Source organism: Myripristis murdjan, chromosome 20 (assembly GCF_902150065.1).
Source record: "Myripristis murdjan chromosome 20, fMyrMur1.1, whole genome shotgun sequence".
Classification (NCBI taxonomy): domain Eukaryota; kingdom Metazoa; phylum Chordata; class Actinopteri; order Holocentriformes; family Holocentridae; genus Myripristis; species Myripristis murdjan.
In genome coordinates, this window is record NC_043999.1 from 22,348,843 (window position 1) to 22,827,289 (window position 478,447).

The window sequence follows — 478,447 nt, forward strand, 5'->3', positions numbered from 1 at the left end:
AAGGAGGATTACAGTCAACGCTGCTGGCCTCATGGCTCGAGGCCAAGACTGGGAGACAGGCAGGCTAACACCCAGACGGAGACAGATAGAGATATGCAGAGAAAGGGACAGAGCGAGAGAAACGGGCACAGAAAGACAGAGAGGCAAATAGAAAGACGTGTAAGACCCCCGCAGTGAATGAGACTGCCCACTTATCAGCCGTGAGCGTGATGTGCAAACAGAGCCCTTTCTGGGCTGCCAGGCACACAATGGCTTTGTTTGCCATGCAATAGAAACCAGTTGTTCGCTGCTGAGTCAATATTTACTGCCTAATGGAATGTGTGCTCTGCTACTACCCCTGCTCAACAACACCAGATTGGAAGAGGGACTTGTTACCTCTCCTCTCCTCTCTTTCACCCCCCTATCATCCTCTGTCCCTCTTCCCTCCTTCCCTCCCTCTCTCCACCCCTTCCTATCGTCCCATCTACTTCCCTCACTCCCTTCACACTCTCCTGTTTTTTTGGTACGCCCTATCATCCCGTGCTGCGCTCCCTTGCCCCCCTCCATCCCTCCTGCTCCTCTTCCATCTATCCTATATCATATCTCTCCCATCTCCGCCTACTCTCACTATGGCAAACAAACAGAGTAATGGAAACTCCATATAAGGCTCTGCCGGGGACTGAGGGCGTTGTGAAATCGTATGTACAGTGCTGAACGGCTGTATTCAAAGAACACACCATGTTTTTTGCAACACCGTCCTGTTAGCCAGTGAGAATATAAGCACGAGTAGATGATTATAACCAGGGCTACATGATTTTGGCCCTTATGTATTCATTTATTAACAGATAAGTTGACCGGCAGGGCAATCTCCCAACAGGCTGGGGAGTTGTGGTCAGGAATGAGTGCGGCTGAGTGGTAAAATAAAGGAGTTTGGGTGAAAAAAAATAGTAGGAGTGGACAGTCTTCTGTTTATGGAGGCGCCTGGCAGCCGATGGCTTACCAAGGCCATGGCACTAACAGGGAAAGAGATGGCTTAGCGATGAGATCACCTCACTGACAGAATGATCCCTTTGTGCCCGAGCCCGATGGTAGGCACTGAATGCATTACATGTGGTATTTACACCGTGGCTGCTGATAAACTGTGGCTAATCAGAGGCAATTCCCTTCAAGGCTCACGCAGGCAATCATGCGCATAAACACACACACGGACACACGCGCGAACGCACGTACACATACAGGTGAAAGTGGAAAAACACATGTACGTCCACGTGCATGGATAGATATACACACATAGATATGACTGCAGACGTGTAAATGCATCGGTACATAGAGCACAGACACACACCTGCACACACCAACTGCCTGGTTGACTGGACTAGACTTTTACTTGCCTTAATCTGTGGCTCCATATTGATTCTGTACCTGCACTCTGCTCTGCCATCCTCCACCACACACACACACACATACACACACACACACACATATACACACTTCACTACCCTTTACCCAGGTGTTGAGGGATAACTGGAGCCATGACACACTTGTTGGAGCCCTTTAAAGGTTTTCCACTAGCCGGGCCCGACAATCCATTCCCTTCAGTCATGCTTCAGTATCATTTCCTCATGGCCTGAGGATTACTGAGCAGAGGGTAGTAGTGGGAGTGATGGTGCTGGCGGTGTGGGGGTCTCCATAGTGACACCGAGGCGATGAAATGCCTGGATCGGTGAAGTGTGGATTGGGTCCCAGACTATGTATGTGTGTGTATGTGTAAGGTTTGGAGTTGAATGCACCTAGCATGAGACACAGTGAGACTGTTCATGATTTGTCTGGCCCCTGGAGACCTTCACTGCATTAACTCACAGCTGAAATATATACACACACACACACATACAGACACACACATATATTTGTTTTTGTTTGTTTTTACAACAAAACCTCAGACAGAATGCAGGAAAAACATAAATGTTCTCATTTTTATTTTTCATTCATTTGCCATCTTTCCGCTCCCTCTCTTTATAGTCTTTTAATTTCTGTTGGACAAGTTTCCCAAAGTGACGAGGTCGTATTTAATATCTTTATAACAGAGGAGAGGAACTGATGGCTCTGAGTTACGTTTGTAATGCTTTTATGCTCGCCGAGGAATAAACAATTAGATGGAGTCATATTCATTGTCTCTAATTATCCCTTCTAAGCGCAGATTAAGTGGTTTCATAAGTTTGGCTTCTAACGAGCCAAGTCCTCTCCATATATGGGCATCAGTTCTGTCCACATTCGGAAACAAAATCACTTTTTATTATCATTTCACATTGGCGCCGTGAGCAGAATACACTCATATCATTCAACCAGCAGTATGCATCTCATCGGAGCACCTTTCCCAGCCGCTCCACTGTCAACCTGACCTGCGCCAAGTCCACTGACTGACTGCTGACTGTGTGCTCAGAGTACATCTAAAGGTAATTTGTTAATGAAATGACAGAAATGTGTGCCACTCTTGCAAAGATCCCTCGCCTGTGCTCAGCATATATTACAAAAGGAACACATTTCAAAGGGGCCTTGATTAGGTGGGCCTTACGTTGATGAAATCTGCGGCCTTTCATAGAATTGACAGTTAATGAAGACTATAATGTGGGGGCAGACGCCTTGAAAGAACTGCATCAAATTAGAGCTGAATTTCCAAATCTGGTGTAATACCTTGAAGAGCAATTTAAAGATAAGACAAATTCTCATTTGGCAGACGAAATAATTAATTATCTCGTTGGAAGAAATATCTTAACAAAGCTACTTAGTATGCATATAAAATTTCGAATTGTAAAATCAAATTAGCATTATTAACTTATACTGTGTTAGATTACATCTATTCTCTTTCCAAAGGTCCCACAAAGTTGAATTGATAATTAAGTAATGGAATGAAAATGTATGATCTAATCAATGGCCGTCCATATTAGCTTGGCAGCAGTCACTCTAAGGTTACATAAAGCAGCAAGGAGGGGGGTTTAATCCTGAAAATAACAAAAAAAGGATGGAGGAATTGAGTTACAGTGGCAATTTATTACCACGGTATTCTTTTGTTATGGATCCAGACAAAGTTGATTTGAGCCTTGCAGATACTTTTCATGGTCAACTTTCATTTCTAGTGGTCTGTCGATATATATTTTAATGCTCTGCCTGGTTTAAAGACGCGCAATTCCATCAAGAACGGGAAGATTTGGGTTACAGTGGTTATTTATTAGCATAGTGTTCCACTGTAATGGGCTCGCTGTAGCTCAAAGCTTGTTTGATCCCCACAGGTGCTTTCATTCCTAGTGGTTTGTCAATATATTTTTCATATTTGGCCTGATGCAAGGAGGCACAATGACATCAAAAAACTGTGCTTCAGTTCCACTGCCTCATAGCGGGTTAAATGGAGCGGAGGGCAATGAGCAATTCTCCAACAATCCCTCTCCTTGGCGTTGCCGCCGGTCGTCCCCCCCTTGTACACACACACTCACACACACACTCACACACACACACACACACACACACACACACACACACACACACACCCCTAAACCCATTGCTTCCTGGTGTCCCGGCTTAAAGCTTTACCCTGTGGGGTCCCAACAGGCTGGAATAAAACACAAGTGGATGCGGCAAGTTGCCATGGAAACTTAATAAGCCAGCAGCTGTAGAGGGAGAGGGAGTCAACTACAGTACCCAGTGAACCGTGCTTCTAAAGGAAATAAATTGAATGCTGTGGAGGGGAAGAAGAGAGGGGGAAAAAAAGACTGTGTGTTATTGTGAAATAACCTTTTAAGTCGGAATTAAATATTTTGTCAAGAGCGCGCGGCTCCGAACTGTCCACCCCCCCCCCCCCCACCACCACCACCACCACCTCTCCTTCTCCCCCCCCACCCCCGGCGAGCCTGGCGGGGGCTGGAGGTTAAACGGCTGTCTGCATTGTCACGAGGACGCTCCCGCCTGACCAGGCCGCCTTCTGCCGCATGTCACAAGCGCTGACTGGTGGACGCCCAGCTGCTTTTTGCGTTTTTCTTTCTTTTTTTTTTTTTTTTTTTTTCCCCTTTTCCTCACCTAGAATTGTCATTGCTTTGACTGTCGGGCTGTTGCGCGCTCCGTGTCTCCGGGGCACCGTTGATGCTGCGCTGCCTGTCACAGCTCAGACGCTTCAGACGGGCTACCTGGTTTGACAAGTATCCTTTTACGCCGTGTAAATCTTTCATTAGCCGCCAAATCTATCATTAATTATCGGCTGCCGGCGTTTATGGAGAGGTGTGGAGATTGATAGAGGGGGGCAGTTTGGAGCCGAACTGTGTAGGGGAGCCAATCTATAATGACTCACAACAAGGAGGATCCCTCTTAACTTTTATTTATAAGGGGGGCCCCGGCGCGTGCCACTCTCCGGAGCTGCTGTTCATCCGTCTAGCTAACCCGATCACATTACTCCTCACGGCGGCTGAAAAACAGCTTTATCTTCATTCTCAATGTCTCTCAGGGTCCATCTCCATATGCTGGTGGACGGCCCGGCGATCATCTCTCTTAAACTCCGCGGGATTGTCTTTTCTCTTGGCCAAATTAATTCCCCTGTGAGGCATGGATCTTGAATCTCACCAATACGTTCCTGTTTGTCAGCCCGAGTGTGTGTGTGTAAATGTGTGTGTGTTTGTTTTCTCTGTTGATGGTGATGTCATGTATTTGCTTTTTAGCTTGATTCGGGGGCAGTTGACAGCTCTTTTTTTTGCCCAGAAAGCCTCCTATTATCTGGCTTTGCATAGGATTAGCTGAAAGCTGCCCGATGCAGTAAACAAACACATAGGAAGAAGCCAATTATGAGGGCAGCATAAGGAATCCTGCGACATCCTCATGCCGCCATAGCATTCAATAAACCTTGGCCTTGTGCGAGTCTATAAATCATCGGGAAACCTTGGCCTAAATGTGCCAGCAAAAGAAGTGTAACATCTCTCCAACCAGCCCTTCTCCCTTTACACCCTAATTCTCGTTCTCTGTCCCTCTCTCCCTGGGCCTAACACTATTTACAGCTTTTCAGATCCTTAAGCCACCAAAATATAATGTTGTTTTATCTTTAGACAAGTCGATAAGGCAGCATATTGGTTTTCTGCTAAAAGCTACGGATTGTGCTGCATGTATTGACTCATCAGTCGGGCAGTTGAGACTACAGCAATAGCCCAGGGAGGCACGTACACACACAGACACACACACACACACACACACTCGCTCGCTCGTGCACATGCGCACACACACCCATGTGGACCAGCGCACACATGCAAGAAGTCCTTGGATTGCTCACAATGTTTCATTTTCCGAGATTCACCTCGCGGAGAGAAAGATATTAAAAGTAAGCACGGGGATCAGACCTTGGATAACACGACGTAACAAGAGAGGGAGAGTGAGCGAGCGAGAGAGAGAGAGAGAGAGGAGAGAGAGAGAGGAACAGGAATAGACATGGAATGAACAGCCCCTCTGGAGCGCTTCATCCTGCATTGTCACGCTCTGTTATCCCGGCAGTCTACTTGATATTTAGTGACAAACAGTAGATTATGACTGCCTACCTATCACCGCCGTACTCCCCACCTCGCACCGCCCCGACCAATCGCGTCAAACCGACAGAGCCGCCCTCTGCGAGCACATTCAATTGAGTCGATGCGAGCGAGACGCATGTGGTCAAGCTTGCGCCGAGTTGAAGTTGAATCGGGGGTCAAGGTCAAAGGAGGAACGAGCAGGCAGGGAAGCAGAGAGACTGGCAGGGAGGCAAACGGGCGGATAGACTTGCAGGCAGACAGGCAGTTGTCGCATTGGTCATTATTCCAGTTCATGTCACAGTGGAATGGGGAAACTCAGCAGGTTTCATTAAAACCCCCCAGTCGCTCGGTTGGCTGGCCAGTTGTTCGGTCGACTGGTCCATCCCTGGATTCTGGGCAGGGCTGAATAGCAGGTTATTGGAGGTGGTTGACAGTAAATGACCCTTGTGTGTTTTGACCCACACAGGTTATTATATGTGGTTGCAGTGAGGGCTCACAAAGGCACAGTCTGGACTGCAGCTCTGTCTATCCTTTTATTATGAACCCGGGCTGATGTAAACAGAGCTATCCAGAGGCTCAGAGAAACCAATGGACAACTGCCAGTCAAAATAATGCTTAGGACCGATCCAGACCCAGTGGGCTACTGTCACCGAAAACAATACTCCGAGCTTGATTTATCGCAATCAGTCGTGAATCTTGATTTTCAAAGAGATGTTTTAGAGCATAAGAGCCCCCCCCGCTTCAACATTAGATCTAACATGTTCTCAGATTTTCTTATCTCTGCAAAAAAGATGAAGATCAGTCTCCACAGACTGTGCTGCACGTCAGGCAGCACAATCCTGCGGCGTTCGCTGCCGAGTGTTTCTACATTAACACAGATAATACAAGTATTGAGCTTTCGGGAGACACAATAGCAGAATTAGGATTCACATGGCGTGGCTTTACAGGTACTCTTCCAAATGGCTCTGTGGAGCCCTTCAGGCTACTGTCAGCTGAAACCCTCACAGGAGACATACAGCTAATATGCCCTCGGTGTTCCACAGCACTAGAGCAGATGGTTATGATATGGATTACACTGACAGTAAGTCAATAAGACCCAGATCTTGGGTTTGCACTGGATTAGTCAATTGTCTCTGTCTCCCCCCCCCCCCCCCCCCCCCCCCACTTTAAGATTTTGCTTTCTGATCACTCACGCCTCTCTGCTCTTCAATTCAATTTGAGGCTGCGTTGCATCCTATACTTTGGATGTGAAGGCACTGAAACAGAACGTTGAATAAAAACGACGCTATCAAACAGTTCTCTTAGGCATTTGTCTCATGGAGGCTGCAGTTCTGGGTTGTCAGTTCGGGGTAAACAGAGGATGCTCATTCCGAGGCTGAAATCTACTGGCCGTGCACACAGCGCCCTACACAAATCTCATTTATAGCTCCCATGCCATATGTTACATGTCCGCTTGCTTTTACACTGATATATGCACATAAACTGAGCTCCCAGACCAGCTTTCATTACAATTAACCAATGCTCCATCCAACCAGAGTGTAGCAATTAAACACCATCCAATCAGATTTGTGTGACAACCAGATGCCTTTCATCACAGCAGGGATCCAGACGGCCTCTTTCAGCCCACCTGCCCTGAGCGCCGTCTCAGGGATGGTCTGGAATAACTAATCAGACAACGCCACTCCTGCACACATCCAGCACGGGACACTCGCAACCAAACCGTTACAGTTAAAAAATTCCACTTGATCTCCTCCACCAAGCCTTGTTGTTTTGCATGTGTCAGCGTTCCTGCTTTTGATCCCTCGTCACTGCAGACGGAGAGGAGAGGGAGAACATTTTGGGTTTGTTTAACAGACTTTCACTTGAGTTTGCAGCCACCTGCTGTGCGCATCGCACCGCGCGCTTTTCAACTCCGGTCCCACACTGGGAGAAGGGGGGGGGTGGGGGGGCAGAGGGAGGCGGGAGGAGAGTGGGGCAGGGGAGGGGCAGGGACGGCGGATTGGGACAACAAAACGGTTTTTTGTAAACGGCGGACCGTTCGCCGCCTCGTCTCCTTGTCGGCAGGCTCTCGAGTGTGAACCCGTCGGCGTGTTTTTTGAGAGAATATTCACAAGGTGATCGGCTGAGCACCTACGCAGCTTTGAGCTTCTGGAAGTACACTTCAAAGAACATGTCTCGGCTGTGAGGTCTTTTGTTACACTTTTGTTAAAAGCAATCCATTTTTAGCTATTATTCCAGGTTTTTTTGTTAAAGCAGGAGGGAGGGGGGGGGGACAAGGGAGGGGATTTGTTTTAGCATTGCGATGACAGAAATATATAAATAAATAAAACAAAGGCTGTGAGTTAAGTCGCCCCGCGCCAAGCTGCAAACAGCCACAACTCCCTGCTCTCCTGATGTGTCTGGAGAGGCAAAGCGTTGAGTACTCTCACAGCTGGAAAACAATACCACAACAAATAATGTATGAGGGGCCAGCGGAGGGGGAGCACGGCAAAGCCAACACAAATAGGAATTATTCATCATACATGCACTATTCACAGAGTGCATGCAAGCGAGGGAGCTGAAGCCAGTTAATATGCAGTATTTTCCATAAGTCAGGCAGGGCAGCTCACCTTTGGTGCCGGAGAGAACTCAATGAACCCACCTTCATCTCCACCTTTCTGTGTATCTTTCTTTCTTTGACTCCCCCACTCCCCATCCTCTACTTCCCATTCTCACAGTGGATATAGAAACGGAGCACAAACACCATATTTTATCATTAGTATACCAACCAGTCAGTAATGGCCAGTCATGTGCCCGAGAGACACTTAGTAAGGGATACATATTTTTATCCGCTGGAAAGCCGAGAATTTCTCTACGTCTGTGTCTCCCGACCTCCTTTAATGCTCTTCTTGATAGGCAAAAAGCATACATCGGTCCTCAATTTGAAGAGCCCATCAATCATGACGTACCATTAGCGTTCAAAAGGCCAATTACGAAACCTCCAAGGCACTCAGAGACACAAAACGCCAGGCTTCGATTAGAGCTTGACCTCGCCGCGATTTGCGTGCGCAGCTAAGCACCAAATAATAGATAGAGGATCTTTAACATAATTACGTCTTAATGGATGGCGAAGGCGCGCTGTCAAAAGTTGATATGCAGACCTCGGCAGCATTTAAGGAAAGACGGCAGAGAGCATTTATCTCCTCGTCAGCGAGGGAGAGAGAGAGAGAGGGAAGGAGGGGGAGACAGAGATGGAGGAGTGACATGCTCGGAAGCGGATGGCACCGCATTCCGTATGATCATCGTCTCCCATCAGGCGGCTCAATGGCAAGTGCTATCTACTCTAATCACAGTGAGAATATCTTCCCCCAACCCTTTTATATTTAATCACATCCCTGCTACTCTGTTGACAAAGTCAGATGAACATCATTTCCAACGCCGCCGCTTTTACGGTCCACATTAGCAGCACTGTTGACCAACTCCTCCAAGGTGACCGCGAACTGTGGTCAGCTCCAGTCCACTGCATTTAGCAAAGCCATTTTTTTTTAAAGTCAGCCCCATTAAGTCGGGGATAATTGTGTGTGTGTTCTCCGTGGTGAATATTTGATCTGCTGTTTGCCCTTTGCAGGCCACACAGAGTAGAATAATGGTTCTCTTAGAGTGGCGGGAGGCAAAACGCTGGGCTCCCTTGGCCTAGTGAGAGGCCAACCCAATTACTCTATCAATTATTAATTCATCATAAAGGTTGGACCTTTTCTCCATTATCCACGCCAGTCTGAGGCATGGCAATGTCACAAGTGTGAGCGGGGCCTTCAGGTCAAGAGCCACCCAGACACAGACATGCGCTACCGAGACTCCAGAGGACACATCTGGGTCAAGAACTTGCAATCAGAATTGGTGGGGGAATTATATTTGTATATAATTAATGGGGCCCTTTGAAATTTCAACATTTGCTCAGTCAGAGAATGAGTTAGTATTGTATTATAGCTGGTAACGATTTGCATGCTAATGACCGTACAGCAATGACAGCCATAACATGCTCACACCACACTAGGGATGGGAAATTTTAGCCAAAAGGCAGGCATATAAAAGCAGTCAACATGTGGGTGAAAGCTTCTCCACCGGCGAGTCAAACTAGCTGGTAATCCAGAGAGGCTGAGACTGGGGTCAACCGTGTGTTCCCAAGGTCCTATGTACCCAAAACCCTCTGTTCCCAGGGTGCTATTTTCACAATGTCCTATATTCCCAGGATCTTCTGTTCCCAATAGAGTACGGATACCCGGCCCAGGCCTGTTAGATTACGTCCTACTGTCTGTTCTTGGCAACTTCCTGTATAGCGCTGAAGTTTACATGAGTTTAGGATGACGTTATGAGGGCAACACATAGGCTATTTCAAATGGTTAATGTAATCTAGCAATGGAGGACAAGCTAAATCTCAGGCTCGGGTCGGGTTTGAACACAGAAAAGAATGTCCATCGGGTTCGGGTCGGGCTCGGTTACTAATGCTCTCAGGATTTGGCCAGACAAAAATATTCAATCTGCACTCTAGTTCCCAAGGTCCTATGTTCCAGTAAACCTGTTTCCAGGGACCTGTTCCCAAGGTTCTACATTCTCTCTGTTAATTACCATGAACACGATTTCACAAATCATTTAATAAACATGTCTTATAAGATTATGCACGGTTATGTATGAACATTATGAAGGGAACACTGGTCTGAGGAGAGATGGTGCTGAAAAGACTACATTTGAAAAAAAAAAAAATGACATTGAGGGAATATAGAGCCCCTGGGCCTCGGCTGAATTCCACTGATCCAGCTATAGCAGGCCGGATTCAAAACATGCATTTGTTTTCAATGCATATGTCCATGGGGATTCTATGGAATGCTCAGTGTGTGTCAGATTTCTGATGTTTGCGTGATGCATGTTGGTACACAACAAAAAGACATAGCTACTTGCTCTTCCAGTTGAAGTCTCTCACCCATATAAGTTCAAAACGGCCGTTGTGGGCGTCTATTGCTCAACAGCCATGAGGGTCCTTCTCATAGCAGTCTTGCATTTGTGAAGTACTACTAACTATGTGTCTGCCATTATATAGCCATAGAGAAGCAGTCCATCAATGTCGGTGTCCCTTATCGAATTGAACCGCACACAGGCTACAAAACCCAATCAATCCATTTAAAGCATGACCAGTGGCCAGTCTGCGGTCCTGTGTGGTTACATGTCAGTGCCGGTGGAGCTGTCGGTAATGTTTAATGTGTCGTCTGGTTTGACCTTTAGCTAATGGTGTTGCCACTCTTTAGCAAAGGTCACATTCTACATTTCAACCAATCACTGCTCATCACCTTAACCGCTGTGACTGAATGAAACATACCCTATAAAGAAGATTGCTGTTGATGATGGTGGTAGGTGTGTAAAAGTTGGGCCTAACTCAATGCATACATAATCATGCACTGGGATGTGATGAAGAGGAAAGTGATCTGTGTAATACACCGGTTTTATGGTAAATTTTAATAGCATGGCATGACCTTTATAGACCCTGAAATGTATGTGCAGCGGGTCTAGGTTATATTACAACATCAATATTTATGATAATAAGCTCTAAATCTGTTATTACCCTCTTCATCTTAAAAGGAACACCTGCATATTTAGTGTGCTGTCAACAACTAGGGTGAATGGAGTTTGGGGATTGGTGCGGAGTGAAAGATTAAACCAACAGGCTTTCATACATTTGCAGCAAAAGCAGGTTTTCAATTACCAAGCAAAGCTATTCAGACTGGTTTGGTAAATTATAAATTGTCAAGGCTGTCTTCATTTAAATCGTATTATTAGTCATATTAGCATTAAGTGCATAATTGAATATGATTATCTGTAATTATTCACATAAATTACATTTAGGCCACTGATCACTAAAAAAAAACACAGGAAAATGTCTGCAGTGTATTTTTCCTCTTTCTAAATTGACTGTCCTGTTTGGAAAAACATCCCCCAAACAAAGTTAGCATAAGACCCTCATTAATATTCTATTCCCACAACCCCTTCTGCTTATGAGTTAAGGAAACTTTTCTCAAACTTTTTTCTTTCTTTTTTTTTTTGTCAGTGTAATACATTATTGTGTTCAGGCGCAATGACAATGCTGAGGAAAATACTGGAGCCTGGGCAATTATCAAGAAGTGCCTGCACAATGCTATTACAGCTTGACAGCTTAAATATCAAATAGTTTGTTTTTCTCAGGCGATGTAGAAACGAGCAGCAGAATGTGAGTAGCAGTAATGGTATCATAATTGTATAACAGGCATACTGCACTTTAAGACTATTTTCAGTGATGAAGATAGCAGCAGCCACAAAGGGGAGAGAGCCACGTAGAACACAGATTTCATACTGTAGATTGTGTCCGCTCTTGCGACAGATAAGGAGATTTACACATCTCTTTCAAGTGCCAAGTCATCTCTACTCATTGGAAAACAGGAGACGGGGCATTCACATGCAGTGTGTCAGATTGTCATGGCAACGTGGGAATCGAAAAAGAAAAAGGCAAAGTGTTTGAAAAAGAGAGAGAGAGAGAGAGAGAGAGAGAGAGAGAGAGAGAGAGAAGCATGCCAGCGCTCTTTGTGGACTCGGTGAGGTAGTGGAACAGCCTGCCAACCACCGGTGGAGGAGACAAAACCGCTGGCTTTTTAAACAAAGTGTGTGTGGATGTGTGTGTATGAGTCTGTGCATGTGTGTGTGTGTGTGCGTGAAACTGCTGACTGGAAAAATGTGGGTTTCTTCAAGAGCTCACGAAGCCATGAAAGCATGTGATGACAGAGTCTGGTGCACACACTCAATCACTCATGGATGCACATGCTCCCACACACACACACACACACACACACACACACACACACACACACACAAACACAAACTCACACTCACAAATGCACACTCACTGCAGGCTGTCACAACAGATGGAGACACTTAAATTTTGTTACAAGTACCTGCCTAGAATAGGGAAACACAGTTTGAAACCTGTGATACAAACCTGCAGCTAATGTAGGTGGCTCTTTGTGCAACTGCATTCCCAGTTTACACATCAATTGGCTCGCTATTAAAAAAAAAAAAAGACGGCTCACTTTATGCATGAATCCAAATGGCAGCAGTATCCTGAACAAACCTATAAAATGTGTTATTGTGCAGTGACTAGGCATTCGAATCATCCTCTTCTATTACAGCGTATTGATCACCGCCTTTTGTAGCTATTACATTAATTTAGAGAGAAAGAAACGGTGCTGTGTTTATATTTAGACACGCCGGGCTGTCGACTGAGTTTTCCACTGTGATGGGTGGGCTGAGAGGACCACTTTACATAAAAGCCCTGAGAATCCAGTGACTGGCATGTTGCTGCACAAGAACAATTTTTAATAATCAAATTCCCCTGTGGCATGAGTAAGAAATATGCCTTTGTGTGTGTGTGCACTAGCTGCCTTTTGTGTGTGTGTGTGTGTGTGTGCGAGCATGGGGCTGTGCGTCTGTGTGTCTGTTCGTTCCTGTTCTCATTAGGATCTACACTACAGGGCCCTGGTTCAATGTTGTTTCCTGTATAGCCCATTACTGCTACCTGCCCCGGGGTTGGAAGTTGAAGCCTGAGACAAACAGCGAGCCGTGTGCAGTAAAATGCACCCGGGAGATTAGCGTGGCAAGGAAATCGGGGTGTGTGTGTGTGTGTGTGTGTGTGTGAGGGGGTGAACTTAAGGTTGAGTCAACCTGAGGCCACAATGGCCTGCTGTGGAAAGATATTTCCAGGCAGGCTTTTAGTGTGGCGGGTACAGGACTGAAGGGATGGGTAATTATGGAAAGGAAAGGGGAAAAAATTATTTATTTAATATGGGAAATAGAAAAATAGAATAAAAAAACATGTATATTTGGCTCTAGAGAATAGTATAGAAAAGTGTTATTTAAGATGCTTATTTCCATAGTGGCGCCTGAATAACATGACAACACATAAACAATAACACCAGAATCATAAGAGCAGGGGATAAACTGTACATTGCACCAGCTAAATTGGCTTTAGATTGGCTCCCTCTCAGTTACAAAGTCATGTTCTCACTTCCTTTTAACACATGGAATGCTTACACATTTTCAGGTTATAAGCAAAGGCTAATGACGGGAAGCTCGCAGCAGTTTTCCTCGCGTGATAATGAGCAGTGGTTTGTTCATAAAGCTGGGAGGGAAAAGTCAAGGGAGGATATTTTGAAAGGTGAGATATTTCAGTTTGAAAAAAAAAAAAAAAAAATTCTAATCATCACATGCATCGCTTTGGTTGGCCAGTTTTTGAATTTGCAAGGAGAGGCAGTTTTACACAAAGTGATACTAGCGGAGCATAATAAATGACAGACAGAAAGGAAGGAAGGAAGGAAGGAAGGAGCTTGATTCAAACCCACATAACTTTATTTTAAATTCTAGTGGAGATCCCAAGGTTTTCAAAGATACTTGCCCAACTAGATTACAGGGAAATGTGTATAAAATATTGCACAAGACATCATATCTCCTATTTGATGTAATGCTGCAGCCATGAAACAATGGCATCTTGTAACTGAATCTTTCACTCAATATAAGAGTGATGCAGCATCAGTGAAGCATCAGCATCAGCAGATACAGAATATGGAGCTGATCTTGCCATACAATATGGAACAGCTTTTTTTCTAACTTTGTGCCTACTTTAAGGGGAATTTTAAGGGATAACAATCAGGGTTGAAGGGGTTAAGAAACAATGCAATGACTTGCTTGTATGTGATCACTCATTATGAAAAGGCTAGCCTGCCTTGCGTGACTCAACTCGTCTCATGCCCCTGCGCTGTGCCAATTGCAATATAGCAGGTGTTGGTGGGGACGGCTCACACTGATACTGTCAGTCACCATGTTTTCCAATTACCATGGCCTGCACAGCAACATGATTGCCTGATTGGCAGTGTTATTTCCGTGGCAATTATTTTGATTCTGATTATGTCAATCATTTCACTTTCTGCTCCATGGCGTCAAATAGGAGAAGCAGGAGCCTCTCGCTTTTTATTTCCCCTCATGTGTCTGATGGCTGTTTGAGGTATATTCTTTCTTTTTACAGTAGAAAAACTTTTTAAAAATTCATGCTCTGTTCGCCGCTAGCGCTATTACCTTTGAGCTCAGTAGCTCATTCTAAATTACTAACGGCCTGTATATGGTCCCCATAATGATCATTTTCGCTCTGTGTCAGTAATAATTGCGAGGTTAGTTCTATTTTAGTGCAAGCTCAGGGCTTCTAGTTTTATCTAGCTACTTCTTGTATTATTCATGTCATCCTCGTGTCTTTGACTTTTCCTACAGCGGCCTCCATTTAAACTGCAATTACTACTATTACCTCTTCTACACAGCTCTAGTAAAAAAAAAAAAAGGAAAAAAAGCAATTTTCTTCATTATCATCGTCATCGCCACCGCCACCATCATCATCTATTTACTACATGATTCAATTAGTGAGCCATCAGATAAAAGGTCACTGCCGTAATCAGTCCTTTGAGAACATGTTTTTTCTCTGTTTTTTTGCGCTTCCCCCTCATCAGCTCAAATGTGTTCCCTCGCTTTACATCTCAGGAGGGCTAATGACCTCGCTTTCCCCATTTTGTGACCAAGACGACTCCGACGCAGCCTGCACTTTTGAACTAACCTGGTCTCCACAGCAACCGTCGTGCCTGCCGCCGGCCGCGAGGCCTTCGTGCACCCGAGTGCAGTCATAGATCACTCGACGCGGGATCAATGGCGCACAGATCGGCAAGGCCTCTCCGCTTTAGCAACAGCACCCTTCAGACGAGGCTTTATCAGAGGCGCATCCCGGCATCTAATTGCACCATCCATTTTATTTGCTCAATCTTACAAGTGGATTGGATTGACTCAGGTCTACTGCAAATGATGTGCAAATGATGTTCAGGCTAGTGTCAGCACTCCAGGCTGCAGTAGCTTTAGTTGTACTTAGTGACGGACTTCTTATCTTGTGCATGGTATCGGCTGAATTGGACTGGGATTTGAAGCAGTGGGAAAACCCCTGAATACTAAAAGCTGAAGTACTGTCGAAAAATGTGTTTGTTCTGCTCAGGTGTGGTGAGAATTTCTCTGATTTAACCTTTTTTCAGCATTGCAAGCTATATACTCACACATTAGCTGACACACACAGTCTATTGACTGTGAGCAGGGGTGAGAGTAACTAACTATATTCACTCAGGTTAATGTAATAGAGTAGCTTTTTGCCTATCTTTACATTTTTGAGTTAGTTGTTTTTCTTGGGTACATTTTTCCTAAAGTATGGTACTTCACTAGATTTGAATCCCATCCATTACAGAGTAATCATTTGTTTGGCTCTTTGTAAATACTGAAATTTGGCCATCACAGCCTTTCACAGTGAGTGGTAAGTCTGCAGAGATGAGAAAAGGAGTCTGAGTTTTCTTTGTTGGTGCAATTTCGCCTCTGTAATTCCCAAATTTGCAACTGAAAGAATCCAAAATGTACTTTGCACTCCTTTAGAATTTCATGGAAAAGGTTTCATCTAACTGAATTGCCTCTAAAAGGTAACTCAGTAACTTTTACTCTGAGTACATTTTGAATGGGCTACTTTTAATACTGCTTAAGGAGATTTTCTACTTAAGTAAAACATCAGCAAAGAAACAATACTTCTACTTGAGTATCAGTTGGTAGTAGTCTTTTCACCACAGGCTGTGACACATTTGACTCCAAAAGCTTCTTTTGCACGGTGCTTCATAAAGGCAGACGCTTAGGTAAAGTTCATGTATCATATTCTGAGGCAGATCCTGATGGAAAGTGTGATTGCTCTGGACGCCGTTGCTTGACGCTGACCTATATCTGAACGCACGCCGGCAGACTGCTTTCTCACATGCACTCGTAATCACCCTAAACATCAACGTCTTATCTTTCCTGAGCTCACGTACCGTACGGCCGCCTGATCAAAGAGGGAAAGAGCAGACTCCTCCAGCATGTGTATGTGGCGCACGTGTGCGTGTGTGTGTGTGTGTGTGTGTGTGTGTGTGTGAGTGAGAGAGAGTCCATCTCGGCAGCTGCTCTGTCAGCACACTCCCAGTCCAGGGGGGGTCCGCGCTGCATGGCGAAAGAACTCATCAACAACCCGAGGCGCAGTGTTTGGTGTGTGGGACGATGCGTTGCAGATTCAGCCTCCCGGCCCTAAATACCCCCCCCCCCCCACACACACACACACCCACCCATACCCACCCTCACTCCCACTCCCCTTCCATCCCACCCACCCCCCAAAATCATGGACCCCAACTGTACACACATTAACATGCTTACTGTCTGCACTCATCCAGCAAATATGCTTGTTACCCAGGAGGACGGGTATTTTTTAACAGGGGTAAAGATTTGGGAGTGTTGGAGCTTGTTATGAGAAAGTGGAATTTGATTTGATATGAATGCAAAGCACACAGCTAAGAAGCTCTTGGGGTATTTACTCTCCGGCTATAGGCCTAATGAGTTTGTGTGTCTGCGTGTGTGAATGCATGGGCGTGCATCCTCATACTTGCCAATTTGCATCTGCAAACATGTGTATGCATCTTTGGCGGGCATATATTGTGTGTGTGATGCATGTGTGTCAGCGTTTGTGTGCGGCTCCACGGGCCTGTGCGTGTGTTGGTTTTGTGTGCACGTGCTCGTGAGTGAGAGAAGAGCTCCCCATAAGTGTAATATACTTATTTGATGGCACGTGGCTCGAGGCGGTCGGTCTAATTCACTCTCAGAGCCTAATTCCATGCAAACAAGTCAGCGATGCCACAGCCTCGTCCTTGCCCACAGCCCAGTGGGCGAGGCTCAAAGCAAACCAATTAGCCAGGCTCACTCCGGCTCTGTCAAGCCCCCCTGAAAAGTCATCCAAAACTTTTTTTTTTTTTTTTTTTTCCACCCCTGGAGCTCTTTGAATGAAGGAGGTCCATGAGGAGAGTAAAGGGTCTGTGCATTAATAAGCTTGTATCACTGGCATGAAAGACGGCTAGTAAGACATATCAAACACACAAGGCTAAGCTGCCTTGCCAATTAGCCAAAATAGCTATTTAGTGACAAATCTGCTAACCCTTGCATGAAGCTCCATCCAGCGTGGAAGTGAACGGCTGAATATAAACTGATTTTTTTTTTTTTTTTTTTTTTTAATGGACGCATTAGTGTGCTGGGGATCCTTTTGTGGAAACTTTCTCCCCTCTCGTCTTCGCCATGATTGCATTCGAGTTTGAGGAAAGCCGGCAAACATGAAGGTGTCAGGACTCGCCGAGTGAACTGACTTGACACTGTGCAGAATTGCAATAGTTCCACTGTGGGAGTAGCTAATTGGATGGTAATTAATGGAATGGAGACCGATAAATACCTTTGTGAGCGGGCTTGTCAAGGACATGGAGGTGACGGGAGGGAGCTTGAGAAAGAGAGCGAGCGAGACGGAGGGAGAAAGCCACAGGACAGACACCTTTTCTTCATTCTGACAGCTAATCCTCGTCCCTTCATCCCTCCCCTCAATTCCTAAATGCAACCCCCCCCCCCTCCTCACTCCTCCCCCTTCCAATCCTCCCTCTTCCTCCCCTTATCAGCCCCCCCCCCACCTCTCGCTTCTCTCTCTCCTGCCCCAACTTCACTTGTTTCCATGGAAACGCAGGATAAAAAGAGTTAGAGCTAGATTAAATCAAAGATTTTGAAGTACCGAAAATGTTACAAGCTCTTTTGAACCACGTTCCTCGAGTTTAGGATGACACTCTATTTTCTCCTCCCAGATACTGGATGTGTTCCCCTTTTCCGACGCCGAAAGAAAAGGCAGAACAACACAAGCTTATTGTGCGGCGCCGCTTTAATCGCTCACTGATGTAAGGTAGAAGACCTCCGTTTCTCCATGGGACCACTGCGCACCTTGATGAGCGTTGACTCTTCATCTTTTTTCCCCTCTTCCTCTGGATGTCTATCAAGCATCATTCCGAGGAGAGCTGCGTGCACAATTAACGGCTAAATATATAACACCCGGGCTAGAAAAAGAAAGACACCTGAAAAACGAATGTTGTGATGTGGATGTAGGACAATTCAGTAAAGTAAAAGTGTGCCAGCGTGCTCCTCCTGAACTTGGGAGACTGGTTTTCCTGCACCGCACACCTGCACACACACTCCTCGCCTCAATAATTTAGTATCCCCAGGGCAGTCGAAATCCATGATCCCAATCATCATGCCTAAGTTTGTTACTGTTTCAACTGACTTCACTCATTTTGTTTTGCACCATTCAATCTACTGACCCATATTTATAGTTTAAATTTTTTAAATATATACCTATATTTTAGTTGATTGTTAGTAACTGATTTTAATCATTGTCAGTGTTTTCCATTCTTCCTATATTTTATGAATGCATGATTTTTTAATCTCTTGAAATTCTCTGATTTGCCTTTTTTTATTATTATTATTCTTTCCTCCGCACACTACCTTTACATATCCAGCCTCAAAGTGTCTCCAAGTTGAAGCAAAGGCTGAGTGAATGGGTGGATAAATAGGCCAGTGGTCCTCAACCTTTTCAGTGTCATGGAGCCCCACATTGATACGCATCAGGTCGCAGACCCGTATTTAATAAGATGTAGCCTCAGGGATCCTCATCTGGTAAGACTGAGTTACTCCATAACTGTCTAGACTGTAAACTGGCAGATTGACAGTGAAAAGGACAGAATAGTCATTCTTATAAATTCTCTGATTGGGTGAACTTCTAGTCAGTGAAGTAATAGAGAAATTAAAATGGTGACCCCCTGGAACCCTGTAATGGCCCTCTGAGGGTTCCCAGAACGCAGGTTGGGAACCGCTGTTATAGTAAATAAGGTGGTTAGTTAAGGAGTTCACATTTACTGAACTCAAAATCAGTCAGATGTACTAAATAATGATCACAGAAACTGAATGCTTATTTTTCTTAAGATGACAAAGTCATACGTTTAAACATGCAACCAGCTCTTCACGGTAATTGATACCAAGAGCCGAGGACCTCCAATATGGCTGACAGAGGGCACGCTACGTCACCTGAAAAGCCTCTTTCAAAAACAAGCCTCTGTTGTCCATTCCGCTCAGCGGAGATGGTGCAGATGAGTGAACGGGAAGAGAGGAATATCCACTGTGACATTGGGAGCAAAGCTTTTACCAGCGGCAGAGTGAGTGTGTCCCTCCTTCACACATGGCCGCGTCCTGAAGGAGATGAAACGCCGTGTGTTACCTGACTTAGGGCACGCATGTACACAGAGACACACACACACGCACGCACACACAGCTTAATCCCGGGAGAGGAGTAAAAGTGTGGACACAGGCAGGGGGATTTAGCCGGAGATGCACGCTCCAGCAGTCCACAAGGGGACCGTTTCAATAGAGCCGGTCTAGCTTACCTCCGAGTCCAACCTGTCACCGTGCGCCGCTGGAATTTCTCTTCCATGAACAATATGTTTAATGGACACTCAGTTTCTCTTTGGAGTGTATCCCCTCAAAGTGGAGAAATCCTAGCTGTGTGAAAATCCCTCAATAGGTGCGATTAAATGCTGCAGGACTTAATGCATACATTTTTTTTTTTTTTTTTTTATGCAGGATTGTATAAGTTGTATAACTCCAATCTCACAGAAGCAATAGCTGCTTGAGCGAGAGGGGATTTCGCAGATTGTGTTGCATTACTCCGCCATGCCTATGCCACTCCATACAGCGGAGCAGTGCTACCACGCAACAGAATATGATTTATGAGCTACACCGTTCACCAAATTACACCTAATGAATTGTATTGCCACTGACTGAATTTAACACCCCCTCCATTTCAGCCCCTTTGTTAAACATGGGTTAACTGCCCTGGAATACCAATCAATGGTGCTGCGAATTGAAAGGGGTTAATGAGTAAACGGCGCGAGAGAGAACACATGAAAGATTGATTTACTCTTGCCCTAAGTGGGATTAATAGTGTATGTTTCCATGCTGGGCTTAAAGATTAACCCCATGCTCTGCTGTGTGGCTGCAGGTCTGGATTCATGTTACCACTCCATATGTTCAGGTGTACCAAACACATCCCGCGCGTCTGTCGGCGAGTCTCAGATCCTACCTCTGGATTTCCCGCAGACGGGTCGGCGTGAGTGATGGGCCGGCTGAGTTTAAGTTTAGCGCAAAAGTCAGCCGGAAGTCGGCCTTCCGTAAATATCCCTTGCTCTTGTTAACGTGTCACGCCTTTTTAAATGCGCTCGACAAACAGCCCACCTGGGACTCATGGGGAAGAGAAAAGGGGGAATAAAAACGGAACGCGGCCCGTCCGCTCGCGTCGTTATTTTTACTAGTCTTTACGACTCAATTTAGCGGGCGGGAAATAAAACAAGCAGGGTGTCGGAGCTCACGGGGGTTGAGATGAGTTACCGGGGCTCCCTGAGCTGTCAGAGAGCTCGGCAGAGGCAAGAGGCAGCGGCAGCGGCGGCGGCATGGGGGTTGGGGATCAGAGGGAGAAAAAAAAAAAAAAGGGAGGGAGGCAGGAGGAGGCAGAGCAGCCCTAATCAAGCAAGTTTATTCAGATCAACGTCAGTCTTTAGCCTCGCTTCACATCTCCGCGACGGGAAAGGCGGCGCGGTTCGCTGAGAGGGGAAACATGGGAGTCGTCTCCAAAGAGGCCGAGGCTGCGCTCCGTCTGCGCACGCTGGATGTTATTTAGCGCGGGCAACACATGCAAATTGAACACGCTCCGTGGCATAAAATAGGCTTTGTCATCACATTCTCCATGCCTTTAATATTCCAGAGGGATAAGACAGGCCTCAGCCCTTCAACAAAATGACTGACGTATTTGTTTTTTTGTTTTTTTTTTGCCCCCCCTCTTTCCCACTCACTGATATTGGCTTTTTACAGCAGTCTCTAATAGTGTGCTGTGTTAATGGCACTGTCTTCTCCTCAGAAAAGGCCTCCTCTTCTTTCACTCTTTCCCTTTTTTTTTTCCCCATCCCACTGTTATTTCAGACCAATTGGGAGCGCACATTTGGGGAAGGGAGGCGAGGGTCGGTAATTAAAATTCTGTTCAGCATGACAACGCTGTTTCATGCCTCATTTTTTTCCCGCACGTGGGATGAATGCCGGATAAGCGCGGAGACTTTAATAGGTAAATAGACACCGCTGGTATGTGCTTCAAGTGCACGCCGTGGTACCTCAAGCACACAGGTGGAAAATAGACCCAAACCCTGCAAAGCTTATCAGTAATGCCGACGCATATGTTGTGTTCGGTAATAGCAGAGGCTTTAATGTTTAATGTGCACTGGAAAAAGGGCTGGAGCTTTGTATTCATTCTCCCCCTCGCCGACAACCGGGAACTTGTATTCATGTGTGAAAGCATGTTTTCGAAGATTTGTGCATGCATGTGTGTGTGTGTGTGCTCCCAAGCATGCGCGGGCCTACATACATGTGCGCGTGTGTACTTGCAGCTTGCATCGTGCTGGTTCTGTGTTGTGTTTACCCACTGGAAGGGGGCTGGCAGGGGGCGAGAGAGCAACCGAGGGCCTCCTGGGACAGCGTCCACAGGGCTTGTCAACTCCTGTCACTCAGTCGTCAACGCCGCCCCCCCCTTCCCCTTCCCCTTCCCCTTCCCATATCCCATACTCCCCGGCTCCAATCCCTCTGCAAAACAAAGACAGCGGCAGCCACAGCGGCAGCATCCGAAGGGACCATCGCTCTGCCAGTATTTAACCTCCGCCACAGCATCTTTCTGTCTCTCTCACTTTCTCTCTCCCTCTCTCTCTCTCTTAACCCCCCCTCAACACCACCCCTTCCCAAACCCTCTACTCTCCTTCATCAAAGCATTTCTGGCTATTTTGTTTCCCAGCTCTACAGAGAGTTATTGCTCATGACAACGATCACGGTCGTTTATTTTCTCTCCGCAGCCCGGCCTCTGTATGCACGCCGGGCTAGTATTACCCTATGATATTCAAGCGCTCTCTATTAAATATGCATGAACCCTGGAGATGAAAATTAATTTTGGGAATGTTCTCCCTCTCCCTCTCTCTCTCTTTCTCCCTCGCTCTCTCTTTGAATGTTCAAATATGCCTTCATCTGCGTTTGTGTCAAGCCCCGAATTCATTATTTCATTTGCCGACGATGGTGTAACATAACACAATGCGGGCTGCTACGGCGACGCTGCACTATTGATCTTCCTAAAGCAGGGGCGACGAAAACAACTGTGGCCAAAAGACGCGGCGCAGGGAAGCTAGTTTTACAGATTCACCAAGTTCTGAACAAGTTTGCCCTGAGCTCTTACCACTCATGAATATTTAGGGCCATAAAATGGGAAATATTAAATTGAATTATGTATGTATGAAGCAATGTAAATCTGGATTAGGACACTGCGGTTGTTCTACTGTCTCTTTCTGCAACATGATCTCCGGTTCAATCCATCCCTCAGTTCTGGGTGGCGTACGTCTCCAAGTGACCGCTGCCCCTCGCTGAAACCCGCGCGTGGGAGGCTAGACACTACTATGCATTGCGATGTAATGAAGTGTGTAAATGAAGGTGTTCCTCGGCGCGGAGTCTGCAAAACAGTGAAAACATCAAAAGCATCACGGATGCAGACAGACTGGTGGCGTAGGTTGTGTAGGAGGTGAAGCCGACACAATTTGAAGAATAAAACAATCACAGAATCCAGAGCCGCTTTCAGAAATAAACAGCCGTCTTTTCTTTTTGTACAGCTCGGCGGTGAAAAGATGTTCTCTCGCTTCCCTGTCAAAGACGGCGGTGAGTTACAGCCGCGCTGTCACAGCGATACCTGCAGTGATCCAGTGATTCATTTGGACAGCGGAGGACTTGTGTCTCGGTGAATGGCTGAGCGCTCAGCAGAGTGGGAGGCCTTTGGCTGCTCTACACCAGCATTCACTCACTCACACACTCCCCCCGAGCCCATCTGCATAACTGCATCTTTCATTAGGTATGGTCAATGCCCAATCCATATTGTTGAGGCCTGTGTGTGAGTGTGTATGTGCCTGTTTGTGTTTGCAAAGGTGAAAGTGCAACCCTGTACTCTACCCTCTATATTCTTGGAGCTGAGCCTGGAGTATTTACAGTCACTGCCGAATTTTGAGAGACACTTAAAGTTCAGCCGTCATACCTTTGCAGGCTTGGGTAGATGTAACTATAAATAGGGGAGAGTGGGGTAATTTGTGCCAAGGGGCAAGTAGTGCCACCCCTGTTATCTAGAAAACTATAGAAGAAGTTGGTCATGTGACCACATATTTTTGAAGAGGCATCCATTTCACTCATCTTATAAAGAAGGGAGACACATGGCTTGAGAGGAAAGCACATTTAAGTTCAAAAAACATTTTTTTGCCCACCAAAGTAAAATTTCCATGATCGAGGTTTTTTGATTGCTGTGTTTGAACAATTATAGAAAACTTTGAAAACAGTTCACACAAGTTTTATTACTTTAGTAAGCTACACCATGAGTCTATACAGTTAGCATGATGTTAGCTCAAAACAGCTGGGGGATGCATTTTTTTTCAAAATGGTGGGCTTGGGGTAATTTGTGCCAAAGGGCCTTGGGGTAATTTGTGCCAGTGGCACAAGTTGTGATTATATATTATATATATATTACTTTCTTGTATTTTATTGTTATTGTACATTATTTTCTTACCTTTGATCACTAAAACTATTCAGATTCAGATGAAGATGATTTGTAGGTGCTCATTTTGGACTTTGTATTTTGTTCTGGGTTTGTGTTCATGTGGCGCTAGGCCTTGTTATAGAAAAGTGGCCTGTGATCTTGTTAAAATAATAAATAAATGTTAAATAAATAATTTGTATTGAATTTGTTTTGCTTTTATATAGCATTATCATTTGTGAGATTAAAATGATCTGTTTTACTTCAATTATCAATGGCACAATTTACCCCAGTGTATTCTCTCTAATGGCACAACTTACCCCACACCGGGGGCAAGTTGTGCCACAAAACCACTTTTTTTTTCAAAAGCTATATTTCTCAAACAGTTTATATAAGATCCAAAGTGATTGTTCCCAGGGATGCACAACATCCTAAACTATATGTGCATATTTTAGTTGGAGGCATTACTGTAATCCCCTTGCTTTAAAGGCACTTTAAGTAAAAATTGGCACTATTTACCCCACTCTCCCCTACAGATTAGGATCCAACCAATGCAAAACCAGCATCATCTAAACAGTTTTGCCAAAAATTTGTGCTGTTTGTGGATGTAAGTTGTGGGTTTAAGTCCCCCTGTAATATCTAAGAGTGTGCTTCATCAGAATTTAAATAATCTTCATAATTCCGGCATGCTAATGGGAGCTTATGGTGTAAGGAAATTAAAGTAGGAAACAACAAAACAGCACCACAGAAACAAGGTAAAATGGGCGTATTTGTGTTTAAACCGTGTTAATGTGATTTGCGGTTGAATCTTCCTTTAACGGCTAGTCTAACTGTCTAGTCCGTGTATTTCTTGTGGGGTTGGAGCTTAACATGTGCAGGCGTCTTTCAGAAAAATAAACCAGTGGATGATCACTTAGGGAGAGAAAGGCGGTTTCATTTGATGGGAAAGGCGTGTTCAAAAATGGGATGTTTTTATTGGCTGAGATTTTCGTTCATGCACGACATCACCACTGAAGAAACAATGGGATTTTGATCAAAATTTGGTAAAGTCTTTGTCACTGATTGTTAAATATTCTGCCATGGAAAATTAGTTTATGGTGACTTTAAAGATGAGTCATCTTCAAGTGAAGAGTGTTTACACTCAACTGACAAAACCTGTGACATAAGCGCAAAATTTGAATGTTGAGTCTCCTCACTCGCTGATAAACGATGTGCTTGTTCCACAGTTTTTGAGCTTAAACAGCCCTCGCTTCAGTCAACCCTGGTGCACTTTTAACTAAAGGACGGTATCTTAACTGTTTTTTGCAGTGGCGTGTGCATCAGTAAATGAGTCTCATCTTTACGTGTGCGCGCGAAGGCCCGTGCACGCGGTGTGCTGCTTAGGCTTGCATGTTTGTGAGGCTAACACAACCTGTGCACCCCGTGTCACAGGCAAACCGGGGTGCTCTTGTCTCTGCAGCCATCAAGAGGCTCCACTTCGGCTTTAACAAGAATTAGCTGCCTCCACCGTGTCTCTTCATCACCTTCATGGTTCCTACTAGTGACACCTTGTTCAGGCCTGGTCAATATTAGCTGAAGAGCGATGTGGTCGCTGCTAGTTGGTAGACGGCCCCTGCGGTTCTTATCAGGTAAAGTGGTTTTTGATTAGTGTTAATGGCCGGGACCTAATAGCCTTCAGCTCTTTCGGTGACTACACCTGCATGTTTGTGTGTGTGTTTGTGTGTGCTGCCCTGCTCAAGGGCATCGCAGCAATAGATCAAGTTGAAAAGGGCGGCTTGGTTGCTCTTTGCCGTGATGGATAGGTACTAGTTTTACCTTTAAACCTGCTCCTAAACTATTAGCTTAACGCCGTCTGTCACTTTTCGCTATCTGGAGAATGCTGCTGCAGGGCATCTGCCGTGCAAAGCATCTCCAACCGGCGACCGAGGAGGAGTTTTGGCGTGTCAGCAGAGTGCAATGTATGGCCTCAGACGGTAAGAATGAGGCTTTTCTTGTTGTGCATTCTACAGCGGCTGGATGTTCTCATGCCCCAGAAAGCCAGGCTTGCAGCAGCGCCCGCTCTCCAAAATGCCCGGCATCTGGTGCAACAGACAGCCTTGCATGTTAATGCCGGGTTAATATTATTCTTATGAACTGCGAGTGACTTCGCATGTTAGCGAGCGCTCTGTCAAATTAATGTCACTTCCATTAATGCCGCCGTCTATTTCTTGTCACAAGTGCGCTCACGCCAGGCTCGCGCTCGCTCCGGCACGCTGGGACTTGGGGTGCAGGCTGGCAGACGCCCACGCACACATGCAGCGAGATGTGCCAACACACACAAAGGAAGAGAAAGCGGTGCGTGCGGACGTGGGAGTGCACACGCACAGGCATACTGCACCCACACATGCACAAGTTACATATGCAACAATTCACACCCCCACGACTCAGACATCAAACACACAGACACGCATATTTATACATGCACACCTACGCACACACACATACACACACACGTCTCAGACTCTTCCACAGAGAAGCGAGAGGCGAGGGGAGGAAAATGAATGTCCTGAGTCATTTATCACACAGCCCCAAAAGTACAGATGAATCCAGTGATGAAAATCTGTCCTGAGAAATGTCAGGAAGATATTAACTCCAATACATCAAAGTGGAGCTGCAGTCTCTAAGCTGACTGCCAGCCGATGCTCCTCGCCTTTGGTTAAATAGGGAAAGCGCACCAGCACCAATGTAATTTTAGTCAACTCTGCCCATTTGTCACACAGAAACGAGTAAATAAAGACACAAGTCACTTTCATCCACAGATTAACATTCGAAATGATGCAGAGCGAATTTCATTAGCGCTCAAATGCCATTCTTTAGATCTGTCTGATCCAAATGAAGTGTGAGAGAGTGAAGGGAAAGAAAAGACGGAAATTGCCTTTTCATGTAGATTTCACTAATCGCTTCCCTAACAAAATACGGCAGACTTGTGGTAATAAGTAAGTTAAGGCTGAGTGGACAGATAGAGTGAAACAGCACAGAGGCTAATGGAATAGAGAGCTTTCCATGCCTCCATGGTCGTCTTAATTGTCAAAAGGAGATTCTCTGATGAGTATTCAGCGCTCGCCTGGTGGATTGTGGGAAGGCTAAATTGGAGTGCAACTCACTGGACTTGTTTTAAGCCTGAGCTTCTCTCGTGTGTGCAAGGTGAGTCAAATCCCTTGTCCAATGTCTGGGAACTGCTCCTGTGATTCACTCTTGTTTCTTTGGCAACCAGCACCGCCAAAATATACGTTTTCAATGCTGCCAATAGGGAATGGGTTAGAAAACGGATTCCTATCTAAAATCCATAGCTTCTGCTTTTCTGCGCATTTTCACTGTGCAGTCTCCCCTGAAATGTATTAGATGCTCGTTTATTTTTGCATGGATTTATTCGCTCATAAATATTCATTCTGCATGTCACATGTACATGATTCATTTGAAAGAAAAATATTGCCTTTTCAATAACAGCAAGGCAGGATTTATTGGGCCTCGTTACTATTGTTATCACAATACCTTTATAGTGATCTATTTTAGCATTGCTGCTCTTTGCTATTTATTATGGCACAAGATATTCCAACCACTGTTGTTCATCGGTGCTGAAATTGGAGTGTATGGGACTCCATGAGAGCGATAGAGAATGTGCTTTTAATCTAAAAAGGTCAATTTACAGGAGCTATTTCGGAGATTCACTGCGAGCTTATAATTGGGGCCTTGTCTGAAGACAATGTAGAATTAAATGAAGACAAAGTTACTGAGCATGTGTTTGGCCTTTGATGGGGAACTGGGGAGTGAGGGGCCTTCATTTGCAACCTTTAATCAGTCCAATGAGATCAGATGTGCATGCGATTTCTAAAAGAAAAGAAAGTGGAGAGAGAAATGAAATGGTAATTAGTATTGATTACCTATGTGCATATGACCCCATGGGCTCCCCTTGCATTCTTAAATCAGCCCAAATTATTGGATTTGCTAATTTCATGCTCAGAGAGAAGTAGCCTGCAACATGAAAATGCCTCCACCATGAACCACGTGTCTACTGGGGTCCAAAGAAATTATAGTGATGGGAAAAGAGGCGTCTTTTTGTGCAGACACGTGGGTGTGAAGTTAAATTAACCATACCGGTTTGAGTTAAGGATGATAATTACATGAGGAGGGTCTCTGGGGAATAGAGGTGATTCAGGTAGCTTTTCTTCACTTTACATTTCATGTCACAGTGCCATCACTAAGCAGCGGTCGCAGCCTTGCCATATATGCATGTAATTGGTTGTGGTTGCAAAAAAAAGGTCCATTTGGGCGAGAAATAGCGGCACAATTACATGTATACACATTTAATACACCCGTGGGAAATTGAAATTTCCTTTCAAATGATAAGATTCATTCCTAATTACGGCTACACACACATAGGCAGACCAATGTGCACACCAATGTGCTCACACAGTTAATCTACTCTAGTAATAAGGCACCATACATTTAAATTGTCAGGAGCAGAGCCGAGCAGCAAGTAATGGAGGGAATTCGTGTCATAGTGGACCTGGTGAACCCAGACCATGACGGAAAGGACAGTGCTTTACCGCCATCTGCTGGCTGTTAGGTGAAGCTAGACCAAACTGTGGAAACACCAGCCTGTATGCAGTCTGGCCTGAATGTAGTACTTTACTATGCTATACATAGCATTATAAAAATATCAGTACATCATAGTCAGATTAATTGCAGTTCCTTGGGATAATTACCTTAAGCAAATGAGACATTTGGTAACCTGTATTTCACACCAGGTGTTTGCTAGTGCCTTTTCCCATAAACCCCTTTGGTTCCTGTCTCCCCTCCCCCTGTCTGGCATATCTGGCTCCACTGAAGAGGATAAACATGTTGGAAGTGATTTTTCCATCAGCCTCTCACTCCTTCCACCATCTGCTATTGCCAGAAACTCTGAAAGTTTTAGCCCCATTTGCGCTTTGTGTCGTAAAGGAGTCCAGCAGATTTCCTGCCAAATCTGACTTGATGGCAATAAACCATCAAGCTGCATCTTTTCTTAGATAAGGCAAAAAAAAAAAAAAAAAAAAAAGGAAAAGAGAGAAAAATACACACACACTATCAGAACTGTACATTTCTCATGTTTGATTTTTATTTAGTGGGAAACATTAGTCTCTTACACATTTAAATTAATGGTGTAATACAATAGATGCCTACTTAGTACAGCAGTGCCTACAGTTCATAATATCATATCAATGTTTTCAAGCAAAACAAAATGTTAAAAAGTAAAATATCTCTTTCAGTGTAATGCAAGCAGTGCTATTGACTTGAAACAGTACAACTGTCTTGCATCCGTCAGTCAGCACATAATGATGCTGAACCTTGCATGGTTCGAGGCAGATACACACACTGGTTCTACAGAAGATACAGTACAGTGTCTACTCAGTCTTCATTTGGCTCTGGGAATAGAGCCTCCTTCAGGGCTTGGACACAGAGAAAGTGCAAGTTAAACGACAGTGACAACAAACATCCAGGGCGACAAAGACACACACGAGAGGTTGTCATAAGTGCAGGGCAGCTACTGTATATGTGAGCGTGCGTGTGTCTGACATTTGGACTACAGAGGCTTGGTTACAGTCCTTAGTAGCTATACTGTACATGAGTTTGTCAAATCGGAAACAAAACATGGAGGGGTGGTGTTTACTGTATCATACAAAGGTACTGACAAAGACGAGAAAATGAACACAGTACATGACCAAAAGAAGGCTTCTCAAGCAGTTACTGGTGCTCTCTTACAATGCATGGACTGATGCCTCACATACTGACAGGCTTTGCAGGCCACAGTAATTGCCTTCACACGGATTTTCACATGGCTGCAGAGGCATCCGACTCCTTGGGCCGGTTGCGGACGACGTGCTCCAGCTGTCCGGAGTCAGAGACATCGTAGCTGGTCTTGTACTTGGCCAGGATCTTCATCAGAGGACGCAGTTTCAACCACCACTGCTCCTTGGGGATCCTGTGGCTACAATCAGACAACGAGATTGCAGCTAAGGTGGTGAGGCTACGTTCACACTGTAGCTGTCTACAATCCTGTTTTTTACCCTCATTTAACTCAGATAATTTCTTGCAGTGTCAACAACAAAAAGCATGCATGGATTCACTTTTTTTTTTTTTTTTTTTAAATCCTACATTAGATAAGATGGGTATAAAATAGGAGCTTGAGGCCTGCAACCATACTTGTATTTGAACACTAGAATTTCTCAATATTTGCAGTAAAGTCAGTCTTATGTCATTCCCTTAGACAGCATCTCAGTTGAGAAATGTTAGTATGGTGGACAATGAGTAATAAAGATTGCCTTGGTTGGCAGTTGGAGAAATGCAGATTGAATTCAATCAAAACTAAAAGGCACATATTACGACCCAAATGTGTCTCAAACAAAAACGTTTTATTATCATCGCTCTGCATATGTGTCAATTGTGAGTTCATACTGGCATTGGTTATGGATTACATTAATGGTAATCCAAAAAATCTTATATGAGCATTAATCTGGATTTGAGCATAAATGGCCACATTATGAATATGGCTTATGTGACTGCAAGGTTAAATCCCTATTGCTATCTTGGCTTATTCTCAAATTTCTACTGCTATAATGATCCAATATCCTAACAGGGATCATTAAAGATTCATCTAATCAAATCTAATGTGTATACATGTTTGGGCAGAGTCAGCAGTCACAGACCCGTGGAAGTGTGTGGTTAAGTTCAGGGTAAGTGGTACGCACACAAAGTCGGTGTCCTCCTTGAGTTGTACCACAGGCTGGAAGACCAGAGCCCTGCGGCGCATCCCAAGCAGACAGCAGGAGTCCTCAGTGTTAGCAAACACTCGGCCTGCGGGAAACACCAAAGCAGTCAGAGGTAGAAACACAGCAACATACTGTAGCCACCGTCCTCTCTTACTGCTGACAAGCATGCATTAGCTTTGCCTAGAAGTTGAGTGGTGAGGTTTTTTATAGCGTGATGATGAGGTCTTTCATCTTCTAGCTGCTAGTTATCCTAAATTCAGTGAAAGACATCAGCCTGTACAGATCTAAGATCTAAGCAATAGAAAAGGTTGATGCATGTGTTATGCAATAATGTTTTAAAATAATAATTTAAATAACTACACTAAAACTAAACTAAAATTAGCTGCAAAGATTTCTGGAGAGATATAAAGACATAGAAACTGTTATGATACTAAAAAGTAATTGAAGCAACAAGAAGAAACCATAGATACACAGAAACATGTGGGACAAACCAAGAAAAACACTCATTTACATTATGCTTGTAGAATCCCATCCAATCAATTTAGACAAGTGGTGAACTGGAAATGGTAGAAACTGATGGTTTTTTAAGACTAACAGGCTTAGAAGCCATTTTGCTTTACCCCACAAGTGCCTGAATAGGCTGTGTGCATCTATAAGAAATGTCAGAACAATGGAAATGACAGAAAAAGAGAGTTAAATAAAAAGATGTAGATGGTCATGGAGCCAGCAGAAAAAAATAAAAACAAAAACATTACCTTCATCTTATGACATCCATGTGTACAGCAAATAGACATACAAGAAAAAGAGGAATTTCAACTTTAACCTTATCCTTTAGACAGATTGAGTGTAGTGTGGTTTCATTAAATATGACTGCTACTCTTCAGAATGACCAAACAATGCTTGAAATTGTTAAATGTATCAGTTGTTCATTCAAATCTGTCAAGAATGAAATATAGGATATTAAAATGAAGCTTAAGTACATTACGTACAGTAAATGTTTAGTTGCTTTGTTACACTGTATGTTTACAGCAGAATGTAACTGATATTAATGTTCATTTCAGAGGAGAAACAAGATAAAAATAAAAAAGTAACAAGCCAAACTGAGTGACTCCATGACAGATCTGGGTAAGTCTGTTTCAAAACACCCACACTTCTGAGTGGAGCTGAAGGATCTACAACCACAGCTCATTTCACCAATTCTAAAAAGCTCAAATCTGGTACTTTTACAGTACTATACCTTGTCTGAACGTCTCCACCAGCTTCTTGGAGACCCACTGCATTGCCTTGGCTGAGATTTTGGTCCCAAAGTTACGGTCAAATGGAGACGGTGCTCCTCCCTTTGAAAACAACCAAGACATATCACTCTGTCGCCAACACAATCCCATGTGAAAACGATGCTTACAGCTGCTACTTTGCACACGCAACATACATATTTAAAATTTCTCATTTTTTTTCTTAATAATTTTTCTTAATCATGTGATTTTTCTCTGCTGTATCCTACTATTTGCTACTGCTATATCCCTTGTACTTTAAAGCTTCTTGTAGTCTAATCTCCTAAGCTACATTACATTACAGCAAATCCATTTGTTGTGTTTTGTATAATCAAGCAATTAACTAAAAACATTAATATGGAAAACAGTATATATGGTTAAAGGAAGCGTTACAACTGATACTGCTACAGCAGGATTTCCAGTAGCATCAGTTCCATCCAGTGGTAAATGGTAACCAGTGAGGCAATAGCTACCTGCTGCATGTGTCCCAATACATTCTTCCTGCAGTCAAACACTCCCTTTCCCTCTTCAGAGTACAGCTGGTAGATGAAGTCTGTTGTGTAGTTCTCATTACAGTTCTCATTCCTACAAATATGCAGTGAAACACAACAGTTAGGCTTTTGAGTGCAGATTCAACTGATTATTCCTAAAGTGCTCCTGCAGATGTGTCTCTTGTGTTTTATCAGGATGACCCCAAATTGGGCTCATGTTACACTTACACTAGAATGAGCAGGACTGCAAAACCTCAGACTTTAAACTCATGACATCAACAGTGAATCTGTTTTCTATACAAACGGGTCAAACCTTTTAAGACTCAATGGATAAATTGTAAACTAGAAATACTGGATTTACAGGCCCATCACACCTTCAAAAATCTGCAGGGCAGCTTGTCCTACCCCCTCATTTTAGCCTATCACTATCAATAAAGAACACGTGGTGGCTGACTTACCTGAGGACAAGTCCTCTCTGTATGCTGGTCTTCATTTTCTCTGTCAAATGTTCAACATTGGCCTGTGGGAATTAATAGTCCAAAATGAGAAATGCAGCAGATGGCATGGTGAAGGCCATGTTGCAGAATGTGTGATGTGTGGTATTGTTGTCTTGTTGTTATATGAGAGCGCAGACAAGAATTTCTTCTTTTTGCAGGACAATGAATATTTTATCTATCTATCCTCTGGATTGAAGTGGTCTCAAAATTGAGGCCAAACGCCCTCTGGTGGACAAAGTGAAAGATGACGTGACATGCTGGGGACTGTCATTTAATACTCTGAGGGAAAGTAAGTAGTTGACATGTACATATGAAAAAGAGTGTGTCACCTGCAGGTCTCTGATGTCAAATGGCTCTTCATAGATGTAAGCAGCATCAGCCCCAGCAGCCAGGCCTCCTACACTGGCCAGGTAGCCACAGTAGCCGCCCATGGTCTCAATGATGAACACACGCCTCTTGGTCCCACTGGCTGACTGTTTGATGCGGTCGCAGGTCTGACACATACATGCACACATGCTCCAAATGTCAATTTCCATTAACTGATTAATCCAAGGTGAGAATTATAAAATGCTGTCTATGTCTAAGAGCTACACTCTCTAAGAGCTACAAAGTGTTAAGAATTCAAGCAATGTTTTTGTTAGAAGTGTGGCGACTTCTTATAAATCACAGATTGTTAAAGTAAATACATTCCACCACAGAGAAACAACAGGATCAACACTTGTGCATCAAGTTTCAAAGCCAGCATGCTCATTCCTGGACATGCTCAATACTGGACAACAGAGTCAGCCTGCTACATTTAAACTCAGGCATATTCAGGCAAAATGTTGTTTTCACCAGATAGATTAGAGTCCTGTGTAAGGATAGGAGAGCAGATCAGATGGTAAACTTTAGACATCATTCACAGTTTAAATGTAAAACAATTTACTGAAATTATGCTTCAAGAACAAAACTATCATTTCAACCTAAAATTACATGATAGAGGCAGAACTGACTACAGTGTAGCACAAAACATTATTGATACATGAGACTGTGTGTCAATTTCTTCATTCAATAGCATCTCAACAAAGCTGTCAAAGCTAAGCCGGCGGGTGGTTGGACTGCCTTACCTCCACGATGGCATTGAGGGCCGTGTCTGCCCCAATACTAAGATCAGTGCCCGGCACATTGTTACTTATGGTGGCAGGCAGCATACACATCGGGATGCAAAACTCCTCATAGGTAGCCCGAGCCTCATACAGCTGCAGCAGACACTCTAACGCCTGAAGCGGCAGCATACACAAAATGCATTAGAGCCGCTTGGGCCAGCTGCTGAGAGACATGAATCTCTCTCAGTCTGCTAGAGCGTAACCTGCCATTCCGGCACTTTCCGTGTGATAGCAGCTATGGCTTCCCTTTGGCAGAATGAAGGAAGGAAGGAAAAGACTGGAACAAAAGAAGGCTGAGCACAGAAATGGAGAAGAAAGTGAGGAGTGGGTGTAGGCAGAGTTAAGGAAGGAAAAAAGGCCACCTGAAAGAGTGGCAGAGAAGAGCCAAAGAGGTATAGGGTATAGGGAAGTAAAGTATACAAAGAAGGTAACAGTGATGATAAGGACAGGAGTGAAAAAAGACAGGAAGGGGAGGAGATAAAAAAGTAGTGGAATTAGATGGGAAGAGAGGGGAGAGACTTGGTAGGCAGGCAGAGGGCTGTGGGTTTGCGTGTGTCAGCAACTCAATGCAGTGACACTGCACTAGGACAAACAGTGACGAGCAGACAGCGACGGCCATATTTGCTGGGGGAAGGATATCCACTGTACAGACAGGACAAGCACTAGTCAAGTCTGCACATACAGCAAGACGATGCAAAACCGAAGATGGTGGCCAAGCTGAGACTCAGGCTTGTCAGATGTTGACTTATTTATATATAAAGTCCCTTGTTACTTGTGTAGTTTCTTTTAAATAAAGGATGCAATTGCCATCTGAAAGTATAAATACCAAGAAACAGGCCATGTTCATTTGAGGCATCTTGATTCTTGCAACAAAATAAGCATACCTGCAAATTTGTTGCATACAAACATTTTGAAAGTTTGACGGCACCACATTTGTGTGATAGTATGAAATGTTACAACACTATGTTATTATGGAAGTATACTGCATGAACTTAATTCTACTACCTACTTTTCATCAGAATACTCACCATAAGTACATGTTACACTATTGTCTGTGGTGCATACTGGTTGTTAGTGAGAGCTAACTAAGCGGTGTTAAACCTGCACACTACTGACGACTCATCTTGTTAATGAAGTGGGCGAACACACACACAAACATACCATCAGGGAGCAGGGCAGACGGAGCAAACGTGGCGGCCACAGCACATGGGTATGTCACAGCATGCCACAGCATGCCTCCATGTTGTCAATCACTTACCTGATGGGAAGGGAGGCACACTACTGTGGAAGCTCGGCTTTACCTTTTACCAGTCATGCCATGCAGACCAGACACTTCTGAACAAATGTATCTGGCTGCCTAAGTTTCTCATGTTTTCAATGAAGTTATTTTCAGGCTAATACAAGAAATGTTATGTGTTAATGGCACCCTAATATTTAATATTCATAGGAATTTCTTCTAAACCAGGGTTAGGTTTGTCCTGAAACCAATATAACGTTATTTATATGCATAATTTCAGTGTCAGATTTGTAATCTCTTTTAACTTAAACACTGATAGGCTGAAGCTGGTAAATATGATGCCGAGTGATTGTTCAACTGAGTGAGCGATTTCTCCCTTCTTGCAACGCAAATGGCTGGCTGGCCACCATAGAATGCGCATGTTTGCATTTTTTTTGTGCTTGTCTGCTTGCGTGCATGTGTTTGTGTGTTTGTATGTGTGATGCTGGGATCAACTTTCGTGGCTGCCAGCCCCATCACTTACAGTAGTGATGGCGTTCAGAGCCGTGTCTGCGCCAATGCTGAGGTCTGAGCCCGGCACATTGTTGGAGACAGTGGCTGGGACCATGACCATGGGCACACAGAACTCGTCATATTTCCCGCGCGCCGTTAACAATTCCAGCAGTGACAGGTAGGCCTGCAGGGCAGAGCCAAGGGCTTTAGTGGCTGTACAGTTGATAGGTTGGCAGGTTGGTTTGGTGGAGAGGTGTAACTTGCCAAAGGGGAGGGAAAGGCATAAGTGGAGGGTGCCAAGGGGAGAGCCAGGTCTATCACATCGGACAGCAGCGTGAAACAGACAGGTACCACTCAACATACACTGAACATACACTCTCAGTCTTGCACGCACACACTTGCACTCATTCATACACATAAAATGAAACTATTCACTTGCACATGTGAAAGGAAAACTGAAGCTGGTGAGCATCTAAACAGGAGTGCGTGAAATGGCTGGAATAAAGCCGATGTTCTGTTTATAATTAAAACCAAATAACTGGAATACAGTTTTTGGTTTACTTACTACTACTACAAAACTACAGTTTCAACAGCTTAAATGTCTTAACTTAAGGTGTGATGTTAAGATTATCTATACTAAGACAACATTCAAAGCACTAAAACTCAACAGTGAACCAAATTATCATCCGTGTGCAATTCTTTTTTTTTTTTTTCTTTTTTTTTTGTCTTGGCAAGAATAATGACTAAAAGCATGATTACGTGTGGAAATATGCATGGAAGCGTGTGGGAGTATGCTAACATAAAATGGGATAAGACTGATGGAGAGGATAAACAAAATCAGCATGACAGCATTTAAAATTATCTACATATGCACATCTGATATTTTAATTAGCGATACTGCAACAAATCTGATTTTAATTCTAAGAGCTACACACAAGAATTTTCAAAACTTAATTGCTAAAAAGTTAATGGACAAAATCATAGATGAGAACATAGCCTCATAAACAAAATCAGCCTAACTAACAGGGACAAAGTTTTAAACATACCTCAAATCCCCCAATAACTAATAGTGCATTTATGTTGTGCTTTCGCATTTGCTCAGCAATTTTGTCCATGTGCTTTGCAGGAAGTGTTCTGAAGAAGGAAAACAAAGAAAAAAATATTATTTGTGCCTACCATTCACATATTTATTCATTTTAAGAATTGGGTGGATTTAGTGCATGTAAAAACACTAACCAAATCAAATCAAATAAAGCTGTGATAACATTGAAGTTACTAAGTCACTAACAGTCCCTGGTCCTCTGGAGGAATGAGTTCAGGACTTTACCGTTTAGTTCCCAGCAGAGATCCACCCTGGCCTGTCCATCCTCCAACATCAGCCCATTTAATCTCCTTGATCTGAGGAGAAGACAACAGCATATGTAAACAGTGCTGCAGTTTTCACCTCACATATTCATATCTTAATCAAGCATTGTTGATACATGCTGAATTGTTCCATAACACCAACGAAATTACAATGAAATTAATACAGGATTTTGTAAATGTAAAACCTTTGAAAAGGGAGAGCACTTGAAAGAATTAATTACTATTACAAGTACTAAATGAGTCCTGAAAAGCTACTATCTGAACAATCTCCTATGTGTGCACATAGGGGTTAATGTGCTCTATGCAATTTGACTGACATTTAAATGCTTTGAATTGCATGGATCATAAAATAAACTCTAGCACTGAAATGTCATACTCAGCAGTTCAATGCAACAGCTCTGCCATAAATTCTACCTTTTAATTTCTGCAAGTTTATAATGTTCAGTTTTTGTTGACATTGTGAAGAATGTGTAAATTAATTCTATATTCATTATTGAAGTTGCAGTTTGCAGAGGTCTTGTACTGGCCTACATCATATTGAGAGGTGTTTCTATTTTTTTGTCCTCCCGGATTAAATACATGAGGGGGACAGAATAGTAGAAAGACCTCCCAATAAAATGCAATCCAGTACAACAGCACCACTAACTATGAGCTCAATGCCAAACATAAAATTGAATTAACACCTCTATTACTGTGGCGAAAAAGAAAACCTGAGCACTATAGGCATCATAAAAGTAAACTGTATAGCAGAACAGTTGAATTGGATTGGATTACATTGTACCTAATAAAGTGGCCACTGAGTTTATACTGCCTGTATGTAATGACTGGCCCATATTTTGTATAGACGAACAGTTCTGATATTACTGTCACATTCCCCTTAAATCAGAGGGATGAGAAGCTGGTAGCAGGAGGGTAAGAGTGCTGGATACACGCTAATATAATAGAGGAACTGCACCAGTGACAAGAAGACAGAGGTCTGCAGTGTGAAAGTCCAAGGACTGGTATAATCGTCTTATGATCAGCTGGTGTGGCCTGACTTCAGCTGCCAGCGGACTGACAGCTGCTGGCACACAGAGGATGCTCTGCTTACCAGTGATAGAGGAGACAACTGGCATATACTGAAAATAATAAATGGTGAGGTATTTAATTAAGTCCTTTACAATTTCTACAGTATATACACTGTGGTTATAGCATTACTAGGCAGGAAAAAGATGAGTTCAAGATTTTCACGGGGAAAAGGTCAGCACAGGATCTAGGACATACATGTGAAACCAGTTTCACCAGTCATGGAAAAGAAAATTGGGCTTGTGTCAGATTACAGTCCAGATAAATACTAACAGATTAGGTTTTCACCAACGTTTTCAAAAACTTTTTACACACAATTTCTCCTTACCGTTTTACATCAAAACCTAGATCTCTGCCATCATTAAGTGATAATCATCCCACTGATTCATACATCAACAATCCTCTTCCAAAGCTGTATTTTCTGTAGTCTGCCAAATGTGGTTTGTCAGCATTTTCTGCTGCCCTCTATTGGTTTAACTGTGGTACTGTGCCAGCTTTGAGCAAGCAGGGCAGAGGAGGGAGCGTCAGTGAGGGAAATGGGTTTACATTAATCCAGGCAGATAATCCCTTCAGTTTTACTGACTCGTCTTTACAGAGCTAAAGGTGACGGTCTACTGTCAGACTCTCATCACGGTAAGCCAATTCCTGTTTGGGTTCCTGATTAAAAGGTGGCAACAGTACACACACACACACACAAGAAAAAAAAACACTTTCAACTGCTAGGGTAATCTCTTAATGTTCTATTTTCATTCAGTATGCCATTTATTTATCTTCACTAGCTTCTGTGGAAGAACTGTGTCTTAAGGGTCATAAAGAGATTATTTGACTCTGTAGTGAAGACGGAAGGCTGTGTACTCCATGCATCATCCAATTTCAACACTTTGCCAATACATCGCTGATGCTGTACCCACCTGTCCTTTGTAGAATCCTTCAAACCCGTCATTGACAGCAAACATCTTGTGTCCCTCAGAGATGCCCACCCTGACGGCTGAACGGACGGCAGCATTCATGCCCGCTGCAGGGGCACCCACATTCAGTATTGCCACATTGAAGTTGCTCTGAAGACATAAAATACACAGCAACAGGTTTAGCTTGTGATTCACAAGCAATTTGTCTTGCTCCAGAAACTCAATCATTGCCTTCACAGAACCAGTAATCACACCAAATAAAACAGGGATTTGTTGTAGCTGTTTTAGAGGACATTAGATCAAGCTGTGGCTGTGAAAAACAGGTTTACTGGCAGAGAGAGGATCAATAGTTGGTTTTCTAGTCTGCTCATGGCCACGTGCTGGGCCTACAGTGGTTATTATCTCAGATGTAGTGAAAGTAAACCCTAAGGCTAGCTCCACAGCATGGAGCCTGCCATGCTGGCTCTACACTTCACTGCTCTTCAGTCAGAGCTGCCTCCTCTAGAGACAGAGCAGCAGGTTGAAAAGAGCTCCTGGCAGGGTTGAATGGTCATCGCTCAGTGGGGAGCCAGGTGTTACCTGAATTCACAGCAGGGTAGACCACTTCTGGGCTACATGAACCCAATATAAACAGAAAAACAGTGACCTCAGACTACAATGATAGGCAGTTTCACATCAACTTGAGGTGACACACTCCAGTGATTTCAGGTAACAAAGCAGAAACACACAAAGTATTTACTACTGCCCACCCATCACAATTAAAAGTCAACTTATTTATCCATTCAACAACCGGAAACGACTGGTGCAATCTCTGGTAGTCCTAGCACACAAATACATTATTGTCCCACAGAAACACTCAATTTGGCTTATAGGCCAAACAACTCAATTTACAGGAATAATGTACTCAATAACAGAGTCTCACCTTTTCAAAGATACCTCTGAAAATAGTGGAGGCAGAGTGCATTATCACTGTCTACTATTGCCTGCAGTAGCTGAGTCACCCAAGCCATTATTTGTAGGCAGATCCAGGGACCAAGAACAGTGAAATTAAAAATTAAACATCCCAGTGGGTTTTCTATTTTGGGAGCAATCTGGAGAGGCTAATACAATTCTGCGCGGAGAATATATTGCACCCCAGATATAGTGGCGATAGCTATGTGTGAAATAAACAACTGTGCAAGTCTGTGTGTGTGTTTGGGTTGAGTGTTGGAGATGAGCACAAAACAACACTGTCACTGCAAGTTCACAAGTCCCACAAGAGTCCCCCAACATGTCAGGAGTTGACTTACGCTTGGCAATTCGGATTCCGGTTTACGATGAGCCAGCAGTTTATATGTCTTCAGGTTGTTTTCAAAACTCCTACATGGAAAATTCAACAGCAACATATTATGTACAGCCAAGGCAAAATGAACAGTAAATTTAAGACCAAAGCTGTTAAAAATGTACACTACACAAATTCAAATCTAAGGGCTCTAAGGAATTTGAGCATTCCAAACATGATCGTTTTTCATCCCCAATCTATAATTCATGTTGACTGTTGACTCCCTCATGAATAAAACCAAATGACTGATTCACTTTCCTTTTCTTACTAAGCCTGTCCACAATAAGCCACATCAAACCAGGTGCCATGCCTTGATCATAAAAGAACTGAAATGGTGTACTGGTCCCAAAAGGCTGCCAAACATACCTGCCCCGAAGCTTGACTGCATCCTCAAACTTCTTCTCGTCCATGGCCTTCTGAACCTCTTGAGTCTATGAACAAGGAGGACAAAGCCAGTACTTCACTATTTGAATGGTAGCATTGTTTCACACACTGCATTTCTACCGGATTCACCAAAAGGTTCAAGTTTAGAACTGCTTCATTTATATTTAAATATAAATCTATCTATCTATCTATCTATCTATCTATCTCTCTCTCATTAATATATGTATGTATGTGTGTATATATATATATATGTGTGTGTGTGTGTGTGTGTGTGTGTGTAGACAGATATAGATATATAGATATAGATAGATTTTTTTTTAGATATAAAAATTAGTAAAGGTCGGTGTAAGTACATATTTGTCTCTGTTACAACTCCTGCTGTATGGACTAATGAAACACAGCAGGCTTACAAAGAGAACAATACAACAGTAAACATGTCATTCCCTGACGAATGATGCAGTCTTTCTCTGAGCCAAATATGCAACCTTGTTTTGACCTGCAACTCAAGTGTTCTCTCATAGGCCAATTTATGTAATTTGGAAAACATCAGGTAACAGTGGTGATATGCATCTTCCCACCAAGTTCTGTCAAAATCCAATTAGTAGGAATGGCACAGAGACAAAAATGACAGGCTAGCACTACAATAGAGCTTCTTTGTGTATTTATATAAAACCTGGTTGATATTACATCACTACACTGCGGGCTGTAATCACAAACCGTGCCAAATGCTTGGGATAATCATTAACCAGAAACTCACACAATACAATTTGCTCTTGTGAACACAAGGGCCACTCCAGGCACAGTGGACTGTATTATTTATCATCATTAGTTAAGCCCCTCCTCCATATTTCCTTCAAATCTGCCCCTTCATGTTTTGCAGAGTCATTTCCAAGTGTTTCTGTTTGCATGTGCTTTGCGGTTTCCCTTTCTCTTCGTTTTTCCTCCTTTTGTGCTCAAGCATGCATGAGTGTGGAAGTCCTGGCCTGTTTCCAGGCCAGCTGAGTACCTACCATCTGTACACACTCCATCAGAGGTAGACGTACTGATTGGTTGCCACTCAGAGAGACCACACAGGCTGGTGTGTTTGCTGTGGTCTCCAGCAGGGCGAGGACAGCCTCCACACCCATACGACTGGCCTGCCAAGCAACACAATAAACACACACATGCAGATTACATTGCCTCATCATCACTGTTACCAACATCTCATATGTTTCTCCTGCACACAGGCAATGTCATTTCTTTACATTCCTATGATGTTTTTCTCACTGAACCTTAAATTAAACTTTAGACCCTAAATTCTTCTGTCTTACTAGCCCTAAACTCTAGTTTTACAATTACAAATCCAAAAGCTTTTCTCTCTGGTTCAGTTTTAGTGGATTGTGGTAAAACTGGAGCAATTTGCCTCTCAGTGTCTGTGATGAACTGCTTCATGGTGGCATGTGCTAAGGAATAAATCTGTTAATGTGCTTAACCTTAAACCAATGCCCATTTTTCCTCAGACCTATATGTATGGGATTACACAGGGAGTGCTCTAGACTACTGGAGCATTGCCACCACATGCAGTCAAGTAGTTGAAATAGGAGACCATTACATCGACCAGCATTAGGTTAAATATGAATAAATATGTGTAAACTCCTGCACTAAATTACTGGCAAAACTAGCTCTATAATAATTATGTATATAACTGCAGACTGAATTATACTAACCAGGATGCGGTCAAAAGCAGATGGGGTCCCTCCTCTCTGAACATGACCGAGGATTGTCACACGAGTGTCGAAACCCAAGCATTTGACGACAAGCTGGGAGGATGAAATGTTCATGTCTTAGCAAATATTAAACTATGAGAAGCAATATTGTTTGGTAAAACATGGTAAGGAGAGACACCAATGTCTATGAAATAATGAATGGATCTTCAATCTGAAATTATAGTTGTAATCCATCTAATGCATTTTAGGTATATTAATAAATGTAGAGTTACATCTGAATACAAGTAAGTACATTGACAAATAAATGACGTGCAACAGACTGCAAACACAATCTATACAGACACGGTAACACAAACATGGTAGAAAGGCTAAACAGAGGGGGAAACAACAAAGCACATGCAAACCATTCTTATTTTTCGGTCATGTTAGTGGGGTTGCTTTCAGCTTGGACTGAGCGTTAACAGCACATTAGATCCCAGCTGGTAAAAGCTAAATTAAATAGAGATATCAAGGCGCAAGACAAAGAAAATGCTTTAAATATTTGCCTAGGTAGCCAAGGAAGAGCAGAGTAGATATCTACGCCATGATATATATTAAGAACAAATATTTACCATGGTAAACCATCAGAAACATTTTACACAAAATAGATTCAACAAATCATTGCTGTTGTTAGATTGTGAGAGCTGAAGTGACAAGTAAACGGCACGTGATTTTTTTTTTTTAATAAATGTCTATGTGTCAAGTTTAGTTAGGGTGTCAAGTTCATTTTCACAGGGAATCTAACCAAAATGGACAAAATCTAATCAGTGTGTTATGGCTTTAGGTGAAAGCTGCCTTACCAAACTAGAGAGTGTGTCTGAGAGAGCATTCCAGAAGGCACAGCGACAGAGTCAAAGCCACACCAGGGTAGCAGTACAGTAGTAGAGGTCATACAGGAGGCAGTTGGAGCTGGACTTTTGATGGTGGAACCCACCACATTTTGAAAAAGCACTATACTTACATTCTTAACATAGTCAGTGGTAATGGGCTTGTTGTTATGATCAATCGCCCCCTCGGCTACAATTATGATATTCAGCCTTTTCATCCCTGCTCGATTCTATGGGGTAAGGGGTTGTGGAGAAACAACATGACAGAAAAATTGAGACGACGGCTTTGACATGGGCTTTCAGAAGCACGGGAGCCGGATGATGGTTGACAGCCTGGCAGCGGATTCGTTAGCCTAAATGTCATTGACAGCTCATGTTTGCACATGGTAATCAGCAGTTTCCCGGCTACTTTGTTACTTATCATCACCACCTTATCATGAGCTAAACCATATGGCATGACCACCTTATCTGGAGCAAGATTTGCTTCAGATAAGATTTCATAAATGTCCTGTTGATTATACTGGTGAAAATTGAGATAATTAATGAGCTGTTGTAGCTCAGTGGACTGATTCCAGACAGTTGGGTCTCCGTGCTTCTGGCTTCCCAATTGTGCACACTCAGGTACTCACATCCTTGACAAAACTAGAGGTTATAGGCTTCCCATGCCTGTCAATGGCTCCCTCAGCGACTATGATTATGTTCAGCCTTGTGCCCCTGGAACGGGTCTAGACCATAGAAGACAGCATGTTTCCAAAGCAAAAAGTATCAGAGTAGCACACCAGATTACTGAGACTTCACACATATCACTTGTGATAAAAATGCTTGGGGTTCATTTTATTCTCTCTGTCAGGATTCATTCTAAACAGATGAAAAGTTGTGCAGAGAAACAACACAGCAAAAGGTTCTTCAATCGAACAAGACAACTGGGAAACATTATACAGCTTGGAAACCAGCAGAGTACAAAGTTCATTGTGTTTATTGTAGGGGAGCAAATAAGATCGTGTTACCGCAGACAATTTCTGACACATCTTCTCCTCCCAGCCGTCCTCAGGGGGCATCTCAGGGATCAACACCCAGTCTGCCCCACAAGCCAGAGCACTCACCAAGGCAAGGTAGCTGGGGAGACACACACACACACACACATACACACACACACACACACACACACACACACACACAGAACACTGTGTATATAAACACAGGTAATGCACCAGTGTCTGCTTGTGACATCTAAATCATGTTTGTGAATCAGTGAAGTTTATCAAATGTGTTCTTACCCACAGTGTCTGCCCATGACCTCTAACACAAATGTCCTCTGATGACTGAAAGAGAAGAAAGCACGACAGAGCAATTAATTTTATTAACGCAGCACTCCCTGAACTACTCAAGAAGAGACAAGTGAAATAAAATGCTAAATCGAGCTAAAAATAGCATCGACATCAACATGATATGGTCAGTATGAAATTTCAAGTGAGTGGATTCAGTTACATCAACATTATTACAGTATTACTTTATACTTATGCTGTGTTCAAGAAATGTTGTAAAATCAGAACTTCCAATTTCTTACAGGGAAAATGCATTAGAAGAACCCTTCATGTCAGGATTCCAAGATGAAGACTTAAGCAAAAAAGTTTCCGAGCCTGTCTGTTGTACAGATTCTCTGTCTCTCTCTCTGTCTCTCTCTCTGGTCTCTCTCTCTGGTCTCTCTCTCTGGTCTCTCTCTCTCTCTCCTCAAGTAGTGCAAGTCACCCTGGGTGTAAATATTTGTTTTTGTGTTGTTTAGTTATCTTTGTATGTGTGATGTGCAGCATCTGAAATATTGCTGAGAATTCTTGACATCCAACATTAATTTCAACACATTCAGTATTTAACTGTTACACAGCAGTTCAGGGGGTACTATCACTTGCATCACCAAATCCAACAATATGGCTGTTTTGCCACCCTCCTCACCTCTGTGCAGTCGTCATGATTGCGTCCACCACCTCAATAATTCTATGCAGGGCTGAATCAGTGCCGATTGTCATGTCAGTTCCGCAGAAGTCGTTATCAATGGAGCCAACCATCCCGACGATGTGAAGGGCCGAATACCTCTGAGCAGCATCAGCGTCGATCAAACCTGAGACAATCAGGAGGTCAGAGATGACACAGTGTCTTCTATCGTTTTTCTGGTTCAGCTTTAATTCTGCCTTGTCAATTCCATGATAATATCTCCTTCTGAAGACAGACCTTGCTTGGTAAACCTTCTTAATTGAAATATCTTTCTAGCAGCATGTTGTGACCATAACATTTACTAGTAGGTTCATGGCTAAACAAGCAGCATAGCTTTAAGCACTGGAAACTGCTGAGGTCAGAGAAAATCCAAAACAGCTCTTTCCACTGGGAGAAACATGATGTTGACGCAGTGTTTCCTCTATCATTTTTGAGCAGCTGTGTTGCTTTTGAGCGACACTTCTACATTTGTCCTGTATCTGTCACTGTTTGGGTGACGTTATGATTCAAGTTGAGGTTGTAGTGCTACAAATTATTTTTATCATAACACAATCATTAGTTACTTACAAATACATTACTTACAAATATATATTAAAATATTGGAATATACATTTTAGTTTTTAGATAACAATAATAATAACAATAATAATAAGGCCAGACAAAAAAATTCTGGGTTCCGGTTCCCGACCGAGTGTCCCATTTAACCCCCGAGTCAGGTTATTTTATTGGCCTCTGTGTAAAAATAAAATAAAAAAAATAAAATAAAGGCACTATGCGACCGAGTGTGATCTTGTTGGCATTGGTCAAAAGTTAAGCAGGGCTTTTATTTTGATCTATGTTGCACTCGCCGTATTTGTGATGTTCTCGCGTAACTTCGGAAAATAACTTCATGGAATCACGCACCACCGACAGCACTGGCTGGAAAGAATGGACTTCCGCATGGTGTGTGATTTGTCCTCGCAAACCACCAGTGAAAATAATCCGACTACAAGAGTAAACCTTTGCAGATGTAGTGAAAGAGGTGAAACAGTGCCATTGTAGATTTGCAAGTGCAGCAGGCAAACATGACGGGGGATCCGTCATGTTTGCCTGCTGCCCCCACCGTGGAGCTTGGCTCTATGGCGATGGGGGTGATGGGTGTATTCGACTTCAGGTACCTAGCGCTGCGATGCGAGCCAGAGACACCTCCCTCTGCTAGTAATAACGCTGCTCCATCCGTTAAAAAGGTGGTAACTTATGCAAATATTGAATTAATTATATTTAAAAAGCGACCCATGCATCACTTCCGAAAATAAAAAAAAGAATAAAATAAAATAAATCCCTACCTACCCATCCTTCCCATGGATAAATAAAATAAAATGAAATAAATCCCCCCTACCCATCCTTAAAATGCTAAATAACATAAAAAATAACATAAAATAAATTCCCTACCTATTCATGCCTTTAAATTACAAGGAACTGGAACCCAAGTTTTTTTGTTTGGCCTAATATGACACTATTTCAATGTTTATTTTGATTTCACTTTTTGGTGGTAATTTTCTTGCTGTGGTGGCTAATACAGAGTAAATACATTTGTTGAGCAGAGGTTTTGACTTATAAAACTAATCCTACCAGATTATATGTTTGTATTACAAATTACTGTTTCATTTTATCCCATTCCTGCAAACTGAGTGGATTATCTCCAGTGGAGCTTTTCAGGTGTAAAGTCTTACCCTCTGGTCACTGTGGAGACATTTAAATCTAAACATTTCAAATATGTGTATGTAGTATCAAGTGTTTCAAAAGAATCCACAACCCTCTCACTTACCTAAGGCCATGTTCACACTCTTCCATGTTTTATAAAACAAAATGCCTTTTTATATTCTTGCAATGTTAATGGGAGGCAGCGCTAAACTTGACAGAAGGCAGCTGGTTTCGCAAAAGCACTGCATCTGATTTCTTTTTAGGCTGCATGGAGCACTTTCTTAAACTGATTTAGTTTAACCTTTTTAGAGGATCACAAATGATAACAGCCACTTTTTTGTGAGCTTACCAATCACAAGGAAGAGGAGGAGTTTCAGGTAGTTGGCTGTCAGACTGTGATAACAGCAACCAGAATGAAAATGGAGAAAGCAGCAGTAGAAAAACTGATAGAACTTGTCTCTGATCATCAAGAGTTATGCAGTGGCTGTGTTGAAGTTTCTGGTAAGTGTCTTGGAGTTGTACTTAGGAAACAGTACAGTCCATGATAGTGCTACAGCTACTGTAACTACTGAGTTGTGGTCACAAAATGTGTTGTGCCATAAAGTATGATGAAATTAACCTACCCTAAATCAGAGAACAGGATCAGAATAAAGAGGAAATGAGACTAACTTAAGGCCCTTACCTTGCTCAACCAGCTCCCCCAGCAGTCCACTCCACTCCTCCCTGAAGAGGTTGGCTCCTGTCAAGCTGCCATCTCCACCAATCACACATAGGTTGGTGATGCCGCGCTGCACCAGGTTGTGAGCTGCCTTCAGCCGCCCCTCATGGGTGCGAAACTCTTTGCAACGAGCACTGCCAATGACTGTGCCACCCTACAGACAATGAGATGAATAGCAAATGGAAACAGCTCTGTTAAATTCCTTATTTTTGTACATCTAAGAGATTAGGCAAGAGAAGTCAGTATCCTCATTTAAGCTACTTGTAAAACATTTAAGTCTGTTTTGAGGACTCAATTCTATGCCTTAGTCTTCTTTACATTTCAATGTTTCGCTAAAGCACACATGGGGCTGTTAGAGGTTGGCGTCTTTAACCACAAGGCCAACCTAATCTTATATCACTCTATTTCACTTTAATAATTTCTTTCACATTCTGCTCCTTAACATAATGGCTGATTTTGCCTAATGGCTTTGCATACTCCTGTTTCACTTACTGCGAAGGAAAAAGTTTGAAAGTTAGAATATTTGTGTGGACATATTTTTCCCAAAGTAATAATCATTTCACACCTGAAAAGAAAAGCGATGGAATTAGAGCAGCTAATGCCTACTATTACTCACCACTTGTAACATGCTCGAAACACTTTCCCATGAGGCTTCTTTTATGTTGTCCCCACCATCCACCATACCCTGGTACCCCTAAAAAGAAAAAAATAATCTTGTTACATGCTAAATTACAGAGCTTTCCGAAACAAAATAAAACACAAAAACATTCCTAAGCAAAGGAAATTAATGCACAACTTGCATGATGGAACAGTGAAATGAAAAATTGCATCACAGTCGAGAATGAATGTACTATTGTACAAAACAGTCATTGTGTAACTCATGGATGTGATATAGATTTCAGTTTTGTTGATCAGCTTATGCTGCTGAAGAGTGCATGAGCACACACACTGAGCGGTACCTGAGTGGGAGGGGAGCTGCATGCGAGGCGTCTGCTAAAGCCTCAAGTCAGTTATGTAACAACACAGTGCATGAGGACCACCACGTACACAGATGTGCTGGGATCACAGAATGAGCAAGCACAGTAAAGTCCTCAGCAAAGCTCTTCTAACATCTGCTGTGTAAAAGTAAAGGGCATATACTGTTTCGTGAGTCTATATGCAGCAAAATGCAAGTCCCCTCAGGAAATGTTCAATTTAAGACACATCCCTGCTGTATACATCATGTATATACTTATTACAAAGCTTGTAGCTATTAATAGTTAAAATATATTTCATTCTTGTTTGCTCTCCAATGCAACTGCTACAAAACAATATGTATTTTTTATTATTTCTAACTTTCACAAATAAGAAATGCAGCAGAAAAGACTGTAAAGGTAGGCCTAATGCTTTACCTGGCAGAATACAATGCATGGCGACTCTTAAAACTGGCGTATAATGTGTGCTGCAGATCATCTCTTCCTAGAATTTCATTAAACTAAAACTGTGGCAGGAAGGCCTGAGTAATACTGCTGAGTACAGTAAGCCACGTGGCATGAGAAGAGTCTTGGCACTTTGTGGAAACACTTACCTCACGAATGAAGTAAACTTTTGCTCCCACATATATTCCCATTCGAACTACAGCACGCACAGCAGCATTCATCCCTAATCGAGAGAAATGAGTCAAACTTATAGTTAAATAAGCTATGGTTAAATAATAAGAGTGCAATACTGCATATTTTAATAAAAAGAGCATCATGTTGGACAAGGTTAGTAGTTGTAATAGTGTAAGAAGAGAGCACTCAAGATCCCACTGCAGCAAATCAATGTCAAGTCTTCATTTCCATAGTTGTGCCACAATTAACTACAATTTAAATATTGATTTTATTACGGCTGCAAAGCACTAGTGCTCTAACACTTTAAATTCCTCTCTCTAAGTGTGTGACTGTGCATGTCTGGGTGCTTAAAGTGCATGCACGCGCAGACACTATCTGTGTTTACAGTGTCTATCTGTGGTTCTTGCCAACTTTGTTCTCTTTCACAGTGACCATGTTTGGTCAAAATGTTTCTCAGCTCCTCCCACAGGCTCCATCAGTTACTCTACGGCTCTTCAAGTGAACTCACTAACTAATGAGATCTTGCTGTGTGCCTTGAATGTCAATGCCAGGTTAGCCTAACTTTGACAGTAGGAATAATAGCTATAGCTTTACCCATGGCAGACAGCCTGGAACTGAGCCGACTGGAGGAGACATAAACAAGAGGACAAAGGATTTAGTTTCCTTGCTGTCTTCACATTTGGCAAAGTCTAATGCATCCCTAATGGTAGTCGAGCTTTTGAAGTGTTGTTACTAAGCAACACAAAGCTAGATGTTTTGTTGGTCATTAGGATGGTAGGAAAGAAACTGACAAAGGAGAGGAGAAAATGAGAAGTGTAAAAAAAACTCCTTAGATAAACTCCACTGCCGTGGGAAGTAGAAAAAATGTACAAGTCTGTTCTTTTATACATGCACAGCCACAAAACTAACAGTCCCTCCAAAGGGGATCAGCCACATTATCATCACTGTCTAATCTGACAGCCCATAACCCATTCTATGGTTACATAACAATGTTCAAGTGAATGGCCCCTTTATTTACATTCAGAGAAGACAGTGGGGACAAGAGAAAAGACTGAGAAAGAGACAGAGAGAGAGAGAGAATGAGAGAGTCAGAGAGTATAAAGAAGACTATCCAGGACCTGTATCTATACATTTTCTATTCTGAGCTTATAAATCTCAGTCATAGCAGGCAATAAGTAAGCTTGGCCCTCATTATGCATGACTGACGCATACTTGCCTAGCACCCCTCATGCAGAGTGAGTAAAAGGACTAAACCAAGGCTACACAATGCTTTCTGACACTAACGTTCAGCTCCTGTCACACATACCACGGCTTCATTGGCTATGGTTTGTACTAGGCTTTGTACTGGGGCCAACTAAATTCTTCTTTCTAACTGTGTGTAAGTTTGTGTGTAAGTGTGTCTGTGTGTGTGTGTGTGTGTGTGTGTGTGTGTGTGTGTGTGTCTGTGGGGTGGGGGTGGAGGGCGGGTGAGGGGGGGTATGGGTAGCTGTGGGGGCCCAGCACCAGGTAGAAGATAACACTGAATTTTCATTCCAAAGCCACCCACAACAGATCGATTCATTTCGCCTGACCTGAGGAGGGTTAGAGATAACTTGACGGATGATAAACATGCAGGAAACTGCAGTGATGCTCAGGATCTTGTTTAAAACTGAGGAAGAGGCGTTACATGTCCAGTTGATGGTGCAGTGTTGTGTTTGAATACAGTAGTTGCTCAGAGGCTTCAGTGCAGCAAAACTTAGCTAATGACAATATAACGACAAGTTTGTCTGCCAAATCCATAGTCCTCCCTACTGACGACGAGAGTAGAAAACAGACTAATCTACTCAACTCATGCTGGGGTTTAAACAGGAGTCGGATATCGCCAAGTCAAAGTCATGATGAATTCGCAGAGGTCTGATTACATAATGTCTGTATCATTGTTCACTATTATACTGTTTGTCTATGAAAAGCTTTTCAACTGAAATGAGCCTATAACATTTTGACCACATTCTATACAAATACGCCCAAATATATTACAATGCCTTAACTATTATTACCTCTATTATGGCAACTACTACAACAAAGAAGAGGAAAAAATAATTATTAAATAAATGATCTAAGTTTTGGTGTCCTGTGGTCCAAATGCTGTTTCTCAGGCATCTGATACAAGAATAGAGCCCTGGTAGAAACACTGCTTCAATACAAGAGATATCAGCTTCTGCCTGCAAAAATGCACATCATTCCTGCCCGATTTTGAGTGTAATGCCAAGAGGAACAAAAGCAACAGGGTGCGCCATTGTACCAAGGATATTAGATTTGCTTCACTTAAATCATTAGCGCTTAACCTACACGCAAATAGTGAACTACTGCTGGCCATCCTTATGGATGCATAAGTCAGTAATGTACCGGGAGAGGTACAGGGAGAGGGCCAGTGAGCACATGACTGGGGTTTCCTCTCTGACGCAAGCATGACTGAGGCAGCAGGGATGATTGTATGCAGCTCATCACGTACACAGGATACTGGGTATCCCCTAAGCTTGCAGCAGTGCCCCATAATGTGACCGCTAACCTCAACTACGTGGTGTAGAAGTAGCTATAATCTCATCTCTATCACAGAGAATTAAACATAGAGAACGTTAAGTTAATAATAGTTCTATCTACACGTGAAGCTTTCATTTAACATTAACTTCCTGTTTAACGGATGCATCCCAATTACACGCATACCGACTCTTTCACTGAAAAAGACTGAATGAATGAAAATTGCTTGAAAGTGTACCACACCACTGTAATAGGCCTGCATGTACACACACAATGGACCACCTGCAATGCAGCCGCATGATTTTAGCCTGAAAAACGGCTCCCTCAGTGTAACATCATGCTGTAATTATATATGCACTGAACGGTCACGTAGGCTAGACCCATCACCTGTAATGCTACCGGTTACACATTTTGACTGTGGATGTTATAGCTTAAGGCAAAACATACCGTGGTCCAACCTTAACAAAGTGTCCAATAAATGCCACCAAATCAGGGACAGTGGTTGATGTTGCTAGCCGGCTAGCTAAATAGGCAGTTAGCATGCTAACCGGCGGAATTCCTGGATGGACGGTAGGTACTTTGGCCTTTTTCCCATTTAGTTATTATTCACTTGCTAACTGCGCAATTGGTTTAGAGACATTGTGACAAAGAATATCTCGGAGCAACTTCTGCACCAGTAACCCCCCGGTAGATGACGACGTGTATTTTCGCCCTCTACGGGCCTATCCGCACTGATACAATGTCACCGAGTACATTTCTGTCAACTGTCACTCCTTACCTTGAGCATCCCCGCCGCTCGTCAGCACCGCGATGGCTTTCCCCGCTCCGGACAGGTTCTCAAAGAAAATCTTCTTGCTGTCTGGCTGCGCCATTTTCGCGGCGTGTCCCTGTATATTGTTATCCAATTCGATAAAATATTACAGCAGGGCCCGCGACAGTATAAAATGTGCTAAAATGATGAAGGGCAACAACCGTCCGCCCCCTCTCTGAGCTCCAGCCTGTGCCTGCTTCCCTCTCGCTCTCTCCGTTCCGTTTCTACTCAGCGATTAGCATAGAGTGACAATGGGAAGAAAGATGGGCAGTGCCGTTAGCCAATGAGCTCTTGGTTTGCGTAGCCCCTTTTTGTTAATTGCACCAATGGAAAGCATTGTAAGTGAATAAGTGGGCGGGACAATCGTCCTCAAACGCTGGATGCCATGCAGCAGGGATAATTCAAACTCTGACGGGGATGTTGTGGAGTAATACCAGCCTCAAATCGTAGTAGGCATTTATTAATTTGAGTTTTGACTATCTCTTGGCTGACATACGGATGATACTTAGTCTTTACATTTAAATGATTAGAACATATTTGATTGGTTAGGTGAAGCTTTACAATGGAAAAAGTGGGCTTTTGCTATGCATCAAACAAACGTCGGATATAAATGAGAATATAGCAAATGGGGTTATATAGACAAGTGAAAATCAAAAGTGAAAATCAAAAGTAATCTTCTCTTTCTTATACGCTACATATGTATAGATTTTTTTTTAAATGTGTAGCATATATTTTATATGTTGTACGTATTCATATCCTGTATAGTTTGCATTCATGTTTTCTTTGCCTCAGCATGCCGTCCAGATATTCTGCACACCCACATAATTCTGTGGCCCCTGTCATTTAGGCATAATTTGTTTGGCACACTAGTGTTGAATCGGGGGCTTGTGAGGTAAATATTTTCCATTTGCTCTACTCTTATTTATGTATAGCCTACTGTATTACTGTTTGATATTTGCAATAACCCAGTTTCCCCACAAGGACCAGTAAGATGTCATCTTCACATCATCACATCTCCTGTGTTTTGAAAATGCAAGCCACGGCCACTGGCTTGCACTCACATATTTAAATCCAAAGTTGGATCTTGACTGACACATGACAAGATGCGAGCTGTCACCAAATTTGCTCTAGTGCATCTTGACAGACATTGCACAACACTGATGTACCTAGTGCCATTTTATATTTAATGTGGTCAATTGTCTCCATCATGTGGCCTGAAGCACAAATTACAAGCAGTAAGATGCATTTTCACTCTAGGCATACACTGATGCTCAGTGGTATACTGAAATATATCTAAATATAAGAATATCTCATTTTATTCATGCTTGACAGTCTGAGCGTACTGAACATTAATTCCTTCAGTTGTATGGGTCATCAGTAGCAGTCAAAGATTTGGAAATGATTCCTTTTAGCTCATATGATTAATTCTTGTTAGGTGCCTCCTCCCTCCTGTTTTGGTGTGCATGTTTTTTCCCTTTGTTTTCCCCTCCCCTGGTGTTGTATTGTCTTCCTAATTTGCAGGCTGGGCGTGGCAGGCTCATCTCCCTCACCTGTCCCTTCACGCACCTGGTCTGCATCTCCAATTATCTCCACCCTGCTACAGTATATTACCCCGGTTCAGATCTTCCATTCTCCGCCAGTTCGTCATTTGCCATGCGTGGTAACTACTCGGCTCCTTGGAAAACCTTTGCTAAATCTCTTGCTCTGCATTTTTTGTAACATTGGATTTTTTTCCCTGTGCCTCTAGACCCAGTCTGCTCCTCTGCGCCCTGCCTGCCTCTCCTTGCCCAGCCTGCCTTCCCTGGCCCTGCCTGTCGTGCCCAGCCTCGTCGTTGGATTTTCATTGTCTTTGTCTATTTTGTGCCAGCAGGCCTTTATTAAAGTACTTTTTGATTGTACCAGAGACTCTGCAATGTGGGTTCAATTTGTCCGTAAGCCTCGGCTTAACAATTTTAGCTTTTTTATCATATTAAGTGTTATAGTATCTATAGTGTATTTTAAATATCAGTGGCAGAATAATTTCTTTTATCAAGTCTTGTGTTTAAAAATAAAACTTCAGTAAGAAAAAATGTCCTCATGTTGAATCATAGGTATAGAGATTTAATAGCATTCTCTGTTCAATAACAGTAAAATATCTGATTGCTTTCCACTTCATCTTCAGAAACTATTTCATGGATAGAGTCCACTTGCTGATATCTTTAAAATTACATAAATCACAAATTCAGAGTCTGTTTTTTTTTTTTTTTTTTTTTTCATAGACAAATGATATGAGGTTAAGTTCAAGCTCTGTCATCTTTCAACTACATTTCAAACAGACCCAGACATTATTTTTCTCTCCTGGGTGTTTTTCCTACAAAAAGAGCAACAACAACATGTTTTTAGGTGAAATAAAAGAGTCAGGAATCATTCTCCATAATTTCACATGTGAAAGGAAATACCTCTCATTTTTCAAACTTTGCTGCATTTTCAGTGTAGTAAAATATTCACTTTTCCCAAACACTGCTTGTTTTATTCACTTGGCATACCCAGCTTTTTGCCCATTTGATGAGTCAGGAACAGAAAACACAAAGAACTAGCTTCAGTGCAAAAGACAATATTTGCATTACAGGCAAATTAAAATAGATGGGTCCTCATTTATGAGTATTCAATTCATACTGAGTGGACTACAATTTATAGTGTTGTCATCACTGCCTCTACATCATTCCAAACACCTACAGAGGAAAAATAACATTAATGAAAACGTGATCAGAAAAAGATGAAACTCATTTTCATAAAAAAAAAAAAAAAGATATGTTCTCTCTCAGATATAAACTATTCTTTTAGTGTTGGTGCCTTGCGTCAAATGGGAGCACAGTGCTGCTGATCTGACATTCATATACTAACTACAGCGATGATGATGTGGGATAGCACACCCGAGTGCTTACACACAATGAACTTTCATATACATGCTGCTATAAATTTAATATACCAGCCTGCAGCACGACTGGAAATCAGTCACAGAGGCACATGAAGGTCTTTCAGTGCTGCAAAGACATCCATCTTGAATATCAGGACTGTTGCATCACACGTGCTCCCGGTTAACATATGTCAGATTCATGACTTGAAGGGTACTAAAACTCTGACAATGATAGAGATTTTGAAAATACTGAGCCAAGGCAATGTATTCAAGAAGTCATTTTTATGCATTTTTATCACTCTTTGCATGCAGTATCAGATTTTATTAAAATGCATCACAATGTCCATTTCTATTTGAAAATGCCTTTTAAATGTACCTGGCCCTCACAAAGCTGTATTGCAAGGTTGCCAGATGTTGTAAAAGAAATGAGGGACCCCAGCTGTCAAAATAAGCCCAAAACAAGTGACTTTTTTAAAGCCTAAAACAAGCAACAATTAAAACTAGATTATAGAATAAGCCACAGTGAGCCTACATTAATCTAACTGTGCTTTGAACTGAAGCAGTTATGTTGAATGAGACCATCCTGCACTGGCTTGCTTATCTTCATCAGAGGTTGAGACATTATACACTGTTGTGCCAATAGTGGAATTATTTGGATAGAGTTGCTTTTCCTTTGCTTTTTTCCTTGGATCTCTGCTCTTGAAAATGACACAGCACCTCACTTCCCAAGAGGACCTCATGCCTCAGTGAAAGGGGGCCATTCTACCTTTAGATCAGGCTGGGTTACTACTTACAGTAGTAACCATTACAGTAGATTAAAACTGGCATATCCACCCTCATTAGGGCCCAGTACCAGTGATGCTTCAACTGTAAAAACTGTATTATTCTTGTAACTATATTTTTGTGTGTGTGGCTTTGACCACAAATGCAACAATTCCACATCACAAATTAATCAAAACATGCCCAACAGTTTCCGGTTGTCTCATGTCCCAGTTCTCATAAGTTCTCTATCCTCAACTACTACCTCTCTATTATTTGTGCTTGCAGTTGTTCACTCTGTTTTTATCTCCTATTTCTGGGAGTGGGAATTGCTTCTTTTACATTAGCGAGCCTCCATCCCTCAGGCGTTTACAGCAATCATATGGCTTCGCACCGTCGGCTTGCCGGGGAGATGAGATTGCTGGAGAACTGTAGAAATGATGCTGCCAGCTGGAAACTCAAGTACGGCCTTTTCATCTGTATTTTATCAGTATTCATCAAGTTGAGCCTAAAATATCTTTTCAACTTTTTGAGACATATGAATGCTCTGTCAAATTAAATTTCAACTTCAATTGCACATAGATGACGAATCATGTTAAAGTCTCCCTCCTCTCAAAAATGCGTTTTTTCTCATGTGTATGGCCCCAGAATTTCTGACCTTGACTTCACTGACATGTATTTGTGTTAAGTTTGTCACTGGAAAGGTGTTTTCACAGACTTCTACTGAAGGTGGAGGCGTGTGCGCTTGCCCCTAAAATCTGAGAGACTCACTGAAATTTTTTTTCTTCATGGTTAAATTTTATAATATGGCACAATTTTCACAGCTGATGTGGACGGGTCTTCCTTGTTCTGTGAACACAGCTCTGGTTACAAGCCGGTGTGCCAGCAGGCAGGGAGGTGAGCACACACTATTTGCATATTCATAGGTCCACGCATATTTAATGAGGGCAAGGTTTAGAGATATAGTGAAGTTTTAAGGTAGTAAGAATGTTTTTTCATGGAAAAACTTCTAAATATGTAATATTGATGAACAGAGATTATTTTCAGGGGATTTATAAATGGCTATAGAATGACCTCAATTTTACTTTTCATCGGTATGACAGACAAGCACAACATAAATGTATTGCATCCACACAAAGTTCATGTTTGCAGGAGTATTTATATGCCAGCAACATATATTGCATGCAAGGTTACATTGTCATACTGCAGCCTGAACCAGGATGCACAACAACCTTTAATGACAGCTGGACTTTCTAACCACTCATTTGAATTAATCCTCATAGAGGCAGCAGAAACTCCAGGGCTATCTCTTATGTAATGTATGGAGATGTACTGTATACAGCTCCGTTAAAAAAAGCAGCATGGGAAAGAGGGAGAGAGAGAGAGCTCCACTGCTTGGAAACTTGCCACCAGCATTGTTTTCACAGAGGACCAACAGTAAATAAAGCTCTGTATTTAAAGAGCGAGGTCGCATGGGAAACTGAGCCGTCGTCTCTGCGTGTTTCACTCCACTAGACTCATCTTAGACGCCTCTAATGGAAATGACACTGAACCTGAAGAGAATGGCTAAATAAACTGCAGCGAGGGAAAATGAATGCATTAATGTCTGGGTTTGGATTCAGCAGTTTGTGCAGACTTCCTCAGGGGGCAGGGGTGAAAATCTGACACATGGCACAATTTGAGTAAAACACTACAGAGTCTGAGGGCTAAAAACTTGAAACTGGTGACATTTGAGTGAAGTATCATAATTTTAAAACATTACATGTAGCTAATTGTGACGGCTGCACCTCAAGACCCACAATAAGTTGCCTTACACCACATCACACTACACCCATCCTGAGTTATTTCAGTTTTTTCATATCATTTAGTATATTTACAAATTTGAACATTTTTATTTGTCGAACTTTAGTTGCAGCTATCTAAACATGGAGTGCACACAATTTGGTTGACAACATACCGTAAATTCTCATTAGTTGCATTTTTTTTAGTTGCAAATTATGTTTGCTGTAGTGCAGCAGTTGTTTAGACAAATTTGGTTGTTAGATATAATGATAGGATTCAGCAAGATTGAAGCTTATTTTGTTTGTTGTATTGTCTACCTCTCCTCGTGTTTCTTCTAGTTTGCCCTTGCCACTTTGTTGTGTTCATGCATATTGAAGTGTCCGTTTTGTTGGCCTCATTTATTTATTGTCAATTTATTCTCATGTTACTGGTTTTGTTACCTTCCCCTTGAATCTTTTTTAGCTAAATAAAACCCTTAATTTTTCCATTCTACGTGTGACTTAGTTGTCCTTAACAGTGATTAAAGTGGTAATCTATGACATTTTCCAGTACAATGACTTTTTTTCCCGTGTCTGTTGATGAGCTTTGAGTTTCTGTAGGTATCACTCTTTTGCTGCTCTTTGTGGTTATTGCTGCTTATGCCAAATGCTTAGTTCTTCTATTCATTCCAAACAATAAAAAAACATAAGAACCATTAAAAGCATCATTTCCTTCATGCACTGGAGGATTTTTCGCTGGATAAATCTGGGAAACCGAATTGCAAATGTAAAAGCTTTCGTGAACTGGATATAGGTTGTATCTCTATTATATTAACACAATATATCTGTAGAAGAATGTAGCATAACACGCATTTTTGTGTATGGTAACATTACAGTCTGTTAAAAAAATGTAAACATGAAATCATTTTAGTCTGTGGCTTGAGGCTACAGGACGGCTAATGAATTTTAGATGTGCTTGGAAACAGGACTTTTCAAGTAATTTTGTGGGGAATACAACAGGCGTAATTCATGAAATCATTTTACTTTGAAGTACATTATTACTTTTTCAGTCTTTAGGTGCATTTAGACCATTATGGGACATTAAAGCACCAGTGCTGCAGGGACTATGCTATATTGCAAAATTAAATTAATAATGTTTGCAAGGAAAATACAGTTTTATTGCAGGTTTAGACTGTTTTTAAGTGTCTGTGCTCTGGGAGGAACCTTAGTCATATTAGAGATGAAAGAGACAACTGGCAGTTCCAATATTTAATAAAGGCCACTATTGTTGATATATCAGCAAGCTTAAATATCTCTATAACCCCAACACATTATCACTGATCAGTTTCCTCCCAGCAGAGGTCACTCCCGACACCATTTCATATCCCAGCGGCCGCCCGCTCCCCGAGGAGAGGACCTCACTCTGTCAAATTACATTTCCTACTTGTAATGTTGCACCACAAACCTCATGCTTTATTGCATTGGCCAGTTCCTCATTGTATCCCAAGGGAAATCATGGTCCAATTTGAGCCGACTTGCGGAATAGACTCACATTGATTGCTTGTTTATTGGCTGGAGGTTGTCATTCAGATTGGTCTTTAGTTGGAATAAGGTTTAAGGAGACATCGTCTCCCAAAGGGACACAGCTCAATCTTTATCCACCCCCATGAGAACGTCCACATGCTTCATAGCTGCACTGTGTAGAATGGCAACTGACTGCCCGGCTGAAAAGTCCAGACTCCCTTTGTCATTACTTAAAAAGTGGTTAGAATCAAAGTTATAGGTATTAATAACCATATTTATATTGTTGTTAAAAAAAAATGAAAAACGTCATTACTATAGTGCTTCTCATACAAGAAATGCAGCTCACAGTGCTTCACAATACAGTAATTACATTATTACATTATTTATTAATTATTGTAGTTCCTTTGCAGAAAAAATAAATGAAGCGGTACTAATAATAACCGTTATTTAAATTGCACTTTTCAAAAGAGACGTTAGTGTTTCACAAACAGACGAGGAAAAGGAGAAATGAAGTGAAATAAAACGAAACCAAGTAAGCATTTATGTTAATAATAAGGTAAAAAAAAAAAAAAAAAAAAAAATTACATGCAGCAAAAAATAATTGTTATACAACTCTTCAAGCAATTTAAAGCTGACAGTCTAAATCCTATGTACAATATCAACAGGGTAGACAAAAGACTGATTATTTATTCATCATTTATTTATCTAGGATTATTCTTCTTTTTTTTTTTCAGAGGGAGAAATGCATTCCTATAATTCTTGGGCATTTGCATTTCAGAAGCATTAACATGTATTTAATCATAATTTAGTTTAGTACATTGCACTGCTGTCCTTTTGGTAGCCAAGCAGCTGTAAAGATAAAGGCCCAGCACGGCTTTATGGACATTAATGGATACATTAAGATAGCAGGGTCTTCTTTATGCGTGTCCTGAGGTGATGTCAATTGACCACAAATTCATTTGGACAATTTCTTTTCTTCGGCTAAAAGTCGTTTGCAGTTTAGTTATTGCTGTTTTCAACAATCCAAAGCTGGATCATGCAAAGTATACAGTCGACATATAAGGTAATGTTCTGTAAAAAGTGGTGACGACAGGGCCGTGAACCATATTATCCATGAAGAGAACATTATTGTGCTTGTCATCCATGTCTGTTGACGTGATGCATCATTTAGGCTGATGCATGGGACTCATTAAAATATTTCACTTGGAGATGCTTGACGGCATATCTTATTTTATTCCAGATTTTGAACCCAGAGAAAAGACATCATTGTCTGACATACCAAGGCAATTCATAATGTCTGTCTTTAATTTTTAATAAGCAAATTAAACTTACACTATTGTTACCAGCATGCTTAAAAAAAAACACCTTAGCTGAAGGTTAATAGGGGTCACATTTAGAATCAGGAACTTATGTATGCAGGACTGTGTTGCAGAGTGGGAAAAGTAGTAAAAAAAAAAAAAAAAAAAAAATGCAAAAAGATGATTGCAGTATTGTAAGTGTATAATGTCAGGTAACAGCGTAAAGGTTGTGAACTGATTTCTTTGGGTTTCTGATTGCCACATGGGAACAAATGAGCGAGCTGCCAATCTGCGGAACTGATTTTGAGGCCTCAGGTTGCTGATTAATGAAATGCGGGAGGACAAAAAGACGGCTCCGAGCAGTGGCACAGCCTACCCACAATCCCTCTCTGCTTTTTCTGATTGGGCTAATCATCCCATTGTCCCTCACTACTTTGAGTCTGGGTCTTAACAGCAGGAAGAGAAGCCTAATGTCTAACGGAAGGAATTACACAGAAAACTGCATTTTCTTCTTCTTTCTCTCTCTTTTTTCCCCATCTCCCCCTCTCCCATATCAAATCTTGCACCATTACCTCCAGTTTTTCCATAACGCCTTATGCGTCATCCATCTAGCTCACTTTAATGGCAGCCTCATAATTATTTAGATGATTATGTGTTGCAAGCCATTTAGCATGCTCAATGACACATGTTTAATTTATTTGCTGCTGCAGCTTCTCGAACGCAGGGCAGAGAAAGGCATTTCAGATGGGTGGTGGTGGCACTGTTGCTGCTGTAGCGCTGGTAGTGGAGCAAATCAGAGCCAAAATTGTTTGATATATTGCAGCTGTTGATATAATAATATGCTATGCCACATCACAGAGCTAATGTGATACAAATAAGGTATGCTTTGTGTAGCACTGCAAAGCAACATTTGCTCGGGCTAATGGCGTGTGTCTTGGTTGACCAGTGAACCCACATAACATACTGCACCATTGAGCAAGCTATTAGGACATGATAATGGGCAAAAATGTCTGATGCTATGAATGTGGGCTCCTTCTCCTCCACCTCCAGTGGACAGGCTGTAGGGGAAAGGATCGTAAAACAAGCTGCACAAAGGATATGCCGAATGTAGCATCTTCAGCGAGGAAGGTCAGCTAATAGTAAATCCCTGTTGATTCAAAATACAATCAGATCAACGTCATTCCACCGTCAACAAAACAGTTTTCAATAGTCTTAGCAATCTGCAAAGTGACACTTTAAAAAAATACCATCTTTATGTTATGTGGTGAGTGCAATTAATGCAATGAAACAAAAAATGTCCTTTATTAGAAAGCATATGCTCATTCTATAAAAATAACTGTGCTGCAATTGGCTCGCAAGGCCACTAGAGGGTAGTACAACCTCAGTTAAATCTAATAGCACTGACCCGTCTTTATTCCATATTTTGGTCATACTAGTTGTACAGCTTCACATTTCTCACAGATATAATTGCTCTTTCAAAAATTTTCTCTGTTAATGTAATTATTAAATTAGAAGTAATTCATACTTGTTGGAGTATAATCAAATCTGATCAATTTATTATGAATTATATATGAATGAAAATACAAGTAGTAAACATAATGATGAAGGTGTAATGGGGCTGCTTTCCTGTGTGGTTTTATTGTGGCCCTAAAGCCTTGATGTAAACTGTATTTACAGGTGCTCGTTATTTGTCGAGTGGAAGTGAAGTGCTCCGAGGACTGTGGCCTTCAGCGCTGTGTTCTACTTGCTTGGACTGAACAGCTTGCAAACAAGGAGACGTCAGTGTGCTGCAGCTGAGTTGTGACGCGCGCTGAAGTCTGTCACTGTGTTCCCAGACTGTTCTGTCATCTGCAGCATCTGCTGTGACTTCTTGTTGGAGAAGCTTCTGGAACAATCAAAGTTCCCCGGTTGTCAGCACCTGGTGTTCCTGTCTGCTTCCCCACAACATGTCACACTCACACACACATCTGGCATGCAGGCTTCTCCTGTTGGTATGTGGATGCATGCAAATAATCATGTACTTGTACATACACAAGTACATATAGGCATGCAACCAAAAACATTATAATACCAGCTTTAATCCTGGTTATTCATCTCAGCACATCAAGTCCTGCAAATACCCGTCATTGCATTGTAAAGCTGGCAGTTTTTCCAGTCAGTGCCACAAAGCAAGGAAGATTAAGTCATTTTCTCATATATACTGTAGTATAAATGGTTGGCAAATCTGAAAACATTTGACCTGTTTAACACAACTGTACAGGCAAACTGCAATCCAGACTGTCACAAGTATTCATGTTGAGCCAATCAGCGGCAAAAAGCATTATTGCTGCAAGTTTCATTAAAATACTCTCAGCCCTGCAGCTCTCACTGGTGGTTTGGTCATTGCTACTTGGATGAGCTTTGTCCTAACCCACAGAATTTCATTTTAAAGTCTAGTGGAGAGCCAACGGTTTCCAAGGGTGCCAAATATGTTCTGCCGAATTCCAGGGAAATGTGTATAAAATGAGGCACAAGACATCTAGATATTTTCTGTGGGATGTAATGCTGCAGCCATAAAACAATGACATCTTCGGCTTTAATATTTCATTCACTAACTCACTAAGTGTGATGTAGCTTCAATGACACACTTCAAACAGCAGAATATGTGATATTGTCCTGTAAGATGAATATGAAAAAAGTTTTTTACTAATTGTGAAGCTACTTAAGGGGAAATTTAAGGGAAAATCAAAGTTCAAGGGGTTAAGATCAGACTGGCGGCAGAGCAGTAATGGCCTTTCAAAGTTTTAAATTCTGACCTTTAATTATAGTGCCGCAACCGAGCCAATCAGTGGCAGCACCCGCTGTGAAAGTGCACCATCCCACCAAGTTTTGTCAAAATTACACCAGTGGTGTCTGAGATATCACATTCAAGTTTAAAAAAAAAAAAAAAAAAAAAAAAAAAAAAGAGTTTTAATTCACTCACATATAATTTCATTGTGTGGGGGACAGGGAGCACACAGCGTCACTCTCACTAGTGAGAGAGTATTCTCCCCTTGGAGTCCCCCCAGACCTGGAATGAAAGATTTATACAGAAGAAAAGAGCCAACCCAGAGTAAGAAAAGAAGTAATAAAAGATCTGAGGGAAGATGCAAGGAGATGTACTTGGATTCCCACTAAGAGAAACCATCCTGCACTCTGTTCCGTGCAGGGCTGCTGCGGGCCCCGACTTCCCTTCAAAGTGAATTTGCAGGAGTTAAGGAAACCTGTTCCCCTCCTCCTCGACCGTCTCCGCTAAGTTTGATTCAGCGGCTTTGAGAGATGCACTCAAATCTGTACGCCTAAAATAGGAACGGGGAGGATGTCAGGTAGACCAAAGACGGAAAGTTCAACTTCCTCTGCTCAACTTTTGGTTTTAGCTCCTCTGGATATTGACATTCAAAACTCTGGAGATTCATTCAATGCCTTGTTGTTTTTTTGGTTTTGTTTTTGACTCAGGATCCAAAAGTGGGATACCACAGAGTTGCTTCCCTTCCTCATCACTGAACTCAGTAGTAACACAATGATGACGGTCTATTAATTGATGATTAAATGATGACTGAAGTTTCCCTCACCTGACTGCTTATGGGAATGTATTTAGTTTGCTGATTGAAGTCTCTCAATCAGCAGCCAGGTCTGTAATCAACACCTGATTATAACATGCAAACATACAGGGATCCCCCTCCGCTCCCCCCCTTCCCACTATCATCTCCCCATTTATTTCAATTAATCAGTTAATGATGTTAAGGAGCACATCCTTGGCTAATGATGCTGTGCTACTTACCATATCCTCTTTTTGTTATTCAGGCCTACTTACCCTCTCTCTACACATGCACAGCCATAACCAACCCAGCATCACTCCATCACTCTATAAACCATCACTTATGACGAAGTTAAAGATTGATCATCTTGAACTTTGATGAGATGGGAACAACACTTCCTCGCTGATTGACTTTCCAATCAGGGAAGAGAGAACTCTGGCATTGCAGAGTTACACAATACAGCCGACTGTGTTCCCATCCGGATTTTTGCAGATTTGATGTTTTGTGATCAGTGTGAACGGCGGGTCTGGCTTTTTCAATTCCAATCTGATCCAGGTGGATTTGTCATTCAGATAATGAGAAGCAATTTGGAGATGAGCAGGACCATACCTGTGTTTTTTTTATGTTTAGCATTTCTATTTATCTTTTCCCAAAGCAAGCAAGTCATATTTTAGAGCTGCGATATCATTTTCCTAACTTTTATCCAGCCATTGGTTTCCATTCATTCCACTAAGATATGAAAATGAACTTTCAGAGACTTCAGACTTTCTACACAGCAGTATTGCATCACCTTAATAAAGTCCTCCACATTACTTTTCCTAAAAGCAACAGCACTGTTGTGTTTTGATGACTTGAAATTTGGCAGAGTGAAACAGTCCCTCCGCCAGGGAAAATAGTCCCTGAGCAAACATTTGCTGCATCAGTGCTGTGGTTTATAAATGAAGCAGAGCATTATAAGGTGAGTGTTTCAACCAAAAATTCAAATTTGACAATTTGGAAAAACTAGAAGATTTTGTTGTATTTTGTGAAATCTTTAGTACCCTCACGTGATTTGAAAAATGGTTTATTGCAATGTAGAATCAGGCTAATCTGTAGTAAACAGGCCAAATATTGAAAATCACTGGTATGGTCCTTTAACATCCTGGATCTCAGTTTAAATCTCAGGTACCTGCTGTTACTGTTAATAAGGGTAGCATTTTATTTTGAAAATAGTAGTGATTGTGATAGACAGGCTCGCTGTGCCTCATAGGGAGTGGCAGTAGTAACATCACCAGCAGACATGAGGCTTTTCTATCAGGGCTTTTCAGGGTTTGCACCGCCTTACCCGGCATTCCCAAAAACCAGCCCCCCATTTTAGCTCAGGAATCAGGGAGAGGTCATTGTAATTTTGCTCTTGAAAAGGATTACAGAGAAATACTGATTACCTGACAGAGGCAAATGAGAGTATGGCCAGTGTTAGTGGGCTTTTTCCAAATTTGAATTGACAGGGCGGAGGTTGGTGGTTAAGTTCAATCCACTATTACTGATGAGGAGGCTGATTTCTATTAACCTGCAGCCTGCAGATCAAACAGACTATTCCATTCTGCTGCTGAGCGAGAGAGAGAGAGAGAGAGAGAGAGAGAGAGAAAGAGAGAGAGAGAGAGAGAGAGAGAGAGAGAGAGAGCTTCTGCCACCAAACTTTTATGACACAGACAGTCTGCTTAATGGGCTGGAAGATTCTTCCCATTTAGCCCTGTGCGGAAATAAAAGGAACCTGGTCGGTGCTCAGGAAAAATGGCTGCTTCCAGTTAAGTCCCCCAGTGGATTGGAAATTAGGAAATTATAAGCAGAGCGATCAATCTTGGAGAAGTATCTGCTCCTGCGTGAAACGCCCCAGTATTCTAGTGGATGGGTTTGTGAGACAGAGGAATGACGTAAAACTTCATCTGAACAATTATCTTAGGTACATCGCTGCCTGTCCCATTAGCTAAACCGGGCCTGGCGGAGCACTTCTCCCAACTCAGGCACAGATAGCAGCCGATTATTCAGAGATAGATGGGAAAAAAAATATTTCCAACAAACTGCCGCTGTAATTATATTTTTAAGCATTCATAACAAAAGCCAAAGATGAGGGAATCACAACAAAATAATCACAATCATTTCCCTCCCATTTCCCCTAGAATAAATCAAAAGGGAACGTTCATGTGGATTATTATTGACACAACATCCTGTTATGTCTGGCCAGACGTAAAGCCTACCAGCGACACACAGCCAAACAAGCCAAAATCCAATGTTAAAATAGATAGTGTCAGAAGAGAAAGACTAATCAGATTGGCATTTGTCTCCCAGCCTCCCCCTGGTTGACAGACTGAGCCTCAGCATATGAGAAGACAGAGCCAGCGGCCCAGGCAGCAGGAAGCCCAAAAGGGGCCGGGGAGCTGGGGAGGGAGGCACCCAGGACGGAGAACATGTCAGCTTAGGTCTTATGGGAGGGCTGGGGGGGGTCGGTGGAATATTGATGCAAACCACTAATGACAAACAAGATGCATATTGTCATCATAAACAATCAAAAATGTCCCACAGCTAGCTTACAGCTTGTTTTGATTGATAGTGATAGTGATTCAGAAAGATTAGGAAATTGTGTCATTGGGTTTGATTTTAAAGCTGCAATATGCAACATTTAGTATGTAGTTTATATTATTATTACACGATTACATTTAGTTTACATTATACATCACCAGCCTGTGACCTTGTGCGTTCATGCCTAAATCCTCAAATTGCCTTTTCAGTGATGTTTGGGAGGTTTTCAGGCATGTGCCATTTACTGTGGGCCAAGGTTATTATGGATAATGAAGAATGTGTATGAAAAGGCATTTTCATGAACTGAAATGAAAAAATAAAAATGAGGCTTTACCAAAAATCATAATTAATTGAAACTGTTTGTGTTTACAAAACTAACTAAAATACAATAAAATTATTAAGAAAATCTCTTGGGTTTTGTCTTTGTCAATTTTTGTTGTGCATCTGTCCTAAGTGAATACATTTTTGAAAATGTTTTGTTGAGGTTTTATGGCACATTTTTTCCTAACCTTTTCGAATCTTGCCCCTAACAAATACCCCATATAATAAAAAACAAAGGAGCAAAACAGAATCTTATAAAAACTAATATAAAACTAAGGGGAAAATAATACTAAACTAGCAAAGCCCTCTTTAAAAAATGAATTAAAACTAAATTGATATTGAAAACTAATGGAAAAATGCAAAACTAGAATAACCTTGCTATGGGCTTGACCATGCAAGCTGCAAGCTGCAAGAAACAAAAGCCCAGTGAAGTTTAACCTGTTCAGACACACATCAGTGAACATCAGTGTTGACTTTTTTTTTTTTTATTTTTTCTTGCAGATTGGCTGTTTTCTCTGGCTGCCCTTTCAACACAAGAATTGGTCAGATACGATGAGGAAACAGGGTGCAGGTGCAGGCAAAACAGGGCTGGAGTTCTGCTTTGAGGGGATGCTGCTTCAGCATACGCCCGTCCATAGCCATGTAAATGATATTAATGGTTTACAAGAATAGCGTGTGAGTAATAATATGACTAAGAGCGCCACAGGAGCAACCTCAGATGGTGAGCTTGTTGGGAAGTGTTGCGGTTCGCCTCCACGCCAGGCGCCAAGTGGTGATGAGGGAAATATCGGCCTCTGCAGGGACTCCACGCTCCGCTACTTCACCACCCATGCATACCGGTCCGCTAATGACTTGCAGGGCCGACTGTACAAGCCGAGCGCACAATTCCTCACAGACATTTTCACCAAAATTGATTTAATTCGACCTCGCTGGCTCCAAAGATTCTCAAAGTTTTTCAGTGACTCATTCCATTCATTAATATTGCCAGAGGGTGTTTTTTGGCTTTTGGATTAGATAATGATCAATCTGTAGCCTGTGCTGAGGAGCTACTATAGGGTAGGCCAACAAAGCATGCCAGTCCCCTCTTTATTTTTTGTGCAAAATTCTCTGTCACTACCTGATAAATCGGATTCCTGAAATAGTTTATTAAGTAGTGTTTTGGTGGTTTCGCTGGGAGAGGGAGAGAGAATTAAGGTTATGAAATAGGCCTGCTACCTGTGATGAAAGCTGTGGGCAGGAAAATCTTTTATATAAATTGTCTGTATGAGGTGGAGATGAGAGGTGAGGAAGAGACAGAGGGAGTAATGGCCAAAGCAGAGAGATGACTGGGATGGGGAGAGGGTCACAAAGAGAGAGAGAGGGAAAGAGAGAGCTGCAGCCTCCACAGGGAGCTGCAGTGGTGGCTGCACGCTGATCATTCATGATGGCACCTTAGAGGCCATCCTGTAAGGAAGAAAAATGAAAACTATTAAAGGCTCGCTGGGCTATGTTGGCTTTGGCGTGTCAGCAATTATTAGCCAGGGACACCAGTCTTTAGGTCTCAGATATAGAAAAGGAAGCGTGGGAGATTATGGCAGGGAGGTGGGAAGGACACGCTGATCCTGTGACACGCTCTGATCTATAATGCAGAACTTTGTGCCGCTGTGGTTGTAGCGGTGCAGGGACAGTGCTCTTTTTCATCAACAGATCTTAACATGCTAATGCAGTGGTGTGGTAGAGCAAACAAGCAAAATCTGGTTTTTAGTTTCATACCAGTGACATTTTTGGCGCGATATTGCTGTGGTGTTTCTGCACTGGACACAGATCACCTGTCACTAAAAAAGTGTGATCGATACATTCATGTCTTTCTCCTTGGATTTTCTGTTTGAGTTTCCATAGGTAGCGCTCTTTTTATTTATTTATTTCTTTATTTACTTTTGTTAGTTCACGGTGGTTATGTCTGTTCATGCTAACTACCCAGTTCCTCCTCTATTGTTTTGCCATCTCTTTACCATTGAAAATAGCTGTTGGCTGCTCGGAAAGTCACTCGAAGTCACCAGATGACATACCGTAATTTGCATTTGAATATAGGCTACATTGTTCATGCTGTCCCCCACTCTCAGCAGAGGGAGGGGCGACTCCGATGTGCTGTGCATGGGAAGCTCTGTGATCATGAGATCACTTTGGATTAGATAAGCAAATAGCATGCGGCTGTATCGGTTTGTCAGCATGTGTTTTAAAGTCAAGTAACTGAAAAAAAAAAAAAAATCAGTTGCACAACTCTTTCGGTCCATCGCCAAATGTTTTTGTTTCCATGGCCCTCATCTGGGCGAGCAACACATTAACATGTTACCCAACAGTCTGAAAAAGTCACGTGTTTGGTTGGATCACCTTCGATAAAAGCTGGAGTGAGGGATCAAGCGTCCTAAGTTGGGATCAGCATCCTAAACAAAGTCCTGTTGCTGCTGCTGGAGATGTAACCTGGATAGAGGTTGAATCAATATTGTGTTATCTATTGCCAACAGGGGATAGCAATGTGGACGTTTATTAATATGAAAAAAATGAATTATTACTTGAATACTGGATTTTCATTACCAGTAACATCAAAAACAGCATGAGCAACATGGATTATAAATCATTGCAGTGAAGGTCATGGTGTCATTAATGCATAGCCTGCTGGTCATATTCACATATTGCATGATCAAATTCATACCTGCCGGTGAATTCGGTGTCCTTGCATTTGCAGCCTCTGCTGGAAGACAGATCCTCGACGGAGAACCTCTCATTACTCATTACAGTGTTTGAGGACGCAGGGGACCACCTGCGACACTTATAAATGACTTGCTTGTACAGTATGCCTGAGGCGGTGCTGTTGTTGGGCCTGACCAGATGGCCTGTGATCGACTCTCGTATGGCGCAATACACATGCAGCATGTCCATCGCCCACAGGCACAGTTTACCTTTCACATACATTATAAGGTGATAAAACTGCCGCATCACATGGACGACTCCTCCTGGATCATATTTATAAAAGACTGGTTAAAGCTAGTTCGATGGCTGTCCGTCATGATATGGATTGAGCATAACCAAGCTCTAGTGCTGATTGTGGCTGAAGATAGACTCTTCATTCATATCCAGGATTTGAAAAATGACTGAATGAACAACATTAAAACGTGTGTTACTTTTAAAACTACACTCTTTTTACGTTTCTTTCAGAGGCAAAGCACTTCTGAAGGCGCCTCTCATTCTTTGCAGATTTGGATTCTGGTTTGAAAACAAAGGTACACAGGGAACACCAATGCCTATGTTTGTGACAGTAATCCATGCCGGAGTGGGAAGGTAATGCAAGAGGTCATTGAATGTAAACGCTGCTGTTATTCAGTGTTAATCCCCCAGGCCCGGCGAGCGAGCATGCATCAATCACAGCCGTGTGTGTCCAGAGGTGAGCCAACAGGCATTAACCTTGAACCAGAAGTCAAAGTCTGGCTGCTTTGCTCCCACAGCCACGAGACACACCACCATCATGTCCACTTTCTGAAATACAAGTTACAACTCAGCCAAAGTTAATGTGCTGGAAAAGCAGAGCCGTGGAATGAGAGGATAAAGAAAAACAATAGACAGGCATGTCCTGACATATATTTGAGTTTGGAGGCTCACTATTGCATTTGCTGCTACTCTATCAGCATGAATATTACTTGGACTTTCATTCTTCCTACTTCAGTGGCCAGAGCCGCAGAGCTTGACTCTACTGTTAGGATGAACTTGATTGTATTGTATTGTTGGCAGACTGGACTTTTGATTATATAAACAATTCTTGGAGGCGGAGTTGCTCTGGAGGCAGAAATTATATTTTTAGTTCTGTTAAACCTCAGTGTGCCGAGCCAAAGAGCGACAGATTTTCTGGCTAAGTAATATTAAGCTGAAGCCCAGTGACAAAGACAAGGGGTAAGAGAGGAGGCAGCTAATATTATAAAGCCGAGCACACTACTGGAAATATGTGGTTCACCTAAACTGCTTTGGCTGAAAACACAGGCCCACAAACGAGCACCTCTGGCTTGTTTTCCTGTCCGAGTGTTATTTTACCTAGGCCACTGACAAAAATGGATGAAATCCTCCTTGAGTCAGGAGTCTTTTGGCTCTAGCATGTTGCACATGTTTTAAACTTCGCCTTTTGTTTTGCTTTCTCATAAGAAAAAAGGATCTCATGCTCCACCAGCAGGTCTGTGTGCCACTGCCATGAATAAATAAGTAAATAAATAAACTAAACTAAATAATTTCCAATTAATATATTTTAATATATATTTTATCCTTTGTTGCCTTGTCATTTTCTGCCTCCAAAGAGCAGCTCTGCCTCTGAGCAAGGCACAACTCCAAACTGCATTTTTTTTTTTTTTTTTTGATGGAACTGTCATGAAAGCTTATTGTTATTGGTTACAGTTTCAAAATCAAAGTCAAAATCCAGTTTATTAAAGATTCAATATTACAGGAGTTTAAATGTTCTCATGTTTAGGCTATGGTCAAAGATGGTCAGGGAATACAATGTTATTACTAGATTTTGTTTGACTGTTTTAATCTATTTTTTTTTTCCTAAAAAATGTATCAGACTTATTAAAGAATCTTTCTAATCAGAGGGTTTGCAGCGGGTTTATCACATGTGAGTCAGAGGAGCCGGTGTTGTCGGCCCTTCGGGGTCCAGTACTGTGACCTGCCTATGAAAACCCAGTCCTCCTCGTTCTATTTGGCTCATTTAATTAAACTTTTAACTTGCATTTATTTGCAAAACATCATGATGAATGCTATTCCTCAGCCATAGTGCTTGAAAATAATGAAAATTTAATAAGGTGGGATTTTTTAAGCACAAACTAATTTGATAATGGTGTCTAACGAGTTGTGAAGCCTTACTGCTTGGAAAATCGCACCGTATTTCACTGCTTACATGTTCACGGCAGACTTAACATTGTATGGCGTATTGTGTGACCGTTTTGTCCTGTAGATTACGTTTTGTATAGTGAGAAGTTTTTGCCTCATGGCTATTTTAGAGACTAAAGTGACTTCATAGCTTAGATCTAATCATGCTTCCTCAGCAGGCAGCATCAGATAGGCTCCCACACCTTATCAGTGTAAGCAGGGATAGGAATCACTTCAAGCATCTACGGCCAGAAGGGAGGAAAGGGAGTAATTCATGGCTGTAATGGCAGCGGTACAACAATTAGAGAAAAAGTCAGAGAAACGGGGGGAAAAAAAGAGAAACACAACAAAAGTACGCCTCGGAGGCTTTTGTGATTGGAAAAAAGAAGGAAGAGGAAATGAAGAAATAACCGCAGACTTTTATAAAGTTTCAAGAGCAGATGAGGACGATAAGCTAGTGCAGCACTGTTTGATTCCTTGGATTGTCAAACGGCGTTTGATTTCCTGCTAAGTTATATAAATGGCGCTCATAGGGAGAACATCAAAATTCAATAACTCCCTTTGAGATGAATGTTATTAGATTTTTTTAGATGAGTGGAAGTTCCTTTTCATCTGGCAACAAAAGAAATGTAGCTGAAAGGGAAATGTTTTTCGGCAGGCGGGTGTGGTGCATGAATGTCTCGTTGATTAGCATAAACTTGACCCGCCGTGACCATGGCTGGACGATTCTGTCCTAACTGTGCGCCTGAACGTTTGTTTTTCTGTGACTCGCCAGGTGACAAATTATGATTTAATACGTCCGATTAATGAAACGGCTTACATTTGTCACTTGAATGAATGTGTCCCACTTTTTCTTTAACATTTGCAGCACCCACAGAGCCCAGAGGATTGTGGCCAAATTGTGATGCTGCTAGCCTTACAGGGTTTATCCTGCTGCTCTAGTGGCTGTGATAGGGATTATACTGTATGTTATTGCAGTGTGCAGGCAAAATGATGTTACTTTCACACATTAAACACACTAAGAATGCAATGCTAATTGTAAACCTCATTGCATATGAACTTCATTATGACAGTGTAACCAGATCCAAACTGCTGAATCAATGAGAGGTTAATATTTTAATCCTTTAACTGTCAAGTCTTATTGTTATTAGTGATGTTGGCTGGCAAAAAGAGACAAATCCATGGCTGTGGATCCACCCGCGTCATGTTACCCTAGTGTCCTTTTGCACCTTATCATTTATTTACTTTTAATTTTCTCTAAAATTCTTCTGGATTGATGTAGCTGAGGCTGGGGAGAATATTGCGCCAGGGATCGGAGATGTCTAATAAGGCGCTGCGAACGATTTGCCGCTTTGAAATGCTAAACGGGACGGAGGTACAAATTAGCCTGGAAATGCCTGGCGCATGTAATTAAAGGCCCCAATGAATTCCAATAATCAAATAGGCCATCTTCTGAGAAAACTATTACAGCAGGATTATTGGTGTAGCAGGTTTCACTAATCACTCACTGACAGACAGGCTCTCTGCCAGCAGTCTTGTCTTCCTCTGTCTGCCTGGGATGTTATTGTCATCCACATGAAGAACTTTGCGCACACACACACAGGCACACACACACACACACACATGCACATACATACACACACAGACATGTACACAAACAAGGCCACGCACTTGTACACATGGAAGCTCACATGTAATCACACTCTCACACACCTTCAAACATGCATGCAATCATGTGCACACATACGCGCACGCACATGCACACAGACCGCAACATATACAAACCCTCACACACACACACACCCACACCCACATACCCACACAAGCATGTGCGCACAAGCCAAGACAGTCAGTCAGTCCTATTGATGTCAACCTTTTGCTCTCAGTTATCATCTGCACACAGGCAGGCTTCATATTGAATCAGAGGGACAGGGTTAAATAAAACTGGAAGGCTTTCACTTTCAATCTCATCCAGCTTCCAACTTACATGCCTTGGCCAACAGATTCAGGAGATAGAAGAGCTCTGGATGTCAACACGCACAGACGCCATATATGGGTATTTGCTCTGTACTGGATCTGTGAAAGTGTAGCTCACAATGCAAGGCACAATATAGCATGGCTGTCTCACCTGAGTGTTCACCGGAGAAATATGCGGACGGTGCCTGAACGAGTGTATGTGTGTGCGTACATGCATGTAATGTAACGTCTCCTGGCCTAAACAGCTTAAATAAGATCATAGATTTTTTTTGGTGGGGTTTTGACAAACTGTAATGAGAAAAAGACTTTAGTCTGTAATAGAAAATCTGATCATGCTACCAGTTCTGATCCTTGTTCTGCACAGCAGTTAAGTATTTATTACATCAGTTTCAACACATGCATGCAACCACACACAGCCTCACACACAATTTGTTAGCTGTCAGCCTGTGCAGCACCGAAGGCCCCTTGTAAAATTAATCAGTGACATTAAAAACAGACCAAAATGCGTAATGGTTTGATGCATCCCAATGTGTTTATTGATTAATAAACGGTCAAAGGATTCCATTTCCTAGATATACTGTCCCTGCACCGAGCCGCTCTTTTGCTGCCGTAGGGGCTTTTTTCCCCCAGGACAAATGTGTTTCAGCTGAGCTGATCCAATCCCTTCTCCATTGTTTTTATGTACTTCTGGTTAGCGCTCCCCGAGCTCCACTGACTACCTGTCTGTTTAGAAGCCCATAAACATAAATCAAACTTGTTAGAGACTTTTTCATAAATTTCTCACTACATGAAAGGACTGCCTTAACAGATGGATGGAATGCCATCAGGGCTTTTTCTCTCTTTTCTGGAATGAATTTCTGTCATAGCAGCGTTCCAAGCATTATTGGTGTCATTAAAGCCCTGATGAAAATCTGTGGTAGTAAACCAGGAGTCATAGCACCCGCATAGTGTTATATATCCACATAACATGCAGTTGATTCAGCAAGTGACCACGGCATATTCCTATATACTGACATTCTGGTGAGTCTATCCTCTCTGAAAAACATTGATTTGTAATTTTTGCAGCAAAGCCCCCTTCCCTTGCCAGTCTATCTATTTTCTGCTTCTAGAGGATCACACACAGTAGACACAGCTGTCCTGTCAAGCATGGAAAATGCATAGTCTTCATATGCAATTCTAATATTCTTCTCTTGAAATATAAAGACCAGTCTGGTAGGTTAAAAAAAACTCTACAGTACTCTAACCCCAATACTTTTTCTTCCTGGAGGCATTAATCAATATTTCCAGCTCACAGGCCAACTTTGATATTACCCTAAATTGTATTTGTTAGTCATCATAACTCTCTATTTTTTCCCTCACTAGTCTTTTAGCTCGGAGGTTTGACCTTTGTAGTCCACCAGCAGAGAATCTATGTCACCTCTGGCGCTCCCATTTGTCCCCTCACTGCACTTGAGTGGGAAAGATAATTACGCTTCAAATGAAGCTCCGCTCATTGTGTCGGCCGTCTGCCTCTCTCCCCTTCTGCCTCGCGCTCTCTCTCTCTCTCTCTCCAAAGCACAATGGGGAGGGTCAATGGATCCACACTCACCTCTTATTTACAAGATTCATGTTTATCTAATGCAAAATCAATAGCTCAGCACCAGGGAGAAGTTAGGGCTCGACTAACAATCGTTGAGAGCTACTTAACAGCACATCTGCCAGTGCTTTAGTGGGCCATAAAGGAGAGAGATCAGCCTGGACTCAGCCTCAATGGCCCTGGAGTCTGCCGTCCAGACACACAGGAGGGTGAGCTGCACATTCATCACTGCATTTCCCCACCACAAACTTACAAGAATACATTCTTCTTTCCTGGCGAGACAGGCAGATATGATGTGGCTCAGGTTCCAGCCAAATAAGCAGCTAATTTGTAGATCTGCTCCCTGCAGAGTCTGCATTAAAGGTGTAACATATCGCATTTTGTGTTTATCAAAGTTAAAACTACATTTCCCATAAACCTTGCTGCTTCCTCCCTCCCTTTTCCTGGCATTTATTTTGAAGAGCAATAATTTTTTCCCCCGTCTTATGGGTGTGATATCTTTGTAAGCCTTAAGGGGTTTTCAGTCTCACAGGCTGTCTTAATTAATCACTTTCCTTTTTTGTATGATTACTGTTGTGCTGATAAATAAAAAACTAAAACCTAAAGCCAATAACAGTTCTGGTTAATTGCCATTCACAGGAGGTAAACTAATACATACTTTACATTATGCAGTTACAACAGAGGAACTGGAACAAAGTTGCTTGCACAGTTCCTGTTTTGTGCCGTAAAGCAATGTCCCTTTGTGTTGTAAAGCATCTGACCCAGTGGCACGTAATGTAAAGAATGTAGTGAAGAGCATGGCAGATTTTGTTAGACTTCTCTCATTTGTTTACAGGAATTAAACTAAAGCCTGAATAAATAAATAATTTTTTAAAAACATGGTGATCCTTGACTTACTGCTCTTCTTGTTTCTGGAACATGCAAAACTCTCACTTGACATAGCAGCGTAATATCCTCCAAACCTGTAGAGACGCCTCTACCTTATTTCCTGGTCCCTTGCACTTTGAATAGATCAGCACTTAGAAATCTGCCTCAGCGGCTACGCTCGGGGGTGTGTATCATTTGGCCCCAAAATTCACTTTTCCCCACCAGTAAGCACTATCTGCCTCGCACCCCCATGAACCCCGACAAAGACCTTGCCATCTGTCAGTGTCGTTCGCCGCAAAGTGGCTGCGATTAATTGAAAAACAATGGCGGGGCCAAGTGGGAGGGTCAAAGCAATATGCATCGCGGCCTAGCCGGGTCAGCTCCTCATTTCCTCATTGTCGAAACGCCTTCTCCTGACATTAGTCGTGGAGATGTCAGAACACATTGTGCCTGTTTGGTTTAACATCCCTCCCTCTGCTGGCAGTGGGTATTATCAGGCAGACAGATTCAGGGGACTCTATCTGTCTCTGTCCATGTCAATGTAACACAGTGCTAATCAATGCTGAGGGGGATAACACAGCTTGGAGTTGATCCCTGAAGACAGGAGGCTTCTTCTACATGGAAACTCGGCACATGAACTGAAACACAACAGTGAGAAAAAAAAAAAAAAAAAAAACAGAAATATTGGACGGCGAGTAAAGCTGCCCAGCGTGACATGACACTTTTGTGCAGCACTCCCAACGTGTTTTTATTTGTAATGTTTCATCCCGATCTCCAGCCGCCCTGCCTCTCCAGCGAGTTCCTCCTCCCTGTGAGTGAGTGGGTGATGAGTTTTCCCTTATGCAGCCTCAGCAGATCGAATCATCCTCCGCACATGCTTTCAGGGTTGACTGAGCAGCTTTTCGCCCTCAGTAACCAGGTGAAGTGACCCTGTCTATATGCAGACTTACAGCTTGACACTGCCGTTTACAGCCACGCGGGACGTTCTGCTGACACCGTATTGCAAGCCAACACATCAAAGCTACAGAGCGTCTCCATCACTGCCAAGACGGAGCGAGTCATCTTTATGTCACCCGCCAGACTCCAGCACCCATCGCTCCCTGATAAATAGCCAACACCACTAGATAAGGCCTCAGGAACAGTCAGTCATTTAAAGGCATAATCTGGACTTTATTTGAGCAGCTAAATCATGGGTATTTTCACATAAGATTTCCTAGAACTTTATATAATCTCTCATTCCTTATAATTCAGATTATTCTGTCTGAGAAGAAAACATATTTTGGGATGTTTTCTTTCCAATAAATTGTTATGTAAACAGTGCAAAGCAACATGGTGCAAATAAGGCCACTTGTCAACTTACACACTGGAAAACGTATGAAATCATTAACCTTGTGTTCACTCTTAACAAAAAACAAAAAACAAAAACATCTTAAATGAGGTTCAAAAATATTTGCCAATGTGGTGAGATAATTTCCCATTTCCAACACTGATTCAGTAGTTTCACTCCTCTTGAATACACAATACACACCACAATACACACAAGTCAGATCACTTAATTTGCTTTAGGAAAATATCCTTGATTTCAACAGAGACTTCCACTAAGAGAAAGTGCACTGGAAACAGCAACACGCCTTTGGAAGAACATGACTTGAACCCTACTATTATCTTTGGGCTCAGATTGACCCCATTCAATGTTTAACATCTCTACATACATGATTAATATTGTTTTTTTTTCCTTCATATTTCATGACTTCCTAATTTGATGGGGACAAGTGGGTAAACACAGAATTAACATGATGAGATGTTTTCAGTGTCCGGGTGTCAGTTTGACCCCAGGCTGTTTTAGCTGTATGAAACATCTAAAAAAAAAAAATCACACAAATTAATTTCAATTGTTTTGGATGACACCGAGGAACTGTAACACGGCATTTATAATCATCAAGATTCAAGATTCAAGATTCAAGATTCAAGGTTTATTTGTCACATGCATGAATGTACAGGTACAGCAGCAGTGAAATGTAATTGCAACAACTCCGGCACTGTGCAAGTAAAAAATAAAATAAAATAAAAATAAAAATACAAATAATAATAATAACGGTAATAATAATAAAAAAATAAAAGAAAATAAGATAGAAATAAAGATAAAATAGAAAGAATATATGACATTCCTATATACAATGAACGACTATATACAATCTGCAACAATATACAAAAGGTACAAAAAGTACAAAAAGTACAAAAAGTACAAAAAAAAAAAAAAAAAAAAAAGTACAAAAAGTACAAATAAGTAGAGGGTAAGTACAAGTACAAAAAACTTCCCTCTGCTTTAGATAGCAAAATAGCAAAACCAATGCAACATTACACAGTATCATATCCCATATCGCTGACTTCACTGTGCCCCTGAGCCCTGTGAGGAGCCGACAAGGCTTCTGGCTTGGCAGAACCAAAATACATCGACATTTTCTAATCATCAATCGCAGATTTGCATCATATATTTCCAATCAGTCTCCAGTTTCATCTTGAGCGAGACGCCTCATCGTCAGTGTGGCACGCTGTTTAAAATTAAGAACACCAACCTGGATACAGATATTCACAGAGTTCACAGTGGGGTGGATCGGATTTAATATGCAAATCGATAACTTCTATTTTGGAAATTAAGCGTAGAACATACCCATGAAAAACAATATCAGAGTCTCAGCATCACTGCCGCTATTACAAAATGATTTTATTTTGAGTCTTTCAGGAAATGATGAGAGAAAACTGACAACCTCTCATGTATAAATGATGACTTGAGAATGTCTTATGTTTCCTAACTTGACCTATCTCATAAGATATCATATATCATATATCATACGTGCGAACTAAATGTAAAGAAATAGGTTTTTTAGTTTTTCCATTGCTCTGCCTTCTACAATCTTCAAGAAGCAGCGCTGATTTATATGTGTTCCAGGGTCATAAACTACTACTACATCTGCAGACCTGAGGGATAAACTGGAAAAAAAACAACTTCAAACTGAACAGAAAGTTGAACTTAACCTCTGCGTGCAACATTTAAAAATAAAACACAGCCACGTTGCTCTTCCATGTCCTCTCTTGTGGAAAAATATCCTGGAATACTGCATTTAATGACATCTTAAACTTCCTTCATTGCCCACCGTGAAAGGATTCTCTCATGTATTGCTGCTACTGTGTAATTAACATTAGAATTATTCATCTGATACTCATCAGATTGCCGACAACCAGTGGTTATGTCAGGCACTGTTCTAAAAAAGATGGCAGAGGGGCTCAATTACCTCCGGCTGAACAAAACCACTGTCTCCTTCGCTTGATGCGTGGCCTAATACCGGCATGATTTGATTATTCTGCACAACCAGTCGCATGCAAATTGCATTTCATTTTGAAGTAGTTAATTTACAAAGCGGGTTGATTGAGTGTATGAATATGTCGGAGATATCCTGCCAGGTATTCAAGGAGACTTCAGTTCAAATAAAGGAAGGAAATGTCTTAATTGTATTTTTATCCATGTGAAAAAAGATTAAATATTAAGGTGAATATGATAGTGTGTCTGCCCTAAACCTGCTAGTTCTGTAGTTTTCCTCTTAAACAAAACCAGAGCCGGCTGGGGTGAAGCCGGGAGGTGGTTTTACAAAGTGAAGGGGGGATAAAACATGTGCCGACCTGGTTGTTCACTCTGCCATCCAAGCCTTTGTTTTTCTCGCAGTGTGGATGGCCATCTGTCAACCTTACCTGGAGTAAGGCAATGATTTTTGCTCGCCTGAGTGAACACTCAGTAAAGCAATATTTCACGTTAGGGCTGAAAAAAGACCCATCTCAGGGGATTTTGCTTACTGGAGTGATATGGTGGTATACATCAAGAGTGATGGTGCTGCCTCAGTGATGAGGCAGGAGCTGAAGCTGAAGGCAGCATGGAGTTTAGTTAACTAGGAGCGCTGAACTTGCCTAATGTCTCCACGGTCGCCTGGATTCTGTGTTTCCTAGCTGCTGCCTTTGGTTGGTGCTATACAAAAAAAGCCCAATAACAATATTGTGCTGCTATTGAAATAAAAGACATACATATTGCCTTACATGTCCACATATTACAGTCATTCACAGTCTTTATTTGTCTTGCACAAACCAAAGTGCTCTTGCAAAATGTTTCATTTTTAAGACAAGAGGCTTGCTCACACAGAGTGGGAGGTTTAAAATCCAGTGACCCGAAACTGTACTCCAGACCTCAAACACAAACATGTAATTAAGCAACATGCTGCTTTGGGATTTGATTGCGAATTTACATCCATTTAAAAATTGCTTTGATAAAGTTTAGTGAAGCTTCAATTATTGTAAAAGGAGCAAAATTTTAAAACAAATGCAAAAACAAAATCCACTGTAACTTAGCAAAAAAAAAAAAATTTAACATAGTGCACCATTTAATTAAACCCTTATTTCAAGTAATAATATGCAACATTTTGACATAAATAAATTTGCTACTCATATTGTCGACTGATATAACCACACTGTGATATAACATATATGAAAGCTTTTACATTTACTGTTTTTTGTTGTGTTACATTACCATAACCGAGTGGTTTTATTCTTAAACCTAACTTCTCCTAACCTTAACCATGATGGTAATACCCCAGAAAGCAAAAATCCATTGAATCAACATTGAGATATGGTCATGGCTTAAGATTGAATCAACGTTGATGTCAGATGTTGAAAATAACATTGAAAGCGCTCGTTATGATCAACATTGAAATAATGTTGAATTTTCAATCAGTCTCAACATTGATTCAATATTTATTCAACTACATTATGTTCAACATTGAAATAATGTAGAATAGTCAATCAATCCGAACATTGAATCAATATTGATTCATCTATAAATGCATTGAAATTACATTGATTCTACATTGCAACAATGTTATTATTAAAGGACCATTACATCACTTTTCAACCTTCATGTGTAGGTTTTAAATATGCCTCATTCAAGCACAAAATAATCACTTTACTCTTCATTCATTCATCTTCTAAACCGCTTATCCTCACTAGGGTCGCGGGGGTTGCTGGAGCCAATCCCAGCGCTCATAGCGCGAAGGCAAGGAAACACCCTGGACAGGTCGCCAGTCCATCGCAGAGCAGACAGACAAACACTGACATTCACACACACAGTCACACCTAGGGGCAATTTAGCTTCTCCAATTCACCTAACCTGCATGTCTTTGGATGGTGGGAGGAAGCCAGAGTGCACGGAGGAAACCCACGCAGACACGGGGAGAACATGCAAACTCCACACAGAAAGGACCTTGGGTGGGAATCGAACCCAGGACCTTCTCACTGTGAGGCAACAGTGCTAACCACTGCACCACCGTGCCGCCCCACTTTACTCTTTTGGGTCTCCTGCAGTCTCAGGAGAGAGCAGGTCTCGCAAGCTTCCCACGGCACGCCTACCCCTGCAGGGGGTGGGGGGCGGGGGCACAGATGCACAGCATACCATACATTGAAATCTTTAATGTTGACATTTCAACATTGAAAAACCAGCATCTATACAATGCTGATTCAACACCATTCTTTCAAATGTTGAAATGGTAGCTGTAATTAAACATTGAATCAACATAGATTTATCAACCTCAACCAAAAATAACCAATTTGACCAAAATTCAACATTGAATCACTGTATTTTGCTATCTGGGACACCAACCCTTATTGTGATAAAACGTGTTTCCCCTAAATGTAAATAAGAAATGCAGTTTAGCTGTATGGGAATGTATTTTTGTAGGACTCAGGGTTGCAGCAGCAATGGCTACCATGCCTGAACAAAGAAAAGAGCGCCACCTACAGAAAACTTGTTCAGTTGACAGGTAATCTTTGGGAGGTGCAGAAACACAGCAGTGAACGCCAACAACATCACCAAAATAAAGTAGGTCCACAGATTCACACAGTGGAGGAGTACCACAGTCTTGGCTGCTGAACAGATGGAGATTTCAGTTCTTTGTTCGGGGGCACTTCAGCGGTAGCTGTGGAGGGAAGGGCAAATGTTGCTCAGTTACCTCCCAACTCACATTTTCCCAGCTGGTGCAGAGACTGAAACCTTCAGCCTTCCAGTCACAAGCCGGCTTGTCAAGGCCCCGGGCTACCCGGCACCTTGAGTAACCCTGGCCTGAATCTCACGCTGACAGTCTGGACGTACAACTTCCAATGAGCCTGTTGGTGATCCATGTGCCAAAGAGAACATTTCTGAAAATGCCTGGGTGTAGAATTATGTGGGGTCCTGTGTCCACCAAGTTCTAGCTTTCCCTACTTCCAGGTCAAGACACAAAACTCTCCAAAAAATGTATCTGAGGAAGATAAGCTTCCCAATCATCAAAATCATTTTACTGGGGAGTCGCCTGTATGCTGGCACTTCTCCATCCTTAGTTACAACATAGAAGTGATGCATAGTAATGATTTTCATAAAGTAGAAGTTAAGCGACACGGCGCAATTCTGTAGAAAACTGTTTACTGCAGCCTCTCAACCGAAACCCTTTAAACCATTTGGCAATAGTGGCTGGCACTTTGGAGAGCAATTTGGAGATAATTTAACTTTTTATCACTAAATTCATCAATTCAATATCTTTGGAACTGAATTCTCAATAAAACTGTTCAACCTGGAGAGGCTGCAGAACTGAGAGCAGAGATTTCCAATATCCCACCCCGCTGTGCATGAAGTCAACATTAACTCAATATGCTCCTTCCCCTCTACGGCTCTCTGTTTACTGTCTTGAAATAAACTGCAGGGAAATTTCAGATATTCTATATAGAGAAAAGACCATGGGCATGTTTTTATCCAAGGTTTAGGTGGACGGCCTTGTGACCTTGACAAACTTCCTAAAAGTGACGGCATGCGGTGACACAACAAAGCGTAATTCCCCCTCAGCCATTAGCGCTCGCCTTGGGTATCATTTGTCAGATCTCAACTTCTTTTCAAGGTCGTCGTCTACAGTAGGGCTATAATTCAACTATCATCTAATTAAGGAGGCCAATGATCATTTGAAAGGAGTAATGAAGTATAGAAAATGCCTACGTCAGACCTTATTAGTGCCAAGCAGGACACTTTTAGAAGTGATGAGCCATTAGCAAAAGGGATACAATTAGACGAATAACTAATTAGCATCTCAAAGGAACCTTAAAGAGCAAATTGGTTAATAATTATTGTAATATTCAGGGAAAATAAATATTGTTACCCATTTAGTCATGCAACGACCCAACTGGTCGGATTCTTAACATTTTGGTGTGGCATTATTCAACTTAGTGATGAATCTCACTAATGAGCACGCAGATGAGCTGTAATTATGAAATAAATGAGTAAATATTTGCAATAAAACATACTCACAAAAAGACAAACAGCATCACGATATGTTTTATGAAGGCACACGCCGCACCACAAGGCAGCGTGCTTTCAAACGCGAGGCGAAAGTTTCGGACAACATGAAGTTACAATAATCCTACTTTCTTCAAGCTTGTCAAATTGCCTCCGTTTAGCAGCCATTACTTCCACAGGCATGTAATTGTGTTGCCATCATATATTCTCTTTCCCCTCTATGAAGCAGCGGATTCTGCGTCTTTATCTAATTTATGCATCTCGTGAAAGTACAAGTCGGAATTTATTCGCGCTAGGCTAATGGCATTCATTAACCTTCGCAACAGTGAAATGTTTGATTGGAATATGGCATTTCCTCCTTCAAAGGGATGTTTCATTCCCTTTGCAATTCAAACACTTCAAATAAGCCATTAAATGCTATTTCACTTCAAAAGTCCAGTTTATGTATGGTAATAACTATACCCCGTCACGCACACACTCGCACGCATGCTGCACCCACATACATGTACTCACACACACACACACACACACACACACACACATGCAAACAGAAAGAGAGGGGGAAATGTGTTTCCAGGGGTCACAAAGGAAGGCAGATTTAAGTCACTTTATTATGACAGACAGCTTACAATCACAGGCCTTTGTTGGATATCGGGTCTTGATTAGCAACAGTGCATCTGGAGACAGCGTTTAGCATTATCATTAAGCGGATCTCTGACTAATTATAGCTCATAATTAATGAGCTGTGATTTAGGAGACTAATTGTGAATTGTGGTTTTGATTTTGCATAATGTTAAGAAAAGAATGCCATAAATCTATAGAGCTGTTTTTTATTTTTTTTATGATGGCTGTGATATTTGTATTTGCATAAATGTCCACTGTTACTTTCCTGTTACTAATTGATGTAACACAGCAGTGACTCAGCCTATAAATCGGTTCATGAAAAAACAAACAAAAAAAAAAAAAAACATGGCTATCAACAACAGAATAAATTCTGGACATGGAAGAAATAACTTTTATAATCAGAGATAACATAAAAAGGGAATAAGATTTAACTCAAATATAGACTTCATAGATATTAAATAGATAATAAATAATAATAAATAATAATAAATTCCAATCCTCCCTCTCCAACCTAAACACCCCATTTTTCCTGTTTCATTTTGCCGAATGTTCTCTATGTATGTACATGTACGCATATGTGTATGTAGGTGTATATGTATGCATGTATGTGTGTATTTCTAATTTTTTTCGTTTTACTTTTCATTATTTGTGAATTGAACCTGTATTAAAAGTATACAAATATCCAACCAGCCGCTCTGAAAAATACAGTTGTGCGGAAGATGATGAAAGACACGTTGCATTAAAGTAACAAAAAATAATATATACTATCTCAATGCCGCATCCCACGTGGGCTTTCATGACACACAGTTATAACAACACATATAATACAACAAACATACATACAAACTTGAAAGACTAATTACTTAAACAATATATTTTCTTAATGATTATGCCTTATGCTTTAAATACTCTGCAAAGACAAATGTTCCCTTCTCAAATCATCTTTCAATTACTTCAGTCTTCCACTGAGAAATAATCAAGATCTTCCTTTTATTCTCACTAAACAAACACTTCCTCAAATCATAATACAAAGGACAAAATCAAACGGAGCGCACTTCCTTTTCAATTTCATTTACTTCATATCAGCTGATCTATTTCCTCAATACAAAAATGTTATACAGTTTCCACATGTAAAGGCATATTCCACACCCGACCTGGGCACAAAGACATCTTTTCCTCATGGGCAGATTGAATTCCACTTAATTTTCACTCGTGAGCTCATTTTTAATCAAGAAGCAAGACCTGAGTTTTGCTTCGCTCCACATCTCTATTGCCAGTTTTTCTTTAAATGTCTGAAAAATGGCATCCTTGAACGAATTAGTGACAATGTTCTCCTTCAGGATGTACATTTCTTCACTCCCTGATCCCTGGAATAAGGTATGAATATGCTCTGCCCACCCATCTACAGCCATAATACACATAATCTACACATATTGATAATAATAATAATACAATAGTGACGATAATAATGATTACCACTTTAAACAACCCACTCAGACATGATCATTTTGCAAAAGGACACGTTCTACTCAGTGTGAAAAGCAGCTGCAGTAACATTTTGAACGCCACACAAATGCTTTGAGATGAAGACGTCTCCCTGTCCTCTCGTGTCGTAATCTCAAACTAGGTGCTGCAGCTTGAGAACTTTGCATTCGCCATGTGTGTTCGCTGAAAGTCACAGCTCCTCTTGGCCTGCTCTTCAAAGAATGGGCGACAGCTCCTCCGGATCAGGGCCGTGACCAAGGTGGTGAGGAAGCGTTTCATTCAAGGGCATTTTAGTCACACAGAGATCTATGCCGCATCCCAAGCGGCCGATTGCCTCCAAAGTTATCCAAAATGTCCGGCTCCGTGTAATGATTTTTCCAGACAGCTGACTGGCCCGGTCCGCTCACGTCATTCCACAGATTTCACCTGATAATACGCTTAGACACAGTGGCTGATCACATTCACCTGACCTTGCTGCACCAGCTAACTCAGACGAGAGGAGGAAAACGTTTCCACTTATCTGTTCCATTTGCTTGAAAGAAGAGTGATTCGCCACCATTCACTCCCGGTGTGGCTCCCTATCGACTTTGAACCTTTTGTTTTACTCAGGCCACCGATAGCATCTCAGGGCTCGCCTGAATCGTGCACAAAGACTCTCCAAATACAATTAGCCATTATGAATTGAATAAACATTTGAAATCTCTGAGGGCTTTGACGGATTTATCTGGCTTGTTTAGCACAATGTTGTCACCATTTTTTGTTGTTTTGTAGCAGTAATTGCATTTGTCACTGAAGGCTGCCTACACCAGGCAGCCGCAGCACCTAATGAGATGCTGATTAGAGATTCTCTAAAATTCTCTCACCACTGATTCGGTGTTATTTTAGCAGAAAAATGAGGATAATTTTCTCTAATGCCACTTGTTAAGGTAATTACTCTATAATTGCCTTATCAAGGTGTCATAAAAGAGTCAAGGCAAAAATATCACTACCCCTCAGGGACTCTTTGTCACTCGCTCTTTAGCTTTTGTTTTGTTAAATGCGGTGCCATCGCATTGGCACTATTTCAGACTGAATGAGTTCATATGGCACTTCTTCTCTGGTCTGTGAATACTCTCATGCCCGGTGGGCGACACATGTCGTGGCACAAAAGAAAATCATTGGTGTGTACAAATAAACTCACAACACAGAAAAATCAGGGATGCTTAGGGACATGTTCACATTTAATGGTCAGTTGGAGAATCAAATGTTTTCAATCCAACCCAAAGCCACATTTCTGTGTAATTTAATTAAATGTGTTTAATGGAAATAATTGCAAGCATTCGAAAAGAAACAAGAAAGCCCAAAACGAGTAATAATATACAAAACCATGCGACAGTGTGTTTCCTGGGGGTGCGGTATTGAACCACTGTGCTTCCTGTGGTGCCTCAGTATTGGTTTAGCCTATACCATGTAATTCCTCTATGATTAAAAACAAACAGCAGAGATTAACAAATGGGTCAGGTCTATGGGAGTCTACCTCTGGCACAACTGGGTCCACTATGTTCCATTTAAAAGACTGGCAGCAGCAGGTTTTCAATTGAAATTAGTAAAACAAACTCCTTTAAATTGCAACTTGAATATAGGCTCATCAGCAATCAGCGGTAACGTTTTCTACTGGAACTGTTCCTTTGTAAAAGCAGCCGTGAAATTGAAACAGATTTCTAGACGCAAAAAGAAAAAAGAAAAAGAAAAAGAAAAAATATTGCAACCTGCAATGTCCTGATTAGAGAAGAAAGCTCACACAATAAACTGCTGATTGTGACTGTAGCTACTCGCCGAAAAAGAGTAAGAACTTCAAAAAAAGGACAGATTTATCTGAAATATTATGTATTATGGGTATTTCTTTTATTATTCCAGGCACAGTTATGGGATCTTTGAATTGTCACACTGATTGGTAATAACTGCACAAAACCAGAATGTGAAATCATTTCCCATATAATTTAACGGCTCACAAATTTTTGTTGTGTTTTTATTGTTGTTCTGCTATTACTATTCCATTCTCTGTTTCAGGGGCTGCTGTAAGCACAGGTCACATGAATTACCTTAAAACCTTTATTGTTTTACCTCTGAAAAGAAAGGCGCACGTGCATTGGCCACGTTTTGGAATCACGCTTAAGTTGAATTTGAAATAATTAAAGGATGACACCACAGTTACAAAACGTGCCTCTGCCAGGATCCAGGATTGGCTCCGGAGGGGGTTCTTTTCCTTATTGGGCGACGTGGACAGCTGATTTTTCCAACAGTGCAGCGACACCCCGGGAGCTTTCAGGTGCACTCCTGTTACGGTAAGCTCAGGAGGCGTGGGTGCCAAGGTGTGCAGATGGTTCGACTGCGCTCCTGCAGCTCTGAGCTTGCACAAATGTAACCGCACAGAAAGCCTAGATAAATTATTACTGTTCCCAGACATGCTGATCCAGGTTACTCTTATTATCACTGAGTCAAATGTCTGTGAATGAAACATAATGAGACACTCTTCGGGGGGAAAACATCATGTTTATACCCTGCTCGGCATCATCCGGTCAGCTGCTGAAGTAAAGACTAAATATATCATCCTGTTGCATGTGTGTCAATATTGTCATTTTGTCATTTCTCTGCTTAATTTTCAGTAAATTCTTGTGCGCCTGTTACACATGGGATACAACTGGAGACGAGGGCCATATTTTGATTGAATGTAAGCATAGACAAAGCTATCTCACAATTATTTAAGCCGCACATTTATGTTTAAATTAATTTTGATATTGCAATCAGATAAGCCAAAAGCTATTCGTAAACTAAGTGCCTTTTTGAAGAATGTCCCTCCTCTGTTTGCTGTACTTTAGCCATGCCATGTGCCACCATTTTGTTGCCAATGCATGTCCTGTTGGTGCTCCACACCATGTGGTCTGGAGTAAATAAAGATATTAAAGAAGAAATAAAGTGATTCTTATTAAGGTGTGATGCCATTAAAGAGCAGGGAGTGAAAGGGAATTAGTTAGAGGCTTGTCATCTGTAACTTCTGTCATGATCTGATTCGGTAAAAAATGTTGATGCTGCATTAGCCAAGCTGTTCATCTCAGCCGCTCAGCTGGCAACTGTCAAGTGCAACCTATCTTTGCCTGGGTCTGCTGTTCCTCAATTCATTTTTCTGATTGCATTTTGCGACAGACTGAAGCTTTTCAGAGGTGTGGCAGTGTCGCGGGACTCTTTTGACTGACCTGTCCAGCTGCTATTTGTGCTAACAATGACTACAACAGAACCACTTGTCACTGTTTCTAGCAGGCTGGATTTTGCCCTCGGACCTGTCTAGCCTACTTTCACAAGAGCAAAGCCCGTCTGTCATAATGTGTTACGATGAATGATGGCTTATCTCTTTTATGGCCACAAAAGATGCTGCAATATCGGAGTATCTTTAACTCCAGCAACTCCAGATTTCACATGACAGGACCAAACAAGGGGTGTATTTGACTTGCAGCAGCCAGTCCAGGCTCATTTTTGCACTCAACTTTTTTTTCCTCAACTATAAACAACCAAAAATGCACCTTAATGGAGTAATTTACACACACCCTGCCAAGGCCATTGACAGTACTCGCTCCTCTGGCAAATGTCTGGCGTTTACCGAATCGATGACATGAGTTATGAAGAGGAGCCGGGGCCTTGCTGCCTCTCCATTCTTCTCAATAACAAAAGAGGAAGTGCATTAAAAACTAGCATTGATGGGTTGTTGGGAGTTGCAGTCAATGAGCTCTCCCAGAGTTTAAGATTAAAAGGCTGTTAGGGTGAAAATTGTTTTCTCTGGTCATCCGTCATGTCCTGAAGGGTCTTTTTCACAGTGATTAATTAGAAACTAAAAGGGTGAGGAAAGGAGGGGGGGGGTTAGAAATCCAGTTGTTGTAAAATCCTGGCGTAGTTATCCTGCCCCGTTGTGAGTTAATGACACCAGCTTCGACTTGACTAAGTGTTATTGCTGCAGTCCATAATTTCATCTTGAAAATGGGCAAGGGAGTGGATCTTCCTTATAGTAATTGAGTATTGATTTGAAAATAAACAGCAGCGAGACTCCCACCCAACTGACAGACCCATCTGTCGGATGGAATCGACAATAAATGTGCCCCTGGTTTGAGGAAAAGTTATGGATCAGGATGATACAGTCAAGCGCACTGTTCCCCCTGCGATCTTTCTTCCAATATATATTGGATTTTAGATAACCCATTTATGAGCCCTGTCATCTAAAACCTATAGTTTTGAGCGGGTAGATGATAAGTTAAGGCCAGGACCTGTAAAGGTCTCCACTGTGTACGCACCTGCAATCCCAAAACGCAATTCTATGTTTTTTTTTTATGTATTTATTGTGCAGGAATTGCTATCTGATGTAAAACTGTAATTAAACTGCAAAGCCATTAAAATTCAATGAGATTATCAGACACTGTTAAGCAAATGTTTGATGTCAAACATAATGTATGCTCTCATAAACGCAGAGTACATTTAATGTGTAGCCGTGGGCAAATACCTTTATCTTAGTGTGAGGGGGAGAAAATGGTAATGGTTCAACAGCTCAGTGGATCGACATAATACGAGGAGTCTAACACTTATGTCATGCCGGCCGTTAACCTCTGCGTAATCACTGTTGAACTGTGTTCACACGCCCAACACTTCCCCCAAGCCCCCGCTTGGCGCTAACGACATACAAATGTGCTATTCGTTTTCATTAGCCGCCACTTCACTTTTGATTCAGGAGAAACAGCGGAGCAGTGGAGACGTGGAGGAGTAACACGGTGCTCTGCCAAATGACCTCTAGGTTTCTATCAGCCTGCAGAGCAGATTAACAGAGAGATATGGGGCTCAGTTAATTTCACTCAGTGCCCTTAGAGTGGTAGAGGTGATGTCAAAATGTGGTCGCCACCGTGGTATTGTATTGTCATTCACACCTGCCTAATGAGTTCAGATTATCATTCACACGCTAATGCTTCATTTGTTATCGCTGTGACCTGCGTCGGGAGCATTATTAACCGTTATCTATATTTATCTTGTCAATTATTGATTGCTTTTTCCCACCGCACGTCATTATTAATTTGACATGAGGTGTCAAGCTCACTGTTAATCATATTTAAACAGATACAGGGAGATAAAAATCAATTTTCCATTATCCTTGAGGTTTTTCATATCCATCCTGCGCTACGGAGGGGACTTGAGAGATCTGCCATGCATGGCTGAGCAGATACAGAGCCATGCAGAGTAAATAATCATCTCGTTTGAGTTTAATATGAGAGTGTTAAAAAGATGGATATGGTATCTTCAGTTACTCTTGTAGTAAAAACAAAAAATCTTAAGAAAAAAATTGAGAAAAGATGTCATCTCAGCTGATATTACGACTGAATTTGAGTCCGATTCTTATGTTACCAAGTGTTTCACTTTGAAAGTGTGACTTTTGCATCCATTGTAGCTGTCAGATCATCATGCAGGAGATGGCCCAAGTATTATCATTCAATGCTACAACTATGAGACACCTTATAATATAGCCATTATACCTTAAGTTGAAGCAGTAAGCCATTGTGTACAAACTAAAAATTTAAAAAATCCAGTTGTATGTTTAAGGGGAAAAAAAAAGTTTAGAGAAGCTCCTTCTTCTTGTAAGAAAACCAGGACAGAAAGACTGGAAGCCTAAAGAGCTATTACCCAGTGGAAGGTAATGGCGCGAGGCGCGGGAGGATACAAATAGCCGAGGAAGGGCGCTTCACCCAGATAATGGGGTTGAAGGTTTCTGGCATGGCGAGATTCATGTACAGACAAGGCTCCTTTGATGCTGTGACATTGGGGAGCCCATAAAAGCCATAGTATAAAATACAGAGGCGTTACTCTGAGCTAATAGGATCTCTAGCTTTTTGGAGGCAGATTTAGCATAGCCTGACATAGAAGACACAGAGACACTAATTGGATTCACCTACCTGAGTTCAATAAATGAACACAGGGAGATCCATCAGAGGAGATATACTAGTAGCTGTGAACCAATGGTGGGAAGCTTCTGCACGAATCAGCCATGGTGGCAGATGTACACATTTCCTTTTGTAAAGTAAGTATTAACACTTTTGAAATTATAAATAATGAAGTTTTCATGATAAAGTAGGTGGTATATGTTGATCAGTGGCTAAGAAGTTTTACTATCTCTGAGGAAAAAATCTCCCAGTAACCATGGGTGGAGCCGTCATCTAGATCAGCTGGAGAATTACCTGCAGTGTGGCTGTGGGTCCATTCAAATATTTTACTGGCAAAAATGAATAGTCTGATGAGGTCCAGTTGTCTCCAAATTTAGGTGACTGTGACACAGGAAATACAAATTACAGTATGTTTTGTTACTAATCCACAAATCAAATTAAGTGACAATAGCACAGATCAGACACCATTTACACCTGTTTGTCACATAGATTCAATCATAAGACATTCACCTGCAAGCCTGTAAGAAAACACATACTGTAGTCCTGTTTTTGAGATGAAGATACAGTATATTTACAACTGATGTAATAATTGATGCTCTGTTTGAGAAACTGATTTGAAGTAGAAAATAATTTGGCCTTCTATCTATCTCCACAGTACAGTTGTGTAACAATCTGAGCTGAGAGAGCAGGTGGGCTTTTTACAATAACTTTGATATTGAAATCCAGCAGTCTGTGGGGGGCAGGTTATGTTCCAGGGCTGTCTACCTCCATCTCAGTCATTCTCTTCTCTGTCATTTGCCCCCCCTCTTTCTTGTTTGCACTCCTTTGTCCAATCTTCTGGTGTTTTTTCATTCCTACAAGAGCTGGAGATGTCCCCACTTCTCCATTTCTCTGAATATTCTCTCAGGCTCAGATTTCAAGACGTAAAAGAATTTGTTGAATGAAGTCAAGACATTTGATCTCACCGCAGGGGTGCATGATTAATGAGCTAACAAACTCTTGCTTGTTTTAGGCCACGTTACTGATTAGCTTCTGGTTTTCCAGCCATAATAAAAAAAAAAAAAAAAAAAAAAAAAAAAAAACTTTGCAAAGACCTTTGTGAAAACAGAAAACTCCCCACATAGTCCTAGCCTGGAATCGACAGGCAGTTTCACAAATTCAAATTAGTCTGGTTCATTTTCAATTTCCATGGGGCGTTAACGGTCACAAATCAAAATGCCTCTGTAGATAATTACATAGACCAACAACCAATCAGAGCAACAAAACAGACATGGTGCTGGGTGTCAGAAAAATGTACAGTATGCAGTTGTTTGTTCTTCTTGTAGAGAAGGTCCAGTGGACATCTGTCTGAATGGGAGGGGGGGTCAGACCGATCTGCCAGAGCCAATACAACATGAGCTCCCAGATTTGTCTGTTTCCCAGGCTAACACTCTTGAATTTATCCATTATGTCTGTTATGATTTTCCCAAACAGCTGCCTGACTGTCGCTTTGCGTAGCTGTTACGTCATCTAGTGCTGCTTTCACTTGTTCTCGGACGATGTAGTTGCATTCACTGGACTTGGACATTTTCACAGTTTCAGTCAACCAACATGACCAACATTCAAATCACTACTGGTTCAGAGACATAATCAGCTGTTCTCATGTACTGCTGCGAGTGTGTGTGCAGCTGAAAGCCATAAAGGTCAAAGTGGTCGATGGTCGGGTTTTGATTTCCCCATGACTGCTGACTGCCACGTGTGAACTCTGACTTCACACAAAGTAAGGCAAAATAAAAACAACTCCATTTTTCATGATGTTAAAAAGTCTTTTTTTTTTTCCCTAAAAGGATGATTCTAGTTTCAACTTTGAATTCCCATTGGATCAGAGAAGGCAAATGTTTTACCATGAGGGTTTGTGACTAAAACTTTCAGCAACAATTATGCATTACGGGTGAAGTACCCCTTTAATTACATATTCATTTTGTCTTTGTTTTCAACATTTTTAAGTAGATGATGTTATTGCAGCATGTTTGCAATGATGGATTCACATTATATTGCTCAGACATTTTTCAAGTGTTTTTTTATAGCCTACAGACTAACATGATTGGCAGTGAATGGCTTCCACAGAAGGCAGTAAGACAAAGCCTTTTATCTAATGTTGCAGAAGACAGTGTGCAGACGTCACTAACAACTACGTATATGACTTTAAGATGTTCAGACTTCCCCTAGGTAAATACAATAAAGTGCTCATAGGAGCTTTCTCCACACTGTCTCTTCCACACAGAGATTCCTGCACATTACCTTGAAAAGCTTGTGATTCTTGCTATTCACACCATAGCAAATACCTAGAATGTTTCCACGTGCTTTCATTCACACAGGGTAACAATGCCCGGCAAAGGCAGAAGGGCAGGTTAAAAAAAAAAAAAATTCCAACAATGTCAGATGATTGCTCTGTGACACTAAATTAAGCAGTCTGTCTTCAAATGCAGCTCAGTGTTTGATTGCATGTCAACTCGCTGCTGCACGTAATATTACTGTTTATGGAATATTGCTGCAAATTCCACCAGTAACAAACAACCGTATGCTGTAACATTGTGAAATTAATCAAATTAATGTGTAAAAATAGTACCTACTGTAACGCTGGAGCAGATCTAAAATGATTTTCTGACTGCTTGGAAATGCCAGTGAGAGAGCCAGAGTTGTTCATTTCTGGCCAAGCTGGGAATCCAGACTTTATAACAATTTTCATGTAAGAATCTGCTTACTGCGAATAATAAGAAAAAGGCACAGCATGTCCAACAACTGTCTCAAAGACGCTGTAGCCTGGACAGGATTTCTGACAAATAACTCAAGCCTACTTCAAGTAAACCTGCTACCGGGAGCATAAATTAATGACTGACCTAGAGTTAATCTAATCTCACTTCTTGATACTGAAAATCCCAGGTGTCTGTTAACAAACTTGGGTAAACCTGCTTTCCAAAATGCAGTGTTATGTCAGCTCTCCACTGACACTCTTTCCAATGACTGGCTGGTTGACTTATAAAAAAAAAAAAAACATACATACAGACATCATAGCGCTTTTTCTGAAAAAGTTCATTTGTTTTCAGCTTCTAAAAGCACCAGGTCCAGCACTTTTTTAAGGCAAAAGGCAATGCGGTTGCTTCCCATAGGATTCCTTGTATAAAAAAGAAAAAAAAAAATAGACTGTGGCGGATGGGGAAAAAAATGCTGTGTGTTCACAACCCTAAAGCGTCACTGAGCTGATGCCAACTCTGTGGGGGCTGAAGCTTATTGTATAGCAGTCTGGTAACACCACCGCTGTAACAGAGGCTTCGGCAGCTGGGAACACCTCCATACGCAGCACGTTCAGAGGCGTAAAAAGCGTTCTCTTAGACCGCTCTGTCCTCTTGGCCAAATGATACATACGTGATTTATTTGGCACAGAGGAGACCAGGGTTTGATTCTCCCTGTCTGCATCCAGCCAGACACTATTTAGCGATGCTGTCAGAAAAGCTCTTTAGACGGACTAATCTTTGGCCCGCTGACAGCTGTGTCCTCTTCCAAAATGAACACAAATTCCCCCAGACCAGCTTCTCCTCCGGCTCAGATCAATATGGCTCTGATAAGCCAGGACACCTTCCAGGAGCTGCAAGGCACAAGGCTGGGCTCTGACATATCATGATTTGGGCTTTAATTACTTGGCACATGCAGCTGACTTGAGTGTGTGTGTGTTTGTGTGTGTATGTGTATGTGTTTGTGTGCTTTTGCGTGGGGTGTACATGGCTGCAATGCGGTCATCAGCATGATTGATTACAGTACATGCCCGGTTAACGTGATCACACCCACAGTTCACTCTCTTTGGTCCCAACTATACAATGGAAAGGTTTGCTTTGTGTATAATTTCTGTATTTGGTTTGTTCAGGGTCACACTGTCCAATCACAAGCATGATAGGGCTTTTAAACACCTGTGGATCACCGTGATAGATGGAAGGATACGTGTGTTCAGCGGTTATAGTTCCATCATGATGAACAACAAAAAATTCCAAGACATGTATCTCAAATCCACATGATACACTGTGTAAATAAGACAGCTTTGGGGATGCTGTAAGGTAAATTTATTCATTTTGATGGAGCTAAGCTAACGACTCCTATAGACTTCAAGTCTTTATGCTAAGCTAACTTGAAATGCTACCCACAGGAACCAAACCACTGGTTGTACAGAGGCGAAAATAATATCACTCGTCTTGTCTCAGTCTGGGTAAGTCGGAAAAAAGGGTATTTTGTCCAAATTGTTTGTGTGTTCCTTTAAAATGTGTCTTCAAAGTGCCCACAGGAAGAAAAAGGTGCTTTACACATCCACATCCACAACATTTTGTGTTGCTAACTCGGCTACTTCTGCCTTCATCTCAAACTCCAAATTTGCAGTTTGTAAAAATATAACCTGTGACAACTTTGCATTCAAAGAGAACAAATTATTTTTTTCATAAGTCAGAGCTCATAAATTCTCAATTCCAAGTTAAAATAAATGTAGCGTTAGCCACGTTAGCAGATAGAGCAAATAAAGCTAGTTAGCATGGTTTGCAATCTTTTTTTTTTTTTTTTTTTAGCAGGGGTTCAAGACATATTTGTCTGTGGTGTAAGTTTCCCCTTTTCAAAATGAACATTTACAATGGCCCAGATGCCCATTTGGACTCTGCTGAAGGCTAGTAAGAACCTGCCACAGAGTGATAAGTTTCTTGTTGCTAAAGGTAGCAGTGAGGATGCGCTGTGTGCGATTATAAATGATGGGCATCAAATAGCGAGCCTATCCTTTAACATATGCAGTAAACCAGCCGGTATTATGATATGCATATGTAGCATATGGTTTTTCAATGGTCTGAGTGAGGGCCTCTGTACTCCTGAGTCCCAGCCTGTAGGATCCTTCTCAGCAGATACATATATTATTTGTTATCTCCCCAACGAGCTGCAGGCCTCTGGGTAGCAGGCTGGAATGGGAAATAAATGACAGAGGGGGGAGCGGGCCCGTCGCTCTCCCAGCCCACAGGCCTTCACGTAAATAGCTTTTAATGTGGGGATCAATAACGATAAGTTGTGATTAAACAGATTTTTACATTCGAAATTAGCCACCCCAGGGGCCAACACATGTTCACGGAATAACCAAGGGGGTGGTGGTACGCTCTCTCAGTTCTTTAAGGAGAGCTTTCAGATGTTTTTGCAGATGTCTTGAATACGGCAGCGGTTTCCAAAGGTAAATCATCCCAATTACGTTCCTTGTCAGTACATACTTGAAACTTTATATACCCAACCCCTGTAATAGAATATATAGAAAGCTATTCTTGCATTGTATTCTGTCGATAACATTAAATGTCACAAAATAAACTGATTTTGGTTTTATTTTAACCAATGAAGGAATACACATAGGATCGCGACCCCAAGCCTTATTTGACCAAGGGATAATATCTATTTTGTCTTGATTATTTTCAACATTTTCAGTTTTATCGTTGATGCTGACTGATGTTTATGTTCGGAGGATTTGCCAGCACTCCACCAATAACAACCAAAAGTTTAGCAGGGAAGGTTGTCCAAAACTCAATGTTTCCTTTTGTTTGAAAGAGGCACGATGACAGATATTGCGGCACAAATGGAATTTACTTATCACATCACACAGGTTGTTTTCTCTGAAGCTCTTTGCGCTTTGTTTTACAAAAAGACCTGAAGTAGAACACAGCTCCATTCTTTTTAAATTGAAACCAAATTTGTTTTACAAGGCTAATCCATTTCTGACGGCTCTGCATATTCTTCCAGCATAATAGGCCCGAATCTGTGTGTGTGTGTGTGTGTGTGTGTAAGAGAGAGGGAGAGAGAGAAAGAGAGAGCAAGAGATTGCGCCCCACAGCCTTTGCCAAATCCATTTGACTTTAAACAGAGGTTCATTTATTAAATCTTTTATTAGGCCCTTTTATTATGTATGCTTATAAAGATCCTAATAGAGATGTACAGTAATGAAATTCTGAGTTCTTCAAATGCTCGTGAATCTCCATAAGTTGCCTTTTTCAAAGAAAACCTGTTCCAATTGAGTCTGATGTTTTATTCACATTATGAAAATGTTCATTCAGTTTAATTAAGCAATATGATTTATCTTACTGCCTTCCCTCTTCCAACATACTCATTACAGAGGTGTTGTTGTGTAACAGCATTATTGACAAAAAGTAATTAAACAGGCGCTGGGAGAATTTTTTTTTTTTTTTTTTTTTTTTTTTTTTTTTGCATTTTCGCCAGTCTAGGGAAGGGGAATGAGAATTTGCCGGTGAACCTGAGCATGGCGGCAATATACTGACGTTTACTCCAAATGATACTTTACAAGCTGATCAACTCGCGCTCAGGAGGCCTCAGACTGGCAAAAATAGCTCAAATATCATCTGTGCTGAAAGTGGAGAAGAAGTGGTGTGGCATAATGGAAAGTTTTCATAGAGGAGAGTTGGTGTGCTGATAAGCGGCAGATAGAGGTTTTACACTTGGCCGGAGCATATCGGTAATGGCTCCAGGAGCAGCAGTGTATTGACTCCAGTGGAGGAGGAGATGAAGAAGGGGAAAAAAGCAACACTTCCCTCTGTGGTTTGGAGAAGGTGGTGCCCAGCTTTGCGAGAGTGCAGGTCCACAGAGAGAGGAGTATCTACTACGGAACAGATGTCCTTGTCACAGGAGACTGGGGGTGCGATCACATTTGCAGTTGTTTTTTTCACTCTTTTTTTTTTTTTTTTTGGTCAGAAACTTAGTGGGAAAACTTTACTTTCTTGCTTTTTTTTTTTTTTTTTTTTTTTTTGGCATAGGTTCATTTACGGTCACTCCTGCCCAATTACAAGTGAAACAGGGCTTGTAAACAAAAGTCATGTGGACTTACCAGCAGGTCGTTTATTTGGACGGAGTTTGGTAACCTGTCATGCTGCGAGATGACGCTGACATCTGATAGCCAAAGCTAAGCATAATGAAATGAAGCGAGGGTAGACCGCGGTCGAGACTGATGCAGCTTTCTTTCTTTTTTCATGTGTTCCCACAAGACCTCATACCAGGGATTTTGACTGTTTGACCTGTTCACAATAATTTACTCACCATTAAATCACAACAAACCGTTTTGAAAATCATGCGGGGATATGAAATATTTGAATTTTTTGGTTGAAAAATCCACCCTATAATCTTCTACATCTAATAAAGTCGCCAGCATTTATAAACCACAGAACTGATAATTGGCTGCATGTGGAAATGTTTCCCTGGGGACTATTTTCCGAGGCGCAGAGACCGTTTCACTCCACCCAGTCTCAAGTCCTCAAAACCAAACAGTGCTGCAGCTTTTAGGAAAAATAATGTGGAGGACTTTATTACAGTGATGGAATACTTTAGTGAGGAAAGTCATTTTCATATCATAGTGGAATGAATGGAAACCAGTGGCTGGATAAAAGGTAGAAAAATGATAACTGAGTTTTAAAAAGTGACTGCTTGCTTTGGGAAAAGATAAGCAAAAAGTATACACATTTTAGAAATATTACATGACACATGCAAAATTTCTGGTAATGTACCAGAAAAGGTGAATTAACCGCTAAGAGTTCAGGCATCCATCATGCTTTCAGGTTACAGGTGCTGGAATCCCCATTGTCCCATGTTCATTACTGCACTCTGCCTCTTGTATGCAGCTTTGTAAACTCTGGATTGGGATTAGCACTGGTGCACCCAGCACTGACACGAATTCCTCAAAGTTCTGGTTTCTTGATTTTTGTTTAGGTAAAACTGACCATAAAATAGCAAAGAAAATATAATATAATATCGATCGCCTCCTTGTGCAGTCAAAGCCGTATTTCTGCAGCAAGCGTAATTAGCGAGCAGCATCCAGCTGCAGATTCAGAGACGCCAAGCCCCTGATTTGCCAAGCCTCTGGTGTGCCAGAATGCCCATGGCGTGCCGGAAGTAAAGAAAAGCAAATAAACTATGAAATGTGAGGAGAGCTAATTAACAAATTCTACTTGGGACTTCTTACACTTTTTACACATCTTGTAGGGTTCAAATGACTGATACATTTAAAAAAAAAAAAAAAAAAAAGTAAATCCTTTACATATTTTTATATTGCAATTAGTGCCACCAACACTCCCAACATCCCCAGGTTGTAATATATCATGATTTGTTTTGCACATTTTGTACAGCAAAATGTAATGCAATGAGCTTAACACAGGAGAGGAAAAAATATTAAAAACCATTGCATACTTGTCTGATCGCTGTGTGGCAGGCACATATTATTGTGGCCTCCCAACATCACACAGAACAATAATATTATTAGTTTGCCCAAGCCATGCCTCATACTCATATAGCCTTGTCTTTTGGGATCTTCCCTGTAGATGGTTTGGATTATATTCTCATTCCTAATAAACTGCAACACAGTTCACTTGAGAGAGGACTCAATGTACTGCCCTGCCCAAATGGACCATTCTTTAAGAGTAAAAGCTTGGTTTGAATGCAAATCAAATTGATTCCTTCAATTTTCCCTTGCCCCTCTATTTTTCTTCACCAACAAATGAAACCAACAACAATTCAATATTGATACCAAAAGGTCCATCAGAGTAGAATATTCTCAAAAATCCTGTTTTTAGGCTTATCGGAAAAGGCTTCTCAATTGGCTTGTACTCATTCTATCTTGCCTACAAACTGGATCACTCCAATGTTGCATTGCCAAAGGTTGCAAAGATTCCGATAATCCGTCTTCAAATTTTTTTTTTTGAGGTTTGAAATACATAAATGAGTTCATTAAAACTTCTTTTACAAAACTGCAAACATGACAGTCAGCACTTCATCTTGGGGCCTTAAGCACACCGTCCAGAAGTGCAGCCATTTGCACTTTTTATAAGCTTTATCCCCACCTAGTTATTCTAAGATCTGCTGCTAAATTTGTCCCTCATTCCCTCTCCCTAAGCTTAAGCCGTCAGCCCAGTAATACAGCTTCAAGAGCACATCTCCTACCAACTTATTTATTTATATAGGTGTCTGCCTTTGGTTAAGGCTGCCATGCTGCCAAAATACAGCACAGTGCGAGACTGGGAAGCAGAAATTCTGAGCTATTTCACACTGCTTAAGTGTCTATGGTATAGCTTATCTATAAAACACGCTGTTTGATATGCACAGTCATCTTGATGACTTAAAAATGCAACCAATGGACAGTGACTTAGAGGGACACGTCACCACGCCATTCACCGTCTGTACGTGAATGCATTATTATGTGTCAGGGCAAAAGCAGTGAAAATGTATTGCAAACGATATTTCTTGGTGATCAGCTTTGACATCCTCATGTCGTTTAACATCCTGTTTGCCATACATACAGTTTCTCTATACGGTGATTATGTAAACATTGCCAACCAAGTAAAGAAGACCATTCTATGAAAGGACATATTAACCCCAAGTAAATCAATACAGGTAAAGTTACAGTCACCCAAAAACAGTCAAATATAGGTGCACCCATGTTTGACAATAGGTGTCAACAATGAATCACCCATCCAGGTTTACCTTCTGAGGGCAGGGAGAAAATGTGTTGGATTCCTTAAATTTGGTGGTGTCACCCTTTAACATGTCATGATACTCTGATGGTGCACAATGGTTTTTCTTTGTCTGCTTGGGAGCATCACATACCGTTCTCTTTGTCTGTGTCTCTGTACCTCTTAGGGCTATTTAAGGAGATGTCAGAAGCAACCATTTGACGAATGTTGGCAGCAAATCCTTGTTAGCTTGAACCCCCCCCCCCTCGGTTCCTGGTGGGGCGCTTTGAGAATTCAGCGAGGCAGTCGATCACAAAAAAAGACAACTCTTGACTTCTTGATATCTCATTCAGCTCCGTTCAGCCTCCATCATTTGAAATATCCTGCTTTTCACCTGAGAGAAAGGAGCACATTTTGAAAAGTTTACCTCGAGATGAAATGTTGAAATTGCACTTTGCTGACATCCACCATGCTGTCAGTTATTTGTGATAAGCACCGGACCCATGCAGTGCACCCGACACAAAAATCCATTTACCCCTCAAAGGGCGATCACCGTAGTCTCGACACAGATGCATTCAGCTCCAAAACCGTCCATCCTCAGATGTTTTAAGGAGAACCTCACCTGCACCTTGTAACACGCCACGGTGGATTTCTTTCAAGGCCCCGGTTCACGGCATATTATGAGACCTTCGCTCACAAGCGATGGTTGTTTCGCATCTCACATGCTATTCTTCCCTCTGTCAAAAAGTTGAGGTGATATTTGGGTAACTGCAGGCTGTGAGGTAGAGCACCAGGCTTGACCAGAGTGCCCCGAGTCAGTGAGGGGAGGCACGTCATGACGCGTCAGCCAGCATCACATCACTGATGGCTCGCAGCAAGGCGAAGGTCTCCGGCCAGATCAGTTCATGTAATAGACAAGATGAAGACAGCGACCTCAGTCAGATGCAGCCTGCACACTTAGACACAATGGGGACTATGTGTGCGTGATGTTTTTGCCATGGTGTTTGTGTGTGTGTGTGTGTTGTATGAGTACAGAATGAACTTAAGAATGGACTAAAGCAGTGGGTCCCAGCTTGGAGATGGGTGGGTCATGGGAACGCCTCAGCAGTGCATTGTTTTTTCAATAACAGACAATGGAAATTTTTTAAATCATGCAATGTAGCTGCAATTTTTACATCCATCTGGCCTCCTAAAGCACCTTTGACCACGATGCCCTTCAAAATGAATGGTGCTTCAAGAATGGTGCTGACCGCTCATATCTACCTGACAACATGAACATGAATGTGAACTAAGCCAGAGCAGCTGATATGCTGCCTAAAAACACTCTAATGTGGATAGTACTCCAATGACGAAAAGGCACCACAGAGAAACCAGGATGAATTTCATACTGATTATAATTTTGTGGCCTGTCAAGGACCTGAAGTCCCCATACATGCTCTTCAGTTGGAGAAGTTGGCATCGAATCAGATACATTTTATTGATTTGCACGTTAAAGGTAAGACAGTTTTACAACTAAATGTAGAACAAATAGAATGTTCTACATTCTGACGTGTCATTGCTGACGTATTGGCCGATCAGCTGATAAATGACACGTCAGCAATACGTCGGATGACGCTTCTGAGGAAGACTGGGGCCACAGTCGAAACTGTCAAGCAGGTACGAACAGCTCACCATTCCGTTTGTCTGAAAAATAAGAAAATCTTGCAACATTATTTCATTGTTCAAAATATTCGGTTGGACAAGTAGTACCTCTACATGGGAGGATCTAGTGTAAATAAGTATGGGAACCCAAGGACAAGAGCAATGAAACAATCACAGGGTGAAACAGTGTCTTGATCTAAACATGTAGATATGGGAGATAAAAACTTGTGCTTATAAATATTAAGGGGGTTTAGGATCCATTCAGACCATGGCACACAACCTGTATATCACTGTACCTTAATTTAAAGTAATGTTTTTTTCATGAGTAGCTGTTCATTTTGTTACTCTTTATCACTGATTGATTCCATACAGTGGTGAGTCAGTTTACATCCACCTCAAGAATGCTTTCCCATTTTGCTGTTTCTAGTCCATTAATCTCATATAACCTCACATATAAATCCTCTTATGCACAGGAAGTGATGCATTTTATGTTTCTGGTTTGTTTGGAGTAAACAGAGGAAGAAATGGGTATTTAGCATGAGAAATGCTACCAGGACTGAACAGACAAGGAGCAGAGCGCCACCTGCAGAATTTCAAACCTGCAGCATGTTTGACACACACATAACAAAACAAGGATGTGAGTGTGAGTGTGTGACGTGTGCATGCGCATCATGTGATCATATCATTTCCTCCCTCCTGCACTCAAGCCAAATTTCGACACTGATGCAACTCTAATGTCGCGGAGCACAGACAGTGACTTAATCACTTTGATTGTAATTGTTACAATTTGGCTATGATGTATACATTTTTATCCTGTATGGGTTTTAATTGTCTCAGTTGAATAATCTAGTGCTTCAAAACAAGTAAGGGGCCCACAATTAAGTACCACACTGCCAAAGCAGCTGTGTTAGGTCTTAAGGGGTACAAAGTTTTTTCACTGCCCAAAACAATCATAATATACCATATCCTCAGGTTCTCTTTTATAAAACTGTCTTCCAAGTCCAAGGCGAGACCAACGTTTGTTTTCATAAACCAAGACTGTGTCCGGTTTCCAGGTTTGGTGCCTTAATGTAACCTTTCCCTAACCCTAACCAAGTAGTTTTGTTGCGTAAACCTAACCTTTCCTTCCCCTTACTAAACATGTGCAGCTGGTGAAGGCTACCACTTTAGGGGAAAATTCATGTCCATATGCACAAAAAAATAAACTATATTTGTCCATAGATATGAATCTGTAGATTAAATCTTGTGACTAGGGCATGAACACCTGTGAGACAAGGTTGTTCTGTTGGCTGTCCTTTAATTAGCTCGCTCACTCCTCAACATTGTGAAAATGTGACTTTATTGCATGTGTTAATCAAAGGCCACCTTGGCTCAAAAGCGCCAGAGACTTGTGTGGGTGAAGTTCTGTCAGTGCTACTGCAGTTCTACAGAGATCTATTAAGGTCACAGAGCACTTCAGTCCAATTAAATGTGTTACATGTTAATATTCCTTCTGATAGGTGAAGCTGGCAACAAGCTTGGGTTACTTTTGAGTGGAGGGGCTCTGTGCAGAATGGTGTCAAGAAGGGATGCAGGAGATGCTGGGAAATGTCATCGAAACAAACTGCTTACATAAACAGCAGAGTGTCTTGTCGAGTGTATCAGTGTGTATAGAAAACTTACTGAAAGTGGTCTAATGCAGACAGAAAGCAATGTCATTTGTCATTTTCAAGTGTCCCCAGCTTAGTGTGGTCATAGCCTAAGACACCACTTGACCACAGGCTCTCAATGGCTGCAAGAACACAGACATGAAATGACAAACTTCTTTAACTCTGAGGGCTCTATTTTAACAACCTAAGCACACAGTCTACACAGTATGGCGCAAGTGCATTTAGGGTGTGTCCAAGTCCACTTTTCATATTTTTTACAGTGGAAAAAGGGTTGTTGTGCCAGGCGCATAGTTTAAAAGGGTTGTACTTAGTCTCTTAATTAGGTAACACTTTCTATGAAGGTCTATTGTATAATGCATTATGAGCGCATTCATAAGGCATTATAATGCATTTATAATGCGTTATAAAACATGTTATAAATGTTCATAATCGTGTATGACAACTTATAACAAGGTTTATAAATGATTATAAGTGGTGGATATAATGTGTTATAAGCTCATCATTCATAATGTTTTATACCTTCATGGCAAAGTGACAACAGTGTTTTATGGAAGAATCTGAAGTCCTGGGTGGTATACCATGTTATAACTACCAGTTATAAAAATAATATGAACTGCTGTAACACATCATAGGAAATAATAAATGCTCAAATTCTGAAATGGATTAATATCTTATAAACATCAATAATGTGTTAGAGGATGACTTTGTGAGCTTAAAGTAAAGTGTCAGCACTTCTGGAATAATGTCTAATAAACATCAATAATGTGCTATAGGATGACTTTGTGAGCTCTAAGTAAAGTGACAGCATTGTGTAAGGTTATTAGCAATGATATGATACTATAATACTATAATACAATTAATTAATTTATTTTTATAACTGGTAGTTATAACATGGTATACCACCCAGGACTTCAGATTCTTCCATAAAACACTGTTGTCACTTTGCCATTTTATAACGCATTATAAATGCATTATAATGCCTTATGAATGCGCTCATAATGCATTACACAATAGACCTTCATAGAAAGTGTTACCCTTAATTAATCATGGGTGTGTTTTCGGTGTATAACATCTCCCATTTCCTTCAAAAGCCAAGTGACTTTGCCCCTTGGCAGACTGCTATTATAATGGTGTCTTTGCCAGGTATGAAAGAACACTTCTCTGCAGAGGAAACGGATCTGCTCGTGCACAAAGTGACGGCATACGAGCTGATCATTTACAGCAACAGCAGGACTCCATCGATGCTCCCTGAGGTGAAGCAGGCGTCCCTTTGTGTGGAACGAGCACAGCGGATGTGTGTTGGCACCAGCTTATGTAGCGCACGTTGCTATCTTGACAATGTGGCCTTAAAATAACAGAGAAAACCACAGACTTGAGACCTGGTTTTTGTTGGTCAATCGTGCAAAGCTTTCAACTGCACCAAGATAGCAATGTGCCAACAAAGCGCCTGACCACACTTCATTGTAAGACCAACATGGCCACGGGCGCTCCGATGGGGACAAGTGCATTTGCTGTTTACACAAGATGGGCACTGGGCAGGAAACTAGCAAAGACACTTGTGTCACACTTGGCACCGAGTGTAAGGTAGGGCCCTGAGTACCCACATAAGCTATGTGCATAAATCCAGTATGGAAAATAAAAAATCGTAGGACGATAAATGGTTTCCTGTGAGTTTGTACAAACATACTAAGGCTGTTTATACTGAAAAATGAAAACTGACATTGAAATGCATTGCGCCTTGTTTGAGATTCAATGCACTGTAGCACACAATGGGTGAAAATCCAAGGACAACAAACAAAACATGATTAGCTGAATGCTTTCAAACAAAAGTAACCTTTAGGCTAATTTGCTCAGAAATGTTACCTCTCATTTTACATTTAACGCATTAATTAAAATGTTTACCTATCAACCATTCTCTCATTTTGATCTCACGGTGCGCCTGCCTTTTGTTTTCATTTAATTTGTCTTCCACACAAAAGCCACTAATTAAAGATCTTTAGATATTGTAATCATCAATAGGAAATGCTCTATAAACAACAACCAGTGCAAATTAATGATGATAGGTCTTTTCGAACATCTTGCTTTCACATGACATGAATCAATCAGCAGACAAAAGTCTTGCAGGCCGTGCAACAATGAGTCCAATTGAGCGGAGTTGTGATTATGATTCACTGAAAGACGCGAGTCAAAGAATGGGAGTATTTCCCCGAAGGAAACTGATCAAGCTTTCTTTTGAGGGAGTTTTCTGCCTCGCGGGCCCCAGAATCAGCTAGTTGTATTGCTGATGATGCTGGAAGTGCTACTCAGCAGGAGAAGTTTGAAGTGATTGAGGGGGAGAATGAGATTTTTGTTTATTCAGGAGCCAGGTGCAGATAACAGGGCGATTAATGATTCCAAGTTGATTACAAGTCACTTACACAGTATGCTGCTTCACAGTTTAATCAAGAACAAGGAAAAGTTAAGGGCCCGGTCTCACATTTGTTTTGGCATTAATATCTAGGTTACTGTATAACTTTCCCTTGTTTGGCAAAATATCTCACAACTCATTTTTTCCTTTCTGTTTAGTGTCAGATTTCGCACAACATTGTGCAGCGGCGGAGTTACTTTGCCAAGTTTGGATAGTGTCTTTAATGAGCATTTTTCTTATTGCTGAGACCGTCAGGCTCCATGCACTGAGGGTTGAATCTAATCATTCTCCACCAATATGGAATAATGAAGTATGAAGGGTAATTGTTAAACAAGTGGCCTCTTGGGAATCTTTACAAGATTGTACCTGACGTGTGTGATGTGTACAAGGCACGGCGTTGGCACAGACGGGTGCACACACACACAAACACGCGCAGATTAAACCCTATTAATGCAAACTCGAAGCCGGAGTGACATCTCCAGCAGCGTAATGAGAAATTTAGCATGAATCTGAGACTGATTATCAACTGCAAATTTGCTGTAATGCCAGTAATCAGAGGAGATGCTACAGTGGAGAGAGAGAGGGAGAGAGAGAGAGAGAGAGAGGAGGAGAAACGGCATGAAGCCAGCAGTGAGTCCGAGCACTAATTAAACCATACCTGTAACTTGTTTTCTGGCATCCTGTTTCATAGAAGAATGCTGCCAGTGCCCAAAGGAGAATTTACTTCCACACCGCACAATGATGTTTTGATTTGATAGATTTTTTTTGTTGCATCACATTAACTCTATTTGACTTTAAAGTGGTGAATATGCATCATGACATATTTGTGCTTTTCAAAACTGCTGTCTTGAAATGATTTGGCCGCTTGGAATATTTAACATTCACCCTCCCCCCCCTGCAATTAAGTGTTGTGATGTCAGAGAGATGCCCCGTAATGTCAGAGAGCAACACTAGGGGGACACAAACTAAAAAGATAATCACCTCATGATATTCTTGTTGCCACGGGTGTCGGGTGGCCCGCTCAGGTGTCGGAGGGTTAATCACAAAATTAACTTATCATCTTCCTGGATGAAGTAATTAAGAGCTGCAGGACAAAATCTTCGTATAATTGAGGTTGAATAATGAGGGAGAAGCGCACAGTCTGGAGGGAGAGAGAAAGAAGGGAAAAAGATCACAGTTTGGTAATTAAGAGACAGGACACTTGATGCAACGCGCAGGAAAAATGCTGTCGCGCCACGTATGGCACAATTCTATCGGCGTGATATAAGGCCGCGGTCGTAATGAGACGAGGTACACTGTGCACTCTGCAGGCAAAATCTGTCTCCACACCTGCAACGAAAATGCAATACTAATAATAAACTACCTTTATGTGACTAAACCAGGGCAGTGTAGATTTATTTAATACACAGAAATAGCCCGGGCGCCTGTATCGCGTAACACCCCGTCTCCCATTCCTTGTTGACTGAATGCTGGCTCATAAAAGATGTAGTCCACGTCACACGCAGAGCAGCTTGCACCACGTCTTTTTTTTTTTTTTCCCCCAAAGAAGACACTTTCCATGGCCTTGCAGTCACTCCTCATTAAGGTACAGGCAATTTATTTAAAAAAAAAAAAAAAAAGAATAATGCGAACACAGTGGAGCACTTGATTCGTTGCACAAAGAAAGCTACTTACCCATGTTGGCTGTGTCCCAAATGTCCCGTCTCTTTTGAAGGACGCAGCCTTCGGAGGACTGAGGAGAGCTCTTCTAAGCAGCTGTATGCCACTGTATGTTCAAAAAAGAGGTCTTTATTTGCATTCGTTCTAAATAAGAAATGGCAAATGTTTATATTTATATATTTTTATGTAGTCAACACTCACACCAACTTTCCAAATGACATGTGCAAAATGGATTTTTGGGGGATTCGAAGAAATAGGGGGTGTAGTAGGAGTCCATTTCTGTCCCCTACATTACAATCTACACAAATGCCCCCCGTATACGGCTAATTATTGCACCTCAAGGTAATTTTGTGAACCTTTTTTAGAGCCATAGATACATTTATGTTGCCAAGCAGTCAAAGGTACATACATGCACCATTTCCTGTAAGGTGCAACATCAGGAGACAGTTTTTTTTTTTTTTTTTTTTAGGCCAAATACAATGACTAAATAAATTAATGAATAAATAAATGCATAAATAAATACCTAATTAAATTAATAAATTAAGTAACATTAATGTAAGGTAGATTTTAACTTGTAGGCTACGCTTGAGTAGCCTTGAAATGAAACAAGTTTTGTTGATTTGTGGATATGAAAAATAGGTAACATAATTATCCAGTCAATATTGTAGTTATAATTCAGGAACAAGGTCTCTATATGCTACAAATCACAATGGTACAAATAAGTTCCCAATGTCATGGGTACAAAAGCTGCACCTTAGAGGGCCCTGCCCCAGCGACAAGGCGTCGTATCCCCGGAAGTTTCATCATGTGCTTTATTTTCTGAGAGTGAAGGATACACCGGCCATGGCTCCAGATCCTGCTAGCACAAGGCTGCATGTCTGTGACGCATTCACGAACACTTTGGGTTGGGATGACCATGACATATGTAGTCTTGAAATGTGACCTTCGAAGGAGGCGGCCCTGAACTGGGACACAGTTGTCGTGTTCGCAGCACCTTGAATCTACGTTTTCCAAGGGAGCAACAATATGCAGGAAGCTGTTGCTCTCCAACACAAGAGTATGTCAAGGCAAGCAGGCAAGACGTCCAAAAAGTGTGTTACAGGCATTACAAATGCCTGTAAATGAAATAGCCCCGCTTAAACAGCAGCAAAACAACAGTGAAGGATATAGTGCTTTTGGTTGTTTGCTCTCATTGAGCTGTGATGGACTGAGAGCTACAGCTGCCTCATATCATGGCTTTTGTTAAAAACAGTATTAATTGTCATTATCTCTCATCTAAGTGTAATAAATAAGTAGTAAATCAGGATTCATATAAAGTAAAAGACAACATGGCATAGAATAAAAATCTTAAATAGTCCTGAGCTTTCCAATGAGCCGGCTATTGGCCATGGTATTATGTCAATATCAGGCAACCCGATGCAGATCTATAAATGTCTGCGGAACAGGAATTCGATGGCCGCCAGAGCCCTGAGTGCTAATGTTGGTTTAATGTGCAAGACGGTAGCACCAGAGGTATTATTAGGACCATTATGTCTCCCAAAAAGACGGCATCTGTCTCCTCTGCATTTTCTGCATGGCAAGCCCATGAATACGGCGAATCAATACAGAGAATAGCAATCATGAGAAACTGCTCAAGCGTTGGTGAAAAGTGCGACATGCCAAGCGATGTGAGCTGTTTAACAGAACATACACGGCCTGCTCAGGCCTTGCTCAATTTATCGACTGCTGCAAGAAATCAACAGTGGCAAGCAGCTTAGTGGCTCTCTCTTTCGGTAATAGACTCCATTCATACAGGCCTTTTATTCTCCGCGCTGCACAAGGTGACAAATGGACATAATGTCTGCCAGCCTGCCGCTGAATTTATTTGATTTTTCCCCCCCTCCTTCCTTTCCTCCGTGTCCTCCCTTCACTTGTGAATCTCACTGATATATCTTGACGCTCTGAAGTATCCAGAGTAAATTCACTCTGCCTGTATTGCTGTTTATAACCTTCAGGCTGCCAGGAACTATCTGCGTAAGCACACCACAAACAGCCATTGTCATCCTTGAATAACTTCAGAAAGCGTCAGAAAAAGTGGAAAAGAAGGTTTGAAATATGATCAAGTGACGGGAAGGCCTTTAAACAAAAGAACGTCTATGTTAAGTAACATCGTGAATATGACTTAAACACTCCTGGAAGTATTTTGAGCATAGTAGCGTTCTTGTGTATAATTTCTATTAACAGTAATAGAGTGGTTCTGTGCGTGGGTGTTAAAACTTGGTGCATGTGTTCCATCATCATTTGTGGAACCACAGATGGTAAACCGAATAGCAAATGATAAATATAAATCAGTCGACAATTTGTTTATCGCAGCATCGCTACAGATTAATGTGTCTTCTCAGAATCCAATAATCATATTTACTTCATTACATATAAACAAATATGTTTACTCCTTTGGAAAAGACAAAGTATCGTGACAGAGCATCAAAATTCTTGTTCAGCTATCTAAGAAGTGAGAGAAAAAAAAAAAAAGTCCAGATGATCATAATTTCATTTGAAGATGCAGACCGTTAATAATAAGAGCGTTTTACTTCGGGTGCAGTGTAAATAAATATTTCAGCCATAGAAGCTTCAGGTCGGTAATCTATCACCCCGCTCCCATAGATGTGATGCTCCCCAGGAAGATAATTCACCAGTTGTGGATCCTGAGCAGCAGATGATCTATACAGTCCTAGAAAAGGTTATTTATCGCTTTCATAATTAAATTTGGTATCTTGGTGGAGGGACTGTCATGGTATGATTAATCAAGTCTCACTGGCCAGAGCTGGGAAGGGCCAAGTAGCAGGTGTTGCTCACTCCGGCTTGAAATGCTACTGCTCTCTCCGGTGGTCACATGCAAAAAACATGACGATTAAATTTTGCAAAATGCCCGTGCACTGGCCCTCCGAAGCTTCATGGACTTTGCAGCAAAGGAAACATAAATACAGGACAGTCCAAAAGCAGCATGAGTGAGGCAAACCTGTGTGTGTGTGTGTGTGTGCATGTGTGTGTGTCAGATACAGGCGATAAAACCTGGCTGTGGAAATCCCTCGACGAACTTACTGCCCTCTAGCAGGACCCCTGCTGCCGCACAATTACCTTACAAGTTTATATTTTCTTCCTCAAGATGGATGACTGGGAGAATAACAGATGTCATTTGCATTTATTGATTAAATGTCAGCAGTTCAACGCGGTAGGTTGGGATACAGAAGACACAAAGCCAAGGAAGACAGCATTCTTCCTGTCAGCGAGGAGCCTTTTTTAACCGCAATAACATTACTAATGAATATGAATGAAAGCGACTTGCGAATTCGGTAATTAGACTTGACGCCGTTTTGAAAGGTTGCGGGGATCCTGGGTGGGGTGCGGCCACATTAATGTCACTGTGGTGCTTAAACCTTGGAGTCGCAGTGTCAACAGTGTGGAAACGGGATGAACTGACTACAGGACAACAGAAAGTCAATATCGGTGTTGAACACAAAATGAACACGGTGTTTAATCCTATGTCCACAACAATAGTCCGCTCCATCACATTGCCTCACCTGAGCCGTTGTTCAATTTACCTTCCGCTGCCAGCCTCCAGGCGCGGGCAGAAGGTGTGTGCTTTTATTAAAGTCTATTTTGTGCGTGCGTGTGTGTGTGTGTGTGATCAGAGGCGATGGATTACACTCTGCAAAAGCCTGCGCTAGACTTATTTTGAAAGGGCTCAAATTGGCAGGAGCGAAGAAAAGAAGAAGAAGAAAAATGTGACAGCTCTTGTGATGCGTTGGTCTGATGATCGCCGTCTCACTTCCCTGACGAATGCGATTAAAAGGGGCTGTTATGTAAAGTTGGGATTAGCAAGATTTTGACAATTTTTTCGGGAAAATTAGGACAAATCGAGTCCTAGAGCTATATTGAGTGTTTATGTTAATCGACAGCAGTATGTGACATGACCATTGATGTTTATGTCTTTATTTAGATGCTGCTGTCATGTTGTTGACCGGAATATTCCAAGCAAACAGGCACAGGTGGGGAAAAAAAAAAAAACAACTTGAATCCAAAATGATTTAAATTGACTTTTCGTTTCTCCAGTAATTGCATGGAAGTTCAGCGCATGCTTCATCAGCATGAGCAGCAGGTTAATAATAACCTGTCATACTGATTCAGAGAAGTTATTAGGTTTGTGGTAGTAGATGGGACATTAATAGAATAATACACTGAAATAGTGCTTTAATATGATAGGTTATGTTCTTGACATGTATATCAAATATACCGGGCTGCAGTCAGGTGGTCAGCTTTTTGATGGCGAACTTCTGCAAGCTTTAGCAGTTTACACGTGGTATGTTTCCAAAAAAGAAAGAAAAAAGGTTGATTTGCAATGTTGACACTCAAAATAACATTTTATATGTATTTTGCTTGTTTTTTTTTCCTTTGCTTACCAACTTCAGAAACAAGAACTAACATTTGACTTTTTTCCAAGTATTATTTAATTTCACATATCTTTTTCCTTCATATTCTCACTTTCCTATTACTGTTGAAAGCATTTTTTTTTTTTTTTTTTTTTTTTTTTTTGCATGCACATAGGTCATATTTTTTGGTGTATTGCAATGTTGTACATATCCTACATTTATCTTCTTGGTTTCAGCAAGTTACACAGCTACTGCTGGCATAACGCCTTATAATTTTATTAATGCACTACTACTTAACATGCACTAATGTTGAAATTGTATTATACTGACCTAACTCCCTTTAGCAATGTAACCCCATATTATTTATATCATTTTTTTTCTTTGCTGCATCCTGATCCTATTTGCTATTACGATCACTGTTACTTTAACTACCATGTATTTATAATTGCTCCTTACAGCTGCAACAGCACATTTTCCCCAAAGGGCTCATTAAAGTTTAATCTTATCTTGTCTTATGTGGATACAGTGGTGCTCTGTCCCGCCCTGACAACCTCTGACTGCCAACAGGGTGTTAGTTCACCAGAGGGCTGCTTTGCTTGTCGCATCTCTGTTGTCTTATGTGTTTTTTTCTCCCCCCTTTTCCTCCTCACCTGGTTGCTGGCCTGAGGGTCACTAGCCTCAGATGGTTAATTATCTCTCGTCTGAGCTGTGATCACCTCCCCGGGGGGCAGCAGCATAACGCTGTATCAGAAGCTGGCTATTGAACTCCCTCCCGGCCCGCTGCGGTGTCCAACCGCCTGGCTAATAACGATTCATGCAGCTGCCAATCCGGCTGACCGGCGCCATCAATATTCCCGTCTGCAGAATAACAGCAATTAGGAGAAAGGGATCTTAACAGTAAGGCATAGGACAAACATTATTCGCTGAAATGATGTCTTCAGCTTCAAAAACACATAGCTGATTTTCAGAGTCTGGACAGGGTTGGGTGCTTTCCCATACAAACACACTATCGACAACAGGTGCTCTGTCTGGTTGCAGGAAATGTTTTGATTTTCACTAGAGGGATAATGTGTTGCACCACACCGCAATTGTCGCGCACGGCACATGATGGATGCTTTTGATATTCACGTCTAGCTAGGAGATGGAGTGTGCCAGAACATTGCTGGTCCTGCTCTGCAGCACATGGTACCAGCCACATGCCTCTGAATCCTGCACTGAACAATGAGGTGTCTTATTGATAATAAAAAGGAAGACGAGAAATATTGTGAAATCAAAAATAGTATTTAATTGTCACCAATCCGGTGTTAATATTCATGACACGGCCTCGAACTCCCGAGGAGCCATGTTAAGAGTCAGGGCTGTCTTAATCATGCTGAACAGTGGGGAATGCCTCAGAGCCCCGCTCCACTAATGGCATCAGCAGTGAGAACAGGGGACATGAAGGGAGGGGCAGGTTGAAAACTCTAGGCCTTAAAGTGCAGGCCGGGGTTATTATCTGCAATTACCCTGATTACTGAGCCCTTCATTTGAATGACTAAGGTGAAATTCATTTACTCCCGGTATTAACACCAAACCGAGTTTGAGATGTTCATTAAACACTTGATGAACAACCCCAAATTTGAGGTATTCAGAGAGGAAACACAGCTTGTTCATCAGACAATATGAGTATCTCTTCATCATGCAAGCAAGAAAATGGTACCAGCAACAAAAGCTCTCGCTCATTTCCTGTATTTGATGACTACCCATTGCTTCCATTGTGCCCTATCTCTCCCCAGTCCTCCGGAACTATTTTACTAAAACACAGCAAAGCCTCATTGCATTTAATAAAAACTCTTTCATCGCCCTAGTTATGCCATCTGTGAAAGTCAAATTCCCAAATACATAGTTATTGCTAATTCTCCCTGCGTCCTCTGACAAATATTGCTGCTAGGGAACAGCATATCCAGTGATCAATCATATCACCTCCCTGAACCTGCTATGCAATTTATTAAGTGCTAAACAAATGGGCCGGAGCAGGCAAGCGGCTGTTCCCAGGGCCAGGGAATGTAAATCTAAGCGGAGTAACAAATTAGTCGGACTTCTCCCTTTTTTTCCAGCATGCATGCCAAATTTGCTGGTGGCAATGCAAAGCGACCCAAGGTACACATTAAATTTGCAGAGGTTATAAAAGAAATTCGTATCCGTAAGCAGACAGCCAGAAGCAGTTGTTACCAATGTGTTACGGTGCTATTTAGGCCTGATTCAGCGCCCTGTGGGAATATTTGTGCGTAGTGGCGCCATCTGTCCCAGAGGGTTCTGTGCCATCCGTTACCAGCTGAATACCTGCTTTCGGCGTGCAATGGAAAACTTACATCAAATTTAAATACGTTCATAATCCTTCACTGCTCAACTTCCAATAAACCTTTAGACTTAGTTAAAGCATGTGTAGGTAACTTTTTACAGGGGGCAGATTTTCAACAAAGATGTCAAACAGCTCAAACAGCACCTACCTGAGACTCAGTAACTGTGATGCTGATGCAGTGAGGAAGACGGGACTGGCGAGCCACAGCTACAGTAACCTAAGCTAAGTCACTAAAGCTAAGGTAGGCTAGGCACAGTGTTTTTGGGATGGGGAAGCGAGCGTGCATGGCAGCGATACATGTGCATGTGCATAAGATGTGATTGGACTGAGGGTAAAACGCCTCCTTGAGGTGATTGGTGGTTTGATTCGTCCTGAGCGGATTTTAAAAAAATGAGTTTATACAGCCAGGAGACCCCTGGAAGACCGCATTTTCTTCTCAGTGCATATCGTTTGGCTCAGATCCTGTGTGCATAGTGATGATTTGTTAAAATATGGCAATAAATGTGACCTACACAAGCTTTAAAGACAAATATAACCAATGGAATGGACTGGAATTAAAGGTGGCCAACTGGCAGCCCGACTTCCATGCTGAATTAATTTAACAGTTGAACTCCAACATCTTGGTGCTGACAGTTTAACTTAACCATTGCAGAGGGTTTCTTCTTGCCACAGCAATGTAAGATTTGGTCATCAAAGGGTAACACTTTACAACAAGAGTACAACAATTAACGTTAGTTAATGCCATAATAAACATTCAGTAACAGGCAATAAACATTAAGTAACAGTTAACTAACCGTTAACTAATGTGTCTAAGAATCATTTACTAATGCTGTTCATGCTAAGGTATTAATTTATATGTTATTTAAGGATTATTGTAGATATTATTAACATTAGTAAATGCCATAATAATCATTAACTAACAGTTAATTAACCATTACGGCATTAACGTTAACTAACGTTAATTGTTGTACTCTTATTGTAAAGTGTTACCCATAAAAGAAATAAAAGGTTGCAAACCTAGGCTAACTGAAATGCAACAGCAATCTATCTTTTGGCCAATGGTGGCAGCAGTGAGCACACAACTTGAAGGTAAAAGCAATGGTGAGGAAGTCGAGGCATCTGTCGGCCACCTCTGAAGTCATTACAATGAGATTTTGATTATACTGGGTCTTAAATCTATCTATCTATCTATCTATCTATCTATCTATCTATCTATCTATCTATTTTTCATTTATTTTTTCATCTCATTGATATTAAGAATTTCTTTGTCATGGCAGACCTGCTCAAGAAAGCAGCAGCAAGCATAAAACAAAATAAAACAGTAAAATGTAAAATTTGCAGAAGATATAAAACACAAAATATAATCAGTCACATAGAGAGAAAGCAAAGTCAATTTCACTATGTAGGCAGCCCAGGAGGCAGTTGTCCAATATGAAATCAGCGGGCCAAATCTATTTAAATCTTGGTTAAAAATAATAATAATAATAATAACAAAAAAAAAGTTTCTTAGTGAACAAGATCCTTCATTATCATGATTATTGTTTAAACCATTATGCAGTAAGTTTTATGTAAAGGAAGCACAGAAAATGAAAACTTTTTCCCTGACTCAGTTTTGACCTTTGGGACAAACAACAAAAACAAACCCAGAGACTGTAATGATTCACGTGTTTTGTTATGTTTTGTTTTTTAGGGCTATTAGAAATAATTAGTAGGCAGAGCCACAATGTCCCTATTTATACAGAGAAGGCTGCAGTATATAGTGTAAAATGATGAGTTACAAATGCCAGTAATAAATCCCCGATGAGGAAGATGATGATGATGATGATGATGACGTCTCTAAGGTAGCAAGACACTGGGTAGAGGCATATGAATACATAAAGCTGGCAAAGGTAACCTGGCTGTTCATAAAGGAAATCACAATTTCAGCTATATTTTCCTGGCAAGGTGGTAAGTATGCCCTGAGGGGAAGGCCTGAGGGAAACTTTGAAATCTGAAAATTATTTTTCAAAGCTTCGGCATGGGACAGTGATGATGTATTCACTCCAGGATGGTGGTGGAAAACAGATACAGTGTAATGACCACATGAATATTCAGTAGTATGTTCAGAGTGATGATATTACTAATTGATGAGCTGCATTATTTCTGCCACAGGCCCAAATATTCACTTACTATTTCACCAATTGGGATTAAACTAAAAAATCTGAATTGCCTTTATCAAACCAGACACATTATACAAATGGCAATTGCAATTATTATTTTTTTGAATACTAATTTCAGACAAAATTCAGGAACAAAGCCGGCAGTGTAAATTGTGTTGTGTGTGTTGCAAATCGGGGGAGGGTGCGAGGCTCATCGGTATGTTTTTTTTTTTTTTCTTCTTCTTCTTTTTTTTTCTCCAGTACTCGTCATGGATGGAAATGGCATCACAAGGCTCTTTCAACATGAATACCAGCCTCATACCGATGCGCCGACCCGGTCGTGAACCTCTCCGTATCTTTGCCAAACAGACGTCCCCCCCGAAAATGGCAAAATGTTTGAAATCCCTCCGCTAGATTTCCTGTGTGCCATATGAGAGGACCCGATTTTTTTTTTCCGTCTTCCTCTCCCTTCAGCATTAATACACTCCCCAAACCTCACCTTTTATCTGGTCGTTTAAAATTCATAAAGTGTGACTCAGTGATTACTTTTACACATACTGCCTTTGACCTCCCGTCGGTTAATTATCATAAAGCCTTGCAGAGGAGAATGAGCCATCGCCTCTTCTTTTGTGCCACTGTAATTGCATTCTTAATTTTCGGAGGTGAGGAATACTGATATGGCAACTCAGGCCTGATATCACAGGAGTTACATTGTTCAGGGGGGGTTTCAGTTTATGTCTATAACGCTGAGCTGTACAGAGAAACAATGGCAGGGGGTCGTTGGAGCGGTGAAAATCCACCCTACACCAGAATTCATATATGCAGCACTAATAATTTATCATCAAGAGGCAAACCTGATGCTGTTCCATGGAGAATTGAATTTGGAGACTCACTCTGTGGAAGCCCAGAGTGACTGTTTGAACCTGTACATCCAAATTTGTTTGTTCCAGCGTAAGGCTAATGAAGGTTCTCCAGCAGACATGTCAGTACAATTTCACACAATCAGGTCCCATAACGAAAGCAGAGGGAGGAAGTTGTTCTGTTTTCACCTTTGTTCAGCAGCGACACCGCTCCTATTAACAATCCCTGTGGAAACTAAAGTTAAAGCAACAATCGTGACAGAGACAAGCAAAAAAAAAAAAAAAAAAAGAGGAAAAAAGAAAGTCAGACTCTAGTTTAAGGCAACAACTGGCTTCGCGAGCACATCATTAGCTGGGAAAAAAGGCGAGAGGAAATTCACACCTGGATTAATGAGAAGCCTGCCAACATCAGGAAGCACGTAACACTTTAAGATACATACCCAGACACTTATAAGACTTTATTATTACTTCCTTCAACAGGCTCTGAGAAACACCAGTGGCATTTTTTGCACCCTAATGAGGCCGGCCTGCCTGTTGAAACGTACTGTTGACCATACTAAAAGCTCATTTTGCATTTTTTTTCAAGTCCCAAATTGACTGGACTTGGAGTGATAGCCTTCCTGTGGTGACGATAAGTCCAAATCCCACATCAAAAGGGTCACTTTTTGCTCTTTACACACCGTTCTGGTGCTGAAAACACTTTCCATGCAGACTCGCTAAGTGCCACTGGGATGTTGCACATTTATATTTGCCAAAAATCCAAGCCAAAAATCTTGAACTTCCACTTATGAATTCATAAGTGGGTGTTCAGTGTATTGCTCAAGGGCACTATATACAGTATACATGACCGCTGATGGGATCGAATCTGCAGCCTGCTGGTTACAGGATGGCCTGAGTACGCGAGGCCCCGCTGCCACGCCATTTTCTTCTCCATCATTTATAGGAACAGATTCAAAGTAATGACCCTGGCTTCCCAAAATCGCTTTCCCACCATGAAAGGATTACATGAAGGCAACCTGACAAGAAACACACATCCGTCTGACTTTGAAATAGCACCGTGGTACGAGCAAGGATGCTGCAAACGGCTGCGTGAGTTTATCTTCAACAAGCCCGGTTCAAATTCCAACTCACAGGAAGAAGCTCTGTGTGAGTGAAATAGTCACCTTAACCATGACCAAAGTTTTAGTCGCCAAAATGGAACCATCCACTAGCTTTTTCATATGACGAACAAGGTGAAAATTCATGTTATTGTCATGTAATCCCCCTTACTGTAGAGGAATGTAATACTCACATAACTTGCTTTTCAGAGTTTGTGTTCGTTTCACAAAATTTGAGGTGGCTGCCACCTCCAGCATCTCCCACATAACTAATATAGGATTTTTATTTTGGAAAATCAAGAATTTTGACATCTTTACAACACTGTGGTGTAAAAGTAATCCGGTTGTAAAATTGGGAAAAATGCCAGCAGCTAATCTTCCTTCCTGGAGTGTTCCCAAAACAAGTCCAAAACCTCATAGTCATTGTTCAACTCCACTTATCATAACTTCTTAACTTTACTTTTTAAGTTTTGTATTGCAATGTGACTGTAATGTTATTTTCTTTTCTTACTTTCTTTTCCTCTATAATAAAAATGGAATGAAAGGTAAATGAAGCAGTTTTGCCACAGACTTGTGACCACCGCAAAGCTTCAGTGGAACCATTCAGTGCAAAGTGCCTTGCCCAAGGACTCTTCAGCAGTCACATTTCAGGAAGGTGAGGATGTTTCTCCTTCACTTTTGTTGCTCCAAATTCCCCGGCATGTCCAAGGCCTTGAACTGGCAATTTTCCAGTCATAGTGAAACAGTACAGCTCGCAGTGACCATCAGTAAATCCCACATAACCTTGTCAAGGTTGAGCTTTTGGAGATAACAAGATTCCCTCCTGATAGTCACAACATAGATAAGAAATATACATTTTATAATCAAATATTGATTTTTTTTCTATCTTGTTTTCAAGTGCATGACATCAAATTGACTTTGCAGGATGGCAAAGACTCACATTTTCAAGACAAGGTGGATGAGCTGGATTGAGTAGTAAATTGTTAATAATGGGCTGCCTTTGATTAATCATAGAGAACAATATTGATAATGAAGGACTACTTGAGAGACAGAGCAGTAAACAAGAAAGCTGATGTATTTTTCATTGTTAGGGCATATCAAATAAAAATCACTTTTTTTTACTCATTCCACAATGTTAAACTTTGTTGTCTCCTTGCAGGTAATGAGTGTCAGGCTCTCCAGCAAATGACTGGTTGACTCACCGTATCAATGCACCGCTTAATCTGTGAGATATACATTGATTGGATAGGACAGTAGCTTAATGACAAAATGTATTTGGTAAAGGTCTTACTAATAAATACATGTGATGACATTCAACTTGAATGGCAGGGCAACATTTCATAATTACATCTCTGTAGTTGCTAGCCTTTCCTTAATCATGCAGATTGACATTTTTGGTATTTTGGATATTTAAAAAAAAAATATAGCTGATTGATGTCTGACCCATCAATCCAGCCATCCGTCTATGTATCCATTTATTCACCCGTGAGACAGACAGCCATTTCCACACCCTCCTAAACAGCCATCCATCGCACAGTCAACCAGTCCGTCCCGTCTTTCATCCCCCTCATCCCCGTCCTTCCCTCCCTTCCTCCGTCCATCCATTGGTTTTTCTGCTTTATTTGTACCTTGGATCTGAGAAGTAGTTCTCCTGTCCTGACTGATGACAGTGTTGGCCAGGGTCCTAATTGCTGGATTGGAGGAGAAGGGCTGTGTAGCCTTGCATCTCGATGAGCAACAACAGCATCACAAGACCATCTGGAGATGAAGGAACGCACATCTCTGGACCCTTGCTATCCAATTTTTGAACCATTATTTATCCTGAGAAAGTTGATTGAGCGTGCATTCTCTTTTCCAGCACTGCTTTGCCTCATCATACAGTTTCATCCTTTCACATCTGGAAGCTGCCCAGTACAACAGCAGTGCTCTTCTGTTGGCCACTGTTTTTCTTAAGGAGACTGAATGAAAACAAGAAAAAAAAGGTTTCTCAAACTTTCTTTCCCAAACTTTTACAGCCCACTATTAGATTTCAATGATGTACTACTTTTAATGCTGTGATTAGCTTCTACTCTACGTAGATGAGAACATCACAAAGCGGTTGATGGGTAGGAAGCTGAGATGATTGAATGCGTGCACATCTTTAAGAGTATTTTAGCTGTCAAAAGGACAGTGGAAAATAGGAGCTGGTCATGCAAGCGCTTTGCTAACATAACCAGGCAGTGTTTGAGAAATGGTAATGGTAATGTATGGGGTTTATGTAGGAACAAGGCTGCAATCAAGCATGAGGACAGGGTCTAATTACTCATCTGCCCCCTGTCTCTCACAGGCACGCCACTGATCATGAATTACAGGCTTCACGATGACCCATGACCGTCAGGGCCAATACTCTGACAACACCTTGCTTACTCACGCGCCAGCATACAGACAGATAACAGATGACACATCTACATGTCCATTTTCTACATGCAAACAGACAAAGATAGACATACACATAGTGCGCAAATATATGTAATGAACCTCTTAAATCACATGTATGAATACACACAATGCCATCCAAAGAATGTAAATCTTTTCCATTATAGTGGGTGATCCTCAGGGATGCAGTTTCTAAATTCAGGATAAACATCTTTACAACATAATATACCCACTTTTATAGGTTTACCTGAAGCAAGCTATTTTAATAAGGAGGGATAAACATGAAGTAATGCCCCACAAAGTTTAATTTTTCGCAGGCAGCCACATTGGACATCATCAACAGCTGCGAAGAAGTGATTGCAACTTGACCATCGCATCCAAGTGTTTGATTGATTATGTGTTTAGATAACCTATTAGCGAGCATTTTACGATGCATCTGCAAAGCCTCTGTATTGGTGGCTGTTTGCCCTGACTGGAGGTCACAGCCTCACTTTTTTTTTTTTTTTACTTACCACGACAGAACTGGAGATGCTTTCTGTAATTTACAAAGAAATATACTGCTTTTTCATTTGGAACAGATTGCTAGAGCAGATGAGACAATTCAGTATGTCACATGGCTTTACAGCGTGCCATAAAATATCAGCCACATGCACAGATGTCATTTTTGAGACATTTATTTGCCATCTTATCTGAATGAGATGTCCCTTCAAGACATTTAAAAGCAATCGAAGATTAGCCATAAAGACTGGGAAAGATGGAAACTGTTCAAATGTCACCCTAAAATAGCTGTGATGTGGCACCTTAAATAGATCCGTTATCTGATAACAAAAAAGCTAAAGACGCTGCCTGCACAGACAGAGCCCTTATCTACTGGCTCAGAAAAAAGAAAAAAAAAAAAAAGCATGACGTTTCCTACACAGAAGGGAGGTAACTGACTGTCACCTTGATCCTCACACACGTTCTCACACGTGGGGCCACACACAAGCATGCATGCGCACACACACGTAGATGCACACAGCAAGCAAGGTCACGACGGCAAACATGGATTTAGGTTATTACACTGGAAGAGGCAGCAGTGCTACTAAAGATGATTAGAAAGTTTTGTAAATATACAAAACTATGGATATGAGCATTTATTTCATCAGACGCATGAGAGGAACTTTTGCCAGTCTTAAATCTGCTATCACATCTAACATGCAACTAACCAATATATAGCAGAAAAGACGGTGTGGGGGTATTTTTCTATATAAAGGTGAAAAGGGTGAGGTGTGTCCCACAGAAGCGTAATACATTCACTTAAGAAAAAAAGAAATATTTTCATGGAATAAAAGAAGATAATTGTCTAAAATATTCAGAAAAAGAAGGCATTTCTTTCTCATGTAAATGCATTACATTTCTATAATGTCCAGAATCAGGACGTCAGTGTACATGGGTGAAAAAATATATATTATATGAATATTATATAAATACTATATAAATAAATAATAAAGTTCATGTAGCCTTCATAAAGTGCATGATGCAGGTGCAACATATTGACAGTTCCATCACTAATCTCCTAGCAACCATGCACAGTGCCATCATGGATGTTAACTGAATTGAGTGCCTGCAGAAATAACCGCTAAAGAAATAACAACCAGGCTGGAATAAGAAATTCTTGAAAAAAAATTGCTGTGGCGTGGGCGTAGATCAACTTATTGTCCTGAGTAAAGATGAATAGTCTGATATGGATTTGTCTCCAAATGGCTCACTGACCGTCTTGCTTTTAGTCATTGCCCCTCTGCTTCTGGAATCAACATGGATGCTATATTTATATTTTTTATATATATATATTTTTTTTACTTTTATGGCTCTGTGACTACCCACTATGCTATTTTAGCAAAGCAATCAATGTTAATTTCGACACGCAACTGCTACCTTCTTCTAGTCTGACTAGTGTGCAAATCAGATGTAGTTACCACATAGCAGTGACAGCCAGCTGACCGGACTGCCTAGCCATCCCTACAGTAATATGAAGATATTAAAGAAAGAAATGACATTACATCATAGCAACAGCATTTTTTTCACTGGTGCCATTACCATTGACTTTAAGGGGATTGGCATAGGGATTTACAGAAATCCCTATTTGAACTTTAACAGAACAGAGATTTAACTATATGACAAAACACACTTTACATAATACAGACTGCACTGTCTTTTTTTAATCCAATGTAACATAATGTCCTTTCTGTCTATTTTATAGTAAGTTTCTTGCTGTATGCTAAGCTAAGCTGTCATTATCTATACGCAAAACAAATCAGATATCAGTGGGGAAATGATAAGTTCCATCATAGAAATCTCAATTAATTGTCCTGATGCAAGATCAGGAAAAGGATGATGATTTGGTTCTGTCTGTCCATCCATTTCTGAGCATCTGCTGGCCTGTTTTGGATGAAACTTTGGGGAATGGTGGATTCTTACACTGCGGTGTGCATTTTGAATATAAACCCCACTGGCCCACCACAGCACCACCACTACACCAACAGGGCCCAGGGCCTTACATCAAAGTTGACTAAGGCATCCCTTTGAAACAACAGAATGGGTATTCCCCACGGTTCGATCCTGGGTACACTGCTGTTCAGTCTGATTATAAATGACCTGCTTATAGTTGCCCAGAGGTTGGCTGCCAGCTTTATGCAGATGACACAGTCATATGTGCACCAACTAATTCACCCGGCAAGGCAACGGAGATTCTGACTGCATACTGGGATGATGTCCATCAGTGGCTGCATCTTGTATTGAATTAAATAAATAAAAATAAAAAATAATAATAATAATAATAAAAAAGTTGGTATGTGTTTCTCTTTTAGAAAAAAAAGACTCACTTGAAAATTTTAAAATCAAGACACAGAATGAAGAAATAGAGGACTAACCTTGTTCTAAATTAGTCAGGCACTACATACACACCCAGGCAGCCGAGTTGTTTATGTACTCGGTGATTTTTTTATCTAATTTTTCCTGTTGTATGACAGTGTGGACTCGAGCATCACGATCTACAATCAGACACCTCACATCCTTACACAATTAGGCACTGAAAATACTGGACAAAAAGCCTGTCTAGTCACGTACAGAAAAGATACAATCTTAGCTTTGAGAGCCTTACTCTTTTTTGTGTTCTCAAATTAGTTTTCAAATGTATCAACAGTCTGGCCCCAGAGCCTCTTTCCAGATGTATCCAAAGACAAGACAGTAACAACAAATCAAATTAATTCCAGATATAAAATCTTTACATCAAAGATTAAGTGGTGGTTAAAAGCAAGCCAGAGCTGTACCCATTTTCAAGTTTTAAGTTTTTGTTGTTTTTGGGATTGGAGTTGAAAATTAGCAATAGCTATGAACTCCTCAGCACATCACTTTCACACTCTCTATTGGAACTTTGATAAACTGAATCGTCCCTATCAAATAAAATTCAGATTTAAAGATAAATAAATAAACAGTCTCAGTCAGTCACCGCTGGGTTAAAGTTGATGAACATTTGGTGAAAAGTGAGTCTTTATATTGATATCCAGTAGCCACAAAATGAAACTGACTGACCCATCACAGCGCCACCAACAGACCAGAAAGGTCCAATGTTAACCTGTCACTTATAACCTGTTGTTTTATGTTGCTGGCCACGTTCTACATGTAGAGTACTGTAGTACTGTTGCTCAGGAGCAGAGAGAGCACCTACACTATAGCCTTCTGAGGGTGCATTACTGCACGTCAGCCTTAGACAATATATCTCTTGAGATATTAAGCATAAATACTACTATATCTTTTTGGCAGAAATATCTAATATCTGATAGTCTATCACATGTGAATGTTTGCCCAGTACATCAGTGGGTAACGTCTCCCTGACAGCTACTGCAAAATAAATAAATAAATAAATAAATAAATAAATAAAATTCACACAAATGTGCATACATGCGTGCGCGTGTGCACACACACACACACAAACATATGTGCACACAGCCTCCTTCCTCCCCTTGCTGAGATTGATTTACCTTTGTGTCCCAGGCCTGTCGTTATCATGGGCCTCTCAGACAGGCCTGCTATGATAGCTCAGGGAAAGTGGGACAGAGGTGGCAGCAGGCGCATGATGGAGAAGAGCTTCTTATCACCGATGGAGAGATCCATCATTCTTACAGAGAGAGAGAGAGAGGGAGAGAGAGAGAGAGAGAGAGAGAGAGAGAGAGAGAGGGAGGGGGGAGAGAGAGAGAGAGCACAAGAAAGAAAAATGGAGAGTTCCCGGTTTGGTTTCATTTCCTTCAAATGGATAAATAGTATAAGTGCTATTCACTGCAGGATGTTTGTCTCGCTTGTTGTTGCTTTTAAGAGACCACTGAGTAAGGGCATCGTTTGAAGTAGGGCTTAAAGTGGCCTTTAGAGATCTGTGGACATACTGTATAATGACTCATTTTGTTGTTCCTTTCTCTTTTTTTACCAGCTGCTACTTCTCCCCTCTGGCGAAGGTTTCTTCATCATTCTGTGACCTTGACAGAGACATATGATTCTATCGTGTTTTAACTTGTCAGGACACAAGCAAGTCCTGATATGTGACACTGATTGAGCAAAATTCAGATAGTCAAATTAGAGTTAGACTATTATGTAAAACTCAGTATGTGGCAATGATACACAGGCCTAGATCTATAGCTTTCTAGTTGTTTAGCTCCTTCTTATCCATTAGCAAACATACACCTTACAGAATACTACCTGCATAGCCTATATGCAAAGGCACTGCTTACACAGCATTTTGCTTTATTGTAAAATGCTTTATTATAGAAGAATATGTTGTTGTTCGGTCATAAAAGCATTTAGCAATATACTGTATATGCTGCATTATTCATCACTATATTGCTGCAGTCCATACAAACTAATAGATAAGGAACCCAGAAACAGTTCTCCCAATGTGTGATGCCAACAGAATTATGGGAGATAAAATTGCTGTCAAGATATGAAGATGTTTAGTTAAAATTTCACAATAGAGCAACTTTTAATCAACTGTATTAATTACATATACTGCTCAATAAAGGGCAGTTGATTTGTACATTATTTTGTACGTTATTTTTTCCACAGCATGGTGAGGTTTCATAGTGAGCAGGTACAGTAACGTGTGATGATACACCTGTGAGTGGTTCTTTTAGTGGATGGAGGGGACTATATTTTTGTATTGGCAGTGCTGTTGTCATCTTTGGATTGACGTAGAGATTTGTCACCACATGCTTTGAGAGTCAGCTTGAAAATGTTCACAAAAAATCACTAGATGCGTTGTTGCTTGCTTGATGATTGTGTAATTATAAAAGGCATTAGGACATCTTGTGTATCTTTAGTATAATCTACTACTGTAGCTTGTGGGAGTCATAATAGACATAATAGTATTCTACATGTACAGTGCTCCTATCATTAAAGGGGTAGTTTACCCATTATGAAACACTTTGGTTCAACTTTGTTGTTTTTAAATGTGCTATATAAATAAAGTGGTATGGTATGGTATGGTATGGTATGGTATGGTATGGTATGGTATGGTATGGTATGGTATGGTATGGAGGCTAAGAGTTACTCAGTAACAATGAGAGGAAGATAGCACCACTGCTGTTCTACAGAACAGCTGAGGGGGAAGTGAAATAATATCAATGAAATGGGTGAACTCTATGGTGGCCCTGCGAGCTCAACACACTGCAACTTAAGAAAACACATGCAAACAGACAAAACACAAGAAAATTAAGAAAACATTTTTCTCATCTCTCAAATTGACCACACATGTGCAGCATGTAGAGAACGCGCTGCAGTTACATCAAACGACAACAGAGGTGTTTCCACATAAGAGTGATGATCACGTCTGGTTACTGTAAACTGTGACTCCCAAAATTAGTTGCTTGTGTTTTGTCTAATTTGCATGTGCTTTCTGAAGTTGCAGAACGTTGAGCTCTCAGTGCCAGCGTAGACCTGTCCCTTTAAAAACCCCTTTAAGTCTGACACCTGTCCAGCTGCAAACAGCAGCCAAAGTAACAGACACAACAACTTTCAAGTTGGATGTCTAAGCTTTGAAAAAAAAATTATTCACCCTCTAATGCAACATCAAAGCCACACTCCCATAGAGTAAAATATCTCCCTCCATGAGTCAGCCCCCCACAGACAGGGGAGTCTTATTGCTGATGATGAGGCGGTCCCAATGGGCTGAGATGGATCAGCCCTAGATCATACATGCTCCTATCTATCTCTGTCAAGTCCCAACACAGTAAATAGTATCTTCATGATCTCCATCCAAGGTATCTGCTCGGTGTGCAGGGTTTGGACAGATTTACAACCCTCCCTATTTCATTTATATCTATCAGCTGGAGATATTGAATAGGTGGTGCGGTTTATGATTATCTAGATAACCTATACACTGTGTGTCTGTGTGCCATCCCTTGCAAGCATGAGGTGCCCTCTGTTTATGTGTTATATATAACCAATTTCTAAACACACCTGTAATATGACAAGCACAGGCCCAGTTTAGTAATATCACCTTTTCAGTTTGTCAGACTCCGATTAAGATAGCATCTCTCCCATCTCCTAACCTGTCACCACGCAGCGCTTTGCCCGGCTCACAAAACACCTGTCAGATAATAATGTTTAAGAGCCTGACCATTATATCAAAAGCCATCTCTGTCTGAAATAACAGTTATCCAGGAGCTCTCGGAGCCTTTAACAATGGCTCCGGTGAGACACGAGTCTCCTCATTCAGCCCTAAAGACCGATTCATTTCAGCGTGTGGATCAAGCAATCGCAATTATGAGCTACATCATACGATATCATTATGCAGCATGAAATCCAAGTATTGTTGCAATCATCAAAGCCTAAAGTGAAAGTGTTATTGATCCTGTAATTTCCTGAGGATCCTCTGGACACTGGATAAAGATTTTTCTGTTTCCCTCGTTTCAGTAGAATCATCGCATTGGATTGGAGAGTGGTTGAAAGTACACTCTCAAAACAATCTGGGAGAAAAAAGTCTGTATTTTCACAAACTTTTTCCCTACACAGAGTGAATATATGCTTGCAACCTCTGGCAATACTTTATGCAGCTAACTTAAGGTTTAATTGCATAATAAAATATAGATATTCACCATTTTATATTAAACTGATTTTAGATTAAACTGAGCTAGAATTTGAGAATAAGAATAGCTAATAAGACTGTATTAAACTGCTAATTTTACATGCGGTGTAATAGATAAGCTATATTCATTTATGTTTTTATCACTGTTTTGATTGACATTTTGTTGGATTCTGCCTTTTATTTTGCTGTGATGTGTTGTGTAACTATGTTTTTAAAGGTGCTATCCAAGTAAAGTTTATTACATATTCATGGAATGCAAATTTGAGAGATGTTATAGGTGAGTCATTGTCAGTTTTTATCATTGTCATATTGCCAATTTCTTATATGAGTCGTAACTTGATGTGTCACTTTACTGAATTTCAAAGTCCACTGAGTGCTGTTGTTATTTGCAACAAAACACTTTTGGCTGCATTGACTCATTCCCACCTACCTAAGGCTGGCAAATCTGCGAGAGCCCACTGGTGACACGTTTGGAGATAATGAAGAGGCAGATGGCTTCTGCTGATGAACATGATCTTTGAATGATATGTAATCTGCAGCCTTTCTCACCAGCTAATTGAATTACTCAGAGGAAGACCTTAAGGATTCAGGAGCTGTCAGCAAACACTTTCCCAGCTTGTGTGCCACAAGTTTGCAGTTTGAGTCTTTGATGACTCAAAGATACTACCTGTATGACTTCACATCAATACTCTGTGGTCAAATATGTCATGTAATGGCTTTTTTTCACATTGTCAAATCATAACCCAAACAACGCTTTACTTAGTAGCATCGATAAATGGGTAGTGGTAATTCAAATCAGTAAGTCTTCACAGCATTAACAAAATGCCATAATCGGCTGGGTCAATAAGATGAGTAGTGTAGTAGTGTAGCAGCAGTCAGGAATGATTAGTTGTCTTCTTCCGTGTGTGGTGAATCTCTTATCACAGAAGTAAGTCTAAATATAGCAGCCCTTCTGCTCGGATGCTACAGTAGAAAAGTGGGCGTTTAAGTTGAAAACAATGGTGTTCTTTGGATAGCCAGTTACCTCAGCCGACTTGGATTTGGAGTCGGAGTCGCATGTTCCTGTCCCAGTGCCACCTCAACATGTAAATGGCATATACTTGTCCATTTGCTGTTGTTTTCAAGTTGGTTCTGAATTAAAATGATCCAAATGTGTCCAAATTATTTTGATGTTGATGAAAATGTACATTGCGTCTTTTAGAGTCCGATGTACAACATGGTACATGCCAATTTACTTGTCCCAATGTCCCAATTTGGGATCAATAAACTATTTCTATCTATCTATCTATCTATCTATCTATCTATCTATCTATCTATTTGTGATTGTACTGCTTTGCCTCCTGTCACAAAAAGGATGTTACTCCCTTTCCTGGTGTCTCTCATTTCAAGTTTTTCACCTTTTCCACTACTTACTATTATAAGAAACTGAAATGAATTTAAATGAATGAATGAATCCAGGGTTTCTACACCATTTCTTACATCACATTCAAGCACTAAATCAAATTCATTTTCATGGGTCATTTTCACCTCTCAGCTATAGTAAATATACTTGAAAATCATTGTTTTACTTCATCACATTAAATCAGATGTTACTGAGCCATAAACAATCAAAGCATTCAGAGGGTAGAGAATTAAAAAGAAAATATACCGTTTATAACGTTATAAAGTCAAGTTTTAGCATGTGTCACTGACCCAGCGATTTATGTAAAGTAATGCAATTAAAATATCAAGCAGTTTCAAGCACGTCATTCAAAATCCAAGCACCTTTTCAAGGATTTCAAGCACCCGTATGAACCGAGCAAATCTGACAGATGCTGCATAACACTGGTAGTGGCTGCTGATCGTCTCGCTGATGGTCTTGTTTGTTTACAGAATTATGCTTTGCCTAAAATCTGGGGAACAAATTACCGATGTTAAAATGCGGGACATAACATCAGCGTCTGTGACAGCGAACACGAGCAGGAGCGAGCGTGTTTCAAATGACGGCGTTCAGCGCTGCAAAAGGAACTTCAATGCGCCATCAAATTTTGCAGCAGATGAATAAAAAGCAGCTTATTGTCTAATATTGTTACTTGCTGTCTGCGCCGCCCAGCTGTTTATGCAGTCAACAAACATCGCCGTGCGCTGAGAGCTTGAGCCAAATGAGGAAGGACACAACGCCCAAGGGTGATTTGTTTAACTTTGAAAGGTTCTTTGGTTTGTGTTAGATTGGCTGGGAGCTATACAACAGCGGATCATCTAGCCCGTTCTCCCAAGTGGGTAGCAGCCAACAGAGCCTGGGCAATGCGCGTGGGTAGAGAGGAAAAAGATAACCCCACGAGGGACTAAACGACAGTCCTCATTTAGACAGCACCAGGCAGGGCAGCCATTTAACAACACAGAAACAAACACTCCATTATATAATCTTTCACTAGTTTTTTTCCCTATTTTTCCCCCTCCTCAGTCTCCCTCTCCCTCTCTTTTTACTCTCGTGGGACGCTAATGTTGTTCTCTAACCAGCGGAGGATGAGCAAGATGTATCTCATGAATCATATTAGAGCGCCTTTAATCCTCTAAAGTGTGGGTCTTGTGAGGGTGAGGTTACAGAGGAGGAATCGCAAAACTAAAGAGGCAGATGACAGAGAAAAACAGATGGGAAATAAATCCACACTGAACCAGGTAGAAGACAAGATAAGACTGCAGTGAAGGGGAGGTGATCTGGAGGTTTTTACAAGGTGGAGGGGGCGGCGTCCCGCAAACTGTCAGTCTACACAGCTGGAGGTCGCCTGTTCCCTTTGGGGTTATGGGTAAAGAGAGCATAGATAGGGCTGCTTCCTTCCTCCTCATCCGTCCGTCCTAATCCAGCCTAAGCACTTAACCAAGGAGGTGCGGTGGAGATCACCTGGGTCTGTGGGGGATCAAAGCCGCTTCAGCGAAAATAAGAGAAGTCTTGAGGAGGGAAAAGCTGATGTAACAAGAAGAGGTAGATTAGCATTAAAGACTTGACAGATGCAAAAAAAAAAAAAAAAAAACTTGTCAGGGCCTCAGCAGTAATCTTCCATGAATTACAGCACTTCTTGGTTGCTGCTAACGACAAGCGTACCTGCATAAGTACCCATCAAAGGAAGCATCGTTTCCCCTAATGAAGACGGTGCTTCTCTCAGTTTGCTTTTATTCTTTTTTTATATAATTTACCTCTCCCAAACGTAAGCTGGGCCGTGGGGGATCCAGCTGAAAAGGGTCCGCATTAACCTTAAAAGAAAGGTTGGGAGGCACCGCAGCTTCCCCGTCCCAATTTAAAATGTGTCCTGCCATCCATAATTTAGCAGACGGCTCCTGTACTCAACTTGCGCTGGGCCAGATCTTCCCCTAGTCATATATCAAGTCACACATAGTAATGTATTTTGACAAGTAAATTGCTTGCCTCTTTACTGATAGCTACTCACTTAAATAATGAATTCTTAGTAATAGCCAGAGAAATAATATATACCACAGGGGTGACATGGATGAAATAGTTATTACTGATAGAGGACACACATTAGGAATCTGCTCCCCTAAAACAGTGGTTTATCTGGCGCAAAGCAGTCAATCAGGGGCTGCCCTGAAAGAAATAAGGCAGTGCACGGAAAAATTAACATCCGCTATCAGGACTGTACGCTGTTACGTTGGAAAGTTAATGACTACAGCAGGTCTATTATTCTAACTTCTATCCAATTACACATTCTGAATAGCACAAAAAAAAAAAAACAGAATTAAGTAAAACTGACCGTTCCACCTTGAAATGCCGAGAAAATGCACCAAAACTGGACAGGAAAGGACATTTATTCAGAGGCGTGTGGCACATCTTAGCAAGGTTGCTCTGTTTTCCATTAAGTTGTGTGCTTGAGCGACATTTCGCTGGACAGTCTCATAGGTGCTGGCGGTGGTGACGGGGAAGGGCATCCTGATGATGCAGCTGATTAGGCTCCGATCACTATCTACAGTACAGCTTATGATGGTCAGAATCGATGGGAGGGGAGCAGAGCAAAAAAGACACGGCTCATGGCTTATGATTAAGACACTGTTTTAAACTATAATCGGTGTTGGGGAGTGACTAGTTACGTGTATTTAAATTACAAAATAACGGGGTACATCTGAATATATACTTTTGGTAAAAATCAGAATATAACCTTCATTTAATTGCTTGTGTATTTTTTCCGTGCAGGGATGCCTGCTTTTGGCATGTCTCCAGCGGGTCAGACAAACTGTCCGGACAAATTTAAGTGCAACACCATCAAGGGTAAGAGCATCTCTACATCTAGACAGGCTCCATTCATTTGGCAGTATTCGCTCGAATTCTGAGAGTTGTCTTTGATTGGTTCTCTTTCACCGCCTCTCATCTGCCAATCAAATCAATGCCCATTGCTCTCAGTAACCAGTCTGCCAAGCCTGGCTGCAACCAGCCGACCACGTCAAGGCGGGTGGCCATGTCGCCGGACAAGAACGCCTGTCAGTGCTGGAAATTCAACAATATTTTTCTTCTGAAATAAGAAACAGGCTCTAACATTACTGTACAGTGTAATGCTTGTTTAGCAGAAAAGTCAAATCAAATCAAATGTAATAATTTATAGTACTTTGATGAAGCTTTAAAGCAGGCATTAAAATCATTGCATTACTTAACATTGCATTTTACAAGTAAGATTCCCAACACTGACTATAATGCATTAAGTGTGAAAAGCACAGTTAGACAAACTTTTCTGTCTTTTCAAGTGTCCCATCAGGCTGAAAACAAAGCCCCAGACATTGTTTTGGGGGGTTAAGAAAGCATACAACCATGTATCAGCATACACCTCTATCAGTGTCTTTTCCTATTTGGCAGGTTGAAAACAGGCCCACAGTGTATGGATGAAACCAATTTGGTACCATGGTCCATATCCGCCAACACTTTGAAGAGGGAGACATTTGACACAGCATCAAAGACTTCACAGAAAGAATGAAAAGGGAGAAGGAGAGGAGTGAGGTGACAAATTGCGGGGTATTAGCCGACATGAAACAAGGGGGCAGATGCAGCATCACCATCATCCCCTGTCCAAGAGCATCCTGGGCTCTGAATGGACTAATGATGATATTATGTGGATGATAAAGCTGTTTTCCTAGTCCCTCAAAGCTTGTTACAAAGTCACACCAAACTTAAAGCGCACCCTTGAACAACTTGTCTCCGTAACTTTGATCTCCCCCTCCCGCTGGTCTGTTGTTCAGAGCGCCCGTCCTTTCATGGTGCGGTGCCCGCGGCTCTTTCCACAGGAAGACTCGTGTGAAGTGCTGGAGCCACTGTGGCACAAACACGGTTCTGAGTCAATAATCCTCGTGCACGGGACATGTTTGCATTTGAAGTGTGACTGTTTGGTTTCGCTTCGTGGGCCTAGCGCTCCATAATTTGTCAGACAATCTTGGTGAATAAAATGGAAGTAAGGAGCAATTACTGAGTAGAACTGCAATCATTTGCAAGAGGCATAATCACGGAAACATTACTTCAAATCTTTGTTAAATAGCAATGATTCTAATCATAATTTGCTCAATATCACCTGCTCTGAAGAGTGTTTTTAATTAACCGACAATTAAATATGTAGCTTGTCCCACACTGTAAAATAAAGCATATTAATATCACAGTTAATTAATTATATATCAGTTTTTTGCTGTATGTTAAATAAAAAATACACAGGTTCATGGATGAATTTACAATGAGCCTGGTAGAGGGCACATAGTGGTTGCAGGCCCCTGTGCCAAACCTCATCCTTTGTTTACTCTTGGAAGAATTCATGTCAGCCCTTTTTCTTTCCTCCTCCTCCTCCTCCTACCCTCCTTATTGTAACACAATGTAAGATTGATGCGACTGACAAAAAGTACATAAATCTCTCATTAAAAAGAACCTGCCTTCCGCCTCTTCAGAAAACAAGCACACTGGTGAGGGTCGCTGAAGTTTGAGGCGTAAGAGAATGAAATTTCTGCCCCACAATGTATAACATTGCAGGGTGGCACAGGCTGTCCAGTTGTTCAATTTCCCTGTGTAAGCACTACAGAAGAGGCTAAAAGGCTAAAAGATTTGGAGCATGCTGACGCCATACATTCTGTCGCTAAGATTCTTAGTGGGGAGAGGGGAAATGGGAATAAACCAGGACATCACCGTCAGCGGGGCAGATTTGTCTCCTTAAATTGACAACACAAACCATTCGCTACGAGGAACAGTTTAGAAACATAAATTTGGGAAAAGATAAGACTTGAAAGATGCTTTAGAGGTCACACTGCAGTCCATATTGCAGAGCGTTCAGGAGTGGAGTTGTAGTTTGTGCTGTGCTGTGATGGGCATAATAATGGTGAAATAAGGTGTGCTCGAGTTTTTATAAAGAAGATAAAGTTTCATGCAGATTTAATTTTAATAGTAAAAACATTCCTCAGCCGAAATAATGTCAGTGGTTGTGTTAAACCTGAGTAGAACCAAAGAACAACAATTTTTTCTGGCTAATGGCCAACCAGATGCAGGACATTCGATTAGTTGGGGCTCCATCCTATTTATTAGGCCTATCTCTGATGCAGTATCCTGCATCCAGTGTCCAACATTTTCGGCAAAATACCCTTTTTTGCAACTCACTCGAACAGAGACAAGATGTTTGATACCATTTTTACCTCCCCATCTCTGTGCGTCCAGTGGTTCAGTTGTTGTGGGCAGCATTTCAAGTTAGCTTAGCATAAAAAATTGAAATCTATGGGAGTCATTAGCCTCGCTCTGTCAAAGTGAAAAAATATACCTTACAGCAACTCCAAAGCTGCCTTATTTACACAATGTATGTATGTGTAATAACAGTTAATACTGCTAATATATAATGTTCTTGTTGTTCTTGTTATTGCATTATTGTTATAATTTAAAGCATTATTTGTTCAATATTATTAAATGAAATCAAGTTCACATCAGTTAAAAAGAGTAAATCAGTAAATTATTATTAGTAACTGTAGTAATTGTAGTAGTAGTAGTAGTAGTAGTATTTTACTGATCTGAATTTGATTTGATATTGCTCAAGCACCCAAACACTTGTTTCTCATGCTTCATGTTAAGTGTACTATTATGATTATTATGATTATTATAATTACAATGGAGAGAATCGAGTGTGAGAGCGAGTGAGTGATGAACCTGATTTGCTTCGATGGGGTCAAGACATACATGGTACAGAATCCGCTGATCCACTTCGAGCTCCTAATGCACCCAGTTCTGAAAGAAAGAAGAAGTTCCACTTGTTCAAGTCAACTCTGCTGCCCCTCTGCTTCCCAGCTGGCTGAACATAGGTTGATGTCCCAGTGGACAGAGAGGCAGCGTCCAGCTGGACTTAGCCAGTTAGAGGGAAAGGAGGAAACAGAGGAGAGACTCATTAAAAGTGATCCTTTTGTCCAGTGGAGCCTGATCATCTTCAGCCCTGCTATGCACCAGAGGTCCCTTTGAGGAGTTGGGTCTGATCTCAGGCCTGCAACACTGTCACGGCCAACCTGGGTTACCCCGCTAATGAGTGAGGGGCCAGGGAGGAAGTGCACACCTCTGAGTTGAGAGGTAGCTCAAGAGCTGCTGGTACGCCGAGACGACCACAACTAGCTGTGAATGGATTTACAGAGGGCTTAGTGGGTTTTGAATGTCCAATTCTCTCAGTCAGATCCACTCTGTGCTTCAAAGGCTGGAAAAACACAATCTTTAATCTATCTAGGCTGAACTCTGCCAGGTTTACGTTGATGCTGCAAGGATGCAGAATATTCCATATGGCTCTACTGATGGTTTTTGGAAGCCAATAGCAGTAACAAATCCCAAGACGTACTATTTTCAAGCAACTCTTCAATGCAAGGTGATGCGCCCCACCCATTCAATGGAAAACAATCTCTGGGATACATAATTATCTTTTATACCATGGCAACTTCAAATCGGCAACTTAAATCTGATTGGCTGAGGGGTTTCCTCAAAGCGCCTGTCAACAGTTGACTTCACCTTTCTGTCTCAGTCCTCACAAATACATTCAATACATTTAAAATATATTATAGATAACCATAACAACATTAAACTAAAGGCTGCACTGAGGTGTAATATCCCAACTTGGGGCAAAAGTCCAAAATTGGCGATAGCTGTAAACTCAACTTAATTTCAATGACCTTAATAAAATAAAATAATTAATAAATAAATAACAAATAAATTAATAGGAATAGAGATAGCAGTGGTAGCTGCTACTATGCTAGTATTAGCCAGTACCACCCTTGCTCCATTGAAAACTGTGATTGCTTCACAACTAGTATGATTATTTTCCAGCAGCTAACATTGGCGTTACATGAACTCCAACACTGAGCTAGCCATGTCATTTTTTGTGTATATTTGTGCCATATTCAATCCATTTCGGACAATCTACAATGTCCTGATTCCAGCAGAATAATGTCAGCCAAATCAATGTGCAATGTCTCCGTTGCTATAGGCTCTCCCGGATATTAGTCTGACCTGTATGAACATAATGCTGAAAAAAAAATTGTTTTTACAGTATACCTCAACCTAAATGATTATTTAAAATTATGATTATTATGCACTGATTCAATAAAAATGACTGAGATGTGAAATGTGCAAACAAAGAAAAAAAGCATTGCAGGTGTTCGGGGAGTCAACATGATTGACTGATATGTATCATGTAATTAAAGGCCAATATTTGCCTTTGATGCTGGCAACACTACAATCCAATATCCATTTCCCAGTCTGCAATAAAAAAAAAAAAAAAAAAACAACAGGGCGTCCTAAATTTGTCACTGAATTCTCCCACACCCATTAATTTTTCTGCACAGGGTTTTATGAGTGTTATTCCTGTGGCTGCTGCCTGCGCTCTTGCTGTGGTATAATCCATATTTACCTTTTTTCTCGGCTGGTTTCTCTACCTGCGAGACACCTTCAGGGTATCCCTTTGTCTTCCCACACTCCCTGAAGAGCCAAGACAGAGGCAGCCTTCTATCCTCAGTGTTACCTGCGCTGTATGTACAAAAAGGGGAGGGGGGGGTACGGAGTGGGGGAGCACAGCATAAGTCATATCCCCGGAGGAAACTGTGGGTAAAAAGAGAGAAACCAGAAAGGTGGGGAGGGATTAAAGCCTGTCTAATGATGTGGGGTAAGGAGCAGGTGTTTTAATAGGGCTGCAGCGGAGCATGATACAAGGAGAGAGCAGGCGCATGCACTCACTGCTGTGCACGGAGCAAACACGCTGTTTCACCGAGAACAGACTCACAAAAACACACACACTTCTACGAGCAGATCATACATGTACACAGTGCTCTAGGATAACATGGCAGTGTCAAACAATTAAAAAATACATTTAAAAAAAATAGTACTTCATGCCTAATGTGTTCATGGAAAATTTGGAGATGGTAGATGATATGCAAAAAACATTGTCAAACACAAAAAATAAATGATGAATGAATTTATGCAGAAAATGGCATGCAAAATGAGCCTGAATATGCCCGCGTGAGGAGATGCGATCATCTTTGAGAGAAAGGTTTGTTGTTAATTAGCGGGCTGATTAGCCAACTGTTAGGGTTACAACATTGCTTTGAAAACTTGCTCGCTTAAATGTCTAACAAGAGGATCACACTTCAAGCACAGCGCTGGCCTCCACCGCTTTTGCACTTTGATTAAAGGTAAGCGAGCGCTTGCTGTAATCCTTTGCAGCCCCAGTGGGATTTAGCTGAGAATGATTTCCTCTCAGTGGTAAGATTTGCGGCTTCCTCGCTCTTTTGTTTGGGACGACATCTCGGTGTTTATTCAATCATTCTTTTGCGTGCTCCGCCGTCAGCATTACAGGGTATATCAAAGTGCCTGAAAATCTGCCAAATCACCTAAAGTTAAATACCGCTAAATGTCAGTGCAGCTGCTAGATTCTGTTTGGCATGGGCCGATACAGTTGTCTTAGCACATGGAGCAAAAATGAAAAATCAAGTGCAACCAGCACTGTGATGTTTTTTCAGGCGGTGCATAACCCTTGTTGACTCACTCCGCCGTCACCATGGCAATACAGTAACATCAACCTCCAGTGAAATGTGTATTAGTGAGATTTTTTTTTTCCCCACTCTCTCCTTCTCCCTGCAGAAACATCTTGTTAATTACTCTGTAGCGCTAACATGACAGCGAGGCTAAGAGTGCCTTTGGAAGGTTCAGAGATGGCCAAGCGGAGCCGTTTATTGGCTGAGAAGCATGATTTATGACGCCTCAGTGGGAGGACTAAATCTTCTCCGCGTTGTGTGTGTGTGTGTGTGTGTGTGTGTGTGTGTGCGCGCTTCCCCTCTCCACGGGGGAGCAGCTGAAGGGACAGTTGATTGAAGTCTTAAAATGTTTGGAGGGAATAAATAAGCTTGACTCCTTGACATTATTCTAAACTCCAACCATTTAGCCGTGCGCTGAGAGGGCCGTGATTAATTGGAATGCGTGCTGCTAACAAACGAGGGATTAATTTCCCTGCAGATTTAACAGCGTGAGCGGTTACGTAGCGCTGTCATGTCTGTCCCCAAATCCAAACCCCATGGCGTCTCGCTGCGCTCACTCAAAGAAACAGGTCAGCGATGGGAGATTTGCACCGGCAAAAACACGCGATGGAGAGAGTGCGAGTTAATTTGTTTCACTCTGCAAAATGAAACTGACTAAATTTAATCCCTCGTGGTATTTTACCTCACCATCACTTGAAACAGAAGGAAGCGGCGACTGTAGTTTGCATCTGAAAATTAAAAAATGGGCGGCATCATGGCTGAGGGTAGCCTCTCGTCAAGAAGGGTCTGCAAGTTTGATTTCCACTTCTCTCTATGTGGAGGTTGTTTGCTCTCCCCATGCTCGCCTCTGTCTCCTCTGGGTGCTCCGGTTTCCCACCACAATCCAAGGACTTGAAAGGTGGAATGGCGGCCCTAAATTGTGAGTGTCAGTCCATCTGTGTTTGCCCTGTGATGGACTGGCAGCCTGTCCGTGGTGTGTCCGTGCCTACTGCCCGGTGCATGTTGGGATACGCTCCAGTCCTCTGTGACCTGAGAATGATTGAGTGCAGGAAGAATGAACAAATAAATAAATAAATAAATAATAAACGGTGTTGCAGAAAAGTGCTTGAGCAAAGTGCTAGAGCCAGTCCATTTAATCGTGCAGTGACGATGCCATGTAACCTTTCTGAGGACATTCATACTGTAGTTTCAGGGCCCAGATTTTGTCTGAAGGCAGAAATAATGTGATTGGTTGAGTGAACTGCAGAGGCACAAATCTCCAACCTGAGATAGCCAACTGGATAATGTGGCCAGCAAAATTAGAAACTCCACTAAAAAAAAAAAAAACACACCAGTTTGGCTTGTTCAGACTTGAAAGGCCAAACAGCTTAACGCCCAAATCCTTGAAGGAATACTTCAGTGTTTTGGGAAAAAATACCCTTTTTCCAGTTTACCCAGACTGAAACAAGATGTTTGATACCACTTTCACGTCCTGTGGTTCAGTTATGAGGAGCATTTTGTGTTAGCTTAGCATAAAGACTGTAAGTCTATGGGAGTCATTAGCCTAGCTCTGTCAAAGTGAAGCAAATAAACCTTACAGCAATTTATACAGTGTATCATGTGTATTTGGAATATACGTCGCGCAAAAAAAAAATTAAATAAATTAAAAAAATGATACACTGTGTAGATAAGACAGCTTCGGAGTTGCTGTAAGGTGTATTTATTCACTTTGACGGAGCTAGGCTAACGACTCCATACACTTCGAGCTAAGCTATGCTAAGCTAACATGAAATGCTATCCACGGGAGCTGAGCCAGTGCACGTACAGAGGTGAAAATGGTATCCAACATCTTGTCACAGTCTGGGTAAGTCAGAAAAAAGGCTATGTTAGAGTGTTCCTTTAACTTGTAACCCAAACTACAGCAAAGCTAGGGGAGAAGCTTATCTCAAGTGTTTAAATTTGAAAGTTAAACACAGTGGATGATGTGCAGTATTTTGATCTGACAGTAGGGTCACAGTAACTTCCTGTGCGCAGCTAGCTCTGTGTATTTCACCCAGGTTGGTTTATATTGTGCATAAGGAATATATAAGGAATATACAGAGGAATATATATAAGGAATATACAGAGGAAAAGACATTAAGTCCGGGGGATAGCGCTCCAAATTTGGTTCTATTAATACTGACGTCAATGGCACATGCATAGAAAATCCCACTACTGTAATGCACTGTGCCTATGCTGTTCACACTTTGACAGGACAGACAACACTTTTGATTTAGCTGATTAAAACACTGTGTCTGTCCAGCAGCCCAGCATCCTAGCCAGTCATACCTTTAGTTCACATTAACACCATAATCTTAATTTAAGCCACATCCAAAAATAAAAGTATATTGCCTAAACCAAAATATCAACAATGAGCTACTTAACAATTTCAGCACATTGCGATTAATTCTAATACCTAGCATGGATGCTAGCCTGATCAGATAGCTTATACCTGCAGTGGTGTAAAAAAAAAAAAAAAAAAAAAAAAAAAAAGCCCCAAAAACTTACAACCGAGCCAAATTTTTCCACACTTTGCACCAATTTGGGTTCACACTCTGTGAGTATGGACAAGATTTCCAAGCCACTGCAACTGTGCCTCGTTTTCCAGTTTTACCTCCATTTACCATACACGTTAATATCATAACAATATATTTATGAATAAAAAACACCAATTTGAGCTTTAATAATATCTAGCCAGTGACACTGTAAGCCCACTGAGGCTTAACTCAGCCAGTTCGAGGTATCTCGGCCTCCGAAGCCACCCGACAAATGTTTGTGCAACTAAAACTCCAATCTGCCATATTTGCTGGTGGCCGTGTGCGTGTGCACCTATGAGCTGTATGTGTGAGTAAAGCGGTTAACTTGTTATATCGTGTGAACTCCGGTTACCTTGTGTGTTTTGCCTAATAAAGTAATCCTCTTAATCGGCTGAGGGGAGCCACCGTACAGAGACAGAGGTGTTGGAGTGGACCTTCGGCAGATACAGTAAGCGGTCTCATATGGGGCCATTTTTCTTGGCAAAATTATGGAATTACATTAAGCTGGGACAGTTCTTCAAGATTGGATAAGGGATGAATAATTTAATGCCCTATGATTAATCCAGTGGCAAAGTGCCCTGCTGAAATATAGCGTCTCTGAAGGTAACTTTAGCCCTCAAGAAAGACGGATGTGGAAGTTTGTCATGCGATTTTCTAAGGGAAAATTCATCTCGGGCACAACATAAATCTTGTTGGCAGCAGGAAAAGTACAATAAGTTCATCATGAAGACGTCTACATTAAACACAATTATAGCCTGCTTATACATGCTCCTGAAAAGCAACATGTAAACTGGGTGCAAATCACTTCCCGAAGTTCGGATTGGTCCAACGTATAATCCTGTTGTTGATACACACTTTCAAGCTACTTTGAGGATGAGCTTACAGGGTTTGCTGTGAGTTCAAGACTCTCATGCTGTCAGTTATACGTACAGCTTACTGAGAAACTTCCAAAACATTTTGAAGAGTTGCTGGATTACGGCATTAAACGGTCTAAACCGTGTGTGTGTTTGTGTGTCGTGCGTGCATGCATGTGTGTGTGTGTGTGTGTTCCTGCATACGTGAATTTGAAAGAGCTAGACAGACAGCTTGCCGCCTCACTTCTGCCTGATAAATATAGATAGCACTGAGGGCAACTGTATATTGCTTTACACAGTGAAAAACACAACCTGAATCAATTCCACAATTAGCCAGTTCAGTGTTTTAATTAAAAAACAACAGTTGCCTTTGAAGAAATCAATTCCAGCTAAAGAGGCAAAGAGAATTCCCTCACCAGTTTGCCATCCCTCAGCACTGTCAATTCAAAGACGTGCATGGAGACGCTCTGAGGCCTTTGTCTTGCATACACAGATTACTGCTCTAAATAGAAAACTCAGAGGCAGGCTGAGCAGTGCTTGTAGGGAGTGTGTTGATGGTATCTCTCCTGGGAGTTGAAGGGAAAGCCCACTTCCTCTTTATCTTTCCGTACAGTAAGAAACCTGACTGAGCAAAAGTGTGTGAGAGTGTGAAAGCCGAGCTTTATCTCCATGCCAAACGCCTGTTGATAAATTTCTGTTACATATTAGTTTAACATCTTCAATTTTCAGTATAAATTACATAGAAAGTCTGCTTCTCCATTGCCCAAGACAGGGCTCTCTTTTCCACGCTTATTGATCTGCCAGCTTTAATTTCTATCGACAGGGCGTTTATCCCCGCTCTGTCAGAAACTACATGCATCCCCGGCATCGCTGTATGTCCACGCATTCTCTCAGACGGAAAGAAAACTCCACCCATGTTCGCTCACGTCTGGCGTGTCAGAGGACAGATCAGCCGCGCAGCATCCTCGCTCTCGTTTCCTGCGAGAAACGTGTGGCTCCATTCTGACAGGGATCTCGTCTCTCCGCTGTGCACCTTTATGTGCGGTTTAGTGAGGGAAAAGCTGAGACTTCAAACACCGTCAGCCTTTGACGCAGTGATAAACCCTGCCTGATGAAAGACTAGAACTTCAGAGAAGAGGAGGTGATGAGCTTAACTTGGGGATTTAACAGCCCTGTCTCTCTCTTTCCGTGTTTTGTCAAACACCGTATATAGCCCGCATGGCTGATTGTTACTCTGAGTAACAGGCAAGTAATGACACTTGTCTTTGATCCTTGTAAAATGTTAACATTCTGGTGGAAAATGTATCCTCACATGGACAGGTTTTGAAATAGAATGCTTTCAAGAGTATATATGAAGCGTGGCCTGGTTTAGAGTATGAATGAAGCATTGTTGCACATTTGAGACCCTGCAAAAGATTATAAATTATAAGTTAGTTTAGAGAAATAAAAAAAACAATATATATATGTGTGTATATATATATGTAAGCGCTGTTAGTTTGAAAGATGTGCTCTGTGTGATGCTCATGCGTCATGGAGACAGGCTCCTGTCCCTGTCCCAGAAACATGTAAAAATGTTTACTACCACCATCTACTGTTCACTCGGAGGAGTTGGCTTTCTGAAAGCAGCAAGATCTCCCTCAGCAACAAGAATAGCAACACAATACCTGGATGTGAAATTAATTTTGAGATGCAGTTATGTTTGTTCAACACAAGAGAGTTCCGCTTCAAAATTCCAGGCCGGCAGTACAGTGGCGGCGAGTGATGAACTTCATAAAAGAGAGCGTGAAGCTGTCTGTCTCTCTCTCGCGCAGGCAGTTAGAGGCACTTACAGGATGCTGTTTCCAAGGATGCACACAACAGCTCTGTTTTCAGCATTCGTGTCATGAAGAAAGAATCAGAAGAGTGCAGCTGTGGGAGGTTAAAAGCATTCTTCTGATTCTTTCTTTTCAATCAAAGGGAGAGAGATACAGTTCTAGTGTCATGGCAGATTCATTCAAACCATTTGACCACCTTGTCAAATCCCAAGGTCATGCAATAGTGATATATATCAACTATTTAAACACAGATAAACACTCGGTTGGAAGAACATAGGACATTTGGGACAGTTATTTAGTTTTTATTTTGTTAGGATTTATTTAAAGGCATCAATAAATCATCTGCTCGTGTATTTTTTCAGACATTAGTCTAATTATTGTAAGCAAAAGGGAAGAAAATAGGTCGCCTCTAACACTGCTTTTTACTTTGTGTTTCACTACTGTACATTGGATTTGGTGACAAAAATGTGGCCATTCTCACAGTACAAACACAGCAATCAGCAACAAACACTTTGTGACAGAAAGCAATGGGGCTTGTGGGAAATGTGGTTTTGACACACTGACAATACCACTGGTGTAAAATAGATACAACCACTGGTCTCACCATTTGTTTGTGATAATTACACCAAAGTGTCACAATTAATTTAACAGTGTGTGTGTGTGTAAAACTCCTGTAGCACACTTAAAGGTTTTTCAGTTGTCAGGTAATTGCATTTCCAAGCAGAAAAGAGTACATAAGAGTACAAAGAGTACAGAGTACAAAAGAGTACAGAGTACATAAAATTTTCACATTTTTCTTGGTAATTTCTTACAAAAATAGATGTCAAACTGAATTGGCCTCATTGGTCTAAAGCAGTGATAGACACAGAGAGGAGACAGATGCTCAGCAAGGTTCGCTAAGGCTCTTTGTCATCGCCTCTGGTCCCCTGGGAGCCCTTTAACTCTGGCCTCATCAGAGTCCCACAGAGACCGCTCTGTCAGTCACTCAGACACCGACCTCTGATTGGATCAAAGATTGATTGTGCTCTATTCATACGGCGCCATCATTGGAGGGCAGAACCGCATGCACCGCTGGTCAAAAGGGCCTTGTAATCAGTGTCACTGCAGTCGTGACATATGCCATGGTGGCAGGAAAATACTCCGTCGAAATCAGCGCAGAGACGTACAGTGTCGTAATTTTAGTCCAAATCAAAATCTGCCATGTCCTCAGTGCATACAAAGTTAACTGCCAAGCAAGGATTCGGTTTGGCTGGTAAATGTGTTGAGTGATTTCCAGTCAGCCCTTGATTCATCTCTGGCAAATGCACTGAAAAATATCCTGTAACCCTAATCCTCATTAATCTTGAGATATGTTATATTTTATGTGCAAAACACATGCTTGGACGACAACTCGGCAATATTACTTTGTTACTTTGTATTATTTTCAATAAACCGGACATGCAAAAGCGACAACGTGGTAAACGTCATCCATGATGACACCATGTCTTATGCAATTTGTGAACTTTTATAATGGGAAAAAGATTTAGTAGAGGGATGTTTTAATGATAAAATCCACACAACCATCTGTCGGTATAATGAAATGGCTGGCGTTGGCAGAAGATCTGGATGACCTCTCACTATCCACATGCAGCATATGCTGCGCCGCCGAGTTGAAGGCACAACCTTTCTAGTGCTGACGACCATCAGTGACCTCATAATCATCAAACCCTCATCTGCAACATTCATAAATCCCACACAAGTCTGGATTCTTGAGGATTTGCAAAAACAGAGCACACCATATGGTTCTTTCTGCATAACCATGATCTCAGGGACAAAGACATCAAAATTAATTAAAACTATAGCCCGCTGTTTTGATTTTAATACCTGCAAATATCACAGAGAAACAGCAAATATGCCCCCTCTGATCTGCTTTATATTCCATGAAGTATTAGAACAGGAGATGGTTTTAGAGCAGCAATCCACAAGTGCTAAGACTTGCCATATCCGAGCAACCAATTCTTCCTGCATTGTAAGATTAACAAACTCAGCTCCTTGCAGAGCTGTGCAATGTGAAGCAACGTGAGCAAAGCGACATTGTTACTTTCTGTGCTTTCTGCCACTCACACGGCTGTGACACCGTAATACTTCAAACGGCTGCGGGACTTAGAGTAATTCTGGATGCTGGCTTTAAAGTGCTAATGGGCAGGATATTAGTGATGTGGCAAAGTGTGTATGTGTGTGTGTGTGTGTGTGTGTGTGTGTGCTTTCTACTGTTCGTGGTGGTATCCTCTGTGTGTGTGAGAGGAATGGAGACTGGCTGAGATTCTGTCGCACCAAGAGGAAGCAGTTTCAAGGATTACTGTCGGGGCGGAAAAGAGGCAATTAATCTCTGTCTTCAAAATGGGATACAGTTGAGCTTCAAGGCCTTTAGGATCTTTTGGAGAATGATGAGCCTCTGTTTACTAATTTGCTCATGCGGTGCTGTTGACAGTGCTGGTGGTCGTCATCATAGTAGAGTGTGTTTGTGTGTGTCTATGCATGTGGCGCACACACATCCATACATGCGTTGTGTGTGTGTGTGTGAATCCGACTCATGACCTCACGCTCGCATTTAGCTTACCAGGTTGCAGCATTAGAACAGTCAATAGCAGGCTTAGCAATTACATAAATACACTCTTTTATTTAAATTACACATGCATGAGAGGAAGTTTGTTTGATTTCTGTTTTGCTGATTTTTCAATTACAGCTAGTTCCCCTGTGTTGTGCGGCTGCAGCGTCCGGGGTGCTATCAGTTTGAACAGCGTGTTTGATCAGAACTAAGCTTGGTTGGCTGACATTTGATTTTCCACTCATGTCCTTGTCCTCTCTGTTGGCACATCAAAACCCACACAGCTCATAATGTCGGTGTGAGTTGCACAAAAAAAAAAAAAAAAAACACACAGACCACCAGGGAAAATATGTAATATTTGGTATATCAAACTTATAAGCAGTATTGTATCGGGGCTAGGTAATATGGACAAAATCAAACATCATATTTTTTGCCAAATGCCTCGCTTTTGATATTGATTGAAAATATATGGTAAAGATGACGATTAGTGCTTTCATGAGATATTTACACACACGAGATTTTTGAGAAACAATTGTTTGGAGCTTGTTTCTTGTACTTTTTTGGCAGAAATGCATTTGAAATCAATGTGGCCACCTTTGTTTCCCTGTATCATCAGCCCAGGGTCTTTTCTGGGGGCGGATAATGTATTTCAAACCCGTGAGGGAGGTCAGGGCCGTTTCCAGCACTGTACCTGCCTGACAACGACTACAGCGAAACCCAAATGCGGCTGTACACCGTTTCACCTCCAGCTAAGGAGTGTAGCCTGATCAGACCTGGCACAACAAGCATCTTTACCTCCAGGACCTCCATCGCGGTTTTCCTCCGTCTGTCTTTGCAGATATAACTCCCCATCTGCCCGCAAACGCCGAGCAAACACAGGAGCTACGACAGGAACGAGCACGCTGTGGTGAAACTCCAAGGCTGGTCTCTTATTGCACAGTGAATAAAGCATTGTATAGAATCACTATTTTGAGCAATCTCACCTTCACTAAACAGTGATCAAATTTACTTTTATTCTATTCATTTTCTCCTTCCCTTTCTCCTTTGCTGTCTTTCTCCGATAAGCCCCCCTCACCAGAGAGTACAATAGAGCCATTGTATAAAACCACAGGGCTGATAATGTTACGTGACATCAGGGGCAATGATGTTAGCTCCTATTCAGAGAGACGGTTTGATTGGAACATACACTTACAAAGAGCTCCATGATATTCAATGCTTTCAGAAATTAAGGAATCCAATATGAAAGACAATCAGTATTAATATGGAAAATCTTAGACCTTATTAGTCTGCATATCAGAGACAGTTTCCTGTTCCAGATGGGGAAAAGTGAACATGACTATTTCCATATTAGTACTAGTGACATATCCAAGCAAAGCACACTTTAATGGTGATTTTGTTTTGCTCATACATATTTCCAGCATGCGCAACAGTCGTATCAAATGCTATTCACTTAAAGGTCATTCGTTATCAAAGCGTTAATTTGAAATCCTTCACATCCATGCAATCTACCCACAGCAGCAGAATCAGAAAGAACTCCCAATGTCATTCAACTCCTCTGAAGTAAGGACTCGATTGTTTTTCCTCGCTCTCTCTCTTGTGTGTAATAATATTCATATTCCCCCGAACGCTGACCCAAGAAAAAAAAAAAGCGGGGGGGGCTATTTCAGAGCTGTCACTGCAACGTCTTTATCTTCACTCTCCAAATGTTAGGGTCAGCCAAGACTGACTCTCAGCAGACAATTCTCCCAAAGACCTAATGTGATTAATGGGTGTCAGTTAGGAGGGGTGGGCGGGGTGAGGTGAGGAGGGGTGCTGAGAATTGTTTAGAGAAAAAAAAAAAAAAGAAGAAGGAAAAAAGTCATCCAAAGGAGATTGCGGCTCAAAGAAAGGTACACAGTCGGCACTTCATCGGCGGCGGCGAGAATTCCGGCTCCTTGACTCAGCTGACATGAGATGAAATGTTCAATGTCACTTTCAAACTTTGAGCATGGCCAGGGAATGCAACCTTGAAACGAGGTGTGGGCAAAGTGTTACCACCTAGCAATTAGCGTGCTTTGTATTTGAGCTGCGTCATTCCGAGGCGCGGTGCGGCATGGGATGTCCTTCGCCGTCGCATATGTTGATGAAATTCCTGACATTTCTCACGATAAAAGTGCCTCTGCTGGTGCAAGTCCCGGGTTCCTGAACTTGACATGCCACAGCTCGGGACATCAAATTTTTTTTTTTTTTTTGGTTTCTTCTCCTTTTCCTCTTCCCCCTTTTGCCAGCAGTTGTGGTAGAAACCAAACCTTGAAAGTTAAACTCTGACATGAAGGGAGACCCGTTTACGCGGGGCACTGATATGCACATCTCGTATATTGTGTCTCAATCTGATGCAGCTGAATTAATTTTACACTTGGTACGATAATGTACTGAGATCAGATTCACCAAATGCAGATTGCTATGCACGTAACTTCTTTTCATAGTACTTACATCCTTCAAAACTGGCAGTAAACACTAATAACACATAATGAAAAATAAATTTAAAAAATACATTACAATCTAGTACGATCCATAGGAGCTATTAGCTAGCCTACAAGCCACTAAAAATACTTGGTTAAGGTTAGGAAAAGGTTATTGGTGAGGTTAGGGAAAGGTTTGTTGCAATGTTAAGGTTAGAAATGTTGGATAGCAGTCATTAGGTAGCGGTCATTATCTAGTTTATATTAGCTACCTACAACCGAACACCGCTAGCCACTGAAAATACTTGGTTAAGGTTAGGAAATGTTGTTGTTAAGGTCGTGGGAAGGTGGGGTGAGAGGTGTGTTGACTGACCCATCCAACACCCCATCCTCCTTGTGCAGACTTTGCCCCTCCCTTACCATTACACAACAGTGTTGTTATTTACAGGCCCACTAGAGGGTGCTTAACTTTAAAACGTAACTATAGGTCATAATTAGCTGCTGCACGAACAATCGAGGAGCTCGTTTTTTGCTGGAGGACAGTGTCCTGCCCCCAATTTTTGGATCCACACGTCAAAGTTTACTCCCATTTATTCAGCTGCTATATGTGGATCGAAGACACTTTGACATGTTGTTGTTAATGAGGTCAAATTCACAGCTGGTTTGAGTGCTCAGATCTGCAAAGTGTGGGGCTCATGTGCACCATGTAACACTTTCTCACATTATAGCTTATATGTGCATTTGCATTTGCTCACCCACTAGCACTACATGCATGTGCATATACAGCGCGTGAGTGCACTCGGCTACCTGTGCATGCAGTGGCAGGAGGGAAAGTGCCACTGCTGTGGATTAGACGCCGAGGAGCAAAACGGCTGTGGAGGGGAGATGAAGGCACATGTGAGTCTCCCGGTCGCCCGCCTTGTGAGGAACATGAACACCTGATAAGGCCACAGCTGCCTAATCCTCCCCACCCCCCAACAAACACAGACACACACACACACATATACACACACAAAAGGAAGCTAAAGTCAATACCTACCCAGAGAAGGATGGGAAGGCCTCTAAGGCCTCCGTCTCTGCAACATTAACCTGGCTGGGCAGGTTGATAAGCAGGCGAGCTCACCCTCAGCTGGAGAGAACTATGTCTGTGTTTGTGTTTGTGTGTGTGTGTGTGTGTGTGCGTGCGGACTTGTTGGATTTTTAGATAAGAATATTTTGGGTTGCTGATGACATTTTGTTTCTGGGTTTTTTTTTTTTTTTTTTTTTTTTTTTTTAATGTTCAGCAAAGCTCATTTTGCTGTTCCAAGATTGCAGTTTGGGATGGAAAACAGGACCAACTTCTAAGCAAAACCTGGTACCGAAAAGAATTAACATGGTTTAATTAGTAGGAATTAGAGACAATCAGGGTTAAAGACTTTATTATCACCTGACACTCACACTGTGTTGTTTATAGCATGAGAGCGAGCTGTACACAACTTAAGAGGCAGGTCAACTTTGCTTGGAAATATGCATAAAAGCAGTGAGTGCCTTAAGGCACGCGCTGACACGTGTTCTCAACTTTGGGTGAAAAACAACTATTTCAGGAGTGTTAATTATTTTGATTGGTGTGAGGGATCCATTACCATAGATACAGTCTCACCTGCACAGTGAACAAGAGAGACTTACATTAATTATTCTAATGCTCAACACAAAAACAGGGGAAAAAAACAAGATTTTCTTGTGTGTTAATTGCTATTTTCACTTCAGTTCTAATCAGCCTAAATCAGAGAATTAAAATCACTCTGAAGAAAGGAGCCTTATGAAAAAAGCATATAGAGGCAACAAACAAGGGATTTCTTAATTTCCAGTTAACAATATTCCATCAAATGTTAAAACATCAAAAGTGCAGAGTATGAATAAGACTGAACAGCACACTGATTGGCCTGCTTATCTTAGATTGCAGGTGGCTGATTTGATGATGAAAAAAAGGAGACGTTGCCCTCGCCGCCAGGTGTTTGCAATAATCTGAATTGAAATATAACATTTAATCCATAGGTGTGACATCAAACTAATGTCAAGTGCTTGGGAATATAATTTCAGGTAAACAAACACAAAAATATAGACACATTTTGTATGTTTATGTATTCAAATGACAGGAAATATTACCTACCGACTCTGTGTATCTTCCCCTTGAATTCTTAAAACCATATTTGGCTTTGATAATGACATTTAGTTCATGAATAGTGAGTCACCAGCCCTCACCAAAGCATCGCAGGCTTTTTCTTTCTCTGCTCTCTTGTAGTCAGTAACTGCAAACAAGCCTGTTGTGTGTTTGCACAGAGAGAAAAAAGATCTGGGGTTTGTACATTCAGTAGAAGTTTGACTTCTTGGATGTTTTCAAAATGAGAGCAAAGGAGCAGCATTAATGTTGTTTAAATGTTTAAATATTATTCGTAGGGTGACCAGATGAGAATGGGTGAAATTCGGGACACGGGAGTCGGGGTGGGCGTGGTCATGTGGTCATGTGGTCACGGTGGGCGTGGCCTCCAGTACATTACATTCAGTGTAAGTGAACACGAGTAAAACATGAACATGAAGTTAAAACTCAACTCTAAAATGCATTGTTTTGGTTCATGAACATGACGTCATCTGTCTGGCATTAGGAAAAAGAAGCACAATGACTGTATTGTATGGAACAGTGTGTAAATCATTATCCGCTACATAAAATTCATTTTATTTTATTCATGTTGTTAGCACAGTTTCTGACACATCTGTTTGCACTCCTTCTCTGCCACCGCCACAGTGTGTAGTTATTTATCAATTTGTGGCGCTGCTACAAACCGCCAAAAAAAAAAAAAAAAAAAAAAAACAAAGATAGAAAAAAGCTATCACAGTCATAATTCATGTGCCAAAATAAAGTTTCACAACAACCAGTATTTAATGTTTTATTAGGCTGTAACTAAACAAAACTCGGGTTTAGTCTAAGTATCCGGACAAACAGGATAGGACAGGATTCTGGATAACTGCTTGTAATTCGGGTCTGGTCATCCTGATTATTCGATTGGTCATAATTTCATGGGGTGGGCAGGGGTCAGGGAAGCACATGCTAAAAAGTAGAGATAATTCTGCCAAAGTCAAACAGAGAACAAAGTGAAACGGCATTACAAGGCCGCTGGCAAAAAGGATTTTTTTCTTTCTTTCCACCAACACCTGATGTAAAGTGAAAGCTTATGGCGTGGTCCACACATCCCTGTTAGTATGCTCTGAAGCATAAACAGCTTATAGCATAAACAAACCACCTATTTGCAGAAGAACAGTGCCACATGTAATATATTATATTAGCCGAGCCTGCTGTGTACGATCAGATAATAGTGAGAAGGGGGATCTGCCCGTGTTCGCTTGGAGCCTGTGGTTCACAAACTATTGACCTCAGTGTGTGCGTGTGCATATGTACGTGTGTGTTTGTAAGTGCACGTGCCTCTGACCTGTAAACGCCCCACCCCTCCCCTTTCCCAGGCTGTTTGCTGTTATCTATGCACCCCCCCCACCTCCGTCCCCCCAGCACACCTTCATTATTGCCCCAGATAGCGGCATTGGCAACTTGTCACTTCTATTGATTTCTCTTAAACTGCAATTTACATGGATATTTGTGGGTGTCCTGAGGGCAGGCTGGATCCCGTCGCTGGGACCCTAGCACCCTCTCCCTCTGCCTCTCTCTCCTCTCTCGTGCCCTCAGGCCGAGAGGAACGTTTCCGCCCACAACAGAACCTCAAAGTGACTTTTCCGTCTGACATCAGCAAACGTGTCCCGCTATAATTTCTGCAAATGCATTGCTTTTTTGCTTTTTTTTTTTTTTTTACCCTCATAAGGAAAATGGATGGGAGGCAGTGAGGGTAAATCTGATGTAGGTTGATGGATTTTATGCTATGTATTTGGGTTTTTTTTTTTATTGTTTTTTTTTTCCCTGTGTGTTTTTAGGAAGAACACCACATTTACAGGCGATATGAATAGGAGACTGCTTTTGCTTCTGGGTCACAGATTCCCATGGTGCTTGCATCGGGCTTTTTAATGTATTTTGTTATTGTTTTGAGGTTTGCGCTATTTCCAATGTGCTCTTCTCCCCCGTTCGGTAATTACACAGAAAACAGGAAACACAGATAGGCAAACGTCGCTTGAAACATTCTGACAGACAGAAAACACACTCAGGTCACAGCGTTCTTGACGTGGCCTTAACAAAGCTGTGTGTATGCGCTGTAATGACCATGAACGTATCTGGCAGTACCATAGCGCCTCCTCCTAATGTACACCTGACCTTCCACTGTAGTGGCCGGGGGAATTCAACAATAACCTCCAGCTAGGAAAGCCACAAATGCTTTCTGAAAGCCTTGACGCTGCGCTTTCACACAAAAATGCCAAAATGTCACAATCTTCAAACTTTGCAGTTGCAACAAACTGTCAGAGGACTTTTGCCTCCTGTGCTGAAGGTCATCTGCGGCCTCCAAACAGGGCTTCCAAAGCACAAGAACCATTTAATGCAGAAGATTTTTTTTGTCTTAGATTTCCTAATTATAAGGCCAGTACTGCCTTGGGTTGATTGGAAAATTGTGCAATAATGGACTCTGAAGCAGTATATCAAAGATGCATTTGATGTAATGGGTGCCGGGTTGTTATCAAGTGTCTGGGAAAGCTAATTAATTGGACATTATGCATCTTACCACAGTAATCTTCCTTTGTCCACTTGTCACTGACCCTACTTTACAGCAGAGAGAGAGAGGGAATGAGAGAAAATTTATTTCAGATCCATAATAATAATCCCCGCCAGAAAATGATAAAACCCAAATCTCAATATAGACAAACGCAGGCGTACAACGAGAGCGAGGAGAAGGATTGAAATACAAACAGAGAACTCTCTGTTTGTTTGTCTGCCTTATGAATTTGTGTTCTTTGCGCTTTTCCCTCTGTACCTCCTCTACCTGCACCCAGACATACAAAAATATACATCATGCAGATCATTCAGCCTGAAGTGGGTGCTAGGTTCACAGCAGGGTGGCATATATACTGTCCTTCAACTGGCAACCTGGCTTCAAGCCCTGGTGTTGGCAAACATTAGTCCTGCTGAGGTGCCCTTGAGCATGACACTGAATCCCTACCAGTTCCAAAAACTGACCTCTGACCTTCCTGTGGAGGTGGCAAGAGAGAGCAGAATCTCCTTACAGTGATCTTTAAAGTGTGAGAAATAAATAAAAATGACAGAAACATTTAAAAAAGGCAGTGGGTGAAGAAGGGGTGTGAGTTGGTGGGTGTTGCTGGTGATGTCACACCTCCTAGACAGCCAGGATTGGACCCTAATTAGAAAGCTCGGCAGCAAATAGATAGGCGTCCTGCATGATTGAATTCAAAGTGGCTGATGCCAAAATTTCTGCAGAGGCGCAGAAAACTCGAGGAGAGGAGAGAGGGCTGAGACTAGAGGGAGCCGGTATCAGTGTCGCTGAGAGCTGCCACGCTGCGCTGCAAACAGTCTCTCCGAGAGCAGGAGGCGAGCTGGAGTTTCAGAGGTGATAGGAACAGCAAGACGCGCTCCCCCCTGGTTTGGAGGGATAAAAAAAAAGAGAGAGAGCCCGAAAATATAGTCCGCGTACACGTCAACCGGAGGACTCTGCGATATCAGAGGGAAACGGAGCCCGAAGCGAGACAAGTACAAAAAGGAGAGTCGAGCCGCCGAGCCCAAGTTGCTCCTGCGCATCGCTCCAAACGCTGCGCTGCGCCGATGGCATCCGTACTTGGAAACAACAGCCGCGCGTCGGGGGCTCAGAGCGGCCAGGTCAAATGCAAGTTGAAAAGGAGGAGGAGGAGACGATCGAAGAGAAAAGGTAAAACTTTACATCACTTTTTGTGTTTTTGTGCCTTTTCCCGTGCTCTGTAACGCAGAGGTCGTGCGCACCTTGGCGGGGAATCGGAGCGCGCGGCAGCCCGGTCGAAACGGCAGCCGGTCTGGGATGTGACCGTAGAGCAGGCTGCGTTTTGCTCAGTGCGTTTCAAAATATTCAAATTAGCAACAGCCGAAATCCACCGGTACACGGACGGGAATTCGGCTCTGCCGCCGGCTCTCAATGGCGCATCGTCATCCCCGGTAAAGTTGAAGTTGTTGCTGCATTCACTGTCCTCTACCAGCCCGTTTGAGACATCGACGAGGACAGCGGCGAAATATAACTCTAAATTCGCCTTAATTTGAGTTGATTAAGTGAGCTTTACAAGAATGGCAGCTTGTCTTTACAATTTAACACGTGACTTGAGATGCAGCTGCTGAAAAGGACGCGATGCTGCCGCTGGATCCGGCTGAACTTCGGCTCCTTACTAGAAATATTTGATTTCATCAACACATTTCAGTAAGTTACTGTGCACCGCCAGGCAAATATGGGACTTTTTCTGTTATCCATGTGACCCAATCCCTCTAGGAATGTAATCAAACATTTTTTTTTTCCTACCTAAAAAGTCATGGGCACATTACATTTCAGTGGGTGATATTGTTGTCACATCATCGACTACAATAGATGCATTCTAACACGCTAAAATCCAGTGATTTTCCCTTTTGTGTATAGACAATTATATTCACCTTATTCAATTTCTCACTGGCTCCTATCTCACTAGACTTAATTCAGTTACACCAGGGCTTTCTGGTTCAAATCAGAAATATTTCTAGGCCTAAGACAGGAAGAACATGATGAGCACTTTATTTACAAAATGAATAAATTAATTAATTAATACAAATAGCAGCTTAGTTCAGAAACTTAATTTTTTCCATTGTAGGGCATGTAATCAGTCTGTTGATTTAAGGCTTATTAAAATATAAATAACACTAAGAACGGCCTGCATGTGTTGAGTCATGCCATAACTGTCGATTCAGTCAGTGATGATGAATACTGGTATCGAGGAAGTGTATTAACTTGTGACCGTGTGACTAACAGTCCAAGTCATACAGTAGCACAATTCCCCTGCTTGACTGCTAAATTATATCTGTAATCACAATGGGAAAGCGCGGCAGTTTGCATGGAGTAAAGCATAAAAGAAATGACATTTGCCTAACAGGAAGCGAGGCTGGTCCCTCCTCAGTAAATGGATGGTGACCGGGGTTCAGGGCCAACAAATCCCCAATGTGGTTTCTGTCATGCAACATGCAGGGAGCCTTATCTCTGCCAGGGACGGCTGCAGCTTTAAGCCCAGCATTCTGATTGTAAAAATAAAAAATACAAACCACTGATCACACATTTGCCCCCTATTACCTTTCATTTTCATTTTTTATTTTCTGTATTTTCAAATAGTAAGAATTCACTATGCAGCTGTTGTTGTTTTTTTTTTTATTAACCCGAGTTGTAATTTTACATTAAAGAAATCACATAGTTAATAATGGAGTATGGGCAAAAAAGAGATTTTAAAATGACTGACTGAGGAATGATTTAGATTCGACAGCCAGTAAAAGCACCGGTGCTGTGAAGCTCAGCTGCTTCTGAAGAGATTCTCCATGCTTTAGTTTTGCTCCACTATTTTCCGAGGTATTTGTCTTTGCCATTAAGGAGATTTAAAGCTCTGTTTAAACAGGCAGTGCAAACCGCAGGGTGGTTCGTGGCTGATTAACAACAATAAGTTGCCCAAACTGAGGCATCAACACTCACTGGCTCTGACACAGGCCACAAACGCCTCACACAGGGATATATTTGGACCGTCTTTCTCTATTTTACATTTTCCTGCCACCTCCATAAGAAAGGAGGGGAGGATCTAAATTAAGAAGCAATGACACATTTATTCTCAATTTTTTGTGCCTTCTGACTTAGGATAACACAGTTGTTTTGCGTTGTTTATGCTGGAAGATACTGACGTGCCACCCCGTTGCATTGTGGAATATGGATGAATGCTCTGAGCGTGTTGACTGCAATTGAATGCATGACGAGGTTTCATAAACACTTTGCACTTGTCATCAAACTACAAACAGACAACTGCACCTCATTTCCATAACCTCTTGATTTTTAATAGCCCAAGTAATTGAGACAAGGGAGACAATACATAAAATATAGCGCTGAGGCAAATGTATTTACATAATGGAAACGACAGAATTGGTTCCACAACATTAAGCATTGCATATGAGTATCACACAACGCTCACACACATTAGCTGACAGGCCTTCACAGCGTGTTTCCAAATGGCTAATTTATCAGCACTGCTGATTCATTGTGATAACACTGGACATTAGGGGCCAGTTCAGGGGCTAATTGTAAATGGACTGTGTCTTTGTGGACTGCCGATAGCCGCTGACTCCTCCGAAGCTGCAGGAAGTGGCCTCGCCGTGTCCAGCAGCAGCAGCACTGTGACACGTGCGCTCCTGATGCCAATCAGATCCCGTCTTCCTTTTTCATTATTGTCCCCGTCCAGCTCTCTGTGTGTTTTTTTTTCCCCAAGAAATCTGAAATAATTTGAATAATAAACGTTTCTTAAGCTGTTGAAATGAAAGCTCACGATATTATGGAAGACCCTCCCCTCCCCCCCAATAGCAGATGAGGCCCTTTCCGCTCAACTTTTGACCACAAATAATTACATAAAGCCGGATAGGCAGCAGGCACACTGAGCTTTTTTTTGTGTGATATCATTATTATTATTCATTTTTGATAACGCAGATGAGAATTTAATGCCTGCTATGCGATCTAATGCTCGCCGCGCTATCTAATACACACTTATCATCTTGAGATTTCAGACAATTATTTTTATAGTCCTTGTGGCCAAAAGTCACAAGGGATTACTGCATGGCATTTGGAGCTTAATCCCTTGAAAAGGCTGCAGATTATTTGTAGATGGACTGTATTAAAACCTGTGTGTGTATTCAAAGGTTGTAAGCAGATTCCTCTCTCTCCAGCCCTCCCCTCGCCCTGTTTTTTAACCCCACTCTTCTCATCTGCAATTGTTCTTTTTTTTTTTTCTCTATGGCAGCAAAACAAATAAATACAGCACGCACAATAAAGATTACCGGGCTGGAAAGTGGGGCAGTGGCTATCATAGGAAATTCATTTGCTCTGTCACCCAGGCCTTTTCTCTGACCAGCTGCAGCATTCCTGGAAATGGCACACTTTTACTAAATTCATCAGCAGTATGTTTTTTTTTTGTTTTTTTTGTTTTTTTTTCAATGCCATCAGCACAGTAGTTCTCTCCAGCTCTTCTCCTGCAGCTTTGCCAGCCGCTGCCTCCCCTATATTGTGCGCGTTACAATACTGCTGTCAGCTCTACATTGTATGGATGCACACCTCGCTCTGCTTTGTTCGCTGTCCCTTAAGCGCAGCGTTTGTAGATCCATACGCCGGCGTGCTCTATCATCGCTCTAAGAGGCTTCATAGACACGCTGTGGATCTGCCTCTTAATTAATCACAATCCCGTGATTTACGGGATTCGTCCAACAGGGAATTTGGTGTCGTTTCCCTGCCACAATTAAAAAAAAAAAAAACAACAACAACAACAATACAGCGCACTATTCTTTTGGAAATGTGGCACATTTCAGTGACAAATAGCAACATCTGGGTGAAAAATGGTGCGCACTCTAATGTAGCACTTCTCAGTTTGTGTTGGTGTTGAGACAGGACTACTTTCTGCGCCGAAACCGTATCAAGTCAATCCATTTTCACCAGCATGGCATGACCCTTTTTTTCTTCCTTTCTACCTTAAAGCATAGCATATGCACAACATATCCCTAATCTTTTTTTCCCTTTTCCCCAGCATGTGTTATTTTATGAACAAAGATAAGCACAGCAGAGATTTATAGGCCAACATTATTTTTTACAGCCGTACTTATCACCCCGTACTTTCGGCGTATAGTACAGTATATCTTATCAGTGTAGCATCAAGAGTGCCGTGGGGGAAGGAAAAAACAGCGAGTGTCACGTAATTTATGTAGCAATTACTGTTTACGCTCTCGTTCTTGGCGAGGCGCTGCGGAGGGGTCGAGTGCGGGCTGCCAGGCTGATGGGAGGTAGTGGAGGGGGTGGGAGGGAGGGTGCGCAGGCAGGGCAGAGGACAAGGGTCACTGGCTCTCCGCTGAGGCTAGAGAGGCAGGGGGCCAGGACCCAAACTATTAGCCAGGCGGCGGACGTGTCGATCGGCGTCGAGTCCCCTGACGCTTTTCCAGGTCAGCTGCGCTAACTGTCACACACCCAGCTGAACGGAGGAGGTGAGAGCGAGGGGAAAGCTTCCTCGTAACTGTCGGTGACGGCGGCTACAGCCTGCAGCGTCAAGGTGAGGCAGAGGTCACCGCGGGGCGGGCAGGAGAGCGGAGGCCGAGTCTGGAACCGATCGTGCGGAAAGACAGAACACTTGTTTTAGGATTATGTCTCTGTGAGTTTCTCCGTGCAAGGACGTGATTTGGTGGGTCACTGCTTATTTAGCGATACACAAAATTACGAAAGCAGCAGACCGTTGCTGTCATGCGAAAACCTTGTATCTCCAAAAGGTCAACTCCTCGGGAACTTGAAAGAACATTACTGTGTTTAGCTTGTCTGCAGTGCATTTAAGAATTCATCTTATATATGAAGTTTAGGCTTGATCACAATGCATTTTTGGCGTAATCCAGTGGGTATTGAAAGGGGTTCCTAAACACAAGTGATTGTAGAATCTTCTCAACCCATGGAAGAACATGCAATCTTTTTGTCAAAGTTAAAAAATAAAACAAAGCAAGACGGGAAATTAGATTTTTCGTGACGACAGTGATGTAAAATAGGAAAAGGGAGAAAAAAAAGAAAAAAGAAAAAGGTTACTTTTCTGTGAAATATGCGCATGGTTTCTGCTAGAACCAGAAAAAAAGCTGCGGATGTCAGTAACAGACAAAAGTATCTGCAGGTTTAGGCAATATTGAGTTCTCAGTGTGGAGAAAAGAATGGACAAAAGTTAAAGGACAGGTAAGACAGTAAAAATAGGTTTGAATATTTAGCTCAGAGTTGAATATCGATGAACTGTAGAGGAGGAGGCTGAGGTTCATTGTTCAGCACTGAGATGTGCAGTTCAGATGTTGATGAAACTCACTGTTTGTTTGGATGAAGATGCTCTGGTACCTGATTGTTTGTAGCTTTTGCCAAAAAAAAATCATTTTAATGCTTTGACACTATCTATTTACTAATGCTGTGTCATGGATGTTTTTCTAGTCAGGTTTTGCCATGTTTGGTAAAAAACCTGTACAACAAGTGCACGCACAGCAACTATACTGTTCATTTTCTGCCTTGGCCTACATTTACTTTCAGAATCCATTCATAAAATCCCGCTGCAGCGAGACAGGCAGGGCACTTAAATAAATGCACATCTTCCCCGGTCTCGCAAATTATTCATGCCACCAATTTACTAATGTAGGTTTAATCACTGCAGGGGAGGAGTGTTTCTGGTGGAGGGATACAGTAGTCACCAGTGCCGGTTCGGATGTTGGGACAGCCCAATGTCACACAAGCCTATGTGTTCTGGGAGGGAAAGGCAATTGTGGTGAGATCTATTCCACAGATGTAGAGCTCCAGTTTTAGCCCTGAAACAGTTCTGTCATATTTGTTTGTGTTTGCGCTGATAACCGCATTAAGAACTGTGACAAAAACACCGCTGGCATTTATGAGGTTAATGAAGGTCAGTGCCGATGGAAACGGCACTCCGCTCCTCCTGTGTGTGCATGCATGGCTTTTCAAATTTACAGGCACTTCCTGATTAAGGGTAGCGATGGCAAATTCAGCGGTTTAGGACACGACGTCCTCTAACTGACTAAACGTTTAGCTCAGGGAAAAAAAGGTTATTACCATTGACTGTGGTCTCTTGAGGACAGCTGATAAAATGACCAAGGAAAAGGAATAGCACAACTTTTGCACATTAGCATAATTAGTAATTATCTCTTAATAGTCCCTCTTGGCTTTCTCAAGCTCGGCAGGCAGAATTCCGCTTAAAGTTCAGGCACAGAAAACAAATTTCATGCCGAAATGTCTCAATAACACACATGAGCTGTCTCAGTCAGGTTGGAGGGAGAATTAATCACCAGTATCAGAAGCGCAGATGCAGAGTTAAAAAAAAAAAATGCAGAAGGTGAAGACTTAAGTTAATTACGCTGTTCTTTGACTGACTCCTCCAGTTTGGAGGGCTAACTGTATTACTCAACATCACAAATAACCTGTTGCTATGACAACATAATGCAGAAATGAAACTGACTCAGTAGTATATTGTGCTCCATCACTCTGCTCACAGCGGCTCTCAAAACAGGGACTGGCTTTGGGGGGAAAATCGGAGAACTCGAAATGTTGCAGTGTTGTTGAACAGCGCCAATGTAAGCTGTGCATCGCTGCGAATCACCGGTGTCGACGCTAATTATGCTGTATAAGTTTGTATCAGATGGTGTGTGTGTGTGTGTGTGTGTGCACTTGTCTGTCAGTGTGTTGTCAGGTTGGTGCTGATCTGTGTGCATATGTATGTGCATGTATTTTCTTTGAGTCTTTGTTTGTGTGTGTGTGTGTGTGTGTGTGTGCGTGTGTGTGTGTGATTGCTGTTCCCGGCGAGCTGTCAGTGCTCATAAACAGAGATGTAGCGTAGCAAGTCGGCAGCATTATCGCATCCTGTCAGTGTTTCTGCGTCTGCGGTGCAATGTAGGCCACTAGACAAAACTGGATGAGAGAGTTCACCGTGTAAAAGAGAAAGCGGAGCGTGAGAGCTCCAAAGCTGCCGTGCAGAAACCCCGGCGACCACGTGCTGTTCGGGACGCCCGTGGACTTAGAGAGTGAACGTCTTGGAACGGCGTTCAGCTCTCAGTCGTGGATCCCGATATCCCCATTAAGATGCTCAAGTCTTGCAAAACTTTGTGATATCTTGAGGGGGGGGGGCTTTTCATGAATTGTCATCAAAAACTATATTTTGGAATGCATATGTGTGAGAGCTTTGAGAGCTTCAGAACAGTTTCAACCTAAAAAAAAAAAAAAAGAAAAAAAAAAAGCTTTTGATGCTTTTGCAGTGACAAGATGGCTTATATGACTTATTCCTGCAGCTATGCCCTCTTTGTAGTCTTAATAATTAACTCTCCAAAGACAAAACAAAGTGTGCTTTTTGTGCCCGGTTTTACGTCAAGACCGCCGGCTTCAAACGCCCGACAGGATCACGCGCTGTATCTATATATTTCTCTCATTCGACACCATGCTGGATATTATTCAGCGCGGTATTCTTTGCTTTCACATTGTTTGCAAATGTGTAGTCTTCTCGCGGAGCTGTTCGTTCAAAGCAGATGATTTTTTTTTTTTTTTTTTTTTTTTCAGCCGCGGTATCAAGACAAGCTCTCACATCTAATCTGAAGTCCTGCCAATGGCGTGGAAGCGCCCCGCACATCATGGTGGCAAAACATTTCTCCAGTTTATGATCCTAATTAGCTCTAACTGTGCCATCATCCCTGAGTCATCATGCCTGGAGAGGGGCCAGATCATTTGATGGTCTACGGTTTCTTTTACTCTCTGTTTCTCTCTCTCCCCCTCTGTCTCTCTCTCTCTCTCTCACGCTCGGTAAAGTTGTATCTTTCTGTTTCTGTCTCCCTCTCCTCGCTGTCTCCCATCTCTTATGAATGCACACAAATGCACACAAACACAGTTGTTGTTGTTATCCTCCGGCTTGCTTGCGAGTATTCGCAGCGGGGTAGCTGCTACTGTGAAAAGGAACATATTTCATAAGCAGAAAATAACTAAAGAAGGTGTTAGAATATCTGCATGGGAAAAAAACCTTTATGCTCTTATGCACTGACTCAGTCCAAAATATGTCAGCCATGAAATGTATTTAGTTGCCATTTGAGCTCTTTCGTTCGAGAATCCGACATCAGCGGTTCGCTTTAGCGTGCGGAGTTCGATAATGCCTCTGACGGTATCTGGATGTGCGCTCGACACCGTTTTGGCGACATCAGGACATTCCTCTGCACTGATGTCATGCTTCAGCCACATGACAGCACACTGTACCTCGTGCGGCGGGGCTGCTGACATAGCAAAGTTAACACTGATACCCCGCTTCATATGGAATAATGAAATTGGATGAAGCAGCTTACCGTGCGCCGTCCCTTCCTCTCGCCATCAGAGTGGGTGCCTATTTGAGATAACGTTAATGAAGGGGACTTTAGCCAAGAATAGACACGTCTTATTGCCTGGGGGTGGGGGGTGGGGGGGAGTGGCGGGGTGGTTGTGGGGGGGCGGCGGCTGCTAACAGCATTTATTTCCATTAATAAGACGGAGCGTTTTACAAGAGGGCCTCTCCTGGGGGCTCTCTCCGGAGGTCGGAGAGAATCCTACACCTTCACAGCCTCCGAACGAGTTCATTTTGCCTGCGCGGCCTCACGGAGATCCACTGGAAAACGTCTTCCTCAAACGAAACTTGTCCTAACCTTGACGTGGCTCCGCACAACTTTGGGCTGAGGTGGCCACTCAATCACTGTAATCGCCGCTGTCCATCCATGATGGATCTTTTTAGGTCATTAATATGAAGCCGAGCCGGAGCCCCTTTTGCGCCGTCAGCACCAGGGTCCCTCCAGTCAGATAGTCTGTTTTCTTCTTGGAGGGCCAAATGTGCAGATAGCATGATATTAGTATGAGTTCCTCAGTGTAATTGTGTCTTTATCTCTTTGCTAATAACCCCATGATGATGCACTGTACTCACAATGGATTATGGCGTTATATGATAAGTGGTAAGCATTATGAGGAACAATGCATTATCTCTTTGCAGAGAAGAGGGTTGTGTCATGGGCTCAATTACTACGCTGGTATACAAAATGTTTTCCAGCACAGTGATATTTTAACCTCGCTCAGCGTGCGAGGTCACCGGCAATCTCCCTCATAACTTCTTCAGTATGTAAATATTTCCGATAGTGCTTGATTCGCGCTAAATGATTAACACACTTCTCACTCCCCCTGCACATTAGATACATGTGGCGGACGGAATTGCTTAATGGCAGATTAGTCCATTGATAATGACGGGCGTGCAAGCATATGAGCTTCCTCGCCGCTTCATTATTCTGGTCACATGCGAGCATTAAATAACAGTTTTTCCCCTCTTCGCCCTACAGTAAATCCTCTCTCATCCATCGATTCTAGCATCCTTTAGGGGCTCCTGCTAGGAGAGACCAACAGGCTTATCTTGCAAATCCTTTAAAAGGTATTTAAAAAAAAATCTTTGCCTGCATTAACTCTGTCTGATGTGATTTTTTTGGGGGCCTGCATATCACCGCAGTCGACTGCTGGTGGTTGATTTTTGAATTTTGTATACCTCTGGGCCGATCCATGCGATATACGAAGTCCTTTTTTTCCAAGTTTCTTAACAGTCACACACCATGGTGTTTATTTTTCCTCCTTGCCGCCCTGATTTTGATTTGTACAGCTTGAAGTGGTGGACCGTAATAGATGTGTTTGCATTCGCCGAAAAACTGAGAGTTCCAATCACTCATCCATTGCCTTTGATAGCTCAGAGTGTATTTGGTGTCTCCCAGATAAGGCCTGAGTATACATCGAGTCGGATTCAGTCGAATTGTTTTGTACACACATGGTGCTTTGGCATGGGCCTGCTTGGATGGGCTTTGGCATGAAGGAGAATTTCATTCCTCTCCCCTCGCCCTCCCTCTCAGTCCCACAGTGGTGCTGTGGGGCTCGGGCTGTCGGTGAAGGTTGAAGGGTGTGTAGGACCTGGGGCTATGAGTGTTGCCTTGCGTAAAGGACAAAGAGAGAGGATCTCGGTCTCTGGGTTGAACAGAGTCCCCGAAACACCGGCACAGATGAACCTACATAACCACCGTTCCCAATTTAGACACAGGGTATATTGCCATACAATAGAAAGTGCACGCACTGCGCAAGTATGCCTGCAGTTAAAAAAAAAAAAAAATCTTAATTTTCAGTGTGCAGTATGAAAATCCCTGTTGTACATCTAAACAGCAGGAGTCTGATTTTTTGAAACATTAGATGCTACGATGCATCAGGGGTTGCTCTTGTTTTCCATTTTTAGGGATCATGCGTTCACTGATTTTTGTCAGGGGAGCCTCCAATGGGAATTGAACTTTAATTCCTGATGATAATAATGCGGTGCTACATGACAAACCAGCTACAGGGCAAGCATATTCATAAATGTTGATTCAATTATGTAATTTAACACTTTGTCACATAGCAGTCAAACAGATTTATGATTTAGATTTCATTTTCTAAAGGGATTTCAGGATGAAAGCCCTTTCAAAATAAATCGTACTGCCATTTTAATTGATGAAAATGTGTGTCATGAAGCTGTTCTTTAGAAATTTTAAGCTCTGTCATAAATGAGCCATCCTTTACTTGTCGTTGCACGTGCTTACCATGCTCTTCTCTGGACTTGGACTTAATTCCAGGCTCTTAGATGCAACATAGGCAATAAGTCACAAAAGACACACACATACTGATTTTGATATAAAAAGCACACAAACGTTCCAGAAAGCATGTACTTTTCATGTTGTGGATTAGGCACAGACTTCTGTTTGATTAGTCTTTGGATTTAAAGTAACCTCTATCGTCACTGGCGGTGTGTTCACTGGATATTTGATTTTAACTTTAAAGGTGAACCAATCAATCAGAGCTGAAGTCCATGACAATGTGTTTTGTAATCATTTGTTATCAACTAGTTGCTTTAAGGTTTTTTTTTAACATGGCAAACAGGTAAATTTAAAAGTACTGAATGAATAAAGAAATAGTAAAAGTTGTACATGCACAATTCCTTTTCAAATTCAAGCTAGCTAGCTAGTAAGGTAGCTTTGGTTATTTTTTTCCCCAAGAATATTTCTGTAAGTTTTAGTTTACATGAATGTTTTTTTTTTTACCTAATTTATCAGGCTAGTGCTACCTACAGTGATGGTAACAAGCTTTTTCAAGCCACCTAGTTAACTTGTGTTAAACCTGCACCAAGTGATTTCTGACCACTAGAGGGCGTTGTGAGCTCCAAGCCTTTTTGTAAACAGTCACTCTGCTTGCGGGCTCATAGTAAATCGCTTATACAAAACTTAAAGTTAAGGCAAAAAAATCTGTTTTTAGGATTGAAATGAGTGATGCGTTTCACTCTCACAAGGATCTTGTTGGATTACTTGGATTATTGTGTTTCTGCCCTCTAATTCGAAAACCTGGTGAAGCTGCAGACTTTCCAGCGACAAGGTAAACAACTGCTTGGAACTAACTTTCTCTGTTACCACTGTGCAAGTTGCAGTAACAGAGGCTCTCACACAACTGATTTGAAATTTGGATATGTTTATCTGTAGGAAGTGTGGTTTCAGAGACTTTTAATGAAGCTGAAGAGTTGAGGGGGTGAAATGACGGGGAAGAGTCCTGGTTTTATACTGTCAGGGTTGAAGTGGGCGGAGCTACATTCCAGGCCAGAATTTGAAAACGAAGGGAGAAAAGAAGCAACAGCAAAATGACTTGGTCTATTGACTTGGTATTGGTTGATATAATTAGGGGTTCAAAAGTTTCCATAAGGCACAGGGTAGTTTCAAGACTGTTAGTTGGTTCTGAAATCGCTTAATTCAGATTTATTTTTATTTATCTCCACACTAAAAATGAACAGACTGCTGCATACATGAGCACAGATATGGACTGAATATGTGTTTTAGACTCCATGATAATATAAATCCTTTTTTACTGAAACTTTGAAGCATTGTTTCACTGAGCAGCTATTTTGCAGCTGTTTTGTTCTATATTTTACACACCAAGTTCACAAGCTTTTTTTTTTTTTTTTTTGACTACTGCCAGAGCAGGTCTTTCTTCTTTGTGCTATGCTTTTCACTTGACATATGTCACAGTGCAGTGTCACCTCATTATGTGAGTAGAGGTCCAAGTCTGCAGAGTGACTTGAACAAGGATGACTAATGATGTGTTAACCAAATATTCATTATCACATCTTATGAGAAATAAGTGCAATGTCTGGGTCACAAGGGCAATAAACTTGTTCGCACTCATTCTAAATATAAATATAATGGCAGTGATGTCAGTCATATAACCAGTAGGTGATTTGTTATTTTTTTAACAGGTGGGATTGCTCAGTGTGAGCACTTCCCTTCTCCCACACCACCAACCAACACAAACACTGATGTCGCCCTCCCAGAGAACATTGCTACAGGACGCCTTCACCATAAGCATTTTAATAAGGTTTATTCTTCAAAACACACTGTAGCTTTGATGGTATGAACTTTACCTTGAATTATGTAACTGTAGCAACAATGGGTTAGGGTTAGTCAGCTATGTCTCCCCTAAAATATTTTGTTATAGAGGTGGCTTGGCCTGGGATGTATTTAGCAGCATAGACACTACAAAATGATCATATAAATATTATAGGAACACTATAGGCAGCAGTATGTCCCTATGATCTACTTGCTGTACCATGACTACACATTGTGACTTTGATCCTGAGGTGACACTGCTGTATAGCGTATTTATGCTACAATATAGTATATAATTGATTATTTATAGTATATAGTTTAGAAGGTATTATCAATCCAAGATGAAACTGACAGAAAGGTGGGACTGAGAGGAAAAAGTGCAATAACAAAGCAGTTGCTACTTCAGCACCACGGACAGCGTCATGGATGTATCAGTGAGGCTTCTGATATTTTAGAGCCGTGGTCTTAGTGACAGTGTGCACTATCACTTAGCTTAAAAGAAATTATTATTAAGTCACAGTGATAAATTATTGTATGTGGGTCACCAACAGCACTCAGCTGATTGCTCAACTGATGTCATTTGTTTTAATTTAGATATACTTCCTGGTAGTTTATTGGTAATATTTTTTTAATCTTTGCTTTGTTTTTATGATCATGAACTAGAAGAATAAATCTGGACTCAGTTCATATCTCAGTCTGCAAAGTTACAGATAATTATGCTGATGCAAAATTGACTGGGACAAAGACAAATCAATGGACTGAGTGTAATGATGTAATGAAGGCTTTTTTTTTTTTTTTTTTTTTTTTTTTTTAAACTCCTGCGTAGCATATGGCTGTCACAGAAAGACTGAATATATCATTATGTTAAAAGTAGGGTGGTTTCCAAAATACATATTTTTTAAATGTCCTGAAACATTGCTTAAAATAAAACAAAACATATGTTGTACTTTCACAGCACACCCAAGGGTTCAGCCACTAAAACAACCCACTGGCTCAGTGCAGAATTCAAACTTTGGCTTGGATAAACTCAGTGTGGCCTATTGGTTTTCAGAGGAAGGGGAGAGTGGCAACTGGGTTTAATGATATTAGCCCTCATGATAGCAATGATAATCCTCCCGCTATTCCTGCTGACTGCAGAAAGCCTGTGCTTTGTTCTCGGCTCCCCCTATTAGTGTGATGGAGGTTCATTTTAATTTGAATGGACCATCAGTTGGATAAGGAGAGAGACGCTCGCTCACATACGTGCACAGACTTTGCGTGGAAGAGAAATCAAGCATGGAGGGAAATATGGGGCCCTGAAAGGATGTGGGTACATGCGTGTATACACACACACAGAGACACACACACACACATACACTTTGTACTCTCAAGCTAAGGCACAACAATGGAGAAGTCCTGACAGGTCAATGTGATGAACTCTCTGGGCTGCAGGTGCTATTATCTTGTTGTCACCTGTTCCAAGGAGAGTTTCTCCTAACTGTCAACCACAGCGGGGGCTTAAAACCACCGAGATAGCAGAGAGAGAAAACTTGAAATAATACAGCCGGTCGACATGGGGACAAGTACGCCTTGTCTGTGTGGAACGGTGCAGTTCTCGAGGTGCTGTTAGTCTCAGGAGGAGGTGGGAAGCTGCGGGGAGGCAGACTGAAAGACTGAAAGAAAAGAGCTTCAAACAACAGACTTATTGAATTTAAATAAAACTAAGCAACCTACTAACTAACCAAATAGATAAATAGATAAATACTGAATTAAAAGCTATGCAGTTACTGACTTTAAATGGGAACTTATGCTCTTTTTTGCTTGCCTTCTGTTTTTGCCTGTTTCAGTGGTTTACAAATGTTTCCATGTGTCTGACCCCAAAATAGACACATATTAGGCCACAGGACCCCACTTGAGATGATTTAGTCCCAATACTCCCATCTTTTTTTTTCTTTTTTGTTATTGATCTTGTTAATTCAGTATTGCATTACAGAACTGTCTTCACTTTACATGGAGAGGCAGTAGAGGTGAGAGCAAAATTTAGGATTAGATTAGTGAATTCAATTATAGTTACCTTCCCCAGTTTGCTCTGGAGCCTGTGGAATGTCCTCAAAGCCCCTCTGGAGGTCCTCAGACCCCACTTTGAGACCCACTGGCCTATTTCACACAAACAGTTTGCGGCATGCAGCCCAGTATCGTACCAGGAGGAGACAAGAGAGCCAGCTGGAGCTCTGAACGCAGCTTGCCTCTGCCTGCTACTCACTGGTGCTGGAGAACAGGCCTGGACCGGGAAACAATTGTGTCCCAGCGGCCTGAGACTTAGATGGATGCTGTGTGTAGTGGGTGGCAGGGGTGGAGTGGCTGCCCGTGCGGTAACATGGTGTGTGCAAGTGAGTGCAGTTGCACATGAATAGCTTCCACTTTTGCAAAAAGCTACGGGGAGTTTAGCTGACCTGGGACACTTCCATCAAATTGTTCTTCAGTTTGAGTTTTGAGCCCGGTGATGTCACTGCCCTAATTTTGCACTTGTGTGACTGACAAAGAGTTTAACCACACCGCTGAACCATGTGCTCCCTTTTTCTCCTCATTGTGTCATGAGGTAAAGGGGTCAGACTGATATCACAGACAGATAATGACCTTTTAACAAACCAAGGGCTACGTGCCAGTTAAGTTTGTTCTCCTTTGCTTGCCAGTGAATTGGTGCAGAAGATCATATTACCCTAAAGGACCATATCAGTGATTTTAAATGTTTGACCCATTTACTATAATTTACACACATTCCAACACATTGCATTTACATTGCAACAAACCAATTTGTAAATCATGCGGGAGTACAACATGTAATCAAAAACCCTTGATTTTCAAATTTGAATTTTGGGTGGAAACACCCTCCTTATAATGTTCTGCTTCTGCGGCTAACAGAGTCATGGAACTGATAATTGGCTGTGTAGAGTAAACATTTCCCTGGGGGCTATTTTTCAGGGACACCCATGGGAAAGTCTGTTTGACTCACCCCCCCCACCCAAGTCGGACTTTCTGGCTCTTTCTACTGAGCAGTGTTGCCAACTTGGTGAATTTGTTTGCTGGATTTATCAAGTTTTCAGACCCCTTGGCAACTTCATTCCTCACAAGCGGCTGGCAACAATTCAATATTACAAATTTAAAACATATAACAGTCCGTTCCGTACTTCACACCACTAGCATGCTAACCAGAGTCAGGTCTTCTGAGAGGGGACCAATGTGATCCCCTTCCCCTGTCCCACCTATGTGGGTAAGTCTCTCTAGGATGGCTGCAGTATAGTGCGTATACATACACGATGTGACATGACGTTACTGCACATTGGACTGGTGTCTCACCTGTGTGTAATAGCATGCTTTTGCAGAGGCACTGCATGTAATTTCAAAACATAAAAGCCGTGTGAGATACTGGGCTGGAATATACACCATAAGAGTATGTTGAATGTATATGGGTATGCACTGCAGAACTCCAAATAGTTGCCAGCGTTTCCTACACAAAGTCCTGCATATTATTCTAAGTGGAGACTGAGCCTGTCTCAGTTCCCCTCTGGTCTAGTTTCAGTTTGTGCTGCTCTGGTGTTGAATGGGCAGACTGCATAAACAAGGCTCTGCCCTGGCTCTCTGTGTGGGTAGTTTGTCATAGCTGTGACTTCAGGGCTATCTAAACAGCAGCAATGGGGTGTGTTCATCATTGCATTCATCCCTACCAGGGTGAGAGATGGATGCCCTGCCAGTCCACCGGGTCATGAGTTATCACCCACCGGGGGCTCGTGGTTCATACAAAGGTCAAAGGGCTATTTGTCTTCAGGCAAGTACGTATCTGTGTTTTTAGGAGCACAGGGAAGCTGCATGGCCACCACCGTCTCCTTCTCTCTCTCAAACACACACACACACAAACACACAATGTGCAGACACACACACAGACTCTCCCACTCATAGCTACACTCTTACCTTGGGATTCCAATTCCTGCATAGATTTTACATTTTACTTTTATTTCCCATGTCATTTTGTTCACCTTCTAGCTGTTCCTTCATTTTCACCCTCAAGTTCCCTCACTCACTGTCATTAATTTATACTACCTCACCTGTAATAATCTATCATTTGCATCTCATTTTTATCTATATATATTATTATCACTATCTGGTCTCATCACGTCATTGTGATTTTTTTCAACCGAACAGCCAAACTAAACTAAACTAAACTAAACTAAACTGAATTTTGTTCAATAATGCATGTAGTACTGGATGATATGGAGAAAAACAAAAATCACAATATTTTTGACTGAATACTTTGACATCCATATTGTGTGGACATCACTGTTGGTGCTTTCAAAAAACGCTTACACAATGAGATTTTTGATAAACAATCATGCAAAATTGCATCCCATAACTGTTATAAAGCCTTTAAAACTATATGCCGTATCCTGATATGATGATACCCAAAATCCCACACAATATCTAGTTTCATATCACAATATCAATATAGTATTGCTATACTGCCCAGCCCTAAATGCATGTATGGCTTTGTTATATTTTTATCATAACATCATCATAATCATAAATTAACCTATCATTATCATACTTTTTTACTTCTTGTGAATCCGTGAAGACTAGTCCACCGAGTAATTCCTGAAAAGTTATTCCAATGTGACTGAACATGAAACTACATGTTCTAGCAATTAACCTGAACTGGAACTGACTATAAAGTTCTACACATGCATTAATTAGAGTGCTGTTTTATTTAAATAGAGTTATGTGTGTGTGTGTGTGTGTGTGTGTGTGTGTGTGTGTGTGTGTGTGTGTGTGAGTGAGAGAGAGAGAGAGAGAGAGAAGGAGACAGTGTTGTATGTGTGTGCATGCATAGCAAATTCATTGTAAAATCATTGTGATGCAGCTATTTAATATGTAGCATTAATCACCTTACTTTTTGGAGTCTGGATCAAACCAAAACAACAAAGTACTTATCAACATAAAAATGTAAGCAATAAATAAAAATACGAAAATCATGAACAAATAAACAGAAGTACTTTTTCCATCACCGCCCTCCTGTTTCTGCTGCGGGTTGGAGCAGTGTTATGTAATGAGTCAGAGGGCATATGGGAAGGAGAAAAATGCATTATCATTAGGCTGGCAAGAGTAAAAGAGCCAGGGAGCCCTGGGTGGTGAATGGATTCATTGTCTTTCATTTCCACTCATTAGACTCCCATAATGAAGACTGGTTCACTCCTAACATGAATGCACCTCTCTAACTGGAGACACTTTACCCGGCCACCTTCCACCGTGTCACCTGTTAAGATGAAACGAGACGAAACTTAAATGATCCCTGGGTGGACGCTGGCTTGTTGCGGCAACAGGATACAGCAAAGAAGAATATACATATGGATATACATGTGCATATAGCAAACTGGACAGTAATAAATGTAGTAGTAATAAGTAATGTAGTGTTTAATAAGTCTTAAATCTGGAGGAGATTATAACAAATTAAAGGCAGATAGCAGGTAAGAGTGTAGCAAGGTTTGTTTGATCCGTGTTTTCCAGTCTTATCAGGATACATGCAATTTATAAGAAATTTGAAAAACATGAAAACAAGAAGACAAATATGTTCCTCACTGGAAAACACAAAAAAATGTTTCATCATTGGTTTTTGAGCTCCAAAAGGAAACGGCAACAAGCTAATATGGCCTGGCCGCAAAGGCAATCCCAGGCAATAAACGGCCATAATCCGACTTTTCTGTGTCGACGCCGCTTCTCATCAAACTCGCTGCAGCTTACAGGCTCAAGTCCTCCGCGCACCTGCTTGTCGACCAGCTCCCTTGCCAAAGCGGTAATCTGATCCTTATTGGCTGGCCACTTGGCCAAACGGCGGCGGTGCCCATTACCGCGCGCTAAGCAGGTGCTGAGACGTATCGCTCCTTGATCACAATGCAGATTTGCGTCAAGCGCCGCGTCGAGCAATCCATTTTTCAATTTGGTCTCCTGCCTGAGATAAATTAACAGATGTCGATTGATTTCCCTTCCTCTATAATCGTGGGCCTTGTTTACACCTGACAGCCAGGGCGTTATAGCTGAGCGGTTGTTTGAGGCAAACACACATTATAATTAGCATTTTTTAAAATGAGACTGACACTTGGCAAGGATGCTTAGTAGGCGGCTAATTTGACATGTTTTACTTCTTCTTCCCTCTTTGTTGAGCTAATGGACTGATTTCCTTTGTGAAAGACGAGGAGTGTTGCAGCGAGATCAATGTGCAGGGTCGAAGGCAGAGCTAACGGCGGTGCATCACTTCAAACATGCACACACACACATACTTGTACACACACTGCTGAATGATATCCTCTTGCTTGTTTACATACGATTATACAGCATCTGAATTTAAGAGCACTCTTTTTCTTTTGCCCTTCTTTGATTGTACTCTGTAATGAGAGTGACAACAGCAAACCAGAGATTCGTCGCTTGTCATCCCCCGGAGCTTCAGACTCAACTTGACGCGATCACAAAGCCCCCCGGCGTTTTCACAGCCATCCGTGTTCACCAGCTGGTTATTATTGCTATAAATACGCATATAAAACTGGTGTAGCCTGGCACCATCACACCCTAATGACAGGGAGTCAAGTGGCGCGCGGCAGATATGCCCTCACATGCGCGCTGTCACAAGCCATTTAATTGAACTTCAGAAAATGGGAGCCGTTGCTGTTTTGCTCCAAGCCCCCCCCTCCCATACACGCACACACACACACATGCACGCACGTGCCGCACCCCCCTTACCCCATCCCACCACTCGCTCCCCCGCAAGTCGTTATGCACTAATATGTCTTCCTTATTACCATCATCATCCTAGTTTTCACATAGAGATGATCTGATATTATCTCCTCTTTGTTTCCCCTTTCAGGCTTGTCATTTGATATTCTCTGCTATATGTGGGGAGGAGAAACAGCACCGTATATTTTTTTGTTTGCTTGTAGATGGGTGGGGAGGTGCTCTCTTTAGGCATCGCTCAATTTCCAAACTTTAAACCCAACACCTACTGCAAGCGTCTCGCTGAAATTTCTCCAGTTAGAACTTACAGTGAATTAAACATGGGACGTATGTGGCAGACAGCGTCGTGTGATGATGTAAAGAGCAGACATACTTTCTCTTTAAAGGCACCGCAGGGAGCGTTTTGTACCAGCAGTATGACATTCTCAGATTAATTGAGCTATCTTGGTTTAATTACCATAAACAAATGAGACCGTCACTGTCATGATGGTCTCATGCTCTCATGTTACTTGCCCTTCTCCCCGTCCCTGGCACGGCTCCATGGCTGCTTGTTTCACTGAAGAGGATCAACACGTTGGAAGCATTTTTTTTTTTACTCCTTTTACCATCTTTTCACCATCCACTATTGCCAGAAACTGATCAATTTAACTCTTTAACTGAAAGAACAGAGTGCTCCTCTTGTGTTGTGGTGCCATAAGGCAGTCAATTCAAACCATGTAAAATGTGCAGTGTGGCATTGAACCTATTAGTGATGTCATGATACCAGAATTTTGGTAGTTGATACGAATGCTAGTGAAATTACAGTTCTCAATACAGAAAAACAGAAATCCCATTCAGCACACACTGCTATATTTAAAAAATTGATTTACATTCATGAAAGCATTAGTGCAGCTCAAGTATTAAGGCTGCATTAGAATAACAACACAGAGTTACAGAGTGAGGTGCTACTGAAACTAAAAACACTTTCAAAACTTTGGTATCAGTTCAGTACCAGGGTATTGTGGGATCCCTAGTACTTCTCCTAGTGCTAGCACTCTGGGTCTAACCAGGCACTCCACCCCACCCGCCGCCCCGCCACCGAGGGAGGGGTCAGGTCTGGGTCAGCTACCAAACAGCAGATCTGCAGCTGCTAGGGATTTAGTGTTTTTGCTCACGGACTCTTTCCAACACGGGGAGCTTGCTTGTATCCAAGCTTCCCGACTCACCGCAGCACCCAAAAAGAGAAGAAAAGACGGAAAAAAAAAACACACATCAAAAAGCCGAGCCATCATCTCGAGAGTCCCGCATGCCTTTCGAGCGGCTAGCCATCCATATCTGCGGGCATGTTCGCTGCACCACCGCTGCCTCTCTGGCACCTGGGTGTGCTGACTCCATGTCGAGGGCTCGTACAGAGAGGCACGGAGAGCGAGCCCAGAGAGGCTCCGCTGGGAGGCAGCAGGAAAGTGGAGCAGTGTCGGGTCGCACATGGCGAAGGGGCGGTGAGGGACTGGGACTGGATGATAGATGGAAAATGAGGGTGATTCCCATGGAGTGGTGTGTGTTCCTGTTTGTGTGTGAAAGAAAGCGAGAGCAGAGGGGGGGAAGAAAATGAGTGCATGAGGGTTTGCGCGCGTGTGTGTGTGTGTGTGTGTGTGTGTGTGTGTGTGTGTGTGTACACCTCTGTGTGCCTCACTGTCAGGACAGCTGACAGGGCTGGTGTCCTCAGCTCGGGGGTTGAGGCGGTGAGCGTGCCACCCAAGCAACCTGAGGATGTTCGCGGCAAACACACGCAAAGGAGCGAGGGCAGGTGTGAGGGGAGGGATGATTCAGAGGATGGAGGGACGGCAGAAGAAGGATGGGTGGAGGTGGATGATGGAGCGGAGGGAAAAAAAGAGGGGTTAAGCACCAGGGTGACGAGCTGTCCCAGTTTAGAGAGCGACAGCATGATGGATGAAGAAGAGGGCTGGAGGAGAGGAGGTGAAGGGACGGCAAAGAATAAAAAAAAAAAAAAAAAAAAAAAGCAGTCTGCGATGGCAGGCAGTGCCTCGGCAGACACGGCCGACATCGCATTGATGGAGCGTCGGGGAGTCTGGAAGGTCAATGCATTTGTTTTGCTTTTCTTTTTTTATTTATTTGAAGCCAGCTCAGATGTAGCGCGGCGTTTGACTCACGCTCACCTATTCAGTCAGACCTGGCACCGCAGAAGTGAAGGCCGTGCAGCCACCAGCCATGAGCCAGAGAGAGCGAGACAGACAGACGGAGAGAAGACTGGAGCCTGTGTATTTCTCAAGGTCCATTGAGTGCAATTACACAGAACAATGGAGATGGCGTGGCGCGAACTGGCTGTGCTAAACATCGCTCCTCTTTGACGGGGGGGAGGAGGCGGAGTGGCAGAGCCGGAGAGGTGAAGAAGCCCCTACCAGCCCCTTTGTTCTTCTCGTCGTCTCTTATGCAAGTCAGCGCCGCCGTCAGGAAACAGGGAGGATGATGGGATTACGTCTGGCTCGTTTGAGGCCAATTGCCGGTTTCTGGAGCATCGGATGAGAGAGGAGGAGGGGATGTCAAAGAGCTGTGAGTGTCAGTGATTATTAGTGGGTTGGGAGGCCGAGGGGAGCTGTGGAAGGCGAAGAGAAGAGTTTCTCCTTACTGGTGCTCAGCTTGAACATGACAGGCACAATCCTCCCCGACCCGTTCTCTCTCTGGCGGCTGGCTGGGGCAGAGTGGGTGTTCTCACTCTTTAGTGCCGCTTGTTTTCGCCTCCGCTGTGACTGCGAGGCATGAGAACATGCTGAAAACACACACAAAAGTGAAGTTTCATTTCAAATCCAGGCACTTTTAACACCTGGAAAGCTGTTTATTTGTATTAGTGTTCTAAGCCCGCAGATGTGAATAAATCCCAAATAATGAAATGAACAATTATGTCCTGTTGCCTCCTTGTACCTCCTTGAAGTAAAACTGTCTTTCTCTCCCTAATACCTTGTTGGTTTTAACTTTTGTGTGACTCCCTCCCTAAGTTATGTCTGCATCCTGTTTGAACTACAGATACATCAAATAGATGCTATTTCATGGGGATTTTGGAGCAATTAAAGTCACAGTATTTTCTGTCTGTAATTCATATTTCCCTATTTTAAAAGTTGGGTCAGGACATAAAGCAGAGGGACTGTAAAAGTGGGCACGCTGGACCAGATGATGGTTGGGAAATAAGAGTAATTTTATTTTGACACAAAAGTAGAAGAAATATTTTAAAAAAGAGAGTTATCAATAAATAAGAGCATTTTACCTTATGGAAAATTAGGCGGAAAAGTCAGTTTTTGTTCCATTGTGACTTTGCTTTGTTCTGGAACAGAACAGTCCCATGGTGTTACCATTGTTCTAAGTCAAAAAAAGTCAAAAACAGCGCCGGTAGAGTCTTTGTGATTATATGAATGATGAGTCAAATCCAACTGTTTCTGTTTAGGGTATTATTCAACTGGCAGAAGAGCAAAATCCAAATGATCAGGTTATGGCCCGGTTGCTGATTGGTCAGGGACACACTGGGTTCAAGCTGACCGGCTAACATGTCCTTGAGCAATAATACTGAATCCCTTTCAGCTGTTGAGGGGCTGATATGTGGCTGACACTGACCTCTGACCTCCGCTCCCCTTAGGCATCAGGAGAATCCCTATCATGAGCAGTTATTATTTAAAGCAGGATACAGCCACATCCACAGAGTGCAGGCTTGACACAGCCTTGCCCCTCACTGCCGATCAGCACTGAGCTATTTCATTAGTATCCACCTTCCTCCTCGTGTCAAGTGTGTGCTCCACTTCTTTAAAGGGCGGCCATGTCTGCTCTTTATATCATCACACAGCGCCGACTGCGGCATATGTTGTATTTTTAATTCAACAAGGGTGTTTTGGAAGCCTTGTAGCATGTCATAAGCTAGCAGCTCGAAGCGGCGCTCCCCCGACGCTGACAGAGAAATCAAACGTAAAATGGAGCACCCGAGCGAGCGAGCGGCGATACAGAACAGATGTTCGCAGGAGTGTTGACTTTTTATTTGGCCCTTATCTTTGACGCTGCCATCCGCCGGTAAAGTGAGTGACGGAAGAGACAAGGAAGAAAGAGGGGCGGGAGGGAGAGAGGGCGGGGGGAGGAAAAAAAGAAAACACGAGGAGGGAAGGAAAAGAAGCATTTTTGGCCGTGTTAGTAGAACTAAGTGGAAGGAGTGTTGGCAGGCGGGGTGCTCGACGGGAGAAAAGTGGGACAGCCGCACAGCTGTGTTTTGGCGTCGAGGGACCCCCAAGATTGGTGTCACTGTATTTCATTGTCAGGGAGAAGAAGCAGGGAGAAACACTGGAGACACCGAGAGACGTACAGAGAGAAGAGTCGGGGGGGGGGGCAGAGAAACAGAGAGACCCTGCAGCAGCTGGGCTGACATTACCTGATGGTGAGGAAGAGAGGGAGGAAAGAGGGAGCCGGCGCTGGCAATCGAGGGCAAGTAAACAGCGGCCTCCTTGCTCCTCACGCTGCACAAGTGCTGCCCATCTCTTTGGTTGAGCTGCGGGGTGACCTAGTGCTGGGCGCCTGGGGAGGGAGGAAAACAACATTTCCCACGATTCAGCTGCTACAGCGAATCGAGCCCTCCCAACATCTGTCTGATCACTTTGACAGTTTTGCTCACCGCCTCGAAATAAATAGCCCTTTTAAGTTATATAACATCCGCCGTGATCCGCAAGAATTTATGATCAGACATTATTTCATCCTTATGGGGCGATAAATTCTGGTGACTGAAGGCACAGTGGGGTCAGGTTCCTTTGATGCTCGCTTTTTCAGGCAGAGGTATCTGTCAAGGTGAAGTGTCTGAGTAATACCCCTGAAGTCCGGCGATAAGGAGAGCGAGGGAAAGTGCATGAACGGTAACAGGTCATCTCCACGAGACTCTCCTCGCAGCCATTACAGGAAATCCTCCCTCTCGCCGCCATTGTCAAAGCATATTCTTCAGTCAGAGAGGAAACATGATGGCCGTGGATCGACGGCTTATCACTCAGCGCCCGCCACTAAAAGCGGCAGATAGTGGGAGTAAATGCCGGACCATTGTGGCGGTGATTGCTAGCTGCAGCGCTCGCGGCAACAGTCGCCGAGGCTGTCCCGGACTCGGACAGAGTGAATGATGGCGGGTCTGATTCGCGCCGGCGATGTGCCGTGGATATATGGGACAGCTGAGGTGAAGACAGATAAACTAGACCCGGGAGAGAGCGGGAGAGAGGACCTCTTCAGATCTCATCCCTGCATGTTTCATCTTAAATCATCACCCTCATTTAGGACTTGAGGGCTGGCTGCCGACGTTTTTTCACAGCCAAGCCAAGAATTGCCTGAAATCCTTCTGTCATCAAATAAAAACAACCAGTAGACACAAAAAGTGAAACAACAACAGATGAATATACAAAAAAAGCAAGCCTCTCCCCACTTCCCTCCTTCATCTGTTTTTTTTTGGGGGCTGTTTTTTTTTTTTTTTTTTTTTTTTTTTTTTGTTAGCAGCCCACTGCTGGTAAACAGTGCGTGAACAAGAGAGCTGCAATTTTGAACGCAGCTTTATTTTCCACCGTTTATTTAAGCCCAAAATGGGTCCTGATGGAGTCATCAGCCCCCACTTGCTGGCTAATGGTTTAATTATGTCCATCTGGAGGAGGCTGGGAAGGGGAGCTCGCCTTACTCTCCAGTCATTCCTCTGGTAATTTGTCTTCCCCCGCGCCCACTGACTGGCGTGCTGATGGCGGGGAGATGCGGCGAAGCATTCTGGCGGCAGATCAACTTCCCACCTCCCACCTCCAACGCCCACCCCCCCCTTCACGCCTGCTCCTACCACCTCTTCTACCTCTTGCGATGCACATTCTAAGAGGAGCTAGGTAAAGTTATGGGATCCCTTACCTTAATGCAACTCCGAAAAGCAACTTAGCATTTAGAAGACCTGGAGCTACAATCCTCCATTGTTGTCTTTGGGGAACAGTAACTGAGCCCTGGAGATTCAGCAAAATACCATCTCTTGCACATTAAAATATAAAATATACAGATAATTACAATGTGTTTTGCTTTGCTACTTTCTACCACTGATTGATTATAACACAGTTTTTTTTACATTTGCTGTTCTAAACACTTGGTGTTGGATTGGTATTAGAAAAATCTTCTGGCACACAGGAAGTGATGCCATTTACATTTCAGGCAGCAGTGACAGCAGTTTGTGTGGCAGCATGAGCAGTGGTAATCACTAGAGATGCAGCTGATCACAAAATTTCAGTTTGGAGTTTGGAGTCACGGATTGAAATGGATCAAAAAAAAAAAAAGAAAAAAAAAAGGAGGCAATATGACTTTCTGAGGTGGCAGGCTTTTCAGGTTCTTGCCCTCCTGAGCTAGCCAAGGCTCATTTGCAGTGAGAGCAACTGCATGCTTTCTTCACGTGACCACTATGGGTGCACAGCATGCATTTCTTGTCTATCTTTTCACTGCAACTCTGAATTGAGATATAGGCAGTTAATTGATAGTTAATTAACAGGGGTAGTAAAAGTTTATTTCACTATCATGCTTAAATTTTGCAACTAATATCTGCAGATCACATGCAAAGTCAACTATGGAGGTTTCATCACTTAAGATGATGTCAGAATTATAAAAAAAAAAAACAGTGAGCACCGAGCACAACACCCCTTTAAAATACTGTGCAAGCACTAAAGTTATTGCCCCTCATCATCCCTTCTCCTCCTCACTGTGAAGGGCCAGCATGAATCAGACCAACTTAACCGCTGACCCCCAAACACATTCCCTCCTATTTCTCATGTAGTTTTATGGATTGAGTTTTTTCGATCACATTTCATGCCTGATTTGTACATAATGATGTTGTCTCGTCTAAGAAGTTTGTTGAGCTAAATGGCTTTGTTAGTTTGCTGGGTGAACATCATTACTTAGTCTGGGTATTGTTATAAGAAGGCTAAGCTCTATTCCCCTGCCAGGAAGATGACATTGAATTACTTGTTGAGGAATTGGGTCAATAATGAGTGTCAGCGGCAATAGTGTATTTGTCTGTCTGTGTGTTTCTGTGTGTGCATGTCTGGGTGTGAGTCACTTTTTTCCTTTGCACTTTTAAATTTAAATGATAATGTGTCAGCCTTTGAGTGCAAATTTTAGGACATGGGGTTTCACATGTTGAATGCACTTGAGGAAATGACATTATGAACATATGGTAATATAAAGTTTAGGATTGCACAATTAATTATACATGCTACACTTGCTTAAAATGGGCAAGATATTTATGTTTAAAATAAATATAAAGTGCAGCAATTACATGCTCAAATCATCCTAAATAATAATCATGATTAGTCATTGTGATTGCAGTATCAAGCAGCCTGAATCATGCAGCCTCAGTGGATATGTTTTGTTTAGTTTTAGTTTATGAGCAATTTCCCCGTCCTCATTTAATTTACGGAAACATATTGGAGATATTATGCAATACTGAATTACAGTTCACAGTTTTTTCTTTGCTTCTCAGACTTCTGGTCTGTCTGGTCTTGGATATTGGGTCAGACTGCCTTGTTCAGACGCTTCATTTTAACTGCAAGTTATTATTGCCCCCGCCATCATTCTAACAACGCAGTGAGGCAGAAATAGCTGTATCGTCTTACTGTGAATGCAAGGTGATTTACCATTTGAATAGGGATGTCTGTTCAGCACAGACAACCCGGTTACCTTTCCTCTCCTGAAAGCACACAATTCAGAATCCGAAGGTCATAATGACACATGGACATAATGTGTTTTAAGGGCATAATGTAAAAAGGCAATGGTTACAGGAGCATGTCCTTTTATCATCCTTTTGGAATAAAAGGAAAGTGACCGCTTTTACTTTTACCGCTCTTATCTGTTGTTCCCAGTAAAAATCTATTTTACTTCAAACCTCCTGTTGTATTTATTGACTCCGCGGAGGTGGCCTGTGCAAAGCAGTTTCCCTGTCTCCTTTCCTTTGTGCATAAATGCGGAGGATTTACCGCTAGTGAATAGGTTTCGCTAATAGATCAGAATAATGGTGTAGTTACGGCTTGTCAGCTGTTCTCACCTTCGCCGGGACCTCAAAGACCAAGTCTTCTGTCTGACACCACCGCCGATCAAAGCAGGGGAAACACCATCAAGCCGCTACGTGAGCCTTTGATAGTTCAACTCGCATCCTTTTGCTCTAGTTTCTGACAGAGGCAGCTGACTCTGATTTCTGCTTTAAGGCGGCGGCAAACATTTTTCAACGACTCGGAACAAAAAGAACTCACTAATTTGACAAAAATTGTTAAATGCTTGGAGTGTGTCTGTACTGCAGGTAGACTAATCTGTGCTCCCTGGCTGCTGCAATGTGAAAAGACTGTTAAAACTTGCAGTTATTTATTTTTTATTTTTTTTGCACATTTTAATCATTGATTAAGTTATTCAGTCATGCTGTTTGAGAGGTTTTTCCACCCTGACTGATGACTTGTTATTTGCTGGTCTGAAAAAATTCTAATTTAAAGATATTCAACATAAAAACAAAATATCAGCCATCGATAGCTTCAGTCTAGAACTATTGGCATTGGTATCACTCTTCAAAAACTCACATTGGTCAGTCTGTACTGTAGGTAAGCAAAGGGACTTTGACTGCACACCTGTCCACCAAATGGAAGTGTGGTGGCTTCTCTGAAGCCTGGCCCAGGGAAAAGGTTTTGGGGAGCGATAAGGCACAACAGAGGAAGACAGAGGAAGCGGAGGATGGAGAGAAAGCGGGGAGGAAGGGAGAAGAGCTGCAAAATGGCAGCCATGAGGGAATGGTATCAGCCTCAATCATGACAGGCAGCAAAGCTCTGCTCAGGAGCAAACGAGATGAGAGCGAGCCCCGGCAGAAAAGTCAGCGGCTGATAGCTGGTAATCCCGGCGGCGAGGCGGTCAAAGACGGAGCCGTCCCGTGGTCGGGGGGACAACAAGCACCAGCAGCGCTGCATGGGGATGTGTTAGTTGGACATGCTGGAGTTGGGACAGGATATTTTGTGGGGTGAAAGAGGGTAATGCTGTGACACAGCAGCAGGGTGGTGTACAAAGTCTGCCTTGCTGAAGTGTCCTGGAGCAAGAGCCTGAATCCCTACCAGCTTCAGCATTGGTGCTGTTTTGCTGAGCCTGACCTCTGACAAGGGGGCAAGAAGAAAGAGAATTGACCTAGATGGTTAAATATTAAATCAGGAATAACTAAAATGGTGAAAATGAGGACCATTGAAACTTACCTGACAAAAAACATGGAATGAGCACCTTGCCAGCCCTCCCAATTTCTGCAGGAGACTCTTCATGCCACTCTCCTGCTGCTCTCCTGGACTTTCATTTTGCCTGATTTTCTCTCACACATCAAAATTCGCAATCCGGCAGTTTACTGTATTTGTTACAGACTACACAAAAATCTCCAACCTGCACTGTCGCTGTTGCCAGTAAAATGCACTGCATCAAAAAATGCAGCATGCATGGTTAGTTTAGTGGCCTCCTCACTGAAAACCCTTAGGCAAATAAGTCTTAAGTCATGTTTAAAGTTTTGGTATGTAGAAAACAACTTTATTCGTTTGGATCTGCTCCCAAGTGCCACATGCTGTTATGATAATTTGGTCCGTTAATGAGTTGTTGGCACGTGTGAAAGGAATTTCTTCCTTTTTCATTATTGCGCCTTGCAAAATGATATACTGTTTTCTGAATTTGTAGTTATGTACTGCACACTTTGAAAAATCTCCTTATTTCTGGACTCTCAAGGTTGGCAAGTATTACACCTAATTCATCAGTGAGTTGCTGCTGATGGGGACCGTGTAGACTCAACCACCAAATCACATACTTATTCCACATTTTCTGTCAGTTGAGTCTATCAATTATTGATATTGACGCCTCACTCTCCATGAGAATAGAACTGCAGTTTGCATCTAACAAGAAGGTGTTTTTTTGTCTTTGTCATGAAAGCTTTTGGAAAACCATGGTGGAGGACTGCAAAGACTGCTTCAGCTTTCACACCAGCATCTTCTGCCTCGGCAGTCACAGCTGGCAGTGTACCAATTTACCACCATCTCTCAGTGAAAGCCAACGATATCCAGGTCACACACGACTGTCTTAACACCCCGGTCTGCGTTTCCGAAAGAGAGACTAGACCAAATAAGAATTTGGACATGGCTTGCTGTCCTTGCTGAGGCATGTTTGTGTCCGTGGGCAGACGTCACATGGCGCTGGGGACTCCATGTTTCCATTAGCAAAGAACAAAGACCTCGATGGGACTCTTTCACCTTTTTCTTTTACCTCTGAATAGAACATGGGTGGCAGTTTAGTCCCACCGTGTTGCAGGTGTGACAAATAAGAGGTGTGGTGCGCACACACCTGGTGTGTCCTGTGCAAAAGGGACGCGACAAGATTGAATCAGAATAAACCATTTGTCACACTGCCTGCAGCGACAAAACAAAAGACGTGTTCGCCGATGTTTCAGAGGTAGACGTGAAACAAAAAAAACTTTTCAACACCGCTGATGACGTGAAAAACTGACTTGAGTTGGTGAGGGAGGCATCGAAGGCACTGGAGATGATACAAGCTGGAATATTCACCAAAATTACACTAAGAATTGTTCTCCAAACAGCACATAATCATTCTTCGCTACTTTTTTTTTTTTTTTTTCTATTTAAATGCACTTTGAAATGACTCATCCTGTACTGGTGGTTGTAATGTTTTGATTGACATGTCTTTGGAAAGAGTTCTGCTGCTCATTTTCAAGGTAGCTAACATGAAATTTGCTTTACAGCCTTTAAAGCGCTCTGAAAATACAACTCTTGCAGTATGCAATGGTGATCACATCTTTTTGACTGTCATATTGAATCCCCACTCCTTTCTTTTTTCTCATTAAACACATGATTTTAATCAACCATCATCAGGCAGTTGTGCTCTCCAACCCTTCATCCCGCAAAACTCCTGGCCATATTTGCTTTTATCATTTATTATTTTAGTTGACACCAGTGATGTATTAATTCACAAAAAGGTATTGATAATCATATTAACTACCATGGACACCAAAATCAGCAACACCTTTAATTGGCAGATTCTCAACACAGGCAGAGCAGAAATAGTTTCAGACTCTGTTTAAGACTCTCGGGTGTGGGGAGTCAAAGTGATTCAAGGGATCATACCAGTGATTTTGAATGTTTAGCATAATTTCTATTAAATATACATATTTTTGTTTATTTTTCCCAAGTCAAGTGGTTGCATTTTAGAACTCCAGTATCATTTTTCCACCTTTTATCCAGCCATTGGTTTCCATTCATTCCACTACGTTATGAAAATGAACTTTCAGAGACTTCTAAAAGCAGCAGCACTTTTGTGTTCTGATGACTTGAAATTGGGCTGAGTGAGACGGTCCCTCCGCCAGAAAATAGTCCCCGGGGGAAGCGTTGGCTTTCCACTTATCAGTTCTGTGGTTCTTGAAAGTTTGATGACTTTTTTTTTAGCTGCAAACGCAGAACATTATAAGGTGGGCGTTACAACCAAAAACCCAAAATTGAGCTGTTTTGATTATATCTTTAGTGCCAAAATACAAAATGATGTGTTACAGTGTCAAAGGGGGGTAAATTGTACTCAGTGGACCCAACATTGAAAATCACTGGAATGGCCCGTCAGAGCCCGTTTAAAACATTGTGCTCAGTTTGTGTTGCTCCTGTTTAATTTTCTCGCCCTGTGACTGCTTAGTCATTCCACCTTGTCCCTCACCATGTTGTTAGAAAAGCATCAATTTGTGCATTTCGACCTTATTGCCATATAATTTACATCAGCTTGATTATCCATTTTATAAATTTGACCCATGAAAATGTGTTATCACCTAAAAACGTTGCGTAAGCCGTGTTCTGCAGCCACTATAATTTCCATAGTGTATTTTTCCAGTTTAAACTACCTTAGTAAAAGCCCTCAGCTGCTGCATGAGCTTGAATCTTAGCCTCCCAACGCTCTGTCTGCAGCCCTGTGAGGAAACAGCTAAACGACAGGCAGCATCACCTGAAATGTAGTCGAGCGACAGTAAACAAAACAAACACACACACACACACGCGCGTCCAGCAGTGATCCTCCATTAGAGCACGTGGGGCATCAAAAGCCCGCATGACAACCAACTAAATCTGCCGCAGCGACGTGTGCTACCTGGCACGCTTAAAACAGGACGACGGCGCGGGGTCCAATGCAAACATGATGTTCCCGGGGACTTCCTCTATGTGTGTGTGTGTGTGTCCGCGCGTGTATGCGTGCATTATCATCATAGCGAGCCGTGGCGCCTCATCAGAACACAGATGCGCCCTGATTAGGGGCGAGCGCGGCAATGACAGAACTGCATTAGCGTGATGTATGTGTTGTTAGCCGGCGAGCAGCTAATTCCAAATTTAACACCTGATTCGCGCGACGCAGTCACACCTGAGTGCAAGCCAAGATTTACTGCCCTTGTCAGGCCGCTGATGGCTTTTATAAGTAATTTTTCGGAGTCCGCGATTCATTCTTTCCCGCCGTCGCTGATAATGAATTATGATTCTGGGTCAGGATTCGGCTTAAAAGCAAAATTACAGTCGTTTGGAAACTGGGTTGGCGTCAGACAGTCACTGTGCTGCAGGGAAAACCCCTCCCCACACACACACACACACACACACTCACACACACTCACCCCATGAGGTTTCTCGAAATACACGAACCAGTGTTTTAAAAGAGGAATTCATCTTTATTTCGCCAGGCACAGAGTAAAGCGGGCCTGATTCCGCTCAGTCGGAGTTGTACAAGCGATATTTGGCGTCGAGCTACTTTTGAAAGTGATTCCTACGGTTTCCAAGCAGAGCCGGGCGCCGGGGACACCCACGACCGGGCTAACAGGTGGTAAAAATAAACACTCGTGGTTTACAGTGCAGGCGTGTGCGTTCCAAATGATTCACGGTGACGGTGTGTGTGAGGCGCCCGTGATGGAAAACAAGGGTGTGATCCGTGTCAGACGCCGCGGGCCTCTGTCTACCAACAGGTTGTGTGATTTTGAACAGGTGTATGTGCTGCCTTGGCCCATCTGGCCTTGGTATATTTCCCAGCCTGCTATTTGTCCTGTTTTATACCTCTCACGGTGAAACAGGTGTGTGTTTGTGCCTGTGTGTATCGGTGTGTGTGTGTGTGTGTACGTATATATATGGCTGTTGTTCTAGGTCAAGCCGGTCCTGTATAATCACAGTTGTGTCAGCAGCCCGCCCACTCATCACTGCACAAGGATACCAGGTTCTGACATTGACCCCCACCCTCCCTCCGTGTCTCGCTCGTACACACCACACACACACACGCACACTTTGCACAGAGTGTGTGTGTGTGTGTGTGTGTGTGTGTGCAGCAGTTCCAAATTGGGAGTGGGGTTTTATTGAAGAAACAAATACTTCACTCGTCAACAGTTGTAACAAACTTGTAAACTTAAACTTGTCATGAAAACAGCAAATAATGACCGTCTCATTACACACATACACACACACACACACACACACACACACAGAACAGTGTCCAGCTCCTCATCGCCTTTTACAAGAGCAGGGAACTCACACCAACTCTGCAAGCCAGGAGCAATCAATCTGCGATAGAGGCTCTACCTGAAATCATCATCAGACTGACCACTCAAACGTGGATGCACAGAAAAAGAAAAAAAAAAAAAAAAAAAAAATTCTTAACAAATTCTGAATATGAAATGCAAATATACTTTTTGTTAATCTTTATTCCTTTTCAACCAATAATGTACACATCTTTTACTCTATAATTCTGGTAAGACACGTCTTTCAAAGAGCTCCTGAATGAAATGAGCATCCATGAAATTAAATCTTTCAGCGTTATGACCTAGAAATGCTTTAGAGCTGCAGTACCAGCGGTGCTGCTGTTTTAACTCGTCCCACATGCACATAGTTCTGCATGTTTGTGCACTCGAGTGTGTGGGAATAAAACCGCTGGCCTTATCAGCGCAAATGTCTTCCAGATGAACAAAGGTGACTTGGTTCAAGGATTGTGGACCAACGCCTGCTGCCCGTCCGGCGTCTGCTGTGTGGTGCAGTCAGATAAGCTTTCCCTGTGTGTGTGTGTGTGTGAGGCTTATTTATGATGCTTACTGAAGCCGGTGCACTCGCTCCCTAGCTACAGGTGACTGTTTTTTAAACTTCACGGCTGTAGTCTCAGCCTGGACCCTCCCTGCTGCACCTGTTGTCCCAAGCAGGGGTGTAGCACACACAGCACACACACACCCTCTCTTCCTGCACTTTCTTCCACCTGCAAATTGTCAGAGTTCAGTCACTAAGCAGTTAACCCTCTCCTCATCTTAATTAAATCTTTATTTTATAGACATTAGACAGTAAATTCATCTTTAAAGACAACTTCGACTCACAGAGAGCGCCTCGCTTTTCTCAGGAAACGAAGGAGCTTTAACACACACACACACATACACACACACACACACACACACACACACACAGACACACATTAACCCCTTTCTCCTAAGCCCCCTCCTTATTGGGGCTGCTCTTTAGGACATTCTGCAACCAAAGCATCACTGATTTTAATGTACATTTATTCATTTTCCATCACTTATTCTAATTTCCATGTATGCATTTTCCATCACTTAATTTAATGTATATTTATTTATTTTTCCATCACCCATTCCAATGTACATTTGCTATTTATTGTTAGGTATTGTTGTGATGGTTATGTCTTTCATTACTGCCACTTACCATGCAGTCACTTTAAAACTTCATTTAGCCTTCGTGTATAATGTGGCATTGTGTATTGTTGTGTGGTGCGTGTTGTCTCATATGCAAGCGCCAAAGACAATGTTTTTTTTTTCCATTTTATGTGAATTTAATGGACAGTAAATTAATCTGTATCTTAGTTATCATGAATATGCAGTATATTTAGAATTAAATTTCAAGAAAATTAACCCGCCCCAATCTGTTGATTTATTTTTATGTCAAAAAGAAAAACAAAATTAAAAAAAAAAAAAAAAAAAACAGAAGTCAGATGGAGACAGGAAGTGTTAGCGTAGTGTTAGTGTAAGCATTTCCTTAGTGGGTTGTGTGTTTACATGTTGGCGTGCGGGTGGCTGGGTGAGTGTTTCTTGTTTCGGCCTGATCAAATGTGCAGCTGTACACCACTGCCTTGATTTGACCCCCTCTCCTCACACACACACACACACACACACACACACACACCACTCACTCGCCCCAGGGTGGTGGCAGGGCTTATGTCTGTTTGTGAATTCACGTGCATGTGTGTAAAGGGTACATGTGTGCATGCGTTTGTGTGTGTGTGTGTGTGTGTGTGGATTTGCCCGAGGACAGGAGTCATGCTCCATTAATTAGCACAGCAACCTGCTGACTTTCAAGTGGCGCTGGCAAAATTAACCCTGCATCTCTGAAACGGCCCAGAAAGCGCTTTGTTATTCCAGCCTTGATTACCACTCCTATTGCTGCATGCGCACAGACGCATACGTGTGCACGCGCGTCTGTGTCTGCACGCACACGGCCGTGGACGTGTGTATGTGTGTGGCATCAGATAGCATCTCTCAGCTGGAGATCCCCTGCTGAATGCCTGGAATTAAAAAAAAATATATGTATTGGCTTTTCTTTTTCGTTAAAAACCCATCAGATTGGAAAATGCAATCATAACAAAGTGGCGGCTAAATTGTGTTTTTTTTTTTTTTTTTTTTTTTGGCTTATGAAGGGAAATAAACTGATTTCTGCTGCCAGACTAGCAGACGGTTAAATACGGAGTAGATAACATTTCAGATGCAAGGTGTCAGGCGTTTCCTTTGAGTTTGCTGGACTGACAGTGGAAGGGAACGGCGTCTCGGACTCTCCACACCCACACCGCGTCACGGACTCACACAAAGTCCTCCAAAATGAAGTCCAGGACGTTGAAACATAAGGCGCGGCTCTCGGCCGCAGGTTTCCACATCTGTCTATAGAGTTTTGAAGCGCTGCTCTCCGCTCGCTCTCCATCTCTTTCTTCCCTCCCGGCGCTCGGCTGCCTAAAAGTCTTGAGAGATGTCATCCTGCATTATGGCAGCCTCCCACACCTCCCTCTGGTACAATTACTGACTGTCAGGATGTGTCTCGACCTCACAGTGCAGCGCTAGACCCAGCGGCTGGCCCCTATACAAGCCCCCCCCCCTCCCTTCCTCTCCCAACGCTGCATGGTGGGCTGACACTCTCCAGCCTCCTAGCCTCCAGTGAAGAGAGAGAGAGAGAGAATGGTAGCGAAGGTGGAAATGTAAACAGAAACGCTTATATGAATTAGCTCGTGTCAGAAAACAATGGCTGGCTGCATCATTTTTTTCCTCCAAGGTGAATGGGTGTGTCACATGCAAACTTTCGACTTAATTACTTAGGATTCATAGGAGAATTTTAAAATTTTATGTATATATTTTTCTTTTTTAAGTGACAATTCTTGAGATCGTCCCAGAGGTCACTGGTGCTACCACATCTTTTGCCTCGAAACTTATGCTGATTTAGTTATAGTTTCTCTAAGTTGCACTATTTTCTTCGTCAGCTCAGTCATGTTGGCCATTGCTGCTCATGGTAAATAGATTAAAAAATGGATTCTCCATAACCTTGAAGACGTTCCTCATCTTGAATAGATAGATAGATAGATAGATAGATAGATAGATAGATAGATAGATTTATTTATGGATTAAGACGAATAAAACAGCAATCCATAGGATGACATGCAAAAGTACAAAACTTATTTCCAGCATGCTCCTTGGTGTTACACACAAGAAACAAAATAGACAAGAAACAGACAAAGGCAAGACAGAGGTCATACAAAAATAGGTGGGAACAGAAGACATCCCATAAAACTATTAAAAAGCAGTAAAACTATCTAGAATCAATGCACATTCACCTTCTTTCATAAAAGCTGCTTGACCTGCCTTTTAAAAATGTCTCTAGATGTTAGGAGTCTTATGGCAGTGGGCAGACAATTCCATGCCGTGATCCCAGTGTAGAAAAAAGAATCGTGAAGGTTCTGCAGTTCTGGTGTAGCTTAGAGTTTTCTGAGGGCGATCCAGTTGCTTTGTCCTTCTTATTCCAGAAAAACCACGACCTGGATGATCAAAAACCTGTGGTGAAATAACTAACTGGTGCTTGTATTTACTCCAAACAAACCAGAAAAAAATAAAATGCATCACTCAAACACTGAGAATTAGAGCAGCAAATGTAAAAGCTTTGCTGAACTGGATGCAGGTTCAGTCAATAGATTATGTGATAGGGACTGGGAGAGGCAAAATGAGCATTTGCTCATTGAACATGTCAGAGATTTTCACTTGAATCTCCCGGACACAAGGCTGTAAAATAAATCAGAAAAGAAAGCACTGGAGTGTGTGTGTGAGTGTGTGTAGTGTGCAGTGGCTCCATGAGAGGTGGTGTTTGTCCGCTGTCTGCTGTCATCAGTGTGGCTCTTTGGTGAGTGGCGCTGACAGTTGAGCTGGCCTGGATGCTGTCACATGTCCTTGTCAGTCCACTCAGAGTTCGGGGACGCACCTCGCTATTGTCAGCTTCTATTACCCCTTTGCACACACACACATGCTGTCAGAGGCACGCTCTTATCTCCCGCCCTGCACATACATGCTTCACATATGCACACAGAGCCCATATTTAAAACACACACTCTCCTCCTCTTGAAGCCCTCTCCCCATACATGCCGCCGGCGCTGTCTCCTTCGAGCTTCGCTTAACTTGACAGCGACATGTACACACACACACACACACACACACACACACATGCGCGTGCACACGTACTCTCCCGCAGGGACCTCCTGACCTTCCCTGTCTGCCCCATCGTGCCCCTGTCCGTGTTAAGTGTCATCTCTCCCGTGCCATCCCGCCTTGAGCTGCGCCTCCCTCAGGGCCGGATCAGAACCGGTGTACCAGGCCAGCGTGAGCGCCTGCCAGCGCTCCCAGCCGCCGCCGCCGCCGCCACACATCCACCACCTTCCTTCAGAAAACATTGCCAGCAGCCTTCACCTTAATCTTCTTTATTTCCAACCACCAGTGAAGAGGAGGCCCTGGGAGAGAGGGGAATGTGTCAGGCTGGAACAACAACGGGGGTGTGTTCGTTTTGTCGCCCGAGCTCATTTTCAAGAGGCTTGGCATCCGAGCGTTAGCGGCGCACATCACGCTCGCCTCCGGTGGAATAGAAAATGTTGCATTTTCATAGGCCTGACAGCGGCGTTGTCACACGCAGACTCAGGAGAAGTCCATGAGGCTGTCTCGTGTGTCGTGAGCCCTGCCAGTCAGCAGATTTGTGCATTTGGCTTCACAGCTTAGCATGAGACTCATTCCTTTTGCTGCTTTTTTTTTTTTTTTTTTTTTTTTTTGTGTGTGTGTGGTGATGGGGGTGGTGGGATGGTCATGTGGTGTGTACTCAGATGTTTATTTATTTATTTATGTATTTATTTTGAACTGTCATAGCTCAGGAACACGTGTTCATGACGTGTGTGTGTGTGTGTGTGTGTGTGCTATCACAGTATGTGGATCTACCAAGCTGGCATCCAATTTCCTCACTCAACACCTTTAACCCGCTGCCCCCCCCCCCAAACTCCTTCCTTGTTTTCTGTCTCAGCTCAGTTTAGTAGTTTTATTAGTGTCACTGTTCATCTCAGCCATATTTACTGTGCCTTTACAAGCCACTGAATAATTAAAAGTGCAGTCAGCGATTCCGGACAAAGATCTTTGCCAGTTGAAATCAATGGATTCAGTGAATGTAATGTCTCCTCGCGGTTTGCCAGCCGTCCGTTCTGTGTGTCTGGTGTTCGTACAGAGCCACAGTATTGCTCCAGCCAATCAGCAAAGGGGGCATTAGTGCTTGTGCACAGGACAGGAGGAAGGGTCTCTGTCTTCCTACTGGGGTTGGGACCCGTTTGGATTTTAACGATTCTGATTCCTTAACGATTCCGGTTCCTACCAGTTCCGCTAGCGGTTCCAAATATATACATTTTTGTATTTTTTTATGACACCATTATGCTTAAAATAAACAAGTAATAAACAACAATGAACGGATTGACTTGACTGTTGCTGCTGGTCTTACTCTTATCTGAACTTTCTATAGAAAAATGTAACATTATATTAATGAACGATTAATTTAGAGCCAATTTAACAGCAGTTGAATAAGTTGTAACTAAGTACAGACAGATTTATGTTTGCTGATTTATGGCTCTAGTTAACTTTATTCATCTATCAGACAAATGTCGCATCATTAGCATTCTAATAACAAAATAAACAGCAGGTTTACAACAAGCCTAATAAAAAAAATGGACATTTCAAGATCTGTAGTGGCGGGTTGTACTATATTTTCCTAGTTTCCAAACCTCCGGGGGGCGGAAATTATTGACTCCAATAATTTAACAATATGTTAAATTATTATTATTTTAAAAATGCAAATTATCAAACAGACCTAGCAATTCAGCTACCAATGAATGAGCAGTAGTATGCCTGTGATAACATAGATTGAATATGAAAAATAAGCCGAAGTGATACCGTTTCTCTGAATAGACAAGCTAAGCCAGTGTGCTGCTGTTAGCCAGTGAAAATAGAGCGGAGTGGCAACTCTTCACTTTGTTACACAATCTATGTCAGTGCGCTGGAGAAAGCGCACTGACATAGATTGTCAGAAAAGGGTGGAATGGAAATTTCAATACAATGTGCTCAATATACCAGCAGATTTTTAAAGTGGCTTGAGTTGGAAAAGCTTTTTTTCAGAAATGCATTTGTCCTGCATAAACACTGATGTAGCAACATTCGTTCGGAAGACGCCTGCCCTCCACGACCGCCCAGAGGTGTGTTGATGCTGTCGCCCGTCACAGTCGTATGAACATTAGTCGATTTCTCAGAATATTGCCAATTGCATTTCTTTATGGCCAACATTAACTGGAACAAGAGAATAACAACAATCTGCCCAGTAACTACCTACTCTTTATTTGTTTCAACGCTGCACGAAAATGCACCGTATTTCCTTTTTTTTTTTTTTTTTGCCATTATTCAGTAAGTTTGCTTGAAATTTATTTGCCTTCTGTTGGTGTCTCTCAGCATTCGAGAGCCAAGCGAAGCAGCTTCCATCTGTATGTCACACCGGATGTGACACTTGTTTGCAGGAGCATCAGCCGGGTCTGGCAAGGTCTGGCACTTGTCAATGCTGGATGGTGACCTATACGTCTTGGAATTTATCACGCAGGCCAACGAATCACGCCGTCGGTCATCAGTCACCGCTCCGGTTTGTCCTCCGAGGACTCAGTCGATAAAAGCGGGCTCGGAAGTTTTGCTAACAAATGACACCCGGTGCAAAGACTTTTCCAGAGCTTCCGATTTGGAGAAATGACACCGGTGAACGATGGCAGCAGAGATGGAGAGGGGGAGAGAGGGGGATGGAGTGCCAGAGAGAGATGGAGAAAGAAAAGGAGAAAGTCTTGTCAAAGAGAGATGTTAAAAAAAAGAGAGAAAAAGAAAAAAAAAATACCCCTCGGAGCGACACCACAATAATTAGCATAGCGGGAGAGTGAGCGGCGCGGTGCGGGAGAGATAATCATAGCTGCTTAATGTCTGCTGAATGCTATTAATCAGCAGCATTACCCATAGTGCCTTGGCTTTTCTTCACAGTTATCTCACGGTGCGGGGTGATGATGAGCCTCCCCTCTTGATCCAGAGCCATGTCAGCATGGTGTGTGTGTGTGTGTGTGCGTATTTGTATGCGTGTGTGTGTGGTCTCCTTGGACCTCCTGTCCCTCATTCATTCTCTTGTTCCCTTTATTTTTTCTGTTTCTTTTGGTGCACCCATATTCTGGGAAATCGTTTTAGTGATTTCCTACATTTCCCAGAATGCCTTTTGAGAAAACATACCCGCGTTCAGCTATGGCTCATGCATTTTGAAAGCTCTTCCAGTTGACTCATAGCCCTTACTCAAAATTCAAAAACACGATGTCAGAGCCCATCAACTATCATCTGACGCCGATTTAGCCTCTGGGGACGGCGCTCAGGTTTTCAGGTGTTCTCTTGCAGCTGGAAACGACCCCGGAGCGGCTTCTGTTTCCACTTCTTTCATTCCGTGTTTTAGATCCAGACAATGTGCCAATGCATTCCACCCCTGCCGCTGCCCACACAAACTCTTTGCCTCCCTGAAACCATTCCGATCACAAACGGCAACTCCTTGGACGTACAACGGAATTGGAAACGGAAACCGGAGCGCTTCCAAAAATCAAAAATCTTGTCCCTCGCCTACAGATACATAAGTATATAATCTGTTTATAGAGATTAAACATGCCTTGTTTCTGCGTTGCATTCCGGCCCGCCGAGGCTATTCACAGTGGAGAAAAAGAGAAAGTGGAGAAAATTGCGTCCCTGCCTCTTCTTCTCCAACAGATTTCTCCTCGTATGACTGCGGCCTTTTTTTTTTTCTTTGATTGTTGCGGAGAGACAGTTGATGTTTGAGATAGCTGAAACATTTTCTGCCATCAAAGTCCATTGTAGCTGCCGGGGGAAATATCCGGACATGATGTTATGTTGCCCACATATGTCGTGTTATCCACAGCAATGGGAAAAATGCACCCAAAATAACCGAAATGAGTGCGAAAGTGCCGGGAACGGGGTGGGTTTTTCCTCTTGCGCTCACCTGACCTTCCCCTGTGAGGATGTTTGCAGGGTTGCGATGATGAATGCTGAGAAGAACGTGCATGCTCAGGCGACTTCTCCCCGATAAATAAAGGTTAAAGTTATCGCGCGCAGTATTACATGTCGCACTCCTCCACGCCGTCCTATATGAACGTTCCCTCATGCCGCTGTCACTGCAGAGGCTCTGTTTCCTGGTATTGAAATGTGAAAAGTGATATTTGTCGAAATTAAAGTTTTCTTTTGATTGCCGCAGCGCAGATGAGTCGCATGGCCTTTAAGACTTCATACCCCACATTGACAGCTATTATATTCATGTGCCATTCATTTTTTTTGTCTTTTTCCTCTTGTCTGCTCGTCACCCTCATTCTCCGTCTCCCTCCCACTCCCTGTCTGCTCCTCTTCTTTCATTAGCTGTCCTTTCTTTCTCACCCCTCATTTTCCTTTCCTTTTCCCCCCTTCAACTCTTCACTGGAAATGGAGATTCATGCAGTGGCGTCTGGGCCAATCCACCTCTACGCGCCATTTATCAATATAAACATTGCTCATTGCTCCCAGCACAAATGTGTTTATTGTTGTCATTCACTCACAGACCATTTATTTAATGTGTTTTCACTCGCACTCCCTCTCCCTCCACTTCTCTCCGCGCCGATTGTGAGGAGTGAGTGTATTGTGAGGAAATCAAACACGTATTTAATGATAATGGACTGATGGGCGACTGAATTGAGGGAGATTGGAACAGCACAGCTCGCTGGAAAATCAGACCCCGGCATCTCCAAGGTACAAACATAATAGGAAGTCAAAAAGAATGCCTTCGCGCCTCAGCTGTTGTGAATTCTCCTTTTGTCAGTCGGGGCCCGGCCATCGCAGCCATTGTTCCGCTTTTCAGAGAGGGAATTGGATTTTTTTCTTTCTCTTTTCTTTTTTTTTTGGGGGGGGGGTGGGGGATGGGGGGGTTGACTTTTTCTTTTCGTACCGGTGGCTGACTTCCTCGCCTGCCATTGGGCAGACTTAATTAGGACATTTCTGAGTGATTTATTCACAAAAGGACACTGGCTGTACCTCTGACCAATTCATTTTGAATAGAGGAGGACAATGCCTTCCAGAAATTGCTAATGGCATGTCCGGTGCAAATAAGCGATCAAGCTGTTGGGCAATGACTTATCATAATGAATTCAGACTTTTAGAGGAGCCGCAGCTCGCTTGCCTTGCGTCTGATTGGTTTTCCGCTGTGCTTTGATCACGCAAATGAAGTCTGAGGCTTGTGGGCAAACTATAAATAATTGCATTGGCACCGGGGTTAAAGCAAAGGTTGCCGAGACGGCGCACATGTCCTCATTCTCCGGGGTTCACGTGGTGAAGACCGGAGGCGAAAAGCATCCACGCCGTGCAGCCATGTGTGTGTGTACGTGTGTGAGCATGAGCATACCTTTGCACTCATTCACAAAAATGACATATTGGCCTTTACCACCCAACGCTGCGAATACTCCATCATGCTAACCAAGTTCATGTAAGTTATTACAGAGCTTTGCCAGCGCACACACACACACACACACACACACACACCATCTTGACAAAGGGAAAAGGTCAGCGTCTTAATGGCTTTGCTCCCTGATGTAATCGCCTTTTTGGTTAGCTGTGCAAACTAAATGGAAAAGTGCCGGTCCACGCGTGGGGTTAACCTACACCGCTTCATTTCAATAAGTGACGTGCCATTAGCCTCGCCCTCCACTGCGAGCTCTGTGAAATCGGCTAATCCACTGACGCTCTGTGGCGCTCGTCAGCGAGCGCTGGGGGGGGAGGAGAGAGATTTCCCCGTTAAACTCTCATTTCATCACCATTGTCTCGACGTGACTCTTTTCCTCCATATGTTGAAAGGCCTCAGGGGGCCCTGAGTCAGTCTATAGATATAGAGTTAGCCCATTAGCTTGCCTCTAATAGTAATGGCACATTTGTACCCAAGCAAAGTGCACAAATTACCGCTTGAGGCAAAAGCATGAGGCAAAGGCTAACGCCATGTGTGAAATTATAGGTTAACTCTGTTTATTATCAGGACTCAGAATGAGTAATGAACTTGGATTTGCTCCCTGCATGAACAAGACTTTGGGTTTACCTGGGAGGGAATAAGGCACACGCAGCTTCTCTGTCGTTTCAGGGGGCAAGCTGTCATCCCTGTAACATGTGGAGCTTGTTTAGTCACATGATCACAGCTCCATGTGTGGCTTGTTATTGGAATCACAAGGCCTGATCAGGCAATAGCAAAGTCTCAAAATGAAAGACCATGTGACAGTCTCAATGGTGAGGAGTTCAGTAACAAGGTTAAAATTTAGAGAATCAACCACTTCCAACATGACATGAAGCTCATGGGTGTATAAAGAATGCCTCCCTACTACTTGACTGTTATACTGTTTTGTCCAGAGGGCAGACTGATGAGGATTCAAAGCCTGACTCAGCTACAATCTGATAACCACTCCAATTCCTGGACTGCTCACAAGCAGGGTTGCCAGGTCTGTGAGACAAAAGGAGCCAAACAGCAACTCAAAACCAGCCCAAAACCCGTCCAACTTGGTATAAAAAGAGCCCAAAAATCAGCCCAATACCAGAACTCAAAATATGCCCATAAAAATCCATATATGTTGCTTTTAAAGTCCAACAGCATTGCTATAATTGCAAAATGCACTATAATATCTATAAAATAACACCATAAACATTAAAGGCAATTTCCCGAAACAGTTCTTTCACCTATTTAATTTACAGTATATCAGAACTTAAAATATAATATGGGATACCTTACTTGAGCAGGCACTGGGCGCGAGTGGTGCTGATGATGTGAATGGTCATGTGCTGAGTGGCCTCACACAGCATTGGCATATTCTTTGTCTGTGGAGCAGGTGACATATGTGGATAGTTTATATGCTGATCTGGCCCGGAGTCAGTTTGACAGGATTTGGGTATAAACATTGGTAATTCAAAATATGAATCTTTAGTCATGTCTGCCCAAGCCCAACCCGTGGACAAAATTTGTTACCCGCGGCAACACTTAAAAAGTAGCCCAATTTGGCGGAAAAAACGCGGACTTGGCAACCCTGCTCACAAGCCGCAGCATTAACCAGCTAGCTCACTTAGTTTGGGTTTCAGCAGCTCTTCTATGGCGAGTCAGGAGGGTCAAACTTAAGCGTCCTGTGACATACACAGACCTCAACACAGCGGCAGAAATGCTCTCCATGGTGCTGAAACAACAGTCCAGTGCCCACTTGTCTCTAAGTCAACATTTTGGGTTTTCTGCCGTATTTATTTGTAGGGAACATAAAACTTTAGTTTAGGGGGCAGATCGTAAACCTGAGGGACCTGTGTTGCAAAAGCATAAATCATACTAATATGTATGTAATATATATGAGTATAATCTTCAATAGTGCATTGTTTGGGCAGTTAGTATGCTATCACTTCAACATACTACACTGTTTTGTGCTAAGCAGCAGTGATGACAGACATCTGCTGTCAGTGGCATCATCAGCGTGATCTGCGTCTAGACGTCTTCTGCCACCCACCAACTTCACATTTGAAAAACAGCTGGCAACTGATTTTTTTTTTTAGTTCATTTTTTGGTTTCCATTTATACTGATGAGAGCTGATCTGGTATATTTGAAGTTTTGGAGCTGTGAGTAGCTCCTTCGTCTCGGCTCTGTTCTGCATTGTGGCACACTTACTGCACACTGAAAATACTTTGCATATTCAGTATGTATACTGCAGTAAAATGTGTGTGTGTATTGTTTTCTATATCGAATGATTTGGTTGTTGCCTTACATCCAGACTGAGGTTAATTTCCCAAATAAGGAGTAAACAGATGAAGGAGCCTTCTGACATTCAGTGTGGGGAAACATAGCACGCTTTCTCTCCTGCTGCAACCTGACCCCTTCTGATTGGTTTAAGAATGCACGCTTGCGCCGATAATCAGCATAAATCCATGTGGAGAATTGCGAAAGTCCACAAGTGTGTCCTTCAGGGGGAGAGAAGAGTGACAGAGGGCTCCGTAGTCAATGTTGTTTCCACGCTGGCTGGCACGCGTCACGTCCTAATCCTTCCCCCTGGAACCCAGGCAGCGTTAAACTAGCTGGAATGAGTGCCATGCGGGGAGTAAATGGAGGGAGACGACCGTCCACAATGGCCCTGGAAAGTGGCTGCTCTTGTAAACGGGAGGATTAGAGTGAAAAAAATCCTCCTCTCCTTGTGTAGGCGTGCCCACAGAGACAAAGCCCACTGTTTACACTCCAGACCGAGTTCCTCAGCCCTCAGCCTGCTGTGTGATCGGCTGAGGGGAAGGGGAGAGTCAGAATCGGCGTCGGGTGGGAACGATCCGCTCCATGTTCTCGTGTAGATAGCGCTCAAATCTGTTTTTGATACTTTCAGATACTGATACTGATACTTAAATTCAGTTTTAAAGTCTTCTCAAAACAAGTAGCATCAAGCTGTCTCATTAAAATACATCATCACTCCAACAAATCAAACCTGATTCAAGCAAAATTCTTAAAACAAGCTGAGTTACACACACAAGTGGAAACATCTCACCCCACGGATGTTTTTTTTTTTTTTTTTTTTTTTTTTTTTTTTTTAACCTGCATTAACACAAATGGGATCTTAGGGCTCACAACGACGTGTTAAATGGCTCTTTTTTTTTTTTTTTTTGCAGCATGCACTTAGTAAATTTCGCCCGTCGTTCTTCCTTCACGCCGGCCGGCCCGTGACAAGGTCTCCAGCTCGGCATAATCACATGACCGGCCTCTCTTTCTGTCATAATAACGCTTCAAAGTGAGCTCATTAAGTGGTCGCCCTCGCGGTGACAAGAGGTCTATTAGCCATTCCGAGTACATACAGGCAGGCAGCGGCCGCCATTTGCATTCCACGCCTGACCCCCTGACAAATGGGAAACTGGCTTTCCAGGGAACATGGACAGGCATGACTGGAGAAAAGAGAGTGCGAGAGACCAACTCTTCACCCCTCTCCTCTCTACCTTTTACTCTCTCCTTCCACCTGCCTCCATTTCTTCCCGTTTGTCTCACTCTCATCCCTCCTTGTCGTGGTACTCTCCCCTCCTTGTCATTCCCATTTGTTTTGTTCTTGAATAACCAGCCCACCCCCCAACGCTCCAAGCCAAACCCCCCCCTTTACTTTTTTTTCTAATATTAGGAAAAGCAAATTATCCCTTGCGCTGCCTTGCATGCATGCCGCAAATGGTTGCATCGTTTTCTTGCAAATGGTTGGCATTTAAGCGAGGTGAGAGGAAAAGGCTGGAGTGCGCCTGAGACGGGGGAGTCATTGTTGTGTGTCTGTCCCTATATTGAGCGCCTGATGATCTATTTAGAGATCCATACAGCTAACGAGCACTTCATTTTCAGGTCCTGCAGAGTCTGATGGCACATAAATAACAGTGCATTTCATTATGCTAATGTTTGGCAGAAAGAAGGTGTGCGCTGTGTGAGCAGTGGGTGGGATTGTGCCTCTGTGTGCGCGCATGTGTGTGTGTGTGTGTCGCAGACAGAGCAGACTGTGTTTGAGACTGGTTGATGGAGCCATTCAGTCTCGCAGACATGCCCCCCAGAAATACCGTCTGGTAATGTCTGCACTCTTCCAAGGTGTCTGGAATGGGATGCCAGCCTCCCTCCGTCTCCCTTCTCTTTTTCTCATTTCATTTCATGTACAACAAATACTCGTGAAAACCCATTCTCAGATTGAGAGTATAAACATGCGCCGCGCCGTGTTTCCAATCAAAACGGGCCTTGGTGTTTTGAACGTGGCACCTAATCAGCCGCCGTTCCTCAAACATCACCAAAGATTGCCTTCCAAACGCTGGGAGAGATACAAAGTATAGTGGAGCGAAACGTTGAACACATGTTCATTAATAACAAGTCTTTGGTGTAAATATGGAAGCTAATCAGACAAACCTCTTGTCTTATGAGGTAAGCCGGGGAGAGACGTGTGCGTGTGCACATGTATATATGTGTATGATTGTGTGTATAGGTGTGTTTGAGTAGGTGGCTTTTTGTGTTTGTGTGTGTGTGATCGGCCTCCCAGGTAATTATAGCAGACAGCTGCCACAGCATCCTGGATCAGTCCCACGTCAACAAGCCGCACACGCACGCACACACAGGCACAAAATCGGTCCCACATCAACACAGCGTCATTATTAGCGGGCTGATGCCCAGATTTGTGTCATTTTATTCAGCGTCTCAGATAAGCCCGGGCAAATTGTGCCTGCGACGCATCCGGAGTGGCTTGCGCTAAGATGAGATGCACCTGCCACAGAGCAAACCAAAGGGAGCTGTCGAGATAGCGACGAGACAATGATTTCAAAGCGCGCTGCACGGGCGAAAGCATGCGGATGCAGACACTGCCTCGCAAAACATCCCCTGCCTCGCGTACAATAGAGCAGATAGGGACGGTGCTCTGCCTCGGCCGGCTGCTGGAGGCTGAAAACATGGGAGCTGCTCCTCCGTCTCCGTCTCCATCTCCATCTTCATCCCCTCTCCTCCCTTCTAACACCTGATCTTTTCCCTTCATGTTCCCTGGTTCCCTGAGCTGTTGAAATGCTCTCTTCTCCCTCCACCCCCTCCCTCCCCCCACACACACCCGCACCCACCCTCTCGTCTGTTCGCCAGCCTCGGTGTGCAGGGTGTCATGCCTGCATGCATCATGGACCCGCTAACAAATTACATGGAGTAGCCACTCCGCTTCCCTTCTCACTCAGCTGTCAAGTAGAGCTACTGGAGCATTCTCCCTCCACTCCTCTCCTCTGCTCTCCACTTCCCTCCATCCGCCCATCCATCCATCTCGTCATCCATCCTTTTCCCTCCTCCCCTCACCTCCTCACCCCCATGCTCACCCTCTGCACCCGCTTCACCTGTCCCTCCATCATGGCTACTGAAGGGATCTCCTTCCCCTTATCTCTGCCCCTCCTTCACTTTAAACGTCTGTCCGTCCATCCATAACTCCCCCACTGCCGTCCACCTTCCCACCTCTGAGTCTGACACTGATAGGTGGAAGAGCTCTATATCTACCAAGGAAGCAACTCTCTGCTTTTAAAGGCATACAGTACAACCTACAGTGTTTACCAGCTGTTTTCTAGCTGAGTGTAGGGTTCCAGAATTACATACTCTATTGAGTTCTTCACCCAGCTGTCTCACAGTGTGTCATAAAGACACTTTGTTGTTTGCTGAGCAAATTCCAGTTAAAAGGAGACTGTAGTTTAATTTGTTCCTGTTTTCATTCTTTCCCTTTTGTTCTCGTGAGCCACAGTGTTAATGAGACAACTGCCTCTCTTGCTGCACAGGACAGGCCAATTTCCCTTGAAATTTGGGGATGCAGTGATCAGCCGACCACTGATTGTAAAAGATGTTCCGAGCAGGACATCAGTGATCTGTGAGCACCATTTCAGCTGTGCCAGAGTATACAGTGTAAAAAAAAAAATGCAAAAATATGCAAGAATCTGTTTCCCATAAAAGGAAAGAACCAGTTTAATGTAGTGGACAGACATCAGAACCTATGCTGCCTCAATGAAATCTGTTTTAATGTGCCACCAGTGGCAGGAGGTGAGTACGCACCTTTTCGTCAAGCACACATTTACATGTAATAACTATGAATAAAAGCCTGTGATTAACTTACACGATTTGGTGTGAAATGTCATTGTTAAGAACAATTTGTTAAACACAGCGCTGTAGTGAAATTTTACCATTAATGGTCGCACTTTCACACGATGTTCCATTGTTGGCAGAAAGTCTGGCTAACATGCATCATGTCAGTCTGTGATCAGGTCAGTGATTAGCTGATCACTCAGTAGCCAGAAGGGGCCCACAACACCGCATTGTTGTATCCTGGTTTCCAGACCCTATGAATCACGCTGTAATTCAATGGGCTCTGGCCATGACTCTGTTAGAGACCATTTACCAGAGATGGGGACTTGAGTCATTGCAGCTTGGACTTGAGTCGACTCAAGTCACTGTTTTAATGACTTGTGACTTGACTTGACAAAATATAAAAAACTTGAGACTCGACTTGGAAGTTTAAGACTTGGGACTTGACTCGACTTGAGACACGATGACTTGAATGACTTGTTCATTTCATGTTTTCAGTTTGAATATAAAATATAAAATAAATATCTCTAGCCTGTAATATTACCTGGTATACGAGCGCACGCTGGGAATGGTGTTGTAATGATTGGATAACAACCTTATCAATCAGTCATGCCCTCTCTACTACCTACCTTATGTTTTGGAGAAACACACCCCTCATATCAGACGGTCATCATCATGTTGGCGGTCTGTCATTTGAAGAGCCATTCTGCCGAATAAGTGCTTGTAAATTAGCTAATAGCCTATTACCCTGTTAGTCGATAGTCAGCTTAGCTAACATTAGCTTGATACAAGCATGGATACGAGATGGTTTGCGTGTGATTTGTAGTCTTACTGACTATTGGCGAGTTAGTGCATGACATGTCGGGCCTGATTGACACTAGGAAAGCAGATCAATAAAACAGAGCAATAAAGCAAAAAGTCATATTTTTTAAAACAGGTTAACTCAATTGGCCGATAACATTATTTGATAGTTACTAATATCTTAGATTTTCTCTTTATGAAGACCAGATTCTGCAGGTAAGATTATAATAATGTGACTTGACTTGAACTTGACTTGATCTATTACAGGACTTGACTTGACTTGACTTGACTTGCCCAAGAAAAAATTACTTGGGACTTACTTGAGACTTTAAGGTTAAGACTTGAGACTTACTTGAGACTTGCACATGGGTGACTTGATCCCATCTCTGCCATTTACCTAAGTCAGTGCTTGTTCCACCTGTTGGCTAAGACTGTTGGTTAATGTTGAACCAATCACAGTAGGCAAACTGATTACATAGGCATTGCTGCAACTTTTACACTGGCTAATTGTTTGTCAATGCCATAACATTTCTCAGGAACAGAAGAAATCATCAAATTTAGCTTTCTTGTTGATAACATTAAAACTCTATGCTGCTGCTGCCATGTTTGTTTACTTCTCCATAGTGAAGGCATCAGAGAATTTGTTGACCAGCCAGTCAGGCATCTCACACAGATTACAGTCAAATCTACCAGGCAGGATCCAGGCTAACATTTCTGCACAAATACAGATAACCAACAATGTTCGGCTACAAATGGCCAATTTCAGGTTCACTATCTGTCTCCTCTGGTGTCACCTGATTGTTCATATACCTACCTGTTAGGGCAATTTGCTCTTTGATGGAGGGGACACACGGGCAATGAGCCTGAATGGTGGAAGTCTAAGCTGACACGCAGACATTAAGGCTGAATGCAGTACACTCAGCCGGTCTCTCTCTTTCTCGGTAGGCAGAGGAGCAAGACGGGCCTGTGATGAATAGGCTGTTGGTGGCGCCTGGTGACCTTCAGAGGTCACCGGGTTATTTCCTGTTTGAAGAGACGCATGAGCGCACACACATACTTACTGAGAAGAGCTATGTGCAAGAACACACAGACACGGACATAGCAATGCACAAGTGCCTCTGCACCAGTGCCCCGAGATGAATTCCTGTTTATTTATTGTCTGATGTAGGTTAAGTGAAACTTTATTATCCCAGCAAGGGGAATTCAGTTAGCAGCAGCATCCAGGTAAGTAAAATGTCAAAGCCCATTTAAAAAGAAAACACAGTTGACACCTGAGGTTGATAAGAGCTAAGATGAAGAGGAGCATCTTAAACATTGTCACTCTGGTTTCTGTGTGTGATGTGACACGGTGCCTTGGCTTTCATTAGTATGTCATGTAATCATAACCCGCAAAACGCCATAAATAACCTCCATGATGTACTTGAGACGGAAGCTTGTATTTCAGAGCCAGGCATTAATTGGTGTATCTTCACATCGTCGTCTGTTGAGAGCAGATGAAAGAGAAGCTAGGAGGGGGGCCGACTGCTTTTCAACATAAGTCATACCAGTGGAGCCATCTGGTCTGAGTCATCATACCTAATGTCCTCCTCAGCCTTCACTGACCTTGATGACAGCCATGCCTACCCATCCTTCCCACAACATCCCCCATATCAAAGGTGATCCTCTCCCTCACCCCCCTCCTTAATAGAGCTGCTCCATTGATATGCATTGCTTTTCACCAGAGACAAGGCGGTGGGCTCTTCCTCTGTGGGCTCTGGTTGGTGGAGTGGTGAGGGTCGTGACCCCCCAAAGCCAGGAATAGGATGGATCTGGTTGCTCGGGCTAGCAGAAGGTGCCACGGTGCAATATTGGGGTTAGCTGCCCGCTACGTGACCCTGTCCAGGGAAAATGACCCGTGATCTCTCCCTCAGAGATGTGCTTTCACCAGATGAGCCGGATGCTCACGTGGTAAAGGAGTGTTCAATTTTACACCAGCTGGAGGAATATTATGAGCACGTCCTTCAGTTCCATTTTTCCCAAGGAACTTAAACCTATTTGGATAGTGTTTTACTCGCTGTCTCCCGGTACTGTTTGAGTTTGAGATGTTTATTCTTTTTAAAACCTTTATTTATCCAGGGGAAAGCCGACACAGCTCCCTGCTCTTTTCTGGCAATGCTCTGTTTCACTTTCACTTACACACAATCACACTGGAAAAAAAATGCCCAAGGAAGAAGTGCCGTCTCTGCTGCTGAGCAGCTTGATTGGAGCAGTTGGGGGTTAAAGGAGCAGTTCACCCAAAAATGAAATTGATGTCATTATCCACTCACCCCAGTGCCAGTTGAAATACAGATGGCGTCTCTTTGTCCAAGTGTCATCCCTAGGACATTAGCACCGCGACAGCATCATGGATGGCATAGCACAGATACAGGAAGCAGGCAGATTTCATCACACAAAGAATAGATCTTGCCAATGTTTTACTCTAAAAATAAGAACAAAGAATGTAAGCATTATTTCACCAAGTTAAAGTCCCGGTATGACCTTGCATGACTTCTACTTCCTGTTAAACAGAGGATCTTAAATAGTGACATCAACCTGCACTAGTGGGGTTAAATTAAAATTTCAACCAATAAAACCTTTTAAAACCTTTGAGCATCTTCTCTCATCCACCTATCCCTTCAAACAAAAGTGTTTCCCTCTCTCATCCTACTGGTTTGCACCCTGCACCATGTCCCGCCCAAACATCCTGTTTTAACAGGAACTACATAAAATCAAGAAACTAAGAGTCTTTAAACAATCAGTTCAAATTTAGCAATAAAATTAGTAACTAGCCATGGCATGAAATTAAATGTAAGACATGAAATTAAATGTAATGAAATGAACACACGTCATCTCACTTTAACCTCTAATAACCCTCAGGTTCAAATTGCTCAGCATCCAAACCTTGCATATCCATGCTATAGTGACAGTTTTCACCAAACACTGGTGTGAACGTAGGTTAACAGAGGCCACCCTCTGCTAAGAAGCCTGCCCCTCTAACTTTGAATTGTGAAGCTCATTATTTGAGTTTTCCATGTCAGAATTGGGATCATGTTTAGTTTATTATATTTATCTGGGATTATTTACAAACTACATCGGTCTCAAACAAAGAGAAAATAAGTTTTGTACCAAATTTAGCAACTGGCTAATTTCCATCTGATGTCTAAGAACAATGTGTTGCAATGATCCAGTCAACTGAATTCTTCTTAACGACAGATGAAGAAGTTAACAGCCTTATTTTTAGGTGTTGACGTGCAATGTGAATATTCTATGGCTGAATGGCACGAAGGCTCACAAGGCACTGTAGGCGTGAACTAACAGCAAGAGTGTGTTAACCTGAGAGCAATCAGAGCCAGATTGCAGTTCGCCCTGAGGGATCCAGGCACAAAGATGGCAGCTAAATGCAGCCTCTGGGGCTCCCCTAAGGCAAGTGCCTGGAGGGAGCAGACACTGGATATATTCATCAAGTTTTTCTGCAGCAGAGGACGCAGGAGCCACCTCTGCAACTGTACACAGTAAGAGTGTGATCTTAGTGTTTTAACACTGTTTGTATTAGTAGCCAGTGTTTATGTTAGTATTTTTAGGTTAATTTACAATTGTGCGTTGCATGACACACACCCTCTTAAAGCTGCAACATGCAGCAGGTCATTTTCAACCTAACTTTGAAACCTTTTAGTGCAAACAACTGAGACCATGTTCTCCAGTGGCAGTCCATGTCAGTCCATCCTCTACAGTTTGACTGGCCACCTGCTGTAAAAAAAAACAAACAAACAAAAAAACATATTACATCAGGCACAAGCCAGTATACATCACAATACAGGAGAGCTGATAATGACCAAACTAGTATATAAATGTAAAAATAAATAAATAAATACATGAATAAATAAACTAAATAAATCAATGCAATGAGAGAGATAAATATTTAAAATAAGTTAAAATTAAATAAATATACAAAATACATTTTAAAAACCTTAAAATAACTAAATAAGTACAGACATTAGAAAAGAGCAATTCATTTGATTTCAAGGGGTTTGATCAAATATTTTTTCTGTAGTATTCCTGCCTGTTGCTTTTTTTATTGTTTGTAAGACCAAGAGCATTAAACATTGAATTAAATTCAGATAAAAAAGAGGGAGAAAGGAAAAAAAAAAACAAAAACAAAAGACAAGCCATGCAAAGTAAAATACATCTGATCCATGTTGTCAGCAGAGCTTGGTGATTGGCCTCACTATGGTTCCTTTTTCCACAGTCCACATCTGCATCCGCCATTTTTGTGGCTTCATATTGTCGTGCTATCGATCTGACACTGTGCGCTGTGATTGGCCCAAAGGTAGACACCCAGAAAAGTCCTGAGCTTAGGAAAACCAACACACACTTCTAGTGGCTCAGAAGCGATGATTTAGGGGGATTCTTTTGTATTTTTGCTTATTTTATTATTTTTGTTTCGAGCGTCTCTCTCTCTCCAGCTGCGCAGCACAAAATGTGAGATGCAGTGCAGAAGCTGCTAGAAGCTGCAGAACGCGGCGTCAGTCTCGGCTCTTTAAAGTAATTAGCCTAATCTTTCACAATAAACACAGCAATGATGCAGTGATATACAAATGCTCCAATGCAGCACCTTCTTGATGGAAACTGCCAGGGAGTGAGAACTGTTAACAGTTGTGTGATTTGAGGGCATCACAGCGAATCCCCGGAGGAACACCCACATCTGTAACGACACACTCTGACAGAGTGCACGGCAGCATCAGACCCAGACTCGCTCAAATTGCCCCGTGTTCCCTGTCGTCCCAAGATGGCCGAGCCTGTTCTGTACTGAGCTGCAGCTGCAGGTAGTAATTACTGATTAGGCTCTGGAAAGTGGGGACAAATGCACTGTATAATCAGAGAGCCCGTCGACAGTGGGAGCCCTTCACAATGGCTTGTAATTAACAAGATAATTGGCGGGAGATGGCAATGATTTCTTGAGTTCTTCCTTATTTGCATGTCATTTTGCACAGAGTTCTTTATGAGTTTTTTTTTTTCATTTGTGAAGGTTGAGTTGCTAATGATACTGTGTCCTGCCGTGTGTCTTGCTTGTGTTTTGTATTCAAACTGAGGAGGCTACAGCGGAAGAGGGATGGTGGTGGTGCACCTGTATACTGAAAATACCCAGTTACTTGCGTTGTGGAGTAATCTAAAAATCATTATGAATGCAGATGCGCTCATCATATTGAAATGTGACCGATGCATGTGGAGTGACCCTTTTGAAGCATTACTTCATTCAAAAGCTCTAGAAGGCTGTTCCTTCATGACACCTCCTTCATTTAGCCCCGGAGCGCACCACCCCATATATATTCATTAGTGTTATTGTTACAATACTCCGGTAATGAGTGCTCAGGCGGCTTCCTTCCTTTCGAATACTGTACAGTACATCACACACTAAGATAGGAAGATGTTTATCACTCCTTTTCCAATTATATTTCTCCAGATTAAGGTGTCGCCGTGGCACTTGTTTCCCTGACAACGCCGTCGTTATTTCACCCTTCCTCCAAGCACCCTTAATCTGAGCGGATATGAAAACTCTTCATGCTTTTTTTTTCCTCCCCCCAGTTAGCCACAGTAGTACCGACTGGCTTACCTCTTAAGCCCTACATCATGGGGTTCTTTTGTGACTGACTTAAATGGGTGGTGTAGGTTGTTGCTCGACTTTCCTCTCCCATTCTCTCCGTCTTGTCTCCCTTCGCTCGCTGTGAAATAGGCTAGAAGTTTGGAGGCCTCTGTCGGATGTCATGTGTGGCTACAGTCGAGAGGGGTGCTTGAAAAGAGCACGAGTGCCAAGAGCAAACACCGTTATTAGATTGTGTCTCGCAAAAACAGAAGGGAAAGGAAGGAAACATGCACACACACACACACAAAAAGAATCTACCTCTGTAAACTGATGAAGCATGAAGGGTGTTAATAATGTATAAGGTTTTCAAAATTCAATCTCGAAAATGTGCGGCGTCGGAAGAAAAAAAACAGAACGACATACAACAGAGTGTATATTTGACAGGTGACATGATTCTTTTTCATGTAATTGATTTGCTTTGCCATTTGTTTTCCCTTTTTTCATCTTTTGTGGAACATAGGAGGCAGCTCGCGTGATGGATGAACCTGGCGGAGTTCATTTTTTTTTTTTTTTGGGGTAGCCTACAGTGCAATGAACAGCGGTGCTTTCCTGTGCAGGGACATGGCAGAGTAGTAATGTTCCCCATTTAGAAAAACGTGTGTCTCCCCGCTCTATGCAGGCTTCCAGGCTGGCTGATACTGGTATTTTGCATTTTTTTTTTTTTTTTTTTCTAAAGAAGGGAGCGAGGCAGCAAAATAGAAAACGCTGTCTTTTTTTCCCCCTGGAGGGTAAGCTTTAAGAAGCCTTAAATGCTCTTTGATGTTTTGCTGCGGTTCATTATCAAAAACATAAGGATTTTCTTGGAACTGGAACGTGTGTGTATTAGTACTTGTAGTATTCAGTGCTAATCAAGTCAAAGACACCCTAACAAATATTGAACTATTGCTGTTTGTAATGAGAGGGGGGGGGGAAACAAAAAAAAAGTCAAACTAATGGCTCTCTTTCTCTTTCTTTCCTCATTGCCGCCTGCCTGTTGATGTTGTGTGGATCAGGTAAGCTCCCTGCTTTCCTCTGTCTGTGTCCACATATGTGTTTGTGCATGTGTGTACACATTGGATTATATTGTTTCATCTGACTCTTAAAGGAACAGTTCACCAAATTACAAAAACAGATATTTTTTCCCATATACTTACCCTTACTGTAATCTACCCATCCAGATAGAGTCTATCCCGTTTGGCAAGGTTTCCAGTCTGAGCTTGATACCATACTTCTTTGCCTACAAATATGAATTACAGGCGGATAGATACAGTTTGCTGTGTCCTTTGGCAGGAAATAGTTCCCAATCAAACCTCTACACCTAGGGCTGTGGATTATGTTGGGTATCCGTGTCATGGTTTCTGAGAATAGAGGTTGTTCTTTTTATCCAAGGATGGATAGCTAGATTTCATTATGGATAAATGGGAAAATATAGTTTTTTGTATTTTTGGTGTGAACTGTTCCTATAAATCTACCAGAGACTGCAGCCTAATAGACCAAAGGACAAATGTGTGCATTGTCACAGACTTAAATCTGCAGTCAGAATTACAGAACAGCATGTGGTCAAGGATCAGATGCAGCCTGCTGGATGTCAACTGGTGATCTCTGACAATGGCACATCTTCTGATAGGCCTCTTGTTGCACGTCACTTTCTGCAGAAAGTTCACGCCGACTGTTGTGGCCACAACTTCGCTCCCTGAGCTTTGAACCGACGGAGCGCTCCGACAATTAAGGCCAAAATAACACGGCGGCAACCCTCCGCGCCGCTGTACTTCCATTTTGTTAAACTCGGCGCCCGTAGGTGATAGCCTCGCAGTCTTTGATTCTCCTTTACTGCCTTTCTGGGTTTTTTTTTTTTTTCTTCCCCTCCTTTGCTTCTTCTGGTTTTTCCTCCAGAATACTCTTTCAATTTTTACAGCGGTATGAGACTGTGAACAGCTTGCGGGGCGGGAGCGCAGTAATTACCACGGTTATGTCAGGCGGAGCTGAGAAACGTAGCCTGGGGAGGAGAAAGGCCACTGCGCGGTGATGGCCCCCCGAAATTAATGGAGAATTGGAAATGAATCAATAGCTAATGAAAATGTGTGTTCACTCTATTACTGCTTTTATGACGGCTGTAGCCTCGGGCGGGGGCGCTTTGTCACCCGACTACACGGGGAGTCGCGGCGCCCATCTTTCTCTCCTCCTCTCTCCTTCTCTCCTCATCTTCATCTCTCACTCATTTCTCCGTGTTGCGCGCTATTTCTCCTCCAATCTCCTCCCGTCTCCTTCGTGCTCTCGGTCTCCCTCTTTGGTCGCAGACGGATCGAGGTATGAAAAGGCTTCAGTTCACATTTGGTGGAGCTCAAGCGATTGTTTTGGTCGATGGTAAATGTTAAACCGAGGCGCTTGGCTTGTGATGATATAGTGCAGCATGTAGGTGTCTCTGCCCGACACACTGAATCCTCTTGGGGAGCAGGAAGGGTAATTACCAAGGTGACTTTCAGACACAGCGAGGTTGTAAATGCCTGTCAAGATAAATGCAGCACATAAGCAACCCCCACCCCCACTTCGATATTTCAACCATTTTTAAGCGATCGCCAGAGAGAGAGAGATGGGCCATGAAGATGCTCTGGCTCAATTGGACAACGAGGCTGTCCAGGAGAAAAGAGATACATGAATGGAAAAACGGGAAGAGGGGGGGGGCTTTTATGTCACTTATCCAGGTTGTACAGGGACACAGAGCTCAGTGCACATTAGTCGGCCGCTCCCCCAGGATTCACGGATCATTTCTCTTCCCTGACATGGTACATGCAGCGCTGCCCCAGGGTGTCTGACAGCGCGTGACATCGCCTGTGTGTGTGTGTGTGTGTGTGAGAGAGAGTCTGTGTGATGCAAACGGGCCCAGACCTCAACCCATCACCACCTCCTGCAGACTGCAAAACCCTCAGGGCCCCCTGCCATTGGAGCTGGCGGCCTCACTTTGTTAACATGCCGGATGATATTGTAGATAAATGCGGGCTGGACGACTTGCAGAGGGGCGTCGTGCGCGTCAACAAGACCTCTGGAATGTTGTTGCATGGCGACTAAACATTTGGTCTCATCGGTTCTTTCTGTTTGGCCAGACAGAGGAGTTCTGTAGACCACTGGTTTTCAAAGTGGGGTCCGGGGACACCCAAGGGTCCTTGAGGGTCCTCCAAGGGATTCCTAACAAAATGAGAAATACAGGGTGACACAAAAAAAACGGCAACTTTTTAACAATCCAATAAAACCAAGAGTGATGGAAGAAAAATATTTTATTCATAGTAATTGAAACCTTAAAACATGCCATTTAAGAAACAATGATGGAATTTTCATTTTTTAAAAATTGTGCTGCCACTTGCTCATGTCTGCCAATACGCACTTCAAAGATTCCCGTTTTTTTGGGTCACCCTGTAGTTCAGTTTCACTTTAATTTCGACACAAGAAACCTGACGTCCGGCATCACTGATCTGACATTTAAATATATGTTAGTAATTATGAAGATAGTTTTTTTTTTTTGTATATTTTATTCATGTAATTATTTGTGTTTTTCAGGAAATTTTTGCTCTATTAATTTTTTCTTTTTTTTTCGATTTATTTTTCAAATATCTTGCAATGTTTTTTTTTTCCATTCCGCCCACCCCACCCGATGAAAAAAAGTTTGAAAACTGCTGACATAGACTATTTTTGGTGGTTCAAGTCAGTTTGCTTACAACAGACACCGGTTGATGCTCATTTATATTCTTCGTGTAGTCAATCTACTGCCGAATCTCCGGGGATCAGTGATTCGTCAATTGATTAGCAACATCAGTTTGTTTGGAATAAACAGAAGAAGAATCAGGTTGTTAGCATGAGCAGCAATAGCTTCTGTGGCTGGACAGACAAAGAAAAGAGCGCCACCCACAGGCACTCTAACTCCACCGATAGAAAATAGCAGAAAACAGTGGTGAAGTTGCGATCCGAATTGAATGCCCCGCTTTGTGCGCACCGATCGCTCGTCGGGGGGTGTGATGCTTGGCGTGGCGTGGTACAGTGGCCGGGCTGTATGCGGAGAACAGAGGAGCCTCAGCTGACACACACATCTGTTCCATTAGTATGCCGGTCAGCCAGCTAGATCAGTGGAGTCAAGGCGCCTCAGGGGTCAAGAGTCCCTCAAGAGATGAAATTAACCATTCACTGATGTGCCTGCAGGGGCCGTGGGGTGGTGCTGCTGGTTGGGGCCGGGGTGGTAGCCGCCTTATCATGCTAAGAAACCTGCAGTCATCCTTGGAGGCAGATTAGTGAGCAAACTGGTGAGCCCGTGAATACCCTTCACCGCCTGAGCAGGTGGCCTCCCATACCAAGTACAACACATTAATCCAGTCCGTTAACAAATAAGCAGCCTGGCTAATAGCGCACTGCCAGGGGCTTATGTTTCCTCCATTACGGGGGGACTCGTTTAATTTGTCTCCAGCTTTGGAGAGAGAGGGAAGGAAAGGAGGAGGGGGACCAAGAAGAGAGAGAGAGAGAGAGAGAGAGAGAGAAAGGGACAGAAAGCGGGATCAAACGAGATAGGGAGACAGGGACTGAGGGAGAAAGAGAGAGGAGAGGGGAGGGAGGGGAAGGAGGGAGGAATGAATGAAGCGAAGGAGAGCTGAAAGGACAAAAGCAGCTAAAAAAGTGCCCAGCTTGGCGAGCGAGAGCAGGACTTAAACGGCGGGGTTTGTGTAGTCAGCAGTATCACACACAGCCTGCTGTTCCCTATGAACATTCGCTTGGCTTGTTGTCAATCAAAAAACGGTGTTAAGTGAACTGCGCGTAATGTGTTTTGTAAAAAGGCCTGGGTGACTTCTCAGCACTAACTGCCACTTGTACTCCTAATATTAGAAATGGCTCCCACGCGGCTCGTATTTTTGAGGGACTATCACTGTTGCCTCTGTCTCCCTTTACAGACTCACAGATGCATGCACACAAGCAATGTAAAGCTGGGAGGGGTGAGCACCTCACACACTGTGCATCTTAATACATGTTCAATGACATGATGCACCTAAACACATACTAAGTACTACGAAATCCAGTTACTAAATCCAGTAACAGCAGAGAGAGGAATGGGGACATTACAGTGAGGTTAATATTATATTTGGAATCTCATTTGTTGGTAAAGCATGTAAATCAGTGAACTGCAAACAAACAGTCCACTGTTTCGAATGCACTTGCAATGAGATTCTCTGTTTCATATGATAATACTGTGTTGCACCTGAAGAGTACTGTGGCTGTGGCTGTGGAGGAACGTTTTGATTGTACCTTTTTCTATGTTTGAACCTGCAGGTGGCATCGCTCACTCTCTCAAAGTGACTCTCAGGGATGCGCGATAATCGGCACATCATTGGTATCTGCCAATATCGGCTCTCAAAAGAAATATCGACTTAGGCCCGAAAATGAAAATGTCTGCCGATATGACATGCCAATATTTGGAATTGGTCAAATTTGTCCTGCTCGTGGCTCAGGGTTATCTCAGGCATAATAATATGATCATTCCACTACAGGAGAGACTTGATGTGCTTGATGTGCATATGTCAAAAAAACAAAACAAAACAAAACAAAAAACCTGTTTATCAGTGTTTGGTGATGCAACAGTTCTTCACTGTCGGTCAACATCTCTTAGGAAATGAGGAGCGCATGTTTTGTTTGAGCAAATTGAGCAGGGCTCATGTGACCTGATGTGACCCTTCACAGTCACACAAAGGGAGAGAAAACAGGAAACAAACACACTCAAAGTAAGAATTCCCTCTAGCTGATGCCAAAAATAATATATGTGCATGTCATAATGGATAGTATTGATACACAAAGTGATGCACAGATTTTTACTTTGCACAAATACAGGCTGTCTGACTCAGGCGCGTCTTACACATCAGGTGCATCTAGATGCATCTGTGAGTCATCACACTGCTAAAAGTTTGTTGTTACGGTGCTGGATCCTGTGTTTGGGTAACACCGCTGGCCTTTGCTACCCTTGCAGCCAGTATTGCACAGAAAACCTTCCCTGTTCTACAAAGATTCTCAGCCAATTCGAGCGGCCAGTGATTCATAATGTGGTTGTCTGTTTATCCCCCATGAGGACTGGCCTTCGCAATAAGTCTGGAAAACGTTTTTCCACCTCTGCTTTTCTTTAGTCCAGAGGCAGCCATGCTCCCTAATGGCCGCTGACATGCGCTCAGCAGTAATGATCACCTCAGGGGATTTCCCCTTAGTTTGTCTTGATGACGGACGCTGGCGAGGACAAATCAATAACTAGCCCAGCGTCACCGCCCAGGTCTCCATTTCCATCTCAAATTTCCTCTTTGATTTGGACGAGTGCCTCTGATTCCCTGCTCAGGGCCACTTTTCATCTCATCTGCTGTCTCTCTCTCTCTCTCCCGCTCTCTGTCTCCCACCGCTCTCCGACAACATGTCTGAACAAACAAGCATTTCCTCAAAGTTGTTTTTTTCCAGGCCCTTTATTTGAAGCGTGTGTTGCAGCTAGCGACTGTCTGAATAAGTAAGTGAACGTCTAAATGAATAGAGCCAAATGTACTGTAACAAACTCCAGTCTCCTCCATGCTCATATTACCATTCATGCCTGGGGGTTGTTTTGGTTTATGAGGGTGTAATATTCCACTCCTAATCACTTTAACTCAATAGTAATATTGTTTTAATTCATTTTCCCGTTTCTGAAGGCAATTGAAAGTAATTTGCTTAGACTACTGTTGTATTAGATTACTGTCTGCCTCTTTAACAAAGACTTAAACTGTAACTGAATTAACAACAACCACGATGATAATAACAGTATGAGCCGCCGCATCAGTCAAAGCAGGAAAAAAAAGCACTGCAGAGCTTAATGTGATGTATCCATGTATTTTAAATAACTGTGAATTTTGAAGAGATTGAGATCGGGGGCAGCATTACACCACGCATAACAATGGCGTGGTTCCAAACTACGATAGAGGAAATTTCCTCTCGGTTCTGAGTTGAAAGGAATAAAAAGTGACAGCAATTGCCCCAGAAGCTTTCCTGGGGAATGTCTGTCCAAGCTATTTTAGCAATTAGTCGTGGGTTGGTCGATGATTAGTAATTTCTTTCAGGGCCAAAGCAGGGCGTTTAGCAGGCCTCTTGAAAATCCCCTCGTCTTCATCAAGCCTTATTTCCCTCTAATGAGGTTTATTAGATTACAACTGTACCTCACACGTTTAACAAAAGATTAAATTGGCAGAACTCTGTGGGGAATATGTTTTTATAATACACCCATAATGAGTGAAAGTTAAGGAAATGTGAAGCGCTAAGCAGGAATAAGTCATTGGACATGCTGAACTAGGCCGGGAGGGCCTCAGCACTCTGAGAGGCGCGTAATGCTGTCGGATAGCTCCTAAATGAAAGTGACGTGACGGCGTTAATGAGACGGCTTCACATTACGTGTGACTCCTGCCTGGGGGACACATTATAGCTGACTTAATGAGAGGAGATATTGTACACAGGCACTTTTGTAGTTGAGCGATGAGGCCGCCGGCTTCGCTGCCGAGGTACAAGGCGCCACAGCAGCCAAGTGGTTTGTTAAGCAGGCTGACAGTTTGAGGAGCGGAGAGCATGTTGGCTAAACGCCCATCATTGTGACTGATTAGTTTAGTTTGATGCACATAGGGCTGATGGTGGTTTGACAAAAATGAATAGATTTCTAATCAGCCTAGAAAAAAATCAACATCCTTAAAATTTAGGGTTAACATCTCCTATGCCGCATTCATTTATTGGACATTATGAGCGCATAATGATTTTACACATGGTTTTAAGGATTATTCAATGTTTAATAAATGTCTTTAATATTTATAGATTGTATTACACCACCAACCCCACTGAAGTTGGGAACTGCTTTGCTTAAAGCAGACCAACAGCTTCATTATACATTAAGAAGCATTTTCTTACTTTCTTTAACCCTATAAAGCCATTTGTGTCATATATGATACACGTTATGAAATAACACATTCCGTTTCAGTTTAATCAATACTTGACCAAAATACTGTTGTATACCTTTGGACACTTCCCCTGTTCACCCTGGACCATACCATTGGCACTTCAAGTACTGTCATATATGATACACCAGAAAAATCATATAAAGACTTTTTTTTTTTTACATTTTGTTATAGGACTAAATAAAGGGTTCAGTTTCAAAAAATTGGAATTTTCTGTCAATTCTTTCATAGTTCAGGCTTTATAGGGTTAAAGCTGCACCAAGCAAGAATTTTAACATAAAAATGCAGCTGTCTCATCAGTCTAAATCACCAAGTTAGACACTTGGCAGGAAATCGTGCCTGTCCACCTTGAAACACACTAACACAATTTGAACACAGACTCACTTACATTCCATTTCTGGTGCTATTTTATTGTTTTAGGCTATGATTGTGTTTTTGCACCAGCAAACTGGCCAAACACGATACACACAGGGAGCAACTGCAGCTTCAGTGGAGCTTCATGGAAGAAAGAAGTGCGCTCTCCCTCCTCTGTGCTGGATTTCTCTCCGTATGGAAGATTGTAGAGTCTACAAAGAGGCCCTTGATCATTTGTGTTTGTTTGAGATTTGGTTTCCTATCACACACCACTGTAGCTGTGAAAAGTAATATCACCCAGGAACATCAGTGGATTAATTTTCCTACAGAATAACAAAAATTTCATTAAACGACAGAGCAGCTCCAGAAACGCAAAGTAAATTACTAATCTAATCAGTGTTAATGTGTTTTAGGCCCGGGTTTTTGTGTCTCCAGCCTCATTGGTATCATTTTGTATAAAGTATAAATAAGTGTTATTATCACCATTATTATCATCACCAGCCAGTTCGGATGGTAATATAAAATCCTGTGTGAAGTTTAACTTGTTGTTATCTCATTGGATTTCTGGGTATTGAAGTTCAGATTTTTTACCGTTCGCTTCCATTTGGATCCACCAACATGCAAACTTGCCTGGTCAAGCTTTGAAGCAGACAAAAACAACATGCAGTGCTGCTCATAAAGCTCCGCACCACCCTGCAGTTTGAGTCATAATGCCCTATAAATCCAAGGGGTGTTTAAAAGAAAAGAAATCCAACAGGTGGGTGTTGGGAAACATTCTAATACAAAACATCATAAATGAGTTTTATAACCCGCGACAAATCACTCAAGGTTCTTTTACTGATAGCGTCCTAACATTTTATAAACATGGCGGGTATATAAACCTGTCCAATAAACATGTATTTCATAGTAATTGTCACCAAATTTAGGGATCATGGTTCGTGTGTGTGTGTGGGTGAGGGGTTGGGGTGTGTGTTTTGTGGTTGGGGTGGTCATGTGCTTCGTGTTTACACCCTGCTCGCTGTGCTCTGGCCAGGGCTCAGTCCTGTCCACTTGACTGATAGATCTCCGACTTCTATTGACTGGAGAAGACGAGGCGAGAGGAGAAAAGAGAGGGTCATGGGGAGGTGTGTGTATGTGTGTGTGTGTTGGGGAGGGGGGCATGATCGCCCATCCAACTCTCCACAAGACACAAGTCACACCTCATTAGCAGGTACTGGAAAAGAGAATGGTGGTTGTGTCTGCAGTGAAAGCACCCTAACACACACACACACACACACACACACACACACACACACACATACACACACACACTTCTACCCCAATTACCCCTATCCTGTCCCTTGAGCTGACGGTTTGAGTTATGCTGACAGGCACCCCTCTAGAAAGTGGGCTGGGGTTTGGGGGGAGAAAGGAGAGAGAGAGAGAGGGAGGGAGGGAAAGGAGAAAAGTGATGGAAGGGTGAAAGCTGGGGGAGTTCAGAGAAGGATAGAGGGGAGGAGAACAGAGAAGGGAGGAAAGAGAGAGAGAGGGGAAAGGGGGAATCACATCACGCGGCAAGAGGCAGAATGAAACATGTCTCCCTGTCACCTGCCACACACTATAAATGGATGGCCCCGCAATCTTGCCATCAGCGACTTATCTCCCCTGGCCCGAAGGGGTGGAAAAAGGGAAAAGCGAAAGAGAAGAGAGCGAAGCAAGAAAATGGTAGAGAAGAGTTTCTTCCGGCACAAGTCTCCGTAATTTGTTACAATTTCAAAAGACAAATATGACAGGATGGAATTACTCTGCAGCCACAGAGGCAGTCATTTGCAAATGCCATAAAGTGCAGGTATAAATCTCCTACCCAGATCCACTTAATCTGAGGCTTCTGGGCTCTTCAGCAGCACTCGTCTATTCAAGCGTGTGTTCACAGTGAAAGGCCCCTCTGGTTCCCTGCAAAAAAAGGCAACCTGCAATAATGTGGCGAAAAGCGCTTTCAGCTCCCTCAATGCCAGAGACAGGCCGCAAGCCCCGCGGGCCACAGGTTGTTGTCGACTGACGCCCTCCTGCCGTGTGACAAACAGCCGTCCAAATGTAAAAAAGTTGGGTTCAACATGTTTAATTTGTTTAATTTATAGCTGCCATTTTGTCACATTTGAGTATCAGTGGCATGTTGCTCATTGCTTTGATGCAAGTGGGTTATTTTGACAAAACCTTAAATAGCAGTCTGCAAGTGCTTTCACTATTCAAGTTCATATCTAAAAATGCAAGAATTTAAAGTCCCAATTATGCTGCATTCCTTTGGGTAAAAAAAACGAAGTTGGAACTTAAAAAAAAATGTGTTGAGCCCAACTTCCAATATAAATGTGTTCCATTGTATTCAGAAGTCAGAAGTAGCGGAAACAAACATGGACGCCCCCACAAAGCTAATGTTTCTCCGGCTAGTTTATATTCAGTTAACATTGTTCAGTAACCTCAACGTTAGCAAACATGAGCCAGCTAAACCAAGCCAGCCAACGTTAACGTTGGCTAGCACCATCGTTAGCAAGCTAGCTAGGCGAGAGCATAACGTTCGCAATTTATTGAAAAGGCATCAAAATACAGTTCGGCTAACATTACATGGGACTAATGAGAAATTGCAACGTATTGAACGGTTCACTCCACTCAAAATACAAGATAAAATCAATATTCAAGGGAAAATAAATTCCACTGCGGGCGCTGCCATGTTGAATCTGCTCTGTAAATAACGAGCTCGATCTACATCGAAAAGCTCCAAGTTCCCGTCTTGAAATTCCGACTCCTTCGGGTGTTCCATTGCTATATTCCATGTAGGAGGTCGTTTTTTTCCAAGTTCCGACTTAGTTTAATGTACAAAGGAACGCACCATTAAACTCGCTCTGAGTGACTTTTGCGTCCTTCATTTGCTATTTCCTGTTCTGGCTGGGGCAGGGCTTGACACTTCCACAAGTGTAAAGCAAAACCAGTCGCCAAAGTAAATTGTCACCATTTTATATTTCTGCAAACCAACAAATACGTTGAAACATCAGTGTTCCTGAACCGAAAAAATACTTTGCGCATCAATATTTAGACTTAAGCCAATGTGGTGGAGCCTGTGCTAACATCACGTGACTGTTGACATTAGCTTGTTAGCTTGTTTGGACACTGTCATGTTAGCTCTGTTAGCCACAAAAACTACTTGGTTCAGGTTAGGAAGAGGTTTCTTATCATGGTTAAAGTCAGGAACAGTACGTTATGAGGAACATTAGCCCATGCTAGTATGAGCTAATGTTATTGCTAATGTTAATGTTAATGCTTTCTGAGAGCCGTTTGCCTCCTTAATTTGATGTATCTCCAACACGGGCAGGCATCTTTCAAAAATATGAATCTAACCCAGTCACCAAAATGAAATATTGCCATTTTACTTGTTGTTTTACTGTTCGTTTTTAGCTAAATTATCTGGCTAACATTAGCTAAAAACAAATACATCTTTTGCTTGAGACACGATTCGACCGTGGCCAGAAACATAAAACGACAACATTTTTTCCGGGCGACTGGGCTAGTGCAGGGCCGCTCAACTTCAGATGGCTCAGGGGCCACTCCGCAAAATTCAGCTGTGTCCAAGGGCCACAAGCTAAAAATGTCTGTCCTGTTTTGGACGTATAAACAATAATTTTGTCACAGGCTACATGACTGGTCTAAAATTAATGAAGCATACAGAAAACAGCTACATTTCCATCCAAGGCCAAACCTCACTGAATAAAAGATTGTCACGCAATGATTAATGATGGAATGATCAAGTTACAACAAAATGAGGCTTCATTCCCAAACTGTGAACAGAATGGGCAGCTTGCTCAGAGGTTAATACTGAAATTAGGCCACATCATGCTCCCTTGGAACATTATAAAATAAACAGGCTTCATTCACAAAATGTGAACAGTGATCTCTGTGCCTCTGTGACTTTCCTTGCCGCTGAATCTCATCACACTTTGTTGGCCACGCAAGCTTGAAGATAGAGACCAAATCTTGTCCTCTGATTTCGCTTCCAAGTGGATATGTTTTGCTGAGGTCACCGTGAGTTTCATGGTGGCGTTGAACTTTCATACATTTTAGAACAGCAATTCTCCTCTAGCAAATAAAAGGGCTTTCACATGGCGCATGGTTTGGGCCGCGCTCTGCACTGGGTATGGAGCAGATGGGTGCAGAGCTGCATGCATGCACGTGCAGAGTAAGAAATGTATGACTATACTGCACTGTCTTTGCAAGAGTAGTGCATATCTCATGATGTCAATCATCTAGATTTCTAAATACGTACACCTCCTGTCCGTTTAGAAAATGCTTCAGTTTACAGCAGTATTGGTCTTTGATTGCAGAAAAAAAGAAAAAAAATCTCGCCTATTCTGAAAAGCAAAAACATTATATCTCTGCCAGTTTTTAAACACACCTGGTATTCCCAAATTGTTGGATATCTCTCTCCATGATTGGGCTTTTTTAATGAGATCACGATAGGACTGTAGTCTGGTGTCCCACAGCTCTGCACACAGAGAGACAGCCACAATGATGCTGTCCTCCATTGTTGTTTTGCCGTTCTGCCAAAATCCGCCAGATTTTTTTCTGATTCCACTCTTCTCTCGTGTTGGATGCGCTGAGGTGTTGTCACAGGGCGCTGCCCCCAAGTTAAAACATTTTCAACTTGGGTGCAGCGTGCACGAGCACCGGCGCCAGCCTCACACTGGGCTCAGCTCGGCGCAGAGAGGTGCACCCTTGCACCCTGCGTTCACATACACAGTGATTGGCTGTGCCGGCCGAGGTCTGCACCGTGCGTGCGCTGTGTGAAAGCCCCATGACGCACACTGGCTTGTTACCGACTTCAACAAAATCAAATTCCTTTTCCCATGATTTTTGAAACACTGTTCATCTCGGTTTGGAATTGTCCTTGATTGAGTTCTTTCATCGCACTTTAACACCAAACACTAAAGCCCGGGTTATACTTTGTCGTGCGACGGATACGCAACGCACGGCGTCTATCAGCTATGTAAGGTGAGGCAGATAGAATAATAATATTTTTATTATATGACAGTGGTGGGCCACATAAAAATGACGCACGGGGTGAGTAGCCCTGGGCTACTGAAACAGTGTGTGAGAGGGAGAACGGCAGGTTTATTTGATGGAAGGGGTGTGACTTTAAAAATGTATTTATTGGCTGATATTTGCGGTATGTCTGCTGGTTCAGCATGACACCATCACTGGAGATACACCGCTTTCAAGGATAGAGAAAAATGAGATTTGGATACAGAAATACAAAACAAATCTAATTTTAGTAAATTCTTTGACATTTGTTGGTTAATAGCTGAATAGTTTGGCATGAAAAATACTGTAGCACTCTTTTCTTTTCATTGTGACTTTAAAGTGACCTTGTGATTTCAAATTTTTTGCAAGAAGTCCTGTGTCTCGAGGAAATGCTTTTTTGAGCATTTTCCTGGTTATTGAACAATTAGCAGAGCTCCCACTGAAGTCATTGGCTGCCTATTGTCACCATGTAAAACCATTTGTTCATGTTGCTGTGAGACACAACAGAACAAAACAGGGGCTTGCTTGCATTTTGCAGCATTAACAATACCAGCAGATGATCACGCAGCAGCACAGTATTATTGGTGCATCAGACAGTGAATGATGAGAACAGTCGGCGTCTTCATTTATGCGTCGCTACTTTGTCTCGCAACTGCCATTCAACTCGAAGGATTTTACTTCCACCGTGAGGAAGGACGGAAGGAAGGAGAGAGCAGAGGAAAAAAAAAAAACACTCGGGAAATGTGACTGTAATGCAGCTTGCAAGTGCAAGCGTGGATTTTCCACTTCCTCTCTGACCAAATCCCACCATTTCAGGAGATTAACCTCGGCATGCGATAAATGTTCGACTTCTTCTTCCCCTCCAATTTCCTTGGAGCTAGAAACTCCAGAAGCCACCGCGGCATGTAAGATAAAAAATGATCACCTAATTCACTCAAGCACAAAATACAATTCTGGAGAGAGGAGGAAAAGCGAGGGGGAGAGAGAGAGAGAGAGTCACACATGCACAAGAAGATTCCTACCTTGCGTTCTCTGTTCAGAAAGCTCCTCAATCAGTTATTATTAAATGAAGCACTTATTCAAACGGACCTGTGCATAGCAAATAGGCCGTGGCACTGTGATTGTCTGTGGAATTTCTTCTTTTTCTCTTATCCTTTGGGATTAATCGCAGTGTACGGTTCACCCTCTACTCACAGTGCACCTCACATGGCAGCTGTGCTCCAACGCTGCTGATTGCTGAAGGTGCCCTCTGCAGATTGCTGCTGCCACTAAGCCATTTAAATGGAGTTGTTAATAAAACGTAGCGATGATTGCCTCTACTTCCCCCTCATCTCCAGTTTGGCAGATGGTTGTCACAGGACTAATGCAGGATTGGCGCTATAGTCCTCAAAAGTATTCGGTTCTTTGGTAAGGAGGGTGCACTCAGACGTCAAGGGCACATATTGCACATTCTGGGTATATTTGATTCATCGTTTTGCAAGTTTTCAAAGAGCTTTTCCATTAGAGCCTCTTGTCTGCCATAGTTCAAGTAGCAGTTGACAGAAGCCACCAACGTTACCTGCTTACACTATCAGCACTTTGCCATCTCACTCGCGGACTTGTTGAGTTAACAGTTGAATCGCTGCCATGTGCCTATTCATGGCCATATGCTTTGCCTTAAAGACAAAAATGCACTTTGAATTGGTCTTTTGATTTTTTTTTATTACGTGTCCATGTGCCAAGCCTCCCATGAGTGTTGGCATGGTTACTCATTCCCTCATTTTACATGTCATCGGGGCGGTTTATAATGCTGAGATGTCATCCAAGTCACTTCCATCAGCAAAGAGTTGACTCTAATGATCCATTAAAGCTTGGATGTGGTTCTTCACCAAATTGGCCACTGCCTCTTTTCCTTTGTCAGATGCTTCAGTAACATTGCCTGACTATTTGACAAAAAAGCAAGTTTCCCTTACCTGAAGAACCACGTAATGAAAAGAAAAACGTGCTGTGGGACTCTCGAATAAATCTCACATGGTATGAAGAACAGGAGCTCTTAGATGTGAAGATGCTTGCGCAACAATTAGCCGCTTCATATGGAGGCGAGCAGTGAAACAATCAGTGTTTTCTTCCTGCCAGCCTCTTTACCTTTAGCCAAAATACCACCTACACCATTGATTAATGCATATGGACAAGCACTGGACTAATTAATGTCCGCCAACCTAGCACCACTGCAAAATAGGCTTCCCTGGACATGAGGCATTAATGAGCCCGTCTTTGACGCAGTCGTCAGCGGTCTGTTGTGGAGGAGGCGAGCGGTGGTGCGAGGCGTGGGCGGATTATGACGATGATTAGAACCAGTGGGTCAGGAGCGCCTATTGAATTGTCATCAATACCCATGAGATGAGATATCGTACGAAAACAGTGCCTCACGTACCGCCGGCACACACACAAACATGCACACACACACAAACACACACACACACAGTGCCAGTAAGCAGAGGTATTTGAATATTAACAGAGAGGTGGGAAATACATAAACACTCCATCTTGTTGGCAGAGCCTGTTTGTCTGGCCCTGCAGAGTCTTGAACGCGTGCCATGGCTGCGTCGGCCTGCATCCTTGTGATAAAAGGAGGGAAAAATTACACAGGCTCTCTTTGGCCAGCCACTAACATATTCATTAGTGAGGAATGACTGACTGGGCTGGTTGAAATGTCACCCGGCCAAACTGTCGCCCTGGACTAATGACCTCCATGTCTGCGTGAGATGAAGTCATAATATTCTGTATATGTTGGCTGTAACCACTCACATGACTAAGTAGGTGGGGGAAGTGGTCAAAGCTGCTGGTGCAACAAAGCTTCAGAGGGTTTCTGTACAAGTCAGTGTTTAAATTTGATTATACAATAGTGCTCATAACTGTATTTACTCACTTTGAATGGCAGTTTGTTAGCCTTTCCTTATGCAGCATTCCCAGTGAATAAGAATAAATGAAAGAAGAGCATGGCCTTTCCTTGCCGCTATGTGGAGGTGGTCCCATGTTTAACTTGCTTGTTGTCAGGGGGGGTTTAAGGCTTCAGAAGTCATGGCGTTTTCATAATTCATAATTCCTTTCATGCACATTTTGTTATAATCTGGCCATGATCACTATAGTTTAAAAACAAACAAACAAAAAAAAAAACCAGCATGTTGCGCAGTGCACAATTAGGTGTTGTAGTGATTCTCCTCCTCTTCATATTTTTGTTGTCATCCTTGAACAAAGAAAATGGGACACCCAAAGAAACAGACGTGGCAGCTTGCTAATCAGGTATTTTTATGGCTCAGCGGGATGCTGGAGTGATTGTTTCCATAAATTGCTGGCTGGCTGGCCAGAGCAGCTAGCCTTGTATTTAAGATGTCTCTTGGTAAAAAAAAAAAAAAATATATATATATTTACCAAGAGGCAGCTAACGTCTGTTGATCCAGTCCCACTTAAGAGAGAGAAATGCAGATGAAAAGTTTTAAATGTCTGCCTAAATCACAGGCTGTGACAGGGACGACTATGTAAAAACCCCATGGATTTTCCCTATAAGGAAAATGAGCCGGAATTCCATATTTGGGCAAAGGGTTGTGCTCTATGATACATTAGACATCTGAGGGCTTTGCATTAATGTACATGTAAGTGATATTTGGACTTTGATTTCCTGGGGTTACTTACATGTAGATTCCCACACACACTGTTTTCTGCCTGTTTAACATTCTGTGTTCTATAACATATTTCTAATGTTAATCAGCGTTCCTGTCTCTTCCCCTCAGCTATTAAGTTGAAATGAACGGCTGAGTTTGAACTTAATTTGCAGCCTGTCTTTTAAGGGACACCATCAAAATGTTAAAAACTCCAAAAGCTTGACAGCTACTGTCTGAGGTCATTCTCCAGGAACCAGACTGTGTGCACCCCGCCGTCGGCTCGCCATGGAAACAGCTTTTGGAAATTGCCCAGGTTATGGAGTGTCAGGATTCGTGATGAATAACTCTAATGACCAAGTGCGTGTTCTGGGTCACAGTCGTTAAAGCCGGTCGCGGTAGAACACAATGCAACATGGCAACGGCTTGTCCTGTCCGACACCGGCGCGACCAGGTAAAAGCACACGGGGCCTTACATGTTAATACACCTGACAAAGTGCTCTCTCGCTGATGGAACGCTAAAAGCCCTTCAGAGCGACGCCAGACGGGGCTCTCTCTCTCTCTCTCTCTCTCCCCCGTGCAGGTGACTGCCGGCTGCCGCTGTCGGCTCCAATCACGTTGCCGCGGTACCACGCTGTTCCTCAAACGCTCCAGCCGAGCAAGGGTTTCCGCCCGCCACCTCTCTCCTCTCCTGTTGTTTTATTCATAGGGCTCAGGGTTCATTTGCCAAGTCCTCTGTTGTAGATTTAAGAAGACAAACAGCGCCGCAAATCCACCAGAACAGTGTTAGACTAAATGACATTTTGCACCGCCGCCTGGCTAATCGTAAAGAAAACAGTGGCGGATCAGCGCTTAAACCTTGTGTCTTCAGGCAGATATCACGCTCGGTATCGCGGAGGGAACCTTTGAAGTGTTTGTTGTCTTCCGGAGGGCCCTCAGAGGAAATGCTTCTCTCTCCCTCTCTCCCTCTCTCTCTCTCTCTCTCACACTCTCTCCCACATACAGACAAACACGACAAACACACACACACACATACCCCGCGAGTTAGTTAACAGTTGAGCTGGCATTAAACAACATGCGCCTGTGTGTATTCCCGGTTGCATATTGGTGGCGGTGATGGTGAGGATCCCTGTGCCGCTTTAGCACCGCTATGCTAATGTCTCAGCAGCAGGATTGCCAATAAAAGCATATTAGGCGAGCAGCAACACACACAAACAGATGAACAGTATGCACACACAGGCATGCATACATCCACATGGCAGGAAGAGGAGCATTTAAAGCATATTAGGCAGGTGTGAGCACACATGCAAACACGCATGTACGCAGCGAAGATAAGACGTCCCACGCGTACAGTACCGGATGCAACATACATTGACTCACACCGACACAACACATGAAGCACCAGGAGCTATGAAAGCATATTAGACAGGAGGAAGCCTGCCAGGAAGAAATGATGGAGGGGAGAGAGAACTGTGGGATGGCCTGCTTATCTTTGGGTGAGACTCAGCTCCAGAGATTTGGAATAAGAGCTGTTGCTCCAAGAACTGATATTAAATTTTTTTTTTTTTTTTTTTTTAGTCATGGTTGGCCAATAAGTTGTTACTTGTTGAGTCACATTTGAATTACTGCCACACGCCCACTCCGAGTTGCATATTTAGCCTTTAAGACAGATCGTGTGCAAAAAAAAACAAAAAAGCCTTGGTATTTTTTGTTATAGCCTTCATGTGCCAACATTGTATGAGCGCTGGCACTCGCGCTCAAGTCCTCATTTTACACATCGCTCGGGCAATTTATACTGTCATAGCAGTGAAAATAATGGTAATAAGCTCAACGGTGTGGCCTGAGTCAGATGATTCTGTTACTTTTTTAACACGCATCGGCTAATGCGTACAATTGTAAGTACATTTAGTGTCCAGGGAATAACAAAGTGCTACATTGTGATGCTTAAATAACATTAAAGGTCTGCCCAGATTGCTATTGATGTGTTTCTTCACCAACTGGCAACCGAGTCTTTGCCTTTGTCAGAGGCAGCAGTGGCCGCCTCAGCTCCGTCTAATGTCGGTCATCCTCTGACTCACTGACAGAAACAACTTCCACTCCCCTGTTGTTTATCTGTGGGCGCTCCGAACTCCGCGGCATCACGACGGTCACGCATGAAGTGTCCAATAAAGAGATATAACCCCGTGCAGGTTGACACTCCTGTCAGTAGCCAGCTGTTTGGCAGACTGAGTGTGTGTGCGCGAGCGTGTGTGCGTTTGCTTTGGTGTTCGTCTCGGGGGGCGTTTTGACAGTTAAGTCAAGCGGCTGCGTGCCCTCAACTCTTTGTCTCCATCCATCTGTCCATCCATCCAAGTAGTCACCCATCCACCTATCCATCCATTCATCTGTTCATCACTGTTATCTAATGAGATCGCATTGCGCATCAAGGTTCATTTGCCGTGCGCAGACAGACCCAGATTTAATTAGGCCCCACCACTGACAAGCTTGCCCTCGCTCACGAACGAGCTGGCTTCACAAAAATAATGACACATTTACATTTAACCGTTTAACCTATTTCTAATTAGTCAGTGGGGTTTTGTTTTTTATGCCGGTGGAAAGTTCAGCAAAATGACAAACAGATGTGTTGCCAATTATCATGCATTCTGAACAGCTCATTATTTGTTCATTTGTTTCCACCGTCGTTTTTCCCGTTTTTGGCTCTCCGTGTCATACAAGCGAGCTTCTGTGGCGGAGCTGCGCGTCGAGGCTGGCAGGGCCTGAATGCTCTTCCTTGTGTCCGACGGGGCTCAGTAGTTGCACCTCCAGCCAGTCGAAATCAATGGGGCTAGTGGGCAACTGTGGCTCTGTGTGGGGCAGATGGCAGGAGAATGGTCCTTCCTCCAAGCTGGGCATGCTCAGCAACATACAAATGGGTCAACTGTGATCACTGGTCACATAATGTCATAGTGCAGCGAGCCAGGCCAGCTTTATAGTGAGGTTGAGCAACGTGGGATTTGGGATCAATTCGCTCAAACATATTGCGCTCAGATCTTGAGTTGTATGACTAATTGGTTGGTAAACACTTTGAATGCAAACAGTGGCAGCTGGTGCGTAGTTCGCTTGCTGTATCAGGGGACGTGCCGTCGCCAAATAAGACCAACAAACGTGACCCACAATTGCTCGATTCAAAAAGGGGGTCAGAACAAAACCCACTTCCTCATTACTGCGTCAGTCATCGGCCACACTGAAGTACTTTGCCTGACACTTTGGTAAAAACAGTCATTTAGTACCCAGCTAATGATTTCATGGTTGTTACTCAAACTCTGAGTAGGAGTGGGAGCCTCTTGAAATGCCAATGGGTGGGGAGTTTTTGTTCCAAAACAGAGTATGGGCTTAAAAAGTGAGTTTTGAAAGCCAGAAATTGCAGCACCTGACCAAGTGAAGGCTGATTCATTTCTTCCAACAAACAACTTCATCAGTCTCCACAGATGCATTGTGGTTATTTTGTGCTCTGCATGGGACACTTATGGGAAAGAAGCAGCGATTTTGAGTGTTTGGCCCATTTACCACAATTTAGCCACTTTCAGAGTTGTAAAATAACTAACTAAAAAATATTTTCTCACTGTACCTTTTTATTTTATTTTTTTACTTTTGTATTTTATTTTCAACATAAAATGTGTATTTTTACTCCAATGTATTTTCCCTGAACACCTTTGTTACACATTGCAAACTCAAATCTTGTAAATGAGAGGCACGTTTGGCAAACAGGCGGTTGTTTGGGCGACTGCAGGGTCCTGTCAACATTTCTGATATGGTCCAACAGTAGCTGTCAATAGCGATTGATCTGGGATAGCAAGATGGTGGTAGCAGCCATCCCTGCCCGAGGGATAGAGGGGGAAAAAGGAGTGTAGAGAAGACAGGAATTGATGCAAGAGGAAGGAAGGACTCACACCCCCGCTCTGGTCTCACAAGCTTGGCACAGGAGCGCTGCACGGTCCGAATGGTTTGAAAAACAGCAGTGTTCGCTGTGTTCAGCAAAAGAGACAGAAGGAGAGAGGATTGTTGCTGCTCTTACTGGATTTTATTGTTTTAGTGCCACACTGCAATACCAATTACCCATTTTGGCCCAAATGTACTTGACCTTTGGAGACTTTGGAACGTAGCGAGAGAGGGAAGAAGGGAGGGGAGGAAAGGCTGTTTTTATATGTATTTGCTGAGGATATCTTCAATAAATGGCTTGTGATGCTAGTGTTTGATGTTATTTGTCAAAAGATGCACAAAGTAAAGTAAAGGGATGCAGAACATCTTGACAAGATTTGTACAGTTTTTACATTTTCTGAGACACCCTGAGAAAAAAGAATTATATATTTTTGTGTATTTATTTTGGAAGCGTATCCTGGTTTGCAGAAGAATGGAGGCTGCAGTGCCAAGGAAAGCCTGGACCATTTTTTATATGGAAATTGTTTGAGAGAGAAAGAAATAGAGTGTCCTTGTAGTTTTCATAGTTAAGTCAGTTTAATATTAGATAACATTTTAGCAAGATATCTTGCCCACATTTTATGCTGCTACAAACCATTTTGCAAATTGTGTGTGTATTAAAGACTTCTGAACACATACAAAATATGATTTTTTTTGGTGGAAACAGCCACCTTATAATGTCTTGCTTCTGAGGATGACAAAGCTGTCAACATTCATAAACCACAGCAACCACAGCAAGTGATGGAATAGTAGTGTGAAGAAAGTTTGAAGTCTCTGAAAGTTCAATTTTCATATCATAGTGGAATAAATAGAAACCAGTGGCTGGGTAAAAGGTTGGAAAAAATGATATTGGAGTTGTAAAATACCACCGCTCGCTTTGGGAAAAGATTAGCAGAAAAATGAAGTTTATACATTTTGTAGACATTACGCTAAAAACACAGAATCACTGGTGTGGTCCTTTTAACATCTGTCTTATTGCCCTTTTCCTTCTGTGTTACCCAAAAGCCAACACACATTTGTAGGGTCGTGTGAATAAAAATGAACACGTTCTAAAAAACGTCCGAGTAAGGACATGAAAGTGCAGCGGGCATGCAGCAAGAAGTAAAAAAAATATGTTCATGTACACACTATTATTTTAAGTGGTGTTCTGAAAGGGAAACAGGGCAGATGGATATCTTTAGAAAACTGGTTAATGACTCCTTTAGGGAACCTTAAATTCCTCCTTTCTGCAGCGTAGTATTATTCTACGCGTGACCTTTCTGCGGACAACATTGTAAATCCACATCAATATTTACAAGTACATAATGAAGTAGAGGAACGTTTCACGCGCCTGCTGATGATTTATGGCTTCTCGACTGTGGCTGGCTCTTAATTGCTCGACACGCGTGGCAGTGTCAGCCTCACTGTGGTGGATGGATGGCTGCCAGCACGACTCTGTCACACATTCGCTCTCGTCTGTTTTGCTCTGTTTGTATGTATATTTCTCTTGCTTCACTCCTCACTCCTCCTCCTCCTCCTCCTCCTCCTCCGGTTCGACTCCCAGTTTCTCTGCCTTCAATCATCTCACTGTTTCTCTCTGCTTCTCTCTCTCTCTCTCTCTCTGTCTTTATTTTTTTTTTCCGGGGTTTCTCTCAGTGCCTTGCCTCTCTCAACGCATCTCTCCGTTTCTCTCACTTCTCGCTTTCTTCCTCTCGTCTGTGCAGCCGATTGTCTGCCTGAGCAACATGTGGCAGGTGGTGAGAGAAAAAAGCAGACAGAGAGGGGGGAAAAAAGCACACAGACAAAAGCTTCTTCCCCCGAGCTTGCTTGTAGCTGCAAAAAAAAAACATCAATTACCTCCGTGATTGAATGATGTTAGCACAACTCTGAGGATGTTGCCTCTATTGAGATGAATGGTGCAGCTCGCTCGACGTAGATTTCTGTGTCGACTTGTGTTTGTTTTGCACATACAGCCTCGCCATCAGTAATTATAGCACCGTGTCGCTGTCTGACTTGGCCTGCCAATCAAATCATAAGAGAGGCGAACGCTACAGCACGGCAACATCTGGGAAGCAATGGTCTGACTCTCAGTTCTGACTCCAGTTTCCTCTGCAGGGCCTTGATGTTAAACACATTTTGTCGCACAGAAACTCTGATTCTGCGGTCGCTCCCTGTCAACAGGCAGCAGGATCGCATGCTGACTGACAGCGTTCAACCTGGCGCTCGACACAAATTGTCGCTGGAGCCAGTATTAACCAACATTTTGCTTCGATTTCTCTATCTTTGGATTTGACTGTTTTCATTTTAAGTATTCAAGTGTTCACCTTCCTCTTAGGAAGGAAAGTTCCCTCCTGTAGCTCTGTCTTTTTCTGTCTTGTCTACCTGAACCCCGTCTGCTGTTTCTCCCAAAGCTAAGAATGCTGAATCACGGTCTCTGACCCAGTGGGAGCCACGGGTACGACACATGTGCAGTGTAACTGCAGATGCAATTTTGGATTGTTATAGCAGACAGCATTAGAAATAAAGGGAAGGTGTTCACTTAGGGGCGCTCCAAGGAGGGTAGCCTAGGATTGCGTGCCATCTATTGAGCTTTTCCACCAGATTTTATGGCACAAGTGATGTTCCCCAATGATAATGACATAATATGACATCCTGACCTCCTCCTTAGTTTCTTCCAGGTGCCAGGTGACTCTTGCTCAGTCAGTTGTGTCCTGTGTATGTAAACCAGTAGTCTCCTTTGTCAGATCATCTGTTTATTACCCTGGATGATGATGTGTGCATTCCAGTCCATTGTTTAGGTTATGTTTCCTGTTATTACTGGTGAGTGCCAGTTATTTTGTTTTGATCCCTGATGATGTTCTGGTATTTGCCCTTATTCCAAAAAAGACAATATTCCTACTAAGTTGTTTACATGGCTAATGAAGATGAATATTCCACTAATGTTTCTGTTTACATGCAGCTGTGTAATAATCCGACATGTTCGACCATGTGAACACTGCCTCCCTCTCTCATTCATTCACGTATCCACAAGCCCGCGGATATCCAATGTCTGTCACAATTTTTTTAAAACTAGGTGTGCTCCGACCAGAAATGTGAGCTTTTCTTTTGTGGATGCATCTGTACCCCAGCCGTGCAAACTGTTGGCTAGTTGGTTTGTTTACAGCACACAAAGCAACACACAAAGCAACACACAAAGAGTGGGGGCAGACTGTAGTAAAACCCCCATTTGAGGCACACAGTCTGAATGTGCTGTATACATGACCAGAGAGAAAGCTCCTAAAAACTGAATAATGTCAGCATATCCCACATGTCTTAATTGGAAAATGCAACATTCAGAAAAAGGCCTAATTTGGAATATCCAAACAGAATATGCTGTTTACATTACCTGTAAAATTAGTGTGCATGTAAATGTACTGCATGTATCTCTTCACTTCATTACTGTTTCCACCCACTTCATGTACAAAAGCTCTTCAGCGACACCCAGGATATTGCTGTTACATCCGATAATATATATCAGTTATATCAGTAGTAAAACGATCATGCATAGCTTAGTTCCTTAACGTCATTTATACAGTAAAGACAAAATAAGGTTATTTACTTGACATGTTCAACGGCCAAAACCTGCAGTCTTCATCAGAGGTGCTGCTTAAGCTTCCTGTCCTGTGATTTTCTTGATTTTTTTATGATGAAGCAGCTGACCTGAAGCCTCAGCAACACCTCTGATGAAGACTGCAGGCTCTGACCAGTGAAACATAAATAACCTGATTTTGTCTTTATGTAAGAAATCAAGGAACTAAATAAGAAAAGCCTGATCAGAATGTTACATCACAGTCAATTCAGGTAAAGGGTTTCCCAAAGTCAGTCAGTGTGGTATTGATGAGTTCTACATTAAATAGGCCCATGAAATCAATCAAATTGCATCATATCCATCATATCAAAGGTGGATGACACTGACTTAAAGAAATCAGCCAAATATATTGTCAAAAAGCTGATACTGTTTTACCCCTAGAATGACTCTGCTATCCTGAAGCACTGTGTGTGTGGATACTGTGTGTGAGGTGGCATGGGGGGGGGGTTAAAGTAAACTCTTGTAAAGTAAACACTTGGAATGTTTCGTATTGTTCAGGATGACGTGCATGTTGACGTGCGCTGCCACTCAGGCGGCCTCAGCGTGACCTGGAGTGAGGATCCAAAAGCACATGTTAGAGCAGATGTAATCCACATCTGGCCAGGGCTGGATGATCTGTGTGACAGACAGAGAGGAGCCTGCCAGCTCTCCAACACACACTACTGTGTGTATGTGTGTGTGTGTGTGTGCGTGTGTGTGTGGAAGGCCTCATGCAAGATACCTGCGTAGTTACCCCGAGCGTTGTAGCAATCACTTGCCTTCTCTGTCAGTCCCTCCCCTCTTCCTTCCACTTTTTTCCTCTCATCCCTATTTGCATTTCCTTAGGTACACATCCTTAGATCATTTCTGAGTCCCGTGTCTTTTTCTCCATTCATCTGCTCACTCATGTTCCCTTGAATGCTTAGTGAGATTGAATGTTAAGTAGCTCTCCTCGCCAAGAGGCTGCAAGGCTTGGCAGAGATGTCGTCTGGAGATATTTAAGGGCTCAGGTCGGGTTGGCGCTGTCGAGTGCGTGATGCGATGATAATTTGTGGGTACACGACAGCCACGGGGCCACTTAAAGCTGCGCGAGGGAAAACTTTTATGTAAAAGCACACCAGTCTCCTCAGCCTTACACCAGTCTCATCAGCCTAAGTCACAAATTGAGCCTGAATCACAAAAGGAGGATCCCATAACCTCCAATTGAGAAGGGACAAATGTGCAGGAAGTGACGATTCAAAACTTGAGAGTGAAAAAGAAAACTAGTATGGAAAACTTTGAAAACAAGCACACTTTCCAGGCAGAGAGAGGGAGTGTGGGCAACAACAGTGGAGGATACAGAGTGATTTACAAAGCAACTAATCAAATCAAATTTAATTTAATCCAATCAGGTGTCATTTTTATCCCCTCTCACTCCGTCAAACCAACCTTAATTATTTTGGAAAACTCTTCTGTGCGTCCCCCAACACTGAGAGAATTTACTTCAGTGACACTGAGGAAAGTGACATTGAGGTTTATGCTCTGCCAAAATAGTTTCGGCTGGTTAAGAGCATCTTAACTTGAGCCCAAATCAAGACCTGTGACCAGAATGTTATCTAACGTTTTGTCGGTTAAATTAATTTCAAAGCAAAACAAAACAGTGAAGCTGCCTCAGCCTTCAAGCAGGCCGACGTTCAACATGTGCCCATGCAAGATAAACCTCATTATTTCATAGACCGCTGCATTGTTTGCCACAGACATATAGGCCCACCTTTAGCCAGGGAATGACATTTTGCTGTTCTCAGCCGTTATCAATGTGCTAAACACCGATAAGGAAAACATGCATTAGGATGCCGACGCACAAGGTAATGATAACCTATATGCCGATCCTAATAGACTGTCAGAAATCTTGATTGAAATCTCCCGGTTTGCTCGCTCTAAAAAGCCAATCAGCATGCCCGAATTTTCTGAAGGTCTGACCTCCCTTTCCCTCCCCTGCTTCCCTAATGCTTGCTTTTTGGAGATTGAATATTTGTTTTGGAATGTGCATGTGGCAAGACTGCGACAACGCTACGTCCATTATGAGAGGTGGAGGTGGTTTGAGGGGAAGGGCCTGTGCTGTGTCCCACACAGCTCGCTGAGATGTTGCCTGGTTGGAGTGCTCCTCTGACGGCAGTTAAGGCACTTTCTGTGACATTGTCTTGGTGAAATCATGCTTGCATAGAAGTCATATTAAAAGGCATCATAAGCACTTTATAAGCCTATTGTGAGGGCATCATAATTACCATAAACAGAGCATGATACAGTAAAAAACATGTAAAAGATTCATTGGGCTGAATGCTTTATGGGGCAACATTGTGGTTAATAAGATAATACTTAAAGTGATACATACAGCATTTTAACATCAATGCATCATTAGATATAAATGAGACATTAGTATAATGAGAGTATTCAAATGAGAACATCACTGTATCACCTTGTAGGCCTGCATTTTACATTGTGTGCCATTCAGTCAGATTTAGTGGCAAATCTGCTGTGTTGCTTTATGGCACAAAGGGATATTACTATATGGCACAAAACAGAATGTTGGGGATTTTTGTAAAGCAGATGGTGGAAGGATGAAAAAGCAGATGGAACATCACTTACATGTTTGTCCTTTGCATTAAACCCAATAAGAAACGCCAGCACCAACAATAACTCTGGTGTGAGGAGCTGGTCATGGTCTTATTTGTTGACAATAGTCATATCAAGCTGTCACAACTGAGTGGAAAATTATTAGTCAATTTAAAAAAAAAAAAAAAAAAAAAAAAAAAAGCCTCCCATCCTCATGCTGAAAGTAATTTTGTTGCTTTCAGTGATTATACTGTGAGAAGCATTTATCTATTTTTTTAATGGGTAATCCATCTGCTTTTAATCCATCATAATGCACATCAAGTAATGCACTTCTTTTATGCTGGCATTCATATCAACTTAATTTGTTTCTTTTCTCTCTCTCTCTCTCTCTCTCTCTCTCTCTCTCTCTCTCTCTCTCTCGCTCTCTCCTTGCTGGTGCTGACTCGGTGAAGCAGGTAAGACCGTTATTAGCTCTCTCCTTTCAGTTTGTGTGCTTTCATACAGTATGCGTGCCTGGGTAGATGTGCATGTGCACGGGTGTGTCTGTCTGTCTGTGTGATTGTGTGTGTGTGTGTGTGTGTGTGAGTGTGAGTGTGTGTGTGTGCATGTGTCAGAGATGGGTTTAGCTGAGATGAGTAAAGCTGGGTCACATGCTGTCTCTGGCGCTGCTGATATTGCTCTGGCTGTGGGGGACTTACAGGGGGCACTGCTGAAAGTGAAAGAATTATGACACACACTCACACACACACACACACACACGCACACACACACACACACACACACATCTAATAATAATGGGCACTGGCCAGCACACTGTACACCAAACTATTGAACCGCCACAATTGGATCATTCCTGAGTTACACAGATCGGAGTCTACAGTGAGTTTGACTGCCTCATTCACTCTTATTGGGCTCATAAACATTCAGTGTGACCCACTCACTCTTTTATTTTAAAATCATAGCCCATAGAATGTATATATATATATATACATGTGAAGTAAATGTTACCATGAGATGATGCAGATGAAGAAATAGATACTTAAGACTGAAATGTTTGGTGGTTCCTACTGGAGGAAAATGGCAACAATCGTCCTTTTCACATTAGGAAGGGAGAGAGAGAGAGAGAGAGAGAGAGGGTGAGAGGGTGAGAGAAGCTGAATATGCAGTATAGTCTCCTTTTTTAACATCCCTGTTTGGTGGAGCTGTCAGATTTCAATTTATAAACTGGTACTGCACATTGTAACATAATAGAGACCATAATAGAAAAGGCAACCTCAGGTTACAATCAAATTCCAATGCAGGCGAAAGTGTGGAGAGTTTTCAACGAGCGGCTGTTGGTAAAGGAGAAAAAAAGTGTTTCTTTTCTATTATTTCACCCCCTTTGTTTCGACGACGTCGTCTGAAGGTTGCGCATTGGGAAGGACCTTAATTAAGATTTTTGTGCCTGGGGCTCTGTTCGCAAGCTGTAGTACATCAGGAAGGAGTGGGAGCCAGATACAGATCATTGGCTACCCGGGTCAAGTCATGTGATTAGGAGAAAATATTAACATTTTCACCACACTGACCCTTTTGACTTTGCAATCAAATTTTTTTTTTTTTTTTTTTTTTTTTTTTTTTTTGCAAGACAGATGGGGCGAGCAAACTCATTCACCACGCCTGCCATGGCGTCACTGGTTTCAGTGTTTCAGGTTAGAGCGACCTTTAATTTGAAAAATGTGAAGAGGTTGTAGCTTTTCAGTGATGTGAATGTTTTGCTGGTGTGCGGCAAAAGGTTAGCATACACAAAGAAGTAAAAGGAACACTGTATAACCGCTGGGGGAAAAAAAAAAAAATCATTGTTACATCGACTGGTTGAAGTAGCTCCTTTAGGCAAATATTTGCTCTTGCTATGATCAGAACTTTACCTCAGCTTAATAACAAAACGTGCCTTATTTGAGTTTTTGTTTCACAAACACTTCTGAGATTCAGACCTGCTCTGGAGGCAGATACAGTCTCATTGATTGAGTTAAACTCGTGTTTTTATCTGTAATTGACAACTGCAATTGTGTTTATTTATCTATTGTATTATTCACTGCACTTGTATCATTTATTTATTTATTTTTTTCTGTATTCAGTATATCTCATTGTATTCTAAAAGCCTGACCAGGGACAAAGACTACAAATTAGCTGAAGCTAGACGTCTTATATACATCACATTTTCCCTTTTTTGTGGCAATGTTATATGTATCGCCCCTGTCAAATAAATATTAAAATAAATAAATAAACTTTAATAGGCCAAAACGCTGAGCCTCTGGTCAGTCGAGCGGTATCACACGAGAAGTAGTGCTTTTTTAAAGATAACCACATTTAGGCTGATGTTCAGGATAACAACACGACCTCACAGTTCTACAAACAGTGCCTTTTGTCAAGTAACTGTGATAAAGGACAACAGATAATGATTTATTTATTTAATCATTTATTCTGCTCGTTGATTCAAGTCAGTGAACTGTTAATGAGCAACACAAACAATTTCAGCAAAATAAAAACAATTCTTTTTTTTTTTTTTCATTTATTCATGGTCTGGTATTCATGACTTTACAGTAGACATCACCAATTAGCAGAGCCCGGTCCTGGTTTGGATCCAGTGATCGTTCTGCCCGGACCACGAAACAGTTTGCAAACTTTTGATCGTGTCCAGCCCGGTGCGTCATTGAAATCACACGACCATCTTGGCCAATCAAAGCGACTGCACAGCAGGAAGTGCTTGTATTCAGTGAGAGAGAGAAGCAAATGCAGGAGAAAAAGAAAAAAAAAACTGCTGTGTTTTTTTGTTTTTTTTTTATGCCCAATGCTACCTCAGCTTTGCAGTTTTGTTCAGATGAGGACTGAAGTGAGCTCTATTTTATTTTCATTTCTATTTTTAAGGGCAACTCATTTTGATGCTACTGTGAGTCAGTCCTGCTTATTTATTTTTTCTCTCTCTTACAATGTGCCTAATGTGAGAATAGCTGGGAAAGGTACTTATTTTTAAATTGTATGTTATTATATTTTATATTTATATACACACACCTATATACCTCAATACTGCATAAATATAGAGCATGCCTGCAAATCAAAAGAAAAGTCAGATATGATGGCTTTGACCTTTACTGGGGAGGAACTCTGGGTAACCGGACCTCCTGAAATTGTAATTGAAAACCCTTGCTTGTGATAGCCTTCCAGATGTGCATAACCCATTTCAAACTGGACAGTGCAGAGTTCAACAATATAACAAAACACACTTCACATAATGCATATGTGCGTGCATTAGCTGTTATTATGGATCTCAAAACATCAGCAACTGCAGAACGCCCATAAATCCCAACCCAGTGGTTATACAACCCAAGAAAATGTACATAAACCAATATATCATATATGAGATAGTTCATAACATAATAAAATAACATATCACCAACACTAGCCTACTAAACAGAGGGCTGACAGGCCCACTCACCACAGTGTCAGTGGCATTGCATTCTTCCACACTTGGCGCTGATTTGGACTCATGCGCTATGTAGTGACATAATGCTTTTATGCATTTCTTGCTTATACTACTAATACAGTAAAAAAAAAAAAAAAAAAAAATGTGGTTCTTGGTTATGGCGATTCAGATTCAGCACAACCAATGAGATTATTTCTGCCTTGAGAACATCTCTGCTCCTGAGAAATAGTTGTGTGGCTAAAATCTGCTGCTCCCTACTTTTACCGTAACATTTTGTTCTCCAGACTTACAAGAGAAGCATCATCTCGTTGTATTTTCATGGTGTAAGCCGGGGCAGCCAGTGGTTACTTATGTGTCCAGGACAGATAAACATATAAAACAGGCTGCCTCCAACCCGGCCCCCAACCCCACCCCTCCACCCGCAGGTTAATACAGCCTGTGATTGACAGCTGGATCACATTATTGATTGAATCCTGTCGCTCAGCCCGAGTCTCTTTGTTTTGCCCTACTTGTTCCTCTTTCCTCCCTCCCTCCATCCTTCCTCCTCCTCCTCCTCCCTCGCTACCCCGCCTGTTTGTTTGGTTTAGTTTTGAAATTCAGGTTGGTTATTACATGGAGAGGAGAGAAGGTTATTGCCTGGTTCGAGGGGGGATTGACTTATGGTGGACACCTTTGGAGCAGCTTATCTGTCTCTCTCAGCCTCTTGCATCCCCAATCCTCTGTTAGCAGGCTGGGTTCTCTGCAGCTCCCATCCACCTGCATGCTTTACATGAATCGCACTGTGAGAAACACTTGATTGATTAGAATGACAACACCTCATCGGCATTCTTGTGGAGCAGAACAGATTCATACATGCATTAGCTGGCCGAAATGTAGCTCATGAAGCCCTCAAACCCAGCGCTTTTTCCGTTGCTTTTGTTTCCGTGTGCCAGTTGCTTCAACAAAACAGTCAAAATAATGAGTAATATTCATACCAGATTTTAACAATGCTATTAGATTCAATAACCAGCAGGGCCAAGTGGGAGAATTAGCCTTTAATTCATCACCGGACTGATTCATAAACAGGGCTTGTGCCTTTTTGGTTTTGAATGTAATTTACTCCGGCATGATTTTTGTTACATTGTCTAAAGCTTCTGCAAATACAGGCGTAATGGGATGAAAGGTTGAAAAAAATAGAAAGAGTGTGTGTGTGTGTGTGTGTGTGTGTGTGTGTGTGTGTGCGTGTTTGAGGGGGGGTTGGTGGAGGTATTGGCTTGAGCCTAGAAGAGAACTGCTATTAGCTGTTAATTCTGAAACAAATTATGCAATTAGCTCTGGCATCAGAATGTGGGCCATGAGAGAGGACAGCGTAACCTTCATTTGATCTGTTCTGCAGCAAGCGGAGAGAGAGGAAGAGAGAGAGAGAGAGAGAGAGAGAGAGAGAGAGACAGACCCATTTAATGGAAGAATTTCTTTTGCCAGAGCAAAACGCTTGCAGTTTCCATAAGTGCCACTTTAGCTTCCCTTTGAGTGCTTTCTTTTCCTTACTTATGGGGGGATTTTCATAATGTGTGAGTGTTTTTTTTTTCCCTTTTTTTTTTTTGAGAAATACTCATGTCCTTAAAACAAAGAGGTAATTTGTCTGTGCGTATGAGATAATATTGTCTGGGGAGCCATGCGATTTGCTGCCCCTGCTTGACTATGAAACAGAGGGAAGGTGTTGGTTTCAAGGTGTACGTGCGTACGTGTGTGTACGGGCGTGCGTGTGTGTGCGTGTGTGTATGCCACCATCAATAAAGGTCCCAACCAGCAGCGGAACCAATCCTAGCTCTACTTAAATACGTGTTCGCCTGGTTCTCAGCGAGGATTGGTCGTTACCCTAACACAATCAAATTTGTCCACAGTGAGGAAGTCATTAATTCTAAGTGGACCATTCATTTAATGTTGTTAGGGAGCAGAGAGGCAGGAGTCCCCTGGTATTACCAATGTGTACAACTTCATCGATGCTTTCCCACAAGAAGCAACTACCATAACCATACAGCACTTATCACTTCAGCGAGATTATACAGCGTAACAACCTGTGTGAAAATCAGTTTAGATCTTCAGATCTTCATTTAACCTCCAAGTGATGTTTGTTTCTGCTACTTGCGCTCTCTGTTTTCATTCACTGTGTAGCTTGTTTGACCACTGATGCTCTGTCTCTGCTGGGTCACTATACGCTGCCCCTTCACTTCATTCACTGTCTAGCTCGCTCATGTTTTTTTTTTTTTTTTTTTAATCCAATTGCCACATAGGGACACATAGGGAAAAACTGCTGGGGGTTAAAATAGGTTACATAGGCTGATGCCTCATGACTGTAAAAAATGACGTGTAAAACAGCCGTCGGTGTTTCATACATCATACATGTTTGCCTCATCTTTGCAATTTTTCTGCATGTGTGTGTGTGTGTGTGAGAGAGAGAGAGAGTGGGGACCTTTGGTAGTAATTTGTCCCTTTTTGAAGTGTATGTAATTTGTCTCTTTTTGAAATGCAGTTTTCCGTTGAAAGCCATATGACTTCTGCGAAAGAGTCAGAAATGGCTTGTGAGTGACAGGTTCCAGACCAAAGGTACAATGTGTATAATAAAGTAAAACACATACAGAGCGAACAAGAAACAGCTAATCTCAAGAGGCTCTGAGGTATATTTTCTGTACTGTATTATATTTGAATCGTACTGTAATTTGAAAGCGTTTGACAACACAGTTGGGTGCTGAGTCTCTCATGAGTTTCTCTCAGCACATGGGGTAGCTCATAGTCTGGAAAAGGGGAGATACACCAGGCAGAGATCTGCACTCCACTGAGTTATTATTAATGTTACTATTATTATTATGTTACCCGGGATGTTACTGTCTCATCCTAACAAGAATTAAATTTGTGGGCAATACATATAAATATTGTAAATACTTTAACACTTGAATATTTAGATTTTATATCACTATTTTTTTGTTGTTTTTGTTATTATTTATTATCATTCTGTTTATTTATTTGGTATGAACATCAAACCTTACTTCACGTCTGTCAAACCAATTTTTGTGCTTTTGTATCAATGAAATTTCCACCAGATAGATAAAAAGCAGTTGCCGATTTCTGTTCTGTCTCTCGAACATGCATCTAGCGCTGACGTGGTGCGCGTGGGTCCATTTCTGAGAGCTTAGTCTGACAAAGGTTTTGGGTAATGAATTGGGATGTTATCGGCACGGAGCAGCAAAGTAAACAGCGCCACTATCTCCAAAGGGCTGGCCATATGTTAAATCAGTGGCGGGGAGAAGAGGGGGAACAGCTGCCTACTGCTATCTGAACACACACACACACACGCACACACACACCTGTACTCCTCTGGAATAATACTGATTATTCGACGCTTTAAAGAGAATCAAACATGTCCTGAAAATAATATATACTCTGATCTGTTACACTTAACATAACAGGGTTGGGCTTTCCAGCTGCAGGGTGCAGTGCTTCCAACCAGACAGTCACTTAGATTCATGTGAAAAGTGAAGTGCAGAGGCAGAGTGCCGGGCGACCGCGGTCTCAGCATTCAGAAGACGGCAGACACATGTGGGCGAGACATCTGGAAAGCTGAGCAGACCAGTGATCAAAATCAAGCCAATGTGTAAACAAAACAAGGCGGCTATGCAGTATTAGCTGGCCAGCTGTCAGAATGAAACTTGTGTAAATTAGTCTCTTTCTGTCAGTTTGTATTTATTTATTTATATTTCGGAGACGGGGAAGGCCATGCCCACAATACAGTAAACGGAAAGGAAATCAAGCGGATTGTACTGAATTTGATATTCTCTACTTTTGAAGGGATAAGTGGATTTTTTTTTTTTTTATAAGGAAACAATTAGGCATTGCGCAAAATGAATGACATACATAATTACAGTGATGCTGTATTTGTGTAATTATCTTGGTGTTATCATGGAATTGTGTTGCACGTCTTTAACGTTTTCACAGATGATTATCTAAGTGGCATAAAATTTCACACAGTGGAGAACTCAAAGACTCCTATTATGCACCATCGCTTAATTAAAGTCTCTTTTCGCACTCATGAAATCCTGTCACAAAAACCCTTTTCACAATTCCTACATGCAGTCCTCTCACGCATAATTGTATTATGGACTGCATTACATTGTCCCGCTCAAATTCACAGCCCGCGGCTTACAAATTGTAAAACAAAGACTCCGGCGTATGTGGGATTCGCGGTTTCCCCCGTCTCACTGATCTTTCCCTCGATAGGCCGAAGCCCATCAAATCATTTTGTTTATCAAGAGTTATGCCTTAAAACACACTGAGGCCCCGTACTGCGAATCTGTGTGAGCACTCGGGCTCCCCTGAGCCATCCAGTTGCAACACAGTGTGAATACAACACTTCCGAATACACATATTCCATCCCAATCGCTTTAAACCTGCCTCAGATATAAAGAATTACAAGTAAAACCTGCTTTATAGGTGTATTTTATGCAGGTCGGTTCATTTGACCCATCAATGTCTGATTGGAAGACCTTTCTACATTAGGGAAACCACTAACACAGTGGAAAATGAAACAATGCAGTATTGTGTGTGCACCAACTCATAGTATGCAGGTCATATATTTGGAGTGAGTTGATTGTGGTAGCTATGTAGGCCTAATTTCCCTTTTTCACTTCTCCATGGCCTTGATTTTTTTTTTCTTCATCTAGGCCATCATTAGCATTGGATTTTACAGCTTGAGATGGCATTTTTTTTCAGGCACTAGATAGGAACCCAAGGGGGCCTATCTATGTTCCCAAGGTCCTACGTTCCTAGGGCTCTGACTGTACTCCCTCAGTGTGTTTTGTTGTTCAAGCTGAAAACGGCCCCACGCACCCTCGATATGTTACTGCGTGTCATGTCCATGCCTCTGATATATTAGCAAAAATACATGATCTCACAGTTTGTGGTCAGTAAATATTATCTGAATGGTCCAAGACTTGCACTTTTGGCACATATTACAGTGAACAACAAAAATACTGTTGAGTGGTCAGAGGGTCTGATTGATGATTTTACATATTTAAACTTCCTAACAATTAATTTGACTATAATTATGCATATTTTAAGCATTTTTGAAGATTGGATGATTTTAATATTGAGAATTGCTTTACAAAAATTGTCATGACCAGTGTTCACCGTAATCATAAAAAACACACATATCTCCCATAAGCCAATAGAAACCATCCGCTCCATACCCACCACATGTTTTTCCTCATCACACTGTACATCTGTTTATCTTATGACCTGTCCCATCCACCTCCTCCCCACCACTGTCCTCTGAGCTGTGTACATTCTCAACATCAGGTAGATCTTTTGTGTCATCCATGTTCTCCAGCTGATCTTATTAAATCGCTACGTACACTGGACTGTTATGCCATTTTCTCCCAACTTCTCCTTTTCCTCAGTAATGACACTGAGGGAACATGGGATCCTCTATGCTCTAACCCAAAGCCTGGCCCTGCGATTATCAGAAAGGGTCCTCAAACTGTCCAACTTCCAACTTCTGCGACAGAGAACGGAAAATCGCTTGAAAGCCACCGTGTTAAAAACAATAGCTAAACCGGACCATCTTTGCCAATTACGTGCACGGTCTCCGATCTCGCCTGCACGGCTCTCTAAAGAACAGCAGACGATTTAACGGTGTGGCCTCGGCGAGCATGCTCCATCAGCACTGCTGTCACCAGCCACACTGCAAACGCACATCTGGCACCTCCGCATTCACCACTTAGCTAAATTACATTACTTCTACCCTAGTGCCTCTAACAAGGTGCTGTGTGTGTGTTTCGCGAGCTGGCGGTAGGGGAAATAGGAACGGAACACGGCGAGAGACAAAGAAGTGGAGTAGCTAACACGGTGTTAACAATTGCTCAGTGAGTTCCTCTGCCTCCCATTACACACACTCTGCACCTTTTAACCTTGTTAGCGGGCCACGTCAGCGCGCCGCCCCAGAATGCTTGTTCCGTAATTAAGGGTGGCTCAGGTGCTAGATTTATGGAGATTCGTGGGCCTGTGATTAAAATTGAAATTTAATTCTGGTAATCTGGCGGAGGTGGGGGGGGGGGAGAGGAATATTGAAAGTGAAAAGGGAGGGAAGTGTGGTTTGGGTGGCTGGCTAGCTGTATATCAGTGGGAGATACTTCACACAGGCTGTTCAAACATGGACTTAAAACAGGCTTATCTCCCCAAAGGTTAATGAGGAGCGGCTGGTTGCGCCCGTTACCAACACACAACAGAGGTCTCATCTTGCGCTGCACGGCGGAGTGTCAGTCAGAGAAACACACACACACTCACACACTCACACTCACACACTGGATGAGCCGTGGGCATCACAAGCCCACAGCCTCACTGATAGAATTCTCGTTTCCAATAACATCTTCAGACGACTTAATTACTTTTCCTTTTGATGCAACTCACAAGAATAAGCGGACTCTAGATGGAATCTCTCCCCTGTCCCTTCCTCTCTCGCAGTCGCTCGCTCTCTCTCTCTCTCTCTCTGTTTCTCCCTCCTCAGTGATAGCTGATAATTCAGTTGCGGCATCTGAGATGGCTGAGCGTGACTCTTAATTCCATTTCATAGAGCTGTCACACAGTTCATAGAGTGCACAGTTCACAGTGCAGGCCCGACGGAGGACGGGTGTGAATCGCGCAGTGTGTGTGTGTGAAACAGCTCGGGCGTCCTGTGTGCGATGGCCTGTGCTAGTGGGGGACTAATTAATATAAAAATTGATCTCACACAACAAGCGATTCAACCACGAGCCGAGTTAGCATGAGCACCGATGGCCCCCAACCACACCGACAAGTGATTTCTGAGAAATGCAGTGCAAAAACACCAGAGAAACGCTTAGCACACACACACACACACACACACACACACACACACCCTTGTCCTCTTTTGATAAGTAGTATGCAGTAGGTTAAATGGAAAAATATATGACCTTTGCCTCTTGTTCTCTTCTGTCTCATCCCGACCAAAGTAAAAGTGTGCCACTACGGGACAAAGAAATGCTCTATTTTACCACGAGGTGCCCCATTTACCATTTTGAACTGACCCTTTTATTCCCCGCGTGAATATGTTTTTCAGTCTATTGTTGCTCCCTAAAATGAATACAAACCATGATACCCATTCTGTGGCTTTGAATCATGACTACGCCCGGCTCCCGTAAAGATTTATGTTGTTGCCACAGAGGTGCATTGTAAGTGCAGCGCGCGGCGGACAGCACAGCGTGTCTGCCTTGTCCACCTTGTTTTTCACCCGCGGGGAGACAAGTGGCTTCTCTGTCTTATCAGCACAAGGTGGTGTTTAGGCCTGGGGGCAGGCCATGCAGCAACCGGAGAGGAGGGGGGGTGTGGGGGTGGAAGCGTGTGTGTTCTGCGTATTTCTATGTTTTTGAGGACCAAATGCAGGGATAGTAAGCGAGGACTTGTCTTCTTTGAAGGGGCAGTTTAAAGTTGCAAAGGTGTGCAATGAGGGGGAGACTCAATGAGGAGATTAAGAGTCAACTGACAACAAATATGCAATAATATGCACAGTTTAAAGGTTTAGTCAGTGTGGCTTTGTGTGACACTGCTAAATGAGGTTCTTATTCCTTTTTTTTTTTTTTTTTTTTTTTAGTCAGTTGAGTCAAAATTGTCCTCACCTAAATCAATCCATGTCAGTTTTACATAGTGCACATTTGAGATTAGAATTAAGATTAGGTTTAGGCTAGGCTAGATAGATAGATAGATAGATAGATAGATACTTTATTCATACCGAAGGAAATTCACAGTTTTTCAGCAGTATCCACAGATTACAGAGTAAATAAATAAAAAAAGAAAGAATAAGATCTAAGTACAGCACACTAGAGATCTAGGTACAACAGTGTGCAAAAAGCAATGTGCAAAAAACCGTGTGCATAGGTGTATAAAATGTGCATAGAGGTAGGTCAATGTGCAAATTTAGAAGAAATATACAGTATTCACAGATGATAAATAGCAGTAAGCAATATAAACACTATAAACAAGGAATATAGAAAAAATAGAAATATGAACAATGAACAAATGAAACAATGAAAGGATTGAAGTTAGGATTAGAGGATGAATGATGGTGTGTGTTGGGGGTGTTTCTGAGTGTACCAGTGCAGATGGTTGCATGTGTGTTTACAAGCTTGTGTGCATTTCGGCATTCACTCACGCATGTACTTTGCAGCTGAGTGCATCGCCTATTGTTTTCCTCTTACCTACAGAGAAAAAGTTTCAGAATCTTTACAGCCGGCCCAGTCATGAGTCACATTTCTGCGTTTGTGACGGAGCGTGTTTGCGTGCTGTGTGTGAGTGTATATGTGGGACTTTGTTTTGCGCCAGCTGCATCAGCAGCAGTGGCAGCACTGGCAGCATGGCGTCTCTCTGGCCGAGGTTGTGTCAGCCTGAGAGATGAATAGCCCTCTGCTCTCGGCCCACTAAGTAATCCAGCCCATGATGAATCGCCGCTCTCACTGACACCCAAATTGGAATCATTGGGTCCAGGAGCCAAAGCGAAAAAAGGGCCTCTGGCGGTGGCGTCTAGTCATCTGTTACCGTGTCGCTCCCCGAGGCTGCACAAGGTATTCCCCCCCTCTGTGCGCCCAAGGCCTCCGATAAATAGAAAAGACAAAGGGCCTTTCAGGAATGTGTCACACTGATATCCTTCCCCATCAAAATGATGCAACCGTGATATTCCTCCCCCGATTTGGAGTCGTGCGCCACAGCCAAGCCCCCCGGTCAGAAAAGGAACTTGATGGTCAGCGTGGAAATGGTGTGGCACCGCTATCCTTCAGCTGTTAGAGTTGTTTTGTGTGGCGATTTTTCTTCCATTAACAATGTGTTATGATAGGATCTGAAAGCCAGGGGGACTTTGACTTGATTCCATAAAAATACACACATTTCAAACGGGTTTTTCCATGCGCAGATGCTGCATTTCATCCGCTCGGTGCAGACTTGCATTGTGGCAGCTCTGCCCCAAGTCTGTTGGTGGCGTATGTAAAACAAATCCCCCAACACAAGGAATGACTTAATGAACTTAATGAGGTTTTCTAATTACAGAGGGAAGTTAGCCCGTGTCAAATGGGCCTTTTCTGCCTTCCTTGGCATGGATTAACAGCCAGGCTATTAAGTCCAGCCCTACATTACAACAACAGAGGAGAGATCGCAACACAATCAGTCATATCTGGTATAACGTTGGCCTACATTCAGAGGCATACTGCTTTATTTGAACTGAACCTTGTTTTATATTTGCCACACTATTAGATGAGAGCCAGAGAGAAGAAGCACTTAGAGACGACTTTGAATGAGCTTGAGGCACGATTTGAACCTCCACTTGCAAACTCCTCGGGGATGGTGAATGGGGATATAAAAGCGAGAGCAGAAGTACACTGTCTGAGCCATGAAAGCCATAATCTTCATATTAATGGGTTTGATATAAAATAGATATTATTTCATGAGTTTGGACTGCTACTTTTCTCCATTTGCTCACTCACACAAGTTCTTCTTTTCTTTAGCTTTTTACTTATTGACAATACTTTTTTTCTCTTTTCTCATTCTCTCTGTCTGTCTCCTTCCCTTCTCTCCGTGGCAGTGAGGATGATTTACTTTGTCATCATTAACACATCAAAAGAGCCAAGTGTGTATTTCAAAGTCATCTGATAACTGATACTCTTTAATGGCGCACTGGAACAGTAATTAATTTCAAAAACATCCCATTTATTTGTTCTGGAAGTGAATGCTCCCGCCAAAGCAGCATAAATCCTGTCTGTTGCTGCAGCTCAAATTAATTTACGTGTTGCGTCTCCTCGCATCCTTTGAGAATTTAATTATCTCTGCAAACAGGCACTGGGTGTGTTGGATATACATTCTATCAACAGAGTTGCACAGAAGCCAACGCAGTACAGAGGCATGTTGTTTTGTTCCAGCGTGTCTTCCTCTATCGTCCCTGGCAGTCGCTCACCACAAAAAATGTCGGCGAAACTTTTTCAGCAGCGCGGCAGACGGAACGGGGATGCCGTCATGTCGAAAAGGAAAGTGCAGCGGTACACTATGAAAGCCACCGAACGGGTCCATCTCTAATTCTCGCCTACGCCTCTCGGTTAGCCCACTTAATCCAAGTCAATCCCGAAGCCTCGATGTTTGGGATTTCTGCGAGTAGCTGTTGGAGAATGAGAGCGGACCCACTGTGGCGGCGGTCGGCCCCGCGATAAATGAAAGATGGAAACAGAATGGGGTTCATCTCAGGTCGGGTGAGGTGGGTTGAGGACAACTGTGCATGCATCAACCTGACAAGGACCCACTGCCTCGGTTCACGCACAGCCAAACAGTTTGGCATCAGCGCTGTGCTTGCTGTCAGGCTGAACGCTGACATGACAGTTCAGAGGTAGAATTGTCTTAATTTCAGGATTGGTCAAACTTTCTCATGTTCCCAACCCACAAGTTGACTTTTAATGGGCCACAGACCCCCTTTTGAAGTGATTTAGCTCTTGGGACCCTGATGTGAAATGATAACTAGATAGATAGATAGATAGATAGATAGATAGATACTTAGTTCATCCCGCAGGAAATTCGCAGTTTTTCAGCAGTATCCACAGATTACAGATTAAATAAATAAAAAATAAAAAATAAAGAATAAGATCTAAGTACAACAGAATAAGATCTGAGTACAGCAGAATAAGATCTAAGTACAACCCAGTGTGCAAAAAGCAATGTGCAAAAAAAAAAAAAAAAAAAAAAACGTGTGCATGGGTGTATAAAATGTGCATAGAGGTAGGTCAATGTGCAAATTTAGAAGAAATATACAGTATACACAGATGAATAGCAGTAAGCAATATAAACACTATAAACAAGGATTATATATATAAAAAAAAAAATAGAAATATGAACAATTTAAACAGAAGTATGAACAATTTAAACAGCAGTGGAAAATAACCTAACTTGAGGAACACACACTCCAACCGAGGTTCAGAGTTAGTGTGAAGCCATGAGACCAAGACCGTCGACAGAACCTGACCCCTTCCCCTCCAACTAAGTCTGTTTAGTTGCCACTTGAGCACTGACAGATGATGGCAAGCTTCAAACATAATGTTAAAATAATCACTCATACTTTTTTGTATTTCTGGTGAATTATAGTGAGATTCAACTGTTCCTCATTTTTCGCTTTGAAAATCACTGGATTGTCAGTATGTTTGTGGGTATGTGTGGGGGTGTTTTAGAGGAGGGGTTAACAATGAAGGTTACCCATGTACTGTATGTGGCAGGCATGCAAATGTTGGCCAAAGTCATTCAAACGGATCTGATAGGATAACATACCCACCCACACACACACACACACACACACATACACAGGCCATAATCAATTCCATGCACCCCTGATAGACTTCAGTCTGTTTCTCACATGAATTTTTAAATCCAAATCAAATGTCGTCTACTTTTTTGTAAGCTGGAGTCATCAACTTTTGAGTCGAGTTAGCAATACAATGTAGCTTTACTCATTTATCTTTTATTGCATATTGATTTCACCCGTCTGGTGGGTGGAGGAGACTTGCACATGATTTTGTAAAAAGTGCCTTTTCTCTCCGTCGTCTTCAGAAGGGCAATCCACGTATTAAATCGCTTTGAGTGATGTATTGTAGTCGATGTGGTACCAATATGACAAAAAAAAAAAAAAAAAAGAGGCAGGCGTCCCTGTCATCTTTGTTTTGAAAGAGGATCGGGGCACGGCGCACGCATGCACATGTAAGCACAGCCAGACGAACAGACACACGCTCACGCACGGTGTCAGCATGAGTTGGTGGGGATTTTCTCACAAATCGCCCCCCTGAGGGGAAAGAGGCCGGCATAAATCAGCTGGTGTCAGGGCTACAGACACCCACGGCTCCTTATCGCCACACACAGGCAGACACACTCCCAGATTGATTGGTAGATAGTCTGTGTGACAGGCGGGACGACAGGCCGCCAGGTAGGGAAGCTTATAGACACAGAGAGAGACAGACAGGGTGAAGGCAGACAGAGGTGGGCACAGACACAGACAGACAGGACGGGGCAAGAGGAAGGGGGCAAACACAGCTGAACCCAGATCACAAGGACGCCAAGAGGAAGCGGTGTTTTCAGTTTCCCTCGACTATACTTAAGCTTCGTCTGAGCCACATTCCTGTATTTTAATCTGACATTTTCAGATACATAAAAAACAGTTTTGCCACAGTGACGCTGGTGATTCAGCCAGATCGTCAGAGCTTTTACATTTGCTGTTCTAGACACAATTCCTCCGCAACACAGGAAGTGATTTGTTCTGCACCATAACCCAAACACATGGGCCCCCCACCCCCAGCTATCCTTGAATGGGCCCTTTTATTCATTACTTTATTTTAAATCTATCCCTGTGTGTTTCTCAAACACACAGGGATAGATTATAGACAGCACTTTTTCCATTAGTCAATCTCATAAACGATCTTTCTTTAAAATATGTATTTCTCAATGCCACTATTGGCAGTGAAAATACACACAATATCATGAGGTGCACTCTAGGTAATTGTAATTTTTAAAAGTGAAACGAGCTTTTTAAACTTATCATAGCAGTTGTTGACAGGTGGGGTGGGACTGAATACGCTTTATGGCTCAGGGTTTGTTTTAGCTTTCTGGCTTCAAAGTTAGCATTAATAGCAGAGTCCAGCATGGCTGAACAGACAGAAAAGAGCCATAGCCACTCACATCCAAACTTCATCAACAGGAAATACCAGGGGAATGTTGTCACAGTACTGGACATATGCCATGTGCTCATCATGTGCTATTTAACTTAAGTACTGCCTTCTAACTTGTAATTAGTGTTCACGTCAACATCCAGCGCATAGTTACAGCAAGGAATCTAGTATTTTTCTGAAAGCTCTGATAAATAACACAGAAAATGTCATTCTCATATCAATCACAAAATACTGTTAAATGTAAATAAATTCAAATTTAATTCTGCTTTTATCATGCATGTATTTTCAGCCACAAACCGACTTGTCAAACCAAAGGTTTCTGGTTTCATAGTGTTATTCAGTTTAATATAGACTTGAAGAATTGGAACAAACGCCTCCTTTACTTTGCTGTTCACTTGTATTACTTCCTATCTGACGTGAGCGCTTGTAAGTCGTCCTGATGGGAAGCCTCTACCTTCCCTCGCGTGTGGCATAAACGGGTCAACACTGACTGATTGACAGGTGATCTCTGGAAGCGCAGTGCAGAGACACGGCAGCAATGAGAGCTTAGCACCACAGGTGGAGATAAACTAAATTATAAAGGGAAAAAAAAAAAAAACAGGATCTTGCGAATGGTTTGACAACAGTTAAAGTACCAGCTAAGGACAGAGCACACTCCTCCCTCCACTCCCTATCGCCATATGTATCTAAACAGACAAAGTCCTGTATTACTGTCAGAGAGTATTTAGGACACACTGTATCATACACAGCCATGTTGGGTAGCACTGCCAAACTCCATTTGTTTCCACCGATCAGAGTCTACTAGAGCAATACTAAGCTGGTGTTCCATTTCACGGACTTGTCTGTTTTGGGTCATGCACCAGAAGCAAAATGCTTTGCCTACACAGACAGCGGATAACATCTCTGATCCCATTATTTACTCTGTGGAAGACTTACACATTCCCTGTGATAGATGTTTTTTTTTTTATTTTTTCTCTCTTTTTATCTTTTTTCGCCAGGTTACACACAGGAAGGTAGCACGACACGCTGCCTTCGTGTTTCTTTTAGTTCAGCAACATAAACAAGCGCAGCCTTGAAATGGCTAAATGTGTGATATCACCCTAGAAATAGCAACCCTCCACCACTTGACATCAAAGAAAAGGAAAGCATACAGTGATGCAGTGTGGAGACATTTCAGGGAGGAAACACAGGGATGAGTCTGGAATATTGTCATGATGCTCCCAGAGAGTTGCCAGGTTGGTCTGACATTTTCTCAGAGACAGTGAAACCTTTGTCAAAAATAGTAGTAATGTGACACTTTAGAGAGCCTTTGCAGTCACATCACAAATCTCCTAGCAACCACGGGTGGTGTTGTCATGATGGTCCATTGGAGAATAAGCTGTGTACAGGTAAAGTCTAAATATAACAAGAGAAAGACAAGTACCCGAGAAAGAACACAAGTTTTAGTGTGCGTGCATTCAGTAATGTTATACACAAATGTGAATTATATGATGACATTTATCTTGTCTTGTTGTCAGCCACAGTCTCTACTTCCAAACAATGGGCTGTGGCTTGAAAAAAGTCAGCTCAGCCAGAGATGGACGGAGTTATAAAAAGACACGCTGCACTCGGTGCTATCGCTGAAACACTCCTAGGCACTGTGGGGACCAGGAAAACAAGAGGCCTATCTGTTTGAGTGGGGAGCTGTCTATATCTAGAGTTCATTTGCTCTCCATATGTAGTGTCTGTCAAACTGTTAAAGTTTTTCTGAATGACTTATAGAATATTTTTCACTCACCGATGCTTATGCACATGTGCTATCCACAGCAACATTACAACATTTTGCCTCGCGGCAGCCTGTGTCATTACCATGTGAAGTGTAGGCAGGTACACAAACAGAGCACAGTTAAGTCCCGTCCACCCCGGCGGGGAAACACTTCATCCCTTTCCATTGACTTTGTACTGTGTGAAGGCTCCTCCTCAGCTTCCCACGGTCCTCACATCAAAAACCCCCGTCTGATTGCTTCACATGTGGTATGACTGGATCCAGCAGGAGACCCTCAGTGCTTTGGTGGTATAGATATGTATGTTAGGTTCAAATTGCAGGTGTCAATAGTGAAAAACACACTTTTGTTAGTAAAATTCTGTCCCAGTGATTGTGATCAATAGAGAGGGATTAGTTGTGCTGTGTCTCCAAATCAAGCATATAGTCCAGCTATGGAGAGTTTTAGAAAGGCATGCAGTTATGTTTTTACTTGTATTGATTCAGTGGTGTCGGGCGGTCTTGTCTGGGCTTGTTGTCCTTTGGGCAACAAACTGTTGTAACCGCTATCATGACTTGCTTTTATATTTTTGTGAGCTACACCTCAGAGTTTTTAACAACACAGCAGCAGTTAGCTGACCAGATGCCACAGCTAATACCTAACAAAAACCATCAGATGCATCATTGACTATGGGATCAGTTCCCATTCAAAAACAGCACAGCAATGAATGTTCAGTTCTGTTGAAACATCTAATCAGCAACTGCTGACATCCAATATGGCTGCCAGACTGTGTGTTGTATCACCTGAAGGGGTGGAGGGACAGTTCAGCAGCACAGCTGCTTGTCAGGTGTGTTGTTTGAAGCTGACCATTAGGCCACTGTAAATAATGACATGCCAAGTTTGGATACCTGTTCAATTTTCTCTCCATCTCTCTCACACTGACATGCACACCCAGGTGCATACACACACATACACACACACATGCAATTCAGTTCAATTCAAAGGTGCTTTATTGGAATTGTTAGTAAATTACTTGCATTGCCAAAGCAATATAAGTTCCCTCTTTCACCCTCTTTCTATCTCTCTTTCTCTCAAATACACCCTCACACACACCATTACACACTCATGCCTGCAAAGAGAAACTTTGTGGACGAGGAGGCTCTACCCACGCACGCGCGCGCGCGCACACACACACACACACACACACACACACACACACACACACACACCACACTCCATCACACTATACTGCAGGCTCCCTAGCTTCCCACATTGCTTCCATCCAGCATATGAGGGAGGATTGTAGAGGCCCCTCTCAAAATAGATCAGCCTGCTTCTGCTTCAAAAAGACGGAGCGGAAATGAGCAGAAACACCAGTCTCCCCAATACGAGTCAGGTGTGCCGCGCACTTCAAAGTCAAAAGGAGTCGTGAATGCGGCACAAATGAAGCCTCCGGTGTGCCGATTCAAACTTCCACATCTCACTAATGACCTCAGTCTCCCGCACGAGTATTCATCGTTGATTCAGCTGCCGCTGAGGTGGGGAGGCTGTGCTGGTTTGCGGATTCAAGGTTCTCAGAAGGTGATAGAGAAAGGGTCGGGGGGTGGTGTGTGTGAATGGGAGCGATTTGGAGTAGTTTGGATATGATTTTGTAACGCCTGCTCAGAATAAATCCCACCAGTGCTGTGGTGTTAGCGTTGCCTGGCTTCATTAGCTCTGTTTCATCTGTGGTTATAGCACTGGTCATGAAAAAGGTGTGTAAACTTATCATCATGGGGCAAAGCACATACATATTCAGAAAACTTTTGCTTATTTTTCTTGAAAGGCTCCACCTAGTATGACACAAATTGGTTTGGTCCTGGTGATTTATGCCAATCTAAAAAGGTGCTAAACTTAATTAAATTAAAAGGTGAGTAAACTGACTTTCAGCGGATTATCCTCCACTACATCTGCTAGGTTAATCCTGATCTCTGGCATCTTGACCTCTCTGTGGAAGGGAAGCAAGAGATTTACCTACTGGGGAATAAAGTAGTTTTCAGTTTCACAAACATTAGATAATGATGTTGCTCATCACAATCACAATTTATGACATTTTTTGGTACATTTTCCTGTCGCAGGCTGGGGGATGGAACCACTGGACCTTGCACTTATAAGCACTCTGACCTTTGTGCAGATCATAGAGAGATCGTGTCAATCTGTCGGAGAGAGGAAAGGCTCCATAAACCATGTGACAGAGAAGATTAATATTACAGTAACATGGAAACAAAAAAAGATGCAGGCGAGGATTCGCTGCAGCGGCACAGAGGATTCTGTTACCTGACGACACTGAACACGTTAAGGCCGTCTCAGTGGCCTGCAATCAGAGAAATACAGCAAAAACCTTTTACTGTCGCCATGCCTCAGCATCGCTCTTCTCTATTATTCAGCAGACTTTGTAGAAAATAGGTGACAGTTTGAGACCTAAGTATGTGTTTTCTCTCCATCTTTCATTTCTGCTTCACTGTGCATTCATTTCATGTGAAGGCTCTGATTTTTTAACCAGCTGTGCAGCAGTGCGCTCTTGGACACAACACGCAGCTCGTTTGGTTTTAAAGTAGCGTGACAAGGCTTCTGTGTCGACCCTCTTAATGCACAGTAGAGTGTTACAGTTTTTGGTCATACTACTTAGAAGTGAGTTTGAATTTTTGAGCTATGGGCTCCTTGGTCAGATTTCTGATGCTTTAATCTGATGGGGTTTTCAGTTTATGCAGAAAATCTGTGTTCTGTCGTCTGTGGTGAACGTAACCCTAGGGATGGGCGATATGTTATCGTTTGCGATATATCGTCAAAAAAATTCCCCACGGTAAGAATATGTCAGCTCGCGATAATAACGATAAACTCCTGTTGATGACGTAATTACGTGCGCAACGCACTCGCCGCTGGCAGCCGGCAGCTCACACGTGTAGCACAATAACAAGCATGGCGGAAGGCGGGGCTGATAGCGAAGAGCTCGTTGCTAAACGAGGCTCCAGCTCGATTATCTGGAACTGGTTTGGCTACAGTAAGTCTGACGTGGAGCAATATTTTTTATCGTCACTTTTATCGTTATCGCAATAAATGCCAGAAATTATCGTGATAAAATTTTTAGTCCATATCGCCCCTCACTACGTAACCCTAAACTGATTTTTTGTTCTACAGCACAGCTTACATCTTTTACAATCACAACCACAAAACTTTAAGCTACTGTGTACTTTAAAAAAGTAAGTTGATAATAAGTTGCTATACCAACATTATAACAGCTGCAAGAATAATTTTATTAGGCTCGTCACCTCATATTGTTGCTCATTCTTGTGCTTTTCTATTGACCTCATGTGCCCCGCCCATTTTTGTCATCGTCTTTGTATTTTTCATTACTAGACTTCATAGCAACTAAGCATGTAGTGAATTGTTCATGTAATAAAATGAAATAAAATTTAAAAATGACAGACTTGGAAGACTCACAGATGTGGCACGACAAAAGCAGCAAGGTGGTGGTGTACGTGTCGCCTAGAGACATACCGTGGATGGCTATGTCTTTCACACGTTAATGGTAGCTGTAGACCTTTTTCACAGCGGCCATTTTGACATGAAATAGCAGGGTAAAGACAGGTGTTACTGATGATATTAATTACTGTTGTGAAGCTCTTATTTTGTTAACCTTTTCCTGTTTGGTGTCTCACTTCCTTTATTACTCACTAGTTGTTTCTAGCTTTGCCACCACCTAATTGCACTGATTGAGTTCACCTGTTCACTCCCTTATTTAAGACTGCACTTCCCTTCACTCCTTCTTTTCACTTTCACATGGGGCGGCAAACCTGGTGAGTTTGTTTCCTTAGTTTAATTAGTAACCTCAACCTCGACCCATGTGTGTCTGTTTCCCCCCTTTTCTCACGCTGAACTTAAGAGAAATAAATCCTTTAAATAATCTGCATCTCCTGACTATGCTGTACATTCCTGACAGAATTGAACCTCCTACATTACAATTACAGTTCTGTCCATTTAGGTGTAACAGAGCCAGGGCCCTGCTGTTCTTCGTGCTGGCTCACTGAAAAGACTCTGCTACATTTAAACAGAACTGGACCTTAATTAATGCCATCAATAACACCTGTGTTTACCCTGCTATTTTACATCAATATGGCTGCTGTGAAAAAAGTCTAGAGCTACTATGCTGAACATTAGCTTTCTATCTGTATTGCGCATGTCGTTCAAAAATTGAAAATGGTATTGATTTTTACAGATCATTGTGTTGAACAAATTGTGATATTATTATAAGCCTTTGTCTAAGAAAGAGCCAGGAAAGAGCAATAACTTATACTTGTAGGACTTTACAGTAATTCAATAGTGCAATAGCCCGGTGTATATATGGTGTATTTATTGATGTAATATTTTTGTAGGATAATACACATATGTATACATAATATTGCACAGAATAAGGAACATACTTTTTGTTTACAAATTCCTCATGCAGGTATTTTTATATTCTTATTTCTTTTCCTATTTCTTAGAATTTTTCTTATGCGTATATATATTCTTCTCTGAGAATTTGCACGTGGCCCAATTTCCCCTCGAGGATCAATAAACTATTTCTGATTCTGATTCTGAACTTCTGGATTAGGTACAAAAACACATCATCCTATTAATCTTTGCCTTTACCAGTGGGTGTGCGTGTGCTTGTCTATTTGTCTGTGTTGCTGTATGGGAGTTTCTTACATCTATTTTTGCCTTACTTTTACATTTTCCAGAAGAGTGTGAAGATGATTAATATTGACTCTAACATGTTCCCTTTGTTGAGTGAACACGCTTGAGCCTAACTATAAAGGCCTTCCATTTTGGACTTCAAAAAAGTCAGTCTATTGAATTGCAGGAAATCCAATTTCCTTACTCTACCCACCTCACATGTCGTTCTCACCTTTTTCCATATGAAATTGCAAAAATTGGAAAACATTTTTAAGTTACTTCAGACCAGAATGGGCTAATACAACCTTTGAGTAAGACGCCGGAGCTTTTCCTTTGTCCATTTAAGTAAATGTAAAAATGATATTTCTAAGGCATTGAGTGCTCTGGAATTTTCTTCAAGTCCTTTTGTGGCTAATATTACCACAGCATCATCCTCCCCTGCAACATTAATGTCATTTTTAAGGAGCGAAGGAAAGTGCTTGTCCTCAGATAAAAGCTTTTTTTTTTTTTTAGATATTTCGTTCCGAGAAATAGATTTCTGTGCGAGCACCAAGCCATTTACATTTCACTCAAAAGCCCTACTTTCCAGTCCCCCTTTTCAGTCATTTCCCCCCATAGTTTTAATGTATTTGTGATAGAAAATACATCACCAATGTACATCTTGACATGCTTAAGCTAGGTTTACATTTCCCCTGTTTCCCATATGTTAACTGTGTCTCCCATCGGTAAAATATTCCCAGCGTTGTATGTACTAAAAGCTCTGGCCTGTAGGAGACTGTTGGTGTGAATGTGAACATGACCATCTCTGTAAACTAGTAAACTACCAGACTGCTGCTTAATTTCCAAGTCTGGATGCATCAACATCAAACAGTTCTTTAATTGACTCAGAATCACACTAAACGTAGAGCATGGAATTGGAAACGGGATATTATGAGCTGTCAGATTGCATTCATCACGTTTTTCTTTCTTTATTTTTTCCGCTTCAGGACTGTATGGAAAATAGAGGCTGGAAAGCCCCGGCAGAGGAAACTGTAAGGGGGTTGGAGGAGGGGGGGAAGGGGGTGCTCAGAAATTCCCACACCCACGTATGTCAGTGTGTCTGTATTGTGAAATGTTGTGGCAGATGAAATTATCACTCTTGTACCAAATAAGCTATGCTGCCTGTAGTCACGCGCTGTGGCTTTCAAACACAGCAGCTCTGAAATGACACAACTCGCGCTTCACACCATTCTAACAAAAAACATTTTTTAATATATTTTTTTTTATTAATGTTTGCCTCATTGTCTGATATTGAGCTGCTTGAAAGCAAAGCGAACTGACTCCCTCTACTCTCGCTTTTATGTTCCTGTTTTCCGTCCCTTTTCTTCCCTCTCCTCCCTCCTTCATTTCAGCAGTCAGAAGGCTTGTGTGAGTGAGTCCCAAGCGGCCAGCCAGCCTGGCTGCCTGAAACTTATGACTAGCCATGTTCTTCAAACATCATGCCGCAACCAAAGCATGGCAGGATGACAGATAGTCCCTTCAATATATAGTGACAAACAAATTAGTGCAAAGATGCTTCTCGCTGCATACCAGATGTGTTGGGCTCTGTGGTATGGAACAGCCGATGAAAAACTGTCCACGTCCCATCTGTGCTTTGCCGGGACCATCGGTGCAGCAATTTGTGCTGAACAAAGTAGTGCAAACAGCCAGTCTGATTACATGTGTCATAGTGTGAGGCATAAAACACGGCTGGAGAAGATCACACAGGCGCTCGCAGGTTTATTTGATGAGAGGAGAAAGGGCCCATTTAGCCGAAAAAAAAGAAAGAGACAGGATATAGGCAAGATAATGAATGGGCATGGATAAACAGGATGTGGGAAGGAATATAAGTGAAAAGTGCAAGAAAAAAGAGAAAAAAGGAAATACTTTCCACCAGTCCTCCACACAAATTGCGTTTTGTATTAATTCAGATCAAAAATCACATTTCTTTCAGCTATTTTTCCCTCTCACACCTTCCTCCAGCCCGGAGTGTTGCTCTCCGGCTCCAGCCATTGTCTAGGCTTGAGCTGCTGACTTGAGCTGCAGGGCAATGCGAACGAGCCAATTTGTATCTAACCTTGCACCTACCGATTGACTCCCACACACCCCGAGATTGGAGACCACATGTGGGGTCACGTCACCCATGTGAGTGGCATGTCACCACGGTTGTGCCCTCATTGCTGAGGCAGGCAATAAGCGCCATCATGTTGTTTTTTTTTTCTCCCCATTTCGTGTACACTGCCAGCGCGGTGTGCACAAATCTTGGAAACCATTGGCTATTGCTTGACAACGATTTAGCCTCTGGGGGAGACGGACAATTTTTCAGGTTTGCTGGTGTAGCTGGAAACAATCCCGAAGCCGTTTTTGTTTCTTTTATTGCATAAGTTGAGCGTTTCTCCACACAATAATAAACAGTGATGCTTTTGTAGGTGTTTAAGGTCCAGATGATTATTTCAGCCAATGCATTACACCTCGTTCACTCCCCACACAGACTGCTTACCTTGATATGACCACTCAGACTATAAACAACAACTACTAGGGCTACAACTGAAATGGAAATGTAGAGAAGAGCACTTCCGATGTCAAATCTAGAGAGAGAATATGAAAGAGAGAGAGAATCTGTTTATAGAGATTATGAGCACACAAACAGGATGAAAGTTCAGAGAGCAATGGAGTATGATCAGACTTTACAAGTCAAACTTCAGAATGAGAGTATTTGACATTCATCCTTTGCATTACTTAAATAGAGTAATAAATCATCAGCAAATAAACTAAGTTTGTAATGCTTCTTGCTGATTGTAATGCCACTTATTTTTTTTGTCTGTCTGATTTTTGGAGCCAGAGGTTTGATGCAAACAGAAAGACATTCATCCTTTGCGTCTGTGCAGATGATGTGTGTGTTGTCAGGCTGCGTGAGGAAGTATAGCTTTCCTCCACTGACAGAAAGGGGGATAAGTGTGGAAGGGAGATGAGCAACAACACACTGAGAGGCAGAGACATCCCTGACCTGCTTAGTGTCATTACGCCGCAGACTTATCTGCCTCGCTCTGCCTTGTAAATACACTCGAGTGCTTGTTATCAAACGAGCGAGGCGACAAACCCCATCCACGTTTGTGTCCCCCCCACCCCCCACCCCCTTCTCTGTGTGCTTGTAAATGAGTCATTCTCATGGATGACAGCCTATGTTAATATTCGGTTAAGGAAGGAAGTGGCTGCACATTAAATCTGCCACTTAGCATGTGGTGATTGTGATCTGTGTAGCCTTCCGGCAGAACTTACAAAAGTTGTTCTGCTTTAATTGCCAGGAGGTATTCCTACCAGGACATGGTCAGTATGTGGTTGGGAAGTCGGATTCAGTTCAATTTCTCCTCCATCCCCAGTCCACACTGACATTTCATCTCAGGTTAAGTTCAGTTTTGTCTGGATGTGGCATCATATCGGCTTTTCTCCCACTCCCCCTTCACTCTTTTTACAAAGCCTTTTCCAGCACTCTCGGTTACCATTTTTTCAGATTGCGCTGTTTTAGCCTAAAAGCTTTTGCAGTCAAACACGATGGCATCCAAATGCCACATATCTTCTATTCAAGGTGTGGATACAAAACAATGAAAATTTAATTTTTTTTTTCATTAGTTCAAAAAAACATACTTGTGCACAGCGCCGGGCTGAGATAAAACACTGAAAAGCTTTTATCAAGTTTTCTCCCCTGCACTGTGTTGGATCCTATAGCAAAGAAAGCAGGAGCAGCACTCAAAGGTGAGTGCTTGAGTAGATGTGAGCAGCGTCATGTGGCAGCGTGGCCGACAAGGCAGCACCTTGGTGTGATAATAAGCCCTGCTCCGCTGTCACACTCTCTGGCGGTCCTCTATGACAATCCACAGCCGTCACACACTTTGAGCAGGTGCCTCAATGACGCTCAACCATGTCAAGTCCCCTCTCAAGAGCACAAGAGTGTACTCTGTGTGTCTCTCTGTCAAAAAATAGACAGCAAAAAAGAAAAAAAAAGAAACAAGAGAAAGGGCCATGGATTTTGCTCCCGCTTGACACCATGATTAAGTGATTCTCTGGCCATTGGAGTTGTTCTCCTTATACAGTCCACAGTGGAATATGCTGCAGTGTTGTGTGGCCACTTCACTTTCACCCTGAAGAAAGAGGCCATTGCACCAAAGACTCCCTGTTTTCAAAAGGCTGGGCTAATTGTTCTTGTTTCATTATAGAAAAATATGAATGAAAAAAAAAAAGTGAAAATAGTCAAAAACATGACATGGTCAGTATAGAAAATAATATATCACGAGATTTGTAATATGATATAAAATTTGCAATATGCATGAGAAAAATATGAGAATTCAAAGAAACCAACTGTGAATTTTAATTAATTTTTGTAGCCCTTCATCACAGTTACAGTGTCAAATGTCTTTATTCTTCACATTTTATTTTAGTAAAATTAAAATCATCCTCTACATTAGACGCTCAATGAGAACACAGAATTCACAGCATACACTGAGTCCAGGGTGTGCAAAGTGCACCTACAGGGAATCAGCAGCTCCAGTGGCATTGGAATAACATATTTTATGCATCACAGCATACATTTTTTTCATTGATTTACATCAAAATATGTTCATGGTGAAAATTAAACAGACGTTAAACTGCTGAGAATCCACTGGCAAATTTATCCACATCCTCCCACAACCATCCAAGCCAAAGTGATTGTACTTGTACAACTGGTCAGATTATCTGGTTAATTCAGTCATGTGTTATGCCATATAAATGGATCAGGACGAGCCGAGCTGAACAGACACGAGGCAGGGTGGTGGGGATGAGGTTGGTTTAATTAGAAATCCCATTTGTCAGGGCTGAACTCTTCTTAGAACTGAAACATGTCGTATGCAAACCAGATTATCAGAGCGGGTTGTCTCTTTATAGAATCATGTAAACAGTGTAATCGCACTGTTGCCCTGCTCTGTTTGCAGTGGTGACATTGTTACGCACAAGTAAATGAAAGTAACCGCTGTCTCTTTTCCCGAAAGAGTCTCACCTTGCTGAAAGTTGTTTGGTGGTTGCTCTGGCATGTAGTTTTGGGTGTGTGATTGTAGCATAGGTTTTCTGTCCTTGGCATCCATGGCCATTTGAGCAAATGTAAAGCAGATGGGCTGGCTAGTCTGTCCTCACTGCCACTAATCAGGTGCTAAATATCCATCAATCTGCACTGATAGCCCTGCCCCCCTTTTTCATTCCCCATTCATCCAGCCCACCCTCCCTCCAACTCTTACACACTACCCCGCTCATTACCACCATAAAGTCCATATGAGTGTAATCCAAAAAAGCTGAACTGGCACGCAACATTTTCTAGTAAACAGAAAAAAAAGATGACTGGTTGCTCTACATGATCAAACACATCAAAAATATGTGGGGTGCTCATGGAAACAGGGAAAATAGAGTGCGTCCAACAAGAAGGCACTCCAGGCACTCCAACTGTAAAACCATGTAACAGCAAGGAAGGAAATATTAAAAAGCCTTTATTGTTGTCGCAAAATCATTTAAAAGCCAACATTTTTCAACCACTGGATGCATTAAAGTATCCTAGTCTCAATGAGGACATAGACTTCACATGTTTTCTGTGACTGTTTCTTTATTTTCCATTTATGATGTACATGTATATATTTCTGTGTGATCTCATCTCATGTTTTTTGTTTTTTCATTATTTCTCGTTTGTTTAACTGTCATGATATTCTCTGGGCCATGTGATTGCCTCCCATTGGCTCTTACAGCTATGTAGTGAGCTCACACCTTTATTGTCTGTTTTAAGGCCCTGATGAAGACCTACAGTGGTTGAAATATGCTGACTTTTTAATGATTTTGACACTGTAATAAAGTTTTTTTTTTTTTCATATATATATATATATATATATATATTTCTTCCTTGCTGTTACATTTTCTTACATTTGGAGTGCCTGAATTGCCCTCTTGTTTGAGGAACACCCTAGTTTTCCAAAAAACATAAAAAAGGACTTCAAAATGGCTCTAAATAGCTTGTGCTCATTTGAAGTCAAACTTACTGAGGGTCCAGAAGACCCTTTATCTGGTTACTACAGTGGAGATGAACAGGTTCCATCCACGTTTTGACTGACATTAGTGTGAGAACAATAGCGAGAAAAACAGCGAGTTACATTTGAGCAAACAATGTTCTTGTTAAGCTTCTACAGGAGGCATGCCACTTAGTCCTGTTTGCGTTTTGGGGTCCAGGGATGGATTAAAAAAATGCTGCCCCACCATTAAGCAACATAAACTGCTGGGAACACCTAAATATCTCGAGATGTTTAATTCAAGTCTATGGAGAAAGATCTTGCTTGGATCTTGTTTGGCCAGTATGGGACTTGCTTTGAGAAAGGTCAGTTCTAGGGGTACTGCCACTGTCCAACTAAGGGTTTATTTATACCTTGTTTCTTGATCTCTCTTGACAAAAAGATGCACTACACCTGCATTTGCACTTGTTGCCCTGTCATTTGCTGGGCTGTTCCATGTGTTTAACCACTGCAAAAACATGGCAGCATGCATCTTGAAGTGCCAGTTCACATCTCAGTCAAGCTGGCTAACTTCTGTTTGGGAAAAGGGATATGTGTGTTAACATACTTGATGTAATGATGTGTAATTATTCCGACAGCTGTTTTAGTTTCAGTATAGCAACTTACTTTTTTACAGCGTGTAACAGTTTAAAATCCAGTGGTCGTGATGGTAATGGATGTAATTCATGTCATGGGAAATAACATCAAATCCTCTATGGCTTCGGCGGTTTTCTGCGCAAATTGAAAACCTTATGAAGCATTGGAAATCTGGCAAGATGGCTAAAAAAACACCAACTCACCTCTACAACCTGAACTAGAAACTGCAACACTCTGACTATCATTTTATCCCAGTCCTGAAATGCACTCACTTGTTGCCAGTGTGTAGAGTGACGAATACCTAAATACTGAAAGTTTTATTGCTAGCAGTGAGCCTGTGGCGTACCAGGTTGTCAACACTTGGCACACAAATTCTGCTCAACTCAAACAAAGAGAGTCGATTATTCAGTTAAACAGATTCTTTTGCCACCCTCCACCACAGCTTCAGTACTGCAGTTGGATCATCGTGGATCATGCTGATAAAAGTTACGGTGCAGATGGGGTTGTTATATGTAAGCCGTGGATTTATGCGTTCACAAATAGACACATACACACGCACAAAAGTTGGGGAAGGCACTCTACACGGCTCCTATTTTTACGTCGCCCTTGTGCTTACAGATCAGTTGAGAAATGTGACAGAAATCGGATTTTAAGTGCTGCGGAGAAACAATGCCGCGTCTCTCATTTGGCGGCTCAGCGGCATTCAATCCGAAGCTCGCCAGAAGACAGCGAGAGAAAGATAGAGACGGGAGAAAGATAGGCGGGTGGTAAAAGGAGGAGGGAGAGAAATAGGGAAAGGCAGTAAGAAAGGAGGAAGAGGCGAGCGAGAGACAGAGAGAGTCAATGATTTCCCCCAGCGCCTGTTTCAATAGTGTCTCCCGTCGCTCATCTGACCCATTCGTTATGCTGAGCCATGGGGAAATCTGATTGGGCTCATTACCCTCTCCTCAGAACTGATACAGGAAGTGCAAGGGGAGAGAGGGAGAGAGAGAAAGAGAGAGAGAGAGAGACACCCTCTTATCCAGCTCATTGTGAATGGGCACCACCGCCAACGTTGTCACTATCAGGAGGGATATGGCCATCTGCCAAGGCACTCCCTATCTAACCTGGCTCTCCTCTGCCTCCCTGCCTTTGTGCTGTGGAAACAAATGAGTGTTGTCTCCTCTCACAATATCATGGTGCAGTGGGGGATGGACTTAGTGAACTGAGACTATTGGCTCGCATTGGTTGATTCATTCGACCTGCTGGTGAATGAGGAGGCTAGGAAGGGAGGTAGCGTGAAGGGCATGTAAGGTAACAATGTCCAAGTCGGCGGTGGTGATGTGCATTTGCCAAACTTTAAAGCTGCACTCGGCAAGATTATTATTTAAGCAAGGACACACAGTGTCGTAGGTGGGAGGCACCCGACACAGCTGAGAAAAGGAAGGTGCTGTTTTGTGTCCTCTGTGTCTGTGCCTTAGACCCTGAATCCAGAAGTCCCAAACAGTGAGTCCCTAGCATGTTGAGTGCCAGGACTCATGGGAACAGATGGGCTAACTGGGAATGAATGAATGAAGGAATGAATGAGTTACTTTCTAGATCCATGAGGTGCTCTTCTTCAAATACAGCTGTTAGTCTGAAGCAGGGTCACTGGTTGAGACAACCAGTGACCAACCGCCTCAACCCATCACGTAATACCTTGTGTAGAAGCCAAAGACACGCGTCCAGTTTTACAAACCTGTGTCCAACCTGAGCCCGTAAAGCTCAGTTCTGCATCAGACCTGTTACCTGCAATTTTCCCTGAATCAGTTGTGATGTAATCTGACACATTAACACAAGATCCACAACCTGACCTGTACCAGCTATCAAATACATCACTGATGTCATTCTTACCATCTGTAATCAATCTGAATTTCTCCCAGATCTAAACCTGTTTTATGGTGGATCTAGACTTGTTTTTGGATCTGGATCAGGACCTGTTTTTTATGTGGCCATTGGCCTGCTTTTTTAATTATTTGTTTTTATTTATTGTTGCACAGTTAAACAAAATGGTTGTAGTGACTATCATTACTCTAATTGAAACTGTATCTCAGTTGAAATTTTCTGACATGCTATAATGGAGAATATGATGGGCCTTGGGATGGAAAAGGTTGGAAAGGATAGAAAGGTGTCGCTTCATGTCAGCATCGACATCAGCTTTGCTAATTTGGTGTGCTGGCAAGGCAGCTAGGGAATAATCCTAAGAACAAACTCAGGTCAAAGAAAAGGGTTGATATTTTCCATTCCTGCCCTAAATAAGAAACTTACTCTCTGTTGCAGCTTCTTGTTCTAGCCTTCAAACACAGTCCAACAGAGCCCTCATATTTGGCCTCAAAAACCATTATCAGCCTAAATGTACTTTTTGAAAATGGGAAACTCACAGCACAGTCAAATATGTCTTGAAATTGTCCACCCAAAAAATGGTTGCAAATGGTACTTTCTAACAAGTTGATATTGCTTTGTCTACAGTTCTCTTGCTAAGTTGGCTAAATATTTTTTGAGGGTGACAGTGAGGGCGGTGTTGGACTGTGCTGCAGCAGATGACAGGTTTCCCATTGCTGTGGTTACACTGTGCCATGTATGATTAGGAATGATGGGTATCATTTTTAATACCACCTGGATTGAAAAATAAAAACCTGGTTGTATTTTGCTGCACTGATTACAAGATAAAACTTCAAGTGCTTAGAGATGACAGCAGGTGGGGTCAAGGTAAAGCCAAAATCTCTGGGTCACAATAAACTTTGGAAAACAAATACAGCCATAACAAATATGTATTCAGCAATGGACCTCCATGATGGCAGCCATGGTTGCTATTGCAGATTTGTTCTGATTGACGTTAGTTATCTGTGACTCACATTTGGGGCCACCAACATGCAAAGTTACCTTGAGCAACTTTCAATTTTTAGAATTTATCGCTGGCTTCATCATCACATTACATTACAACGGTAGCATAGATGTGTGTGGAAAAGGATTAAGACCGCATGAAAAATGTGAGGTTTAATTCTCAGAACTCGTCTCTAATCTCATAAGTTGTTTGCAGAATTGTGACTTTATTTGGCCGTAATTCTCCTCCATATCTAGGTGACTGAACTGAATTGCATGTGCTCGCTACTATTCAGATTATGAGGCTGAAGTGTATCTCTTTGAAAATCGATCACGTTGCATTCTGTGAACCGCTGACAAACACACTTGCTATTACAATAGGCCGCGTGCAAGACAAAGCAGGCAGTCAACAAAGATCGGAGGTGGCATTTCAGAGATAACCTGCAACCTCTCGCCTTACCTGCATGCTGTTGATTCATCCTCCAGGTTATGAAAAACATCATTATATTCTCTACTCAAGAGGTACTTCTTGAGATTTTTTAAATGAACTACGGTCCATTGAGAGTGAGAAGAATAGTATTTCAGTGTTGCTTTGAAATTATATAGACCTGAAGAGCTCTATACAGAAGAGCGCTATTCTGACTGTAAGCCGAGTCCTCTAAATAATTATCCTGCGATGCAGAATGAAAAGATTCCATTCATCCTTTCTGCAGCCTTACCTGATTGTCCAAGACATCAGGAAGCAGCAGGGACGATGGGTAAAAGTTGTTTTTTCTGTACGTATTTGAGTCCCAACCTCCTGGTGTTCTTTTCAGCAAAGACTGTTTTGTGGAGTGCATTCCTCAATTTTCCGCTTCCAGAAAAAATATATAAATAAACAAATAGAAGCTTATTGAAAAGGAACAGGAAGTGAGCAATTTACAATGTTTTTTTTTTAGGATTTGGGCCAACTAAACATGGTTCTAACAGTGGAACAAAGTACTTCTTGGTTATTTGATATCATAATCCAAGTGGTGAATCATCTCTGGCCAAGTTTGTCATCCAGAGGTAAAAACAGTGTTTTGGGCCAGACATCAAGATAAACAACAATAATTCTGTTCTGTCCTGTGCTGGGAAGTAAAAAAAAATCCACTCACAGCATGAGTAGAATTTCTGTTGCTTTTCATATGAAATAGTCAGTGCTTCATTCACATCAGAAAAATAGTAAAGACTTCTTGTCGAGGGAATATTGTGCAGTAAATTTTATAGAATCTAAAACATTTTTTGTGTCAAGTCAATAATGTATTGAGCTGCTCACCTCTCTTTATGTGCTCTGAACCTGCAGGCTGCAGTGTTTGTTAACTGCATCAGAAGTCATTCCTGGTTTTGAATCTGGTGCCATATTGTCTTTCCTGTGTGCATCTGGTGGCACTGAGCTTGGTATCTCATGGTCCAGTGGGCCTTTCGACTTGGCAGGAGCTGTCGAGTGGGTGGTTTAGACCTTAGGCACAACACGATGATCAAATATACATTACAGGCATTGCAGGCAACGAAAGCTTAGGCTCCTGTGTGTTAATTGCTGTCCTCACTGTGCCCTGTGTTTTCATGCTTGATGTGGGCATGTCATTCACGGTCTAAAAGAACAGGATACGTTTTGTGTGCAAATGCACAAAAGAATGATGCACTGTACCTGCTTTTGTATCCAGTGGACCTTTTAACACCTCTAATTTTACCGTTTTATAAACACATCAGACAGCCATGCCTTTTTTGCTGTGAATTGGCCTTTAGGGGCTCAAAAACAATACAGACTGATTTGAAAATCGTCTGGATAATGACCCTGCTGGCCGAGGGAGTCATTTAGGGCCAAATTGCTGCTTGTGTTCGTCTTTAGTCCGTAATTAGGTCAGAATGCAAATGCTTGTATTGTGCTGTTGGCCCATGAGGACTGCATGCACAGCTCCAGCTTCAGTGTTTAGAGTGTATCCATGTGTGTCGGAGTGACTCATTGAGCCCTTCTAGTGCAATTGAACTGTGAGGAGCGAGCGCTGGGAGACAGGCTCATTCACAACCTCACACTCTTATCAAAACATGTTCATTACACTGTAATGTGGCACCCCGTTTATGCCGTATTCAGCTCACTGTAATTGTTACCACTGCAGGCCTAAATGCTGTGTTTCCAGTGCCTCAGTGAAGGCACAGAGACTTTCAGGGCGTCTTTGACCTCCGGCTCACCCTCCGTATCCTCTGGCATCCACCCTCCTCCCTTTCTTCTTCTTCTTGCAGCCGTGCTCCTCATCCTCTTCCATCAGGACTTCTCCATTTACCCCCCTGCTTCCTCCAGCTCCCTGCCTCTTCCCGCCTCTCCCCCACCTCTGTCTTTCTAACTATTGATCATTAGCTGATGTTGGGAAGAGAGAGGAGTGTAATTAGGGAGCCAGACTGGTCTGTCAATTCTGTTCAGCACTGCATGGAGAGCACCAGACCGAGCGATGGCCCTAATAGGGCTTCACACTGTAAACAACACGCACACCTGGACAGCAGCAGGCACCGGGGGAGAAGCAGCAGAGAGCCGCCGTCCACAAGTTATCACAACTTAAGTGAAGTCTTTCACTAAAGCTGTAGCTTGTGTGCATCTCTTTGAATACCTCTGGGAGGGCTGGGCGATGTGGGCAAAATCAAACATCCGAATATGTTTTAACCAAATACTTTATTAATACTCTATTATTATTGTCACGATACTGTAAGGATGCTTAGTGGTGCTTTCACTAAATGTTTACACAAATTAGATTTTTGAGCAGCTGTTACTAATGTGGATATGATGACCAAACAGGTAGAAGTGAATAAGACAAGAGCTGCAACAGACCATTACTTCTGAAATTTGCATCCCTTTATTGTAATCCCACATGACACCTAGTCTTACTGATGGAGTGACGATGAGATGAGAATGGGGGAAATTGGGAGCAGGGGAGTTGGGGGTGGGCTTGGTTGCGTAGCCATGATGGGCGTGGCATCCAGTACATTACATTTATTATATTTATTATTTTGTTATACATGGAGTCATCCTCTTGCTTAAAGAAGGAGCAGACCAACATGTAGGCCTGGAAGAGTTCCTGTGGGTTTCTTGCTGCCGAGCATGCAGTTGGGCGTCTGCCTCCCCTCCATGTGAAATGCCACATTCTTTCCTGCAGACTTTGCAAAATGCTTTGTTTGGATCTCATGAGACAGCAATGATCCATGGGTATTTCCCTCCCTACTCCGTGGTACCTGCATTAATGTCCTTGTTTTTCGGCTGGATGTTCACCAGGTCCCAGGACACCAAGCTCCATGTCCACAATGGATAATTTAATTTCCCTCCATTAATGTTTTAAGTCAGCATCGTCAAAGCTATATATTGCTGCAATGCAACACTACTGTACATAGCTAAAAATAAATAAATAAATAAATACTACAACAGCCATAATTCATGTCGGCTGTGGACATAAAGCTATTACATGAAATTTACATGAAATATTGCAAATGCAATTGAATTTTTACTGCAAACTCCAAAAACATTCAGTTGCATGCAAGCAAATTGCTTTGAAAAAGTTTCATGTTTAACCTTGCCCTAACTGTGTGTTTAGACCAAATACAAAGTGTTGTGTGTTGAGAGCTGAGTGCAGGTTTTTCATGCCATGCAATGACATACACAGTCAATACAAAGATGTGAATACACACAAATTCACGCTGGGCGACAAAAATGACATGGAAACAGGAAATTCACTTCATTCGCGTATTTGTGTGAGTTGAAAATTTTCAGCTGGAGTGATAAATTTGCGACTGTATTTGAACAAGTCTGCGACATGAAAATTCACTTAACAGTTCACGTAAAAATCCACGTAACAGTGCCCATCTGTGGACAACACCAAAATAATGTTTCACAACCGGATCAGTATTTAATGTTTTATTAGGCTACAGCTAATTAAACTCAGGTTTAGTCTACTTTTCAGCACAAACAGGACAACATTCAGGATTTGGGACAACTGCTTGTAATTTGGGACTGTCCTGAATTATTCAGGATTGTCCCGAAATATGCGGGATGTGTGGTCACCCTACTTATCGATATAATGTCAATATATTGTGGCGGGGTGTAAAGTGTTTACTGGCATCCTTGTGAGAACAGGTGTGCCTTCTTGTCCATGTGTTAATTGCAGTGTGGGAGACAGAGACAATAACAGATAGCGTACAGTGCATGCAGGCTCATGTGCAAACGCCGGCTCACAAATGTTGTGCTTCTGTTCCCGTGTTGCGCCGATACTGGTGCAACATGGGAACAGAGATTTCCAGAGCTTTCATCAATAAAACTATCAAAACATCTCAACCGCTGCCCTCTTGTTGACTCTGCGTCTCTTGTCTCTCCTCCAGAGAAAGTCAGTATGCTGTCAGCATTGATCGCTCCCTTCAAGTACATGAGCCCTGGGACCAGCAGCACGGAGGACGAGGACAGTTTAAGTAAGCTGCTGCCTCTTTTCTTTCTCTCTGGCAGCGCACTGCCACTGTATTAATTATTTGGGAAATGTGCCATTTGATATCTCACTGGTGTCAGATTGTGGCATAATAGCTAAAATCCCTATAATCATATGAAAGAGACCCATCAAATATTAATTTCAATTTTTTTGTGATAAATAAGTCATTATGTAGGTACTTGCTGTGATAACTGAAACATCATCCAGTTAAACTACACTCTGCTTCTGCCCGCCAGTGAATGTCAGCTGTTGATCCCAGTGTCCCATTTCACCATTAACATTCCTGACAAGATCTGAATGCCCTATTTTTGTTCATTTCCCATTAGAAATGCAATACGCCACCTCTTTCCCGTAACTAGGTTTGAAGAGCGTGTCACAACTGCTCAGACTTTGTACTCATGGAGGATAGAAGTGTGAAATAAAGCAGGCTACAGACATTTCTTTTATCCTTTCTCAGAAAGTCTGCCACTGGATGCAATCCCCCCCATTACAAATGGGATTGATGCTTTGCATTGGCCACAGGGACAAATGTTTCCCACTTAACGCCATAGATTCAGAACCAATTTGGAGGCAGATTACAGAATGATTGGGCAGATAACGTCCCCATTTTTAGAGGATTTGTATTTGGATTTTAAAACACTTAAATATGATAGAGCCTCATGGTATGAAGTGGGCTCAGCTCAGGGAGATGATTGTAGATTTGTTCATTACCATTTCATTGTGTATCAAGTGGCTCAATCTGCCTTGGGAGATGTTCCTTGATTCATTTTGCTCTGCACAGCATCGATGTGAATGTCAGCGCTCACACAGTAATGACTGCATTTCTGGGCTCTTGTGTTACGAGTAGTTTTCTCATTCTGAATTACATTGTTCTTGTTTTTGCTGTTTTTATTGCAGGTACCAGCAGTGCAGAGGTGAAAGAAAATCGGAACATCGGTAACTTAGAGGATCGCTCTATTGGATCTGGCGAGCGCCAATCACTTTTTTGCTCTGACTCAGCGAGAGGCGGGACTTCTGGTCTGAAGAGAAAACGGCCGCTGGAGGAAGACAACAACGGGCACCTCTGTCAACTCCGCTTGATCTACAAGAAGCTGTCCTGGTCAGAGGCACCAAAGAATGCCTTGGTACAGCTCAATGAGCTCCGGCCGGGCCTCCAGTACCGCATGGTCTCCCAAACCGGCCCCGTCCACGCTCCCATCTTCTCCATTGCTGTGGAGGTTAATGGGCTGACCTTTGAGGGCACAGGCCCCACCAAAAAGAAGGCTAAGATGAGGGCTGCTGAACTGGCCCTCAGGTCCTTCATCCAGTTCCCCAACGCCCCTCAGGCCCACCTGGCAATGGGGAACCTCTCGAACCCCTCGGCCGACTTCACCTCAGACCAGGCTGACTTCCCCGACACTCTCTTCAAAGAGTTTGAGACCTCATCATGCTCCGACGGCCTCGCTCTCTGCACCTCGGCAGCCGAGAGCGAGCTGCTATCTAGTGAGCTACTAAGACACGGCCGGCTGCTCCGCCACACCTTGGACCTGATGGTGCAGGCTCAGCAGAGGCTGGGCGGAATTGTTCCAGAGCCCGAGGTTCTCAAGAGCCCCGTGGCGTTGCTCAATGAGCTCCGGCCAGGCCTGCGCTACGCCTGTCTATCGGAGCGAGCTGAGGGCCGGCGGCTACGTAGCTTCGTGATGGCGGTGCGCGTGGACGGGCGGATATTTGAGGGCTGCGGTCGCAGCAAGAAGCTGGCCAAGACCCAGGCAGCCCAGTGTGCTCTTCAGGCCCTCTTCAACATCAGGACAGCCCCTGAGGGGAGGACAGGCCTCAAAGCCAGCAGGAAGAGTTGCCCTCATTTACCCCAGGTGAGTAGAGACACGTCCCCAGCGTCTGTCTTCAGCTTAGCTTCCTTGGCAGCCACTCCACTTCCTACAGGGGCCTGTAATGACCAAAACAGCAGGCATGCAGCGGAAAGCCAAACACCTTCCAACAAGTAATTAAGGAGGAAGGGAGATAGCAGCTAAGAAGAGCAGGGGATGAAAGAAGGAATAGTGGCAACACTGATAAAAGATATGTGTAAGCAAGTTGGCATTTACTTTTGGACAGAAAAAGTAGCACATATAGAGGAAAAAAAAAACATACATATACAAGCTTATGTGTATGTGTGTGTGTGTGTATGTGCATGTGTGTGTGTGTGTTTGTATCTGTGCATCATGTGTGTTGCACGGCCTGGGTTTTGCGTAAACAATATCTGTTTGTTGATCTAGTCAAACAGAAAAAGCATGTAAATGAAGCTAATTATTGTCCTTGTGCCTCTGACACAAGAGAAATCGGCATCACTCCCAAAATTAGTTTTTTTTCCCTAGTCTTGTGTGTTTGTAGAGCTGTAATTAGGAGAGTTTTGTAATTTTGCACAATCTCTTGTTTCCTCATGTGTGGCATCTCAGTGTCTACAAACATTAATTCAATCTGTTGCCCAAAGGAGATAGAAAAGCAAAGAGCAAATCGACAAACAAACCACCGTGCCCAATCCCGTGCTCATTTACCCAAATATGTAAATAGCAATCAGAGTGAGGAAACTAGTTTTGAGGAACTTGAGGAAATTGGAGAGCCTAAAGACACAGTGGCTGGATTGGCTGGCACTGGTTGACAGCTATTTAAAACTTCATTTCAGCTGCAGAATTTCATCTAGAGTAAAACTGCCCTGAGTAGATAGTCACACTGATTTATTCAGTTGTTTACTATTTAAACCTGCACGTTTTTGTAAATCAGGAACATTGTATCCAGGCAATCCAGGTCATTGGCATACAATTTGGCAACTACAAGTGGAACTGCAACTTCCTCTATACAACATTCACTGTTTTTCGTAAATATAACAATAATGCAACAACAATATGTAATGTAGTACACTCTTCTTGATATGTCAAGTGTTATTTAGGAATGTAAAATTTAAACTGTACCCATCCAAAGCATCCCTCCCTTAAAGTCTTCCCTTGAAGGCTTATGTCGACACACACCACAGTGTTGTGTTTCTCCGCATACTGTAGGGTATGTGTCGTATTAACATTCTTTTCCTGCCTTGAAGAAATAAACTGGCAAGAGTGTCCTTCCCCAGAGCACGACATCAACCCAACAAACCTGCACATGTTTGCCTGGGAGAAACTTTTTCTTTTTCTCCCTGCTGCCACGGTGTCTAAAAGGATTTTAAGAGGATTTGCCGCACCCGTTTAGTTCCAGAAAGCACTCGCTTGTGGAATTTCTTGAAAGTCAGCCGTGCTGTCTGCCAGACTGAAGAGGCTTTTTTTTTTTTTTTTTTTTTTTGAAGTGGCAAAGGACAAAAGCACACATATGCACACATGTGTGAATAAACATATGTGACCATGAACCATGTTTTTGTGTGTGTGGGGTGTTACGTGTCTACACCGTTAGATGATGTGCACCCAGTGTCCTCCAGCTACATGTGCACACATGTATGTTTACATGTGTGCAAATCTGCATGCCAGGCACTGATTGCAAGGCGGTGATTGACTAGACTGGAGATGTGAGGCATGGCGTGGGGGCGGTTGCCAACTGTAGCCGGGGGGTAATGCTAACTCTATGGTGCTGTGCCAAGCTAGTGTGCCAGCTAGGTCAGTTCTCTTTCCCAGGAATTCCCTCAGGCTCTACCTGTGGCAGGCCAAAGCTATGTTGATCCCCTACCAAGCACACCACGCTTTCACTGTCTGTGTAGTATTGGGCTGCCTTCAACACACTGCTTGCCTTACACTACAGCCAGGACCAAAGACTCTCTGCAGTTGGTTTCAATGAGAAACCTCTTTGCCAAATGTGTCTCATGTAGCATATTAAAAGGTGCACTATTGGTGCAAAATTCTCAAAGGTCAATCAAAAACGTGGAAAAAACATGTAATCTACCAGTGAGTCAGTCTGACAATGAGAGCCATGCAGCCTCAGCCATCAAAATACGTGCAGTATTTATTCTGCATTTTTTAAAAGGTCCCTCACTTCAGTACCACTTGTTAAGGCTGAGTCCTGATCGCAGCGTCCTGGCTTCGAATCCAATCTCAGGCCATTTGCTGCATGTTGTCCCCTCTCTCTCTCCTGCTTTTTAGAAATGACTAATAAAGCAGAAATGCCAAAAAATAACCTTGAATATATATATACACACACACACACACACACACACATATATATATATATATATATATATATATCTGTGTGTGTGTCTGTGAGTGTGTGTGCTAGATAGCTAGACAGACATCATACCTTAGTTTAACTGACATATATATATGTGTGTGTGTGTGTGTGTGTGTAGACATGTACATAAAAAGGTATGTATATTGAGAAAACAAACAGTGTTGATACATGTTGCAAAAAGAACATTGCAGACAATTTGCTCTGGAAGAACAGTGCCCTCTTCCTGTTTTGTGCCATAAAGCAACACAGCAGATTTCCCGCCAAATCCCACTTGGTGGTACATAATGTGAAATGCACTTTTGAGGATGGTGGAAACTGCCAGTTGTCTCATTTGTGGTCTCATGTATTTACTTATTTTTTGTATAAACCCTGTTGCGAAAACAGTATTGCTACCAAACATCTGCAGATCCATTTGCTCTCAAAGAGCAACACCTTCTTCCTGTTTTCTGCCATGAAGTAACACAACCGACTGCCCACCAAGTCCCACCTGTTGGCACACAATGTAAAATGCAGTGTAGAGCAGGGGTTCTCAACATATTTTGACCCAGAGACCACCATCCTGACTAAGAGGCAACCTGAGGGATCCCCAGGTTGCTTACTTTTACTGTTTACCAAAATTTGCAAAAAGGCTTTTTCATCAGCGTTAATACTTTTAGATACTAGTCAGTAAGTAATATTTGTGGACATGTGTGTGTATATATATATAGGTAGGCCAGAAACACATGACACATTGGCTATCAAGGACTGTATGGGTGTTATTTGTAACTGCAATGTTAGTCAAGTTTGTATTTTCTAATTTTTTATATTTGAATGCTTTTGAGTATTCACAAAGAAGTAATAAATGGAAATGTCTAAAAAAAAAAAAATTTTTTTTGAATGCATGATCAAGGACCACCTGCAATACCTTCACGGACCACCAGGGGGCCACGGACCACCAGTTGAAACCCCTTGGTGTAGAGGCTGCCAATCTTCTCAGTGAAGGCCTTGTCTTCATGTTTCTTTTTTTTTTTTTACATAAACTATATTGCAAAAGGAATATTGCTAACAGAAATGCCTTAAATCCAGATGTGTCCTCATCCTCTTTGTGCTACAAAGCAGCACAGCAGATTTTCCACCAAATCCCACCGGGTGGCACATAATGTGAAATGCAGTGTAGAGGACAGTGGAGGCTGCCAGTTGTCTCAGTGATGGTGCCGTTTTATTCTTGAGTATAACATCTCAAAATGAATGTGGTAACATCTGATGTTAAAATACACATAGCACTTTTAAGGCTTCAGCAATAGCCGGACTAACTGCATGTCTGTTGTGCCTGCAGTTCATATTGTTGTTTATATCAATTTTAGCTAAATTTCTGACCGACTGTGGGACGAGTGACCAGGAGCCTGGGGTTTTTCCCAGCGGCCATCCACTAATTCTGGATTACTGCTGTGAGTGCCTGGTGTTGAAGATGCACTGCACTAGAAAATAGTCCTGGCCCAGCTTAGCTAACAGACCTTCCCCATGGAGAATACTGTGTATACACACTATTTACACAATAGAATTCCTCCTAGCAAAGGAGGCTATGGGTCATTTTAATCATTCCCTATGGTGGTAGAGAGCTTTCATACACAACCTCTTGACTGATTGGTTTACCTTCATACAGACTCACAGGGGAAACCGCCAGCAAATGTCTTACACACAGTCGGAGGCAAGGCAAGGGATTAGGACAGCACTGCACCTTCACTTGTGTAAAATGAAGGCAGGGAGGGGGGTGATCCAGAGAGGAGAGGGAGGAGAGACTGTACTTAAAGGTAATAGTGGGGGAGTAAGCAAGGAAGGAAAGAGAGCAGTGTATAAAGAAGGGGGGGAAACGATGACGAGGAGGGATGAGAACAAGAGGTGAAGGGAGGAGAGAAGCAAGGGTCACCTTTTCAGAATCACACATTAACCCATTGGAGTGGAACGTGAGGGTGAGGTATTGTGTTAGCCCTCCATCGCTGGATGACCAGACTGGTAGCTCCACAGTCCAGCTTCCAAATGAAAAATTTGTTCAGCAAAACTGGAGCTGCATTCTGCTCGCTCCTCTCCAGCTCCACATGCATAATGAGGAATAAAACATCATGATAGGGCAAGACACACACAGACTATAGTGCACATCCATATGTACAACACCATCGCAATATAGCAAAAGTCTTGCTTTTCTTTTATTCCTCCCACACGCCGATGAATGAGAATTTATTATAGCAGTTGCATCAGAAATGAGGCAGCAGGCTGCTTTTCTTGATTCCTTAACCTATATTTACCTCTGAAAACAGAGTTGGACTGGGGTTATGTTTTCACCCGCTTCTGTCTGTGTGTGTGTTTGTTTGTTTGCAGGATATCTCAAAGTTGTGAATGGATTTGCACAAAACTTTGTGGAAAGGTTAGTCATGGGCCAAGAAGGAGCTGATGAACTTTAGGTGTCATCTATCACAAAAAGGCATATAACATCCAAACAATTTCACGTAACGTGGCAAAATTTCGTCGAAAGCTTGGTCATGGGGCAAGATAGAGATGATTATGCCGATTGACCAAAATGGGGCGTGGCAGCGGGTGTTGCCGATCACAACAAGGTGCATAACTTCCAAACGGATTCACGTAAGATGGCAACACTTTGTGGAAAATGATGGAGGAAGAGCTGGTTGACCTTTCATGCCAGTGGGCCAAAAGAGTGTGTGTTTTCTGCAAGTGGCATATCACAAAAAGGTGTATAACTCCAACACCAGAAAAACTCCTTAAATCAACCATCAACACCACTAACTGTTTAATGTTTAAATTTAATAAATAATGAATTTAAAAAAAAAATATTAGTTTCAATTAACAGCATGAAAACAGCATGAAAAGTAAGAACTGACTAAACTATGTGGAAATGGCATATCTTGAGAATTTCATAGCGTTGGTGGATGTATGCACTTTACTGAGTACCATCATTCTGTTTATGATGGAAAATATTTCTTCCAGCAGCATATTCATACCTGACAGGTGCTCAGTACGACCATAATCTTCTACCGGTTGCCTGATTAACTTCACCGGCACTAGCATGAAAGTTCAGTGCCTTGCTCAAGGGCTTATCTGCAGTAGCTGCCGAGGGGAAAAGAACTCCGGGCTACCTCCGCTGCTAATTGTAAATTTCATATATAAAGCACCTCAGTCAGTTAGAAGCTGTTCTTTAATATAATCCACAGCTTTTCACAGTCATAGGAAAATGCCTTTGCCTTTTTAAAGCCTGCAGTGAAGTGAGAAAGTGCCAGAGTAATCCTGACACCCATATTACCAAATGGAATGATTACCCCGCTGCTCAGGCCTTGATTGGCCACTTAATCTCTCCTCGCCGTGACAACACGCTGCGGTGTTGCCAAGTCAACCGAGCCTGAGACTGGAGTGCGGCGCCGGGGAGGCAGAGAGGCAGCGGGCGCGAGCTGGAGGGACAGTGCTGAGGTCAGTGGTCAGGACACTGCACCTTGCCACCTCGGATTAAGGGGCATTTGAATAGGGAAATTTGCTCGGTGGCAGAGCCGAATGCAAATTAGGGTTAATGGAGTACAACGAGGGATGAGGAGAGAAAGTATGAAAAGACATAAGGGACAAACTGCTGATTAAGAGGCGGGAGGTCTGTCTGTTTTGGTATGTACAAACAGTGGAAGCGTCGCACTGTATTTTCATTTTTCGTGGTGTCAGCGGAGATGAAATGCGACTGTGTGTTTTCCTTTTCTTTATCGCTGTTTGATATAATTTGATTTAGCTGTCTCTAAGCGCTAACCATCACAGTTAGGGCTGGATATGGACTCATCAAGTGCAGTTATTTCCCGGCCTCCGCCACGGCAAATTGAATATGATTTCAGACACATGAAGGTGACCCCTGTCAGCCGCTGAGCCTTTTCGCAGATTGTTTTCTTTGTCTAATCTCTCCCACTTCTAATCTGTCTCAATATAAACAGCTGTGACAGGCCGATCATTAATTAATATTGCCACAACAAATTAGCGACAGCGATCGCCGGGCCAAGCACCCTGTCTAAGATAGAAAATTTACCAGGCGAGGGAGAGGGAGAAGGTGTGAACAACACATTAGAGAGGAGTTGATTAACAGCTTTGGAGACCTTGCAGACAGTGTTACAGCCTCAACATTTGGACAGCGATGGCGATAGATACACACTTACTTACAGGCAGCTGCCACAGCAGATTTTGCTCACAGGCCAACTGTGATTATCACCATAATTGGTGCAGTGCAAATAGTAGGCACCCGACAAAAACATCTGTATTCATCATCTTCTACAGCTACTATAAAATGAAGCGCGCGGCACAGAGGGGTAGGTTGTGGCATGTTGCAGAGGTTATTGCTACCATGAATGATTATGGTGTTTCATTAAGCACGTTGAGCCGATGATGTTGAAATAAAATACCCCAGCGTTTAGTGTTTTAGTTGAATATGATTGGCCAGCGTAGTCTTGCGGTTAGTTAAAGCCCAGATAACAGCCAAAGTGTCTTTGAGCAAGGCGCTGAATCCCTACCAGCTTTCTGTTCTGGATCTGACCCTGACCTCTAAGTTTCCTGAAGGGGAAAGCCAGAGGATAATTTCCCCACGCGGGATCCATAAAGTATCATTTTATTGTTATATGTCACTTAGCGTGCCAAAATAATATGCGCAGAAAGCCATCATTTGCATCTGGACTGTGAATCTGGCCGATGTAATGGTGCCCTTTTTAGCAGCCACTTACCTCATCGCTTGGTATTTAAAGCAAACCCGCATGGAAGAGTGGAGATTTCTGTGTGAAATTACCGAACAATAATGTTTCCCCAACTGAATGGGAGCACTTTGTACACGGAAAGGTTAGTATCATCCTCAACTGACTAATATGTATGCAAAATATAACCTATGAGGCTGCAGGCTGTTGAATCTAATGTACCGCGTCAGCATGCAGCTTTGAGGGAAAATCCCTGAGCAGGGTGGAATTGAAATGGGGTTGGTCGGGTCAAGTCACCTCACATATATCGTAAAACGCCCCTGTAATCTATTCCAAAGAAGTGAGGTGCTCCTGTTTGCACCCTGCACCCTCCAGAGTCCCTGCCACCAGGTCCTCACTCTTTCCTCATGACATTTTTTCCAGTCCTCCGATCCCTTTTCTCCTCCCTCTGTCTCCTCCGTGGCTGCGAGCTATGAGCGAGAGCATGGCTATAATCATTTCAGAAGAAGCTCTCACACTTCATTAAAAGCATAATCAAGTTCATTACAATTTCATAGGCGTTCAGGTACCAAATGGCTTCCGATAAATCATGGCTATTGGTCCTGTGTGGCTGGCACATGTAGGTTTATCTCTGGCTCTCAGGCAGGAGAGAGGGGAGGAGACAGAGAGAGAGAAAGAGAGAGAGAGAGAGAGAGAGGTCTGGATGTCTGGCCTTTAAATGACCTTCCAGCCAGGAGCAATGGAGCATTCTGACAGTCATACATGCAGACAGCAGAAGCGCACGCACACAAAATCAGCAGCGACGGAGCATTTGAAATCTGACTGTTCATGAACTTGAGGACATGTGCGACCAGGCCGGCAGATGTTCCACCGAAGCGAGGCCCTGCTTCAAAACAAACACGCAGCGTGTGTTTCACCACCACCAAAGACGCTCCGCCTGCATTGGTTTTCTGTCATTTGTTTGCATGTTCAGCTGTTATGATTACTGGCTGCATTATCTCCACTACTCTGTTGTCTAGTCAAAGTTCAACCCGTATTGGCTTTTGATGACAGAAAAGGACATATTTGGAATGAACCTGCTGATAGCTGACATTTTGTTCCAGTAATCAATATCAATAATTTGACCATTTTCATGCCGGGAACAAACACAAAACAAAACAAAACAAAACATTGTTTCTGCCATATTTATGTTCTCAGCAGTTTGGAGCATTATGGGGAATATTTCCATTGAAATGAAGACCAAAAAAAAACAAAAAAAAACTGTATCCTCTCGAAAAAAGTAAGAAAGTGTTATTAGTATTATTGTATTCTTACTTTTGTGGAATCAGATCCAAATGTCATATTAGAATCAGTTTAGATTAAGGATTTTCCAGTGAAAAGGAGCAGAGTATTTCTCAGTTATGGAAATATAATAGTGGTATGCAATAATGAGAGGAGAGGTGGATTACACTGAAAAGTCCATATCTAATTTTTAATTAAAGGCCAGTACTGGCCCTGTATATCAGTGTACAGGGCCATCCAATGTATCATGTTAACATTACTACACACACACACACACAGTCAAGTCCCTTGATAGGGGTTGTCCCTCTCCACCCACTCACATGCCTGGGTGATCATTTGGACCCACTGGGCTTCCAAACCTCCACAGAAGTCTCCCCAGGGTCCCCCCGCCCCCCCCTTCCCCATCGTGTCTCCTCATGTTTTTGTTGATAAGCTCTTCGTGGCTCCAGTGCAATTCAATCTGAGGTCTTCTTATGTAAAAAAAAAAAAAAAAAAGAAAAGAAAAGAAAAGAAAAGAAAGAAAGAAAGAAAGAAAACAACAACAGAAATCACCTTTGCATTCATCCTCCAGCTGCTTCTCCTCTTTTCCAAACTCGGACTTGCAGACTAACCACATCTGAAAAACATGAAGATGTCCCATTAGTATCTAATCAGGTATATCATTCATACAATATGCAGGTCACCAGTTCAGCAAGGTATCGCAGTGTGTACATAACATACACCATAAAAGTACATGTATTAGTCACCTATGTGATAATAACAGTGTTTTTCAAGCCAGATATCACCGTGTTTACATAGCCTAACCACACCTGAAAACATGAAAGCAGGGAGTATCCAGAAGAATCCATTTTGCAGTACTCCTGCTAATAACTGCCTTTTTCAAACTATATATAATACAATCTCTTCATAATCTCAGCCACTTCTGAAAAAATATCGAAGTGGAGTGCGGTATTTTAAAATAAAATGTTTTTATTTAGTTATTTTTCCCAGATATTGTAGCCTGCGCATCACAGAAAAACATGAAAGTCTCTATATTATAATTAGTAAAACAACAACCATGCATTTTGCAGCATGGCAACAAAGAAAAAAAACATACACAAGCCCAAAATAAGAATAAAAAAAAAAGAAAAAAAGAAAAAAAAAAACATCTGTTTCCTCTGTCGTGCGCTGTGGGACTGTACCCTGCCTCCCTCGGGGGAAGACAAAATGGGCGAAGGTGGAATAAGGTGTGTGCGTGGGCGGAGGGGAGGGGTGCGTGGAGGCGAGCTGGCAGGGCAGGATGAGAGGCGGGCTGGGGGGAGGCGGGCGAGGGGGGAGGCGAGGATGGATGGAGTGCAGTGGGGGGAAAGAGAGGAAAACCTCAGCGGAACAAAAGACCTTCAGGATTAATTAGGCGTCAGATTGGTTGCAGGGCACAGCGGGGAGAGCGAGCGAGTGATAGAGAGATGAGGAGAGGTGGAGGGAAGAGAGAGAGAGAGAGAGAGGGACTTTAGCATTCTGGGAAGACCTCTCGTCCTCAGCGCTCATATTTCAGCCTGCCTGCCCATGAGTATACAATAGCTACCTAGTTAACGCCTGCGCTGTGCCGGAAACCACTGTCTACTGGGTTATGGATGGAGCCCGTTCCCCCTCTTCATGTATTTTTATGTTGTCCCACTGGGCGATGAGAGGAAATGCAGAGGTCATACATGTAATGCATAATGTTTACATGATGCTTTTTCACACCCCGTGTTTCCGAGCTGTGTGTGTGTGCGCGCGCGGGAAATAACAGTAAAGTAGCATTATAAAACAGCAGCATTTCTCCATGCTCGAGTTCCTCCTCGCCGAAGCTGAGCTCTGCCAAATTAGACAAGTGTAAACGCACAAAATAAATGCAGCTGAACTCTTAGTGAACTCAACTTCTTCCTTTCTCTGCCCTTATTTTTATTTATTTATTTTTTTAATGTGTGTGTGCGTGTGTGTGTGTAACAGTTGCCTCCAGAACAGCTGAATTGCTGATTCGGGTCATTCATATCACCTCTGAATTTGAGACGCGGACCTGAAGCCGCCTGTTAATACTGGCTCCGTTGTCGTCGTCACCGAGGGATGTTTCGGCGGGGGGGCGGGCGGGGGTTGACCTTTGATGCCGTTTCTTCTCCTCCAACACAGGAAGTGCTGAACTCTGCACACAGACGACATCAGGGGTCGCCATGAGTCATAATATCTTCTCCCCAACACCGACTCCTCGCAAAGCACTTAACAGATCAAATAAGAGCCGTTCTCCAGGCTAGTGCAAATCATGCCCTCGGAACATTTGTACCAATCACTCACACCGCCCCAGAGGCGGTTCAGACATAACTTTAAGATATTTCCGCCGCCTGAACTTTAGAACAAAGTCTTCTGGGTAGACCGGCTGATTAGCCATTCGATTGGCTACACAGAGCGGTGATAAAGCTTTGACAGGTTCTGTTTTATTGAATAAGATCCAGGGCTCACAGCTTGAATAGTTATCATATGCTTTAGTCTGCGACTGAAAGGGAAAGTTTTCTCCCCCGGTGACTTTTAAGCTTGCGGAATAAGAAAAGTTTGACCCAGCTCGCTGAACTTCTCCCTCACATTTGGTAAAACATGATGATGAATTACTAATGGCGCTGTGAGAGGGGTCCTCGCGAGCTCCTGTACCTGTCAGTGCAGAAAGCCCACACTCTGCCTTTTAAAACCCCTCCGCCATTGATTTGGCACCTGGTTTTTGCGTCAGCAGGTACATAACAAATCCATTTCTCTCTGCCGTGTTGCCTGTTTCTGCAGCCCGGGTGAATCTCACCGCCTCTGTTGCTTTTTTTTTGGAGAAATGAGAAACTCTGTTCTCTGAATAAAGCCAACAGCGCTGGACGCTGTTCATAAGTATGAGTTTATGCAAGACATAAAGAAAACATACATCAGTGGTGCTAGAATTGACATTTGCCCTTTTGAGAAGGAGTAAATATCAGATGAGGTGTGTTTTTTTTTATTATTATTATTTATTACTGGGTTTTCTAGTGCAAGACAAACATGCTATATAAGCATGCATCAGTAAAAATAAATAAATTATTAAAAAGAGGAATAAGGAGAAAGAAGCAAACAAAAAAGCAAAAAGTGGTTGATTAGTCGGAAGTGTTGGGTCATGACGTTATTTTCCCCTCATACCATAATGAAATAATTAAACGTGCACGGTTATTTCAAAGGTTTTAATTTACTGTGTCTTTTTGTTAATTGCTGTGTGAAATATCAGCGGTGAGCACTGTTACATTGCTGTGTTACCTATTTCACAGTCTCCCACGCCTTCACCAACAATCAGGCGGCGCTCAGAAAAGAATGCACGTGCAAACACACGCGTCATTTGAGTTGTCACGGTCATGCATAGACACACACACACGCGTGCGTCTATAGGTCTCCTACTTGATTTCTCCCTCTTGAACGAGCCCGTGTCAAACAACTTCCGCTGCAAAGCGCTGTTGCGGAAAAAAATGTGGAGCTTGCCTGGATGTGGCAGCCACTTTGCAGAAAACAGAGAGACACTGTGGAATAGCTGACATTCAGTGCTTTATTAACCCGGCGCCGCTGTCGAAGGTTAATCTAACAAGCGGTTGAGGAAGATCCAGCCTGGGTGGAGGAGGTGGAGAGACGCTGATCTCCCTGTCCTCAGTGGAACCCCACATTCACCAGTTTCTTCTCTCTTCACTCTCTCAAACTCGCTTGTCTGACATAATAACAGCAAATGTTATGAGCAACAGGATCGACCCCCCCTCCCCCTCCAAAAAAAGGCAAAAAAACATAAGAAATCAGCACGCTCCATCTCCTGTACTGCGCTCCGAGTAGCTTGACATGCGTTCATTAGGGAGAAGCTCTGTCTGACACACCAGTCAGCGCCAAGCAGTTGGTGTGTCATGTTCAAAAGGAAACATAGACATAAAAGTATGACATGCATACACACACACACACACTCTCCTACGCAAGCACACAGGCGCACGCACACATATAATAATGATACGCCTTCAGTGTCTCTTTGCCTTTTCTTCTGCTGAGTGCTATATTGACTCTCCTCTCACTCTATTCTGACGCCTCTCTGTTGCTGGGCTGCAGGAGCTTATGAACTGTGTGTGTGTGTGCATGTGTGTGTGTGTGTGTGTGTGTGTGCACCCAAAAGGTTTGGTGGAAAGGAAAGAAAAGGTGACAAAGGAGAGCACGGTGCATTTGTTACAGTGTATCCGGCATTCTGCTTACTCTGCAAACGCCACGTGATGGATTTTTAGTAAATGTTAAAAGAGCAGGGGCCACAGACTGATTTCTCTGGCACGCTCAAAAGGCTTTCTCACACGCTTATTTGCATTCATTTCATCCACGGGCTGTGAAGTGCATATTATATTGTGTCGCATAGGCAGCTGTGTATATGCGCACAGCGGTTGGCAGCGAGGGGGATCATGCACTGTTTAAGCCTCTTCTGTCAGGGGATGTTTTTTTTAGGAGCTACATTAATCAGTGCAGAAAAGAGCATCACTACTTTTTTTTTTTTTTTTTTTTTTTTCCAAAAGGGCAGGTGTAAACTCAGAGCCAAGGTGTGCAAGGTCAACAAGTCAGTGTCGCCGACTGAAATCCTCGCATTTCCAAAATGTCAACCTTGTTTTTAGCTTGACGACCATTTTTTTTTTTTTTTTTCCCAGTTTATGCCAGGTTTGGTTTGGAAAGACCTTCATGAGCCCACAGGGCCGGTGGAACTTTGAATCCATTGATCTTATTCACACAGCAGTCCTACTGAACACTGGGGGGGGAAGGTGGTCGGATTTTTGGCAGCAAATCCAGGGACATTTTTGATTTGCTGACAAATTTTAAGAACAATAGAAATATTCCTGAGTCTGACAGAATTATACAGCCCCTTAAATGCTTGTGAAAGTCTTCCACAAGCATTTATTATTCATTATTCATTGTCATAATTATAGCTAATGTTCCCGTATTTTATTTTATAATAATAATAATTATTATAATTAATAATAATAATAATAATAATTATTATTATTATTATTATTATTGTTGTTGTTGTTGTTGTTGTTGTTGTTGTTGTTTGTTTGTTTGTTTGTTTGTTTGTTTGTTTGTTTGTTTGTTTGTTTGTTTGTTTGTTTATTTATTTATTTATTTATTTTATTTTATTTAATTTAATTTAATTTAATTTAATTTATTTATTTTTTTGCTCATTTCCTAATTGCTTTTTTCCTGTTTTTGGATCAAAATCAGGTGAATTTGACAAAATTTGCACTCATAACACAATATGTATGTGTCTGTGTATATATTTGTATATGTATATGCATGTGGATTGATTTTAGTGGCCAAAGGACACATGAAATAACAAACATCTACAATAATATTTGTATTATGTTCATACTGGCATGGGCCTGCACTTGCTCTTCCAGGTAGAAGTTCAATGTGTTCAAAATATCTGCCGTGTGATTAAGGGCAATAGACCACCAAAATAATTTAAGTAATAATGGAAATATGTGCAAAATTACTGCTCCAACGCTACACGCTTTACTTAATATCTTTGGACTGGGTGTGCCCTAGAAAACCCCTTGACCTTGATCACATGAGGATGGCTTAACCCAACAATCACGATACACAAGCCTCTATATCAGATAAAACATGCAGAATGGGTCTTCACAGTGTTGTGCACAACTACTGTGTGTAAGGGTCTTTCAGCACACACACCCACAAACACACACACACACACGCCAAAAGACAGACCATTAGCACAAGACAAAGTTACCTGCGCCGGCTGGCTCCATTATTTTTACCAATCTCCCTCGTGTCACTCAGGCGCCCCAAACCAGCACAACATTGACATTTCCCCCTGATCCTTTGTTGACTGTTAGGAATTTAAAAAGAGCACCCAGAGCTATGAATCAAATGTCAGACGTGGCTCTGTGGTGGAACCATATCAATATCTGATGATGTATGGCCGGCCGTAGGGCCTTTGGCCACAGCAGCACCCACAGACATGACACGGAGTCTGGGCCACGCTCAGTCACACGCAGGGGGAAGGCCGCTGGATAAATGACTCCCTCAGAGCTGAGTGTGCTCACCACACTGCACAAACATCCTTCCTCAACAAGTCTTAAACTATATCATGACTCTTCAAATCTTTCATTTTCTTAAAGCAAATGAGCGGGTGAGATTCTGATTAACACAATGCAAATTCACTTGATTCAGGAGTCTCCAAGAATCAAGTGTCAGTGTGTTTGAACAAGGCAGAACAGGGCAGAATTTGTGAAAGACGCTGATTTGCATTGGAAATAAGTGAACTTGAAGTGACCTCACCCAGATCTTGGCAGAGTTGTTCTCTGGTTCTGGGAAAAGTGCGATTTTACACTCAGTTTTAACTTAAGTAAGGTGTTTAGGCATATTTTTTGCAGTGCAGAGCAACCAGTGCAGTGGCAGTGCATTCAGACATGTCTTTTCTGTGGCTGTGAAGCCGTGTTGAATAGACAGATGACTGTCAGCCTCCAGCATATTACTGCCGGCATTATTTGCTGTAGTGTTGGCGGTTTTATTGTTGGATTTCTATACACTAGTGAGTTGTGTCGTATCATTGCATTTGAATTATCAACACATTGCACCCATGACAGTGCTCTGTGTTGCAGGCATTGCTTGACGGCGGGAGAAAAGCAAAGCGCCTGAAATCACCAGTGTTTCCCCCTCGTTGCCGTCTCTAATCTCCACCCCGAGCGGGAGAGCGGCGCTTGGCAAAAGGCGTTGTAGGACGGCGTTCAAAGTGCGGCGCCGGGGTTTGAAGTCTCGCTGATTGCCGGGGTCAAGCCCGCGAAAAGAGCCACAGCGGTATCTTCAAGAGCAGCAGAAATGGAGGAGCGGCCGCCGTGTCTGGGCGGCGGCCGACACAATCGCCCCCCCCGTCGGAGGGGAACCATCGCAGCACTTCACAGGAGCCGTTTGAATCGGCCCGGCTCTTTCAGCACATGAAAGGTGATGCTAGATCCCGCCGTCCTCCCAGATGTTTTAAAGCCGCTCCGCGTGTCAAAACAGCGAATGGCGTTTTGTTGCCGTTGTTATTTCATAGCTTCTCAAAGCGTCCTGGTCCACTTTGGGATGAAATATGACTGAACTGAGACAGAAATCCTCAGTTGTTGAACGACTGGCATACTGATATATCTGTTTGCTGATATATCTTTCAAGTATTTCACCTTTTATTAAATATCAACGAGTCAGGGTGTGATGGAAGTTCCTCCTTGTCTACTGCTAGTGAACTTGATTTTATTATATATTTTTTCTTTATTATTATTATCATTATTATTATTTTAGATGTCTTACCACAGAAATCATTCCAGTGGTGTGGGAGGACTTTACTCACCAGAAGAAATGAAACCTGCTTCATCTGCCTTTCATAAATCTGGCGTTCAGTGGGGGATTTTAATGCCCCAGTGCTGTTGCAGCGCATTTTACACAAGGACTGAACAAAGAAGACTTGTTTTTTGGAATAAACTTAAAATAAAAGCTATTGAAAGACCGGAAAGAATATCAACTCCTTCCAGCTTCAGTTTAATCCAGAAATGTGGGCATCAGTCTATAAAAATCCGTATTGGTTCAGCCCTAACTGTCAGGCGTGGTCGCGTGGTCTTCAGCACACACGTGGATTCGGCCCCGATCTTGAAAATCAGTAACGCTGACGGTAATCAACCCAGAAGTCACGTGCGCCGCACATTCCCCAGCGTTCCAAGTGTTGATTTCTCAGTGACAATTATTTGGAGTTGATTGGAGAGCTGCAGTTTGTTCACTCATGGAGCTGAAAGGGCTTCTGGGCCGGCTGTTGAACATCTCAAATTAAATCTGATGTTTCAACACTGATGATTCTGCCTGGCAGGGATTTGCTAAACGGCATTACTGCACATCATATTTAAGGTGGAGTCGCCACCAACGTTTTCCTTCCCGCCTGCAGAGAAATCACCAACGTGTCCTTCTCTGAGCCTCGCCTCTGCCTCTGCCTCTGTCTCTGTCTCTCGCTCTCTCTCTCTTTGCTGAATCATGGGCAGATTAATGGGAGTTGTGTGAAAAGCCCTCTGGGGCCTTTGGAGTGGCAAACCTCCCACCCTCCCCCTCCTCCCTTAGTCAAGGAGATGATAGAGTCTTGTTAAATCCTCATCGCTGACCCTCTCATTTCCTCCTCTGCCTCGATCCAGCCTCTTTCCCTCCTGGCCTCTGCCTCTCTTAAGTGCCTGCCCGTTTGTCTCCTCTCTCTCTCTCTCTCTCTCTGTCATTCTCTCTCGGGGGTAGGTCATGTTATCTTTACGCAGGAGTCCCTCTGCTGGCCTTTGGTGCATAATGTATAAAGCCGCTGGTGTGTGTTTTACACTGTGCCTGACATTATTAAGTCGTTTCAGGCATATCGCTGCTTTTATCTCCACCAGGGAGGTTAATCAGAGGGGATTGATACCGAAACGACTTAGACGCGCTCCAGCCGACATCACCCTGAACCTTTTTTCTCTCCCTCTCTGTCGTTTCCCAATCTGTGGCATGCGCATATTTTACAGGAGACCTGGGAATAGGGTGTAAGTTATGTCTCTTTTCAGGATGAGCTGTCTTATAAAGCAGAATTGGCGTAAAAATCACAGCTCAAAGGGCGATTCCCTGGAAAAGCTCGGGATGTTTGAGGGCACGATCCTTCCCTGGATGGAATTTTTGGAGAATCTCGGTGAATTTGTGAATTTTGCACATCGTTTCCAGAGAAAGAAAGGCAATATTCTCACCTCTCACTGAGATTAACACCTGATCCAATTTAACAATAGCAGGTATAAAATTAAATATTATATGAAACTCAAAATATCAAATGGGACCGTACTAGAGCAGTCATGTTGTTAAGCAAGATTCCATTTCAAGAAACTGAAAAATAAAAATTCTTTATATGCAAAATAAATAAATAAAAAAACAATCATTATTTCTGGAATAGCCTATGTCACCTGGCTTATACAGAATACCCAGTTGTTAACCTTATAAAGCCCGAACTATGAAAGAATTGGCAGAAAATTCCAATTTTTTGAAACTGAACCCTTTATTTAGTCCTATAACAAAATATATATAAAAAAAGAAAATTCAAAAAATATGTTATTACATGACTTTTCTGGTGTATGATATATGATATGTACTTGAAGTGCCAATGGTATGGTCCAGGGCGAACAGGGGAAGTGTTCAAAGGTATTCAACAGTATTTTGGTCAAGTATTGATTAAACTGAAAACGAAAAACGGAATTGAAAATGTGTATGATATATGATACAAATGGCTTTATAGGGTTAAACAGTAACTAAAATTAACTCTTTCAGCCACTGCTTTAACAGTGGAAATCAGCTCGGTCAGTTTATTGCTAGTTGAATTCAGGCCAAATGTGATCACACGGTTAACAATGTGAAAATCGGTCCAGTGACACGGATGCATGATTTGATTTTCAGTTGTTTACAGATCCCTACTTGCATCCCTCGGTGCGTTGTGGCTTCTCTTACAATTTTGGTCGTTTTTCCACCTGAAGGAGCTTGACATTTTATCTGCCCACTTTGGATCAGAGTAGGCGGCGAGTGCCTTATGATTTTTCAGAGGATCAAAACATTCATGTGGCCGTAAATGTTCACTGTCAGCTGCTAAAGAGAGCTAAGGCATTTGAACCGGCCTGCCCCAATGAAAATCCTGTGCAATAAACGCCCTGCAGACTTGTTATATGCTGGTGATGGCTCATGTATATATTTAATGTGCTATAAAGCTGCTGCACGTTTGCTAATGATTCATCTGGCTAGCTAGATGAATCATCAGCTGGCTAACCAAGTAGCCTCGAGTTACTGTTTCCTCCAGAGACGAGCAGCTGATCAACCGAGCCAGAAAACAGAGATCACCTTCAAATAAAAAAAGGATCATTGATAAGATTTATATGTTATCACTACAAATGCACCGTCGGGCCTGGTCTTGGACATGTTGATTGGAAGTCTTGCCTCTCATCCCTGACAGGACTTGAATATGTCTCACGCCTGAGGCTGCCGTTCAATATTTGCCCCTCCGGCTACTGGTCTGGTTTAATACCTGAAGCAGAATCCGTGACGGCTCAGTGGAATGAACGTTGTTACGAAAACGCCGTTTCTCCGAGGCGGAGAGCGCTGCCGGTGCACTGAACAGACAACCATCCGGAGGTGGGGGAGGAGGGGGGGGTGATGAAGGTTATTTGGGACCTGGCAAGCAAGGGTTCCAGGTTACAACCGCACCAAACACGGTCCCGCGGATATGCCAGGCCCTGATAGCGCCGTGTTGTCGTAACTGGCTCCGTTTGTTTGATCAGATGAGGAGAATTTAGATTGATAATGAGTTTTTACACTCACTCTCACTCAACATCTGCGGTTGGTGGTTATGATTCAGTGGCTCCAGTTCATTTTGGCTCGGATATTCGGGTTTCATTTCCTGAATTAATGTTTGGATTTAGGCTAAGAGCATTTGTGGCTTTGAACAGATGTAACCAATCAGGGGCCCTTTGACGTGAATTGCGGCCAAAGTTTGACTTGGACCATTCCATTGTAGTTTTACATTATGGAATCACAAATAGTGATGCACTGCATGGGAGCTGCAGAGTAACAGCGGTTTAAAACTGGACATGATTTAAAGCAATGCATATATTGTGATTATGCAGATTATGCCTATCATGACACAGAGCTAGATGTGCCCTTTTTTTTTTCCTCTGTAACATTATGATCTCTGATACCGTCCAGATACCATGTGACGAGCTGACGGGCTGCGGCTCAGATTTTCAAGATCAGATTCTCAAACTTGGATTTTATGAGATCACAGCACTGTATGTTGACACGTGGCCTGAAAACGTCTGTTACGCATCTCCTGTGACTGTGTATATTTAAATCCGTCTGCCTCTCTTTTCCCCGTACTCCCTCTGTGTGATAGGATGGCAGGAGTTGCGTGGAGACAAGTGTGACGGCAGCCTTTGTCACCTTCCAAGGTTTCTCTTCACAGTCTGATGCTTCCTCACTCAGATACTCGCCCATGGGGAGACATTGTGGCCCCAAATGGAGAAAGGGAGAGATAATGAGCCACTCCTATGTTTAGCATCATCACCAGGTTTTTGGATGAGGGTACCACTCCTGTCTTAGCTCATCCTTCACTCCGATTCTTATCACATATGCCGGGCTTATCGTCTTGGTTTCAACCCTTTTGAGACTAATGAGGACGCTCGGCTTGAGCTTTGCTTTGCTGCTGGAGGCCTGTGGCGCCACGGGCTTGCTCTTGGGAAAAAAAAAAAAAAAAAGATTAGTTGCACAATCTCTGTCATTTCCGCTTTCTCTTTTTGCTCCTTCATCTGCCTTTGTTCTTGCCCAGTAACATCAAGCATGTGGTTTGAAAGGGAAAACTCTTTTTTGTGATGATGACGGCCGCATGGCGCAGCCAGGCTGCCTGATCTGACTGACAAGGTCCTGCTGTTCAGGCTAAAAGCTTCACAAGCACACACACACACACACACACACACACTCACTGAGAGAAATCTGTTCCATTGGCTGCAGGGCCATCTGGCCAGAGCACAGGAAAAGGTTGGATGTAGTTGGAGGCGAGGTGCTGGAGCGTTGCGCAGTGCTCTCCAAATTTGCACACAGCGCATCTTCCCTGGGCCCCGTCTTGTTTTTGTCACATGACGCAAGGCCTTCTTTCATCATCGGTGAGGGGCGAGACAACGGAGCAGCCAATGGCGGAAGATCCGAGATGTGGCAGTGTCACGCCGGCGTCTCTTTCTCTTGTGATAGAGATCTGGAGGGGGGAGGTGGGTGGTGGCGGGGGGGGCGAAAGATTTAGGAGTGAGAGCGATGTTATGTGTCATACGGAGAACAAACAAGAGGGAAATCTGTCTCGCCGCGAGGAGTCTGGTTCTTTGAGAATCTAAAAAGCCCCCGGAGGCTAAGGCTTCCACCAAATGAATAGATATCCACTTTCAAAAGCCTCGCCAGTGACGGGGGAGAAAAGGGAGGCGGGGGGGGTTGAGGGAGAGAGGAAAGGAGGGAGGGGAAGATATCGAGGCAGAGGGCAGACACTATTAAAACTCGGGAGAATGAATTGTTAAATACCTCTATAAAGAAATATAAGACATGGCCCCGTTTTTTATGCTGCCTGGGCCGCTCTGCAGGCGGGTGATAAGGTGGTGGCGGCGGGATTGGGTTGTAGTGTTTGTGTGTGTGCATGTGTGTGAGTGCGAGTGTATGTGTGGTGTGTTTTGAGGCGGGCGGGGGTAAAATCAATCCCCGACCCTCCCCACCACTCCTCCTGTGAACATGGGCGTCGATGTTCATGGAAGAGTGACCCACGTGGACGGCCAAAATGAACATGGCTGCAGCATCCGTTTCACCCCCCCCTGCTGCATATATTTTACCCAATTAGCTGAGGCTGGATGTGTAAAATCATAGTTAGAGCATTATGGAACACTTACAAAAAAGTAAACAGTGTGATTGAATGAATCTGCCCTATTCAGTGTCTCAGTTACCAGCCAAAACCTTTTCTTTATCATTCCCTCTGGGGCATTGACGCTTACTCTACATAATATTCCCCTGCACAGTAAATTATACCATTTACCAGTTGTTTTTGTCTGGTCCTGTAACACACACACACACACACACACACACACACACACACACACACACGCACACACACACATCATCATCAGCCCCCCCAGACGTGCACAGACTTCTAGGTCAGGCATCAGCGGAGAAAATTTCCCTGCTGACATTTTGTGTTTCTGGCACAATATTGACTTCAGAGGGAAGGCAGCAGGAGAATTGTTGGTGGCATTCCACATTACCTTGGAGATAGACGTGGAAGTGTTTACGTGCACAAAGAGTGGGGGGGGGCAGAGGGGGTTTGGGGAGTTTGGGGGGGCTGGGGTTGGAAAAAATAAGCAAAACAGGCCAGAAATGCATTGAAGATCTTTATCGTGTTTTTATTTTTCACTTGCTGGGCTTCACTACACTCCGGATTTCTCCAAAAATATTTCCACCACCAATCCCTTACTAAGAGCCGACATATCCTGTTTGCTCTAGTCATGGAAGTCCATCCAAAGCGGGTTTTTTTGTAGGAACGTAAAGAGGAACTCAGCACTTTTTTTTTTTTTTTTTATTGTTGTAATGGCACTTGGTATTTTGTGTTTCATATTTAGACACTGACCGCACTTTATGTACTGATTGCATTTGTACTGATTGTACTGATTGCTTTTTTTTTTTTTTTTTTTTTTTTTTTTCTTGCTTTATTGTTGTAATAGTACTTGGTATTTTGTATTTCATATTTAAATGGTATTTTTACCCATTGTATTGTGTATTGTACAGCACTTTGTGCCTCTGGCTGTGAAAAGCGCTCTATAAATAAAATTTACTTACTTACTTACTTAGTGTCGAGACACTCTTTAAAGCTTTTGCACATTGGCGCCACCGAATGGCAGCATGAGCAAAAATCCCAACATCGTGCAATAAACTACACACAGCTGTTGCACAGACTGCACCAAAGAAGAGATAAAAGAGGCAAAACAACACTGGTGTGTGTGTGTGTGTTTGACTGCTAAATTTCACTTTATCACTTCCTACGGGCAGAGAGGTGCACATATCCGACACTCGAATTTCATTTGGGGAAATAAAATGACTGCACAGGGTCTCGAATAATAACAAGTGGCTTCTCAACTGCAGCCCTACGTTGCGATATAGGCCGATAAGACCAGTATATTATTACACACTTGTTCGGCTGCTTTGCACCGGCTGCTCTTCCTGTTTTTGTGAGTTACGTTGCCGTGGGAAACCGGTCTTCTTTCCACTTTGCATAGCATTTCCTCATGTATTATTACTGACAATCTTGTCTAGTCCAGCTTTAACTGTTGCTGGATAACAGGTTATTGCAGTGCTACCCAAAATATTGCCTCCTTACCTTCAGACAAGATTTTTTTTTTTTTTTTTGCATAGTCATCTCACTACAGCTGCGTTCTCGCTCCACTCCCAAGAAACCAAGAGGAAATGTTTGGCAAATGTATTGCAGAACTAAAGCAGCAAAGGCACCAGGTGGGGTGACTAACACAACGGCCACCGCTGCGATTTCTGTTTTCCACTCGAGCGTGTTACCTGAGACGCGTTCCAACGGGGGCTTACACCGGCTCCCTTAAATAGACGTCGAGAAGCAAAAATCCCAGATGTAGCTACTGGAGCAGCGTTAACCTTGTTGCTCATCCAAGAGGAAGCCAGCCAGCCACACGCTGGCCCTCCTCGTGCTGTGCGGCAGGTCGCCGCGGCGCTCTGTCTGACTGTGGAACGAGATCCTTGGCCCCGTTTTTCTGCCACATTAGGCGCACACTGAAGGTGGCACTGAGCTCACCCGCTAAAGAGAGACAGGGCAGTTTGTGTGTCTGCGTGTGTGTGTGTGTGTTGTTGTTATCTGTTTGTCAACAGTGGCGAGAGAACAGGACAGGAGAATGGGAAAACAAGTGAGAGAAATGCAAATACTGACAGATGTAGAAGCGGATGTGGCAAACAGAGAGAGAGGAAGAGGTTTATTCGCCACTTTCACAGATCCCAGCCTCTTTTCTTTTTGTGTCAAATGTGTGTCGTGGGTGGATTATGTTATTCCGCCACTCCGGCTGACAGATGAGGGAACGATAGGCACATCACTGCCCTCTATCCCAAAAAAGAGAGTGACACTCGACGAAGGATGGGGAGGAGGAAGGCAGTGAGGAGGCGGAGGAAGGAGGAAGAGTGAAAAGGGTGATGGGAGACAAGGGGGGGGCAGGAGAGACTGGGTGGTTAAAGAGATGAGCAGGAAGAAGGGAAAGAGGAAGTGCGGGAAGAGAGGTGAAGTGGAACAGAGGAAAGAGGATGAGAGAGAGCGAGCGGAGAACAAAGGAGAGGAGGAGGAGGAGGAGGAGGAAAGAAGGGGAGGGAGGGACGCAAAGCTGGGCCATGTGCCAGGGTCTATTCCACCTTTGCTCTCCGGGCCTTTCTCAGCTGCCACCTCCTCTCACCTTTGTAATGTCATCAATAAAAGGCCTTTAAGAGGGATGGAGGACTTGACTCCGGGTTCACACGGTGACCGACACCAGCTGATGCTGCCAAGCCGAGCAGGATTCTGTTCGAATTAATTGGATGTCACTTTCAGGTGCACGGGACAAGGCACAATTTTTGCACGTTCTTGTAGCTCTTTGTTTAACTTCAGGTGAACGATCGCACGCTCCTAAGGTAGCTGGAGAAAATCCTGCCGTTTCACAGCCCATTGAATGAACCACAGGAAATACATTATCATCACGCTAAAGCTAAGGATTCCAAGGAAACGGAAATTCATCAGCGGAAATTCACAAAAGCTTCGGCGTTTTCCAAGAGACAATCCACAAAAATCTTATCACTGATTTCCCTCTTTTGTTGTGACCGCTTCCTTAATATTCTGCACAAACAAAAACATCAAACGTAGACTTTGACTTTGCTTATTTCTTCGGTTTTCTTGTATTTATTCCCAACAAATCACTGCTGTTGCCTTTGAAAACATAAAATGCATCACTTCATGTGCAGCAGGGTTTTTTTCCCCCTAGTAAACAGGGACCCCCTCATATGTATTTGTTAAGATCAACACATGTAAATGCATTCATGAACTCTGCAGGTGAATCAACGCTGTGTGATATCAGTTTGGAAAATGCTTTGTAGTCTATTGTCCCCCCATTTTCAGAGGCTCAAAAGTCACTGGACACTTGACTAAAAAAGCAGTTTCATGGCCAGGCGTGGCCTTTTCCGTCATTATTCTATGACAAATTAAGAAAATAAAAGGTCTGGAGTTCAAAGCTCTAATTCCTAATATTTTTGCACAATCCTTTGAATTAAAGCTGAAAGTACGCACTTCTGTCACACCTTGATTACACCATTTGAAATCCACTGTGGTGGTGCACAAGGGCAAAATTATAAATACTACCTAACTCTATGTACATTATTCTTGGTTATCACCTGCCATATGGCTGTGAGGAGCGGATAGCGTGGTGAGCAGCCTGGGGGGGTTCCGTTTATTCTGAGTGTTTAAGATTCGCACAGCTCACTTTTCCTTCACCTCAAGTGTCACACTGTAGATGCGGTTCTCTCTCTGGAACACAAATGAGGCTGAATGCGGTTCTATTCTATTCTATTCTATTCTAGTCTAATCTTCAAAAACCCTACAGGCTTCCATTAATGTCACAGCAGCCAAACATTGTTGTGCACAAACTATTACACTCAAACACACACACACACACGCACACAAACACACACACCACCCACCACCATCACAAGCTGTGAGCGCCCCGAACACCAGTTCCAACTGTGAGAGAATCTCACAGCCCTGACGAGGACTATAAAGTGCAATATGCTCGCTAATTCAGTTGCCCCCGCCTTTCTCTCTGACTCCATGCGTCCATCATCGCGGCATCTGTTGACATCCTTTTAGCTATCAGGGCCTCAATCTGTTCAAAAGGCCCACTGACTGCCACTCTGTTGCCCTCTGCTCATGATCCATTGATGCTCTGCTGTTGGCGTGAGGGCCACTTGGAGGCTAAGCCCATAATTACCACTAGAATAAAGAGCATTAAGGGAGGGGAGGGGTGTGAAAGCAATGTGCATGCTTTGGCAACATCTGTTGAACAGTGTGGGCATAGTGGGTGACTGCTGAGTCGTGCTGGTTTGGATGGAGCGACGGATGGAACAGTGAATGCTCCATGAATAGAGGGAAGGAGGGGGGAAGAGATCAAAATTCCCCTTTCCAAATAAATTTCCATGTCTGGCTGCGGTTCCAAACCTGATGTTGGTGCTACGTGTCGCATTTTCACATGAATATATAATTACCACATTCATCTGGACACATTAGTATAACTACCACAAACACACAAGACAAGATCACCAGCCTCAGTGAATTACAATGAATTGCTGGACATTTTATGGCACCAAACAGGAAGAGTGTGCTGTTATTCCAGTTCAAACAGAGCTCAACTTCAGTGGCTCTGGCAATGGAAGGAGTGACAGGCAGATGAAAAAAGTGACTGCCAACATGCTCATCCTCTGCAGTGAAGCGGGAGAGAAAGCAATCAGGGAGGGAGAGGGGCAACATCCTGTTTGTGACAAGAGGCAGTGTGGATTGTGGGAAATGTGGTCTCAGTTTTGAGAACTACAAGCACTAACAAAGCACTGGAGCAAGGAAGAGGCCACTAGTCACCTCATCATCTCATCATCTCAATTGCTTCAGCTAATTAAACTACATTATCCCAATTGATTCCACAATGTTAAGCCGATGTTGTAAATGCTGTAAATGTAGCACTTTTAAGATGAAGGTGGACTTTGAACCGTATGTTTGGTCAGTTTCTGAAGGGGCAGTTAGATCATGTTATTGCCAAGAAATTGGAGCAGTAGGGAAGCAAGCACTGCTGGGTAAATGTTTAGGAACCACTGAAGAGGGTGTTGAGGGGAGTTTGGGTGGAGCTGATGATAGCGGGGCGGATAAGGAGAACAGTGAAGAACTGCTCAGAGGCTGTGGTGTTTATCTGTACGCCATGTGATCAGCTGTCAGTAAATAAGCCCTGCCTGTAGGGTGCACTGGACAAATGCTTTGAACTGGAAAAAATGTGTTGTACAGATGAGTCTGCTAGGTAGACTGACATCAAGGTATATGATTTCACATAATGATCCATGGTGGTCACATCACACAAAGTGCAAAATGTCAGTGCACATGGTACATGCTGTCAAATCAAAGAAAATAGCCATGATAAGTTATTTGGCTGTCCTATGCAGAGCTATTTTTTTTGTGTGTATGCATTCTGAGCTGTGGATTGAGTTCTGTTAATGACAATAAAATGTTACATTGCATGAGTGTAATGAGGGTTTTTTTTGTTGTTGTTTTTTAGGTCATTTAGCCTCCATTTCCTGTTGTTGATGCCAAGGTGACATGACCGGGGCAAACTCTGATTTGATTTGATCATCCCGATTTAGTTATAAGCACTTAATCTCTCACCTCTGACTGTCCATGCACTGAACTTAAAAATGAAGCTGCTCACAGCTGACATCATGACAGAAAAGGAGTGCACAGTTTTTGCCCTGTTGGCCAACTTTCCCAAGTGACTGTGTCCCTGGTGCATTGGTGGTTACGGTGCACCCTGCTAACACTGTAGCATACATCATGCTGAGTGATAGTAGATAGTGTCAAAAATGAAAAAATAGGGCCTTTTTAAAAGCAGTAAAGCTACCTTTTAGGACATTTTAAATGTTTTGTGGCTACATCTATTTCAGTGATTGGTAAAAATTAACAAAATCTTCAAAAAAAAAAAAAAAGAGGAAAATCACCTAGGAAGGTGACTGTGTACAGCTAAAAAAAAAAAAAAAAAAAAAAAAAAAAAAAAAAAAAAGCCTGCACTGTGGATGAATAATGGGTTGCTCATCTGAAACTGTTCCAGAAATAAACCTGGCTGTGTCAGCTATATTGAAATACATTGCAATGAGATTTTTTAAATGTATGGATCTACGTGCCATATAATAAAAAGACCACTGGCAGCCTTTTTACTACTAAAAAAAAAAAAAAAAATCCTCATAGTTTTGCTAATTTGTTGATATCAACCTGATAGTGTGTCAGCATAAAGTGCCAGAGATCTGATCCACCATGTGGATGATTTTGGTGTCTTCCCCTTAACTTAAATATTCTCATCTCTTAACAGGTAAGTTGACCAACAGGCCAAAAACACAAAAACTCATTTTTTTTATTCCTCTAATAAAGAAAATATACAGAAAACACAGGCTGAAATGAAACCTGTGCAGTCACTCTGCATGGATTGTGTGACCAGTGGAAATTAAGGGAGCGATTGTGTTTTTCAGGACTTTGCCGATTCAATATTCCACTTGGTGAGGGAGAAGTACCGGTCGCTGGTGGGCGGCTGCAGTCCCGCGCACGCTCGACACAAATCCCTGGCAGGCATCGTAATGACCCGAGGTATGGCAAATTTCATTGACTTTTATATATCACTGTGAATTATTGAAGTGGTGCAATATAGAGAGTGAGCAAGGGAGGGCGGGAGGGAGCGAGGTAAAGGGTGTGAGAGAGAGGACAGGAAATGGAAAGGGGAAGGAATCCCAGAATGAGAGGGAAATGATAAATCGAGGGAGGGAGGTAGAAAGCAAAAGAGAGAGCGAGATGCCACTCCATGCCGTACCGTGCGTTCCTGCAGCAGAGTATACCTCCCTGTTGAATTATTGACTATGCTGAATCTCTGAGGAGAATGAGACATGGTAGTGAGTGTCAGTCATCCCGCTGCATGCTGGACTTGCCATGCTCAGGCGGCTTTGACAGCAGTTCCAGATGCCACAGTGGGAATTTTAACTAGATCAGCTTAAAACTTAATCTGAAACCTGACTGAGTGACACACTGAGGGAACAGCGATGAGGGGGGTTCACGCTGAGCGGCCCCTATAGCATGAAGAGCTCCAAACAGTGACTCATCACTGTGGGCTGTGCTGCTTTATGCTCATTGCCATGTGTGGTGTGAGCTATTTCAGGTGCAGACACACACACACACATACACATACTGTTCATGAGCATACACAAACATGCACAATCTTAAGTCATTTAGTCTCATATTCAGTATAAAAATCTTTCTTCAAACAAGGTAAAAAAAAAAAAAAAATCTTCCAGTTGAATGAGGTAATCCACTTTGCTTCAACAATTTTCTTGAATCACGTGTGATTTTCTTGACATCCTTATCAAGGCCTTATCCTGCCTTGTTTCAGGATAATGTACAACGTTTTTGTCCCCCCAAAAATCCTGAAACAAGTGAAACTACGCTGGAAACACCTTGGATTTTCTCCTCCATCTGGCAGATTTTTTCACTTGTGTGAAGAAAAACAGGTTTTGAGACGGGATATGAGACTAAATGACCTGTTAAAATGGAGATTTTTGCAGTGTAGAGGCACACTCATATGGCATCCATGCATACATGTGAGGCTGGGTACCCAACTTAGATACTTTGACATCACTGATCCTACTGAGTATGGAAAAATGCCTTGGTACCAAATGACCTAAGGAGGAACTCTCATCAGCCTCAGTGAACCAATAGGCACGCAGGATGCTTGTTGGAAGATCTAATAATGCTGGTGATTGGCCGTCTAACGTTACACGTCATAGAGGCATGCAGGAAAAACACTACATTACACCCAGATGTTCTAAAAAGCATTCTAAAATTGATTTTGTAACAAGATTTTATAAAATTGGTGTTGAAAAAGTGTCGCTCAGGAACCAGTATCAAAATCAAGGTATGGAAAGTTTTTGAACGATACCCAGCCCTACATGTATGCAAAAACACATAAACACACACAGGCGCACCCATTCAGACAGTGGCACATACATACTGTATATCCATGCAAACGCACACACACAGACAACACACACACACACACACAGGAGTGTTATCTCCCCGTGTGGCTGCAGGCTGTGGGGTGCAGGGGGTCAGTGAGGAGGGATTGGTATCTCTGCTGTCTTTGGAGAGCTGCAGCTCATCAATTTAGACTTCAGTGAGTCTCGCGCTCGCCCTGACCTAATCCAATCCCTCTCCTCTCCTCTGCTTCCCGAGTAATTGCTTCTGTTTGTTTATTAATAGCAGGCGTTATCTTCAAAGATCCAGACGTAGGGCTGCCCAAGTATTCGCAGTGTGGTGGCGGTGGCGGCCGGCGCCGATGCAGTCAGACACCAAACTTGACAGGAACACTGGGGAGTCCTGTTCTGTCCCCCTTCCTTCTCCCTCTCTCCCTCTCTCTCTCTCTCCGTCTCTCTGCCTCTGCGCTTGCCTCAGGAATATTAATCGGGGTCCGGCTTTGAACCATAGACAGCCAGCCCACCCCCTCCACACACACGCAGCCCCCTCCCTCGTCGGAGTCCTGCCGAGACAGTTTAGCCCCAACCTGAGTGAGATTAGCCTCACCGCCGGGCTGAGACTTGTGAGACGAACCCCAAAGTAAACCGCCGGCACACATTGTCAGATGGTGTGGAAAATCTCATTTGAATCGATCCGAGATAGCATTGGGTGTCTGAAGATGGTAAACAGTGTTCAGATGTGCTGAGAGACATGAAAAATCAGGAGCGGCCGCATGACAAAATGCCAGAAAGCTCCCCCTTTTTTAACTTGTTGGTTGACGGGGGGGGGGCAGCAAGAGAAGTTTCTTCTGAGGCTGTTTTATTAAGCGGGGCGATGGGACTCCGAGTGGGAGAGAAACACCACACAGACTCAAAGCAAGAGATGAGAGCAATGGGTTTCAAACAAGTTGATTACAAATGACGGTTAAGCTATGGTTCTTAGTCCGGATATCCATTTTCAAAGGGGGATTTTTCTTTACTCTTTATCTGTTTTTCCGGCCGCCACGAAATTTTGACGTTCAGTAATCACATCCGGCAACAAAACAGCTTGCGAAGAGAAAAAAAAAATTTAGCGGAGATGCGCCCAGGGTGTGTTGCAGCAGAAAGAGATTTGAGAGCCTCAGTAGCGTTTCACAAAGACAACCTTATATGTTCAGAGCAGATGACTGTCAAAGCTAATAAACATTCAACAGGATACATTCTCTACTCTTTTGCCAGGATGATTTTTTTTCCCCCCCTTTTGCTCGTGCAGAGCACTTTCAGAGATTTTCTCTGATTCAAACAACACATGCTGAATGACGTTCCCAGTAATCATCCAACATCTTGTGATGAAAGAATACATGCAATATAGGTTTTATGAAGCTCATTCAGCTAAATGGCATATAAATGAGTTTACTAAAGGTTGACCTTGGGAGCTCGTTCTGCGTCAGGGAAAAAAAAATAATGTGTGCTTTATGGTGCTCAGATATAATGGCCCACTTATTAGGAAACATATTTCTCCCTGTTTTATAACCCAAATGAGAGCAAAGGGGTGCAGACAATAGATATGCAGGGTTGAGTTGAGGTTGTCTTTGTAATTCTAAATCATTATAAAGTCCCATGGTCACATTATTTACCTGGATTTGTCTGTTGGAAATATTAATCAGCCCCCCCTGACAGCAAGCCTCACTTATAAGTAGCTTTGGGAATATTTTTACTTTTCCTCATACGATTTTATGAAGTAACTGCCACCATATTTATCAAATATTCAATGGCCTTGTGGTTTCCATTGTTTCTGTGGCCATATGCTGATGAATCCCACTCACTCAAATGGGAATCGCATTTACAGGGCCTTAATTATCATGAATTAACATAATGGCACCGCCTCAGAAATGCCATATAAGGTAAAGGAGAGCACACACATTCATTATCTTCCGCGCTGAAATGTCATCAAAGAAACTGAATATCTCAATGCTCAAATGTCAGGACGAGGGAATTCAACTAGGAATTCGATTCTACAGCCTCGTTTTTGGGACTCAGCTGTATTTCTGATACACACAGGACATCCTGCTACTTTACTTATTTCTAGGGAGAAGGAATTTCTAACGCTGCTCATTACCTGTCCTTTACACGCCCAGACATTGGTGATTGTAACTTACCTTGCCTCCAGGAAACAGGGCAACTCACTTCTCTCTGATCAGAAAATTAGTCTACATAGTATTGACATCCATTCTTTTATTCATTAAAATCAAAGCAGTGGGACAATGCCTAATTTAAATAAATACAGTTTAAGAGGATGCAGGTGGGCTGTGTTATCTTTTTTGATAATTTGATTCATTATTCTGATATTTAGAGGGGGTAATGACAAAAAATAAATAAATATATATATATTTTTTATATATATATAGGTAGCTGTCATATTATCATTGATACTGCCATATATAGCAACATTACTTTCCACAGGGAGTCATTTCACACATTCCCAACACTGGCTCCACAAATGTAGTGCATCTCTGGATTTTAACCCATAAATAGCTTCAAAGTTAGAAAAAAAAAAATACATTTTTTACTATTGTACAATGTTGTCACCTATGTATTCTGTATCTGCTGGTTGCAGTGCATCAGTGAAGCTACATCACTCTTATATTGAGTGAAATATTCAAGCCAAGATGCCACTGTTTTATGGCAGCAGCATTACATCAGACAGCAAATATCTCGATGTCTCGCGCATCATTTTATGTACATTTCCCTGTAATTCAGCCGGATGTGTTTGGTATCTTTGGAAACCTTGGGATCTCTAGAATAAACTTCTGTGGGTTTGAACAAAGCTCAGCCAAGCTGCAGTCTGCCTGATTGAGAACCGCAAATTGCACCGCTCTTTGCTTTGCTAAGAAGGGGCCGAGCCCTCTATTTTGAAGCCGGGCCCCCTTAAGCAAAATGTAAATTCAGGTGACGCTGTGCTCGGCAAACAGCGCAAATGACTGGCTCCCATGCTGCTGCAGTGCTGTGTAATGTAGTGTGATGTGGCCCGGTGGTAAGAGGCCATTTTGCCAACATGCAGACAGAGCAAGTGGAGGCCCAGTGATGTGGGGTGGAAGTAACGCCCCATTAGCCTTGGAGTAGAAACGCAGAACTAACACATATACAGTAGCTGTTTGAGAAATATGCCGGCGAGATAGATAGATAGATAGATAGATGCACAGACATACATAAATTATTAGGCCAGGATAGCAGATACTGTACTGTTTACAAAGATCTCTCGTGCGGTGGCCTGTTGTGACTCAGCTGCACCCCGAGAGCACTTGTTCACTTTACACCAGGCAGCCGGTGCCGCACTCCTGTCCCGCTGCACACAAAAATCTATATTTTCTTGTTGTTTTGGTTCTCAGAGGACAAGCCTGAGCGGTCTCAGGAGCCAAGGCGTCTTCCTTTTTTGGGTCACTCGGGTGTAAGCAGCAGTGAGCGAATGTGTGCTATTGTTTTATCTCCTTGTCAGCGGTCACCGACAGAGTAGTGTGCAGTTGCCATAGTGAGCAGATGCAGGTTTTGACAGCGCTCTTATCCTGGGTTGTGACACCCTTGAATTGCCAGTAATCAACAGATGTGTTTGTGTGTGAACGGCGCCGGAAGCCTCTGGCTGCGCGCTGCCTCGTTCCCTTTGACCCTCTCTTTTTGTATTTCTGTGATGCAGCTGATTATTCCTGGTTTAAAAACAGCACAGCCTCTCGGGCTCTCTATCTCCATGTCCCTCTCTTCTTCTCACCTCTCTCTCTCTCTCTCTCTCTCTCTCTCTTACTCTTTCATTCATCTTTCCTCCTCCTCCTCCCTCTCTTCTGCACACTGAAGGGAACCTCAGTGCCAATTTCATGGCAGGGTAGCGAGCAGCGCGGCAGAAATTATCCACTGCAAAATTGATCTAAACAATCGCAAAGTGGAACAGCAAGGAAAAGCAGGAGAATGAAATTGGGAGAGTCTGTTGCCTTTTTCAACTTGCTTTATCACTGAGAGGGAATTGTGGTGCATTGCTTACAGGCAACATCGATGGTTTAACTCCGATTATACAGATCTTTATATTACTGTACTGACACATAAATTATTCAATATTTAGGGCCCGAGCACTGGAACAGTGCGAAGCCCTATTGTATTTGCTTCGTTTCTTTCTTTTTCTTCGTTTTTATTATTATTACGTCTAAATAACCCTTAATTTGACCCCCTAAACATGCTCCAAAACTCACCAAATTCGGCACGCAGGCCAGGTCTGGCGAAAAATTTGATAAAATGGACAAACGGACCCCCAAGGTGCAAAAATGGGCTCGGTAGCGCCACCTAGGTACACAAAGGCAGCCCCTGCGGCCCACAGGAATGTGATAGAAACACCAAACCAATGCCGAAACGTAGGTCTCATCAAGCCCTACAATTCACGCGCTGACACCCCTGACCTAAAACCAACAGGAAGTCCGCAATTTGCGTTGCAAAGTCACGTTCTCGCCCAAAATTCCGCTTTGAACAAAATCTATCTCCTCCCAGGGCGTAAATGGCAGCAACTTGAAAATTGCACAGATGACAGAGGACACAGTGCTGAACAAAAGTTCTGAAGGATTTCGTCATTACTCGTTTAGTTTGGATGTGATAACACCTCCAAGTCGGAGGGGCCAGAACCAAAATCTCATTTTTTCCCATGGAGTTTGGTGTGAAGAGGCTGACACTGGGCACTAATTAGGCCCCTGGAGTCTAAAGTAAAAGTCTGACGGCTTTGAAAACTATGCAGATGGAAAGAGGACGAAAATTACTACAAAAATATGTAATTTTGATGTGGATTGGACCAACTTTGTGGAAGTTGTGAAGAGTTTTCAAACATTTTTGACTCTGGTGTGCTCTGCTCTGCACTCTGCCTGGACATGTGACTCACTCTAGCTGCCCCAGGAATGCGCAATACACACCCATTGTAAGAGCTCAGAGGGAGCAGAAAACACTCTCAAACTAAAACTGCCATAACTCAAAAACGGTAAAAGATAGCAAAATCATGTAAATGGGAGATTTATAGATCCGAGTCTCGTGACTCGTTTAAGCTTTGAATCAAGTCTGTAACTCAAACGGTGACCGAGCTGTGACACCTCAAACAGGGGTGGGTTTTATGGATTTCTCCACTGGATTGAATGAGGATTTCTCTGTCTGCCTGCATTTTGGTGTGATCACGTCACAGCTGCCACTACTCAAGTCAGTCACACACTAGGACATGCTAAGGGCGCCATCTGCTGGAGGGGCGCTGCTAGTGGCCAGAGGGGCACCAGCAGCGAATGTACTACCAGTGGGTTTTTGTTGGCGTCGCGTGTGTGTGTGTGTGTGTGTGTGTGTGTGTGCATGTGCGTATGTGTGTGTGTGTGTGTGTGTTTGTGTGAGTGAGTGAGTGAGTGAGTGAGTGTGTGTGCCTGCATTTTGGTGTGATCATGCAGGAGCTGCCAGTAGTCCTGTCGGTCACACACTAGGACTTCCGCGGCCTTTCAAAATAAAAGCCCAAAACTCTTTCAAAATAAAAGCACCGAAAAATACCCTTAAAAATGGCACAAACGGACGAGTTATCTGCGCTTCGACACACGCGGCGTCCCCAACGTGCACGGGGGGGCGAGGGCCCGTCCAACGCTGCTTGCAGCTTTAATTTATGTTGTGTTTGTGCAATCACTGTAATTGTGGACAAAATCAGCTGGTATTGTTGTAGAGGCATTAGAGAGACTGCTACATTCAATATCTACATTCACCTCTTGATCTAAGCAGCCAGTCTGTGTCTTGTTGTTTGAAGGCAACGTTGGATTTTCACCCACGTATCAATAAACGTTCAGCTTATTCTTTCCACATTTTGTAGAGAATGACAAAGGTCCGACCAAAGTGTGTGCTGAGTGCTTTTCATACTGATGTTTCCACATTTCTGCATCAAAGTTTCTGAGTTTAGTGCAGTCACTTGAGCGAGTTTTATTGTAGCCGTGAGATGAGTGATGGCTGTGCGATAATATCTGTAAACAGCCGCTCTGGATTTTATTTTCCTCTGCAATGCCACTACATCTTAAAAAAGGAACCTTTTATAAAGTAAACCTGCAGCTCATGCTGTCCCATCAAACGCCTTTGTAAGAAAAGACGGATGATCGGTTCAATTTTGATTTGCAAATACGTTGGAGAATTTTGTGTGGAAAAAAGAAAGATCCAGCGCACTTCAGAAATGTGTTAAAAATCTTGAAAAGTTGGTGTTTTGCACTTGATGTTGGCACTGAGCAAATGCAAAAGCTTTCATACACTGGCTATAGGGTGAATCACTGCTGTATAGCATGAATGTAAAACAGTGAAACGGACATTTATTTATATTGAAAAGGTCAGATTATTACTTTAACATGGATATTATTTATAGTTTTCTCGACAAGTTGTCAAACTGAGGTAGCAGCACTGCTACTTGTGGAAAGTCTTGCCGCCTCTGCTTCACTTTCTCAACCCTCTTTCTCCCTTAACTGCCCACACACACACACACACACACACACACAAGCATGCACGCGCACACACACACACACTTCTCCGTCCCTTCTCCAACAATTTCCTCCCCTCCCTCCCTCTCCTCGTCAGCAGAGGTGTCAGGACTCTGCCGCTGCGGTGCCATCTGGGCCGAGGCTGATAAAAGCTCATGTGCCGGGCCGGCGACGCCCGCAGGTCTGCCAGAAGCCAGCGAAGCCTGACTTTCAGAGGCGATGGGAGAGATTTGCGGCGGCCGGGGAAAGGATGGCATGCCGTTAAGCGTGCTGAGCCACCTCTGTCTATCTGTCTGTCAGTCAGTCAGTCAGTCAGTCAGTCCCTCCTGTGGCCGTACACCAGCCTGGCTCTTCACAGAGAAAACTGGTGGCTGTTTCTCGATTAAAACCCAGCAGAAATCAGGATGACTTTGGAAGGAAGGAGCGTCTTAGAGGCTTGTGATTTGTGTTATCTGTCAGACTGCCTTTTTTTTTTTTTTTTTTATACTCTGTTTTCTTCATATGCTTTGTTTCCTTTGTTTGTTTGTTTGAGCTCAATCTCCTGCTTTGTCAGATCAAGTTAGAAACGTGTTCATCCTCACTTTTAAATCCCTGGGTTTCCATCCGTCTTTCCCTGCTTGTAGTTACTTGAGCATGTTCCAAGTCATATGAGGATTTCAGTGTGTTTGGCTAATTTCACAGCACCAGGCTTGGTATTTAACACTTATCAAGTATCAAATGACAGACAGTGACAAGTCTGCTTGAACAACTTCATGCACAACCTTTGGTTTGCAAGTCACTCTGCAACCAGTGTCGCTGGCTCAGTGGAAGACATGGAAGTAACCAATTATATTCACTCATGTTCCTGTAATTAAGCAGCTTTTTCGATACTTGTATTTTTTGAGTCAGTAATTTTACTTTTACCACAATTTTGCTTGCATTTTGTACTTCACTACATTTTAAATCACATCCATTATAGACAACACATGATCAGTGGTAGATTGCGGAACCTTTCACAATAGAAGCGCATACAAGAGAGTAAGCTGCTTCTACTTTGTTGTCGTTTTTTTTTGTTTGTTTGTTTGTTTGTTTGTTTGTTTTTTGTCATTTCCAAATTTCCAATAAAAGCTGCACCATGAAAAACTGCAGTGAGGACCATTTAGACTCAACAGGCAAAATATGTGGAATGAGCGTGGGGGAAAAGGGGAGAATGAGAACCATGTAGACTCAGCCATCATATTATTTGCTTATTCCACATTTGTTATTTGAATCTACAGGGTCCTCACTTCAGTCAGCCCTCTTCAGTTTTGCAGAATGGCCCTTTAAAAGAAAATAGTTTGAAGCGTGTTGTTTCCTCCTTTTCCAACGGCATGGAAAGGATCATAACTAAAACAGTGCCTGTTTTGAAAAGGGAATTCAGTAACTTTATTTTTACTTACTGTTATTTTAAATGAGCTAAATGAGTTTTTACTTAAATAGTTTTTTACAGCAGAACTTCTGCTTCTACTTAAGTCAAATTCTTCTACTTGAGTGGCAATTTGAGTCACTCTTTCCATCACTGATAAATTGTTTAATAGTTACTACTTTACCCATTTTATGGTATTGTAGTTTTTACAGATACGACAGATAAAAGATGACAAAATAAATGTCCATACCTCCATCATCTTTTTGTATTTCATTTTATTTCATAAGCTTGAAAAAATGTTGGTCACTGTAGAAGAAGACCGACATTTTACATAATGTTTAATATTTGCAATAAAATGCTTTCAACTCCACCCCGCAAGAATTATTTAGAAAATCCTGCTGTACGAATGCAAAATAGATGCAGAGTGGCTGGGAGGGCGTCTGCTGTGGCTGTATGATTTTTGCTGCGTTCAAAGTCCATACGGATGATTTATTCATGTTCTGCTTCAATATGCTAAAGCACAAAAATCACATTGTTTTTTTCCGCTTGGTTCTTCTATTCTTTACCATAACCCTCATTAATTACACAAAAAACTACTAGAGGCACAGAAAATTTTGTTGGCCTTTTAGCCTCAAGCTTCTTACCCGTAGCTGCTTGTTGTTAATGTTGTCAGACTAAGAAATGTAAAGCCGCTTTAACTTCGCGTGTGCGAAGGTCTCTGTGTGTTTCTCTTCTACTTTTATGCGGGAAAAATGCCTCACAAGGAGAGAAAGATGAGGAAAATCATCCAAAGTAAGGGCAAGGTTTAGAAGTAGGATTAGGGTTTAGATTAGGATCAGGGTTCAGGGTTAAAGCTGAAATTACGGTAAAGATTGCGGGTATGCATAAAATAGAGAAGGTTTAGTGTCTATATTTACATATAAAGAACTTTATAAAAGACACAAAATAAATTTAAAATCACCAAAAAAGCTGTAAGGGGCTTGGAAAGTGTCATTCACCAGGCGGGAAATAATTCTATCAATGTGTATCAATAATTTGTAATTTTAGGGTTATGATCAGGGATGGAGGTTAGCAAATACATGCAGCCAGTGTTTCTCACAAGCTCAGTGTGATAAATGTCTGTCTCGGTGTGTGTATTATCGTTCAACACAGGTCTGGACCTGAGGCACGCGCAGGTCGTGGCCTTATCCACGGGCACCAAGTGCATCAACGGGGAATACCTGAGTGACCAGGGACAGGTGGTGAACGACTGTCACGCCGAAGTCACCACCCGGAGAGCCCTGCTGCGCTTCCTCTACTCTCAGCTGGAGCTCTTCTTGAGGTAGAAAGCTCCATTCTGTATTTTATTCTTGCTGTATTCTCATGCCTGTGCTTTTCTTTCGTCCTTTGGGAGGAAACCTCACTAGCAGAGCAGCAGAGTGTCCCACCCTGCATCTATTTTGCATTGCAGTGTTCAGGCGCAGCATTAATATGATATCTCCATTTGAGAATTATCTTTGTGTAACGGCAGGCGTAATCTGTGAAACCAACACGCAGGCGTTGTGCTGTCATCCTGAAAAGAGATAACAGTGCATGGTGGCTTCTTTAAATTAGCTGTAACTTTGCAAATAATTAAAAGACTACACTGTCTTTTTGGAAGCTTGGCCTATTGATTACCTTACCCAGTATGTTACAAAAGCATTGGCACCAAAATCATCTGTGCATCTCAGATAGTTCAATCGAGTGTGCATACACAGTCATTGCGAAAATGAGAAAAGCCCTTATAATATATACCCCTTTTCCCAAGCTGAATGTATATAAAAAAATATTTTCTCATATGTAAAGCTGTAAGGGAAGTTTGGTGAATGGGACGAAGTAGGAAGAAGTAGGCATAGATAAAAAAAAAAAAAAATTAATAATCCAGTCCTTCTGTCCATTCCATTAAATAAATCTGCCTTTTATTTTCTTATGAGATATCCTATATGTTTCCACCAGTGGTCATATTTGAATGATCCCTCTCCATATTTTGTCTCACTCAAGATGGCAAATTAGGAAAGCAGGGATGATTATCACATCCAACAAGGCCAAGTTAACATTTTAATCCCTGTGTAAATAGTCCTTCCCACGTTGTCTTGGAAAGAACAGTCATCACTTCAAAGTGAGATCATTTTCCTGTCATCGAATTTTACATATGGTGCCTGATGGGCCAAACTCAAAAAGTAAAAAAAAAAAAAGGTCAAAAAGCAGTGTGTTTTTAATGTGCTCTGTGGCCATTTTTGCATGTTTCCAAAGTGCCTCCGGCAATTTTAAAAAGTGTAAAATTATGTATTGCGGTCTGGTTAATAACATTAAGGATCTTTAACTTGGGGCTTGTTTGTGGTGACCTCCTATCACAGTGCCAAAAATCCTCGCGCTCTGTAATAAGCTCCATGGAAACAGCAGTTCTTTGTTCACCAGAGACTTTTCAATAATCAACGAGCCATATGTGCACTTCTCTCCCCAGCTAACTAAGCATACTGTCACGCACTCAACTGGTTCAGTTCAGGCTCTCGCTGCTCTGTTTGTTTTTATCACTCTGTATCTACTTTGTGCACCTTTGCAGCCAGTGCAGGGTGCTCCCGTGCACCCCGACTCCCGCCGAGATTTTGTAACGCTATCAAGACAGTCTTGACTAATTTTGATTCCTGCCTGCCTTCATTGCGTAAGCATTTATTGTGATTTTGAGCTCCCTGAGGAACTCAATAGCATGGCTGATTCATCAGATTAGTGGCAAGAAGTCTAGATGCTTGAATGTCATATTTGCATACACAGCACTGACTTTTTGTCTTAGCACAATGCAGGGTGGCAGGTATGGAGACTTTGCGGCTGAGTAAAATGGTTAACGGCGAAGATAACTCATAATGAAATGACCAAACAAAATGCCACAACTGCCATATTTACACTCAGCGAAAGGACACAGAAGACGGGGACGGGGTTATATAAAGAGTGCAGCCGTGCTTTGCATTGTGATGTATAGGCTGAACATGTTGTACGGTGTGTGTGTGTGTGTGTGTGAGTGTGTGATGAAAACCTCATTCCCTCACACAGCCTCTGAAGCAGGGACCCAGCTGACTGTGTATCTATCAGGGCTTTGCAGTGACATAATGTGCCCTCTGGCTGACGCTATGGAAGTCCTCAGGCAACAATTGCAGCGATGGCTGAGAACAGCTAATTGCTTTTCTAAACTTATGACTTGTTCATCTCAACAGATTTCAGCAGATATACTTACTGTAATTCCTGTGCTGTTTTTGGAAACTCATCTCTTTGCCACTGATATATTTGACCGACTTTGTGTACAGTCAGTTTTTTAGCTGGCCAGCCACAGTATCTGGTCAGGTGACCATTGGCATCTGGCTGTAAAAATAGACAGACTATGGAGTTTGAAGTGGGAGGACACACCACTTTGTTCAATAATGTTGAGGATGAGGATGAGGAAGGATAAAACCCCTGAGGTTCATGCTAAGTCTAATAACCCACAGAATTAATGATCATCAACACTTTTAAAGGCCTGACTTGAATCTAATGTTAAGATATCAAGTGTACACAAATACATGAACAATGGAGCAAAATGCTTTTATATTATGGGTTATGATGGGGCATTTGTGTTCATTTGAGAGTTGAGTGGCATTTGTCACTCTTTACCATATTATAACATGGTAGGAAGCCCTCCCCTTTGAAACTGCATAGTCTGCCTTTAATTTGCATATTAGCCTACATTATGCAGCCGGTGTTAGTGGTGGCAACATGAATTGCTTTGTTAAATTAGCTTGCTGGCTGTTTAGTGACTAAAAAAGCCCAAACTTTCAGGTTAACTAAGCTGACTCTTGATAAGCTGTTTTTTGAGGTCGAGACTGTGGCTAAAGAAAAGACAGTGTAGTGTGTCACAGTAATCTAAATTTAGAAGATGGTGCTACTTTAAAAGACTATTCACTTCTGCTCATCATGCCACTGAACCGACCTACACCCACGCTGCGCTTTATATTTTCCTTTTTCTGAGCCGTTTGTTATATATTTCATCATTATTTGCACACTGCCAGTCCTCCTCAGGACCTCCATGGCACCAGCAGGGGTTGCTAGCAGATTTGTGACTGCAGAGCCTCAGACGGGCAGATTAAAGCAGCGTTGTTTCCTCTGACACATGTGGACAGCCTGAGTAATGTCCAGGAGCGGCAGACAGCCACAGAATGGACCCTGGCCAGAGAGAAGGCCGGCGCTCATCTCTCTCCATCTATCCTTCACTTCATCATTGGAGAAGAAAAGTGGAAAATGAGCTTCCTCTATACCGTCTGCTGTGATGAATGGTGCTCTTTCTCATCTTGTTGTTTTTCCTTCCTTCTCTCCCCCCCGCCCCGCCCCGCCCTGCCCAAAGTAAAAGGCCAGAGGACTGGGAGGAGTCGATATTTGTGCGGCACAAGGAGTGCAGCTACAGGTTGAGAGACAATGTCCACTTCCATATGTACATCAGCACCTCGCCGTGTGGGGACGGGAGGCTCAACTCGCCCTATGAAATCACCAATGACCGTAAGACAGCACGTCTTCTCTCCCTTATTGTCTGAGTTTTACAGCGCCTCACTTTCGATTACAGTAGATTAGACTAGACTAGACTGCATTACATTACATTAGATAAAACTTGTTTCAGCAGCAAATAATATGTTACAGCTAAGGAAATGAAAGAAAAAATACAGCCAAATATGTAAAATAAAGAGCCAAGAACCTATTAAGTACGGCTACAAAAAAGTAAGTAAATAAATCTATCTATCTAATGATAATAACAATAATAACATATAAATAAAATAAAGATATTCATGAATAAAAACTATACAAATGATTCATATGAGCATATTTTGAAATATATGCTTTTTGAAAATAAATATACGAATATAAATATAAATGAATATACTTTTTATAATATATGTAATGTGTATGCCTCTGCATCCTGTTTTCCCAAGTGCCTTCACTCTGTTCTCTCTCTCTCTCTCTCTCTCTCTCTCTCTCTCTCTCTCTCTCTCTCTCTCTCTCTCTCTCGTCTTGGTCACCCCCAGAGTTTACAGAGTGATCATTTTTTCTGGCATATATATATCTCTATCTATCTATCTATCTATCTATCTATCTATCTATATATGTATGTATGTATATCTATATCTATATATCTATATAGATATATCTATATATCTATATAGATATATAGATATATATATATATGTATATCTATATCTATATATCTATATAGATATATCTATATATCTATATAGATATAGATATACATATATAGATAGATAGATAGATAGATAGATAGATAGATAGATAGATATTTGCTATATATATTTTATTTTATTTATTTATTTATTTATTTTCCTCCAGGCGAAGCTGGCATCCTATTCATGCCACATTACATCTTTGGCCCCTCTCAGCTGCCCTGTGTTTACTAGATGACATTTTAGCGATTACCCACTGAAAATAAAACATATATTCATTTAGACCGTGTCCCTGGCATATTCTGTGGGATTTACCAGGCTAGAAATGTAATCTAGATTGCAGTTTTGCCTCAATACCAATGCAAACTGAACCTGCTATTCAGCTGCATCATTACAAACGCACGGTGAGGTTTTAAGGGGGAGGGCTGACACAGGCATTGGGAAGAGCTTTGAACTTGACTTTCTTGGTCATTAAGCCTTCTAAATGTTCTGCTGGGCGCTTTCACAGATTAGGGGATTATTTATTACATATTACCTTTTTGTGAGTGTTTTTCAAACACTTCTTAGCTGGAAGTTGGGGCTTAAATTTTAGCTGGTGTCACATCAACCAAAGCAACAGCCATGAAGAAGAGAGAGAGAAAGGAGGAGTCAAGGGAGGACAGTGTAAGATGTGCCACCATGAGACGTTATTAAAACAAAATAAAAAAGAAAATTATTATCTACACTGGATCTTAGTCCCAGAGAACCTTACTGTGATCTCACTGAGAGTAGGAAAAGTGGAGAAAAAAACATCTGTAACCAAGAGCAATGCACTTTTTTTTTTGTTATTACACTTTTCTCTCATTTAATATTTAACTTTTTGCCTCTTAAGCCTCTGCTTGGCTGTTTTTTCCCCTAACACTTTATAGATTATCTTTCTTTCCTCAGTTTTCCTAGAGTGCAATCTATTATATGCCTGTAGTAAAAAGAAGACATATGTGCACTCATATTTTTTCATCTTTACCCAGCCAAGATTAATTTACAGGGTTGGCCTTTGGGTTAAAGGACAGACAGCATACATACTTTTATATAAAGCCTAGTAGAACCACAGTCTTTGGTTTAAGTGCATTAAGAGTGCATGAACAGTTCTTCCTTTCCTTTCTCACACAGCCAGAAACAATCTGGTCAAAAGCTTGTTTCATTAACAATTAGGCAGTTAACGGTCCCAATATAATCAGATGTAGTTTCTTAAAAGACACTATTTCCTTCAATTAAATTATCTTTTCATTTAGAAAGAGCGTGGTGATATTTTTGCTTCACTGCGAATTAAGGGATTGATGAATGGATTAATGCAGCTGTCTCTGTGAATGCACATTCTCACTGGACAAGTAATAATTCAGCGCAGCATGTTGGAATAGCAGATATCACCTTATTACAACATAAATTATTAAAGTATTATTGCATGTCAGCTGATCAGGACTTTAGGAAATCCTTTAACTGACTGGCAGCTAATTACACATGAATACCACTAATTAGTAGCTAAGAAGATCCCTAATTATGCAGTCACCAATAATAACGAGTATGCTCGGGAGTGGTATGTAAGGGATAATGTACTCTTGGTTATTACCACAAAATAAACCCTGATAGGGTGATCGGGACTCCACATGAAGCAGCGGGTCTTGTATCTCTCTCTCTGGAGGGGTTTATTTTGCAAAAATGGCTCCTTAAATGCAATAATTTGACACAAAATATTACTTATGAAAACACCTGAATGCCTAGCAGTGTTAGAAACTTTTCTACTAGCCTACAATTCATTATAGTCTACCTTATAACTTGTTGTCCTGACCACAGATTGACCAATCCAAACTGAGTAATCCACAGAGCCATGTAATAGCAGCCATTTTGACATGAAATAGCAGGGTAAACACAGGTGTTACCAAATATATTGATTCAGGCTCTGTTCCGTTTAGGCGGACCAGCGCTTTTCCAGTGAGCCAGCAGGAACAATAGCAAGACTATGGCTCTGTTATACATGATTGGACAGAACCTTAATTAATGTCATTAGTAACACTTGTGTTTACCCTGCTATTTCATGTCAAAATGCTGTAAAAAAAAAAAAAAAAAAAAAAAAAAAAGGTTTATTAGGAACCGTACAGGGAGCCAGACATTACTAAAAAAAAAAAAAAAAAAAAAAAAAAAAACAAGTTCTCATTCTAACCCTAACCCTTCATCTGGCACAATAGACCTTTTATCACAGTAGCCATTTTGACATGAAGTAGCAGGGTAATCACAGGTGTTATGAATGACATTAATTAAGATTCCATTCAATTTAAATGCAGTTGAGTCTTTCCAATGAACAAGAAAGCACACTATCAGGACCCAGAGCTAAATGGAACCAAACTTTAATTAATGTCATTTGTAACCTGTGTGTTTACCCTGCTATTTCATGTCTAATGGCTGCTGTGAAAAAGGGCTATTACCATTCAGGCTTTAACCGGTGGTGAAAAGTATACTTGCAGTGACCTGGAGGAAAATCTTTTTGGCACCAGGTGTTGCTAGATAATTGGATCAGAAATCAATAAAATCAGTTGGACTTTCAGACTGCAGAGTGATATAATTGGATGTTAGCGGTCTGTTATTCAGGAATACAGACCTCAGGAGGCATTCTTTGGCAAATCAGAATTAAATATTCAGCACAACCATGTAATGGTGAATGTGTGAATGTGTTGTGTTTGCAGTGCACAGCAGCAGACACCTCATGAGGAAGCACCACAGCCACCTGCGGACCAAAATCGAGTCGGGCGAGGGTACCGTCCCTGTAAGATGCCGGGGTCCCGTCCAGACCTGGGACGGGGTCCTACAGGGCGAGCAGCTCATCACCATGTCCTGCACCGACAAAATCACCAGGTCAGTGCTTGTAGGTGTCGTCTGTGGAAGTCATTGGAGTGATGGTGCAGCCCGTCCGCCACGTTGACACAGTCCCATGCCCTCAGCTCTTGAAGCTGTCGTTTTTCACTCTATCTTTGATTCACCTGTTATTTCTGTCTTTTGGGTCAATAATAGATTACACAAAACTGCGTTTCAATGTATGATTTCTGTTCCCTGTGCATCAAATTTCCTACAAACTGGTTTAAAGCTGAAGGAGCTGGCCTCTCTTGGCAGAGTCTAATCTGGTTATGCTAGATAGGCTCTTTGTTTGTTGAGATTAAAATAGGTTTGGCCTGCAAGTTTGATATTGGACTATTATTATTTGAAGCACTCATGGAAAACTTTGCTTTGCTCCCTCCACTATTAGATCTTGACCATATTTAGACTTAAATTTCGTTGCATGCAGTCGATCAGCAGCTTGATCAGGACTCCGATGAGAAACTGATTCCTAATTTCAGTGGGACTACCATGGATAGATAAAGGTTAAATAAAATACATTAGCTGTTCTTCTCATAGCAGGAGTTCAGCATCAGAAGTTTCAAACAATGCCAAAACCAAGGGATTCTTTTTTCTCTTAGCCCACCCAAACTGAGCACTGTGCTTTTTTAATGCATGAGTGTCTTGATTAGTTAAGAAGACATCCTGGTGGACAGACTCACCATCTCATGAACACATGGAGGTCCAGGAAACAGTGCATGGCAGCTGTCAGCAGTATGGTAAAGTGAAGCCTGCTGATGTGCTGAGTGGGAGCGATAGCCTTTCACCCAGGAGGTCTCTCTCCCAGCAATGCTAAAGGAGAGAGGGAAAAGGTCAATGGTCCATTGATGGAGGGCTTGACTTTATTAGAAGATTAGCTTCCTTATGAAAAGGAGAGATCTCTGGTTAAATAGAGCATTTTAAAAAGTACATATGATCCAGGGAAAGGTTTGTCTGATATTTACCTTTGTGCATCTGTGTGTGTGTGAGAGAGAGAAAGAGTGTGTGTGTGTGTGTGTGTATGTGTATGTGTGTGTGTGTGTGTGTGTGTGTGTGTGTGTGTGTGTCAAGGGAGGGAGGGGGTTGGACTGTGCTATCCATGCTATATGCCAATTCTATTGTAATCAGGCTGTTGACTATTGGTTTCCCATATGTGACTTGAATGGCTAATCCCATCGTAATGAATTAGTATATTAATACTAATCACGTCATTGTTTTAATCCCCAAATCTGCAGGCCTGACTCTCCTCCAGCTGACATATTAGTCACATGACCTTTTATACCCTCTGTGCTCTGTCTCTCGCCGCACAGAGCCACCACACGGACCGGACACACACCAAAACCTGGCCTCGCACGTTAGCCTAGCTTCATGCTAACACAGCCGACCAGGTCTTAGCCACCTTGGAAAGAGTCACTTTGCATTTTGGAATGAAATATTTTTGGTTTTATCCTCTGCTGTGCCACAGTTTGCGGGAAATGTTTCTTCACTGACATTTCAGTTCACCAAAAAAAAAAAAAAAAAAAAAAAAAAAAACAAGTTTGCCACTGAAACCAGTAGGGTCGTGTTTGTAGCATGCTAGCTCTTTGTTCGCATTAGCTAGCTCACCAGTGCTATTAACTGGTGCTAACTTTATAACATGGGCAAAGGACAAATGGGGATGGTTCCAGCTACACACTAAGTCATGGTTTAATATCTACCGTATTTTGGAATGCAGAAGTAAACAGTTGGTCATTGTTTTTTGTTTGTTTTTGTTTTTGTTTTGTGCTGCACTTCCGTTTCATCCCTCCCCTGCTAACTAGCTTGACAAGCTTATTTGACGATGTTGTGGGAGCACTTCACGTCTCTCTCTCTCTCTCTCTCTCACACACACACACACACACACACACACACACAAAATAATAATAATAATGTGTAGTGGCTGCGTCTGTATTTTTCCTTTAAAAATAAGGTGAATAAGTCGACCAGCTGGATCAGGGAGTTCAGTGTCATCTGTTATCTGTGGTGCGAATGAAAACCTTAGCAGCTGCAGCTAACTGTGCAAATATAGCTCAGTATTTCATCACCTAAAATATCTCATGAATTTATTTTTTACTAATGAAAGAAAAAAAAATCACTTATGTAGGAATTTTCCAGAAACAAGTCTCAACACCACCTTCAAGTAAGTCAGAAAAAATCGAATCAGTCACACACAGACTTGGCACTATACTATGATATTCAGTATGCCATTGCTAGAGCTTGCTAAAATATGCTATAATGTTCATTTTTTCTCGCTGATGAGATGTTATTATAGACCATAATTGCTGATTATACTGTTTTATTGCTGTTTTAACACCTCAAATTCATCAACTCAATATGGCTGGGACTGTTTATAGTTTGCTTTTTGGAAACTGTACTGCTCTATTGTTAATATATCCCAGTGAAGTAATTAAATTATTATTATTTTTTGTATCCTAGTGATGTTATTGTGCTAATCAAGGCTATTAGCTTGTTTTTGTCTCATTACACAACATCTGCTGCTGCTGGTAGCCCAGTCCTCCATGATGAACCAGACCCATTCAAAGTCCATGCAAAAAAAAAAAAAAAAAAAAAAAAAAGATCAGTGTAACAGCATCTAAAACTGCAAGTCAGAGGGAAGGAGCTGGAAAAGTGCAAAAATATACTACTCAAGTAGACATGCTTTTACTTTGTTGAAGTTTTACTTTATGTAAAAGTAGAATTAAAAGTAAAATTGATGTGAAAGTCTACTAGTAAACTACAAACTAAAAGTAACTAAAAGAGTTACCTAAAAAAAAAAAGTAACTTAGTGCATTCAAATCTTGATAGATGTTAGAATGTTGTTACTTTTATTTTTCTTCCATATTCTGTAAATTTTTTTTTCCAGCATAACATTGCAAAAGTTGAAAGGCTGCACATACACATTTTTGGACTGGATCACACAAAAGTCTAACAAATTACTTTTGATAAAAAAAAAAACAAAAAAAAACAATTTTGTAGTGTAACTACTTATTTTTCTTGATAAGTAATGCAGTAAAGTAACTGAAAAGTAAGGTTGATTTATTGGGTTATTGATTTATTGTCATTTTGTGTTCCATAAACGGAGGGTGTGTAAGGCATTTTAAGACTATAAGGGCTATAAATAAACTTGAACATGATTTAAAAAAAAAAAAAAAAAAAAAAAAAGAGGCTACTCAGTTACAGCACGATAGTATCTGTGTTTCCTTACTTCCGCCCTTGACCGTGCAACGTCGAAAAGATCTGAAATCAATTTCTAATATGGCCTCATTTGGTCTGCCATGACTGGGCCTCAACAGGAACTGAACCCGTGAATTTAGCACGGTAAGAGCCACACTGTGCCAGCTGAACCATACAGGACCACAGCTGAGCCATTGTTGTGTATGGGACGTGATTGGCACAGCACACACACACACACACACACACACACACACAGAGAGAGAGAGAGAGAGGGGTGAACCCTTCTCCAGTGGAGCTGCTGTTAATTTGACCAATTTGATTCAGTTGGCCAGGGCTGGAGACGGTGTGATTAAATCTACCCAGGTCACCAACGGGGGTGAAAGCAATTACTTTACAAAAAAATAGAGTGACGGGGGAGGGAGAAGGGACACCCTGCTTTTCTTCCATCCTTCCCTCGCTCCCTCCATCCACCAGGCCAGACGGCAGACACACTCTCTTTCCTCCACAGCTCCTCTTCCCTTTTTTTTTTTTTTTTTTTTTTTATATCGCTGTAAATGATCGGTGGCCATCGTTAAAGTGAGTGGGTCACTGAGGGCCAGTTTATCAAGGTCAGGGTGGAGGGTGGAACTAAGAGGAGCTTAGGACCGTAGACTCGAGCACACACACACACACAAATGCACGCACACACCAGCGCAATCTAAAAGTGATCCCCTAGATACTCTTTTTGTCCTCTGTCACACTCATTTTTCAGCCTCCCATTACCTTTTTATTCTCCCCACTTCCTTCAGCCTGCACTTTATCACGGCTGGATCTACTTTGACCACAGGGGATTTTAGGATCTTTACTCTAATCATAGGATTTTTGATGATAAGGGATATACCGATAAGGGAGCGTTAATGTCACGCCCCATCATCGCTTTACCTGACGATGGCCGATTTTCTTTTCTTAAGGCGGGGAAGAGAGCCAGCGCCCGTTGACGCACCTGCTCCTGCGCCGGGGTTTAAGTCAACGGCTGGGTTTAATTGAGGGGCCTGAATAGCTTCCATATAACGATGATCTTTTCTATTCCATCGCGGTTTTATGTAGATGAACACATTACTTTAATGGTTGGCGTTTACTGAGCGCGGGGTGGGAGGGAGGAAAGGATTGAGTTAGAGAGGGAGAGAGACAGAGAGCGGAGAGGTCTCTCTCCTCTCTTTAAATTCACACACCCAAGCCAGATGGCTGTCTTTTCTTGCATGAGATTAGAAGATGTTTCTAATTCACGGCGTCGCTTTCTGGGTAAATTAATATTTCAGGCTAAATTATTTCTGTTTTGGCGGAGCCGTGGTGGCGTTGTGTGTGCGCGCGTGTGCATGCGTGTGGGCGTTTGAGTAAAGCTCCCCTCTCTTTGTTTGAGAAGGAAGGACCGATCCTGCAGACAGATTGCAGGTAAAGCACGGGCGAGCGGGCGCCAGTTTTGGAGCCCATTTAGCGAAGCCGTTGACGTTAATTGACTGCTCGGGAGGCAAAAGAAGCCATAATGAGTGATTATTAAGTCACTGGGAGAAAAAAAAAAAAATCAGGCACCCGCTGTAATTGCGTCCATGATAAAGAGACATTGATTAACAAAAAAGAACAATGATGTAAAAATTAGTAGCATAATGTTGTGCCTGTGATTGCGCCTCTCATAAGTTCATTAGCCCAATGCACGGGAGAGTACACAACGCAGGTACACAGGAGGCATTTGCTTTGTTCTCCCTCTCTCTCCCTGCTCTCAGCTCTCTCTCTGAAGGGCAGAAATGATAATAAACATGGTAATTATCATTTTCCATCCATAAATTAGCATCTGCTGGTTAAATAGAGGAGATTTCAACAGTAGATGGCACCGGTCCAGCTGGCTACAGTATCAGCCGTCTTTGTGGCTGGCAGGATTAGCCCTGTAATGATTTTGTGTCACTTGTGGATCTCCCTAAACAAACCTGGAGGTGATTGCCCTTGTCCTGAGCCATCGAGGAGAGCTTGCACCCCAACGCAGTGCATTAACCACAATGCCGCTGATGAATGCATAGTAATGTGCTGTCCGTCGTGCGGCTGGTGGCGGTGGCGATGTGTTTTGTGCAGAGAGGCTGTGTGTATGTGTGTGTGTGTGTGTGTGTGTGTGTCAGTCCAACATCGGCCGTGAGCGCCTCACGTCCCACACCAAGATAGTGATCAAATTGTCTCTCCTGTCATTGACGCTCATGTGTCCTCTATCTCTCTGTCTCTCTCTCTTTCTTTCCACCCCAAATCCCCCCCTTTCTCCTCTGCATCCTATTTCCCCTCTTTTCCTCCTTGTTCCTCTTTCTCATCTCCATCCTCCTTACCTCACCTCTTCCCGTACCCATTGTCCCGTCATTGTTTCCCTCCCTTTTTTCCATCTTTTCCGTACTGTTCATTTCCTTCTCCTTGCCCTTCCTGCTTCTCTCCGTCTTCTTGTCATTGCTCCTCATGCTCTTTCATCTCCTCCACTCTTATAATCCCTGCTTTCTCCCACCCTCGCATCGCTTTCATCCTCTCCTCACCTTCAACCCTCTCCTTAAACCTCCCTTTTCCCATCTGTTCCCCCCTCCCCACTGCCCATTTCTCTCCTTCCTTTTTCCACTCTCCGCCTCCCGATCTTCCCTCCCCTCAGGTGGAACATCCTCGGCCTGCAGGGAGCGTTGCTGAGCCACTTTGTGGATCCGGTGTACCTGCACAGTGTGACGGTGGGCAGCCTGCGCCACACGGGCCACCTGGGACGGGTGTTGAACCAGCGGCAGGAACGCCTGGGCCCGCTGCCCGCCACCTACCGACGCAACCAGCCCCTTCTAAGCGGTATGGCTACGATACAGACAGACAGACTGGTGTCTTGTGTCCACATGTCGTCTAGATCTGAAGCTGCTTTATAGTTGCACCTGACACTGAGGCAATAGCATAGTTTCAAGTAGACTGGCAGCAAAATCATGCATGTGTCCCCAGAAGATCACTGCCTATGATGCCTCATGTTAACACTACGCACACCCTCAGCAGTACGTCAAAAATGTAAATATAACAACTTGTAGCAGCTCTAAAGGTAAATGGAAAATAATTTTAAACAATATAAGGCTAGATTTGGAAGTTTTATGTTTTGAACATACAAAGCACACTTTGTTTTCACAGGATGTGAAGGTGGTGGACGATGGGAGACTTTGTAAAGCTAGTGATGACTGATGAATTTGTGATTGTTCACCTGAAACAGCTCCCAAAATAAACCCAGCTGCATCAGGCATTAAACATTAAACATTTAAATTTACAATTAAATTACCACAAAAGACAATGACTATGAAATTGCCACATTACCAGGAAAAACAAAGACAACAACAAAAAAAGAAAAATAAAAAAACAGAAGATTTGCAAAAGCTTAGTTTAAATGATGCCCAGAAAACATTTGTAAGTATTATGATTATATGTTTAAAATTTAATTACAAAAATATTACCATAAAATTACCACACAATTACCCCAAAACTGTGAAAAATATAATAACAATAACAATAACAATAACAATAATAATATAACTATTATTATTATTATTATTATTGTTGTTGTTGTTGTTATTATTAATAAAATAAAATGACAAGAAAGCTTCAATATAAGAATAAAAAGAAGTAAAGTGAATTTTGTTCAGATTGTTAAATAAAACTTTTCAAAATAAAACAGTTTGTAATGAAGCTAATCACTCAACATGGCATATGCTAAAGTGTGAGCATGGAGCACTGGGGATGCTCAGATGAGGCTGGTGTCAATCCTCTCATCCCATTTTTATTTCAATAGACCTTTAATTAATTATGTTCCCATCAGTTAAGATGTCAGTTGACAAAAACACCAACCTCCGCGAAACTTGGGGATTTGTCCCTCAGTCATCAAAATACAGACTGTCACTCAAGTCCCTCCTTCATGTGATATTTAAATCCCTTAAAAGTGACAGTCGTGTCTCATTGTTCCCCATCCACAACTATCCTGACAACTCATTTTCAGCTAGTATGTTGCTCTCTGAGGTGCCTGCTGGCTGACTGATCTAAATATGCTTCCTGGCTGAATCCAAATGCTACCTCAGTTTTGTTAAATTAATTTCTGTGTGTGTAGTGTGCATTGGTGAATAGAGACTGGCTGGGTCTGCACTTTGCTGTAAACAGGGCTAAATGCCTCTCTGTTTGGGCTTTCAGTGCATCTTTTATAGTAGGGTTTGTTGTGTCCAGTTCAGGGTTGGGTGGTAATATGGTATCCCAGGTTGCTGTGAGCAAAATTTGTATCAGGGACACTGCAGTCAAAGATGGAAATACTTCAAACTTATGAATCTACAACCAGCTAACCTCTGTGGGGACTGATGTGTCGTTTGGTAACAACACGGGTAGCTTTAAGTCTAGAGGACGACCCAGTACATCAACAGGAAATATCCCATAGTTATATGGAGTCTACAATATACTTAGAACCCTATTTTTTAAAATTGGTTGGCAATATAGTATGAGGACGTCCTATCTGTAGTAAAATTTGGATTCTGCCCAACTCTAGTCCAATTCCAATCCAAAGAATGCATGGTAGCTCCAGGTGGAAAGGAGCTCACTACCATAAAAGCATCAGTGATTGGCAAGGTGTGGTTGATTGTTTTATGACTTCTGAGTAGTGCTGAAAAAATTTGTTTTGTTTTGATTTTTCCCCATCATTTACCGCAGCCAAATGACAGCCTGTGTTTGCTGTTCTCGCCCTCCCTCTAAACCACAACAAACCTCTCTGTGCTAAAGAAAAACATCACGGTGTCTTCAGACGGGGCCACCCCAGATGGAGGCCAAATACTTCTCTATTTTAGGGGATTCCTTTTAAGAAATATGTTTGAGAAAACCCCAGACCAAATAACACACAAACAGACGACAGATTTGCATACACACACGCCGCGCGCTCGACAAACTCGTGTACCCTTGCATCTCCCCTCTTACATTGTGCCAGCCAGACAGGCAACAACTAGGAACTTGTCTGGCACGTCTGCTTCCAGGGCTCCATTGAGACCTCAGGCTTTCGTTTGTACTGAAGATGAATGCTGGAACAGGATCTGAATGACACCCAACTTGTAGAAACTGCGTCAGCCATCACCAGATCTAGGGCAGACGCAGAGGCTGAGCGACAGAGATGCACAACGATGTAGGGCACGTTTTGTTGCCGGGGATCATCAATACGAACAAAGTTGGTGACAATCACGAACAAGGAGCGACTTTTCTTGAAAAATACATCGCGTTATATCATCGCAAAATGTTGATACACAGCGGGCAAAGTTGGAGCTGATGCTGTTCAACACATCTTTGACAGCTCACAAAAACTTTGGCACACTTTTGTCAGGTTTTCAAGCAAGTGCTATTATACTTCCATATTCTTTGACACTGCTTGAAGGGCATATCAGCTCTTTACAGAGCAGAGTTGCAGAGGACTGCTCCGGGTAATTGGGTGCCATGAGGATGAATATTTTGTGAGGCCTATCCTCATCAAGATTGATAATTGTACCGAATTGTCCTCTGGTGATGATGGCTGGAATGAATTTATCATTGAACGCCCGACCACGGCTTCAGCGAGCACCATGGGAGGCATTTTTCATGATTTGTTCAATGGCTTTTGGAATGGAGTCATTTCAACTTGACTTGAATAGAGTTTCTGGTTGCTTTTGAATCAAATGAAGGCGATATTACAGGCTGCAGTTGATATTTTGAGACTTTTGGTCAGGTATGATCAATTTATCCATGCTTTCTACTTTGTAATTGACTCTGCCTATAATGAATCATGCATTAGGAAACGTTCTCTGTTTGCGCAATGTCTGTAGACATTTGTATCAAGGAAAGTCTTCCCCGGTGCTCCCAGGTGAATGTTTTCCGCCAGCCGCTAACACAAAGAGAGAGGCTGTAGGATGTCCTCTGAACTATTTTTCTGTGTTTTGGGTTATCCATGTTGACAAATGGTGTAGACATGACCTTTACCTTCAGACATCGTCTACCCTCTAAACAGAGGTGGCTTCCTACGTCTGCCACAACACTCTGGCCCTCCCCTCCGACATGCTTCACAATGACTGTGTTTTGTGTGTGTATGTGTGTGTGTGTGTGTGTCACAAACTGTCAGATCTTTGCTCCTGCAGGGACCTGAGTACAGTCTATTGAAGGCTGTAAGGCGAAGGAAGGGGAGGAGAGGGGAAGAGATGGGCAGACAGTGGAGATGGCCCTACATCAAATCAATGTAATCACAGCCCTTATCGGACAGCCATTCAATGTGAAGGCAGCCAGGAAGGAGAGGGAGACAGGATGAGGGAAGGAGAGGGAGAAAGCGACGCACAGAAAGAATAGAAAAAGAGATCTCTGCTCGCATTCAGACGTCCGCGTGCATATCCTTCCCGCCTCTCACCTCTCATCTCCTCCTCGCCCCTTTCATTGGCTCTGATGAGATCCCCGGCTATTGTGCGTCCCGCAGCTCATTCAGGGTTATTTAAAAAAGCGACACCCATAGAGGAAGCCGGAGCTGGTGAGGAGCGCGGGCCCTCTCTTATCTCACACAGACAGGGCAGCTGCACCTGTACCCCGAGGCCCAAACACATCGATGGGCTGTCTTGTCCTTCACTCTCGCCCTGCTGTTAACTTCCACCGTGGCAGGAGCAGGAACCGGGGCGGGGCTTTGTCACTGCAACCCAAAAATAGATACACGTCACGCTCATAATGATTCCCGCACCTTCAGCTGTCGTGCAATCACACAATCTGCACTTACTCACCAGTTGTGGGCTCTTACAAGTACGTGTACATTCTTTTTTTAATTTTGATTTAACAAGGAAAGTTGATGATCTCCGCTTCACATCGCAACACATGTTCCATCATACCGATCAGATCAGACACAAGGCCTGTCTGTTGCCTCAGCATCACATTACACACACCTTGCTTTGACCCCAGAAGCATGCAAAGCCATTCCAAAATATCATTTCTCTCTGTAATGAGTACATGCATGTATCTAATTTTCAATATCCATTACCTGATGAACTACACTATTTATTTAGCACTAATTTTCACAGTGTAACTTTCACTGAAATAAAATGAGTAGAACCGGCATTTGCTGCGATGGACTGGCGACCTGTCCAGGGTGTTTCACTGCCTTCGCCCTATGAGCGCTGGGATAGGCTCCAGCACCCCCCCGCGACCCTAGTGAGGATAAGTTTAGAAGATGAATGAATGAATGAATGAAGAACCGGCATTTGTTTACGGGAGAACTGATTCATGATTGACAGAAACATGTTCTGTTTTTGCAAGAAAATGAATAACACCACTGTGAAATTAACTTGGTGGCTCTTGATTTTGATTCAAATTTTTAAAAAACGTTGGTTGTGTGAGGAGTTGAGCCTTACCTGGTAGGTTGTTGGTGCCTTTGACAGAATGTTAACAACAGTGCAGGAAATTAGTATTAACCATTCACTGGACTCACTGTCTATAGGATTAACTTAGCTCACAGCTAATTTGTTAATATCAGTGAAGACAAAAATTAACCTCAGCACACTGAAATAACTTTACTGTGACTTTATTGGGAGTGCGTTTCGCCTGTTGCTTCCTCACGTTCGCTCAAGAAAATGATGTGATCACAGCTGTGATAAATACGTTTTGGTCACACCTACCAAAACCGAGTTACAAGAATTATTATTGTAATTAATTATTACATTAATTAATTATTATTGTATTATAAGTAGAAAACTGACCAACCTGCTAGAACCTAATCATCTATAACTGTTTCCAGTTACACCATGGGAAATGGGGTAACTCTGTCCTATATCATGTTTTTTTTTTTTTGTTTTTTTTTTAAAACATTATTTGTTGAACAGTGTCATGGGTTTCTGTAATATGATTTACATTTTAATATAAATGCTAGAAAATCTTGAAAAAATTAAAACTGTGATGGCTAGTCATGTGACCAAGACAGACACGGTTAGAATAGATCAGCATGGTGGAAATCGATGGGAAGTTATGCTTTCAGCCGTTGGAAGTGCTTTGCTAAGGGGCGCCTTGATGGTAGGAGAAAACGGCTTTACTCATTCACTTTCTCCTGCCAGTCCAGGGATTCAAACCAGCAACCTTCCAGCTACAAACCCACTTCTCTCACCTCTTGACTGCTGCCCTAGATACACTTTGCAGAAGTCCCACTTTCCACATGCTTTGCTGCCTCAGTGCTCCAGCACTGTTGCTCAACCCCCAAGAGGAATACTTTTGAAAATCCTGCAGCGCAGATGCCAGATCGAGTCAAGGTGGAACAGTTTTTTCTACAGCACATATAAATACACAGACTGGGCTATAGCCGCGACTCTAAAGCAGCTGTATCCTGTACATTATGAATCCCATAACCAAAGCCTCTGATTCAGCCTCTTTCATATCTGGCAGACACTGCCCAGAATAGAAATTGATCAAGTCTTCAGTGGGGGAAAAATCAAATTGGCTATTACAGAAACAGAGGAGTCAAGTCCATTGAAGGGATCAAATGAGCCATGAATGGAGTGAGAGAAAGGGAAGGCAGGATGGATAGGAGGGTCTTTTGTTCAAAGAGGTGCGTCTGCACAAGAGAGAAGGGATGGGTAATAAGAGACTCGGAGGATTGTTATTGTGGCAGGCAATTCATTCCAGCTCCAAGGAGCTACAGAAAAGAGGAATTGAGATTGGTGAATGGAAGAGTGAAGACGGGAAAATGAGTGTGGCAAGGGGGGAAATGATCCTCAGGCATGTGTTGTGGTATTGTACATCACACATTGTCCTGTAACAAGCTGTCTGTCAGACGGGAAGATCAAGGGCAACTGTTGTTCATGTGCTTTAGATAATCTGTCAGGTGATCTGTAGGAAGATACCTTCACCATCAGAGGAGGCAGTAAAGAACGGGGTGGAAGTCATGGTGCAGTTCAAGAAACAGATTGCTTTCTGAAGACTATTTGATGGATTAAATAGGGAATAATGTTGAGTCACTTTTTTTCTAGATATACTGGCCCTAGCATTCCGCTTTCATTACCTTTCTAAGATGCAATCCAGATGCAACACAAGTTAAAAAAAAAAAAAAAAAAAAAAAAAACAGGAACAACACCTGGGACACACAACTGTCGTCCCCAGCAAACACCTCACATCAGCGTCTGATTGTGCCTCAACATGACATCGTCGATGAGAATCAAGTCAAGCTGGTGTTGACAGTACAGTAGGAGGTGCCAGCAGGTGTTCAAAGACAGGGGTGGACACCAAGGTTGTCTGTCTGTCTGCAAGGATGTGATTTTTGTCCACCGGTCCTTTTTTCAGGCAGTCTGAACCATGAAATCATACACAGTCCAGAAACAATATGCATGGGGTGCTGCTTGGGGGTGAAAAGATCTTAAGTTTGGACCTTGTTAGTTAGAAGAAATCTGAGGCACTCAAGTATATTGCATGCCTCAGATTTCCTCTACAATTTTATGAAATAATTTATATTCTGCTTTGGCTAATTAACACTCAATTTGCACCACTAAGACCTGCGTTACTCTAATCATCAGATGGCACTCGTATCACTGACGGCTTGAAACTGGCCTTATAGAAGATGCTGTTTCTGTCCCCAACCGGTCCATCATTTTATTTTAAGTTGATGTAGTTGTTTCGGTGAGGTCGGCATTTTCTTCTCCCGCTGGCTGCACGGTGCCAACATTTTCTGCTGCTTCAGGCTGCTTATTCGGTGGCTTTATGATCCGATCCATTTTTCTGGCCCGGAACACATGGGAAAGGACCCCCCGGTCACAGGCTCCCACAAATCACCTACGGTGGCCCACAGGGGACAGTAGTTGCGTTCATGTGCGACTACTCGACGGCCGAAAGGAAAGTATGTACCGTGTGAATTGCAAAAATGGTATTCCTAATTACTTGTGGCGTTTTTTTGTTCGCCCTGTCATTTTTAATTTCACGGGCACTTTGTGAAGTTTCAAGGACATTCTTGCCCCGAGCCCTTGTTTAATTTCTGACCCTGCGGTGTCAGCTGGGCTTCTGCCGCGGGAGCGACACCTCTGCCGGCGCTGGCGTTCTCAATGCAGACAGCTAGTCTCTGTGCATGGAGCCCAGTGTGACCGCCACTCACCTCCACTTTCCGTCTACCTCCGTCTCTCGTTCTCCGTCCTCCACTGCTCTCTTTGTGTAGTTCGCTAGCGAGGCTAATTATTTGAGAGAGAAAGGGAAGGAAGGCGGGACAGAGATTCCAATTCAGGGGAGCTGTCTCTTTTTTTGTGTGTGGAGATAATGTTTACAACGCACATAGCTGGCAACACTCAAAACCGCTATTAGGTGCATGCATTCAAGAGCAGAGAGGCACAACCACACACAAATACGCCCAATGGCAAGTGCTTGATAGCCTCCCTTCCCTCTCTTTCTCTCTCTCTCTCTCTCTCCCTCCCTCTCTCTCTCTCTCTCTGAGGGTATATCAAAGCTTCATACAGTATAAACAGCCATGCAGTTTCAGGTCCAGGTTGACTCGGCTTTTTGCAGCGCTGCAAAACTTTACGTGTGTTGTTCGCCTGGGGGAGAGAGCGCGGGAAGGGTGGAAGGAAGGTTAAACGAAACAAGAAAGTGCAGGCTTGAAGTAAAAAAAAAAAAAAAAAAAAAAAAACATACAGCAGCTTATTTCCACTCGGGTATTTATGTGTTTATTAAAGAACGTCTCGCAAGTGCATTACAAGTTTTGAACATTCTCCTGAAATGTGTTTGTGCGGCGACTGAACTCTGATTTGCACGGTGCGGCACACGTGCGCGTTTTCCCCGAAGCAAATTGATTGTTGAATGAATGTGATCATAATGCATTACAATAAATAGGATTTTGGGAAAAGTATTGTACACTGGGCATGTAGTGAAGCCTAAACCCACCTAAAGTCAGTTTATCCACTTGTTCGTTAACAGGGATAAAGTCTATCTTTTTTTTTTTTTTTGACATAAATCTTTTATGCCTAAAAGTGATGCAGATTAGACTAAAATAAGCCAGACACTGCAAAAAAAAAGTCATTTAGTCTCATAGTTAAAATCTTGTTTGCAATGTAGTTTCACTTCAGCGGGTGTAGATATGTTGAAACAAGGCAGAATACGGTAGATCAGCCCGGTAGGATCAAGAAAATGATTGAAGAAAATTCTGGTATCAAGTTGATCAGCACTGGAAACGAATGAGATTATCTCATCCTGCCGGTGGATTTTCCACTTGTTGATTTAAAGAGTCAGTATGAGACTACAGGACTTGTTAACATGGAGACTTTGCAGTGTGTAGGGAGAGCAGCATAACTTACTACAGGATCATTTTTTTGAGTTAAAAGGCAGGGCTGCAAGAGAGCATATCTCCATGGTCTGCTGCAGAGATGATGATCTTCCTAAAACAAGAAGCAACAAAGTGTCTTTTTCCCTTGTGCTCTCCTGGCTGCAGGGCTGAGCAGTGCCGAGTATCAGCAGCCGGGGAAGGCCCCGTGTGTGAGCGTCAACTGGACTCTGGGCGACTCCCAGCTGGAGGTGGTCAACACCGCCACGGGACAGAGGCGGGACTCGGGAACGCCTTCACGCCTCTGCAAGCACGCCCTGTTCACCCGCTGGAGCAGGCTTTATCGAAAGGTGAGGGCAAGTATGACGGGGCACAGAAACGGTGAAGGCGCAGCAGGATGGGCAGAGCTCTGATTGGCTGACTTACATTCAAAGCTATTATGAGATACTCAGTAAAAATGCAGACTTTTGGCCTCATAACATTTAATGTAATTCTTACTAAGCTAAGTGATAATTAGCACTCATATTACTGTTGATGTGACACTTAGCAATAGCATTGTTTAGCTACCAGAACTGTATTGCTTGCTAGAGAAATAATATGTAATTTATAATATTTAACTCAGTTTGCTCCTCCCTATAACACAGCAGTGATTTAAAGTACATGTGTCTAGTCCAGGAAAGCTTTTACATTTGTTGATCTGAACGAGAGCTTAGCACCAAAGATGGGGACAAAAAGTGGAGACCAAAAAACTGAAGTATTTAAGGATTACCACTGATGCATTGAACATTTGTGTTCCCTCTGATAGATTTACATTGTGCTGTGTCAAACAACACCACTTAGCTGTTCCAAAATCACTGCAAAGCACGGCTTCCTGCAGCTTACTGCTTAAAGTATACAGCCGCGTCTTTGATCATTTGTGCTCACAAAGGGGGCTGCCATCCCCTTTCAGTCCCCCTGCAAATGGCCCCTCACTGGGAGGCAATACAGCACGCCGGCCGTGAACAGCAGGAATCACTTGCTCTGTATACGTGCACACAGCATTACAGGAGCATTAATAGTGCATGTGCACATTCACCTAAAGTTCACGCAAACAAAAATGCAGCAGGCAGCATTTCAAAATGAGAGGAGCACGCGGCGGCGGCCGGGCTGCAGGTGAGCGCGGCGCAGGAGCCGCGGAGCCGTCCTCACTTCCTGTGGATGAACTGGTCGGCCTGGCAACAGCTGCCGTCTGTGCAGCTTATCGAAAACTGGCAGCTCGCTTCTTTAACGGCAGCACGCAGACCCGCTGCACTTTCATTTTCATTCTGAAACTTTATGTAACAGACACTGCCTGCATCGCCAAATGGCGGCCGTTAAAGCATAATGACTATGAAACCATAATTATTTGGAGAAGCACTCGAGGAGGCCCCCACCCTAAGTGCTCCCTGTGCGTCGCATAGAAGGGCCACGCAAGAGCAGTCGCACTAATCTCCAAAAGAAACTTTTGCTCTCTCTCTCTCCCCGTGCTTGTCTCTCCGCCTATCTTCTTTTTTCCCCTCACCCCTTGCGACAATAGGAATGCACAAAAAGCACAGAGAATGTTCAATTGCTTGTGAAATTTAAATGGGGAGATTACACAGCTGTTGAAGCCCCCCCCCCACACACACATACTCGCCCCCCCCAAATGCGTTTGTGCCGGCTCATTCGTTTTGTTTTGCTCGCTCTTTTTCTTCCTCTCCCTCGCGCGCGAAACCTTTACCCTCTCTCTGCCCCCACTTTGTTTCTCTCTTTGTTTCCTCCTCCTATCTGGCTGTCTGTCTCCGTGTTGCTTTTATCTGCCTCTCAATTGCTGTCTCTCTCTCCGTCTCTCCGTGCCCCCCTCCTGCCTGCCCTCCCTCCTCAGCTGGGGGTCCGTGCGTGTGGCTCGGCGGAGCGGCAGCTCATGTACTGCGAGGCCAAGATGGCGGCGCGCCCCTACCAGACGGTCAAGCAGCAGTGGTTCAGATCTCTGCAGGACACGGGCCTGGGCACCTGGGTCAAGAAACCACCCGAGCAGGAGCACTTCCTGCTGTCGGACTGAGGAGCAGTGTGTGTGTGTGTGTGTGTGTGTGTGTGTGTGTGTATGAGTACATGTGTATGTACGTGTGTTTTTCTTAACCTTAATTTAACCAGGGAATGTCGACTGAGCACCGTGCGCTTCTCCAGCACCGCCCTGCTTCACATCCATACAGCAACACACATTCACAAACACAGGCTGACTCAGCTGAAAGGCCTTGCTCAAGGGCACTTCAGTGTGCGTTTTAAAGACACCATGAAATGAACACCCATGCTTTCTCCTCCTTCCTGGAAAACATGATATCTTTACTGGTGACCTCACGCTGCTCTTCAGGGCATAAATACAAATTTCAGCCAATTTTGGAGTCATGTGACCTCTTCACTCGTCCCACCAAATAAAACTCTCTCTCTCTCCCTGTCCAGGTCATTTAGGCTCATTTTAAGTCTTGTTTTTCAAGGTAACAAAAATCTGCCAGTGGGATGAGATAATCCCATTTTTTCCAGTGCTAATCAACTTGTTTCCAGAATATTCTTGAATCAAGTGCCCTTTTGTTGATCGTAGTGCTTGTCTGCCTTATTCTGCCTGGTTTCAGCAGATTTACGTTCGTGTTCCCCTCCCACCGGCAGGTCTCACCTGTTTAAAGAAAAACAAGATTTGAACACTGAATATGAGACTAAATGTCTTGTTGAAATGGAGATTTTTGGCAGTGTAACTTTTTCCAGTTGGATTAAACTTTTGAATAATCCCGCCCCGTGCGCTGTCCCGCCCTGGTTTCCTGTCTTAAGAGGAAATCCATCAAATGAAGGAAGTGTGAGTGCCTTTTCATGGCATCTTTAAGGGGAAGAGGAGCGTTCATCAGTCACTTTCCCCACCTGCATCCCACCAGTCAACAAGCTGTCAGTCACACGCCGGCCTCAAGGCTACCACCATGTGTCTGTGTGTGTGTGTGTGTGTGTGTGTGTGTGTGTGTGTGTGTTTTGGATGTATACAAACGGGCAAGAGGAACGTCAAATGGAAAACCTGAAAGAACCAGGAACTGAAAGGAACTCGCCCTCAAAATGGATTTTTGCTTTTTCCCGTGACTCAACCTATTTTGATGAAACACACAGACACGCTTACTTACTCACACACACACACACACATACACACACACACACACTCACACATACAAAGGTGTGGTTTGGCTGTCATGGTGGGGCGGAGTAACCTTGAGCGGAGTGAAAGGCAGCTGCTATCTTGTCATCAGCTATTTCCGGGCCCCAAGGCTCCTGCTGAGGCGCGGAGCCACGGGGGAGAGAGAGATAGAGAAGGAGAGAGGGAGAGAGAGAGAGAGAGAGAGAGTGGGCCGCGTCCAATTACTGGCCCTGTCAGGGTGACGGGTGATAGAGGAAGGGAGGCGATGGAGAGAAAGAAAGAAAGAGAGAGAGAGGTAGGATTCGACGTTGTACCCTCACCTCGCCTCAAAGCAGGCCCCATCTTACCTTCCCTCCCTCCGTTTCCTCTCGTCCTCCTCCCTCCTTTCTGACTGACACTCGTTTTCCTCGCCCTTTCACTCCTGTCCAACCCTCTCTCTCTCTCTCTCTCCCTCTCTCTCTCTTTGTCTGCGTCTCCTCCCTCCATCCTTCCTTAGTCCCCGTCCTCCTCCATCTCTTCCTTGCCTTTCAAGCAGCCCGGCAACAGCAGAGTTTGACAAGGCACATCGACAGGTTAATTCACCCCCCCTCCCCCTTCCCCTCCCCTCACCTCCTCCAAACACACACTTTTTTTCCCTCCTTCTCCTCACCCCGACAGGGAGAGAAGAGAAAAATAGAGGTGAGGGCAGCGAGGCAGCATAATGGCAGCCGCGGAAGTGGAGGTGATCAGGGAGGGTGTGTTCCTCTCTTTCACAGGTCGTGTGTGTGTGTGTGTGTGCTGCTCATTATTGGGCCAATCACACTGTTGTGTTTGTGTGGTCGTGACCGCCCTGAACGTATCATGGCGGAGGTGACGGCGACTTTTTTTTTTTGCCACCACAGGTCACAGACGCACCACTTTCTTTCTTTCTTTTTTCTTCCCCCAGCATCACGTCAGTGTGTAAGATCACCTCATCACTGTGCGCACTTCTGCCACACACTCACAAGTTTTTCCTGTTTTTTTTTTTTTTTACTTCTTTGCCCACTTCATGATGTAAGCGCGCGTCCTTTGTGCGCCGAGTGTCAGATCAGAACAGGCGTGTTGATTTACCCGCGCCAGTTATAATGCAGCTAAATGTTTATATTCATCCTAATCATGACTGTGTTGTTCTCAGTCACCGCTGAAGAGCCCACCCTCTCTCTCTCCATAAAGAACCCAGACAAGGCGTGCTAATCGCCGGCAGCGTGGCTCAGGCGGCCGCCACATAAAAGCAGTGACAGTGACATCTAGTGGCGCTTCTGTGTCGGTTTCCGGCCCGTGCCCCTTGGAAGGCCCCCGTTTGAGCAGCCGTGCACGCTCCGCTGGGCAGCCGGGGATACAGTCGCGGCGCAGATTGACTGTGTGTGCGGCGCAGTGTAACTCGAGTGTGTGAGGAAGGTCATTTCTGTCGCCGGCTAGATTTACACAAGAGCTTGAGCAAAAACGTGACCCACATCTGGCTTTCAATTACAGTTCACCAGTGACCTGATCAACCGATATATGTGGAGTCGATATTGGTCTTTTGGCTCGCCTGTGACCACAACTACAGAGACACCTGTCAAACCTGTAAATGAACCTATGCAAACTCATTTTTCATTCAGAGTGAAACTGAGCTTTGGTGAAGTATTGGCTTGTGTAATTCCCTGGGTGTTGTATGAGTTCACATGGTGGTGAAATCTCCTCATTAGTTGCTCTGTACTCCTCTGGGCTGATCATCCACAATACTGGATTTCTATCCCTCCAGTCACTTCCATAGTGCAGAAAAACAGCCACCAAAAAAGCACTTTTAATGTCTAAACAAATGCAAATAAAGTGGTTTATGCCAAAATAAAAAAAAAAACAACAAGTCCTAGTACCCCTTTTTTTGTGTGTAGTTGCAATTTGTGAAAGCACCATCAGGTTGTTTCTTCCTGGCACAAGGTCACTATGTGGAAGTTTCCCTTAGACGTTACCTGCCGGATCTACTTTCCATTTTAAAAAGGAAAATAATGAGAAAAGAGACATTTAATGTCCTCAGAAAACGGGTACCGGGACTTGTAGTGTTTTTTGTGTTCGTGTGGACTCATAGCACACCCAGGTAATTACATAACACAACACTCCACCTTTCGTAAACAGGTGCAATTCTGCAGGTCACTCCTTCAAGAGCTGCTCATCGTTCTGTTTCAGTGAAGAATTTTAGTGTCGCATGAAGGTCCGAATAATATTTCAGAGGCTTCATCCTGAAAAGAATCAAATTGTGGATGGAAACAGAATGCTTGCAGTTTTTTCTTTGGATTTAAAATGGCAAAATTGAAATATTTGCTATTGGCAGCATCAGTACAAAAATACAGGTATCAGAATCAGCCCTCAGAGTCTCTTTCTCAGTTTATTGATAATCTGTGGAGTGTTTCAGTCCAAGCCTTGAGCAGATTTGCTTCCACAGAGTTGAAAATGTAACTGTGTTCCTGTGTAAATCTAGTCTCCCTCTGCTTGTGAGTGCAGCGAGAAAAGCCGTTTGTCGTCATCCATGTGTGGCCGTTTTCTTTTCTGTAAATCCGCCTGTGGCTCACACACCCCACGAGCCAGCCGTCACTGTTTGTGTACGTAGCTAACGACCTCACGCCACGTTCCATAATCGCCGTATTAATCGTTCAAGGATATGAGAACCCCTTGTACCCACCTCACCTCTGAGAGATTTATTTTGAGAGATATTAAAAGTAAGGCATGTCTGAATGGCAATATTGTATCTACGAGTGTACATATGTAAAAATCCAAGAAATGTATAAAAGATGTTAAAAAGAAGATGTGAAGAGATCCTAAAACGTCTGATTATGATGTAAATTAAAGTATATGAATAAATGCTGCTAAGGTCTGTAAATTGCACTTCAGTTAACATCTTAAAAGTGAATGTTTGTATATGTGAATAAAGACACAAAATCTTGTCATTTTATCTTGTCTTGGGGTTGTTTTCTGATGAGTCACATTTTGGGAAAAAAAAAAAAAAAAACAATATTTAGAAAAAAATAAGCCATTTCTTCTTCATATAAATGTATATAAAAAAGACTAACATAGCACAACATGTTTGACTATTACACCACTGTTTGCATCATTTAAACATTTCACATATGTATATAGTCTTTTTTTTTCAAGCCCTTCATGAAAATTCAAGGCTATTCCACTCAGTCTTCTTGATAAATATCCCAAAAACAAATAATGAGGCCCATTTCCACTTCATGAACGCCTCTCTATCGGCATTGTTGGCCCTCAGGAGCATCCAGACAAATATTAAAGAGGTCTTCCCTCTCCTTTCTGTCCCAGGGGAAATCCGTGGGGAAATGGTTATCTCTGCCAGGCTGGGTGGCAGGTGTCACACAGACCAGCCACCAAATTAGCCGGGAGGAAGCATGAAGCGAGGACGAGGGAGAAGAGAGAGCAAAAGGGAAAACGGGGGTGTGTATGTGTGTGTGTGTATGCGCGGCTGGTATTTCGAGGTGTGCCTCCTCAGCAACCCCCTTCCCCCTTAAGGCGGTGGAGCTGGCTGTGTGCTCCACAATAAACATCATAATTGACAATTTGCTCCAGTGGCTGGTCACGGCCAGCCAGCTATAATCTAATGGATGAGGCCAGAGAGATAAAACTCGGAGGAATATTCTCTGCCTCTCTTTCAGTGTCATGCTGCTCCTCAATGAAATCTAGGAACCCAACAGCAGCGGCGCACGCCCCCCTGTTGTGTTTTAAAGCAACACAAGGGCCACTTCTTTGTAATATAACATATATACAGTAACACAGCATCACCATATAGGGATGTGGACGATATTGGGCTTTTATTAATGATTCAATATCAGCCAGTGTCCACTGCCACACATTTTGCCACATTTTAATCCGATTCCACAGGGAAAAAAATGCATTAGTATGTTATTATTATTATTAGTGGTAGCAGTAGACGTAGTAGTTAGGCTTGGGCTATTTATTGGTATCTTATTGATATCGTGATATGAAACTAGATATCACCTGGGATTTCAGATACTGTAATATTATGATGTGGTATAAGTGATGTCTTTCCCTGGTGTTAAAGGCTTCATTACAGTAAAGAAATACAATTTACTGAACTTATTAATCTGTTCTAGCGCTTTTATTGTGTGCATCTACCTGTTTGGTCATCATATCCACATTACTAATGATTGTTTATCAAAAATCTCATCTGGAAATATCTTGTGAGAGCACCAATGGCCATATCTACAATTTCATCACAGTATCGATATTGAGGTATTTGGTGAAACATACTGTGATATTTGATATTATCCATATCATCCAGCCCTACACTGCAAAAACTCAAAATCTTACCAAGATTATTTGTCTTATTTCAAGTAAAAATGTCTTATTTCTAGTCAAAATATCTCATTACACTTAAAATAAGACATGATCACCTCGGAAATAACTTGTTTTTAGACAATTTTCACTTGTTTCAAGTGAAAATCTACTTGAAACAAGTGAAAATTAGCTTGAAACAAGTTATTTCAACAAATTTTGCCAATTGAAACAAGCAAATTTTCACTTGTTCATTTGTGTCACAAGTGAAAATTTTAAGTGTAATGAGATATTTTGACTAGAAATAAGACATTTTTACTTGAAATAAGACAAATAATCTTGGTAAGATTTTTGAGTTGTTGCAGTGTAGTAGTAGTATCATCATCCTAGGTATCAATGGAGAGGTTAAATGTCCCATTCTGGTCTTTGTGCTGTTTTAGTGGCTTTTCCCACCTGACAGTTAATACTTTTATAGGGGAAACAATGAGGCTTTGGAATTTTTTTAGGGTGAAAATGGCCAGATTTAAATATTTTAATTCAAATGTATGTGCACATCCACTCAAGGGGGGAACTGCTGGTTCTACATCCATTAAACTGCACGCACACACACAAAATATCCATGAAACAGAAAGGTAATTTACCTGTGAAGTCCAGGTCAGTCAGGAGAGGGAGGTGTAGCTGACAGGGAGGAAACAGGCTGTAACTAAACAGGCAGTCGGTCCTCTTGCCAACTGACTGTATTCATCTGCTGTTACTGCTTCAGTATGCAGGGAGGCTGTCAGCTGATCTGCTCTGAGCCCAGCTAGCCCATCCACAACTCAGCAGCACCGAGTTAAGGTTTCTGTTTGAAATCTGAATATCTGCATTTATAATTAATATTCACTCGACTTATCGTTCACGCAGGATGTCATCATTCCAAGCGAACACATTTACATTCAGATTAACAAAGTGTAATATTCAAAATGATACATATCTCCAGCTGAACTGAGGGAAGCGGTGACAGGGGTTAGTATTAAATACGGAGGAAGAGAAGCACGAGAGCCGGGGAAAGGAAATCACACATTTTATTGGACAGTGTCAGAAAGGACGTACCAGCCACACTGAAGTATGCAAAGTAGATCAAATAATGAGGTTTGAGGTGAATATGTTTCACTACAATGGAGCGAAGCCTATCCACACCTTTTTTTTTTTTTTTTTTCTTAAGTCTGGCACGTAATAATTCAAAGTAGCTATCCAAAATCATATTTCCTCTAAGTTATAATTTGTATGTGGGGTGCCTTTCTACCTGCAGATTAAAAGTGATATTGATTCCAGTGGGTGAAAGACTGAGCTCCCTGAATAAAGCTGCAATAAAAATCATATCAGGTCTCTGCAGTGGAACACAGCCGGTTATTTAACATGCATCTGGAAAAGTGCACTGACGCTCAGATGGATAGGCAAGGCTAATGCACACGTTTCAATGCAAATGGTAAGGCATTTCAATAAGATTATTCACTTTTTAGGTTGCATGCTACTTCAAATCTGTCCTGAATCTATTCTTGGCAGAAATAGCAGTAAAGTGTGTTTGAAGCATACTTTTAGGAAAGGAATATACAATATATATCTATGTACACCAGTTACATCTACACAGCATCGCCACCAATCACAAAAATGACATAAAATCATTACTATGGGATTTTACAGCACTGAAATAAGTTATTAAACATCTGGAGATCAAAAACTACAGCATGACTTCATGTTCGTGATATTGCACAACTTTAACAAATAAAAGAGTTTCCTGGAATCCGGTCGAGCCGAGCTCTAGACAAAGGTTAACTGTACAATCCTCAAACCAGGAGTCTGTGTGTATTTCAAGTCATGTTGGCTCATTTCTGAGTGAGAAACGGGCGTCATTCTGCGGACCGGCAACACTTGCGGTTCTAGAGCGGCTGCGTTATTGCTTCAGTGTCTGGATAAAGAGCACTTTTCATCAACAGGAAAGCACTATCGACCACGGAGGTGCAAGAGGTCACACAAGGCTCTAGTTAAACTCTATAAGTCAAACTCAATATCAACAGGCTCTTATTGAAGCACAGAAATAGCCAGTAACCAAAAGCACATCATCATGATATAAATTCACTTTATGATGACACACTACAGCAACACAGAGTTGAGTTGGCAACAGGCTGGAGGAGCTGGATCTGGATTTTCACTGACACCAAGGAAATATGGGGGGGAGAATATGGCTAAAAATAGTGACATCTCAACACAGCAACATACAGAGAACATCATGATTATGTTGAGTGCATCACATTTATAGACTCCCCTTATTGCGATGTTGTTGAATGACACGATACAGTAATACTTTGTCAAAAACAGTAATGAAGGTTGACTGTAAACATGGAACAAGGCAGAAGTACAGTATCACGGGTTTGAAACCCCCCCCCCCTCCCAAAAAAAAAAACAAAGGAGTCTGGCTGTAACTTTAAAAGGATCAAAAGGTGATAGGCTAGGACTTGATCTTTGAAATGCAGATCCTGCATGAAGTAACATTTAAGACAACTGAATGGTAGTGGCGAGGCAACCGGCCTGCGCAGGTCCTTTTGCAGGCCTGTCATTGATATGTTTTGCACTCTTGGTGAGGACCAAACGGATCAAAAAAAAATGTCACAGATCCACCTCGTCTTTGCTAAGCTCCACCGTAAGGAGGCGGAAAACCGCAAGGCTGCAACATCCATTAACTAGCATCCGACAGGTCACTTATATGAGGCCACAAGATAATTATGCAGAAGTTCTATAGCTCATACTCGCCTCGACTATTGTTCTCTCACAACTTTACGAGAAACATTCACAAACCCAGTTTATCTACATGCAAGAGCAGCCATTCAGCAGTAACTACACACGAACAGCAGCCGATGACTTCACAGTCAAACAGACTTTTTCAACGACAGAAAGCAAGGACCAGACGCCTCATCCCCGCCTCTGCGATCCAAGCTCATAAAGTGAGAGGGTCAAAAACAGAACATCTGGTAAATGTGCGCGATAAAAGCGTTTCAGTAACTTATTGCAGACAAATCTGCACATCCAAGGGGTTGAGGAGCAAACAAACAGCGGAATCTGCTTTTTGGAAAACACTTCAAAAACCACTGCAGGGTTTTTTAGCTGCTCCAAGAATATGGGTTTTGAAATGTTAGCCCTGCCCGGAAAGCAAATGCCGGGCTCTGAAAGAACTGAGTCGATCAGCGCTGCTAATAGTTGCACCCTCAGTCGCACTGTTAATTATTCTTCAGATGGTTTTCTATGAACGCGGTCAGCCACTGGAAAGGTGCGGAAAACATCCAAACTCTAAAAGAAAAACACTTAAAATGCACTAGCAGGTACGAGGCCACAGAGTACAGTGTCTGCATGGACTGTATTTACATGGGGAGTGTCCACTGTTTCGCTATGTGCGTCCTGTTTGCTTGCCATTCTTTGTGTGTGTGTGTGTGCGTGTGTGTGTGTGTGCATGTGTGTGTGCGTGTGTGTGTCAGTGGCATCATTTTTCCTGCAGCAGGGCGGGGATGTTGATGTTCCAGCCGATGGCCTGTCGGTCAAAGCCGCAGGTGAACAGGTTGCACGACTGGTTCTCTTCGTTCCACGCTGAGCAGCACACCATACGCCTATGGCCCTGCACACACACACACACACACACACATTTATGTATAGACCTGTTTTTTCGACATTTAGATATTTTCATGCATTTTTGATTCATCATTGTCTATACCGTTCCATCACAATGCACAATGCAACACACACACACACACACACTCCCGTCCACTCTCTGCTCTCCATACCATTCTGTTGCTGCGTGGCAGTCTGGCCAGCCTCACTCCACTCATGTCGAACAGCCTGACTTGTCGATTGTCGTGCGGCAGAGCGATGATCCTCTGGTTGGCAGACACGCTGATCCTGCAAAACCGCATCAGTTCCACACTTTGAACGGCGTGTGTGAGGAAGGTCATGTTGACTGCAGCTTGGACAAGAATTTCAAAGTGCATTTCCATTTCGTGCAAAGCGTAATCAGCCGTCTCTGGATCCTGGCTTTTCTTATCAGAAAACTGTTAGGGGCCATTATCAATCAGAGGTAATCAGTTACTCTTTTAAAGGAGCCAAATTTCAGTGAAGAGAGTAGACCCAAAAGATGATTTTTGGGAAACATTCATATGTGAAAACGGGGTACTTTTCTGATCACCACATGCTTAATTAAAGTCATAACTACAGGACAGTGCATAAGGCTGTCTGACTCTTCACAAAGCCAACTTTACTGGACCTACAGAAGGTACAGAATCAAACATCAGTTTATACAACCTCAGCACCAACATGCTGAACTGTCATGTATTTGCTGAGTTCTTTTCAGTGTGTTTGACTTGCATGATACTTGTGAAGTGCAGTGCACTTTCTTGTCTTATTCCTAACTAAGCTTTATTCAGAATCTCTGTAAAATTTGAACTTAAGGCACATTTTCGCACAAATCATCTTTCTCATATTGACATGAGCACTGCAGGTAAGTGTAAACTTAAGCACTATTTACTAAGTAAGTACTATTTATTCTATGCAGAGGTGAATTTTAGGCAGGAATATAGTTATGTTATTAACTAGAGGATGGTTCTAACAGTCTCCTTTGGTTTACATAGTGAGCTGCGACTGTCATAATTCCACTACTTGGACTTGGCACATGTAAATACAAGCATTTGCTTGGATTTTTCTCTCCGATACTAAAGCAGATAATCGGGTTTGTTGTGCGCCTGTAAACACGAAGTGTATGAGAAGTGAGTATAAAGCAAGCTTGGTTAATTTACAACAGATGTTTTCCCTACAGATAACACTATCAGCTCAGTATAAAGTAGTAGGTTCAGTGGCAGATTCATTTTATGAAGAGCCTTGACATAAAGAAATTAAACATGAAAAAATGAAATAAAATTAATGTTAAAAATTAAGACATTACAATTCAAATTTAAGACTATGTAATGACTTTTAAGGTTCTGTATTTATAAAGCTGAATTAATACAAGTTCACTTTCAGCCCTACATACCAACTGTATCCTTCTCTCTGCTGCAGCAGTGGCCTGATTTCACCACACGGATCTTTTTGTGAACATCTATTTCTGCAGGTGCAGCAACACGCCAAACTTCTTGGCTCTCGTCTAACCACCTGGCTCCTTTTGCCTACCTGTTGACAGCCGAGTCGGTGCGGATGGTCGCTATGGGTGACCTCATGTTCTTCAAATCCCACACCTTGACGGTGCGGTCATCACTCCCCGAAACCACGTTGTCGCCCACCGTGAACACCGCTGACGTCACCGTGCTGCAGACGAGACACACACAGGAGAGTTATTCCACGTAGACGCCGCTAATACTGGACTGCAGTAGTTATAAAAAACCATTCATCTCCCCTGACATAAAAAGTACGCTCTACGCAACACAGGTGTAGCATAGAGCAGACTTTTCACACTGAGCTCCAGCAATTTCAAGCAAAGTGCATGCAAAATCCCATAATTACAACTGTTTTTACAGGACCTAGTACAAGACCTCCTAGCATCAGAGGTAAATTAAAATGATTTTGAGAGGAAATAGAGTACGTTACGAAAGTCTTACTGCCTTGAGGCTGAGGGAGGAATATGTGTAGTGAAATGTTTTTGCCAGTGTGACAATTTATCCCAAATGAGAAAAAGGGGTGCAGGATGGATACTTTTGGAAACTCAATTTTTCTGTTGGTGAAATTTTATTCTTGCACATACCTTTCTGGCTGTTCCTTCTACTTTGATAAAAAATGAACTACTTTGTCAAGATTTTAAAACACAAATTTGAACTACATGTTTTTTTTTATTATTATTATTAATTTCAGGTGAGTACAAAAGCACATTATTTATAAGCACTACAATATCTGTCTCTCTCACAAGCTGTGTTATAACAGTTACACCCAGGTGACACCAAGATGAGGTGTGTGTCTCACCAACCTGAGATGTGCAGCGACACGTGTGTCACCGAGATGTTTTGTGTGTTGACAATAGAATCCCATTCAGGCTGTACGAGGTGTCAAAAATGAATATATTTTCACTGTACCAGACGGAGCCAAATTAAACATACAGAAAACAGATCATAGGCAACATAACGCTCGTGCTGTGTTGGAGCCGTGTTCACACGTTCAGAGTTGGTTGAGGTGTCAAGACGCCGGTAAGGAAGTTTTCAACCTTAGTTGCTCCTCATCAGATTTCTCACATTGAGCAAATAAGTCCTAGTCAGCGTTCACGTTTATGTTTTACTGTAAACCAAACACAGCAATGTGGACCATAAACAAAAAAAAATCCATCTAGCAGTTGTATGCTGCCACAAGAGTTGCGTTCACAAAAATAATTGTTGTATTTAAAATTATTCATCAATTATCATTCATTACACCCGAGTGCCCTCATCATAACTCTTCATCGTTCTCAGGTAGTGTTTACCACCTGAAAGATGAGATGAACTATATTTTCCAGTGGTATTTTATCACCTGTAAGCTGAGGTGAAAGGCACTTCAGAGTAGTATTCATCACATAAAGCTGAAGTGAACAGCATTTTAAAAAGTATTAACCACCTGACAGATGTGGGGAATGGTGTTTTCATCTATCCACTATCTCCCTGAAACAGATGAGCACGGCTGTTTTTCTCTCTCTTTATCGCAACCCCCCTGACTACAACGATACATATAATACTACCTCAGTTTTCAAAGATATTTAAGTATCCATTCATGAGCTGGCACATGTTGAACCCTGTTGCACAACACGCCAGACAAAATCTTTTGCAAGTGATGGGAAAACCTGACTGAAGTACCTGGGATGCAAAGATACAAAGATGTTAACATTTTTCAGTGTCTGCACAAGCTAAATTTTGCAAACTGCCATGGCTAAATTATTAAGACAAAACATGTCAGTAAACCTTACTCCAGGCCCTGATTTTGGATGGGAGATGCCATCGCAGCCGTGATGTGGGGTTTCCACAGACACCTGAGCAAGTCATGTCCTAGTCAGTGGAACGTTCTGGAGATAAGCTTGGGAGCAAGAATCAGAAACATCAAGTATTCAGCAACCATATTAGGAAATTTGTCTTACTTCCTCCTCTGCCCAGGTATCAACCCTTCTCTTTTCAAGCATCACCCGACCTCCACACACTCATCCAGCATTTGCCACCTGTCAACCCCGCAGTATACATGCCTCACTCACCCACCGCTAAAGGTAGGTGTAGATTAGAGATGGTTAAGGTTGGGTGTAGATTAGAGATGGTTAAAGGTAGGTGTAGATTAGAGATGGTTAAAGGTAGGTGTAGATTAGAAATGGTTAAAGGTAGGCGTAGATTAGAGATGTTAAGGGTATGAGTAGATTAGAAATGGTTAAAGGTAGGTGTAGATTAGAAATGGTTAAAGGTAGGTGTAGATTAGAGATGGTTAAGGGTAGGTGTAGATTAGAGATGGTTAAAGGTAGGTGTAGATTAGAGATGGTTAAGGGTAGATGTAGATTAGAGATGGTTAAAGGTAGGAGTAGATTAGAGATGGTTAAGGGTGGGTGTAGATTAGAGATGGTTAAAGGTAGGAGTAGATTAGAGATGGTTAAGGGTAGGTGTAGATTAGAGATGGTTAAAGGTAGTAGATTAGAGATGGTTAAGGGTAGGTGTAGATTAGAGATGGTTAAAGGTAGGAGTAGATTAGAGATGGTTAAGGTTAGGCGTAGATTAGAGATGGTTAAGGTTAGGTGTAGATCTGGTAGATTAGCTATGGTTAAGCAGTGGTTGGGTGTGGTTAAAGTTAGGGTAGGGATAGGGGCTGTTCTATGAGGTGGGCACTGATAGGTGGAGGGTTGATGCCTGACTAGAGAAGCGATGGGGGCTGAGGAGGAAATTACCAAGTTCCTAATATGGTTGCTGCAGATGTTGTTCAGATTGAGATGAACTCTCGGAAAGAAAGGCAGAAATGCTGCTTATTTGTGGGTGCATGAACACGTATATTTGATAAAGGCCTGTTAAAGCTGCATATAATGGGACCTCCTCCTGGAAAACTGTACTTGTAAAGCCTGCCTAGCCTGGAAATACCCCAAGCCCTCAGGTCAGATGGTTAGCATCTTCCCACCAGTTGTTGCTATTGCTGCTTAAATATAACACTTTTAGAGATATTTTTAACATGTTATGCATCTAATAAAAGCTTCACTTCAGCCCAAATACCAGAAAGACAGGCACTGATGCCACACACTTTGCTAGATTGTGTTTGCAAGTTATGGTGGGCACAGTGGAGGCAACAACTTTCTTTACATACTTTAATAATAACAGCACTTTCCCACATGCAAGGAGGAACAACAGTAAATTGCAAATGAACACATAGTCAAAGAGGGGACTTGCCTTGGCATCTCTTTCCCCCTGACACCCAGCCAGCCTGATAGCACTGAGTTCAGTCGCAGCCCTTCATTTAATGGACCTTTAATATTTCTAATCTGTGTGAGCAGCACATGATAAAAGGCTGCTTTTTTTTCTTCCACCAACTCTGTTCCTTTTCTTTCACGGAGGGGAAACTTGCAAAAAGAAGCTGGATGAGATTTCTGTCACTTGGGCACATCTTGATTAAGATTAGCACAGCCCACACACACGCACACACACACACACACACACACACACACACACACACACATTGTCTGGGGTTTGCTGTACTCACTGAGGCTGGCTCTCCACTTAATTCAAATTGACATGGTATTAAGGGCTAATTAGGGGACTGAACTTTGTCGTAGCGGAGAAGCCAAGGCCTGAGGAAACCGCTGTATCGTTACAGGCACCTTCTGACATCATGGGACGCGGCCCACCCGGGAATACATGAGGGGGAGAATGAGACAGAGGGAGACAGAGAGGTGGGAAGTGTGTGTGGGGAGGGGAATGAGGCAAGGTAATAATAGATTAAAAGGTTGATTAAGGTTAAAGGCTTTTTAGAATGGGTGTGAGGGAGGGAGGGGAGGTATTTGGCGCTATTCAGCAGTGTCTCTGGAGCGTCTCTGACAAGCAAGGGCAAGACTCCTCACTACTGAAGACTAGAGGTGCTGGCAAGGACCAGAGAGTGAAAGAAAGATGGAAAGAAAAGTCACGGAACTTGGAGCCGCACGCCTCCATAACCTAAAGCCCTGTTAGCGCCGGTAAGGCACCATCCCAGAGGTCAGAAATGCCATTTCACACTCCTTCACAGCACATTTCCCACCTGGCTCTTATTTCTTTACCCAGCACTTCTCTATCATTCATAAAACTGCTAGTTAAACTGGAATATTTGCTACATCTCTTATCTGGGCCCTCTGGCTCCGACCCTTGCACTCCTTACACCTGGTTGCTTTTAATGTTGACGAAGTGCCGCCTGGATTTAAACTTCAAGGAAATCTACCGTGCACTGTGGTTACGAGTGTAAGTCAGACACCCTAAAATGCAGAATGTAAATGAAACAATTCAGGCGCAGACGACAGACTAAGAGGTTTCGGAGCACTCCTGTTATTTTGCCGCGCCGCAGCAAAACTGACAGTCACTGAGAACCCAGTAAGTGCTGGTGTATCCCTCCAGAGACAGGGTGTCAAATCTGCATACGATGACACTCCTTCTTTAACACACACTCACACACACACACACACACACACACACAAACGTGCGCACATTTCTATCAGCTGCTATCAAACGCCTCTGATCACCGTCGACGGCGGGAGAGACAAACGCGACATGGCATCCTGTTTGTAAAGCAAGTCTGCTGTCACTTCTGGTTTGCTCTCTGCCGTTTGTTAGATCATGTGCAGTTGTCATTATTTCGCAATTACGGAGGGTGGGTGTGGGTGGGAGGATGGGGAGGGGGAGGGAGGGAGGGTATGCTGCACTTTTGCCTGCCGCGTAACGCTGTCAGGGAGCGTTAGCTGTAATTGCCGGTGAAGACGGTGGATACCAGAGACTCTCTCTCTCTCCCTCCCTCTCCCCTCCAGCGTCCCCTCCTCATCTGTCTATTAAATCATTCACACCCTCCTCTCTTCTGCTCTGCTCTGCTTTTGTCACCCAGCCACCAGGAGGGATGGATAAATTATGTCATTAATGCCGTGCTCGTATGCTAAATTGGAGATACTCCTAGAAAATGATCAAGCCAGAAACCCAGTAACTCGTTATTGCTGCAGGATCGGATGGAATCAAACGTCACCCAGAAGCTGTGGCTACCAGTGACAGCACACACTGCTGCTAGACGTGGTGTTACCTGACTGGGTGAAGTAACACTTAATGATTAAGGTTCCCATTGTGGCCCTGATGTAAAAGTCCATAACACTCCTATGACTTTTCATAAAGAAGTCAAATCTGAAACTGGTTTGTTAATGTTTGTTCTCAGCTTAGAAAAGCTCTTAAGTGATGAAAAGTCAGCTGTGTACAACTGTCCATGCATTGTATTAACCCTGTTTCTGCTAGGGCTGTAGTCTGTTAGTCAATTGCTCGATTTATTGGTCGATATGTTCTTGGTCGACCAAAATCGGATTGGTTGATTATTTGCCGTGTTCATTTGATCAGGAGTAAAGCACTAAGTGCTAATGGGGGTGTTTTCAGAACACCCTGTTTCACAGGTAACAGTCTGTCTTCAGAACACCCCCCTTGTTTTCACAGTTTTGGATTAGCCCAACCCACTGGAGACAGATAGGCAGGCCTGTATGTTCTGAATTGAAGAAAAAATTAGGTTTAATGAACATTTAGTCCTCTACCATGTCAAAGACGTCGTCAGTGTGGCAGCATTTTACCAAAATAGATGGAAAAAAGTCGAATGCAAACTTTGCAAACAACAGTTTGCGTATCACAGCTCAATGACCAACATGGCATATCACCTAAAACGGTAAGCTAACATGTCTGTGTTAGGTTCTCCGTCAGTTTGGAGTATAAACATATCAGAATTGGCATATTTCAAAGTTTTAGTCTAATAATCGTTTTATAACTGCAGGTGCACACACCCGTGACGACGGCAGCTTGACATAGTACTATTTTGGGAAATCACAGGCTATGATATAGCGTAGGTGCACGTAATGCAACGCTGTCAGAGCCGAGGGACTCCAGTGTGTCACTCAGTGCAAAATAATTAGGTCAAAAACGATTTAATATACTGCAGATACTAGTTGTTTATGTTTATTTATAATTCATTTAGGCGGACAAGGCTAACCAGATAGGCTACTGCCCAGTTAATTAATCTAAAAATAGTAACTAGTCAATTAGTCGACTATTGGTCGAAATTTCAGGACTTTAGTCGACCAAGATTTTCTTTGGTTGACTACAGCCCTAGTATCTGGTGCAACACTTCTGGTTTTAAAATCATTCTGGTACATTCCTGTTAAGTGGGCCATTTGTGAATATCAAAGATATTTTCTGAACTTTCCCAGAGAATGTATCAAATTCCCTGACTTTCCCTGTCTGGGATACACCTTTAAATTTCAAAATATTTCAGAAATGATCATTGCGGACCGTGTGCGATGTAGCCTAACCAGTGTCATGGCTTTGCCTGAATGCAAACACAGAGGTCATGTTTTGTGTACCATGCTGTGATCTCATCAGTAATGCTTCAGTGAGTAAAGTTAGATTAGGATATCCAACTAAAAGGTCACTGTGTGGTTGCAGGTTGTTGCCATGCTAACATGCAGTAGCATGGCACTGCTGGATAGTGCACACATTACAAACAGCCTCTTTAAAATGGGTCTGGTAGCATCAGGTGTATATTATCTGGCAAAAGCACTGAAAACTGTTCACCACATGTGTATAATCAACAAAGACATACAGTGTGACAGGGCACAGCACCCTCTCAGTAGCTCCTCTCTTTACCACGGCAAGTCAAGGCACATCTCCATGAACACTGGCTAGTAATGCTGTCATCTACTGAGATACACACACTGGGAAGCAGACTGAGTGTCAGTGGAGCTTCCAGTGTGATACGGTATGCAATTAAAATGTCACGCAAATGAGCAGAGGCATAACTAACTAACTAACTAGATAACCTGTGCATACAGCCAACTTAATAGTGCAGTTGTAGCGGTATTTTAGATACATGTCTGACTAAGTTTGCTTCTCAAATGATTGGGTGTGCTCCAAAAGCTGACTGGCACATGGCAATTATGGTGAAATTGTCACTGGATTACCATCACAATGCTGTAGAAGCACAAAGATGATTTTTTTTTTTCATTTAGCTTTGACAAAGAGCCAGCGATAGTAAATTTATTGTTTGTCTTCACAGCTACGGTTGACAATTGGCGTAATAAGCTGCAAGACAGCATGTACAAATGGAGTTCCCTGTAGCTAGCTGGTATCCTGTCGCTGAGTTTCAGCTACAGTTCACAAAGGGTCTTCTCATCTAGAAAGTAAGCCCACCATCTAATATCACCCATGTGATGCATGCAACACTCCATATTTCATTCACTCTTGCATTCCACAAAAAAAAAAAAAAAACCTGAGTCTTTGAGATAGACCTTAACCACAGTGTCGCTGGCTAAGGATAATGAGCAATTAGACTCTTGATATTGTCAGGCTAAACTATGCACTTATGGCAAGACACGCAGAACTGAAGTTTAAAGTGGCGACACTAAGAACTACTGGGGCTAAGAAGAGAAAAGGGTTTAGCTTATTTAAAAAAAATAAAATAAAAAAAATAGTCAAGATGAGAGCCTTTTTTGCCTGTCTTTGAGGCACGGAAGGAAAAGCTGGGAACATTGTTCCATTTGTCTGAGAGTCAGTTTAGGTGTGTATTCACAGTATAAACACAGTGAATGCTAAGGAAGGTGAAAAATCAGGAAGGAAGCAAGGAAAGATGGAAGGAAAGGAGGGAAGGCTGTCAGTTTTCTGTGAAACGGCGGTGCTTAATCTCATTATGCCGATTGTCTATGGGAGAGAATTAGAGTGGGATCTGTAGGAATTATACATGTTGGGGTCGCACATAATGAGTGCTACGTAATCCCCCCACTCGCAATCAAAGGCTGCCAGGGAGCACCAGCCAGCCAGCACACGCTTGGAGACACGCGCACGCCCATGCACGCGCTCACACACTTCCGCCTTTACAAGAGCGCTGCCATTGAAATCCACAGACAAGCCTGACAGTCGTCTTTTTGAAATGAGCGACTCCAATTGAGCCTTAACAGCGAGCGAAGTGCCAAATTACACAGAGTGGGGGATTAACGCAGAAACGGACAGATAAACGAGCAGGAGAGCGAGCGAGAGAGAGAGGTAGAAAAACAAAGGGGGAGGGGGGGGGCAAACCGTTGAAGTGAGGAGAAGCGCTCAATAATGAATGAGAGGCAAGTGGAGGATTTGGCTTAGAGCAACAGGGTCTGTAAATTAATGTGGTACTGTAAAAAGGAGGGAGAAAAAAACGGCAGAAAGTGCAGGAGAAATTCACACAAGGATGCTGTTGGATCAGGACAAGTGAGGTGTTACAGCACCACCCAGTGGAGGAAGACTGCAACGCCCTGCACAGCTATAAACAGCCTGTCAACTCAAGGTGTCAAAGCAGAATAAGGGAACTATATCATACACATCAATTATTCACATCTCACCAGGCATGAGCAGAGTTACTAGTGTGTGCCTGTGTGTATATCTGTGTGTGTGTGTGTGTGTGTCCAACTAACTCAGTGTGTCCCTGAAAGACGTTGACAGAGTGGATGGACGGGTCTCTGAAGTCCCACAGTCTGAAGGTGGTGTCTCTGGACGAGGTGACCACCAGTCGCTGGGTGGGGTGGGTGCAGCAGTGGGTCAGCTCCTGATCATGGCCTGCACACACACACACACACACACACACACACACACACACACAGACGCACAAATAATATTAATTATGACAAATTCAGTGCAAATGTTCAAGGGCGGTCCATGGGGAAACATGGTCACTGGACAGATACAATGATAGAGAGCAGAAAAACAGAATAAAAATATCAACAGGAGGGTAGAATTAAGCTCTATAGGCCAGCTCTGTCTGTGTCTGATTTCAGTTTCCACTGACACAGAAGTGACTTGGCACTGACTGAATGTTCATTTTGAGATGAACTGTTTCTTTAATTTGTAATCAGGACACTGGAAGGTGTTAAAGTCCTAATTTGCAATTTGTGTGACATCCCAGCAGTAACAAAATGGTTCAACCCGTACAGAGTCAATGTGGCTGAGTCCTCACAGTGTGCTTGGGAAAATGCAGACCATGTAGACTTTGGGACTGGGGTTTTAAGTAGAAATATATGAATGGAAAGTATGAAAATACATGAATTGCAGAGTGTGCAAAGTAACAGCAGAGGAACACTGTGTACAATAATGTACAATATAAAATTTTAGAACAACAACAAAAAAATTTAAATATATGTAGCAGGGCCCAAAAACCAATAAGAATACACACCGGTGAGTGTGTGAACCAGTTCAGATGTCTCCACCTCGTACAGGTTGGCGGCACGATCCCAGGAAGCCGTCACCACCTGCCGGCCTCCCACCAACCAATCTGCCGCGATCACTACACCCTGGTGACTCTTCAGCGTTGCCGTGGCGACCCTGACAGTGGGCACCTCGCATGGCCCCTCTCCGTCCACCTCTCCCTCCTCCCTGTCTGATGAGTCCTGGTCATCGTCACATGGAGCCTAGAGGTGCACAACAGTTAAGTCAAAGAATGATGGTGTCTACTATTCATATCCTTTTTACTGCAGAGGAAAAAGAGTCTTTACATAAAGTGACAAGGTTTCAAGGTGACACCAACACATCTGACCCAGATTTTAAAAAAAAATATATATAAAAAAACTCAAAAGGTGGTCCAGCAACAGAAAATGCATAGATAATGACTAAGAGAAACAGATTGAATTAAATGGCCATAAAGCGGAAAAGTAATTCACTGGAAAGGTGAGAGTGCGGGAGTAGGTGGAGGTGGAGGTGTGTGCGTCTGTGTGAGAGAACGAGGAAATAAAAAAGTGTCGTGTTAATGAGAGAAAATGTCATGCAGTTCATAGATCAGAGAGTTTGTTACTTGAGATTTGAACTAATTAGCATCAGGCAAACACATCTATTTTAGTTTTCAAGAGCATGAGCGGGGGCAACTTATTAAGTGTCAGGTTTTTCCAAGACTTTTGACTCCTCTCAAAATTCCAGGATATTCCAGGATGATCAAGGAGTTCCATGACCAGCGGGGATCCTGAATGGAGCAGGAGAATGTGGTACTCACACTGACATCTGGTGTGGGCTGGGGGGCGGGGAGCTGCACCATGTAGCGCCAGATGTGAGCTGTCTGGTCCCCAGAGGCTGTGGACACATGACAACATACATATAAACACACACACACACACACACACACTCACATACACCCATAAAGAGCTACACAGATTTATAGATGATTCTTGCTTTACCAAACAATATTTCTACTAATACCAACGGAGGGAGGGAGATGAAGAGCACAAACTCATGAAGACAATTAACGTGTGCAAAAAAAACCCTGCAAAATGCATCAAATACACACATGCACATGCACACACACATACCGGTGAGGGCCATCTGCTCAGTGGGGTGGAACTTGATAGAGTTGACTGTGGGTCAGAGAAAATTCATCAAAATGATCAACTTTGTAGATGAGACATGTATCCAGCATCACCATCTTGTCTGACAGACATTCTGATTTATGAAATTTGAACTTCATGTAAAACAAGTAGCTTCTTTCTTCTTTACTCTCTCCAATTCTCAGTTATACATCAAAACCTCAAACTATCATAATACAAGGTATGAATGCTTATAGATATTCTTTGTTTGCATGATTGAAGGTGAGATAGAAGTCAGTGAAGCTTTTTTAGGAATGAGGTCCCGATCCTCTTACCTGATCCTGCGTGGCCGGCGTACCTCAGCAGACATTTGCCCGTCTCTATACTCCACAGCAGGGCTGAGTGGTCTGCAAGGGGAAAAGAAAAGCTGACCTCAGCGTACTCATCCATATCATTCAACTGGAAGCTAACATGCTTTCATCAGCAGGGGATTTAACAGGAAGGCTTGATTAAAGCTGTAGCATTTTGACATCAATAAATCATTACCACATTAATACTGACACATCGGTACAACTACTGTAAACAAAAGAGATGGCAGAGAAGACTGGCAGCCTCTAATGGCATCTGTAGTGCACTTTACATCACAATGTGTGCCAACAGGTCAGATTTGGCAGGAAATCCACTGGATTGCTTTACGGCACCAAACAGAAAGACAGCTCCAGCTTTCAGCATTTCTCAGCTAAAGGTGGAGGGAGTGACAGACTGATGGAAAATCTCCTTCCAACATGTTATCCTCTTCAGTAAGGCCAAAGAGAAAACCTCTGACCACAGAAACATTGAGCAACACTGATTCTAATAACGGCACTTGTATGTGAATACCAAGGTATTACGATTAAATTGACAAGGATATATTGATATAAACACTGCTTTGGTCTTGATTAATTATTCACATGAGAAACCGCCACATGGCTTATTTGCTCTTAACAACGATGCGGTAGATGATTTTAACAGTAAGTCAGGTGTGCCGGTGTACCTGCGGAGGCGGTGCCCAGGACCACTGGCTGAGTCCGGGTGACGCTGAGGTCCCAGATCCCGTCCCGGTGGCCCACATACTCCTTCAGCAGCTGGCACAACGCCCGGGACCCTGTGGTGGCTTTGAAACTAGACACAATCTGGACAGGGAGTGGAGGGGAGGGCAGTGGTGGGTGGGAGGTACGAGGAAAAGAAAAGACAGAAACAAAGAGAGAGAGAGAGAGAGTAAGAGAGAGAAAGAGAGAGAGAGAGATGAGGATTCTTCCAACCACTGAGCCGAAGCCAAGCTAAACACAGCTTCACTAAAATTAGAGCCCAGCTAAAATTAAAAACTAGAGGTGCACCAAAATTAATTTTTCAGAACTAATATAAACACTGAGTGGTGCTTTAATTAAATGAGCTGATATGAATAGGCGTAAATCCAAATATTATTCAATTTACAGGCACTCATGCCACCTAGCACTAGCATATTATGCAAACAGCTACAGGAACAATTTGGTTTATCATTTGTGTAATGGACGATAATAAAAGAGAAAATTAGCTACATAATATAGGTTAGAGCATATAGTTTCTCATTTGTTTACACCAGTCAAACACAGCTTGTGGATGAACTCACAAAAACACTTAATAATTAATGTTAACAGTTATCATTTCATTTTAAAATATGTCAGTAGATAAGGAACACTAAAGGGTATAAATCTTTGGCTTATCAGTGATTCAATTTGATTAATTAATTAATTTATTTATTTTGGAACAACTCACAATCGGAATTTTAAAACCATCATTCAAGTCAATGATTTGATTTAGAACACTTAGCCAAATTGTATGTGCATTATTAAATGTGTCATTTTTGTTCTGAAATGTGAAAAATCATACGACAGAATTAGATGAATATTATTTGTTCTACTGAGTTAGTGAATGAATCGATTCAAACTCATATCATATCATGACTCATATCATATCATATTGATTCAAGCGTCGTTACACCCCGACTGCCTACCACACTTCATTTGCCAATTCAAGCTTCACAAGTGTGTGTGAGCTGTATCGTCATCATTGGTGCATCTCTAAAAACATCACTGTGTTCTTGGTGTGGTTAAACATGGCCTCCTCTCCCTCCCAGCGCATTAACAGGACCATGACAAGGCTGGCCTGTCATGTACATGCTGCTGCGTGCTGAAGCCTAAACCAAGCAACACGCTTTCGTTATTCGTCATTAGACTCAGCAGCAAAGCGTCTAGGTTTTTTGTGTCAAAATGCGTTAATGAATGTTGGGAGTTTTTCTAGTCAAAGTACCGACAGTCGTTCTTGTTTCTTGTGCTTGGAGCGCCATGAATGAGTTAAAGTTAACCACATGACCACATGGAAGATAGCTCATTCCACTCAAAGGCAAACTAGTGATAATCGAGGAACACAAGTTAGTGCAGATCATTTGCATTAGTGCCGAGCCACTCCAGTCTTGACAAAATTAGTTTTTGGTAATGTATCATAGCCAGATGATGGGTTAGCTGTACTGTAGCCAGTTTTGTCAAGAGGTTAATCTGTGAAGTCTTCCCTTGACCCCTTGCATCCTCATTTCTAACTCACTTCTCTAAAGGAATACAACAACATCTTGGTATATGCCTTTAGAAATCATAAAAAATTCATGTTTTCTAGGCGATGCCAAAGCACTCTTTCATCCCAAATCACCTCTGAAACGGTGCAGGGCAAAAAAAAAGAGACAAGGTGTCAAGGTCAGACTTCAGTTTAGAAACTCAGCCCACTGCTTTCTCCACCGTCACGCTACGTGACAGACGGAGCATATACGGAAGTTACCCATGAATCTCCACCCCACAACTCCCATGTGGCCACACTGAAGTTGCGAGGTCCACCTACTTTGCCGTGGAAAGTGTACAAGCGCTACACCGGCAAGAGATTGAAAAGGAACAGGTCATTGTTTTTTTCGTCCCCCAACACCTCGTGGTAAACACTTAAGACCACACAAATGTAGAATTTAAGCTTTTATCTCATGTACTGTGGAATACCATGGGAATTTATCATTAAGTGATAAATTAACTGTGGGGATATTCATTTTCTGAATTCGAAAGCATCCCTTAAAGTACTGCCGTCAACAATTCATCAATTAAAAAAAAAAGAAAAATACAGGCCAAAGATGAAAAATCTACTCTCAGAACATAAATAAATAAATAAGTAATAATAATTATGACAAGAGACTGCTAAAAATTGCAATTGCCTGCCCACCATCGATGTATCATGTCCTACAGTGGAAAAAAAGCCAGTCCTCCCTCCCCTCACTGAGTAACAAAGAGGCTTTTCATAGTCTGCAATCATTACCCCAGGCCTAAATCCAAACAGCTCAAATATTTACATAGATGTCTAATCTCATTAGCTGTATAGGTGTTTACATGGCTAATGCCGGTTACCTTGCTGGTAGAGGCTTTGTACGTCGTCTTCAGCTTCTGGGAGAGCTGACTGGTGCTGTGGCTGGCTGTGTGATGGACAGAGAAAGAGCGATGAATGAAAATCACCACAGTGACGACCTCGCCGGTTTTACTGCTGCAAGTAGTAATGGCCTGATGGAGTAGTGTGGCTGTTAACGAGAGGCACGTCGAAAGCTTACAGTAGAAAGCTTACAGTTTATTTTGAGTTATTTTCCGTTGGCCACTGTCCACTTTTAAACACCAGTGCAGTGGAGAGGGAACCATGTGGGCAGCAGGGATAAAATGGATCATAGTTAGGTAATATGAGGATGAAAGCAACGGCATGGATTTGTGCTGTTTGTCTTGTGTAATCTATGTCGTGGTATAATCTGCTTCTATATAACTGCATACTCCAATCGCAGTGACCACTGAAAATATTAGTGGTTAAAGTCTCTGAGCATGAATAAAATACTGGAGTTTGGAGGATGAGCCCACCACTATGTGCATAAGGAACTGCCCACCTTATGCACTCCACCAATTCTCACCTTTGTCTTTGCATTTCCAATTGCTGGACTTCATAAAAGATAATAGCTCACTAGGAAACCAATTAAGCAATGCATATACCGAAAAAAAAGAGTACCTACCTCATTGTTCTTGTAAAAATTAACTGTTAACATAAAAAAGTGGGGCTTTCATTTTTTCATTCAAAAATGACAGACCTGGAAGGCTCACAGATCCCTTGCTAGACACTGCACTGGCAGTGGAAAGACAAAAGCAGCAAAGTGGCAGCATATGTGTTGCATAGAAACATACAATCAGGAATTGGCCGAGAGAAGCAAGGCTCTGCTGGTAAATGTTAAGAAGGGATACACAAGACACTTGCACTGTAAAAGTGTGTATAATACTAGACCTTTTGTTTTCAGGGCTCCCTTGGTGGGGTCTCCTCCTTCAATAGTCTGTCCATCTCCTGTCAGACGCTCGTTCAGGGAGTCAATTTCCCGACGCACTGTGATGTTAGCGCAACGACAAGGCATTAGACAAATGCTGAACCCATCTACCTAGGCTGAAAGGCAATCCACACCTCAAGATTAATAAAGTAAGGTATGAGCCCAAGAAACTACAAGTATGAAGGGGTTAATATCATCTTAAAACCAAATCTCATCATAGAGTTGCCAAAGTAAGCCATGAACGAGGATTCCGATGTTGTACTTCATTTGTATTCCATTTGTTTCAGTCATAACTGCGAAAAGAGGGCTTTTTATGATACCCCTACAACATTTCCACTATATTATCAACACATAAATGCTTTCCTGTCTCTTTGCGGTCACTCACATTCTATGTTCTCGATGTAGAGGTTCTCGAACTCGCGTTCAATCTGGCCAAACAGGTCGAGGAGATTGTTCCGTAAGGAGAGAGGCAGCTTGGAGTCCTGAACACACAGAAAGACAAAACACAACAAGGCTTCGATTCAACTTGAGGGTAAGGTGTCATGTTGGCCTTCACCTCATCTGTCATGCTGGAGTAGGAGAAAGGGGACACTTTTTTTAAACCATCTCCCCCCAGATTCTACACAAAGGACATATTCTCTCTTCATCAATCTCTTGAGTGAACTGCTTAGTAAAACAAAAGGCATCATACATTTCACAAAAACGTTAACTTGAACACCAGTTTCATTTTTAAGTTCAGTCAGGAAAATGTTGTCGTTGATGTGAGGCAATACAATTTATCACCAGCCGCAAAAGGAACCTAATGTTGTGTCACTGTTCCAGCAGAGGTTTGGTTCAGTCATTCAGCACACACCAGGAAAACAAGCCAAAATGGGAATACAAACTGTCTAAGCTGTGGCAACCTACAGAAATCTCTTGTTAAACAGTGTGTGTACACACACACACACCCACATGTACACACACACATAAACTGCCAACTACTTTATCTAATTGGACTACTTGGTTACATTTTTGTTGTGACAACTGTACAATATGAGAACTACAGGCTACAAGATTAACACAGTCCTAAATACACTATAGCCAAGATCCAGCCAGGTAACATTTCAGCTGACTTACCTCCATAGTGAACTCCTAGAAGTACCCAGTTATCAGCTGACCACCAGACTACACAGCATGCAAAGAGAAGTAAAGGCTGCCATGAAAACAATGGAATCAAAAGCCTGGTTCTGACAGCTTGCTCTGAGAGCTGCTGTCCAACTCTCTAGCCATCACCTGAAACACCAGGAAACCAAATCCTTGACTGTCAACCTTTCTTCTGGCTCTCCTTCAAGAGTGAGAGTGTCACGGCGACGTTAGCCGACTCTCCATTCTGTCAGCGCCACATGTAAAAACACATTGCCAAAAAAAAAAAAAAAAAAAAAAAAGCAATTAGCAAACAACAGACTGCCCTTATTCATTCAAAGCTGCTCAGCCGCGATCCTAAAACCTACAGCTCTCTGCGGCTGACGTGCATAATGACAGCATTGAGAGAGCAGGAGAAAACCCTTCCACATGTGATCTGTGTGAGTCTACGGAGCTGTTCGCAGTGTGTGTGTGCGTGCAAGCCTGTGTGCAAGCAGAACTTGTGCGGGGGTGGGGGGGGGGGGGGGGCTACTGTACATATAATGAGCAAACGGGTCTTGGCAATGGATAAAGAGGCCTAGTGAAAAGACTAATCAGACCTGGACAAGCAGCTCATATTAAAACTTGATGAGACGGCCCAAAGCCACGGCTGAGCTCTTGTTTTAGCGACTGATACGTCAAGGCCACTGTCTAGCTAGCAGAGACAGTAAATGATGAAGGACTTGCTAAAGACAAATCCCCTACAAATCTGGACCAATCACTTTTGATTAGACAAATAGACATTTATACATATGTACAGTGTATATTAGGGATGGGGAACAAATTGATTCACTTAAGTATCAGAATTTTTTTGTTACAATTTTTTGATGTTTTTTTTTAATTACACGCTCGATTTAAAGATAGTAGAATTAGTCGATTAGTAAAGATATTGGTATCATATGAAACGAGATGACATAAGAAATCCATTGGTAAGAAATATGTCATGCTAGGTTGCTGGCAAGGGGGCAAAATATCGCTCCAAAGTTCGGCTAAATTTTGGCGAGGGAAAATCTGACATGGCCATTTTCAGCAGGGTCCCTTGACCTCTGACCTCCAGATCTCTGAATGAAAATGTGTTCTCTGGGCAGCCACAGCTCTCCTCTTTGCAGACATGCCCACCTTCTGCTAATTCCATGTGGTTTGGGCCACAAACCCTCCAAATGTGTTCTTGTGGCCTGTTGTAAAATGGTGTGTTTGTGCAGACTGGGGCCTAAACAGTCTTGGAGCTGCATCAATTGAGTTTGACTGGAAAGCTGAGGCTCTTGTGGATTCAATGAGCCACATTTGATTCATGTGTGATGATGCTGATAGCCATAGCAGCCATCTCATTGTAGTGAGACCATTTTTTTGAAACTTGACGTCACTGTATAAACCTATTGTGCCCTTTAGGATAATCACAGCCTCATGAAACTTTACATCTACCAACTAGAGGAGAATTCAAAAAACAAGCATCACAATAAACCATGATAGTGAACTGCAATAGAATCGCAATACATACGGAATCAGCATCCATGTATCGTGATAGTATCAATCCGGATGATAAACACATTGTCCCAGCCCTAGTGTATACAGTATATATAGTACCTATAGTTGAAGCCTATAGATCTAGACCAAGTCTACGTGTCTCCCAAAAACAAAAAATCACTTACTTCTTCTGTTTTTTACTACCAGATGAAGCTTCTGTGGTAGAAATACATCATGCAATCCAAAACACTTGATAGCCCTTATTCACTCACACACCCATTTGTGTTGATTTTCTGCAACAAGACTCTTGCCAGGGTCACACTGCAGCCACCTCCCAAAAGTTAACAGCCAGGATGTTCTTGATCAAACAGTAGAGAGCTTTTATGGTCTCAATGGTAAAGAAAGCCTGACAGTTGGTTCCATCAGGAAATGTCCACGTATAAAAGAGCTCTTAGTCTTTCCTCTCTCAAAGAAACAAATCAATTGTAGGTGCAATTTAGATACCTGTTTGAGGACAGTTAATCGCTAACTTGACGGTACCAGTCGATGGACTTCTAAAAATTCACAGCATGTCCTTTGTTTTAACAGAAAAAAAAAATCAATAACCCGTGTGTGCATCCACATCAGCCTTACAAGTGATAATACATTAGATATTAACAGCTTGGCTAAAGCACAGCAAAACTTTTTGCTAAAATAAGATTATCTACTAGAAGTCACAAAGATAAGATTATCTACTCATCTAAAAAAACACCAACATTTTCCCTGAGGGAGGAACATCTCATAAACACACTATAACATGGGAGCTGAGAGTAGATGTTGCAACACCAGGGAGAAAATAAAAGCAATGCTGCTCGACCGGCTGGTACTGTACTCTCTCTTTCCAGTGACTGACAGAAACCAGCCTCCCGCTACAACAGAAGGACAATTAAAATGCTAATCAACTGAGAATATCCCCTTGTTTGTGAGCAGATGCACAAGAAGCTCCAGAAATCACGGCTACGTGTCAGTATAATTATGTATATTATTACTACCAAAATGTTAGTCCACTCTGTGCATGAAATTTCATGTCTTCAAGCATTCATGTTTAAGTGAGTAATGTGTGTTTCATGGTGATGTGTGTCCGCCTGTGTGTGTGTCCCTCACCTGGCCCTCCAGCATGTCTCCTCTGAGGGCGCCGGGTGGCCTCTCCTCGGTGCTGTTGGTGCGCCGTATGGACAGGCTGTGGGCTTTGCGCTTCTGCTTGGGGTGACGGGCAGCCGAAGCAGAGCTGCTGCTGCTTCCGCCCTCCACAGGCATCACTCCTCCCTCCTTGGTGGCCCTGCCCCTGCTCACCTTCTACCTGACTGGCTGGCTGGATAAACAAAAGGCCAGGCTGCTTGTGTGGTTGGTGGATAGGTGGGCTGGGCTGAGCTGGGTCGGGTTGCTTCAGTTAGTGACACCTGCCTGCAGGTGAAGAGCAAGTTCAGTTCACAGTCAATGTCAAAACTACACAATGGAAAATGAATGCAGACTGATCTGTTGAGATATATGGCTGTGAATTGAGTCTGGACCAGTTAACAGGGTTCAAATTTTGCAATATAGTGCTTGTTATGGTGGCATCTAACCCCGATATGTGCTGTTCTCTTGTATGAAGAGAACACTAAACCAAAGCCCATTCAGAATTCTAGTAAGTTCTTTTATGCTGCAATGCTCTTCAGCAAAGGTAGAGATCTGGTAAAAACATAAGACACTGTCGAAATCACAATGAGACACTGGTAAATTCGGGATGAAGTGATCTACCAAGCAGCACTTTATGAAATCTCTTTGGCAGGTAATTCATCAAGAACGTTACGGCATCACCCACTTTAGCTAGAGGAGGAAGACTGTGGGAAGAACAGGTAAACCACTTCTGGATGTTGTCATTCTACTCAAAGTGCTGGTGGAGGGACGGCATAATATGTAGGCCGAATTTAACAGTGGATAAGAATGCCCTATAAAACGACTTTAACATTATCATACCTTACGTGCATTCCCCAATAAACACGGCAGCATTAAAATGTTAGAATTTTGAATGGAAATCGGCTACACGTTCCCTCCGTGCTGGGAGAGCGGCACGTATCGAGGTTATACGATTAAACGCCATCATTGCCAGCCAAACCTCGGTGACATTCTCCATAAACGAGGCAGCTGGACTAAAAATGACAACATTCACAAGTACGAACAATCTAAGGAAGCCATGCGCCCTACAATTCACCTACGATCTAACGTTACAGCTAGCTCGTCGGCAGCTAGCAAGCCAGTTGCGTTTACAAGATGAAAATTTGACACTGCTTCGATGATACGCATCACGTTACCGATATAACTGTGGATACGCCGCTCTCAGTGACCTTTCAGATCTAGGATGGAGGTCTAGAAATGTAATTAGCTCGCACTCTTGCAGGGGACTAGCTGCCACAACCTTCCCTGCGGCACCACTCAACTTTCATCACGCGGCAGCTCACCAACAACACGGATGGCGTTAGCTGGCCGTAGGCTTGACACTACATTATGTAACCGTGTATTTATGCTTTTTTTTTTAACGTGTTTGTGAATTTAGGAGTTTGACAGTGCCGGGAACACCGCGTTCCAGCCCGGGAGTATCAACATTTCAATCTAATTTTTGAAACATCACTTATTTTTCCAGTGCACTGACGTCTGTGTCACGCGGAGTGTTGTTTGTACTGGGTTAGCCAATGAGATGGCACGCTGAGTCTACAGTAGCCAATGAGAACCTGTAACGTAAGAAGTAGGGAAGTGAGGACTGGAGGAACAGTCAACTGATTTTTCCGCCCTGAAAAAAACCGTCGTAAACAAAAGCAAAGGCGACCAAAAGAAGTTTTTTTGTCTACCTGAAACACGACAACTCATTTGTAAGTAAATGGAGGTTTTATCGGGCTGTCTGTAGATTGTATTGGTGGCTGGTAATGTGAGCATTGGGTCCAGACGGGCCTCAGAGGCTGGGGTGGTGCAGGAGGCGCAGTGGTCCGATGGCGTGTTGACAGGATCAGTGTTCAGGCAAAACACGACACGGATCCCACCGGAACGGAGCTACATGCTCACTCCTGTCCAGTGACTTGCATTGATGTATCCCTGTGTGTGTGATTTGATTACTTGTGAATTTGGGTTCAAATTTTATTATCTGCTACTCTTCATTGCTATGAATAGTAAAGCCAAGGTAAAAATGTCCAGAAATATACTTGGAATGTAAATTGTTTTGTTTTGTTTTGTTCTGTTCTGTTCTGTTCTGTTCTGTTCTGTTCTGTTCTGTTCTGTTCTGTTCTGTTCTGTTGTTTTGTTTTTTGCCTCATGATGTGTAGTTTGTAAAAGGGCTGCACGGTATGCACAACACACACACACACACACACACACACACACACACACACACACACACACACACACACACACACACACACACACACACACTTAACCCTAAACCTAAATTTGATATCGTGCATATCGTTGCCTTCTGAGATACGAGTATCGCTCATGTTCATATCTAGATAACGATATGACATCGATATATTGCTCAGCCCAAGTTTGTATTTTTTTTTTATTATTATTATTATTTTACTCATGAAGCTCTTTGTGACATTTGCACTGTGATAGGCGCTATACTAAATAAACTTTACCAATCTAAAAAGGAAATCCTAGTTTCAGTACTAACCAGAAATTATTCTGTATTTGCTCATTCGTAGATTAACACAGTGTGCATGGATGCGGTGACTTTTGGTTTTAATGGAATGACGCCCATATTGAATATGAATCAAAGCACACAGCCACATTGATGGTTTGCACCAACCATCGTGGAAGATGAATGAATCAACGAATGAATGTAATCAAATTCACTTTCTGTTTTGCAGAGCTGTTAGATGGTGTGCTGCCTAATCCTCACACTAATGGGAGAATAAGTATTGTTTATTTGTTGCACAAATCATTGATGTGAACAAAAATCCATTGTATCTTCAGTTTTTTAAGACCCTGACCTTTACCTTGCAGCAGCTTGACAGCCTATTTACTGCAGTGCACACTATCATAACGTTGCATAACATGTGAATTATCTTCATTTAAGTCGTTGGACCCTCTCCCTCCCCAGTCTCCGTGTAATCAGTGTTGTATCTTCCCATCCTGACTGACTGCAATCCAGGTCCGCTTTTTACCGACACCCACCTCTTCGCCGTGTGTGATTGGTTTCCTCTTTTTGGTCAGTCGATGGTGCGGGCTTTGTGGGCGGCGCTGCGGATGGTGTCCTGCGAGGGACCGGCTTTGTTGACATCAAACGTACCTGGCACAAGCAGCGGTGCAGCTGCGAGGATCCCACCATCCCACACACCCACGTCGGTCCACTGCAGGAGTCTGTCGAGGTAGGTCGCTGTAGTTATTCTGCACCCAGGAGACCTTGCAGCAGTCTTTTGTGACTGAGATGAAACAACAAGGCAGCAGAGATTAGCCTCCTGCTCCTAAGCTGCTGACCTGTCCTGAGACCCACAGCTTGTTCTATTGATAGCACACTGTCTGTCTGTCTGTCTGTCTGTCTGTGGCTGCGTCACGACAAACTTTGTTTAAAAAAAAATCCGCTTCATTGTGTCTTTGCGTTTCAGCTGAAGCACACAGTGCACTGATGATTACTCAAGACCTTTTAGTAGCCCCTCTTCAATTCGGCATTAAGCTGCACTGAGTTGTAGATACAGTTCCACTATAATCCTCTACCAAAACACATGCAAACTAATCCTGTAAGTTGACGTTTGAAGATATTACAAATAGTTCATGCGTATTGGATTATATGTAGCCTATGCTGAATTGAAGAATGTATCTGAATGACTCAAAAGCTGTCATGTTGTGTTGCAGAGTATGTGTAAATTTGCCTTTTAGCAGGTTGATATTATTTATCCAGGTTTTAAATGAAGTTTGGATAGGCATTCTCTCTATTAAAAAAGACATACAGACTTAAAGTGGAGCCAGCTTGCTATTATGTGTCAGTTTGTCTCAGGCATGTTCCACTCATGTTCAGACTGACTGGTGTGATCAGGTCCATCAACAAAATACAGCAGGATGAGTATGAGTTAGATTACTGATGAAAACAAGCATGTTCACATAGGGGCAGAAGTACTCTTCCTTTCTCAGAAAATTGAGTGTTTGTCTGTTTGATGAGCTGTTTGAAACCCTAGTCTGTTTGCATCCGAATATTAAAGAAATAGTGCTCTTGTGTTGTGCTCTGACTCCTGGTTCTCCTGTACTCTCATCCTCCTCTCCAGCGCGGCGAGGAAACTCCAGTGTGCAGCCACAATGCCAGTGATCAACACAGACAACCTGGACGAGAAGCAGGTGCAGCTGCTGTCCGAGATGTGCATCCTCATCGATGAAAACGACCGCAAGATCGGAGCGGACACCAAGAAAAACTGCCACCTCAACTCCAACATCGACAATGGTGAGTGAGGCCACCGCTGCCTGACTGGCATTGTGCACATCTCTGTCCTGCAGGTACTTTTTGTCTCTCAGAGCTGTAACTGAACCAGTCACTTTGAAGATCAAGGAAACTTTGAGCGACTGGTAACTGCAACTGTTTTACTATATCTGTAAATGTGTGTGTGTGTGTGTGTGTGTGTGTGGGCAGGTTTGTTACACAGAGCCTTCAGCGTCTTCATTTTCAACAGCGAGGAGAAGCTGCTCTTACAGCAGAGGTCAGACGCCAAAATCACTTTTCCAGGTGAGCAGCTTTAACCGATACTAGTGCAGTCTGCTCTGATGTAGACGCATGCAGCAAATCCAGCAACTAGCAAGCCATCTCCTTTTCACCTTGTGTGTGTGTGTCTGTGTGTCTGTGTGTGTGTGTGTAGGCTGTTTCACCAACACATGCTGCAGTCATCCTTTACACACAGCCAGTGAGCTGGAGGAGAAAGATGCGATAGGAGTGAGGAGAGCTGCTCAGAGGAGACTCAAAGCTGAACTCGGCATCCCCATGGAACAGGTATTATGTGTGTGTGTGTGTGTGTGTGTGTGTGTGTGTGTGTGTGTGTGTGTGTGTGTGTGTGTGCACCTTTTTCACATCATTCAAACCGTTCCCGCATTCTCTTGCTTTGATAAGCGTTGTTTAAAGCGTTGTTTGAATGTCGCACTGCTGCCACTTGTGGGCTCCTTGAGCACAAAGGCAGCATTTGATGGGAAATAAAGAGCTGAGTGCTGAGGATGAATCTGTCTGCCCTCTTGTCGCTCCCCAGGTGACGCCAGATGAAATGACCTACCTAACAAGGATCCACTACAAGGCCCAGTCAGACGGTGTGTGGGGAGAACACGAGATCGACTACATCCTCTTCATGCAGAAGGTAGAGCTGCTCCCTGTGTTGGAGTCACACAGCTGGGCTATATCTGGTTTTTCATATCACCATATCCAGGGGATTGACAATTTTGCACCCAAATATTTAAAAAAAAAAAAAAAAAAGAATCTGTAGTTTTCAGTTCACCAAAATGTACATGTGTCGTCAACAGTGATTTTTTTTCCCACCACAGTTGTTGCACATTTACAGAAAAGGCTTAGTGTCACTTGAAAATAAAAATTTAGAAAATAATCTCAGAATTATGAGGAAAAAAGGTCATCAATTTGTCAGCATTCAGACCTTTTCTCAGAATTGTGAGGTTTATCTCAGAAATACATGTGATCCTAATCCACCTCCTCAGTTGTTGTTTTTTTTATTTATTTATTTTTTAGCCAGCACAATCCCAAATTACAGCAAACACAGCTATAAAGTAGAATATTCAACACTGCTTTTGCTTAATAATATTAGACCTGATAACTTTGTTTTCCATGAGCTGCATACAAAGGCCATTTTTTATACACTTACATTAAAAAGAAAGAACTTCAGTTGTTAGTCAAACAGTTTTTCAAGTCAAACCCTGATACTAGCTGAGGTGTGGCCTAAAAACCAAGATACAAATCAAACTTTTACACTCCTACATGACATTATCCTCATGTTTTAACAGAGTACATAATTGCATCACAGACTTATGCCTTATCTTACATTCTTGCTCCATAATTCACAGTGAGAACAGAGGTAGCTTTTTTTCTTTCTTTTTAAAAAATATATTACACATTTAGTGGCAGACCAGCTAAGCTTGGAGAAAAGCAGCTCACTGATGACTGACTGATTTCATATCAGTCTGAATATCAAGGTTAGAGGTGTTAAACGTTTTCTAATTTTCATTTAATTTATAATTCTGCAGGACGTGGAGGTGAACCCTGACCCCAATGAGATCAAAAGCCACTGTTATGTGACCAAGGAGCAGCTGAAGGAGATGCTGGAGAAGGCCAAACGCAAGGAGCTGGAGATCACTCCCTGGTTCAGCCTCATCGCTGAAACCTTCCTCTTCAAGTGGTGGGACAACCTGTCCAACCTCAAGCAGTTCATGGACCATGACTGCATCCACCGCATGTAATCTGTGTGCATCACAATAAAACCCTCTCCTCTCTGCCTGGTGTACAGTGTAGCTAGTCAAGAGCTGGCCAGACTGGACCTAGAACGAAGTCACCCATCAGGCGTGTTTGTTAGGGATTTTCTAGCCTCTGCTGTCGAGGGAGGAGGAAGTGTTAGTTTACTTACACTGAAGCTGCTATAAGAACGAATTTCAGAATGTTTTTTTAGTCGTGCTAAATGGCTGATGTGATTCTCAGTAGCTCTGTAGCCACTAAGAGCATCTACTGTATCTACACAGTGAAGGAGAAATGATTTGTATTGATCACTGTCAAGGAGTAGTCAAAGCAGTTTTGGTCACTTTTAATTTTAATTTTACTGTTTACAGTAAAATGTGATATTATTTATAACTCCATGGAATGTACAGCCTATTTTTTTTTTTAGAAAATCTTCAAGTGCCTGATCACAGGTCATTAGGCTGAGATGAATGGCAACCAGTCCAATAGTGATGTAATGTTACAACCTTTATCACACTGTATGATACTGTATGACAGTCAGTAAGCTACTTCTTTGTTATCTTTTGCAATAAAGATTTCAAAGTGTTGGGTTGTGGTCATTTCTGGCGGGTGGTTTTAGTGTGTGTTAAACAGCTCATTCACTGAGGTGTGGCTGCTTTGTCCAGATTTCACAAAATGCAGTCCTTTTAACTGTCCACAAGGTGGCAGCAGATGTCTGGAAATGCTAAAAATTGCTCAGATGTGACTGAAAATATTCTGAAATATGGGCAGACAACCTTTGCTGCCGCCATGCTTGTACAGCTCAATATACAAAGCTATACATTTGAATTATGTGGGCAGAAACTCAGCAAACAGCACCTCCCACACTGCAGGGTGTAACTCAAATGTGAATGCATTTCCTTGAACTACTTACAGAGAAAAATAACTTCAAATTTAATTGCACTGAGTAAGAAATTATTTTATTTGCAATCTGTCCTTAACAGGTAACAAGCATGAAATATTTTCAACAGGATTATGGCACAAGGCCTGATTTTAAGCTGTGAAGAACAGTGAACAGTCAGCATAGCATAGATCTGCCACAGGTGTTGAATAGTGGATATCCATACAAAACATCAATGCACAGAAGCAGATAATCCAGTCAAACTGTCAACATACGGTACTGTATTTATATTTTACAGTAACAGCATGATTAATACTGACAAACGTGACATACTAATCTCAACAGTGGTAGATCATGGAGCAATAACAAACATGAGAGATGAGGCTGATATACAATGAATTCTATGATGAAACCATTTGTTGACAAGTAGCTATTTTCCATTTCAAACATTTAAACATTTACAATTACAATTTTGTTTAGATATGGCTTGCTCTGAGGAATATTTGGCTGCAATCTACATAAAGAAGCTTGGCATTTCATTATGTGTAAACTGACTCAATACTCAAGTCTTTATAGTTCATAAAGTTGTAAGAGGTTGTCACACCGGCTGGATCAATAATACACTTGTGTGGCACTAGTAGTTCAGCAGCAACTATGAAGCTATTTGGCTACATGTAGGTACATGTACATCATCATGCTAACACTACTGTAAATAGTTCTCTGAGGACATAAACAGCATGCAGGCAACTTCAATATGTGAGGTTAGTATGCAGTTATTAATGTGATTGCTAGTTATTTGCCATGCAATAGGTCAACTTAAAAAAATAATAATGTTTCCCTTGTTATAACAAACTATTACTCTTCAGCTCAAAATATAAGGCATTGCCATCTTGATATGAAGAAAAACAAACACAAATATATTGATATTTGTTCTGACATGGCACACCACAACTGGTCAACTTTGTGGAATTCAGAAGAAGCAGGAATGTGGTTCACATGGTTGGAGCCTCACACTGGGGTCGGTTCTTAAAGCTATGTAGAACATATGGGCATTATTTACAGAGGAGACAGGAGAGGAGAGGACTGAGATGACATGGGGAAGAGTAGAGGAGCAGGAGGATGGCTTCTTGGATAATAAGCTGAAGCAGTGCAAAAGGTTCCTGTCCTGGGGAGGGGCCCCTATTCTTTGGAGTGTGGGCCCCTTATCAGCAAGAGCAGGCTTTTATCTGTGGTGTGTTCCCTGTCGTGTTATGCAGTCCCTGCTGGGTTTGGTGCAGGGTCAGTGCGGGTTGGGCCCAGCTTCATGGTATTGAAAAACTCCACCACCTGACTGGGAACCTCTGCCAACACACTCTGGGCCAGTGCTTCTCGAGGAGCCTAAAGAACAGAGGAGATAAAAAAAAAAGCGGGTGAGGGAGGGAAAAATTCAAGTGTGAAATAATGAGTAGAAAAAGATTAGGAGAAGAATCAGCTTAGTGTCATTACTGATCAGGGCAGATTGAGGGGGAAATGGCTGAAAAATGGGAAGAGGCAAAAGTCTGTGCACTACTGTGCAAAAGCCAGACCAGGTTTTTGAATTAATTTACAGTGAAAATAGCAATCAAGTGCTAAGTTATTTTTTCCAGTGTCCAAAAAAATGCAGGAAACATATTTAATAGAAGAAATACACAAAAGCCTCCAACACTAAGTACAACATCCAATCCACCAGTGCTCAATTTGGCCACTGTATCCTTTTGTGCACCCTACTGCCACTTTGCCTCTTTCACTGGTTCATTAGGCAGTATGTGTGCAACCAAAGTAATGAAAGGCTCTTTCTTTGAAAAACTCAAGCAAATCTCTACAGAATGGAGGCTGGAATATAGGCAAAAGGCGGATACAATAAATACTGAAAAAATAGAGGCTTTTGTGTTGTTGTTTTTTTCTGATACTGAAAAATAACTTGCACATAGCCATCTGACTGGAAATTAAGTCAAGTACTGAAGGTGAGCAAAATACTTTAATACAAGAGAAAGATGATTTGCTGTCATTACTGCTGAGTGTCATACAGACAGTACACCAGAATTTGCTGCACTGCTTTCTCACACAGCACTAATGACAAGCCTTATCAAGACACTAGCAAAATATGAAAGGAGGCCTAAAAAGTCTAATAAAGCAGGACAGCAAGCACTACATGCAGTCATTCATGCAGTGACTCCCTGAGGTAATATTCATTGAGGCTAAGCACAGAGGTGGAAGAAACGCACTACATTTACTCATGTTACTAACCCTACTTAACTGAGTAGCTCTTTTGTGTACTCGTTTTATACTTGGCTGCAGTTTAAATCACATCCATTACAGAGTACACATTTTGTCTGCTTTATAAAAATCAGAAGTTGGACAATTATAAATTGAGTAGCTGTAGAGCCTTTCAAGGTGAACAGTCAGTATGCAGCAATGAGGGGGGAATCTGGCTTATTGTTTCTAAAAGGTAATTGAGTACTGTAAGTGTTTTTTACTTAAGCAGATTTTCGCAGTTGAACTTCTACTTTAAAGTAAATATCAACAAAGTAACAATAGTTCTACTTGAGTAGCAAATTCTGGTACTCTTTCCACCACTGGCTAAGCAAACACTAGGGGTGGAGTTGGGGTTTATGACTGAAATATTTAGGGTACCCCTAAGAAGGACTGGGCTCACGGGGAGGCTTCAGTTTGAATAAACTGAAGAAGGAGGCCACTTGCTGAGGTAACTCGGCCAATACACTTTGGGCTAGAGCCTGGCTTGGTGCCTGAAAAGAGATGGATACACAAGGCACAGAGACAAGCTAGATGAGCACCAGGTGCAGGGGGATCTCTTGGCTGGGACAGACAAACTGGCAGCATATGGTGACAAAAATGTGCTACACTTTGGCTTTCTAAATAATAAAACCCACTGAATCAAAGTGTTGGAGGCTACGCTGAAAGGATTAGAGAAAAGCGTGAAAAGCATGCAATCACTGTTGCATTGAGTATGCTAATGAGAAAAAAAAATTGCTGAAATCATAGCAAACACTTTTTACTTATAAACACCCCTCATCAAGCCCGTCAGCTCATCGAGTTCATTGAGGCTCATGTTTCCATAGTTGCTTACATTTTGGAACTGTCTGAAAGGCACAAACTGAACAATGTCTCGCATGGCGGCTTCGCCTGTCTGGGAGCGCAGACGTCCATCGTCTCCATCCAGGAACTCCATTGCGGAGAAGTCTGCTCCCCCGACCCCAACAATGATGATGGACATGGGCAGGCGGGAGGCGTTGACGATGGCATTGCGTGTGTCATCCATGTCTGTGATCACTCCGTCAGTGATGATGAGCAGGACATAGTATTGCTTTGGGAGAACAGCAACAAGATGACTATTAAAACTGGCAATCAGCTATCATGAACTGCATATAAAATGATTTCCTGTATAAAGTCCCATTTATGTGTCAAAGCAAATACAGGTCATTTGCAACATTTAATGTAATTTTTCATATCTGATAATTCTTTATCCCTTGTTAAAGCTGCAATAAAACACAATAAATATGTTGATTTTGCTGGTTCCCATTACTGACTGATGACTGACAGGTGATGCACTGCTCTGAGAAGTGCAGTGCATACACACCACAGCAATGAGGAAGTTAGCAAAGATGGAGACAGAAGGTGGAGACAGAATGTGTTTTGCGGTTTTTGTCAATGTTGACGATCAGAGGCAGTTTTAACTAGCCACCAGACACAACCATCTATTGTCTTTGCTGAAGAGTTGTTCAAGAGTTGTTTCAAAGTCAGCACTACTCACAGATGCAGTGGTCTGCTGGAGGGCTTGCTTAGCGAAACAGGCTACATGGTTGATGATAGGCGAGAAGTTGGTTGGGCCGTAGAGTTTGACTTGAGGCAGACACACCCTGTAGGCCTCCACCACGCCCTCAATACCTAAACACACAGAGCAGAGCAGCAGAGATTACACATAGATCCAACACACATGTGCAAGCTGAGGATAAACCTACAATAAGCAACAAATTTAGAGAATTTCTGGGACTCTAGCCAACCTTTTTTTGTTTTGTTTTTTTACATTTTACTTCACTGGTTTATAAACGTACCTGCACAGAATGGATTTGCTGGGTTGAAATTGAGCGGAAACTCATGGGAAACCTATAATCGACATAAGTGAAACAATAACATAAGCGTTTTTTTTTTTTCCAACTGTAACTACATCACACTAATCTTATCAGCAGGCAAAACAGTAACCTTTTCATTTGCATGTATTTCAGCCTGATATTTAAATGTGAGCTTCCATGTTTACCTGCCATGTGGGAGGAATCTGAGCTCCAAAGCCAAAGGCAGGGAACATCTTGTCACTTCACAGGGAGAGACAGAGGACAGAAAGGACATGAGTGACCGACTGTAATGTCATTCAAATACAAACTGTTTCGTAAACTAATATTCTTGCCTTAAGCTGAAGTGTAACAGCTGAGTGATGGATCCTTACCATTCAAGTCAAGAGGTAACCGACATGATAATAAATAATCAAATGGAAATGACTTAAACTGACACAGAAGCCTATGGACCTGTGGCTCTGTCTGTCATATGGTACAAACAGTGCAAAAATCCCAGATGCTAACATGACATGGATACCTGTCATAGTCCTGGATGACGTTGCCCACAGACCAGATAGCAGTGAGGTATTCGTTGACACCCTGAGGACTGATGTAGTGTAGAGACTGAGGAGACCTGGGATCCCCGTTGGAGCCTGTGAAGTCAACAGCCACCTGCCAAGCCATGGGAGGTGAGGTGGGGGCAGACATGTAGGTTATGTGTAGAAGTGATGGCGTAATGGAAATAAAACAGGGTATCTAAAGTTGTCACAGGACTGTGTAAGACCAAACAAAAAGCTGTGAAGGGCACGAGGAAAATAAACATGTAGTAATATAAAATGCACATTTTGTTAATGTTAAAGTGGACATGTTGGTCCTATTCATATCTTTTGCCAAAAAATGTGAGAATGGGACGTCTGCCTTGACTAGATACCACAAGATGTACAAGAGAAAATCTGAATTCTCTCATTATGTCAAAATAAAGCAAAACCAACATTGTATAATAAGGTGTAAAAATTACTGTGGTTGAACTTTTTACTGCCTCAAATTCAGCTTTCAATTTTTTTTTTTTTTTAGACTTCACAAGAATCCAGAACTCACAGTGAAGTTTAGCTGACAGCCCCCCATGATGTAATCCAGGAAGCTATACTCCTTCACCACCTGAAAGGGTAAACATCCTTTTAATGGCATGATACTGAAGGATATGTAATCTCAGCTGTATACTGCTACACAGTCAGTTATGATTGCAAGTGTTGGAGGAGTGATGCACATAAAAACACCTTCAATATGAGTACTATACCTGGCACAGCTTCACACTCACGACACCAGAGTTTTTATAGCCTTTCTTCTTCTGTTTCTTTTTACTGTTGATGCATTCAAACTCTGCCTGAGGAAAGAAGGTGACAGCATGGGTGTCAGTGACAAAGCAACATGAGTACGATGACAAACATTTGGTTTGACATTTAGATTTTGCTTTTATCTTATGCAGCTTGCAATGAGTCGAGATCACACATAAACACGCACCGGAGAGGTTCGTGAGGCTTCCTGCAGGCGTGTCACTGTGGTCTCAAAGGTTCCAATGAGATCATGAGAGCCATCGTTGTCATAGTCAAAACAATCAACCTGGAAAAAGTCAAAAACATTGTTGCAATGAGTGCTATGAAAAAAGACCACACAAGCAAAAAAACTAAAAATCATTCAGTTAGACCAAAAACTCTTGTCAAGTGAGTAAAGAACTGAGGTGCAGAAAACAAAGAACACAAGCACATGCAATGAAAACATCCAAAATGAACCCTTTGCAACACAAGGGTGGACAGTGGCTTGCATTAAAAAGATTCAGTAAACAAGAATAAATCTAGACTCAGACAGATAGTGGAAGGTCGATGAGAAGATCGAGTCAGTCAGATGAAGACAATCTCAAGAGACACACCCTGCTGAGGATGCAAGTGTCCTCTAAATCCCACCTACTTTCTTCACACACTTCACCCATTCAGTGATGGTAAGTTGGACACAGAAACACTTTGACCGCACTGGGTAACTCACTTGTCCTTCAACACTGGACACAGCTCCCTTCCTGACATGCTTGCTTTAGAAGTTGAAAAAAATGACCATCAAGCAAGTGCTGAATACACTACAATCAGTTCCTCTGTCGTACAGAGATCCAGATAATTTTGCTCTGAAAACAATTTCCTTCCATCTCTAGGAAAGGTTCAAAGGAGTGTATTAGAATATGCCACTAGCATGCAAAAACAGCAATACATGTGTGGTTGTGAGTGATAAACAGTTGTTTGGGGTACCTTCACAGGCTTCTCCATGTCTCCTCCACAGAGGGACTGCAGAGGGATTCGGAATGGTCTCCATGTTGGGTTCAGGTTGTTCTTCACCACCTGAAGACACAAATGACAGTAAATTATACATACAGGCAAAAATCCACCGAGAATAAGGTCAGATTTAACTTCTCCAAATTCTTAATTGTTAAAATTGTGTGTCAGCTTTTAAGTGCCCCCCATTCCTCATTACAAGGACTGACCACTGACTGGCTTTGTGAAACTTCTCACCCTCTTCCTAGCAATTCATTGTGATGCTATGCTCTGATACTCTTGATCTGATAGAGTAGTTTATGCAGTGAAACAGACAGCAACTTGTACTCAGCCATCTTTTATCCAACAAACTGAACAGAAACTACTTAAACAACCTGCTTACTCATACACACACACACACACCCCCATTCACCTCCACAATCTCTTGTACAATTTACATGTAAGCAAGCTCAGACCATGTTGTCATCTACACCAAGTATACACTTAGCGTTGTGTTGTCACACAGGCTACATCCCATGCATTCCTGCTGTACTCTAGCAGTAATACCCAAAAAGACCTCCACTGCTGTCATTATGGATGTAAGAGTCAGCATCCAATACCCACAATAAAGAACATCCACAAGTGTATCATGGCATTTATGTAATACATATCAGTGCATGTGCGCTTTGTAAGAAGTTTCATTCAAAGCAGCATAATACAGCTGGCTAATTGCCAGCTAGCTCCCTGGTTAACACAAGTGTTGACTAGTAAACAAAGCATGGCTAGTTTCACGACTACAGATCATTTTCGTATGCAGTCTGCATGGGTTTAAGATGGAGACCATTAAACCATTTATGCCCAAATTTGATATATATATATCAACACACTGAACTTTTGTATCTCACTCAAAATCATGCAAAAAAGCAATAAATAAAAAAAGAATGGAAATTCTTTGTGGTTGATGGTTTAAAGCTCTGACAGACAGTGTCACGTGTGGTAAAACCTGAGACCGCATGTTCACCCAGGTTCTCTTTCACAATAACAACATTAGGACTGCAATGTTCCTAATTTGATCACGGGAAGAGAATGCCAGATCAAACTGGGCTAAGGGGCCCTGTTCACACTTGGCTAAATCTGTATAATAACACTGGATAATACTGTACAGTCATTTGATGGGGCAAAGGAGGAGGATTACAGTATCTCTGTTTGTGTAGGGCTATTAGGCTGTCCACTTTTTCCAACAAACATCAGTGGCTTTTCCGGTGGTGAAAAAAATGACAAACCCAGACAGATTGTCACTGAACTCAGTTGATAAGTGCTATTAGCAGAGTATAATGCAGAGGCTGTGGTATAGCACAACCGGGCCATCTCTTCTTGTTTAGGCACAGACAATTATGAGCAGGGGCCTTGAATGCAGGGCTGAAGAACTAAATGACCATTAAAAAGAACAAGCTTCTAACATCATTGTTCCCCTTTCATAGAAACAAGAGGATCTGTGTAAAATGACTGGGAGGGGGCGTTACTTCTCCATAGTTCTATCATAAGAGTTAAGTGGTTCGGGCTGTTAATTAACTGCAGGCACACTGTACAGAGGCCAGTAATGTTTGAACTCTTGTAGCTTTCTTTCCACATTAACTATAGAGCAACTGGTCACACTGTATGAGTTTCTATACCTCTGTCCTGTGGGCCAGCTGCCATCCAGTCTGTGTCTGTTTGTAGAATTCCAAGTAAGGGTCAGACTTCCCAAAGAAATCCTACAAATGAATGAAGAAACACACCAACAAATTACAAACCTTAATCTTTGGGTATGAAATGACAGCGCTTAATATTTCAAGCTGACCCGCCCATACCTTGTTGTCCAGTTTCCTCGCTTCCACTTCGAAATTCACTACTCTGTTGTCTTTTATTTCTTCAGCAGTAATCTATTGGGAAGATAAAAATAAATATAACAGGACACTGGCCAATTGAATGGTGTATTGTTTTCGTTCTACTTTATTTCTCTTATTTCTACTCACTGTGATGGTCCCTTTTCCTGCAGGCGTCTTGTTCTTTAAGACCAGCGGTCTGGTCAGTTTTTTACTGGATACAACCTACCAGCCAAAGTTGTATACAGGAACTTAATAGAAACCAACTTTCAGTACAGTGGAAAAGACACAGCAGTTCTTCTAGCCCGCGGGACGACTGAATGAACAAGTTGGCTCAGATTACACTTGACAAGAGAATGTAAACAGAAATTGTTTGTCAAGGATGTTAATACTTCATCTGCAACATGAGTGACAGTGGTGTCTTGTTATACCAGCACTATGTGGCTTACCGCTGTTGGGGCTGGAATTTTAAACTACAGAAAATGCAAAACCATAATTTAAAGAACTAAAGTTACTGTGATCCTGATTGAGATTCTAGCAAGTGATGTTATTTGTCAAGGGCTTTATGAGCTACATTATGTCCTTTACTCACTCACAGACATAAAATAGGTAAGGCCAAGTGAGACATGAAAACCAAGAGATATTTTTATCTTTTAGACAAGCTGAACAAAGGTTGAGAACAGTCACATTCACAAAGAACAGGAGAGATGAACCTCACCTGGCCCAAGGTGCACTCCAGTTCTCCCAGGAAGTCATCATCACTCAGGTCAATGGTCTTATTGTCAATGTCATAAATCCCAAACTTCAGTTTCTGCACGATCTCAAAGTAATAGTCGATAACAAACTTCTTGGCAAACTTTGGGTTGAGGCAATTCTGGACTTTCTCTGTTCGTGCCAGCTGTTGAGAAAGATTGGTGTTTTTTGTAGTAGTTCCTTTACACACATTTCATCAGGGCCATGGGTCTGAGCAGTAACTTCTCATTATGGTTAACTTTCAAATGAGATTTATATAATTTTTCCATACAATACATGTACTGATCAGGAGGAATACAACACACTGCTGATTCACATGATGGTGAATTTTCTATTAAGGGGTTAACAATTAACAATGCTGAGATATTTCCTCTGACAGGAACAACAGAGACATACCTGCCACACCCAGAAAAATGTATGATTGCAAACAGCCAAGCTGTATATTTCTCAGAGCGGGTGTGTTTTAGTTTAGCTTTATGGTATGACACTGATGGATTCATGTTTAACTTCATGCAAAACAAGAGGCTGCTATTTGCTGGTCCAAAGGCTAGATTTACAACCTAGTATGTATGTATACTCAAATATAAAATCAAAGTCAAATCTTAGTGGTGCAGTTCTAAGCCCAAAAATACAAAAGTGTGAGCTTTGCCATCAGCACTCCTAACAGCACAAACTACTTGTTGGTGAAAGCTTGTAAGGTACTTTTGCTTATAATAAAATAATTACAAATCAAAATTTCAATATGTTAGCTGAGTCATGACTTGGATGTTAATGACAATTGCACCGCATGTGATGCATCAAGATCCCAATGACAAGATTAGCCTACTATAATGGCCGTAAATTGATCTGTAATTGAGCTCTGGCTGTTACATAAGAATCATAATTAGATCCAGGGATCATATGAATCCAGATGCAGACGTCCCACTGACCTCATACCACTTGGACTCAGAGCTGTTCATCAGCAGGACACACAGAGGGTCGGACTTGGAGCCGATGTCTTTGTCCAGGAGGTTCTCACAGGACACGGTCAGCTCCACCTTGGTCACACACTGGGCAGCCATGGCTGACTGACAACACAGAGACTGTAGCAACAAGGCAGGGGGAGACAAACACTGAAGCAGGGTTAGCCACTGACTTGAACTTAGACAAGACGATACAAGTTAACACTACTTCTACTACTCCTACTAATAATAATAATAATTACTGTATAACAACTTCATTTATAGAGCACTTTAACAGGAGTTAACAATGTAATGAATAACATGTAATAAAATCCAATAGGAGATAAAAACACGATAAAATAATTTAAGAAGCAGCCAGCATCAGTTAAGAAATGCCAAATGATAAAAGCAAGGATAGGTGTAATGGGGGCGCCTCTCTTAGTAACCATTATAAGCCTGGTAGCAGCGTTATGTACCAATTGCAATCCTCTGAATATTTCTCTTACTGATACCAGAACAGAGTGCATTACAGTAGTCAAGTCTGAAAGTAATAAAAGCATGGATGACCTTTTCTAAATCTGCAGGAGAAAGGAAATTACCTCATCTTAAGTTAGCTGTCTCAGTTGGGCAAAGCAAAACTGCAGAACTCTGGTCACTTGAGCATCAAAAGGCAGCTCTGAGTCAAAAATCACTCTTTGTTTGCCCACTTTGGTTGTGGGCCTCTTTATGGACATTACTAGAAAAGGCACCCAGACTAGAAGAGAAATTGTTGACCCTAGTACTGGGGCTGGGACAGAGGGATGATAATAATAACCTCTGATGTGGAATCATTTAACTGCTGAAAATTTTTGAGCATCCAATTTTTGATCACTTTACGACAGGACATAATACATGAAATAAGAGTAGTGTCAGGTTTTAGCAGATCATATAACTGGGTGTCATCCGTGTAGCAGTGGAAACTGATATCACAGCTACGCAGAATTTGCCCAATGGGTAGCATGTAAATCATGAATAAGGGAGGATCCAGAATGGACCCCTGGGGGACTCCACAACAGAGAGGAGTACAGGAACAGGAAGCATCTCCAAGCATCACTGAGAGAGATCTACTTGACAGATAAGAAATGAACCAGTCCAGTGCCACATCACCGATGCCTGCATGATTCTTCAGACGGTTAATCAAGACAATATGGTCCTCTTATCAAAAGCTGAGCTGAGGTCAATGAGAAGAGGAGAGGAGAAGATAGTAGATCTCCTTCCAATACGTGATGTTTTGGCAGGGAATAAGCTAGGATTACTGCAACCACTCATCATAAATGTAACTATCACCTTACTTGTATGAACCACAACCAATTTCACTTTCAGAAAAGTATTTGTTCGTGGTTTTTTACTTCTCTGTTTCTATTTATACTGTGGTCAGGGTGAATAGAATACTTATCTGTTACGGAAAGTGGAACCATAGCAACATTAAAAAGCTATCACAGCTATCATAGTCCACTTATCATCTAAGGCTGAACAATATATTGTTATCATACTGTTATCTAAACATTAACATGTATGATATTAATATCTCAAAAGGCAACAGTATGGATATAAAACGTATGGTGAGGGTCATCTTAAGACAGCGATTGTCTGCTCTGATCAAAATTTTGTTAAGGAAATGCATTTTCATCATCCAGTTGGTATTATTATGCTGGTTTTGAAGAATGCTCAATTTTCAATGTTGTTACATTTACAATACTGTACTGTTGAAGCACTGTGCAGAAGCAGAGGTTGCAACAAAATGTTTGATTTTATTATTATTATTATTATTATTTTCTTAATTTTAATGCAAGACAGCATTTTCTATGTCCATAATCGTATCATTATTATTATTAACCTTTTTTTTTTTTTTTTTTTTTGAAAGAATGCTTCATTTTCACTGTTGCTACACTTAAAATTTTTAAATAAGTATGAACCCATAGTCATATGGTATATCGTATCGCTTTCGAGATACTGGGGAAACATTGAGGTATAAAATTTTGTCCATGTTGTGCAGCCCTATTAACAACTGGGTAACTAAGAATTATGTTAGTCTAAAAACGTGGGTAAACTTTTTTACGCAAATAAAAAGTGGGTAAAATGCGTTTAAGTTACTACAGCCAGCTACAGCCACGTTTTGATACAAGACTCATTGTTTTTGTTGTTTGCTGAATCTGTTTTTTTCTTCCAAGCCTGAACATGGTGACCTGCCATACGCCCTGAGCGTCTCTAAATTGGCTAATTTATGTTGTGCAAAGACATTTCGAAAAAAAAAAAACGTTCCTCGTTTCAATAGATGCCACCCTTACGACGTTTTTGTTCCCACCTCTGTGCAAACAGTATTACCGCCGACAGGCGTTTTTCTTAAGAGGCTTTGAGCAGTGGACCCTCTGACTGACTGGACTGTGACAGGAAGTGAGGAAGCTAAGTTAATTTGAAAATAGGCCAGCTCGCCCGCTGAATAACCAGCTAAAACATGTAAAAACAGCGCCCTGTATCGAGTCTGGCACTACATTACTGAATGAGCAACAACATGTCCATGCTTACAGTCAGTAACATCAGGTATCCCATTCAGTGTAATGGAAACTGTGAGACGTTGGGTAATAATGTGAAGTTTGGTGGGTGGGCAGGGTTGGAGCTACGCTAATCTGACGTTAGCTACACAGCTAACAAGCCAAGTGGAAGAAAGTGAGGAAAAACAAACTACGACAACTTCAGCAGATAAATTAAAATAAAGCTTTGACTTACCACAGACAGTCCGAATAACACTGGTGAAGGACACTCCTTCTATTTAGCTTAGCAGCCAGCTAAATGAAATAAATCCAGCTGAGGCTGCTGCCCCCCCAGTGTAAAGTCAGACTTTTACGAGGCTGTGCTGGGAGGGGCGGAGTCAATACTGAGAGCGAGGTGCGCTCGTTTAAGTTACAAATGTACCGGTGTTGCACCATAGTTGTGTGTCCAGTCCCCAAGTGCGATTACTAATGAAAAAAAAAACATCTTTTAAACAGTGATAATTTATTTGCTATTTTTAAACACATTTGTAAAGACATCATCAGCGCTTGAGTTGTCTTTTTTGAATCTTCATGGGCATTCATAACTATGCTCATATTCCATAAGAAGATATACATTAAAATGTTGAAACTTTTTTCCCTGTAATTTCATTCCTTACCTCTCAGCTTTCTTCAATGTGTATAAGTTTGCTGTAGCTTTTGCTGTAGCAATCTCTGCAATTCTGTTGCACTGTTTCCCCAAAAAGTAGTGAATGATCTGCCACAGTGTAGTAAAACACACATCCCAACACAATTGATAACACATGGCATCAATTAGTTGACCTGTTTATTTGTGAGTGGATTCATGTTAAAATAATAATAATAAAAAAAATGTCTTTAATTTCACAAGGGAAAAAAGGACAGAGACATGGCAGAAGCAAAACAGAAAAAGAAAACAACCCCATAAAGGCTTTCCACAGAGGTATAGATTAAGTCTGGTCTATCCTCCAGAATCATCCAGGACAAAGTTGAAACTGGCCTTTACATTAATGGGCTGACGTTTTCAAAATCTTAACATTATTTCTTTAATTACTGTTATTAAACTCTAACATGATTAAATTTGAAGAGACTGAGTATATTTTGGCACATCAATAAAAACTTTATTTGTACAAATAACTAATTTTAACAACTGATATCAGTTATACACTACTGTGAAACATATTAGACCATGTGCTCAACAGTCTCTAAAGTTCTTGGCAATTATTATTCCCTTTGGGAAGCAACACTACTTTCTTTGTTAACCCAGAGCTAGATTAAAGTTATAATCTAGGCTATATAATTATGTAGCTGTACCATGCAAAGCTCTGCACTGATAATGTATAGAGCTACTAAAGATTCACTAGCAACTTTAGATGTTATTTAATGATCAGATGTGTAAACACCAAGAAGTATTAAAATCACAAATAAAGTATATAAATCTGGTTAAAAAATAAAGATTTATGGCACAAGTACAAAACAGCAATGAAAGGATAACTGAATGCACAAAAGTTTACGAGTAAAATCTATAAAATCAAAATAAGGCATCAAAAGGATTTACCTGTACACTACTGTAAGTAGTTGGTTATCTGTAAACATTATTGAAGTCTAATGCACTTGTTCCAGTCTTAAGATACTGTTGACAAATGTGTGGTTAACATGAATCAGTTCTCATGCAGTGCAGTGTAACGCAAGAGGAAATTGTTGCCATTCTTCACAAAACTGGCACTGAAGGCAATAATATCACATGAAATAATGGAGTTAAATGTTTGTTAATAAATGCTGGGGCATGCACATGCTAATAATGTCTCTTAGTTGTTATATTGTACCATCATAGGTGGTCATTGTCATGGGAAAATGCAGTTGTTTGAATTAAACATAATATTAGCTCAAATTCTGTAGTTCAATAGGGAGACTATTTACAGTCCGACTTTCTGCAGTGAATAGATTTTTGGGTGTGATACTTTATCACCAAAATGTGAAGAGCTGATTGACAGATGAGATGAAGCATGTCAGCGAATGGGCATGGGATGTTTTCTGTGAAGTTGCTTGGTGATTTTGCTTGGTTGGCTTGGGTTGAGGATAACAGTGTCTGGTGAAAAGGATGGCTAATCCCAGAGCTAACAGTGGGATTGCCTCCCACAGTCCAGAGGGGGTGATTGTCCATGTGTTTAGACTTGGTTTCTTTTGTTCCTTTTCATTGTGTTCAGGATACGAGCACTGAGGGGCACTCAGTCCGCAACATCGGTGTTGGCGTTAGGTGGCCTCAGCTTTGTGGTGTTGAAGAAGCCTGCCACCTGACCAGGCACCTCGGCCAGCACATTCTGAGCCAGAGCTTCTTGAGAAGCCTGAAAACAGCAGGAACAGAGAGACAGGCACTAAATAAGGCTTCACAATAAGCCAAAATGACAGAATGTAAAAATAGGTGGCTGGGGAAACTGTAACAATCACATAACATTAGAGTTATGGAGTTATGCAGGAGGGTGCAGAGGTGAGAGGCAGCTATCTAGGATTATTACACAGCTTTGATTTTTTTTTTTTTTTTTTGCTTTGTTTTCTGATTTCTAATCACGTGAACAGCTGGCACCTTGTGGGAAAACAAGGTTATTACTTGTCTACAGCAGACAAATATACAACAAACCAATGATGATCATTGATCACTCATTCAAAAAAGCAGACAATTTTTTGTTAGAGGGTGAACAGCAATCTTGACAGATATGTGTCTTATTCTTTAGTCTTTGTGTTAAAAAGAATGTATATATACACAGACAGACATGATGCCAACATAAAAACTCTTTGTTTTAAGCTGCTCAGTAAGTAGTCACGACATGGGGACAGACAAAACAAAGGCAAGTTAGAGGAGCACTGCTATGCATTAAGGTTGACTTATGCGCCATTTTGCGTTCACGGTGCTCACGGCACGATGTCAGCCAACAGCTGGCTAGTCATGGTTCTTGGGGTTGAAACGGCTTGAATGAACAGAGTGCATTTTCCTTCAAAACGGTGTCATGTTTGTTTATCAAGGAAGTGACATATCAGAAAATTCCTGCCCTTTCCTGGCAGTCGCTTCAACCGATCATCATCTGCTAATCCAATACAGCCTCCATGGCACCATGACATGTTATTACAGAAATTGTGGAGTGCATAGCATGGTTATGAAGCTGTTTTAACCACAGTTCAGCACCATTCAGGCCGTAATTACTTCATTCTGCCGTTTGCACCGCGGACATCGTATCGAGCATAAATCAGGCTTTACTCTGCTATGTGTCTACTCAAAGTCATGCAGAGATGCAGTGGACGCAAGAAACAAGCTGGGGGATGGCTGTAGCTGAGTAAATCAGGGTGCTCCTACATTTCTAGGATGGAACAGATTCGTTGGGGGGCTTCAGCTCAAATAAATTGAAGAAGGAGGCCACTTGGTCAGGCAACTCTGCCAATACGCTTTGGGCGAGGGCAACAGTGCCGGCCTGAAATGAAATGTGCACACATTCAAATGAAAGTTACTTGACAAATAAGCCACACGAAAGGGAGTTTTAGTAAAGCGCCAAGATGTCTAAAACGCACTAAAGGACCGGTTCATGCTGCTGCTTACATTTTGGAACTGTCTGAAAGGCACAAACTGAACAATGTCTCGCATGGCGGCCACGCCTGTAGCTGAGCGCAGAAGTCCATCGTCTCCATCCAGGAACTCCATTGCGGTAAAGTCTGCTCCCCCGACCCCAACAATGATGATGGACATGGGCAGACGGGAGGCGTTGACGATGGCGTCTCGTGTCGCATCCATGTCAGTGATCACTCCGTCAGTGATGATGAGCAGGACAAAGTATTGCTGCAAAGAGAGAAGGGAAAAATGGGAAGAAGAATGGAGAAGAATAGACAAGGTGGAAGAGGGTTGAACAGGGGAATAGATGGATAGAGGACAAGTGGCGCAGGAAAAGGAGAAAGGTAAAACGCCAATACATGACAGCTTAGGTATTGGAAAAGATATATTCTCAGCACAACATTTAGCCAAAAATGTTTTATGAAAAAGTGTCTCAAGCATATTCAAATAACTTTCAATTTTACTCTTAGGTTCCAAGTTTTGGCCATCATTAATTGTTTGTCAGATTAAACTGCTGGAATGTGCATTGGGCATGTGAGTATGTACACAAGAGCAGTGCACCTTGAGGACTGAAGCTGAATTTCTGAATACAGCCATACAGTCATGATCGATAAGGCCTATGTTGAATAACCAGAATCACCCTTTAGATGCAAAACAGAGCTCTACAATGACCACATGCTTCAGCTTGCCAGATACTCACAGAGGCAGTTTCCTGCTGGATGGCCTGCCTACCAAAACAGGCTACATGGTTAATGATGGGGGAGAAGTTGGTGGGACCATAAAGCTTCACCTGTGGCAGACACTGCTGGTAGGCACTGACCACACCCTCTATACCTGTAACACATACACAGGCACACACAAGGTGGTCACAGGTTTTACACAGATGACAGAGGATGGGATATAGAATGGTGAGCAAAGTGTTAGTGGTGTAAACATTGAGTCTGTAGACATAACACATCCAAATCTACCCCCCATCCACCCCTCCACACACACACACACACACACACACACACACACACACACACACACACATCCCCACCCTCCAAAAAAAGTAGACATGTACATAAGACCAGACTTCATGTTGGTTTGGCTCTAACAGACCTGCACAAAACGGATTTGATGGATCGAAGTTGATGGGAAACTCATGGGACACCTGCAAAATACAAATCACCCTTAGGTAAGGCTCAGAGAGCTGAAATGAGCTGCATTACATAAAAGACAAACTTTTTCAAACATGAAAAATGGAACAATGAAATAGAGAAACATTAATAAAATATGAAAAAAAAGAAGGAAACATTACATGCCATGTAGGGGGAATCTGGGCTCCAAAACCAAAGGCAGGGAACATCTTGTCACTACACAACGAAAGACAAACGAAGCTCTACTGTCACAATAACTTCACAGACAAAGGATTTAAACGCTGAGTCTAGAACAAAGTCTTTGCTCTTTCGATTTTGAAGAGACAGGCACTAAGGCCCTTTTCACATGAAATAGCAGGTAAACATGGGTGTTACTATTGACATGAAAATGTTTCGCTCCATTTAAGTGCATCAGAGTATTTCCAGGTCATATGATAGACCTTAAAAATAATACATCATCAAACCAAGCATTGATGATTTTTAAAGCTAATTTTTGTTTTTAATACTTTGTTCAGTATTTTAACACTGTCTTACCTGTCATAGTCCTGGATGACGTTGCCCACAGCCCAGATAGCTGCCAGGTATTCGTTATAACCCTGAGGATTGATGTAGTGGAGGGACTGTGGTGTCCTGGGATCGCCGTTGGAGCCTGTGAAGTCAATAGCAATCTGCCACGGGGAATACGGATACACACAGAATTTCAAATCAGAGCAACATTACTAATGTTAAACATTTACTGGACACATGTAAATTTGAATGTATTTCCTAAACAGTGTACAGTTTCCTAAAGAGTGTAATTTAATATATGAAATATGAGGGCAAGGGGAATGCTGTGACTTAACACAAATCATCAACATGAGGAAACAGTCCAACTTTGTTTATTCAGATCCAAATGAGTGATCAATAATAAACACAAGTTGTGTGTAAACCCTGAACTCACAGTAAAGTTGATCTGACAGCCGCCCATGATGTAATCCAGGAAGGTATACTCCTTCACCACCTGCAGACAATGATTGCCAACAAGAACCATTTTTAGAAATCATGAAAATATTAACAGAGGACCTGTGCAACCACTAGTGCCATCAATAACAAAGACTTATGGAGACACCACCCAAACCAACTAGCTCTTTAACCTGGAACAGCGTTTACAACATGCAGTGAGATTTCAGTCAGATGATCATCGCTCTAGGTTTCAAATGACCTCTTCAGTGAAATGCATACAGTATGCTTTGTATTTGAGGAAGAGTAGTTAGTTTCTCAAAGTAAACAAACAACAGCATGGTACCTTGCAGTCTTTTACAATAATGATGCCAGAGTTTTTGTAGCCTTTCTTCTTCTGTTTCTTTTTACTGTTGATGCATTCAAACTCTGCCTGAGGGAATGAAGAAGACATGGATTTGTGTTAACATGCATCCAATGACTTGTTCAATAAAACCACTCATGAAAGACAGACCTCTAAAACCTTTTTCAAGAGTGCAAAAATGGCCTTAAAAAACAAATCTGCACCACACACACACACACACACACAAGTAAGGCTGATGCATATACACACATAACTCACCCCATAGCCCTGTGTTGCCTGCTGAAGCTGGACAAGTGTAGCCTGAAAGGATCCTATGAAGTCATGAGATCCACTGCTGTTGTAGTCATAACAGTCCACCTGGGGGAACACAGACAGTTAAAAGCAACAAGACAAAGCCAGCCAGCAATTTCTATATCTTTAAAACACTTATTAATGGATTAAAATGTTTTAATAAACTCCAAGTTATATACTATGCTCTACTGTTCAAAGGTTTGGAATCACTGAGAATTTTTATGTTTTTGAAAGAAATTTATGGTGGCATTAAACTGATCAAAAACGCTGTCAAGACGTTGATTATGTCACAAATTACTATTATGGCTTGAAATGACTGTTTTTTTTTTTTTTTTTATTTCAACATTTACAAACAGTTGCAAAGCTTCATTTTCAGCAGCCATCACTCCAGTGTCGTGACAACAACATACTGTTACCTCTTCCTTAAGTAATAATGGTAATTTGCTAAATTGGCACTAAAGAGAAACCACTCCCATGACGTTAAGTGCAACTCAAATCAAGTATGTTGTTTACTGGATTAGCATGACTACTTATTAAGTATAAGGTAAGTGTCTTGTTGTTAGTACAGTGGAGGCTGCTGAAAATGGGGCGTTGCTATCTTATGTAAAAACTGAAAGAAAAAAGGTTATTTCAAACGGTAATAGTAACTTCTCATGTACCTTTATCAACGCCTCGCCTGTATTCTTAGATAAATTCAATGCTACTTTGGTGAATAAAACAAAAAAATCTGCCAACATAAATACTTCTCAGTAATCCCAAACTTTTAAACAGCAGGGTAGATCAAGTGATGAATTGATTATCATCACTGTGGGGGAAAAGGAGGTGATTACAGAAAAGCATGCTATGGGACAGAGGCTTCAAAAAGCTAAACCAACCACTTAGATTTGACAAAATGACTTCTGAACACATAAGCCGATATGAGCACACACAAAGGCCTTCTAATTGGGGATAGGAATGGGCAAGGTCCCATGATCTCCAATGATCTCACAATGTGGTTGGGTGTGTCTGTGTGTGTGTGTGTCTGTGTGTGTGTGTGTGTGTGTGTGTGTGTGTGTGTGTGTGTGTGTGTGTACGTGTGTGTGTATCCTGTACCTGCAGTGTCTAATCAGGACTGAGTTGGGTTGAAAATTATTTGATGTTGGGAGGAGGAAAGAGCAAACAGGTTGAGACACAGCAGGGAGCAACTGGTACAGAGAAGACGCATGTCTGATGGCTAAGCAGAGGTCGCACTAAGTCTACATGTTGAATCCACAATAAAGCTCATGGATGGCTGACAGTGACGCATCTTAATGGAATACAGCACTTTTGGGAAACTGTCCAGCTGGACAACTTACCCACTGACTGCCAAGCTATGAGAACACAGTTGCCAGAGTCATCCAAGTGTCCTCAGTAGATCATTAGCTCTGGTGCTCCATGACAACACTTGAGCATGCACTAAACTCAGTACTGTACAGCTGACAATTGTAAACAGGGGTCAAACTCTTGGAGCTCCATAACCTGGCACTGTTGTGGTTTCTATCAAATTTACCCTGTGGTCTTATTTTACAATAAATCTGTTTTGATTATTTTTCAAATTTATGATATTGCTAGTTGCCAACTATAACTCAACATATAGCTCTTTCCCACTTTCCCTCTTTCCCTGAAACATACATAGCATATAGGTGACCATTTATTTATCCATACCCTTCACGGTTGGTTCTTTGTATAATGGGAACAGAAACAAAAGCCAGTCTCAGAACTTCACAGGTTATGGCAAGTTAGGGGTTAGTCTTGGCAGTTAAAAATGGTTCATACTGTATGCTTAAATGACAGCTTGGAGCACTAAAGCCAATGATCTACCACCGACAGGGACTTTGTGTCTGTGTCCTCATCACTTCAACAGGTAAAGGTAAACTTATGGTTCAACATTAAAATGCTGCCAAAGCTGTGCACTAGGTGTCTGCGAGGCTGCTCTAGCTTCTGGGCCCCTCTACAAAAGTGTAACAGAACATAGGACGATGCAAGACTGCAGAAATTGCGACTGGTCCACTTGGTCACTTTGAACTTCCTCCTCTGTGCTTTCAGTTGATTTCTACTGTTAGTGGCAAGGAGCTAGGCAAAGAGAAACAGGCTGAGGGGGAGTTTTGCAAATATGTTCATTTGTACAACACCTTATCACATCATTGGAACTGCTGCCAGATGTCACAAATTTTGGGGCGGGAAATAACCCAAAACACTGGTTTGGATACCATTGAGCGTGTCCAAAAGTGGACTCTCTGTTTTAGCGAATGGAAACATGATTATTTCCATTTTTATCAATGCCTCATCACCACAGAGGTAATAAAAAACAGACACTGCTATCTAGCAGATGACTGGGACACAGCTATGGTAACACTCCAGTGCAGAAGCTTAATGGGCTAAACACCCAGTGTATTCCTTTAAGACAGATGCAGATGTAGATGTGTCTAAAAACATCCTCCTCTCCGGTTACACACACTGCATCTTTCATGTGAAGAACACACAGTGGGGATAGTTACCTCACTTGTGCTGCTGAATGGAAAGCATTCCTTCCTGACAAGCTCGCTTTAAAAGTGTTAATGGGGATGAAAAACAAAATCACACACACATCAACTAATGCTAACACATTTGTTTCAAGAACACCTAACCAATAATAGCTGATGTGCAAAAAGTAGTGGCAGATATACAGAGTTTCCGTTGTGCGCCTCATGTAAAATAAAACAAGTATTTTGTGGCTTTCTTTGGTCAACATTCTGGTTTTTCCTCCAGTTTGGCAAAACAAAAAACCTGATCTAATGTAAACAATATGTTAAACAAGTTGTAAAATACATTGCTGTATCTTCGTGTACAGCGGCCCGTTTGTAAAATTTCATGGTATTTCCTGACTTTCTGGAATACAGATCTTGACATTCTTCTAAACATCAAGACACTGTCATTTATTATTGCACAAGAGTTTAAAACCCAATGACACAGAGCTGAGTCAAATAAACCACAGGAAAAAATGTTACAGGGTCATAAGTAACATCGTAACAAGGTAATAACTCACAAGTTTGATTCTGAATGTCTGTATGTTTGCATGTACCTTTATAGATTTCTCCACATCTCCTCCACAGAGGGTCTGCATGGGGATTCGGAAGGGTCTCCATGTTGGGTTCAGGTTGTGCTTCACCACCTATACACCACAGATTAAGACCCCCCTACAGCTTTTATTGACTGTTCATTTCAGTGACCATTTCACATCCTCCCAGCATGTAGCATGGAGGCAGAAAGAGAGAGTTTTTGGTGACTTTCCATACCTCTGTCCTGTGGGCCAGCTGCCATCCTGTTTCTGTCTGCTTGTAGAATTCCAGGAAAGGGTCAGACTTCCCAAAGAAATCCTGGAAATAAATCATTATACAATGAATAAATTATATCTGGGAATTATAGCCAGTTTTATACATTGTTACCCCATTTTCAGAGGCTCAAAAGTCATTGGACAAACTATACACAACATATATGACCATAATTATAATGCTACTTCCATCAGCCGTCACATCATCAATAAACACTAGTGACAGCCATACATGCCCATGCCATGACATCTCTTTGGATCACATATTTCTGATGAAGAGCTACCAAATGCACATGCAAACACTTGCAATGAACTCCAAACCTTTTATTTTCTTAATTAGTGGTGGAATAACAAGGAAAAAGGCCACACCTGGCCATGAAGCTGCCTTTTAGTCAAGTGTCCATTTACTTTTGAGCCTCTGAAAAAGGGGTGACAATGTATAAAACTGGCTGCAATTCCTAAACAGTTAATGCCATATTTTTGTGCAACCCCTACATTAAAGCTGAATGTTTGCACTTCGATCACGTCTTGATTACCTCATTATTTTAAATCCACTGTGGTGGTATACAAGGACAAAATTATAAATATTGTGTCCCTGGCCAAATAATTCTGGACCACACTGTATGTACCAGTCCTTGTAAATACCCTATCATAGTTAAGAGTATTTTTTACTGTTTACATTCTATTTTTGTTGTGACTTCAGAGGTATCAAACTGTACCTTTTTATCCAGTTTCCTAGCTGCAACTTCAAACGTCACCACCCTGCTGTCTGTTCTTTCTTCAGCACAGATCTGCAAACCATAAAGAAGGTAATTAGCGAAAAAGCAGCTTTAACTCTCCAAATAATGTCATTGCCAGTCTTAATGAAAGTAACTTACAGTGATGGTGCCTCTTCCTGCAGGTCTCTTGTCCTTCATGAGCAGAGTGCGAGTAAATTTCCTCGAGGACACGATCTGCACACAAAAACACTTTTCTCAGTCACAGAAAGGAATGCCAGATATCACTGGAATTAGTATTGGAATCCCGATTTCAATGCTAATTCTATAATGTTGTTTTGTGTGAAACATCAGTCAAGAACATATGCTTTCCCATGTAAAATCAGATCACACTTGACTGATTTTGGCAGAAAAAAAAAAACATTTTTGCACACATTCTAGCAGAAGAAAACTGGCACTAACATGCCTCATTTTTCAATTGTCTACCTTTTTAACGAGCAGGCAGCAAAATAAGCAACACTGTGTTGTGTGTAAAAGCAGAGGTCTAACCTGTCCCAAGGTACACTCCAGTTCTCCCAGGAAGTCAGCATCTTTCAAGCTGCACATGTCGCTGTCAATGTCATAGAGTTCAAACTTCAGCTTCTGCACCATTTCAAAGTAGTAGTCAATGACGAAGGTCTTAGAAAACTTGGGGCTCAGGCAGTTTTTGATTTTCTCTGTGCGGCCAATCTGTCACAAACACATATTGCAAAGGATACATCTTTTTTACATATTTTTTCCAACACTTTGACTCAGAGTATATAAGCAGAAAGGATACAATTTTCCACCATGTATACATTTAGCTGCATGTCTCTTGATTAGGGGTGTGAATCACTGGGAAACTGGCACTAAGACACTACTCACAATATTTTCCTCACAACAACAATGGTATCACAATACAGGCGATTCTGCGACATATAATGTATTGTAAGATAATGAGCAATAATACATAAAAATATCTGTAATGTCTGAGAGGAAGAAAAAATACCCTAGAAATTTCTGTATAAAATGACCTATTGTGACCTTTTGAATTGTCACCTCATGAAACTTTACATCCACACCCTATAGGATAATTTAAGAATTCGTAATCATTGGAAATATCGAATTGCAATACTTGGAGAATCGCAATACATATCAAATTGGGACCCAAGTATCGTGATAGTATCGAATCGAGAGATGCGCATATTATTAATACTCTGCCATAAATACTGTAGTATTTATGGCAGCAGAGTGAGCCGGTGCCCTCCTGACCTCACACCAGTTGGAGCCCGAGCTGTGCATGAGCAGCACACACAGCGGGTCAGACTTGGAGAAGGTGTCCATGTCCAGCAGGTTCTCACAGGACACGCTCAGCTCCACCTTGGTCACACAGGCAGCTGCTCCTGAGCCAGGCACCGGGGGCACTCCCGCCATGACAGGCTGCTGGATGCACACTCACACACACATACACACAGAGACAGACAAACACACACACAGGCAGACCTGCAACGACAGGGGTTGTGAAAATAAACGTAAACACGCGTAGAAGTAGCAGGACACGTTTTGAACTGACTTTCGCCAGAGCCTGAACGCATCCACATAGCCTTGAGTATGCCAAAGCTCATAACACGTATCCATCCCATACTTGCTTTTTCATTCGGCAGTGTTACACTAAATGTGTAAATGTGGCGTTGTAACCTCGAATTTATTTATATCAGCAAGTGTGTAAGGACGCGGCACTACGATAAACATTACCCGTTACCTTGCGGACCCGTTACCCGGATTACGCCCTCCTCTCGGAAACAGCCACGCCAAAATCAATTGAAAAAACGGCTTTTTGCCTCGTAAAAGTTACTGTTGCAGCTCGAATACAGGCATGTTTCGCGTGTTATGATTCGTTGACCTTTCGGCTGACAAATGACCAGCCTAACAACCATTTATTCAGATAAAATCTGCGAGAGGAAGTGGTTTCACACCGCTGGTTAGCCACCTCTGCGTTGTAATTTCCTTGAAATCCAGTTGGTGTAGCTTGGTGTAATGGATACAGGTCGCACTGATGCATGTCAGCGAGTAGCCTACATGTTAGTAAATCATGTCCTATTGTACACGTACTTTTGAAATATTTTAGGTATCGTAGGCGTGCAGTACTGGCTGGAGGGAACGCAGCGTACCCGTGGCTATCCAGTTAGCTGGAATCCTGACGGTAGTGGATGCTGTCGTACGGAGCGCCTGGGCTGGCTATCTTACGGTGGTTTACAAGAGGAAAATTGTATCATGTCAGTCATTCAACATCAATCAAACTGTCGGGTTTCTGTGTATGGTAGTGGAAACGCTAAAATGTCCCCCAAATGTAACTTCCATGATGAATTCTTACCGTTTTTCCTGCCGTGTGCTCAACGTTATGTTGCGGCAACAAAAATCTAACTATGTGGTAGGCGGTGCCCTGTGCGCTCGTTTCATGTCGCATGACATCCCGGTGATCCGCCAGTGACAGACAGCAAGGGCCATCATTATTTTGTCATAAAGTTTTATTTTCTCGACAAGAGAATACATTCAGTGCACAAAAACATAGACGAAACTGGTCAAGGCAAATACATCACATCTGATATATTTTTCGACATATGTAATGATCACAAACATGCAAGAATATTTGAATTGCAAAAAGGAAATCAGCTTCAGTCAAGAGATGGCTTATTGTGAATTCAGTGCTTGCATGCAAACACTCCCTTTTATTTAAAATTTTCTCTCATTTACTGAATTACTGGCTTTTGGTGGATTGTCCAGTTAAGACACTGTGTGATGTGTACAATTGAGGTCATGCAATGAGCCCAGAGGCTGAATTTTCCAAAACCCTATATTGGGTCATAAGGCATTATTTATCGACACTTCCCCAGTGACACTCCTGCTCTCCCAGTATAAGTAATACTGCGTCTATTGCATATACAACAGTTATCAGTCAAACAAGTTAGTATTTTTTGTTATTCCCCTTTACATGTGAGATCAGGCACTACATCTCACCACCATCACACTTTATAGCAACATTAATACATTAAGTAATACATTCTGTTTTTTATTTGGCTTGAGTATCATTTCCAAGACACAGTGGGTGACCATGCTGAGATTTGGCTTCTTGAGGAAAGAGGACCCATCTCTGAGACAGGGTTAAAGAGGACCAGCGTCAGTTCAGATTTGAGATGTTAATGTTGACACAGGCTATCCAATACTTGGCCAAGAGCCTCCACCAGCACACTGCCTGAAACAGTAGAGGGACAGACAACACACACCATATAGTGCATGACAAGTGTCTCAGATTAGATCAACTAAAAGGTCAGTGGTCCCCATGGGGCAATGGGGTCATTGAAGCAGCAAATAGTAATAATAGGACACAAAAGACACAAGAATTAAATAATAATAGAACAAAATGAGGAGTATTTAAATATAGCACACCAGAAATTTACAGATGCAATGTAACAAAAGGGCATGAATGACAGCACTAAGAGGCTGTCCAAAATAACAGCAGTATGCCATACTGAAAAAATTAAAACAATGAATGACAATGTAGAATATAAAAATATACCAAAAATAGGAAATGCATCATTAACACACTAAAGACCTACAAACACTGCTACAAAATTAAGTGCCTTTGTCATGAGATCGTCATTCCATATTTAAGTGTTGTGATATAAAACTGTCATGAATGTATGACAACTTGTTTTTTAAAAACATTGTCACAAATGCTGACATACAAACATATGTTTCAAAACATTTGTAAAAATCAGCTTACACATAAAGAGCTACTTTTTTGCCCAATGTTGATGTACAAGTACAAACTGCTATGTCAAGATTTGACAATGATTTGCAAAAATACTGAATCTGCATACAAACACTGAGTCTGAAACATTTGGGGTCATTTACCCTACCTTTCTAGGAAGGGCTGAATTGACTGGATTTGTTAGGAGGCTTCAGGTTGTAAGAGTTGAAGAAGGAGACCACTTGATCAGGCAACTCTGCCAGAACACTTTGCGCAAGGGCCATGCGGTTGCCCTGCAATGACAGATAAGGCATAGTGGTATGGGTGGGGAGGGTAAAAGTTGGCTCTGTCCCAAGACACAAGTGAATTCTAAGCAGAACTGGAGTATGAAGTGATTAGCTATGCTAAGATTTTTGCTTACAAAACAATACAAACCTGTGGATGGTGTACTCTATGTGCTTGAAATAGCGGATGATGAATTTGAGGTAGTTTTTTGAGATAAAAGCCCTCAACAGTATGAACTATCATGCCATTACAGCAGCACAAAGCTTTTGACCTCTGCTTACTTGGAACGTCCTGAAGGGCACAAACTGGACGATGTCCCGTGCGGCGACATCGCCCCACGGTGAGCGCAGCAGCTTGTCGTCACTGTCGAGGAACTCCATGGCGCTGAAGTCCGCGTTGCCCACACCGACTATGATGATGGACATGGGCAGCCGAGAGGCCTCCACAATGGCGGCGGCTGTCTGGTCCATGTCTGTGATCACTCCATCAGTGATCATGAGCAGGACATAATATTGCTTTAAAGGGAGTGATAAAGTAGAGACAAGGTCAGGCACTGTCTTTTCCCACAGTACATGATGACATCCAAATCTAATTAACCCCTAGTTTATTTGGACATGATCTCAGCTCTCAAGCTCCCCTGTTGACCAGATGCTTCAATCTCTTTGGTGGAAACTAAAATAACACCAAGCTACTAATGTCAATGCAACTGGCTCTTTAATCTAGCTTAGAGCGTATATAAATGAAAGCACTGCCTGTACAACAGTGTACTTCTTTACAAAAGGCTACACTAGGTGTTGTGTTGGTCATTAAAATACTTAACTATTGATATTGCCTTGCTTTGCTGTATAGCAGCAGTCCATGCAAACTAATACAGTAGTTAAGGTAAGATATTTCAGTGTGTGACATGTACATGGACAAAACTATGGAATGTTAAAACAAAAATGTGAATATTTATTGTTCCAGTATATAATTGCAATCATACAGCTTTTCTTCTTTTTATTAAGACTCTTCTCAATTAAAAAAAAAGACTCATTGGCTTTAAGATTTCTGTATAGAGGTTCTGTGAAGGGTCTATCTCTTTTACTGAGGGCATTTCTTGTGAGGAGTTGTAGGTAGTTATTGCTATTTCACCTCCAATCTAAGTAAATTAAATTAATTTACACTGAGGTCACCTGACTTACCCACCATTCCCCTAAGACACCCTGCCAAAACTCCATGCCACCCATTTACCACCACATGTGAACATTATTAGATTCACCATCACTACAAGGAGTACAAGATAACTGGTTTTTAGGATTTTTTAGAATACACCAGGGTATTCTTTAACATTATCTTGAACATTTATAGTGGGAAAGAATTTCCCCGTAAGCCAACCTCACTTTACAAACTGAATGAAACAACTATTTAATCCAAAGGTGAGTTGTATGACAGCTGTTGCTTTTTGAGATAAATTTGCTACTTACTGAGGCTGTATTCTGCCGGAGAGCTTGTCTGGCAAAATGGGCTGCATGGTTAATGATGGGGGCAAAGTTTGTGGGACCATAGAGCTTCACTTCTGGCAAACACTTCTGGTAGGCAGCCACCACCCCCTCTATACCTACAACACACACATACACACAAGAGTACTACACATGCACAAGTTTCAACATTCAAAAACATTTTTTCAAGTAATTTGAATTTACCTGCACAGAATGGATTGGACGGATTGAAATTGATAGGAAACTCATGGGAGACCTGTAAATGTGTTTGATAACATAAAAGTTTCAAAGCATTGTGCATCATATTGTCACACAAATTTGAATCTGCTCCGTTCACACAGTGTGTATGGATAAAACAAAACCCACAGAGGTGAGTATTCCATGTTCACATAATTGACTGAGCTATCCTGAAACATTAGAAATAGGTAAAGAGCAGTTTTAACCAAAAAGATAATGTGTTCACCTATACTAGCCTCACATACCTGCCAGGTGGGAGGGATCTGGGCTCCAAAGCCAAAGGCAGGAAACATCTTGTTACTGCACAGGAAAAGCAGATAAATTAAAGGTATGTGTATGATTTAAGCTCATATCAAATATATCAAATATCTAATAAATGTCCTGAGCATCATTTTATACATATTTCCCTGAAATTCAGGAAGACATCCTTGGTATCACAGAACGCCTTCGGCTCTCCATTAGAATTTACAATAAAGTTCTGCAGGTTTGAACAAAGCTGGCCACACAACACTAATGAACCCACCTGTGGCTGGTGGCAGAACTGAAAAGGTTAATCCAAACACATTAGTCTCTTAGATCATGATTAAACTGGCCTCAAGAGAGAATCTGCCCGGCTTATTATAAAGTGCCACAGAAGCAAAGCAAGAGTGATTTCAATTTGTTTGTGGCAAAGATGAACAGACTCCATTAGACTCCATCTAGTGGCCGCCAGAAACAAAAACCTCTGATAATTTGTCCTGGATTCTTTACTTTGCAGACATGGCAGATTCATAGTGCTGGATTAAAAATAGGACAAAAATTAAATAAAAAAAGAATCTGATAAGTCCGACACTTTTGTTTCTAAATGTCAAGTTTTAACCAACTGACTTACAGTTCTATCCTTTCAGTGACTTCAGGAACTGGTGGTATGATGCAGGATGGGTGTGTGTCTGGGTTTACCTGTCATAGTCCTGGATGACGGCGCCCACTGCCCAGATAGCTGCCAGGTATTCATTATAGCCGTCAGGGTTGATGTAGTGGAGGGACCTTGGGGATGAAGGATCCCCGTTGGAGCCTGTGAAGTCAATGGCAATCTGTGGCCAAGGACAAAGGGAGGATATGGATCAAGATAAAGGGAATTGGACAGTGATGTATATGTATTTATAAAAACAGAGCTTATTAAAGCTATCTGGAACTGATTTTAAGACTACTTAAAAAAGCAAAACACAGCAAAACTGAAACTATAAACAGGCAATATAAGAAGAAAAAGAAAAAGCACACCAGGAAAAGAAAAGAAGTCAAGTTGTGTATACTAAAGCAGCTAGAGTTTTGAGACAAGAGAGTGGCAAAACAGTAGAAAAAATGTCTATCAATTTACTTTTTTTTTTTTTTTGAAATTTTCAGAACTAGTGGATACTGATTCAAAATATAACATCAGTATACCAATGATGAATACATAGACATTCCAAACTCACAGTGAAGTTGAGCTGGCAGCCCCCCATGATATAATCCAGGAAGGTATACTCCTTCACCACCTGAAAGGACCGACACCACACAAGATGAGCTGACTAACATATATATAGAACTGCAACAAGTTTCACTGGGAGTGATAACATAAGAATTAACATGATCATTGTTTTGTTGTCCGGATGCATGGTCTAAAAAAAAAAAAAAAAAAAAAAAAAAAAGATGCGCCAATGTAGCAGCTTATTAACAGATCAATGTGAAAAGAGAATGAGATCAAACCAGAGTAGGATGAGTTATATTTCACAATAAAGACAGTCAGTACCTGGCAGTGCCTGATGCAAATGACCCCAGAGTTTTTGTAGCCTCTCTTCCTTGCCAACTTTTTTGGGTTGATGCATTCAAATTCAACCTGAAATGAAGAACAAACCTCATATTTATTCCAGTTCATAAAGAAGCAAAGTAGTGGTATAAAGGGGCATCATGTTTGCAGGGTTGAACTGTAAACATACACACGCACGCACGCACACACACACACACACACACACACACACACACACACACACACACACACACACACACAATCTTACCGGTGAAATGTGTGTTCCCTGTTGCATATCTGAAAGTGATGTCCTTAAGCTCCCAATAAGGTCATGGGAGCCACTGTAACGATAGTCGTAACAGTCGATCTGGTAACAAACAGAAAGGCTCGCTACTAGAGAGTGATACGATAGCATAGCAAGGTGCACTACGCGAAATTGAGCTTTGATGTCAATGAGGACCATGCAGATTAAAACATCAAATTTCATTGGTTTTAGAGAGAAATGGCTTTTGAAAAATACATTTTATTTTTTAACTTAAGTCATATTTTTTGAGGATATGAATTTTACATCTGACCATTTAAATGTCCAATAAATTCCAAAAATTATGAAAACTTTTATTCTTGTAACACTGAAATTTTTAAAACGACCATAAGACCATAACAATGATTTCTGAGGTCATTCAATAGGAAGAAAAGAAAATGAAGAACACCCTTTGACTTGCTATCAGACAGGAAACTTACTAGCCAATTTTCTTAAAGGGCCAATACTGGCCCAACATATCAGTAAATTAAAGGCTAGAATAAATTACAAAACAGTGATGCTGAGCATGTACAGACAATTGTATTCCACACAGCAAAAACTCTGACTGAATAGACCTTTTTCACAACAGCCATTTAGACGTGAAATTATGACACAGGTTACTAATGACATTATTTAAGATTCAGTTCCATTTAGGTGTGACAGAGCCAGGGTCCTGGTGCTGTTCATGCTGACTCACCAGAAAGGCTCTATTACACCTAAATGGAATAAACCTTAATTACTGTCATGAGTAACACCTGTGTTTACCTGGCTATTTCATGCCAAAATGGCTGCTGTAAAATGGTCTATAAATGACTTAAAGGTTGTGAGAGGTTGAATAAGGGTGAAAAAGTAGGCCAAAGAAAAATGCGCACCTTCACATGATGATGTCATGAATCAGGCACACACACATGTATCGCGATAGGTAACTCACTTATCCAGCCAGGTCACAAGTACTCCATCTTGAAAATCTTGCTATAAATTTGGCATTATTGTGAGTTGAAAAAAAAGTAAACATATCAGGTGAATTCAGTTCATTAGTATGTTAGTGAGTAGTATCGTTAAAATAGCAAAACATAAGAGGGTGTAAGCAAGAATTGAGCCAGCGGGTGTTCAAGGGGCTAGGTTATTACAATGCAACTTAAAGGGCAAATTAATTGGCATAAATTAATATATCAGGATGCAAAGATCCTTGCTGTGTATGTATACCTTTATAGGCCTCTCCACTTCTCCTCCACAGAGAGACCGCAAGGGGATTCGAAAGGGTTTCCATACTGGGTTAAGGTTGTTGTTCACCACCTACATGACACCGGCAGAGATGAGCCAAAATTACATTATAATTCAGGGGTAGAACCAGTCGCTGATGATAAGTTTGTGTACCTCTGTCCTGTGGGCCAGCTGCCATCCCGTTTCTGTCTGCTTGAAGAATTCCAAGAATGGGTCGGACCACCACAAAAACTGAAAATATCGAATTAAGTTATATAAGTTAATAAAGTTAATTACGGTTAATCAGGACAGCATTCAAGAAATTATGACCTCCAACCTAAAATGACCTCCAGTACCTTTTTGTCCAGTCTCCGGGCCGACACCTCAAAGCATGCCACCCTGTTGTCTGTTATCTCCTCAGCAGAGACCTAGAAAAACAAAAATGAACAAAGTCAAAGCAGCACTATAATTTTTCACACTGACCATCCTAAATAGCAGCGAGAAGAAATTGTTTAAATTCTCTGGACTTGAATTCTCAGAAACTATGTAAGGTGACGTCAGTAAAGTGTACTCTGCATGCTCATGTTCACCAACCCAGCTTGCCCGTAATGCTTTATACCAAAGGGACCAGAGAGATAAAAGACCTAATGTTGGTCAGTCTGGCTCTCTTAGGTGGAGCTTTCATTCATTGCTATTCAGAAAACAAGCGTTTTGCATGGTTGGCATGGTTGCGTGGGTGTGATATGAGCCCACATGGTGGCAAAATATCCTCAACAGTGTATTTCCGTCTACCCATTTTTTTGAGCAATTACAATTATTTGTTCAAATAGTATGAGATTGTTATATCCCGGCACAAGGTCACTATACGGAAGTTACTGCAGACAGTACCTGCTGGGTCTACTTTTCAGTTCAAATAGAAAAATAACAAAAAAAGGTCTGTCAAATAATGAGTACAGGGATTTATTTTTAATACTCCACTTTGTTCACGTTCATTTATGTGCTATAAAATGTTATTTCAAGTTCAATTAATTAAGTTTAATTTTGTGTTAAATTAATCAAAGCTAGGGTTGTAAAATTCTAGGAATTTCAAAGTTGGAAACTTTCCATAGGAATTAACAGGAATATATGGGAATTAATGGGAATAAACTAAAAATTTGCGAAATTGCAGTTTAGCCTATAAAGGGAGCCTAAATGTAGTTGAAAAAACATCTTTCAGCAAAATCATGGTTAAAACAACCAGATTTAATGGAAATTTAGTTGAATTTCAACCCTGCACACAGCACACTACTTACTGCAGGGCTGATGAGGCCACATCCCCTGCATGAGGCCACACCCCCTGAGTGCACTGTGCATTCCTCCATCACATGCACACATCATTTCTAGAGTCCTGCACATTACAGCAGGAGTACTGAAGCCACTCGACTAAATCCAGTCAAGTAAGTTTTGATGATATTACTGGGGTAAATATATTTGATCTATGGTATTCAAGTTTAACTAGCAAAAAATAAATCAAAATGTGTTTGTACACACACACCCACATATAAACTGCCTGGCCAAAAAAAAAGTCACCATCAAAAAAATGGTCTAATATTTCGTTGGACCACCTTTAGCTTTGATTACGGCACGCATTCGCTGTGGCATTGTTTCGATAAGCTTCTAACCCTAACCCGGCATGATGGGTGCATCGCTTCATCTGCCTCTCTTCTTACCCTGATGCGCCCCTCTCTCTTTTGAACAGGGCAAATCTGGTCTATCCTTCCCGTTTTTAATAATGCTTTGGACAGTTCTTAGCCCAATTTTAGTAGTTTCTGCAATCTCCTTAGATGTTTTCTCTGCTTGATGCATGCCAATGATTTGGCCCCTATCAAACAGACTAATATCATTTCCACAACCACGGGATGTGTCTTTTGACATGGTTGTTTAAGAAATGAAAAGCTACTCATTGCATCAGTTGGGGTTAAATAACTTGTTGCCAGCTGAAAGATAATCACCCATACAGAAATTATCCAATAGGAGGCTCTTACCTATTTGCTTAGTTAAATCCAGGTGGCGACTTTTTTTTTGGCCAGGCAGTATATGTGTGCGTGGGTGTGTTTACTGTATGTTTGAGGGGTCATTGGAAATATATTTATTTTTTTCAACATTCATGTTTTTTGTTGTTCAATGACAGAGTCGATTAAAGTTCTACTCACAAATAAATGAAAGTCAAAAATGTCATTTTTTCAATTTGTATTAGTTTGCACACAACTGCTTATGAAAAAACTAAATGTTTACATCTATGTTTGCATATGATACCACATACATACATATGATACAATTTGTATAAATTACCCAAAATTTCCAGTTATTTCCCATTAATTCCTGTTAATGCCCATATATTCCCTCAATTCCCATTGAAAGTTTTCAACTTAGAATATTTTCAAAATTCCCAGCTAAACTTCCCATGGAAAGTTTCCAGATATTTTCCAGAAATTTTAAGCCCCCTTGCAACCCAAATCAGAGCCAGGCTGCCGACCTAAAGATGGGAGCCACAGCCATGCAGCGACACACACTTCATCCACTCACATACACAGAGGAGAATGGGCTAGTAACACAGAAAACAACGCACAACTGAAGGCAGGGAGGAAACAGAAGAAGAGAGAGACTGCAGGGGAACATCTAAATTGGCAGAAACTAAACTAAACTAAGACAGGAGAGACCCTCAATGCAACAATCTTATAGGTCAACAAAAGGACTTCAAAATCTGCCCTGGCATGAATTGGAGCCTGTGAACGGAGCATTTTGAACCAGCTGAAGACCTAAAGGCAGACAGAGTACAGAGCATTACAAAACAAATATTACAAAAAATCTCATTATTAATGGCCCTGGACACATCTAGAGAAAAATTCAGCTGTCGCTTTGTTCTTTAACTGCATGCATTGATCCTGTAACTAAGAATTTGGTTAAAATTCTTCATTCTACCTTCATCACGCCTCGACTGTGACACCGTGTTCCCCAGATCTCTGTTGACAAGACTAAAGGCATGTCACTTGGGCTAGTTTAGTTTCTTCTCATCATATTTGCCTGTTTTATTTCATGATGCAGTTTTAACTCGTTGAAATATTTTGGTGTGTCTGTCTGAAAAGTTAAAAACACACTGAGGATTCCACTCACAGTGATGGTCCCCCGTCCTGCATGCCTGTTGTTCTTCAGCAGCAGAGGTCGAGTGATTTGCCTGGAAGACACGATCTGCACACAAAAACACAGTCACACAACAAATAAGTAGTGGAGAAACAGCAAAACCAACATAAAATGAGATAGGGTAGCAGTGAACTCCAAAAGCTGAACCAAAAAGTGATTAAAACACTTCTTTACAGAAAACAATGATGCAATCTTCTTTGGACGCTATTGAAGGTTTTAATATGAATCAAATTTTAACCCCAGCAAACCAGAGGTTCGCAAAGTTCTATAATGAAGCCAATCAATGTTCATGCAAAAGTATAACGCCCAGTCTGAAAATGAACAAATTTTGCCTGTAAAGGTGTCACTCGCCTGGCCCAAGGTACATTCCATCTCCCCCAGGAAATCATCATCACCCAGATCATAGGTGTTGTTGTCAATGTCATACACGGAAAACTTCAGCTTCTGTACCATCTCAAAATAGTACTCCAGGACAAACTTCTTGGCAAACTTTGGATTGAGGCAGTTCAGGATCATCTCTGTGCGGCCAAACTGGATCACAAAGAGGAGACATGCAGGATAATGGCTAAATCAAAAGCCATTTTACACACATGATATATCAAACTTAGATCGTTCACTTTTCTGTTTACATCCAAGCATAAATTAAGTCAAATGGATTTACCCTGCAAGGAAAATGCACTCAACTACCCTGAGGATCAATGCACAGAAATTTGGAAATGTGTGTATGCATACATGTTGAAACAGAGAGCAGAGATGAAACACAGCAACAAAAGGTGTCTGTTTTTTTTTTTTTTTTTTTTTTTTTCAATCCCCATTTTCTATACAGACCTCATACCACTGAGACCCTGAGGTGTTGATGTACAAGGCACAAAGAGGGTCAGACTTGGAGAAGACGTCCATGTCCATGAGGTTTTCACAGGAGATGGTAAGCTCCACCTTAGTGGCCAAGTGTGTGGCCCCTGGCATTGGGGCCCCGCCTGTGGCCATGGCAGTTTGTTGAAAGGGCACAGACACACCACCACCAAAGACACAGTGTGAGCTGCCACTGTAATACACATGCAACACGGGGGAAATGGGTGAAAAACTGCTCGAAACACAGCAGCAATACAGCTGACAACACGCAGAAAGAAATGAAGAGGAAACACAAACAGTGCCAACAAAATATTGTCATTATCAGGTTGTTGTTTCAGACACTGATGGAGCTGGATTGGACCTCTCTATGCAGGCTTTTAATAACCCTTTTTATGCACTCGTCAGGCATTACGTGACTGAAGAAAAAAAAAGATTTCAACTGGGGTACATGACTGAAAAATGCTAATTAACCACTGACAACAGAACATAAGGTAACACTGTGTGTGGAGTACTTCTAGTCATGGAAAAAAAAAATGTATAAAGATAGAATATAACATGACATATTAAGTATAGGCTACTTCTACTCGCTCAAAAAGTATAAAAATACAATATAACACGACATATATAAGTATAGGCTACTTCTACTTGCTCAAAAATATATATAAAAATAGAATATAACATGACATATACCAGTATAGGCTGCGTCTACTCAATCAAAATTATATAGAAATAGAATATAACACAACATATAAGTATAGGCTGCGTCTACTCAATCAACAAGATAAAATAACAGGAAATATTTAAATCTGTTGTCACCAGCTGTCCATCTGATTGGCGCACGAGGCAACGAAAAAAGTAACGGATTTTTGAGAAGGCTTTTGTTGTTTAACGGTCCCTGCGTACAGGTGTTACAGATCAACTGGTTTCCATGTTAACTGGTGGCCTTTGTTTGTAAACGTTTCTCATAGCAACAGCAGATGTTACAATCACGGCGAGGGGACGTAGCTGATCTCGCGAACGCCATAATGACTATTATTCAATCTCGTTTATAATTTTCTAGACGTGGCTAACTATCTGTTTAACTTAGCTTGTTGGTGGTTCATTAGTGAAACGGCGGGATCAGAATTAGCTGGTGATTAGCTGGTGCGTGGCAGGGCCTCCTGAACTCTACCCGGAACTAGAGTTCTCATCGGGCCTGAAAATTAAGACCCGACCCGACCCGGGCCCAACTGGGCCAGCCCGAGGCCTGACCTGACCCGACCCGACTAATTAGCCGAACTTTAGGCCCGACAGCCCGATAAAGCCCGAAAAAAAAAATCGCCAAATTCGCCATTATTTAGCAGCGCCGGTCGGCCGCGGCACCATCAGTTGGCATCAGGCGGCACCATCAGTCGGCATCAGGCGAGCCGGCCGCGGCACCGGCCAGCATCAGGCAACTCACCTGTCATATCCGGCAGACCTGACCGGGTGGGCGCGGTATCGGACGGTGCCGCGGCTGGCCAGCCTGATGCCGACTGATGGCGCCGCGGCATGTCAATACGGTAGTCTAGAAAACTGGCGATTTTTTTTTTTTTTTTTCTCGTGCGCCCCCAAGTAGATTGCGCCCTGGGCAGTTGCACTGCCCATAGCAGAAACCGTCCCTGCTGCCGAGTCTGCCAGCACAGCGGGATACTGCTGCAACTCTCTCTCACTTGTTTGCGCTGCGCTCGCACAGCGCTCGCACAGCTTGTCTGCCATATCTATCTATCTATCTATCTAGATAGATAGATAGATAGATAGATAGATAGATCGATCTATCTAGATAGATAGATAGATAGATAGATAGATAGATAGATAGATAGATAGATATCAGGCGAGATAGATAGATAGATAGATAGATAGATAGATAGATAGATAGATAGATAGATAGATAGATAGATAGATATATGGGTAATCAGTCCCGCTTTTCCCCCCAGTACGACGCCCCTGGATATAGATATAGATATAGCGGCGCAACTTGGTGGGCTTTATCCTGGTAATTTCTCTGCTTGAGAAGGTGTGGCGTATGAGCGTGTGAACGGGTTGAAATGCGTGTCTCACGCCCAGTGCGTGAGACTTGAGATCCCTGTGAATACCTCTGCCAGGCCGCTGTTACTGCGATGATAACAGCCACACATACACACACTTTGTAGCGCCTCTGACTACAATGAATTTGACACATGGCAACATGCATACAGCTGGCCCTGAAGTTTACAATACAAATCGATTCCCCAGTGGATCCAACAAGAACGAACGTTACATTATAAAAAGGAGAGCATCAAACTTTATCATGAAGGGTAAGTAACTCCATAAAACCACAAGAAGCAAACAACTGTTTATCAGTGACGTTTTGGTCTTCAGCAATTCAGGAGCTACACCCTCTCTAGATGGACACACACACACACACACACACACACACACACACACACACACACACACACACACACTACGTTGAGCACTACGTAAATGTACGAGCATGTATCCGCATAGGACAAGCTACGGACCATGTGCTTTACAGACTGCACTAGCGTAGACATCAAAGCAGACTGACACCTGAGTAGCTAGTGAACCGTTAGATGTGGCGATGCTAAAGGCTAAAGACGCGCTTCCCAACGGTATTATATCGGTTCATATGAGCTAAAACCTTACCCCAAAATTATGTGCTGGCTCGGTCGTGGCAAACAGTGGGTCTTGGACGCTGTTTTCTTTGGTTACACCGAATCTAAGAGAATCAGCTGGAGCTGGGTGGGCGGATCTGACTGACAGCAACTTGTGTAACAGCGTCAGGCGCAACAGTGCGCTGGCTGTAGTCATCCAACCCGCCGAAAACACATCTGTGTCACTCTAGCTCATTTGTGAAGCTACATCATGTTGGATATATCGTGTTTATAACGATGTCTGATATTGTTTGTGTGTAAATACGAGGAATTTTATTTTACATAGTTTGACAACGAGATAAAGCGTAATTATCAGAGTAATATGCGGAACGTCCATGGCTGGTGATTTGTTTCCCGTCGACTGCATGTGTTGGGGGACGCTTCACCCAAGTGTATTCAAGATGTAAAGTAGAGTGTGGATTAATTCCGTAATGCTGAGTTTAGTCTCTGTAGGCTTTCTCGATTCAGTGTAATTTCATGTAGACTATCGCATCGCGTTGTCCCTTTAAGAAACGCCTACACCATCCGTTTATTGCTGATTTGCAACGACTAGCGTTCTTGAATGCTCCGTGTTTACTTAGGTTTACATTAGTTTACCCGCCCCGGCTCACATAGTTTAGTGATCACTCAGCGTTTGGACGTTTGACACAATGGTTGGACTGTTTTTTCTGCGATGTGTGGCGAGGACTTTACTGTCAGCACCCAGCAGTAAGACTGTCACGCTCAGAGGGGCAAGCCGGCATTACTGGACGGCTCTGAGGGGGACCACCGCCGCTGCTTTGGCTGTAAATAAAGATGCTTTAACTGTTAGGTGCACTCAGTGTTTGTGCTGTCAGGGATGGTGGAGGTGGCAGAGGAGGCAGATAGGCTTCTGCAGCCATGACAAAATACTATTTGTCTTGTGATCTAGGGAAAGGGGCTGCGAGCCATTTATCTAGGTTAAAGGGCACCCAGATATCAATGCAGTCATAGAGCCTTTGAAACTTGTTCCATGTCAGGATGTAACTGCAGACTTGTCATTCTGTCATGGCATCATATGCACATGATGATGTTGTGTAGACTTGACCGTTTTTGAGTGTAATAAAGAGCTAAAATGTCAGTGTCCTGCATTTCAGAACAACTCAATGTTGCAATCTCCAGTGTAGAATGGACGTGGTGGAACTGGTGAATGAGCTGGTCAGGTCAGACAGGTCGGACTCGATAGGAAACTGCCAAATCTGTCCAATATGAAGAACAACCAGCAGCAACCAGAAGTTTGACAGTTTACAGTGACCTAATGTCATTTTTTGCATATATATGGTTCCTATGCAGAGTGGACGGGCCGCATTCCTCCTAGGCCTCCCGACTGTTTCTTATCTGGGTTACGAAGCTTTCCGTAGAGTGCAGAGTTCAGCTGTGGTCTGTGCTTTAGAAAAAGGTAAGTTGCACAAAATATCAGCCGTTATGAAATGCAAATCTAAACTTGGGAGTGCAAACAGTTCTCTCCAAAGGTTAGAATAGATACACGTTATGACTAATTTGTTTTCATTGGCACCAATTTTTCTTCTCAATGACTATGCATCATGTAACGTAACGTGCACTGTCTGTCGCCATTGTGTACTTTGTGTTTCTTTCCGATGTAAGCACCTCAGGATATCATATCGTTTCCCCTTGGGGATGATACATTTGGACGAGCTAATTAATAAACTGAGACGGAGTCGAAAGAGAGACAAAGGAGGCTCTGCAGCAGTGTGTGATGTTTGTGGGGATTTTGCATAGCTCAGATACAAAGTCAAAGGCGCAATAAATCTGCACATATGTTCAGTTGAAGTGGAGCCGTTAATAATATGATGTTAAAAGTATCTGGTGAAGTTTATGACTACTAATTGCAAAAAAAAAAAAAAACTTCTATATAACTGATTTGTACTGGTGGTGTTTTCCTAGTAAATCCACTGTTGAAGATATTTCCTATCTCAAAAGACAAAGTGCTTACATAATGTTGTGATGTTGCAATGAATTACACAGAATTGAACTGACTAAAGTGTGGCAAGAGTGTTTTTTTCTCAGAATGTTGGTGTATGTTCTAATTGAGACAGGTAGCAGTACCACATAAAAAAAAAAAAAAAACTTTTCGTTCACTTGATCAGTCTCCAAGGCTAGGTCCTTGCAGAATGTGACCTATGACCTCACAGAGTCTGCCATGCACATTTGTAAGCGTTGAAAGAGCTTTCCAAGACAACGGGAATGACATTAATTCTGTGTCAGGTTTGTTCCTCCTTTTAAAGATAAATAAAATGTGTCAGCTGAATTTGCAGTTGTGTTTTGTGTCTGAGCAGAGGAGGTTATGGAGCAGGCAGACTACCTGTACAGCTGTGCTGAGACAGAGAAACTCTATCAGCTTCTACTGCAGTACAAGGACAGGTAAGGAGAGCATTTCTCCAGGTAATCCTGCTTCTGCCAGTACTCAGTATGGCAGCTCATGCAATTTCTGTGTGCCCGTTCCTATTCAGCATAAACAGCCAGAAGTGATGAGGACAACATGTTGCCAATGTTGCCAGTTGAATAATCCCCTTCAATACGAATACAGATCATTAAGTTTTACAGAGAATAATATTTTCAAGTCAGTTAGCTCACTTTTTTCCTGTTTATATAACTTGTGCCATAAGGTGGACACTTTTATCCAAAGTACCTTACAGGATCAAAAGTGCAGTTTTGTATGTTTTTTTTGTTTTGTTTTTTTTTTTAAGCAAACCTTGCAGGTACAGTCAGTAATTTTTGATTAGCTACAGCACAAAATGATCATAATATATCAGTTCAGGTCAGTATATCTTTATTGTCCCACAAACTGCTAACTGCTATCTGTTGGAACTACTTTGTTTCTGTATCACTGCACAATGGCTTCACCTACCAGGTGTGTAAACAAACATGCAGCACTGAGGAGCTGTTGCGTAGTGATACAAAAACAAAGTAGTACCACCAGGTAGCAAGGAAGAGGGTCGATAATGAATCCCAAGTAAGCGTGTGTTGTTCTGCATCCTTTAAAACATTTTCTCCAGCTTCGGGTCACCACTCAAAATTGTGCTGTTTGCTTGGACAGTTTAACATCATTTCCTTTGGAGAGGAACAATCTCGGTGAAGGGCTTTGTTAGATTCCTAAGAATATCCAGGGGATGAGAATAATTAACCGAAGGAAAACAGGAGTAATGAAAATGGATTGATAAATAACCAGTAGGAATTTATTAACAATACAACTTAGAAATCCAGTAAGTAGAAAAAGGCCACCAAAAATAAACAAAACACAACAGAAATCTGATTTTTTGCTGATTTATTATTATTATCATTATTATTATTATTATTTTATTATTATTATTTTTTTATGGTGAGATTATGATGTATGGCACAATTTTCATAAGTTTTGGAAGACAGGACTTCCTGGTTGTGTGACTATTCATAGATCTGCACAGTTTTAATGAGGGCAAGGTTTAGAATTACATGTAAGGCACAAACGGATGTTTTATCATGAAAAAACTTCTAAATATGTAATACTGATGAACAGATGATTTTTAAGGGCTTAATAAATGAATGGAGGGGGACTTTAAAGCAAAGTTTAAGCAATAAGCAAACATGCAGTGTGAGAAACTGCTGGATGGCCAGCTGGGCCCTGCCTGCAGCCTCCTCCAGGTCGTCATGCACCAGCAACTGACTACAGAGTGGCTGCAGCTGCTAAATATCAGCTTTTTAGGAGACTGCATGGCACCTGGGGAAACACACAGGAGGGGAAAAGAGAGAGAGAGACACACACACACAGAGCATTACGTCCATAACTCTGAATCTCACAACAGGGAAAGAGCTGATGGGTCAAACTTGGAGAATCTGTTACAGTCATATGGAGTGGCAAATACCATTTATGTGAGCAATAACCAAAATTATTAAAGATTGTCTGAATGAGTGGATCCTGCTTTTCTATGCCATTGTTTGCCAAAATTATACTTCTTTGTTACTGATGACACCCAGTTGTATTTTGCTGTTAATTTCAGTGATCCTGGTAGGTTAAACGTTTGATTGCATAACATATAAAAATGGATGGCCCGAAAGTTCCTTTGGCTGAACACAGACAAAACTGTTTTTATTCATCCAGAACACCACAGCATTGATATTCAAAGCCTATTCTCAACTAAATTTCTTGATCCTAACAATGAGTAACGCCTTGAGCTGCAGCTAGTAAACCTTCTGCCAGAAACCTGGGAATAATTTTTGACTCAGGCCTGTCTTTCAAGGAACAAATCAGCACTTGTCAGATCCTGTTTTTATAAGCTCTTGGTAATCTTAGTTGTCAGGTCTTTTCTCACCCTTTGTGATTGAGAGGTCATTCATGCTGTCATTCCATATAGATTAGATTATAACTTGCTCTATTCCTGTCAGTCAGAGGGCCCTTACACAACTCCAACTTATTCAAAATGTTGCTGCAGTGTTTCTCACCAGAACCAGATTTAGAGGTCATATTACTCCAGTCTTAGACGAGCTGCACTGGCTCCCTGTCAAATTTCACTTTAATTTTTTAAGACTTTAAGTTATCATTCATGGGCATGTCCCGGTGGCCCTCATAACTAAGGCTAAACCGCAGCGGCCTGGGTTCAAATCCGGCCCAGACCCTTGGCTGCATGTCATCCCCTCCTTCTGGTCTTTCCTGTCTGTCTCCACTGTGACTGTCTAATAAAGCAGAAATGCCCAAAAAAAATCTTTACAAAAAAAATTAATATACATAACCTTGCATGGCTTGGCCCTCCATATATAGCAGAGCTTTTTCACCTGATATCAGCACACTGCAGCCTCATTTGAGACGGCAGAGCTCTGCTCACTCTTCCATCATTGAACAAAAAAACCGAGGGAGATGAGGCTTTTGCCGTTAGGGCTTTGCAGCTCTCAGAGGCCTTCCTGACTCCTTTCAAATGACAAACACTCATCTTTTAAACCTGAGTTAAAATGTCAGATTTCAGTACTTTACAACTTGTTTTCTGTTTCAATTGGAATTACCTTTGTATTTTATTGTTTGTTGTTATGATTCAATTTCTGTGTTGAATTTTGTTGAATGTTCAGCACTGTGCAACTTAATAATTTGATTTAATTTTTTTTTTTTTTTTTTTTTTGCCATTTAAAGTGCTATATAAACTTAATTATTCTTCTTTTCCTTAATGTTATTACTTTATACTGACAACCAGTGTAATATGAATTGATCCTATGATCAAAATATAATCAAACACACTGCATCCTATCAGAGGTGGATGCCACTGGCCTTCTAGTAGGTGTTAGTTTGGCCTCATACAGTATGTCACTGTAACCCTCGTGTCTGTGTGTGCGTGTGTGTGTGTGTGTACAGTGATGATGCACAGTTCCTGTGGAGGCTGGCCCGGGCGTCTCGTGACCTCGCCCTCATGCCCAATGTGGCGGCCGATCGGAAGAAGATACTGACATATGAGGCCTTTGAATATGCCAAGAAGGCTCTGGAGAGGGACGAAGGCAGTTTTGCAGCCCACAAAGTAAGACTGAGGCAGGAGCCGTTATTGCTTCTCCTCCATCACCTCATCATCAAAGAAAACTAGTGCAGTGCCTGTTCAAAACGTGCCTATTCGGAACAGGCCGATCGCTGGGCCCCTGGTATTGCTGCTTGCAGCATTCTGGAGAACAGCTCATCCAAACAACTGCACAACTCGACGCTGATCTTCCTTGGGTCCTTGGCAATATACCCAACTGTGAATTCGATCGGATGAACGGTTGTCGAGATAATTGAAGGACAGACTCAGAGATTCCTTCCATTTTAGTTAGATCAGATATACATGAACAAAGTCAGACCTGCAGCATTGGTACAATATTTGGCTGATATTATGAACACTGATGAAGCCACTGAATGACATAGGTGTCTTGGTAGAGGTCTCTAATGTAGTGTTAATATACTTTCAAACCAGGATCAACCTTAACTTACATTTTTCATACCACAATGACAAATTTAGACAATATTTGGTCTCTTTCTTTCCATCATTATATTACTTTACAGGCATATAACTAGTTATCTTAAGGTCAAGGTAACCCTATCTAGTAAGTATCTCACAGATGACAACGCCTCTAAGTGGCAGCCTAGTTCAACATTAACTCAAATCAGTGCAAGATTTCCACAATGTGATGTTACGTTGTGATATTCAAACTATAAACAGCAAAAGCATTCAGAAAGTGTAAAAAGGTAGCACATCCCAATTCATCAAGTCAAGGAGAACAAGATACTCCCATTTCACCAGTTTATTGGCTCACATCACACTGTGATGAATTGGGATATGCTAACTTTTTATACTTTATGAATACTGGATATGGGTTTCAACATTCCACTAAAAATCATTCTGTTGGAGCGCAACCTTCTCCTCCTACTAAGCTTTCAAAACTATTTTGTACTGATATCAGGAAGATACCTAAGGGTTTGATTTCACAAAAAGACTACAGGCATGTAAACTTAAATTTTTGGCGCAAAATTTACTGTTGTTTTCAACGTTGGCGTGGGCCATTATATCTATCCAGAGACAAAATGGTTGCCAGGTAATTAGTCTTCCTCTTTGAAACCAATACTTAGTATAATCTCTCTCTCTCTCTCTCTCTCTCTCTCTCTCTTTCTCACACACACACAGTGGTATGCAGTGTGTCTCAGTGATATCGGAGACTATGAGGGAGTCAAGGTGAAAATTGGAAATTCATACATCATCAGGGACCATTTAGAGGTAAGAGTATATTCTGGTCAAAGTCATATGGTCAGCGCATCACACTGAGCTGAACTCTTAACAAAACCTGTCGCTTTACCCGCAGAGAGCCGTCGAGCTTAATCCCAAAGACGCCACTTCTATACACATCATCGGATACTGGTGAGTCTGTTCTTCACCTTCAGCTAACCCAGCTGGTAGTTGATACTTTCATAGATACCCACCGTGCCTCAGTGACATGAGGACGTGGCATGAATAGGAATCAAACCTCCAACCCTGACAATGAGTGTATTGCCCAACTCGATGCTACATCGGGCCAAGTGTGTCAGCTGTTTTACATTTTAGAGTTTGGGGTGTATATTCAGTGTTTCAGAGAAGTTGGCAGTGCAACAGGTTTCACGCTGTGAGGGCAACAAAGTAGTTCAACATCTAAGAGTATGCAACAGTGCACAATAATCCAACTGTAGCATATCCTGAAGCCCTAAGGCAAGCATATTTATGGATATAAACATGGAATAGCTCATCTTGCATGAGATCTTAAGGTTAGCATTTTGCCTGTATATTTATTGTAAAAGAACATTAAACACAACTTTCAATGCCTTTGAGCATTGAAACCAACCTCTTCCACACCGCGGCACACCTTTTCATCATTATCATGTGTCAGGGCCCATAAGAGGAAAATATTTCTCACAAACTCTTTTGATGAATCTATTCTTTTGTTAATTAAACAAATGCTAACAAATACCAATTTTTCTTATGAACTGAAATACTAGCTCATAAATTCCATAAAAAATTTCAACTGGAATAATCAGTCACTGTAAAATCTCGTTTCTTTGTAACTTAAAAGTTGTGATAAACTACCATGCCTCCTCGAATAGAATCAGGCTGGGTCCGTATTAAATAAATTAACAGAAATTGAAAACAAAAGCTGCAGAAATCATTATCTTGGCTGACAGGGACTGACAGCGATCAAACCCACACATCGATCATCAGCAGCATGGATGAAGTGGTTAACATTAAATTGTTGAAAACACATGATCTTGCATTAACGGGTTGGGTCAGGTCCAGTAGTGATTTAAAGAAAATTTCGGCTAACATTGTAGCTGCAGTATTGACCTTTTCAGGTTCAGGTCGGACTCCAAACCCCAGCAGAGTACATGCAGGGGCGCACAGATTTCTGGTTTTCTCACGCTATGGCCTGCACTGTGTTTTGCTTGCTAATGTTGCAATTCCCACTGGTCACCAACAGAGGTTGATAGAACTCAGGTTACATAAAAGCCCTGAAGGCTTTGCTATAAAGGGAAAACCTTGACTGACTTTAATCTGCCTTCTCTTTCATAGGTGCTTTGCTTTTGCCGAGCTGCCATGGTACCAACGTAAGATGGCAGCTGTAATCTTTGCAACACCGCCTACTGCCACGTATGAGGAGGTGATGACTGCTACTTTAGTGTTCTTCCTGTGTGTTATATCCATACACTGCAAAAGGTAGCCGTTACGAGCATCAGAAGAGCAGCTTCAGGGTGGAATGACATCAGTTAGTAAATGTCTGCTGGTTTTTGTCTCACAAAGAAAACCTAAACAGATGCTTTTTTCCTGCCTTTTGCAGGCTTTGGCATTCTTTCTGAAAGCTGAAGAAGGTAAAACACTGCACAATAATTATATCATTGTCCTGTTGGACATAAAAATTCAGAGTGGTCAGAAGCCTTTAGTCTGCATTTTTCTAAGTTCTTATATACAGGCCATCCTTAGGAATGAAGAAGACAGTGCAGTGCATGTTATTGTTTCTTTTAAGGTTCAAAATGCATTCACATTTCTCCGTACTTCTCCCAGTTGACCCCAACTTCTACAGTAAAAACTTGCTAATGCTCGGGAAGACCTACATGGCCATAAAAGACAAGGAAAGCGCTCTACTGTGGCTGACCAAAGCAAGAGACTACCCTGCTCACACACAGGAAGACAAAGAGGTACAATGGAGCCATGGTACCTAACTGTAACTGTGAGGAGAATCAGTCCAAAAACAGTCTATAGGTGTTACAGCACCTGAGAAGTGGTAAAAGATCTATTTAGTATTTGGGTGACCTATTCCTTTAATATGTAGTGGATCTGACAAAGAACATAAACATACCAGGGCAACAAGACAATTTGTTGCCCTGGTATGTTTAGGACAGGAGAATGTTTTTGACTGGATACATTTTTGTGTGTGGATGCACTCAACCCATTCCCATCTGTCCAAACAGGTCCATAAAGAAGCTGCTGAACTCCTTAAGCGCCTAGGATGAACACCTGATGATGATACCTGTCAAGAATCTTGGACTGTTAATTACTTCTATCAAAACGTCTGTATTGTTTTCTAACTCTGTAATTATTATTGCATTAGCACTGTTTATGGCCTTATGCACAACTCATGCCTTTGAGACACCATAGAAATTTACGGATTAACATTCAACTTGCAGGTAATTCAAAGCTGCAATATGCAGTTTTTTTTAAATTAAAATAATAAATCGGATAGATGAGACATCTCCAGACTGTGATCATGCAACTTCATGCCTAATCCTCATCTTGTATAAAATTTGCTTTTCGGTGTTCAGGACATTTTGGAGCATGTACCATTTACTTTGACCTCAGTCAGCAGGGAGTTGGTTGTGGCTAGCAGCCACAGAGCAGGAAGCCAGAACAACAGTTGGGGGAACCTGCAAGAAACAAAAGACCCGCAGTGTTTTATTTTCAGAACCCCTCCTGAAATAGTCATCTGATGTATGATCATCTCCTCCAGTGTCAATCAAAATGAGTCTCCCTTGTGCAACAGGTGTAAACAAACCCTTTCTAGTGGTTTCAAATATGCCCTTGTAAGTAAATCATTGCTTTACCCGGTAAAATGGGAGCTAGTGCTGCGATCATGTCCTCATCAGATTCATGAGATGGTCTGGAAGCTTCCACTCCCAGGTTTAAAAAGTTAGACAAAAGAAACCCTGTTGCATTTGTGCTTCAAAACTAAGAAGCAGACAACACGCAACGCATTTGAGAACTATAGGCATCAAACATGTATTTACATTTTGGAACTTCAGTTGTGGCTAACAGGTACTGTCAGATCAAATTCATAATCATTCACAGAAAACTCAGCGCTGTGGGTCGTCATTTTGAAAAATCACAACTGGGTCAATTTGTGTACATCTAGAATCCCAATTTACTTGACACAGGGCCCTGATTTATGTAGCGCACCTCTGAGACTCACTGTGATTGCTGAGATAATCCGGCATCACTTCCTGAGATGAACTGTTTCAGAGCGATTGTTTCAGCAGACAAGATCCGTTCAAAAACACTGAACATCTTTTTTGGCTCTTGCGCATTGGCTGCACCCACCGTCTGCTTCTTCAACTCCTTTTGGTAGATGTGTGGACGCTGGTTACCGTATCCTCAAGATCAGCAACACGTGTTGAAGCAGGAACTTGAGCAAGGCGGGACTAACACGACATCAACTTGACTGTAAAGCAAAAAAATCCATATTGCATCTTTAATTCTACAATAACATGAAGAACCAATGTGACCAAATTTAATCACAAACTTTGTCCCAGCCAATGGATAGCTGGGCTCCTACTAACAAGTCATTCTCAAATTCAGGATGTGTTTTTTATTTGAGAAGTATATACACATCAAAACCACAAAGTTGCCATGTTTATTGTCTTAACTTTTCATCAGCTTCCACTTTGTTTGAAGTCGAGGTGAACTTTAACACAGACACCCCTGAGCAAAATGTTTCTTTGCTCAGGATGTTCATCATTTCTGGCTGTGGTAACGGAGTGGGAAACTTGGTGTGCTTGTTTTTATTCGTGAAATCTGATTTTAATATTGCTTGAACACATCCAAGGGTGGCTAGTGTGGCTATTGTTATCAAAACTACACAGTGAAGACTGTTAGTAAAAATGAATTCAAACCAGCTGTAAAGATGGTCAGATACTTTTATTAAATATGGTTCTTTCCACAGGCAAGATCCAACCAAAACAAAAAAAAAATGAACCAAGAGGAAATAAACTGTTTTATTTTTCTTTAAGAACAGAATAAAAATAGCCAACAGGGTTTGTTTTTTTTTTTTTTTAATCCTGAGCAGAAGGCCTCTCATCCCCCATGATTCTCACAACAGAAAAGCATATGGAGAGCATGGGGGCTTTATTCACTTATTTTTATCTCATAAATCCAACTCTCTTCATTAAAATGGGTCAAAGCAGATTAAAAATGAATCTTTTATACACATCGTCTCCAGTAAAGGGGCATTCTGTACAGTGTAGTTGGTGTTTACAGTGTGTATCTACACGCGATATGTTACAGTCTGAGTACATTTCAGATTGCCTAAACCGCAGCCAGCACAGGCTTCAGCTGCATGGTGCATCGTTAGATATGGAACTGATATACAGTATTGTGAATGGCCTTTGTTTTTAAGGTATGGACTCAAACTAGCAAGTGGCTACAGTGAAGGCAACCTGAAACGTCCCCTGCTATTTCTGATAAGAACAAAGGCATCACAGATTTCCATCAATGGAACGGTGGCTCTGTGTAACTAATTATAATAATTAAGTACTTTACTTACTTTCATCTTCTTTATACAATGAATATTCACATACACAGTTGATTTTTCTTTGATTACAGATTTTTGTTCAAAAGGAAGCACAACATTATGCAGTTTTGACTTCTCTCATGAGTTGGCTCCTTTTGCCACAATTAAGGTTCCTCTACTCTTGTTTTTTTTTGTCCCTCCCTCCACATCTCGTCCACAGGGACAGCTGAATAGATGTTATATACATGACTGACAACTTGACTGATCACAAGCTCCTCCTTGAAAGCCTAAAATAGTCTGTTTCTGCTTGCAGTGGTCTGAGCGCACAAAGCTAGAGGAAATGTGAAGAACGGCCTGCCACTGCTTTTTTTTCTTGCTTTTATATCATTTTAGACCACCCGAACAAATAAGCACCAGTTGTGGTCAGAAACAACGGAGTTAGAGACTTCACATTTTGAAGGAGAACGCATGTCACCTTAAGCATTAAAGCAAAAAAATCAGCAAGGATCGGGGGGAAGGCGGAAAGAGCAGAGCAATGCATTATCGAGCTTGCTGCTGTGCAGACACTGAACTGCAGAGAGTTGCTGCCCTGGAATGACGTACACCACAGAATCTATCAGCAGAGCTTCATGATCATTTGCATGTGAATTAGCCTAGGATTTGTTTTCTGCTAATAGCCGCCACTTAGCTTATTTGTACAAAAAATGTAATTATACTAAGGCTACCTCATCTCTGAACAAGAAAAGGTAAAGACATTGAACATGGGCTTCATAAATTAAATAGTCTAAATATCATCTTGGGGAAGAAGAGAAGCAAGGTGCAGCACTATGGCTTGAGAAGGCAAGTTCCAGTTCACCTACACTGCAGTCATGCTGTTGAGTCAGCAGCCAAATATCACATACACACCATGTATGAGGGGGGCCACTTTTTATTACATCTCTTCAGGCTACAGGGGTTCAGGGCCAGCTCACATTAGATTTGATGGTGGACTGGCCCAAAAGGGTGTCAAATTTTTATTTGCTTTTGCGTGCCCGGTTCCCATCCTGTAATGTCTGTGCAGTTGAGTCATTCAAAACCAAAGTTCAGTTTTATTTCTTGGTGCTGTGTATGTATGCAGAGCTGGATTTGAGACTGGTTAGTGAATTGTTGGGAAAAACTGTGGGCAATTAACATGTTCAGTGAAATTGCCAAATACAATTTGATTTCATTCAACAGTCCAACACTCCATTCTGCCATCAACAGTTTTTGACTTTTCATATGTTCTTCAAAATCCCTATTTTCATCCGGTGTAATTCATGATACAGTGGGAGTGATATTCAATGCGCAATCTAAGGATGTTGTACTAACATCTTGTGCAGGTTTTTTTTTTTTTTTTCTTATTTTAAGTTAGAGATCTTTGCTAGCTTTAGGAGTGAATGTGGTGACATTTCCTGTCATGTAAATCATAATTATGATGCACAGGGCTGCTGACAGTGCCAGAGATCAATAGAGGAGAGCGGCAATCAGGAAGGAGTGATGCATATGCTAATAGTTTACCAAAAATCTGTTTATTTGTCTTTTGAGCAGTGATTCTTTCCCACACAAGTGACTGTCCGAAAGGAAACCTGCCACTGGAAACCAAGACCAAATGAAGACTTGCCATGCAGTTGCAAAAGAGTCGCCCTGGTTTGAACTGCCAGCTGGAGCCCTTCACCTATCCTGCTGCTGTGAGATCTGGTGGCTGGCTGCAGTCTAGGTGGCCTGGAACATGCTCAGTGTCTCTTGACATAATCCTGTCGCTGCTGAAGCTTCCTCCATCTCCTGGCCTCAACCATGAACTCCACTGCCACCACAGACACACACAATCACGCACACACCACGCACTATGCACACTTAATCCTCAGGGAGAAGGGCTGGGTCATATTCTCTGCAGCCCTGTAAGCTGTGAGAGCGGTCCACGTTTGAGGCGCTTTTTAAAAAAATATTATTAAGCAGTGTTTCTGTCCAAACAAGAGGACTAGATGATGTTTCTCACTTAAGGCCGGCGTCAGTGATACAATGGGTTGGGAAAAAAAAACAAAAGGACCATCTCCAATATCTATCTTTGTGCAGGAGCTGAAGAGGCTGGCGAAAAGATTAGTCCATCCAGAACACTGGTCACTTTTGATGATGGTGATGATGACAGTAATACTGACAGAGATTTAGCTGTCCATGCTTAAATGACTTTGTGTTTGTGTGTGTGTGTGTGGGAGAGAGAGAGAGAGAAAGAGAGAGAACAGCAGTCTCCTCTTCTTCAGAGGCAGTCATGCAAGCGCGCAGCAAGAATTGCAACAATTACTAAGGGTCCAAAAAAAAAAAAAAAAAAAAAAATCTCAGGCACAGGACCCCGACGCTACACTCACCCTTTAAAAGCTCTATAGAACTAGAGCCGTAAAAGAAGATTTTGCTTCAACTATTAAAAAATCCTCTCAAGAACACTTTCAGTCTCCTTTTAAAAACCCAGCCAGGAGGGGGGGCGGTAAAATATATATATATGTATATATATATATAATCAGCAATGATTCCCGTTTTTAAAACGAAGGGGGAAATGCTGAAATGCTTGCATATGTCATGACGGGGTATAATATAATATATAAGGTTCAGGGAATGGGGGAATGCGGCAAAAACACTGCTGCGAATTAAGATTTGGTTTAAAATGATAAAATAGCTTATATACATTGGTAGTTAACTGTGCAATTCTTCCTTTTTTGTTTGTTTTACTTGGCTGGATCAACAGCGGTAGGGGAAGGAGGAGGGATGCAGGAGGACTCCTCTTGCTCTACTCTTGGCCAAATCCTTCTGTTTCCTCAATGGCGAAGAGCAGCTTTTCTTTCAGCTGTTCAAAGCTTTTGTAAGGGGGCAGGTCCAGCCGGTTAAAGCTAAAAAGACAGAGGGAAGGAGATCAAGACTTAGTGTGACGGGTGGATGATTAACAAACACTTCATGTGACTAAATCAGTGTTGCCTATACAGTGATTATGCTCCAGCAGTCCATCCAGGTATAATGAGAGCCATATGAATATTTGCTACAGATCAGAAGTAGAGCAGTCCACTCACCATGTGTGGCTCCGGGGAAGCCAGGTGTCTTTCCCCACCTTCTCAATGCAGAACTTCTGCGGCCCATTACTCCCTAGACACAAGAACAATTTTGAAAGGTGACAGGACCCCATCTGACACTCTGGGAGTGTTAGTCTGGGATGTTTATGTAGTAAATGTGTTGTGTGTGTGTGTGTGTGTGTGTGTGTGTGTGTATCTGTCACTCACCCATGAGTTCAGCAAAGCCACCCAGGGGCAGTCTGCAGGTCCCGGTCACAAACTGCATGAGGCGCAGTCGCACTTCGTTGTCCACCTCCTTCACCAGCTGCACAGGAGAGAGCAACAACACACACTCATCAGCACCCACCCTGCCGAATGGAAATCTACAAACCAGACACTATGGCAATATCAAACACACTAGGACCCGGTATACCCTCACTTGATTTGGAAAAAAAAAATTTGTTTCGTGTTTTTATAAAGACCTCTGTTCCTGCAGGTATACCCTTAGAGATGGTTTTGCAGCAGCTTTGAGAAGGAGAGAGGCCCCACGTAAGCAAACGACATGCCAGCAGTTGCTCATCTCGAGGCAAAGGTTTAGGCAAAAAAATTGAAAGGAAAAGGAGCAACACAAACTACAAGAAACATCCTCTTTAGCCTTAATATTCAGTATTAAATGTGCTAACATGATGAATTTACTAACATATCTCAGTAGACCCCACTTGAATGTCAAATCTCATTTATATGTGGTGCCTCAAGCTAAGCTCAACAGAATATAGAAAATCAAACAGTAGTCCAGATAGTCTACATTTAATTTGCATAATGAAAAGGGAAATACTTAAACAGTTTGTCTAAATTTGTAATCTAATCCATTCCAATAAGGAAAAAAATGATGAATCACATTGCTGAGAATATACAATACAGTAGTTTACAGTAGTTTACAGTAGTCCTTACAGTAGTAACTGAGTAACACTGAGAAATTACTGACATGATCACAAAATGTTTGGCATGAAATCTGCTGCTCAGCTCTCTTTCCAGCTGAAGCACACAGCACGGGAAAAGACCTCAAATACAACATGTGTATTTGTCTGTGTGTGTGTCTCTGTACCTGCCAGAACCAGATGATCTGTTTGCTGTTCCTGGTGTAGTGACGATACACTGTGTTCCTCTGCCAGTCCTGCAGGTCCACCTCTTGCATGCCACATAGCATCACCTGGACCACACACACATATTTTTTTTAAACCACCTCCCACTCCCGGCTGTTCATTTTCATATAGAGAGAGAGTGAAAAGTGATGTCTACACACATTCACATCATTTCACCCAATCCAAGTATTTGATGTTGTTTTTCTTTTTACAGTGACCGCTCATGTGTTCTGCTCACCTCCAATTCTTTCTCATCGAAATACTGGAGCCACTGGAGGGGAACCACCTCATTGAAGCCGTCTAGGAAAGCCTTGGTCTGACCTTCGACCCCACGGGAGAACCTCCATTCTGCCATCAGACTGCAAAGCAGACAGCCCAAAGACAATGAGCTTCAACGATCAACACTACACATAGCAATGCGAGATGAATTAGTTCATCTATTCCCTTTGAGGGGGTTATGCATTACTGTCCAACCTGCACTATCATTAACTGCACTATTATTATTACAATTTTGCTATTATTCTGAATCATCGTCTCCGTGTAAACTAGTTAATGCTGCAGATAATGTTAAGTTTCTGGATTGTGAATGTTTGTTTTTGCAGAACAGAACGTCCTGACAAGTTTCTTTCAGCAATCTTGACAATGAACCTGACTGTAATACAAGTTTTTCTAAAGGCTTGGTAAGTAGCTACAAAATTATCTTTGACATGTCTGATAAGTTTTGCAACAAAGATCCATTATTGGAATATGCTGGACACTGAATCCCTACTCCAACAGATATTTAAGTAATAAAGTATTACTATATTAAGCAAATAGTGCTCCAATACCAAATAGCATACAAAATAGCTAAACAATTAATCTAAATATGACTGAAAACAAAACATGGACTAGGGCAATATCCAAATCACAGAAGCAGTAGTTTTTTGAGGAAGGTAAAATGTGTGTCAAAACACTGATATAAATGACATATTGTGGCGCTACAGAGACACTCTGGCCTGCAAATCATATTCACCAAATGTAAGAAAACGTATTTGCTGCAAAAATCACACCAGCATTTGACAGTTTTTTCAATGAAAATTAAAAAGATGATGCAAGAGTGATTGTTCCTACTAAAATTGTAAATCACATCACAAATGCAAAATTAATGTAAAATTAACCGCAATACTGTTTTTCCATATCATTCAGCCCTAGCTGATACTGTTCCTCACTCTTGGTAATGCCTGTTATACCTGATATACTCCTCTTTGTTTTCCTCGGTGACTAGGACATTTGTGCCGTCGGGTTTCAGGTCGTGGGAGGTGATCTTCCCCAGGATCTCCATGTCCACAGAGAAGTACATCTCCAGACCACACTCTTCAATGTTGTTGTCCCTGAGGAGAAAAATACATGAGCACTGCATCCATAGCTACCCAAACGAACGCATACTCTTCAAATGAGATTTATGTCACCACTTTACAGCCCTGCCCTGTTTGCTTTCAGCATGTACATGTGCATGTCGAAGGGTTAGCAGGCAGCAGGGACTGGTTACCTGATCCAGATGAGTGAGTTGTAGAACTCTGGGTCGATGGACTCGAGGTCTTTGAGGATGAGCTTCTTGTTCAGCATGCGTTTGTAGAAAGGCAGGGAGAAGCCCGTGTCAATGAACTTCCCATGGAAAAGTGCCTGCAGCCCGAGAGACACATAGATATGTCATTTTACTATGCTACTCAACCTGAAAAGTGAAAAAATAGATTGTGTACAGTCCCACATTACATTTGTGGTACTAATGGGATGTGAACATGTTGAAAAATCTCTAAACATTTGCTCAGGGCACTTTTGAGCTGTTTTTCATTTAGGATTTTTTTCTGAATATTTATGGATCCAATTTCGTGTACAGAGTCACACCCCTAATTTGTGGCCATGACAAACATACTTTAAGAATTATACATTTATGTGAATGTGATCTCACTAATCATCTAAACTGAATGTGAAAAATGCAGTAATCTTATGTCACTTGGCTTGTTATATACTTATCTTAGCAATCCATGCAAAGTAATAGATGAAGAACAAAAGAAAGTTTGAGTTTAATTTTGATACTAAAGAACTTTAACTTCCTTTAATATTTTTATGATGTACAGCAGTAAGTCTCACCACTGTGATGCACAGCTTTTGCAGTGATATGCTCTGATGTGTAAACACAAGCATCTGTATTTACCGCTCCATCAGTCTGTTCCCAATAGTAACTTATTCTAATGGTGTACGCAACAGTAATTAGCAAGTCCTTGTGTGCATTTCTGTGTGTGTGTTGCTGTATGATGGGAACGGAGGGACTTACCATAGCAATGAAGCGTCCGATGAAGCAGAAGTAGGAGAGGTGGTCAGGGTTGATGGTTGAGGCTGGGTTGATCTGCAGACAGTAGTTGCTCTTGCCGGCATACTCAAACAGACAGTACATGGGGTTCAGCACCTCGTGGGACAGCAGGAAGAACCATTCCCTGGAAAGAGTGGGGTGGAAAAGACAGGGTTAGGAGAGAGGGGAAAGAGAAAAGCAAGAGGTGTGAGAGGATGGGGAAGATGGGGAGATTGAGAGAGTCAGGGAAAGGAAGATGAGAGAGAAAGTGAACATATACAATCAATTAATGCACATATTCCTCAAATAAACTGTACAATTATAGTGTGTGTCTGTGCATGTCATACCGGGCTAAACCACCATAGTCTAGTCCCTCTTCCCCTCTGAAGATGACATAGAGTCTCCTCCTCAAGTCGTAAGGCTTCAGGGCCATAATCTAACAAACACATAAGAGAACATTTAGCAGCTGAAGCACAAAAAGGAAATGGACATGTATATGACATACAGCAACATCATATTATATGCATGGACTGCACAGGCACATGCGGGTGCAAGTATATGCACTGTAAATAGTAACAGGACAGCGACTCTCTTACTTGCTGGAAAGAGTCTTCAAACAGGGTCTGTCTGGAGACCGTGATCTTCACATGGCTGGGGAGTGCATTGGACTGGGAAAGGAAAGGCCAAACAAAAGGGTCTGAGACAAATGAAACATGACGCCACTGAGAACCCCACAAGTGTGTGAGAGAGGGAGAGAAAATTACCTGGCACAAGTAGCGGAAATGGGCAAGCTTCCACCTGAAGCTGCGCTCATAGGCAATCTGAGGGCCCTTAGTGCTGAAAGGAGCAAAAGAGATCCAAGGTCAGAAGAAGGTGAAAGTCATATCTTGTGAAAAGAAAAAAGAAAAAAAAAACAGAAGCTGGCTGTGGGTGTACAGCTCAATAGTTTTCATCAGGGTTCCCACTGCGGTCATGATATAAACTTCCATAATTTCTTATTACTAAACCAGACTGTTTCCATGACCAAAAGGCATGTTCTGAATGTGTGAATGTCTGGTTTCCACTACAGCTGGGCTGGAAACCACCAGCTAATGCAATGCATGTGAAAAACAAGTTGTAAAATACATTCTGCAATATTTCTAAAAAGTGGCCCATTGGCAAAAATCGCCTACTATCCTCTCTTGTCCTGAAAATTCAGTGAATTCCTGACCTTTCCCTGTCCTGAACACAACTCTCAAATTTCATTCTCATATTCCAGGAATTACATGAACAGTGGGAATCCCTTTTTAATAAGTTTCGGCAGACTTCACGTTTGACATCAAATGTTACATCTTGGTGTTATAGCCCAAAATAAAAGAAAAAAATATGCCTCTGTTTCCAATAAGCCTGAACTGGGGATGTTCTCATTTATCTTTTTTGTTTCAATATCAGTGAGCATCAATACCACTACGTATCTGCTAATGCCATGTACCAATTAAAATATTTTTTATAATGAACTGACTAATGGTTACACTTAGACAGCACTTTGTAAAGAGAAGCTCTAATGAATCAAGATCATCATCAAACTCAGCAAGTGGCACAGGTCAGAGATCTGTACTCCAAATACCTGTAGTTTGAACTTCATCTTTTGTTTCCTAACAAACAAGACTCTGGGCACAGCCTCGAGCAAAGAACATAAAATGTGTGTAAAAACGTGTACAAAAATTTGCTCTGGCGTGTGTGTTCTTACACAGAGGACTTTCCGGTGCGTGGATCGCTGAAGGTGGTTGTTCGGGTGTTGTGATCCACAAAATAGCGGACCCCTTCCCTTGTGTACCGAATCTCCCAACCTTCAGGCAGAGGGTCTTCATTCTGTAGCCTGAAGATGCACACCAACACACAGATATACAATTATAAAAAGGGGGAATTAAGAAAAGTATTAAGGCTTTATTGGGAAAAACTACCCATAGTCCACATCTCTGCTGTGATGCTGTGCTCACCCTTGTGTTCGGGGGTCTTCCCATTGCGTTGTCTTGGTGTTGTGGTTGACAAAGTACACTCGGTCATTGGAGTCCACTCGCCTCTCTGACATGGATATACACATGAAAAAGACCCAGGATTTAAAGCGAAGTGGTTAAAGCCTGTGGCAATACCACTCAGATTAGCCTCAGTGCTGAATCACACTAAAGACAAAGGTTTATCTGACCGGTTGACATTGCTGACATCTGGGCTCAGCGAGTAGATATACAGGGCTAACAACAGCTGGCAACACAAACTAACACATCAGCCACAAGATGCAATGTGTTAAAGTGTGTGTATCTGTTGGATTTTCTTCAGTACTCTTTTTTTAACTAATTAAATCAAGAATCATCTAATCAAATCAAGGTAGTTCAGTGTCAGTTTTCTATATGTATATGGACAACTATTGGCAATGCATAGAGAAAGAAGCTGGAATTGAGAGGGTGAACTCACCCCAACCAGGAGGCAGCGGGCCCAGCGGATCATTCTCAGCAGACATCATGGAGGCCTGGAAACGAGGGATGCACACATGAACATCCATGCAGGTCCAACAGAAAGACACAAAACATCGAAGTGTGGTCATAAATATTCCCAAAAAGTACAATACTCCAAAAAAAAAATGATGATATATTCCAGAAGGGGGTAAAGCAGAGACTATATTCCAACACAGCGAAACGGGTGAATATTCCAAACGAAAACAAATGGATGAATAATCCCAATGAATTTAGATTTTTATAGGTTGTCAGTTAGGGAGCTACCAGTCTGACTCTGTGGCTGACTTGTTTTGAATATTCTCTCACTCTAGTTGTTTCTGTGTTTTGATTTGTGTTGTAAGCTAATCATCATCAAGGAAGATGACATCATTGCTCAGATCAAAGCCTCAGGAGAGCAACCCTCACAAAGACCACCAGATTAGGACAGGATCATGAGGGGAAAGGGTAGGTGGGCACGTAAAAGCTGTGTGTTTTGTTCTTTGGTCAGGTTGGATTCTCAACTTTGGGCTAGGTAACAACAGCTTGATTATGAAACTCTGCTCTGTCCAGGTGACTGAAGTTGTGAAACAACTGCACCCAAAAACTGGTGATTCAGTATGTGGGGGTGTGGAAGGGACACATGTTTATAGGCTTACATTATGTGTGGGGCCTGTGTGACCAGCAACACAGCCTGGAGCCTATCATTTTTAAGCTCATCAAAGTGATAAGACAGAGAATGCAGTGTTTACCATTCACAATTTGGAGAGAGAAAAATGACATCTTGTCTGTGAGGCGATATTAAAACACCTGGCTGCTTTCAGATCATCTTAAACAATACTATGATTATTAAGACAGCTCAAGGTTAATCTAGAGGGGCTTTGGAGCACTTGATCTTTAAAGCCATTACAGACTTCAAAGAGGGGCTAAGCAACTTTCAGGTGATGTCAGACATCAGACCTGTTGTGACTCATATCTGTGAAGAGATTTTAGAGCTGTTCTCCCTGAGCTCTGGTCAGCAGACCAGATGTTTGCTCTGTTTACACTCCTGTAGTATATTGGTTTATGAGAGTGCTTTGAGCTAAATGCACATTCTGAGATGTGATGAGCTGATAAAGACTGAAAGCTGGCGAGTTCCAGTTTCATCAGATGATTTAATGAGGCGGAGGGTTCACATTGCGTAAAATGGAAAAGATTGTAGGTCTGCTGGCTACACGTCACAGATGGCCAGCAATTATCTTTGTAAAGAATTTATAGCACTCAAAAGTGAAACTGGCTCTTGGTATTTCACTCTAAGTTGGGTTTTCAGTGGGCATTTTTTGCTCCACGTGTTCTGATTTCTGGGGGCTTGGTGGTCCTTTTTGGGCAGGTTTATGACTGAACCTCTTGGGAAGGTTTTTTTGTCTTGCATGCTATGAGGGTTTAGGGCAGGGGAGGGTTGGGGGAGTGGGATGTCAAGTCCTTTGAAATTCTGACAATGATTAAGGCCTTTAATAATAACACGCTGTTTTTTGTATCTGTGTGTGTATGTTTTGTTTTTGATAAAGTGGCCTGTGTGTCTTCAGTGTTTGCTCCCACTACTGGCTGCATGGTGCCACATTTTCTACCACTTCAGGCTGCATACTCTGTTTACTAATCAAAAGCTGCCCCATTTTTCTAACCCACACACTGGAAAGAATCCCTCAGTCATGGTGGCCCACTGGGACCATATTCACATTCACATGGATATATGAGAACTCAATGAGAAAAAAACAGGAGACAAGCAAAAATGTAATCAACGGCATCTCCCCTCATTTTTTGGAGCATTTTGCCCTGATGCCCATTATTTACTGCCTTTTCTTCTGAGACAGACATACTGTACATTTCCAAATTTCACCAGAAAAGCTCAGAGTGCAGCAGCTGGTAGGGATTCAGTGCCGTGCCCAAGTATAACTTACAGGAACAGACATATTGACTGAGCTGATAGGATGGTCTTTGTAACCACCAGGTTACCTGCATAAACTATACCATGAGGCATTTTTAAGTTAAGACTGGGATCATTCCACCTAGATTTCTCCTTTCCTGGATAAGGTTCACTGAAGGTTTGGGAACATAGCCAATGATAAGCTACAAACTCAAAATTCACATTTTATGGACAATCCAAACATAGTCCTCTTTATAGTTCCTGTGGGGAATTTGCTATGTATCTTCCAGGGAAACCTTAAACATAAATTTGTGATGCAAGAGAAAAGATGAATTAAATGCCTCTGTCTAGTCTTTCTATTTTAATTCTCTCTAGCCTTACTATTATCAAATGATAAAAGACAGATGGCCCATCTGTCAAACTAACTGTAATAAAATGACTATATTCTCTTGAAGATGGCAATAAGTCCCTTTTATCCTTTCTGGCTACACTAAAAAATAAAGAGAGAAGAAAGAAAGAGAGTAAATGATGTGAATTATTCTATTCTATTATTCTATTCTCTTATTAATTTTGATATTTCACAGGTAGAAGAAGTAGTAGTATCTCAAGGGGGTAAAAGGAGAGGTGGGTGTGTCTTTATCCTTACGGAGTAGAGGTATCTCTGGTTGAACTGGTGCATAGCTCCCTGCAGCTGGCTGCGCTGGCTTTGCCACTGCTCAAAATTGCGGACCGACTCCATGGTGGGACGTTGCCAAGTGGTGGTTCGGGTGTTGTGATCCACGTAGTAGATCCTGCCACGGTCGTCCACCCGTCGCTCCCAGCTGGCAGATTAATGTCAAAGGGTGACAAAGTGAACAAAGAGACCAAAAAAAATGCAAGCTGGTAAGTAGATGGATGAATCAAGCGGAAAACACACAGGGCATTTCACAGCCTCTAACAATTCAGGATCTCCGCAAGGTGAGGTCCACCTTAACACTTTTGTTTTGCAGTGGTATCTGGAATTCAGCGTTGGCTGGCTGCTTTTTCTGTTATAGTCGTCTATTGATCCATGGTAGAGCAGCTGACAGCACTGCTAGCTCATCCTGAAGGTTCCTGGTACTCAGGGTTTAAACTTTTTACAATTGTGTTTTCACTTGTCATTACGGGGTACTGAGTGTAGATTAATGAGAGAAAAAAACTGTAGCATCAGGCTGCAACATAACAAATGTACACATATATATACGTGCATGTGTGTGTGTATTTGTATGAGATAAACTGACCCTGGTGGCAGTGGCTGTGGTCTTTCCCAGGTCGTAGTCCTCGTGTTGTGGTCTACATAGTACGTTCTCCCATGTGGGTCCTTCCTCTGCTCCCATCTGAAACACACACAAGTCAACAAAATAAATGAATGAATGAATAAATAAAATAAAAGTTAAGCCAGTCAAAGGTCAACTTGTCATAGTCACATGATCTTTGGTAGAAAATTATGCATTAATTTTCTACACCAGCTACTTTCCACACCAGCTAAATGCTTACATATAGTTGTTGCGGCTTGATAACTTTTTCACTCGTAACCAAAACTTCTATTTGAGTCATATTGTCTCTCTTCTGGTATTCACTTAAGTCAAATGCCTCATAAAAATTTTTGCTTTTTTGGAAAAATGTTTTTCCTTCTTTGATGAGAGTGTGATCCAGTTACATCTACTATAGACCATGGAAATGGTAATTGGTAAATGGACCACATTTCAAAAGGGCTTTTCTATTCTACTGACCACTCAAAGTGCTTTACAATGTTTGCCTCACATTCACACACTGATGGAAGAGGCTGCCATGCAAGGCGCCTAGCTGTCCATCAGGAGCGGTGAAGGGTTCAGTATCTTGCTCAAGGACACTTCGACACACTCTGGAGGAGCTGGGGATCGAACGGGGAACCCTCCGGTTACCGGACGACCGCTCTACCTCCTGAGCTACACCGCCCCATAGCAAGATACCTTTGAGGTGAAATTTCTCTCTGACTTTATTCTCCTTTCCATCCTTCATTCCTTCCTGGTGTGAGTTTTTACCCTGGTGGTAGTGGATCGGAGGCTCCAGCGTTGGGGGCCTGCTGCCTAGGCTTGGCCCCATCCGTTGTTACAGCTCCACTGCTACTACCACTGCCACTGCCAGCTCCTGAGGCTGCTGCCTCTCCCAGAGCTGAAGAGGAAGAAGAGGACAACGAGGAGGCTGTGGTGGTGGTGGTGATGGTGGTTGTGGCGGCGGTGGTTACTGCCTGGGCTGGAGAGGTGGAAGTGGAGGGAGCAGCAGCACCGTCATTAGGCTTAGCAGCAGAAGAGGAGGCTGGAGCCATGGTGGAGGAAGAGGTGGTGAGGGCTGCAGCTGTGCTATCTGCCGCCGTGCTGGAGTCTGGAACAGCGGCATCTTGGCTACAGTCCTCTAGGTTGTCTGCTGGGGGCAGCGCGTCGCTTGTTGCAGCAGGAGAGGGGCTGAGAGCAGCGTTGCAGGATTCCCCATTGACTGCAAAGGAGACAAACACAATGGGTGTTTTTACATACATAGAGTAAGACTGCTAGCTATGACTTGCAGTGACATCAGAGTTTAGTCATTACCACCATACTGACTCCCATACTGACCTCTGAAGCAGTAATGAATTTAAATCATACATGATGACAAGTAACCATGAACTAGCTCAAATCTCACCTTGTTTTGGAAGGAAAGAAATATATCTTAAAAGATTCCAGTTCCAGATGCTAAACACCACTTAAGTCTGCGGATAAACTCCTCTAACTGTCATTTTATGATACTGCACATTAGAGCTGAAACATTTAGTGGATTACTTAAATAGCTGATGCACAGAGAAAATTAATCAATAATAATTTTGATATAGGTTCACATATACTATGAATAATTTGCTTTATTCCATTTCGTGTCATTAGAAAATTCAAACCAACAATTTGCACACATTTGAGTCGTCTTAAGGCAGGCGTTTATGAACAAAAATAGAGAAAAAGCAGAAAGGCGCTGGTACCACACACAGCTGGAACTTGCAACATTTTATTTACCACATGATCAGCTGTTTTAACATCAAGTGTTTGACATTCCAGCACAATTTTGCAGAGTAAATGTAAACTGATATGTGTCAGTTTAGGACTGATTGATTAGCTGTGACATATTTTATGGGAAGTTTTGCAAATCACAGCAGTGTGGCACCACTTCCATACCTCCACATAATAATTTGTGTGTGTGTGTGTGTGTGTGTGTGTGTGTGTGTGTGTGTGTGTGTGTGTGTGTGTGTGTGTGTGTTTGTTGCCGGCCAGAATAAAGAAGAAATCCGAAGACATCACTTTGGACTCTAGATAGGCATTTGTCATGAGTGTTAATATTTCCTAGATTAATCAATTGATCAACTAATCAAAAAAATAACTGACAGATTAATCGACACTGATGGTATTCATTAGTAGCAGCCATACTGTATATACTGAGCTATTTCTTATTCAGAACCTGTCTCTAGTGCAATGAAAACCAAATAAGTGTATAAAAGTATGATGTATTTTGGCATTTCACTTCAGGGTGGCCCAAAAAGTACTGCTTCATTGAGAGAAAAACGTTATTACCAGTAAATTAATATTACATTACTTTTATAAACTGTTGCTTCTATGTAATGTCTCTCTTTATCAGTGAGTAAATGATGAAGTTTCACTGACTGTAATTCCACTATTAATACAACTAATGGCATAACTTAAAGCAGGCAATGTGATTGGTACTCACTTTATAGTGTCATTAAATAAAATAACAATGGTAGGCACTTTTTCTTGATAAATGTCTTTTTGGGATGTAATATGGCAGCTTCAACTGAACAGTGGCATTACTGCAACCAATGGAAAGGGCATGAGGTCTCACTCGGGTTACCCAGCAACCACTGTAAACCAGCCAACAGAATGTGTATCTACTCATCGACAATCAAAAGAAAAGGGGTATGTGATGGCTGTTTTCTTGACACTAAAATCTGAACTGAGAATTCAATGCAGCAAAATACTCAATACTAGTGAAGTTTGGCTCCATCTAGTCTGTGTGCTTGTGCTGTCCTGTCTGCCCTGCACAGTGCACTGCACTCTGTGCTTGCTCTCTCTCTCTCTCTCTCTCTGGGGAGTTTTGGACAGAGGTGCTGACAGCAGCAGAGATTACAGGCCTCACTTAATGAAAATTAATCTACTGTTCTGCTTGGCTGTTCCCCAGGACCAAGTCAACCATGAACAGCCATGAAGATAAAGGCAGGAGCACAGCAGAAGGCTGCCCTGCAAAGTCAACACTTCAAGGGAAAACGCACGTGTACAGCATGTATAACCAACATATTCTGGGAGTAATCTGTATTATCCCATCTTTGACACAGGCCTGTGACTCATCAGAAGAAAATATATCAGTGTCTAATTCTTATGTGAATCATATCCAGAGACATTTGACACTGTAAACTGACCCCAAAACAGAGAGTAAAACACACTTGGCAGACTATGCAGTTAAACATGAAGTCTTTCAGTGAACTGACATTGCTCTTACCAAATATCCAAGGCAAAACTTTTCATTCCCCACAAATGATGCAGTTCTCCTCTTAGTCAATCAGTAACAAATACATGACCTATTACTGCAGGGTCCACTTTGGACTAAACAGTGCTGCACACAGTGATGAGATGCATAATATGACCAAGTTTGTGCACTGTACATGAATAACCAACCAGCAGAGACTAATCTAAAGTCCTAAAAAAATAACAGAATAAATGAACAAATGAAATCAAGGTCACGCAGATAGTAATGGCAGTAATCCAGGTAAAATTCACTTCCTTACTCTTGTTTTTTGGATAAACTGAGAACATACTGGACCAAGACTAAGACTTCCTATCAAATTCCATACATTCTACATCTTACGATGTTGCTCACCAGTTCTAGTCTCTGTGTCACTGTCTGGGGGTTGGTGGACTGGGGTGGAGTTGGGTGTGGTGTCTCCATTGACCAGGGGTCCGGGCGCGGGGCTGGAGGAGTCGGAAGGCGCATGACTGTCCACACCGTTGGAAGCGGAACAGGAGCCTGAGCCTTGGCCCAAGTCCGTACCGTTCACCGTGCTTCAGGAGACAAACACACAGAGATCAGACAGATACAATGTCTACTGCAAACTTCAAATCAACTTCTTGATATAATGGTGCTAAAATATTGGGAGCTAACATTGCTCTGAAAAACAGACTGATATGGCCAAAAACAAAAGCAAAAATCACCAGGAGTTAAGGCTCATTTATACTCCCTTCACGTACGAAAATTGATTCGCCCGTTTGGAACAATGTAAAAGTCTCTGCCCACATACTTTCCGACGAGAGGGCAGCTCAGAGTCAAAAGCATTGTGACGGTGGAGGAGGTCATAGTAATGGACCCGCTACAAAGAGGCAAAAGAGGCGGAGTCACAGACACAGCTGTCTGCGGGGTCACTGAATACATCACGACAGGAGGACGGAGAAATTTTTTTCTCTGATATTACCAATGAGAGATATTGACTTCTTCGTGTCTTGTTCACAGACCGGTCTCTCTTGAACTACTGGCTGCACTGCCCCTGTGATTTGCAGCGGTGCTAATCCGTTTCGTCCCTATCTGTAAGATTCCTGAAAACTGCAGCAATACGGATGAAATAAACACAAAGTATGGACAAAAGGCTATCATATCCGTAACCGTACTGAATGTTGAGTATAAATGAGCCTTTAGAGCATAACACCGATCAGGATGGTTTCTGTTTCATAAGGGGAAAAAAAAGCTAAAAGCAATTAAATGTCTGCAAATTTACATCACAAACTATGAAACTATGATTATGAAAAGAGTCTGAAGTCTTCCATTCAAGTGTCTAAGTTGTATTCACATTCAATACAAACTTTTCTGCCAACAAAATGTGTGTCAGGTAACAATATAGGTCAAAGGCAAATGACACAAAACATTAGCACTGTGCGGAATTCAGTTTATTTAGGGGCTCAATGATGTATAAATAAATGGGTGCATATATATAGTTATAGATAGTGGAAGTAAACAGACAAGAGAGAGAGGAAAAAAAAGAATGCAGTTTAGTTCCAAATAATGTGTATATTGCTTTTTCTTCCTTTTGACATTTTTATATCCATTTAGTTATTTTAATCATTTAATTTCAGTACACAATTCAATATTTCTATTCCAATAATTCCTCTCAATTTTCACTTTTACTTGATGTCAAATTTCTATATTTCATTTATCAATGTGAAGCAGGTAAATCTGAGATTTTGTTTTTAAATCATTTAATCATTTTGTGCAGTGCAAATTTTGTGAAACTACTGGTAATACAGAGGACACAGGAGACCACCCTGCGCCCACACACACACCCCTCCTTGGAGAGGCTCTGTCAGTGTGTATTTCCTCCAACACTGAAAGCCAATGATAAATTTGTGTTCAGGTAACAACTGAGCCATGGTTGGGTGGCTTGACAAAGAGACAGAAGATAGGCCTTCACTCTGTCTGTTTGTTTGTCTGTGTGTGTGTGTGTGTGTGTGTGTGTGTGTGTGTGTGTGTGTGTGTGTGTGTGTGTGTGTGTGTGTGTGTGTGTGTGTGTGTGTGTGTGTGTGTGTTCATGCTCTGTATTTGAGTAGTGTGGAGCATATAATTAAGTCTGATTTACAGCTGGATGTCAAGGAAAACACAGCAACTCCACAGCAGGCCTCAATCTGTGGAGTTCAGCTGCCTGCTTTATCACCTACCAAAGTCTAAACCTCTTCCTGTTCATGTGGCCAGCCTGCCAGCTGCTAGAGAGACATGTTGCATGGCACTCTGACAGGGTGAGGGAAATGCAAGCTACATGTTCTGTGTGTGTCTAGATAAAAGACACAGTCTTGTCACATTGAGACTATTGTCTTGAAGGGGTGAGGAGAAGGCTCAGCAGGATGGATGCATGGTGACATAATGTGCCCAGCTGAAGGAGAACTATTGTTTGTGAGCCAGCAGTGTTCAGTCTCTGCTGCAGACTAGCCCACGCCAAGCCCAGTGTTTGCTACGGGACAAATCCTGCCATAAAGCTTAAGTCTGAGCTTTGTAGGGCAAGAGGTGAGGGCCATCGATCAAAAAGAAAAAATACACTGAATCAGACACAGTCATTCACAAAGATGTATAGCAAGGACACTTAACTTCTATTACAGAAGAATTCATCCACATTTTCATAGAAATTTAAACTAGAAGGTACCCGAGGTCTCGTAAGTCTGCATTCCTCTTTTGTCTTAAAGTCACTGTTTGGATTCCCACCCATACAGGGGAATTTGCTCCTCCATGTGAGTATAAAGCATCCACAAAGTTTGATCCATTAAATGTTTCCTTGCCATGAGAATGAGATATTCACCGGGAGGGTACTGCTCTAAAATGAATGTAACAGATAGAGACTGGAAAACAACCCTATCTTGAGCGGTGACACTATGTCACCAAAACAAACATGCACTACATGCACTGCATGTTTGTTTGTTTTGGTGTTTGTTTTTGGCATTCTTGAGAACAATTTTTCAGTATTTGTTGCTGCTTAAAGTCATGCTGCTCTCCAGTCTCTATCACACTCCACTGAAGCTCTCCTTCTCATGACAGGGAAGGATTTAATGGACCAAGCTTGATGGATGAATTACACTCACACGGACCAGAAAATAACCACTACATGGGTAAGAATCCAAACTGTCACTTTAATAAAAAAAAGAGGCAGCTGGTGGTTACCAAAGCAGCAACAGTCGACATGGTTGAACAAAGAAAAGAGCGCCACCTACCAAAATTCAAACACAGCATCCATTAATAATCCACTAGATTTCCCCCAAAAAATCCCAACTCAATGGCACACTGTAAAATGCAGTGTAGAAGGTAATGTAAGCTGCCAATCCACTGAATAACAACCTCTTTTGTACTACCATCTCATTATTAATGTAACATTTATGTTACAAACTGTTATACATACCATAGCACATTTAATTACAGAGGATATTTGTTAAGCCCAGCATTCCTGCTTTCTCTGTGATGTCCTTATCATCACACACACACACACACACACACACACACACACACACACCAAAGCAATACGAGTCTCAAGTACCATCGTCTTTGCTAACATTAGCAAAGATGTGTTTTGCCCAAACACTGACATGGGAGCAAACCGTGGTCATCAAGCTACACAAGTTTCATCTCAAACCAAAATTCAAGTAAATGGTAGTATTTTAAATGTATGACTAATCATGATTAATCACAGATCACGGACATAATTGATTATAGAATAAACAGACACATGGAGAGTAGCCTACAGTTGCTGCCAGAAAGTGCACCAGTAGGAAGTGTTTTGTCAGGCTGTGGGACCTGGGGCCTCTGGCTCCACAGGAAGGGTCTCCCTTTGCCTTTTGTGGATAAACAGTAGAAACACCAGCTCACAGAGAGAGATGGAGTGAGTGACATAAGGGAGAAAGTGGGAGGAGGGGGGAAGCAAAAGAAGAAAAAATGAAAAAGAAGAAAAAAAGAGGAAAGACATTTGATAAGAGAAAACTAACTGGAGGAAAGAGTTATGTTAAAAGAGGAGTATAGGAGAGGCAAAGGAGCGAAGATTGCCACGAAATGCACCACAGCATAACGGTGAGACAAGACCATGAAGGAGATGAAGCCTGGGAGAAAAAAAAACACATATAGAGAGAGGGGGTGGCACGCTACAAAGTTTTAAGGATGCCCCGTTTGTGTTCTGCAGTCCTTTCAGCAACTGCAATGCAGATGGGAGCCAGGCAGCCCCCGCTCCCCCACCCCGCACCTTCTGGCACGATGTGCAGACGGCTTCCCTCGCTGGCTTTTCAATAAAAGGCCCGTTAGCCTTGTTGAAGGGCACTCTTACACAGCATGACAGATAATAAAGATTGGCACCAGTGGGGCAGCTGCTAGAACAGAAAGCAGGACAGACAGCAGGAGAGAAAGAGGAAGGGGAGGTAATGGGACTAAAAAGAACCAAGACAAAGACAGAACGAGATGAGAAACAGGAGAAACACACTTAAAAAGATGTATGACTGGACAAGTGGTGTTTAAGAGTGGGTAGGAAAAAGCTTCAAACAAAGAAAATGAGAGACACAATGGCTGTCTTTACATGGGCAGAAAAGGCTGGTCTTACCCCTGTTACTTAACTACAAACTGGTTTGGGTCAGTGCATGTTTATGTCATAACTTGATTAGAGTAACCTGCATGTAAACCATCTGATAATAATTAAGGTGTTTGTTTTTTTTTTTAATTTATTCAAAAATAAGAAAAAGACAAAAAGGATCTATATCCAAGAGGAATTTTCTATACTTCACACGCTAGGTTACTTTAATAGTTAACCAGGATACTTAATTCCAATGCGATGTTAAGTCCACCTGTGAAGCACTACTTCACCAGTCTTCACTACTGAGTAACTCCTGGTGTGAGTTGGATGACTGACAGATAGGACAACCAATCAGAGAACAGCTGAACCGGAGTCCCTCTGGTACAGTGCTGTTTTATTTGATGCTATTAGTGTTGATCATTTTCATGGTGGTTCATTTTAATAATGTAAATAGTTATCAGTTAAGCTAAGACCTTTCTGCCTTTAATTGTTAGGCATGATTCGGTGCACTGTTGGCTAGCTAACACTTAGCCCAGCTTATTCCTTGGTCCATAACAGACAGCACTAAAGCTGAACAATCCACTGATGTTAACAAGCTAGTGCAAGTACATGTTAGATTTATGATCTGTTCACTACAAGTGATGTATATTTTATTTTTATACTCACACATTCAACCTAACTTATGTACACTAATGTACACTCAAAAGACCAATGAAGACCTCACTTTCCTTATTTTCAGATAAACCACTTTGTTAGGGGGAAAAAAAGAAACTAAATCATTGTCTAATAATCCAAATATCTGAAACTGTGTATTTGTGTCTGTATTTTTCTGTTGTTTGGAATACAAAATAATGCACATGATAAAGGAGAGAGACTGTGCTGCATCACCAAAACTGCTGACACACCACTGGATATGATGCATGGCTTATTCTGATATTAAACAGTTCAGGGCATGCAACTTGCTCCTTTCACTCCATTTTGGAGTCTAATGCAAACTGACTGATTCAGCATTATGGATACATTTTTACTTCAACAAAAACATCACACAAATGACTGAACGAGTGCTCATTTCATTTTCAATATATCAGAATGATATGTTATATAAAAATATATTGCTCTGTCAGAGATGGGGGGGCAGGGATTCTGTTAATTGGTTTATTTATGGAAAAAGTGAACTGCAGGGTATCAAAAGGTTCAAGTTAACAGCTTAACCCAAAGAAGGTTTTAACCAGGGTATGACCAAGAGCTGGGTTACTCTGTGCATGTAAACATAGCTAGGAGGAAAGAGAGAAAGCAAAAAAAGAGCAGAAAAATAGAGACAGACAAGGTGAAGCTCCAATAGCCTCTGCGTCATCTGCAGCTGAGAAAAATATAGCCCCTCAACCAACATGATGATTTGGGTAACATGCAATATGTTCCAAGGACACAAGTGTGTGTGTGTGTGTGTGTGTGTGTGTGTGTGTGTGTGTATGTGTATCGGTCAGGGTCTGTGTGTGGGTGGAAGGCAGAGAGAGAGAGAACTTTCATACAGAAACCCTCTCACTTTTCACAGTCTGCCTTCAGTGTAACTGAATCAGATCAATTCAGGTCTCACCCAGCAATCCATTAGCAGAATTTTCTCTCTATTGGGCAACCCATTATGTGTTTTACTAAGACCACTGACAGGAGAATGTGAAAATATCCAACAGTTTCTGCATCTCCTCCTTGCATAAGACTTTGAGTGTATCCAAAAGGCCTCTGTTAGCTCCTAGAGGGTAATGTCTTCAACCTGCACCTCGCCACACAGAACACACCAACAGTGACATTAGTGCAACACAAGCACAAAATTAATTGAATAAAGTAATAAAAATCACACACTGCCATTAAAATGGAGTGGTACTGATGTGTCCAAACCTGGAAAATGAATGCTTGCACTTCACTGAATTCAGTGAGCTGTTTTTGGGGAGGTTTGTTTTTTTGCTTTGTTTGTGTTTCCTTTTTGGTCACCAGACACTTGACATATTGCGGGCAAATCTGACATCTGCTGCTTGTTTTCATTGTTAGCATTCTTTGTTTGAGGCTGGGCATGCCCCTTGGTTTCAATGTGATATCCAAACACTGTGTTAAGGAACCATTTTTGGAACTTTATTTCTGCAACACTTATCTAGTTTTCAAGTGTTTTAGAAATAATCATAACTGTGCTATACAAACTGTTTACAAAGTGCCTCACAACCAATATAATAAAAAGACAACAGCAGAAAGCAGAAAGTAAAATAAAATATAAACAGCAGCACTGTCTTGTACAGCACCTCCACAGCAGATATCCCCACACACACACACACACACACACACACACACACACACACACACACACACCACTAACATGAGACCTTAGCCAACCTCTGTCAAAAAATTAACATTTGAACATAAATTGTACATGTAAGGAATAATCCAAACAAGATGTGTGGAATGCATTGAAAACCCTTTAAAGCAAAACAAGTTGATTATTCCACATATACTATGACCACTTACCAACAATAACAAACTTGGAGATACCATTAATTTAGTGATATCCTCTGAAAATAAGCCGAGCAAAGGAGATGCTATCAGCTGATTCGGGTAATGTTATGTCTTGCCTAACTTGGTGTTAGTGTTAATACACGAATGTTAACTGCTGGAAAATGATCACAATAATAGTTTTTTTTTTTTTTTTTGTTTCAGTTTGGTGCTATGGTTGCATTGGATATTTTAGAAATTCATGGTCAGTGTAAAAATTTAGAGCAGTGATTAAACTTCAGCCACTCTATGTGTGCATTCAACTGTTTTATCACAACACAGCCTGCAGACAATCATAAATGAGTGTTCACCCAGACCATGGTATGAATTTAATTAACTATTTATATGCCTCAAAAGCTGCATGTGCAAATTAGCAAAGAATACTGCCCAAAAGTGGCTGGTATGATTTAAGCAGTTTACCTGTTCGCAGCCCTTGAGGAAGAGGAGGAAGAGTCTCCTTCATTCTCATGGATGGCATCACCGTTCTGTTGAACTTCTGTCGGATGGGAGAGAGCGCTGTTAGCGTACAACTGTCCTGAAGGAAATAGGTTTAGGAGTGTTGACATGAACTGGGACATAGCTTTATTTACATTACTTTATTAGATTACACATTGGACAGAAACAAGGAAGACTGTGTGCAGGTAAGATAGGGATGACATGCTACAAAAGTGCTAAGCCAGACTCAAAGCCACTATGTCACACACTGTATATATGTATGTATATTTTTACATGTCATTTACAGTATAAGTCCTTAGCAGTTATGTATCAGGTTGCAGTGCAGTAGCATTACACATTGAAATGGCAGCAAGCCAGCAATTGCTGAGAAATGCTCCGAGAAGTATCAGCTGTGTTTAGACTACCGTCTGTGCAGGCTCTAAAAATGTTTTAAATCAACTTGAGCATAATTTTTATCCCTGCGTGTCTTATCCATTAATGTAAACTACCAGACAGACCATTTAAATGAAAAGAATATCTGGCCAAAGATTTCTTCCCTCTAGCCAACCGTAATATATACAAATAGGGCCTATGCAGCTCACTTGTGGCGTTTGTTGCATTGCCATTGGTGATCGGTGTCAGCGCCTCCCGGTCAGAGACAGTCAGTCCATCCAGGTAGACAGTCAGCTCTCCTGTGGGCACTGGAGCTCCCTTCTGCTCCACACTCAGCTTCAACACCTCCTTCACATTCTCTACTGTGGAGCCAGAGCACAGAGTGACAACAGGGGACATGAGTGACAAAGGTGCAATGTTTACACTGGGGGAAAAAATATTTTAAAATAAAATAAAAATAAAATCATTGTGACCATTCTGGTATGACAGTGAACTGGTTGTCATAGTAATTTTGGTAAACAAAGGGTTCAACCATTCTATGTGCATTTAAACAAAATAGTGCTGTATGACTGTATGAATAACAAAATGTGGTATTACATTTTTCTCCCAGATTCTAAAATGGTCAGTCAGATCAAGAAAGTTTTTTTAATCACTACTTTACCTCACTGGAGGAAGTGCAATATGAGTAAGTGCGCGAGGGTATGTTGCTAGCATCTATTACTAGACCTTTCTCCAGAAGGTGAATGGGACAGGAACACAGAGCGAGCCATGGAAAAGTTTGGAGTAAATGATACTGATACTGGCATGGTTTAAATAAATTGTAGCCTAATGGATCTACTCCTGTCTGGCACTAACTGTGCCAGAGTTGCATTTGCTAAATTACTGGACAGGAGCTACCATACACTTTCTAATATGTTGGAGCTGGAATGTGCATGTGCATGTGTGCGGGTGACACAACATAATCATACGTTTTCTGTCATGCTGGTCCAACGCCTGCAGGAGGTCCAGCGTGGCTTTGCCCAGCAGAGCATCTGCCTTCAGGGTGTGGTGGCTCCATACCTTGAAGTCCACCTGTGTGTGCGGTGTTACATTCCTAGATGGGCATGAACACACACACACACACACACACACACACTGTAACCACGTGTCATTAAAACAGGCACCCTGCACAGTAAAAACAGAAATGTGCAGTGTTAAACACAGTCACATAACTTGTCCTGGCAATGCTAAAGTTGTGACTTTGTTTCATAGTGTTTCTGTCAACTATGTATAGATGACGGTAGTATAGTAATGAATAACAGCAGAATAATCGTAAAACAACGAACATGAAAGTACAATAAGCAACATCACAGCTGCCAAACTATCAGCACGATGGTGATGTGATGTGTTACTAGGTGTGCTCCAACTTAAACATTTCCCTACTTTTGCTACATCTCACATAGCATCAGCAGCAACTGGATTGAAATATATGTGTTCTCACTGACTCATGTTAAGTGTAACTACATCCTCAAGGACAGAGCAATCACCAGCTTCCTCTCTTCCATTGTTATTTTCAATAAAACATTCTTCATAGCCATGTAGCAGTAAATTAAAACAGCAGTGACTAGCAGAGGAGACACAGGTACATTAACCAGCTGATTAAAGTTAATCATGATCAAATAGCCTATGATCTTTCACCACGGAATCTATCACTGCAAAAAGAACTGTGGCCCATCAACACTGAAGCATCAAGTCCATTGAAAAAGTGCAATTTTTATGATGTAATCTGATTAGTTTCAGACTCGTGTCAATGCGCAAGAGAAAGCACTCCATTTATTCTCTCTCTCACTCTCGCTCTCTCTCTCTTTCTCTCTCACACACAAACACACACTTGAAGTTCAAAGGCTTTAAATCAATCAGCCTGTACTTGCGTCTTGTTCATAGCAGGGATTTTGGAGGATCAGTCTTGGCCACAGTGTTTCTGACACTCCTTTGATATCACACTATGACTCTGCCAAACACTGTAAATTGCTGTCTGATGGTGCAAGTTATTGATTTAATGCTGAGATCAGTTTGTGTTTAATACTGTTACAACATCTTGACAGCATCATGGTTTGAATTTGCTCTTCTGAACTCAATAAAGACACTTCTGAAGTTCAAAGACTAGTATGCATCATCTGTCATTTCTAAAAGATTTAGCAGCACTGGTGTGAAGATAGCTGCATGCAATGAATTCCTAAACAGTCACTTAAAGACATAACATCACTGTTCTCTATGAATTCAAGTAAGGAGTCTCTGTGAATTCAAGTAAGGAGAACACATGAATGATACTGACTAGGCCGTTGCAGGTATCTCTGCGATATCTGTGATATTATTGTACAAGAAACACCCTTGCACTGGAAACATGATTATGAATCGTCCTAAGAGTCCCACTGGTATATTGGTGAAAATCTGTCATGTTCCCCCACACAATGCCCTACTGGCCCATTAGAATTTGTCCCTTTTCTGTCACAAATAGCACTTCTACTAAGCTAGAGTTTTGTCAGCTCTTGGGTTTCCTTGTCTGTATTGGCAGAATTTATTTGCATCAACAGGAAAAATCTCCTCATGTATTGTCTGTATTCTGCTGTGGGCTCTGGTTAGTATTCCTCACGCAGGACAGGGAGGAGCAGAGCGTTGAGACACTGCGGTGGAGCTGCACTCCTCCACTCTGTCATTTCCAGCCTATTCTCTCTGTATTAACACCCTATCAGCGGGGGCTGGAGTCACTGGGAAAGCACTGCCACTACTGCTGGATTGTCTGGCTTAGACTGCAGAACGAAGGGGGAGGCAGCACTGAGGGATGAAGGAGAAACAGAGTGAGTGAGAGGAACAGAGAAGGAGAGTCAGGCAACTCACAAGCAACATAACATTTAACATTTTCACTTTTTAGAGGGTGTACTACTTTTATGAATTCATTACTATGGGAAGTTATCATCACTATAGGATATCCCAGGTAGTGTTTATTAGTTTTCAATTTGAATTTGCACTCAAAAAATAAACTTACAAACCACAATGATCCAAAACAGACAACACTGCTGATGTTGGCATAATGTGAACAATGCAAAATAAATAAATACAGATGTTTGCAGTTCTCTGTCAGAAACAAATTTGACCAAAAAAAAAAAAAAAAAAAAAAAAAACTCACATCCATGACTGTTTTCTATACTGTGTACTGTTGTTTTTAAGCAGTACTTCTTGTAGTTAGTAATTATGAGAGCTGGACAAAAGCCTGAATAATGGTGGAGGCCATAGATTCCCACAGTGACTGTCAGATGGTTACTGTGCATGAATTTATATTACAATACGCCTTTCTAAAAATATAGCTGTTCTATCACTGTGTAAGAAGCAGGTTTCAGATGAATGCAGCACAAACACTGGGATAGCATAAAGACATGAGGCGACAGATGTAATACATAAAACCATGGCTTTCTCCAGTTCTTCTAAGTTTTCAGAACCTAAGAACACATCAAGCCACTGCTATTAAGATACTGTAGGCTCTTTTTTTTCTAACAACTACTCCCCCTCAAAAAACCCACGAGAATGTCTTGGCCTAGCCTGCGGCAAGGCCACTGATGTACTCCGCTCATATAATGCCGCTTCCTTGTATTTTATGGCCACAAACACAAAATGGGTAAGAAATACAGTACAGTCATTATGCTCAAAGTCAAGCACATCAGCTGAGCAAAAGAACCTGAGAGTACAGCCTAAAAGCCATGTGTCTGGAGCCGCAGCTGTCTGCAAAACATCCACACTATGATCACCAATGCGGCAATACTCTGTCTTGCCAGTGATAATTACCCAATCAAGGCAATTAGCATCCACAGTGACATGTCACTGGCATTTGGCTGAGCCATTAAGAAGCCAGGAAGCAGTAAAAATCGACTCATTCGCAGGCTGCTGGCTAAACAGATGCAGAGGTTCTGTGTCTTGTCTTGCAGAATTTTCCCTTGTCTATTTAAAACTCAGATGGCCGCTTGAGGGATTTTTGGTCATCAAATTTCATGTCCTTGTTGCAGAAGAGGGTCTTAAACACAATTTAAGTTTATGTTATGCTTGTTATATAAGGCTGCATATATTCTTTCAGGCAGACATTAACCCAACATTCCCACACCAAGCACGGCCTGCTCAAAGAACTCTTGCAGATTACTCCACTTTTCTCTCCCACTGCTTCTCATAAATGCAGGGGCCGCTGTAAAGCAGAGTTTTTTTCTAGGAACATTTTGTGGTGGGGAAGAGTGAGAGGAGAATGATTCCTGGTATTCATAAACTCAGGGAAATCCTCCCTGTCTGTGCTGCTCATTTTGTTTAGTCCAAATGATAAAGTGATTCAGGCACTTGTCATCACACTCTCGTTTCAGGTGTATATTACGAGCCTGCGCTTGTGTGTATTATGGGACTAGATTTAACACACATATCAGACACCCAGACAAAGGAGTGAAGAAGGGAGGGAGAGAGAAAGACACAGAAACTGAGATGTAAAGATAAAGCAGTGAATGGTATGAGAGAAATGCACACAACCCGTCAGTCAGAAAGAGTATTTGTTGATTCTTACAGAGTGAGCCTCTCGTCCCACTTGGGGTTGGAGGAGCTGTGTGACTTTGCTGTGCGCCGCGACTCCCCCTCGGCTGTTACCTCCACATAGATGGCCGCCCCAAACAGGCTCTTCTTCCTTTTGAGTTTGGCACAGGAAACTGGCCGAGGATGTATGACGGAAGCAATGAAAACAGTAAAAAATTTAACATTCCACATTTCATGTTACATTTTTATCATCTGATAATGATGTGAGGGTTGAGGGTTTTACTGTCTAGTCTCAAGGACACTTTGACTGAACACGACTCATCCAAGGACTGAACCTATCACATTTCAGTTATGGAGTGGTTAACTAGTAATCACTATAAAGTCCTACAACTCAATTCATTTTGCAGCTGCCAACTGATCTTGTGAGTTTTCATTTTCTTTTAACTCACAAAACCATTTGGCCGCACTCCAACCAAAGTGTTAACATTGGAAGCCACAAATCAAGTCGACCAATCAGCATCCTAAAAGCGTGGCTTAAGTGATGACAGCAAAAAGCTACAGTGAATTGCACTGGAAAACAGAAACAACAGGACATCAATGTAGATTTTTCTTACAACAGTAAGAATCGTGTACCAGCATGTTAATAAGATACCAGTATGCTTACCGGGAGAAAAAGCAATCAAAGAACCTGCTCTCAACTGGGTTTGATGTAAAAGCAGAAATACATCATCCAGCTTTGTGAAACAAGCGCAAGCAAGACAGGCTTTCAAAATAAAATGTATTTATTCCATTTTGTTAGCAAAGCACAAATGACTAACCCCGTGGTGACGGTGCATTTGTGCAGCATTGTGGTTCTACAAGCAAGTCAGTGCATTCATTCATTCAACAGTACAGCAACACATTGATATTAAAAAGAAAATGTACTTTTGAAAACTTAAATATCTATCTGCAAGCGAGTACTCCAGTACATGAACTAAAGAATAGTTTCTAGACCACAAGGTCTCCCTGCTGCTCCCTCACATTCTAGTCAGTTGTGTTTAGACTCACCGATGGCATAGAGCTGTGACGTTCCTCCGTGGTTATGGCTAGACTCTGCTCTAGATGAGGCCGTGGCCATGTCATACACCACAGTGGAAACCTTCGCATCCACCACACACACAAACACACACACACACACACACACACACACACACACACACACACACACACACACACACAAAGCAAACACCCACCACAGAATAAATACACAAAATTCAGATCAAAAACAGGTCAACGTGACTGTCAGAAAATGTTACTGGCCTGATAATAAGTGAAAGGTTGACTTGTGCTAATTCATTAGTGAGCTGGGCTAAAAGCATGTAATCTTGGCCTCTAATCTGTTACTGGCCTATCCTCCTCTGTTTTTTCTGACATATCACTGACAAATGCTTCAAATTATGCAGCCCTCTAACAGCTATATACTGTTAGTCAGCAACATCTGAGTTAGGCACACTTTCAAAGGTGCTGACAATTAGCACAAACAGTTGATGGCCACAACAAGAGCCAGCTGCACTAAAACCATATGTAAGGAAAGCAGCTACATGACAACCCTCATCAGTTCAGGTTAAGGTACCGATAAGACAGATAAACAAAACATTATGAATGTCCAGTCTGATTTGTGCTATTTTTTTCCATATCGCAGTTCCATTACTTACGTTACACATACCGAGGCACTTTAATCAGTTAATTATGATCATGATAATTTTACATTATTTCATATTGTTGTTGGATATAATGAACATTTAATAATAATAAAATGCTTAGATGTCAGAAATAGCCTTGTGTTTCCATTCATCTGTTGCCAGCTACGCCAGTAAAAAACACACTAGACTTTTAAAAAGAAAATAAATAGATGCAGTTAATATGTCATCACCCACTGACTTCTGAAGGGCTGCTGCAAAGGCTGCACATGGTATTTTCAGTAACTGCCATGCTGTCATTTTTTTGGAGCCAGAGCAGCCAAAGTGAGCCAAAGACAGGCCAAGGTGGAGGGGGTGAGGTGTATAATTCTGTGATTAGGCCCATATAGCTTCCTAAATTGGGTTAGCAGGCCAGTTATTTCAAAAAGCAGACTCACTGAAAAATCTGGAGACCAGAATCCTTGCAGGGCCTGTTACAGTTACATGGAGAGCAGGCTGTATTTGTAGTGTGACACAGAGCAAGGCTAAAGCACAGAGGACCAGGTAGATCAAGAAAAATAACAGTCTCAAATGAAAACACTTCAGTCAGTCATTTTAGGACAGAACAAATCATGTTCAATGTGACTTAAAAATGCAGTCCCTAAGCTGCGATGCATGGGCATCCTGCCAAACACTGTATAGGTTACAAGTCAATCACTAGGTAAACACAACCTGAAACAACCTCAAAAATCACCATAAGGAGACACATCAGAAGGAATGAAATTAGCTACTGAGAAGTATCTCCAAACCTGGCCCAGTTTGGAGTTTTTTCTAGAGGAAGACATTGATGAACATTAGAAGAACTACCTCTATCCCTGCTTCCAAGTGGGCTTCAAAACTCCCCTGTGGTGATGGCCACTTGACTAGAAATGCTACCTACTAGCTCAACTGGGGAAGTGGTAAAAATTTATTATACTGAACTATGACTTGGGGTGGCACATGCAAAACTGCTGTACTGTCGGCTCTGGTAACTGGCTTTTAACTGCTGTTTTTACTGCTCTTTGTAGTGTCAGATGAAAACAAGTTTCTCCTTCCCTTTAAGTGGACGTGCCAGCGATGAGTTAGATGATGCAAGGCTGCACTAACTCCTAATTCTGAAGCATCAGTGTGATTGTTTTGATTCATGACTTATGATGTATAACACAAAATGTACTGTGCCCAGAAAGAACTGTGTTTAAAATAGGACTATGCAATATATTGTTTCAGCATCTACATTGCATTGTGCATGTATGCAATAGTCACATCGTACAACATGCAGTGTCAAGGCAAATTAAAGATAATTTTTTTGGCATTTCTGCTTTATTTGACAGTCACAGTAGAGATAGACAGGAAAGGCAGGGGAGAGAGAGGGAATGATGTGCAGCAAAGGACCTGAGGTCGGATTCGAACCCTGGTCGCTGCGATCGGGACTGAGCCCTGGTACATGGTGCGCGCATTTAACTGGTGAGCCACCGGGGCGCCCCCGTGTCAAGGCAAATTAACTGTACAAGGTCATGCTACAACGTTTTTGCTGCTTGATAAAGAAGGTTTTAACATGAAAACTGGCAGAGGTATGACCAAGGCCATCACTGCCTCATATGGTGTTTGTTCTACATCCTATCTGCAGATTATTTCCAACACAGCATCCTTAACCTGAGTCAGAATTTACTGTTAATCTACCTCCTTGATCAGAGCAAAAATATGTAAGGCATATTGTGGTCCACTGTAAAGCCAAGTGCTTCTTTCACCAGTAAAAATATCAAGTCTACTCACGATTGGTGTGTGTTGCTAGACCCTCTGGTTCAGCCCACTCCGTGTCCCATGGTTGCTCTGCAAAAAGAAACAGAAAACTGTCAGAGCAAGGCTCAGATCAGCTGGTACAAACCACAACGGTTCAATATGTGATGTGAACTGCTTCCTTATTTCTTATGTTTAAAATGTAGTTTTGTTTACATTCAACAATTTCTCACCAAAACGCAATGTGTGTGTCCTTGCAGCCTCATAACCCGTGGAATACATTTTCCTACCTTAAAAGACATTTATAAAGTGTTGTTCTGAAACATTTTGAAAGTTGCACTGTTAATATATGCATTACAGTAACGTAAAAAGAGTGGTTGTCGTCAGCTCGAGTGGATCACTATCTCTGCTTTGCTCCACACAGTGTGTGTGTAGAGACTATTTTTACAGAGTACAGAGGACTGATAGAGAGCTTCATCACATGGTGCGACAATAATCGCCTGAAGCTCAATATCAGCAAAACCCATGAGCTTGTTGTGGACTACCAGAGGAAGAGGAGGCCCCCTGCCTGGCTGTCATCCAGGGAGAGGAAGTGAACAGAGTGGACTCATACAACTTTCTTGGGGTGCAATATCAATAAAAAACTGGACTGGACTCACTTAAGCCCTCTTCAGCAAGGGACCAATTCAGTATCCAACCAAATGTGAAATATGTTCATCCCTTCTGTTTCTGACTCACAGCACTCAATAATGGCCAGAAACGTTTTTGCAGAACATTATGATGTCAGAGTGAAGTTGACTTTTGACCTTTTGAATACGAAATGTATTCATCATTTTATCCTATTAGACATTTGTGTGAAAATTTGTCATGATTAGCAAATGAATTCTGGAGTAAAGGCCAAAAGTGTGTTTGGTGCGCTCACAGTGATCTTGACCTTTGACCACCAAATTCTAATCAGTTCATCCTTGAGTCAAAGTGGATATTTGTACCAAACTGGTAGAAATACCCTTAAAGCATTCTTGACATATTGTGTTCACAAGAGTGGGACAGGCGGACGGACAGACAACCCAAAAACATAATGCCTGCAGCCATGGCAGTTGTCGGTATGGAGGTATAAAAAGCCTCTCTGAAATCAGGTCTTCTGAGCATCCAACTTTGAACAGGCACAGCTATCATTTGCACAAGGAACTATGGGCTTTTTGTTCACTAAGAATAAATCCATTGTAATTCTTAAAGCTGCACTAGGCAAGATTACACCCATCTTATCAGCCTAAATCAGAGAGGGGACACGCAACAGAAAGGAGTGCCCTGTCCCCTCCAACTTAGACTGAATTCACTTATCCAAATGAAAGTCTGGTGTTGGGTATGTCCACTTCTCTGCCCACACAAAGTGCCGAATTATAACTTAAGGCCAAAATAAAAAAGTAGACAGTGTTAGTAGCCAGCTGCATCCAGAGAAATTATTTCTCAGGACTTTGATATCCTTTAGTGACTGCAGGCTGTCCCTGTTGGTAAATCTGAGCGACCAATTTGCAGGTATCCAATGTTAGATGATTTCTGGATACTGATTTTTTAAAAATAAATAAATGAATAAATAAATAAATTCAATCTCTTACCTCTACCGCCATTTATTTATACGTGTCACCCCCCACCCCACCCCAACCCACCCCCTCCCAAGCAGTTAGAGAGTTGTCACCCACCCCCTCATAAGCAGTTAGAGAGGGAAATAGGGCAAGGAGAGAATAAAGAGAAGTCCAAAACAAGAAGATATCCTGCCCATTAACTGACTGAATCCCAGCTCTACAAGCCCAAGAAGCCAATACACCCACTGTTTCTTGATCTTGTACAAAAGGTTCCAATTAGGGACCAGCTTTTTGATATGACTTGATGATCACAACACCAGGCCAACACACAGAGGCCGGCTGATCCATGGATACAGACCCCAAGTGTGAGCAGGCAGCCTTTAAGCAGCTTAGGAGGAACCCAATTAAGAAGATAGGAGCAGTCCATGCCAGAGCTAAATGATAAGTGGGCAGGCCGGGACAGATGAGGAGAGAGAGAATTATCCATGTCAGCAGCACACTATCAGGCAAAGCTGCCTCTGCTAACCTGCTGCTCTCACAGAAAAGTCCTACACCATCTCTTGGCAATGAATTCTCTTCTCTGATCAACTGTAAGTCAGTAAAGTGTACCAGTCATTTGAAACCTCTATGACCAAATCTGAGATTTGCCCTCCGATGGGTGAAAAGATTAAATCCTTCAATGTGATTAAGTATGCATAACCTCAAGTAATTTGGGGGAGAGGTTGCACAGGTAATGCTATGCTCCTCTTCCAGTTTGGGTCTACATATTAAGCAAGAAGCAGGTGAAGAAGGTGAAGAAGGTGATTATGGCAGAAATGGCAAAATTATGGCAAAATCACAATTAATTGAACATTTTACCTCGATTATAATTAATGAACGATTATTACCAATTATTATAGCTTGAGTCTTTTGCAAACCAGTGTTACTTTCGTCAACGATTATGATAACGAAATATATTCGTCAACGACCCTTTTTTTCATGACGACGACGGGACGATGACGAGCTAAAAATAGCTCTTTGATAACGGAAACATAACGAGATGTGTGTGTCTTTTCGTCATGACGAGACGAGACGGGACAAAAATGTCAGTAGGTGGTGTAGTGGACTTTCAAAATGCATTATTTCCTCCAATTGTGTGTGCAATCTGTCTGCCAAAAGCTCAAAATATGAACAATGCATCCAGTGGCTTGTTTGGTTGAGAATGTGTATCCGCGCCTACAGCCTCATTTACACTGCGGTGTACGCCGGAGACGCGCAGCGAACACAGCTGATATACAAGCCCATACAGCGGTAGTGACCGCGACCGGTATTGGCGAACACAAGCCCAGACCGATCGCCTTCGTGTTCGCCGCACATATCCGTCCAACAACACAGTACAAATGAGGCTACAAGGCAGCCTGCGCACACACAAACACGGTAACACACGGGTGATGGTGACTTACAAGTCAGCAAATGTACCTAACCTAAAACAAACAGGTAGCCTAAATATAGATGTGGTTGTATATTTTGATGTCTGTTAAGTTTTACATCATAATAGTCAAATGCATCTTCTAAATTACAGTGGCACAGTACACTGAAGGTCTGGTTCTCGGAATAAAGCCACGATCGAAAAGAAAGAATGTTTTGTTTCTTGACTGTCTTTGTGTAATGACCAGTGATTCCACTGTTATCAGTTTTACATGTGTGTAATGTACAATCCTGAGTATATCATTAAGTACTGTATGGTTGCATTTCATCTCAATTGATGGGATAGTCTACCTGTATTGGCATGATTCAATTAGTTTAAACTTTAAAGATATACATGCGTGTATAGATAGATAGATAGATAGATAGATACACACACATATATATATGACTAAAACTAATGACTAAAACTAGACTAAAATATTTTTAATTTTCGTTGACTAAGACTAGACTAAAACTATTAAGGACAGCAATGATTAAAATGTGACTAAGACTAATAAGCATTTTCGTTAAGAAGACTAAGACTAAGACTAAAATTAAAATGGCTGTCAAAATTAACACTGTTGCAAACAAAATGGCAATGTCAAACTACAAAAAGCTGCATCTCTTCTAAACAAATATTATTTCAAGTAATATTATTGCTGTATTATTATTAGGAGTAGTGTATGCACTAATAATAATATGGCGTGCCTGCATAGTAAGCAGGCTATAATAATTTCTCCGAATTTTGCTCCTTAATGATTATTATTATCATTATTATTATTATTAGCAGTAGTAGTAGTAGTAGTAGTAATAGTAGTAGTAGTAGTACAATAATTAATCATCAGTATCTAGGCTATATATTATTATCATATCTACATTATTCTTATTCTTATTCACTACACAGAATCACAGAGCGACAGACGTATGACGTCAGTTAGCTTCTGTTGTTCTTAGCAGCCAAGCTGTGTGCTGGTTGTGGGGTAAACGATGTGGTGAGGCTCTTTTGGCGTCTCTCTTTTTAATCCACACTGCTTAAACTGCTGGAAGTTTGCAGTGGACAGCCTGAGTGAGGAGGAATGGACCGTGTTTACGATGACAACAGGAGCTTTTTGTGATGTGACATGTTGTGTTGTGGTAACCGGAATAACCAACATGGGCAGGATTATGTTGGTTAAGGGCCCTAAATGTCGGTTTTGATTATTTTTCGATTAATTGCCCAGCCCTAGGCACAAGGTATCACTGGTCTGATGTAAACACCCATAGACCCACAGTAAGACTTTGTTACAGGTGAGGGGGGCAAAAGGTGCATCCAGAAATCACACTATTACTGCAACCTGAAACAGCAGAAACACATAGATAGACACATACAAAGAGTTTTAACTATTAGAGGGTTTAAGAAGAACAAACCCTGGATACCTCAGAAAAAAATCTGTTTTGTCACTTTCTTTCATAATATGCTGAATTAAGTCCAAATGGTACCTTTTCATCGCTAGACCCAGACCTAGAGGGTTTTCTCTGTGATCTACAACAGTGGTTTTCAAAAGGGGAGCTTCAAGGCAATACTCAGCAAAATGAGGAATAGTTTAATTTCACTGTAATTTAATTCACTAGAAATTGTTAGAATACAGAAAATGTATTATGGGGGTCCATGGCTTATTGACAGTCAACTCCAGCACATGAAAAACTTTGAGAACCTCCAATCCTTGAGAAATGTCAATCCCCACACCCAATGCTACCAACTAAGCACTTCTCAAAGTGGGAAAATCCCTTGTACACACATACTAGTCAGTCATTTCTGCATCACACATAACAGTCCAGGGTTTTCCCTGCCTTATAATTTCTTAGGCGCACCGCCTAGACGTTTTCACCGACCGCCTAGATCAAATGAACGCGGAAAGGGGAAAAAACGCACATCGACATATTCAATCTGCGGCTCCTTTAGGAATCTGTTGTTGATGCTAGCTTGGATTGTCTGGAGGGAGTTAGGCGGGTACTGGGCCATACGTCATGAAATACTGACAACGGAATTAACCAATCACTGCAGTTTCTGCGTGCACGCTGAGAGGATGGCTTTCAGCCGCGACACATCCGCTGTAGGCTCGGCGGAGGTGGAATGTATGAATCGGCTAGCGCGAAAAACACAAGCGCTCGCAAATACCAGTGATACAATGGCAACATAGCGACTTTCCAAAATACCCCCAAGTGACTTAATAACCTAACGTTAGTCAGAAACTTATTTATGTAACGTTTGTGTTTGTTTTTGTGCCGATATGCCGTGCGCTGGCCGCCCATCTCACCCTCGTTCCACTTGCTGATACAATGACAACTTAGCGACTTTCCAAACTCCCCCAAGTGACTAAACCCCCTAACGTTAATCAGAGACGGATTTGTGTAATTATTGTGTTCGTTTTTATGCTGCTATGCCGTACGCTGGCTGCCTTCCCATCTCTCCTTCGTTCCACTTGCTGTTCGCGTCGCTTTTCACACACAAGCACCCAGCACCCCCGCGCAGTAAACAATCAGCTGTATACTAGTTTCCAACCGCTTGGTTTTTGTATTAATTTCTGTACTTTATTTTATTTCCTGCTACTGTTTGTGTTTGTACATATTTTGTCAGTATCTTAGATCTTGCCATTTATGTTTATGTGTGGAGACATTTGAGAAAATAATTAAAAATAATTAAATTATGAAATGTTAATCTAATGTCCAAATAAATCGGTTAATCAATTTCAACCCCACCCCCCACCCCCCACCCCCCGGAACCGCGCACACCCCCTACCGCCTAAGACCTAAAATTGGCCAGGGAAAACCCTGCAGTCACATTATCATATGTGGAGGAGGGGTGGTTCAATAAGGCAGATTTTGCTCTTGAGCTGTTTCTAGGTGTTGTGAGTCTAATTTTCTTCATACAAGTTCAGCCTTAAAAATATTTTCACATTCCCACAACCCTACACTGTACTTTCTGTTCAACCTCACTGGGCTATAAATTGGGCAATGAAATTATTCTACTCAAATAAAGAGGAGATGGCTTTCAGTTTGAGACATCGTTTCCCATTACTGGGCAGCAAATGTGCCCGTTATTGGATGGCAAATGTTAATCTTATGTGAAAAACCAAATGCACGCTTTCATGTACCCAATTACTGCAAATGTTGCCCATTTTATCTTTGTCTCCCACTGAGCTCTTAGATATTCATCACTAGGAAACCAATGAAAGATTAAATGGATAATGTTACAAGCCAGGAATACCAACTTTATATACTACTTTCCGCTATTTCTCATCTTGGCTGTCAAGAACATTGTATATGCTGACTGAAATGGGTTAGATAATTTGGAAATGCCAAAACAGCCATCAACTATCTTCCATTTGAAGATGCTGGGGAACTAGAGACAATAACTTAATATCCAGAATTATGATCCAGAATTTCACCCCGAATCTGTTGGCTTTTCACGCTGTAACCTATTCTCTCATATGGATATTAAACTGTGTGCATCGTGGGCCTGGACATCTATCCTGTCATGCCATGTGCATAGAGTTATGGGTACTCACTTCCATAACATGAGTTCTCAAATGTCTCAAAGTAAAGTGCACCTTGGAAATAACTCTCATGAAAATATAATCATAATGAAAACAAGCATGATAGAACCAAACCAGCTGAAACAGAGTGACCAATTACTATCAGCCCCTGCAAAATTCTATTTATTTCCTCTCAATATCTTTAAGCAGCTGGGAATGCATGGTAACAGGAGAATTTGGTGCTTTGAGGGTTGACAGACGACAAGCAATGACTTCATAAACAGTTCCATGAGAGGAGGCAATAAGGTCCAGTGCCACTAAAAAAAAAATGTAAAAAAAATGGCATTTTGGCACACATGCACATGCACGCTCAACAACAAAGACACACTCGATGTGTCTCTGGAGGTCTTGTAAGTGAGTAAATCCAAGCCTGAGGTTTACCAGCTGAGCTGAGGTTTAAGGACTGTTTTCACATGCAAGAAAAACAGGCCACTGAACTTCTGTATCTTCCAATGGATACATTAGCTTCACAAATGATTTGTAAAAATAGTATATCAATATATTGACTTTAGGACCCATTTAAAAATAAAAATAACCAAAAGTTGGAAAAACACCTATAAAACAGCTGATCAAAATTCTACAATGAACTGTTCAGGTACATGAAGTCTATTATGTTTCATAAAGCAGACATGATAAAAAAAAATGGTGAGGTTATTGTACCATCTCTGTTCTGCATTAAATCCAAAAGTGGATATATGCAAGGTTTTCCCTGCCTTATAATTTCTTAGGCACACCGCCTAGACGTTTTCACCGACCGCCTAGATCAAATGAACGAGGAAAGGGGGAAAAAAACGGACATCGACATATTCAATCTGCGGCTCCTTTAGGAATCTGTTGTTGATGCTAGCTTGGATTGTCCGGAGGGAGTTAGGCGGGTACTGGGCCATACGTCATGAAATACTGACAACGGAATTAACCAATCACTGCAGCGAATAGTTTCTGCGTGAACGCTGAGAGGATGGCTTTCAGCCGCAACACATCTGTTGTAGGCTAGGCGGTGGTGGAACGTATGAATCGCCTAGTGCGAAAAACACAAGCGCTCACAAATACCAGTGATACAATGGCAACATAGCGACTTTCCAAACTACCCCCAAGTGACTTAATAACCTAACGTTAGTCAGAAACTTATTTATGCAACGTTTGCTGTGTTTGTTTTTGTGCCGATATGCCGTGCGCTGGCCGCACATCTCTCCCTCGTTCCACTTCCTGATACAATGACAACTTAGCGACTTTCCAATTATGTGTAATTATTTTTTTTTTAATTATTTTTTTTTATTTTCTCAGACTTTATGATGATCTGTGCATTTTGGTAGATAACACTGCATCCTTTGAATAAAGCTAATTGTTACAACCTCAGTTGAATCTATTCACTTTATACCACTGCAAATGTTTGCACTGCCTTCTTCGTCTTATTTACTACTATTCATTAGTGTACAGGTAAGCTGATATGTATCTGGCATTTCAAATGCAATGTAAACTAACTTGAGGGACTTTATTAACCTTGCTTACTGAACACAAATGGCAGACGTTATTTATTTTGTAAAGTAGCAGTCTGAAAAGCAGATTTGTCTGCCACTTAACCTTTAATGTTTTCCGTGGGAAACCCCTTCATCCCCTTTTTTCTCCTCTGATCTACATTGATCTCAGAAATGCCTCCATGGAAATCCATTGTGGCAACAGAAGCCAACCATCCCGCTGAACTCACAGATACTTGTGCTAAACCTTTTATAAAATAATGATACTAAAAATTTGCCTCATCTATTGTAGGCCACACCATTTATTTGGTGAATTTATACATGAAAAGGTGAGGGGGAAAATGTTTTGAAGCTAAGCAATCATTCCAGGGACAGCAAATGTTAGAGGCAGTTGTGTTTTAACAGGATTTATTTGCTGTACTAGCAGCTAAGTCTAAGAGCCAAGACAGGGAAACGAGAACGAAAAAGAAAAAAAAAAAAAACAGTTGAGAATAGAATGACCAAGAGAAAATATGTATGAGAACAAACAAAGGGGGTTATTTCTCTTTTCAACAACCAATTTCCCCTAACAGGACTCATTAAAGGTTCATCATAAAATCATCTAACCTAATCTAACAAACACTGGCATAATGCCTCGATCCTTCAACTAGTGATTCAGCAATCCTCTCCTCTAGTTTTCTCTCCTGGTGGTTTTGTGGGGAGAGTATGCCAACAGGCGGCCTCACACCTTTTGTTTTGAGAGGGTGACAGAGAGAGAGAGAGAGAGCAAGATGTGTCTGATATTATGAAGTGACTCATACAGCAAGCTACAATTAACAACCTCTCACAACCTGTTTGGTCATCACGAAAACATAAAAACAAATAAGTACGAGCCAACACCTAACAGCCAATGCAGCATGCCAACTGCACTTGGACAGGGGCATCCAAAAAGCATGCTGACAACACATACTCCCACTCCCACTAACAACCAACAAAAATATGCTCCTGTGTCCTCTTTGAATAATACCACTACATAGCAAAAAACACAAAGCTTAAAAAAAAAAATCTGATTTCTCAGTGTAGCTATGGCAGGGGGGCAAATGATGGACTCACAAACAAATAATGAAGTCATTAAGTCAGCAAAACAAATCATCCTGACCTCCATTCAGGTCTGGCAGTAAGAAGCAGTTTGACTCCTCTTTGCTGTTCTCCTCACAGAGTAGCTAGGTTGACAGCTAGAACGCAGGATAAAAAATGGACTGGGACCGGGTCCAGCGCTCGTCTGCCACCACTCTCCAGGGCCCTGACTAATGACTAATGAAAAGGGATATTAGCCAGGCAATAGACTGGCCCCTAATCCCCCCGGCACTGGAGATATGGATTGACTGACACAAGGGTCAAAGGGTCAGTCTGGCTACTGATCCAATGTACCATCTAGACGAGGGATGTGCCAGAATAATACTGTACAGTCTTGTGGCTTGAGTGTCAGCTTGAAGTGGAATGTTTTCATTAAAAAAAAAAAAAAAATGCTAATTGTGGTTGGAGCAACAAAACACATCTGTTTTAATCAAAGGAAAATCCTCCAATAAAAACACTTAACCACAGTTAAATAGCAGCTACTGAAGTTGCATTGTGTATTTCTGGAACCATTTTGTGGTGGTGGCGGTAAACTGCAGCTTTTAGTGGGCTTTTCCTGCATTGTAAAACCTTGAGCAGGCGGCCTAAATGTCAATTTTAATCTCCTAAAGAAAATGTGAGGAAAACTGAATTTCAATTGACTCAAAGAGCACACTTAAATAAAGGCCTATTTAAGAGGGACATAGGAGTGGATAGGGATGTGCTTAATTTAGTTTATTTTGGTTTGCAATCTACCACAAAACAAGAGAAGAGGAAGCAGGACTGTCTGGCACATGGAAGGAGCTTAAGTGAATGGTATAAAAGAAGATGCATTAAAAATCTGAATCAGGAGTTTTTAGTCTTCAAATTTTTCAAGTTCCTCAAGGAATGGTTTCAGCGCTTCCTACAGCAGCCAACTACTGGATGAGCTTCAAAGGCACATGGTTATGATCACATGTCCATCAAGTACAAGGCAACCTGCAAATAACTGATTCCTTTACTTTTAATTACTTCTCATGACTATTCTGCAACTGTCTCAGTATTTGCCATTTCCCATGCCACAGGCACGCTCAAATGTACGGTAACCCAGCTGACCCTTCACTGAACTGAATGAAATGATGAATTAGCCTACTACTAACAAACGCATTTTGGTCTTCCTAGCAATGGAACAATGAATAAAGTTGGATTTTAAAAGCTAAAAAACACTCAACTAGGACAGTGTTATCCCAGTATATGCCCAAAAAAAAAAGGTCACAGTGACAAAACATGATGTGCTACATTTAGGTACCAGCCAGGCCTCTCTTGAGCCAGAGGAAACCCTGGAAATTCCTTCTGGATCAAAGAGTAGGAGTTTCCTTCAAGACTCATCAATCTACACCAACATGATCACCGATGTTTCACAGTAATACAAGAAATCCATCTCAAAAGAAGCAGAGACACCAGTTTCAGTAGCCTTGATTGACCACAGTTCAATGCAGCCATTACTTGCATCTTTGAGTGTCTGTCATCAGCAGAGTGTGAAATACAACGCCCTCTTCAACAACCTTTTTTTGGCATTTGAACAACCAAGCATGGCATCTCTCAGCACTCTCACCTTTTTTCCACTGAAAAAAAAACAACGTTCTGTACACCTAAACATTCAGTATGCAGGAGAGAGAACCCCTCTTTAAGGGCTGTCAAATGGTATTCTGCTAAACACTGGATTGCAATAACTGAAGGAGATCCGGCAAATAGAGGGAAAGTGTCTAAAACAAAAAACAGTGTGTACTTGTATCAGAGAGTTAAATTTAATGCTAAGACCCTTTAAAGTTAAATTTCGATTTTTGATAAATCATCTTTTTTCTCTTTCATATGAGAATTTGGTGGTAAGTATAAAGGTAAGCACTATATATTTGGTCTGTGGCACAGATAAGTCTGAGGTATACGCATGTTCGGTTGTTACTGAGAAGATTTTACTAACTTTTACAACATCAGAAATTTTTATTTTGTTGAAGAGTATGACTCATTTGGACAAAATTAGATGGATAAATGAAATTAAACATTTACTGAAATTAAGACCCCATGAATCCAGGGAAACTCAGTGAGAGTATATGAAATGGTGTTTTGTAACATGTTGTCATGATTGACACATGCCATACTATGACCATCTGATAACGCTTTATGTGTAAGAGGAAGGACCCCCAATAATGGGAAAGAAAAGAGGGTAGACTGCAGTCCCACCTCCCCTTACCAACTCAAGCAGCTACCCCTCTCCTGCAGTCTCCAGTGTACACCAATAATTGTCTTTCCACTCGAATCAACACAGAAGTACATCCCCAGAAAACTCTGCCAGGGTTCAGCCACACATCCTGACTATTTTCTCCCGCAGAGTTTCAGCCCCAGTGTACTTGGGCTGAATGACTGAGGACATTTGACACATATCAGAAAGAAGTGTGTCAGTGTATGCTCATCTATTTTGGCTAGCTGTCTAATACATACGTAGGCCTATTACCAGTTTCCTCAGTCTGCCACCAGAACCAACGTCAAGTTTTCTACATTTCTGACCCAGGTAAAAACAGAAAAAGAAGTTTTCAGTGAACAATGTGACAACATTAAAATAGCCTGATAGTAGCCAGAATATCTTAGTGATTATCAGTGTCACTTCACAACAAGAGGGACCAATTCAGTTCCTGGCTCTGGCGTTTTCTGGGTGGAGCTGTGTGTTCTTCCTGTGTTTACCTAAGTGTCCTCGAGGTAATCATGCCCTTCCACAGTCCAAAGACGTGCAGGACAAGCAGACTCCAAAATGTCCAAAGCAAGTGTGGACCACAGGAACACTAGTGCACCCTGAGGGATAAGATATTAATGATACCAATGAGTAGCCTGATAGTAGAGGATGGTAGAAGTGAAAACAGTTTTTAACAAAGACACACAGAATTGGAATGTGCAGAAAACAATCACAAAATTAGCAAGATTTCCTGAATGACCATGTAGGGCAACTTTTCACTGATAGTGTGCCTACCCTGTTCATTCTTTATTTCTGACAATCACTGAAACCAGGGCTGTCAAACTCAATCGCTTTAGAGGCCATGTTAACAAATCACAAATAATTTAAGGGCCAAGCACAGACTATATTTATTTAATGCTTCATTCTTTTGATCAAATTATGGCCTGGATAAAAATAATGATATGCACACAAGTATGAACTTTACATGAATCACTCCTCCCCAAAAATGTCTTTCTCTAAAATAAAGGGTATATGAAAAACAAAAGTGATTAGAGTGGAAAATGGCATGAATAGAATCCACAGCATCATTCCTTTTTTCTGGCATACTGTATCTGCAAGCCTACACTGAATCCTTTCAAATAACAAACAGTTTCATCATATGGAATCAAAAATAACCAGAGAGACAGACAGGTTTATCCTTATTGCAAGCAAACAGGTACTGGACTTCCCACTTATCCTGAAGACAGCTGTTTTCACTGTCCACTTTTCATTTTGACTTTGCTTTTGGGTAGCTTGCTTAGCGAGCTAGCTAGCTGTTTCAATGCAAACAACCCACTGGGCTGCTGATGAGCTCTTCAGGGGGATGGGGGGTGGGGGCATGCAGTTGTTTTGTGTTGTTGTAAACACAGGATGCAGCAATGCTTGTTGGGGTTTGTATCCACATTGTCAGGAATACAGAACCGGACCAGCATTAATAAAAAATGTAAAGTTATCTCGCAGGTGAGATATAATTGTGCCACAGGCTTGATCTAGCCCTTGAGCCATGAGTTTGACATATGTGGTCTAAATCCACCCATATATCTGCCACAGTCTGACACTATAGCTGTGCACTACTGTACGTTTGCCTTTCCATTCTGAAATCAGAGGTTTCCACTGTTTTCAAAAATGCATTACAACAGCACGCAGAGACAGACTGATGGACGGATGAATGCAATCCATCATTTCTAAATCAGTCCACCATTTATTTTTTTCCTAAGATGATTTTATCACACAGCAAAATATGCATTTAATGGGACTACTTTCTCAATTTTCGTTACTATGTACTCTGTTCCTTTCCAATGGTACTAGTGAAGAGCCAAAACAAAACTTGAACAGCAGTGTGAGTTGAGCTGTAGATGATCCTCTCACATTCAATGCTTGCAGAAAGGAACTACCTCCACTAGGGCTGTAACTGAAATATGTACAGGTGTAAACAATGTTTATATGTTGAGCACATTAGCTAAAAAAAAAATAATAATAATAATAATACTTAACGTTTCTGTTGATTTTTCTCCTAAATCAAACAGTTGTATTTTAAAACTCCATTACCATTGTCCTAACTTTTATCCAGCCGCTGGTTTCAATTCTTTCCACTATAAAAAGAAAAAAACTTTCAGAGAATTCAAACTTTATTCACACCAGTATTCCATCATCGTAATAAAGTCATCCACATTAGTTTTCCTAGCTTTACACAACCAATTATCAGTTCTGTGGTTTATGAATGTTGACGACTTTGTTAGTCTAATTTGTAAGTCAAGGGATTGTCATTATATGTTGTGAAATCTTTAGTACCCCCCTATGATCTGCAAAATGGTTTGTTGCGATGTAAAATGTGGGGAAATTGCAGTAAAAACGGGCCAAACACTGAAAATCACTGGTATGGTCCTTTAAGGCCTTAAAAGGCATGACAGGAAAAACTGCCGTCTCATTTAAGATGAAAGATCACATTTGTTGATGCCGCAGTATGTCTCTGTGAGCTGTTTTTTAATTAGTTTTTGAAAACAATGGGAGCCATGACTTCCTGGAGGTACGTCAAACCTGCAATAGAACAGACAGTAGCAGCTTCTGGCTGATGCAAATGGGTCTACCGTGGTTGGTTTGACTTTTCGGGAGTATTAATGGTGATGGGGCAGGGTCAAATTACACGGGTATTAGGCTATCCTTTTACAGGATCATGACACACACATCAGATGAAAAATCTAACCTCCTGAAAACACTGAATCTCAGTACTCTAACCCTGTGTATTTGCACCTGTCTTCATATCATGTAATTTACCTGCACAGTCCAGGCATTGTGCCAGAACCTCAGACAAGCTACCTCTCCTGCCCTCTCTACTTGCCTGCCTCTGATAATGCATGGCAGATGGCTAAGGAAGCAAAACCTCACTCCCCTTCAACCCAGTGCCTTCTGAAGAGGCCCAGCAGTGTGGGCAGGCAGACAGGATGTGACGAATCGATGTATGAGAGACTTTTGGACACTCAGCCACCGTCAGCACATTAGTCATAGACAACAACAATCTGCAAACAGACAGGGATCCCGAAAGTAATACAGACAATGCCTACGGCTCTGAAAAAGCATCATTCAAATAGGAACAAGACGGAAAGACGGACAGCCTCAGTCAGCAGCTGTGAAAGAACCCTAATATGAATCATTATTATTACACAATTACCAGAAATTCTACAGCTGTTTAAAAGCTTTCCACTACTCACCAGCTCTTGGCTCCATTATTTTAATGGTGTATAGCAACTTTGCTTAAGGAGTTTCACTGAACAAGCCAATTCATGTCCATTAGTTAAACCTAACTGTCCTAGGCTTCACTTAGACTTACACTGGGCCTATGGTGATGCTTCTGACGACTGAAAATAATAAGAAATAAATAAACAGGGAGATAGTGTCACACAAACATGCATGTTTGAAGCAAAAGCACTTGGCTTTCAATTTAGATTTGATCCTTGTATCTAAAGGTCAAAATATTTTCTGATACATCTATTTGCCCTTGAGAGAGAATACTGATTGCCTCAACACCCATACAAAGCAACATCAAATAAATGACAATTTGTAGGATTTCCACATGCTGAGGTAAGAAAAGCAGAACTCGGGATCTCAAAGTGCAGTTTACACAAAATCTGGCACTGATATACTTTGCATCTAAGGTTTGCTTCAGTTTTCCTGACTAGATCCTTATGAAATGGTGAAAATAAAGAGGCATATCATGCCAAATATTGTTAAAAGACAGAGTTTTTTCAAGAGGCTAGCTCATCCTGTCCTGGTGTGATGATTGGCCTTAAAAAGGAAAGCCAGCAGTGTTTGCACGGGGGTGGTTTTGCTTACAAAACAGCGAGTGCCCTGCTCACTGCTAGACAATGAATTTCACATTTTGAGCCATGTCTGTGTATGTGTGTGTGCGATGAACAGGCTTCTTTGCACTGGAAAGTTGTTGACAGACCTAGGCACTTGGGTTTGCACTGGGAGTGTAAAGTTCTCTTATTTCACACACATGACAATTACACACAAACACACACCCTCAGTGTGAGAGCTGCACTCCCCATCAGGGGAGACCATGATGTCAGCAGCACTGAGGTCTCTCTCTAAGCCCAACCCCAGATATACAAAGTAGGGCAAAAAAGCCAAGTCATAACCCCAGAAAACAACACCAAGAACCCATAACACATTCTTGTCTTGCCTGGTAGTCTTAGCTTTCAGCTTCTGTTCTGACTCAGGAGAGACACACAAACCCAAAACCATGAAAACCTAAATCAGATTTAAAGCAACTTACTAACAAGAAGAAGGAGGATGTGTTTTACCTTTATTTGCCAGGTGTTGGTCAATCTGTCTAGACAGTTTGGGCCGCACTGCAGTTAGTGAACATCAGTCTCCCAAAATGAGTAATCATTGCTCAGTTTCATTCAAGGTAATGATAAACTGCCTGGACTGTCCGTTTCCCTGCATTAAGGTTGTTCATCTGTTAGCTGATTTACAAACCTTAACCTGCCTCTGGCCCATATCAACAACAAACAATCAGGAGCCATTTGGCACTCACACAACCTCTCTACCTTGGCAAGAGCCAATAGCTTCACACAGTGGGGGCAGGCTACTACTCTTGCTTTCCCCACAGCTGTTTCCTTGCTTTCCAAAGGTCAACATGAGAGCGAGAGACAGCACAAACAAGTATATTTCAGGGCTAGCCAGCCAAAGTTGCTGCTCAAGTGACAGCTTCCTGTAAGCAATTCCCTCCCAGTGTGGCACTAATACATATATGGTGTGACAGCCAGAGCCAGCAGTACCACTGGTAATTTTCTGGAGACAGCAGGTGCTCACAAGCTCCCACAATCTTGAAACACAATGGTAAATTCTGTGCAGAAAATCTTCATCAGCAAGTGAAATACATAAACTAGTGTTTCTCAGACCAGGCCTGCAAACTTGGGTATGGCAGACACCCGGGCCTCCCATCTGCTGATAGGACTCAGCATTAGGGATTACCTCAGACAAATCTCACTTCACCACACTGCCAGGTGATAGGCTGTGCTCTCTTCTCTGTCCTTGCCATTCAGCAGCAACGTTACAACCCATGACTTTACCTACACCAGTCCTCTGGTCAGCTTTATGGGGGAGACGCTACTGTTATGTTTAGACATATCCACATTAAATAGCAGTGCGTCTCATGTAAGGCCTGTTACCTTTATCTTAATTCTGATACGATGCATGACAATGCAAACACCTCTAGGACGTCAATAGCTGCAATTTGAACATTAGTAAAGTTAGTGCGAAATTAATTAGTTGACACAGCAGAGCCCAAATATGTCCAAACTAGCAAGAGCCCGACTCGTTAGGTAAAGAAGCAGGTCACTCATACTTTCCCAAACTTCGTCGAGGCCAGCAGCTAACACCTTGTTGATATTTCCAAAGCAAACCAATCAGATCATACAAATACTGACATGGTTCACTCACATCAGCCAACTTTGATTAATTTTCTTTCAGAGTAACATTAGCTAATGAAGTCGACTGAACTTTGACGCTGGTCCTCGGACAGTTATCTGCTGCACTTGAAACTGATGCTTATGCAGCTCTTTCATGCACCAGACTTATCAAAAAAACATCCGACAATCAAGGGTAGCTAATGTTACCAGTTAGCCGTGAACTGGCAAAACATAGTGTTATGCTTACGTTAGCTAGCTAGCCAAACGCTAACCAGCTATGCTAGGTGATGGAAAAACGATGTTAATGTTATTTGCTCCAGTGATTCCCTGTGGTAACTACGCAGCTGCCTTACACCAAAGATAGCTGGGAATAATTATTGATACACCAATGTAACCCTTAATATGAGTTTTTGGTCTTCAGCAGTAGTTGCAATATAGCTAATATTGCTAGCTTAGCAAGCTATAAACTGCCAGCTAGCCGGCTGGCTAGCTGACTAATAAATAGCAGCTTAGCTATCAGTAGATGTCCGCCATCACAGAACTAGCAAAGACAGTTTGGTTGAATGTGAAAGACAGACTGGCAAGACATAATATTTGACAACAAGTGAAAGTCGTTCGTTACAGTGCTAAGCAAGCTAGCCAGCTTTGTTTTACCGTGCCAGCTGCTCCGCTCCTTCCCGACTCCCAGTGTGTCTGCGGGTCTCAGGGTTACTGGTGAAACGCACAGCCGCTGTGCCTGTCAGGCCGAGCCGTCTGCTACGACTCTATTGCCATCTCTGTTGAGGAGCCCCGAGCAGCCAAACACAGGCGACAGGCGCGCCACCCCGAATATTACTGTGCAATAACACAGTGCACACAGTAGTGCTGGCCCTCAGATAAAGCTGCACTTCTCTGCACATGTTGTACCTCAAGCAGGACGTTCTGATAAGATGGACAACTTGTAGCGTACATTCTGAACATGTTATTTACGATTGACTATATTGATAAGCCTTCAAATTTACTAACATTTTTTTATCAGTTGAGGTTAATTTGCCCCCAGCAATTTAAACCTCCAAATTACCCAGTGTGTCATGTACTTTATGTTTCTTGTTGACTACCTAAATATAACTTTGAATAAAACATAACCTCCCCTCTTCACCCCCCTTACACATCTAAGTTCTTGCAGGACTCAAATGTGTCATATGAACTGGACTGACTCTCACAGCACTACAGGTGAGGATATGTTCTATTAGGGACCTGAGGCAGATACATGGCATGTTACAGCTCCTCAGTGTTATCCAAAACAACTAAAACAAATGTGTGTAAAACCACCTGTCCCCAGTAAATTAGGAAAAGTCCTGAAATATGAAGCAAAAAAAAAAAAGTTAGAGGCATTATTTAGAGGCATTAAACACTGAATGAGGTCAAGTGACCCCAAGGATAGGTTGGTGAAGCATGCAACCATACTGTGTTGCTGTCCTATTGGTGTGAATGCCAGCACATTCTGGCCAAAATTTAAATGTAAAGTAATTTCACAGTTTTCCTGTTCCTCTTTATTTTAATATTGATATTTTATAATTATTATATTTATCAAATTATATTATATTCACATATTCCACTCACTCTTTCATTACTTTTCTCCATCTCAGTAAGTTATGCTGCTATTTTGTCCACTGCTGTAATTCATTTTCATGTCTTTATTCATGCATTTCTTCCTCAGGCTCTTTTAAATTAAAAGTTGTATATGTTAATCTAACCCATATTTGCACCATTCCTATTTAACTTCTGTTTGCTTTTGCTGTATCCTTTTACTATTTGGTTCAACCCAGACCCAGAACCAGCTTCTCATATCATCAAAGATACATCTTTCACTGTAGTATTTGCCTGGTAGATACTGCAGAATAATCAAGGCTGATATTATTTTACTGCATCTTATACTGCATTTATCAACCATGACCCAAGACAGAGTTGACTGAGAACTATGCCTGGTGGCATGCTTGAAAAAGAAAAGTCTGTAAGGAGTTTTTTTCTTACTTTTTTCTTCATGTTAATCATAAGTTAATACAAGTCCATCTTTGAATCACAATAAAAGATGAGTTGTTCCTAGCCCCTTAGGTTCAAAACAAAATAAAACAAAACAAAAAATAAATAACAATGTACAATCAGCTTCAAGGAAAGAGAGGTTTTCCAGGAAGAAAGAGCTCTGTCTGCTTTTCTCTGTCTCTCTGTCTTTTCACAGGCTTGGAGAGGCCTTCTTGTGGCCTCCCGTTGCTTTTTGTTGTGACAGCATGCACATGTGTGAAAGCCAACCACAGCAGGCCTTGAAAAACAAACAGTCAAAGGTTATGCAATTTCTAAGGACACAGGACAGGCACCATGCCAATAAAAAAATCCTCTGATGTCACAGTAGTCATTGTGCAGATTATCTATTGTGCCATTTTTTGACCTTTATCCTTCATCAAGATCTATTTGTGTCCAATATAAACATGACAGTATGTATACTCTTAAAAATGAAAGGCTCCTTTTGGCTCTGTTAGGAATATTGTAGAATGTTACACCAGTGGAAACCTCTGATTGGCATCCATAAAAATGTTCATATTAGACTTAAAACAGAATAAGACAATAAAGACATCCATTCAAATTCAACAATCAGCCAATTACCATGACCCAACTCCTTTAAATTCCTCAGCACTCACATGGGCAATAACCTGAAATGGGACATTAACTCCAACCACCTCATCAAGAAAGCTCAATAGATACTATACTTTGTGAGACAACTCCCAAAATTTAGAGCCAGACAGCGTCTAGTGGTCCAGTTTTACACCGCTGTCAAAGCATCTTAACCCTGTCAATAATGATTTTGTATGGAAGCACAGCCAAAAATACAGTAAGGAAAATGGACAGAGTCATCAACAAAGTATCAAAAATGACTGACTGCAACCTCTCTTTACTGGACTCCATATATACCCAGCAAACCATTAACTGTGCAACCAAAATAATCAAGGACCTCCTCCACCCAGTTCACCGCCTTTTCCAGCTCCTGCCCTGTGGGAGGCGCCTTAGCAGAAGCTTCTTTCTCCAAACATTTGGGACACTGCCCCCCCCGCCACCCCCCACCCCCACCCCACCCCACCCCACCATCCAAGGATATGGATCAGTGGCGTTTGATCCATCAGCTGACAGTGCAGCTGCTGGGCCTAATTAGGTATTAGATATTTTTTCTATTGGAAAAGTGACGGCCTGGCCAGAGGATGTCAGGTGAGTGGGCAGTCCATCAGTCTATCCTGGGATACATGTCTGTTTACACTTCAAATGCAATTCAGACAAAAGCATCCCAGGCCACCTCTGAATGGCCTTGTTCCCACCTGGTACTAACATCCGTCCTGAGAAATCCAAACACAAGCTGATACCTCTAAGTACAGGTGTAAACAGCAGCAATGCGTCCTGAGTGATCAGATCTCAGGATGCATACAGAGGTGGCCTGGGACTCTTGTGTCCGCATCACATTAAAGGTGTAAACAGACATGTGTCCCAGGACGCATTAAAGGACCACCTACTAAACTGACGTCCTCTGTTTTGCCTAGCCCAACAGTCCTGACATTGGCCAGACCGTCACTTTTCCAATAAAAATATCTTACCTGACTCTGCCTAGCGCAGCTGCACTGTCAGCTGATGGATCAAATGCAGACAGAAGTGCAGGTCGGCTATAAAGCAGCTGGTTAATGAATAAAAACACAGCCTGTCTACCTGCAGAATGGGAACTAGGGGAGCCCAGAGGAGCTCAGCACCCCTTAATGAGACATGAGCTCCCCTAAAAACATGATGCAAGAAATTTTAGGTGGTCTCCAAAATATGTACAATATGCAGGTTTTTTTCTTCTATATAAAATTCGGAGGTGGCAGCCATTTTTAAATTTCGTGCCCTAGTGCAATTAAACATATTCTGTCTAACCCTAGACACAATAGAGTTACTATAGAAATACAACAGAAATATTATAAGCGGCTGTGTGAATCTGCACTGCAGTTACTACAGGAATACCACAGAAATATTACAGGTTGAGTTATCCACCTAAGTAGAGAATCCCATCCACACAGACCCACTGAGCCTGAACGTGATCGGGTCGAGCCTCTAACAGATGTGAAATACGTCTTCAGTGATTGACAGCACATTAAAATGAGCGTAGAGGAAGCACGAATGTCTCCGTTTGTTTAATACCTGCTGCCTGTTAAATGCCATTTTATTTTTATTTTTTTGCATGGCAGAAGGACGAGCAAAATAGGAATTACATTTTACGGTCTCTCTCTCTTTCTCTCTCTCTCTCTCTCTCTCTCTTTCTGAAATGACACATGTTTAATTACATATAGAGTGGTTAAATGAGATCCAAACACAAGTGGGTAGGTGAGATGAATGTAAAGACGTATATTAATGCCAGGTGTGTAGAGACAGACTGACAGCTGTTCACTTATGTTTGGATTACCAAAGACACATTTTAATACCAGGTGGGAACATAGCCAATGCATCCTGAGCAATTGGATCTCAAGACACATGGAGGATGCATTAGTGCTGTTTACACCTGTAATTAGAGGTGTCACTTTATGATTGGATTAATCAGGACAGATGTTAATACCAGGTGGGAACGACCTCTTTGCCTTGTCACTTTAAATGTATATACATGACCTTGCATTGTTTTTGGTACTGTCCTGTCTGTCTTCTTTTGCACTTATGCTGTTGTGTGTAGAGAATTTTAAAAAATTAGCTCTTTAAACTTGTACTGACATCTGACATCAGTTCCACCCATATAGCTGTGTGGTAATAAAAATAATAATAATAATAAAAAAACACTCACAAAATACAAAACAAACTTGAACTGGAGACTACTTAGTTAAAGAACTGAAGAGGCTGAAAAGGTTCCTGGAAGATGTCATGTTGTATTTTTTTGATAATCACCGAAAACTGCTTCCTGTCCCAGTAGAACCCTCTAAAGATCATAGGGCTCAGATCAGAAAGGGCTTTTCTAAAAACAACTGACATCATCACCACTGCCATCATCATCGTATTAATAATCATCAGCTCAGTTTTTAAGAGGGCCACTGTTGTCGGAACGGCATAATTTGCACCAAAGGCTCAAATTAATCCACAGTTTAAATTCTGAATAAATTTCTGATGTACATCTTAAATTTGATATAGTTAGTCCATGTATGTAATTAATATCTAAGTAGATGCAGAGTAATGGAGGTAAAATGAAGACAGCCAATCACATATCAAGTTAGCATATCAAGTTTAAAGTGGTCAAAATAGTCATCAAAGCACAGATCTAAACTAACCAAACAAATTCTCCTGTACCAAAGCTATTTCTTGTTTCCCATTCTTTTTTTTTTCTGGGATTAATTAAAACACTGGCATTTACCATTGGTTACTTTCAGAGGTCTTACCATCATTAAAAAGTCTGATCAGGGTGCATTTTCAGCACATTCAGATGTGCCTCTGCAGGATGACACTTTCCAGAAACCGAGATCACGATCATAAGGGGAACCATTTTTTCCTTAGGGCATCAAAATGGATGGTGGGGATTGCAGCACCTTATCTCAAATGGTTGGTGAAGGAATTAAATGCTAAGTTAAATTGGGATCAATCAGTCAGCAGAAATTGGAATGTAAATGGTTCAACATTAATGAGGAAGCAATGCCGTTTGTTCTAGAGAATCCTCTGAAAAGCTTACAGAGGTGATACGATGTGACTAAATGACATGGGGTAGATTCGGGGGATACAGCATGAGGTACTTAGAGGTACTGTGGGCAGAGGGTCAGGACTACAAAGCAAACTGATGCCTACAGTTGGTTCCACTGCGTCAATGAATGTGGACTTTGACAGTCTATGAGATACCCTATGTTAAAGGCAGAGAAGTTAAAGAAGCTAGTCATCTCATCTGTTGAGTGATTTTGTGGAGTCGCACAGTCTCTCAGCAGTGCAGTTGTCGGGGAAAAAGGATTTCAGAGCTGCCTACATCAAACCTGACAGAGGAGTTTAAATGTGCTAAAGTGAGATCAGAGATGACACTGACAGTCGAAAGATCTAACAGCAGTGTAGCACCCAAATGGATGTGCTCGATCAGCAGGTGCAGTCAGCACTCGAGCATACAGATATGTAGGGCAGGTGCAAGACTTAGAGCAACCTTCATGGAGTAAGGCAGCTCTGTCAGGGAGAAGAAAGATGGCTGGGGGAGGAAGTAGCGAAGTGTGCTAAGGCCGTTTCTCAGGCAAAACAGGGTCAGTGGATAAACTGGGAAAGCACACACATGAAAAAACATGGCTAGAAGTAGGCAAAGTCCTTAGGTCTCTTAAGTTCTGATAAACGCTTAAAGGAATATTCCAATGTTTTGAGCAAAATACCCTTTATTTGACTCTTTTTCCTTTTTTTTTTTTTTTTTTGGTAAATTCCACAATGTGTCGCTTCAGAGTTGCTGTAAGGTTTATTTTTTCACTTTGATGGAGCCAGGCTAATGACTCCCATAGACTTCAAGTCTTTATGCTAAGCTAACAGGGCAGAGGTGAAAATGGTATCGAACATTTTATCCCAGTAGTTGTAAGTCAGAAAAAGGGTATTTTGCCTAAAACATTGAAGTATTCCCTTTAAACCTAGACATTTTTTTTTTTTGGTAAGCCTGCCTTATGGACAAAATAAGTCGTAACATAACCAAATGCTGAAGGCTCCTGCAACAGCAATTGAGACAAAACAAAATTTGATGACAAAAATCTTGATGACATCCTATGTACTGACACTATCGAAACAGCATATTCTCCTATATTGGCAAAAAGACCTTAGCTACAGCGGATATATATATATAAAAAAAAAACCTTTGAGGCTTGACATAAGAAATGAGACCTTTTC

At 42.2% G+C, this 478,447-nt stretch overlaps 9 protein-coding genes across 24 annotated transcripts; 3 read left to right on the forward strand and 6 right to left on the reverse strand.

Moving 5' to 3' along the window:
* Positions 1–29,218: 29,218 nt before the first annotated feature.
* On the reverse strand, positions 29,219–53,012 carry pfkpa (phosphofructokinase, platelet a). Of its 8 annotated transcripts, none has more exons than XM_030078925.1 (23): positions 52,919–53,011; positions 49,599–49,672; positions 48,648–48,725; positions 47,996–48,185; positions 45,592–45,757; positions 44,919–44,963; positions 44,649–44,757; positions 44,271–44,366; positions 42,776–42,868; positions 42,080–42,205; positions 41,052–41,116; positions 40,654–40,723; positions 39,368–39,514; positions 37,354–37,424; positions 37,073–37,160; positions 34,259–34,411; positions 33,482–33,646; positions 33,114–33,175; positions 32,638–32,749; positions 32,131–32,230; positions 31,649–31,654; positions 30,873–30,978; positions 29,219–30,112 (listed from the first exon to the last, which is right to left on the reverse strand). In XM_030078925.1, the coding sequence occupies exons 2-23, from the start codon at positions 49,668–49,670 to the stop codon at positions 29,956–29,958; spliced, it is 2,277 nt and encodes a 758-aa protein (XP_029934785.1). In that variant the 5' UTR covers positions 49,671–49,672; positions 52,919–53,011; the 3' UTR covers positions 29,219–29,955. The 8 variants fall into 8 exon arrangements, with proteins under 8 accessions (XP_029934785.1, XP_029934793.1, XP_029934789.1 ...); XM_030078926.1 differs by lacking the exon at positions 44,271–44,366 and adding an exon at positions 43,776–43,871 and having other exon boundaries at positions 29,956–30,112; positions 52,919–53,012; XM_030078928.1 differs by lacking the exons at positions 34,259–34,411; positions 44,271–44,366 and adding exons at positions 36,058–36,210; positions 43,776–43,871 and having other exon boundaries at positions 29,956–30,112; positions 52,919–53,012.
* A 102,548-nt stretch (positions 53,013–155,560) lies between these two features.
* Positions 155,561–337,267, forward strand: adarb2 (adenosine deaminase RNA specific B2 (inactive)). Its single transcript, XM_030078758.1, has 10 exons — positions 155,561–155,663; positions 274,107–274,193; positions 275,105–276,057; positions 303,250–303,364; positions 313,801–313,969; positions 317,036–317,187; positions 320,579–320,747; positions 326,590–326,771; positions 335,377–335,558; positions 337,091–337,267. The coding sequence occupies exons 1-10, from the start codon at positions 155,561–155,563 to the stop codon at positions 337,265–337,267; spliced, it is 2,289 nt and encodes a 762-aa protein (XP_029934618.1).
* Positions 337,268–343,729: 6,462 nt separating this feature from the next.
* On the reverse strand, positions 343,730–368,763 carry LOC115378684 (WD repeat-containing protein 37-like). 3 transcript variants are annotated; one of them, XM_030079101.1, is made up of 14 exons: positions 368,076–368,763; positions 366,352–366,651; positions 362,969–363,065; positions 362,547–362,642; positions 361,640–361,704; positions 359,218–359,356; positions 358,520–358,591; positions 358,191–358,235; positions 357,878–357,954; positions 357,068–357,302; positions 356,313–356,454; positions 347,870–348,004; positions 346,495–346,609; positions 343,730–346,328 (listed from the first exon to the last, which is right to left on the reverse strand). In XM_030079101.1, exons 2-14 carry the CDS (start codon positions 366,502–366,504, stop codon positions 346,197–346,199), a joined length of 1,503 nt encoding a protein of 500 aa, XP_029934961.1. In that variant the 5' UTR covers positions 366,505–366,651; positions 368,076–368,763; the 3' UTR covers positions 343,730–346,196. The 3 variants fall into 3 exon arrangements, with proteins under 3 accessions (XP_029934961.1, XP_029934960.1, XP_029934962.1); XM_030079100.1 differs by lacking the exon at positions 368,076–368,763 and adding an exon at positions 367,542–367,819; XM_030079102.1 differs by lacking the exons at positions 366,352–366,651; positions 368,076–368,763 and adding an exon at positions 363,700–363,965.
* Positions 367,908–373,232, forward strand: idi1 (isopentenyl-diphosphate delta isomerase 1). Of its 2 annotated transcripts, none has more exons than XM_030079104.1 (7): positions 367,908–368,096; positions 369,371–369,587; positions 370,479–370,651; positions 370,838–370,930; positions 371,061–371,191; positions 371,442–371,546; positions 372,442–373,232. In XM_030079104.1, the coding sequence occupies exons 2-7, from the start codon at positions 369,436–369,438 to the stop codon at positions 372,652–372,654; spliced, it is 867 nt and encodes a 288-aa protein (XP_029934964.1). In that variant the 5' UTR covers positions 367,908–368,096; positions 369,371–369,435; the 3' UTR covers positions 372,655–373,232. The 2 variants fall into 2 exon arrangements, with proteins under 2 accessions (XP_029934964.1, XP_029934963.1); XM_030079103.1 differs by having other exon boundaries at positions 367,910–368,096; positions 369,433–369,587.
* A 351-nt stretch (positions 373,233–373,583) lies between these two features.
* Positions 373,584–386,363, reverse strand: LOC115378646 (copine-3-like). 2 transcript variants are annotated; one of them, XM_030078983.1, is made up of 17 exons: positions 386,237–386,363; positions 383,459–383,611; positions 382,495–382,674; positions 381,927–382,001; positions 381,762–381,833; positions 381,585–381,665; positions 379,909–379,998; positions 379,136–379,234; positions 378,912–378,998; positions 378,713–378,772; positions 378,153–378,286; positions 377,821–377,875; positions 377,618–377,669; positions 377,317–377,450; positions 376,633–376,869; positions 376,179–376,291; positions 374,778–374,903 (listed from the first exon to the last, which is right to left on the reverse strand). In XM_030078983.1, the coding sequence occupies exons 2-16, from the start codon at positions 383,588–383,590 to the stop codon at positions 376,181–376,183; spliced, it is 1,599 nt and encodes a 532-aa protein (XP_029934843.1). In that variant the 5' UTR covers positions 383,591–383,611; positions 386,237–386,363; the 3' UTR covers positions 374,778–374,903; positions 376,179–376,180. The 2 variants fall into 2 exon arrangements, with proteins under 2 accessions (XP_029934842.1, XP_029934843.1); XM_030078982.1 differs by lacking the exon at positions 376,179–376,291 and having other exon boundaries at positions 373,584–374,903.
* A 444-nt stretch (positions 386,364–386,807) lies between these two features.
* On the reverse strand, positions 386,808–398,888 carry LOC115378644 (copine-3-like). 3 transcript variants are annotated; one of them, XM_030078980.1, is made up of 17 exons: positions 398,784–398,888; positions 397,682–397,912; positions 396,941–397,120; positions 396,554–396,628; positions 396,395–396,466; positions 395,641–395,721; positions 395,427–395,516; positions 392,315–392,413; positions 392,039–392,125; positions 391,694–391,753; positions 391,288–391,421; positions 390,915–390,969; positions 390,716–390,767; positions 390,315–390,448; positions 389,606–389,842; positions 389,366–389,480; positions 388,227–388,361 (listed from the first exon to the last, which is right to left on the reverse strand). In XM_030078980.1, exons 2-16 carry the CDS (start codon positions 397,841–397,843, stop codon positions 389,370–389,372), a joined length of 1,629 nt encoding a protein of 542 aa, XP_029934840.1. In that variant the 5' UTR covers positions 397,844–397,912; positions 398,784–398,888; the 3' UTR covers positions 388,227–388,361; positions 389,366–389,369. The 3 variants fall into 3 exon arrangements, with proteins under 3 accessions (XP_029934837.1, XP_029934838.1, XP_029934840.1); XM_030078977.1 differs by lacking the exon at positions 389,366–389,480 and having other exon boundaries at positions 386,808–388,361; XM_030078978.1 differs by lacking the exons at positions 389,366–389,480; positions 398,784–398,888 and adding an exon at positions 398,581–398,612 and having other exon boundaries at positions 386,808–388,361.
* Positions 398,889–398,919: 31 nt separating this feature from the next.
* LOC115378645 (copine-3-like) lies at positions 398,920–409,596 on the reverse strand. Its single transcript, XM_030078981.1, has 16 exons — positions 409,438–409,596; positions 408,961–409,140; positions 408,583–408,657; positions 405,786–405,857; positions 405,604–405,681; positions 405,433–405,522; positions 404,194–404,292; positions 403,929–404,015; positions 403,615–403,674; positions 403,100–403,233; positions 402,406–402,460; positions 402,128–402,179; positions 401,909–402,042; positions 400,727–400,960; positions 400,330–400,453; positions 398,920–399,662 (listed from the first exon to the last, which is right to left on the reverse strand). The coding sequence occupies exons 1-15, from the start codon at positions 409,594–409,596 to the stop codon at positions 400,334–400,336; spliced, it is 1,629 nt and encodes a 542-aa protein (XP_029934841.1). The 3' UTR covers positions 398,920–399,662; positions 400,330–400,333.
* A 2,747-nt stretch (positions 409,597–412,343) lies between these two features.
* On the forward strand, positions 412,344–421,386 carry rmdn1 (regulator of microtubule dynamics 1). The gene is made up of 10 exons (XM_030078984.1): positions 412,344–412,921; positions 413,448–413,553; positions 414,452–414,536; positions 417,493–417,652; positions 418,787–418,876; positions 418,962–419,017; positions 420,197–420,284; positions 420,462–420,492; positions 420,686–420,819; positions 421,093–421,386. Exons 1-10 carry the CDS (start codon positions 412,787–412,789, stop codon positions 421,132–421,134), a joined length of 927 nt encoding a protein of 308 aa, XP_029934844.1. The 5' UTR covers positions 412,344–412,786; the 3' UTR covers positions 421,135–421,386.
* Positions 417,801–472,431, reverse strand: wwp1 (WW domain containing E3 ubiquitin protein ligase 1). Of its 3 annotated transcripts, none has more exons than XR_003930153.1 (26): positions 472,235–472,431; positions 454,781–454,837; positions 452,358–452,448; positions 451,345–451,483; positions 447,740–447,864; positions 446,981–447,133; positions 446,364–446,439; positions 439,208–439,389; positions 436,342–436,792; positions 435,559–435,654; positions 434,946–435,120; positions 432,380–432,434; positions 431,908–431,992; positions 431,658–431,786; positions 430,693–430,765; positions 430,525–430,596; positions 430,276–430,364; positions 429,914–430,073; positions 429,128–429,261; positions 428,829–428,969; positions 427,838–427,958; positions 427,563–427,667; positions 426,686–426,782; positions 426,479–426,551; positions 425,394–426,301; positions 417,801–417,814 (listed from the first exon to the last, which is right to left on the reverse strand). XR_003930153.1 is itself a non-coding variant. In XM_030078976.1 (26 exons), the coding sequence occupies exons 4-26, from the start codon at positions 452,425–452,427 to the stop codon at positions 426,202–426,204; spliced, it is 2,901 nt and encodes a 966-aa protein (XP_029934836.1). In that variant the 5' UTR covers positions 452,428–452,448; positions 454,781–454,837; positions 466,637–466,744; positions 472,235–472,431; the 3' UTR covers positions 422,949–426,201. The 3 variants fall into 3 exon arrangements, 2 of the variants coding, with proteins under 2 accessions (XP_029934836.1, XP_029934835.1); XM_030078976.1 differs by lacking the exon at positions 417,801–417,814 and adding an exon at positions 466,637–466,744 and having other exon boundaries at positions 422,949–426,301; XM_030078975.1 differs by lacking the exon at positions 417,801–417,814 and having other exon boundaries at positions 422,949–426,301.
* Between the last annotated feature and the right edge of the window lie 6,016 nt (positions 472,432–478,447).

Bases quoted from the DNA above. Each gene is read 5' to 3' on its own strand.
- idi1 (XM_030079104.1), top strand. From the start codon at position 369,436: ATGGTGCGGGCTTTGTGGGCGGCGCTGCGGATGGTGTCCTGCGAGGGA. The intron at 369,588-370,478 runs GTAGGTCGCTGT...CCTCCTCTCCAG, and splicing joins CACTGCAGGAGTCTGTCGAG to CGCGGCGAGGAAACTCCAGT. The intron at 370,652-370,837 runs GTGAGTGAGGCC...GTGTGTGGGCAG, and splicing joins CAACTCCAACATCGACAATG to GTTTGTTACACAGAGCCTTC.
- rmdn1 (XM_030078984.1), top strand. From the start codon at position 412,787: ATGGTTGGACTGTTTTTTCTGCGATGTGTGGCGAGGACTTTACTGTCA. The intron at 412,922-413,447 runs GTAAATAAAGAT...GTTCCTATGCAG, and splicing joins CCACCGCCGCTGCTTTGGCT to AGTGGACGGGCCGCATTCCT. The intron at 414,537-417,492 runs GTAAGGAGAGCA...GTGTGTGTACAG, and splicing joins CTACTGCAGTACAAGGACAG to TGATGATGCACAGTTCCTGT.
- adarb2 (XM_030078758.1), top strand. From the start codon at position 155,561: ATGGCATCCGTACTTGGAAACAACAGCCGCGCGTCGGGGGCTCAGAGC. The intron at 303,365-313,800 runs GTATGGCAAATT...CGTTCAACACAG, and splicing joins AGGCATCGTAATGACCCGAG to GTCTGGACCTGAGGCACGCG. The intron at 326,772-335,376 runs GTATGGCTACGA...TCCTGGCTGCAG, and splicing joins CAACCAGCCCCTTCTAAGCG to GGCTGAGCAGTGCCGAGTAT.
- LOC115378646 (XM_030078982.1), bottom strand. From the start codon at position 383,590: ATGGCTGCCCAGTGTGTGACCAAGGTGGAGCTGACCGTGTCCTGTGAG. The intron at 382,002-382,494 runs GTGAGGTTCATC...TTTGGCTGGTAG, and splicing joins TGGAGTGCACCTTGGGCCAG to GTTGTATCCAGTAAAAAACT. The intron at 379,235-379,908 runs GTACCCCAAACA...GACTTTTTCCAG, and splicing joins ACATGGAGAAGCCTGTGAAG to GTTGATTGTTTTGACTATGA.
- LOC115378644 (XM_030078977.1), bottom strand. From the start codon at position 397,843: ATGGCGGGAGTGCCCCCGGTGCCTGGCTCAGGAGCAGCTGCCTGTGTG. The intron at 395,517-395,640 runs GTATGGAAAGTC...TGTGGTGTATAG, and splicing joins AGCTGGCCCACAGGACAGAG to GTGGTGAAGCACAACCTGAA. The intron at 390,970-391,287 runs GTAAGACAGTGT...TTCGTTGTGTAG, and splicing joins GTCATCCAGGACTATGACAG to TGACAAGATGTTCCCTGCCT.
- wwp1 (XM_030078975.1), bottom strand. From the start codon at position 452,427: ATGGCCACGGCCTCATCTAGAGCAGAGTCTAGCCATAACCACGGAGGA. The intron at 435,121-435,558 runs GTCAGTTTATCT...TTAATCTGCCAG, and splicing joins CCACAGCCACTGCCACCAGG to CTGGGAGCGACGGGTGGACG. The intron at 432,435-434,945 runs GTAAGGATAAAG...CCTCGTTTCCAG, and splicing joins ACCAGAGATACCTCTACTCC to GCCTCCATGATGTCTGCTGA.
- LOC115378645 (XM_030078981.1), bottom strand. From the start codon at position 409,596: ATGGCCACAGGCGGGGCCCCAATGCCAGGGGCCACACACTTGGCCACT. The intron at 403,675-403,928 runs GTACTGACTGTC...CGGTCCTTTCAG, and splicing joins TTTGCATCAGGCACTGCCAG to GTGGTGAAGGAGTATACCTT. The intron at 402,461-403,099 runs GTAAACCCAGAC...TTTCCTGTGCAG, and splicing joins GTCATCCAGGACTATGACAG to TAACAAGATGTTTCCTGCCT.
- pfkpa (XM_030078926.1), bottom strand. From the start codon at position 53,012: ATGGCGCAGCCAGACAGCAAGAAGATTTTCTTTGAGAACCTGTCCGGA. The intron at 44,758-44,918 runs GTAAGAACACAT...GTGTCTCCCCAG, and splicing joins GTCATGGGCAGACACTGTGG to CTACCTTGCCTTGGTGAGTG. The intron at 32,750-33,113 runs GTAAGTCAGCCA...GCATATTTGTAG, and splicing joins CAGAGAGGACTTGTCCTCAG to GAATGAGAACTGTAATGAGA.
- LOC115378684 (XM_030079101.1), bottom strand. From the start codon at position 366,504: ATGCCTGTGGAGGGCGGAAGCAGCAGCAGCTCTGCTTCGGCTGCCCGT. The intron at 348,005-356,312 runs GTTAGTTGGACA...TCTCGTCTGCAG, and splicing joins GTCTTTCAGGGACACACTGA to CACGGTGACGTCAGCGGTGT. The intron at 346,329-346,494 runs GTATGGAGAGCA...GTGTGTGTGCAG, and splicing joins TGCCACGCAGCAACAGAATG to GGCCATAGGCGTATGGTGTG.